General features: G+C 44.6%; 10 protein-coding genes across 15 annotated transcripts; 5 read left to right on the top strand and 5 right to left on the bottom strand.

Annotated features, from left to right (window-relative positions):
• The first annotated feature begins 22,239 nt into the window (after positions 1–22,239).
• Nup214 (nuclear pore complex protein Nup214) lies at positions 22,240–302,408 on the top strand. 6 transcript variants are annotated; one of them, XM_037413729.2, is made up of 33 exons: positions 22,241–22,471; positions 22,566–22,692; positions 37,653–37,873; positions 39,018–39,216; positions 41,633–41,761; positions 62,803–62,906; positions 78,633–78,730; positions 81,405–81,474; positions 82,322–82,442; positions 85,665–85,820; positions 92,221–92,347; positions 93,579–93,625; positions 96,553–97,220; positions 102,180–102,233; positions 116,695–116,847; positions 127,466–127,725; positions 136,470–136,658; positions 141,366–141,550; positions 152,811–152,896; positions 171,305–171,478; positions 172,352–172,601; positions 177,487–177,825; positions 191,496–191,603; positions 194,398–194,543; positions 198,821–199,246; positions 209,516–210,696; positions 225,056–225,106; positions 226,097–226,269; positions 261,459–261,641; positions 263,560–263,737; positions 278,387–278,493; positions 285,136–285,193; positions 302,175–302,408. In XM_037413729.2, exons 1-33 carry the CDS (start codon positions 22,436–22,438, stop codon positions 302,221–302,223), a joined length of 6,453 nt encoding a protein of 2,150 aa, XP_037269626.2. In that variant the 5' UTR covers positions 22,241–22,435; the 3' UTR covers positions 302,224–302,408. The 6 variants fall into 6 exon arrangements, with proteins under 6 accessions (XP_075735608.1, XP_037269626.2, XP_037269627.2 ...); XM_037413730.2 differs by having other exon boundaries at positions 285,136–285,163; XM_075879491.1 differs by having other exon boundaries at positions 136,473–136,658.
• Positions 218,629–221,159, top strand: LOC142776225 (uncharacterized). The gene has a single exon (XM_075879494.1). The coding sequence runs from the start codon at positions 219,133–219,135 to the stop codon at positions 221,083–221,085; it is 1,953 nt and encodes a 650-aa protein (XP_075735609.1). The 5' UTR covers positions 218,629–219,132; the 3' UTR covers positions 221,086–221,159.
• Positions 302,409–345,918: 43,510 nt separating the features above from the next.
• Positions 345,919–346,719, bottom strand: LOC142775300 (ubiquitin-conjugating enzyme E2 Z-like). The gene has a single exon (XM_075876644.1). The coding sequence runs from the start codon at positions 346,717–346,719 to the stop codon at positions 345,919–345,921; it is 801 nt and encodes a 266-aa protein (XP_075732759.1).
• A 36,527-nt stretch (positions 346,720–383,246) lies between these two features.
• LOC142777211 (ras-like GTP-binding protein Rho1) lies at positions 383,247–384,458 on the top strand. The gene has a single exon (XM_075881535.1). The coding sequence runs from the start codon at positions 383,726–383,728 to the stop codon at positions 384,059–384,061; it is 336 nt and encodes a 111-aa protein (XP_075737650.1). The 5' UTR covers positions 383,247–383,725; the 3' UTR covers positions 384,062–384,458.
• Positions 384,459–404,039: 19,581 nt separating this feature from the next.
• On the bottom strand, positions 404,040–410,713 carry LOC119186566 (ubiquitin-conjugating enzyme E2 Z). Its single transcript, XM_075876645.1, has 2 exons — positions 409,980–410,713; positions 404,040–404,247 (listed from the first exon to the last, which is right to left on the bottom strand). Exons 1-2 carry the CDS (start codon positions 410,711–410,713, stop codon positions 404,040–404,042), a joined length of 942 nt encoding a protein of 313 aa, XP_075732760.1.
• A 37,286-nt stretch (positions 410,714–447,999) lies between these two features.
• On the bottom strand, positions 448,000–448,812 carry LOC119186897 (ubiquitin-conjugating enzyme E2 Z). Its single transcript, XM_037435258.2, has one exon. The coding sequence runs from the start codon at positions 448,810–448,812 to the stop codon at positions 448,000–448,002; it is 813 nt and encodes a 270-aa protein (XP_037291155.2).
• A 20,390-nt stretch (positions 448,813–469,202) lies between these two features.
• On the bottom strand, positions 469,203–469,970 carry LOC119186079 (ubiquitin-conjugating enzyme E2 Z). The gene has a single exon (XM_037434856.2). The coding sequence runs from the start codon at positions 469,968–469,970 to the stop codon at positions 469,203–469,205; it is 768 nt and encodes a 255-aa protein (XP_037290753.2).
• A 52,257-nt stretch (positions 469,971–522,227) lies between these two features.
• Positions 522,228–523,098, top strand: LOC142777212 (uncharacterized). Its single transcript, XM_075881537.1, has 2 exons — positions 522,228–522,656; positions 522,754–523,098. The coding sequence occupies exons 1-2, from the start codon at positions 522,380–522,382 to the stop codon at positions 523,029–523,031; spliced, it is 555 nt and encodes a 184-aa protein (XP_075737652.1). The 5' UTR covers positions 522,228–522,379; the 3' UTR covers positions 523,032–523,098.
• A 3,032-nt stretch (positions 523,099–526,130) lies between these two features.
• LOC142775301 (ubiquitin-conjugating enzyme E2 Z-like) lies at positions 526,131–526,943 on the top strand. Its single transcript, XM_075876646.1, has one exon. The coding sequence runs from the start codon at positions 526,131–526,133 to the stop codon at positions 526,941–526,943; it is 813 nt and encodes a 270-aa protein (XP_075732761.1).
• Positions 526,944–571,459: 44,516 nt separating this feature from the next.
• On the bottom strand, positions 571,460–572,272 carry LOC119186854 (ubiquitin-conjugating enzyme E2 Z). Its single transcript, XM_037435228.2, has one exon. It carries the CDS (start codon positions 572,270–572,272, stop codon positions 571,460–571,462), a length of 813 nt encoding a protein of 270 aa, XP_037291125.2.
• Between the last annotated feature and the right edge of the window lie 4,444 nt (positions 572,273–576,716).

The following is a 576,716-nucleotide window of genomic DNA, read 5'->3' on the forward strand; positions in this document are numbered from 1 at the left end:
GTGATAAATCTGCATCGCAACGTCAACAGAGTGTTTCCTTGATAGACCGAGAGGAAATCGGTGGTCTGGCGTCAAATTAATGTGCATCCTTGCCTGTCGACAGAGTGTTTCTTTGGTAGACAGAGAGGAAATCGGTGGTCTGGTGTCAAATTAATGGACATCCTTGCCTTTCGTTCGCGAAATCTATGCGTCCAGTGACGCTGTTCTGGTACCACGTCTACTGCGGCGCGTTTTTCTGTCATCAGAGCCTCAATAAATAGCGTGAACAGCATTGCTTACCCAGTGGCGGAGGAAACGATGCAGTCAGTTGCATCGTTTTCGCTTACGGGCCTGGAGTTTTGTGTGTCCTTGTACGTCTCGGCAAGAAAGTGCATCGATTGTTGAACAAGCGTATAAATGTCCTATTCTGCGAGGATAATCAAACATTCGAAATCAAAGGAGGCGGCATTCAGGAAGATCAGTCCAATATGTGCTTAGGAGAAACTTGTCAACTTGTGCCGCAGACAGTACATTATTGTTATTGATGTCAGCAGTGCTCTGAGGGACGAGGATCTTTCAGTGCGCTGCTAAAATCAAGAATGCGATAACTAACTATACCCTTGCACTGGATATTAAAATGTTTACATGCTTACACTCTGAGGAAGAGATGGTCCGCTTATTTCTTTTAAACAAATCTGGAATGTTGGCCATGTTGTCGCTTGTGCCTCTAGACCAGGTAGTCGTGTCTGGACCACCAAGCAAACCAGCTTGACCTCCCTCATGCCCAGGGTCACGCATCTTAATTCATGCGGCTACGATGTGCTGCTGCACTTCCACTAAGTATGAGTTGAATATGTTCGCAAATAGACTGCCATATAAAGCACTTGCAGGTGCTCTTCGGTTTTCTTTTCTTTTTTAGCGCGTTATAGTGCAGCGATTAGTTCGCAGGTAGGACTTGCAAACCTTGTACAGCTATGGACAGGGCTGACTATTGTAGCTTCGTATGCATGTAGAAACCTTTTCCAAGTAGAAAGGTTATTATCATCAACATAAGAGAAAGGTATACAAGCTGTTTTCATCCAACCTTTCTTCACAAATGAGATAAAGATGACTAACCCATTACTACTTGAATTACTAGCCATACTGTACAGGTTGCCATCAATTTAATTAATGCAACACCCAACATTAAAACCACACTAATTCATTAATTTAACCTGTGACGACAATGTTAGTACAGTCAGCATTAGGCTGGCAATCCTGGCACTGCACGAGAGCCTCTTTTAATGTTGCCTATAGCAGCTAGATTACAAAAGCACTACAATTTTGTCGAAAAACTCACATGATCTACGAAGCCTTCACGTCTCGCTATTGAGGTGACTAGGGCATGGTTGGAAGTGCTGCGATCATATGTCTGACTAAGGAGCTGAAGTGCTTGCTTCATGTGTGATGCCTGTATTGCGTTGATTTGCTTGCATCGGATCCATGCATTCATTGTGCACGATGACTTAAACTGATACGACTCAGGCATTTTAATCTCTCATAACATAGACAGATTAAGAGATGCCCTTCTTGGCTACTTAGTTCATAACTGAAGCTCAACAGTGGCAGGACAAAAACATGTGGGTCTAAAGGACCGGGCAAAATCCTCCTGACCTTATATGATGGTCTACTGACAAATTTTGTCGCCTCCTCACCTACGCCAAATTTAGTGTTAGTTATAAACGTTCGGCGATTTTAAACTTCCAGGCTTCAGTTTTGTCACTTTATCTATCTCGGCTAGTGATAAGGTAGCCCATGCCTTACTATAAAAGCTTGTTAAGACTTTCGCCTAACTCAGTTTATTACGAAGCCTATACAAATTGTAGGTTCTGATTTTGATGAGATAAACCTTGAAACTTCTTTTTCTGAGAGCCTTTTAGCTCTATGTTCTCCCCATTTTTTTGAACAAAATTAGACGCCGCTCAAAACTACCCGAACTCATGATATGACACATACCTGTTACAAAAGTACGGTGTAGTAAATGTGCATTTTTGCCTCAAAGAGCCAATAAAAAGAAGAAACAAAAATGTCTGTGTAGGTCTACACTGTACCCTATTAATCCTTGGGAATTCAACAGCAAGTGATATGGATTACAGAAAAATGCTCAAAGCCTCAAGCCGTCAGTTGAGGTGCTGTGCACTATCATCATCAGCCTGACTACGTCCACTGCAGGACAAAGGCCTCTCCCATGTTCCGCCAGTTAACTCGATCCTGTGCTTGCTGCTGCCACTTTACACATACAAACTTCTTGATCTCATCTGCCCACCTAATCTTCTGTCTCCCCCTAACTCTCATGCCTTCTCTGGGAATCCAGTTAGTTACCCTTAACGACCAGCAATTGTCCTGTCTATGCACTACATGCCCAGCCCATGTCCATTTCCTCTTCTTGATTTCAACTATGATATGCTTAACCCCGTTTTGTTCCCTGATCCACTCTGCTCTCTTTTTGTCTCTTAAAGTTACACCTACCATTTTTCTTTCCATTGCTCGCTGCGTCATCCTCTATTCAAGCTGAACCCTCTTTGTAAGTCTTCAGGTTTCTGCTCCATAGCTAAGTACCAGCAAGATACAGCTGTTATATATCTTCTTCTTGAGGGATAGTGGCAATCTACCTGTCATAACTTGAGAGTGCTTGCCAAATGTGCTCCACCCCATTCTTATTCTTCTAGTTACTTCAATCTCTTGGTTCGGCTCCGTGGTTATTACCTGCACTAAGTAGACATAGTCTTTTACTAAAAACTCGCGCTCAGCTTGACGACTTAACTCATCGCCGCAGAACTGCCCGCCTTTCGCTTCTCCACAAGCTCTATCATCACCCATACCTTCACCGCATTTTCGAAGCACCAACAGTCATCTTTCCACGCACAGACCATATCTTCAAGATAAAATGTATAACTTGTCGCTCAGCTCATTACGCTAATTCCTTCATTCCCCGAACAATAGTTGCATGGAATAGCTTGCCATCCCACATTGCCACTCAAGCAGATTTCCCAACATTTAACGAACTTTTACTCAACATTTCCGACTAGATATCCACCGCACGTACTCTCATTAAGCTTCTTCATATGTACATCAGTGTTTATTTTTCTTGTTATCATGTGTTAATGTTTTTCACGACCATTGTACACGCTTGATTTGTATTATTTATGTGTTAATTGCGAACTTTTGTATCTTAAGATCATGCCATCATTTTAGTTTTTTTTCCTTGTATACTGTATTTGTTAGTGCCCTTAATTTATGTTTCCAGTATTCAATATTTCATCTCTACTGAATTTTTCTTTTTTTCATAGTATCTGATTTTGGTTGTTGTTGTTGCTTTTTGTATTTAGCTCGCTTTCATTATTTTGTTTAATCTTGTTTTTAGACTGTATAAGCGTACAAAAATTTGTTTCATGTGTCCGTTCCTCTATGTAATACCCCTTCGGGGGCCTTTATGGGTATTATGAAATAAAAATAAATAAACAACTTGAAGTGCACTATTAACTATCTTGAAGCACTGCTCTCTTCCGAGGTTGTTGTACATTACTTTCGTTTTCTGCAGATCAATTCTAAGACCCACCTTTCTGCTCTCCTTGTCTAATTCTTTAATCATGAGTTGGAATTAGTCCCCTGAGTTACTCAGCAATGAAATGTCATCGGCGAAGCGCAGGTTACTAAGGTATTCTCTATTAACTCTTATCCCTAACTGTTCCCATTCTAGGCCTCTGAAAACCTCCTGTAAGCACGTGGTAAATAGCACTGGGGAGATTTTATCCCCCTGCCTTACACCCTTCTTGATTGGTATTCTGTTGCTTTCTTTATGAAGCATTAGGACAGCAGTTGATCCCCTGTAGATGTATTCCAGGATCTTTGTATATGCTTCATCGACGCTCTGATTCCGCAGTGTCTGCATGACTGATGATATTTCTACTGAATAAAACGCCTTCTCGTAATCTATGAAGGGTATGAATAGTGGTTGGTTATATTCTGAGCATTTCTCTATTATTTGATTGATAGTATGAATGTGGTCGATTGTTGAGTATCCTGTTCGAAATCCTGCTTGTTCCTTTGGTTGATCGAATTCTAATGTTTTAATAACTCTGTTAGCAAGTACCTTTGTAAATAACTTGTATACTACGGACAGCAACCTGGTCGGCCTGTAATTCTTTTAGTCCTTGTCATCTCCTTTCTTATGTATTAAGATGATGTTAGCACTCTTCCAAGACTCTGGTACCCTTCCCGTCAGGAGACACCTCGTAAATAGGGTGGCTAGTTTTTCTAACACAATTTGTTCTCCATCTTTCAGCAGATCTGATGTTACCTAATCCTCACCAGCAGCTTTGCCTCTTTGCATGCTCTCCAAAGCTTTTCTGACTCCTTCTATCATTACTGGTGGGGTGTCATCTGGGTTGCTGCAAGTTCTTATAGTATTAAGGTCGTGGTTGTCCTGGCTACTGTACAGATCTCTGTAAAACTCCTCCGTTATTTTAACTATCCTATCAATATTGGTAATTATTTTGCCTTCTTTGTCCCTTAGTGCATATATCCAATTTTTCCCTATTCCAAGTTTCCTCTTCACTGTTTTGACGCTTCCTCCATTTTTCAGAACATGTTCAATTCCCTCCATGTTATACCTTCTTACATCGAATACCTTACGCCTATTAATCAACTTCGAAAGTTCTGCCAGTTCTATTTTGTCTGTTGTACTTGAGACTTTCATGCTTTGACGCTCTTTAATGAGGTTATTCGTCTCCTGGGGGGCAGTGTCCTGTCTAAGTACCGTACCTCTAACTTCCACTGCACACTCCATAATGATACTCTTCAGATTATTATTCATTGCGTCAACGCTAAGGCTGGTTTCCTCGATAAGAGCCGAGCACCTGTTCTGAAGGGAGACTCTCAATTCCTCTACTTTCCCTCACAGTGCTAGCTAATTGATTGGCTTTTTGCGTATCAGTTTCTGTCTTTTCTGCTTCAAGTCTAGGTGAAATCGAGACCGTACCATTCTATGGTCACTGCATCACACCCTGCCAACCACTTCCACATCCTGCACGATGCCTGGGTGTGCACTCATTATAAAGTCTATTCCGTTCTTACTTTCCCCATTAGGGCTCCTCCATGTCCACTTACAGTTTCCTCGTTTTTGGTAGAAGGTATTCAAAATACGGAAATTATTGCGTTCTGCAAATTCACTAGTAGCTCTCCTTCGGAATTTCTAGTACCGATGCCATAATCTCCTACTGCCTGGTCTCCAGCCTATCTTTGCATTAAAGTCTGCCATCAGTATAGTATAGTGTGTTTTTGCCTTACTCATTGCTGATTCCACGTCCGTCTTCATAGAAGCTTTCAACTGATGCGTCATCGTGGCTGGATGTAGGCGCGTAAGGTTGTATCCTTCATCTTGTATCTCTTATTGAGTTTAATTACGATACCTACCACCCTTTCATTAATGCTATAGTATTCCTATATGTTGCCAGCTATGTTTCTGTGAATTAGGAACCCCACTCCCAGTTCTATTCTGTCAGCCAAGCCTCGATAGCAAAGGAGGTGCCCATTCTATAGCACCGTATAGGCCTCATCTGTCCTCCTAACCTCACTGAGTTTTATTATATCCCATTTAACACCCTCTAGCTTCTCGAGTAGTACAGCTAGGCTTCCCTCACTAGATAAAGTTCTAGTGTTAAACGTTGCCAAGTTCAGGTTCCAATGGTGGCCTGTCTGGATCCAGAGATTCTTAGCACCCTCTGCTGCATTGCAGATCTGACCGCCGCCGGGGTCAGTTGCTTCGCAGCTGCTGGGGACTGAGGGCCGTGAGTTATTTGACGTATGCATGTGGGAGGTAGTGGCCAGATACTGCACCCGGGTGGCCAATCCATCTCTGGTGAGAACCCCCCCCCCCCCCTTAGCTCTGGTCCGTGGTGTCACTACACACTAAACGCCTGCTTATGCAGACGCCCCTGCGTGTCCACTGTGCTATGTAATAAACCCTGGAGATTTTGGAATGTAATATAAGCCAAATTTATATCCTGATCCATCTGAACATTGACTAGCTGAATGGCGTCTATTCTGCCTATCTTATTATAAAAGCGTTCTCATCTGTTTTCACTCTTGAAATGGTTACTCCTTTTCGAATCTTTAGTTCATTTCATGATTTCTCTATTCTATGCAATAAATTTAGTCGTCAGTAAAGATGGTATTTTTTCTTTATTTACAAACAATAAAAATGCTGCAAGTATAGATCTCCTTGTTTTTAGCCACGATATATTAAAATATATTTGGGAGCATTTTTGAAGCCTTTACTGCACTTTTTTTATTGATCATTATCCTTTTGCTGCATTCCTCATCACTGGTGTGAAGCCAAGTTATGCAATGTTCTAATCAGGCACCTGCCCTGATTCTCTAAACTACAGACTCATTCCTTTCACTTACACTTTTTCCAAGCTCCTCGAAGGCATCATTCAAACTCAAATAAATAATTATTTCAAAGATTACATCATGTTTAAATAGCACAGTTTTTGTAAGGAATTTCCTTGTGATCATCAGCTGACATAATTTACTCATGGCTTATTAATAGACACTGGCTTTCAAGTTGAAACCTTGTTTCCCAGTTTTTTCGGTGCACTGATTGGGTCTCCGACCATAGGCCTGTATTCACTAACCATTCTCGGTGTTACCTCAAGTTTTTGTTATCGGTTGTAAGCCTTTATTGCGCTTGATGTACAAAATTGGCCAGTATTCATGAACCAGTCTTGTTGTAGTTTTTTACCTCCTTACCATTTTTGTGCCTTTATAACACAAGTAGAGGGTACAAAAGCTTGAGGAGAACTCGAGGAAAGGCCAAGGTTGGTTTGTGAATACGGGCCATAGACTCTGTAGTTAACACAACTGAACATTCACACACACATCTTAGTATACAAGGGTTCCTCTGATATCGCAGTCAATTCACCTCTGTTAATGGCTCTAACTCTTCGACAGCTCAAGTAACATTCGGCACTCCGCAGGGAAGTTTCCTTGGTCCCCTGTTCTTTTCTAATATTTGTTAATGATTTGCCTGAATGTATTTTTTCTCAAACTAGACTTTTTCACTGATGACCTCATTTGTAGTGTACTGGGCCATGAAAGTAACTCTGGCTATCAGTTATTATAAAGCAACCTCTGTTCAATTACAACTTGGTGCTCATCATGGCTACATTTCTAAATAAGTGTAAGGCTAAACTTGTCACGTTTACAAAAAGTTTTATGCTGCTTTCTGAACTTCACATACTCCAAATACATAAATGTTGATTCAGCTTGCACTGACAACTATTTAAATGTTCATTCTATGTTTGACCTGACCTGGAGCCGTCATACCTATTTCGCTTTGTAGTTGCCACTACCTCTCTGCCTCTCAAATTGTAATCTACAACATGCTCCTGCACAGGTGCTTAATCTCACCCACTTTACTTTAATTCATCCTAAAATATAGAGTATACTTCATAGATGTGGCACCTGAATTAGGCCTACATCATAGGTAACATCGATCTCTCCAGAAAAATGCAACAGATTATTTTTTTTTTCTGATTACTACCATTTCATTAGTGTGTCAGTCCTAAAGGCTTGAGCTGGTCTTCATAACCTTTACCATCATTGTACACTAGTTTGTTTACCTCTTTTTTATAAAATATACTGCCACTCATTACTTCATTTTTTTTCCAATCATATTTCCACATCACCATCGTCCTTTCAAAATTAAACACATAGCTTGCTGTACTTCCATCTTTGCTAAATTATTCATCCCTAAAACCATTATCGAGTTGAACTGGCTGCCTCCTTATATTACAACTAAAATTAATACACTTAAATTTAATAAACTTATTAAAAATATTACCCATTTGTAGGCTGTCTCACTAGAGCTTTTCTATTTTCAGAATTGCATTTTTGTATATTTTGTTTGTTATGTCACACTTTTTTAGGTGTTTGTTTGATGAGTATTGTTGTTCTGCTGTTTATTGATGCTACAGCCTATCTGTTTTTCCCTCCTCTTTATGTAATATATCCCTACAAGTAAGGGCCTTGAGGCATTTCTTGCAAGAAAATCAGTAAATGACAATTCTAATGTACCAAAGTCTCCTTCCCTTTTAAATGAAACCGCTTTATGAATTTTTAGGCTAGTTAGTCATTATCAATAAAGTTTGTGAATGTCTTTTTTATGCCATTTCTAAGCCTGAAGAAAAAAATAGCAAGAAAATACTTTAGCCACAAAAAAATCATTTTTTATTCAAGAGAAGCATTTGCATGTATAGGCTGGTGCACATGTATGCACTTATATTTTCAGAGGTGCTGCCGCTTCAGTGGCTCATACAGTACTCGCCTACTCACCCAATAGATGCAGCTTTGATTAATCCAGGCACCATGGTTGCATTTCTGTAGAAGTGAAATCCTAGAGAACCACGTCAGGTGGAATACTAGGGCACAATAAAGAACCCAATGGGGTTCAAATTGTCTGGAGCCTTCCAATACACTGTCTCGAAAAGGTCGTACTACTTTGTTAAAGTCTGTAAACTTAAATTTAGAGGCATAACTCTAAAGTAAATGATAACAGAACACTGATGAAGTCATGCAATAGAAGTTTGGACACAGCATGGTAGAGTTGACGTGTCAGAATTAATGGTGTGAAAGTATTTGAAAAGTGCAAGTAATATTGTGCAGTACCATTCAATTTGGTCTTTTGTTTGAATAACTCTAGGGGAATATTTTTTTATTGTTTAAAATTACAGCAAAATCTCAATAGTATCAAACAAACACGAGATAAAGGTATGATAAATATAATCCAAAATGCCAGAATTTGTTAGATATAGACAGCAATCACTTATACTTTTTAAGGAGAGTCACCAGATATTTTAGGCCCATGGCAAAGTAGCTCCAGTGCGTTACATGCCACAAAAGTGCTACTGACATTCTTTTGTGCCCCAAATCTGAACGAAACATCGTAAATAGTGTAGTGCACATGTTTGAGTGTATGTGTTATGTGTTTATCACTGCATATATCATAGTTATCACCCAGTATCTGGAGTAACATGTCGGGCGAAAAACCAGACGAACATCTACAACTCTCCACTAAAATGATACTCACTCTTCAACAGCTTTTTGCAAAATCTGGCTAAAAAATCACCAAATTTTTCTTTGTGTTTAAAACTTGCTCTGCTTGCTAATTTCTGTAGACGAAAATTTTCTTGCCTGTTCGTGCTAGTTTATAGCTTTTCGCCGACTCAGCTAGAGAGTATCAAACAACAATTTTCATTCAAAGGATGTCTATAGGATGCACTCGATAAAATGGTGTTTATGGCAAGCTAATGAGATAATGTAACTGTAAATAAATTACTTTTTTATGTATATAAACTCATTCAGGGATTTTGGCACGAGCCAAATTGAATAAATTTGTGAAATTCAATATTCAATGTAGAAGCATGTCAAAATAAAACGGCACAAATAATATGTCATAGCAGCCTGTTCAACATGCTATGAAGTAAAAACGATTAAGGTGCTCAAGATATATCGACTGAAAAATAAATTCCAATTTCGCTTTTTTTTAGAAGAAAGCTCAGTGTTCATTGAAACCCAACTTTGCTGGTCACTTAGTGGACTAAAAGTATTCATAAAGTTATATATATTACCTAAAGATATGTGAAGTTACCGGGAAGTATTGTTTTTTGAACTCGAGAAATACTTTATTTTTTTCAATTTTGTAACACTGTAAACTTTTTGACGATGTAATGCAAGTGGCAACACACGTTCGCAACAGCAGCCTTCAGCCCAAGCCCACTGATCTGGGATGTAGGCAGTAAGCTTGGCACTGTCTATGAATGAAATGGGGTTATCATTGGCGTTTTATTGCCAACAGAGGCAATACAAGCAATGTTGTAAGAGAGTGACAACATCTCAATGAGCCATCCAGCCATTACAGATTTACGATCATAACATGCTACTTTCTTCAGAGGGTTCTGCAAATGAAATAGGTGTGTTTTTTATATTTATATAATAATAAATTAAATAATATGCATTTAATAAGCCAGATAGAGCACTGGTGCCATTCACGCAATATACTAATAAAAGCTGACCTTTTACAATTGTTTAACTTCAAGTGCAATGCATTTCTTAGTGAACTTCTGTGACTTTGAATCAATCAATCATACAATCAAGCGATCTCTCTCTCTCTCTCTCTCAATATATATATATATATATATATATACCTATCTATCTAGCCGCCTACGACCTTGTGCACTCCTTAGCATATCATTAAAGGGATGTACACACCAAAATTGGTATACATACCGTTATACATTGATTGGTACACTCGCAGCCGTTTCATTACATAGATATATGCCAAATATGATATGACGAGATATTTTTGTGCAAATAACATAAATTAATGGTGTGGTAATGGAAAAACCATGACATGCATGTCACGAATGGGCTCACATGCATGTCACGAATGGGCTCACATGCATGTCACGAATGGGCTCACATGCATGTCACGTTCATGGTGTGCTTGCGGTTATTTTGCTATAGCTTGGTTTATACCAAAATTAATATGACGTGACCATAGGTCAGCAAAACTTATGCAGCTCATTCAGACTGAGGCTCACAGCTTGATCTGAGTTTGATTGAGTCGACTCGTGGGTGAGTTCGTCAACCTATGGACGTGACTGCATAATGAACATAAAGAGCAAATGGTAACATGTAAATTATGACATACAATCATGCACCACGTGATTTACATGCCGGGCTCTTGGTGTGCTTGCGGCAATTTCGCTAACATAATATACAGCGAAATTTGCATTGCATACCACTGTATAATGACCATAAATGACATTTCCTAACATGCAAATCATAATATCCACGTCTTAATTGTACAGCATGGTTTCCTCCTTCCTGGCTGCTTCGCATTATGCATCGATTCCTGTATACTGTGCATGGGATCTGCCTTTTTTTTTTCTTTTCAAGAAAAGCATCCTGCTCCTTGGGAGCCAAAGAATGTCATAAAACTAAAATATAGTCTAGCCTTATGACGCTGTTTATGTTACAGTAACATGATGCACTGCGAGTGTCAAGGAAAGCTACTGTGCATGCTCCTCACAGCAGCCAACCCATGAGTGGGGCCATGTGTATATGTCAGGTTGTTAGAATGGCGTGTATGAATTGCTGTGTGAATATATATATATATATATATATATATATATATATATATATATATATATATATATATATATATATATATATATATATGCACCTGCAGCAATGTTTTTCAGTGTTCTGCTGTAACAATGCTTCAGAAACAGGCGGGAACTCTGGATTAGTGTCCACCGTGTAAATTTACAGGTGATTTTGCGGGCACATTTATAAAGTAGATGTAGCTATAGTTCGTAGTATGCTCCATGTAAATTCCCTGATACTTTTAATGAGCTGAACCGAATGGCAGCCGGTAATGTGATCTAGAGTCTGCAGCCTACATTTCTTTGGCGGAAAATCTTCGACTGCAGATCCAGCAATTTTCTCTCGTACACTGGGGCCACTTTAGATGCCAAGGGTGTTATGGTCGAGTTCAATGCTGTGTGCGGCGTGACCACCCTTGCTGCGCATGCGCGTCCCCTCCCCGTCTCTCTTTTCTCCTACACTCCCCCTTCTCTCGACTCGCACCACCGACGCAAGCAGCATCTGATAGCGAGTTCCTTGATAAAAAAAAAAAAAAATGACTGCTAGCACTGCCCAACCGTTCACTGGCCACCCCGTATTAGGCACTGGATATTGACCTCCAAGGTAGTGCTGGTGATAGATTTCTCTTGTGCGTTGTTGAACAATGAAAATGAGCAGAGTGCGCGTTATACTTAGTTAAAAATGTACTGAGGGTCTCGGCATTTAATAAGAGTCTTGTGTCTCTCACCCATTAGCAGTGATTGGCATGTTACAGAAAGAAACACCGGTCCATCACTGCGTGCTTAGCGCCTCGTCCCCAGGTTGATCTCCTGCGCAACGCCACGATGAGAGCCAGCGTCCACGGCGCCGCCTGTGTAAGCGTTAGCGCCCGCTGCTTCACACGTATGCATGGTTCCCTTTAGTGGGAGAGAGCAATTTTTCTTCCACCATCAGTTTGTCTATCGGCGCAGATCGCAGACTGCGCAGCTCGTAAGCAGGAGCCGTACATTAGGAATAAGGCCTGCATGCCTTACCAAATGCATCGCGTACCACGAGATTTTAAATATTTATTCCCCATCTGCAGCAGTTAACCTAAACAACACTGCGCGCGCACTCAAAGCCACGCCACGTCAATCTATCTATATAACTCGGTGACAGCTAAGACATCATGTGCGAAGATGGCACGTGGCTAAGTTACTCAAGGACTCATGCAAATTCAACTTGCGATCAACCAGCTATAGTTCCCAAAGTGAGCAATTAAAGAAATGTAACAGCTATTATCACATCAGGTATTGCCTCTCACTCACACCAACAGGTGCGTACGACGAATAAGGCTTATATCCTTTGATTGCTGCACATCATTTACTTATAGGCTTTACCGCAATGCTTTCGCAATGCAGTGAAGCTTAATCATCTTTTGGTAATTGTCTTTTTGTCTGTTTGAAAAGGACTCGCCAAGATGCATACTTGGCCTGAGCAGTCGCAAATGCTTATTTTGTTTGATGCACAAGTGGCCTGTGCATGCGTTCATTTCGTATCATGTAATGCTCTTCTGCTCACGCTGGCTTTACCACAGTGCTTTTTCTATGCAGTGAAGCTTGATCATAGTTTGGTATTTGTCCTTTTGTTTGCCTGAAACGGACGTGCCAAGATGCATACTTGGCCTGAGCAGTCGCAAATGCTTATTTTGTTTGATGCACAAGTGGCCTGTGCATGCGTTCATTTCGTATCATGTAATGCTCTTCTGCTCACGCTGGCTTTACCGCGGTGCTTTCTCCATGCAGTGAAGCTTGATCATAGTTTAGTATTTGTCCTTTTGTTTGCCTGAAACGGACGTGCCAAGATGCATATTTGGCCTGAGCAGTCGCAAATGCTTATATTTGTTTGATGCACAAGTGGCCAGTGCATGCGTTCATTTCGTATCATGTAATGCTCTTCTTCTCACGCTGGCTTTACCGCAGTGCTTTCACAAGGCAGTGAAGCTTGACCATACTTGCTTTTACGTGTATTGCGACTTATCAAAGTTTTGTAATAGCTCAACTGTTGACGCTAGAAGTGATGCATTCTATGTGAAAGTTTTATACTTAACTTCGGGGATTCATGTTTTCATAAAGTTTTCACAATATATCAGTAAGGTCGAGTTGGAAACTATGCATTTTTGGAAAACGTCCACGAACACGACGGATACACGAGATTAGAAAGACTCAGTACTTCGCCTTTGTCTTGTCCCTCCGTCGTTTTCACGTTCATATTCAAAGTATCTATCAAAATGCTGACAACGCTGTTTCACTGCCAGCAACCTTTGGCGTGTAAGAAAGGGAGCTAAATTTTCTCTCAGCCTGTAAACCAAGCAATTGTGGCTACTCGATGTGCGATAAATAAAAGACCAAAATTAAGAATGACCAGCTGATGTTGATAACAGGTGCTCATAGCAGCACTTTTTTGCTGTGCACTTGAATTCCTGTCTTATGTAATGTTATGGTCCGTGAGTACACAATGACACTACTACAACCAAGAAAAATTTTACTAACATTTATTTGTAAAATAACTGCTACAAAATAGAATTCTGATCCCCTTCTTAGTAGTTGCATAATTTAGCTAGAAGAAGACAGCATCATCCAACTTCCTGACGACTTGACAACAGGCTGAGTCCACAGTGTACTGGACCTGTACAAGATGAAGAAAACAGACGAAAAAAACAACAGATAAATCAAAGAGTTTAAAAAATGGCACCTGAAACTTTCAACTTGCCCACCACAGCAGTGAAAAGACTCCTGTTGTCATATGTATTTTCTGCCTGTTGGTCCGCGGGCACAAGTGCCAGTCTTGTTTATTAATAGAAGCTGTTTAACATGACTTCATTGCAAGACTTTTCTCTATCCGCCACCCGAGAACGCGCTCTGTAGCGGTCAGGCTCCGCCTAGAGACTTGTGGCAGTGTGATGTTAATTTGGGCAATATATACACAGACTTTGGTTGCTTAATTTGTAGCAAACTCATTGTGAGTGAATTTCATAGTTGAATTCATAAAATATTTGAATGTTATATTGTAATATAACACTGAAATGCTGAGGCTTTAGAACATTACAAACTCAGCCTGCCTACATTAACAATCCCAGTGCCACAGGCATGCAAGAACTGCTTGCATAATCATGAATCAACTAAACCATTTTGATATATTGATAGGTTTTCAAAAATGACTATTTTTGAAAATTTGATATTCATATTTTTCTCTTAAAGGGCAAGTTACTGTTGCTGAAAAGAAAAAAAAGCAAATCATATACAATATCTGATACTTTTTGTTTGCAGTTTACAGCTGCACATGGTAAAAGGCTGCATGCATGAGTGTTTGTTGTGTGCCATTTATGGTATTATTTCCGAAATCCTTATTCAATTGACATTTAGTGATCAGCCTATAAATTTTCTTGTTTTTTATTTTTCATTCCATGCATTAGATATGAATATATTTTAGTTCAGGAAAATTTGCTCAACGAAGGGAAGTTTTTCTACTTTTGGCAAAAAAACAAAACAAAGCAAGAACTAGTTCTAGAACTTTTATGAAAGAGACAGGTTTGAGGTTTGACGTGATGAGAAGTCAATAAAGAAGGAATGCCACAGAAAGGATTGCCTCAACAAAGAAATTTGGTTTGTTGGGGTAACATACATTTGGCAATGTTTTTATGTACTTCTAGTTAACGCTCCACCACTAGCTTACAACAAGGAAAAAAAATAAGGTGGTGCATGCAGAAAGTTAACTCATCACATAATGTGAAAATTTGACCCAGAACAAGAGAAGGAACAAAGACGAGTGCTCACCTCCAACAAGATTTATCTTGAAGAGCAAACATATATACTCTTGAAATGCAAAAAATAGACAAATCATTCAAAAAGCCCACAACTGCCATGCACAAAAACCTTACATCCTCAGGAAAGACAATTCGTTTTGACAAATCCCTAGAGACAGAGTGAGAGAAAGTACTGATGCAGTTCAGCTCTAGTCCACAAATCTTTTTCGCCACGACAATTTCTCTTGTAGTTTTTTTTTTCCCAATGATAATGGTGTCACACAAAAGTGGTTTGGAGCCACACCTGCTGCAGTGCAAGGCCAAGAAACGATTGTGACCATTCTTGAGGTTACAAGGGTGTTCATTGCAGCACGTGTGGTTGCAAAATGATTTTGCGGGACATCATTATTGCTGGAAGAAAAAACAACAAATAAAATGACAAGAGAAATTATCGAGGCAAAGAGGATTTGTAGACTAGAGCTGAACTGCATCAGCACTCTGTCTCGGGCTTTGTCAAATTGTCTTTTTTGAAAATGTAAGATATTTGCGCATGGCAGTTGTGGGCATCTTGAATGATTTGCCTGATTTTCACATTTCAGGAGTATATATGTGTTTGCTCTTCAAGATAAATCTTCTTGGAAGTGAGCACTCGTGTTTGTTCCTTCTCTTGTCCTGGGTCAAATTTTTGTGCTATGTGATCCGTTATGCATTACCAACATGCCTAACTTCATAGTTTCGATCCCTGAAGTCAGTCCTTAAAGGGCCACTCACCAGGTCCCATAACAAACTGTGGAAGTTGTGTATCTAACGGAGAGCATTATACCACAAAAAGTTTTTCAGTCGGTTCATTACGAGCTGAGAAAACAGTTTCTTCTTTTTTTAATAGCAGGAAACAAGGATGAAAGGAGGCAAGCTCAAAACCCTTGCCACTCCCCCGTGTCACCTTCACAAGCCAAATCTCTTTCCTACCCTCTCCAGCATCCAACCAAGAGGTCACGTGCACATGACGTGCTCAAACAAGCCCAACCCTCGAGCGCGCGAGCGGTGTTGTTTTGTTGACCAGCATTGTATTGTGTCTACTGCCTGTTTTTGCGACATTGTTTGGAAACGCTGGCTTTGATGCGGTTGAAAAGATGAGCATAATGAGTGATCGAATGCGCAGGACCATTAATTTCTTTTCCAGGACAGGAGTCTGCTTGATGCAGTAACCGCGGAGACACAAACGCATGCGAAACGCCAGCACATTAGCTCGGCATCTCGTTGCAATTCACGGGGAAAAAATGCAAAAGACAAACACATTCTTCTATTGCGTCTCAATATGTATCCCAAGTTTTATTAATCTCTTCAAGCAACAAATTACATTAACTACGCATGTCACGTTAAATAATTTCCGTCATATCACGTGCCACTGTTGGCAGCGTCAGAGCACAGTCGTATACATATAGGACCAACGTCACTGCACTGCTGTGTATGTAGGGCGATTCATACTTGCACATCATAACCTCCTTCTCTGGGGGCGCGACCCAAAAAAAAGGGGGAGAAGCGTTCGTTCTGAAATTTGACCCACTTCCGCGTTGCATAGAGTTGCAATGTTTGGCAGACGTGACCATAAACTCCCGATGTATGCATTGCACTTGTCAGCTCAAAATCGCCAAACCCGGTGAGTGGCCCTTTAATGAAAAGCAAAAATTAGAGGAGGAGACATGAAGAATGCTTAGAAATTTTGCCATATGTCTACACCAAAATGGAATGCTATTATTAATTAGAAAAATGTACCTTCCCTTGGCAACCAGCAAACATGATTGAGAACACACGAATACTTTTTTGTCCAAGTTAGCTGCTAAAGAGCCGAGACAAGCTCCGTGAAATCCTCTTGAACAACTTGCACAAGTAATGTCCAATACTACCCCACTATATTGTGGTTGCCGGCAGACACAATGTAACTTGTAAATACTATCTCTTGGCTGTACGCGAGTAGCCATGGAGTTTATGAGGGGAAAGTCTTCGATCATACCATTCTGTATGCATTGCAGCAAATGTTTGCGTAGCATAACTTGGTTAAGGTTCAAAGTTTCTGGTTTTCTGCCTGACGCTATATAATACATGTTGGCAATTGCAAACAAGCCACAGTCAAGTGTGTTGCACTGGTTTTGTGCCTTCATTGTTTGAATGGTTAATGTTGGCGATTGTAATTTTAGAATATGACAGATTTGCCTAACAGCGTCAGGAGGGGTATCTTGATCAATTGAATCATATATGAAGACTGTGTTTTTGTCCGCACCAACATTTGTTACTCTAAGCCAATGACTGGGGTTCTGAACATGCAAGATTTGAACGAAAGGGCCTTTGATTTGAGTGAATTGTAAACATCGGCCCAGTAAGACATCTTGAAAGCCGACACAAGTAGGATACTTTTTCTGAATTAAATACCGTGCGACATTGATTACGCTATCTGATATGGAGGTGCCCTGTACCAGAACATTTAAATCTGCATCTGAAAGAGAATACCGTTTGTAGACATTTAGCATGTCTACTTTAACAGTTGCAAGGCCTACCTTTTTTACTTGATTTGGGAAAAATTTACGCTTGACAGCTCTCACTTTTTTTGGCCGCCCCCTTCTTGCTTTAACCAAAGGTACCACAAGTTTTGTACTGTTAGAATGCCCAAGATAACTTGTGGCAGTAGTTTGTGCTAACTGAGCTGGTGCAGCCTTTATGGCTGCTGAAGTTTGGTTACGAGGAAATGTGGTTAAATTTCTGAAGAAAGCCTCGCAGGACGAAAGTTTTTCCAATAACTCCTTCTCACCACAATTAGATAATACGTTAGACACGGTTTTTGACATTTCGCAAAGACTCCTATAAGCATAAGTATACTTCTCTTGTGCAGTGTCAAGCTTCACACAGGGTGGTGACTGAATGCTGCTTGTTACCACTGGTGTGGCACTAGTGGTTGTGCAGCTGTCACTCAGGAAATGATCCTTGCACCACCTGTCTGGTATGCAAGCCTTGTCGAAAAGATCTTGCTTAGTAAAGTCACGCACTGCTAAAATATGTGCACAAGGCAGAGTGTACTGGTTATAAAAAGCACATGTGCAAGAAGCCAAGCACAATGAAACACTGTACTGTGATCTTGGTGAAACTACAACATAAGAATTAGGAGTGGAAGTGACTTGATAACTTACATTTTTAAACTTCTCATACTGCTCTAGTACTTTACTTTTAGCCTCAGAAGAGCAATTACGGGACAATTCTAGCTGAAATGGGTCATTGATATCATTTATGTTTAGGTTCAGCTTCATTTCTTTAAGCTTAGAGAACTGTAGAGATAAAGAATCATTATCGATGTAACCTACCAATGCTTCTATTGCTTGAACCAAATGCATGCTTGAAGAGAGATAATTTTTAATCTTTTGATTGTGGCACTCAATGCGATTATTAGTATTATTACCAAATGTAGGAAGGGCTTGCCGATATGCATGTACCCACATTTCCTTACACAAGTGCCAGTTATGCATATAGTAAGAAATGAAATCTGTGCAAGTCAAGTAGTCTTGCTCAGTGGGGGAATAAACTAAGCTTTTTAAGAGAGGAAGCAACTGATCACTTTGCTGTCTAGCTTTTTCATTAACCTTTTGCTGGGAACAATGCAACACATGCCACGTACACAAAAGTATGCTATAATTAGGAAGAATACTGGTTAAAATGCGCAGTTCATTGAGATCTTTATCAATCATCACTACTTTGCAAGAAGACACAACAAATGGGTTGAAATCTACAAACTTTGTGAACATGGGCTCAACAATTTCAGTCGTCTCATTTCGTAAGGAGGCATAACACACAGGTCTCCCACGACCACGACCATCTTGAACTAATATAGAGTAAAGAATATAACCCTCAATATTCACTTTATACGTTCCATCAATAAATAGAATCTCTGGATACTTTTCCAAAATCTCACGCATGTGCGTTGTTTGAAGAAGTATGAATTGCAGGTTATTATTTTGATTCATTTCATAGTGAATAACCCAGTTTGGATTATTTTTTAGCAAGGTCTCTACCTTCTCTAAAACCATTTCACCATGAGCCTGCTCATTGCGGATAGGAATAGAAAATCGTTGCTTGTAATTATTAATGTCCTTTGTAGTTAACTTCTTACCAGTTTTTTGCTTGACCAAGTTTTTAAAATCCTTTGCGCCAATATTACATTTAGCTAAGTCAAAGAATTCTTTTTCTCCATGATTCAGGAGCCTCTTCTGAGGATACAAATCATAATATTCTGTGGGATGGTTATGCTTAGCTTGTAGTTTAGTTATCTTGTAGTGCAGAGTAGGCGATTTACATAGGCTTACCGATACTGTCATTTCACAGCCAGTACCATTGTAAGCTTGCTTTGGTCGCTTTCCTATCCCCCTGGGCTTTATTGTGCGACTGTGAATGCAGCTATATTTAATCCTAATATACTCGAAGTCCTTATCTTCTGATGTAAATGGACTTTTATTACTCTTATTTATCATGACTATATGCCTGCCCTCCCTGCACCACTCATCAAAGCTTTTCTTGAAAGAAGGAAAGTTATCAAATGTTGCATTTAAATAAACTTTGCTACCCCCACCATATAGTGTATTTACTGGGTTATTGAGGACAGTTGGGTTGGCACCAGTGTTTACACAAATAGCCTGGGCACCAGGGCTGACAGGCCTGCTTCTGGATGTCAAAGCAGCCTCACAATACTTGTACTGCACAGCTGCAGTGCACCCAGCTTTCATAGGGTCACCAGCCTCTGTGCCAGGATCGCGCTCAATTCGCATGCAATCCCGAGTCAGTGCTGGTAGATGGCTTTTGCAGACAGAAACCTCGTTCACAGCGTCATTCGTGACAGATTCACAGTGAGTCGCGGAACTAACTGAGCAGTCTTTCAACTGCTTGCTAGGAACACGCTGCACCTTTTTAAAACTATCACGAATGACGTTGTGCGAGGCACTGGCTCGTCCTTCAGGCTTTCTACCACAGACAGCGGAAGAAGCAGACTGAATCTGTTTCTGGCTCACAACTGCTGTCATAGGTGAAGTGGACCTGATGGACTTGGCAGCTGTCACAGCAAGAACTTTGCCTTCACTGTCTGCACACAGTTTAGAGCTCTGTTCTTGCTTGTGCAGTGCCGCAGCCTTCCGCCGGCTCTTCTTTGACTGCACCAGTTTCCACTCACTGTCGCCACACTGGCCGACAGCCTGTGGCACAGCTGCTTTTCCAGCACTGGCCTCCTCTTCCACCACAGAAGAGCGCACAAGAGCACTCTCATGCTCCTGTGAGGCTCTCCTTATTTTCCTGTCACAAGTGGTGCTTGCACCTCGACTAGGGATCATTGGCTGAATAGGCTTCTCCCCAGTGTTTCCCTTGCATGGTACACTTGTGCCATGGAAAATGGGGGAAGGCAGGCTGTCCCAGGTCCACCAAGCCTTGCTTCCCTTGCAGCGAACGTGGACACCGCCAACGAGCGTAAAGCCAATACCATGAATGGTACTGGCCAGTTGGTCAGTCTCGTGTCTCTGAATGAGAGCACTGCTGGTTTTCCAGACAGGAGCTGGTGCAGCGGAAGGTCCACCTACTGCTGGAGAATATTGAACTGCATGCATACCAAGTGCTGGAAAATCGACTTCCAAGTTGATGGAAAAGTGCTCCTGCCGAGCCCACCCACTCCATGCAGATGCCTTGGACTCCTTGTAGGACTGTTGGATGTGTCTCCTCTCTAGATGGGTGGACAAGGCACAGGCCTCACGGTGCAGGAAGTCTGCCAGCACCTTGTTGCCAAGCCGGCTGGGGTGGACACCATCCCTGCTCAGGAATCCAGGCCAGCTGTCCACAAGACTATCCAGGATAGTGAAGCCCCTCTCCAGGCAAAGCTGTGCGAGTGCGGCATTCACATTGCTGTAGTGGTCATTCAAATGACAAACATCACACAACTGTTCTTCCCCTTGGCGGTACCGATTCTGCCCCCGAGGAAGAATGGCAGAAAAAGCTACATGCAACGTGTGATTGCTTTCGATGATTCCCTGAGCGAGCTGGCGATATTTGTCCATGCACATGTTGACACTGTCAACAGTGTTGTTCGTGCCAACATGTAAAATGACAACATCAAAACTGGCCAGCTTGTCAGCAATCATTGAGAGCAAGTGCTCAATCCTTATTCCTCTGTGTGCGGCAACGCTAACAGACAAGCCACGGCGCGATGGGAAATACTGGTCGACGTATTTCACCATTGAATCGCCCGCTACTAACACACGCGTCATGTTGCGCACACTTTCAATTCAGAATTACACCATGAAAAAAAAAAAAGAAACAAGAAAGTGAATATTTAATCTAAAACACGGCTGTCAACTACGCAAATGCACTACGACACAGGTACGAAGCACGTTAACACGGATGACCAAAGAAAGGGCCACGCACAGATACTGCTAAATCAGCCTATACGCGAAAAATCACAAAAATACGTATTGGGATGGATATAAACAACGTTAATAAATATAAAATAGCAGTGAAAATAAGCGGTTGAGCTTAGATGATGTTCGAGGCTTGCGAATATGTAGCAGAACAACGCCTGTAGACAGCTCGCAGAAGCAGCAACCAGCCGTACTCCAGCAGCAGCAGCAGCAAGTGAGCGTCTGCTGGCCAGCTGAGCCACGTTCCGATTCGGTAAATTCGAACAACGCGCTAAATCGAAAACGACGTATGTCATGACAATTTTTGTGACGTCACTTCTGTGCAGCGCAGAAGCCGTTTCTGTGTGGGGATGGCTACAGCGCCACGCGGCGCAGCAGCCATTGCCTTACGTTTTTGAAGCTTATATGCAACAAAAATAACGTAAAAAGTTTAAAAGTCGTAAACGTAATTATAATTAACCCTAAGTAAGTGACGCCGTCATTCAGCAAGCAACTTTTTAATACAAGGCATCCTCTGATATTAGTTGCAAACGCCGAAATTGCCGATCTTAAAGGCTGAGTACAAAGTCTCTTACCCCTACGTAGGCAGCGTCGCCATAGATGACCGGCGTTTCGCGCTCATCTGGCAGGCACAAGAAATCTAGGAGGCGTTGGTATTGTACAACGCCTCCTCTTGGTAATGTACAATTAAAAGACATAAAAAATTAAGTCTTGGGCACACCAGCACAAATCTTGCAATTTTTATGGTAGCTCAAACAAACAAAAATTGAAATAAATATATAGTATTCAACAATTTTTTTGTAATATTAGTTTAGGTTGCAATGGTGAATAGGCCAGACGCAAGCCAATAACGCAGCCTTTTTGTCAGCCACTCTTGCGCGCATCCATGATTTCAAAAGATTACTTGTAGTTACGTTCACTTTGTTATGTCAATTTAAGCCGTGTCAAATTCATCGCGCGCAGTTTCCTCCCATTTTTTCAGAACCTTTGAAAGTGTCGGGTGTTTCTGCATACTATGGATTTGTGACATCTAGCTGCTCACAAGATGGCATGTGGGCAGGGAGCTATGCGACCGAACCCGGTGAGTGGCTAGTGCATCGTCTTTTCTGCTCGACTAGTAGCGATTTTGACTGTGAAATTCACGCGTGTGCACATTTTTTTGTTTTGAATGGCAGGATTTCCTTTTTCATCCTGTACGTGCGGTGAACGTTACGCTCGGAGCCGAATCGGTTCCTGCCGAGTGCGTGAACCTGGTTGCAGCGTCCTCGAGGTTTGGATTGATATTTGCAGCATTTGATCAGGGTGAGTACAACTATTGTGATTGTGGTCCTTTAGCGCTGTGAAGTTGTATGTAACATTCGGTGAATATTGTTATCTATGATGATTTGTGGAGTTTAATGTCCCAAAACCACCGTATTATGAGAGACGCTGTAGTGGAGGGCTCCGGAAATTTCGACCACCTGGGGTTCTTTAACGTGCGCCCAAATCTGAGTACACAGGCCTACAACATTTCCGCCTCCATCGCAAATGCAGCCGCCACAGCCGGGATTTGATCCCGCGACCTGCGGGTCAGCAGCCGAGTTTCTTAGCCACTAGACCACCGTCGCGGGGCAATATTGTTATCTATTAGTATCTTAGGACGGGAGCATTGATGCTAAGACGCGTTCGTCGCTAATTATCGGGAAATTACTAAAGCTCACTGTTTAGCTCGCCGCAAATTCCCGGAAGGATATAAATGGATGACCAAGACCAAAGAACATGCCTGGCACTGAATACACATCAAACAAAACCTTACACAAAGCTTTATGCGCGCGTACTATCCACCCGTGTAAATAAATACACGTGCACTTGCAAGTTCTACAATGAACACACGATCGTCACGCAGGCCATCTGGGAGCGTATGAAGTCGCCATCTATGCATGATAATTTGAACACTATGGAAAAGATAGAGGCTGCGGTGCAGTAGTTCGAAATGTGTGGTGGCTTGGGTCACGGAGGACATCTGGCTGTCAAACTCTAGCTACAAGCAATCACGTGACTACAACAAACTTGCGTTGCCAGATTGTGGAGCTGCAGTATTAGTGTCCCAATGACTGGCAAAGAAAGACTGTTCTACTCTCGTTGTCAATAATCCCGGTGTTTGTGTACTCATAAATACCCCATAAAGTGAATGAGAGAACAATTGCTGCTTCAGCTCAGATGGCAAGAGCATTTGACGTGTAATCTGAAGGTTGCAGGCTTGGTCCCTGCTGGTGGCAAGTTGTCTTTTTGTCCATTTTTCTTCTCATCTACATCACAGTTCCAGGGTGTCTACCAACCTGTGAAAGTCCGGGGATATCTGCAAAACCTGGCCAGGTCATGGAAACTGACGGCAGTCTGTTTGAACATCACAGAAATAAGCAATACAATTTATTAAAACTTAAAAAAAAAACTTGCAGTTTCAGCTGCAACTACAGTAAACAGCCAGAAGAGGCATGAAAAAAAAGGGAAGGGCAGTGCATAACCATTGTTTCTTTGTATAAATGTGAAAGTATACACCTACCAAGAAATGCAAAGTTTACTGACATTTCGTCACCGATATGGGAGCCTTGTTCACAATAAAAGCCGTAGGAAAGGCACAGCGTATCTAGGTACGCCTAAGTACGTGATGTAAGCACCGAGAGTACATTTTCGAAAGCGTCGCGTCACTTCTGTTCAGCATTTGTGTAGTTGTCTGTATGTGCAGCGATTCGAGGTGCAGGCACGATGCGAGCTGCTTCTTTTGAGGAGAGCGGGCTCACTTGGCTAGTCAATGTGGTGGCCTGTAGATTCCATATATTTAGCTAAGATTTTCGAGGCCATGTGTCGTTTCATGAAATCATATTCGTGTTGTTTAACTCTTTTGTTGAAACCACAGTCTCACCGATGTACTGGTTGTCGCAGTTGTGTCAGCCTATGGCATAAAGGAGACTGGGGAAATTTCTGCTCGGCAACTTCTTTCTCACGTTGACGAAAGCATTCCTTAGATTTCATGATGTCACATGCACTATATTTTAATGTCTGTTGATTCTACATATCGCATGTTTGTCTTGGCCACGATTTCAGCTTGGCTTGAAGGTCTTCCGGTTAGGCCAGAACTGCCACCAACAGAGGCTTGCCAGGCTATGTCATGCCTTTTATTATTAGGAATATTACTGTTATTATTATTGGCAAAGGAATGGCAAACGACCTCAGCTACACACTTATTGCTGGTAGCTTGCATTTCAAAGGTAGCATTCAGTTTTTCGAGATGGTGCTACTAAATCTGTGAATATTTTTTTGTGTCCACATTTTTTGGTTTATCCATAGAACGTGCTCGCATCCGTGATTTATCCATGGAATTTACAAAGCCGTTGCGACCTGAGAGATTCCTTCTTGCCACCACATATTCAGATGTCAGTGTCTTAAACTCTATTCCACCAAGAAAAAGTTTTGCAGTATGGTGCCGTCCTTAAGAAATTGTCATTAGTTGTCAGAATGCGCAAATAGTAGGTATTCTTCTTGCTGAAAAGTATATTTCAGATAGTAAGTACAGCAAATCGGGTTAGATCAGATATAATAAAATCCACATTCTAAATAGTAAAATCAGTAAATAGAGTAGTCCCGGTCGATCTAATTTAATCCAATCCACATGCTAAGTGACTTGGGCATATACTCCAGTGGTGAAACCGGCCAGGCTCCGGCATCCTCCTTTTACACGGATTGCGCGAGATTGCAGCACTTCTAAAAGGTCTGACTACATGTGCGCGTTGCTGCCCGTCAGTGCTTGGCTTTATGATGCGACGCTGCATCCTCTCCCAATGAAGGGAGAGGGCAGTGCAGCTTTGCATAGCCATGCACTCTCTCTCTCTCTCTCTCTCCATAGGGAGAGGGCGTGGCACGGTGTCAAAAAGTCATGCGCTCCGGCGCATGGCTTTTTATCACTGCCTGGCTTAGAGGTTTTATTTTGGCCAGATGTACATATTTTTTTATATTTACTGCATGCGCTCAGAACATTGTGAGCGTGTGTGGTAAATATGTTTACTTATATATGAGTACCTCATTTTTTTTTTAACCACTCGAGGGTTTCTTTTCAGTGCACATAGTTTTGCAAGCAGGTGTGATGGTCCTAGAATTTGCTTTTAATCATCACGGAAAACCTGGCAAAGTCAAAGAAAATTTGGAAAAATCAAATTGGGTAAAACCCTGAGTTACTACAATAAACTTAAAACAGGACAATTAAGAATACCCCCTATACTTTTCTTGCCTTTTATTGTCTGCTGGTTTTCAATTATGCTTGTCCATTATACAAGGGCATCAAAGCTGGCAGCTACTCTTTAGCTTCGCAGTATGCATATGTAGCTCCCATTCACTCTGCACCAGTCTTTTTGTGGAACTTTACCTTGGGAAATAGCGGATGTGAACCAGGAATTCTTCAGGAGATAGAGTAGCACTTGCTCAGGCTTTCACGACAGATGGGCCAAGCCAAAGTACTTTTCCCAATTTACTTTATTAGCTAATAGCGCATGTTAGCATAATACAGGGGTGCAACAGCTATGTCAATTTTGACACAATTCGTCATTGTTTTGCGAGCTGCGCCAAAACCATGAAATTTGCTGTAATTGCACCGCGCCGCACCAATATACCCGACCAGTCTCAAAATTTACTCAGTTGCGCCAATTTCAGCGATAAATGTAGTCCACATTGGCCACCTGCGTTTTGCGCCATCAACCAAACCCAGCGCGCAGACCCTAATCTTGAACCATGGTGTAAGTTATATACTCGTTAGGTGAGGACACTCTCGATCGAGACGCGATTGACCTGGTCAAGTATAAGATTAAGTAACTATGCTGCACGCCCATTGGTCTGCTGACTGCAAGGGATACCTACCTATTAGCGGGACGACGGAACTTCAAGCAAAAAAAAAAAATGCGTTGGCGCAGGCACCAATGTTTCACGGTATATGAATTTTCAGTCGGCAAACACGGTTATGGCATGTTAGGAAAGTATGCCATGTTTTGCGCGTACCAACAAGGTCGATGTGCTGCGAACGCCGCCGTTGCCAGCGACCACGTTGGTTGCCATATCAACGACAGGTAAATAATTTTTCTGGCTTGAAGCTGCGTCGTCCCGGCGATAGATATGTGGAGCCAGGCCAACGCGTGCACGCCGTTGTTATATCTGATCGAAGGAGTCTTGCAAGCAAGCCGAGAATTTGTGCCTTAAACGCAGGGCTGCAGCAGCCAAAATAGAATTCGGAGCAATTTTCGGAGCACCAAAATGTTACTTTTGGAGCACGAAAATTTAAATTTGGAGTAGGTTACAGGAAAAAAAACTACTTTTTTATCATGAAAAACCAAATTTAGTACAGTAAAATAGAGGCCTACATTTAGAAAAAAAAATATGAACAATACATTGAACTCGCCTAAATCATGCATAGGGAACATGGGCACTGCTATTTCAATAAAAGTACTATTCCGAATTACCCCACTGAGCAAACAATCAAGTCCAGATTAGCATTTGCTGTACCCATCAAATCCTTTCACAGCCTCTGCAAATTTAAATGTGGCTCTGCCAAGCTGGCAGCCTTTGAATTCCGGACGTTCGTAATACCGAGGAGTAAGGGCAGCAAGAAAACTGGTGCATAACTTTTCGTTTTTTTTTAGGGCTAGAGAAACGTCAATTGCTGCTCCAAATGATTGCCAGTAACCTTCATAGATGGCAGCGATCATACTAGTACTCACGATTAGGTGTCACATACATGCATGAGTAATTGAGCGAAATGTACTGTGTCTTGTGACTAACGCTAACAGAACCTTCCAAATCATAATAAATTATCATTTGGAAGGGGCTGTTAACACCAGTCATGGGACACAGATTATGATGTCATGTGATCACGCCATCATGTGATGTCACAGTGCCAGCACTGTGATGTTATCTCAGGTTGATTGGTGTTTGCAGCACTCATGTTGACGCGGGCGATCACTTCTTGTTGTACAGCATGGTACCTTAAAAGTGCCATGCTGTACTTCAGATTTCCAGCTTTTCACCTCATAGTGCTGCATGTTGTTGATGCTGACTTCTTTTCTGGGAACTTTTTTGCATTCAGACTACTGCTACATTTATATTTTCATGCATGGTATGGAAGTCTGGAGCTTATCTACTGGTGTAAATCTTGAAAAATAAAATCTGAAGGGGACAGACATTGTGCCATGGTAACCATTTTGTCTTTACAAAAATGTCTTGCTTTTAGTTGTATAAAAATTAAAATTATACTTTGAAATAAAATTTAAAAAAGTGAGCACGGGCCTCGGCACTGCGTCAGGAAGCCTAACCTAATAATAGTGGGCAGCCAATAGTAGAATTTCATGTTGGTGAAACTAGTAAGTGTAGCTGGTAGGGGGGGGGGGCTGAGCATAATTCTAGTTCATGTATCATTTGTTAAAACCATCAAATGAAAATAATAGCACTTTGAAATGGAAAATACTCAAATCTCTATGTAATGAACATGGATATAACGTAACATCTGTTATAACTAAGTAAATCTGTTATAACATCTGCTATAACTAAATAGACATAGTGTTGTAATATAAATGTATAATTTATTTTTGGATATAATTAGGGGTGTGCAAATATAAAAATTTTTTAATATGAATCGAATACAAATACATAGCTTTGAATAAGAATCGATTATCGGATAATGAAGAGGTACAATTTTTTTCCACCAGTAATTTTTTACTCAATCATATATTTAGGTTGGAAGCAGTGCAATTGTTATTATAATCAGTTATTGCACACACAAAAAAATGTCATCATCTGTACTTCCCAGAAAGCATAAGACTGTAATAGTTAAGCTTGTGACTGTGATGTCTTTGGTTCGATCCACATGTTAAACAAACCTTTTGTATCTTTTTTTTTCATGTGGCAGGACTTTATCACAAAACAAAAAGAAAAGATTTCGTACCTGCCATGATGACTAGTGAGCATGAGGCCACTGGTTTAATAGTGTTAACAGTTAAGACCAGTGTACTTAAACTTAAGTGGTTATTAAAGCAGCTTAGATGGTCATAATTCATCCAGGTTCCCACACTATCAGCTCTGGCTCTTATTTTATAGTTCTCTTTCTAATTTTCTCCCCTGTTCTCACCTGTCAAGCCACCAAGAAAAATAGGAGTACTTGGGGTGTTTTTCAACTACACAGCAATACTCGTTATCTCGCTTGCTTCCGTTGCCTTTCTCGAGGACCGCGCCCGCCATTTTCCGATCAAGAATGCTGTGTCGCACTGATAGCTGCACGGTTGGGACCGTGGTGTACCGTGCGTGCAGTGATAACGCGAGGTAAGAGCGCAAGATAGATGATTAATGATGTGTGATAGAAGGACGCCCCAAATACGCCTTTTTGTTGACAGAGCCACAACTCCTGGCGGCGAGGGCACTATTCTGCTGCATCGCAACGCCCTTTCGAAGCACTGGCTACAGACGGCAGTATACTGACGTTGGCAAAAGAGCAAGATTGTAGCAACGGTGTAGTGGAGGGTTGATAGCAGAAGACATTGCCGTGTGATGCGCGTACGACGGATTTTCAAAGGCGCTTTCAGGAATGCAGCGTAACTACACAGTAATCCGTCCGTCACCTTACGTGTGTCACCGTTGGTAACGAAAAACTATATGTGATGATGTCATTGTAACATTACCGAAAGTGCATGGCCTTTTCTAGGTTTGTAATTGTGCAGAAAAATACTTCAGCTCATTTGCATGACCATATCAGCTATCATGAAATTATTCTGGAACTATGAAGAGGGTATACATGCTGAAGTAGCGGCACAGCTGACGGACAACTCGTCAGGCTTCAACATGTGTGCGTATGTTTTTACGGTGATCCCTTGGGGAGAACTGGTGTGGCTATACATGAAACGTGTTACCATCGTACGTCGAGCTGAGTGCACCCGTAACTAGTGCATGCGGTGCATCGCCTACTAAGCTCACTCCATCAGCGCCGTGCCCTGTAACGTATACGCATGCATTTGCCCTTGCACAGAGATTTTTTTTCTTCGTGCGCCCTCTGCACGGGACCGAGCAAAAGTATGAGGACTATTTTGTCGAGCCTGTGTGGCGGCGGCAAGTTGCCTTCATTTCCACGAGGAATAGGCATTTGCGGTTCCGTGCACAGGAGCGCGGCAGTGGACGGCATGGTCGGTACGCTTACGTGAACCGTAACAGCGCTAAACCACTAAGCCACATGTGTGCAGGCTGTGCATGATTTAGATTGATTGGGATATTTATCATTGGTAGGTTTATCGCGATGACTGGCTGCTGCATTCGTTGGTAGCCGTCATCATGCTCCCATGAATTTTCATGCAGGCATCACCGCACTTGCATTGAAGTCATAGTAATCACTGCATTATCTACTGAGGCTCTTAAGGCAAATGCGCAAAATCGCAAGTTCTTCACAGTGACATGTGCGAAATAGTGAATTTTAAGTTCAAAGTGAATCGGGATTTCGGTCAAATAATTTCATATCGAATTCGAATAGTATATATGACATATAAAGAAAAATGGGCATACTTATCATTGCCTAACTAACATGCACAATATTTTAAAAAAATGAAACAGAGCCTCTATGCAAATTCTCTTTTTATTTTTTGTTCAAAAGAAGTCGAAGGAACTTTGAGTAGTAGCAGGATTTTACTTCCAGCAGGATGTGAGTCGTAACCCTTCAAATACGTAGCATTTTAAGATTTATTATACTAAGAGCATAAAGCCATCATAACTTGCTTTTAACCTTAATAAAATGAATTGATTTGAGAGTAATATTTTCATTTAAAGGGGTCGTGCGACACTTTTTCAAGTAGCCATGGAATGCATTCACTAAAGAAGCTTATTTATGGCCTCTTGAATTGACCACCGCAGTTGCAAAAATTTCTCGCACACTGCTAGTGCATTCTCTCTTCTCATCCCGACAAATGCACTGGAAGCTAAACAGGGTGGGATGGCACGGGAAAAGAAAATACATCACACGTGCTTTCTGAGCTTGCGGGGTCATTTTCCGAGAGAAGAGAGCAATTTTTAGCTGACTGAGAATTTATTGTGAATCGCACGCTGCAAGCTGCGCTATACTATTTGACTTGTGTGTTCTCAGTAGCCTCGACGACCGATCGGCAGCGTTTTCTGACAATGCTTAAAAAGTGTTGCAAGGCTTCTTTAAATTGGGGGGGGGGGGGGGGGGGGCTTCGCGGCAAAGTGAATTTCTTTTGTATAGGTGCTTTCACAGTTCAGCATTTTTACACTGCAGTGAAACCACCTTCACAGGTGGTACATTCGGACAAATATGCATATGTTTGTTCCTTGCGAATACTTGGAAATTTTCACTAATTTAAATTTGAACCGAAGGAAGTTCGAATACCCTAATATTTGTTTGAATATTCGAAGCTTTTGAATAATCACACGAGCCTAAAAAGAAATAATATTGAACATCAAATATTTGAGGAATATAGGAGTTCGAATATTCAAAATTTTCCAATATGTAGTTATCGAATCAAATATGAATATTACGAATGCATATTCACCGAATATTCGAAACATTTGAATATTTGCACACCTCTAGATATAACTAACTTTCGTATGAGATGCAACTTCGTTAATATGAGATTTGAGTGTAATGCATAAAGGTACAGCTTTTCTTTAACTTCAGCCCTTCCCCATGTGTATACCAGTTATTAATGGTCTTTTAGGATTTGCCTTAGGAAGCTTTCTTCCAAAGCATGTTCTCTGGGGATTTTGAAAAAGTAATGCATAGTCCTGCAATCAGAATTGTACTGCATTGTCAATGGCTCCCACCAATCGGTCATTATAAATAAATAAATAAATAAATAAATAAATAAATAAATAAATAAATAAATAAATAAATAATGGTGTATGATATTCTTTATTTCTTTTGCATAATAAAGCCAAGCATTATACACATTTGCACACAACAGAAGTAACCTGTAATATTCCAGAAAGTGCATGCCCTACAGTGTCTTTTGAAATGGAAGCTGGGTACAGTTTCTGTTGTTTGGAAGGGCTTCAGACTTCAGTGTTTGTTTTATGAAAAGTACACTATATTTAACTACCTAGTAGTTTAGGTATGATGTTCAAAAGCTAAACCTCAAGAGGAAAAGGGGGGGGGGGGCTCGCAAGGTGTGTCCCATCTTGCCTGAACATCCCCATGACCCCCCATGATTTATGCCACTGCACTTATGAGCAAAGCTTTGATGAAGCTTGAAACTGGTATAGTCCACGAAGTCCCAACATTGTTGTGCTAAAAGGAGATATGTAGCTACATGAATAAGGTAAAACAGAACCGAATGAGTGAAAGGTAAACGAGCAAGTGCTGTGTATTGAAGATGTAAGCAGAATGAATAGACCTTTCAGGATGTACATGAACTAGTCGCTATTATTTCAGTTGCTCTATTAATAGAGTCATAAGTTGCAAAGCACTGTTTATTTGCTATTTGTGCTGCACTGGTGTCTGCATAATATTGTTTGTTTATCATAAATAATTTTGTGATCATTGTGAGCAGCGGGTGCCTGATAGGCTGAGCTTAGTGCAATAAAGAAGAAGAAAGGGCTTAGTTTTTCAGTGTGTGGGGCAGTTACTTATCAAAAGTTTGGGGCTAATGAAGATAAAAGGATTTAACCATATTGCCACTAGTACAAGTTCTGCAAGTATTATTTCCATAGATGCTGGCAGGCTTGTATGTGCCACTCTTCAAAAGAGAACGAAGATGCGCATGCATAGAAAAAAAAACGATAAAGTCGAATTGCCGTTGTTCTAATCAGTTTGACGTCCTTGTGTGCCATTATCTACAGGTTACAGTTACGGTGTAACGTGACACTGGTGGAGGTGCTGGGTAATAGTCTATGCACTGTTACCACGAGCAAGATCTCGTCCCCAACATCGACGCCTTGGTAGAAACAGCCAACCTTCGACGCAGTCGGCGGCAACTAGGCCTACCACCCCGATTCGGCCCTCTTCCGGAATGCTCTAGAACCATGGAAAATGCGACAACTGCAAGCCAGACTGAACAGACCATGACTCTGCCAGCTCCATGGCCACCAGCCTCTCGAACCCCAAAGCCCTTCCATGGGGAACCCTATGAAGACGTTGAAGACTGGCTGGACCAATACGATCGAGTCGCTGGCGCCAATGAGTGGGACGAGGGCCGGAAACTGCAGTATGTCTATTTCTACCTGGAGGATTCGGCGCGTATTTGGTTTAAGAACCACGAGGCCGCCCTGACAACCTGGCTGGTGTTTTGCACTCAGCTGCGGAACACGTATGGTAGCGCAGGCCGGAAAGAACAAGCTGAACGTCTCCTCGATTCTCGCAAAGACCAAATGAAAGTGTGGCCATGTTTTTTGAGGGAGGAGATGTCTCATCTGTTCCGTCGAGCGGATTCTGCAATGACGGAAGACAAAAAGGTACGCATTCTGATGCGGGGTGTCAAGAAGCAGCTGTTTGCAGGACTTGTACGAAACCCACCAGCTACCGTGGCGGAATTCCTCGATGAAGCGACGACAATGGAGTGAATGCCAAGACAGTGGTCTTCGCAGTATGAGCGGTTCGACAACCTTGCATGTCTGTCAGCACCCTTGGTAACACCCGACGTCACGAGCGTGAGAGACCTTGCTGAGCTAGTCCGTAGCATTGTACGCGACGAGCTGCAAAAGCTTCACGCAGTGCCCTCACAGCCTCAAGTGGCTGCTCTGACAGACGTCGTCCGTGAACAGGTGCCGCAGCTGGTACGACCATTAGTGCCACCTCCAACCGAAGCTCCTCTGCTAACGTATGCGGAAACTGTACGCACTCCTGCATCGGCAGCCAGCTATTCCCCCCGACCGACCAGCCTGCAGGCACCGCAGCACTTCTCGGGCCTGCCGCACTATGAAAACCAACGACCGACTTGCCTGCAGATGCTGCAGTACTTCTCGAGCCCACCGCACTATAAGAATCCGCCACCTAATTTGCGGAAATCGAGCGTGTGGTGCGCTTCCGACAATCGGCCACTTTGCTACCACTGTGGTGAGCCAGGTCACTTGTACCGGGAGTGCTCGTAAAGACAGATGGGCCTACCTGGATTTCGGCCAGACGCTCGTCAACCCAAGGACGGGGAACGACCCTGTGCTATCGCAGAATACTTGGCAAGTCTACCGTCTCCGAATCTTCAGCAACGCCAGTCACGCTTTCCGTCCCCTCGACGCTTTACGTCCGCGAATCAATACTCTACTTTCACCGATGTTGTTGCGGGACGATCCGCTAGGTCCCCAAGTCCACGCCGGGGAAACTAGAATCAGCGGCCTCCGGGGGTGGGACTGCTGTTTAGCTATCATCAAAACAGCCTCCTCTGACCCATCCGCCGACATTCAACGGTTCCTTTCAGCCGACACCTCACATCGCCGACAAACCCATTTCTGCTGACATTGCCATCCTTGTCGACAACCATCCAGTGACTGCTCTGGTTGACACCGGCGCCGACTACTCGGTTATCAGCGCTGAACTTGTGGCTGAACTCGGGAAAGTTACGACTCCTTGGGGGCATGAACCAAACTTTCGGACAGCAGGTGGTCATCTCTTGACACCAATCGTGATATGCACTGCAAGGCTGCAAATCTGTGAGTCGACGTTCATTCTTTCGTTGTGCTTCCCGAATGCTCCCGGAAAGTTATCCTTGGCATGGATTTCCTTCGCGAGCACGGCGCTGTTATAAATCTTTGAGACTGCCTCGTAACGTTTCCTGATGACTATGGCCCGAAGCCTAGAGATACCGATCCGCAGAAGACTGCGCTTCGCATTGTCGACGACACCGCCACACTTCCGCCACGCACCAGTATGTTCGTTACTGTACAGGGCGACATAGATCATGACAGTGGTGGTATCGCTGAAGCCAACCTTTCAGTGCTCTTGTCTCAGCAAATCTGCATTGCCCGGGGCATAATTCAATTTAAACGTGGGACGACTGAGTTGTTGGTCACCAATTTTAGTGGACCTTACCAACATTTGGCCAAGTGAACAACAATCGCTCATTTCGATTCTATTGACGATGAAGCGTGTATGACGATAGCCCCAATTTCTGCAGCTGTTGAAAGGGACACCGCGGTAGCCGATACAGTCGATGTCAATCCGAAGCTGTCATGTGCGCAGAAAGAGTAAATCCGCTGTATCCTCTGCGTGTTTAGCGACTGTTTCGCGTCTACATCCAAGATAAAGCAAACGCCGACCGTAAAGCACTGCATTGTCACTGACCATGCTGAGCGACCCATACGTCGGCACGCCTACCGAGTATCACAAAAGGAACAAGAGGCAATACGTTCTCAAGTCAAGCAGATGCTCGAAGATGGCGTAATCCAACCGTCGAACAGTCCATGGACGTCCCCCGTCATACTAGTAAAGAAAAAGGACTGCACTCTCCGATTTTGCGTAGATTACTGCAAACTCAACAATGTCACAAAGAAAGACGTTTATCCTCTTCCGCACATCGACTCACTAGACCGCCTCTGACACACCCACTATTTCTCTATGGATTTGCGCAGTGGCTACTGGTAGATCATAGTTTATGAACGCGAACGAGAGAAAACAGCATTCATAATGCCTGATGGTCTGTACGAATTCAAGGTGCTGCCCTTCGGTCTGTGTTCTGCTCCTGCGACATTCCAGAGGATGATGGATAGAGGGGCTCTCCGGTCTCAAGTGGGAAGCATGCCTTGTTTACTTAGACGACGTCGTTGTCTTCTCCCAAACGTTTGAGCAGCACTTGCAGCGACTTAGATCTGTGTTTGCTGCAATTCGCACGGCAGGCCTATCACTGAAACCACAAAAATGTCATTTTGGTTACAACGAATTAAAGTTCCTCGGCCACCTTGTTAGCCATGATGGTATTCGGCCGGACCCAGACAAAACATTGGCTGTTGCAGATGTTCCACCACCTGCCAACAAACGTGACGTGCGTCGATTTTTAGGCCTCTGCGCATACTACAGACATACTACTACATACTACAGTGCAAAATTTTGCAAACATTGCCGAACCCCTCACTCGTCTGACAAAAGAAGATGTTCCCTTCGTGTGGGGCCCTGAGCAAACACGCGCTTTCTCCAAGCTCCAGCAGCGTCTCCAGTCTGAGCCCTTGCTCGGACACTACGACGAATATGCCAACACTGAACTACACACAGATGCCAGTAACATCAGCCTTGGTGCAGTCCTCGTCCAGTGGCAAGGCAGTGTCGAACACCCTATTGCTTATGCAAGTCAGATTTTATCATCTGCAAAGGCGACTTACACAACCACTGAAAAGGAGTGCCTAGCTGTTGTCTGGGCAATAGCTAAATTCAGACCGTACCTGTATGGTCGCCCGTTCAGAGTTGTTACCGATCATCATGCGCTCTGCTGGTTGGCGAACCTTACAAGACCCTTCCGGACGTCTGGCCGGGTGGAGCTTACGCCTTCAGGAGTTCGATTTTACAGTCGTGTACAAGTCTGGCCGGATGCATACTGACACGGACTGCCTTTCCCGAGCTCCTCTTAAGACAGCGTCAGATGATCACGATCTAGATAGCCGTTTTCTCTGCGCCGTTACTTTATCCGACTTGGCTGAACAGCAGAAGAACAATTCTGAGCTTCGACAATTCATCGAATATCTTGAAGGCCGTACGCCGCATCCACCACCAGCATTCGCCCGCTCGCCATCATCATTCTGCGTTCGCAGAAATATCCTCTATAAAAGAAACTTCGACCTTTACGCGACTGAGTACCTGCTCGTCGTCCTGCCAGCGTTATGAGCCGATGTCTTGTCCGCGTGTCACGATGAGCCTTCCTCAGGCCACTTAGGATTCACGCGTACCTTGGCCCAAATTCGCCAACACTACTACTGGCCTAAGCTTAATCGAGACATGAAGCATTACGTGAAAATGTGTCACGAGTGCTAGCGCCGTAAAGCACCACATCAGCGCCCAGCCGGATTTTTGATGCCCGTCGCTCCTCCGGCACAACCGTTCCAACAAATTGGCATGGATCTACTCGGACCTTTTCCCAAGTCTCGGGACGGCAACCGCTGGATTGTAGTCGCTGCTGATTACATGACGCACTACTGCGAAACGAAGGCATTACAACATGGCACCACCATTGAGACTGACCACTTTTTTATGAAGAACATTGTCCTCCAACATGGAGCACCAGCAGTTGTCATAACTGATTGTGGCACAGCTTTTACCACCCGGATGATACAAGATGTCATGCAGCTTAGCCGCTCAGTTCATCGAAAAACTACTGCATACCACCCACAAAGCAACGGCCTTACAGAGCGACTAAACAAGACGATCGCCGACATGCTATCCATGTACGTTGACCAAGACCACAAAAACTGGGATGATATCCTCCCTTACGTCACGTTCGCTTACAACACCGTTGTGCAAGAAACAACTGGATTCACATCATTCCGGTTGCTTCACGGCAGGGAGGTCACTACAATGCTGGATGCCATGCTTCTACCAGACAGACACCAGATTAGTGTCAAGACGAACGAATTTATCAGACTGGCAGACGCAGCTCGTAAGCTTGCAGTAGAACGGATCCATAAGCAACAATGCATCGACTCGCTGCGGTACACCGCTCGTCGACGCGATGTCTCTTACCAACCTGGAGAACGAGTATGGTTGTGGACTCCCATTCGACAACGGGGCCGGTCGGAAAAGTTGTTCCACCGCTATTTTGGTACTTATAGGGTTCTCCGTCGTCTCAGCGAAGTGAACTACGTGGTTCTTGACGAGAACATGGCTCGTCAATCCCGCCGTTCACAACAGCCACACGTCGTCCATATTTCGAGGATGAAACCGTTTTACCTACGCTGACTATTCGTCAAACTCCCTTGAGTAGACTTACAGGGATTGTGAACACCCCCTTGTGTTCTGCTTATGGTATGTGTTTTCTTTTAATCTGGTAATTATGTTGTGACATTGGGACGATGTTCTTTGAGAAGGGGGGTAATGCCACTAGTACAAGTTCTGCTAGAATTATATTCATAGATGCTGGTGGGCTTGTATGTGCCGCTCTTCAAAAGAGGACGAAGTTGCGCGTGCAGAGAAAAAACGATAAAGTTGTATTGTTGTTGCTCGGATCAGTTTGACACCCTTGTGTGCCATTATCTACAGGTTACAGTTACGGTGTAACGTGACAATATGCACTGTGTCCTTGCTTTTGACATGTGCTCCTCTCATTTACACGTACGTTTAGGTGTGAAGATCTGCACTCTTGAAGATATTCAAAACTGCGATGAGGAGGAAGGACCCAGAAGCAAAGGACCCGCTGAGAATTGCCCCTTTCGTCTGTTACCAACGACGGGGCCTGTCCTTTTGGTGGCACTTAATGCTGATGACACTACACTGGCTGTTGGATTGTTGCGGGATGGCATTCCTGTTGCTGACATGTATGATGTTCGAGGCTTTGCAGGCCAGGTAAGAGTTCAATATACACTCAAAATTCGTTATAACATAATGGGATATAACAAAATAATAGATATAACAAAGTAAACGAAATTCCTTTTGAGAACTCTATTGAACCATGCATTTTAAACCTCGTTCTAACAAAGTGAAATTGACCAGTAAATGAATATAACTAACTAAATTAGTCTATCAAATAGTCTATAAAAAAAAACCGACCGTAGTGTGTTAAGCATATCGTTTTATAAGGAGTTTGACGCTCGTTCCGTGCGGCTCTTTCAAAACTACTGCGCCGACCTTACAGCCACGCCATGGCGGCCGAAGGAGCCGTCCTTCTCACACAGCCAGCAGAGAAAATTGAGAAAGCGCTCAGCAGATCACATGACCGAGGAGCGCCGCCGTGGTGCAAAGTTATTTCCCTCTCTGCGCTTTAAAGACGCCGGCAACGACTGTGTCTCTGCTGCTACCCTCTGCACCAAGAAAGGAGGGCTCTCTGTGACAGCTTTTTTTTTTTCCTCTCTCCGCACGTGACTTTCTCTACGTGTAGAGATGAAAAAGGGAGAAGCGTGGCACAGGCACGTCACAGATCGGCATTTGAGAGAGAGCAAACAATCCGCCATAGTCTTTTCGTTTCTTTTCTTCTATTTTTTCTTAGCGCGCAGCGTTGAGAGGTGCCGCTGCGGGATTGGGCATGTTGCTGATAGCATTTTCGGAGTGTGGTATGTTCGAACTAATCATTGCAAGTGCTTGCGCGTTCGAATCAAAGGGCATTTTCGCCCAATGGAATACATATAGCTTTGACGGGACCTCAGCGTGAGTTTGAATTAACTGGAAGTTCAAATTAAAAGTGTTCAATTTAATGACGTTCAAATGTGTTTATTTTCCGTCGCACGCGTGGTCGCGTAATGGTACATCGGGCCGTGAGGTGGTTTCCTTCTTTGCATGCTTAAAGGTGTGCGCCCATCAGAGCATACATTGCTACAATCTGTTATAATCAACATAACGAAATAATGATTATAACAAAATAATTGTGGCTCCCCTTCAACTTCGTTACAACGAGGTTTGAGTGTAGCCCTGTTATCCTACTATGTGACAATTTTAGATTGCCCTTCTTCCTGGTCCTAATCTTGCCATATCATTATTTGGTTTATTGCTGCAGGCACTAGAGACTAGACCTATAGCGACAGTACGGCTGAGTGCAGAGCCTGGTGTGACCTTGCAAGACTTTGCATGGAACCCAGTAGTGTGCGAAATGTTTGCTGTCTGCCTTGGCAATGGCTCTGTGTCCATCTATGAGCTTTCTAGGGAATCTCTCAAGATTCTTGGCAACATTCCAAGCTCTGCAGGGGGCACTGCTTGTGAGTACATCAATGTTATTGCCACTTACTTTTTTAATATTATGCTATCGGTCTCATGGTTCAAACAATAGTTTAATATTAGTTTCGCATTATGGAGACATGATGGTCACGGTTAACATGGTGCAATAAATTGTGCAGCTGTGAAGATATTATTGCATTATGAAAAGGAGAATGGATCAGGAGAACCAGGTCCTACTTGGCTTCCGGTATTCTAGTTCGACTTGAACACCTGGATTAATGTTTGTTAGCTTTTGTTAGTCTCACTATTCTTGTCTATTTTTTTCATTGTCTGTTTTTTATTACATCTCATGATTCTTTATAATGACATAGTGTGAAGGCAAGATACATAAACACTTTAGCAGTGGTGGTCCAATCGTTCCATTTGGGCCAGCTTACTACAATGGCATTTCTCTGAGCTTTACTGAGCTCATTCAAGTACATTTTATGCCAACTGCATCGTAGTGCATATTTCAACTGCTTAAACAGCACTGGAGTGTTTCTGGCCTAAAGCATTTGTGATTTGACAACAAATTTACTAAGCCTTTACAAACCACTGCAGAACTCAAGGATTGGCTTTCTTTCTCTGATACATTTTACCACGTTATAGTCGACCCAACCAAAAGTGTGTGTGTGGTCTTTGTTATTGACACTTCATCATGTTGACAATTATAGTCTGTCTACAAGCTCTATCACTCTTGATGAGGAATAAATAGGCAATACTATGTAAATGAGTGAACTATTTTTTTTAGCTAGTCAATATGCTTATTTTTAGTGTAGTGCACGTGGGTCATGAGACTATACCGTTTTAGGCACCTTGTGCAATAAACAGCATCTTCACACAATTTCTGGGGTTTCATACCTACCAGGACCTTGAGGCATCTTCATGCAAATTAGGATTCGGGCATGCAGTAGTTGGATACACTCAAACATAGAAATAAAAAAACCTGTATATAATAAAATATCAATTATAATTAAGCAAATGAAGAGCAGTCTTGCTATAGACATAGTGTTAAGAATATACCTTTATAACGAATTTTCAGATATAGCGAACGTATTTTCGTGTAAGATGCAACTTTGTTATTATGAGGTTTGAGTGTATTTTGCAAATTAGTGCATTCCATGTCAGTCATGCAGTGTGAAGTTCTTTGGCATACCAATTGTTACGCTGAGGCTGAATGTATCAGCACGAATTGGGCAACTAGTGGTGTCACTAGCGTGTGTCAAATCGTTATTCGCGCATTTTCAATTGTACATATTGTGGTGGCAAACCAGTGTGGATAGAAATTGAGCCATGGGGTCATGCACATGCTGCAGCGAGCCAGAAATAATGCGTGATTGTGCTTATGTGTTTGTTAAACTTCTAACAGCCAATATTGCCGTCACTCTCAAAAAAAAAAAAAAAAAGGTCAGACAAGTTCTTGTCAGCCTGCAAAACTTTCCAGCTGATTTCCACATATGTACTTGTCTTGATACAAAAATGCTTGTGAGTGTGCTCATTGCAAAACTCGTATGTCTGCTAACTGTGTAAATTTGTGCAATGATGAATCAGGAGCATTGCGGCTGCATGTTTTTCCCTGGTCACAATCTACAAAAGTGCAGTTGCGGCTTGCAGTGGCTTTAAAATCGTTAAATCTAAAGTGTAATACAAAATTGTTTCTCTAAATAATAGCCTTTGTAAATTAGAGATGAACAGTATGTACTGTACTGAACAGTATGTATGTTCTCGGCACTCGCAGGACCCAAATACTACTTTCTCGAAACCCAGTTTGAGGTAAACAGCTGTCAGCGGCACATCCTTAGAGTTATAATCGTGGTGGAGCAAGAGCCATAAGCGGGGGAGGTCACCCCATTCGTTTTTGAAAAACTAGGAGTGAATGACATTTTGACACCTGTCACTTGCAGACTGTTTGTGCTATGCTGGCATTGTCGCTAACGGCTCGCCACAATGCCAATTTTGTGTGTTGTGGTGAAGCCCACATGTGACATTGTTTTGTGTAAAGACTTATTAATGGCTACTCTCTGACTAATAATGTTGCCTTCTTCTTTGCTACATTAGCATTACATTTCTTGGTTGCTCATTAAGAGGAATATGCACTAAAGAGTTGCAGGCTGCCTGCTGTACAACTCCAGGTGATCCTCCAATTCGTCTGCTCCAAACCTACTCCAAAACACATTTTTTTTCAGCTTTAAACCTGCGATTAAACACAGTTACTTCTGCTACACATCTGTGACAAAACAGCTTTTTTTCCTGCTATAAAAATTTCTCAAAATCTCAAACCAGCTTGACCATGACTGCTTTACATATACCAGTAAGTAAGATGGGCAGTGTTAAACAAACTGAACATAAATAAAGCCAGTTTGCATTTTAGAAGTTGCTGGTGAATTGTTTTTCTTTTACCTATATTTTGTGCACCAGTGTGCTGGAGCCCCAAAGGAAAGCAGCTCGTGGTGGGAAAGAAGGATGGCAGCCTAACACAATATAAGCCAGATATGCAAGAGGCCAAGAGCATTGCACCTCCTTCGCTCTCCAAGAACAGCGTCTTAGGTGTGTCTCCATTCTCATCTCTTTTTATTTAGTTTTCATCTCCCCCCCCCCCCACTGTTGCAATTATATTCACACACTATATATGGCGAATTCCATTAAAAGAGCAGGAGCACTCAAAAGCACACTGAAAGTGCTCTGTTCAGAGCTGCCGTGTTTCAGTGGTCGAACAGGTGCAGGAGCACTGTCATCCACTGGTAGAGTGAGAGTGCTTTTGCTGCGCCGAAAGCAGCCCGGAGCAGTTTGTAGTGTGCTCGACTGAAAAGCGGAGTAGGTGGAGTACTACGAGTCACGTGGCCCTGAACCTCACAATTTCCAAATTTTTCTTCAGCCGGCGAGTACGGCGGCAATGGTAGCGACCATTTGACACCGCTGTTTTGTACGGATGGCTATGATGAGAGCTGGCCGTTTGCCGAATAAGCCATTGCACATGCATACTAGGTATTAGGATAATGAAGAACATGTAGCTGACCGATGTCACAGGTATTTTGCTGCTGCCCCACAAAGAATATGTCGGGGCTTGGAATGTTTCAGTCACATGGTCTCCCTACTCGTCACCTTCTCACCTGCCCTCAGGGAGCGCGGCGCATTCCAACAGCAGGTTGAGTGGCCCGGCTCTCAGTACTCTGCCCCCCACTCCTCAGTGCCCTGCCCCTCTACTCCTGTTCTCTCAATGGAATTCACCATAATGTTCACAATCTGGCAAGCCACTTCTACTGCGCTACCCACTGTGTTTTGAGGGTCATGTTATTCTCTGTGGTTTCCAGGGTGAGTCAAGAAAGCTAATGCCTTCATGTGCACTGTTTATAGTGTGGCCAGTTCTCTTGGTCGTATAACCTGCCTTGTTTCAGAGGAATGACACAGTTGAAAGGGCAAAGAGGGCAGCAACACAGAATGTTAACTTAAGGGCAAGCATGCATTCTCATCTGCCGCTTATTGGTCTTTTTTTTGGGGGGGGAAGATAGCGTTAGAGAATGGTGTTAGGTTGGTGAATGTATGTTTATAGCAGTTAGTGCTAATGATAAATTCATGAGCCTTATGTCACGCATATGTACAGTAGAATCTCGATGATTTGATTACGGTTGATGCAAATTTCACGATGATACAAATTTTAAGGTTGTTTTAGATGGACTACAGTATATAAAATGCACCGTGATTTGGTGTTATATGAATGGTTTTCCCAGCCACCGCAGATGATACGAATGTCCTATTGACCGCTGCATGCCAGCGACGCAACGCGGTAAATATGCACCGCAAGGCCGATTGGAAAAAATTGGTCGGAGACCAATTTTTCCGCCACGCGATAGCATAGTATCTTCTTTTTGCTTCACGGCTTTGGCTTCACCGGCTGCTCTATCTCTCCAACCACTTGATGTCAACAGCCAGCTGCAAATCAACATGGCGGCGAAGGCAATGGCGGTGGGTCGTGTCATCGTTATCACGATAGTTTGTGATAGCAAAGACCCGACCCACCCGCACGGCACGTCAAAGTTCACCGCCTTGACAAGGACGTGGTCGTTGAGAGCCTGGTTTGGATTACGATCATTGATAACACCGGAAGTAGAAGAATGAGAGAAATAACTTTATTGAGTTGAAAAAAGAAGGGGTTTAGGAGCTAGATGGGTGGGGTCCCATGTCCAAGGCTCCACTGGCTTGCGCTGCCTGCCGGATGTGGTCCAGGAGTGCTAGTTGCACCTCCGGGTCCGAGCTAGCGAGGAGTGCCTCCCAATGCTCCAAAGAGTTTTTCATTCTATGCATACGCTGTAAGCGATCGAGTTCATTTGGCCGTTTAGCACAACTCCACGAGATATGGTAAAGGGTTGGTGGCGAGTCGCGACACCATGGACAATCGCGCCCATACAAAGTTGGATGAATTTCGTGCAGTCGTAATAAATTTGGATAAACTCTCGTTTGAATTTTACGAAGGTGTATGGCGTCTTCCCCTTTAAGAGATTTGTGGGTGGTGCCATATTTCTGCCGCGTGCATCGTTGGTGAGCAAGAAGCTCTCGCAGAGCCATCCGAGCCTGGTTGTTTTCCTCCTCCTCGCGAAAGCCGTAGTTGCTGGGTGGTGGTAACAGCGAGAAATGCTGCTGCTCTGCTCGGCTCGTGAGCGCTCGAGCTAGAGCATCTGCCTTCTCGTTACCCTCTAGGCCTGCATGTCCCAGGCACCAGAGCAACCTATAAGAGTTGTTCAATTCGCCGCCTAAAAACTTGCAAATGTTCAATGGGAGGCGGCCTTTTGTGGATAGCCGGCATGCCTCTTGTGAATCTGGGAGTATGGTGATGTATGTTTGGCCGTCGTTGCGCTCTTGACTTTTAATCGTCAATGCCATGGCGAAACACTCGGCCTTCGTGATCGATGTAGTGTACAGTGATGCGCTGGATGCCATGCTTCTCGTGTCGCTGCTTACCATTGTGACGACGTAGCGCTTCCAGTTCTACCTGGAAGCGTCAGCGTATAGCACGTTCTCATTGCCTCTGACTAATTTTCTGATCCATTTTACACACTCCTCTCGTCTTTCGTGATGCCGCTCCTTGGTCATGTTCCTGGGGATAGGGGCGATCGAAATATGTCGTCGGACTGGGTTTGGTACGTCTACCAGCTCCTCGTCCAAGTTTTGGGGTTGCGGTGGTATACCCGCCCTCATCAGTATCTCTCTTCCCGACTTCGTCTGCCTGAGGCGGTTGCGCTGAGAGATCAGTGTTGCTGCTTTCAGTTCTGTGTACGTGTAATGCAGGCGGATTTCGAGAAGCCTGTGTGTGGGAGGGCTTATCGGTAAGCCTAATGCTGCCATGTAAGCCCCTATGATGATAGAATCTACTTGCTCTTCCTCGCTCTTGTTCAGCGTGTGGAAAGGCAAGCTGTATGTCAATTTGCTCATTACGAGCGCCTGCACTAAACGGACAGTATCACTTTCTTTCATGCCCTTTTTGTGGAAGGTGATCCTCTGAATCATCCTAGCCACTTGTTTAGTTGCCGATTTAAGAAGACCGATAGCGTGATTTGCCCTACCATTGCTTTGAACCCTGAAACCCAGGATCTGGGCAACGGTGACTTCTTCAATTTTCTGCTTTTCAATTTGAATTTCTATTCTTCCATTACTTTTGCAGCATTTGCTGTGTATTCTGATCACCTCCGATTTTTCGGGTGCGAAGCTGAGACCACTGGTTCTGGCAAAGTTTTCTAAAGCCAGTGCTGCCTCTTGCAGAGTCTGCTTTAGTCTACATCATCAGAAACACAGCTGGACTGATTGCACGTGCGCTCCTAGCAGACAAAATGCCAGTGTGCGTGACGTCACCATTTTTTTTGAGAAAGCAGCATCAGCTGTGCAGCGGCCTCCACATGGGCTCGAGGTAGCGCTAACAGCACTACAATTTGGCGGACTTTCGAGCCATTTTGAACCACGTTCGATAGCGGATATATTAATCAATAATACACATTGTCACGTCGTTCCAGGGGGTGTCGACAAGCTTTATTGATGTCTGAGCAACAGGGCTCTAACCAAGCGCGTCGGTTGGTCTTGTTTGCCAGAGCAGGGGCCCACGCGCACTTCTTTCTTCTCTGTGGTGTGAGCCTTCACCTTGGCATGCGACCCACTACTAGAAGTAGGTGGCAATATTCCTCCTCAACGAAAAAAAAAAAAGAAAGAGCATCGTCCTGATGCTGTAAAGTTGTTGCAAAAAAAAAAAAAACCAAAACAAAGTAGCTTAAACAATGAAAAAGGGCACCAATAATCAAATGTTAGACGCGATAAGTTCACCAATGATGAGGCAATTGTCGGAGCACAAATAAAAAAAAAAAACACACGGGAAAAGTGGTCTTTTAGGAACGCACAAAATAAGGCTTCATGCGCACCACGTGAACTATGTCGGAGGTCGGTTGGTTTTGTTGTATCCATCGTGACGACGTAGCGTCCGGAACCACTTCTTAGTTTACGTCGCTCACGCGGCGTACTACTTTATACGGACCGAAGTATCTGCTGAGCAACTTTTCGGAGAGGCCACGGCGTCGAATAGGGGTCCAAACCCAAACTTGGTCTCCCGGACTGTAAGATACGTCATTGTGATGCATATTGTAATGTCGTGCATCGACCAGATGCTGCTGACCAATGTGTAGCCGGGCGAGCTGGGGAGTTTCCTCGGCACGCTCTGCAAATTCTTCTGCGTCAGTTGATAATTGATCGGCGTCTTCACAAGAAAGCATCGCATCCAGCATCGTCTGAACTTTGCGGCCGTAGAGAAGGCGAAACGGTGATAATCGGGTTGTTTCTTGAACGGCGGTGTTATAAGCGAACGTCACATAAGGCAAAATGCGATCCCATGTTTTGTGTTGGGCGTCGATGTACATGGAGATCATGTTTGTGACTGTCTTATTTAGTCGCTCGGTTAAGCCGTTGCTCTGCGGATGGTAAGCAGTCGTCGTTATGCCTAGTGTTACTTAGTCGAAAAACTTCATCAATAAGCTGTGCAGTGAACGCTGTTCCTCTGTCGGTTATTACTGTAGATGGAGCACCGTGGCGCAGAACAATGTGGCACATGAAGAACTGTGCTACCTCAGAAGTCGTGGCTCGTGGTATCGCCTGTGTCTCAGCATAGCGGGCCAAATAGTCAGTTGCAACAATGACCCATTTGTTGCCATCGGACGATAAAGGAAATGGGCCGAAAATGTCCATGCCGACTTGGTCAAATGGCTTGTGGGGTGGATCAATTGGCTGAAGTAATCCAGCCGGCTTGCTTGGTGGCGACTTTCGACGCTGGCATTCACGACAGCTTTTAACGTACTGCTTCACGCTTGCCGAAAGTCCGGGCCAGTAGTACGCCCCACTTACTCTGGCGAGCGTTCGCGAGTAACCTAGATGACCAGATGTGGGCTCGTCATGACACGCGGAGAGGACTTCTTCCCGCATGTTCTTCGGAACGACAAGGAGGTAAGCGCGGCTCGTAGAACGGGCGTTTTTTTTGTACAGGACATTATCTCGGAGGCAGAAAGACGTCACGACGCGAGATAGATGGCGAGGTATAACGGCGCTATGACCCTGGAGATAGTCGATGAGCTGTCGAATCTCTTCATCCTCTCGCTGGCGTCTGCTCAAGTCAGATGAGCTAAGGGCCCCCAGGAAACCGTCATCGTCCTCTTCTTCTTGATTGACTTAAGGTATGGGTGCACACGACAGCATATCAGCGTCTTCATGCTTCCGTCCAGACTTATATACGATGGTCATATCAAATTCCTGTAGACGCAAGCTCCATCGGGCCAGTCGTCCAGAGGAATCACGTATGTTTACCAACCAGCAGAGAGCATGGTGGTCCGTCACCACTTTAAATGGACGACCATAGAAGTACGGGTGAAACTTGGTGATCGCCCACACTACTGCGAGACACTCTTTCTCTGTGGTCGTGTAATTCACCTCGGTACGGGACAGTGAGCGGCTGGCATAGGCTATGACTCGTTCTTTGCCGTGTTGATGCTGGACGAGCACTGCGCCGAGGCGATGTTACTGGCTTCGGTGTGCACTTCTGTGTCAGCATCATCATCAAAATGCGCAAGAACAGGGGCTGACTGCATCCGCTGTCGTAGCTCGGCAAAAGCTGCATGTTGCTCGGTAGCCCATACAAACGGTGTGTCGTCGCGTGTAAGGCGAGTCAAGGGTTCCGCTATCTTCGAAAACCCTCTAATAAATCGTCGATAGTAGGCGCACAAGCCCAGAAAGCGCCGAACAGTGTTTTTGTCTGTATAATGCGGAAACGCGGCTACAACGGCAAGTTTGTCGGGGTCGGGTTGGACTCCTTTCGCGTTGACTCTACATGGCCAAGGAATTTGAGCTCTTCATAACCAAAGTGACACTTCTGCGGTTTGAGTGTAAGATCTGCTGATTGAATAGCCTGTAGCACACTCCTGAGGCGGTGAAGATGTTGCTGGAAGGTTTCAGAAAAAAACATCATCAAGGTATACGAGACAAGTTTGCCACTTCAGACCAGTAAGAACAGTGTCCATCATTCGCTGGAAGGTTGCGGGCGCTGAGCACAAACCAAAAGGAAGGACTTGAAATTCATACAGGCCATCAGGGGTCACAAAGGCCATTTTCTTGCGGTCTCGCTCGTCAACCTTAATCTGCCAGTACCCGCTTTTTAAATCCAAAGAGGAAAAATAGTGGGCACGACGTAATATGTCTAACGAGTCGTCGATGCGTGGCAGCAGGTACACGTCCTTTTTAGTCGCGCTGTTCAGCTTCCGGTAATCGACGCAAAAACGTAGCGTTCCATCTTTCTTCTTGACTAGGACAACCGCAGAGGACCATGCACTGTTGGAAGGCTCGATGATGCCGTCGTCAAGCATTTCTTGAACTTGCGTAGGAATGGCTTCTCGTTCCTTCGCTGACACGTGGTAAGGCTGTTGGTGTACTGGGCGGGCGTCGTCGTAAGTGATGATTCTGTGCCTAGTGATCGAAGTCTGGCACACCTTAGAAAAAGCAGCGAAGCATGACTTGAATTCAAGCAAGAGTTTTCGCAGTGCTGTCTGGTTTTCTGGTATGAAGTTAGAATTAATATCGATATTGTTTAGAGACGTATCGGCGGCCTCCACTGCGTCCGACAAGAAGCAGATGGGAACGGTTCCTAATTCATCTGCAAATGCTAACGAAGTGCCACGGAAATGGTGCCGGTGTTCGTTGTTGAAATTTGTAACGAGCAGTTGAGATCGGCCATCACGTAGCTGTATGATACTCCTAGCCACACAAACACCTTGAGTCAGCAGGTGTTCAAAATTACTTTCTGCAATCGCTTCACCATTTCGCAATCCACAGCATGTGACGTCGACTATAACACTGGCTCTTGGAGGAACCGTTATGCTTTTAGCAGAAACACGAAGAACGTCGGTACGTTGTTGGTCGTCCTGCTTGTCGATTGCTCGGTCCGCTGAGAAGGTGATGCGATTCTCTTGAAGATCAATGACAGCTCCATACTCCTGCAGGAAGTCAACACCAAGAATAACGTCGCGTGAACATTCACGGAGCACAAGGAAACTTGCTACAAAAGTATAACCACAGACCCGAACTCTACTCGTGCAGGTTCCAAGCGGAGAGATGGTGTGGCCACCAGCCATTCGAATCACCGAGCCATGCCAGGGCGTGATTACCTTCTTTAGTAGTCTGGTCATTTTCCCGCTTAGTATTGAATAGTCAGCCCCGGTATCAACTAAAGCACCTACTGCATAGCTGTCCATCAGCACCGGTATATCCAGAGAAAGCCGCACATATCGCTCAGTCGAATCTACACCCTTTACTGTTAGCGTCGATCGGAGGTCTTCAGCACGTCAACTGCCAGCGACCTCGCCTCCAAGGGTCGCTTGCGTTAGTTTTCCCGGCGGGGACTGGGGGACCGTGCGCCAGCATGGCGCTGTGGCAAAGATGAAAAGCGCCTCGGCGACGGTGAGCGCGACTGCCGTCCAGAAGGCGGTGGCATGCGCTGTTGAGCCAGGTAGTTGTCAATGTCCCGGGGTCGCTGGCCATACCGAGGAGGCGCTGAATATACGGAAAAACCGCGCAGCCCGAGGCGCCGGTATGGACACTGACGGTACAAGTGGTCCGCTTCACCGTAGTGGAAGCACAGAGGTCGGCGATCAGGAGTGCGCCAAACATCAGATTTCCGAGGCAAAGCGCGTCTGTCGTCAAGGTAGTGTGCTGGTTGTTCGCAAGATGCACAGGGCTGGCGTAAACGAGGGGTGGGGGCGTGCGTGTGTTCTCGTAGTACCGTAGGGGTTGTGCCGACTGAAGTGAAACCGTAGGAGGTGCCTGAACAAACAGCGGGGAAGAGGAAGCTGGGCGCTTCAAGGCTTCCGCATAGGTTGCACGGTGGTTGTCAGCCGGGGCGGGTGTGGCGTTATCCAGACCCACAGGGTCACGAAGGGCATGATGCAGCTCGTCCATGACGATGCTTGCAATGGAACTCACCGTAGGTAGTGGTGGTGTGGCAGCCTTTTGCAGCTCCTCGCGTACTATAGAGCGGATAAGGTCGCGCAGACACTCGGTGTTGCTCTCAAGAGTCGTGAGAACTTGAGCAGTGGACGTGTTCACTTGCCGCTCATACAGGGTGGATCGATGCTGAAGCACCTTTTTTATCGTGACAGCTTCGGACAAAAACTCGGCGACCGTGTTTGGAGGGCTCCGTACAAGGCCAGCGAAAAGCTGCTCCTTAACTCCCCGCGTGACGCAACTTCTTTTCTTCTGTCATACTCGGATTAGCCCGTCGGAACAGGCACGTCATATCTTCCATATAGGTCATGACAGTTTCATTGGGCATCTGGATGCGGGGCTGGATCGCTCGCTCCGCTCTTTCTTGGCGATCAGCACTTCTGTAAGTATCCAACAGCTGGCGGCGGAATTCGGGCTGAGATGTCATCTGTTCCTCGTGATTCATGTACCAGGTACGTGCTCCATCCTCCAAATAGAAGTACACACGCCGTAGTTTGGCCGCGTCGTTCCAGTCGTTCAAAGCAGCCACGCGCTCGAAGTCGACCAACCAGTCCTCGACGTCTTTGAGCTCGATGCCATGAAACGGTGTCGGAACCTGTGGACTTTCGAGGGTGTACCGAGTCACCGGGAGGTTTTCCGTACCTGTTAAAGTGGTTTGAACGGACGTGCTCATCATACTGGTGTGAACTGTAGGGTCAGCTTCGGGTGGCAATCTCCTGATCCTACAGCTTGTCCAATGAACGGGAGTGTTGACTCGCACTGGGCTTGTGGTGTCACTTCCAGGAGGGGTCTGAAACATCCGTGAGGGGCTACCCGGCACCTCCACTAATTGTCACGTCGCTCCAGGGGGTGTCCACAAGGTTTATTGACGTCTGAGCAACAGGGCTCTAACCAAGCGCGTCGGTTGGGCTTGTTTGCCAGAGCGGGGGCCCACGCGCGCTTCTTTCTTCTCTGTGGTGTGAGCCTTCACCTTGGCATACGACCCACTACTAGAATTAGGTGGCAATATATTCATTCGTACCTCAGGTGAGTTTTAGGTCGCGTATCGCTACTAGGGGGTAGATAGCTACTCGTTGACGCAAAAATTTCGACTTGAGTAAATTTGAAGTCGGTGCTTTTCTAAATTTGATATCGCAGAACTCTTGCAAAACGCTGGTGTAAGCAAATACGGCCGCTCCAGGGAGAAGTGCTCTTTTAATAGTCTCTTTGTGTTGAAAGCAGAATGATGCTTGCCGAGATAGCTCGCGGGTCAGTGATTGAGACTGCACCCTTAAAATTGAAGTTCATTTGTTACTCATGTGACCCTCCCCTTGTGTTTTGTTATGCTCATTCAAGATTGGTGGTTTTCTTCTTGTTAGAGCATTCGACAGCAGTTTTAAGCGCATTTCTAAAATGCAGGAGGATGTCGTATGCGCCCTCCAAGCGATACTCCATAGAAGCACAGCATCAATGGCGTACGTGCACACGTATGCTGGGGCACGTCATGGGCACACGACCTTGCTTATGCATGATGTTCTTGATAACTTTGGTTCTTGGTGCGTATGCATCATGTGATCCTCCAGCCCTGATACCGAAGAGACCAGGGAAGGTATTAGGCTCACGATGGTTACATGGGGCGAGAGGCAGGGGCTTCAAGCTTGCCTCTTCGCATCGTGGTTTTGTGGCGTGTAGCGAACTAATTTGAAAAATCACCGGGATGGAACGCTTTTCACTGGGCACGCAAGAACTTTCAGTGTCTAACTACCGTATATACTCGCATAATGATCGCACTTTTTTTTTCTTTAAAAAATGGACTCCAACTTCGGGATGCGATCATTACGCGGGGTAAATTTTCCGTGAAAAAAATATTCTGAGCACCGGAAACGCAAAAAATTCGCTAATCAGAATTCTTATGGTAGCTATCATGAACGTAACCAAAAATAAAAGTAAATTAAGGCTTACCTTTGTAATAAAATCCACGCATTATGCAGGAGCTACATGCATGGCACACTGCCCTTTTATTTTTTACCTCTGTGACCCCCTAACGTTCATTCAGACTCCGAAGCATCACTGGCGTCAGTGTCGTCGCCGCACGATTCCCTGTCGGAACGGGCAGTGTCTTCACTGTCTCACAGAGGGTCATCTTCCATTCCGTCGAGCACGTTGGAAATGCCAGCGACACTCCATTCCGCCATATGAAGCGTGTCGTCCAGCCGGAGCTGGCGCGGAAGTCCTTTGTGGCTATTCCCAGCCTCCGGAAACTGTCTATCCGTACCATGTCTAATGACACTGCATAACCGTCCTTGGGCATGTCCTTCACGTATTCGAGGACTGCCTTTTCAATGTCAGGGAACTTGCCAGATTCGGGTCCGCGAAAGCCCATCGTGTGCTGTTAGTATCCATGAGCATGTTGCGCTGTTTTTTTCAATATTAGATCCGGATTTTGTCGACGCCGAAATGTCTGCCGGCAGCGCGGTTGCCGTGCTCTAGCGCGTAGTCAAGCGCCTTCAGCTTGAACGCGGCAGTAAAGCTCGCATACTGCCCCATGGTGAAACTGCGCTTCAACAGACGATCACGAAGCACAAAAAAAGAAATAATTTGGTCTCAGCAAAAAAAAACAAAAAAACATTGCTGCGAGATGAACATAGGTTGACCAACAGGTGGCCGCCACTGTAACAGTGCGGGATGTCAAGACAAACATGGCGGCTGAGGGAGCGAAGCCACCGCATTTTTTTTCTTCTTTGCGTCAGTTATGGAGGTTGTGAGTACGTCACACGCATCAAAACAGTTTCTTCCATCTAAATAAGGAATGCTTTCATTTAAATCAGTAAATTTATGGCATTAGCATAGTGATGCCCGCTTTCAGATCACAGAAACAATGATAGGCGCGTTCAGCTAGGCTTGGCACATGACATGTCGATGCGGCAAGTTCAGGGTGCGATTATTACGCGGGGGAAAAAAAAAAGTAGAATTTCGACGACTGAATTTAAGGGTGCGATCATTACGCGAGTAAATACGCTACAACTTCGTCTGTCATTTAGAGGGGGGTGCCTTAAGCAGTAAATAGAAATAAAAGAAAAGTCGCGTGCACTTCACAATTTTTACCCGAAGGCCCTGCGGCAGATACGTTACAATGTCAATGAAAACGCGCCTTGATTGATACAGCACACTTGTTCTCTTTATAAGCCATTTCACTCAGTCATGAAACTAACAAAAAACGTATTAATATCAAAATTAGATCTTGTACGACATTCTAAAATATTGAAACAATTCCCATTGCACGAAGAGGACTGTTTAGATACAGTCTGTTTCACACTTAGGAGAAATCCCGGAACACACAAATCGCGGTGCGGCCAGCACTGCATTTGCATATAGACAGAAGCTTGCACATGCATAGACATCTGAAGGGCCGTAGTGTTGAATTGTACCATTTGCTATGGCGGCACGTGGGTACTGCGCTGGCCATGCGATCAGAGATTTCCCCCTAAGTGTGAAACAGACTGTGCATTAATTTTTGAATGTGAGTTTTACCATGAAATACCGGACATAGGAGCTCTTAACCGGAGTTTAGTTTGATGCGATGAGAGTAATTGCCATCCTAGTTCATTTTTTATACACATATTGGTACTGCTGTCATTTTTGAGTAATGGCTTTAAAATCTTTGCAGCTTTGTTCTGTATTTTTTCATGTTTGTCACTTAGAGACATGTGCCAAGGGATCTCATACGACACAAGCGTATTCAGGCATAGGAGGGTGAATGCATGCTGAATACATTGTTGATTGTAAACATGCCGGTACCTGTCTCGGCTTCGCTCTTTAAGGTACAATTTGGTGGCCTTCGCCACCACTAAATCAACATGAGTATTCCATGAGTGGCCATCCATTGTTTTTCATTCATTCTCCACCTACCTGCGGCTGCACAGAAAAACCTGCTGTTCCTTTCCCACCACAACACCCAGGTTTTTAGGGCGGTTCTTCATATCCTTCAGGACACTGGACAGATGTATGTAGAAGTGGCGTCCTCGGCCAAAGACACCACAATTATTTTCTTATCCCATCTTCAATTCTCTCTCCTCATTCCTCTGCAGACGCCAAGATGTGCTTCCACTTAGGGCTGCAAAAATAGTCCTTTGAACTCCTCATGCTCCTCCTCCGATCATTTGCAGCATGTCAGCTCTGTGACGTATGGTAGCCAGCGAGTACCATTCTACTGCAGTTAGCCGTTGTTTTGCAGAAGTTGCTAGAACTAGAGGACTTTGTTGAACCTCGTAGTGTTTGGAACACGACCTACTGTACTCCTGACCTGCCCAGCTGGCGGCGGTATGTGGAGGTGCCTGCGCCGGCTCGGATTCCGAACTTCGCCACCTAGGGGGCTCTCCAGTTACCCCAGCTGAGCGCCGGTGAATGCATGAGAATGCATAGGTTGCCGCCGGTTAGAGAAGAGTTTCATCACGCATTGAGTAAATGTGACGGCTATCTTGAATCATTTTATTTCATGTGACTTTGAGAATCTTCTTTTGCATTTTAGTTGACATTTCAGTGCATTATTTTTCAAATACATGTATCAGCGTGCCAAACAAGAAAGAATGACGACGTAGACAGGTTCTAAAAAGCGCTGGCCACCAAATGTTTATATAACTCATGATACCAGCTATATGTGTATACAATGGTAGGCTTGTTGCCGTTGGATTACACTCAGCTTGCTTGCATTTACTGTCTGGGCAAGAAAGGGCAAGGACTATGACACTTGACAGTGTCCGCGGCATTCGGCGCGCATAGAAAACAACCAAATACAGATAATTTTGCGCATAAATACCTACGTCTCAAACGGCAAATGTAGATCGCAGGTACATGAATAATCTATTAAAGATACTCTGCAATTGTTTTGAAACGAAACATCACCTTAAATAACTTATTCAATGCTAATTCTTCACACAATGGGTGTGTTTCAAAACCTAGTTGCATAACCACATGTAGTGACATGGTTTCCATATGTGCACTCATGTCATCTTTCTTTTTTTTGTTTGTTAAGGGGGGACGTGGCAAGTAAAACTAATTTTTTTATTAATGTACTGTTTGTGATGAAATTTGGTGTGTGTATGTGGATGATTGTGAGGATTCCAAATATGAAAACCGTTTTCAAATACCTCTTGTACTTTTTGAGTTACAAGCATAATTATACTAATTAATGCTCTTCACACTTAAAGAGATAATTATTGCTAAATGAAATTATTTTTTCATATTATTATGTTCCCAAAGCATCAACTTGTGCAAAGAAGCTATTAGTTGATTTTTCTAGTTCTTGTAACCATAAATAAAATTTCCAAAACATGGATGTTGTTTTGCGCACACATCGCAGTAATTATAAAATGTGTTCTAAAAATTTTAAATGATGAGTAAGAAGAGAGATAAAGCTTTATTGCACTGCTAAAGGCCTCCTGAGCCTAGTGCAAAAAACGGAACGACTCTATCAGTCTTTGTTAAAAAATGACAGATGTTCTAGCGAAGGCACATAGGCGAAAATCAAGAGTTGAGAAAACTGACTTTGAAAGTTCACTCTTGTTTGGAAGTTCACAACATGCCTAAAACACTCAGAATCCTCCTGGGCAGTAATCCTGAGATGCTGTGGCCTTGGCCTCTGTAGAGCGCAACCCAGTTTTGCGCTTCTTTGTCGTGGAACAATGCGCCTTTTGAGCCCTCTTCACCCTTTTGGCATCCTTTTCGGCTGCTCGCCGCAAAGAGCAGTCTCCTGGATTGAAGCCCAGTTGAGCAGTGATCTCTTGCAGCGCACTCTTGCAGCCACCATTGAAACGGCAGACTGCATCTGCAAGTGCACTTTCCACACTTCGAAGGGAGGCGAACTGGCTCTTGGACTGGAGTGACCAAATGAGGCTGTTCATACTCTCCACAGCGTTCTGGGTTTTTCCCTGCGCACACCTTTCAAGGAGCTCTTTGTTCGAGAGGCGCTTGTAGATTGGCAGCAGTGCCACTCGCACGTGAGGGGGCAGTTTATGTTTGTGAGGCGGCAGCGGCTCTCCCTTGGCCAATGCCTGATTGTGCGGGCACCAGGAGTCAGTCCCACTTGGGCACAGGTCGTGGTGTGGATCCTGGTCTGTGGATGTTACATGGTAATAAGTGGCCATGATGGCCCTCTCCATGCCAGGAACATCGTTGGGGTGGCTCTTAATGGCCCAGCCATAATAATTCGTCAACTTCTTTATAAGGCCCTGCGTCAGCCGGCCTTTGCCACCCATGCTCAGTCCTCGGCCTTTGGATTTGTGCTCATCAAGAAGGTTGCGCAAGGAAGTGCCCATTCTTTTTTTCACATGGTTCACACACTCCTGTTTCTTAATCAACATGTAGCCATACACCTTGTCTTGCGTGAGGGCAAGGTACGTACGGCTGTCACCGTCGCAGAGCACATTGATGTATCGAAGCTTGTACTTGGTAAACAATCTTTCAAACATGATCCTCGCTGCTTCTACTTCCATTTGGCCTGCATTAGCATCGGTGTTCTTTTGGCACTGTGGCTTGTGTTTCTCAAGCCACTCCTCATAGTTGTCGTCACCAGGCTTGGGGCCAACAGCACAGCCTTGGCAGTAGTTGGACAGGACACAGTGGTCCAAGACCAAGCCTGTGTACAGCTCGATTACACAGCCCACGCCAATATGACTTCTGTGCCCCCTCGTCATCCACGTGCCGTCGTAAATGACGTCAATGTTGCCTGGCACTCCTCCTAGGTGCACAGAAGGTGCACATCAGTGCAGCTGATGTGGTGGCAGGGTGGCTGTACTTCCTTTGCAGTCTCTGGTAGGACTTGTGGTGCAGTGCTCGATGCGAAATGTCCATCGCAGAAAAAATGTCATTTATGGCAGATTGTTTTCTGCCAACTGACTGCACAGCCCTCAAAGCACGCACGTTTACCTCAAAGGGGTTCGTTTTTTGTTGCCCGGAGCACCTCGGGGACGACCACGCACTGTTCACTATGCCACAATTGTCACAAAAAAGTTCCATCCTCGCCGCGAGTCCAAGGCAGTGCGTAGTCTCGAGGCGTATCGACCCTTCGTCGCACTTGTTGCACTTTACTGACGAAAGCAGACCGTTCAGCATCTTCTTATTTACAATGAAGAATGTGGAGTCCTTACCGCCGTCATTTTCGTCGCAGCCTTCGTTCAGAAGCTCGAGCTTCCGCTTTGAAGCGGATTTCGATGCTACGGCATCCAAAACATCCCGCCTTGTCTGCGCCCGCTGCGCGATTTCTTCACTGCTCGGAATCTGGGCCGAAACTGGCGATAGAATGTTCGACGCGCGCACGCCCGGAGTTGCAACGGCTGCCGACGCGGTGCCACCGCAATCGGGTTCGCGAGAGCGTCCATCACGGTCGACGGCATCCGGCGGTCTGACATACGACGATGTGGCACCTTCCACACTCTCGGCCTCACAACAATCAGCGAAGGGTCTGAGTAGAGGCTCCGTGACGCTTGAAGAGCATGCTCCGTCCGGAACTGCGACTGGGACGGCAGCCGCAGTCGTCTGCCCTTTGTTCCAAGCTTTCCGACGCTTGCCGTACTTGTGGACGCTCCGGAACTTTTTTTGCGACAACATAGCACCGCAGTATGAGCAAGCACTCAGAAGAGACCACCGATGTAAACAAAGCTTGGTAAAAAAAGCACGCGAACTATCACAAAAACAGCCAACTGGCAAAAAACGAAGCGCACGCCGGATGATTCTCGACTCGGCGGCCGCAGATGCGCTCGCGCTTCCAAGGTTGCCAAGGTGCGCGGCGCAGCTTTGACCAGTAAAGGTACGAGCACACTAGCGGAAAGCGTGCCGCCGCGGCATGACGCGCGTCTTCGCCGCCGAGCGGTGAAAAGCGGCACGCTGGCCACATTTGCGGGAGTCACGTGACAACAGTCTCGAGCGGCCTCGCAGTGGCTCGCGAGATTTTGCGCGCTTTTTCGTCGTCTGTTCTGACAACGCCTCCTGTACTAGGAAGCGTTGGTTCTGAGCTCTCCGACTTTACGGTGCAATCGTGCGAACAATGGCAGGCGACGACGATCTCTGCGCAACGCTCAACGTTACCGTGATGGCGTGTCTGCTGTTGCTTCAGCGTCGCCGCTCTCGAAATGCGCCGCGAAGATATTGGGTCCATCCGCTTTGGAGGTACAGAGATACTGAAGGCATGAAACAGGTATCCTGCGTGCGCTGCAATATGAAACGGCACGTCATTGATCACTTACTTTTCCGCATAGTGAGGTGTCTGCCTGAGCATGCTGTCAATAATTGAGAACAGGGGCCACTTAATTTTGCCATTATTGCCTGGCGCACCACTCCGAGTGTTCGCCTCGACTCCCGACACGAGCTTCATCCACCGGTCCTAATATTTTTAAACTTCAACATGGCCTGTGTTCCTGCACAAGTGAGTGAATAAAACATACTATTCATTCGCGCTCAACATGCAATGAGCCACGCAATCGCCATTTACCTGTCAATCCAAACATAGATCCTATAAGATCCCATCTGTTCATTTTTGCTTCCTTATCTTTGTAATCAGGCATCGTTTTGTCCTATAAGAAAGGGTAGAGTCTAATCTCCTCTAAAAAGCGTTCGGTGTCCATGGTGCGTGCTTCAAAAAACGACGGTGTGAGAAAAATGACCACCGAAAAAAAAAAAAGAAAACAAGCTCCGTGCGTTGCTATGGCGACTACCACACACGTCGCTGATTGGCGCTTTGCTTGGGCGGCGGCGGCAGAAATAGCGCAAGGAGCGATTGAGTCGGCGGCAGAAATTCCTCGACGCTCGGCGGGAGAAAGAGAGAAAAGCGGCGTCTCGCGAGCGGCGCGCGGCAGAGCGTGGCGCCGCTAGTGTGTTCGTGCCTTAAGAGGTCGCGCCTGCTACCACGTGACCCGCGCAGCCAATTGCCGTTCGTCGTTTTCGTTTTTTTACTTGCTCCTCGCGCTTTTATTTTCACTCGGCGAAATACGAGACCGCGACCATCGGGAAGCCGGCTTTCTCCTCTTTCCAAAGCTACCAAAATGGCGGCCCACGGTCAACAACTTGGCGCGTTTGTGCGGCGTGAACAACACCGTTTCAGGGGCTTTTTTTTCGCACTTTTCGGCGACTAGCCTCGGCAAAAACACTATTTGCGGGATTTGTAGCGCACGTTTCGCTGTAATATTTTAGAACAAGGAAGTTGAAGGTCTGAAGATTACGAAAAAAAATAAATCAGAAAATCGCATATTTTGACCAAAATCGGCACTTTACTTGCCGCGCCCCCCCTTAATAAACAGTTGTAAGTATAGCGGGTCGTCGTTTACTTTCTTGAGGTTGTCGGTTTATTATTTTTTGCGCTAATAGCGTTTCAGTCTGTCATGCACCATCAACTAGCCCAGCAACGTAGTCCTTTACAACACAGAAATCACCTTGATCCATTTTTCATGGACTTCGGTCACTGGAAACTCATGAAAAGTCACATCAGGAGTCTTCCCTTGCCTTGATTCGCAGAAAGGCACGCAGCAAACCACCATTCTGATGGTTAATTTGCACCAAGAAACCTTGCTTCGCTGGTGTACAAACTGCGCCGACCTGCACGCTTCTGTCACAGCTCGTGCCGAGCTGCGACAGGTAGCGAAAGGTCGTCATTATACTTTTAAGTTTATTCAAAAAAAGGTTTTTATTCATTTTAATTGTCCAGAGTGTATGCACGCGTAAACATTGCTGCTTTTCTCCCAGCGCCACGCGAGCAGACGAAAAAAAAAAGTGCGGCGACCCATGTTTTGGCCGCCAGCAACCGGTGCGGATGAGGTAAGTTGCAGCGCCACAGGGCGCATAGCGGCAGGCACCAATACCAGAAAGGGCGTGCTGGCGCTTCGCTCGCTGGGCAGGTCAGTAAAATACAGAAGGTCGTGGTTTGGAAATATCAATGTTGCCTTTATTACATGAATAACGGTTTCAAACCGTGCTCAAAAACAAAATTTAGTCTTAAATAACATTCATTTAGGCACTGATGGGGATAATACGCATTCATAGACACTATAGAAACACTATAAAAGCTCTTCTTAATCTCTAATTCATGTTCATATATCAAAATGGCACGATAGGAACGCAAGGAACAAAATAGGCATTTGCCTATAATCCAGTCTCTTGACATAACCATAATATCTTACCAAATTTTGTGGTCTCTAGATGAAATTTCGCTACAACAAAATTCCGCGACAACAAATTTTTTCACCTGTCCCGTCAATTTCGTTGTAGCGAGATTTGAATGTATCTTTTCACTGTTTTATGTCACCGCTTCTGTTTAGGATCTCACTTTTGTTTATTTTGTGGGCTTGCTGCTTCTGTATAAATGATTATTCAAACTGAGAGAACATTAAACTAAATAAAGGTAAATTTTTCCCTATGTGGTATCATGAAAAATACAGGCATGCTCCAAACACAGAGGTAGCTGCTCCAAAAGCAAATTTTGTCTGCTTCAATGGTTGCTCCAAAATGCTGAAAGGCATTCCCATCACTGCACGGGCCTTGTGTAGGCAGTCACATTTTATAAACTTTTTGGAAAATAAGTTGATGTAATGGGCAATGCAATGTCACTTTCAAACTGGTACATTGCAATAAGGAGTGCGACAGCCAAGCCAGTAAAATTTGCATGTAAGGGGTTGTTTGTTTGGCCTCCCAAGGGATCATAGCGTGCAGGGGGGAGAGCTTATGCTGTCATAAGCCCTTCGCTAATACTTCTTGCCAAGAGCAGTGATTTTGCTAATGGGTGTGCGGAGATCCATTTTAATAAAAGCCACATACCTTCACTCTGCGCTGCTGTATTGTGACCCCCCCCCCCCCTTTTTTTCGTTCGATGTCAAGGGGTCCCTCATCTCTTCCACCGGTCTGTGAGGGTCCTAGAAAATTAACGGCTAAAAACACTGACCTAGAGAACGCCTTTGGCATGTTGTAGGTTGAGGGACAAGGAATCTCTATAGAGGCAAGCCTCGCATAGCCACTCTGTCAAGAATCTTGCAGATCCTTCTCTCATGACCAGCAGATAGTGTGCAGCTTGATGAAATGGGGTATTTGACAGAAAAAGTTTTTTCAAACTAACTGTTAAGTAGTTTCTGGAATGTTTATCTTATTCTAATACACAGAACTTTGTTGGGACCAGCCATACAGTTCTAATTACCGTATTTACTCGCGTAATGAACGCACTCGCATAATAAACACACCCCCAACTTCTGTCATAAAAATTTGATTTTTTTTTTCCCCGCATATAAACCCACCCCTTACGTTCATCTGCTGCAGTCCCGCTAGCCCACACCTGGCACCTCCTCACTCGTTAGATCTCTTCTGTTTTTTATTTCTTTGCCGACCCCCCTCAACATCCTTGGCTCCCTCTCTCCCTCCCCTTTGCCCATTGCCACATGCCTATTGCTCTTCTTTCTATATGTACACAGCATGCCCCCCCCCCCCACCCCTCCTCGTTCTATCTGTGATCTACAGCAGGGTTCAGGAGCAGAGGGAGTGTAGAGATATCACAGCTGATAAGCACACAGTGAGGGAAGGTCACCAAACTGTGCCCACCCATGTGGGTGGCTCCCTCCTGCCACCCACATGGCAGGGAGCCCCCCCCCCCCCCCCCTCTCTTTTAGCCTGATCTCTTTTTTCTTCACACCATAACTGTCCCTTCATTCCCCCCCCTGTTGAGGTGTCACTCCACACCCCTTGTTCTTACCTTTTAACCTTTTTCTCAAGAATCTCTTCCCCCCCTCCCCCCCCGAACAAAACAAAACGAAACAAAGCCTAATCACGTGCACGCAATTTTCGAGCGACCATGGCAGGATTTGCTGTAGCGAAGGGTCATTCATCGCTAAAATCGCTTGTTGTCTATAGAAGATGGTGACGATTTCCGCAACATGGTAGCACCCCTGATTCTCGCTTTGCTTGTTATCTACACGTAGAGGCACTTCTCATGTAGTGGGGAGGCGGCGGCCGTATTTTATAGTTAATCTTGTTATCGACGGTTCCTTTGATGCTACACAGGTAGCTTGCTACAATGTTGGTTACTTGCTACTACAACCTCGTGCTTGCTACAATGTTAATAGCGTCGTCACGGTTGTCATGCGAGGTTGCCGCGAAGTTGGCAAAGTGCTTCGCAGCGTCGTAGCGCACGCATTTGGCTGCCCCTCGAGATCACAGCAGATACCACTGTTCCGGTTAAACGATTGCGAGAAAAAATAGCCACAAAACGTTGTGGCGTGCGCGGGCGGCCCGGGGATAGCTTGCAAAAGATAGTGCCATCAACCACCGAAGATGAGTAAAGTGCAACAAAGAAGGCGTGCGCGGGCAGCCCGGGGACAGCTTGCAAAAGATAGCGCCATCAACCACCGAAGATGAGTAAAGTGCAACAAAGAAGCTGTTTACAAACAGTGTACGCATGTGTAAATTGCAAAGGCTAAGCAACCTAACTTTTTTTTGCATTACTGCATTCTTGGTGCTCCTGAAAAAAATTTCATAAAGTTTACCCCGTGTAATAAATGCACCCTTCAACTTGGCTCCAATTTTTTTAAAAAAAGAAATGCGTTCATTACGCGAGTAAATTCAGTATCTGTCGATTTAAGATTTTCCTGTATACTTCAAACTTAGATGCTTGTATTTGGAACAGGTTTTGAGGATACTACTGATATTGTGTATAATCTAGAAATTTTCTCTCGGTGTCTTAAAATATCTTCCTTGTGTTAAGTTCCAGTCAAACCCTTTTTTAAGAGACACAGTTGTAAGGGTAAAAGAGAGACCAGTGTGCCAACATTAAAATAGGTGTTGATAAGAAAATGCAGACATTGTACCCTGCTTATAAGAGACACCTCATAAAACAGGAGAATTGCTGCCCAGTGCATGGCTCTTATAGAGGGGTTCAACTGTATTTGTAAACGGGGCCACTTTCTCTTATAAGCAGCAGCTGTTTCTTGAGGAAAAGTTGTTGGTATGACTGATGCATGGCGACGGTGAGACTCTTGGGATGGCATGCTGTCAGTGTCGGAGATGGTGCATGTCAGACAAATGTGATGATTGTTCAGTAATGTTCTGAATATGTTTTTTTTTTTCAGTTTTAAGTGTGTGTTGGTTGGCCCCTACTGTTTTTGCTGTTGTTTATGCCCCGGCAAACCAAGTAGCAGATTCCCACGCAAACCTTGTGATTGTGACCTTTACGGTAAGTGCCATTTTCAATAAACATTTGTGTATTATACCTGTAACAACTTTTTTCACATTATTTGTGAATACAATCACAGAAATAACTCGTTCTACATGGATGGCGCTTGGCATGTCATACATAATTTGTGGGTTCCGATTGCACTGGTGGCAGCCCACTTGTTGCTGTATTTTCCTCTCTTTTTGTTGCTGCATTATTATTTATGAAAAGGCTAATGTCCAGCAGTCATGATTTTTCATGAGTTGTCGAGCTTTACTTTGGTGTTGGGAATCATCAAATTCTGGTACAGTTGAACGTAGATATAATGAAACTGACTAATTCCTGGAAAAATTCGTTGTAAAGAGGATCTTGTTATGTGCAGGTTTGGTATGAAAATTCAAAAAATAAATGCACGAATAAACAAAAGGAAAACCGAAGGCAGAGCTAATCCAAGACACTTATTTAGCAGTTAAAAACTGCGTTATTTTTGCGATAGCAATTATATAGACACTCTCGGTGGGTTTTTGCCGTCGCCACTATATTCCCTCACAAGTCCCAATTCAGAACATGTTCTCACGCATTGTAACTTTTATGAGGAGGGTAAAAGCGTGAGCGCTACTGAATCGGAGATCAAGTGAGCCAACCTCTTTTTATCCTCTGGAAGGCGCATATGATAACATTAACCCCGCGTGTTAGAATTGCAGTGGAATGTTCAAGCAGAAAAGAAAATACGCGTCTTGAATGAGCACAAAAAATGGGGGGGGGGGGGGGGAAGAGGAAGAGAGGGGGTGTGTGAATAGCAACAATGAACTTTGATCAAGGGTGCGATCGCTGGCGTGCATGCTATTTCGGCAAACATTAGTGCGCTTTCAACACGAAGATCAATGAAAAGAGAACTTCTTTCTGGAGCGGCCGTATTCGCTTACACCAGCATTTTGTAAAAGTTACGCGATATTGGATTAAAAAATGGTGCTGTCAGCCCTAGTTCGAATAAAATTATAATTTGTTGCTGTCGCATTTATTGCATTGCATTGAATGCGCCGTCGTGTTGCCATGGCTAATCGGCTTATCGCGAAGGCTCTTGCGGCATGGCACAAGACACAGGGCATGAAAAGTCGACCTCCAGTGATCCGTCATTGTCATTGTGGTCTTGGAGAGTTTCCGTGAGCACCTAATCTGGCATCTCCTTGGTAGTAATGACACAATTGTCCGGGCGGAAAAAAAAAACAACAGCAAAAATTGGCCCCATATCTACATGTTTTCCTGCAAATGTCGTCGAAAGACAATAGTCTTGCGTCTGCAGAGAGTGAACATAAGTTCATTTGATGTTCTGCACGAGAAAGTCGGTGAATTGTATTCTGGAGGTTCTGCGTTAAAGTGTCTTGATCCTTGTAGAAAAGGCGAACGAGCGCATCGAGGCACAATAGGCACGAGCGCTATCTTGCAGTTATCTTCGAAAACGTAGGAAGGCGTGCGCGCCTGTCTCAGAGGCGATAAAGTGTAGAATGCAAAACAACGGGCAGGTGCCACCACCGTGTCGGCTTAGCAAAGTGTTGGAAACACTTGCGTTTTTTAGGGTAGCGTTGCATTGTCAGCGCAGCGTAATAAACGCTACGATTCTTAGAATTATTTATGCATGCCTTCTCTAGTATAAATACACACATACAGAATATTGACGTGTTGTTATGGTGCCTCAGATATGCGCAATAATTGCTTTTTAATTAACAATCGCACAGGTATGAATGCTGAAACATGAGCAATATTGGTGGGTGCTGCGGAAGGGGTTGGCCATTTGGGGTATTGTTATGGCAGACAAACAGTCAAATGTACAGACAGACAGAAAGACTGACGACCAAAATTTTTGCGCCGAAGTACTCCAAGAAAGATTATCTATCATCTTTAAAAACAAAGCTCAACGTTGTCAAGGGCCACACCATGCGCGCACAGTAAAATCACGCACGTGCACACGGCATCAAAAAAAGAAGAGCGCACGACACAGATAATGCGGCAAATTTTTAGGTAAACCACCCTCCGTATGCAGCCTGGTCCCACTTATGTGACGCTAAGAGCGTGGCAGTGACACTGACAACGTAAATGTAGTTTGCTTGTTTTTGGTTAGGAGGAAGAGCACATGCGCCCGTGGGAGCAAGAACAGTGGCAATGCCGTCTCGTGCGGCGGAGGGCTGCCTGCCCGCCTTGCGCACACTGGCACACAAAAACGAGCGCTTGTTTTCACCTTGGAGCTGCCGCCGCTTCGCGCTTTGTCAGCTACGGGGCAACCGCTTAAGATACGCTTACGTGCAAAAATGACAAAATCTGGGGCAAAATTTTTAGATTGTCCGTGGCGAAAGGTCGTTATATCAAGGATGTTTTCGGCTGTTACTTGGTTACATAGAGATTGCAAATACATGTGCTTCTATGATGTAACAGCGGGAAATTGAAAAACTTTGTTATATTGTGGAATTCATTATATGGAGGTTTGTTATAAGCAGGTTTAACGGTATTCATTTTTATTTGTGTGACATTATGCAGTACAGTACAAAGCACTTTTCTTGTGGATTTTCCAAAAAAGTTTTCGAAAAGTTCTGCCACCATACTTTGATGCTAGTGCGTTGTGAGAAGATGCATCGAGCTTCGTCATCTGCGTTGGCTCTCTATGCAGGTGCACACTGTTCATTGTTGTTTTTCATACAGTGCAGCTTTGTGAGTGCAATAAAATGATCAGCATAGGTCAACTGTGTAGTGGAGGCTCCAAGCTGTGTGCCGCGTACTACCTAATTATGACACGTTATTTTTCATTTTTGAAGCGGCGTATAAGTTGTCTCTTTAGTTGATCCACTGTTTTGCTGCGACAGCAGTTGCAGGTACATTTGAAAGATGCTCTAGCAACGTAGGTGTCAGCGTCAGTGGCTCCGTAGATAGTCCGTATAAGGTCTTAGTGCGATGCTTACTTAACCTACTCTTGTTCATGAGGAAGCAAAAGTTAAATGCGGCGTCCTCAACATTGCCTATATCATTTAAAGAGTTTGCATGCCCTAACTTGCAAGTAGTCGGGGATGGTTCCAAAAGTTGACCGAGCCAGGGGGTTGTGATTGTTTTTGACAGCATCTTTGGATCGCTGTGTACCTAATGTTGCTGCTTCCTTATTTTGAATAAATAAGAAACAACTCCAGGCATTTTTTCACTTCTGTTTGAGCTGTTCGTCACACCAGCACTGTGATGAATTCCTGTGGTCGGGATCATTGAAGGAGAGGTGCATGCAAACCCCATGCTTATTTAATTAGTATGCATGTTTACTGCAACTTAGCGGGCTGTTAAACTGTCAACTTATTTATAGGTATTATATGCATTGTTATCTCTGTTAGTGCTTCAGCTTTTAGACAAATCTGCGATTTTTTTTTTTTGCTGTTTTATGACAGTGCAGACAAACCAAGCTGAAGTAAAATACTAATTGGAATAAAGTTAAACCTGGATATAACGAAATTGATAAATTTCTAGAAAAATTTTTTACAAAGAGGATTTCGTTATATGTAGGTTGAGTGTGTAAATTGGAAAATAAATGCACAAATTAAACAAAAGAGGGACTGAAGGCAGAGATAACCCAAGACACTTATGTTATAGTAAAAAACTGCGTTATTATTGCGATAGCAATTATATGGACACTCTCGGTGGGTTTTTGCCGTTGCCAACACGTTTTCAACAAGTCCCAATTCAGAACACGTTCCCGTGCATTGTAGCTTTTACAAGTGGGTAGGGCTGCTGAAGCAGAGATCAAATGAGTTGGCCCATCCCTATCGCCTGGAAAGTGCATAAGATAACATCTCCCGTGGGTTGGAACTGCCGTTGAATGCTCAAACACAAAGTAATCCACCCGTATTGGAACGAGCATGAAACAACACGGGGAGGGGAGGGGGTGATCGCTTGAGTAGTAATAATGAACTTGGATTTTAAGGGTAGTCGCGAACGCTGGTGCGCTTGTTATCTCGGCGAGTATCAGTGCGGTTTAACGCAAAGGGATCTGACTGTGTGAAAAGAGCACTTCTCCCTGGAGCGGACGTATTTGCTCACTCTAGCGTTTTGTAGGAGTTCTGCGATACTTATAACATTACAATTTTTTGCTATCCCGTTCATTACACTGCATTCAACGTGCCGTCTTGTTGCCAAAACTAATCAACTAATCGCAAAAGTTACCAGCCTTCGAACTCGCGGCGTGGTGCAAGACAGAAGCGCGTGACGAGTCGACCTCCGAAGATCCATCGTCACCGTGGTCTTGTAGAGTTTCCATCAGCGCCTAATCTGACATCTCCTCGGTGGTGACAACACGGTTCTCCAAAATTACAAAAAAATCAGTTTCGCCAGAAGGGCAAAGCAATGAATGGGATAGCAACAACTTGGAATGTAACGCTGAGAACGGCAAACAGATCGAAACGTGCAGTGCACTACTCATGCACAAATGACGCACGAAAACAACATACACAGGACGACAGCAAACAGCATTTACCGCAAAACACTTAACGCGCTGTTTGAACAAAAATGAGGCACGAAATGTAATCACAGGTACAGATATGAGTGCGAACAAGTCCCCCGGCTGTTACTTCGCTGTGTTTTAAAAACGCACTTTTTTTCACAAATGGCGCCTGTCCAGCGAGTGAAGTGATCTTTGAGCGCCCGGTAACTAAACGCAATTGTTCTGGTCAAAGTCGAAGGCCCGCGATTCTTCCCATCGGAGGATAAGCGCGCGTGAACGAGCATCTACCCCACCCCCTCTTTCATGGGCAAAGTACTCATGGGAGATTAGGGCGTCGGCGCATCATGATGTGCTGGGCGCTGAGCGCGGGTGGCTTCTTTTTTTCTTTCTTTTTTGAGCCCCGCCACGGGGGTCTAGTGGCTAAGGTACTCGGCTACTGACCCGCAGGTCGCGGGATCAAATCCCGGCTGCGGTGGCTGCATTTTCGATGGAGGCGAAAATGCTGTAGGCCCGTGTGCTCAGATTCGGGTGCACGTTAAAGAACCCTAGGTTGTCGAAATTTCCGGAGCCCTCCACTACGGCGTCTCTCATAATCATATGGTGGTTTTGGTACGCTAAAACCCGACATATCAAATCTTTCTTTCTCAAGTTTCCATATGTCTATAGATATGTATATATATGCAGTGAATGACGGCGGGGACGGCAAAAAGCCAGCCGAGACTGTCCATGTAAATGCTATTGCAATAAAAAAAAGCAAAGCTGAATGTCGTCCGGGGCCACATCATGCGTGCGCAGTGAAACTATGCATGCGCGCTCGGCATCAAAAATGAAGAGCGAACGACACGGACACAGACATGGATATCGTGGAAGACTATTCGGTAAAGCACCCTCCATACGCAGCGTGGCCCCACATATGTGATGCTAACTAAAAGCGTGGCACTGCCAAAGCGCAAAAGTAGTTTTTTTTTATTTTGGTTTTGGTTTGGAGTTGGGGGGGGGGGGGCGCACCCATGCGCCCGCGGCAGCGAGAACGGTGGCAGTGCCGGCTTGCCGGGTGCAAGCCCACTTTTCCACCTCGCGCTCACCTGCGCGCATAACGAGCGCTCACTCTCCCCTGGTGTGCCGTGTGCGCCGCCGCCGCTTCCAGCGTCGTTGGTGACGGGGCAGCCACGGAAAATGCATGCTCGTACCAAAATGCGGAGCGAAATTCTCAGATTGTCCGTGGGGAAAATTTGTTATATCAAGGTTGTCTCCCGCTGTTACTTTGTTACATAGAGATCGCGAATGCATGTGCTTCTACTGAGTAACGGCGGAGAATAAAAAAACTTGGTTATATTGAAGAACTTGTTATATGGAGGTTCGTTATAAGCAGGTTTAACTATATATGGCAGCAGTTGTCATGAGAAGTGTTGTGAAGCCACATGCAAATGCTGAAAATCCTTTTATTGCTATATTAAAATTTGATAGCACACTTTGCCTTGTGACAGTCTTGTGACCTTCAAGGCTGCCTGCTTTTTGGCATGTAGCACTACTCCCCATTAAGCCTACATTGCTGTAAATAGCAAAAACTAGCAGTTCCTTAGAATTGGGACGCAGACGACTAGAAGCCAGATCTCACAGCTGGCCTTCATGAAGGCGGTAGGCTGGGGCAGCGATTTAAGAACCAGTACAGTTTTGCAGCTTGGCTCACGAGCAAGCACATGCGGCTGATGCGTGAGCTTACGGTGCTACTGTTCCATTTTGTATCACTTGCTGTATCCAGCGAGATCAGATGCAGCAGCACACCGTTACTGTAAATGGCGCATTGCCAAAGCTAATCGCAGATGCGACACATATGCCGCAGTGAGCTAAGATGCACGAGAAGCATCCACTTGCTACTTGTACCATGTTTTTCCGTGCTAGCCTTCTCTGTACTCCATGTGTGATTTGTCAATGCATGAGGCATGGTGCAAAGTAGAACTTCAGCACCGCTAGTTTCTTGCATCGGTCATTGGTCCACTTCACTGAGCAAGCATCTATGGGAAGTGGCGGTGCGGAGCTTTGATAGTGGGGTGCGGGCCTAAGGAGCTTCGCTCCTAATTATAGATACTACAAGGAAGTACCTTTTGCTTCATCTTCAGCTTTATTACAAAACTTAAGGGGGGACGTGGCAATGAAAACCATCTTTGTTATTTATGAAAATAAAGTGATGAAATTTGGCATGCAGATGTCATTTGTTTGGCTGATATCATAACTGAAATTGGTTTTAAGCTATCTAATGTAGTTTTTGAATTACAGTACTCAGGGGTAAAAGTGCTGCGCTATTCTGGGTCAATCTGAGCTGCTGTGCTAAACGACAATTTGTGTGTGCAACGCCAAATTTAGCCGAGTTTTGTCATGGAACGAGCAACTCGTGTGGGCTACACAAAGGACGCTACCGTGTTCATATCAAATTAGTTTGTTCATGTCGTATTTCAGTTCATGAGTGAATCTTGCTCCATGTGAACAGAATGCATGAATATTGTTAAGGTGGCGTTTGTTTTCATACCTTATAGTGCGACTAGATATATGTTTTAACAGCAAAGCTGTTGGTCAAACTCTAAAGACGACAGTGGTGTTGCGAAAAAAACTCGCCGCTCTGTTTCCAAGCAACCGGCATCGCACACACTCTGCGATGGAGACCGTCGGACCATATAAAAAAAAATGAAAATCAGTTTCAACGGCATAGCGATGATTGCAATAGCAACAATTTGTAATGTTCTAATTGTAATGCTGCACATGCTCCTTTCTTTTTATTTTTGTTACCGCACCATTACGCTGTAACGCTGCCTTGCGGAAACCGTGCCCAAATGACTACGAATCATCTAGATAATCTTAAACACTCCGATACGATTACGCGCACGGCGCGTACATACACTTTGTCCTGGGACTTACATGGCCGCTAGCGATATTGCTGGAATCTTTGATGGCACATGTATAAATGCCGACGCACTTCACTGCTTGTCAGATTATCAACAGCCAATGCTCTGGTTTGCTGCCATTATTCTGCAGTGCGTATCATGTAAAGTGATGTTTCGTTTTCCGGGAACAGGTTCGCCCCCTCCAAAAAAAAGTTCACTCATGAAAACAGCGGCGGCTGCCTTCGTCAACATCACGGCCCTGTGAGAGTACGAAGGCTGACAGCCAACTCTTTCAGAGCGAACATCACGACGTTCTACCAAATGCTGGTTTAAGAGAATAAGTATGGCCGGCTGCTCTAGGGAGAAAACCTCTTATTGCACAATCTCTTCCCGTTGAGAGCGGACCACGTAGATCATTTAACGAGCCGTGCGCTAGTGCTTGCCGATAGCGCATGCACCAGCTATCGCAACCACACCCTTAGAATCAAAGTTCACAGCGGCTGCTCAAGCGAACCCCCCTCTCCTTCTCATCTATTCATGCTCATTCAAGACGGGTGGCGTATTTCCCTTCTGCTTAAGCATTCGACAGCAGGTCTAACACGCGGACGGAAATCGGCAGCCTTGTTTAATTTCTGCTTAAGCAGCGCCCATCACCCCAGCTTGTGCAATTTTATGTGCTGGTTGAATGTACGGTGCACCGGGAATGTTACCAAATTGTAGTTTACACGGAACATGGCGGCAACATCGAAAACTGTTCGAGTGTCCATATGCAGTGGAACCCCTTTAGATGAGGCTAATGGGTATAAGAGACACTAGCATGCCAACAGTAAAATAAGGGTTGATAAGAAAATGCATACAGGGTATGCTGCTTATAAGAGACATCTCATATAAAAGACAACAATTGCTACCCAGGGCATGCCTCTTATAAAGGGGCTTAACTGTAATTCCTATCGTAACAAAAAAATGGGCACTTCATTGCTTAGCAATGGTGCGGTGAGCGCATCTAAAATTTTCTTGCGGTTCTCATGTCGGCTGTGGCGCTTCAATGCCCGGAACAAAAGCTTTTTACATTTATTTTTTATAGAGCCGTAATAGTTTAGTATGAAGATAACTTACTATAGTTGCTCATCTCTAGTCTGGAACTGCTGTTTATGTTATATGTGGTGTTTTAATCACATTTTGAACATTGCAGCATTTAACATTAAATTATTTTCATTTATCTGAGGACTAGTAGCTGTCCAGAGCACTGTTTATGTTTGTTTTTTCGAGTTGCTGTGCTTTCAGCTTTGATGCTGCAAGGTTTAATATTATGTATATATCGATTTGGGTAAGTCTGGTCACTGCATTAGCATTGCATGCTTAGTAAAAAAACAACTGAAATTTCTTGTATTTACCAGAAAGCAATAATTCTAATCAACAGTGATGTGTGACCCAAGAAATCTGCTCCAAACTAAATTTATATGCTCAAAGACACACCTTTTGGTGCTCCAGAGCTGCTCTGATACTCCCTATTCACTACTCCGAAACTGTGCCAAAAGACTGAAACTCGCTTCCATTCCTGAACACTTGATATACTCAGTCATCCCAAAATTAATTAATTATTAAGACAAGCTCATCAAAATTTTTGCATAAGGATATTCACAAGGGCCCATTCTGTGCCCTAATGCTATTGGTTTATTTTTTTATGTATAAGAAAGCACACAAAAAGTTTTTAAAATGTTATAGGCTTATTGTCTTACCAACAACTTTTATGAAAAGCTAATTATATATAAAGATCTCTATGATGTGCACACAAATATCGACAGCTCTACGGCAGTCGCCAATGTCTCAGGATGCAAGTGCAGGAAACAGAATGGCTAGATCTTCACTTGTTGTGAAATGGCACAGGGATGACTGACAACAACTGGTAAAAAAATGAAAGCTGAGAAGATTGAGCTCAAATAAATAGGAGCTAGAAGCTAAAAAAAAAAGGAAAATTAGAAGGAAGCTGGCTTTTTTTTTTTTCATTGGTGAAATGCAGTCTTGTGGCTATTTGAGCTTTCAACTGTCTTCTTTACGGTGATGGCAATATGGTGGCGCTTTGCCTATAGAAAGTTGCAAAGTAGCATTTTCCAAAGCCCAATTTTTATATAGCTTTTGATAACAGCCTGCCAATAAAAAAAAAAACACTTGTTTTTCTCTGCTTTACTATTTATTGTGGTCTAATATTTCACTATGGTGTAAAACATGGTCTCAGGATTGTAGAAAAAAATTAATTGAAAACATTTTGACCAAATTTACCATTCCTATTATCACATCCCCCCTTAATGCATTTTAATGATCCTTACGTGAAATTTATACATCTACTATATGTTGCATGGATTTTATTCAACTCAGTCAAAATAATGAATATGTGCATGTGTCTTCTTTTGTGTTTGTATCTGCAAAAATATTTAGCAAGCAATATTGTTAAAACAAAAAAAAAGTTAATAAAAAAGTTTCTACAATATATGCTTTCAACATGCCTGAAGCATTGGATTAATCCTTTTTAGTAGGCATGTATATGAAATTTAGAAACTTTCACGAATAGTGTTTGCTTTCGATTAGATTTGCACTGGAGTTTTACTGTTCGAAATATTTTAACTTTCTGAAGACAAAAACAGTCGTCTGATTAGCAGTGCCCCTTCAGGTTTTTGTCGTGCTTCGCTCCATTTCACGCTGGCATTGCAGCAAAGCTGCTTGTCAGGCTTTGCCATGGTCGCGAATGTATTGACTCAATATCAACTAATCACTGGTTCCAACATCAAGATGACAGATGTAGCAGAGGTGGAGGGCTCAATTAATTGTTTTAGACCTGAAATTTGGGCAGGAAGTGCAATAAATCAGAGAAACAACATTTATTAAGAGTCCGGTGATGATAAATTGGGGCGGGCTTGAACCCCGGCCTAGGCATCGGCCGTGAGCTCTTGGGCTTGGGCGGTTTCCTCGGCTCGCTGCACGGCCCATAGTTGTTGTTCTAATGCGGAGCTGAGCAGAGCCGCCTCCCAGCGCGCTCTGTGGTTCCAGATTGCCTCCTCGTTTGTACTGTTTAGTGCGTCGTTGAGACTCGAGCACTCCCATAGCATATGCCTCAGGGTTGCCCAGGAATCGCATGCTTTGCATTTATCTGTCGAATACAGGTCAGGGTAACAGAGGCGAAAAATCACTGGATTTGGAAAAGTGTCTGTTTGGAGTTGTCTCCATGCAACTGACTGCTTCTTAGTTAATTTGCTATGTGGTGGTGGCTAGTTACGCCTACCGAGCTTGTAGTGCTGCGTAATCTCACTGTAACTGATCATACGTTCCTCCCACTTCCACACTTTTCCTCGTGTAGCCTCGGTAGAGGCGGCATCGGCATGCACAGCTGCTCGGTTCGTGATCTCTTGAGCCGCCTCATTGCCGGCCAGAGGGCAGGTGTTCATATCACAACTGTATCATTTTTGTTTCGTATTCTTTTCGCGTTGATCGTCAATATTAGCAGCGCCTCCCTCCTGGGATACCCGGCCGTTAGCATAGGTTGGTATCGCCACCTGCGAGTCGCTGATCACTATTTCGGCCTCAGTGATGGCCACCGCAAGGGCGATGGCGACCTCCTCGGCCGTCTCTGCGTGCTGCGTTTTAACCGTAACGCTCGTCTTGCATTTGCCTTCGTGGTCGACCACCGCAGCCACGAAGCCGCGCTTGCGCGCGTAACGAGCCGCGTCAACGGAGACCGCTTCTTTACACTTCCCGAATTTCCTCTGTAAATCCTGCGCCTGTCTGTTTCTCCTACCAGTGTGATACTCGGGGTGCATATTTCTCGGTAACGGAGGACCGCTATTCTGTCCCTCATCCTCGCAGGCACGTCTGCCTTTTCTCCGTGTTGCATATGATAACCTATGCCTAGTTGTTCGAGGATGTACCTGCCCGTTTTCATTTTTGAAAGTCGTTCGAATTGAGCTATGTTGTGCGCTTCTACCAATTCCTCCAGCGTATTGTGCAATCCTAGATCCAACAATTTCGCCGTGCTCGTGTTTTTTGGTAATCCTAAGGCTTGCTTAAAAACTTTCCTGATTAAGCGTTCTAATTTTTCTTTCTCGGCAACCTGCCACCTCAAGTAAGGAGCAACGCACGTAATTTTACTTAGGACGAAGGCGCACACGAGACGAATCGTATTGCCTTCTTTCATGCCACTGTGCCTGTTCGTAGTGCGTTTTAGCAGTCTGGTAGTCTGGCCTACTCCGTTTTCTAACTTACGAATGGTTTCGCTATTGTGCCCGTTAGCAGAGAGGTGCAAGCCTAATACTCGTATGCTCTCTACGGTGGGAATGACGTGGCCCTTCGCAGTTGTCAGCCTTATCTCTCCCTCCACCTTCTCTCCACTCTGCTCGTTGTCTCTCGATTTGCGACCCCTGCGCGTAGGTTTGTAGACCAGTAGCTCCGATTTGTCAGTGGAGCAGGTAAGGCCTGTGCATTCTAAGTAGCCTTGAACGGCGAAGATGGCTCTCTGCAGTGTCTGTTCCATTTGGCCGACGCATCCCTGCGTTACTCACATGGTGATGTCGTAGTTGTACAGGCTGTGGCAGAGCCCGCCAATCTCCTCCAATTCAACCGGTAACCCTATGAGTGCGAGGTTAAAGAGCATAGGCGAAATCACCGAACCCTGAGGGGTGCCGGCGCTGCCCATCTTAATCTCCCCAGACTCGAGCTCTCCCAGCGTGATCCTTGCTGTTCGCCCATGAGAAAATCACGCACGTAGTCGTACGTCCGCTTACCGAGTTTCAATTTCTTTATTTGCGTCAGTATTGTAGAGTGTTTGACATTGTCAAACGCCTTCTTGAGGTCTAGGCCTAAGACCGCTTTGGCGGATCTGGTCGTGCTATCTATTATTTGGTACTTAAGTTAAAACATGGTATCCTGCTTAGAAAGGTTTTTTCTGAAGCCTAGCACGGTGTGAGGGATCAGGTCGCGGTCCTCGAGGTAGCTGGTAAGCCTTGCGAGGACTGTGTGCTTCATGACCTTGCCCACGCAGGGCGTCAGTGAAATCGGTCTCAAATTTTTCAGCTCTAGACGCTTTCCGGGATTGGGTATCATTACTATGCGGGCAGTTTCCACTGCCTAGGAATCCGTCCCTTTTCCCAGCATTCATTAATGAAATCAGTGAGTTGCGCTATGTATGCATTATCTAAATTTCTAAGCATTTTGCTAGTAACCCCGTCCGGTTCGTGTGCAGACTTAGTGTTCAGCTTTTGCAACGCTGCACAAATTTCGGCAACGCTGAGCAATCTATCTAAATCGTCGTTTGCTGTACCTTCGTAGTCGGAGTGAGTTAGAGGTCTGTCTTGGTTTCTGTACCTCGCCCTGAGCTCGTTCAACAGTTCTTCATTGGTGCCATTGAATTGATGTATTATCTTATTAACTTTTTGCCTATGTACCGTTTTGGTTTCCTCTGGGTCCAGTAGGAAACTGAGGAGATTCCATGTCTTAGCGAAAACTCCGCGCTGACTTTCCATGCTGTTACAAGTTTCCTCCCACTGTGACTGGCAAAGCTGTAACGCGTATTCCTCGATATCTCGGCTTAGTTTGGCTATCCGCCTGCGCAGGGTCCTATTGTGTCGTTGAGTCTTCCATCTTGCTTGTAGACTACGCTTAGCCTGCCGCATGTGTAATAGCTTACTGTCCAAGACCTCAAGGTTCACGTTGGGCGGGATTTCGTGCGTAGCTGCCGCGTCGTCCCGCCTCAGCATTTCTGTCCATCTTTCGATGTCGTTAATGTTTTCCACTGAGTTACTCCCCTCGTTCCTGATCCGTTTGAACCTGTCCCATTCCACCAGTGTAAGTCGTTTGGCTGTCGGCTGGCGTGGTCCCGCGTCAACTTGGATCTCTATAATGGTATCATCACTGCCTAAGTCCTCTTGTGTGTTAGTCCACCGAGGTTTCCGATGTTTTTAACAAATGCGAGGTCAGGTGATGTATCGGAACATACGCTGTTCCTTCTTCACGTAGGTGCAGAAGGATCGGTAGCGAGAGTTAAACATTCCTGTTGGGAGTCCTCCCACATATTCCTGCCTTTTCGAGTTTCATATTTGTATCCCCACGCTGCATGATGGGCGTTAAAGTTGCCTGCCACGAGCACAGCGCGATTACTCGCAATGCGAACCACTTTCTTGAGTAGCGCTAGGAATCGGTGCTATCGTCGAGGGCTACTGTACACATTAAGTATGAAAAGACTATCATCCCGTTTCTTCGTTGGCACTATTTACAATAGCAAGTGCGGTATGGTGTTGTGCTTAATCTCGTGTGGTGTTACAGTAAGGTTGCGTTTTACTAACGTCGCAACGGCCGGTTTGTCCCGAGAAGTAGTCTCGTTAAAGGACCTATAACCCGATAATTTAGCCTTCATGTTTGTCTCTTGCAGTAGTATCACGTCTGGTTGTTCGTTGTTAATAAGGTACTGTCGCAGATTCCCACGCTTTCTGGAGTATCCTCTGCGATTCCATTGCCAGATTTTATAAGTGTTATAGTCGTGTCTAGCCATCGTGCCTACCAATATTAGTGTTTTCCAGTGTTATCCTTCGTCTCCGTCTCTCCTGGCCTGTTGTACGGTTTTCCTGTGGGTTTAAAGGGTCCGCAGTTGCTAGCTGGCAACCTCCTCTCTACAGTTTCGACTCGCATCTGGAGGGCTGTGAGCTGCTGCTGAATTCGCTGCATTGTAGAGATTATCTGCTGCATCGCGTTGGTGAGTTGGCTCAGCATATCCTCCATTTCGTTCTTACGCATGTTCTTTCCTTCCTCTATTTCTTTTCACATTGTCTTTATGCCTTCTTCTAATTGAGCTTCTAATCTATCCAGTCTTTTCCGGATCTTGTCCTCACTCTTCTGCGTTTTACTTTCGGCTTGAGCCGGATCTAATTCCAAATCCCTGCGTTTTGCGGGTAAGGATCTAATTCCAAATCCCTGCGTTTTGCGGGTAAGGATACCGTTTCCTCCCCAGCTTGGGCTTCCTCTGCATTCTCTGCGCACTGAACGATGACGTCCTTTTTAGCTACCTCTTTCTTTAGTTTAGCGTTTTCTTCCCTGAGTTCCTTGATAACATGCATGTATCTGGCGTTATTGTTTTCCAATTGCTCGAGCCTTTTTTTTGGATTTGCATGAAAATTTCATGGCCCCTCTCCCTGTTAATAGTGGCAGTCCCGACCCGCGCGCGCGCCCCAGAGGCGGTTTCCACCCTGCTCACCTGGGAAGCTTTGGGTCGCTCATTCGTGTCTTCGTTTCCGGGAGCTCGCATTGTCGCAAGGCTCGTCCTCACAATAGACCTGCTCCGAGACCTAGGTCTGGTGTTTGCTCTGGCTCCAGGCGTGGGCTGTGGCTCAGTGTGCCTCGACCGAGAGCGGGCGCAAGAACGAGAGCGGTACTTGGCTCGCCCTTGCACCTCTCTCTCTGGCAATGAAAAGTCTATTCCTTGCCTGTAGTGACTTTGAGCCTTGAATGTTTCTTCCTCCTCTTGTCTCCTCCGTTCCCACTGGCGTTTCTTGACAAGGTAAGGAGTCCTGTACTTTGCGTGACATTTTCTTTCTCCGATCTGGTGGCCTTTGCCGCAAAGTCGACATCTCGGTTCGCATTGGTGGTCTTCCAGCGGATCCTCTCAGCCACAGCCTCTGCATCTTTTGCTCTCTGGGTTGGGACAAACATCGGATCTGTGTCCAAGTCTGCTACATGAGTAGCACGTCTCCTATTGTTCTTGTATATCACGCAACGATGCTCAGTTCTATTGTAGTAGACATAGTGTGGCACTACACTTCATTCAAATACGACGATGGCGTTTGCTGTCTGGCCCATTCGCTTCGCGCGCAACAGCGTTGGGTTGTGCTCATTGACGAGATGTCTCTCTATGTCTCTATGCAAATCTGTGAGGCATATTTGCAGCTCTAGACTTGAAGGGAGCTCGCCCTTCTTCACATCAGTTGGGCTTTACTTTCGCAGAAGTTGATAGGAGCAGAGGCTGACAAAATGAGATCTTTGCCTTTCACGTGTAAAATGTTGTCAGCAACATTTTTGTTGCGCCACATCATGTACATAAATACAATTCGACTTCTGCATTGCCTCATTCTTGTTGAGAACTATGTAACACCGCCCTGCCAGCACTTCGTAAACATACCCAAAATAAACACTTTCTTGTTGCTGTCTCATAAGTATGTGTAGGAATGCTCTCCAACTTTTTTATTCTGCAATTTTGCTTCGAAGTACTCGAAAAACATTCCTAAAAATATATGAAAAATATTAGATTCGATTCGCACTCAAGCTTCAATATTTGAATTCACTTTGCACTCAAAATTTTGCTGTTGCACAGCTTTGCTCTTTAGCACTTTTTTTGAAAATGCTTTTATTTGTTTGTATGTACAGAAAACATCTCCTGTTACTTATACTGATTTTGGAGAACCATGCCTGCAGACTGGGGAGCATCCGAAGGAACGCTTTTGGCTTTACCATCAGCCAGATTGGTGAGTAGTTGCTTAGCTTGTACTGAATGCATTTGTGCATATGCTTTATTGCGAATCCTAGTGTCTAAAATGCCTCCACTCTGGCTTCATTTGCAGCACTCAGCCTAAATGAATCAATAATTGATATGTGGGGTTTAGCGTCCCAAAACCACCATATGATTATGAGAGACGCTGTAGTGGAGGGCTCCAAAAATTTCGACCACCTGGGGTTCTTTAACGTTCTTTAACGTGCACCCAAATCTGAGCAGACGGGCCTACAACATTTCTGCCTCCATCGGAAATGCAGCCGCCGCAGCCGGGATAAATGAATCGATAATGTTCTTTATAAATTTAATATTTGCCTTGTTTGCTTGGAATGGGCAATGATTCAAAAGCTTATGCTTGCATAGACTTCTGCCAATCCTAAATATATGCACACCAAACAAGGTTTCCAAGCAAGGAACTCGAAGACTGCTCTGGGTATGTGGAATGTAGGTAGCAGTTTATTATTGTACCTTCTTTTTGATTTAAAATATAGTAAATACTTCTGAAATATTTTGTTGTATTGAAGATGATCAAAGTTTCATCATCATTTCGATTTATTAAACCCTTCATTCATCAGGTAACTTAGGGCAGGTGTATTTGTCACCTGCCCTAAAGTTATATGTATATATCAAACGCTGCGCCAGGTTAAAGCCCAGAAAGTTCATTCTGACAAAGATTGCTCATTTTTCAACGGCATTCTAACAAGTTTCCATCCCTCTTCACGTGTAAAAGGCAGTGTAATTCATTGGTTGCGCAGCGTTTGTGAGTGTGCTGGCACGTGATGCTCGATCTGTTGTAGGCATAAGACTTTCTAAAGGGGCCCAATGCCAGGAGCACCAATATCACATGAATGCGAAGTGACTCGGCGGCCTCGTGGTGTTGTGCACATTTCCTTTCAAAGCAGTCGTATTTGTTCTCTCCAGCGTTTTGTTGGAGTTCCGAGAGATCAGATCCAAAAGAGTTGTCGGCCAGCCTTACTTCATATAACATTGCAATTTTTCGTTATTCCATTCATTGCATAGCATTCAACGCGCCATCGTGTTGTTGCCAGAACTAATGAGCTAATCGAGAAAGCTACGAGTCTGCAAACTCACAGTGCGGCGCAAGACCAAAGCGCGTGATGAGTCGACCTCCGAAGATCCGTCGTCACCGTGGTCTTAGAGAGTTTTTATCAGCGCCTAATCTAACATACCCTTTGTGGTGATTACGTGGCTGTCCACGCTTTAAAAAAACAGCAAAAAAAAAGCTGAACGTCGTCGGGAGTCACGGCATGCATGCGTAGTGAAACCATGCACGTGCACACGGGGTCGAAAACGAAGAGCGAATGACATAGACACATACACGGATATCACGGAAAACATTTCTTTTGTGTGACACTGCCAACACAAAACTATTTTTTTTTTGTTTAGAGGGGGGGGAAGCACATTAGTCTGACCGCCTCGCGCTCACCCGTGCGGAATAGCGAGCACCCGCTTTCGCCTAGTGCACCATGAGTGCCGCCGCCTGTGGAAGATGCATGCTCGTTCCAAAATGCCAAAATCTGGCGCGAAATTCTTAGATTGTACAGGGGAGAATCAGTTTTTTCAAAGTTGTCTCCATTTGTTAGTTTGTTACATAGAGTTTGGAAATACATGCGCTTCTATGGAGCAACGGCGGGAAATAGAAAAACTCTGTTATATGGAGGTTCGTTATAAGCAGGTTTTACTGTATTGTGGTTGACGCAACTTCCAGCGTCGTGAAAGTGGACCCGTGCAGTTATGAAGATGCTAACGCTACCGCTAAACAACGTTTCATCGCGCTACAGAGCTTGCATCGGCGTTCACCACTGTTGTGGTTAAAGGGGCTGAATTCGCTTAGCTTGAAAGCTTCAGTGTTTGCTTAATGAGGATGATTTTATGAACATGACGGCACACAAAGGGAACGACAAGTCTACAGACTATATTCATGCAAAATGAAGTGTGTGACTTGCAAGAGCAGTTGTCACCTTTGCATACTGTGAGTGAATCATCATGCTAACTCTTCTTACGATTTCCGAAAGCGGTTTTGAGAGTTGCAATGCATCAATATAAGCCTAAAATATACATATTTCTTATATCAAATTATTGATATATCGAACTATTTCGCGATGCCCTGTGAGTTCGATATATTCGGAACTGACTGTAGTACATTTGAAAGATGCTTGTAATGCCTCTAGCAGAGTTCTTCTTTCTGCATGAACTTGGGCAAGGGAATTGGTACATATTATGTGTGAAGAAAGGAAAAATGATAAAAGGGGGTTTTGCTCTGTTTGTGAACTTTCATTTTTAAAGTGAAATGTGGATACAAAATCACATCTGCAAAAAGCTGAAAATCAGTGTAGTCAAACCTTCAAACCACAAAGGTACTATGTAATAGACTATCATTTAAAAAAAGTCTAGTCTTTTGGCAGATATGAACATGCAACAGCTAGTGTATACCTTATAAGTAAATGTAAAGTATATAAAAGGTATTTAGGGATTGTGTGTGTTTGGTGTATACCAAAATTAAACTGTATTTTTTCTCAAGTATGCATTGAAGGATGATACGTTTTAATCATAGCTTATTTATCTGCATGTGATTTGAACACCTTGTTTTTCTTTCTTGCCTCTCTCTTTTTTTTTTTCCTTTTCAGGGGCATCCTCATGTGCATGTCCAGAAACTCTGTTGAAACTGCAGTTTTTGGATGCAAATCGGCAGACAAGGTAGGCACTGCAGCCATACACTGTTGCCATGAGTCCTTTATCTTCTAGAAAGTAAATAATTTTATCTTATTTGCTCATGGATCAGTTGATATGTTATTTATTTTTGAAAAATTTCATGTTCGTCAGTGTGTTATGTTTATGCTAGTTCCATGGTTATCAGTATGATGTGGCCTTGCTCTGTCTGTGAGATGCTGTTAGCAGTCAGTCTTGAAGGAATATTGTGAAATACATATTATGTGATGAACTGAAAATGCCCTGTATACAATACAGATGCAACTGTGTTTCTTATTTATTTTTGCATGCATCTCTCGACTGCTTACTGTAACATTCATCATCAGTAGGGGCTCTTAGTGTGCATCTTGCTGCAAAGGGGCCAAAAAGCGACACACTTGTTCCTCTGATTTGTCTTCGCAGTATTTTAACACCTGGCGTAATGAATATTTTGTTATGTTGAAAACTTGCTTGGTGGCTCAGTGCCTTCCTGCTGGGGACGAGGTTGCAGGTTCACACCATGACTCTAGTATTGGGAGGACGAAAAACTATAATACTCGTGCGCTTAAAATGTAGCTGCCTGTTGAGTTAACCAGAATCCTACCCTATTAATGTTCCTCAGAGATTATAAGAAATGGGAAATTCGGGAACATGGGGGGGTTGTTGGTGGAGCGGGCAGCCTTCTCTTCTGCAAGGCTACAGCTGTCCTCGAAGATATGATATATGTGTGTGTGGTGTATTGGGCTCTGATTGTCAAGCAGTCGTGATGGATGAGGGGTCTATTCAGAAGCTGCATTGTACAGGGGGAGTGTAGTGAAATGTGCAACTGACAGAATTGCTTTTGCCGTGGTTGCAGATGCAATGGGAGCTCTGGGAGCTGGATAGCCATGGGAGAGCCGAGGTGCCACTGAAGAATAAAGAGGAGACATTCCCTCTGGGAATAGCAGTGTCTTACAATGCCCAGCGCAACATCACAAGTAAGCATTATTCTGTCCAACTCATTTACTGTAGCTTTTTTTAATACTCAAAGTGATCTTACCTTCACTTTTCGTGAAAGCTTGAAGCATTCTTAGCTTTCAGTGAACATGAATCTGGGTAGCATGAAAAGTGTGGTGCAGGGGTGCTTCTACTTTATTCTCATACTGCTTGAAAATGCTAGGCAATTCTTGACAGGAATGGAGCCCACAGCAGGACATTAAATTTAACTTGACGTGTGTACTTTTTGCATCAGGTACTGTTGGGTGTTTGGTGCACTTGTAGGTTCTAAGTGGTGATTCTTGATGCATGTGGTACTTGTGGAGCCTTTCCTGTCAGGAAATCTCGTCCAAAGAACATCGAAGGGCCCTGCGACGCTTTGTCAAAATGGTCAGAAAATGCTGCTGATCTGTAGTGGAGGCTCCTGAGAACATCGAGCCTAACATTGTAGCGCAGCACGCGGCCCACCATTTACAACTAATTCTCTAAGTTAGCTAGAAATTGTTCTCTCTACTGTCAACAAATGATGCCATATATTCAAGTGACCACGCAATATATTCGAATTCATGGCCATTGTCTGATTTGAGCTGTGTGAGGTTCTTAGTTAATGGGGCCATAGTTTTGAGGTGCATAGTTGAGGGGAAGAAGGAAGAAAAGTCTCAAATGTCATGATGCGTGCGACACGTGACTTATTTTTCTTGTGTCGCGCATTCCTGCTTAGCTTCCAGCACTCATCAAAATGAGCGAAGAGAGTTAGCATTCGCAGCGTACGACAAATCTCTTAACTTTGCTCGTATTTGATGGTTTCTAATAATGTTTGTAGCAGTTGGTCTGTGAGGCAATAAACTTCTTTAACGAAGCCATTCAATGGTTACTTGGAAGAGTGTTGCAGGGCCCTTTAATAGGGCATGGTTTTAGAGCATGTGGTGATAGAGCATGACTGACTAGTAAAGCCCCATTTTTGTTTTGTAAAAATGAAAATTCGGCATTTCAGTTGCTTCAAATAAGGCAACGAGGATTCATTACAGTCAAAAGCTGTAAAGCTTGCCATCAGGGTCAGCCATACAATATGGAAATTGATTAATGCATCATTCTCTTTTACCATATTGTACATAAGGAATTTATGGTACTTACTCGCGTAATTTTTGCCCTCGCATAGTTTGCGCACCCGTAATATTTAGCCAGTCTTACTTTTTATAAATAGATAGACTCGCATATTTTACGCGTCTCGACCTGCCCGAGCCAGCTCGTGGGTGCGTGCACAAAGAGAACTGTGACCTCTGAATGCTTTAGACGGGTGTGCCCCTACAAAAACCATACAAGATACAGGCTCCAAGTGTGACATTCCTTCTTTCGAGGACTTCCACCGAACTGTGCTCCCGGAATACTGTACCTGAACACCCGAACCTGTTGACGGTTCATCGTAACTGCTCGAGCGTTTGCCTCCCTCTATCTACTCCTCTCTTCCACCATAAGAATGCACGCTCGTGACATGGCATGAACTATTTTATTTACTACAATGGAGGCGTGGGTGCGGGAGCCTGTCGCACCCACTGTTCTTTTCGTTCTCTGCTTCCGGGCTGCAACACATGCTTGGTTGAATTCTGAAGTTTAGGTTTCATCATCTGTCTGTCGCATTTTTACTGTTCCTCGCGATAGGCTACAATAATTATATATACGGCGAAATTCAAGCTCACTGTTATATTTAGCAAAAAAAAAAAACAAAACAAAACAAGAACTACGCCGTCGCCGAGCACTTAAGTGTGGAGTTCTTAAATTTGCGACATTTGGTACGGGAGAAAGCAGAAGAGTGCACATTTGCTAATACAAGTTTTCTGCTCTTGAAGACGACCTTTTTAGTTATGTGCGAGAGCTTAAGTTCTACGGTATCGCCTTGTCATGGGACCTGGTGGTTCTCAGCATTGTTGAGAAGTGTGTCAAGAAAATGGGGCACTCAAACTCACTTGACGGAACACAGAACGACGTGCTTTGGGAGGAGGTGACGGCTAGTGGCCACGACAATGATTCTTAATTGTACCTGTTGACCAGTGGGGCCAACTAGACTGTGCATGACTGGGTCTGGCTGGTTAAAGTACACGATAGTACTGTTAAATAAGCGATTAGACTGCATTTGTGCTCCAATTTATTTTCTTTTTTAATGTATAAACCGCGCCAATTGAAACTGTATAAACTATGTATTGCACTTTGTTTTGTATGCATGCACAAAGTGTCTGTGTAATTTGAGCACCTCCTTTTTGGAGCTCCAAAATCGTGAAAGAAAAAGTGTGCAAATTATGAGTGTAAATACAGTAATTACTCATGGTGGCATAAACGCAAGGCTCATATAGAATTTGGCAGTGTTGTATTGGAGGACAGCTGTTACGTATTTTTCAGTAACATGATGAAACTTACCTGTTTAGTGCCATATGGCTCGTTCTATTGTTTATAGTTACTTCTGCTGACCACGTTTGCATGCATTGGCAAAATGTCTTATCATTCTTCATGTGTATAACATGTAAAGCGATGGTGAGTCGTCCTGTAAATGTGGCGTGTGTATCCCTACTCTCTCCACAATTTTCATATGGTTGCTGTGGCGAAGTCCTCTGCTGGTGCAGTGACAGCCTGTTGTAGCACTGGACATGGAATTTTGTGAGAGCTCATCATAACTAGGATGGCATGCTAGATTCAACTGTTTTAAATGTATGGTGAGCCGAATACAGTGGAGTGATATGTGCAGCTTTAGCAGCAATCTAGTCATGCTGCTGATCGCAAGGTGACGTTCTTGGCTTCCCTGCGGTGGCTGCATTTCCGATGGAGGCGAAAATGTTGTAGGCCCGTGTGCTCAGATTTTGGTGCACGTTAAAGAACCCCAGATGGTCTAAATTTCCGGAACCCTCCACTACAGCGTCTCTCGTAACTATATGGTGGTTTTGGGACGTTAAACCCCATATATCAATCAATCGTTCTTGGCTTCCTGCATGCCAGCCACATTTTGATGGCTGTGAAATGAAAACATATCCTTGTGCATAGACATACGTCCACATTAAAGAACCCAGACGGTGACAATCAATGTGGAGCGATCTACTAGAGTGCCTCAAAGTCATATCACGGTCTTCACATGTACACACTTAAAATTTAATTTTTTTTTGCCGGGAGTCTTCTTTTCTAAATTTTTTTATCTGTGTATAAAATCTATTTTCTTTGTATGCTTTATCTTTGAACAGCCAAGACAGAGTCATGGCCTCCAATGCCCGTCTTTATGGTACTGTCAACTTGTGGACGCCTTTCTCCATTCCACATGAAGAACTTGGCACAAGGAGTACCTTCTCTTGTGCGACCCCCTGAGCCTCTTCTGCCAAATGGACAGCGGAAGCCCATGAGTTAGTGGCTTTTCATACCCATTTTTATTGGTGACGAAAGATAGTTTATCGGAGAACTGACAAATGTCATTGAATTTCTCGTAGCTATGCCATGGGCTTCTTGCATTAATGAAAACTAAAAGTCAGTCAAGCCTAGTAAAGTACAGGTGCTTTTGTTTGTAGCAGTTTTGTTAAAAATATAAAGTTGGACAAAATAAATAGGATGAAAAGATAACTTGCTGCCGGCTAAAATGGAACCTACAGCCTTTGAATGATGCGTCCGATGCCCTGCCAATTGAGCCACGGTGGCAGCCATCCTCCCATTCACTTTATTGGGTATATCTGTGCACTTTAATTTTAACCTGGGATTATTTACTCAGTGTCGCTCGAGCCGTGCTGATACGAAGGTTGTAGGTTCAGTTCCTACTGGGGGCAAATTATCTTTTTGTCCCCTTTGATTTCTTCTCATTTTTATCTCTACTTGAAATAACATCTCCTATACTTTTCTTGGTTTTATTGTTAGTTCTTGTTAATGTTGTATCTAACAAAGAAAAATGAGTTCTTAAAAATTTCCAGGCTTTCTTGCATGTATAGTTAAAACTTGGCATGTATGGTCCACGGATAACCTATGGTATAATTAATAGTGTAGTGGAGCATACGCACTAACGCATATGCACCTTCCAAAGAGAACGAAAAACCCCATGCTCTGATTGCGCAAGAACCTGTGCCGCCTTTGCCAGACTTGCCGTTCGCCCATTTTTCTGTCGCGACCTCGTCGACTCTTCTGTTCGAAAAAACATCATCGCATTTGGTGGAGGCTGCTGCGATCCCTAAGCAGACCTGGAGCTCTGCTCTCGCAAGTTGGCCGAAAGACCACCGTACAAAATGACTGACGCAGTCGCCAACCAGCCCATCCCAGCACAGCCAGCACCATTGGCTGCCCTGTCGACCTGCCCCGGCGCTACCCGTCAGCGGGACCCACCAATCTTCAGCGGCAGTGGTGAGCAAGACGTCGAAGACTGGCTCTCCTTGTACGAACGCGTAAGTGCCAGCAACAAATGGGACAACGACTCTAAGCTTGCCTATGTTATCTTTTACTTGGCTGACGTCGCTAAGCTATGGTTTACCAACCGCAAAACCGCCATCGCCAACTGGTCCACCTTTAAGACCCTCGTGACCGAAGCGTTCGGCCGACCAGAGGTCCGCAAGCTCCGCGCTGACCAGTGTCTGCGCCACCAAGCCCAGCAGCCTGGCGAGACGTTTACTAGTTATATCGAGGATGTGCTCGACCTCTGCAGGTGTGTTAACTCATCCATGCCTGAAGAAGAGAAAATTCGACAGATTTTCAAGGGCATCGAGGATGGCGCATTCCAGATGTTGCTGGCGAAAAGCCCGACAACGGTGGCAGTCCTCGTAAGCCTGTGCCAGAGCTTCTATGAATTGCGTCGTCAGCTTTCCATCGCCCGACAGAGTGTCCCTTTACCAGATTCGATCTCGGCCGTCGCACTTGCAAATGGCAACATTCGCCAAGGAACTCTGTCGAACCAGATTAAAGACTTCATCACGGAGGAAGTCGCCCGACAGCTCTCCCTGCTGCCCCATAGCGACGCGTCCACCACAAGCTTCCCTTCGACACTGCAGCAGGCCATACGCACTGAAATTTGCGATGCCCTCCCTACAGTTCCGGCCCCTTACCCATGCACTTCCGTGCCATCTGATCTCTCAACTGCCGGCTACGCACCAACTGCGCCGCCTTCAGCTCTCAGCTACACAGGTGTAGTCGCGCGGCCCCAACCGCATCCAGTCGCCTTATCGGCTCCACCTCCTCCGGCCTCGCCTCCAGTTTACAGGCCCCCACCTCGCTTTTTCCGTCCATCTAATGAGTGGCGCATCCGAGACAATCGCCCTATCTGTTTCGCGTGTGGCATCGCTCACCACATTGCACGCTTCTGTCGCCGCCGTCCCACACCTGCGCACGCATACTTCGGAACTCCTACCTACGCACCGCAGCAGACCACCACGTCTGCATATGAACAGAGGCACTCCGACTCGAATCGTCGCCCATCGACTGCTCGTTTCCCATCACCTCGTCGCCGATCACCATTGCCTATGTGTCGTCGACCACGTCCTGAGGAGGGAAACTAAACAGTGCAGTTCCGGAGGCAAGAACTGCAACTTGTGCGCAATTCCCAAGGCCTCCATTTTTGCTGCAAAATGTTGTTGATGTCGATGTTGAGGGAGTCGCCACATTAGCGTTAATTGATACCGGGGCTGCCGTTTCTGTGATGAACCCAAAATTTTGTAGGAAACTGAAGAAAGTGACCACATCTCTCTGTGGCATGGTGCTGTCCACGGCTAGCGCGCAGCGCATTCATCCCTCGGCTGTGTGTACGGCGCGCGTCGTCATCCAAGACGTTTTGTACGTCGTACAGTTTTTTGTTTTACATCGTACAGTTTTTAGTAAAGCATACGCACTAACGCGTATGCGCCTTCCAAAGAGAACGAAAAAACCCGTGCTCTGATTGCGCGAGAACCTGTGCCGCCTTTGCCAGACTTGCCGTTCGCCCATTTTTCCGTCGCGACCTCGTTGCGACTCCTCTGTTCGAATAAACATCATTGCAATAGTAAAGTTGATCTTGAAATTCCAGCCTGTAATAGCAGCATTATCATGATTTTGTCACTCTGAGCAATGTGGAGCGAGCAGTCCAAGACATGAATGATAGCAAATTGACTTCAAGTACAGCTCACTTACGGGACATAAAATTATTTACCGACAGAGAAGGAGCAGCTAACATAGCCAACTTGCAATAAGTGCAGTGAATGATTCGTAGTAATATATTTTTTGATTTCAAGTCCTAAAGCAGACGACAAACACACTTCAACGTACTTTATTTATAGGTTAGATACACCACTTCATACAGTGCTTCTTTTAGATGATCTACTCGTACCTCTAGCTGATAGGGTGAGCTTTTTGTATTAAACTGATTGAAACAAGATTCAGACTACTGCTATGTATTCTGGATTTGCAGTCGAATCCCGCTTTAACGAAATTCACTACAATGAAATTTCCACCACAACGAATTATTTTCGATTCCCGTAAACTGCCCTAGTCAACAATTGAAAAAATGTCTCGTCGCAACGAATACTTTTCCTGAATATTCCAGCTTTAACGAAGTTTTGCGAGTAGTGCCCCATAAGAAAAAGGAACTTGCCTAGTGTTGCAGCAAAATTCTGCTACCAACTCGGCCATTTCGCAATGGCTCGTGACATCCAGAGTGCACGGCCGTATCGCAACAACCGTGTCTTCATTGTAGACAAGCTCTCTGCTATCGCACGCACATCCCACTAAGTTTATCGTCATTAAGATGCTCGGCGACAACTCGCTCATCCACCATGATGCTGCCAGTGGATTTTATGTACGTACGGGCCGCGCGCCATCTTCATGAACCCTCACCATATGTTTTTGATGTTGCGCTCAAAACAAAACTAACGCTCGTCATCACTAGTAATGCTATCGTGAATGACAGCCACTCGTCTTGAAGGCACACACGCGAGCGCGGGCACCTAGCCCCATCACAACTGCATTCTGCTACAAATGCTGCGATCGTGTCGCAAGTCATCGGCTACCACAAAATTACGCATGCAGTCAACACTCACCGACTCAACGCAATATTTGTTGCCGTAATGATGCGAACAAAGATAGCAATGGCGGAGTTCTCAAGTCGTGTGCACGGGCAGCACAGCATGCGCAGATTGTAAACGGAACTACTGTTTGTTGCAACTGCTGCTCAGGAAACCGCAGTCGCTGTCGTCTTTTCCATCAATATTGAATATGATCCGAAGATGCGCAGCTAACACAGCTGTAGATTAAAGGTAATAAAGCCATAAAACGATGTGGAGGCTTCTTGTCGTTCACTTATAGCCACGGTAGTCCGGACCTTCGTCACTTTCAGTTGCAGTTATCAGTTAGCCATTATCGAAGTTTCGGTGCGCTTGTTCACGACACTGTGCACTCGGCAAGCCCCAAAGATCTGAAGATCGTATTTTCTTCTGTATAACGCACCTCTGTATATAACGTGCACCTCCCGAATTAAAAACGCGGGAGGAAGAAAAAACTACTTGCGTATTGACGTAAGGCCGCCTTTTTTGCTGTGCCGTGAAGCCAACTTATGCATCAAAATCTTCGTATAACTTGCACCCAGACTTCAGCTCCAAATTTTCTGTATATATTTTGATAGCGTTACACGCGAGAAAATATGTTCACTCAGTGTTCGGCCATGTACGTCCGAGTTATTGAGAGTAAATGCATGCGCTTGCTGGGAGCACGAGTCATAATCATTAGATCTTACCAAATTTTGTGGTCTATAGATAATATTTCACTACAACGAAATTCCGAGACAAAAAATTTTATCGCGTCTCGTCAGTTTCGTAGTAGTGGCATTCGACTGTACTAGAGAAGCTTTATCACCTTGTGGCTTGTGAAGCATATAGCAAAAGTCTCTTTTACTTCGTGTGACACATTGCAATAAATTAACCGTCTAATAATTTCTGAGCCACCTCAAGTGAACAAGACAAAGGGAAAGCACTGCCTGCGAACTACACTCATCATTCCCTTATTTCTGTGAAGGTGCCGCATCACTTTCGGAAAAAAAATTCTGTTAGATGTTGGTAGCTTAGCAGTTTAGGTCTTGTATACGGCTGAACTTGTGAACTCACCACATTGGCTTCACTGCTGACCTGCAGGTTGTATGATTAAATCCTGGCCACAGTGGCCCCATTTCTATGGGGCCAAAATACTGGAGGACTGTATGCTTAGATTTGGGTGCACCTTAAAAGTACCCCGGTAATCAAGATTTCTGGGGCCTTCCACTTTGCTGGAGGGCTCCGGATATTGCGCTAAGATAATGGTGTGAACCAGAGCTATGCGAATAGCAAAATATTGGGTGTGAGCTAATTGGAATATTGAAGTGTGAGTGCAAATTGAATAGAATATTTTTCTAATATTTCTCTAACGTTTCCAGAATAGTTTTTGAATACTTTGAAGCAAAATTGCAGAGAAAAAAGTTGGAGACGTGCTTAAGTGTATTAAGTGTATTATGAGATAGCAAGATGAAAGTGTTTCTTTAGTTAGGTCTACGATGCAGTAGCGCAGGCTTGTTCTTTAGTAACTTATTGACAATGAAGCAATGCAGAGGCCAAACTGTGTTTACATGACTTGGTGCAACGAAAGTGTTGTCGACTACATTTACACGTGAAAATTAAAAATGCTATGTCCTCAGCTTCTCCTTCTCTTTCAACTTTAGCGGAAGGCCAACTGATGTGGCGGACAAAGGTGTGCTCTCTTCGTGTCTGGAGTTCAAAATTTGCCTTTTAAAAGTGAATGTATGAGAAAACCCGAAATTATGGATACTAAAGATCTTTGGCCTCTAATTTTTGGTTATTCTGCCCAAATTTCAGGTCCAAAACAGCATTTATTTATTTACTTATTTATTTGTTATTGGCTATGCTTTCTGAGCCCGAGGGCATTACAGAAAGGAGTGGTTAGTAATACATATACAAATGGACAATAATACTTTTCTAAGAATATAAATGAACAAAACACCTTATCTTGAATTGTACTTTTGAAGTTGGTATCATTAATTGTTGCGATGAAGGCAGGAAAGTGGTTCAATTCTTTGCTGGTTTGAGGGATAAAAGAGTGGTTGTAAAAGAAATGTACTTAGGTGTGAGAAAAAAATGGCTTTTAGATCTTCATTTTAATGAAAAATTTTGTGAACGAGACAAAAGCAAAGATATTTGTGACGTAAAGACAGATAAGGCAGTTGTAGTGTGTTCTTCATTGTCGATATAAAAGTGTCTCGGAGGTATTTGGACAACATAAGCTGGGCAGTGCGTTTTTGAACTGAATCGAGTGTGTTGATTAGTGCTGTTTGATTGGTGTCCCAGATGCTGCATATACGAACCAGGTATTCATTATTATATTAGCTTTATTTCATTCAGGATTCCTAGACATCGCAGAAAATCTCAACTTCCGGTTGATAAAAAGTGGACCGGAAGTCGCCAAACAATAAACATTAGAGAGTTTTACTGCTTGGGCCCCCAGCTGCCTGCGTACACACACACTTGCGTTCATTTGTACTACCAGCTGCACCCACGGATAATACAAAAGAATGAAAAAACGTGCATACGTGGGAGGCTGGGGGCTTTCAGCACTGCAACCTTTAATTAAATCGCCAGGAGCTAGTGCCATAAAAAAGAATTGCATAAAGTTTTCTACTCTAGTAGCTGACAATAGAGCGGTTGCCTAAAATATCACAATTATGGTAGCATTATTCTTGTGTTCTGTTTATTTGTTTTTGCATATGTACACATGAGGGATAAAGGTCAAACCATTCTTTGTGTACTTTTTTTCTTTGAATAGGCAACCCTCCGCAGCCACAAATGCAACAGGCACCACAACAGCTGGCTCCAACCACGTCAACTGGATTCTTGCCTGTCGGGCATGCCGCTCCCTCTCCAGCAGCAGTTTCAGCTGCTAGCCATATTAGGTACATGTTATAGAGCAGTTGTGCTTTAGCTATATTTTTAGGGGAGAAGCGGTGTTTTTAAATTTAAAAGAATTTAAAATTAGGTTCAATTAGGTACAATCCAGACAGTTTTTCATATTGTTCTTAAAGTTGGTTTAAAGTTAATATTTCATTGTTTGTCAGAACAGTGGGAAGGAGGTTCCTGGCCAGAATATTGGCATATGGCTGGGCACTATGAAGGGTAACATACACAAATGTAAGATTACTTTTTATTTTGCAGGTGTTACCAACTTTATAGTGATTTCAAGTTCATTGTCGAGACATCGTTATCATGTTATCTAATTACAGTTGATCCCGGTTATATCAAACTCGATCAGGATCACCCAATACATACACAATTCAATATAAGAAATAGGCATATTTAAGGCTTATATTATTGCATTGCAGTTCTCGAAATAGCTTTCGGAAATTGTAATAAGAGTTAACATGATGATCCGCTCACAGTATGCTTAAGAAAAGGTGACAACTTCTTTTGCAAGATACCGCACCTTATTTCACGGGAAAATAGTCTGTAGCCTTGTCTTGCTTCTTGCACCCCATCATATTCATCAAATCATCCTCATTAATCGAGTATTGAAGATTTCAAAATAAACAAATTCAGCCCCTTCAGCTACAACAGTGGTGGTTGATGGTACGCACCGATGCAAGCTCTGTAGCGTGGTCAAATATTGTTTAGCGGCAATGTCACCATCTTCTCTAAGTTGTTCTTTGGTACTGCCTTATGCATTTGAATGATTATGTTCATCCATGAAAATGCTGTGCCCTCAAGGTGCATAAAAAGCTCTTTGTGGGACAGCACGTTGACGTGCATTTATGAGTGAACCAACGTCTGGCAGCTAAAAAGAAGAGAGCAAGTTCCTTTTGCACCCTTGTAATGCACACTTTAAGAGCGCTAACATTAATAACTTGAACCCTGTCTTGTGCTAGCAAATTTCTTTAATTTCGTCACCCCGCATAACCCTATGGGCAATGTTGGATGTATCACTATTATTGTCACAGCATGTGAATAAAAACTGGTGAAGCTTAGAGAAAAGCGTGTCGGCTCCTACCCACTGGCTATTTGTAATTTTAGCTACCACATTAACTAGTTGTGTTCGTAATTCTTTCATCAAAAAGTAGAGGCTGGAAAGGATGTTTGTAATGTCACCATGTGGGTTTTTTTTACTAATATGTACCTTATTTTTGTGTTTAGAATACCATCCGTAGGATCTGGTACTGCTCCTCAGCTTACAACCACAGGCAAGTAAAGAAAAATTTTTATAATAAAATCGTACCTGTAAAGTGATGCTTGAGTCAGTATTGAATTACTGTTTTAAATCATATTGTGTTATGAATAAATAATTTTTATTAAAAGTGTAGTAGTTTCCTATATGCGAGGCAGGGGGAAGAGGGGATTAACCCTGTCCCATCCCACCCTCTGCCGATAATGATGGCAATGCCTCATGTGACTTGAGGATCCTTTAGAGTTAGTGTATTTTTTGATCATACGTAGTGTGAATGTTCTCTAAAGCCAATACCTTGCTTATTGAGGATCTAAGATACACCTTTCAATCTTCTTTCAAGTACGAGTCAGCAGGGGGAGGTTATGGCATCTTCATTCATGCCTCTGATAAATACTAAGGCGGCGCATGAATATTAGTGTATTGAGGTATGTGCCAATAAACGTGAGTAATAACATAAGCCTATATAAGGCTGATAATAATGCTGAACATTAGTAGGTAGGATCATAAGTTGGCAGTAAAAGGCGCAGCTCACTCAGACTCGTTTAGGAAATACATTTTGAGTTTACGGCTTACTTAGACTCAGATTCACCAATATTTTTTTTCAACCGGACTCGCTCATACCTGGGCTCGCTAAAAGTTTTCCGCACTCAAACTCAAACCCATCTAGACTCACTCAGACTCGCAAGGTAGTCTTGAGTCTGTCTGATTGAGTCTACTCGTGAGTGATACCCCTGTTACTTATGGCAACTTAAGTGGGCTTTGAGTGAGTCCACTTTGCCACGATTGTCATTTACATGCTGTCACACGAGGAAGTTTTGGTGTCACACGCTCCAAAGCACACTTGCTGGCAAGGGTGTTCGCCAACCTCACTTTGCTGCAACCAAGTGTCTAGCCTCGGTAGCAGTGGCTTGCACATAAATGCACCATGGCATAAAGAGGTGCTCATAGTATCTTTTTCAACCATTGTTCTTGTTATTAGGAGTACTGCTACATATTAAAACTAGTCATACTACAACACAAAACCTTGCTATTCTCGCCCTCAGGCAATTTGTGGCCACATCCAACAGAGGGATGCGGGAGCACATGGCATGCAATCGTGCTATGGCCATGTCTATCGCGTTGTGTACTTCCTTGCACACTTGCACAAGTGTAGATCAGTTGTTCTCTAGTCATTTGCTATGGCATGTGCCATTGGTGCTACTTTCATGAAGACAACATGGTCGGACACTGAGATATGGGCGCAAAAATAACATGTGGTGCTACTAATCCGTCAATGGGCCTTTTCCAGGGGACTAGTCTACGCATGTGCTGTGGTGGTGACACCACGGGCTCCATGTTTTTTGGGATCACTGTGTGGTGACATTTGCAAATTATCACGAAAAATACTCGGCCCCCGATATTGTCTATTCATGCAAGGCAAGTGTTTTGATTTCAGTGATTTCCGCTGGAGGTGCTGTTCGGATCTAAAAAAAGACCCATTGTCACTGCCGTCATTTCCAAAGTACCTATCTCATGTAGCAGTGGACCGCTAAAGTGATACTTTTTGAGCCTAAGTGCGCTCACCCAAAGTACACTTAAGTTGCGAAGTGTGACAGGGGTATGAGTTTGCCGACATATCGGTATGCCTAATAATATGATGTTTTTGGCATGTGAAACTGAAAAAATCTAATAAGAAACCCTATCTTGTAGAGTGTCCACCTATTTGTTTGGCAAGACATGGGTCATTATCACCTTATGTCAACACCACACTGTATACCTACTTAAATAATCAGGAACCCACATGTGCTTTCTCCTAGTGCATTGTTGCAATGGCTCAACAAACGTAACTCCTCTGGAGTTGTGAACAACATGGGTTTTTGTTTTGTTGGTTTTTGTTCAGAGACTGGATCAATACATTGGGCTTTTGCCATTGTGACCCCTACTGATGTTCAATATACTCCATAGTTTAACTTCTGTTGCACAAAACCAGAAAACAAAGAAAGTTTTTTATAATTGTCTCAGACTTCTTTGTAGATTATTTTAGCTCCATTTACCGTGGTGCAGCTTCGTCTTTTTCATTATTGGGGGCAACATGCACTTACTGGTTAGAGTACATAGTAGATCTTAGTTTGATCTTGTGTGTGTTAGAAGAGATTCTGGACAAAAGTTTCGCTTCTGAAACTTTCAGCCAAACTAAGATTGGGTGCCAAAATCAGTTGGTATTGTTCACAAAGTTCATTTCGGACAGAAGCTAGCGGGAAATAATGAATTTAATGAGTTCTTTACAAACTGTCTCGTCTATTAGCTACACAGTGAACTAAAGGAGGTGATGTTTGGTGATGTTTAATGCACCTTAAAAGAGCATGCCAACAATACCAGCCATCGCCTGCGACTCTGAACCTGCTCAGCCCCAACTGTGATTTCTAGAACCATGACGAACAACGCTCTTGCGTAGGATAAAGCCTCTTGCACATCTCAGTGCTTTTGTGAAAGGGAGGAGTGGGATGGAAAGGAGAGGTGGAGAATGCAAAGGACAAGAGCACATGCATCTGCCATAGTGGATTTGACATCACTGCTCACTCTGCATGCAGACAATCCTCCAAAAATAGTGCCAGTTATTCAAAAATATGTAAAATAAACTGTTTATCAGAACAATCGTGTCTTTTGAGTAGAATTTCAGTATTTCAGTAATCTTTTCCAGCCTTTGTTCAGTATTCCTTTAATGATAATTTATATGGTAATTAGAATTAAATTCGAATGTGCAGCCCTTACTTTTGAATTGCAACATCCACAGCTCATAGGCTACTAAATTTTCATCATGCCCGCATGACTAGGAGCTTTAGTGTTGGAGTTCGATAAGGCATTTATAAACAGACAGACTTGGACAGTTCTTTAGGTTGTTTTCCAGCTCTGTAAAGATATTTATGGAACTTTGCATGGATACATCTTTTTTTTTTATTGCAGGAGCTGCAGGATTTCCCCCTTTCTCCAGTCAGCCATTTTCCACAGCTACTTCATTCATACCTGTAGCCTCATCTTGTGCAGCAGCTGCAGTTGCCTCTGGCAACACTGCTGCACCTACATCACTGTTCTCTACAACGACACCAACGATAGCATCTTCTCTGCAACAACAACATCTTTCGTCTGCAACGACAGCATCTTCCAGTGGGGGTAGTGTGTTTTCATTTGGTGCTAGTGGAGGAGGGAATGCTTCCTCTTTTGCTCCAGCCTCTGTGCCCCCAGCGGCAAAGTCAACATCTTTGACTGCGTCCACAACTTCTAGCCAAGGGCTGTTTTCGGTGCCGGTGCCCTCATTTTCATGTGTTACGACTTCCACGCCACCAGCTATAGGCTCCATACCATCAGCAGCATTTACAGTGCCAAGTGCAGCTCTTACAAAAGCTGCTACAGTTTTTAGTGTTTCATCTGCTCTTTCATCAACCCCAACTGGCTCCATCCTTTCAAAGGCAGCAGGAAAAGACGCTATAGTTTCCCAGGGGTCGTCAGCTCCAGTGCCAGTAGTTTCTCAACATACGTCAGTGGCTGCACCAACGACTTCAGCACAGGAAACAGCAGGTCCTTCTCGGCAGTTGAAGACCTCCTCTCCTTCAGCTGAGGCAGCTTCAGAAAAGGTGCAGCCATTATTGTATTTTTTGTAAACTCTTGTTTGAGTAGCTGTTATTGACTTTTTTGTAACTGTATTTTTCAGATGTTCATTTGGGTCTATCTTAAGCAAAATTTTATTTATAAAAAGTTCATATACAGTTAGTGCCTTATTTAACTTGAAATGATGGCGCAAATAGTTAGACAGGGGCGAAAAAAACACCAAAGGGACGGAAAAGAGCACAACACGCAACTCAATTTTATTCTTTCGAAAGCTTAACTTGATGAAAACCCTTTTTGTATTTGCCTATTCTTTGTAGAGTAATAATTGGAAATTGGAAAAGCTTTCTTGCATTGGAAGGTCTAACTTTACAGCAGTGTCATTAACAAGTACATTGTAGCATGCCATAGTAGAAATCTGTAAAAGCAACTGAGACTTCACTTCTTATTGCATTAGCATACCTGCCAAGTCTCCCGGATTGTCCGGGAGACTCCCGGCTTTGGACCGGTTTTTTTGTTTCGTGAAAATTTCCTGGAAATCAAAATTTCCGTTCATGATCTGGCCACATTGATAAAAATGCGGGTCAGTGGGCTCCAGGCTTGTTGCGAACCCACCGCATCTTATTATAACTAAATTTATGAGACATTCATCTAATCGTGCAGTAGAATCTCAGTGATGTGAAACTGTGGCAGATACGAATATGTGAAAGTCCCCAGTCAAATTCCACTGTGTCCATTGGGCCAAAATTTGAATGGTCTGAACACTTTTATAATTGCGGCGGGTGATATGGAATCAAGGTGGGTCTTAAAATTAATCTGCAGAAAACAAAAGTAATGTACAACAACCTCGGAACAGAGCAGCGCTTCAAGATAGGTAATAAAGCACTTCAAGTTGTGAAAGACTGTGTCTACTTAGGGCAGGTAATAACCGCGGAGCCGAACCGCGAGATTGAAGTAACTAGAAGAATAAGAATGGGGTGAAGCACACTTGGCAAGCACTCTCAAATTATGACAGGTAGATTGCCACTATCCCTCAAGAAGAAGGTATGTAACAGCTGTATCTTGCCGGTACTAAGCTACGGAGCAGAAACCTGGAGACTTACAAAGAGGGTTCAGCTTAAATTGAGGACGACGCAGCGAGCAATGGAAAGGAAAATGGTAGGTGTAACTTCAAGCGACAAGAAGAGAGCAGAGTTGATTAGAGAACAAACGGGGGTTAAGAATATCATAGTTGAAATCAAGAAGAGAAAATGGACATGTGCCAGGCATGTAGCGCGTAGACAAGATAACCGTTGGTCATTAAGGGTAACTAACTGGATTCCCAGAGAAGGCAAACGAGTTAGGGGGAGACAGAAGGTTAGGTGGGCTGATGAGATTAAGAAGTTTGCAGGTATAAATTGGCAGCAGCAAGCACAGGGCCGGGTTAACTGGTGGAACATGGGAGAGGCCTTTGTCCTGCAGTGGACGTAGTCAGGCTGCTGATGATGATGATGTGATGATGATAATGATATGGACTTTAGTACCGAAACCGTCGAACAAAAGCCGAGAGCTGCGTGCTCGAAGCTTCAAAAGCATGTATGCAACCAGCGCACACATTGTTTTCTATAAAGCATGTGGTTGTCGTTGCCACAACCGCTATGGATGAAACTGTGATCATTCTTGAACACGATCATGTATGGTGAAAACGTTAATGACAGGATTCTGAAAGTGTGCGTGCATCCAATGCTTGGCCAGTCAAAGCAGCGCTGCTTTCCACCAACTTTGTGGACAAAACAGCGGCAGGTGCGATCATAGATAGCGTAAAATGACTAAGTTTAAAAGGCCTATGGCCAGTGCATGTGGATTTAAAACGGAACTACCGTTTGCCCTAAATGCTAAGCACAAAACCGCAGTCGCGGAAAGATAGTGATCGACGAGCTCTGAGGGTAGATTAAACGCAGTAAAGACGTAAAAAGGCTAGAAGTGTTTTGGCGTTTCTTTCCAAAAAATTCAACAGCGAGCAAAGCTTTGACCTGCGTTTTAGTGGCAGCTAGCTGTGCCATCCTGTCCGTTCACGTGTGTCCCAAGACATATGCGAGTTGTTTTGAGGGAAAAATTTTGCTAGTTGTTTTGATGATGCGAAATTTCGGGAGTATTTGCACTCCTACTTTGACACTCTCAGCTTAGTAGGAAACCCTACCCTCGTATTTTTGGCCACTCCAAGTCATTAAAACGACCGCAACGCGGATGCTTGTGATTGAGCCCCCCCTCCTGTCCCGCTCTTGTTTTTCGCGATGTGTTTTTTTCTTTTGGTGCAAAAAAATGGGAAAAATAATATAGCCCGCCCCCCCCCCCCCCCTCCGTTGCAGAATGGTGTGGGTAAAATTATAAGCTAGTTTGCATTTATTTGGCATTTTCGTATTACAGCCAATAGCTATTGCAAATTCATTTTTGCTTTCACACTGCATGTGTTTCATGCTAGGCCCTCTTAACGGGAGGATAGTTTTCATTTGACTATGCTTTTTTGGTATTGTACACACTTCTCGCCTGGTGCACCTGGTGATAGATTACACAGGCAGTGCTTTGCTGAGACCACTGACCAAGTAGGAAAAGGAAAAGAAGGCATAAAATAATCGCATTTCCTCAGCTCATTACTTTTGAATGCACTTTGTAGATGCACACAGCTTAGTAAAATGATGTAATCCCAGCTGCATGCTGAAGCGAAATAGTTTGCCAATATTTTTACCCCTTAAGGGGCTTCTAAGCATAGAAAAGTCGCTTTGCCTTAGGCACATAAAAAAGGAGTACATTAGTAGATTCATGTGAACACATACTGCAGCATTGTGGCATTGTTTCTGCATTATCATTTCCCTTAATTGGGTCGATTTTTCAGTAACTTTAACTATTACACATAAGCTTAAAGCGACACTGCAACACTTTGAACATGGCAAGAAAACACTACCCATTGGTAGTCGTGGCTCCTAAAAACACGCCAGCCAAACATTAAGTACAGCAGGTGGCCTAGAATTAATAACTAGGAAATCGCTTCCTTTTCTCACAATATATCATGCCATGTACTCAAATTACTGCACCATATACACAAAGACCTGTTGAAAGACTGTGGATGGATGGTGTTAGAAAAACTGGCCATTTTGTATACAAAGTGTCTCTCTCTTCTTGGGAGGGTACCAGAATCGGTACAATGCCAACATCATCCTGATTCACAAAAAAGGAGATATTAAGGACTTGAAAAATTCCAGGCCAATCAGCTTACTGTTCATTGTCTATAAGCTATTTATAAAAATAATAGCTAGAAGAATAGACATGACATTAGAGTTCAGTCAATCAAAAGGACCAAGCAGGGTTTCGTTCAGGCTACTCAACAGTAGGTCATATCCGCACTTCCAGTCAGGTGATAGAAAAATGCGTGGAATACAACCAACCCCTATGCAGAGCCTTCATAGATTACGGGAAGGCATTAGATTCGGTTGAGAGATCAGCAGTCATGCAGGCATGGTGGAATCGGGACATCGACGAAGCATATATAAACATGCTGAAAGAAATGGGGAGCGGATCCACTGCCACCGTAGTCCTCCATTAAGAAAGTGATGAAATATTTGTAAAGAAGGTTGTAGGGTAGGGTGACACGATCTCTTCAATGCTATTCACCGTATGTTTACAGGAAGTTTTCAGGGCCCTAGATTGGGAATAGTTATGGATAAGAGTTAACGGAGAGTATCTCAGTAGCCTGCAGTTCACTGATGACATTGCATTGATCTGTAACTGGGAGGCGAATTACAAGTCATGGTTATGGAATCGGACACCGTAAGCAGAAGAGTAGGTATGTAAATCAATATGCTTAAAACTAGAGCAATGTGCAACAGTCTCAGCAGAGAACAGTGCTTAGCGCTAGGTGGCAAGAGACTGGAAGTTTGAAATAACTGCAGAGCCAAATCATGAGAGCAAAATAACTAGAAGAGTATCAATAGGGTGGAGCACATTTAGCAAGCATTCTCCAATCATGAATGATAGTCAACTACTATCCCTCAAGAGGAAGGTATGTGACAGCTGCAACTTAGTGGTACTTGCCTACGGATCAGAAACCTGAAGGCTTATCAAGGGGGTGCAACTTGAATTGAGGATGATGCAGTGAGCAATGGAAAAGAATAGCTTAAGAGACAGGAAGAGAGCAAAGTGGGTCTGGGGAGTTAGACATCGTAGTTCTAATCAAGAAGTAGAAGTGGACATGAGCTGGGCATGTAGCGTAGACAGGATAACTGCTGGTTACTTGATGTAACTGGTGGGATTCTGAGAGAAGACAAACTCATGAGAGGGAGACAGAAAATTAAGTGGGCAGATCAGACTAAACAGTTTGTAGCTATTATGTAGCAGCACAAAGTACAGAACCAAGTTGATTGACAGAACGTGGAAGGGGCCTGTGCCCTGCCGTTGGCATAGTCAGGTTAGTGATGATGATGATACCCTAAGTCCATGGCTGTTGACTCATTTGAGCATCATGAGCGGCATAGTTACTGTGCCTGGTATAGGGTGCCGGCATCGGCATAGTTACTGTGCCTGGTATAGGATGCCGGCATGTGTTTGTGTCCTTACGTGCTCTCGCGGTCACACTGAAAGTAAACCGGGGTTCAAAGAAAAAAAGAGGGGGACAGTAAACCGTGATTCAAAGAAAAAAAGAAAAGAAAGGTCGAAAAAGATGATGCACGCTGATAAAGGGTGCATCTTGCACCCTTGCTATCCCCCTCCTTGTGTAGCTGTCTGCATGCTCGCTAGTGCGAAAAAAGAGAGAAAGCTCTTGATTCGTACGGCTAATGTCTGTAACTCTGCTTGTACTTAAACGATTCTAAAAGTTGTTGTGGCAGTCAAATTGTTAGGCAATTAGATTTTTTTTAAGAAGCCATTCAACGATTACTTAAAAAAGTGTTGCAGGGTTCTTTTAAGGTCATTAGAGCTGCAGAAGAAACCAGCTATTATTTCTCATTTTCTTACAGCCTTACAAATTGGAGCCATCTAAGGACGCTGTCCTCGCAGCCATGAAGGAGGAGGTGAGTACTTTGCTTCTCTGTGCTTCATATGCTCAGTCCGACTTAATTGCTGAAAACAGACCCATCAAACACAGACCCGTCAAGGGTTGCCAGCTGGCTTCCCAAGTCCAGGTCAGAGAGTTGCGCCTCCCACGGCCAATGTGCGAGTGAGTGTTTGACTAGCGGCATGTCTGTCGGGCTACATCTTGAGTAGTCTTTGCAAATGAGGAAATGTGTTGGTCTGCAATAGGCGTCAGTTCCTTGTTTGGCCCTTATTGAGCTTGTGGTGGGGCGGAGCCTTGGTTCAATGTCCGTACTTTTGGAATTCTAGAGTTTTGTGCGGTTTGCCGGGTTGGGGGGCGTTCTTTGGGGTGGAGTGCTCTGAGGCTCGACCTGGCATGTCTCGAGCCAGGCGGTCCACCCGGTCATTGCCATTCACTGTGGCACGTGCCGGCACCAGGTTATTCTGTGGTCCTCTGTGAGGGTCGGTCCCTGAATGCATATGACGCTGGCCGGCAAAACTGCGCACAGGTATAGGTGACATGCATCCTGCGAGTCTTTGAGTATATATGCTGATTGTTCTTTGGCTTCGGCGGCTCGTATGGCCAGGGTGATGGCTGTGACTTTTGCCATTGCAATGGATGAAGTGTGTAAGGATGCAGCTGTGATCGTGCGTTTCCTATTTATCGTGACCGCCGCGAAAGTGGGGCTATGTGTTTTCATGTGTAGGTATTGACTTGCGTCTGCTAAATACGTGTCCGGGTCGTCCTGCCTCCTTAGCAAAGTGGTTGCCCTTGCTCGTCTTCGTGTTGCGTGGCATGTAGGGTGCATGTTGCATGCAATGAGGTCTACATGTAGCCGCGTTCGCAGTGTGTGAGGTAGCAGTTCGGTCTTACCACCTGTGGCGCCAAAACTGCGGCGCATGGGGGCAGCGCAGGCGCCTCAAGAAACAACGTCCCTGGAGCGTCGTGTTAAGACGCTCTCGCTGAGCGATGATCGTGGCTTCGGCGAATTCTTTATAGGTATTGTGCATTCTTAGTTCAAGTAGGTGTTTTGTGCTGGTGCTCTCCGGAAGGCCTAACACCGCCTTACATGCAATTCGAATTTGTTCACCTCGTCGGTCTCGGTATGGCGCGTGGCTTGAAAAGGCAGCGCGTAAGTTACGTGCCTAATGATAAAGCCATGCATCAATTGCAAGGTGTCTGCCTCTGTCATTCTTTCTTTGCCTCACGCGATTCTGTTGATGAGCGCGGTGATGCTGCGTACTGTGCGCTTGAGTTTGCAGAGGGCGATTCAGATGCTAACCGTTTCTTGTATGTACGTCCCGAGAACTCAAATGTTTGATGTCCTATTGATGGGTTTAATATCGAGAAAAAGTTGTAGGGTCGGTGCTCTATTCGCCTGTGTGTGTTTTGGTCTGATGTGTATGTAAGCTGACTTAAAAGGGGGCGCATTTTATACCTGCTTCTTTCGTGAAGGCCTGGACCATGTCTGTGGGCCTTTGGAGGGTGTCTTGTTGTTTGCCATACGAACCTCGAGTGGCTCATAGCATGATGTCACCCGTGTATATATGGCACATCCGAGATCTTGGTATTTTTCCAGTTGTAGTGCCAGTTTCTGTACGCCAACATTGAAAAGGAGTGGTGATAGTATCGAGCCTTGAGGGGTGCCCCGGAAGGTCGTATGGGAGTGAGCGTGTCGTACTGATTCCAACACTGGCAGTACGGTCACTCAAAAAGTCTTGCACGTAGCAATATATCCAATCTCCTCAACCGACGTCTTCTAGCCCCTCAAGAATGCCAAAGTGCGAGATAGTGTCAAATGCCCTTTGAGTGTTGAGTGCTGTTATGCCTGCGAGTCCACATCGAACGTCTATGCCTCTGAAAAAGGCTATCTGTGTCAAGGCCAGCACGCGAGCCCGCCTGACGCGAACAACTCAACGGCGTCATCACGCGGTGGTGCCTTTCTGTCGCGCACGCACAGTGAGCCCGTCAAAGCAATCGGCGCCTTCCTGTCTGGCGAGTCTGACGCAATGCGTGGCGACGTCACTCGTCCTTGGGTGCAGCCACGTGCGGCGCAGCGGCTCCAGATTCGATGAGAATGACGCGGCCCAGCGGCGACACCATTGGAGGATTCTGACCTCACGGCCAGCGGCGCTTCTGGTTGGACATTTGGTTACTCAAAGAATCCTCCCGGTGCATATAAAAAAAAAAGCCCTGTGGCGCGTCGCGGCAGTAGACCTATGTGTCAGAGAAGGGAGCTCGGCTCTTCGAGTCTCTAAGCTGTCGGCCCCAGTGCCGAATTTGTAACGCCTCTGTATATATGCAGTACGTAAACCTTGTTAACGCACCGTCGTCTCGTCTGTTCGTCTATCAGCTCTGCGCAGAAGCAGTCGCGAGCTGAGAAACCTACGCTACCAAACGGCTGGTGACCTGCCCGGCGGAATTCGAAGCAGTGGTGCCTTCGGGACCGTGTTGGCATCGCCGTCTTTCGTAACAGTGCGAGTAAGATTCTGATCGGACTTCCTGATGGTGGGTTGAAGACTTCGTCCTTTAAGCGTTATTCACACGAGGGAGAACTCCCCTGAGGAGGCGAGGATGGCCCATCTCGTGAGGACGACGTCACGGGTGTGTCGACACTACTTCCTCGTGGCTTCTCCGAGGAGGCGGGGATCGTTTCTCTTACCGGTCAAATGATTATCGTGCTGTGGGGAATGTAGCGGAATTTCGGGTGGGTCTCTGGACATCTTGTAGCCTTCCCTCTTGCAGAATGCGGCTAGGCCCATTCTAGCCACCCTAACGCGGCAGCCGTTCCAAATCATGCTCTGGACTTGCATGCACCGTGATGGCGAAAATGAACGATGAAGCAACCTTTTTCTTTCTTCTCGTGGAAGAATATTCTTGCTTGTGGGACATCTCTACCGATGACTATAGTAAAACTAACAGAATGGTGTGTGGGAGATAATAGCCAAGCAGATGATGGAGCGCTACCATTCTAAGGAGTGATATCTAGTTTTGTTCTGATAAGAATTGTGACATCGCCCGCTTTTGTTGTTGCTGCTACTGTTCTGCTTGTTCAGAATGATGGAGATGTCTTACTTTATAAATTTTTTAATGGGCCCCTTTATTCAAGATGAGATGCTTAAAATATAGGGAGTCGTAGAATACGAGGGCTGCTTTTTATTTTCAGAAACATGACATACTTCACATTGTACTTTATCGGCTGTACTGATGCAGCAGAATCTTAGGCTGTGCTTGCGTAGTGAAGACAGAGGTGGTCTTCTATTACCTTGTGTTTCGAAATTATAATGAAATGTTTGAGCAGATGATTGTCAAATACTAATAGGCTTGATCCCTTTCATTCTCAGTTGTTCTTATGAGAGCCCAGCCGCGGTGGTCTAGTGGCTAAGGTACTCGGCTGCTGACCCGCAGATCGCGGGAGCGAATCCCGGCTGCGGTGGCTGCATTTCCGATGGAGGCGGAAATGTTTTAGGCCCGTGTGCTCAGATTTCGGTGCACGTTAAAAAAACCCCAAGTGGTCAAAGTTTTCGGAGCCCTCTACTATGGCGTCTCTCATAATCATATGGTGGTTTTGGGACGTTAAACTCCATGTATCAATCAATGTTCTCATGAGAGAAATGCTATGATAGCGTAATTCCTTCCTTCACCGAAAGCCAACCCATTGAAAGATACCTAATTGAAATTCCTATCTACCAATCCAATAGTAGTATTTGACGAGTCAGAGAAGCTGTGAGCAATTTCGTAGTGAGAAAAAAATATAAAAAGAAAAGCCATTGTCAGTGACACTGCTCGGAATTTTACTTTGGGGGAGTTCGTCTTTGCAAAAAAGAAAAGCTTGTGGTGGCGAGTCAAACCAAGGGCAACACCGCGTCTGCATTTCACACACACAAAAAAAAAAACATAAACAGGAAAGTTTCTAAAAGCAGCAAGGTGGCATGGGGGGGGGGGGTTTGCAAAAGTGGCACTTACCTCAAACCGCACCAGCACTTTCCTCACCCAGGATACAACAACGCTTTCCTCCTTCTCCACTCAAGACACAATGTGGCTTTGAACCCCCCCCCCCCCCTCCTTCTCCCCACAAGACAAAAGCTTGCCAATATCTATGGCTGGGGGTCGAAGAATTCTTCAGTGCTCCCGCTTCATTGTATGATGGAGGCTCCAGCCACACTGATCACCTCCACCGTTCGCTTTGTCCGTGTGAGTGAGGGACATTAGGGGGGATTTATCCTCGCCTGTTAATGTCACTAGGCTCCGCCTTTATCCCCCGTGTATTCCTCCCTCGTGTGAATGAATCCCACTTTAGCAGTAGGAAACCGTCTTGAGCCGATACTCCTCTCCTAAAGCCGAACATTGTGTACGGAAGGAGGTAGTTTTGCTCTATGTAAGTCTCTAATTTGTTGACTATGCGCTCAAAAAGTTTGCCCAGGCATGATGTAAGGGAGATGGGTCATAGTTGTCGTAGTTCGCATGGTTTATCTGGCTTCGGTATTAGAATTACGTTCGCCGTTTTCTATTCCGAGGGTAGTCGATCATTGGGCTTCCATACCGGGTCATTAAAGAAATCTGTCAACCTCCGGATGGTCGCATCACTGAAGTTTCTGAGCATTCTGTTGGTAATCTGATCAGGAGCTGGTGCTGTGGTTTTCTTAAATATCTGAGTAGTGGCGTAGTGTTCTGTGAATGTGAAGGGGACATTGAGATTTCCGTTTTCTTGGCTGTTATAGTCTCTGGGGCTGGGTGAAGGCATCTGTGCTTCTCCAGTGTAGGTATTCTTAAAGGGACACTAAAGTCAAATAACAATTTACGTCAGAGTGAAAGCTCAATGTATAACATCTAAAACGACAATATTATCAAGAACAGTGCCCTGCTTACTGAGAAATTAAGGTAAATGCACAAGAACACATGCGCCGCAGTAGGACATTTTCAAAATGATTCCGATGACACCAGGCAGACCGCCTACAATTAATCACTGGTAATCGATCTAGCTGCACTAAATAAAGAACCTTTCGGGCATCGAGAGACACAATAAAATGCTGCTTGTTCGTTTCTGTTTGATTCATAGAAAAAAGAACCGCCGGACGTTACTATGGGGAACGGCGCAAGTGGTTCGAAAATACAATTTTCGTGTTGTTACGTGGAACATGTGGTGCGATCTACCGGGGCACAGTTGAACCAAAAAGCGTCTGCAATATCGAAGTTAATGGCGGGAAATAGATCAATGGCAGTTGTTGCTGCTGTGGCTCCCGCTGCTTTCGCTCTGCTTGTACTAGTGCAGTAATGCTGCGCAACGTTGTGCACGGCAACTGTGATGTGAGTTGGTTCGGTCGGTCCGCTTTTTGGGGCGGATAACTTGAAGTGCGCTAACCCGATGCGGATCACTAAAACCTGATTTTATTTGAAAATAGGCACTTCCTTGGAACAAAAGTAGCACTATGGCGTTTCTGGACCGCTATTTCAACAATCAACGTCGACTTTATAGTTGCCTTTAGTGTCCCCTTAAGCTGTTGGATAAACTCGTTTTTGGTACCTGGATATTCTCCGATGAGTTTCCTCATGACGTTATTTGTTTTTATGTGCATGCTGGATGGGTCTAGCATGCAACGAAGAATAGCCTAGGTATTTTTTCTGCTTAAAGTGCCTCGTAGCGAGTCACAAAAATTTTGCCAGTTGTTGTTATTGAGCTCTCTGGCACCGGCATTTTCTTCTTTTGCCAATTGGGCAATCCTATGATGTAGTTTGCGGTTGTGTTTTTGGTGCTTGCAACGCTTTGTTAGACTTCTGCGGGCCTCCCAAAGGTGTGCCAGGTGGTTGTCTACTGTGAGTTTCTGGTGTGATGTGATACTCTTTGGTAGTGGCTTTGTATGTGTCTTTAAGGAAAATGTCCCATTCTCCTGCTGATATTGGTGTTGAACATGCTGTCTCTTGTTTTTTTTCTGTACTTTTGCCAGTCGGTGAGCTTGGCCGTCCGCAGGGATTGGCGTACTTTTGTCGTGTTGCAGGTTACATTAATGATATAATGGGGTCATTCCATTCCAAATCATACAGCATTTTTTCGACCATCACGAATATGGCTGAAAAATTTTCCACATGCTTTTCGAAGTTTGAGACTCGCCCTGATCGTTTATTTCTGCTACGAAAAATTTTGCTTCCTATTCATGAGAGTCTGTAGTTAGACGACATCCCCAGGGATTGGCGTACTTTTGTCGTGTTGCAGGTTACATTAATGATATAATGGGGTCATTCCATTCCAAATCATACAGCATTTTTTCGACCATCACGAATATGGCTGAAAAATTTTCCACATGTTTTTCGAAGTTTGAGACTCGCCCTGATCGTTTATTTCTGCTACGAAAAATTTTGCTTCCTATTCATGAGAGTCTGTAGTTAGACGCCGTCTGAGCTAGAGGGCATAAAAGAACTATATTTTTCCAAAAGTTGTTTTTAAAATGTACTCAATAAAATGGTGCTTGTGGCAAGGGAATGAAGTTATCTAAGTGTAAAATCAATGACTTACTTATGTAAATAAATTTTTTGAGGACTTTTTGCATGAGCAATATTGAATAAGGTTGACGAATTCAGAATTTTTTTCCGGGAACATGGCAAACTCAAAGGACACAAATAAAATATGTGCTGGTGGCCTATATCATGCTACAAATCAAAAATCATTTAGGCACCGAAGTTATGGCAGATTGTGTGAAAAAAAAATTGCGAATTTCACTTTTTTTATTAAAGAAAAGCTCTGTATTCACCATTAAAAAAACTCGCCTTAGTGGCCAGACTAAAAATATGCACAATACCTAATTTGAAAGCTCTATGTATTAGCTAAAAATCAATGAAGTTACTAGAGGGTATTATTTTTTGAACTTCAGAAATAGTTTTTTTGAAATTATGTATCTCTGCCAGTTTTTCAGCTACATAACTCGAGCGGCATGATGCGCACTTGACAGCACTGAAACAGCACGATCTCTTTGCTCATCTTTTCTGAAGTGGGGTTATGTCGTCGTTTATGTGGTCATTGAAACTTCTGAACTGAATCATCCACGTATTGTTTGAGGTCCTGAAATTCCGCAAACACCTGCTGCATTTGGGTTTGTAGTTGTTCTTCCATTTGTTGAAATTGTTGCATTTGTCTTCGCTGCGATGCAAACATAAGTTTGAGATGCATTAGTGTCCCGTGCGCTGTCGCTTCTTGTGGTGCATCTTGTGTTTGTGTTGATGGCCACTGAGGCACTGATTGCATGGGCAGTGCCGCAAGTTGTGGTGGTGCTGGTTGCTTTTGCGGCGACGAAGTGAGTGTTGTGGTTTTCTGAGTCTTTAGCTGAGCCATGAGCATAGGTACCTGCCTCTTGAGTGCTTCCACCTCTTGCATTCTGCTGTCTAAGGTGGCCTTAAGTTTTCTGGCCTCCTAGATAGCTCGCTGGTTTACCTCACTCTGCGTGACGAGTTTGGTCATGGAAGACGTACCCCTCTCCTGGCTTACCTCTACTGGAGCATTCTGGGAGGCATTCTTTGGTCCTCGCTGGTTTTCGGACCTTTCCGCAAGCGTTTTCCTCGCTGGTGTCTGGGATCAGGCTTCTCTTTTCTAGGTGCTTGTGGAAGTTGTGGTGCTGGCGCAGTGCGCATATTTGGAATCGAATTTTTCTGTGCTGACGCTTTTGCTTCTCACGCTCCGTCCCACACTGTATTCCTCTTCCTCGCCTTCGAACGGAAACCATCTAAACTGCCTGGTGGCCTGCGAGCTCGAGGTCCGCGATGGTCGTGGTTGTCGTGGTTGCTTTAGGCGCTTAGTGCAGCTCTTCTTTTTGGTGAGAAGAGTGTCCCCGCACAAGGCACAGTTTGGTTCACAGGGGTGACCCCTGTTTGGGTTCTCGAGGCCACACACTTTGCAAATTTGTCACGCAGGATTAGGGCAAACGTCTTCACGGTGCCCCTTGCCACGGCAGATTTTGCAGACTTGCATAGTAGCGCGAAAGGGGTGGCGCAATAGTTCACCTCCATAGTAGTATACGATTTTCGGTAGTACGGGCTTACTGAAAATGAGGTTGGCACTTTGAGTATCTCCAATCACGTGGGCCTCCAGCAGCTTGACTCCTTGCGTGCGAATCCACATGTTGCCTAGCAGGGTCTTTGTCGCAGTGTGTTGCGGTATGCCGTGCACCACTCCTTCCAGGGCGTCTTCTCCAGTGGCGGCATATGCTTTGACAGCATGCATGGTGCCATTAATAGTCAGGTGACGAACACTCCGTGCTTTCATGACTACTTCTTGGTGCGGAGTAGAGAAGATGGCAATGTTTGAGCCTGGATTGATTCACAGGAGAAAGTGTTCTCCACAAAATTGATGGTTGCAGGATTCAATAATGGCTGTTGCCAGTGCTGGTGTGATGATGTTGCATATCGGTAAACCTGGATATGGTCGTATAATGACCTTAAAATCATCCTTTAGCAGATTTGGGAGTTCGGGTGGTTTCTTTCTTTTTAGAGAGGGTGGTCTCTTGGTGTCAGTGTTTGTTTCCACATCGTGTTTAGCTGTCGCATTGCCACGCTTTTGTTCGGACACTTGTTTCTTTCATTGGTGATGTGCTAACACAGTTTCCCAGTCTGCATCGTTATCGACGTCATTGGTGGAAGGTAGAGCAGATGCACTCATCTCTATTTGGCTGGTTGAATACTTCGTCGACGTGCCAGGCCCGGTGAGGTCCATTCTATCGTTGTCATTCGATGCTTATTGGTGTTGAGTCTCGTTGCTTGCGAAAACTACAGTTGTCTTTGAAGCCATGGTTAGAACAGCTCTGAGGCAGACCTGGCGATGCTGGCATAGTGAATGCTGAAACGCCTGAGCCATTCGGCTTGGCGAGTGCACCACGTGGCTCGACCAGTTTACATACGCTGCTTGTGGTTGAGACATTCTAGATCTGAGTGGGCGGTATCTCCGGATTCGTTTGTCCTCACGAATCGAACAGTGTCGCGTTTCAGTGGTTTGAGACTAGATTTCACATCCAAATCGCTCAAAAATACGGAGCGCCATATGAGCTAGACTGCACTGCTCGGTGCCCCCTAGCGGCCTTCCACCAAGTGGACTATCCACTTCGGCGGATTGCGTTCAGTTACGCGAAAAAAACGCGAGTCGTGACATTATAGAGCTCTTGACCTCATCTACACACCGAAAACGCCAGCAAATTCCCAGCGTAAAGAAAAGGGAAATGGATGAAATCACAGTGACAGGACAGTTGAACAAACTTGACAAGTCTAAACTTTAGTATGAACATGATCAGATGTTATAACGATGCAGAATGCATACCGACCTTCCAGGTGCGTCAGGTGGGTGGCCGTGTTAAACCTAATTCAAGGGCTAACTTGGTTGGAGTTTATGCACGGCCTCCGAGATGTGTGTCCAAAAGCGAATCTCTGGGGCAGCGTTAATTGCAGTGAAATGCATTACGTCTTTATAATTTGTGGCGAGACTTGCGAAAGCTTCGTGACATCAAAATTGCAACTTAGAAGTGTGGCAGTTTGGGCTAGTTGGTATGACATGACGATAGTTATAGCACAAGAACAGAACTCCGAGACCTATCACACCTAGGTGTGCAGGGCAGAATGTTGAAAATAATCGAAAGCTACCTGTCTAATCGGAAATTCCGTGTTCGAATGGGCACTGTGTTGTCCTGTACATTTGTTCAAGGAACAGGAGTGCTGCAAGGAAGGGTATTGAGTTGTACACTTTTTATAGTCAAAATAAACTCTTTGCGCCTTGTTATCCTACGAAATATGTTTTCCTGTACATATGTTGACGATGTGCAGGTCGGTTTTAGGTCCTGTAACCTCTCAGTGTGTGAACGTCAGCTTCAGTTAGGTTTGAACAAGGTCTCTTAATGGGCAGATGAGAATGGTTTTAAACTGAATGCGCAAAAGAGTACCTGCATCTTGTTCTGCTGAAAGAGGGGCGTTCATCCCGATCCCGAGATTGACCTGCATGGTGAACGTCTGTTTGTGAAGACCGTGCATAAGTTTCTGGGTCTAATATTAGACACAAAACTAACCTTCATCCCATGCATCAAGTATTTAAAGGACGGGTGCTTAAAAACCATAAATATTTTGAAAATTTTGTCGCAAACTACGTAAGGCAGTGACATGAAATGTCTGATGAATTTATATAGAAGCCTCGTACGCATGCATCTGGATTACGGTGCTATAATCTATCAGTCTGCGACACCATCAGCCTTAAAGATTCTCGACCCTGTCCATCATCTAGGCTTCCGCCTCTTCACGGGTGCTTTTCAAACTAGCCTCATAGAGAGTCTGTACGTAGAATCAAATGAATGGTCGCTCCATCTGCAAAGATGCTACATGTCTTTTACATGCTATCTCAGGGTTAGCGCAGACGAGGAACATGCAACTCACTCCACAATTAATGATCTGTCCAATTCTACCTTGTTCGATAACCGTCCCTCTCCGAGACAGCCTACTCACTCCGTGTCAGGAGGCCTGCTGAGGAAACAGCTGTGCCCCTTGGAGAACATCGTTTGATGGCACCAGCAGTATATCCGCCACCGTGGAAATGGTAATTTATAGACTGCGATCTATCCTTCGTGGAAGTCGCTAAACAAGCGCCTACTGCACGTATCCGCGCGCACTTTCTCGAACTCCACAAGTACACTTGCCCAGAATTTTTCACAGATGCTTTAAAATCTCACACTGGTGTGTCCTATGCAGCTGTTGGCCCATCCTTTTCTAACTCCGGTATTCTGCACTCCGAAACAAGTATCTCCACTGCAGAGGCTCACGCGGTATCTGTGGCCATCAAGCATATTAAGGAACTGCAACTACAACGCGCGGTAATATACACAGATTTGCTGAGCGTAGTAACGGCTTTGAAAACTCTGCGAAAACATAAAAATTCTGTCTTTGTGTCACTGTACTCTCTGTTATGCAAGATCTATGCTCTCAAACGGCATGTTGTAGTGTGCTGAGTGCCAGGGCACCGCGAACTGTGAGCAGTTCTCCACATGCTCGTCTAGTGCAGTGATTTAGATGGTCTCAGAAAAAGCACTTTTATTGCCACATCGACCACAGATACCTTTTCCCCCATCAATGTTCATCGGTAGAGAACCCCTTTTCACACATAAATCATTGCTGGCATTTTTAACAGACGTACGTACCTCTAACATCACATACCCTGGCGCTCCATAGCACGACCTCTGAAGAGAGATCGCTGCCGTGGTTGCTACATCTCCATCACTGTCTGACTATCACTTTTTGGCATTCACTCTCACTGCACATATTTCACATCAATGTCATGGTTTCAATGCTTCTATGTTTTTACCTGTGTCAGCGTGAGTAATTTTAAGGCCCTTTTACAGCCACCTGTCACAATCATTGTTTGCATCACTTGTCCATTGACCTGGCGCTCTTTGGCCATCAAATGGCCCTTGCACCATAAAACACCACATATCATCATCAAGAATTCTATGTTCAGGAAAAGCATGTGTAGGCAATGCATTCCATTCGCTAATGGTTCGCAGAAAGAAGGAGTGTTTGAAAACGTTAGTACGTGCAAAGTATGATGTCAGATCAAGATTGTAACTATGTCTAGTTTGCCTGGAAGAAGACTGAGAAAGGTATTCATGAGGATCGATATTAAACGGCCGATTACAAAGCAGGAAAAAGAAACTTGAGTCTGGTGATAGCTCTACGCTGTTTCACAAGTGGAATGTTGTTAGTAGCCAGCCATAAATGTTGAAGGTGAATCAAGATTGCGATAGGCATTATAGATGAATCTTACTGCCCTCCTCTGGCCCATTTCAAGTTTGTGAATGTCTTTTTTTTTTCAAATATAGGTCCCAGGCCACGCATGTGAACTCTATACGGGGTCGAATAAATGTACTGTACGTAAGACGTTTGATTTGAGATGGCGCGTTTTTTAGTTTGTGTCTTCTAAACCCTTGCTTTCTGGGCTGATTTCATTTCCATGTTTCAGCTGCTCAACTATATCATGCCTATTAGACATACTGAGCCAGAAGTAGGTGAATGTTTAATAAAATAACTCAACTTGTGACCAAAAAAACATGCTTAGATTCTTACAAGTCTTCCGTCAGTTTCTTTTGTACATGTGCTATTTCCTCGGAGTCTTGATTTGTTTAACATGCATAGGCTTCATGGCAGTATAAGAGTTTTTTTTTTAATTTTGTAGTTTTCTGAGGGTTTGTATTTGGGGATGTGGGGTTATATGCAGGAGTGGGATGTACACAAGAGACTACTGTATCAATTTAAATAACCTTAAAATCCTCATATGCAACTATGTATACTCGTCAGGTGCCGGAAGCATCTTTCCAGTCTGCCTTCGCTTGATTCTAATGTTGGTATTGTTTTTTCAATATCATAGTTGGCATGCTTCCTGATATGCTTTATGCAGCAATGACATAAGGCTTCTTTTGCCACATTCAACTCTAGTAATTATTGCCAGCTTCATGGAGAACAGCACGTTCTTCTGTTTTGTGGCATACATTGCATCGGCAAAACGAGTGGAGAAGTGAGCGATGATTGCACGATGGGTCGAGAGTGTAATGACAAGGAGTCATGAGAAAAGCCCATGATTGCAAGGGGTGGTTTCTACTCGCTCTGTGTGGATTCAATCTGATTTGGAAGCTCCTAAACTTCCTTGCTGTGAGCAAAAGTGTAACATTTATGAGGGAAAGCCAACTTTGGCATTTCGTGCTGCCTGATGTTCAATATATAAAATTTTCGGCCTATTTCTGTTCACTGTAGCCATAACTTTTTCTATGCATCGACATTAAAACATTACCATATTCGAAAGCGGTTAGATATAAAGGATAATTCGATTTACCTCAGTTCGATGTAGTCATGTTTGACTGTATACCTTTACTAAATATTTCATATGACACAGTGAGTGTATTGAATAGAAAGGAAGTAAGTTTGAAGGGTAAAACTGGGGTACATCTGGAAAGGTAGCTCCGTCAAAACTTTTTGGAGAGAAATCTGATCTGCGTATCTGTGTGGGTGGCTTGTGTGCATCTAGACATGCATATCATTTAGTAGTTGTCTTACTGTGTCATTTGCACTATTTTGCTAAAGTTCTGCATATTTGCACTTAGCTACGTGCCTATTCATCTGCAGTGTGGGCCAACTGTACCAATGTTCACTATTTTCACTCGCTTGCATGGCAGTGCAGCCTTTTTAGCTAAAATATTCTTTATATTTTATGAGGTGCCATAACAACAGGTCCAGATTGCTACAGAATCCCTCCCTCTTTTTTTTCATCCATACACTTTTTCTCCTTAAAGCATACAGGGGGTCTTAATATGAAATGTTCGTTCACTGCAGCCACACGTGCTGCAGTGAACGGACAGCCATCCTTGTTTATAGTGATCCACATTGTACATATGTTCCCTCAGCCTCTCATTTATACAACGACCTGTTTGACCGACGTAATACCTTCCACTGCCGGCCAATATTTTCAGAGCGTTCTATTGTTGCTAGATGCAGGGATCATAGCACACGCGAGATCATAGAGGCAGAAAAGATTTGCTCATTGAAAGATGCTTGTGTTAGCATCCCATCTATCGCGCTCACCGATAAGGAAAAGTTGTTCCTTTGCTTGTCAATGTGATGTACTTATGCATTGTCATTGTGTTTCGCACATGACTAGTGCGACTGGTAACTGTATAGAAGAGAATACCTTCACAAGAAATAAATTGTTGGCAGTTCAGCGCTCTGTCTCGTCTCTTCTCCTGTCCCCTCCTGCCCTGTCGTTTGCGCTGATAAGCACCCTTTATAATGCAATAACTTACCTGGGCCAACCCCAGTTTATGGTCTGGGCAGGGCACATCCAAGGCCCCGCCGTGGTGGTCGAGTGGCTAAGGGACTTGGATTCGACTCAGCAGGTCCCGGGATCGAATCCTGGCTGCAGCTGCATTTTCGATGGAGGTGAAAATGCTGTTGGCCCGTGTGCTCAGATTTAGGTGCACGTTAAAGAACCCTCCACCACGGCCTTTCTCATAATCATATGATGGTTTTGGGATGTTAAACTTCATATATCAATCAATCATTCGGGCACATCTAAGGCTATACTGTGTGTTACTGACTGCAAGTAGATCTGGAGACAAAATTTTGAGATTTGCGTACCTCTATGGAAGAATTTTCATGGTCAGAGTGACAGCACTAGATGTCATTTTCAGCCTACGTCAAAAGGTAACTGACGCCCTGTGTCGCTCAGAACTAAAAAAAAAAAAATACAAGAAAATTGAGAAAACTTGGAGAAATGGGGACATGTGGAATTAGTACTTAAACAGTCTGGTAGGTTTTATGGGCTTCAGGAAAACTGACTGGAGTTGCTTTTGAGTTTCTTTGACTTGGCATAACTTTCCAGTTGTACAAAACAGTGTGTCATCGCATCTGTGAATGAGCCTTTACATAATTTTCATTGTCTCTTCTTGCTTATTTTTTAGATAAAAGAGTTTGGGAAGGAAGTGAAGGCTTTGAAAGAAAAATCGCTGAGCACGGACATTAAGCCAGCCGGCAGTGATGCCAACCTAATGAAAATCAAGAAACTAGGCACTGCGTTGGATGGCACTGCTGAATGCTTGAAGAAGGACATGAAGGTTTGATTTTTTATTTTGCCTATTTTTATGTGGAAAAAGCTTGGGCTCAAGCAGTTAAGGAGCCACTGTGATGTAGTCATTGTTAACAACAGATACATTCTGAATGATGTTGCTTAGACAAAACAACATGTAAATGCTTGCAAATCACTGAGCTGAAATTGTAGTTGAATGGACTGCCCCGTCTGGAGTTCTCTTGTGAGTGTGTAAATGAATTCATTTTGTTGTTTTTAATTAGTTGAATGGCACACAATTTTTTATGCTATTACCCTTCACAGAAGGCGTAAACTGCAATATAACTGGTTGCTCTGGTATGCATGACTGTTAAAATCTAGCACCCAAGGAAGGCATGAGGAGCTTTTTTTTTTCTTTCTCTCCAAAAAAGCCAAATGCACTTTATACTGAATTAAAAAAAAAAATGCAGCTGTTTGCTTCTGACAGTATCGTAGAGGTGAGCGGTTTGGTTGAATTGAGATCAGTAGTTGGGGCAAACGTTTTGTCTCCCATAGCTCTCTGCTGGTGTGTGGTTGCGCTCTACACCACCAGGTGCCGCGAGAATCGCCACTGATGGAAGTTTTTATTGGAAATTTTTGGTTAGCAGACTATTTTAAAAAATTTGCAGACAATAGAAAACTCTCTGTTACTTATTACTGGTAAGGAATAATACGAGAATCGTGATGGTACTTTTCTGGTGTGAAGTAGTGGCCGCCGAAGTGGTGATCCTTACATCAGTTTGATTTTGACAGTGCCATGCTAAATTTCCTGACGTCTTGACATACTGCAAACCACTCCTCTTGCCAGTTGCCTTGCACAGGCACACAATATTGCAGCTTAGCACGTCACCACTCGCTAAGTTTGCAGCCCATATCTTAAAAGGGGAGATCCTCAGTGCTTGAGAACAAAAAAAACTGGTTACACAGCTCGTGTCGACTGGAGGTTCGTTCGATTCACCTGCACCACATGAACCAGCTCACAAGGTGCGACACCTTGCCATTCGTTTCAGTGGTGCAGCATTGACAACGTCTGGACCCTGCCATTCATTTCGAAAGGTGCAGAAGAGGTGCAGCTCTGTTTTGCAATTTTTTAGCTCCTCATACGCTGACTGTGTCAGCTTGATGTAGCTACGCGTGCAGCTCAGCAGACGACAAGTGCTTAGGTGTAGGCGCTGTACCCGCTTCTACTAATGTGGTGTGTTTCGCCATGACATTTGCTCCTCATAAACTGTCCGGATATGTGATTTGCCATCGTTCAGTGTTTGTTGAAGAGTGTAAATTAAGTGAACTGAAGTAAGGCCTGCACCTTGTCGGCACATCGTCATTCGTTTCGGGTGTCGCGCTGTGCCTGCCCCACTGAACTCGTGCTGCACAATTTCTGAACTTCACGTGCATAGCCAGGAGCCAGTTCTGACTGGTGCAGGTAAATCGAATGGACCTATTGAGTACATTATTGCTCGGGGAGATGATGCTCGCTGTCTACCTGAAGCTCCCTAGTGTAGTAGTTAATTTTGATTATGCATTCTCTTTCTGTTACTGTTTTCAAAAATGTCACAACTGATAAAATGTTCTAAATGTTACAAACAACATTTGTCACTATAAGGTTGAAAAGATTACGTGTAACATCATTGGCCAGTCAGTTAGATCGGTCACCTCTTTGATCTCACTGACCCATGCTATGAGCAGTGATGTCACTCTTGCGCCAACTGTGCCAAAGTGTGCCAAATCATATTTACTGCATCATTATAATAATATCACTGAAAATTGAGCCAAACTGTCCCAAAGTCTGATTTCGGAGCTTCTATTGCCGGCAATAGCCATACTGGTGCATCAGAACATGTGCAGCTTTTTCTCAGGACCACCGAAGTCACGACTACGTATCTAGAATTATTCTGCTGAATAAACAGCAGTTGCAAGTGCGTCCCAGGTAATTGATGACGCTCTGCTTGGTGCCGACAAAACTTTTGTTGTGTAGTCGGCTCAAGGCAAAATGGGATCTTCGCAGATATGGGGTAGCGTGTAACCACGGTGTTAGCAAAATGCGTGTAGCTGTGGCGGCAATTCATTAGCGGATGTCGTCCATTCCAGGAACGCTGCGGATAGTTCGTTTGAAGAGCCGCACTGCATGTAACTAGAGCCATTTTCACTAATAGCCGCACACATGCCGCTGAATGTCTGTCGCGTCTATTTCTAGACGTCGCTATCTAAGTTTTCGTGCTTCGCGTTCGCAGAAGAGCACGTGAATGGTGAGAAGGCGTCAACACTTTTTCTCAAATTCACTTTATTGATGGATCTTCCTCGAGAAGAGCTTTTTCGTAATTCCTTCCACCAGCATATCCACGTTCGTAATCGCTTTTGTGGTAAATGCCTCTTAAAGACAGTACCTTTTGAGGTCGTGAGTGCTGGTGTTCAAATTCAAAATTTTCGCGTCATTTCTTAAAAAAAGGCCATCTCATCAATAAAAGCATTCCTCCTGACCGGAGCACCGCAATTTGGTTTTAATACGTGCAGCTTTTCGTAGCGGGCCCATCGCTGATGGCCCCTGTAGGAACGACCACTGTGAAGCGGCTACGCCATGTTGCTATCCCGCCCCTTTGCTTTCCAGGGAATAGCTGATAGTTAAAGAATAAAAGTTACAATATCGCATTCATTGCTTCATGCTGCTTCGTTGGGGGGGGGGGGGGAAGGGGGGGAGAGGCTGTGTCACTCGAAGGGCACAGACGCAGGTGCTGGTTATCTCATGGCATCATGAGACTGCTCGTAAACATTCTGTGCTATTAAAGTCTGCTTCGCATTTAGATAGCTGACAAGACGAAAACCGCATCGGCACCTGTAGGGGCAAGCAGCATCCTCTTGAGTTACAGGATATCGGGTCTAAAAGATGCAATTTGATGTCATCTGCAAGAACTAGCAGTGCGGTTGCCATTTCGAAAGACCGCGCACTCGTCGCACGTACGAAAGACTTCCTGCATGCACTGTGTTCGACATCCGTACTGCTACTTGGATGACTAGAGACCCCCGGAATACCTCTTGCACTCTCATGCAGGTACAGCACTAACGGTGTGTCCGAATGGACCACCGAAATGGCGCGATGATGGTGCGGCACCCTTGCGATCAAGGCTCTGTACATACCTTTTACATGGTCTCACTATGAAGCGAAGCACTCTTTGAATAGTTTGTTTGGGCTGAGAGTACAACATGTAGAATGGTATAGAAGCCATCTGTAATGCCTGACGAAATAGCATGTGCGCTATTGAAGTCAATATTCACAGTTGAGGGGGGGGGGGGGCACAAAGTTCCTGCATGTAGTTTGAAAAAGAAGGTTTTAACGTTAGGCGGTATCCACATGTTTTCAACTCGTTTTAGAATATCTTGGCTTAGTGCTTCCGAAAGCGCCAGGCCAGGTCCTAGTTTCTAAGGCACTTTTTTTTTTATGTTAGATAAGTAATTAAAAGAAAATCTTGCCCTTAGGAATCGATATGACAACACAACTTTGCGAAAGAACGGCAACAAGGAGTATCATTGTCCCCTCTCAACCATACAAAGAAGTCAGCCATCTGATGAAAAAGCATTGTTTGAAACAAGCAACATAAAAACACATCTCTTTGGTCTCTTAACAGCATGAAACAAGATACTGCTTGGTTCAGAAACAGGTGACACATCAAGGAGAAAGACCTCCTTTCTTAACTTGCCGAAACAAATTTTTTCTTGATCTGCACTCCCATATAGAGCTCCAGATGAATGTAGCGAACCCCCCTGTGAATTTTCTGAAAGCTTCTACGTGCAAATAAGTGCTTGTAAAAGGTAAATAATTTTAGCAGCTAGAAAAACGTTACATATCGTGGATCGAGAGAAAATTCATAATTCCCAGCCACCCCATGTTTTAGCTGTTGCCCGCAGTTCCTCTGTTTTCTCAAACCAAAGCGGTTTGCTATCTTTACATCTGTCCAGTGGCACCCTGAGATAACGGCCAAGTGCCGTGATCCATTGAATATTTCCAAAAGCAGCAAACGTAAGCTCCCAACTGCCGTGCCACAAACAGACGCTTTTTATTTTTATTCATCATACTGCCGCTTTTATCGCAAAACTGCTCAGTTATTCTCAATAATGAATTGACACTGTCTGTAACAACAGCAAAGAAGACAACACACTTAAACCAGGATATAATGAAATCGATAAATTCCCTCAAAAATTCATTATAACGAGGATTTAGTGATATGGCGGTTTGGTATGAACATTTGGAAAATAAATGCACTTATCAAATGAAAGCGGGACTAAAAGCAGAGCTAACCCATAACAGTTATTTAGCGGTAAAAACATTATTGTTGCGATAGCAATTGTATGGACACTCAGCGAGTTTTCACCGTCGCCGCCATGTTTCTTAACAAGTCCAAATTAAGATGCCCCCGCGCATCGTAACTTTCTCGAGCGGGTAAAAGCACGAGAGCGCTGCTCAAGCTCTGATCAAATGGGTGGGCCCATCTCCATCGCCTGGAAGGCGCATAAGATAACAACACCGACATGTAAACACTGCTGTCGAATGCTCAAACAGGAAAGAAACCACCCTTTTTGAACGAGCATGAAAAAATGAGGGAGGGGGTGGGAGGGGAGGTGTCGCTCGAGTAGCAAAGAGCACTTCTCTCTGGAGCGGCTCTATTTGCTCACACCAGCATTTTGTAGGAGTTCCGTGATATCGGATTCAAAAGAGTTGGCTGCCAGCCTTACTTCGTATAACATTACAATGTTTTGCTATGGGGTTCATTGCATTGCATTCAGCGTGCCGTGGTGTTGCCAGAACTTATCGGATAATTGCCAAAGCTACGAGCCTGTGAACATATGGCGATACGGAAGCGCGTGACGAGTCGCCCTCTCGCCCTGTGGAGATTCATCGTCACCATGTTCTTGGACAGTTTCCATCTGTGCCTAATCTGACATCCCCTCGGTGGTGACGACACGATTGTCTGCATCTAAAAAACGCAAAGCTGAACGTCATCAGGGGCCACACCATGCACGTGCTGTGAAAACTTGCACAGGTGCACGGCGTATAAACCAAACATGGACACAGACACGGATACTGCGGGAAACTATTTGGTAAAGAGGCCTTCATATGTGGCACCGCCCCTCATGTGTGCTGCTAGATAAAAATAAATTAGGATGAATACTTTGAAATTAAACACGATGAAACTTCTAGACATCGTCATAGCATGTACATTCCCCCACCGTTTGCCCGAAATAATTGCTTTAAATTTAGCTTTTTCTCTGAAACCATTGCTCAATGGGACTTGTTACCCGATGACATTGTAACCTCGCCTACCTTAGACATTGTTTTGAATAGAATTAATGACTACCTGAAAGCATGACCCCATTTATCAAACCCGATTTCTCTTGTGTGTGCTTTTTGCATCTGTAAGGTTTTTTTTTTTTGCTGAACAACTGTTCGCTCTCTTTTGTAACTGTAACTGTTCCCAAGTGTCTCATATATTTCTTGTATAGTATAGCTAGTGCTTTGATGTTATAAAGATATGTTCATACAGTCAAAAATGTGATACACCGCATTATACCATATTCTTTCAAGTTTTTTTTTTTTCTGTACGTACATTGCCAATATGTTTACGTTGTATCTTCCACTCCTGTAATAGCCCTAAACAGAGCTGACAGTATTCAAAAATTAAATAATTGAAATGAAACTAAAAATGTGGCACTGCCAGCACAGTTCTTTTTTTCTTTGGTTTCGAGGGTGGGGGGGCATCCGCGCATGCTCCCGCAGCAGCAAGAACGGTGGCAACACTGGCTCGTGGGGTGCAGGCACACCTGCCTGCCTTGCACTCACCCACGTGCATAATGAGCGTTCTTCCTCGCCTTGTGCGCCGGGCACGCCGACGCCGTTTTGTTGGCAGCAGGGGACCCGTGGAAGATGCATGCTCGTAACAAAATGCCGAAATTCGGGGCAAAATTCCTAGATTGTCCATGGGGAAAATTCGTTATATCAAGGTTGTTTCCCACTGTTACTTTGTTACGTAGAGGTCGCAAATATATGTGCTTCTGTGGAGCAACGGCGGGGAATTGAAAAATTTCGTTACATCTAGGAATTCATTATATGGAGGTTCGTTATAAGCAGGTTTAACTGTATCATCAGCATGTGCTAAAACATGCACTTTACATGCCTGTAACTTAAACCCTTTAATTTCATTGCTGCTAATAACTTTCCTGCAGAGTAGTCCTAAACATACAGTAGACTCCCTTTAAGACGAACTTGAAGGGACCACAATTATTTGTTTGTCTTATCAGAAGTGCTCCCAAAAACCAAATGCCAACATGCCAAGTAAGCCTAAATATGTGGCTTGAAAAGCACCGAATTAAGTGTACTCATAATGTGGAGAAAAATAACAAGTTGCATTTATTTGGCTCAGCCTGATAAAAACTGTGATTTAAAGTAGAGTATTTTAGACTAATCTAACTAGTACCATATTTACTCGATTCTACCGCGCCCTCGATTGTAACGGGCACCTGGTTTCCAGGACAAAAAAAAAGTAAGACATCGATTGCAGCGCGCACCCATTTTTCTCAATTTTTCTCAATCACACCACTCGGGAAAACAACTCCTTTCGGGAGCGTCTTCCGTTTAAATATGAGGTACGGGGAAGCTTGTGCCTATCTGACGTGCAACGGAGCATTGCCGTGACTCTAGTTTTACCGTGGCCCGATGTCAGCACGCGAACTTGCTTTGCCCCCTTCTTCTCGACGGTTGTTGTGCCAGGCATGTCGAAGTAAATAGGCGTCTGATGGGCATTCCCGATTTGCCCAAGCAGGTAGCCGTTGTTGTGCCGCAAGTTTAGGACGAACCTCTGAAAACTGTGAAGCTTTTCATCGTACTACTCTGGAAACTTTTCGCATATGCACGTTCGCCTTCGGAGAGAAAAGCCTTTCCTCTTCATAAAGTTAGTTATCTAGCACCTGCTCGCTTTAAACTGGCTCCGCATTAGCCCTTTTTCTAAGGCTAACTGCATAGCCTGCACATGGAGCAGTTCTGTCGTCACAGGCCGCTGTGCCAGTCACTGCTCAATCACATACTCGCCGAGCAGCTCTTCAATTTGTGGAAACCGATCCTGCTGTGGTCCACTGAAGCCTTTATCTTTGCTGTCGACAATCTTCTGCTTTTATTTTCCGCCAGTTCCGCGAAAAAAAAAAAATTTTTAAAGTGGCATCGTGGTGCACTCGACGAGTTTTTGGAGTCGGTCTTTCCATGCGTCGATGCTAATGCACTACAAGATAACGAACTTCTCGGAACACGTATGAAGTGCGGCACATAGGAAGCACATAGGCAGAAATGGCCGACGCACCATGCCGACGCACGTAAGGGACGGCCATTTCGGAAATGCTGATGGCAATAGAATGACCGTATTCTTTTTTTTTTTCGTACTCGATTTTAACGCGCATGCGATTTATGAACTCGCTTAACCGGAAAAAAGGTGCGCGTTTGATTCGAGTAATTACGGTACTCGGTTTTACGAGTTCATAGTAAGTATGCTCTTGAATAAATTGCTTCCACATTTTAACAATAAAACGGTAGCACAACCCTATTTTGACGGTTAGAAAAACATAAAAAGGAAGGGGCCAGCACAATTTTTCTTCAAATAATGGAAAATTTATTCTTCTGTGCTGCTGCAATTGCTCCTAACTGCCCCAAAAGAGAAATTCTACTTCAAGGTGCAATATTTGCTCGTAACTGCTCCAAACCTGCTCCAAAATGGTGTTGGCAAACTAAAAAGAAGAAAGTTGAACCATGGGACCATCTAGTGAGCATAAGCGAAACCAAAAGCAAGCTGTGGATAGTATTATTCTAGTATGCTACTCAGTGGCGTAAATCCACCTTCTGAGAGACTGTTTTTCTAGCTTTGCTATCACTTTAGGATAAGCCTCCATTGCATACCACTACCTTGACAAAACCAATATGCGCCAAGTTGTTCATGAAAGTCTGCAAGTTTTTCTTTGAGGTTTGGATATTTTTTTATTTCAGCTTGCAGTAACTTTTCCTGATGACATGCAGCGAAACATCTTCGTTTACACTACTCATGATCACAAGCCTCGGGCACACAAAAAAAGACCAACGCAGCTATACTTAGTGTTCAAAATGACCTTTCTTTCTCGTGCACTTTCATAATGAAAGTGGTGCATGACAAGTTGCTGCATTTAAGTCGGAACAGGTACAACGTGCACAGGCCCTCTGTAAAATGATGCAAACTGACCACAACGTATGCTCAGGTGCCATTGAGTGACAGCGATAACAATGCACCTGCCTCCTGTGATGGGAATGATAATGCTACTTATGTGGTTTCCGTTTCATATGAATGTGATGTACAGACTGTCTTTGTTCCCGTTGTTACTTTCGCTTGTTTTTTTGCCCTCCCTTTTCTTGTATTTTCCCTTCTAGCCAAGCTCTTGTGTTCTTCTGTTCTCTACTGTACTCCCGTTGGGGAACTGAAGAACATGAGGAGAATACGAGGAGAACATGAGGAGAATACGAGAAGAACATGAAGAACATGAGGAGAATACGGAGCCGCGGCAACGCATGCTACGCCGGCAAGGAAAATATTAGCTGTAATCCCATATATTCACGGTGTTTCACATAACCTGAAGAAATTAGCAGAACATTGCTACATGCGAGTAGTTTTCTTGGCACCCATCAAGCTAAACAGTCTTTGCCGAAAGACGGATCCGGAGCGCCTAGAGAAAGGTCTGTGCGAAAAGAATCACCATATTAGGTTTGTCGCGTGCATCACAGGAGTCATCTACCGGATCCCATTAACGTGTGATGCATGCTATATAGGCCAAACCGGTAGATGCATCAATGATAGGCTGAACGAACACAAGAATAACGTGGCCAAGGCACAGCCTGAGGGTTTTCTTCCAATTCACTGCAAAGAATGCAGATGCCAACCTCTCTTTGATCGCACCAGCGTAATTGGAAGAAGCACTAACCATATGACAAGGCTCATTATAGAAGTGAAATTCATTGCTAAGTTCGGGGACGCCTGTATAAGCAAGCCATTGGTATTATTATCATTGAAAGAATTGCATTATTTGGATGTCGCATGAGTTGCAGTAGATCGCAATTTTCTGGTTCTAGCACGTGGTTGTGACATGCCATGTTTGGGTATAAGTATTGCTATTTCTCGGATCAAACCGCATTGTTGAAAGTAGCGCCGTCTATGTGTTCTGTGTCTTCTTCTCTGTCCCGTCCTGGATGCACTATACCTCGAACAATATAATATAATAGTGTTTGTCTTTAAAAATAAGCATAAACATATTATGAAGCTAAAGCTAAATATTAAGTGAATAGTCCGAAAACATCTAAAACGTCCAGCATCACTGGCTTTTCTTGAAAAGCGTGTAGTTTTTCTATCTTTTCTAGACTTGTGCAAACAGTGAATTTTAGGTACGAATAATTTTGAATCGAATTTGAATAGAATATATAATGTATAAATAAAAAATTGGCATATTAATCATGACCTAGCTAACCTGGAAAATAGTTTTTTGAAACAAGGCCTCCATGCAAGACCTTTCTTCTTCTTTTTTTTTTTTCATTTAAAGGAAGTCGAAACAACTTTGAGTAGTCGCAGTATCGGACTTTCACTAACATGCAAGTGATAACCGTTAAAATATGTAACATTATTCATTACAGTTAGAGTATATAAGTTGGCAAAACAAGCTTTTAAGCTTAAAAAATTGTCAATCGATTTGACGGTAATATGTTCATTCAAAGGGATCTTGCAACAACAGTTTTTCAAGTAGGCATGGAATGGATTTACTAAACAAGCTTATTGCCCAATGAATTGACTACTACAAAAATTTTTAGAATATGTACAGTATGAGCGGAGTCGCAAAGATTTGCGACATGCTACAATTGCATTCTCTCTTCTTGTCTCGATGAAAGCGCTTGAAGCAAAACCGGGAGAGATCTCATAGAAAAAGAATATACGTCACATGCGCGTCATGACCTTGAGCACTCTTTCTCTCTTTATTTTTCTTTGAATACGCGCCTTTTCAGTGTGATTGCTCATGTACGCATGAACATGCCGCGGCCACCCGCAGCGGCCATGGTAAGAACCGAGTGCCCCATGCTCAAGTCAGCTAATGGCTGTGGCTGTGACGACAATGTACAATGGCTGTGTACAATGCTTGTGACGAGTGATTTTTGATATTGTGGCATCATTTGCCGAGAGAAGAGAGCAATTTTTATCTGTCTTTGAGAATTTGTTGTGAATTCCAGGTTGCGTGCTGCGCTATAATTAGCTCGCTCGCGTGTTCTCAGTAGCTTCGATGGCAGCGTTTGCTGACCATGCTGAAAAAGTGTAGCAGGGTCCCTTTAAATTTGAAGTGGGGCTTCGCAGCAGAGCAAGGTTTTTCTGGATAGGTGCTTTCTTGGTTTAGCACCACTATACTGCAGTGAAAGCATCTTTACAGGTGGTTAGATGCGGTTTGGCATTCGTTCATGTCGAATACTTTGAAATATTTGATAATTTAAATTCAAATTGAAGTGAATTTGAATACTCTAATATATGTTCGAATATTTGCACAAGCCTAATCTTTTCGTTGTCTAATGATGGGACTTTCCTCTGATTTTACAGAAGACTCATTCAGATGTGCATGGTTTACGTAACCTGATGTTTGAGACCTTTGCACTGCTGGAGGAGGCTCGCACAAGGTACATGAGGAACAGGGACCCCCAGTTTGTAGGACTTCTTCGTGATCGAAGCTTGGACCCTATCTCGGCCAGCCAATTGTCAAAGGCCCGGCGCCTGAAACGCTACGTTAAGGTGCAGCTGCAAGAAGTGCATACACGCCTTGATCTAGATTGGGAAGAGCAGGTTGCCCGCCACAAAAACATGTAAGTCTGTTTTGCTACACTATAAATTGTGGGAGACCACTTGTGCATGTTTTGACAGGTCTTAATGTACAGGTGCAGCCACTGTTACAGACAACACAATGGGTAGCCACGCACACCGAAGCGCCACAATGGGCGTTGGGCGAATTATGGTGGCACAAGCGCAATTAGTGCCCGAGGTGGAGTTAGCTGTGTGTTGTCTGCTATTGTTTCTCCCACATCGCCACGAGCTGCCAAATTTACATTGTGTGCGCGGTTTCATCAGAGTGCATGCAACGAAGTGAAAGGAACCACAGTAGATGACATGCAGCTAACTACGCCTCTGACACTTATTGCACTTGCTCCATTAATACTTCGCGTGGCGCCTGTTTTTTGGGTCCGAGCAGTGTGGTCGCATGCGCCGTGTCATCTGCAATAATGGCCGCGCCTGTACAAGATTATGGTGCACTGTTTAGAGGAACAGCAGTTTAATTTATAGGTCATTCTATGCCAGTTGTCTCGAAAGTGGTGCTCAACAAAAATTAATTTCTCTAAAATAATTCGAGAAAATTGCTTACACATAGACATTAGCACTATAGTATCTTTTCAAAATATTTTGAGCAGCGAAAATTTTTTGGGCATAGGAGCTTCATTGGAATTTCACAAAATGTTGGAAAACCAGGTATGAAAAAGAAAATGCCATAAATATATCATTCCAGGCATTTTTTCAACACTTGTTTTTTTGCATTTTTTTACCAGCGTGATCTTATTATAGGACTTTTCCTCATACAGTCGAATTCCGCTACAATTAAATTGACGGGGCACGTGGAAAAATTCGTTGTCAGTTAATAATAAGTAAGATCTGATGATTATGACTTGTCTCATGGTCCCAGCAAGTGCATGCATTAAACTCTCGCAAACTCTGACGTATCTGGCCAGCCACTCAGTGAACGTATTTTCTCGTGTATAACACAATCAAAATATACAAAGAAATATTGAGCTGAAGTCGGATTGCAAATTATACAAGCATTTTGGTGCGCAAGTCGGCTTCACGGCATGGCTTTGCAAGGAAGGCGGTTTTGCATCAATACGGGGTTAGTTTTCTCTTCCTCCGGCGGTTTGCAGACGGGGGTGCCGGTTACATGCCGGGGCTGGTTATACAGAAGAAAATACAATATTTAGACGACTCTTAGGGCGTGCCGAGAGCTGTAAACAAGCGTGCCAAGGCTTCGCTAGAGGGCAACTAAAAACTGCAACTGAAAGTGTCAAAGCTTCTCACTACCGTGGCCATAAGTGAATGACAGAAAAGCCGTAAGGCTTCTAGTCATTTTATCGATTTATTACCTTTAATTTATAGTTGTGTTAGCTGTGCACCTTCTGATGGTATTCACTATTGATGAACACGATCATAGCAACCACTGTTTCCTGTGCAGCGGTTGCGGCAAACAGTAGTTCCGTTTTCAATTTGTGCGCACTGTGCCGGCTGTGCATGTGATTTAAGAACTGCATCGTTGCCATCTTTGTATGTGCGTTACAGCATAAAATATTGGGTTGAGTCAGTGCATGTGACTGCACGCGTACTTTCGTGATCACCCACGATCGTGTTCGACACGACCGCATTTCGCAGTGGTTGTGGCAAAATGGTGATATGCTGGGACTAGGTGTGTGCAGCTCGCGCGTGTGCCTTCATGATGTCGTGATTGTCATTCGCAATTGCAGGGCTAGTCATGACGAGTGGTAGTTCTGTTGTGAGCACGACATAAAAAACATGGCGGGAGTTCTTGAATATCGCGATTCTGCTGCGGCCTGCACGTGCATCAAGCCAACTGGTGGCATCACAGTGGATGGGCGAGCTGTCGCCGTGCATCTCAATGGCAATAAATTTAGCGGAATGTGCATGTGGTGGCACAAAACGTGTCTCATATGAACAGACATGGTTTTTGCGATGAGGTCATGCGCTCACGAGCCGCCGATAAATGGCCGAGTTTGTAGCGGAATTTCGTGGTGATCCTTGGCAAGGTCGTTTTCTTTATGGGGTAGTACATGCGAAAACTTAGTTGAAGCGCAAATATACAGAAAATGTATTCGTTGTGACGACACATTTTTCACATTGTTTTCTAAAGGTAGCTGACGGGGAATCGAAAATTATTTATTGTGGAGGAAATTTTGTTGTAGCAGACTTTGTTATAACCAGATTAAACTGTAGTAGCTTTATATATTTTACTCCTTAGCACACATGTTAAGTAAATTGCAGTGTTCGGGGAATTTTTTTACAAAAGACAATTATCCATCAAGTGTGCAAATTGCATTTATAAAACCCATTAGTATCTCTTAACTTTTTTTCTCCTTTGTGCGGCTGTGGGCTTTACTAAAAATTCTGAATGTGGGTAAACAACGCTGCCTTAGCCTATGTTGCGACATCTGTAGCACCCAAAGGGGGTCCAAGAAAAAATAAACAAAAAGCACATACAATTGTAAATCATAACTTTGTCCAGAGAAAGTTTTATAAAAGTACTTTTTGTGTTTGTAGAAAAAACATTTTTAAGTTCAGTCTCATCATTGCATTGTTTTGCTATTGGAGCAATAGAAACCAACTGAATTGGCTGTGCAAAAAAAAAGTTGTGCATTCATAATTATTATTGCTTACTTTTGTTAGTACTTTGCATTGTTTATTAATATTGTTATGTGGAAAATAACAGTTGTCAGTCTACAGCCTCAACGCAGCTCACTGACGTCCACTTCTTCACTCTCAGTCTGAGGCACCGTCTGAGGCACCGTCTGAGGCACCGTCTGAGGCACCCACTATGCCCTGTTTCAGTCAGCCGAAATCACGTGACACAATCCCCGGCGGCAGAAGCGCCGACTCGGCGAGTTTACGGGCCCACAGCAGGAGCAGTGTGGTAACACTTGAGCCTCCCTTGACAGCAGAGCCTCCCTTGACAGCAGAGCAGAAGAGGTTGATGGATTATCAGGGACAATTTCATATGTAGTGTCGATCCCTCATCAAAGCACGCGGTATGGGCCCATTAAACGAGATAGAAGTTTTTCTGAAAGGCCTGCATGTTGCGTAGGGGACCAAAGAAGAACGAGGGAACCTGTTGGAAAATGTTCGTCGCGATGCCGCTCGTCATAACGATGCTTCTGCGAGTCTTGGGACGCCATTAATCTGCTGCGGGCAAGCTGACGAGCATGGTCAACTCAGGTAATAGCGTTGCGTGCATATTCAGAAGTAGACTGCGCAGCGGTTGGCAGGAAGGTATCCAACGGCAATGTTGGTTCGCGTCCAAACAGAAGGTAAAATGGCGAGTACCCAGCAGTGTCATGCCGGGAGGAATTGTATGCCAACGTCACGTAGGGTAGTGCAAGGTCCCAATCACGATGGTCGGCCGAGACGTATTTCGATAGCTTGTCTGTCAGGGTGCGGTTTAAACGTTCTGTAAGCCCGTTTGTCTGGGGATGGTACGATGTCGTGAGCTTATGTTGGGTAGAGTAGGAACGCAGGATATTGTCAACCACTTTCGAAAGGAACGTACGACCTCGGTCTGTCAGCAGTTGACGAGGGGCTCCATGCACTAAAATGAGATCGCGTAGTAGAAAATCAGCGACGTCTGTAGCGCAGCTTGTTGGCATAGCTCGCGTAACTGCGTAACGGGTCGCGTAATCCGTAGCCACCGCGACCCACTTGTCTCTGAAGGCGGATGTTGGGAAGGGGCCGAGAAGGCCCAAACCAACACGGAAGAATGATTCGGATGGGATGTCGATGGGCTGAAGATATTCGGAAGGGTGTCCCGACGGCTTTTTGCGACGCTGGCGAATTTCACAAGCGTTGACATAACGACGTACAGAGCGTGAAAGGCAAGGCCAGTAGAAGCGGCGGCGCACACGATCATATGTGCGAGAGACACCAAGGTGACCGGCGGTTGGCGCGTCATGGAGCTCGCGTAGGACTGTGGAGCGCAGGTGCTTTGGTATGATCAGAAGTAGGTCGTGGCCATTGGGCGATAAATTACGCCGATATAAGGTGTAATCCTTTAAGGTAAACATGAGAACAGAAGCGTCTTGCTGTGAAGATTCGAGCTGTTGTATTAGGCGGCTGATATCCGGATCATGACGCTGCTCGTCCCCGAGATGAAACAGCTGGGAGATGGAAAGGACGCAACCTACATAATCAGTGCTCGTAGGATCGCAGTCAGCCACTGGTTAGCGTGACAGACAATCCACATCTTTGTGCAGTTTTCCTGATTTATACACTACGGTGTAAGAATACTCCTGGAGGCGGAGCGCCCAGCGGGCGAGACGACCTGTGGGATCTTTGAGGGAGGCGAGCCAGCAAAGAGCGTGGTGGTCGGTGAGAACTATAAATGGGCGGCCGTATAAGTAAGGGCGAAATTTCGCGACTGCCCACACCAGCGCTAGGCATTCGCGCTCTGTGATGGAATAATTACGCTCCGAGGGGGACAGCAGCCTGCTGGCATAAGCTATCACGCGATGCTGCCCACGTCGCTGAGCCAACACAGCACCTATTCCGTAACCGCTGGCATCGGTGCGGACTTCGGTCGGTGCCGTAGGGTCGAAGTCAGCCAGCACAGGAGAAGTGAGCAAAGTGGTCAGGTCAAAGAATGCTGCTGCTTGCGAGGGACCCCAGGTAAACGTCTCATCTGGTTTGAGTAAATCTGTTAGGGGCCGAGCGATTTCTGCGAAGTTCTTGATGAACCGCCGAAAATAGGAGCAGAGCCCCACAAAGCTGCAGACATCTTTGGCAGTTTTTGGCACAGGAAAGTCCCTCACAGCTCGAAGTTTTTCTGGGTCAGGCTGTACGCTGTAAGCGTCAACAATATGTCCAAGTATTGTAATGCGACGGCGACCAAACCGGCACTTGGATGAATTCAGCTGAAGGCCGGCGAGACGAAATACATCAAGAATTTTCGACAGTCTCTCAGGGTGCGCTTCAAAAGTGGGAGCAAACACGATCACGTCATGCAGATAACAAAGACACGTAGACCACTTGAATCCATGGAGCAGGGAGTCCATCATTCGTTCTAAGGTGGCGGGGGCATTACCTAGGCGGAAAGGCATGACTTTGAATTGGTAGAGGCCATCGGGTGTTATAAAAATCGTCTTCTCTCGGTCCGTGGGGTCCACGGCAATCTGCCAATAACCAGAACGAAGATCGATGGAAGACAAGTAGGCGGCACCATGGAGACAATCAAGGGCGTCGTCAGTGCGGGGCAGAGGGTATGCGTCTTTCTTGGTGATGTTGTTAAGGTGGCGATAGTCCACACAAAATCGCCATGATCCGTCCTTCTTTTTTAACTAAGACCACCGGGGATGCCCGGGGACTGGAGGATGGTTCAATAATGTCCTTCGCTAGCATCTTGTTCACCTACTTCTGAATTATGCTCTGCTCAAAAGCAGACACTCTGTAGGGGCGGCGGTGAACAGGGTTGGCATCACTTGTGTGTATACGATGCTGGACAAAGGACGTCTGCCCTAGAGGTTGGTCGCCAAAATCGAAAATACTCTGGTAGGCCTCGAGAAGATGTTGTAGGGCTTCAACTTGCGGAGGCGGAAGATCAGTGGCGATCATGTCTACAATTTGACGGCTGCCCAAATGTGTTGCGAGTGATGTGCGCTGCGGTGAAACAAGGGTGTCTAAGGCAAGCACTTCAATTTGTGAATCGAGCAACGGACACAGGTGGGCCACGGAAATGCCTTGTGGAAGCACATGATTTATGTAGCCGAAATTTACAAGTGGTAGACAAGTTTTGTTGTCTGTGATGCTGAGCACTGTATAGGGCACTGCAACACTGTGCTCAAGGAGTACGTCGGTGAGAGGCGTAGCGTAATAGTCACCGTCGGCCACAGCTGGTGAGCACAGAAAATCGACGTACGTCAGAGTTTTGGAGGGCAGGTGAACAAAGTCGCTGCATTGTAATCGGCTTGTAGGTTGGTACGGGCGTCACTGATTTGTGGCAGTTCTAGGCGGTGCACACCAGTGGAGCAATCAATCAGAGCAGAATTGGCGGCAAGAAAATCGAGGCCTAGTATGAGGTCGTGGGGACATGTTGCAAGCACGGTAAAAAGAACGACCACTTGATGACCGGCTACGGTAAGTTGAGCTGTGCACATACCGACGACAGGGACTGTTGCGCCATCTGCAACTTGGACGACACTGGTCAAGGGGGGTGTAAGGACCTTCTTCATGCTACGACGAAAATGCGAACTCATAATATAGACGTGAGCGCCCGTATCTATCAAAGCTTCAACAGGTGGGCCATCAACATATACTTCTAGGGTGTTCCGGTTCAAACGTAAGGGCAACAGAGGATTTTTGGGTAAGGTCGACAGGGCAGCTTCACCTCCAGAAGCTGCGCAGCCTAGTTTTCCGGGGATATGCGGCGGTTAAACGATGGCGAGGGATAGCGGCGACGCGTATTTGAACGAGAAGGGCGGCTTTGAGGCGGTGGCGACGACGGGACAGGGTGGCCGTAGTCCTCAGGGGCAGTAAATGCTGTAGACTCAGTGCGGGTCGGATAACGGTGGTTTGGTGGACGGAATGAGTTACTGTAAGCGGGGTACGAGCCAGAAGACATAGATGGCCATTGGCTGCGGCAGTAACGAGCGATGTGTCCTGCGCGACCATAGCGGAGGCAGATTGGCTTATCATCAGCTGTTCGCCATTCAGACGGGTTCCTGGTTCGAATGGAGTACGGACGGCGATGTCTCATGTCCACAGAAGCTATCGAGGGACCAGTATTATCCAGGGTAGGTGCAGTGGACAGGATACCAAGGTTAGCGAATTCCTGGCGGACAACAGCCTGGATCAAGGCGACAGCTGGCGTTGAGGCGTCGGGCAATGTCGGTTTGTTGGCAGCCGGGTAAGCGGCCTCGAGTTCACGTCGGGCGATGCGCGTCACGTCTTCGGTCGTAGACGGATGACAAGGAGTGGCTTCACAAGACGACGTTGCCGCGGTGTTGGGTAGGCGCTGAAACTGCTGCAAAATGCGTCGACTCTTCGCCTGCTCGAGACGGCGGCACTCTTTGATCACGGCGTCAATGGTCGTTACGTTGGTAAATACAAGCAAGCTGAACGCACCGTCGGCGATTCCTTTCAAAACTTGCGAAATCTTGTCGGCCTCAGTCATGTTGGAATCGGCCCTTTGACACAACGCTAAGACGTCTTGAATATAAGTCAAAGGGCTCAGTGGACGTCGGTGTACGTACGGCCAATTGCTTTCGGGCATCAAGCTGTTGACCAAACGGGTTGCCAAAGAGGTCGCGGAGCTGTTTTTTAAACATATCCCAGCTTGTGATTTCGTGCTCATGGGTCTCAAACCAGATGCGAGGGGTCTTGTCAAGATAGAAAATGACATTCGCAAGCATAACGGTTGGGTCTCAGCCATATTGCTTGCTGACGCGCTCGTACATACTGAGCCACTTGTCCACATTCGCGTTTCCCTCTCTGGTAAAAGTACCGGGATCACGGGGTTGCGTTAGGGCGACGTACCGGGTTGCTGTCGTTGCTGAGGTAGGTGGTGAAGCCGTATCCTCACCCGAAGCCATAGTAGCAGGCTTAAGGAGGCGTCCACTGCGTAGCTCCGTTGTCAGAAGAGCACCCAGCACTTCCACCAAAATGTTATGCGGAAAATAACACTAGTCAGTCTACAGCCTCAACGCAGCTCACAGACAACGTCCACTTCTTCACTCTCAGTCTGAGGCACCTTTTTTTGGGTATGTCCCACTATGCCCTGTTTCAGTCAGCCGAAATGACGTAACAATATCAATGTGATAACAGAGGCAAAAATTATAGCAATTACTATAGTAATCATATTATTAATATTATGTCATCTATTTACAAAAATGTGTACAATAAGAATGTGGTTGTAAAACAATGTTATAAATAAAATAAAATAGGAAAGCAGTTCGAAAAATAGCTAGAAAAATATCGGAAGAAAAAGTTCATGGTAGCAATAAAAAAGTGACGCATTGCTAAATAACACAAAATCAGAACAGCGAGAAATGCACAAAGCTTAAGTACATAAACAACTATGATAAGATACTAGAATCTGCTTTCATAGCAGTGTTACAGAACGAAGAAATGTGACAGAAATAATAATTACTTTGGAAATAGGAACACGTACACTACTTGTATGTGTTCTTCTAAATTTTTCTATATTTCTAGAATTTTTTCGGTAGCCATCCAAGTTGAGCATTAAAATAGTACTACTAATTATTTTTTTTATCTTTTTATCTTTTTATCTTAGGCGGAAATGTTGTAGGCCCGTGTGCTCAGATTTGGGTGCACGTTAAAGAACCCCAGGTGGTCTAAATTTCCGGAGCCCTCCACTACGGCGTCTCTCATAATCATATAGTGGTTTTGGGACGTTAAACCCTACATATCAATCAATTATCTTTTTACAGTACTTTTTTATGGATACGAACTCGCACATCTTTACTGTGGTGGCTGTTAACCCAAAGGTCAGGGATTGAATCCGGTCACTGTGTCTGCATTTTCGATAGAGGCGAAATGCTGGAAACACGTGTGCGTAAATATAGGTGCATGTTGAATTCCAGATGGTGAAATTTCTGGAGACCTCCACTACGGCGTCTCTTAAGGCTGTGTCATATTTTGGGATGTTAAACGCCCAATCATTATTAAACTATTGGCATATGCATTGGCCAGTACGGCTTATTTATGGTATTATGGCGTCGTGCTGCTCTGCAGACTCTCTCATTTCCCACTTCGCTCTCTGCTTTTCCTTTTTCAGTAGGGATAAGGCTGAGCTTTCATCAGCTGAGGCCATCTACTGGGCTTTGCGCGACTGTCGCAATACTGCTGAGCTACTCTGCAAAACTGTCAATTCTTTGGAAACACGATTGAAAAAGGCCCAGGCGGAAAGCAAGCAGAAGAAGTTGTTGCGAAGACCACGCTGGAATGAGCCTCGGGACGTGACCAGGTGAACTTGATATATCTGTTTTATTTTGCATTCGTTATTGTCTGCTTGTGTGTACACATTTTCTGACCATTCTGAGTACCTCTTAGTTCACAGTAATGCACTGAAAAAATCCTATTATATTCTCTTCACTGCATGCTAGATGTATGAATATGAAAATTTTCTGGCACAGACTGAAGATACTCACCATCTGGTTTTAAATAATTTTATGCAAATTTTCTGTAAAACTTAATATTAAGGACTAATAAGCTATTACATTAAAAGGACACTAAAGTCAACTATTAAGTCGACGTTGATCGCAGTCCAGAAACCTCGTAGCGTTACTTTTGTGCCAAGGAAGGGCCTATTTTGAAACAAAATCGCGTTTTAGTGCTCCGCATCGGGTTCGCGCACTTCAAATTACCCGCCTCAAGAAGCGGACCGACCGCACCGACTCTCATCACTGTTGTCGTGCACAACGTTGCCTGGCTTTACTGCGCTAGTAGCAGCAGACCGAAAGCAGCGGGAGCCACAGCAGCAACAATGGCCATTTATCAATTTCCCGCCATTGCCTTCAAGATTGCAGATGTTTTTTGGTTCAACTGTGACCCGCTAGATGGCACCACATGTTCTGCGTAACAATGCGAAAATTGAGTTTTTTAACCACTTGCGCCGTTCTCCATAGTAACGTCCGGCGGTCCTTTTTTTCATGAATCAAACAGAAATGAACAAGCAACATTTTATTGCGTCTCGTCATGCACGGAAGGTTCTTTATTTAGTGCAGTTAGGTTAGATTGATTTCTAGTGATTAATTGTAGGCAGGCTGTCTGATGTCATCGGGATCATGTTGAAAATGTCCTACTGCGGCGCTTGTGTTCTTGTGCATTTATCTTAATTTCTCGGTAAGTAGGGTTCTGTGGTTGATAATATTGTCGTTTTAGATGTTGTCATACATTGAGATTTCACTCTGACGTAAATTGTTATTTGAATTTAGTGTCCCTTTAAAGGACTGTTTTGGTGGTTTTTGTTAATCTAGATAATTGCTCACAACATATCTGTCACATCTCTCTAAGCTGTTCACTTTCATGCAGAGTTAAGGCATTTGACTACATAGGCAGTTGGCCTTGTGCTAGTTTGCTCAAAAAAAAAAAAAAGCTTCTTGGGGACTGCTGCTGCAAGCTGCAGAAGAAAAGTATGAAACACGAATCAATGTATGCGATAGCAACAAAATAGAATACTAAAGAAACTAAAGCTTGCAGCTAATTCCATAACAGTTTAATCTTGCGTAACTGTACAAAAATTTGCCGTGAGATAATATGGCCGCCCCGCGAAGCGAAGCAGTTTTTGTGCTCGCTGTTGTCTCGGCATGAAGTAAACGGATGAGGGCTCAGCGGGTATAAGAGTAAACGAGCCATCTGACATCTGTTAAGGGAGCATGCGCGACTGCACCGTTTTGATCAAAGTTTGTGGTAGCTGCCCAACCGATGCACCCCATTCCCCACACCGGCGGCCCTTCATGAGCACTTCTTCGCCCGACGAATGACTGGCAGGACATTTACTCTCTGCTTAAGGAGCCATTGCTGGCAAGCCTCACCCGTGGGGCATTTTAGTCTTTCATGCGATAGAGGTGGCCGGCTCGCTTCGTGCGTGTTTCATTCATGTTCGTCTCAAGCACATACGTACAAGGCACAAAGCAAAGTTGTTGATTTGAACATTGTGCAGAGCATGATGGCAACTGCAAAAACCGGCCAAGGGTGTCCATAAAATTGCTATCCCAATAACATTCAACCATCTATATGAACTATTTTTTCTTTCATATTTATGGACTAATATAGAATGCGGCACGCTTACTTAAGCCAGGTAAATTTAGCAGTGGCAGAGCCCAAAGTCAAGCGAACTATCAAACATATGCAGAAAATAACACAGAGAGTATAAAATGTAAAAGGTGTATAGAGATCATTAGGCACTGCTTCTCTACTTAGCATTCAGGAAAGAATCAGAATTAGGCAAGTGCAGTTAGTTGATGCGAACCTCCGTAGACCAGATTAGGCTGAGCAGTGCCCAAGCATGGAGGCTGGCAGATAATGAGAAAACATGTATGCACCTATGTGATGCTGTCGGGAAGATGCCCATCTTACGTTTTATGTCTTTCTCTCTTGTTCACTCTGATATTTCCTATGGTGGCTGAAAGTGCAAAGAACAACTAAATCAATCACTGGTACATTATGCACTTGACATCTCTAAAACAGATCAAAAGGTACTGTCCGCTCTGTTTTTCACTCTATTCTGTCACAGCTCTAAAAGGGAGAGGTTTAGGAAAGGCAGAATAGGCACCGGCATGAAGGTGAGTGGGTATGACACAAACCCCAGAAGGTGTTAAAACTGTGCTACATTAATGCACCCCTTTCGTTATTTGTAAATTTTATGAATGGTAAATATGAACCTAGACATGCAACCTCAATTCAACTCTGGAATGAATGGAGCGAATATGCCAAAGCTCAGTCGATCTTAGTGTTGTGCCGGATTTGGCAGCAATAAGATGCATCATTGGAAAATTGAATGTGTCTAATGAAAAATAATTCCATCGCTAATTGTGTTAATGGGACCTTGCAGCACTTTTTGAAATAATCTTCAAATGGCTTCATTGAGGAAACACGACAGTCTAAAAATGCAAGAATTTTCCAAGATTACATATATATTTTTATTTGCTTTTGCAAGTTTTGTTTCTCTACTTTCTTAACAGAAAAAAATTCAGGAGTGTAAATATACTCGAAGTAGGTTAAAATCACTTTAAAAAGTATAAGGTGGGTACTAAAAGCGAAAAAGAGCTCATTGTCTTGAGTCCCCTGAAAATTGTCATCTGGCTACTTGCCATTGCACTTTGCATGAGGAGTTCAGTTCAGTAAAGCCATATGCTCAAAATAACAATGATTGCCAAGCTGTCATGATGTAAAAAAATTATTGTAAAAAACATACCTTTGCTGCATAGATGAGCTTTGGCTTATACCTTTAAAAGGCATTTTCCTCAAGATTCATTTTGGGCATCAACATTAAATTTTGCCCCGATATACCCTAACATTTGAAGGGTGCAAGAATCTCCTTCAAAACTCGATATTGCCAGTACAATTATTACGAAGCTAAAGCAACCAATTAGTATAAGCTGAGGATTCTAAGAATTTTCACATTACAATTTTTCTTGTCCATTAAATTGTCTTATACATACTTTCTTCATGGTTACTTGCATTCTACAGTTTTTGTGGAGCAATATGGGGCATTGATGGCTCAGAACCATAAATGTTTAATGGCATAAAGAGTTTGTCCAAAACGAACCATATTTTGGGCATTGTCATGGCACGAAAAAAAATGGTGCAATTAACTACAAAACTACACTCAAACCTAATTATAACAATGTTGCGTCTTACGCAAAAACTAGTTCTTTATATGAGAATATTCCTTATAAAGGTAGCCCCGCCAAGGTGGTCTAGTGGCTAAGGTACTTGGCTGCTGACCCGCAAGTCGCGGGATCGAATTCCGGCTGTGGCGGCTGCATTTTCGATGGAGGCAAAAATGCTGTAGGCCCGTGTGCTCAGGTTTTAGTGTACGCTAAAGAACTCCAGGTGGTTTAAATTTCCGGAGCCCTCTATTACGGCGTCTCTCATATTCATATAGTGTTTTTGGGACGTTAGACCCCACATATCAATCTTTATGAAGGTTATTCCTAACACTACATTTATTGCAAGATTATTTTTTCATTTACTTAGTTAGAACCGATATTTCATTGTGTCCTGTTTTGTTAATATCGAGGTGTGAGTGTAATTACATATTTCACATCAGCATAAAATCTTACATACATTGAAAAAATTTTATTGCTCATGCTTAGAGATCAACAAAACCTCTTTTTGCCTTACGAAATGATTGCGGGGAAAAAAATGTTTTGAATCCGTGAAGTATAAGTGGAGTTATTTGTTGTACGCTTTAAGCGCTTTCTCTCTTGCTTTTTACCAGTGAGCCCACTCAAGGCTATAAGGCTATGCAGGGGTGGGGGTGACAAAAAGCTACATCTTTTGTCAGTATGTCACGACCTTGAGCACTTCGTTTTTCTTCGAATGTGCAGCTTGCATTAAGTGTGATCACAAGCGAGCGTGCAGGCAGTTCATGGCATCCCGCGGCAAACCCAGTAACTTTATAGCTCATGATGCTCAAATCAGCCAATGGCCATAGACTTTAGATTTATGGCGTGGCCACGAGGGCTTAAAACATCATTTGTCAAGAAAAGAGCGAGCGATTGCTAGCTGAATTTGATAATTGCAGTTTAACACCTTCGTAAGAAACATGTACCGGGGAGCAATTCTTGCCTTTTGTGTGAGGTGTCTCTTATAAGCAGGGTACCACGCACCGATCAGCAGGGTATCAACACCGATTGTAATGCAGGCACATCGGTGTCTCTTATACCCATTTGCCTCTTATATAGATGCCTCTTATAAAGGGGTTAGTCTGTATTAGTTAATTCCAGGCTATTTGATGTTAGGCTACCTGTTGTCAGAGGCTTTGAGTGCTGAAAAATTGTTGCAGGGCCCCTTTATCTGGTTACGAACCCTTTGATATCTTGTTGTCACTATTATGCTGTCCACTCATTGGTCACGAGTTGAAAGATGGGCTTCTTAAGCCCATCTTTCAGATGGGCCCAAGAAAGTTGAAACATATCGATTTATGTTTTTTGCTCTGTCGCAGGGGAGAGGAAGTAGCTGCATTGGCAGATTGCCTTTTGTCAACCAGCCTTTCACGTACTCCTAGTGAAGCCAGTGGCAAGGCACGTGCTAAGCCACGCAGGGCTGCCCTTAGCGCTGAGAAGAGGTCAGCTCTGGCAGAATATTTTGGACACAGGGATGTGTCTGTGATTGAGCCTCGAGTGATTGGTGAGCCGTTGTGACTCTACAATTTTCTTTAAGTTATATTTTTATGCCCCTGTCCTATGTTTGTTTTCAGGGGCTATTGAACTCACTGGCCATTGATCGCTCAAGAGCTGTAGACATGTGTTGTTGCTACACATTACATAGTTTACCCATAATGTTGTGTGCATGGAACTGGCATGCATTTAAAAGCATGATGCAAGGTATGGTAGATTTGAAAACCTGTGCTGAGAAGGTTAAAGGGAAGTTGAAGGCAAGACGCAGTTGTATAATACAACTGTTTCTGTGTGAGATGAATCTTATCGAGTTGCACCATTGTGGTTATTTTGTTTTTGTTTTTTCTACCTGTATTGTGTTTGGCAATCAAAACGCTCTACTCTGAACACATGGCTGTTGCGAGTGAGGGTGATGGTAAGGGTGAGAATGTTCTTGCTGACTGCATCTGGTGGTCTCTGTCTGTGGTTCTTGGTGGCTCTGGTGGAACTCTGCTTGCCATGGCTTCAAAACACTGTGCTCATACTGCACCACGCAAAGTGACCAGACCTGGCACCATCGAGAACAGATTAAACAGCTGTTTATCGCATGCAGTCACTATGCGTTGCAGACACTCTCACCCTCACCATTATCCCCACTGCCAGCAGCCACATGTTCCAAATATTGCGTTTCAACCACCGAGCACTGTATGAGGTACTTTAAGATCGAAAGAGGTAGTGACCTGAAAAATTTGGCCTCATAATTTCTTGCAGTACTAATGTGTTGCTAGAGGCTTGTTAGCCATAACAGGGCACATTGTTTTCTGCAGTGCACAACAGATACCTAATTACAGACTCCTCGTTGCCAACCAGTTTTCAGCTTCAGTCTGAGAAAGCTCTAAAGACAACGACCGGATGCAACAGTCACCACCTAGCGTGTGCAATGCTCGATGACATGAGCGCACCGTACGCACTTTCATGCAGTCCAAATGAAAAAACAAGAAACAGGAAAGCACTGTCACCAAACACAACTTTCTGTGTGTGTGCCGCAATCACGAACTCGCAAGCAGCCGCCAAAATGTAATCTGCCGGCGCAAGCACAAAAAGAGAGAAATGAGGATTATGACGTAATCACGACTTCATGAGAATTGAAACTTGAGCAAGTTGGTACGTATTCATCTTGATTTTAGCAGCGCACTGGGGGACAGGGCCCGTGTTGTGCGCATTCTTTTCTTCTTAGTCCTCACCCCCCAGTGTGCTGCTAAAATCGAGGTCATGATAACTTGTGGTGGCGGTCACGGCATGGTGTTTTTGGGGAAGTACGGGGGTCACGTTCAAGAGTGTCAATGCTGCGAGGTGTGGCATGTAGCACTGGATCACGCACCAAACTTAACAGTGCCTATAAAATAGCTTCCAAGCCATATTTGCTGTGGATATTTTGCAGATGATACATCTATGTCTATTCATGGGAATTGATCCCACTGGCTGTCTTGCCTGCAAATTTCGTGTCACTATCCTTTCAAGGCAGGGTAGTCAACATTCTGGATTAAAAATATGTAGATGGGTAGCCTCTGAATATTTGTCTACCACTGAGAAAAATAAAAAATTCTCATAAGCTTTGAAGTGTCTAGGTAGCCTGAACAAACTTGCAGAATTTGCACTTCTCTTTTGCAAAAATAACTTTATTTCACGTGTACTGAATGCTGAACCATTCGGCACTCCTGTAAGTCTGCTACTTCTAAGAGTACCATGATCATATCTTCATACGAAATATATATGCTAATAAAGTAGCATTATTTTGGTCAATTCTGCATAATGGTGCATTAAATCTAAAGATCATTAGATGTCATGAGTGAGAGTGTAGCAAAGGTATAATTACCAATATTCTTTAAAGTGCTGCTCTCACAACATGGCGACCTCACTGATTCTGACGAAGAAATTTAAAGAGCCCTCATGTTATCCCCAACTGCCATTATACAATGGTGCTACAGATGACAAATATTCCAAAAATCCTAGGATTAGTTTAGTGACACTTATGAAGGATCTTTCATTTTCATCAGCCTATTCCATGCTCACTGCAAATGAAAGGCTTCTCCCAACTACCCCCAATTAATTGTTTGTATATGTCAGCATCAGCCATAGCATTGTTTGTATATACGTGCTTCCACTTGTAATAATAATAATAATAATAATACAGTCGACTCTCGTTAATACGAAGTTCACGGGGACCGCGAAAAACTTCGAATTAAGCGGAATTCCAATTAATCACAATGAACGAAAAATACATTTATTTCAAAGCAGTTTATGAGAAAAAATCTGTGATTGCCGTTTGCTTCTGTTTTCTGAATCTTGCAGCAGAAAGCAAGTCCTGCAGGCTTTATATGTGCTCAAGTGCTTCCTTGGCGTTGCTCTCAGCAGTGAAAAACCACTGCGCGAGGGCAAGGCCTGCGGCTACATCAGCAGCCCGCGGTAGTGGCTCACTTGCGGCGGCGTCGTCGTGAACCTCAGTTCCGTGACTAGGCTCGCTGGCCCGAACCATCTCCGCGATCTCAGCGTCCGACAGTGCACCGCACGTTTCTACCGAACTGTCAGTGGCAATGTACTCCTCGAAAGGGTCGTCGCCGAGAGCTGGCAGGAGACCATCAACGTCAAGCTCGCTTGTGTCTTCTTCCGCCACTGTACAAGACGCGCCATCATCTGCACCACTTGGAATGAAGCCGCACGCCCTTAAGCAGTTCGCAATGGTTTCATCCTTTACGCAACCCCACATTCGCGCCAGCATATGGATAGCACTGAGAAGGCTCACCTCATACTGACTTGCCCGCGAGTTGCCATAGTAAATGCACGTGAAGCTTCGTCGCACGTGGAAACGCTGAGTCCGCACACGACCGTAATGAAATCAACAGTGAAGCTCGGAACCGGAACCGCCAGAGCAGCCGCTTCGTGATCTGGGACGCTGCATGCAACTGCGATGCCATCAGCTGACGCTTTGAGCTGCGGCGCTGTGGTCAACTGCGATGCCCTTGGGTGCCGGTCGGACACGCATTGTTGTTTAGCACTTCGAAAAAAGGAAATTTAACAAACACTACGATTTCCTCCGGGAATTCGATTGAAAATAAATTCGAATTAACCGAAATTTCAGACCTCTAGCTTCCAATTACCAAGAATTTCTTCCTGTTGAACTGCATGCAAAACTGACGGGACCCCCGCTCCACTTCCAATTAACCGATAATTCCAATTAAGCGACTTCGAATTATCGGGAGTCGACTGTAATAATAATACAGTATAACCTCATTAGAATAGATCTCCACAAGGAAGATTTTGGTCTGTTGCAAAAGGAGTATGTAAAATCCAAGTATTGTTACAACAGACTTTTACGTAAGCACTCAATGGGTGTGTTATTGTTATAACCAGAGGGAATTACTAGTCATGAGCGGATTTACTCTCAGCAGGGGCATAAATTTTGTTTTTTAAATCCCCCTTAGTTTCTATGCCCCCTCCCCCCTTTTCTTCAAAATCTGATTCCAAAATATTGTCACTGAAAACTATGCAGAAGTGCTGTAAAAACTTTTTTGCGCCTGCCGAGGTTGTGAAAATTATTGCGAAAGTCACAAAAAAGGAAAAAAAAAAAAATGTTTTTTTTTTCAAAAAATTATAGCTCCTAAACGGCACAACTGTTGAAAACTGCGTTAATTAGTGACGTTCTTGCACTCGTTTTGTGTTCACGGAACACGATGTAGTTACGGCAGCTGCACGGAAGTGCAGTTATCAGATTATAATAGCGCACTGAACTCCTCGCGAACATCACATACGCACATCTCGGGCTCATTGTAATTAACCCCGAGAAGTTGGAGTGCCGCCTTCAGGTGGGAGGCCTGGATGATGTTACGGCACGGACTCTTCGATGCCCGTTGCTGCATGCCTACATAATGATGCACTCGCTTCATGCGTTGTTCCGCTCTTTGCGTTCGCTTTCTGCTTGTCTCAAGTTGGATGTGAATGATGAAAACAGAATTGGTAATGTACCTGGTAAAACAATAAATGTTCGCTTTTGATTCTGCACAATCGCGGGTTCAATATTAGGCGATGTAAAAGGGGTGAAAAGGTCTGTGTCGCACTGGTAACCCCCATGATGAATTACATTCTTGTCCACGGCAGCCGTATTCCGTTGGGTGTGAAAAGCAAGGGCACACTTCTGCTTGGATACAACAAACTCATTGGTGCATAAGCATGTTATTTTGAGGCACAAGGCACAATATTTACGTTATTAGGTTGAGCTGTGCATGGGTGCTTCGTATAGAAGGTATGAGGGTTTACACTCCTGTAGGCTTTTTTGTTTTGGAGGAATTCACGTATATATGTACACTGCTTTCGCTGGTTTGCCAAGACCCGTGCTCGCTTCCATTATCGAATCTTGCAAAATATCTCGCATGCGCTCGCCCCAAAATACCACCACCGCTGTTGTCTGTTTTTCTTGTGTACTTGCTCACTCATTGCATTGCTCACTTTCATGTTTATCCCACAACAATTTTGAAGCTTCATTTCACCAAAATTCTTAAGGTTGAGTATGCTTTAGGTTATGTCCGGAAATTCTCATTGATGTCAGGTTCAGCTTTGGTGCAGAATCGTAGCAACATAATGTCGCACTCGCAAATACCTGTTTGGATAGGCACCTCATAAATTACTTTTCCTTGCAGCTGTTTACCGTACGTAGACATGTAGTACGAGACCAGGTCGCCTCATCGAGACCAAGGTTGTTTAATTATTACTTAAGGGGGGATGCGGCCCTTGAAAACCGAAAACTTGCGAAAAAGTCGGTTTTTGAAAAACCACATTTTTGGGTTGTATGTCTCATAAACTACCTATTCTGTAATTATCAGCACCTAATTCAACCGCAAAGTGTAAAAAAAATACTATTTTCGAGGCCGCGGCGGCGTCCAAAACAGGCGCAAATCCCGAAATCAAACCAAACTTCGCGCGCGTGCCATTCTCGGACCATGCGGTCGTCCCGCGCCATCTTGGTGTTGTTTTTACCGTAAATTCTTTCTCTCTCGTTCGCCGCCTTGCAAAATGGCGTCGGCAGCACAGTTGAGACGCTATTGGCGTTTTCCCGCGATGCGATGCGGAGCGCTGATTGGCTAGAGCAGCGCATTCATATCTCGTGGGAGAAAGCGTGCCCGCCATTGGCTGCTGTGCAGCAGCGGGGGCGGTCGCTCCTCTCGGTGGCGCGTCCAGCGCGCTCGCTTCGTTGTTGCTCTCTGCTCCGTCCGCCTCGACAGACGTCTGCTTACGAGCCGCTCTTCGCCTTGTGCTATCTTTTCGATCATTTTCTCTAGTTTTTTTTCTTTTTGCACTAGTTCTGTGCCTTTCGTCTTTGTTGTTGCGGGTGATGCCGGCAACGAAGCCGAAGTCAGTGCGGAAGTCCGATGCGCGGAGGCTCGCTATGCGGCTTGTACGGTCATCGAAATTCCGCTATTCTGCTGCGGGTGCCGACTGCGTAAACGCTTGCAGCGATGGAACTGTGTTGTCGGCTGTCGCCAGTCGAGAATCCGACACATCGAGTGTGGCTGGAGCCGCAAATGCACCGAGTGTGTCCCGAGATCGCCGGGCTCGACACGTGCTCCGAATCGATGCCATCCAGTGTGACACCGAGTGCTTCTGATATCGCCGGACCCAGCACTTCGTCTGAATCGGTGCCATCGAGCGTGACACCGAGTGCTTCTGATATCGCCGGACCCAGCACTTCGTCTGAATCGGTGCCGCCATCGAGCGTGAGTGGACCGTCGCTTCATCTGCGGACGCGTTTCCTAACGAAGGAAGAAATCGATGCGAATGCGAAACGTCGTGACGCCGTTCGCGCTGAACTCGAGTCTACGCCGGCGACGCAGAAGAAATTTCAACTGATGCAGCCGGCTCTTGCACCTGCAGTGACAAGTGAGGGCGAACATTTTTCGCTCGTTCAAATGAACATCTTTAACGTCGTGCTCAGCCGCACAGTGTGCAAAGAATGTTTGAAAGGTGCTATGACTGTCCGAGAGAGCACCAAGCTTGGACTTGCAACAAAACTTGAAGTCGTGTGCGCCTCTTGTGGCACCGTCGATAAATTATGGACATCACCCCGCAAAAAGGACACGCAGGCCTTCGATGTATATGTCCGCGCCATAATGGCTATAAAGCAAATAGGCAAGGGGCAAACAGCTCTTAATGACTTTTGGGCTGCCATGAGCGTCTCTTACAGAGGTCTTCACCACAAGACGTTTCAAAAGCACTTGAAAGAGACGTTCAGGAAGCCAGAGGCCACCGCTTTGGAGAAGTTTTATGCTGATTCTGCCACAGCAGTGATCAAAACATATAAAGAAATGGACCCCAGCTTCTGCAAGGACATCACCATAGTGTACGATGGCACATGGCATAAGCGGGGTCACACATCACACATTGGAGTGGGATCGGCAATTGACTTTTTTACAGGTCTCATCTTGGATGCTGTAGTTCTTTCAAACCCCTGCCTTGGATGCCAAACAGGGCCCAAACCTGGAGATGCAGCATACGAAAGCTGGCAGAAGCACCACATTTGCCAGAAAAACACAGACGCAAAATCGGGAAGCATGGAAGTGGAGGCAGGCTTGACTCTCTTTGGGCGGTCTGTATCCAAGCATGGCCTGCGGTACACCACTCTTGTGTCCGACGGAGACAGCCGTACCTTCGCTGCCCTCACAGAAGAGAATGTGTACGGGCTAGTGCCAATTGTAAAAGAAGAATGTCTGAACCATGTTCAGAAAAGGATTGGAAGTGCTCTTCGAAACATTGTGCAGAAAAGTGATAAGCCACTGAGTGGGAAGGGGAAGCTGACTAAAGCCCTCATTGAAAAGCTGACAGGATATTATGGTTGGGCCCTGAGAAACAATTCAACTGACCTAACAGCCATGCAGCGTGCAGTGATGGCAACATATCACCACGTCACATCGACTGACCAGGACCCTCACCATGAACTTTGCCCAGAGGGGGCTTAATCGTGGTGCCGCCATAGAGCTGCAGAGGCAAAGCGTGAGCCACAGCCAAAACATAAACACAGCCTACCGGACTATGTCGCTGCAGCTATGCTGCCCATCTACGAAAGACTGTCACAAAAGTCGCTTCTTCAGCGCTGCCTGGGAGCGAAGACGCAAAATGCATCAGAATCATTCCACTCCATTCTGTGGTCTCTGATGCCGAAGGAACAACACTCATCCTTGATCGTGGTAGAAACAGCACTGCATGAAGCAGTGCTGCGCTACAATGCCGGCTGCTGCAAAGCAACCCAAGTGATATCGGACTCCATTGGACTTCAACCAGGTCATCTGGCCATCCAGCGAGCTCGTGAAAAAGACGCTTTACGCCTAAAAAAGAATTCTAAAAGGCACCAAGAGAAGATGGAGGCCAGGCAAAAGAAGAAAAGGGTGCGCCAGGACACTTCTAGCTACTGTGCTGGAGCTTTTTGAAGAAAACACGTGTTTTGAACTTTCTCGGCCTGTTTTCTCAGAACGGATTTTTTTGCTAGTTGTGGTGCTGAGGAAAGCAAGAACTCGAAAACCGTTCATCAGATTTGTGTGCCGTTTTTTTTATTCTGTTCCTGAATGACCTTGCAAGGGCGTAACAAGCTCCTTTTTTTGAAAATTGGTGCTGTTAATTTATAATAAACAATTAATTTTTGATGAATCTGGTCATTACTGGTTACATCAAATTCAAAGTTGCGTAAAAATTTTTTTGGGGGGGGGGGGGGAAATTAAAAAAAAAACGGCTTTGTAGCGCCCTGGAATAGCTATCAAGGAATGACCACAATGAATTTCAGCCTTCTACTATGTCCTGGGATTTCTCACGACTCTTCCTCAGGCACCCATGTGAAGCACCCAGTTAAATCTCAATAACTCTGGAACTAAGAAACACAGCTTCGTGAAACTTCGCAGTTGTGCTAGTTTTATTGTAGTGAACAACCCCTGAAAGTTTCATCCAGATATCTTAAAAAATAAAAAAGTTCGGTCTCCAGGGTAGCCTCCCCCCTTAAGTCACATCGCTGACTGCGATATCGAAAATGTTCTTTTCGACTACCTGGATTTTTTTGTTGGAATCTTTGCTTTCAGTGGTTCTCCCATGTGAAGTGATGTTTGTGACGCGGTGGTAGACCACCCCAGACTTTCATGCAAATCAGGGCATACGACTACACAATCTCTGGTGAATGTTGAGAAGAAACATGTACATATGATCCGAATAAACGCACATATCCCAACATTTCTGAAATCGTTGTGTGTGGCAGTACAGTTTTGTTTATTTTCCAAATATGTGAAGTTTGTGCTCATGACAGATTCATGTAAAGCCTCCTGTTGGGGAAAGTGAAATTCCGTCAAATAATTTAGATTATTCACAGATGCAGGCACAACTTTTACGGTAAAGCGTAATGTGTTTAGTGTATTGGAAACATCCTAATTTTATTTTTGATACTTCGGCACACATATGGTCCCATCCCAGAGCCTATGCCTAGTTGTAATCACATTAGCACCACTTTGCATATTTTCTTATAGCACCCATTTCTTAGTGTACGCAATGAAACAACAATGTTCACACTTCTGCCGTTTGTACGGGAATCTACCTATCCTTAGCTAAATTGTGGAAACATTTTGTAGCCTTGATAACTTTTACTAGTTATAAAATCTTTCATTTAGTATCTTGAAAAATATGCATCACGAAATTGAGGAGTAATCACCAGCGTATTGCGAAAGAGCGGGTACGCGGTGGACGGTGAAGGAGACAAGCGGTGTCAGGGAAGGCAAGTCCTTGCCGTGACGTTACATCGCCACGACTGAAGTGACGCTAGTGTTCGTTTTTAGGGCTAATAGCGTCCCATGCACCCGCTGCTTATCAGCTCTCGGACCTTGGGACAAAAACCACTGCGAGACAACTCTTTATACTCGCAGTCGAGCATGATGTACTTTGAAATATCGGGCAGCGTGGCCACGTGTATCACAACCGAGATTTCTGCTCGAAGTCATGGCTAGGCCTAACTTCGCTCCGAACTTTGCGTACAAGACCATTGTGTAAGCGGACATGTGAAAGCGATGAAGCCGTGATGTGCTTCGTTGAAAGTGACAAATCGCATTGCCTGCTGGCTCCTCGAAACCGCGGATGGGCATATTGCGCATCGGCGGCGAACCCCCCGCCAAGCCCGGTACGCAGCGACCACTCGGAGCAGCGGCTAGCGCTTTCGAGCATCAGTGCCCCAAAATGCAAGACCAAGCATGCTGTGCGCCGGTTTTTTTCTGTCGCGTTAGTTTTTGCATAACTAGCCATTAACGGACATCAGATTGGCGGCTTTCGTTCTTAAATACGTACGTCAATATCCATGGCGCGCCATTCTTGCCACGAAAGTATGCCGATGTACAAGTAAGAAGCTATTGAATTTGGGATATACGCAGTAGAAAAGTCCGCTGTAAAGGAGTCCTGACTACCTTGCTGGCCTCAAATTTTAATCAATTGTATCCAAATATCCGTTGTACCAGAATCTGTAATAAACGAAGCTCAATCAATAGAACGAATATGGTGGCTGGCACAATGATGCAAATGTATGTTGTATCCGAAAGTCTGTTTAAGCAGATTCATTGTAACGAGGTTATACCATAATAATAATAGTAATTTATATTCAGCATTGCAGTGATGGCAGGGGTGAGAAAAAAAGTGACTGTCCGCTTGACTATGTTTCCACCCCTAAAGTACACCAGGCAGAAGTAGTGGTGTACTAAACAGCTGAAACTGCATCTCTTTGGGCAATAAATTAGCTAGTGCCAAGCAGTCTTTATAGACCTTAGAAACCAGATAGAGATCAGTTTTTGCTAGCGCAACAAACTGATACCTCCCGTGAGACTGCCCCGCCGTGGTGGTCTAGTGTCTAAGGTACTCGGCTGCTGACGCGCAGGTCGCGGGATTGAATATTGGCTGCGGCGGCTGTATTTTTGATGGAAGCAGAAATGCTGTAAGCCCGTGTGCTCAGATTTAGGTGCACGTTGAAAAACCCCAGGTGGTCGAAATTTCCTGAGCCCTTTACTGCAGCGTCTCTCCTAATCATATGGTGGTTTTGGGACATTAAACCCCACATATTACTCAATCGATCCCATGAGAATTAACTCAAGCTTAGCTGTGCTTGCCCGTGTACACAGAAATGTGTAGGCCATCATTGGAGCACAGGCCTAAGCAAACCTTCGATCAGAAACCGAAGATCAGCAGTGGAAGTGAAAAATTCTTTGCAGCCCTGCAGGGGGATCGGTGTAGGTGGGCAAAAAAAAAAAAAAAAAAAAAGAGTTGAAAAATTGGCATCTAGGTATTTCCAACACACATGCAGGGCTGTAAACGGCGTCAGCCATTTGGGACTTGTTTTGCACTGCCGCATATTCATGTCAGTGCACCTGAAAGGGTACACCACTACTGTATTTCTTATAATTTGAGTGTAGTTTTGAAACATAAAAACTGAGCTTTTAAAATTTTTTTAGCTCTTCCATATTCTGTCTGATTTTTGTTCGCCATTTCTTCTCTCGGAATGTTTCTTTCAATATATTTTCAGACAAAACTGGTACATAAACACTTCTCACTGAGAATTAATACTGTTGAAGTTAACAATTAAAATAATTGAAGCACTAACTTTTATTTGATGCTTCAACTTCAATATTGTTGTCTAAAAATAAAAGCATTTGACTGTAATCGGGTCACAAACATTCTCGTTGTATTGCTAATCTTGTTTTCTGGACTACCTATGTCGCACCAAATTGTTTTTCATTCCTTCACTACAGTTGTAAGTTGAAACCTATGACACCAGGCATGCCCGAGTCACACTACCTATGTCGCACCAAATTGTTTTTCATTCCTTCACTACAGTTGTAAATTGAAACCTATGACACCAGGCATGCCCGAGTCACAGTTTATTAGTAAAAAAGAAAAATCTTCTTGTAATTGTTCATCTCACCTGAAGGACCATTAACCACACTTTAGAAGGCTGACAAATAATACCTTTAATTCAAATTCTATAGCTTCATACTGTGATAGGATTAGTCTTGTCTCTATTACAACTTGTGAAATATGCAGCCAAGTGAATGAAAAAGCTAGCTCTCGAGACTTGAAGTTTGAATGCAATGTCACATTGACTGCAGACGTAGTTGAGGACAGGTGGCATTTCGCTTTCACTATTCGTCAACAATTGTAATACCACATTTTTCTCAATCATTAGAAAGTGTGTGCAGCCTGCATACAATTTCAAAATCGTCTTGATTTTTCAGACGAGCACTCAGAGTCACGCCTGCTTTCCAAGTTGGGACTGGTTCTTCAAGAGTCTGTTGGAAGCGATCAAACAAAGAAAAATGAGGTAAGTGAAGAGGTTATACTATTGACTAAAGGTGACTGCCTGTCCTGAAGTAGGTGTTTGCTCGGTCTTTACAAGGTCTACCTAGTGCACACTGTAAGCGTGAGGTTTTGGCTTTAAGGGAAGATGATATTCGGAAAAAATGTTGCGGTAATCTATAGCCTAGGGCAAAGAAATTTTTGCTGTATATGTCGGCTTTTATGTTGATTTCAATCATGCAATTAGTTTTATAGTAAATTTTGCAGTTTTAGTTTTATGCCACTAAACATTTATAGTTATCAGTCAGTAATGGCTCTTGTTGCTGTGCATTAACTACAGAATGCAAATAACAATCAAGAGAGTACATATAGGACATATTAATTGACAAAAAAAAACTGTGATGTGCAAATGCTTAGAATTCTCAGCCCCAACTAATTTTTCATTTTAGGTTTGCAAAATTGTACAGGAGATATCAAGACATAAAGAAGATACTTGCACCCTTCAGAATTTAAGAAATATGTGGGCAAAATTTCAATTCGATTGGGCTATCAGAACTATGAAAAACATGATGTGTAAACTCAAGAAGTTTCCCGAAAATTGATCTTGAGAAAAGTGCATTTTAAATGTATAAGTGAAAGTTCATATATGCAAAAAGATATGTTTTTAAGGTGATTTCTTTCATGATGATACCTTAGCAATCATGGTTATTTTCCGTATGTGGCTTTAGTGAATTCCTCATGTGAAATGCATTGGCAAGTAGCCATGTGGCAATTGCCAGGGGACTTCAGAAAATAAGCTTCTCTAGTTTTTAGCAGCCACATTGTGCTCTTTAAAAGTGATAATAATGGTACTTCAAGTTTAATTGAAATCTTCAGTTTTTTTGTCATGAAAGTAGCGAAAGCATACTTGGGAAAGTAAATAAAAATGAAAAATATGCAATTTTGGAAACAAGATGTGTTTCTCAACTCGCATCTCTCCTTAAAGGAGGCAGACGAGGTTCGCGTAGCTTTTTTGGCATGGTCAACACTTCTATACAACCCGATTTCTTGTTTTCTATATTAGTCCGCTTATATATTAGTGACTGTTCCAGTCAACATTCTATTTATCGAGCTCCACTTCCTGGCTTAAAGATCGCTCGCAATATCCCAATGGCTATAGCATCATGCTGTTAAGCTTAAGGTTCATCACCGCCTCAATCTTAGCTGTACAGCTACAATCTGGGAAAGCGAAATACAGATACACTTGTGTGCTTAAATGTAGATGCACATTAAACAGGCCATGACACCCAATTTATGATCAAAATGTGTGTTATATGGTAGGTTAATTATTTTACATTAGCAAACAAGCTGATTATGTTTGGTTTGGCACTTAATTTGTAATGGAATATTTTTTATTAATTCATGGAGTGGCCTGGGAGTTAGGCAATATACTCATTGGCTCGCAAGCCGTAATGTAATCTGCTTGCTGTGCAAGTGTCTGCATCCTGGTGAACAATTTGTACCGTGCACAGTTGCATGTGCAGTCGAGCTATTTCAGCTTGCCAATGAAATTGAAGAATTATCAGTTGCTGAAACAGTGCCACGTGGCACGTCAGCAACACGTGCCGACTACATGTGGTAAAGTGGCTGATTCGGTAGCAAAATGACAGCTCCGCTCTGTGGAGCGCATTATGTCACACGTGCTATGGCTAAATGGTGGTCTTCAGCAATGGGAGGAGTCCACAGCTGGTGACTTTCGTGCCTTATTTTGAACTGAAATATCTTTTTACTATTGAGGCTTCTTGCGCCGGTCAAGCACACCGAGAAAAACAACAGGTGCACGCTCTCGGCACAGTGGGAGCGCAGGCACGGTGGCAGATGGCTCGCGCTGTGCACGCCGCACAGTCACCCGTTCAGTTGTTCCAGCTACCGAGCGCAGCACGCGCTCTCTCCACTCTACCGCCTTCATGAAAGCCAGCAGCAAGATCAGGCACCTAGTCGTTTGTGTCTCATTTATAAGCAGCTTCGCTCATCCATTGTATTCGTACACGGAACAACTCCTAGTATTTTTATATTTTTTTTTGCTGAAAATCAAAAGTTTTTGCGGAACCATGTCATGACCCTTTTAAAGGGCCAGTCAACAGGCTCCGGAACGTGCAGGGAAAGCTCGCGCATTTTTCGTGCGCCTGACCAACCTTCTTGCACACAAAGTGACGTCAACTCTGCGATCGGGGACGTTGACTAAGTTACTCTTTATTTGATACCTGGCTTAGACCAATCGACAAGCTGCGTGCTACGTCACTTCGCCGATCGCCGAGTTGACGTCACTGCGTGTTAAAGGAGGTTGGTCATGCGCAGGAAAAATGCGCGAGCTTATCCTGTGCGTTTCGAAGCCTGTTGACTGGCCCTTTAAAGAAACCAGCTGGTCAAAACTAATTCAAAAGCCCCTTCCCCACCACCTGGTTTGTCATAATTAGATCGGGGTTTTGGCATGCAAAAGTCTAAATTGAATTTTTTTTAATAGGCCTCTACAAGGGTACGTCATGGCGTGACGTCACCGGTGCACGTGCAAGGCGGTGGTTGGCAAAACACTCCCGCCGGTGGCTGAGTGGGGTACAGTCGCTCGGTGCTTGAGGCAACCAACGTTCGTTGGCTTTGGACAAGTTTTTTTTCTTTTTGAAAGCTCAATCTTCATCTCACAGTGGCAACTTTAGCTGTGGTATGTGTCGGAGAACATCTAGGTGTGTGGTAAAGTGCGTGATGAAATATTTGCCACACTGGCTGGCTGTTTATCTCGGAGAAGTGAACGCACGTGGCAACCTGTGCAAGGAACAGCGGCATCGTCTTCGAAAATGTGCTGTGTTGACTGTGGCGCGTAGTGTGCTCTGAAAGGCACCGACAATATTGGTTCACCTTTACAGACGGTTAAACTGGGAATATTGTGAGTGGGTGTGTGCATTGTTAATAATGCAATGCGTCCTGTTTGCAAAAACACTGGTTTTGTTGTGGGCTGGTTGCAGTAACCGGAAGTCAATGGAACTTTACGATCTGACATTTTAGTCAAGGTAAAAATGCATTTGACGCAATCATCTGCGAGTGGGTACATCTCAGCGTATGCGCGGTGTGCAGAAAAATAAAAGTGCATGATCTCAGGGTGGTACATACGACTACGCATGAGCTATAAGCATGTTGTAGCGTTGCCGTATCTGCAGATATGCTTCACCACGGTTATAACTCGTATTATCGGATACCTGATACGTGTTAATGGAAACAGCAGAGATTTTCGTTTTTTTATCTACTTTGTACTTTTACGGCTCGATCATTGTGAAGTGACAATGTGCATTAGAAGTTTGTGTATGAGGCCTAAAGGGGCAATATAGGTACGAAAAGACGTTATATAAGTAAAATGCAGCAAGTTAACTGTGCCAGATAATATTATATACTATATTATTAATTTGTCGGGTTTTACATCACATGAGCTTTCACTGGGTTATTGAGAAATGCAGCGGCAGAATTTTACTTTAATTTTTAATTTGAATTTAACCTCAGCCTAACGCATGGCAAACAGTGTTTCTTTTTTTTTTCTTCATCTCCGATCAGATTTTTGCTCTATGAGGGAGAATCTTATCTATGACGTTGCGTGCAGCCGCTCAAAACCATGTTGCCCCCAATGCTGTACCTTGTTTAAAACTGCATTGCACATGCCACGATGGGAATTGAGTAAGTTTACATCCATGCTATGGACACGCCCGCTGGATGAAAAAGCGCACGGCACGGCCTGCCCCGTAGAGTGGCTTTCAATGGGAGAGCGCGTGCCAGCCGTAGTTGCAGTTGCGGCAGCTGCAGCGCGACGGGGCGGGGACAGGAGGGACGAGGAAATGAGAGGCGGCGGTTCCCTCGGGGCAGCAGCCACAGCAAATTAGCTGGTGTTTCTCACAACAGTGACCAACTCAGTTGTTCTAATCAGTGTTTTTTTTTTAATCTCATTTATTGCAGTGATGACATATCGTGTATTTAGTAGAGTACGTAGGCACTATCTTGAATTGATTTTTCGCGTGTGTGCCGAGCACCTGACTTTTTTTTTTGTCCAGAACCAGCTTCTTGCTTTGAGGCTGAAAGAAAAATCAACAATGCATGTTGCTGAGTTATATCGCACTGAATGCGTGACAAAGTCGTTGTTCTATTTATGAAGATGTGTTAAACTAAAGTATTTATATTTTTGTGATGTTTATTCAGCACCTTCGCGTTTTTTCAGCCAGACTGCTTGAGAACAAATTTTCAGGAAACTTGGCAGTATACGTTCATAGTTTTTATAAGCTGAAAACGTATGAAAGAAACGCGATTTGAATATTTACATGATTTGAATTCCGCAGCTCTTTCCAAAACGACCCTCCTCACAATCTCCTGGTTAGAGGCTCTCAACGTGTGGGTCGGCTGCTAGTATATAATTGTTTCAAATATAAAATCTTGTCGCCCACCAGCTGCTTTTCGGCACCTTTTTGCCTTCGCATGTTTTGCAAATGCAAGTTTGAGTCTGTGTGCCGTTCTGCAAACGACCACAGACAGCCGAACTTCTTCACTGGAAGGGGTGCTCGAGCTGTTTTATGAAAACGAACATCAGTTCCACATTGCCTTGCGGGAGATGCACAACACCATAATGCGATAGCGTTCGGAAATAACCAGAACTAATGACAAAGGGGCCAAGGGCTTAAAGACAGGCATTATAAAAAACTAGAAATAAGCTGGGATTCAGAAAAAAAAACAACTAGAGATAAGAGAAAATGAAAAGGTGGTGTCAAAACTCCTCGATGCAACATTTGCAGCCAGCGGCTGTGGGGGAGTGAGCGTAAACATATGCTTGTCGGCCGAGAAATAAGGCCCCTTTTGTGTGTGTGTGTGTGTGTGAGTGAGTTTCGCCAACTAATATGCACTCACTGGGATATTCTTCCTGAAAAATATCGCCTTTCTAGCTGTGGAGCAAATTTCAACTGGTTTATTATGCAATGATGTAAGGAAGTAAAAAATAAAAAAATGTCTAGATCCGCCTTAAATTGAGAATAAATAAAATATTTTCATGCAATTTGTTTCGATTATGTGTTCACTGTTGAATGTAAGGCCGACTAAGTTGCATTATCATTAAGAATGTCATGACGGAAATAGACAAAAACATTCAAAAGCGCAAAACGCGAACAGTTGTGTTCGCATTTTCCAGCCTTTCATCACTCTTTTCGTCTCAAAGTTTTCATATTATTCACTTCATAACTGCTCACTCAATTGCCACTGAAGTTATAGTCACTGAAATTTCAAAGAGGCTCGAGTCCACTGTTATTAGATTGCACACATGCTAAGTATATTTCGTGGTTGTTGCATCTGATACTGTATTGTATGAATACTATGGACGTGTTTGTAGGAAGTAAAAGGTCTATCTTATTTTGTGTTAAATGAACAGTGGCAACTGCAAATGCTGAGGTAGCTTATTCTAAACGAAGTGATTAAATCTCAAGCAACGTTTTCTCATGTGACATTTTCACGTTTACTATAATGAATTTCAATGCATTAGGAAAGGTGCAGCTCTCTTCCAGATCAGTTAGCTGTGATCTTGTAGGATCCGAGTAAAATGAGCTCACAGTTCTTACATCCGCGAAACCTGATTGGTGTGCAAGGCTCGTATCTCAGGTAAGACAATACTGAAAATTTGCAAGGGCTGCAGCTATGTAAAAGCAAGATCGGTAATTATCTGGGGGGCACACGCTAGACATATATTAAAAGATTTCGCGAATCGATCACAGATACACGCGCTCAATTGTAACTACCGCAAGCGCGCCGCGCAATGATTCTGTGGGCGCTCGTGAAAACTGTCTCCCCATGCCCCGTCGCGGTGGTCTAGTGGCTAAGGTACTCGGCTGCTGACCCGCAGGTCGCGGGTTCGATTCCCGGCTGCGGCGGCTGCATTTCCGATGGAGGCGGAAATGTTGTAGGCCCGTGTGCTCAGATTTGGGCGCACGTTAAAGAACCCCAGGTGGTCGAAATTTCCGGAGCCCTCCACTATGGCGTCTCTCATAATCATATGGTGGTTTTGGGACGTTAAACCCCACAAATCAATCGAAAACTGTCTCTCCCCCCAGGTGGCGCCGCAGCAGTGGTTCGAGAACTAGACCTATCACGCCGGTTTTGGAGCACGCGGCGGGCCGTACCCGTGCGCTCTTTCATCCAGTGGCCGTGCCATGGAAATGTGTCTCAAAGTGTCAGTCACCGTGTGCATTCAAAATGTTTGCTTTCGAAAAAGACCAGATTTTTTTATAGCTGTCATAAAGCCCAATGCCATAAGCCCACTGCTTGTTAATCGCGTCTCTCAGTACTCTAAATAAAGTTTCTCCATCCATCCATCTACGACGAGCAAATTTCCACACTATGAGCAGTGACCCTTTCGCAGTCCCCTTTTTTCAAAAGCTGTGACTTTAGGACAAAGCAATGTAGAAATTTCTGTCGAAGGAATGCAGACACACAGGTCTGCTATGCAGAACGATGCCGCTGGCGGAACTTTCTTTCCAACCAGCACCAGCTTCGAGAGAGAATATGGTGGGCGGGGTACCCGCACTGACGTCACTCTGTTTACAAACAGGGAGAGGTCTATTGGCTTGAAGCTTTTTGCATTCTTATTGACATAATGTTTTGAAGTGTTAGTTTAAGGCAATTATGGATAGCTCTTAACACAGTGCCTTTATTTCTGGCGTCTGCCATTCATGTCCTGCTCCTCTGATCGTCTGAGCACTATCTTTCTGAACAGCACGGACTTCACTGATGAATCAGTCATGTGGCTGTTTGCCCCCATTGGGAATAGTGGCAGCATTATGTATAAACAAGTAGTGTGTTTTGAGGTGAGGGTATGTTGTAGCCTTGTAAAGGATTGCAAGTTTGTGTGCGCCCCTGTTTTTCAGTAATGTGCATCTTGATGTAAATGTTGTGAACTTCGTGTGACGACCATTTGTGACACAGTTATTTGCATAGCTGTCCACTTGGTGGGTCTATACCAGTGTTGCGGAGTTGCCACTCTGGAATTAGAACGACTCCACAATGATTACACATTTTTGCGACCCCGGAAATGAGTGGGAATGGAATTAAGCGCCTTTTAAAGAGAATGGAATGGCGATGGGTCTTTTTCTGAAAAGGGAGCACACTTTTTTGTCTACACACTGTTTTTCAAACAAAATTTTAATAAGTCAGAGCCTCGAATTTACCCATAAAACAGTATGCTTGAAATGGCTTGGCTGATTACAGGAACGATAAATTTAGAAGCAACGTGCCTATTACAATTCTGTCCTTATATAAACTGTGCTGCTCTGAAGTTTGTCTCTATTCCTCGCATAACTGCGGCTCTATGCCTTATCAGTCATGCGGAACTACAGTGGCCACACAGTACTTCATCAACATAAAAATATGCTGTGTCGTCATTTTAGGATCAACATACTTGAGCTCAAAAATTTTTAAAACATCATCATTAATTAGTAAGGTTGTTATGCTGCATGAGATATGTCACCAAGCTACTATCCCTTGACTGTGGTAACGAGTTTTGCTTACTTTTGCAGTTCTTAATTCATCTGATGACATCAGCTTTATGGGGCATTCATTCTTAACTCGATAAAACTATCAAGATGCCTTTTCTATGTTGAGGAATTACAGGAATGGAATTGAACTGCCCAGCCATTCCCAGAATGGGAGTGGGGGCTAAGTTTTTTTCATTCCGAGGAATCGAAAGGAGTGGAACTGTGGTAAGTCCTGATTCGCCGGATTGGAATTAAAGTGGAATACAGGCACTCATTCTGCAATACTGATCTAAACCAGCATTGTCATCTAATGTGAAAACATGTGTGACTGCTGGTTTATTTTTTATGCGTGCTTAGCATTAAGTTTTTTGTTGTTGTTTTTTGGCAATTATTCTGAGCAAATCATATATTCTGTCTTCTTACTTCATAATCACCATAGCACTTCAAGACAGCATTCATGCGGCTCGTTTTATCATGCCCTAGCAGTCATTGACAAGGTTTGTCTTAGGTGAAATCAATCTCTCCTACTATAAGCAGTTAGCTGAACTAGTTAAAATATTGAACATTGATGCATTTACAAAAACATTCTTAGTATCTCAGTTTAATTCTGTGTCTGCATGTTTTTTCCTGTTCCACTTAAACTGTGGAAATTTATAATGTTCCTTTTGCCTTGCACTGCAGCAGATGCAGTAACATGAAAAATGTGCCAAGTTATTATCGGCCTGAAATTCTGCAGCAAACTTTGCAAAGTAAGCTCTTCAAGGTAACTGAGTCTTAGTGACAAGAATCGGCGCATTCAGCGTGGCATGCCAATAGCCAAGTCCTAGTGAAAACTCAGAACTTTGATAGGCTTTATGTATGCTGATCATCGATAACACTAGAGCTACTGGATTTTTAAATCTTGGTTCTGTTTGGCTGCATTTATTACTTAGGGCACAACTGCAGTTGAAAATTATAACGATTTGTGATACTGTCATGTAGGTATTACAGGGGTGATGTTTAACATGCAACCCCCCCCCCCCCCTCGGCTTGATACTCTTAAAATAGCAATTCTGGCACTGCTGTACTGATGCTTACTTACTAATTTGTGAGATTCTCGTTTGCATTATGTTTGTAGGAAGTGTAACCCACACATTGTTCTACTTGTGGGGAGATGCGAGTCGAAAAATGCAAGCTTTTTCCAAAATTACTTATTTTTCACGTTCATTTGCTTTCACAAGTTTAGTTTCTCCACTTTCACGAAAAAAACAACTGAAGATTGTAATCAAGTTCGAAGTAGGCTAAATTGCATTTAGAGAGCACAAAGTGGCTACTAAAAATAAAGAAAGCTCATTGTCCAGTCTCTCCTAGAAATTTTCACCTGGCTGCTTGCCATTGCATTTCACATGAGGAGTTCACTGAATCCACATGCTCAAGATAACCATGATTGCCAACCTCTCATGGTGGAAGAAGTTATCTTAAGAAACACATCTTTTTCACGTAGATGAGCTTTCATCTATACTTTTAAAAAAAGTGCATTTTTCTCAAGAATAATTTTCAGGCAACTTCTTAAGTTTGGACATCATGTTTTTGGTAGTTCTGGTAGTCCGATCAATATGAAATTTCGCTCAGATATTTCTCATTGTGTTAAGGGTGCGAGTATCTCTTTTAAAATTTGATAGCGCCTGGCCTCGCCGCGGTGGTCTAGTGGCTAAGGTACTCGGCTGCTGACCCACAGGTCGCGGGATCGGATCTTGGCTACGACGGCTGCATTTCTGGTGGAGGTGGAAATGCTGTAGGCCCGTGTGCTCTGATTTGGGTGCACGTTAAAGAACCACAGGTGGTCCAAATTTCCGGAGCCCTCCACTACGGCATTTCTCATAATCATATGGTGGTTTTGGGGCGGTAAACTCCGCATATTAATTATACATAAAAATTTTGATATTGCCTGTATAATTATTACGGAGCTTTCGAATAGCTTATGCAAAGTTGTGCGTACGATGTTTATTACGGTTGCTGCCCTTGTGCATGCGTCATAACACTAACCGCTGTTGGTGTGTGCGGTCCGCCCGCAAAAAATTTTTAATAGAGTGCAGACCACATGGCCTGCAAAGCCTATTTGGGGTGAGTAAGCCTGTTGCGAGCATGCTATTCGAAAACTTACATGGTGCCCATACGCGAACGCTACACCCGCAATGCCCGCTAACTTAGCGTATGCTATTTGATATCTCCCTATTGAGAACCTACAGAAAGAAAGATTATGCAGATGAACATAAATTTGCTGTTTATATCTGATGATACAAGTTCTAAAGCATTGCTACAAGTCTGCTTGAAAAACAATTTGTATTCCTTAGAAAGGCTTACCCATGAAAAGAAGCTATCTCAGGTTTGAAGAAAATGGGCAGTATTCATCAGAAAAGAAAAAGGCACGGAGGAAGGAAAAAGGTAAGGAGAGGGCATGCCCAGCCGGTGCAGGGCGTAAAAAGTGTGGCGGAAATGACATCATGGCGGCCATATTCACTAGGCACAATGGCGGCGTTGCTATGGTTACGTGTTGCGCAGTGGAGCTGGTCTAGCAGTGAGCGGCCGCGGCTGGCGGCGGAATGTGGGCCTCCCCAGGTCTCGTGCTGAGCCGTGGCGGACAATATCTGTGCTCTGCGCCGCGTTATTGGTTACGCAGTGTTCTCCTGGCTGTTACATTACTCTTAGCAACGTTTACAAATCCCTTTGTCCATCACGGGGTTTCAACAGTGCGTAGAACAAGTGCATATCCATGTGTCGTGCGGCGGATGACGCGGATGAAGCAGTTAGTGTTCAGCGAAATTGCGTTGGGCACCATGACGAAGCTGAATGACGACGAACGCCTTGCAGGTCAGTGACGGTTGAGCAGTGCTCCTGCTTGTGACAACGAACGGCGCTGTTGAGCCCAGCAAGACGCCGTGAGGACCATGTGCACATACGTAGTTTCGTGTTGTGTGTTTCAGATCGTCACGACACACGCGCTGTGCAGCCCACGTGCTTTACGAGCCGGAGAGGGAGTCGCGCCTTCTGCTTCGCATTCATATGTAAACAAGAGAGGAGAATTTGCCTAGTCAATATGTCCGACTTCCGGCTTCATCGCGGCTTCACAATGAGTGACGTCAGGGCCTCTCCTTACCTTTCCTTCCTCCGTGGAAAAAGGAATGAAAGCTAACATTATGTATATACTATAGCAGATCAAAGCTGTATGCACCTGTGTACATAAATGAAGAACATGGCTGTATTGCAGTGTCTGTTCTTAATATTGGTGTACTAAATATTGCTCTGGGGTTGTGAGGTGGCTGAAGACAGTAGACTTTATGTTGGGATTCAACTGTTCATTTGGGCAAACCTGTGCCGGGTAAACGGAAAGTCTGATCACAGTAGCAGTCTTGCACAGATAGCAGTGAACGGAGCGTCGGCCGTTGATCAACCACTGACAAGTGGCGAAGTGCGTTGGCATTTATACTTTTGCCATCGAATCTTCTAGCGTTATTGCTGGTGGTGACGTAGGTTCCAGAATAATCTGTACAGTTCGCGGAGTGGGCATGATCTTATCGAAATGATCTACTATAGTCCTGAAGCTTCTCGAAAACTGCAGGTGCGGTTTGCGCTGAGAATTGTGTAGTGTATTGGGGCGATAACAAAACTTGAGGAATGGAACGTGGCATTGCCCCCCTCTGAAAAAAGCATCGTCCCAATGCTTTAACTAAAAATGAAGATACAACAATAATGCAAGAAAGTACAATGAATAAATTACGATACAGCTATAATACAAAAAACACTGTTTCAGTTTGTTAACGCACATGAAACGGCTTCAGGTGCGCGACATGGACGACTTCAGGTCGTGATCGGCGTCGTTGAGAGTTCGTGATACTGTCGGGGACACCCTCGTAATCAAGTGGGCCGAGACGTCGAACCACCCTGTACGGTCTGAAGTACCGTTGCAGAAGCTTTTCAATTGAGTCCACGTCGACGTATCGCCGTCCATACCCAAACACGTTCACCGGGCTGGTATTCCACGAAGCGTCGTCGAAGATTGTAACGGCGGCTCTTGGTCGTCTGTTGATTCTTGATACAAAGACGCGCGAGTTGTCGGGCTTCTTCGGCGCGTTGCAGGTACTCACTCACATCGAGGTTTTCTTCGTCGGTGACGTTGGGTAACATGGCATCGAGCGTCGTTGCCGGGCTCCTTCCGTAGACCAATTTGTATGGAGATATTTGGGTCGTCTCCTGCACCGCCGTGTACAACACGGCCGTGACCTTTGCATACAACACCGCCGTGTTGTATGTGAAGGTCACGTACAGAAGAATGGCGTCCCACGCCTTGTGTTCGACATCGACGTACATTGCCAGCATGTCAGTGATCGATCGTCTTATTTAGCCGCTGGGTTAGGCCGTTCGTCTGTGGGCGGTACGCTGTCGTCCAGCAGTGGTTTGTCTGGCTGTATGCCAAGAACGCTTGAGTTAAATCAGCAGTAAATGCTGTTCCTCTGTCGGTGATGAGGACCTCCTGGGGGCCGTGACGTAGGACGATATTTTTGACGAAGAACTTAGCTACCTCGGATGCACTGCCTTTGGGCAGGGCTTTTGTCTCCGCGTAGCGGGTGAAGTAGTTGGTAGCTACCACGATCCACTTGTTTCCGAAAGCCGACGTCGGGAACAACCTCAGTAGGTCCATACCAATCTGCTGGAATGGTCGGCGAGGTGGTTCAATTGGCTGCAGAAGATCCGGTGGCCTTGTCGGCGGTGTCTTGCGTCGCTGACAGTCCCGGCATGTCCTCACATAACGAGTGACGTCGGTGGTAAGACATGGCCAGTAGTACCTTTCTTGTATCCTCGCGAGCGTGCGGGAAACACCGAGGTGCCCTGCCGTGGGATTGTCGTGCAGGGCCTGCAGGAGTTCTGGCCGCAAAGCTGAAGGCACAAAGGCACTTGGCTCGGAGCGGTGAAAAGTTGTTCTTTTGGAGAAGACCATTTCGCAGGGAGAACGACGCAATTGTGCGCTTGAATACCTTCAGGACTTCGGCGGTCCGGCCTTCGAGGCATTCTACTAGGGCCTTCAGTTTTGGGTCGGCCAGCTGTCGTTCATTGAAGTCGTCGGCTGTTATCGTTCCCAAGAAGTAGTCGTCATCCGGGTCGTCGGGCTTTGGTTGGTCGACAGGCGCACGAGAGAGACAATCGGCGTCGGAGTGTTTCTTGCTGGATTTGTAAACGACGATAATGTCATATTCTTGAAGTCTCAGGTTCCATCGTGTGAGGCGACCTGAAGGGTCCTTCAATGTAGCTAGCCAACACAAGGCGTGGTGTTCGCTCACAACTTTGAAGGGCCTGCCGTAGAGGTAGGGGCGAAATTTCGACGTAGCCCAGATGATGGCGAGGCACTTCTTTTCTGTTGCGGAATAATTGGCTTCTGCTTTGGATAGCGATCGGCTGGCGTAACTAATAACCCTTTCAAGTCCGTCAGCCCTCTGCACAAGAACAGCGCCGAGACCTACGCTGCTTACGTTAGTGTGTATTTCTGTCTCAGCGAATTCGTCGAAATTGGCAAGTAACGGAGGCGTCTGGAGGCGATGTTTAAGCTCCTGGAAAGCGTGTTCCTGTGGCGTTTCCCACTTGAACTCCACATCGGCCTTGGTAAGGTTAGTGTGTGGATCGGCGATGCAGGCAAAGTTTTTCACGAACCGCCTATAATAGGCACACAGGCCCAGAAATCGGCGCACCTTCTTCTTGTCAGTGGACGGCGGGAAGTTGGTGATGGCGGCTGTTTTTCGTGGATCAGGACAAACTCCAGACTTGCTAATCACATGCCCCAGAAACAAGAGCTCCTCGTACGCAAATCTGTACTTTTCTGGCTTCAGTGTGAGTCCGGACGTCTTGATGGCTTGAAGTACAGCTTCAAGGCGCCGAAGATGCCCATCGAAACTCAAGGAAAACACGACAACGTCGTCCAAGTACACAAGGCAAATCTGCCACTTCAATCCTGCCAGTACTGTATCCATAACGTGTTGAAAAGTTGCAGGCGCTGAGCAAAGACCGAAAAGCATCACCTTAAACTCGAAGAGGTCGTCCGGTGTTATAAACGCCGTCTTCTCTCCGTCTCTTTCGTCGACTTCGATTTGCCAATAGCCAGTCTTGAGGTCCATTGACAAAAAATACTTGCCGTTATGGAGCTGATCAAGTGCGTCGTCTATTCGTGGGAGACGATACACGTCCTTTCTTGTGATTTTGTTCAGGTGGCGATAATCGACGCAGAAACGTAGGGTCCTATCCTTTTTCTTCAGTAACACCACGGGGGACGCCCTTGGACTCTTGGACGGCTGGATGATGTCATCCCGCAGCATTTCATCAACTTGTCTCTTCATGGCCTTGCTTTCTCGCGTCGATCGGAAGTCTGGGATTTACGTCGAACGCTGTGGGTGGGGCTTGGTTCTTTTGAGCAGGTTCCGCAGCATCGGCGAGGGCGAAAGCAGTAGTGGCTTCTACAATTTCTTCGATGTATGCGACCATCGTTCCTTTGTTCACATGTTTGTACTTATTGCTGAAATTCGTAAGCGTAACCGTTGCTTTGCCTCTCCGCAGCTCTGTAATTACTCTTGTGACGCAAATATTTCGGGTGACCAACAGATGCTGACTGCCTTCAACGACGCCTTCCAAGTCAGGTCATTTAGGAGCGTTGACTGAAATAATGCCGCTGGAGCGAGGCGGAATGGTGACTTGTTCTTCCAGGACATTCAAGGCATGGTTTCTTGATGGCGTGCGCGGCGGTAGTGCTTCTTCTGTGGATAACGTTATCGACATTGTTTTTAGGTTGATGACAGCACTATGGAGGCGTAAAAAGTCCATGCCAAAAATGACCTCTCGAGCAACGCTGTAGGACTACGAAGTCTGCAGGATAAATACGGCCGTTAATGGTTACTCTTGCTGTGCAGATTCCTGCTGGCGTTCTGACATGACTTCCGGCTGTGCGGATTTCGGGGCCTTTCCAAGCTGTCTTAACTTTCTTCAATTTCGCAGCGAACGACTCACTAATGACGGAATAGTCGGCTGCAGTATCAGCGAGAGCGGTCACACTGTGGCCGTCGATAAGAACGTCGAAGTCGCTAGTTCGCCGTCTCGCGTTGCAGTTAGGCCGTGGCGTCGGGTCACGGCTTCGTCGGCTTGTTCCGCTGCTTCTCTGTTGCATCGTCAGGTCACCTTCGGTGAGTGAGGTTTCGTCGTCAAGACTTTGCCTGGTTGGCGTGGTGTTCGGGAAGCTCTGTCGCGCCATCGTCGTCGTTGGAGATCTTGGGTAGTTCATCGCACAGCAACCGCACCTCCTTCGGTTGCTGCCGTTAGTTTCCCGGATACGGACTAGGAGACTGGCCCCGTGTTGGGCCAGAGTACTGCTGGTGGTGCGGTGACATGCGGCGGCTGGGCGGCGGCAAACGTGAAGACTTCGTGGTGTCCTCTGAGTTTCTGTCAGGTAGTCTGCGATGTCACGTGGCTCTTCGCCTGGCTGCGGACGTGGTGCATTGACGGCGAAGCCACGCAGTCCCATCTGTCGGTACTGGCAATGGCTCTGTCGGTACTGGCAATGGCGGTTGTCAGGTGCATGCCAAACGTTGATTTTCCTCGGCGCACTGCGCTGGCCTGCTGGCGAACAGTAGGGCATCGGGGGGGGGGGGGGGGGTGGCATCTGGCAACGGAAGTGCGATGGGGTGGCGTTTTGGTGTGGACGGGGAGGAGCGTTGTGGCGCACCGCAGCGGCCTAGCTCATAGCTTTCTGCTTGGGCAGCGGTGCTTGGGGAATTCGAAGCGATTGCCGAACTTCTTCTCGCACAATGTCGGCGATCGAATCCACTTGAGGCTGCGCCGAAGGCAACAGTTTGCTACGCTCTTCCTGCACGATCCCTCGGATCGTTTCACGCAGGGCTTCGGAGTCAATGGCTTGAGCAGCAGCGCAATCTGGAGTCAGGCGACAATTATACTGTCTTGTGCGCATGTCCAGGGTCTTTTCGATTGTGGTCGCTTCGGCTATAAATTCTTGGACGGTGTTTGGTGGATTTCTCATCAGTCCCGCGAAGAGCTCCTGTTTGACCCCTCGCATGAGGAAACGAACTTTCTTCTCCTCAGGCATGTCTCGGTCAGCGTGACGAAATGGGCGGGTCATTTCTTCTGTGAAAAGGGCAACATTTTCATTTGGTAGCTGAACCCGGGTCTCTGGTGAAGCAGCAGCCCTCTCTTTGCGAGCGATGCTTGGGAATGTTTGCTGGAATGCGCCGCCGAAGACCTCCCACGTTTGAAGCGCGGACTCCCGATTTTCGAGCCAGGTCCTTGCAGTGTCTTCCAGGTAGAAGTACACATGACAGAGCTTTTCTTCATTGTCCCAGTAGTTGAGGGTGGCCACACGGTCGTATGTTTCTAGCCAGGTCCCCGGGTCTTCGAACGATGACCCATGGAAAGTTGGTGGTTCCCTGGGTTGATGCATGACGATCGCGGGCTGGAACACTGCGGTTGTCATTGTCGCTGCAGTCGAGGTCATGGCCTTGGTCTTCCGCGCCTTGTCTTGTAGTTGTCCGTACTCCGGTGGTAGACGTTGCTGTCGGTGGCCTGTTCTCTGCTTCTGGTTGGCATCGGTGTCTTCTCCGCGACGTGGGCTGGGTTCACAGCTTGACCGGGGGCGTCCGGTACATGAGCGAATCAGCACCTCCACCAGATGTCACGGGGTCGTGACGTGGCCGTAGGCAGGAGACTTTATGTTGGGATTCAACTGTTTATTTGGGCGAACCTGTGCCCGGTAAACGGAAAGTCTGATTACAGTAGCAGTCTTGCACAGATAGCAGTGAACGGAGCGTCGGCCGTCGATCAACTACTGACAAGCGGCGAAGTGCGTCGGCATTTATACTCTTGCCATCGAATGCTCTAGCGTTATCGCTGGCGGTGACGTAAGTTCCAGAATAATCTGTACAGTTTGCGGAGTGGGCGTGATCTTATCGAAATGATCTACTACAGTCCTGAAGCTTCTCGAAAACTGCAGGCGCGGTTTGTGCTGAGAATTGTGTAGTGTATTGGGGCGATAACAAAACTTGAGGAATGGAACGTGGCAATATCTAATATCAAGTTCTTGAACATCGAAGTATTTCTGGAGTCAGCATTTGGGCAAGTGGTCTTATCTTTGTCAAAACTGCAACTGCATCTTTTATTTTGAATATGTGCCTCTTAACTAGTACAGTGGCTGTTTAAGAGATGTCTGAAAAAGTCACTATGTTAAATTATTAACGCGATGGCATTAAAGATTCACGGTAGTGGCAATCAACCACAAAGGCATTACAATTAATGCGGCGTCGGTATGCGCCAGAACTGCCAATGCAGCTGAGCAGGTTGCCATCGCCTTGGCTCTTTTAGATCAGCGTAATGAACACATATTTAGCGATTCTAGAGCTGCCATTCGTGCCTTCAGTGTTGGAGCTGTGTGCAAAGAGGCCAAAAACATACTCGGTGATAAGTTGCTTACAACCCATACCATTACATGGTTCCCAGCTCATATGGGAAACATGGACGGAGGGATCATAAATCTCAATGAGTTGGCCCACTCCAGGGCGCGAGGGTTAGCTGTCCGCGGCCATGGAGGACCTTTGGGTCGAACTGGAGATTTCGTAAACAGGGATCCGCCAACTACATATAATGAAATAACCCAACATTTCGCTATGGATAGGAGAATCTTTCCACCTCCACATGCGAAGCTAAATAGAGCGCAGGCGCTTACATTGCGATTACTTCAAACAGAAACGTACCCTAACCCTGCCTTTCTTCACAAGCTTTATCCTGATGTTTATTTAACCAACTCGTGTACAAAATGTGGCGGTTTAGCCACCTTACACCACATGCTCTGGGAGTGCCCTTCGGTACGTGGCACCGATACAGCATCGTCCAGAAAGTGGGACTCCGCTCTCCGGAGTCCAGACATAACATCGCAACTTTGGGCTGTCCAGAGGGCCCACGATGCGGCGCTAGGGCTCGGCCTTACTGTCCCATCGTGGGAGCGGCCCGCCGTGTGCTAGGGCGCACGCCTTCGGACTTGTCAATAAAGTTTTTCCAAACCAAACCAATTAAAGAGCTCATTTCGCAGAAATTCCTGCGTCGGCATCATTGGTTGTGAGTGAAAAATCATCTTATGCGAGGCGGATAAATCAAGAACGATGCAAATAAAATAAATAAATTATAAAAAATCCGGGCGCAGAGTGGGAATCTAACCAGGGTTGTTTGGGCTCAAGTGGGAATCGAACCCAGGTCGTTTGCGTGGCAAGCGGACGTTCTACCCCACAGCCACGGCTCTGCTTGTGAAAACAGGGAAAAGAATTTTCTCTGATTGGAAATGCACTGAAAATAGCTTTCATGCTGTACAAACAGATGTGTCCTGTATACATGCTTCACAATGCAACATGAAATATTGTGGTAATAATGCGTGGTACAAGCATTCATTGCCAGCGGGCTTCACAATATGCGATTATCAGCGTGGTTGAAAGCCGGTACCCCACTACAAAAGGCACACACGCTACTGCGCCTATTTTCTTAAGGCCACACAGTGGGTGCATAGCAAATTTGAAAAGGTTTCATGCACTAAGTGTTTGAAGTATGCACTAGAAACAGGGTGTCGCTATCGCGATGAACTTCTAAAGGCAAAGCTTTAGGGTCCCTCAAATTTTTTTTTCCTCCTGCAAACAGCACTAATGTACAAGTTGCACCTACTGATTACCAACTGTGTGTTCAGGCTAGGCATGATGGTTTGTGTGCCTGTTTTGTGGACAGGTGCTGTGATATTGTTGATGATTGCTGCTGTATGTGTAAAAATGTGGCTTATGTGCATTGATTCTAACTGGTCTTAGTGGATTGCATTTGTAATCTTAACAGTGCTTTTGAATACTTTACAGCAGGCAGCCCAACCTTCTAAAGCAACATCAGATCAGCAGCGTGGGTCATTCTTGACACCCTCAACTCCTGCAAAGTCGACCACATCAGTAGAGACTAGGGATGCCATATTGACACCAACATCATTCGGACTCTCAGAAGGGGCCACACAGTCATTTCGTACATCAAAACCTCTTGTACGTACTGAAGCGGCTGCATGAAGTGGTGTTCTGTCTGGTGCTGCGTTAGCACGAACCATACCCCCAGAGCCATCTAGATTGGTGGTATGGTGTTTGAAATAAAAAGAAAACCCAGTGCTTGACCAATCATCCTTAGCCTTCCTGCAAAAGTGTTTTTTTTTTTTTTTCATATGCTGATGGCAAGACAAGTAGTATTGATTTGTTCAGCGATGCGATATCTTGCTTAGGTGAAGTCACAAACACTAGAATTGCAGTTGAACCTCCACGTAATGGAATACTAATAAACATCTCTGAAACAAAAACCAGTAATATAAATTTACGTGCATATAACACAGGATTTCATATATCCCAATCGAATGCCTGCTTCTTTTTCGCAGAAGTAGTTTGCCCTGCTGATGGCATGAAGTTTATTTGATTGTTCTGCCTGTGTTGTTTTTTATATCTGCTGCTGTCGTTCCGATGTTCATTTGTCACATCTTTATTGTGGAGCTGGGGCTGTATTTAAGGTCCACAAGTGCCTGAGTCAAGTCAAGCCACAAGTGCCTGAGTCAAGCACACTGACTCGGGCACTTGTCGCACTTTCCACAATGCTGATTGTTTTCTAAAAAAAAATTTCTTAATACAAGCCAGCCTGTTGAATGCCTTGGCTTATGTTCGCAAACCTGACGTAATGTTGATGAGTTTCCCTTATGCCACTGTATGAATTTAAATTCATAATTTACACCAGTCAGTTTATGTTGTAATACTTGAGCTTGTTTTTTTGTATGTGTTGCATTCGCAGTGGCCTCTTCCTTAGTTTTCAGCTGAGTTGATTAAACTGCTGCTGTAATGAGTGGACAGACAAGCCTTAATTCTTTTTTTTTTCTTCAGCCGCTGACAAAGGTGATTGAGGTATCAGTGCAACCCAGCAGCAGCGATTCAGACCACAAGGGTTCGGCAGCACTTGCCGCCGTGCGTCTTCGAGACCACAGTGACCTAACCATCACACCGCTGACTATGGCACCACCAGAGATCTCGTCTGCAGCTGTTACGACTGTTGTGACAAAGCCACTTCCAACTCGCTCTGAGGCCATAGTCACCTCCAAAGAGGCGGGTTCGCTGTCTTCTTTCGCAGCACCTAGTAAGCGTGGCTTTCTCTTGCTTTTGATGTGGAGGTGCCCATATATTGTCTAAAATATTGCATTTTGCATGTAAAGCAGTGACATCTACATATCAAAGATTTTAAATATACTGTAGACTCGTGATAATTCAAGCTCTGATAATTCATACTTTCGGTTAATTCAAACAAAATTTTTATTTTGTGGTTGGCCTTCTGTTCTTTCAATTCATTTAAAAACCTCTTAATTTAAGCTCTGTCATTCGGTTAATTCATAAATTTTGCAGGTCCATACCAGAAAATATCTGTTGCTTTCCCTCTACTTTTGTGTGCTTATATAATCCTCAAAGTCTAAAAATTAAATATAAGCACATGAGGCCTTCAAGAAAAAAGCCTTTGCTAGTAAACAAATGTTTGAAATGAAGCACACGCATGGTAAACCATGATGCTTCTCAATTGGTATAGAGAGCTTTGTGCTGAAGGCACATATAGCAATGAAGCAGTTGGCAATTCACGATTACTTAAAAAAATCTGATCAGCAGTAAATGGCCAATAAACTTGTGGATTTTACACCTCTGCTTTCTGTTCACTGCATGCAGTTAGGTCTAACAAATTTTTAAATGTGATAACATCAATGCCTAATGATAACGCATGGTGTCACCTTTCCCAGAGTCATCTATCTGAGAACTTCTCATAATTCAAACTTTTTCATAATTCAAACAAAATTCAGAGGTCCCTTCGAGCTTGAATCAACAATAGTCGATTGTATATGTGACAACCATGCCTACCGAGTAACTGAATGCCCCCTGACGATACAGTGAGCAACAGCTCAAACCGCACTTATTTCCACAAATTAGAATTGTTATCTATCCCTTTGCACTTGGTCTGCAGTGAATATGTTCATAAAGTAGTGTACACAATAAGATTTGTTAAGTTTGTTTGAGAGGAGGCTTTAGGTTGTAAGCTTCACCCGCCGCACTGGTCTAAAGGTTATGGTGCTTGACTGTTGATCCAAGGTTTGAGGGTCGAATCCTGGCCTTTTGATGGAGTCAAAAAGGGTTCAGGCCCGTACACTTAGATTAAGGTGCACGTTTAAAGTGGGTCCAAATTTCGGTCGAAATTTTGGGAACCCTCCAGTGGGCCATTTTTTATAATCATATAATGGTTTTGGGGCATGAAACTAACAACTATTATAGCTATTATTAGACATGTGTGAATGTTAGAGCACTTGAAATATTTGAATTATAGTTACAGTATTTATATTCGCCTCCACACGAATTTTAAGGTATTTGAAATTTCAAAGTATTCAAAATGAACTAATAGACATAAAAACCATGTGTAACTCTTTGTAGAGGTTTTTTCACTGTGGTAGAGGGGCACTGTACCGTGAATACACTTTTCCAAGGGAAATCCACACTGCCATAAAGCTCTACTTCAAGGTTAACTCTGAGGTTTTTTTTTTTTTTTGCAAAATGCATCCAAAAGTGTCAATTTTTTTATTGCTGTATTAACTTCTTCAAATCTGTTTAACAAACAAAGGTTTCTAAATACTATTTTTGGGGTGACTCTAAAGTGACAAAAAAAATTTTGTTGTTACATGCACATGATTTTTGTATGAGTGAGTTGAATGAGTAAGGCAAGTTAAAAAAGAAAGAAACTTATACGACTTAAAAAAAACTTGAGTTGCAATATAAATGTCTCTGTAATTCATAGACATACAAAAATAAGTGCACAAAGTGGCATCAAGTGGAAACATGGAGGGAAGAAAGCCAAGTTTATCCAGTCAGCATTGTCTTACTGTGCACGCTTTTGAGATATTGCTTGTTCATCAACATCTCAATCTTAACTGGTAAGTAATGCCTGGTATGTCCAACTGGGGTTTACTGAATTAGATTCTGATTTGCTTGTCCGAATCATCACAAGGCTCACTTTTACAGCCGAGGAACCGGCACACACTTTTATAGCCTGAGCAAACTGTGCGGTTAGGGCTCTGAAAAAAAGTTGTGTAGCTGTGAGGGTATTGGGAAGGCAAAAACAAGCCAGAAACCTATAATAATTATTCATCTTATGGCGAATGAAAGTGAAACTTTTTTTGCGTGTTCCCAAAACAGTCAATGCTACCGCAGAAGCATCGTATGCATCAGTCAGCGCCTACACAGAGCTGTAATCGCATACCGGGGAGGAATAAACGAGATACGCTCATACCTCATTATAACAAAGTTGCATCTTACAAAAAAATAAGTTTGTTATATTCAAGAATTATTAAAGACGATAGTCTTTCTTGGGGACCTTCGACGCAAAAAATTTAGTCAGTCTGTCTGTCTGTCTGTACATTTGTCTGTTTGTCTACTCTTAACAGCATCGGGTATTTGAAACTGCCGACCCCATTCGCAGCGCCCACCTATGTTGCTCAAGATTCAGCGTTCATACTTGTGCAGTTGTCGATTAAAAAGCAATTATTGCGCGTGTCTGGGGCACCATAACAACACGTATATATTCTGCATGTGCGCCTTTTACTAAAAAAGGCATACATATGTAATTTTAAGGACTGTAGCGCTTATCACCCTGCGCTGACCATCCAACGCTTGCACGGCAAAACGAGTGTTTCCAACGCTTTGCTAAAACGAGACGGTAGTGGCACCTACCCGTCGCCTTGCGTTCTACACCCCATCACCTCTGAGGCGGGCGTGCACATCCATCTCGGAGCCACACGCTTTGTTTTTGAAAAAAACTGCCAGATGGCAGTCATGTCTCACGTGTGACGTGACTTGATGCGCTCGTTCGCCTCCACTGCACGCTCCAGGATCTCTAACGCAGCGCCTCCAGAATACCATTCACCGATTTTCTTGAGCAGAACATCTAATAAATGTTTTGTTCACTCGCTCCACATGCAAGACTATCGTCTTTAGATGACATTTGCAGTATAAATGCAGATACGGGGCCAATTTTTTATAAAGATTATTCCTAACACTGCATCTATCAAGGCTATTTTTATTTACTTCAATATAGCCGATATTTTATTATATTTCTGTTCATTATAATGAGGTCTGAGTGTAGAAAAATTTGTCACCTATTGAAAGATTCCAAGTCAGAAAGCCATCAGTTTTGCAGGCGCAATTAGCGAAAACTGGCCGAAAGATGAAACTGAAACTAGCTGGTGCACCGCAGACAAAGCAACCAGCACACAATCCAAGTTTTCCATTAACATACGAGGAAACATAACATGTGAGGAAACCTAACATGCGATTCCTCTAATGTGGTATACGTACTCGAATGCAACGTGTGCAGTATGTAGTACGTCGAACAAACAGAAACACCATTTAGGATTTGTTTCAATTATCACAAAGTCCATGCGAAATCAGCCTCAAATCTACTTCTATCTAAACATCTCGGCCTTCCCGACCATGCATTCGACAAACTATCAGTAACACTCTTAGAAACGGGATTCAGATCAAACCGAGAATGTGAACAACAAGAGTCATACCTCATCCACCAATTTAACACCCTCGAAAGAGGAATAAATGAGAATCCGGGTACACTTGTAGCAATTAAAGTATTAGAACACAATAACGGCAATAATGACAGTAATAATTGAGTTCACGGCACTGCAGCTGCAACGGTCACTGGACAACTGAAAATACTTCTGAAAGTACAGCTGTCGTCTGTTCCTGTTTCTATCTTACTGTCCAATCAATTGTGCCAAGCATAACATATCCAACAGCAACATTGGGCACAATCAGAAGACCCCTTCTGCGTAATCTAGGAATGAAGGATTGCTGTTATATATTTTTCATAATAAGTATTACACTTTCTTGAATATATTCAGGCTTCTTGGTATTATAATTTGCCTTGTTTGCTATTAGTCTGAACACTATTTCTAGAGCATGCTATTAATAGCAATGTTGCTATTATTATATCACTGTTATTTTCAACTACTCAACTTGTTTCTTAAAAGATGTATAATTTGTGGTGTTAGGGGTTTGGTACATTAACACTTTCACTGGGTAGCCGACTTCCGCGACAAAATTGTCTTCATTTGCACCGATTTCTTAACTCGTTGCACCTACCCCGCCTTCAGCATAAATCTGAAGTGTATCACTCGTCAAACTTGGTCCCACGGCGTCATCAGTAGACAGCGTTGCTAAAGTTTCCGGCAGATCCAGTGGGTCCGGCCGCGACTCCAACTCAGCTACCAAAGGCGCACTTGTAGCTGGTGCCTTCTTGTTCCAAGGCCGTTTTTTGCGGCTTCCAAAAGCTCGTCGTGATGATGGTTTCAGACAAAAGTCTCCACGAAACACGGTGCGTCGAGAAGCACATATGATCGCAAAAGCACACACACAAACGGACAGCCACAGTGGTGAATGCAACACGCACACACGCACACACACACACACAACACACACACATTTTAGTTTGACGTGGGTGCACTGAAGGCCGATTTTATTGTGTTTAGCGACCGAATTCAGCGTTACCGATTTGAGAGTAAGTGTTCAAAAGTACAAATGCCCCAAAAGTAAGCTTTGCGAAAAATCAATTTTTTTGACAATTTTTGCAGAGAGCTTAAATTAGGAGAGCTTAAATTGGTCTGCGTATGATCCCTTAGGACTTGATATACCAGCTCAGTGCATTTTTACAAAATTTTAGGACAATTTCAGGGTTCATTCAGCACGATGCCTTCACTGATATAGTGGCATGTACCCAAAACCATGCTATGGCCATGCCATTTACATAGCTCTTTCAAGCTTTGGTGTTAAGGTACTCAGAAAAGAATGCAAGCTCTGTTTACTTTTATTTGTACTCAGAAAAGAATGCAAGCTCTATTTACTTTTATTTGTGTTCACAAACTTTTTTTTACTTTGTGTCTTGCCATTCATTTCCAAACCTTTAGTGGTAAATGTTTGTTTTACAGTGACACAGCCAGAATTCAAGTTCAAGTTTGTTGGGCAAGGTTCATCAGGTGCAACGGCAGTTTCTTCAGCTTTCTCTTCTGGGTCTACAAGTAGCACAGCTAATGTGTCTGGTGCTCCAGCCCAGGCTTCCATCTTCAGCTCAGCCAAGCCCAGTGTAACACCACAAGTGACAGCAGCATCAACTGGCTTCAAGTTAGGGGACTTGCACACGTCCAAGCCTGGTTTCGTGGCTGTCAAGCCATCTTCGAGCCCAACTTTTATGCCTGTTTCACAGGCGTCTGCCCTCCAATCTGCAGCTGTCACTGAAGAGAGGGCTTCAAGTGATGGGGGACCAAAAGGTTTGTGCTCTAGTATAATTGCCTTGTGTTGAAAACAAATATGTAATTTGTTGAGCTGCTTGCCAAAAGATGAGGGTTCATTACTCATAGCAGCTGCACTTGCAGGGCTTGTTAGCCAATACGAAAGACGAAAGCCCCTCAAGACATGTTCATCCACATCGTGTCGTCTGTTCATTGTCTTTGTAGCATTGGCCTGCCTACCTTGTCAAAACTTGTTCTTTGCATAACACACGACAAAGCTGTTATGGAATGCCACCTCACCGGTTATTTGATGTTCAGACACCCACTTGTACAGGGCGTGTTTGCTTTTTTTTTTTTTTTGTAAGGAATGCTGTTTTTATTATAGCAGCATATATATTGGCTCTTTAACCAGGTTATTTTTTGACAGCACCAAATGCAATAAGTCTCGTTACTGTGCGAAATAGTTATTTTCATATGTCTTGGGAAAATCATTTTTGCAAGTTTGAAAAACACTCCACCATGCAGTGTGGCTTACCAAATTTTGCACTATGAAATGCTCTTTCCAAAAAGTATATGTTGCAGAGCAACAAAAACATCTTGGAATAAATAAAAACCTGAAAAGTGTGTGATTTTTGGTTGCCAGCTAGTAAACAGTGCTATAAAAAACACTATATATACAAAAATATTCATAATAAACAAAGTTGAGAATATAAATTCTGAAACTAAATGACCCAGGAACAGTAAAAAACTAATTAATGTTGTATAAAGTCCGTCTATTCACACAAAGAAAATCAGAACTGAGGGTTTGATTCATTGCTCGTGGCAGGCGGTGAAACATAGCTTGGTTTTTCGTGAGACACAAGTGAGCTGGTATGCTCTTTTCAGTAAAGTTTTTTTTTTTTTGCAATAAGAGACTACAGGTGTTACAATATAAATGGTTGCAGGTGATGGGGATGATCCCTCTATAAATCTGATGTCGAACAAACTTCACTATTTCATCTAGCATCACCTCTTTCCATCAGCCACTTCACCCCGCATAGTTTAGTGTTTCAATATATGCATCCAAGAATCTTTCTTTGCATATTTGCGCATCGTAATATGAAAGTAAACATTATCGCATGCAGTTTTAAAACGTTTCACGCTGCTCCTTAGTGAGAGCCAGGATGTGTTCCGGTGGCCTTCTTGTCGTGAGAAGCGCTGCAGCCAGCGCCAGCACACCGCACCCCTGTGACGTGTGGACCTCCCACATAACCAGAGTAGCTATAATATTGTGCATAAAGGTCAGCAGCTATGCACTTGCAGCAGAGGAAACAACTTGAGACAGTAAACAAAACAAACACATGAACGGTTGCAGATGTCTCAGGCTGATGCAAAACATCGTCACCATAAAACTTGTTGCTGAGGTGCTGTCATGCTTTAACTCAATTTAGATGCGGTTACGAGACAGTTTTGAGCGGCACTTGTTATTGCAGCGCAGAAGATGTGCACCCATGTGCGCTTGATGACGACACCATAGGAGCGACTAATGACACTAGATGTGGCCCTGTGTCTTATATAACGATACAAGCAAGACTGAAGCTGCTGAAAACTGGTTGAAAGAGCCACCTCCCCAGTTTATACATGCAGTGGACCTTCAAAAATACTTTGCTGTAGAATAAATTTTCCCTGATTCTCAGCAACAGCTCTCTATTGAATGGCTGGCATAAATTTCTGAATAATATTACTGCTCAACATTATCAGATTGCAAAGCTTTTGCCTTAATTTGATATTTGGCTTGCAAAAGCTTTTTGAATACAGAACAATGATGGTACTGTAGCACAACCACGAGGGGCACATACTTCTGTAATTTTCGCCTGCCAAGTGTATTTTCCCAAACAACACATGAACATTGGTTTGCACAAAAGTCTGTCAAAAATCACAATGTTGCCAAAATGAACAAATTCGAATTGATTTTTAAGGTAGAGGGGCTGGACTATATACTAAGAAGTGCTGGGTGCACCAGAAGTGAGACTGCTGCGCATATTGCGCATTTTAAAGACGATAGGACCTTCGATAGGACCTTCGACGGCAAAATTTTGGCTCGTCTGTCTGTCTGTCTGCTTGTACATTTGTCTGTCTGTCCGCCATAACGATACCTCATATGGCACCAAGTGGCCAACTCCATCCACAGCGCCCACCAATATTGCTCAAGGTTTAGTGTTCATAGTTGTGGGATTGTCAATTAAAAAGCAATTATTGCACATATCTGAGGCGCCACAACAACGCTTCGATGTTTTCTATGTCTGCCTTTATACTAGAAGAGGCACACACAAGTAACTCTAAGAAATGTAGCGTTTAATCGCGCTGCGCTGACAGTGCAACACAATGCTCAAAAAGGTGTTTCCAACGCTTTGCTACGATGTCACGGTAGTGGCACCTGCCCGTCGCTTTGCGTTCTTCACCTTATCACCTCCGAGACTGGCGCGCGTCTTTCTCCGCAGGCTGCACGCCTTCGTTTTCGAAAATAACTGCCAGATGGCACTTGTGTCTAACGTGCCTAGATGTGCTCGTTCGCCTCCGCCACACGCTCGAGGCACTCTAACGCAGCGCCTGCAGAATACCATTCACTGAATTTCTTGCGCAAAACATCAAATAAACGTTTTGTTCACTCTCTCCAGATGCAAGACTATCGTTTTTTGACGACATTTACAGTGTAACATGTAGATTCGGGCCAATTTTTTCGATACATTTATCTTTTCTTTGACCAAGCTGCTCTAAAAACATTAAAATTGCAAAAATTGCACCGAACTGCTCCAAAACAGCCTCAAAAGCTAGAATTTTGACGCCAACTTCAGCTTCTGTGGGGAATAAAGGCAGAGTTGACTAATAAGACGCACCCAATCGTGTTTTTTTACTTTGCACTTTTCTGGTGACGAAAGCTTTCATGCATGGTGCCGCCATAATCTCCTCTAAAAAATTGCAAATATGCGTGACCCCGCAAAAATGTGTTGCTTTGCATCGAGGGTGCTGCTTCTGCTAGCCAGGCTGTGTGTTCTGGTGCCTCTGTCGCCTAGCGAAAACCAGAGTCAAGTGACGAGCGTTGTGGAGCTGACTCGCGGGTTCTTTGTTGTGCATAGCGCATCCCTCTGGTCGCTGCAGTATTCATGTTAACGCTACTGCGTCCGGTCACCTGCGCATGCGCGTTTGCTGTGAGCGAGTAACTCTTAATGGGGAGTCATTTCCCTGTATGTGAGGCATCTCCTGGATGCTCTGGCGCGTGTACATGGGTTCTCAAAATGCGTCCTGTGAGGGGCAGAACGCGTGCAACCCATTCTCGGATTACGTTCATTAGCTACTGATTTATTTAGACAAGTGAGTTCTCATTGCATTTAAAAAAGCCACCATTGCACACAAAATTCGCAAATCAGTGTCTGCAGGTTAGAGAGACTTCGGTTATTTGCAAAGCCGTGGTGACACAACGCACATTCAAACCATTTTAAACTATATTAACGGGCACCTTGGTGCTTTATTCAGGACTTATGGCGCGTTGGCGATCACGTGGCACAGTTTTTATGAATGGTGATTTGCCACTGCTTCGTTTTGTAATCCAAACTCGCAACGAGCGCTTTAAGAGGCATCGCTTCGTGCCGGCTTTGGGCTACATGAGCTTTTAGGCTTAGCTTTATGTTCGATCGGTGTTTCGGTCAGCGGCCGTTCTGCTGTGCGACTTTGTTTCCTTTCTTTTATTCTTTTTGTTTTTGCAACAAAATTGGCCTCTGTACGTTCGGCGGTTCATTTGCAAGGACACTACTTTCATATCTGCGAATTTTTTAGAACGCTGCAAGCACTTTATGCGAGTCACTGCACGGGCAGCAATCGAAAGTCAATGTATTGGGTCCGTTCGATTCATCTGCACCAATCGGAACCAGTTCACGGCTGTGAACATGAAGTTCAGAAATTCTGCAGCGCGAGTTCAGCGGTGCGGGCACAGCCCAAATCTGAAACGATTGACAAGGAGCCGGCCTTATTTCTATTCGCTAATTTTACACCGTTCAGTCAACACTGACCACTGGCGAACCGCACATGCGGACAGTTTATGAGGCGCAAACATCTTGGAAAGACACACCACGTTATTAGTAGGGGGTATGGTGTCTACGCCTAAGTGCTGCGTTGTCACTCAGCTGCACGTGCGGCTGCACCAAACTGGCACCGTCAGCGTAGGAGGTGCAAGAAAATTGTGAACCAGTGCTGCACCTTTCGAAATAAATGGCAGGCTTCTGAGATCGTCAATGCTGCACCGCTGAAATGAATGGCAAGGTGCAGCACCTCGTAAACTGGTTCGCGTAGTGCAGGCGAATCGAACGGACCTATTATCGGAAGTTCTGCATTGATGGTGAGGACCTACTATATTAAATAAATAGAACTGGCCAACGTGTGCCATAATAATAACACGTTGTTAGTCACATGGAGAGGCATTATCAGTACCATTCGTTTATCATTTAGTGCCATATGCACACGCTTTACGAGAAAGTCGATGTGGTGAGGTTTCTTGGCTCCCGCGCTGCACTCTTGAAGGGGGTTTCACGTGAGGTTGCCGGGAACAATGGTGCAGCTCACTTTGGTTGTCTGTTTACGCTTAGAAGCAGACCGCGGAAGAACTATGTCACGGACAGCCGATTGTGTCCGTTCTGTCGCTGTATTACACTGTGGATCCCGGGCCCCGCAGTAGTTTCGAAATGCTACAGTAGTTTCGCCACCGCCTGCTATTGTGTGGTTGAGCGAGAGTCAGAAACTTTTCTGCACTTTGGCAAAAAAAAAGGAAGTGGCTTTGTGGTGGGTACTTTAGGCAATATTTTCCACGGCACTCAGTTTCTTTGTTTGTTGGCAGCATTGCCATAAGGCAGGAGATGCAAATTTGTAGCTGGTGGTTAATGCATAGTGTGTTAGTGCGTAGTTATGCCGCTGTCCCCGGTAGGTACATATTAACGAGGTTTCACTGTAATAAAGTACACAGTGTAGGCAGGGAGAATAAATAAGTCTGTAAATGACCCTTAGAACCTGATCTACTGGCCCAATGTACTTGTACAAAACCGTCAAAACCATTTCAGGGTCCCTTTAAGTGAAGTCAAAATGCATCGGCCATTTCTCGTTGTGTGAAAAGTTCACAGGGTTGGAGAGTGGTGGTGGGAGGGGGTGTTCCATATGGCGGTACTTCACTCGCTCAGCAGGAACATGGGTCAGGTGGGAACAGTCACGCACACCTATTCTTGAGAAGGATGAGCAGACACCTCATATCTTTGTGTGTGCTGTGTAGTTTGCGTTAAAGCAATGAGCGTACGAAGTCCTCTTCATTCGCTGCGACTGCTGTGTTCTTTGAGTTATGGCAGTTTGGATGCTGACGGGTTCAGTTGGTAGCCTTAAGTCGTATAGCATTCCAATTTGTTGCTGTCACATTCATTGTTTTGCACTTGCCGTGAAGCTGCAACTTCTTTCTTTTTTGCTCAAGCAATACGCAATTGTTGGTGCAATGGGTTTGACTAGTTTGATAGTCTTAGCATGTGTAGGCAGTAAATTGGCATTATTTACTATAGTTAATGATAAGAACAGAATTGTTCTGTTAGAAGCTGCAAAGGCAGCAGATATTCTCCAGCACAGAGAAGCAAAACGTACGAATGAACTATTAATGCAATGGAGCAGTTTTAATTAAGGAAGGATGGGGGTATTTAAAGAAATTTTTAAATTTGTTATCGTATCGTCATGAAAATTACCTGCATGTGTATAATTGGCAGGTTTCAAATATCTTCTTTAGAAAAAAAAGTAATGACAAATTTCCACATTATAACTAGGTAATTTCTTATGGGTCATTATGGTAGCTCACTATAAAAATTTAGTTTTCAAAACTACATGGTTCTTCTAAAAGGTCCATCTCACAGGCTAAAGCAAACTAGATGACAATATGACTATTTCTTTGATTATAAATAATTTTTAAACCAAGTAGGTATAAATGAGCTTCCAGTAATTAGCGGGTAGTATTTATTATGTAATTACAATTCTGTCACAGTTGAGAAAAAAAGAAAAGCTTCAGCCTGTGTTTCAAGTGCTGCAGAAAGGAATGGTACCAAAATTGCTTAGATATCTTCTGAGAAACTTTCTCAAAACTTCCGTAAGGAAGATTAACTTCACGAAAATAACGGTGCCAAGAGAATTATGTTTCAAGTTTTAAAAACATTTGTAATTTCATCTAGTAGACGTTTCACAAAAAGAAATGGTATTCTGCCATAACGTAAGACTTTTCCAAAACATAATTTGAACTATAAATGCCTGAAATTACAATTTTCGAAAGTCAGCATTTTTTACAATTTTGTGCTACAGTAGAATGTCAAGGATACAAATTCAAAGTGAGCACTCAAAATATTCATATCATCCCGAATCCGTATGAACCAAAAACAAGTTAGAGCTGATCATGAAGATGAACAAGAACTTTATTGGGGTGCGCTACTACTTGCTGAAAAAAAGTTCATGATGTTCTTTTGAACCTTCCTGCTTTACCCGCCTTTTACAGTGCAGTCCACTTATAACGATACCACATATAACGATATATCGGTTATAACGATGGGTCAACTTAACAGTCTCATTTTATGCATTGGGGCTATGGGGAAAAAACCCATATATAACGATATGTTATCCACCGCATATCGGCTACAACGATGAAAAGTTTGCCGTGGACGGCATGTTTCATTCAGAATAATCGTAACATTTAAATTGACAAGTTCCTCTGAAACGAACTATGCCGAGACAAGACGAAAAGTTAGCGTAGGCGAGTACATATCTGCCGCCACTGCAGCACAGCGCCGGCAGCGCGTCCCGGCCGTTCAAAAAGCCGAGGAGAGCATCGCGAGTTGGCGCGACGCGCTACAGATGGCGCCAGCTGTGTCACGTTTTGCGCCTCGCCGCGCGTCGACCGCGGAGAGGCTGAGAAAATTAAAAAAAAAAAAATGCGAAAAGCAAAGCGCCGCGCTCCGCGACTCCCAGCCTTCTACAACGGCAAGCCGGCAAGCTACTCGTAGCTTGCCGAACGAAAGCGGGAAAGAGAGAGAAAATAAAAAAAGCGAAAAGCAATTGATGTGATTGATTGATATGTGGGGTTTAACGTCCCAAAACCACCATATGATTATGAGAGACGCCGTAGTGGAGGGCTCCGGAAATTTTGACCACCTGGGGATCTTTAACGTGCACCCAAATCTGAGCACACGGGCCTACAAAGCGAAAAACGGCGCGGCGGCATCGGGGCGGGGCCTCGTTGGCGTTCCGGCTGTGTACCTCTGGCTGTGCTCTGTGTCGTCGTTTCGTTCTCGCGCTATAACTATCGTCATGCCATACCAACTAGCCCAAGCTGCCACACTTCTTCCTCCCACTGCTCCCACCCCGCCGTCGGTCAGTCTTTCTTCCTCAGCGAACCCGTGATGCGTTTTTCGGAGTAAGAAATAAAGTCTTGTTTTTGACATCCTACTATCTACAATATTTATTAATTGGTGAAAATAGCGAAATGAAGCCTGGAGCTACAAAAGGTACGTCCGGCGACGATTTTTTAGCGGCAGTCCAGATATAACGATCACCGGTTATAACGATCATATTTTTAGGTTTTCTCGATATCGTTATAAGTGGACTGCACTGTATAATCAAGTGCTGCGATTCCCTCACTCATATTGCTGGCGCTAAGGCGTGTTCACGCTTGGCATCAAAGGGAGCGAAAGTAGCAAAACTTATTGGAAATTTGCTCGCTTCAACACTCAAGCGGCCGGAGAAACGCGCCGCAAAGCCGACACGAAAAAAATCATTCCTGAATAATTTAAGCGAAAACGCCAGAGCGACCACAAAATCATTTCAGTGCCCAGCGAAAATGTTCACATTTGTTCTGCCCCTAGTATACATGCCACCGCCGCCGCTTGAGAATTCATTCCATTTTGCCCGTTTCCTGGGCAGTAATATTCATACCAAGTTATAGTTATCCATGTAAAGCACTTAAAAGAAACAATTTATACATTTCCAATGTTGTTTCAGGGGATACACTCAAAGAAACAACTTGAGCGGACGCACGAATTCATCCGGAAATGCAAAAGCGAGACACGTTGGGGCAGGCCGACTCGCTGCCACTGCACCTCCTTCTACTTTCGGCGTTCGCAACGATCGTAATACAAACCAAGCTCTCGATGAATGCACGACAAAGCCGTGAGCTTCGTTGTGCTGCACGGGTAGTTCGTGATTACGCCGACGTGATCCACTGCCGATGCCTTTGCCGTAAAGTCCCTAAAGAACTTTGGCGCCATGTTAAATTTTCTATTGGTGGTTTACACGTGGTTTTGTGCCGCTGGTGTAGCCAAAATCGTGAAGCAAAAAGGTGATCTTCTATCGCTTGGCGGAAAAATTGAACCCGTACTGATTTTTTTTCTATTGGCCTCGCAGCGTGGTTCTACCTTACGGTGAAAAGCGAGAAAAGTTTCAGTGAGTTTTTTTGCATTGGCTTCCTTCAAGGCCAATTGTGAACGGGCCTTCCTCTTACAGACAAACCACATTGCGTTGTTCGCATGCTACGGTCAATTGCGCGTTTATAGCATCCGTGGTGGCTGGGAAAACCATTCGTTTAACACTGAATCGCAGCGTACTTTATATAATGTAGTTCATTTGAAACAACCTTAAAATTCGTATCATTGTACAAGGGGACAAGAAGCTACATTCCCCAAATCTCCCACAGATTGAGCATATTTCAAGTGCAATACTGTTAGTTTAAGATTGGTAATTATAAAAGGTCATTGGTTTACCATTTTCTGTACAACTAGCTAGTAATGCTGTTACCAGACTTTGTATCAATATTGGACACAGATAGGGATGCGACAATATTGACACGATCAGGTTAGCCGAGACCAAATAAATCTGAGAAACCTGGTGCACTCCTTGTCATTTTTGTGGTGGAAAAGGCATTCAAGTACCGTTGCTGCCAATGATGCAAGATCTGTGGCTTGCTGCATGCACTGATCTTAAAGACAGTGATCCCACTCCTGCACCAACTGCGCCAAAGTGCTCCGAATCAGATTTACTGCGCCATCCTGATATCTGCAGAAATCGCACCAAACTGCGCCAAATTCGAATTTGGAATCGTCTATCACCGGCAATAGCCACGCCGGCACATCAAACATGTGCTTTTTTTTCTCGGGGCCACCAAAGTCACAATCAAGTACCTAGAATTATTCCGCTGAACAAACATCGGTCGCGTGTGCATCCTAAGTAATGCACAATGTTATGTTTAGTGTCGACGCGTCTTCTGTTGTGCAAGTCCGCTTAACAGCGAAACGCACTCTCCGCAGGCGCTCATGACATCTAGTCCAATTGGTAGCATGAAACTGGCGGCGATTCATTGGCAGAGGTTGTCTGTTCCAGGAATGCTGTTGATAGCTTGTTTGTGCAGCGCGTAATTGAAGCGATTTCCAGTTACAACTTGACGTTTGCTGCCAGAATGTCGTTCACCTCTACTTCTGGACATTGTGATCTAATTTTCCGTGCTTAACGTCCACAAAAGAATATGTGAACGGTGGGAATGTGTTGACACTTTTCTTCTAATATACTTTATTCCTGGATATTCATTCAAAAGAGCTTTTTCGTTATGCCGTCCACCAGCACAACCCTGTTTGTGATCACTGTTGCGGTAAGGGCCCCGAAAGACCCTGCCCTTTCGAACTCGAGATTGCCGAGTTCGAAAGAGCAGTCGAGTCCAAGTACAAAGTTTTCCCGTGCGTCTTTTTCTTTTAAATGTCGTCTCATCAATGAAAGCATGCTTCCTGGTCAAAGCAGCCGAAATTCAGTTTTAATACCTGCAGGTTTCAGTAGTGGGGCCATCACTGGCGACTTATCAGAAGGCCCACTGTGAATTGGCTACACCATTTTACACATAGGCCCCTCGCTTTCCAGGGTCAGTAGCTGACGGTTAAAAACAAAAAAAAAAAAAAAAGAAGATCACAGCATCGCATCCACTGCGTCTTTTTTTTTAAAAAGGGGTGGAAGAGGCTGCGTTGCCCAAAGGGCGCATTCGCTGGTGCGAGCTCTATATCTAGGCATAATAAGACTGCTAATAAAATTTCTGCGCTAAGAACCTCTGCTTCATGTTTATAGATATCTGACAGCACAAAAACCGCTTCGGTAACTGGAGTGATCATTGTGCCTTGATCCAGCATTCTGTTGAGTTATGCAATAATGGGACCAAAAGATACAATTACAATTCGTTAGTTTCTATTAAGGGGAGATGCAACTTGAAGACATTTTTCTTTTAAATATTCATCCTAGAGCAATGAAACTTGAGGTGTTTATGGAACTTTTTATGCTGATTTCAAATATATAATTAGTTTTTTCTGCAAGTTGCATACTTTTAGCCCTGCAACATGACAAAGTGAAAACCCTAACCATTTTGCCCGCCCTCTTTTCATCCCTGAGCTTCCGTAATTTTTTACCGTTCATAGTTCCTAATATTTGAAATAAAGTGTAGAATGCAAATAACTAATTAGAAATGCACATACAAAATATGGAATAGGCGTGAAAAGTAATATGTAAAATGTCCATATTTCACCTACTCTAGTAAAGGTTTACAAACAGTTTTCTTTAGTATACCATAAAATATTGAAATTTAAACTAGATAATTGCATTTGTCACACCTTGGAAAAAATTTAGGCAAAATTTCATGCAGATCCGAGCACTAGAAGTGCCTGAAAAAGGAGGGGCACATTGCAAAAAAAAATGGCAAAATTTGTGTTTTGAGGAAAACAACTTTTAAAGTTAAAATTGAGTTGTTTTTATGAAAGATATCATTAAGTCTGATTAAATTTGACAACCAAAAAGAACAATCTTTTTTTTAGTGGCTACTGCCACTAAAATACGCCAGCACCATAAGTTTGTCCCTCTCGGCTTTTTCGAGCCGAATCCTCACAGACATTTCGCTCACAGACAGGGTCATGAAACGCTTGCCAAACTTCCGCTCCATCTGGCAGAGCCAACCAACTGAAAGCTAGGAAGAAGTTCGACAGGTCTGCGAAATCAAAACTAAGCCCAGTGTCGTGCCATTTTGCGGCCATGTTTGTGCCACATACCGTCGTACATAATGGCAATGTTGTCCCTGCTAAGTTCCCTCACTGCGAGCTCTTTCGACCTCACAAGATTAGTGCTGTCATTACATAGCCGCATCACGAACTTTCCGGCTGATGGGTGCGAATGACTTTTGATGCATTGGCTTTTGCAAGCCAACAACTGCCGCAAATCGGACCAGCTGCTTGTAGCCTATTCCTACAGAGCGCGCCGCACAACGCCTTTCACTTGCGAGCAATGGCTTTTCTCATTCATAACAGAGATAATTACACGAGAAAAGCATTGTTCAGCTGCACTGCTCGACAAGACATGGACCCCGCAAATAGGCGTCACAGCACATACAGGCGCGCAGTGGCCAATGGCGGTCCCCCGATCCGTACCACGTGAAAAGCCAGTCACGGCGCTCAAAAAATGCGTCGAAGCGTGCTTCTTCTTATTAATTCTTGTGCTGCATCAGCAAGTGAAACTGTTGTTATTTGAAGAGTGAGGCTCAACTCTTCCGCTCATGTGATCAACAATGGCGAGTGGCAGCGCATTATCGGTGGCAAGGTGCTCGAAGACTGCTCACTTTGGACCTTTTAACAGGCACCTTGTGCTCTTTAGATGCAATTTTGAAGCATCTGCAGTTAAGTCTCGCCTTGTAATTTTTTTTTTCATAACAGTAGAGGTACTAATCTTATCAAAACAGGAAAAAATAAAAATCGGTAATTTTGAAAAAAAAACTCATTTTACGACCCGCATCTCCCCTTAAGTTCATAGGAGTGAATGCAAGACCAACAAATTGTATTGTTATATCAAATAATAAGGCTTGACGTCATTTTTCTTTTGCCATGGCATATATCATTTTCTTTTGCCATGCCATATATATAGCCCAAAATGACCATTTGCCTGCCTGCCTTCTTTCCAGTTCAAGATCCCCCCCCCCCCCCCCCCCCAAAAAAAAATATTTCTGCTTATGCTACTGGCGAAGGCAAAAAGCCAGTCGAGAATGTCCATGTAATTGCTATATCAATGAAAACAAAGTGGCTCTCGCTTTCGAGTTGTTTTAGGCGAATGCATGAAGTACCACTCGAGGTTTCTCTTTTTCTTTCTTTTTGTACTGATTTCTAGAAGACACTATAGGTGTTTTTGTTGTGGCTCTAGCCAGATAAAACACCGCTGCAAAAGGAATACTGAGTTTGTTAAATCATTCAATTTCAGCACAGAGAGATGACTGCCGGAGGAGGCTGGTTTTATGAGACTAACTAAATGACGTCATGTTATGCCTAGATATATAATCGGTTGTAAAGAAAAAGAACCTTTTTTTTTAATCTTTAAATTCATCTTAGAGAAATTCAGTTCGGATTGTGTGAGCCTCTAGCATTGTACGTCATAGCATTTGTCTATTAAATCTGCTGATAACCACATAATTTATTTAGTGTGCTATTTTATGAAGTACTTTTTTATTCAACCAGTATTCTATTTATTTGCTACTGAAATAATCACTGAACAAGTTTTTCCAGAATGCTCAACAGCCAGACGACATTATTTTTGCATCATCAACTAAAATAGGAAGTGCTTGTAAGATGTCTGGCTCCATGAAGTTTGCAATGAATCGAAATATTCTTAGCTCATCACAAGAGCCCCAAAATAATTATTCATGTCTTTGAATGTAAATGCAACTTGCTTCTCCTTCAGGATGTGAAGTTAGTTGCTCTGGATTGCTCCAAAATGCAAATTTTGCTGGTTTAAAAATTGTGCCAAATCAGCAGACCTCGGTAGCATCACTGTGAAAAGCATAAGGGATCCTGCAGAAACTGAAAATGCCTTTTTGTTCGAAAAATTTGCCTACAAGGTCCCTAGTTCGATCCCAGGTTTTAGCACCAGAACGTGTAGAAAATGTGAAGAAGGGAACTGGACCCAGACGTCTGGCTACATCGAAGGTATTCGAGTGATTGAGCCGACCATAGCCTGTGGCTGTCGCTTGTGTCCATACCCTTTCTTCCTCCTTTATTGGTAACAACAAACACACTTTTACTATCTTTGATTAAAGCCAGAGCAACTTAGTGATAATTCTACAAACACTGACCTGCAATTGTGAAGTGTGTGTTTGTGCATACGTGTGTCCATTTTCATGCTTGCTGGCAGGAAGCTGCTGTATTCTTAATGGCTACTGCAGTTTTAATTAACCTTGGCAATAATGTATTGATTTTTTCAAGCAATGGCAAAGTATTGCACATGAATTGGGGGGTGGTACTTTAGAATTGAATTGCAAGATGTACTGTGCTAGGGTTCGGAAACTGAATGTATGTCTTAGTCAAACATTTCACTGGGCTTCAGCATTGCTGTGGGCATATATCTGCCAAGGCTAGAACCGGTATTACCATCAGCAGCGTAGTTCATCAAGGCCTTTGTACAAGTGAGTCATTTGCTGCCTTGTACTAAGGAAATGTTACTAATCAGGCACCAGAATTCTAAAGCATGGCATACAGGAAAATATAGTGAAATCAGCAGCAGTAGTTTTTTTTTCCTCTGGTAAGTAGCCAAGTTTAACATGCGTGTCGACATAATTATTGCACTTACTACACAACATTCTTGAGCAGTTTGCTTTACCTATTTTGTAGGAAATGCGGAGCCACTGTACGAAGATGTGACACCTCCTTTGTCTCTTACGCCAGAACAGGAAAGTGAAGCTGTAGTTTCTACTACGCACATCCCCACCTCCAGTGCAGGTCAGTGCACTTTATTTAAAATCTGGCATTGTACTAATAATATTGTGATAGAGTAAAACTCTGTTAATTTGGACTTCACGTGATTGGAGAGAATTTCCGAATTAAACGAGGGTACAAATTATCGCAAGTGCCAACAAAACACTTGAAAAATGTCTCTAACACCATTAGACTTTTATTTCTTGAAAAAGTCTCTGATTGCGGTTTGCTTCACGGATGCAATTTGCGACGAAGTCACAATTTTGCAAAGTTCCTGCAGGTGGCTTAGTCTGTGCACACTGTCCGAGGAAAGCATGCATATGTCCTCCAAAACGGCCAATGCATGCACAGCCTCTGTCATTGTGTGGCGCTGGTCAGCATCATTTACGTCCTCGTCAGCCGATTCCCCTTCGCTGTCCAAGACTTCGGCGACGATATCGCTCTCGGTCACTGTGCCGGCCACGGCAACATCGCTGTCAATTGCGAAGTAATCGTCCAGGGGCACATCAGCTGGCATGATGCTCACATAGCGGCCATCTTTCTCTTCGCCGGTTTCTTCATCGGCTACCACACCTGGATCAGCAGCGTTGTGCATGAAGCCGTTATGCCTAAAGCAGTTTGTGATTACTGCAGGCGGTGTGTTGTTCCGCACACATGTCTGCATGTGGATTGCGCTTAGCAGAAAAGCAGTTTGCAACTACTGCAGGCGGTGTGTTGTTCCACACGTATGTCGGCATGTGGATTGCGCTTAGCGGGCTTACTTCGTACGGCTTGCCTGACTACCAGCAGTGACAATTTTTTGAAATGGTGCCCTAATAGTGGAGTTACATGCATTTCATGATACAAAAAAGACCCTTGCTTCTTTCACTATTTCCTTCTAGGGTTCGCACAGGAAATGAAACCCTTGAAAATGCTTGAAATTGTAAATTGCATTTTCAAGACCTTGAAAATTCTGGAATTTCGTTTGTCCTTGAAAATTCTTGAATATTGTGAATTTTCACAGGGTATGATTGTACGACTCCCAATTCACGGCAGTTGAGCGAGGTCCTGGACAAACTTTCTTGCTTATCGCGTTCAGTGACACCTCGATTTTCAAATCGGGCACGGTCAAACCGCCGATTGGCGAGATCGAGGCATTCACATTCCCTTCCGACTTCGGTAGGCCAGAAATCATAAGCTGTTGGGCCATTGAGGCCATGGCATCTTGAGCTCTTCGGAAAAAGGAAAAGTTGTGCAAATACGCTTATTGCAGCAGACAACTATTATTGTTTGAAAGGATTTCTTTCGGCTTTGCTTTTAGTGGTATCTCTCACTAAATTGTTGAAAAAAAAAAAAAAAAACAATACAGCACCTCAGCCCCTAGCCTAGCGCACTCCGACAGCCTACGAAAGGCTATGAATGGGAAGACTGATGAAATTGATAGCATTAAGATGCAAATAGAAAAAAAGACTGAGAGACCTGCCCTGAGCTTCAGAACTTCTAGTATAGTGAAAGTATGCAATAAGTGAGCTAAACATCCTTTGTTTTGTTCAATCAAGTTTACTGTGAGCTGCAGTCGTGCTCCTTAAAGTTTTTAAAAGTCCTTGAAAAAGTCCTCTAATGTTCCCCTTGGAAACCTGTATGAACCCTGTCATTTGCTATGCTCCTCCCCACTGTGCGAGGAGGAAAAGCGGTGAGCCTGTGCGGCTACTGTGGGTGACGAGTACACGAAACTGTTAACGTCACGGTGAAGACAGGGGCTGAATACTGCCAAAAGGCCTGGAGAGGGGAAGTAATTATTTTTTAAAATTTGTGTGCACCTGTGACTCATAGTGCTGCTATGTTTGGCATCGTTGATCATGATGGCACTCTGAACTCAATGCATACGTTTTCTAAAAATGATGAAAAATTGTTGCTGGTGGTTTTTTAGGCCCTTTAATAACCAGCTGTTACCTTGTCTTTGTGCTACAATGCCTGCTCGTGTGTGTTTATTCTTCGGGATTTTGACGATGTCCTTATCACAAATTTGTTCTGTGACCCACTTCATTGTCTTAGGGGCCCTCAACACTATTCAAGCTCCCAAACTTGAATATAATCCCCGCACTCAATTTACTGGTCTATTTGTGATGATGGTTACACGTGTAAAAATATATGGATTTCATAGTACCTCAAAAATTCAAAGTCTCCTAATGAAATGAATCAACATCTAATAAAAACTGCATGTCTGGACCTGGCAGTGTTTTTTTTAGATTTAAGTGTTGAAATAATATTTTTTTGTTTGTTTATTTGTTTTTTTACCCTACTGCAAGAAGTTTTAGTAAGAGAAGTATGAACTACTTCAGGTTCATTTTTTGGTGTTCCAATACTAGCTTGATGTTTTGCCTACACTTATTTCGCATGCAACTTCTTGCATTTTGTAATATGTTCCTTTTATTGCAGACTTTGAGTGCATTCTGAAAGTGTCAGGGCTGTAATGCAAGATGTTGTTTTGTACTCTCAAATTTTGTACTCATGCTATCTCCAGCATGTTCATAGTTCAGTTCTTTTCTCATGAAGAGAGCGGCTTGGTATCTAACATTAAGCCAAACACCTACTTGAATATTTTTTTTGTGCATCTCAGGAAGCACAAGCGAGAGCTGTAGTGAGTTTTTTAGTGTGAAATGTTGCAATTATTTGTAGATAAGGCTAAATGTTGCTAAATGTAAATGAATAGATTTGTTAGTATACATTACATTATTGTCTATATTTTTATCTCTTTTCATTTTCTACCCTTCTGCGCCTTTGGTCAATTTTGTGTGGTAAAGCACTGTTAGTATTTTAATTTTTTTTTATCCTCCAGTGTCATCACTCCCATCTGCAGTGTCGACAGCAGGGCAAGCACCAGCGCAAACATCATTCTTCTCCTTTGCAAAAAGCACAACGGCAGCACCTGGATACGGTGGCTTTGGTGTGGTCACCTCTGGGCCACTTTTTAAGCGCGGATTCGTAAGGCGTTTTTGATTAATACATCACCTAGTGCTTTAGTCACTCGTGCAATGTTCTTTTTCTCTCTTTTTCTGCATGTCCACAAATGTAACAGATGCTGGTGAGAGCTCTCAACAGCCGAATTAGGGGGCATTAGTTTGCCACCACCACCGCTGGTGTCATTATCGGCCATTTAGCACTATGAGAAAAAAAAAAAAAGAAACGGGGCTTCTACGGGAATTGAATCCAAGCACTTACGTGGCAGTCTAGTATTCTTGTACACAGCCATGACAATGGTGCTTGAAATGCAATGAGTTCATAAGATCTTTATGCATTTAGATCAGTGTAGTATCATATTAATGGAGGAAGAATGATTGTCATCTAGACAAATTCCTCCTTTTCCCCTGTCTTTCCTCCCAAAAATTTGACTACACCCTCAGTTTCTGATCTCATGCTCAAGGATAAAAAAATCCCCAAAGATTATTTGAGATTGAACAATACAGCAGATCTGGTAGAATTAGTTTACAGATGAATAAAAGAAATACTAGATGTCACCAGTGAGCTCTTTTATGTACTTATCATTGCTGCCTGTCTTGTATGTCTTTGTTCTACTGAGAATTGTGTTGTGTGTGGTTAGGTTCAACTAAGGCTATGAAATGCTTTGTAACTGAACAAATAATCTGAATACATATATTTTAAAGACAAGTTTTGCTATTGAGCAACATGCCTTGTGAAATGATTTAAAGGCTGTAGCTCTTCCGAAATGGCAGTGAGTTCTCTTTCCATTTGAAGTTTCTGTTGACATTTCTGCAGAAATTATGAAAGCTTGACATCAAAGACCACAGCCTAATGATGGAGGCATTAGGATGCATCATTGCCACTGACAGCTAGGGAAATCGCCTTTCTCATTGTAACAGATCTAGATAGACCATTTTGATTGGTTGAATCAATCAGAAATATGTGATCTAAAATTGTCTCTGCCTGTGAGTGAAAGTATTGTGTTTGCTCTGAAGAACACATGCTTCCGCAAAGTACATTGAGACACTGCAGGACAGAGAAGTTGAAATTTACATCTCCTTTGTGTAAGGAAATGTGTGGTAATCTCCACCATTTCTTGTTGTATAAAGCTTCCCCTCCTTTTCTTTAGAGGAGTTGTGGGGCAGCCAGGTCATGAAACTTATTAGTGGTCTTTGGAATAGTCAAATAGTGTGCTATGGCTTAATCTTGTAATTAGATGCATGAGGCAGGTATATATACATATTTGTTCATAGCTTTTGATTATTACAAGGCTACTCTTGCAATTAAACAAATTGGGAGCAAGACCACATTGTCAATCCCATGGGCATAGTGCAGGCATCTGTCATTATTACTTGAGAGACACATTTTACCCACTAGAGAGTGTTGAATCGCACTTTTTAGATGCCTGTGCATCTATATATAAAAAAGGCTTAAAATGGTTCCGGAAACTTTGTGTCATTAATAAAAAATACTCCTTAATATATAGTGTTATAACAAAATTGCTAAAAGTATTCAGGTGTGAAAACCACTTCATAATGTAATTCTGAAAATGGCTGTTCAGTTTTCAAAATGTGTACAACAACGGATTGAGTCACTTGTGGCATTTTTTTTTTTTTGGCATTGCACTTGGTCTAAATATTTAGTTATTTTTGAAGGTTGTGTTGGTTATTAATAATAAACAGTGGCCAAGAATGCAAGCCGTAGTAAATGAGGGGAGAAGAAACCCACACTGTCTTGTGATCGCATCACTAATAGTGCAATTAGTTTTCATTCGTTTATGAAGCATTTTAAGTGTGTATAGAATCTGTCTTTTGGCCAATGTGTCTGAATCAGTTAAGCTCTAGCATACTGTAATAAGGGTTTGCCCCCTATATTCATTCTCTCATTCTATATGTATAACATGTGCTGTCTGCATGTAGTTAAGTATGGTTTCATTTGGGAACGTAACCACGTCTCAGTCCCAAGCTCTGGTTTGTGAGTTCGGTCCCGGCTGCAATGAAGATGAAAAACAGAAATGTTCGTCTCAGTCACATTTTGGCTAGAATGAAAATTTGTAAAATTGACAAAGTTTTCACTAAGCCACGAGCTTGTAACTAACAGCAAAACTGGATTGTAAAGACTAATCTGGTTTCTTCTAGGTTGTTTGTAGACCTTAGCTAACTGATGCAGGTTCTAGGTTGTTGCTAAGCTTTAGCTAAGTGGTTTCTATGTTCATTCTCGGTGTAGAATGGTTGAATTTGAGCCATAGACAGTCACAGACACGACACGGTTGTCCAAGGGCGAAAATTGCTTTGGCGAAATTGCTATTGCTTTGGGGCTTTTTCGCAGCCGCTGCTGCCTTTCTCATTCCGTAGTAAGGTCTTCCGCTTTCCGCCATCACTTCAGTGCCAGTTGCCCCGCCGTGGTGGTCTAGTGGCTAAGGTACTCGGCTGCTGACCCGCAGGTCGCGGGATCGAATCCCGGCTGCATTTCCGATGGAGGCGGAAATGTCGTAGGCCCGTGTGCTCAGATTTGGGTGCACGTTAAAGAACCCCAGGTGGTCGAAATTTTCGGAGCCCTCCACTACGGCGTCTCTCATAATCATATGGTGGTTTTGAGACGTTAAACCCCACAAATCAATCAATCAATCAGTGCCAGTTGTGGAGCTAACTGTTGCCTTTTTTATTTTTACTGTACCAGTACTGAGCAGTGGAATATACCTGATTTCTGTGATGCATAACTGTTTATGATGATGGTTTTCTTGGTTCATTAGGAACGATTTGATAAACAGCTCTGCACTTTTAAGTTTGTGCGTCACTGAGCTTTAGGTGCAAATTACTCAAGGTGGGAGAAATGAATCTGGAGTCCTACACTTTGGCAAGTGCCATGATTATATCGTTGGCTTTCGAACATGATCTCTTCGAATTCGAAGGTTGCTGGAGCTTGAAGAGCTTACTTATATCTCGATTACAAAATTATGCATTAAGACAAGATTCTATTTTTATGGGTAAAAAAATAAGGCATTCCTCCAACCAGATAACTACTGAAAGAATTTCTAACTGAAGCATGGTAACTGTAGGGGTTGTGTTTTTTCATTCGGGCTCGACCCGTGGCGCTCGCGACTGTAATATTTGCCAAGATTGCATACTTTTAGAGTGTAACCGCAAGCAAGTGGGCTTATGAAGCCCTTCTGCTGATACAGGCAACTATGACAGTTCTACAGCATGCGCTGAAATTCAACAGTGAAATGTGACAAAGTGAAGTTACTAGTGACCCCGATAAAAGATCAAATTTCCGTATCAGGAATGGCTCATCGCCAACAAACCTATGATTGATTGAAAGAGCATCATCTATTGGAATATGGTGCATACAAATAGCATGTGACCGGTGCACACAGATTGAATTGGCACTTGGCACCAACTTGTTATCCGCTTGTCACCAGTGCTAAGGCAAAGGCTGTAGCTCCTGCGTGTGAGAGGTTGACGAAGGAAGAAGCCACTTTTGCGGTACTCTAGACATATGCCTGGGTGTATCTGAGTGTCTGGAGCAAGGTTACGTTGCTTTGCTTACAAACTCAAAAGAGTAGATGACTCTGAGCAAACAAGGAGAAATTTCGAGGATCAAAAGAATCTCTAACATATACAGCAAAGGCTAAATCATTGCGTTCTAGGCGAGAAAGCATAGGAGGAGGAGGAACCTTGCATTGGTTTCGAGGATGCACCCTGTGCAGCCTTCAACGTAAAGGAAGGTTTATGAAAGAGAGGAATCATCATTGCTTGTCTGCAGCATGAAGCTACAGAGGTATGAGTGACAACTAGGATGCTTTCTCTTTGCAAAATTCGTATGGGGTTTCTCTGTAGATCTCAGGTACAAATGGGAAAATGACAACGCCCGCTTCTCAATGAGCCAAAAGAGGAAAGAAAGCTACTTCTCTGCTTCTAGGTCTGGGGTGTCGAGCTCAAACCTTGTATGTGTCGAGCTCAAACCTTGTATAAGCAGTTAGTAACTAGTTAGAAATCTTGAAAAACTGAAATCATATTTGACAAAAGGAGTAAGTGCTTTATTCTGTTAAATTTTCATTCAATTGTTTCCTCTTGTTTTAAGGGATATTAATCTCTAATACATGTTGCTCCATAATTTTAATTTTCCGGGACTGAAGTTATTGCTGCTCTTCATTCCTGCTGACCTGGACTGCCTCTTTAGTGCTTGTCTCCTTTGGTTTAATGCTTCCTCAAACCTTCTCACCGTGGTCGAATGTAGCGAGACCGCTTGCTTACATTTGTGCTTTCATTTTTGTTTAGGACCAGCAAGAGGCAACACCTGAGAAGTCACTCTTCGGCAATACGGGTTCGACGTCAGTGTCTACTGCAGCAGCTTTCAACTTTACCCTGTCATCTGCCAACGACAAGCCCACAACTGGTACATCGACAACTGGTAGTGTCCCTGCACCACTTCAAGCCAAGTTTGGTGGCTTTCAGATAGTGCACCCTCAATCTGGTGCAGCACTGCCTTCTAAAGACGATTCCGTAAAAGATGCTGCAATGCCTCAGCTGTCGTGCCTTCCATTTGGGTCATCTGCCTTCACACAGTCTGCGGCTGGCAGTGCTGGCATCTCTGGGACCCAGGTGACTGCTTCCACGTCACCATTTCAGCCCATTTCATCCGTAGCAAGTCAGCCGGAAAGTCTCAACCTGACAGCCGCTGCTACTTCTGCTGTTGCATCAGAGGTGAGTGAAATTTCAATAGACTGAGAAACCTGTTGATGAGCCTACTTGCTCAACTTAATATGAAGCTTTATCTTGGGAGCTTCCTGTTAACTGCATGAAAACTAGGAAACAATTTTGTTTAGCAATCACAAAGCCAATTTGATGGAAGTTATTGCATTTCAAAAGGAACATTAAAATTTTTCTTTAAGACTGAACTTTTTAATACACACATACATACACACAAACACATGTATACCGTATTTGCTCGCTTAATGAACCCATACCCGTAATAAACGCACCCCCAATTTCAGTCGTCACAATTTGGATTTTTTTTCTTGCATAATAAATGCACTCCCTACATTCCCACTAACCTACAGCTGCCACCTCCTTGCCCATTGGATCTCTTCTGTATTTCATTATTGTGCTACCCCCTCTCCCCCGGCCACTGCAGCTCGTTTCCTCCCCCCTTTTGCCTGCTGCCGCGTGCCGTATAGTTTTTCTTTCTATCTGTGGGTGGCACTTAGCCAGTATTTTTCAAATATTTTATGCGCCACAGTGGGGTTCACGAACGGTGCGAGTGTAGAGACATCGCAGCTGTCAAACACTCAGAGTGAAAGTCTTGAAACTTCCCGCTCAAACCGACTGTCCTTTCCTGCAAATGCGGACCTTTAAGGCCCAACCACATGCACACCATTTCAAGTGATGGCGACAGGATTTGCTGTTTCTATGGCTGTCGCGAAGGGCCATACGTCGCCATAGCATCGCAGGTTTCTGGAAAACCAGAAAGAAATTGCTTGTTGCCCAAAAAAGATAGTGACTATTTCCACAACATGGTCCCCAATTCTCGCTTCGGTTGCAAGCGAGGCGGCTGCCTTATTTTGTCATTAATGTTGTTATTGACAGTTTGTTTTGATCCTTCGGTGGTAGCTTGCTGCGATATCAGTTGCTTGCTACAATGTCAACGGCGGCGGCGTTGTTGTTGTGCGAGGTTGCCACGAAGTTTGGTAAGTGCGTCGTGGCATCGTAGTGCACGCTTCTGGGCACCCCTTGAGATCACAGCAGGTACTACTGTTGCGGTCGATTGATTGCGAGAAAAAATAGCCGTGAAACGTTTTTATGGCGTGCATGAGCGGTGTTGAAACGGCTTACAAAAGATTGCGCGCCGTCAACCACCAAAAATAAGTGAAGTGCAACAAATAAGCTGAGTGACCTAACTTTTTTTACATTACTTCATTTTTTTTTGCTCCTACTGAAAAAGTTTTCTTAAAATTTTCCCCGCATAATAAACGCACCCCCCAACTTTGTTCCGATTTTTCAAGAAAAAGTGCGTTCATTACATGAGTGAATACGGTGTTTTATATATATATATATATATATATATATATAATGTATATTTGAAAGCTGAAGGTACTGCCTTCGCTCAAGGGGATTCGACTTGCATGACTCGAGCTCGCAACGCTTGGAACAAGAATCACTTTCAATTCATGACTCAAAAGAATCTCAACAGATCTTATAGACCGGCACAACATGCACGAGTGCATACTAGTGGGCCAAGAGCCCTGAGAATCCTCCAGACTGGTGGTGAACAGAACATACGATGTAAAACATAAGAGCAGGAAAGCAGGTGCGAAACATAGTAGCAGGGAATCAAATGAACTCACGCGCAACTCGCAGTATAAGATGAGCAAACGACTCGCCTTAATAGAGGCCACAAACCAGCGTGGCCTCTGCTGTGCAGCACTCATGAAGGACAACCCTCGCGCCTAGCGTGACGGTCACCGTATCCCATCGCAATGTCGCCCCAAAATGTCCCTGGGCCCGTCTCTCCTCTCTTCTTATCAACTAGCCTTTTTCCGCCCTCCTGTGACTTTTGCGACGATGTCGCTCGCCACGTGCATGGGCAATGCGCATGTGTTCCACGGGAGTGTCGCACGCTACTGTGGTGGTGCTCTAGTGCACTGCACGTCATCGTCAGCAGAACACACACCGGGCTGGCAGCTCTCAGCACAACAGGCAGATCTTGGATAAATGTGTTCATGACAGCCATGGATATCTTGGGCACAGTACCAGCACACTCAACCAACGGCTGCTGTACAGTCTGCATATGTGCCTCCTGCTGGTCAATTAAATGCCGTTGTTCCTCGACACTTGTGGTTGCGGTGTTTTTTTTTTAATTTTGGAATTCGGAAATGAGTAAATAATGCTCGGGAGTCAGAGAACGGACATTTACTGCACCACCATCTATGATGGGCTGAACCTCACCAGAGAAGAGGTAGTCCGCACCCAAAACCATGTCCGCGTCCAATTCCTCGACGGCTGGAATGGTGGCTAGGAACTTGCTCTCGGCTTCGGTTCACACCTGCCAATCTGACGCGCCAACAGGCAACGGGCTCCAGCCGAGGCCACTCAAGTGTGCCTCGGACCAAGGCAGGAAGGTGACTGGGACATGGTGTCAAGGTAGCACAGTACGGGCAGCTCCTGTTTGTACAACAGCTGTAAGCTCACCGATTTTGTCGACGCGGCCCCGCCGCGGTGGTCTAGTGGCTAAGGTACTCGGCTGCTAATCCGCAGCTCGCGGGTTCAAATCCCGGCTGCGGCGGCTGCATTTCCTATGGAGGCGAAAATGTTGTAGGCCGTGTGCTCAGATTTGGGTGCACGTTAAGGAACCCCAGGTGGTCGAAATTTCTGGAGCCTTCCACTACGGCGTCTCTCATAATCATATGTTGGTTTTGGGACGTTAAACCCCACATATCAATGATTTTGTCGACGCGGACTTGTACTGTAGGAAGCGGTTGCAGTGGGTATGGGGTGCCTTGATGTTGGGCATGGGGTAGTGTCAAGTCAATTTGGTCATCGAAACTTGGCAGGACATCCTTTTTCTGGACTGGCTGTGAAAACAAGCTGAATCCAGTGTTCGTGTGAGGGATGGATTCTGAACATTTCGTAGGGGAGCTGCACTGTTAAGCTGCATCCTCGAGGATAATCCTTTTCTTAGATTCATCATCAATAGTTGTCTGGTTGGGTGCACATTGTCTGGTTGGGTGCACATGTGTCATGGTAGATCTGGCCGAAAGCAGCAATGAGCCTTGCACTTCATTTCAGCCAAGTCCGTTGCTTCATGCCTTCGTATTTATGCCATGTCTCGGCACTTCCACGAAGGTGGTCGATGGCTATCTGCCAATTATAATTGTCAGGCCAGGCATGCCGAGATCTGAGTCCATTGGCAGTTGCCACCAATATATCAGCGTCATCCTGAAAGCTTCAGAACTCCAGTACTTCTGAAAGAGCAGTATATGGTGAGGCCACCGGCTGAACCCCAGAGCTTAACGACGCCAAGCAATCCAGCTGTTAGGACAGTTGTGAGAGAGCACATAAGAGCTCGGCGCTCTTGGGTTAGGGCCTGATGAGCAAGAAATGACGTTTGTGCAATATGCAGTGAGTTTAGCATTCACAGAGGGGAGACACATAGCCAAGGGAGCGCAAACGGCATTCCTGGGCAACTCAGATAATGGTAGAGTGATTGTTGCACAATCCACACCTTGGGAAGCGTAAACCGCGTTCTCAGAAAGGAGCCCGTGCGCATTGTAGGTGCGAAGTAGCACGCCGCCGGTCAAGTAATTTCTCAGAACCATCGTGAAGGCCTGGACGGCGTCTGCTGGGTGTGGTATAGATTCTTGGGGCAGTGGCCGGCTTGCAGGTTTTATCAACGAGGAAACTTGGCAGTGTTCCTTTGGAAAGAGCATTGCCTCAAGCTAGCAGCTAGGGTTTCTGCCTGTCTGTCCGTCCGTGCGTCCATCTAGAGAACACTCAAATATCGCCATCTCGAATACCCTGTGGCACATAGCCGCTTTACACGTCCGTCTACCTGTCCGTCCATCTGCCAGTCTGTCCGTTCGTGCGTCCATCCGTGCGTCTAACCAGAGAACACTCAAAGTATGCCATCTCGCATACCCTGTGACACATGTCCGCTTTACACGTCCACCTACCTGTCCGTCTGTCTGCCAGTCTGCCTGTCTGTCCGTCCGTGCGTCCGTCCGTGCGTCCATCTAGAGAACACTCAAAGTATCGCCATCTCGCATACCCTGTGGCACATAGCCACTTCACACGTCCGTCTACCTGTCCGTCTGTCTGCCAGTCTGTCTGTCTGTCCGTTCGTGCGTCCGTCCGTGCGTTCGTCTAGAGAACACTCAAAGTACCGCCATCTCGAATACCGTGTGGCACATAGCCGCTTTACAAGTCCGTCTACCTGTCCGTCTGTCTGCTAGTCTGTCTGTCTCTCCGTCCGTGCGTCCGTCCGTGCGTCCATCTAGAGAACACTCAAAGTACCGCCATCTCGAATACCCTGTGGCTCATAGCCGCTTTACACGTCCACCTGTCCATCTGTCTGCCAGTCTGTCTGTCTGTCCGTCCATGCATCCGTTCGTGCGTCAATCTAGAGAACACTCAAAATACCGCCATCTCAAATACCCTGTGGCACATAGCCGCTTTACGCATCCGTCTACCTGTCCATCTGTCTTTTCGACGACTGTGTCATTGTAAAGGAAGCGAGAGAGAATGAAGAAACGACTTCTGTGACCTATCAGCAATTGCTGGGTACCATCTCAATCGGTGAACATGACGACGTAGCTGTTTCTGACTGCATCAATGGTGAGATCATGGCTGTCATGTTCGGTGCCGCCAAAGTGTACCTGTGCGGTTATGAATATGTCATCGCTGCCGTTCCTAACCAACCCTTTCCAACCCTACAAAGCTTCCACCGGTGATCTGTGTCAACCAACGCTGTTGAGGCTGAATCAGCTGAATTCACTTATTTAAAAAGCTTCAATGATATTGAGAATGACTGAAACCTGCGCAAAAAGCAAGAGAAGTTTCACGGACTATTTTCATGCGACGTAAAATCTGGTAACTTGCAGTTCACGCCTTGTTCTTCATAATAGTACTGTGGGTGAATCGTTATGCTAGTACTTGTAACGATTTTTGAGGCTTGAAATGCCTTAATTAGGCCTTAAATATGCATATTTCATATTTCGAAATATTGATATACCGAACTCTTTCGTTGCAATCCCCTTCGAGTTGGATATATCCGGGATTGACTGTATATATATATATATATATACAGTCGACTCCCGTTAATACGAAGTTCACGGGAACCGCAAAAAACTTCGAATTAAACGAACTTCGAATTAAGCAAAAAGCACTAAAAACGGCACTTTTATTAGTTTAAAAGCGCGACAGTTTTGAGGAAAAATAGTCTGTCATCTTCTTCTGCTTGCCGAATCTGGCTGCGGCTAGCAAGTTTTGTAAGGAATACACGTGTCGAAGTGCTTCTTCGGCGTTGTGTTCTCCAACAAAAAACCGCTGCGCAAGAGCAAGACTTGCAGCTACATCGGCAGCCCTCTGTGGTGGCTCATTTCCGATGTCGTCGTCATCATCGTCATTTTCAGGAATGCAGTCATGGGGCCGAACCATCTGCACGATTTCGCTGTCCGTTAGTGGACCGCGTGTTTCGACGTTGCTGTCCACAGCGACATACTCGTCAAAACGGACGTCACCGAGAGCGGCGCGAAAGCTACCGTCGTCGAGCTCATTTGTTTGCACTTCCACTGGCGCACAAGGAGAAGCATTCCCCGAGTTTTCCATGAAACCACAGACCCGGAAACAATTGGCGATGGTTTCTTCTTTCACGCGGGTCCAAGCTCGCGCTAGCATGTTGATGGCACTAAGCAAACTCACCTCGTATTGCGACGAGTTGTCCGTGCACAAAAGCATGCGCTCGACGAGATGCTGTCTATACAATACCTTCACATTTTTTATTATGCCCTGGTCCATGGGCTGTAACACAGACGTCGTGTTTGCAGGCAGGTACACAAGACGGATGGCACTCAAGGCAGGTACGTTCATGTGGGCACTACATTGGTCCACAAGGAACAACACCTTACGGCTTGATTGCGCGAACTTGCAGTCGAGTTTGGTGATCCAGTCCTTAAATATATCGGATGTCATCCACGCCTTTCTGTTCGAGGCATAATCCACAGGAAGTGTCTTCACGCCTTTAAAGCACCTAGGCTTGGCAGCCTTCCCGATCACAAGCAGGCGACACCGTTCTGTGCCAGTCATGTTCGCTGCGACTAGCACTGACACTCTCTCTTTGCTTCTTTTGCCTCCAGAACAGTCGTCGTCTTTAAATGTCAGGGTCTTGTCCGGTAGCAGCGGATAAAAAAGCGCAGTCTCGTCTGCATTAAAAATGTCTGCCGGCTGGTATTCTTCGAGGTACTCGCCCGCTTTCCATGTCAGGCACGTTTCCTCATCGACTGACGCCTTCTCCCCACACACGCTTTTAAAAATCAAGTCGTGGTGATGTTTGAAACGCGTAAGCCACCCATCCGAAGCAGCGAAGTCGTTGATGCCCAACATTTCAGCAAGCGATGACGCTTTTGCCGTGACGACTTCACCACTGAGAGGAAGTTTGTTGTTTCGTGCCTCTCTGATCCAAATCAGCAGTGCTTCCTCCAACTCGGGGTAGGTGCCGGTGTGCATCCGCTTCCACGATGTCTTGAATTTTTCACTTTCAAACGCATCCAATATTGAGCGCTTATTCTTTATGAATGTCGACAGCGTGTTAGGCTTAATGCCATACTTTCTTGCAATGTCTTGTTTGGCGGTGCCTCCCTGGTCAACTTCCTTCAAGACTTCGACTTTCGTCGCTAGGTCTAGCGTTCGGTAAGGGCCACGAGTTGCCATTATCAAACGTACGTCACCACCACAACACTCAAAATCAGAAGCGCGGAAACACGTGTGGAATCAACCCAGCGCGCGGGTGACACGGTGACACACTCGAGTCTCGACAAAAGTCAACTAAAGAGTCAGTCGATGTCGCCGAGGCGATTCGCCAGCGTTAAAAAAGATTGCCGCTTCAAGATCTGTGACGACAGTAGTGATGGCGAAGACACCAGCGCGGTCCGGCAGATGTTTTGGCATATGAAAAGTTCCCCATTTTACTGTAAAATTACGGTCGCAACGAGACTGTCTATTGAAAAAACTTCTAATTAACCAGTATTATGGGTTTTTAACTTCGAATTATCGAGCATTTTTTTCTATACGATTGCATGCAAAACTGATGGGACCACTTGCTTATTTCTAATTAACCGAAACTTCCAATTAAGTGACTTCGAATTACCGGGAGTCGACTGTATATATATATATATATATATATATATATATATATATATATATATATATATATATATATATATATATATATATATATATATATATACACACACACACACACACACACATGCACACACACTCTCTCTCTCTCTAATCAAAGGAAGCAATGTTGATTCCCTGGCAAAAACTGATAGAGTTAAATGTTATCATCAACCTGAGTTAACGAACTAGCTTGGCCTCTAAACCCGATTGAACAAAGTTTTTTTCCAATATTGCCTGACTAAAAATGCGATGATTTCCTTTCAATTTCACAAATACAGTAGACTCTCAGTAAACGAAACTTGAAGGGACCGGGGAAATATGTTTCATTTAACAGGAGTTCCGTTTACTAGGAGGTGGACTTGGGTGCTGAATACAAGCCCGAAACCCAGCATTGTAGAGGCAATAGTTCCGTTTAAGCAGTAGTTACGTTTATCAGATTTCCGTTCACTGAGAGTCTACTGTACAGGTTTTTCTTTGAGCATGCTCTCTAACGCGATTGAATTAAAACATCTAGAGCCTAGCTTTAGTATGACAAGGGTTCACACACCACGCTCATTCATGGAGTAATGGACTGAGCAGTCAGTGGTGCTATTGTGTACTAGATGGTGCTACATGCAGTGGTTGTTGGTTTCGAGATTTCATTGCAATAATTGTCTCCTTGCAACTTTCTGTCTTGGTCTGCTTGCATGATCACTGTATTCGATTTCTGCGTCTCCTTATATCTTTCATTCGACATTGCTAATGGTAACTGTTTCTTGCCTGCATTGGCTGGACTTAGTGCCTCTTACGTCTGGAAGACATGGGAGCCTACATGTTGGAGCTGAGCTTGGGCTGCCCTCGCAGACTTTCACATGTGCATTTTAGATTGGCGGCAAGAACAGCGGCCTGTTAGCTTGTGCTTCTCATTATGTTAAAACTTTAAATTACAAAATGCAAAAAAACCAATACAATACATGTGCATGGTCCAAATAAACCTAATAAAGTGCTGTGTGTTCATATCCACCATGTACAATGCGGTACTTACCGAGCATCTTAACTTCAATCCCAGATGCGAAATCTAAAGATGCACAGATGCTCAAAAAAAGAAAAAGGCTGCTGAGTGGGCTGCATGCTCGGGAATAAATAAGGAGTTGTTTCACCAATTTTAGTTTTATTCGTGAATTATGTCGCTGCCACGACATTTTGGAAAGGCTCAATCACATGAAAGCTCGCTCAAATGTGCCTTGCATTGCGGTATCGAGCAATCAACAAACCTGTAGGCTAAAAAATGAAATATCTAGGGGTTGAAAACAATCACACTGCTCTGACAACGGCATAGACGAATCACATGATGTTGTTGACGTCACAAGAACAGCAGTGCTGGCTTCTTTAGTGGTTGCCCTTGGGGCCTATAGCGTTGCATAAGAGTCACCTAACAACCAGGCGCCACACAATGAGAATCACGCAATGAGTGGTTTATTGAATGCTTTCAACTGAAAGACTCGGCCATGATTCATCGTCATCATTGACAGCTTAAAGTGGGCATAATGCCTTACAAGTGTGCAGTTGGTTCCTGACTCATCTGCAGAATAATGAATAAAGATGACTTTCGTTGATTCAAACTCGAAGAGACCTCTGAATTTTGTTTGAATTATCAGAAGTTCTCAGTGAATTATCAGAAGTTCTCAGATAGATGACTCTGGGTGAGGTGACACCACACATTATGATTAGGCATTGATTTCATCACATTAAAAATTTTTTTAAGTGTTTTTAAACTCTAACTGCACGCAGTGAACAGAAAATAGAGGTGAAAAGTCCACTAGTTTATTGGCCTTTTACTGCTGATCAGACCTTTTAAAGAAATCGTCAACTGCCAACTTTTTTATTGCTATAGGTATGTGCCTTTAGCTCAAAGCTCTCTATACCAGTTGAGGAGTATCACAGTTTACCATGGGCGTTCTTCGTTTCAAACATTTGTTTACTTGCAAAGCCTTTTTTCTGGAAGGCCTCAGCTGCTTACTTTTTATTTTTAGACTGTTAGGATTATATAAACGTATAAATTTTTAATTAACAGTGGGAAAGCAGCAGACATCTGGTACGGAGCTGCAAAAACTATGAATTAACCGAATGATGGTGTTTGAATTAAAAGGCTTTTAAATACATTGGAAAAATAGATTACGGACCAAGAAATTTAATTTTGTTTAAATTAACCGAAAGTATGAATAATCATAGTTTGAATTATCACTACTGTAGTGACATATTGCGTGCTTCCCTACTTACTTGAAGTTACAGTTGCTTGCAGCGTAGTGGGCACCTTGCACGTGTACTTGTATTAGTTGTGCCGAGAGAGTCTCTAAATTTCTATTGATACAGGTCTGAAAAAATGTTTAGGACATGACCATTGAACTAACTAGCCCAACAACAAGTTCTAGTAATATACAGGCTTAGTTTTATACCATCTCCACCGTGTTTTTACTTTCAAGAGCCAGAAAACATTGATCACATTTTAGCAACTTGCCTTCGTTTCATTGGCTATAAGAAAAAAATATTGTAAAATTTTATTCAGAAACATAAAAATTACTCTCAATTTGGAAAATATTCTTTCGTTTGGGACTTATCTCGGCCACAGCAACATAAACATCTGCTTAGCCGTATGTGAATTTTTTGGTGACCTGAAAAGAATTCCGGGCTAATTCATTTTTATTCAAAATTTTCACTTCAGCGTCTCTCTGATTAACTGATTGCATACCACTGTATTGTTCTATAATTATTTTATCTATATTTTATCTGAAAAGTCAACCGATTATTTTTTTTTTCATCTCAAGTCTAATCTTTATCTATATATTAACCTCTGGTTTCATGGCCAATCCCCGGAAGTGAGTAAGAGCCATGTCACAAGGATCAAGCAAGCAAGAATTTACAATAGGCTCTGGAAAGGGCGCTATTCCAACTTTCTCTGTGACTGTGCTGTGTGTTCTGTGCAAGCATGGAAATTTTTTAAACTTTTTTTCTTGTTGTGGTGGTGGTGGTGCTCTCCCTCTTTAACATTTTCAGCATAATTGCAATATTGTCAGTGGTTGTTGATCTCTCACTATGCAGGCCCAAGCGCTTCCAAAGGCGGCGTCTTGTGGATCAAGCCAGACAGAGGCTGTTTCTTCTATGGCTGTAACATCTGTGTCAGGAACGCCCAGTATTGCATCTTCTGCTCCACCTGTATCTACATCCAGTCAGGCTTCATCACCAACAGCAACTGGGCCAAGTATGCAAGCTAATGTTGCAGCTCAAGTTGTTTCTACTATGCCAGGCCCACTTCAATCCCCATCTGTACCAAATGAACCAGGAGCAGCAGCATCTGTTGCTCGCACTGAAGCTGTGTTTGGGCAAGGGTCTTCGCCAATAGTTATAGTGGTACCTGTGGCAAAAACAACTGGTACTACATTTTTTGGCCAGCCAGCTACATCTACACCTGCATCGACATCGGCTGCAACTTCTTTTGCACTAAGTTCTGCTACCGCACCATTTGCAAGCCCAGTTTTTGGCAGCCAGCTTGCTACAACTTCAAGCGAATCGCCTGCACCACAGACGGGAACAACTGCAGTTACCACTCCTGCATTCAGTCAGGCTCCCACAACGACCACTGCAGCTTCACCTGCCCTTGCTCCACAGGCCTTCAAGATGCCACTGGGAACAGTGACATCATCAGCTGCTCCACTGTCTTTTGGAGCGCAGCAAACAGTTGCCACTACCACTACCGCATCAGTGCCATTAACATTTGGCAAGGCAGCTGCAACCACAACAACAGCACCAGTGTCGGCATCATCTTTGTTTGGACAGTCGACTGCTGGTGCTGGTGCAAATGCGTCAACAATTTTTGGAGCCACGACAACATCAGCTGCATCTGCAACTAGCACACCTTCCATTTTTGGGGGTACAACGTTCACTTCGTCTACAACACCAGCTACCACATCATCATTCTGGAAGCCAGTGGCATCTGCTGCCCCCATGTTTGCACAGGCTTCGACGGGACAATCAGTCTTTGGACAGGCGGCAACAACAGCAGCCTCTCCTTTTGGTCAGCAAGTGGGGACAACACCAAGTTTTGGCCATACAGGGGGATTTGGCTTTGGCCTGACAGGAGCAGCGTCAACTGCTGCAAGCACTTCTCCATTTGGCCAGATGGTCCCAACAACCGCTACGGGAGGCACGAGCTCCTCTTTGTTTGGACAGAAGTCTTCGTTCGTCTCAGGTTCTGGACAAACACCGTCTCTGTTTGGTCAAAGGTAAGAATAATTTGGCAGAACGAGTACTAGTGATAGGGTTGACTCTTGAAATTTGTAGCGCATGCACTTGTATTTCACATGTACTATATGCATAAGTGACATCTGACCAAGCTGTAGACATTCTGAAACAGCAGCTCAAGGGAGTGCTGTCGTGACAGATGAGTTTCTTATGTTGTCCCTGCAGTGCACATCCATGTGATTCTAGAATGGCTTATCAATCTCCTATGGCAAAAGTTTTTCAAATTGGTCAAGAATAAGCAGAGTTAGAAGTAGTTGATGAAGGTCTCCAGTGTTTTTTTTTTTTATTTCATCCAGGCATGCATGCTGGAAGCTGTAAAGGGTGGAATGACAAAGAAGCAAAAAAGCTATGTCAGTGCACGACATGGCCTTTAGCACATTCTCTTCTTTTTTTTCTTCGAATGAATTGGCTGCTACTTACAGATGTGCATTAGCTGCGCCAATTGCAGCAATTAGATAAGATTCCCCATTTTTTCACCGAGCTGATCCAAAACCATGAAAGTTGTTGAATAGGTGCCTCACTGCACCAAAACACTCGGCCAGACTGAAAGATTCTTTTAGGTGTGCTAATTTAAGGAAGAACTGGAGGCCACGTCTTCTTGCAGTTAAGGCAACATCAACCAATCCAGTGTATGCACTCAGACCCTAACCCTAAACCACAGTTAGATTGTAGCCACCTTGTCACAGTGTGAGATGCGATATACCAGATTAAGTAACTATGCCACGTGCCGCTCGGTCTGCTGACTGCAGCTGATAACTAGTGGCAGGACGATGCGATTTCAACACAAAAATGCGTTGCCATACCCACCAATGCTACGCTGGAAATAAAAGTCTTGCTATTCAGTAAACGCGGCTATGGCATGTTTGGAACTAAAACTAAGAATGTATGCCGCATTTTATGTGGGCGGACGCTCCATGTGCTGGTAACAGTGGGGTTGCCGCCAACCACATAAAACGGCACATAAGACGTCTTTCTGTCTTGAAGTTTAGTCGTCCCACTGATAGATGCCCAGTGCGGTCACTAGACCAACAGACATGCACCTTTGTTACTTTATCTGCTTGAACGCTGCTTTCTTTCCTTGCAAGCGAGGAAAAAAAAGGGGTGGTGGAGGCAGTTCTAACATTTCTTGGCCATTTATATCCCGTGCAGAACGCTGCCAAACACATTGGGCTGGTAGACATCTTTAGAGTCGTTACAGACTTATTTAAGGGAGCAGACCGGTCTTAAATGTTTTTTGTTTATTTCTTCAGTGATCTTGATCAAACTGCACAGGGTTATGCAGTTTTTTCTGCTGATTGCAAATATTTAAATATTTTTCCTGTAACTCCTCTTGTTCCTGAAATGGCTTAAGTTCACCTCCTATTGTTTAAGGCTGCCATAAAAAAAGTGCTTAATTAAAAGTGATATTTAATATATGCCAACATAGACTAATGACTATAAATTGAAAGTATTCAACAGTTTTTTGTTTTTAGGCCTTTCTTAGTTACTTTACAGCAAGATGAGCTATCCATTTTCAAAAGTAGTTGTAATTGTGTTATAAGTTTGATGTGTATTTAATTGAAAAGGCTTCTGCTCGAAATTCTGCGCTCGAAATTCTGCTCTCATACTTCCATTCTACACACATACAGGTTTCCATTGCAAAAGGAATTATTGTTGTACCTGCTCTAGCTACTGAGATATTGAGGCCTCAAAATTGAACAGTCGTAAATTTACATTTTTGAGAAAAATGGAAAAAAAACTGAAAACACACAGCTTCTTCAAAAATCAACAATCATGGTGCACATAAATTCGTAGCAGAGCTTCTAACACAGGTGCCGGCAAATTATAAAGAAGCCTCTAAGTCTGTCCCCCATTTTTTTGCAGGTTCTGCATGTTAACAGCACCAAGAATCTGGACAGTTAGAATGACATTACAATTACCACTTCCTGATGTGTGAAAATTTACAGAGACATAGAAAAATACTTGCAGAAACCAAATATGTGAATTTTCAAAAATGATTTTTTGTCACTTTTTGGTTCCAAAGACCAGTCTGCCCCCTTAAGCTCTCTGTGTAAACGATGTAATTTATTACAATGCTTTAAAACTGCTAATTACAGATACTGCGCCTCAGCCAAATGCATTTTCAACTGTTGATTGGGTGTGGAATACGCGAAAGTAAAATCAGCTGGTAAAGTAGCAGCACCTGTCGGAGTAGATATCAACCACTTCGCGATCTTCGTCTCTGTTGCCAGACAGTGCCTGGCTGCTGGCACACTGGCTATGATATTGGTGATTGCACACAACCTGTCAGCACACAGTTTTAGAGGTCATGACTGGGTGAAGTGCAGATTGTTGAGTGCACTCATGAGATTGATAGATATGTGGGGTTTAACGTGCCAAAACCACCATATGATTATGAGAGACGCCGTAGTGGAGGGCTCTGGAAATTTCGACCACCTGGGGTTCTTTAATGTGCACCCAAATCTGAGCACACGGGCCTACAACATTTCCCCCTCCATCGGAAGTGCAGCCGCCGCAGCCGGGATTCGATCCCGCGACATGCGGGTCAGCAGCCTCTAGACCACCGCGGCGGGGCTGCACTCATGAGAGCTCTGCGATTGCCAGCAATGCCAGCATGTCTAATGAGTTGAGGCAAGGCAGGGTGAGAAAGAGGGTATGATGTAGTTGTGCGTAGCAAGCTTGGTATACGGTGTGTCTCTAAATTTGTGGTGCAAATGGTTTTATGCTGCCCTAGCCTAAACGCTGACAAAACTTCAAAGACCATTTCAGAATTTCTTTAAGCCATCGTGGCCGCAGTACACCTGTTCTCTCTGAAGAAGTGTACCATGGTTTAGAAGGGGCTTTCATCACTAGTCACGGAACACTAAACGTTTTGTTCCTCAATTACTCATGCCCGTATCTATACATAATTGCAAGTACAGTCGAGCCCACATATAACAACCCCACTTAAAACGAACTTTTGCTTAAAACGAACAATATCTGCATGACCGTGAAAATATACATCGGTTCAATAGCACGAAATCGCACTTACAACGAACGTCTTGGAGCGCCGCTGATCGGTTACAGTGAACGGGGTCAGCGGTCTGCCGACTTCCCGGGAAACCAATTTTGACTACCGGTCAGGCATTGACGAGGTGTCCATACATTCTTATTGTTAAACGCCGACTGTGCCTCTGTGACCCTCTAGTTGCCGCTCTCCCCAATCCATGTAGTTTTCTTCCTCCAAGCCCCGATTGCTTTTTGTTATGCACCACTCCGTCCTTTGTCCCCCCGCTACTCTGAGCACCCCGCATCACCAGACGAGGCCCATGTTTTCACACTGCCACCTATCTTTCGAAGGCCGGTTGGCCATCTACCCTGTTTTTGATCGCTGGTACTGTCATTGGCGTCGCCGGCCTGGAGTGACCAGACCATTTGCCAACATCGTTGGCCACCGACTGTATCCGATAGTCTGTGTATAGTGCACGCGTGTACGCTACCCCACCGACTCTGATATTTGCGATTTGTTTCGTGTTTAGGACTTGTTCTCGCTCACTTCACACTCAGCTCAGCATGCCTTCCGCGCGCGTGTGGAAGCGTGAAAATGGTTGTTAAATTGCGCGGAATGAATCGCAAAATATCGAAATTCGTGAGGCCACAGAAATTCATTGGGGCAACAAAACGATTTTTTCACCATGGCCACCGATTCTTCGAACACCGCTGCGCAAACCGATCCAGGCGGCCATGCTTTGACTTTTGCGCGCCCAGGCACTCTTTCCAAGTTTTTCTACATGCGAGTTTCGCGGACCTACGGGCGAGTTTCGCAGACCAAAAGCCTATAAAAAGTGACATCATCGAAAGTCTTCTTAGTGACGATGACATTCCCTCTGCAGGAACTCAAAAGCAGGGCCCTGTCCCAGATCATGCTTCATGTGTTCAAGCAAAAAGTGATGACCGGCTCATCTTTTACATTTGTGGTTACGTTTCCAGGAAGGTATTGTTGAAATCGGAGTGGGATGAATTCCACAAATTGCTTCTCACAAAGAAGGATGCTGTTAATTGTCTTGCTGCTGCTCAGTACACCCTGCTGCGAGACAACGGTGACCTACTGTACCCAACTGGATGGCTTTTCAGATTTATTCAGAGGTTAGAAAATCTATTCACAGTCATATTCAGTACACAGGAGCTGCATCATGAGAGTGTGATGGATGTCATTGCTCTTGTTAAGAGAAACCGTCAAGAGCGGATTGAATGTGCCAGCCATGCAGAGTCGTTGACCGTGAAGGTTAGAACTTTTTATGTCACCACTTGGCTGGAATTTTTTGTGAAGTCTTTAAACCGGTCGAAGAGTAACAGTCGGGAGACCTCAAGATACCCGAAGTTGAGCCGTTGTACATAACTATGTATAATGGTATTGCGTGCTCTCTTCCGTGGAACTCTTCATTTGCAGTATGTTTTGTGAATATGCCTCCCCCTACAATTGATAATGTGACCTAAATAAAAGTGTCTGCAGGAGGCTCGTGCTTCTGATATGCAAGTTTATTTCATGCATTCATTTAGCAGAAAAATAGTTTCTATGTTTCCTGTTGACTGGTGCAGCTAAATGAAGTTAATAAACACAAAGCGAAATTTCGATGCGTTCTGCTGCAGCAGCACGAAGTGCATGCATTCCAATCAGATATTGCTGCAGGTAAGCGCCATGTACTATCATCACATGTTACAGATCTTAGGGTCGCTTACATAACACCTTGCTGAGATATTTTATTAAGAGTGCGTAGCAGCGCAAATGACAGGAGCGGACAGAAAAGAGGACACGTCAGCACTCTGATTCTTCTCTTCTGTCTCCTCCTGTCGTTTTGAGTTGCTGCACACTCTTAATCATGTTGTACCAACATGCCCAATCCTGCTGTCTTTTAAGTGACATATTTCGCACGAGAAAAAATGAACATGACACTTTAAAACCTTTCGACGATGCACTCGCTCATGGCGGCCAGCCTGGAGGAGGAGGAATGACCTATTGGACACTTTCAGCTGAGCGTCACTTACGCTCAGCCTCGCGCAGATGTAGCTCACTGAGACGCTGCAAGGAACTGCATACATTTCGCGTTTTTCATAAGCGCGTCTTGCCGAGACGGACTCAACCTTGCTCCAAAACGACGACAAACGCTCCGGTCAGTAAACTTTCAAGAGGTGGGAGAGATGCATTCTACGTTCCACCGCTCGCACGATAGTTCTGGTCACAAGCACTACACTTCATACAATGCGTTTGTGTGTAAACGAGGATTTAAAAAAAAATGCTGGAGTGGAAACTCCCAACGCATAGGTGGCAAAGGTGAAGCCATGGAATAGGGGAGCGACCAGCTGCTGCTCTGGAAACGGGCTTGCCCGCCATCTGGCAACCTTCTATGCAGGACACGTCGCGCCTAGGCCGCCGCTTCAGCCACTACCCAATACTTCTAGTACACCATACGTTCAAGCATGCTACCCAACCTGTTTCCTTCCCGTGTGTTTTGGTTTTCAAGGTCGCCCTCCCATCACATCCTCCCCTCTTTTTATTGCAACTCCTCGCCCTTCTCTCACAAATCTGCTCTTCTCTCTTGATCACAACCACTTCGCCCGTCTCCACCAATCCGCGACGCCCGCCACGCTGGCTCGAATTATAATTTGTTTCGTTTTCTGACTGGAAACAGGCCCAGAGCTGTTCCACGCGTTCTGGCATGAGTGTCACGTGTGCGCGTGTTGCTCGCTCTTGGTGTGCGTGTGTGGTCGTGATGGCCGACGGGAGGGCTAGCACGCTTTTTCCTGCCGGCCAACAAAACGTCGAGAAAGTATGACCGCTTAACTTGAGCGTAATCCGCTCAAGCTGAGGTGCCGCTGGGTGCCTCGTTGCAGAGTGCTTGCTCATAGCTGTTGACCTCCTGGCAGCCAACTTGCCGCTTCGGGCGTCCCGGTATTCAGATGTGGAGATGGTGAATATTTCGTGGGCGGCGGTGACGACTACATGCGTGCGAAACTGTTTTCGCGAGGCCAACTTCGTCGACGTCGTGCCCGATGCGGAGCCTGAAGCTTCCGAACTGCTGTGGCGATTTGTCCGACCTGGGAGAGCCGGTGGGACATCTGTTGCGATGGTTTAATTACAGCCGATGATGATGCCGACACTGCGGAGCTGTGCACGGATTGGGGCATTGTGAATGAAGTTCGTGGCGAGAGCGATTTAGAGGAATCGGATTGCAAGAACGACGAAACTTTGGAGCCAGTGCTTCATGCAGCTTATGCCACGAACCTCAACGAACGAGCACCCTGCCATTTTAAATGAACTCGAGACCGCCCTTATCGCTTCTGCTCTTCGAAACACGTGCATCATGTACTTTTTGGGGCAAAAACAAGTTTGTATTTTCACTCGCAACTTTTTTTTAAAAGCTATGTTCCATTTACTACGAACTTTGGGATACAGAGAACGGATGCTGTGTCCCACTCAGGTTTGTATAAGCAGGCTCGGCTGTACTAGTATTATCACTGACGTCTAAAAAGTAAACGTTTTTAGCTCTGTAGGATATTTCATGCAGCCCTAAGAAATAATAAATAATACCATGCACCAGTTCATTTGGATTTTTGCCACCTTCATTTCCTACTACTTTGTGATTATTACTATTACTTTACGCTTCCCTGCGGCGGCTGCATTTTCGATGGAGGCGGAAATGTTGTATGCCCGTGTGCTCAGATTTGGGTGCACGTTAAAGAACCCCAGGTGGTCGAAATTTCCGGAGCCCTCCACTGCGGCATTTCTCATAATCATATGGTGGTTTTGGGATGTTAAACCCCAGATATCAATCAAGCTACGTGAATACCTGATACACACTGGCTTTGTCCTGCATTTAGCTTGACTGATGGCTACTATGCAAATCCTAATACATTTAAAACACTTTCTATTGGCTGAACACTAAGTGGTGTCTGCCAAGGTACCCAGCTTTCAAGGTACAGCCGTCAACACCTTTAACTTGAACGCTCCGACGCGTGGCCTCGGCTTGCTTGGACTGAGGTCAGCACCACCAAGCGTTGAAAATGATATGCTTGCTGCAGCTAAGGATAGATGTAGCACGCCTCGGGGTCACTAGTAAATTTTTCTTTCCAGTCTGCCTGACCGGCGGGTCAAATGCACTCACTTCGCATTCCGTTTTCGCCACGTTTCGTTCGTGGATACACTATCGCGTGCACCCGTTGTTTTTTACTTATCTCAACAATGAACTATTGCGTGTGACAGCTTACACACCTTTTGTGTTTGAATTCACAGCTGCTGCTGCTCAAAAGGTATCACATGTATAAAAAGCAGAGCAAACGCACGTTCAAGGCATTTGTAAATGTTGCACAATAAATCTGAATTGCACTGGCATTGTTCATGTTCTGATTCAGCAATTTTCAGACAGTGTGAATCGAACTGTTCTCGCAATGTAAAGTGTGCCTTTCTGCTCGGTTCGTGCTGCACGAAAGATGTCTTGTAGCATGACGTTAGTGCGAGTAATAATATCTGGGGTTTAGTGTCCCAAAATCATGATTTGATTATAAGATAAGATGGCAGTTTAAGCTTTTATACAATAACTATCATGTAAATTGCTTTGTTTGCGCTTTATTGATGCGTCTTTCTTGCTGAGAACACGCACAAACATCGCGACATCTTCTGTGCCGCATGAACCGAACAGAAAGGCACACTCTAAATTGTGAGAACAGTTCAATTGATGCTGTCTGCAAATTATTGAATCAGAACGATAACAATGCCACCGCATTTGAGATTTATTTATTGTGCAACCTTTACAAATGCCATGAACATGTGTTTGCTATTTATACATGTGATTCCTTGCTACGAATTCAAGCTCGTAAGGTGCGTAAGCTGTCGCATGCAATGGTTCATTATCGAGATAGGCATACAAGAACGAACGCCATAGACACGTGCATTAAGGGGGGACACGGGTTTTAAAAGCCGAAAAATCGTCAAAAAGTTGATTTTTTGGAAATGGCAGTTTTGCTATTTCCATCCAATATTCTACCATTTCGCCAAGTTTTATGCAGTTTGAAACGATATCTTAGCCGTAATATCAATTTTAGCACCAGTGCCAGCTAAATATGAGCCAAGAATTTGGTAAATAAAGCGCCTTTTCCGTGACACGCGACGGCCGTCATATTTGTCCGACAGCCGCGAATCATATATCGTTTGAAAGCGCAGCCTCTCGTCTTGATTTTCGCGCCATTTTCGGCTCCGAGCGCGCGTTGGCTGTGAAGATATCCCGATTCAAAAAGAAGTCCCAACACGCGCAGTAATTGGCCAGTTACGGCACGTGACCCGCAGCGGGTCACGCCATTGGCCTGACAGGCATCGTCTGCATCACTCCGCGGCGACTGTGCGCACACCGTACGCGTCAACTGGTTTTCGCACGTGAGCAACGATGTCGACGCCGTCGCCGAAGTTCGCTACGAAGTACAAATTCGGAACAAAAAGGAAGAGGAAGACTCCGTACAACTTCCAGAAATGCGCTGCTGTGCCACCACCAGTTCCTGACCATGCGGAGAACGGCGTGCTTCCCGAGTCGAGCGGCGCCGATGCGGGCGTGTTAGGCCTAGTCCCCCAAAGCGCTCTTGACAACCGCCGCGGGTCTTCGTCGTCGTTTCGGCACGACACTGCAATGTTGCAGCCAGAAGATTTGCGGCGTATAGAGAGTGAAGCTCAAGAAAAACTTAATGTACTTGCTTCAACTCCTGCTACTGCCCGAAAATCTGACTTTTTGGATCGTGATGACGCTGCCACACAAGCTAGCAACGATCTCGCTACAAGTTTTTTCATCGCTAGTTACGACTCGATGAACGCGCTGCTGGCGTCTACCAGTTGCAAGTGTACAATTTGTGGTGGTAACCTCACGGTGCGAAAAGGTGAGCGGGATTTTGGCCTTGCTGTGAAGTTTGTTGCCGAATGTGCGATCTGCGGCGATAATGTGCAGGGATGGAGCTCGCCGCGCGTGAGCGGCAAAGCAAAGCTCAGGCCTTTTGTCATAAACATCCTTGCGGAGCGTGCAATGCAGAGCACCGGAAACGGGCAAACCGCAATGAACGACATTTTTGCGGCGATGAACATTTCGGAGAGAGGAATGCACAATAAAACATGGCAGGGACACTTGAAAACGAAACTCGTCCCCGCGGCAACCGATGGGGCAGAAAAGTTGATGGGGACATGTGCACAATTAGTGCGCGATTTGTACCGTGACCTAAATATAAACAGCCCGGACAACATCGCTATATCGTTCGATGGCACATGGATGACGCGCGGCCACTCGTCTCATATCGGCGTCGGCACCGTAATTGAGCTCTACACAGGATTTGTGCTCGATTATGTAGTGCTCAGCAATTTCTGTGCTGGGTGCGCACGGGCACCAAAAGAAGTTGACCCTGCCTACCAGGCTTGGAAGGAGGCACACGCATGCCAGAAAAACACGGACAAAAAAGCTGGGGAGATGGAGGTGGAAGCGGCACTGATCCTCTTCCAAAGATCGCTGCAGAAGCATAAGCTGCGGTACACGACCTTGTTGTCGGATGGTGACAGCCGCGCTTACCTTGCTCTTCAAGATGCGAAAGTCTATGGATACATACCCGTGGACAAGGAAGATTGTGTTAACCACATTCACAAGAGAATGGGCACAGCACTGCGAAATCTAGTTTCCAAGCAGAAGTCCTCTGGTACAGAGAGTCTCGGTGGGAAAGGAAAGCTGACTGGTGAGCTTATCACCAAGCTCAGCAGCTACTATGGCTGGGCCTTGAAATCGCACAAAGGTGATGTCAAGGCCATGCATAAAGCAGTCATGGCCACATACTACCACATCACCTCAAACGATGTCACTTCTAACCACACTCTCTGTCCAGAGGGCCCAGATTCATGGTGCCGCCAAAACGCAGCAAAGGCCAAAGGTGAGCCTGCTCCAAAACACCGCCACAATCTGCCACCCCATGTATGTGAGGCGCTTCTTCCAGTTTACAGACGTTTGTCTGATGAATCGCTTCTTCGGCGATGCCTAAGAGGGAAGACCCAAAATAACAACGAGTGTCTCCACTCAATTATTTGGGCACTGGCGCCGAAGGAGAAACATGCATCATTGTTTGCTGTGCAAGCTGCTGTGGCAGAGGCTGTAATGAAGTTCAATTCTGGGTATGAAAAAGCTTCTACAGCCATACTTCAAGAACTTCAGCTAAACCCTGGCCAACAGTTGACCAAGCGCATGAGTGAAAAAGATCGCCACCGTGCTGAAGCATGCGCACGCAAGCATGCTTCTGCAGAAAACTTGCAGCGTGTGCTACGAAAACAACACCGAAATGACTCTAAACAGACAGACTATGTTCCTGGAGGGTACTGATGCTAGGCCATTTGTGAACATTGTAAATAGTTTGTGATTTTCTGTATTAAATATGAGCCTATTTTGTTTTTTGACGTTTTCTCAGAATGTCATTTTCGATGTTTTTGAAACTTGCCAAAGCGATATCTTGGTCTTGAGGTCACATAGAGCCACAATTCTTGTGGTGGCATGTAGCTACATATGTCTCCTACACAAATGTAGGAACAGATTTTTCAATCTAGTCTTTCTAAATTTTTATTCTTGGTACTAATTTAATCGCTTGATAGAGATATCTGGAGATTAAACTTCAAATTGCTATAAAATTGGTAATACTTGTAATATTAAAAAAGTAATCCTACATTTGTGTTAATTACACTTCATAGTATCTAGCCATATGTCAATATTAATATTCTGGCCAATAATTGCCTTTCCATTGTTCTGATAAACAATATAGGATTAATTTTAATTATCTCTGCAACTGGCCAACCAATTTCAAAAGCAATTATATTTTTGAAATCAGCTTGAAAAACTCTGTCTGGGTTACAATTTTCATTGAATTTGGTCAAGAAATATAAAAAAAAAATTTAAAACCCTCTTCCCCCCTTAACATAGCCACAATCGAAACGCGATGAAAACGGGAATTGGAAGTGAGTGAATTTGACCTGCCGGTAAGACAGACTGGAAACAAATTTACTTAGTGAAATCGACGCTCTACATCTGTCCTTAACTGTAGCAAGCATATCATTTTCAACACTTGGTGGCGCTGACATCAGTTCAAGCAAGCCGAGGCCACGCTTCGGAGCATCCAAGTTAAAAGGGCTGACGGCTGTACATAGGAAAAAGCTAGCATGTGCTAGCAAGCGTGCCAGTGTTTTTGGAGAGGACAATAAGGCCCGTATTCACAAACCAACCTCAACCTTTCCTTGAGTTTTCTTTATCGGTAGTAAACTTTTATTGCACATGATAAACAAATTGAACCAGTATTCATAAACCAGTCTTGTCCCTATCTTTCACTATGTTACCATTTTTGTGCCTTTGTAACGCATGTAGAGAGTACAGGAAGTTGAGGAAAACGTAAGGTAAGGCCAAGGTTGGTTTGTGAATACGGGCCTAAGCATTAGCAAGTAACTGTCACAGCAGGCTCGGTACGACATGTGTGCCCTATTCAGGCACGTGGTGCTTAAAAGAGTACACATGCAGTAGAATGTCTACCACTTTACATGAACATAGAAGATGATGAAACATTAGGTTGATAAGCATCGGTCTAGACCGGAAATACAAAAATGGGATACTGTTTCGGTATTTCTGCAGTAATTTATATTTTTCATTTGCTGAATCTGAAGCAAAAAGTAGAAGTATTACTGAGACTGTTTACTGCGGATCATGTAATTATGCAACAACCATGCCTGTCCCACTGACCACGTAGTCGGCATCATTGAGTGCGTAGTTTGATGAAAAGGGAACGAGTGATGTTTCGCTGCCCCGCCGCGGTGGTCTCGTCGCTAAGGTACTCGGCTGCTGACGCGCTGGTCGCGGGATCAAATCCCGGCTGCGGCGGCTGCATTTCTGGTGGAGGCGGAAATGCTGTAGGCCCATGTGCTCAGATTTGGGGGCACGTTAAAGAACCCCAGGTGGTCGAAATTTCCAGAGCCCTCCACTACGGCATCTTTCATAATCATATGGTGGTTTTAGGACGTTAAACTCCACATATCATCATCAGAGCGATGTTTCGCTGTCCTTGAAACTCAATTGCAAGTTTCCTGCTGTGTGCAACTTAACAATATTTTGCTCAAACGTTCACAGGACCAGTGTCTACTGATTGGCAGTACGAAAATTTTTGTAAAGTTCATAAAACATTGCAGGGCTCCTTTAGAGGCCAGTCCATTCCTCTCACATATTGGCTTTGTTACGAGTACTTCTTGTGGTCTAGTTGGTGCAGTAACGTAGCTCTAATCTGTAGAGTGCAAATGAGGCATGCATTAAACAAAGGAGATAGGATGAGTGCTCAGATTGTCTTCATTTTGTGTGTCTGATTTGTCTACCACATACATAATGGTTATAATTTCATGTAACTTACCATTTTATTTCTCGTCCTTTTCTAAAGTCTCCATTATGTTATGGTGGGTGCTTGCCAAAGTTAGTCCTTTTAGCAACAAAAATTAAGTCCTCACATGTGCTTTGAAGGTTTTTTTTTTGTTTTGTTGGATGATCTGCTCCCACAGCTGTGATGTATGTGATGAACACATGTAAACCTGTGGCCAGCTAAAAACAAATCTCAATGCCACTGACTTTTATGCCAATATATTGTGAAGAAGCACCTTGACACCTGTCACATACAGAACATACAATCGCACTGTATGTAGTTAGTCAGAACAAAGTATCCATAACAAAAATATGCTTGTGTTCGAATACACTTGATATGCCTAGAAATGAGAATATGTCATGGAAAAAAAGTGCGACTGGCAACAAAATGTACATCATGTTTACACAAAACCTCACAACAACATATATTGGAGAACTGCATGTAACACACCTATTTAAGCAACGTTCAGTGCACATACTGTGTAAAAAAAGATGTAGAGAATATTATGCTCGCTCACTCGATGTTATGCTTTAACTTCACGTATATAAAGGGAACAAACCCAGGCAAAAAAAAACACTAAAATTCAGGATACACTAGCTTCGTAACACAACCATACGGGTAGAATTACTCTAAATATGCATAAAAGTAGTATAGTAGTGTCAACACAATGGTGTTGTTCTAAATGTAAATAAAGAGCCCACTTTATAATAACGTGACAAGAAACAGAAGCTCAAAGTCAAAAGTTTTAAGTGAGTCACAATAGCGCAGCTACCGTAAAATCCCGAGCAAGCATCCCTTCTCGAGCAAGCGCCCCCAGCCATTCTTGGGGAGATTTGAAATATGCCCGCCCCCTTTCTTTTCTGCCATTTTCCCTGTTTTGTTCACGCATTGAGGGCAAATAAAGAGCGAATGCATTGTATTCAACGAAGCATTTAATTAAAAGCTTGGGGGTTCACTCTTTATTCTTAGTTGCTCTTCCGCCGCCACCATGAATTTTGATGCAAGACCGAGCTAGCCTCCCCACCCCCGAAATTCTTGTTGGATATTTTTTCACCATAGAAAGGGCACTTGCTCAGGATATTCTGGTAGGTGCACTTTATAATAGTTCGAGGGTTTTATTGAAATATGCCATATAAATTATGTTTAGCCAGAGCAAGGTGGGCGATAGATAATTGATTCCCCCGAGAAATGAAACGAATGAGTGAAAGCATTGTGTCTCCACGGATGAGTGAGTCAGGGGACCCAACTTTTAGGAGAAAGAGCTGCTGTTACATGTGGCTCATGTTGAAGTGTGCAATATATTTATGTGAATATATTTCAGTTGCAAAGAAAACTCCAGTTCAATTTCTCCTGTCAAGCAGCAGTGGCTGCATCCTAATGGGGCAGAATCTGGCGAGGCTCACGTTCCATATTGTAGGGACATCCTAGAGCTCTACAAATCATCAGAAGTATAATCCTTGTCCTTTAAACAGTTTCTTTATTGCACCTCGTGTTGTTGTGCTAATGTTATTGCCATCAGTTGCAGCAATATTCCTGTTATTCTTAAGGTCTTGGCACTTCAGTGGTTGTGGTCCTCAGCCATTGTTGTTGGTCATCACCATTATTGCTATACAGGACAATGGGTGTCTGAGAGGTTCAGGTTGCTGAGGTACTTCCCATAAATCCTGCCAACTAGGCCCCTTCGGTATATCCGATATTCATTCTAAAGATATATTCATTACATGCTAATGTAGATGAGAAAAAAGTCAATGTGCATTCTATCGTATAATTTTTTATATCCATTTTCACTTTATCAGTGACACAGTAGCATGATGTCTGAATATATATCCACGAGTCCATGCATATCAATGACCCCTGCCCTCTGTTGTACTTCTTGATAGAGTGTAATTGTATGAGTACTTGTTGCAGCCTCTTTGGCCAGTCCAGCGCTCCAGCATTTGGCCAGCCACAGGCTGCGAGGTAAATCATGGTCCTAAGTACTCGCAGGACATGCATGAATACTTAAGAATGCTAAATCAGATTAGAGACCTACATTGCGTTAAGCATGACTGCATGCATACATGCATGCCCATTCTTGTAAACCATGGAACATAAGTTCATGAGAGTAGTGATGGAAGTGCTGCTCCAGTTGCTCCAAACAGCTCCAAAAAATGAATGCTGCCCATGCTGCTCCAAAATTCAATATTGCTCCGAACTGCTCCAAACCTGCTCCGAAAGGACATTGGGAAACTAAAAACAATTAAGTTAAATCATGTGACTATGCGTGGATATGCTGTGATTTTTATTCAGAGTTTACTACTACGGCATCTTTCATGATCATATGGTGTTTTTGGGATGTTAAACCCCCACATATCAATCAATCATGACCTCTTCGCCTGAACAAAAGTTGAGAAATATTGCCTAGAACACATTCGATGATGTTATAAATAACTATAACTACATTAAATGGTCAATTAATGGAAGTAATTAACAGTGGCAAATGCCTATTATATGGAGTGGTTGTGATGTGGTGTTGAAAATGTAGTTATTCTAATTAACATGTTGGTAATATTTTTTGATACATGAAAGCGCAAGTAGTACTTTGAGAGAAATAATTTATTGCATTTGGAGTACACAGAGACATTTTTAATGCATGGGAGTGAGTTTCAGCTGGGAAACTTGCTCTTTAGGATCCCAGTGTTGGACACCAAGTTTTATTAAACTTTTATGCACATCAGCACGTATTTTGCTCCATGCTTTGCGTTAATTTCTAGAGATGAATATGTATGCTCTGCATTTTTTTCAATGCTTTCATTAAGCAACACTATCTCAGCTACAGCTCCCAGTGTAAAGTGCATCTGGGGCTTATCATTGCACCCTTTGCCAAATATGCATGACCCATAAGCTTTTGGAGCCCTCTGTACACAGAATGCACTCGCATTTTATGTTTAAAACACTGTTTTCTTTCAGCACATTTGGTCAGCAGTCGCAAGAACAGAAACAGCAAGGAAGTAGCTCCACTCTATTTGCCGTAGGTGGCTCTGGTTTCCTCTCTGGCCTTGGAACAAAGCCGGCAGCAGATGCTTCTAGCAAGAATGTGTTTGGTGGCCCATCATCCTTCACTTCTGCTGGCCAAACCGCAAGTATGTTGGCATTAAATATTTGCGAGACTTTGTCCTTTCGTGGATTTTATCCAGCATCCTTGCGTTAACTTCATGCAATTTTCAGCAAAAAAAAAAAAAAAGATTTAACTCATTCGACAGAGCTTAGATATTAACCACTTTCTAATTTGTTTGGGCTGACAAGTGCGTAGTTTTTCTCTCTCTCTCTCTTTTTACATGCAAGTGCTATGGGGGACCAGCGCAGGATAGGTGGTGCGCCGAAAAAGAGCACCTGGCGCAGAGTCGCGACACAACTCATGTGCTCGCGCTCAGATGACCGGCCGCTAATAGTCTGCTGCTACAGGTTTTGCCAATGCCTTTCTCTGGCTCTTGGGGAAGTCACTCTTGTAAAGGAGATGGGTTTGATCACGCAGCACAAGGTAGATCGTGATTGCGTCGATGAGAACCAGAAGACAGAGTGTACTGCATTCCCTTTAGTCGCCATTTTGAATTTGCGTGACCGAATATTTACATGCTAGTGCAGCTTCTGGTAAAGCGGAAAGATGTTCTGCCAATTACGCTTTTCCTCTTGCGAAGCGGTCCGAGATTAATGGGGCTCGTCGCTTTCTCTCACTCTATGAAACAGGCAGATTTCTCATCTATTTTGCCCCTTCCACCTGCTTGGAGTTCTAGTGTGACCGCAGTACATTTTTCTTTTCTCCTTTTTTTTTACTGCAAAACCTGTACATGTCTAGGAGAAACGAAAAACTGTTGAGCATCAGTGTCACGAGCGGTCTCCATTGGCTGTGTTATCAGTTACGTCGTTCTTAGAGTCGTACCCAAGCACATGCGTCATTGGCCACATTGTGAGTGACGTCGTTCATGCCGTCGCAGTTGTAAGGATGGTCGATTAAATTTTTTAATATATTAGGTTTTAATCAATAATTGATTTAGCATTTAATTGATTAATTGATCTCAGTGTGATGTCTTAATCAGTTAATTGACATTCTTTTTTTGGTGCTTTAAAAGCATTGTTTGTATAAGAATGGAAGCTCGAACGAGTTGGTGTGCATTCATCTTGGTTGAACAGCGCACAAGAGAGGAGGACTAAAAATAATGAACCTACTGGCCTCGAAGCTTGCCTGCTCTAGCGCATCTGTCAGTGCCTTGTTCTTGTTCCACCTTCTCTTGTGGCTCATACCCACTGTGTGGTATTGGCCAAGAATACAGTGGTCTTATAAAATTTTATGGAATTCCAGAGTAATGGAGATTATAGAATAAATGCATAAGAAATTTTAGAATGAAACTTTGATGCTCACTCAAATTTACAAATTATGTGCTGTGTTTCTTATTCTTCGTTGTCTCATGTGTACTGTATCTACCAAAATAAAAGCATTGTTTCTTCGATCTCAACCAAAGTATTCCTATCAGGCGCGCTACAGATCGCATGTGCATATGTCAGCCTTCTTGAAAATTTGTTCTTTCGGCCAGTGGATACAGGTGAATCATCGTCAATAGGTGATGTCACAGAATGAAGGATGTATGGCCATTATCTATGGATGATTCAGCAGCAGGTTGTATTTCCTCAAAGCCTGCTTAGCGCACCGAAATCAGAGGTGTTTTCGGCGACTACAGGGGTTGAAATTATTATTATTAATGTTGTTGTTGTTGATTCACATAGAGATACGCAAGAACAGAGAGAAAAGAGGAAGAGAAGACACACCGGAAACGTCCAGCTGGCCGAGCGTAAGGTCATCCCTAGAAAGGCAAATCAGAAGCGAAGAGAAGAGAAAGTAAATAAGATGCTCGCACTGCATGCATGTTTGCCCAGTGCTTGAATTTGGATGTATATCATACGCTGGAGCTCCTGCTTATAAGCTTCATTTTCTAGTAGTCCTCAAGAGACAAGCTTTGAGATTATGCTTAGCTCTTCTGCAATTTGAGGCAACCAATGTCTTGTAAATGAAAGCTAGGCTACCTTCACTTACTACCCTGCTTAGATTGTTAATACTAGTCATTTCTAAATCTGTATAAATCCCCCGTTAGGTGTTTAGAAACAGTTTTTATTGCCCATCCTGACTTGTTTTTTGAAGTATATTGACCAAAATTATATGCGCCTCAAATTTTAGTTATACAGAGCCCTCTTGATGAAATAAACATTCATATTAATGATCTGTGTATGATCAGTAATAGCAACAACTCTACCAAAATAGTGTTTGATGATGTTTTTCCGAACGATGCAAAACTAATGTTGCTCTGCTTATTTAGCCCTATATTCACGTTTCCCTTCAACATACGCCAATAAAGACAGTCATAATGACGGATGCTTCACAATGTGAAGAAAAGTGTGTAATTGGGATTTTTTAGTTGTTTGCCCTTTGCCTTTCAAACTTTGTGCCCATCTTTATAGCAGAATTTTTAGCAATAATTTTATCTTCGTGTAAACTTAGCAGCATCAATAAGCTCAGCTATAATTTTGAGGAATTTGCTATCTGTATGTTTGGCCCTCACTGCAAATGAGGATTTGGACATTTTGAGTGCTTTTGAATTATTGGTTCCACTGCACACTAATTTAATCAAGTTTCTTAGGGTTCCATATACTATATATTGTCGCGAGAGGAAACAATAGACAGGAACTCGAAGTGGACGATGGTTTACTAAGCCACAGCAGCTATTCACTTCTTCGCTGTCCTCTTCTACCACTAACACAGCATGGCATTACCCTCTCTCTAAAGGAAAAAAAAAAAAAAAAAAAGGAAGCCTCGCATGAATGCCGTGGCTCCAAAAAACAACAAAAGGTAGTAAAAATGTTTGTGTCCATTGAGAAGAAAAAAAGAGATGGGAAAAAAAGAAGCGAGAAAGAAGAGAAAGAAATGTACAACTGTCTTGAAGGCAAGTGCCTCATCACAAAGTTCTTGACTTGCAGTCAACGCGAATAGTAATGCTTCATCCTGGAGTCGTGAACCACATCCGAGTAACGTGGTCTACAAGAATGGTGCGATGTGTCTGCTGGGACAACTTCGTAGTTAACTTCCCCGAGGCGATGAAGAACTCGGTAGGGTTCGAAGTACCGACATAACAATTTTTCTGAGCATCCACGTTGACGTATAGGAGTCCAAACCCAGACAAGGTCACTGGGATTGTATATTACTGCTCTGTAGTAAATGTTGTACCGTCGAGCATCTTAATTTCGCTGCGATAAAATGCGAAAGCGTGCCAGCTGCCGGGCATCTTCAGCACGCTGAATGAATACATCTGCGTCCGGGGTAATCATGTCCGGCAGAGTTGGTTGCAGCATGGTGTCAAGGAATGTGGTGACGCAGCCGTAAACCACACGAAAAGGAGCAAAGCCAGTGGTTTCCTGCAGAGCCGTATTGTTAGCAAATGTTATATACGGGAGGATTTAGTCTCAATTCTTCTGATTCTTGGCGACATACATCGAAAGCATATCTGTAATCGTTTTGTTACGGCGTTCTGTTGACCCGTTAGTCTGCAAGTGGTACGCAGTTGCTGTTCGGTGCGTCGTGCCGCTCAGCAACAGGATCTCTCGGAGCAACTGTGCCGTAAAGGCAGTACCACGATCTGTGATGATGACAGCGGGAGTACCGTGGCGGAGAACGATATTCTTGATAAAAAAGTCAGCCACATGCAAGCAGTTGCTCGCTGGGTGGCTTGTGTTTCGCAGTATCTGGTCAAGTAGTCGGTGGCAACCACAATCCAGCGGTTACCAGCCGTAGACTTCGGAAATGGGCCGAGTAAATCTATCCCGACCTTTTCAAAAGGTGCGTGAGGGGGCCGCAAAGGCTGAAGCAGACTGGCTGGTTTGGTCGTTGGATTTTTGCGGCGCTGGCACGCTGTGCATGTTTTGACGTACTGCCGGACGGTTTTCGTAAGTTTCCGCCAGTAGTATTTTCCTTAAGCCACACCAGAGTATGGGCGAACCCAAGATGCCCTGACGATGGCTCGTCGTTACAAGCACGCAAAATATCATCGCAGAGAGCAGCAGGATTGATGAGGAGGTAAACAGTTTTCGTTGGATGAAAGTTGCGCTTGTAGAGGATGTCTTGGCGTAGACAGAAAGATGACAAATCACGTGCAAACTGACATGGGGGTTGTGGGCGATGTCCCTCAAGCTATTCGATCAGTGGTTGTAGTTCTGAGTCTTCGCGTTGCTGCTCAGCCACATTTAGTGATACGAGAATAGCAAGGCAGCTGAAGTCTTCATCCTTGTCTTCTGCAGCGATCTCGACGGGTGTGCGGGAAAGCAGCGTCGGTGTGTTTCTGGCCAGACTTGTGAACCATCGTTATATCGAATCTCTGTAACCGAAGGCTCCATCTTGCGAGACAGCCCAAAGGATCTTTCAGATTCGCTAGCCAGCAGAGAGAGTGGTGGTCACTGACGATTTGGAAAGGGCGTCCGTACAAGTAGGGCCTGAATTTCGTAATGGCCCATACAACCGCCAGACATTCTTTTTTAGTCGTTGAGTAGTTCTTCTCCGCAGATGACAACGTGCGGCTAGCGTAGGCGATGATGCGTTCCACGCCATCTTGATATTGCACGAGAATAGCTCCGAGGCCTAGGTTACTCACGTCAGTGCGGACTTCTGTGTCTGCTTCGGTGTCGAAGTGACCAAGGATCAGCAGTGTTTGTAGGCATTGTTGAAGGTTGTGGAAAGCGTTGGATTGTTTGGGACCCCAGACGAAGGCAATGTCGTCCTTGACGAGTTGTTGTAGAGGGTCGGCGATTTTCGAAAAATTCGGTACGAAGCGGCAGTAATAAGCACAAAGGCCTAGAAAGCGGCGTACATGATGCTTTGTTCTCGGTATCGGGAACAAAGCAACTGCCATAGCTTTCTCAGGGTCGGCGCGAACACCACAGCTGCTGTCAATGTGCCCAAGAAATTTGAGCTCCTCGTATCCAAAATAACACTTTTCCGGTTTCAGAGAGAGGCCAGCAGTGCGAATAGCCAAAAGAACCGCCTTAAGCCGCTCAATGTGCTGTTCAAAAGTCGTAGAAAAAACGACTATGTCATCTAAATACACTAAACAAGAGTGACACTTCAAGTCACATAAAACTGTGTCCATCATTCGTAAGAATGTGGCTGGAGTGGAGCACAGGCCAAAAGGGAGAACTTTAAATCCATTCAGGTGTAATAAACGCCGTTCTTTTTCTGTCCCGTTCATCTACTTCAATCTGCCAATATCCGCTACGAAGATCCATGGAAGCGAAGTAACGGGCGTGTCGCAGGCGATCCAAGGAGTCATCAATGCGAGGAAGAGGATATACGTCTTTTTTCGTTATCTTGTTCAGTTTGCGGTAGTCGACACAGAATCGTAGTGAGCCATCTTTCTTTTTAACCAGAACAACTGGTGACGCCCAAGGACTAGCCGATGGTTGAATTACGCCATCGTCGAGCATATGTTTCACTTGATGATGGATGGCATCCTGCTCCTTCTGCGACACGCGGTAAGCATGTTGGCGCACGGGTTGGACGTTGGGCTCAGTGATAATCCTGTGCTTCATTAGAGGGGTCTGCCAGACTTTCGACGTAGTGGCAAAACAGTCACTAAAGGATGAGAGTAGACTGAGGAGCCTTGCCCTCTTGGGTTCTTTTAACTGGCGATTGACGTTGAGGCGACTAGTCACGTCAGTATCGCAGCTTTTCTCAGTCGATATCATTGTAATCAAAGGGAAGGCCTCCAAATCATCCAATACTTCCAAGTAAGCTATGGTTGTGCATTTCGGAAAATGCCTGTATTCGCCACTGAAGTTCGTAACGAAAAGCATAGTCTGGCCATTTCGGAGTTGAAAGAGATTTTGAGCAATGGTGACTTCCCGATCAAGCATTAACGTATGGTTACTTTCGGCGATTCCCCTAATTGACTGCTCCAGTGGACACTCAACAAGCACGAAGATACTACTGCGAGGTGGCAACGTGAAGCAATCATCGACTACGTGTAAGGCGACGCCACAATGTCCATTCTCGATGTTGGAATCTGAAGAAACATGGTTAGCAAAACTGCGAACAAATCACGCAGATTAATTATCACTTCATACTTTCGCAGAAAATCCATGCCCAATATAACCGGCCGAGAACAATTGGGCAGTACAAGGAATGACGCTACAAAAGCAGACACACAAATATCAAGCCTGGCGGTGCACCTTCCTATAGGGCATGCGAGGTGTCTTCCAACAATGATTGAGCGCCGTCCCACGTTGTCAGCACCTTGTGTAGATGGGTGGCCAATGAAGCACTCATCACTGAGTGATCAGCTCCTGTGTCGACAAGCGCAGTCACCTGATAACAGTCAACGGAAACCGCAATGGCAGCGGACGTTCTGTTGGCGGTTTCAGAAACAGGTTTTAACGGTACGTCGTAAGGCAGCGGCGGAGGGTATTTGTAGGTTCGCATGACAGCGGCCTGACCTCCGGAGGTCGCCGTTTTCTGTTTCCCTGGCGTGGGCTCGCGCCACTGACACCAGGGGACCCAAAGGCGGGTCGGGCGGGGTGCGTTGATGCAGACGGACGGGGTGATGGTGACCGTGACTCTCGTCGCGGCGGGACAGGAGCGTGATGGCTACCTTGCAAGTAATCCACAATATCTTGTGGGCGCTCACCATAGCGTGGACAACGGGAATCTGGGTGGAATCCGCTTAGGCCTATTCATCGGTAGTAACAGTCGCGGTACATGTGTCCAACTTCGCCACAATGGTAGCATAAAGGACGATTGTCGAGTGCACGCGAGACGGTGGACTTCCGCAGGCCAGGACGAAAATCGGCCTGAGAAGGTAGGCAATAGGGTGTACTTGGAAAGCGTCTGGGGGTCCCAGCAGGTGGATGAACGAAATGTGCCGTCGACGGCGTAGAGACGCGTAGGGCATCCGCGTAGGAAAGCATGGGAGGTTCGACTTGTGATGGTGGTGAGAAATGAACGACCTGCCTGATGTCGTTACGAACGACATTCTTAAGAGAAGCGCTACTGGGAGGGGACCCTGCACGAGATATCCGAAGTTCTTCGCATACAACCTGCCGTATGAGTTCTGTGAGGACCTCCCTGTTATCACCTACTGGTACAAGCGATCACGCAGCGAACATGGCTGTCTGATGCTCATACTGCGACAATCGCTGCCGAAGCATGCGCTCTATAATTGTGGCCTCGCGTATGAACTCGGAGATAGTCGTAGGAGGGTTGTGCACAAGGCCTGCGAAAAGTTGCTCTTTTACGCCTCGCATTAGCAGGCGCACCTTCTTGTCTTCTGGCATGTGGGGGTCAGCATGTTGAAACAATCGCGACATCTCTTTGACAAACATGGCGACGCTCTCGTTCGGCATTTGAAACTGCGAAGAAAGCGCCTGCACCGCTCTCTCTTTTCGTTCGTGGTTACTAAACGCCTCGCGAAGCTGCCGATGGAATTCCTGTCAACTTGTGAATGAAGTTTCGTGGTTCTCGTACCACACTCTTGGCGTGTCTTAGAGGGTGATATACACGTTTTTCAACTTACGGCGATTGTCCCAGTCGTTGATGGTAGCGACCCGGTCGAAATGGTTAAGCCAGTCTTCGACATCCTCACCTGCATCGCCATGGAATGGGTTGGGTGTGCGAGGCGTGTTGATGACAGAGGGTACGCTAGCGAATGGGTCGCGCTCGGTTTGGGTGGCGGACGTGGCAAACAGTGTCCTCCCGGCACTTGCCAAGGGGCCGTACTGTGGTGGTAGTTCTTCAAGGCGGCGGCTGCTTTGATGGATATCAGCAGACCCTGGTGCACTGGCGGTGGTTGCTTCTGGTTCAGGACCAGCAGGCATAAGACGATGCAGTACAGTATCCAGCACGTCCACCAGTCTGTCGTGAGAGGAAACGATCGACACGAACTCGAAGTGGACGACTGTTTACCAAGCCACAGCAGTCATTCACTTCTTCGCTCTCCTCTTCTACCACTAACACAGCGTGGCAATATACCGTATTTACTCGCATAATAGGCACACTTTTTTTTCAGAAAATCCGGCTCGAAGTTAGGGGTGCGCCAATTACGCGGGGTAAAATTTTCAAAAATTTTTTCAACTCAGTTCTCGCGCTTTAAATCTGCACACTTGTCAAGTAAAAGGCGACTTTATCATTTACCAATTAATTCAGCATAAAATAAACATACCTACGTACCTTTTAATGAACAAGCGAGAGTCGTCAACTGCACACACACACGTAAAATTTATTTACACAAAAGTCGTAGCTGTTTACACAAAAGTCGCAACGCCGAAATGCCCGCTTGCAGCCCGGTTGCCGTGCTCCAGCGCGTACTGCGCTGCCTTCAGTTTAAACCCAGCCGTGTAGCTCGCGTACTTCCCCATGGTGGAACCAAAGTTCAATACACGACCACAACATACGCACACCGCTTGCAGAATGGCGTTTCTTTTTCTCTGATGGTGGTGATGGCGATCGAGCCCCCGGCGTTGTACACGTGACCTCCAAAAAGCGCGGCGATTTGGGGGGTATCAGTAATTGATGGAACAGCCGTTTTTTTTTTTTTCGCTCATGGACGCTTTTTTTTCTTTCAAGTTTTATTTCGACAAACACGTTGGTTAGGTCGTTGCACTTCGAATTTTTTTTATTTGCTCGTCGATTTGCCTTCTTTTTTTCTTCAGGGTACGGGGACCGCGTTCCAACTGTACCGCTGGGGGGTAGAATCGTTTCTAATCACGGCCAAGTTCGGGGTGCGCCTATTATGCGCGGAATTAAAAAAAATCGAATTTTCCGCGACCAAACTAGGGGTGCACCTATTATGCGAGTGAATACGGTATATATATATATATATATATATATATATATATATATATATATATTGTTACAGGAAGTATTTATTATGGGGATCGTGTTAACACTGAACACAGCTCACGGGAATGCTGGAATACATTGCAGCTTGACAACGTCACATTGCTCTGCTCGGCAAAGCACTGTGCCGGTAGCTGTTATGGTTAGAAGGGAATTTCAATTTTGCAGGGCTTCAGGCGAGAAACATGTACCATGTCAGTTCAAGATGTAGCATTCGATGAGTACGTAGTCAGGGAAAATCTCATAGAAAACAGGTGTCACCTGGCACAGAACTCGGTAGGGCCGACGTATCCCAATAAAAGTTTCTTGCAGAGGCCGAGATGCGAGCCACAATAGCACGAGTGAGCACGGAGGACAATCGGCAGCCCGGTGTTGACTGTCATGGAGCGACTTTTGCGCAATCTGGGACTATGAAAACCGAGGCTGGGCTATTGTACGTGCGATGAGAGCATGGGTGACTACATCTTGAGCGTACGTAGTTGTGCATGGAGGGTCAGACGAAATCAGGGTGTCGAAAGGTATTAAGTGATGACAGCCAAAGAGAAAATAAAATGCGGGGAAGTCAGTAGTTTAATGATGTAACAGTTCGTAGGCAACGGTGATGAATGGGAGGGCGATTTTTCAATTGGTTTGGTCGACAAAAGGTACATGAAAAGCATGTTTGTTAGTGTGTGTTTGAGGAGCTCGGTCAGTCCATTAGTGTGAGCATGGTACGAAGTTATGAACCACTGCCGAGACTGCGGCTGCGCGCCTTTCTTTGAGCGTTGCGAGGTATTAGGCAAGCACCACTCGCAGGCCACACGAGAGATAATTGAAGCCAATCACATAAGTAAGTTTAACGGTACATGTTTAAGTTTCCCATCAGTTGCGCTATTGCAAAAAGAGATTGTGTATCACGATCATTTTTAAGCTGTGTATTTGTTTCCAGATCAATTAAGAAAAGACAAGAGTTTTGCTGATATAGTGGTTGTTAACTGCACCCTTCTACGCATGTCCATACTCTTTTTTCATCTATATATATACACACCATTACACTATCAAAACATTGTGGAAAGTCAACGCTCTCTTCTATCCTTGTTTGTTGCTTCCATAGTTATGCTGTAACTACTTATAGGCTGCGCTGTTCGTATATTTAGTGATGGTAAGAAGTCGTAAAGTTCTGTCGAGTAGCACAAGATTGAAGGTATTGTCAACCACACAAGAGAGGAAGCAGTGACCATGGTCCGCGAGTAAGTGAGAAGGAACGCTATGCTAAAGAATGATGTCGTATAGAAGGAAATCTGCAATGTCCATCGCCAGAGCAGTGTAGCAAGCTGGAGCGTGCTAGTTCAAACCAGCCTCTCTGCCTTCTAATATATTTTCGCCTTTTCATCCGTTGGTGACCCATAATCTCTCCTTTGCTAAAGAATAAGACATAACGACAGCAGAAACCACTCAAGGAGTAAACAGCGCATGTTACGATGTGGAATTTCTCGGACTACTGCATATTGCCCCCCAAATATAATAATAAAACATGAGAGCTTAATAAGATTTTCATGTGAGGTTTTATATCCCAAAACCACGGTATGATTGTCAGGGTCGCCGAAGTGCAAGGATCCCATGTTTCGACCATCTGGTGCTTTTGAATGAGCATTTACAGCACACAGTACGCGGGCCCCTAACCTTTCGCCTCCATAGAAATGCGACCGCCGCGTCCGGTTTCGAACCACACGACCAGGGGCGTAGCCAAGGTAAGGGGTTGGGGGGGTTCAAACCCCACCCAAAATTTTTTTCATTTTGCTAGCGCATACTACACGTGCACGTACAAACGCAAGCACGATGAAACAATCTGCAGCTGAGCGCTGTAACCGCTGATTCATCATGGCGGACCTGAGAGTTAAATAAAATACCTAAAGAGATTCCATAGACACAGTAGGCAAGGAAACTCGCTTGTTTATCAAAGGCGACAAGAACTCAGTTTACGATGAAACAGTGCGAAGCCGAAAACGAACACAAATAAAATAACCAATTAGACGATGCATTCGCATGTCTGCAATGTACTGAAAACAACGAACGTCTCTGTTGAACATTGACGCATTGCATTGCTGCTTTCATTCGATGAAGTGAATGCCCGTGCATTCTCCTGCCCACACTAAAAGTCTCGGGAGGAGGCTCGGAGGTGCACGCCAAACGCGACCGAAACCAGGTCAAGTTCATTTTTGTCTCTATGAGGTAGGACCGCTGGTGGCTTTGGGCTCATTCAACTAGTTTAGAAATATGCGCTGTAGTCGATAAGATTCGGTGTGCTCGATTTCTGCATCTGGGCATCGCTTGCCTCGCGCTCATGCGAATCGGTGAAGGGGCCGTGCTGGAGGTGAGGGTGGCGGTCTGCAATCATTTATTAATCGGAAAGTCTAATCTATTATTTGTGGTTTCTTCATTGATTAATCGTTTATCTATTTTGATATTTCTACTCGCCCAAAGTGCCGTGTGCGCGTGCATCAGTTTCTACTAAGAGCTTCCACATGGGTAAGCCACAGACAACTCTAGAATAGCGCTAACAGTGTAAACGTTAAAGCTCGCATTCGCCGGGCCGATGGTACAGTCCAGGCACAAAAACAAGCCTGGGAGGCTGACTGTCGGCAGCAACTGCATACCGATCATCTGGCGGCCATCCAAGCGGCGCTAAATCGCGAACGGAAATGCAAGCGCCGCCCCGCCACGGTGGTCTAGTGGCTAAGGTACTCGGCTGCTGACCCGCAGATTATGGGATCGAATCCCGACTGCAGTGGCTGAATTTTCGATGGAGACGAGAATGCTGTAGACCTGTGTGCTCAGATTTGGGTGCACGTCAAAGAACCACAAATGGTCAAAATTTCCGGAGCCCTCTACTGCAGCATCTCATAATCATATGGTGGTTTTGGGACGTTAATCCCTCCCCAAAAAATAGTTGAAATGCAAGCGCTGGTAGCGGGCGGATCCTGCAAACCACGCCGCCGAATTAGTTCGCGATGTTAAAGCTTGTGTAGCGGGCACGGCAGCGTCAATGTGATGATTGCGGGAGCGCGTTCGCTGGGAGTTTGTCCAGTGGCACTTTGGCTTCGGCTTCGATGCCTGTTACCGCCTGTGGTTCGAGAACAGCCACTGTGATTAACATATTGCGAAACGAATTTAACCGCTCGTTACACTCCTCCATGACCGTGATGACGCGAGGAACAATGTGCGGCATGTGAAATAAACATTGTGGTTAACTCATGCCAAACATGTATCTTACCACAATAAAAGCACCTACATGTAACCAATAATTGTGAAAGGCTTCAGTGCAGCGTCGCGTTGAACCCACTGCTAAACACCGGGGCCGCACGTTTCTGGTTTCGTTGGTTAACCATTTGTACGGAATGCTCCGGCGGTGGTGTTTTTTGTTTCTTGCCCGCTTTCATTTCTTTGTCTCATAATTACCATATCTCGTTGTCCACATATGATTGTGGAGTAGAATTTCACTGATATTACGGTACTAATGTTAAATAACGTGTCATGATTCTGATTTGGCAGTGCTGAGCTTCTGCTCGGGCTGGGGTTTACAGCTTAGAAACTTCCAGCACTGGTGTTGTCTATTGTCCAGAGAAATAACCGCGTGTGCCCTGCTGAGCTGAAAGGGCAGTGCACCCGTCGCAGCTATAACACGAGAACGCGTGGATCAGGTTGGCCATTGCTGTACAGTAAAAACTAGAAAAGCAGTGTGTTGACTAATTGGTCGCATTTGCCGTGAGGGCGAATCGATTAGTGCGACAACAACAGTTTGGAATTTTATATGATGAAAGGCTAGCTGCTTACTTCTTTACCATGCGACCTGGCGTAACCGAAAAAGCAAAACGTTGGCGTAAGGAAATGCGATCGTTTCAGCGAGCGAAATGACCTTCGTGCTGTCTGTGGTTTCAACGCAAACTGTGGGAGCACAGCAGTACAAAGGTATGAACCCTTCGCTGATCCCTGTCAAAATAGCGCGCGCGAACTGAGCTCGGCTGCGGTCCCTCCCCCTTCTTCGGGACTCCTATGGGCCTTTCATGTGTAGGAAGCCGGCGTTTGTGGTGTCTTGACTTGACCAACAAACTGAACTCTGTTATTCTCTAAGACCGCTTGATAGACTCGAGGTGGATGGCCGTGGATGTAATGACGAATCGCTCGCTTGTAGTACTTTATTACATTGCTAAATTGGTTACCCACAAAAATAATTTATGTTACATTGTTCACTATAGATCGACAAACAGTAAGCTAATTTCTTCCAGGTTGGCGTCTATGTGCCGTATTTACGTGCATAGTTTGCACCCTCGCATAGTTTATATGCACTCTTAATATTTTGCCAGCTTTTGAAAAAAAAATATATATATATTTGCTCGCATATTTCGCGCTCCCTGACACGGCCGAGCCAGCTCGCCGGTACGCGCACCTTTGGACATTTCGATGCTTCGGCCGGGTTTGTGCCTCCCCGAGCGCACCAGCGCAGTCAAACAGGCTGCTAGTGCGAAGTCGTTTCTTCCTAGGACTTCCCCCGAACTAGAGTCTCTAGAATATCGCATCTGAAAACAAACCTATTGACGGGTCGCGGAAACTGCTGGAGCGTTTGCCTCTTCCTATCTCTACCACCGCTATAATGGCGAAAATGCACGCTCGCGTAATGGCAAGGACAACTTTCTCCATCGGAGGCGTGCGAGGACTTGTAGCGCCAACTAGCGTTACTTTACCTTTAGGTACAGTGTCAATTTTTATGAAAGGGAACACGGCGACGCATGGATGGATGGATTGATGTGGCTGTACCCTTTAGATCGGGCGGGGGCTAATGTCACCTAGCCGTAACACTTAGTAAACCAGCAACTAGATTTGGCTTTTTTTTTCCTTTAAATAGTGAAGTATAGGACTGGTACTTTGCAGTGAATGGTTTAATTTTCACTCGTGCCTTGACTTTAGTCACCAATCAGATGACCTTCTTCTAGTTAACTCTACCCGCTTAAAGTCTATTTTTCCCTCCCTGTCTCTAAGCCCCAGTGCTTTGAAAAGCTCTGCGCCATCATCCTGAACTATAAGGTGAAGCCCTTTACAGAACATTATCAAGTGTTCGGCAGTTTCCTCCTCCTCTCTGCATGCACTGTATTCCGTGTCTACCCCTTCGTATTTGGCCCGATATGTCTTGGTTCCCAATACTCCTGTCCTGGCCTCAAACAGTAGATAAATACCCCGAGTATTATCATAGATCCTTTCCTTGGCTATTTCCTGCTTAAAAGTTCGATAGATCTCTCGTGCGGACTTCTTAATCATGCCAATTCTCCACATGTCAGTCTCCGTTTCCTTCACCTTCTTCTTAACCGATAGTTCTTTTTGGTTTGGCCCCCTGCTGTTTTCTAAATATTTACCCGTCAATTTTCTGGTTCGCTTCCTCTATTTTGTATCAACATTCTTCATGTACAAGTAGCTGAATACCTTCCTAGCCCAATGCTCCTCCCCCACTTCTCTCAATCGCTTCTCAATTTTTATCTTGCTGCTAGCTTCCCTGCCCTCAAATGATGTCCATTCCAGATCACCTTGTACTCCCTCATTTGGTGTATTCCCGTGAGCTCCTAAAGCAAGCCTACCTATTCCATGTTGCTTAATTTCTAATCTTGCTTGAACTTCTGATCTCATGCACAAGGCCGCATTGCCGAACGTCAGACCAGGAACCATGACCCCTTTCCATATTCCTACACAAAATCATACCTATTGTAATTCCACAGTGCCCTATTTTTCAGCACTGCTGCATACCTGTTACCTTTAGTTGTTACGTATATTTTGTGTTCGTGTTCCCTTAGGTACTTGGTCCCATTTCTTATCTATACGCCTAGATATTTGTATTTATCCGTTATCTATAGCGTGACCTCCTGTATCCTAAGCTCACTACCTTCATTATCATTAAAAATCATGACTGCTGGGTTTTCCTTACTGAATCTGAAATCTAACCTATCTCCCTCATTATCGCAGATGTCCATCAATCTTTGCAAATATTCCTTGTTTTCGGCCATTAGCACTATATCATCTGCGCACATTAATGCTGGCAGTGCCTGTTCAATGAGTTTTCCTTGTTTGACGAAAGAGGGGTTGAAGCCAAGTCCACATCCCCCTAATTTGGCCTCTAATCCTTGTCGGTACATCATGAATAACAAGGGTGACAGGGGACACCCCTGCCTAAGCCCCCGTTTTACCTCTGTGGGCTTGGATACCTGTTTTTCTCACTTTATAACTACCTTGTTACTTTTATAGATATGCTTTAAAAGATTAGTGACTCCACCTTCCACACCTAGTGTGTCCAGTATTCCCCACAAGTCCTCTTGAACCAGGCTTATCGTACGCTCCGTTGATATCCAAAAATGCTGGCCACAGGGGCCTGTGTTTCTTTCCTGCTATTTCGATGCACTGCGTCAGTGAGAACAAATTGTCTTCTAACCTCCTGTTTCCGAAACCCATTCTGTAGTTCCCCCAGCACCCCCTCATCCTCTGTCCATGCCTGCAGTCTTTCCTTTATAATCTGCATCGCCAGCCTGTAGACCACTGATGTCACTGTTATAGGACGGTAGTTGTTTATGTCAGCTTTGTCCCCCTTTCCTTTATAGATCATGCTCATCCTGCTAAGTTTCCATCCATCGGAGACTTCACCATCGATTATTGTTTTGCTCACTGCCCCTCTCAAAGTCTGTTTAGACTTCGGACCCAATGCCTTTATCAGAATAATTGGAATGCCATCTGGGCCTGGTGATGTACAACTAGAAACCCTCTTCTCAGCCCTTTCCCACTCTCGTTGTGAAAATGGAGCCATTGGGCCACTTGACTATCCTTGTCTATTTCAGCGGCTGCTGGCAGCGCGTTCAAGCGGGAGAGAGCAACCGCTGTCTCTTTTCGCGTCATCTCGTGGCGAATAAAACAACCATTCGTTGCTGATAACAAACGGCAAGATTACAACCCCTTGGCTCTCGCGTAATCGCCTCGAAGGGGGAGGGGGGTCACCATCTCGCCGCTGGTTCCATATTGACACTGTACCTACCTAAAGGTAGCATATACAGTAAATCTAGCGCCAACTGTTCCCCTCGTTCTCTGCGTTCGCGGAAGTTTAGGTTTCGCCATCCGGCCGACGCGTTTTGGCGGTTACCTTGCGATATGCTACAGTAATTATATATACGGCGAAATTGGAGCTCACTGTTGTAGATTTCGCCGAAGAAAACGGGGAGCGTACCGCCACAAAGCACTTCAAGGGAGCGTATGTACTTCAACATGACGACCGGCGCGATCGGTATACGCGAGAAAGAATAAGAGTGCGCGCTTGCTAATGCAAGTTTCCTGCCATTGAAAGAGGCCTTTTCAATTATCTACGAATGCTTAGTTCTTCTGGTATCGCCGTGCCGTGGGACCAAGTTTCTCCCAGCATTGTTGAATGAGCTTCAAGAAAATGGGGCGTTCGAACGCACTCGACGGAACCGAGGATGATGCGCTTCGGGAGGGCGGTGGCAGCGGCCGCAACGATCATCCCCAATCGGACTTCGTGATCACTGATTCCCGCTAGACAACGCGTGATCGGATCCGACTGGTTAAAGTACGCGCTAATTCTTTCAAAATTAACAAGTACACTTCGTTTGTGCTCCAATTTATTTTTTTCGTGTTTTTTAAATGTATATACTGCACGTGTTAGACCCGTGACGTAATAGGCACTTTTATTTTTACGTACGTAGGGACTTCACGTACGCAAACGTGAAAAGTCCGCGTACGTTACGGGCACGCCATCAGAAACGCTTTTAAGCCCAAACCACACGTACGCTGGCCGAACGCGCGTTGTACGCGCTTGGGAGGCTGCGCATGCGCAGACAGAGCAAGCGCGGCTAAACGTTCGCCGTACGCGAGTCAATGCGGCGATCTGATTTCGGCCTTGAGACGCCGCGCTGGCCGCGCTTGGAGCCCCACAGACACGAAACGATGCCGTGGATCTACTCGGACATCGTCCTAGTCTGTGTGTATGGACGAATTTAAATTATCTTTTTTTTCCTTTTTCGTGCGCATTGTACAACCCTATGTACAGGACAAGTACACTCACAGCAATATGTATTCATTTACGAGCACTATTCGTACATGTTTCGTCACAATACACGTACGACTGCATGAGACCGTTTGACTCTATTTTGCACGACGCGTCGCGTGTTCGCTTGATCGTCTGACCATGCTTTGCAGCGCTGAACAGTTTTGCGGTGGATTTGGCGTACCTGCCGGCGGTGAACTGCGCGTCGTGCGCGTAGCAGCTATGTGCAGTGCGCTCGTGTACGCATTCATGTTTGCCTAGCCGTGATAAGAGGTGCGGTGTGGCTCTGTCCGGCACTACCTGGACTTACGGAGAGTGGTCAAGCTCACACTTCGAAGATCTCAAAGAGCTAAGTACGTGGCGCCACTCGCCTACTTCCGCCTGCTTGGAATAAGCGCGCGCCTGCGTGCGCAGTGCGTGGGTGGAAACCGCCATTCCTCGCGAGTCGCGGTACGCGCGCAGACGCGCTCCTGCTCGCGCAGCGTACGTGTGTTTTGAGCTTCAGCTACACGTACGCGACGCGCGGTGAGAGCTACCACGTAGCTCCATCTGCTGGCAATCATGAACACTGCGGCAGCCAATTCTCGATACGTTATCTTGTTGTCGCGCTCGTCACGCAACTTGTTTGAGTACCCGCGCGATGCCGTCTAGGAGCGCAAGAAACGCACGTAAAAAATAGGGTGTTTTAGAATACCGTTTGCAAGCGCTGCGGGCGCCATGTGAGTTTTAGAATAGCGTTTGCTCTGCTGCAAGCCGCAACGCACGATTGCAGCGACACCGTAGTCTCGAATCCAGTGTTTGCAGACCACGTGAGGGCCGCGATCGCCGCACGCAATTTCGGATTTTCTGCGTCCGGGCCGTGAACGAGAACGCCGACTCGTGTTACGACGCATGCGCAGTAGCAGCTACCGTACCGCAAGGGCTCGCGGTGCGCTATTCTAAAACTCCCTAATCTCACATACGTCCGCGAGACCAGCGCGCGGCTGCTATGATCTGCGCATGCGCACTCCTTACGCGTTTGAGCTCGACGTACGCAAAGCCTCTGCGCACGTGAAACTGAAACTGTTTAATGTTTCGTATGCGTTCGCGATATCCCCGCGTAATTTGTGCACCCCCTTCACGGTGCCCCAAAATCGCGAAAGAAGGTACGCTAATTATGTGAGTAAATACGGTATTTGTGGGCGGGCGTGTATGCCCACACACTATTGTCGTAGCCAGAAGGGATGGTCTAAACCCCCTTCCCCGAATTTTTTACATTTAGTACGCGCGTATGCTAAAGTATGATTATTTATAAAAAATAAATTGGACCCCCCCCCCCCCATGTAATAAATTTCCGACTATGCCTCTTGTCTACACATAATCAGACCGTCTACAGGAAAAAATGAAATGGGAGATGAGACGTGCCGCCGAAACCGGATGATTAGGCCCATTAGGCCCGGTTGCGTCAACTGACGCCACCGTGTCGGGTTAAGTTCCTGCACAGCCCGTCATTGGAGCCAGGTGTCTAGTGACTACACCGCGCTCTACACCGTCGCCGCTGGCGAGGCGCACGCAGTCTCTGTTCATCAGCTGCCGCGCCGTTTCCCGACGGTTCGAGAAGGCTCCGATGACGCCGGTTGCATGTTCGAGCATTGCCGCTACTTTCCCGACAGTGTGACAGCAGTGCACGACGCCTGCGGGCTGTCCCAGCGGGCGACGCGGTACGTCGAGGTGGTTTCCTTGCGCAAGCCAAAGGAGCGTCGCAGTCTCTGGTGCGTGTGGGCGCTCTTGCCGCGTTTGTTTGCCGCGCTGTTCAAGTGGCACCCGCGGGGGCTTCGATAAGTCTTCAGACACGCTTCGCGCCAACGTCTGCTAGAACGTCGGGCACGATGAGTCGCCCGTGAAGGACGGTTAGTCTCATGGCTTGACGCGTTTTCCACGGTGGAGTTACGATGACGGCTGCAGAGCAGGGTTGCCAACCGTGTCGTAATTACTCTACCATTATGACGTTTCGGTGTTTTTCGGGTATCCTGCGATAGTAGGGTGGTAATGTGATTTCTTATCAGGTGTAGGGTAATTTTCACTCATCATCGACCAGCGTAAGATGTGGGCGGTTTGACGCGAGATCTCCGAGCATGACATTCCTAAATACATCCGAAAACTAAATCTTTCCTTGAATGAAACTGAAACTGTCTCGATTCACATGTCGCCAGCACATAGGCAGATGCGAAATGTTGTAGGTCAATTTTTCTTTGACGGAGTGATCAATAGAGTTTATTAAGACTAAAAGGTAGTCGTTTATCGCTCTTGGAGTGGGCAAGAGATCATGCGACTTTTTTTTTTTTTCGATGACAGTGGATGGGTGAATGATAGGGCGTCCCCTTTATGACGAGACAGTGACCTGCGTATTGCCATGCTAAGGATTAATATTATCATTACTTTATTATTATTATGCCACAATCTTATGCAGATGAATGGAGGTTCTCGTGGCATAAAGAAAACATAAATTGATAGCCTAACATTTCTGAGCCTTCGCGCAGATTAACGTGAGTATACCAGTTTTTTTTATCTGTCCATTTTTTCGCCACCAACCCCTCAGTCATCCTTTTTTTAATTCTATCATCGACTTGTCTATTTTCCCATGTTATCACCAAAAGCCAAGGAATCGTGTAGACTGGAGCCCTGACGCGCACCACGGTTATCTCTTCCTATCCAATTAAGCAAGCTCCGTAGTTTACTGACCTTCCCCGCGCAAGTGCATTTCTTTTGTTCAGAGTCTCTCTTTGTAACTACGTGCGTAAGCCGACCTCGCTTCAAACCGCAATGTACATCCCTTTGGATTGTCATGGAGTGCACCCTTGCTTATTTTGTCTGTACTCTTTGGGTGGTTACCCAGAGCCGGCATTCTATTCGTCACCGCTATCCAATACAACTTTTACGCCGATCTGACGCTTCGCTTACCGCTCTTTGTCACCATATCGCTCACACTCCCAGCGTTGCTGATGAGTCTCTTATAGTTCTTATCGACTTCGAGGCAACCCTCTTCGCATACAAATAACGGGACGTTTTCTCTTTCCATTCTTCTGTTTTTCGTCTTCTTTATTCTCTTCGAACGTTTTAAAAACCAATTTTCTACTGGCTTGAATGCAGTTATGCGTGTGGTACGGTGAAGTGTAGCCTGTGCCTTAATTTTTATTGTTACATTGCGCTAATTTTGGGCGTTTAGTGTACACTGTACAGAAGTGAAAAAATTGTGCAGGGTAATTTTCAACGTGACATAGCGTGTTTTTTAAAATAATTGGCAACACTGCTGCGGAGTGGGGTGAGAAGCAACGTTTATAAAACGGGTTTTATAAACGTCGTTTCTATAACCAACGCTTATAGAACCTGTATAATAGGTGCTGTAAACGTTGGTGCAAATCGACAAGCGAGGTGTACCAGCTCGTAAAGCAGAACTCTGTTTGGTCTGAAGCTCATGTCGCCCGCAGCCGAAAGGGGGATTTGCAGTTTGGCTCCAGGTAACGCTTACGCCGTTGCGCTCGTTTAGTGATGTCGTAGTGTCTCGAGTGCCTTAAAGGGGCCCTGAAACACTTTTTCAAGTAACCATGAAATGAATTCACTGGAAGAGCTTATTCACTCAGGAATTCAACGCCGCAAAAATTTTAAGAATCTGTCCAGTGTGATTGGGGTTACAAAGGTTTCTCGATTGCTGCAATTGCATTCTCACTTCTCTCGTCTCCACGAAAGCGCTTGAAGCTAAGCAGGGAGGGATGGCAGGGCCACAGAAAAATATCGCGTGCGCCTCCTGACCTTGAGCACTTTTTTTTTCTTTTCTTTGAATGCGCGGCTTTCTCAGTGGGAACGCGTGCGCACGCATAGACAAGTAGCGGCCTCCCGTGGCGATCTCTGTAACGAGCGAGCGCGCCTTGTTCAAATCAGCCAATGGCTGATATGTGGGCTTGCTATGTGTGATTTTTGGGCATATTCCGTGATTTGTCGAGAGAAGAGAAAGCAATTTGTTGCTGACTTTGATAATTTATTGTGAATTCCAGGCCGCGTGCTGCGCTCTAATATTTTGCTCGCGTGTTGTTGGGATCTTCTACTACCGATCGGCTGCATGTTCTGACCATGCTAAAAAAATGTTGCAGGGCCCCTTTAATCCAGACGGTACAGAGCAAGCTTAGTGTCGAGCGGTTATCGGTTTTGCGTGAGTAGGTTTACCCGCCGTTCGCGAAGTCCACGGTGGACGATGGCACACAGCAGTTGCGCTGACTCGAAACGAAGAAGACCGAAGAAAGAAAGCCAGCTCCGCTTTCGTGTGGCGGGAAAATCGGTCTCGGACCGATTTTTGCGCGCCAGCCGTGCGACGTGGTTTTCCGGCGCTTGGGCGCCGAAAGGAGCCCATTTGCGGAGACTTTCGTCGCTTTCGCTCTCTTCAAAGCCAAGTGTGAATGCACCCGTATAATCACGTCGTCAGTGGTGGTGTGTACCGGAAGTGGTAGCGCTTTAAACAGAAATTTCGTTTAGACGAAAAGCGTTCTGGTTGACTGACAAAATGGTCACAATCTTGCGTCATTAGTAGCAGCACTTGCGGTGGGTGGTTGTTTAGTTTTGACCCCACTAGGTGAGCGAATGGCTACTAATAGCTTTTAGCTTGCACGTATACTTTTTGCAGTTACCGTGTTGTCGGATTGCGTTGTAATCGTGCTACCGGAACACAATGTTTAGGAAAGTTTTAGCTTCTTAAACGTAAACGTTTACGTCCGTGCGTAAGGAGGTATTCACGTGACGTCATCTGCAACGGGCGCCAGCGTTGCAGCCGCAACTTTCGTGGTCTCGCGCACGAACATCATCGTCGTACCACAACCGAAGTTATCGGCAGCACGTGTTACGTTTATATTTTACATTGAAAGCTATATATGGCCATGAGTAAACGTAACGCTGAACGTCTTCATTGGCTGCTCTGGGAGTTGTGCCGTTGCCTACGCCGCATCCAAGCGCGCGAGCCATTGGGAGCGGCGTCAGTCATCCGTTTTCAGCCGTGCCGCCGAGCCAGAGCACAACAGCTTCAACGGAGGGGCTAGAGTGGCTTTGAGAGTTATAAAAATGAAGAAAAATGTGTAAAGCTGTCTCGCGCTATTTTTCAGTGGCGGTAACACCAACAGCGCTGCAGCCATGACCTCCGAGATGGCGGGAGCGTGCGCTCGCTATCTCGGAGGCCATGGCTGCAAAAAGATAGGAAGTCTGAGAGAAAAAAAAATATAGGAGAGAAAGGAAAGAGGGAGGATAGAAAAGGAGGCAATTCGGCCCCACACTGCCCGCGCGCGCGGGCGTCCACCTCTGAGCCAAGGAAAGCCGTCAAGCAGGCCGACAGGGGAAGGATGGAAGTAAACATCACTTGACGAGCTCATGGCTGTGTGAAGAGTTCAACTCGCAACTCATCGCGAGGGCACAGATTGTACGAACGCCCGAACAGCAGACAACTTTCCAAGAACAGTGCCAACAGCTGATCCGCGAGAGAATTCATGTTCGCCAGCCGATGCTGCAGTCCGGGCACAATGAGAGGTTCTTTAATGAGGGAAGTGAAGAGAAAAGCGCGGAGCTGTTACTGTCTTTCAATACGAAGTCACCGACTCGGCTCCGCGCGGGGGAATGGGAGGTAAAGATTGAGGAGGAAAGCATAGGAGGGAAAGGACACAGAGGACTGTCTCGGACGCAGCCCGCGCTGCCGCCGGGAAAGGGAAAGCAGTCAGGCGAGCCGGCATGGGGAGAGAACAGGAGCACCACGCGGCGAGAGTAAGAGGAGGTGGGCGTGGCCCGACCCGTAAACAAACAAGGACACGTGGATGCGGGCCGCGCTAGAGGCGCGCGATGAGAGCAGCGTCGCCGAAAAACTCAAGTAGGGCCTCGAAGGCCCGCATGAGCCCCGAGCGGTGGGCCTGGGGAAACCGGAGGTGGTCGAGGCTCACGTGTGGGAGTCCCAGACGACCGTAGGCGTCCAACCAAGTGGAGATTAGTGTCCTGTTGACCTTGCTGAAATAATCCAGTGGGGCACAGAACACTGCAAGGGCGGATAGCCCGAACACGAGAGAGAAGGAAAAAAAAACAGTTCAGCCAAAAGAAAGGAGGGAAAAAAGAAGAAAAAGGAAGTAATGTTTAGCCGAATACATAGGTGAAAGTTCCGAGGAACTTGATGTGTCAATCCCGTCGCTCTAGTTCGCCGGAACGATTGCCTCATGTGCAGCGATAGCCGCCACACACAGGCACAAGAACATGTGCGGGTGGCAAAGTGCAAGCGTCTACTGCGCGCCAACGATCCGGTAGCGCTGCGAGCAGAGCAGCGTCAATGAGGCAACAGCGGAAACGTGTTTGGCGGGAGTTTCTTGAACGGCTTCGGCGTCTGTGGGTATAGGGTACTAAAATATATATTCTTGTTCACTATACTGTGGCCGAAAGCTTCTGTTCGCTGGTTAACCACCTGTACGCAGTGTGAGCTTCATCGATTTACGCGTCCTGGACGGCCCCGGACGCCGGCGCCGCATTCGTTTTTCTCGGGGACCAACTGGAAACTTCGCCCACTGGTCCGGGATCACTCGGACGCATGTTCGTTTTTCGCGTGCCTGGCGGCCTGCGGGCGGCCCGGGACCGCCCGAACAATTTCTTTCGGGCCGCTGGCAGACGACAGCGTGGTGCGCATGCTGTGCGGCCATCTTAAGTTAGGCACGGGAAATTTTCCATGCGATCTTGCTCTGTCTTTGCTTTTATGTCCGCTTCTCGCATGTTTCTGGATTTCTCATTGTTAGCGCACCCACCTTTCGTCATCGGCGTTCTGAGCCACGTCGAGCATGTGCGTATTCCCGAAGGTCGGGCGAACACGCGTTATGCTCGCTGGGAGAAACAGCGGTGGAACGACCGCGCCGGTCTACGATGCGCACGCGCTCGAGGGGTTCATTTACAGTAAGTTGCATCACAACAAAAATAGGTATATTTCACTACCTAACTGCTGTTTAGGTTGGAATTGGGTCGGCGTTGTGGCCTGTGTCATGGCTATGGAGGGAGCAGACGGCATAGCCTGGCATAGCAGACGCCACAGCGGATGCAGCCAGCATGAAGCGCGCAGACGGCCCGAGGCCGCTCGGGCTGGCTCGGGACTTATAGATCACATGCATGTGACGTTGCCACCTGTGAGCCGAGGCGTCCGCGGGCCGTCTGCGAGTGATCCGGGACTTGGCAAATCGATGAAGCTCAGTGCTTGGGTGGTGCTTTTAATATATTTTTTTCCAAGAAAACGGCCTAGTGAGGTGCAGCGCCGCCAAACATCAGGCTGTCATGCCGGATCGCTGACGAAACCGGGCTATGGCGGCGTAGAATAACTGTATATGTTCCCTACGGGACTAGGTACTCTATGGCGGTTCACCCGCTGGCGCCGCCTAGCGAAATGGTGGTGGTGGTAGTGGTTAAAATGAAGAGGAAAAAAGCACCTAATTTCTGTCTGCCTTCAGGAGACACGGCGCAGTGCCTTATAGGGGTAGGGGGAAGGAGGGATAAAAAGAATAGAAGGAAAATAGACGGAGAAGACAGCCAAGCGAGAGAAAAAAGGAGATAGGAAAGTGGGGATCCGGTCGAAGCAGTCCAAGGGCGGGGTGCCTCAATGCGAGAGCTGCACGGCGTCAGGAGACCGCGGAGGGCGAACCAGTCGGCGGGAGCTACGCTGATGTCGGAGATCGCGAGGGCACAACCGTCCAGCTTGAAATCCTGCGAGCGAATCTAGCGAAATGAGCTCAGTGAAATACTCCTATTGGCCTTGTGTGTGGCCAATGGCGACGCTGTGAACCGCGCCTCCCTGGCGTCAGAGCGGGGATTCGCGTGCTTTCGAGCAAAAGAAAACACGTGAAAAGTGTACACTACGTACACTTACGCTACCACGGTAACCTTAAATCTGAAAAAAAAAAAAATACCGCGCGTGCGGTAAGCGGTACGGGTAACGTACGTATCTACGCATGCGCACTTCGATTCCGGTATCACGGTATGCCCGGTATCCCGGTGCACTAAACTTCAAATTTAAGGTTACCGTGGTAGCGTAAGTGTACGTAAACATGGCGGCGCTCTCTGACGCCCGCTTCGAAGTAATTTTGGCGTAGTTGTTGAAAGATTCACTTTGTTCACACCAAACGACTGTTTAAAGTGGCTTCGCTTGGCTTCGATGACCGAGTATTACGGATAAGTTGGCGTAATGTTTGAGATAGCTTCCCATTTCGAACGCGTCTTGGTCTAACTAAAAGATCGATGTAAACAAATCGGCAACATAATTTTTTCGAGTTTGGTGCATGGTTAATATTTATTTGCTTTTATCATTAGTAAAATAAACCTGTAACAATGTTTCGCCTGGTGGCATGGGCAAACATTCTCGTTTTTTTTTTCCTTTTCACTGTCTTTACCTTATTAACTATCCGATAGGTGGCGCCACCGTCCCAGTTGGGGCACGTAAACGCTATCCCGCTAAACTATAAGACGCTGTCCACAACGAACGTTTGCTGCACGGTAACGCCATTCCCTTAAAGGGCCACTCACCAGGTTTGACAATTTTGAGCTTGCAAGCGCAATGCGTAGACGAGGTGTTCATGATCACGTCTGCCAAAATTTACAACGCTACGCGCCGCCGAAACGGGTCAAATTTCATGATGAAAGCTGCTCCCCCTCCCCTCTGCCGGCGCACGCGTAGAGAATGAGAGCATGACGTAGGCGTAGGAATGGCCCTACGTACACGGCAGTGCAGTGACGTTGGTCCTCTACCTAGACGACTCTGCTCTGACGTTGTCAACAGTATCCCACGTGACATGGCAAACATTATTTAACACAACATGCGTAGTTTATGTAATTGTTGGTTTAAGAGATGAATAAAACTTGAAATAAATAATGAGACGCAATAAAAAAGTTGTGCGCGTTTTTTCAGCGTTTTTCCCGTGAAATGCTACGAGATGCGGGGCTAATGTGCCAGCGTTTCGCATGCGTTCGGGTCCCCACGGTCAGCGCATTGAGCAGACGACCGCCGTGGAACGCTCCTACGCGTTCGCTCATTCATTGTATTCATCTACTCTACCGCGTCTAAGCCAGCGTTTCCAAACAATCCCGCAGAAACAGGCAGAAGACCACAAAGTAACACTAGTCAGCAAAGCAACGCCGCTCGCGTGCACGGGGGCTGGGCTTGTTCGGGTACGTCATGCGCACGTCACCTCTTGGTCGTATGCCGGAGAGTGGGGAAGAGATTTGGCTTGCGAAGGCTACGCGGAGGAGCGGCAAGGGTTTCAAGATCGCCTCCTCTCACCATCGTTTCGCGCCGCTTCAAAAAACCTTTTTTCTCCGCTCGTAATGAACCGATTTGAAAAATTTTTGTGGCAAAACGTTCCTCATCGGACACCCAACAACTTCCACTGTCTAACTAAAATTCGGTATGGGGCCTGGTGAGTGGCCCTTTAACCTCCGCTGTCACGTTAACATTAAACGCCGTTGTGGCATGCTTCCCGCGTACCTTTCCCGGTTGTCGCCGGCGTTTCGAGGGTTAGCGAAGCCGACCGCGTTCGCCAATGGCGACGGCAACACCGACGAGGCGCGAGCCAGGGAAGCCGAACGCAAGCGTCGGACACCGACGAGGTGCGAGTCAAGAACACCGATCGCGTTAAAGTATGCAGACGGCGCGCGTGTAACGCCGACGAGATGGGAGCTAAGGAAGCCGAGCGGAAGCGTCTTCAACGCATCCTGCCTCCCGTGTTTTTGCGTTGCAAACAAACGTTTACTCGAGTAAACGCTACCCTGAGTTTCGCTTCAAACCGTTCTCTTAGCACCCGCCTCGACGCCCGTTTTAACTGGGTCAACACCATGCGCACCGCTGCTGATCCCACCAGGCTTTCCTTCGGGGAATGGTCCATAGTTTTTTTTTTTCTCTTAGAACTGCGGCCGTTTGTCTCCACGGCGAGTACTGCGCAATGGTGAAGTACTTCTCTGTGCATCTGTACGATCGCCCGCCTGTGAAAACGGCGTTAGCTTTCACAAATACCCCAATGATCCGAAGATGAGGAAGGAGTGGCTAGTGAAGCTGAGTCCTGCCGCCTGGTTCTTGGCCCATCCCCCTTTGTGGGTAAGCGCCATCCGTCAGAGGTCATCAGCATCAGCAAGAGCCATAGTGGAGGCCGTCGCCAGCATCAGCTGAGAATAGGAAAGTGCATCAGTCCTTCTCTGACCGTGTGCAGGAAGCACTTCGCCGACAGTGATTTCTATTTCTGCTGTACCCGCCGTATACCACTCTTCGGTAAACTTGTAACCGTGTTTGAGCGTCTCGCCAGTAAGATCTCCCAGGCGACAAGACAAGACTTCAGCGATTTATTGCACGTAGGCTACAAGCATGGCCCTATTATATGGTTAATAAATTAAACAGTGAAAGTGAAAAGAAAACGAGAATGTTTGCCTATGCCACCGCGCGAAGCATTGCTAGAAGTTTATTTTAGTGATAATAAAAGTAAATAAATATGAACCATGCACGAAACGCGAAAACATCCATGTTGCCGATTTGTTTACATCGGTATTGTAGTTAGGCCTAGACGCGTTCGAAATGGGAAGCTATCTCAAAAACTACGCCTACTTATCCGTAATACTGAGTAATCGAAGCTAACTGAAGGCAAGCGAAGCCACTTTGAACAGTCGTTTGCTGCGAACAAGGTGAATCTTTCAACAACTACGCCAAAATCACTTCGAAGCGGGCGTCTGAGAGCGCCGCCATGTTTACGTACACTATACGTGCACCTACGCTACCTTAAATCTGAAAAAATACCGTGCGTACGGTAGGCGGTACGCGTAACGTACGTATCTGCGCATGCGCACTTCGATTTCGGTATCACGGTAAGCCCGGTATACTATAACTCTCTATTGCTATCGCATTCATTGCTTCGCCCTTGCAGCGAAGCTGTGACTATTATGCCGACTCCGCTCGGCCACCTCGGCGCGCTCCCTCCCCTTCTTTGCCCGTTGCCGCTTGCGGTATTGCTTTTCTTTCTATCTGTGCTCGGCACGTCCCCCTTCTTTTTTATTGTGTGTGCCACAGCGGGGATCACGAACTGTGCGACTGTAGAGACGTCGCAGCTGATAAGCACGCAGCGAGCGAAGGCCACGAAACTGCCCGCGCCAACCGACTGTCGCTTCCTGCAAACGCGAAAGTTAAGGCCTAACGACGTTCACGCGATTTTCGACTGACGACGACGGGATATGCTGTCGCGAAGGGTCATTTGTCGCTAGCGCGTCGCAGGTTTCGGGAAAACCAGAAAAAGTCGCTTGTTGCCCCAAAAAGATTGTGACGATTTCCACAGCATGCATGGCAGCACCTCCAATTCTCGCTTCGCTTGTTCTCCGCGTGTACAGGAACTTCTCATGTGGAAGCGGGGCGGCCGCCGTATATGGTCGTTAATCTTGTTATCGGCGGTTTGCTTTGATGCTTCGAGGGTAGCTTGCTACAATGTTGGTTACTTACTACAATGTCGACGGCGTCGTCGTGCGAGGTTGCCGCGAAGTTGGCAAAGTGCGTTGTAGCGCACACTTCAGGGTGCCTCTCTAGATCACACCAGGTACCACTGTTGCTGTTAACCGATTGCGAGAAAAGATAACCGCGAAGCGCTTTTACGGCGTGCGTGGGCGGCGCGGGGACAACTTGCCGAAGATACTGGCAAGTTGTCCATCAACTCCCGAAGATACCGGCAAGTGGGCCATCAACCCCCGAAGATGAGTGCAGTGCAACAAAGAACAAGCTGTTTTCAAACAGTGCACGCGTTTGTCCATTGCGAAAGGCTAAGCGACTTAACTTTTTCTTGAATTACCACATTTCTTGCTCACACCGAAAAAGTATTCTTGAAATTTGCCCCGCATAATGAACGCACCCCAACTTTGCTCCAATTTTTCGAGAAAGTAAGTGCATTCATTACGCAAGTAAATACGGTGCTTTGTTGTGTACCTGGCAGTCTTAGTGTGGTACTGCATCTCCCATCGTAATTTTTGTGCCCAATTTAAAACGTCTATGTTGAAACCTGTGGTGAACTTTAAATGCACCACGGCTGTGCCAGGGTGTCGCAGAACGACATTCTATTTCCTCCCTCTTGACCGCCTACAAAGGCGTGGAGAGAGAAGAAAGAAAAAGCCTGTCCCTGGTACTATGGTCCCTAGAATATACTGGCTAGTCTGCTGTCTCCACTCTCTGCCTCCTCCGCTCGGTGGTGCATGAGATGGTGGCGCTGTACGCTATTGGAGTTCCTTGAGCAGATACCCCTCCCGCGACTTGCATCCACGCAAGGGCTGGTGCAGCCGATTGTGCAGTGGCATTCGCATGCGTTTCCAGGTCAAAGTTCTGCGGTGTTTGTTATTACAAATGGTGACATTGAGTACAAATCAGTGGTGGTGTTTACACCTTGGGTGCCACCCACCTTTTCACTTCTTAGTCAGCTTCCAACCTGGACTAACAGTAAAACTACTAATTTGTTTCTGCTTTATCACGCTAAACTGCTGTTGCTGTCGCTTGTTGGTGAAACACCTTAGGCTCTCTCTCGGTGGTTTAGCTCTTGTAGATTTTTATTATGCATGTTTACCTTCTTTAATTATTTAATGATGGTGTGTGTGCTTGTGAAATTTAAACTCATTCCGGAACCTAAACGCTGTAAGTTGAACTAAAAGAAAGGCAAAATGCAGGGCAAGTCCGTCATGTATGTTCACTGTTCAGAAAACGAAAACAATCTCGAGTATCTCGTTGGGCATGTACATCATGAATTAAGCGATCTCTACACATTAATAAAAACAAATGTAGCAAAGCAAAGACATAATTGCAGGGCAATACAAGCGAGGTGGGTGAGCGGTCAATCGATGACATTGAGTGGCACGTCTTGTTAAGCATTTTTAATTGTGCCACGAATGCCTTTTGTGAGCAGGTGAAACAGTGATAAAGAAAAAAAAAGCATGTGCATGGACTTGTACATTTATCTTTTCTGCGTTGTGTGTGACTGAAAAGATTGAAATCACCATCCACAGCTTGCGCAAATAATTGATTTGTGGGGTTTAACGTCCCAAAACCACAATATGATTATGAGAGACGCCGTAGTGGAGGGCTCCGGAAATTTCGACCACCTGGGGTTCTTTAACGTGCGCCCAAATCTGAGCACACGGGCCTACAACATTTCCGCCTCCATCGGAAATGCAGCCGCCGCAGCCGGGAATCGAACCCGCGACCTGCGGGTCAGCAGCCGAGTACCTTAGCCACTAGACCACCGCGGCGGGGCAGCTTGCGCAAATAATGCACACTTCGCATCTATTTCGCGTTCATTCCTGCAGCCTTCAACAGTTTTAAAGAATGAACACATATGAGGAAGAAGGCAGGAAATACGAACGACGGCACGAATCACGAGAGCATGGCATGAGAGGCTGATACACATATGCTTTTGATAGAATTTTGTGCAAATGTTCTGCTCTTAAAGTTTGAGGAACAACTTATTTCTCGCGTCATTATATTGTCTTGCTGGAACAGTGTCATTTGAACGAAATATTATGAACTTTGCCAAGTGTGCATAAAAAATTAAGACTTTAACTGAAGCATACTAACGTGTGATGAATTTTCCCTCTCATTCTGAAAATATCATTGCATTGTCTTTTTTCTGTGAAATACTGAGAACCAATCTGTAATATTCAGAAACTTAGTTCAGTAAACATGGTATGATTTTTTCATTACCGTATTTACTCGCATAATCTTCGCACTTTTTTGTGTGGAAAACCGATGCAAAGTTGGGTGGTGCGAGAATTAAGCGGGGAAAACTTTTCAAGAAAACGAAGAGAGCAAAAAAGAAAACCAAGTGGCTGCAAGTCGGGATTATCACGCGAGAACAATAAAAACACAGGTTCAACACAAGGCAACATTTATTTGAGTCACAAAAGGCGCAATGAAATAGCCGAGAATTAGAATACCGTACGCAAAGCTTGCGGGCGTAGCGGTAGCATTCGTCGCTCAACAGGGGCCCTCAAAAGCTAAGCGAAGAACATGAGTATTGGGCTGATGGCCATTTAACAGAATCGTCTGCAGTTACCTTCTAAAGAAAGAAAGTTTACCATCAATCCCAGTCTTAGCCACACAGAAGGCCCAACACGTCTTGGTGGCTTTCAGGTAATGTCACTAGTAGCGAACACAAGACTCTTCTACTCCAAAAGGCCTACCGGCGGCCCTGTTGCCGTTAGTTAGTGCATGATCAATCACTTTCAACTTGAAAGCAGCCGTGTAGCTTTCGTATCGCCACATAACATAACAAGATTACAGACACAACATATAAATCATGCCACAACGTGCTTGCCACTTTGACTTGAATCGGATTGGATTGAATTTTGGTGCAATCATAGTATGCTCTATGTTTAATAGATGGTGCCAAACGGCACACGCCATCATCTTCAGTGGCTGCAATGAGCAGACAACATTATTGTGGCAAATTTTGGGTGTGCGATAATTACTTGAGGAAAAAAAAAAGAAATCTTATTTTTGTTGGACGATGTCGGGGGTACGAGAATCATGTGAGTGCGAGGATTATGGGAGTAAATACAGTATCAAAAAAGTTTGCGTACGGGTGAACTGAACTTACAAATAGTTAATACATTTGTGAGAACAAGCTAACACTATCTATTTTATTATGAAAGCCTTTCTACATACACAAAAAAATTTAATGTTCCGCCCTTTAGTTTTTCTTCAAGCAACAGTGCCCTGTTCACTGAGTGGCTGTTTCTGCCACTGTGGTCGCGTCAGTGCCCTGAAGAGAAATGACGTTGATTATAATGTTTGGTCGGTTAAAAATGGTTCATTCTCTGCCCACCTAAACAGAAACAGAATGAGTAGTTCATCTGTGAGTACAATAATAAAAGACAAGATACGATGTGCTACCAATCCCGCCCTGCGCAGCCTACGCGAATGCGTCACGGACGCACTCCAAAGAATGCAGCGCCCCCTGCGCATGCATCAGCGGCATAGACACGGCTTTGCATGGGTACGGCGTGGAGACATCTGACTAGCCTGTATATTCTAGGAACCACACCGGTACTATGGTCCCTAGAATATACTGGCTAGTCTGCCGTCTTCGCTCTCCACTGCTGCTGCTCGGTGATGCATGTGGTGGTGGCGCTGCACGCTATCCGAGTTTCTTGAGCAGACATCCCTTCCGAGACTCCCGCCTACGGACGGGCTGGCGTAGCCCTTTGCAACTGCGGTTTGGTGTTTGCATGCTTTTCCAAGTCAAAGTTTTGCAGTGTTTGTTATTGCAAAGGGTGATAATGTGTACAATTAGTGGTGCTGTTTACACCTTGGGCACTCACCTTTTCAATTCTTGATTGGCTTTCAATCAGAAATAACAGTAAATAAATGAATTTGTTTCTGCTTTCTTACGCAAAACTGTGTTGCCGTCGCTTGTTGCAGAAACACCTTGGGCTCTTCCTCAGTGGTTTAGCTCTCATATCTTTTTGTTATGCATACTTACCTTCTTTAATTATTTAATGATGACGTGTGCGCTTGCAAAATGGAAACCTTTACCGAAACCTCAACGCGATAAGTGAACAGAAAGGCAAAATGGAGGACAAGTCCGTTATGTTTGTTCATCTTTCAGGAAATGAAAATGATTTATAGTATCTTGTAGGGGCACGTACAGCATGAATTAAGAAGCTGTCTCTATACTTCAATAAAATCAAATGTAGCAAAGAAATATTTGCAGTGCGAGACAAGTGAGGTGGGTGAGCGGTCACTGGATGACACCGAGTGGCACATGTTGTTAACCATTTTTTTTTAATTGTGCCACGAATGTGTCCTTCATGAGCACGGGAAACAGTGATGAAGAAAAAAGCATGTGCAGTTGTACATTCAACTTTCTGTGTTGGGTACGATTGAAAAGATTGAAATTACCATCCACCGTTTGAACAAATAATACCTACTTCGCACCTATTATCCCATTCCTGCAGCCTTCAACAGTTTTAAAGAATGAACGCATATGAGGAAAAAGGTAGAAAATACAAACGACAGCACGAATCATGAGAGCATGGCAGGAAAGGCTGAAACACATATGCTTCTGATAGCATTTTGTGCGAATATTCTGCTCTTAAAGTTTGAGGAGCAACTTATTTCTCACGTCATTATATTGTCTAGCTGTAAATAGTATCATTTGAATGAAATATATGAACTTTGCTTACTGTGCCTAAAAAAATAAAAAGACTTTAACTGAAGCATACTAACGTGTGTGATGAATTTTTCCTCTTATTCTGAAAATATCATTGTATTTTCTCTGTGACCCACCGAGAACAAATCTGTATTATTCAGAGACTTAGCGCAGCAAACATGGTATGATGTTTTCATTCTCAGAAATGTTTGCGTACGGGCAGGAAAACTGAGCTTACAAATAGTTCTTACGTTTGTGAGAATGAGTTAACAGTATTTATACTATAATAGAAGGCTTTCTAAATGCAAAAAATTTAGTATTCTGCCCTTTAGTTTTTCTTCAAGCAACCACGTCTTGTTCGATGAGTGGCTGCTTCCGCTACAGTGATCACGTCAGTGCCCTGAAAAGAAATGACGTTGAATGTAACGTTTGGTCGGTTAAAGACAGTTCAGTCTCTGCCCATTCAAACAGAAACAGAATGAGTAGTTCATCCAGGAGTACAATAATAAAAGACAAGGCACGATGCGCCACTGATTTTCCCCTGCTCAGCCAACGCGAATGCGCCACGAACGTGCTCCGATTAACTGCAGTGCCCCCTGCGCACGCATCAGTGGAATGTACACGGCCTTGCATGGGGACGGCGCGGAGACGGCAGACTAGCCAGTAAATTCAAAGGACCATACTGATATACCGAGTTGAATCAGCAATAAAACTAGTTGGTATTGAGACCCTTGGACACGCTTCGTCTCTGCGTCGCTCACGCGTACTAACATACATTTAGCTGCGCTTGTACTGTAACATACGAGTGTTGGCTTTCAAAGCGTCAGTCAAGTCATGCAAAATACTCTGACATGCTGTGTCACTATTGAATCACCCTCACACTAAATTGTGGGTTCGAACCCGACCGCGGCAGTTGCATTTTAGTGGAGGCGAAATGGTTGAGGCCTGTGTGCTGTGTGATGTTAGTGCATGTTAAAAAACACCAGATTGTCAAAACTGCCGGAGCCTTCCACTACGGGGTCTCCGAATCATATAGTGGTTTTGGGACGTAAAACCTTAGATACTATTATTATATTAACACACTATTTAATTCAGTCTTCTAAAGCTTCAATCTTGCATCCACTACTGAGATAAGTATCTGTGTGCTTGCTATGCTATTGTGGTGTTCATTTTAGGGGAAATTGCGGAGAGCACATGACATCGCGATGCGGCCAGCGCTGCAGTCGCGCGCAAGCAGCAGCTTGCGCATGCACAGACACTTGAAAGGCATAATGTTTAACCGCATTGTCTGCTACGGAGGGCATGCGGCTCCAGCGCTGTCCCCCCTGCATGCAGTGTGCTCTGAGGTTTCCTTTAAGTGTGAAACAGACTACACATGCACTAGTATTGGCAAAAAGGACAGTAAATGTGCAGTGGAACGGGCAAATGCCAAGCGTTGTGAAAGGTTCCGGTCAATAAAATTTTGTGCAGCAATGAGGTGTTATGGTGGCAGAGTGCCATTGCCTATGTTTAAACGTGCCAGCATTTTGATGTAACTTGCATCTGTTAGCATACTGTCTTTTGAGCGCCAGTTTCCTCACATACCACGTTACATCTTCTTGTCTCCGCATAATAGATCATCGTGAAAGGAGCTTGAGTGCAACATTATGCCAGCCACTGCTGATGCTTTGCCTTATGGTAGAACTTATTTTTTTACGAGTACAATCAAGAAGTTGAAGAAACAGTTTTTGGTGCTTCAATCACAAAGCCTCAAAATAGACGTGTATTAGCCACTTCAGTAAAATTTTGCTACCCAATGGCAATCTTTTCGAGGCAAATTCTGTATGCATGCTTTGTTATGAAATGGTTGTTCACAGTGTTTTTTGCAGTATTATTATTTGAGAAATGACACTTTTAAGGCAAATACACCGAGTTTCAACTGTAAGCTTAGTCTAGGTCTGCTTACCCAGCTATGGGCTTATGCCAGGTCTTGGATTGAAGCCACAGATCTGAACATGGCCCTAATTTGAAACAGAGAACCTGGGTTCTAAGCTGAAAATATTGTCCCGTGCAGTGCTGTGCTGACGACATTTTAAAACTGTGCAAAAGGCACTTTCACTAGGACCGGTACCACTTTCCCTGAAATTTAAGACTGGTTTCTATTGTTAAACATTGCAGACCTTTTTGGAAATCGAGGTGCAACCACTTTTAAGTCCTCCACCTTTGGAAGTTCTATTGGCAGTAGTGCCTTCTCAGGGGGTGGCAGCTTTAGCATGGGTGGTGGAAGCGTCGCGCAGTCTGGCTTTGGAGGATTCCAAGTGCAACAGCAGCAGCAGACTCCACAAACGCCGCCAAGGACAGGTAGGTTTCTGTGTGATGCATGCTCACATGTGGAAGGGTAGTTAAAGGCCAACTCTAGCGATCTTTTGACCAAGTTGGGTACTTTTATGTTTCCGAGACACTCTTGTCATGCACTCAATAGCTGAAATGTTCAGCCAATTCGAAAACAATATTTAATAAGAAAAAATGTGCAGTACCGAAACCCAACTGAGGGGGCTGTCTATGTATGATGTGTTACTTTGTAAGAACCGGACATCCAGCAAGGCATACCAGTTCCGTCAGTGTGGAGTATAAAAATGGCAAAAGCCGCGAAAAGCAGACACTCAGCAGATAGGTGACCATGCCAACCACACTTCAACATGTCTGTGACTGATCGTGCCACATGCACAAGCTCCTCAGAGCTGTCGGGCAATGGCAGCTACGATTTGAACACATTTGCAGGTCAAGGAGCATCACTGTTTCTCTTCAATGAAGCAGAACAGATTTTATTACATGCTCACGTGGTTGCACATAATGCCGCCTGAAGGCTTGTCTAGGCTGTCCAAGTTTGTGTCTGTGGCAACGAGCTAAAATGGTTACGCCAAGAAGTTTGTTTTCAAACTAAAGCTTTTTATTATTGTCAGTTTGTAAGTTTGTGGGATGTCATATATCATTGATAAGATTGATTGATATGTTGTAAGTGTGTATTGGGTGCCACATGCAATGTGCAAATGTAATAGAATATTTCTGCATATTTGTAGGTGTATTTATCAGTATTTTCAGAAACTGTTCTTTCTGCATTAGATTACACAGACTTAACGTTAGAGTTTTTGTAGTTGGTGTCTATGAAAAAACCTACTGTAGATTTATTTTCATATTGACTTCCTGGCAGCGTGATGTAAGCTTTGCATGCAAGTTGTAAATGCAGTTATATTAGTACCATCAATATGAATTTCTTTTTCCATGTAAAGTACTGGAATATAAACAAAGGATTTTTTGTATGAGGAATTCCTAATTGTATGTAAACCATGAAAATACTGAACTTTTTAATCCATTTGAGGATAGTAGTTTCTGTGACTAACAACTGTTACTTGAAATTTTTAAGGGCATTATATAATTGACACATTATCCTGCATTGATAACATTGTGTATCCAGTCTTGTAATATCATTTTTGAGCATATGCTTAGTTTTTATTGAAATTCAATCCATGGTCCAAAAGTTACTTCATTAATTGCATTCCCCTATACGATTTTAATGAAAAAGGCACGTCCTCCTAAGCGAAAACTCGACTTCTTTTTTTAACTCCGTTTTTTTTATTTTTTAGAAATAAAAAACAAGAGTGTACTTTCTGGTGACATTTACCAGCTAAGCCTGCTATGAGCAGCTGGACACTTTGGCCATGGGAACCTTTAGAGGTAGCAAGACTAACAGACGTTGTTGAAGGTAAATAAGAAAAGTACAAACAAAACATGTTACTACAGTTGCTTCATGCAATATATTGTACTTGCATTATTTATTGATATGACATAAATTCACAATCAATTATATGACATAAATCCATAAGCACCAGGTGAAGCAAAGCACAACACTCTAAATGAATAACTGTACAGTACATAAGTATTAACGATGTTATTCCATATTTGCGAAACACAGTCTTTGATCTTTAAATTTGTTACATGCTCGTAGATTGATTTATTGCACGTACTGAATTGCAGCATAACGTTTGGAGCTTATTATTATTTTTAGACCTCACACATGCACACACGCATGCTGGCACGTACGCACACACACACGAACGGAAGACCTTGGAACATGCCACTGTAGTGTCTGTTTCCATGTCCTGAGGCAATTGTGGTGTTAGAATTGGTCTCGCTACATTTCATGCCTGCTAAAATTTTGTAGCACGACCCTTTTTTTTTTTTTAATGTTGTCTGAATTGCTCTCATCCTGTGTGCTCAGCCGCCTTTGGAGGCCCGCCAGCATTTGGCGGCAGCCCTACATTTGGTGGACCTCCGCAGTTTGGTGGATCGCCGACATTTGGTGGCAGCCCGTCATTTGGTGGTGCAGCTACATTTGGAGCTGCATCTGCACCGCAGCCCCAGCAATCGCCTCCAACACAGCAATCTGGTTTCATGATGTGAGTCGTGATCTTGCTTTTTGTATTTCATGTTGTATCATGCATTTTGTAGACAACCAGGGTAGCACTTTCATCATCATCATCATCAGCCTGACTACGTCCGCTGCAGGACAAAGGCCTTTCCCATGTTCCGCCAGTCAACTCGGTCCTGTGCTTGCTGCTGCCATTTTATACCGGCAAACTTCTTAATCTCATTTGTCCCCCTAACCTTCAGTCTCCCCTAACCCGCTTGCCTTCTCTGAGAATCTAGTTAGTTACCCTTAATGACCAGCCCCTGTAGCAAAGGACGTGCCCATTCTGTAGCACCGTATAGGCCTCATCTGTCCTCCTAACCTCACTGAGCCCTATTATATCCCATTTAACACCCTCTAGCTCCTCGAATAGTACAGCTAGACTCCCCTCACTAGATAAGGTTCTAGCATTAAACGTTGCCAAGTTCAGGTTCCAATGGCGGCCTGTCCGGATCCAGAGATTCTTAGCACCCTCTGCTGCGTTGCAGATCTGACCGCCGCCATGGTCAGTTGCTTCGCAGCTGCTGGGGACTAAGGGCCGTGAGTTATTTGACGTAAGCATGTGGGAGGTAGTGGCCAGATACTGCACCAGGGTGGCCAATCCTTCTCTGGTGAGGGAGTGCGTTCTCGGCGGTGTTTGCCGGTGAGGCCGCACCCCAGGCCTCTTAACCCACTCTTAAGGTTACACCTACCATTTTTCTTTCCATTGCTCGCTGCGTCGTCCTGAATTTAAGCTGAACCCTCTTTGTTAGTCTCCAGGTTTCTGCGCCGTAGCTAAGTACCGGCAAGATACAGCTGTTATATACCTTCCTCTTGAGGGATAGAGGCAATCTACCTGCCATAATTTGAGAGTGCTTGCCATGTGCTCCACCCCATTCTTATTCTTCTAGTTACTTTAATCTCGTGGTTCGGCTCCGCGGTTATTATCTGCCCTAAGTAGACATAGTTTTTTACAACTTGAAGTGCACTATTACCTGTCTCGAAGCGCTGCTCTTTTCTGAGGTTGTTCTACATTACTTTCGTTTTCTGCAGATTAATTTTAAGACCCACCTTTCTGCTCTCCTTATCTAATTTCGTAATCATGAGTTGCAATTCGTCCCCTGAGTTACTCAGCAATGCTATGTCATCGGCGAAGCGCAGGTTACTAAGGTACTCTCCATTAACTCTTATCCTTAACTGTTCCCATTCATGGCCTCTGAAAACCTCCTGTAAGCACGCGGTAAATAGCATTGGCGAGATTGTATCCCCCTGCCTTACACCTTTCTTGATTGGTATTCTGTTCTTTCTTTATGAAGCACTATGGTAGCTGTTGATTCCCTGTAGATTTCTTCCAGGATGTTTATATATGCTTTATCGACGCCCTGATTCCGCAGTGTCTGCATGACGGCTGATATTTCTACTTAATCAAATGCCTTCTCGTAATCTATGAAGGCTATGTATAGTGGTTGGCTATATTCTGAGCATTTCTCTATTACCTGATTGATAGTATGAATGTGGTCGATTGTTGAGTAGCCTGTTCGAAATCCTGCTTGTTCCTTTGGTTGATTGAATTCTAAAGTTTTCTTTACTCTGTTAGCAATTACCTTTGTAAATAGCTTGTATACTACAGAGAGCAAGCTGATCGGCCTGTAATTCTTCAAGTCCTTGTCATCTCCTTTCTTATGAATTAAGATGATGTTAGGGTTCTTCCAGGACTCTGGTACTCTTCCCATCAGTAGACACTTCGTAAACAGGGTCGCTAGTTTTTCTAACACAATCTGTCCTCCATCTTCCAGCAGATCTGATGTTACCTGATCCTCACCAGCAGCTTTGCCTCTTTGCATGCTCTCCAAAGCTTTTCTGACTTCTTCTATCATTACTGGTGGGGTGTCATCTGGGTTACTGCTAGTTCTTATAGTATTACAGTCGTGGTTGTCTCGGCTACTGTACAGATCTCTGTAAAACTCCTCTGCTATTTTAACTATCCTATCCATATTGGTAGTTATTTTGGCTTCTTTGTCCCTTAGTGCATACATCCGACTTTTGCCTATCCCAAGTTTCCTCTTCACTGCTTTGACGCTTCTTCCGTTTTTCGGAGCGTGTTCAATTCTCTCCATGTTATACCTTCTTACATCGCATACTTTACGTCTAATAATCAACTTCGAAATCTCTGCCAGTTCTATTTTGTCTGTTGTACTAGACACTTTCATGATTTGACGCTTTTTAATTAGGTTCTTTGTTTCCTGGGAAAGCTTGCCAGTGTCTTGTCTAACTACCCTGCCTCCAACTTCCACTGCACACTCCGTAATGATACTCGTCAGATTATCATTCATTGTATCTACGCTAAGGTTGGTTTCCTCACTAAGAGCCGAGTACCTGTTCTGCAGCGACACTGAATTCCTGTACTTTCCCTCTCATTGCTAGCTCATTGATTGGCTTCTTGCGTATCAGTTTCTGTCGTTCCTTCTTCAAGTCTAGGCGAATTCGAGACCGTACCATTCTATGGTCACTGCATCGTACCTTGCCAACCACTTCCACATCCTGCACGATTCCTGGGTGTGTAGTCATTATAAAGTTTATTTCGTTCTTATTTTCGCCATTAGGGCTCCTCCATGTCCACTTGCGGTTTTCTCGTTTTCGGTAGAAGGTATTCAAAATCCGCAAATTATTGCGTTCTGCGAATTCTACTAGTAGCTCTCCTCTGGCATTTCTAGTACCGATGCCATAATATCCTACTGCTTGATCTCCGGCCTGCTTCTTCCCTACCTTTGCGTTAAAGTCTCTCCCATCAGTATAGTATATTGTGTTTTTGCCTTACTCATTGCGGATTCCATGTCTTCGTAGAAGCTTTCAACTGAGGCGTCGTCATGGCTGGATGTAGGCACGTAAGCCTGTACCACCTTCGTCTTATATCTCTTATTAAGTTTAATTACGGTACCTACCACCCTTTCATTAATGCTATAGTATTTCTCTATGTTGCCAGCTATGTTTCTGTGAAATAGGAACTCCACTCCCAGTTCTCCTCTGTCAGCCAAGCCCCGATAGCAAAAGACGTGTTCATTCTCTACCACCGTATAAGCCTCATCTGTCCTTCAAACCTCACTAAGCCCTATTATATCCCATTTAACACCCTTTAGCTCCTCGAATAGTACAGCTAGACTTGCCTCACTAAATAAGCTTCTAGCGTTAAACGTTGCCAAGTTCAAGTTCCGATGGCGGCCTGTCCGGATTCAGAGATTCTTAGCACCCTCTAAAGAGCTTTTTAGGTGGCTCCAGAGAACACATAAGCCAAACATTGTAGTGCAGCACATGGCCTCAAATTCACAATTGATTCTCAAGATCAGCTAGAAATCCTTCCCTCTTCTTTCATAAAATGATGCCATATATATATATATATATATATATATATATATATATATATATATATATATATATATATATATATATATATATATATATATATATATATATATATATATATATATATATATATATATATATATATATAGGCCATTGAGAGCTGAGTTACTGTGATCGCTGCATGCTGAAGATCCTGGGTCTGAACTGAGCTACATCGCCCTCTTGGATTCAGTTGACGCTCTGGACCACCTGCATGAATACAAGCCATGTTTCAGCACCAGCAATGTTGTGAAATGATTAGTTTTCTGGGTGTAACAGAAAGACGTATGTTTATTGCCGATGCTGAATGGGAACTGCCCTCAACCATGTGCACGTTCACCCCTCGACCTTCTCGTCTTTATGCTAGTTCCACCCGCTCCTTGATCCATCATTCTTAGGCACTTTGCAACATCCTTCGAGGTGAGCCAAGATTAATTGGATGCTTCAAGGGTGCAGAGTTTTTGCAACAGGCAATTCTCGATCGAACCATTAGTGAGACACACTGAGTAAGCGTGCACTATGCCGTGTCTTCCTGACAGTGAAGTGATCACATTCCCAATCTGTAGCTTGGTTGATGAGCGACTTCAGCTGTTATGCTTTGACTGCAGTAATAGCAGGTAGGCTAGCTTCCATCGTCTGTAAAATTCTGTAAGATGCGATGGAGTCGTTGGCTCGTCGAGCTCGCTCTAAAGATACGTTAGTGGTCTGCTGTTAATCGCTGCTTTGATCTCACACAGCAGAGTTGTAAGGGCTTCCACGTCGAGGCAGCTGCGCCCCAGTTTAAGGACTTTTTCATTGAGGGAATAAGGTGCTCCAATCATCCAAGTCACAACAGAGCTATTTCTACAATTGACTTCCAATGGATTCGTAGCTCTGCCATATACTCCTGAAGCGCTGGTAGTACAGATGCAAATGTTTTACCTGGGACGCAAAGGTTTAAACCTGGGAAGCTGAAGGCCATGACGTAACTCCTTTCCCTCATGCCATCTCTCCCTGCTCAGCTTCTAGTGCACTCATCGAGACGATAGAAGAGACGCAGCAAATATGTACAGTGTGTGTGTGACAAATCTCCGTTACTCCACTGACACTCGACAAGTTCGAAAAGTTTTGTGGCGGTCAATACGTGAGGCAATTAACTCTTTGATGGAACTCATTCGATGGTTACTGAGAAAAGTGTTGCAGGACCCCTTTAATATGCACTTTGTTGTGTGTGTAGTTTTAGCGCGATAGTGTTTAAAAGCTCGTTTCGCAGAAATTCTGGTTTCTGCGTCGTTTGATGTGAGCGAAAAATCATCTTTGCGTGACCGGGAAATCGGGCATCTTTGCGTAACCAAACCCGGGTCGTTTGTGTGGCAAGCGGGTGTTCTACCACACAGCCATGCCTCTGCTTGTGAATACAGTGAAAATAACTTCCTCTGCTTGTAAATGCTAGAAAAGTAACTTTCATGCTTTACGAACACATGCGTCTTGTATACATGTTCCACAATGCAACATGAAATATTGTCGTAATAATGCATGGTACAAGCGTACATTGCCATCAGGCGTCAGAACACGAGATTATCATAATGACTTCATAGTTTAAAGCCAGTCACCCACTACAGAGAAAGGAAGAGAGATATGGTATGAAGAAAGGCAGGGAGGTTAACCGGAAAGCAAGTATCTGGTTTGCTACCCAGCACTGGCGAAGGGGAAACAGTTGACAGAAAACTGAGGAAAACGGAATGAGCGAGAGAAAAAGAGCGGGAGGACGCAAAAACACACACACTAGAATGTCATAATCGTTCGACGATGGGGGTTGTCGCAGAAACTTTAGGAGGGCCTTCGTTGCTTTTCGGCGTGAAGCCACCCACTACAAAAGGCACACATGCTACTGCACCCTTAATTGATTGATATGTGGGGTTTAACACTGCACCCTTAAGGCAACGCAGTGGGTGCATAGCAAGTTCGGAAAGATTTCATGCACAAAGTGTATGTATGAAGTCTGCACTAAGAACATAATATCGCTATTGCGTCCAACTCTTGAAAGCACACCTTAATGGTCCCCAATTTTTTTTAATTGTTTTTCCAGTTCACATTTTGTATTCTCAAGGATCAACTTTCTTTGTGCTAAGAATTTTTTATAGTATTTTTACAAAAAGAAGCAGCTTTTACGTGGCTGTCCATAAAAAAAAATCTGATTTCTTGCTGTGATATGAACTGACTATCCGATCACACTGATAATTGCATTTTCCACATATTTAATTTTATGTTTGAGATTTTTGTGTCAAGATAATGAAGATTGCACGTATTGCTGCTAGATAATTCACACTTGATGGGATCTGCTATAAAATGAGGATAACCGAGAGCCCAGCAGAAATATAATCATAATGCCCAACAGCACTCGAACTACTGGTTGAGGCTACAGCTGTAGCTAGAGGAGCACCTGTAGTAACGGCTCAGCTTCTTCATTAATGAGGTATTCATGCCTGATCATTGCAAAGACCGGGCTGGCTGGTAAAGATATGACAGGGCACTCAATTTTGGCACACACATGTGCAATGTGGTGGTACAGGAGAGCATAGGTCGTAAAGCAAGCAAATGTTCACTCACATTGTTATGCGTTAAATATTTTTCAGCCAGCTGGCTTTAGTCATTTGTCCTCAATGTTCAAATTCATCACAGACAGACAGACAAGCAAAGAACTTTATTGTGGTCCGGAGGAACTGCGTTGTGACGCCCTTTTTAGAAAGAATATGTAGCAGTCGCGGGCCGCTCCCACGTAGGAACCGGAAAACCTTGGCCCTCCGCCCTATCGCAGGCCCCTCTGGACAGCCCGAAGTTGAACTGAGAGGTCATCACTGTTTAGGGCTTCCTTCCAGTACTCTTCTTTGTTAAATTCGGCATCACGTAACACGGGACACTGCCAGAGCATGTGAGGTAATGAGCAATACGCCTCTTCACAGTCCGGACAATGCGGTTCAATGGTGGGTAAGAAATGACTCAACCTGCCCCGCGAAGGGAAAGACCCCGGTTAGAGCATCCTGAAGGCTGATGATTGCGGTCGAGTAAGTTTAGGATGAGGAAGTGGGAAAGCCCTCCGAGAGAGATAACGGATCTTGACCTCGTAGAAAGTAAGTAGCAAGTCCCTGTACCTTCCAGCGTCCCCGCCTGCGAATTTGCCGAAACTGCCACGGTCAGCGATACCTCGCGCACGGTCATAGGCAAACTCATTGGCATTGATGTACGTTGGTCGCCATGTTAGCCGGGAACCATGTTGTGGTATAAAATCCAGCAGCCCCCTTGCAGCTGAGGATGGCCGCTGCCTCCTGCGAGATTGAGCCCGAGGTGAAAGCACTAGCTGGGGAACGCGAGTCTGTAACGACGTTTGGACGAGATGAGTTTTTGATTGGTATGGCGATGGCGATTTGCTCAGCCACTGTCGCCGAAACCTGCTCAACTGAAGCGGAGCATAGCAGAGTGCCATTGTTGCCGACTTGGACCACGGCGAAGCGATCTGAACGCCCGTACTGTGCTGCATCGACAAAGGTCCCAAGATCCGGACTCTGTGTGACAGACTTCAACAAAGAATGTGCCCGAGCTGTGTGGCATCCTGCATTGTGTCGTAGGTGGACATTTCTCGGAAGTGGAGCTACCACAAATGTGCCTCTGATCGAGGATGGTTGAGTCACTTCTCGCAGGTTAATTTTCGTAGTACTGCAGTCTATAGTTTCCAGGATGGGCCTACCAGCCTGGAACGAGAATAGTCACACAACCTGAACCGTCTGCTGGGCCTCGATCATCTCCGTGAAGGAGTTGTGCATGGCTAGTTGTAGGAGCCTCTCAGTTCTTGTGTGGATAGGGAGGCCTAGAACTCTCTTTATGCTTTTGAGCATTATCGCATCAATTTTTGCTTCTTTTCTTTTGGACCAACTCGGCGCTGAAGCAACGTAATTAATGTGGCTCATGAGAAATGCATGATAGAGTCGACGGAGATTGCTCTTGCTCACCCACTCTACGATTTTAGACCCAGAGTATGAGCCTAAGCATGTTCTCCGTCTTGAAGGTGATGCGGCTCTTAGTCCGTGAGTTGCCACCCTTAGACTCCACGCGCAGCCCCAGAACCCTGATCGAGTCCAATCAGGGGATTTTCTGCCCATCTCGTATATATAAACCTATCAGAATCTTCTCTAAAAGACTCAGGTTCCTCAGCTCGTTTTGGGTGGGCCTGTAGAGTAACAGCTTAGACTTGACCGATGACAGACTCAGGCCCTAATCAACCAGAAAGTTCTCTGTGATCATTAGTGCCATTTGAACCGTCTGCTCTACCGCGCCGTAGGAGCCTCCCATGGACCACACGGGGATATTGTTCGCGTAGAGAGCATGGTTAAGCTTGCGCACCGTAGCGATGCACTTCGATAGGGCTTTCATAGCAATATTGAAGAGTAGAGAAGAGGTAACTGCCCCCTGTGGGGTCCCTTTTGCTCCTAAGATAAATCTCGAGGATGTAATTTGGCTGGTCTTGATGGTGGTCCTGCAATCGCTGAGAAAGGAGCTAACGTATGCATGAAAACATTGTCCAAGCGCCTAATAGAAATCACCTCAAGCACAAACTTGTGCGTGATACTATCAAAAGCTTTGGACAGGTCTAGAGCTAATATGCCTCTAGTGTCCTTGGTGTTGTCAATAATTTGTCTCTTGATAAGGAGCATGATGTCTTCTGTGGATAGTGCAAGTCTGAATACTACCATATTGTGTGGAAATAGCTCTTTGCTTTCGATCTACTGGGATATCCTACAATGACTCGTATGTTCGTATACTTTGCCCACGCAGGACGTAAGTGAGATGGGCCACTTGTTCTCCGGCGCTAGAGGTCTGTCTGGCTTCGCGGTGAGCATGACTGAAGCAGTCTTCCAGGATTCAGGGACGAGCCCTGTCTCCCAGATTTTTTTTACTTCCTCGGTCAGTTTTTCAATGGATTAGATTCTATCAGGGCCCGGTGCAGAGCACCCATTGAGCCCGCGGAGGACTTCACAAATTTCTGGCTCAGTGAAACGTGCATCTATCTCCTCCACCGTTCTCCCGTGGTAGCACGCATAGTCAGCATCTCCGAAAGGGCCCAGCACAAGGTAGCTGTCCGTTAACCTCTGCAGGAGGGCCATTTCGGACACCCCCTTCGCCATTTTGCTGTGAACGATTCTGTCTATAGCCATTCTCTGATTTCTCTCAAACTGTGACTCATCAAGTATTGGTTTGAGGAGGTTATATTTGTACCCTACTCTCATGTGCCCGTCAACGCAAGAGCATACTTCATTCCACTGCTGTTAGGACAGTTCAATACAGTAAAATTCAATCTCGTGATGGAGCTCCGCAATTTTCTTTCGAAGTCTGTAGTTCAGTTTTTGGGTCCTCTATCGGGCTAAGATGGAATTATTTGCCGCGAACAGATGCGCTAGACGCGCATCTACCTGATCAACGCTCAAGTCTGTTTTGACAACCTTGGTCGCAACATTAGCATCTTTCTTGAGCCTTGCATCGTATTCATCTTGGTCCTCCTTCCGCAATTTACGAAAGGCATCCCAGTCTGTTACTTTAAATTCTCTGGGAAAAGCTGCATTGACTGTTAGGGTAATAGGCACTATGAAGTAGTCACTACCTAGATTCTCTTGCAAGTTCTGTCATCCTGCTCTAGTGACGTTCTTCATAAATGCCACGTTCGGAGTAATGTCTCGAGTTACTGACGTGCCAATTCTCATTGGTTATTGTGGATAGGGAATCAATTCCAGAGAACAGTCTGATACAGCCTTTAGGAGGTTGTAGCCCTTGGTTCTCTGCACAGGGTAGCCCCAAGCGTCGTGCGAAGCATTAAGGTCTACCACAATTACAATGGGGGCCTTCCTGGCCAGAGACGCCGCTTTTGCCATGATTGAAGCGAACGCCTGTCGGTTGTCCTACAGTGAACTGTAAACATTCAAGAGAAATACACTGTTTTTAAGCCAGCTGTTGGAAAAGATTTTGATCATAATAACCTCAGTCTTAGTTTTGCCAAACTGTAGTTCTTGCTCATGAAAGGAGCATTTTTTTGCGACCAGTGTTGCCAAATCCAGTTTCCCTTCCTCATGCATCGAGACGACTCTATAGCCCGGGAAGGTTAGCCCGTCATTGAGAGTTTCCTGTAGCATAACATGTGCGATTTGACTGCCTGAGAAGCAACAAAGTGCCGAAGTGGAGCCCTGCGTCTTTTGAAACTAGCACAGTTCCACTGCCACACGACCAGCTTATTAGTGTTGCCCGCCATGATTACCACTCTGACTTAGCCAATCCCTAGTTGGGTTGACGGTTACCGCGCCTTCAGGCGACTGTGCCCTGTCCAGTCCTGTCAAAAGTGAGCTACCTGTAGCTAGCGCTACCTGCGTACTTTCAAGAGCTGACACCCTTTTAAGTAGGGCAGTCATGCTATCAGCCAGCTGTTTGATTCCTGCATACTTTCTAAAGCCTTGTTGTTGGACTCGGTTTTCATAGTGCCCAACTCCACTTCGAGAGGTGAGGCCCTACGTTTACTTGAGCGCGCCTTGCGAGACTCAAGGTCAGCTCTCATCTGTTGAAGCTCTGACTTGAGGTAAGCATTGTCTCGTGTCATCTTAGCTACCCTGGAGTCTTCCCTATTCTTGGGCAATGGTGCCTGAGTTACCTCCGGTGGCAGCGCCACTACCTTCGGCTGTGCTCGATCGGCCCAGGTAGGCTCTTTCTGGATCTGCACTCGGGATTGAGTGCAGTCCCTGGAGCGGCTGCTCCGGCGGCCAGCTGGCGTGATAGAATGTCCCCGCCTGGGAACACTTGACAGGCTAGAATCCTCTGACCGGCTCTCCTGGGCCAACTTTTGTTGAGTCTTCCTGGCGTGCGTTCGGCACGGTCGTCTGCTTCGTCACACGACATAAGGAACTTGAAAGCTTTCTTTGCATGTTTTATCCATCGTAGGATGTTATTCACCGCAAAGGGCACATCTTGGCAGACAGTGGTGATCGTCTGGTGGGGAGGCGAGCCCACAGCTCCTGCACACCTTCTTTTTATGTGCCTCCAGAGCAGCTAAGCTAGGACTGTCATTTTTGTTGTGACATGTAGCTGTATCTTTAGTTTACACGATGGTAGGTGTGAATTTTTGATTGAAATTTTCAAAAAATTTTATTTTTGCCAGAAATCGGGTCATAAAGTGGGTGTGTCTGCAACACTGAAATGCGAGGTGCGACAAACCTTGCTAAATTATCAAATCAAAAAAGCACTCCTGCCATTGTGTAGCTTATGTTCATTAGTACACAGGCATGTGCCAATAGTAGCTCTGCAATACAAATTTCTTGTGTCATGATACCGGCAAACAATAGATAATTAATTTTAGGATATCTCAAATACTACTTGGTTAAGAGGAACAGTAATTACATTTTTGAAATCAGCATCAAAAACTCAATCACACTGTAGATTTTCGTTATAAACACATGAAAATATCTGGCATTTCATCTCAAGTACAGTGTCCCCCCTTAATAAAAAATCACTACACGTGGTAATACACTCAGATGGCACACAAAACTAAACCTCACTACACTAATCTACCGAAGATAGTCCTGACGTGGCAGAGCGGTGGAGCAGAGAAAGATGGCAGTTCGGTCTCATGAACTCGTTGACGGCTGAGCGATGCCTACGAAACCGGAACGCGGTGGCTCCCGATTTAGGACGCGAGCTTGTCGGTGATCAGAGAATTCTAACTGCTAGCGTCGCGTCGAGAAACCAGGGTTGACCTCGCCAGGCAGCTGGGCACATAGCTCGGGCCCGTAGCCCGACAGCTGTAGTTCGCCTTTCGGCACCAAAATCCGCAGGCTCTGGGCAGGAGTTCAAGACCCGATGGCTACGGTCCCCTCGAGCGGGAAGGCAACGACGGAAGACCCCGGCCAGTCGAAGTCTTGGAGGCTCGGTTTCGACACCCAACGGTCCATCTTCAGTGCCCAGTCCGGTGATGACTTTCTCGTGCCAGCGTTCTTTTACAACTGTCCGTGCTCCTCTATGGCTCAGAATCTTCTGCCCCCGAAATCCACTCGTCGGCTTCCTATTCGAGATGGCGGGCTTGTCGTGTTAACCACTGATTGGTCCTTGAAAACTTCAGTGTTTCTTGTTTATTGGATGTCTCTGATGTGTTCTCCTTTGTTTTACTGACGTCTCACCGCACATCCTCGTGCTTTCACCCTTAAAATCTTCACCATCGTCGTCTTCTACCTCGGCCACTGTTTGCACGGGTTTTTCGTTATTTTCCTGTTGCTCACTTTTCAAAGGTGCGCACTTTAAACGCGTACTCCACTCATCACAGTCACCCTCAAGTCTCTGTCGGGGCTAGAGCAACTGCCATGGCAATAGCCTGTGCAAGCCTTATTTGGCTTACTTTTTTTATGTCTAGTCTGTTCCTCGGCCTGACAATAATTTGTATGTGGTCCCTCGGCAGCCGGGGAAGTTTCGATGCACCTTCAAAACGCTTCATCGCACCTTGCAGGGCTGCCTTCAAGCCCACATGGGATATGTTGCCCGCCAAAACTGGCGTTTCTGCACGAGCTTTCTTGTTCCTGCCCAGTGCTGTCATCCAGCCCGAACTATGTGCTTTTTCGTGAGAGATTTCCTCTCCTTTCATTATCTCTACTTCTGGTATGTTGTCCCTCTTCTGCGGCTCGCATCGACACTAGGCTGGGCCCCGGTAGGGCTAGCCGAGCCGCGGTGCATTCCACAGGAAAATTTCCAGTGATTCATCAAAAGCACCACTAACCGAAAAAAGTCCAGTATAAGCTGATCCTCAGAAGAAACTGCATCGAATGAAAGCATTCACAGAAATGGGAGCCGATCTTCTCGTGTCAGCACTGGTCGGTGCTCGCGGCGCCCAAGATCAATTCATTGCCATAACAGCAATAATTTTGAATGTTCCATGGTGTTTGAGTTTGGTTTTTAACATTTCCACCCTAACGAAAGAGCTAGGGAATGTTTGAGCTGTCACATCATATACTGTTCTTTTTTTTTTAACTGGCTTTTCTGTATGATATCTGCCTCGTACTTACCCAGTAAAGAGATATATATTGGGGGAACTTTGATATGTTCATTGAACATTTTTTGATGCAGCATGTTAACTGGGAAGTGAAACCAAAAGTTTTTGAAGAAACACAACGTTTTAGTACCAACTTGGTTCCTTCCTCAGGGGAAACTGGAACTATGTAGCAGCGGCGTCCTCAAAGCACTCGCGGGGTGGTTAATGACCTCTCTCTCTCGTTTTGCTGTGGAGCGCAGTACACTGAGGGAAGGGTGTACTCGCTCACTGAGGGAAGGGTTCCAAGAGAGCACTTGATGTTTTGTACCATCCGCTGTAGATGCTACGACTCTAGTATTAACCTTCTTCTCCAGTCAGTCTTGCTTTGAAGGATGGTCGTTGCTTTGAAATTTATTCGGTTGTCCAACGTCTTAGCATGCTCTGCGACTGTGCTGCGCTCTTTGTAGAGCTTCCGCACGTCGTTGGCATGTTGTTCGAGTCGTTCCGATAGGTTTTTTTGTCTCACCGATATATGAAGAAGGGCACTCCGCGCACGGGTTTTTGTAACCTACACTAGAGGTCCTGTCTATTGTTGGCCGGTCTTTCGAGCAAGGGAAGAGGCGGCCCAACGTACACAAAGACACGTGCGCAATGGGAACTCCTTCTTTTTGAAGATCCGCACCAACATCTCGCTGGTTGCCTAGGCATATGAGACCGGTACGCATTTCAGAGGGCTGCCAATTAATGCTGATTGGGGTTTTCGTATCCTATTGCTCTGTGCGGCGGGTGGTGGCTGGAATGAAGTATTTTGGGTATCCATTTTTTTTTCTGAGGTCAGCAATTACGCGAGCCTCTTCTTTCTTTCGCTCCGTGTCATTGGAGCATATGTTCTTAGCTCTCTGGAGTAGCGTGGTCACAAACGAGGCCTTGTGGCAAGCGCGATAAGATGAGTCGTGTTGAAGGTAGCGACCGGTGTGCGTTGGCTTTCTGTGAATGGAGAACTCCTGGCCGTTGCGCTTTTTTGCCACCTGGACGTCGAGAAAGGGCAGGCAGGGATCGCTTTCATACTTGGCCGTGAATTGTATGGCTGAGTGCACGAATTTGAGATGCTGTCTGAAGTTTTCAATTTCAGACGTCTTCCTGACACAAAAGAAATTGTGCATATAACGAAAAAAAAGCCTGGGTCGTGGCAAAAAGGAGCTGAATGCTTTCTTTTCTATGTGCTCCGTGGTCAGGTTTGCCATCATGACGAAGATGGAAGCTCTCGTTGCAGTTCCTCTGTTCTGCCTGAAAATAGTTCCTTTGTGGGAGTAGTACGTACTAGACAGGCAGAATTCCAGAATTCCAGTAGACAGCAGAGCTTGTCAACCGCCAAAGGAGTCTTTTCACTCAGGCTTGCGTCACCCTCAAGCGCAGCATGGGCAGAGGACACAGCTAAGGGTACTGGCCCATTGAAGAATGAAACGACGTCGAATGAGACCAGGCTCTTGTCATCGTCGATGCTCACCTCTGACACTAGCTGCACGAAGTGGATGGAGTCACGGACATGAGTTGGTGTCTTCCGGGTTAGGGGGGCGAAGATTCGGTGTAGGAAATTCGAAAGGGCTCGCCATGGAGAGGAAGTGAAGTCTACAATTGGTCAGAGGGGGACGTCAGGCTTGTGAATTTTCGGTAGTTCATAGAAACTCGGTGTGGATTCGTTACAGCTGGTTCTTTTTTCTTTCTTTTTGTGCTATCAATTGCTTAATTTCTGCATACACTCTTTAAAGGGCCCTTCATGTTATTGTAACTGAATCGTGCGATGCATTTGGCAACAAATCTCACTTGGCTGGAGGTTATTCAAAGAATTTTATGTTAGTGGAGTTGCAATGCATAAATTATCATCAAAATTGTTTAACTGTTCAACTAACAAAATTTTTCATAGTTCTAGTGAGGTGCATGTAAATGCAGTAAAGGCATGACATGCCAACTTTTGCTACTTCTGCTTTCGTTTCCTTTTGTTGTGGTAATAGGCCTCGTGGCATCCACTCATATTGCCTCTTTCTTCATTTTCTTTCTACACAGTCAAGTAACTTTCTAAGTAAAGAAGTGCAGTCCTGTTTAGTCACGCCTTGTGTGACAATACAGCTTCCTCAACTCTAAATTATGTCAAGACATGTAGCACATAAAACTAGCCAATCTTAATTTACTTATTCATGCTTTGTATGCTTTTTTTATGAACTTGTGGAACAGGTTCGGCAACGTAGAAGGTCCGACTTTTGGAGGCCTAGCTGCGCAGAGCAGCCCTCAACAGCAAGGAATGAGCTTTGTAGGTGGATTTGGCACTCCTGGATTTGGAGGTGAGACCTTTACCGATTTCACCCAACCATTCTTTTCAAAGAGTGGTGTAGCGTCTACATGGATCACAGCTTTGTCACTGTTCATTGACAGTCTTTCCAAAGTTTACATCTGTTAGAGTACATGGAAATCTCTAGTTTGTGTAGAAATATAATGTCACTGTAGATTAAACTTTCATCATCAGTCTGACTACCCCTACTGCAGGGCAACGGCCTCTCCCACGATCCGACAATAAACCCGGTTTTGTGCTTTCTGTGGCCATGTTATACCTGTAAACATTTAAATCATTTTAATCTCATCACACTAGCAAACTACTTCAGGAGATGAAAACTCTCGTCAAGAGACAACAAACTATGAAAGCCTAAAATGCAACCAACACAATAGAGCTAATGTAGGCGCAATCAATAGGTACAAGGTAGTCGACATTAAAAGGTATACAGTTGATCCCGGATATATCGAACTCGAAAGGGATTGTAAAATATTTCGATGTTTGATAATTAAAAATATAATATAAGCATATTTAAGGCCTAAATATAAAGCATTTCAAGCCTTGAAAATCGTTACAAGCACTAACATAACAATTCGCTCACAGTATAAGGAAGAACAAGGTGTGAACTGCAAGTTACCCTACTTCATTTTGCATGAAAATAGTCCAGAAACTTGTCTTGCTTCTTGCATGCCATCAAGTTCCAGTGATCCTCAATATCACTGAAGCTTTTTAAATAAGCGAATTCAGCTCCTTCGGCCACAACAGCATTGATGGACGCAGAACACCAATGCAAGCTTTATAGCTCAGCAAAAGGTTAGTTAGCAACGGCAGCGGAAGCGTTCACGCATTCTTAATTGCAATGGTGCACTTCGGTGGACCGGCAAGGCAGCCGTGATCTCAGCATCGATGCAGTCAGAAACAGCTATGTCATCATCTGCACGGATGATGTTGCTCACTGTCGGAGATGGTGCCCGGAAACGCTGATAAGTCACAGAATTCAACAAGGCACTGTACGCCGTTGTCAACAGTCATGACACACCTAAAGCCGTCACCTGGCCTGCAACGAAAGTTTACCACGTTGCTTCACTTGAGTTCACTCCAAGCACCAGTCAAGATTTTTTATTGCTACGTGCGGGTCAACGTTCAGTTCAACTCCCAAATGAGAATTTTTCAGGAATAAGGCGAGAAGCACTCAAGTCCTGAAGGTGCAAAAGACAATATCAAGTTCCCACTATCGATTTCACTTGTGCCTTTGTAGTTGGGAGTCTCTGCTTTCAGCTGCTTTGATGCGAAAAGCTAGAAAAAGTATAGCCTTCGAGACATGCATTATAAAACCAAAAACACCAATATGCATCACGAGGTTGTACATCTTGAAGGCCGTGCTTTTCATTTCGGGCTTGCATACGAGTGTGCACTAACAAACAAGGAAGAAAATGCGAGCATTGCGATGATATCACAGAGTCAGTTTGCAATCTCTTTGTGTGTTCTCAACAACCGGTCTTTTTGAAAAACACCACGCTCGTGCGTTAAGATCTGCAGATCGCGCATCAAACATACCGGGGCACTCGCAAGCTCCACTTTACAAACCAGATCAGCGCAATACTGCCTTTTCGTCACCTGTGCACGCAAAGGGACCGGAAATTGTAAGAACGCGACCGAAAGTCGATCAATATTTGCTAGGAAAAAAGCACTTTCTGGGCCTCGGCACGGTGCAGCTTTCGATATAGCGGATATCCTGCTGTGCGGAAGTACGTACGATATACGAGTGCACCAGTCCCATACTTTTGTATGGGAAATTCAAGAGGATTTCTCAAATTTTCGGTATAGCCAATAATTCGATATACAGTCGATCCCGGATATATGGAACTCGAAGGGGATCGGGAAATATTTCGATATATCGAGAATTCGAAATACAAAATATGGCCTAAATTGAAAAATTTCAGGATTCTGAAATTATAAGAGCGAAGATAACGATTCGCTCAAAAAAAACTGCGAACTGCAGGCAACCACACTTTATTTAGTCCATTAACTTGTCTCGCTTCTTGCGCATAACGCACAGAAGAAATCTCTCACCAACACCACCTTGGAGGTCAAATGTTATATTTGTTACACACTACAATGGCTATGAGGGACGAACAGGTGCCGCTATAAGGAGCTTCGCCCCTAAAATACGCGACAAGGTAGCACATCTCAAAGGCCATGCTTTTCAGGCTTGCACGCCATGGTGCGCTAATAACAATTGAGGGAATGCGAACGACATGCGAACATTGCACTGAGATCGCCGAGTCACTTCCCATTTTCATTTGGGTGCCTTTGGCAATCGGTCTTTTGGTAAACATTATGTCTGCGCACTAAGACCTGCAGATCGCGAATCAAACGTACAGATTTAGCAAGTGCCACACAACGAACCAGATTAGCACGATGAAATACAGTCGAACCCCGCTACAACAAAACTGAAGGGGCGCGGAAAAAATTTCGTTTAAGTGAACATTTCGTTGTAGTGAAATAAAAAAATATAGCCAATCTGAACTAGCAAAACAGAGGAACGTTTATTCTCAAATTTCAAAAAGTGTCCACTGCTTTTTTTTCTATCCCAGCACAGACTTGGGTGCACATTAAGGGCCCCAGGTGGTCGAAATTTCTGGAGCCCTCCACTACGGTGTCTCTCATAATCATATGGTGGTTTTGGGACGTTAAACCCCACATATCAATCAATCAATCATTCTACCCAGCAGCGTCATGAGGCGCTTCTCGCCTATGGATAACGAGGCCATGGTGAAAAGCTCGCTGAAACAATGACTACAATTGCTTTCGTGAACGAACCAAACAGTTGCATTAACACGTTTACAACAGCAGCTGTCCGTCGTCAAAATGCCGAGATGGCAGCAGGGTATCATGAAGCGGCGACTTTTGCCTTATTTTATCCCATTCTCATCATTCATCACTCGTGGCTAGCCGATTTCGTTGATAATGCAGACGAACAGCTGCTCTCACTAGTTACCACACTGGCCAAGTGCGAACAAAATTATAAGCATTGGAATCGAAAAAGGCATCATTCCGCAGATAAACCCAGCAGCCCCGCGAAGGAAACCATGAATTAAGCAACTGAGCTTCAGCTTCGGATCGTCTGCGAATATACAGTAAACCAAGTTTTTAACATTTTGATGCATTTCCAGAAACTGAAAATATGTCAATGAAGTCTAAAACACGCATTGACACCACCAGAAACCACCGCTGTTCAGCAAGCATGGGCGCCGCCATTGCTCAGTAGCGATGGCAATGAGACTGCCCTCTTTTTGGCAAAGCAGGGCAGTCTCGTTGCCATCGCTATGGAGCAATGGCGGCGCCCATGCTTGCTGAACTGCGGTGGTTTCTGGTGATGCCAACACATGTTTTAGAGTTCGTCGACGTGTTTTCAGGTTCTGAAAATTTGTCAAAGTGTTCAATATTTGGTTTACTGTATAGCAATAAATAACTGAGCCTGGAATCGCATCGTGAAATTTCGTTGAAGCGGGATGACTGAAGAGAAAGTGTTTGTTGTGGCGACAATATTTATGCATTTACTCCTGTGGACTGCTGAGGGGGAACCGTGAATTTTTCGTTGTAGCGGGAATTTCGTTCAGCTGGCATTCGTTGTAGTGGGGTTCAACTGTAGTTCGATATATCCAAGATTGACTGTATTCGAGTTTGATATATCCGGGATCGTCTCTAACAAGTAGAGAATTCAGCGGGATGTAAAAAGTGGCAGAAGCGTAAAAGCTGCGAAGGCAAACTTGGGCATGGGCAAAAATCAAATGTATGCATTGAGGGTCAAGGAAGGCAATTTCATAACCATTATGGATAGAATAGTTGAGGTTGCAGAGAAGTTTTACAGAGAGCTGTGCAGAAGCCGAAACAACCAGGATGATATCATAAGAAGCAATAATAGCCCAGAGGAATTCGACATTCTACCAGTTACGACAGGGGAAGTAAGGAAAGCCCTAGAAAAAATGCAAAGAGGCAAAGCCACTGGTGAAAATAAGGTAACTATTGCCCTGCTGAAAGGTGGCAGAGAAATTGAGTTTGAAAAACTGGCCACCTTATATACGAAGTACCTCCTGGTGGGAAGAGTACCAGAATTTTGGAAGAACGGCAACATCATTTTAATATATAAGAAAGAAGACATCAAGGACTTGAAATAACAGGCCAAGCAGCCTACTGTCCATTCTCTATAAACTATTCAAAAAATTAATAGTTAATAGAATTAAGGCAACATTAAAGTTCAATCGACCAAAGGACCAAGCAGGATTTTGTACCGGCCACAATAGACCATATTCATACTATCAATCAGATAATAGATTTATGTGCGGAATGCAACCAACTGCTATACATAGCATTCATAGATTACGAGAAGGCGTTTGACTCAGTCAAGACATCAGCAGTAATGCAGGCACTATGGAATCGGAGCATCGACGAACCCTGCATAAACATACTAAAAGAAATCTGCAGTGGATCCACAGCCACCATAGGTCTCCATAAAGGAAGTGACGAAATCCTAATAAAAAAAAGTGTAATGCAGGGAGACATGATCTCTCCAATGCTATTCACCACGTGTTTACAGGAGGTTTTCAGGGCCTCCTAGATTGGGAAGAGTTAGGGATAAGAGTTAAAAGAGGGTATCTTAGTAAACTGCGATTTGCTGATGACATTGCCTTGATGAGTAACTCAGAGGAAGAATTGCAGCTCACGATTACTGAACTGGACACTCAAAGCAGAAGAGTAGGTCTGAAAATTAATATGCACAAAACTGAAATAATGTGCAACAGCCTCGGTAGAAAACAGCACTTTGCGATAGGTGAAGAGAGGCTGAAAGTTGTAAAGGAATATTTCACTTAAATAAAGGTAGTAACTGCGGAGCCGAACCATGAGAGTGAAATAACTAGAATGAGGATGGGGTGGATCACATTCAGCAAGCATTCTCAAATCATGAATGGTAATCTGCCACTAACCCTCAAGAGAAAAATATAGAACAGCTGGAACTTGGCGGCATTTACCAACAGAGCAGAAACCTAGAGGCCTACAAAGAGGGTTCAGCTTCAACTGAGGACGATGCAGTGAGCGATGGAAAGGAAAATGATAGGTGTAACCTTAAGAGACAAGAAAAGAGCAGAGTGAGTCAGGGAACAAACCGGAGTTAAGGATATCATAGTTGAAATCAAGAAGAAATGGACATGGGCCGAGCACATAGCACGTAGGCAGGATAGCCGCTGGTCATTAAGTGTAATTGACTGGATTGCCAGAGAAGGCAAATGCATGAAAGTGAGACAGAAAGTTAGGTGGGCAGATGAGATTGAAGTTTAGTTGTCCTGCACAGACAGTGGAGCGAAAAGCACAACTTTGTCTTTGGGATTATGCATTCAAAAATTATTAAGATAACAGTAATCAAGTCACAGGTTCTTTTATCTGTCTTGCTTGCTGCATTCTGATGGTTATAAAATAAGGGAATGGCTGCATACAAGATATATAATAAATTTAGGCACACATTACAGAACCCCGTGTAGAGATATAAGTCTCTCACTACAATATGCCTCATAATTATACTGTGGTTGTGGCAGTAAAAAGCTCAGAATTTAATAAATCAATAACAGCAACACCTTCTACATTAAAAAACTGAAAATGCCTTTTTATTTGCTGCTTTGCAGCTATATAAAGGGTGTCCAGTCATCATGCAGCATGATTTACAGAGGTATATGTAGGTACATTCAAAAAACAGTTAACTACACTATTTTGAACAACGTACTAATTGTGCACTGATTTTTCCTGTATGATAAAACCTACAAAATATGAAATTGTTATATACTAACGTAGATGTTCTGCCAGTTCAAGATACATTTCATATATAGCTATATGGTCTGTCATTAAATTTAGGCAAGAAAAGATAAGAAGCAAAATTGAGCTAGTTGGGTATTTTCAGACAGCCCTTGCTCACTTAAGCAAATGTGTAAATGTGAATGAACGTGGTGAGAACATGCGTGGCTAGATTTTTATTGCAATAGCAATTACATGGACAGTCTCGGCTGGCTTTTGCCGTTGCCACCGCCTCCGCCATCATGTACAGTATAAGTATACGTATCTGTATATATGAAAACTCAAAAAAGAAAAAAAGCCGCTCGTGCTCCGCACCCAGGTTGTCGCGGTGTGCCAATGCACACTTATCTCCCACGCGTACGTTGCCCCACGGATTGGCGGCGGGGGGTTAAGTGCCTTGGCCTTTCACCGGAACGACTGTGTTAGTTGCCCGCCACAAAGGTCACTTCGCTCGCTGGGCAGGCCCCGTTTGTGAAAAGAGCATGCTTTTCAAACACAGTGAAGTAACAACTCGAGCACTAGTTAGTTTGCACTCATATTTGTACCTGTGATTACGTTTCATGCGTTGTTTTTGTTTAAACAGCGCGTTAAGTGTCGAGCTGTAAATGCAGTCAGTTAACTCTTGTCCTGTGTGTGTTATTTTCGTGCATCATTTGTGCATGAGCAGTGCACTGCACATTTCGATCTGCTAGTCCTTCTCAGCATTAGATGCCAAGCTGTTGCTATAGCATTCATTGCTTCGCCCTTGCAGCGAAACTGACTTATTTTTTCGCATCCATTTCCTCATTGTTGTACCTTTCTTTTGCAGGTTCTAATCCCAGTTTTGGAAATCAGAGGTTAGTATTGCATGTCTTTGGAAATCAGAGGTTAGTATTGCATGTCTTTGTTTTTATTTGATTTTTTTAAGAGTGTTAATATTAAAATGATTATAATTGAGATGTAGCCTTTTGGTTATGTAAAAAAAAAAAAGAGATGCGTGGGTTGGCTGAAGTAAAATGTGCAAAGAAGATGATATTGCTCTATTTATGTGGCTCAGGTTCCCATATAATATAGCTGCAGAATTACCGTATTTACTCGCGTAATGAACCAAATTTTTTTTTTTTTTTCAGAAAAGTTGACCTCAATTTGGAGGAAGGGTTCATTACACGATAAAAAGAAAGTCACGGGAGTTATAGTAGCAAAAATTTAACGTGGCCGTTTTGCTTGTTTTGGCCCGTAAAATGAGCAACAAATCTTTTAGATAGCCCGAAGCTCTTCTTGTTCTCTCCCGTGTCGTCCAGCCTCTCGGTTCCCATGTTCTAGTACATGCTCAACTAACTAAGTTTAAAACCAGCCATGTTGTTAGCGTACCGGCTGAATGCGACCTGCGCGGCAGGGGTTTAACTAAGTTCTCTACGACAAACCCGACAACAAAAACGCAGCGTCGGATAGCAGTGCACAAATGATGCATGCGCCGCATGGCGTGCTTCTACGTCACGCGCCCCTCATCTCGAAGGCCTTGCACTTTGTTTTTTTTGCTTTGCTTTCCTGCCAGTATGCTTGCGTGGCTCTATAAGCAAATAGGTTTCTCCTGCATTCAACAGATGGCGCTCTGCTGCAAAAGGCACGACTTTTAAATTTTGATTGACTCTGTCCGCATTTATGCTGCTGGCAACTGTTAGGCATGGTTGCAAAACTATGTTTTGACATTTATTATGGTGTTATTTTGTGATATAATGGCTTGATTTAATGTTTTTTCGGTCGCCAACGGCACTGGCTTTCACCCCAAAATAAAGTGAACAGATACATTAAATTTTTTTTCATGGACCAAGATTGGGGGTTGGTTCATTATGCGAGTGGGTTCATTACACGAATAAATACAGTATTTTTGTATTAGGAGCAATAGGGGATCAAAATGAACAGTGCCATCTGCCGGTATCCTGTAAGCTCTATTTGCCATGTTGTGTTGGGCACAAAAACGAAACCGTATGCATATCGCAACATTTACGGTGGTAGTTGCCGTTTGTTTATCTTCATTCTGCCATGACTTCTCTGTGCTTCTCGCACTGTTCAGGCAACAAGGGAGCCCTGGCAATGCCAGAAACAAGGTAGCACTAATTTTCAAATTTACCAGTTACATAAGAAAAGAGCATACCGACCAGCACTTGTTTCGTCTGCAACAATGGTTTTCAGCCATGGATGTGTTGGGGCCCCTAGCAGCGAATGGAAAGAAGGGGGGATTATGCTGGGTAGGCGGCACCTGCTAGTAAAATCTGACTTCTTGCAGGCACTGCAACGTGCGTTCAGAATTTAGTCAAGGGCGTTTTTGCTTGGCTTTCGCTTGACCTATTGCTTTGCTTGACTCGAGTAGATGTGATAGAAGCAATACTACCTTCGACCAGTAGTGGGGCACAAGCCAACATCCGCTTCCCACAACTCGTTAAAGGCAACGCTTCTCTTTCATTCATTAATTATGAAAATTAAAAATGAAATAACAATTACCACAACTGGAGCGTGAAGCAGGTAGGTGCCTTTTACTGCTACCAAAAATATGAAACAAATGTGCCACATCACTTCATTTTGGATAGTTCATCACTATGTGGCGCAGTCGCACTTTAAAAAAATTGAAAAAATGAAAAACAAAAGCGGGTTAAAGTGTCACGGCTCATAAAAATGGCTTCGCGGACCCCCTTGGATCCGTGGACCCCCATTTGAAAACCACTGGTCTACAAGATTGGCACCTTTCGAAGTGACTGGCTTGCCCAAAAACTCTCTTCAACCTCAGTTCTTATTTTTCCGTATAGTTTAATTGCCTCTGCAGTTACTGCCTCTCCTAAGTAGACATATTCCTTGACAACTTGCCGCGTCTCTCCACCTATCTCTTTCAGACCTACTCTTCTGCTTGATCATAAGCTGTGATCCGTCCCCCGAGTTGCTCATCGAGTCAATGTCGTCAGCAAATCGGAGGTTACTAATATACTTTCCATTAACTCCTATTCCTAACTCTTCCCAATCTAGGGCCCCGAAAACCTGCTGTAAACATGCGGCAAATAGCATTGGAGAGATCATGTCTCCCTGCCTTACACCCTTCTTTATTAGGATTCTGTCACTTTCTTTATGGAGAACTAATGTGGCTGTGGATCCACTGTAGATTTCTTCCAGTATGTTTATGTAGGGTTTGTCGATGCCCTCTTCAATACTGCTGATGTCTCGACTGAGTCAAACGCCTTCTCGTAATCTATTAAAGATGTGTATAGGGGTTGGTTGTATTTTGTGCATTTCTCTATTACATGATTGATAGTATGAATATGGCCTATTGTGGAGTAGCCTGTACAAAATACCGCTTGGTCTTTTGGTTGACTGAACTCTAATGTTGCCTTAATTCTATCACCTAGTATTATTTTTGTAAATAGTTTATAGAGAACGGACAGCAAGGTGATCGGCCTGTATCGTAAAAACTGGTATAGATCAAATTAAAAAAAAAAACGCAATGAAAAGTTGACCCTTGTCTTATGTACTGGTCAGTGACTGAAAAAATACGGAAGTCTTGTAAAAATGGGCAGCTGAAGTTTGAAGCCTCTATTTTCATCGTGAGCATTAGCAGCGGCACCATTGGGCAAGGCTAATGCCTACAGTGTTCTAGTAATGCCATTTTGCCTCTGTTGTCTGCGGTCAGTCTGCTGTTTTCTTTTTCTTTTTCCTTCAGAAATGAGCCGTAGTCAACGGCAGTTTACGATAGGCTTAAAGAAAAAAGTGATCGAGTATGCTGAAGCACACGCCAACCTGGCGGCACAACGAGAATTTGGTACATTGGAGAAAAGTGTCCGATACAGAAGGAGCCACAAGCAGCGCATCACATCTTGCAGGAACTAAAAAAAAAAACATACATCGTTTCGTGGACGGACTGCAGTGCACCCCAAACTGAAAACACTACTTGCCGAATTCGTCTGGGAGCTGCGTGTAAGGTCGCTATTCGTAACAGCTAAGTCCATCTGCGTGAATGCTCTCAAGATAGCATGCGACTCTTGGCTCACGAAGGCACAATTCAAGAAATTGCCATCGTGGGTGCACCGATTTATGAAGAGGAAGGGCTTTGCGCTGAGGCAGCGTACTTCCATCCTTCGGCAAATTCTGCATCAGTAACAGATTGGATGGAGCGGAGGACGGTGTGCTCTGGGATGTTACTAGTGAAAAACAGATGTCGTCGCACTCAAGTTCGGACGAGTCTGAGTGACAATACTTTGTGGCCTTCTGGCGTTTAACTACATACGATTAGTGTCCCAATAAGAAATGGTCACCATAGTGCAGCTGGTTGTGTCGCTTACTTACCAAGGTAAGGGTGCGCCGCAATGTGTTGCGATTTTTAAAAATTTCTTTTTTCGGAGATTCAAAGTTTGGTTGATTGGCCTATATTCCGGTCAGACCTATGTTCTTGTTTTTTATGATAATTTTTCAAGTCCTTGACACCTTCTTTTTTGATGTTGGCATTCTTCCAAGATTCTGGTACCGTTCCCGTCAAGAGACACTTCGTATACAATGTGGCCAGTATTTCTAATACAATTCCTCTTTTCAGCAAGTGCGTTACCTTATCCTAACCAGCAGCTTTGCCTCTTTGCATTCTTTTCAGGGCTTTCCTTCCCCTGTCCTTACTGGTAGGATGTCGATTTCCTCTGGGCTATTATTGCTTTTTACGATATCATCCTGATTGTTTCAGCTTCTGTACAGCTCTCTGTAGAACTCCTCCGACACTTCAACTATCCTATATATATTTGTTATGACAATGCCTTCCTTAACCCTTAATGCATACATCCGGTTTTCGCCTACGAACAAGTTTGCCTTCGCAGATTTTAGGCTTCTGCCTCTTTTTACAGCCTGCTCAATTCTCTCTATGTTATATACAGTCAACTGCCGATTTTTCGGACATGCCCGATAATTCGGGCATCTTCGCGGCACCGCCACGAGCCCCATAGAATCAATGTATAAGGAAGTATGAAATTTTGGACGCTCGAACCCCCCGGAGTCCAATTTTCCAGACTTTTTGACGTGACGGAAGGTCGGAAACCACCACTGGCCTCCAGTGGAAACCACCACAACTGCGTTACACGCGATTACGATCGCATAAATGAGCGTGACGGTCTACTGTGGCGGCATATGTTGCTTGGACTCATTGATCGTTAGCGGAGAAACACACACGGCCTCCGAGATTCCTAACACTGGTGGGGTTTATCGTGCAAGGTGCTTCGCTGACAATCAAAACTATCCACCCAGAAATTTTTTGGCGCCAATAAAGTTCCTTTCGCTTTAGCGCTTGTGCTTGTGCGTGCCACTCTGGCTTCCCACGCAGCGCTTTCGCGAAGCGTTTCACCACTTCGAACTAGAACTAACCGTCACACACCAATTTGGTCTGGCCACACTAGCTATCTTGAATGTTTACCAGCGCCACCTCCGGAGTACCCATGGCACCGTCGCGCCGTTTTCTTTACGCAGCCCACATGGTGTTTGGCTAGCCTAGTGTGTGGTTGTGCGATCGTGTGAAGTGTGCTCTGCAACGCTAAGCCTAGTTGCTTCGACGCTCGTCAGCAAAATCCTTTGTTCACATCATGAGGATTTCGCTTGCCTGCGATGGCCCCCACTCGGCCTTCGTCGTCCTCGCCGATAGCATCGAAGCGCGAAAAACAGTACCGTCGAGTAACAATGAAGAAGAAAGCCGCCATTATTAAGTTAGTGAAGAGTGGCCGATCGCAGGCTGACGAGAGCAAGGAGTTTGGCATTTCCAAGCAAACAGTTTCCAATTTCCTGAGGAACAAAGACAAGATCTTGGACGCGGCCGAAAAACCGTTTGGTGCCCAAAAGATGAATGCGAGCCTAGGTTTCCATCCAAAGCTTGGCGATGCTGTCGTCGTGTGGCTTAATTCAATGATTGCCAAGCGGTTGCCAGTCTCGGGCTGCATCTTGAAACAAAAAGCAGAAACTCTCGCCCTTCGAGTGGACATCACGGATTTTAAGTTTAGTCATGGATGGCTGAGAAACTTCAAGCATCGGAATGACCTCAAGTTCAAGAAGATGTGTGGCGAAAGCTGCGCCGTCGACAGTGCAGTTATTGCGCAGTACCGCAGTGGTAAACTCCATTCTTTATTGCAGCAGTTCTCTCCTGACAACATTTTCAACTGCGACGAAACGGGCTTGTTTTTTAAGCTGCTGCCGTAAAGAACACTTGCTTTTGCTGGTGACGCATGCCATGGTGGCAAGCATAGCAAAGAACGGCTGACTGTTCTTGTCGGCAGTAACATGTCTGGCAGCGAGAAACTTCCTTTGTTAGTAATCGGGAAGTCCAAGAGCCCGAGGTGTTTGAAAGGGGCAACGCTGCCAGTGTTATACGAAGCCAACAAAAAGGCATGGGTAACACAGCAGTTGTTCGAGAGTTAGGTACGCAGGTTGGACAGGAAGTTTGAACAACAGAACAGACGTGTTCTGCTCTTCTCTTCCCATGGTCACATCAATAACTTGAGGGCTATCCAGCTGGAATTCTTGCCGCCCAACACGACTGCGATCCTCCAACCGATGGACCAAGGCGTTATTCATAATCTGAAACTTTTGTACCCTTCACGTATACTGAACTGCATGGTGCTGTGCTCGGAAAACGGGAAAGGCGTTGACCTTCGGTCTGCTGTCGGAATGCTTGCGGACACATTTAAGGCAGTAACGCAAGACACGCTTCACAACTGCTTTCGCCACGCGAGCTTCGTACTCCACACCGAGGCAGCAGACTTGCCTGAAGAAAACGACAGCGTGACTGACATGTGCCCTCTCATGGACGATATTATCAACGACCTCTGCTCTGCTGGTGCTTTCATGCCCACGGAAATAACTTTTGAGCAATTCGTCAACGCTGACGAGCTCGACTTCTGCACAGAGCTAACCAACGACGAAATAGTCAGTCAGGTTATGGCGGATTCAGACTACTCCGATGTCGAAAAAGAGGAACCAACGCCTGCGCCACCTACGACCGCCGAATTGATTCGAGCATTGATGACGCTGTCATTGGTGTAGTGATGACATGACCCTTGCTCAGATCGAGGCGAATGTGATCACATGCAATCGGAACGCCGTTCAAACAAGGATCAACAAGTTTTTCAAGCCACTGCAGCTCTAACACTGGCTGCCCTGACTGACGGCACTCGCTGTCGGCTGCATGCATTTTTTTTAACGGCTCTTTTCAGAGCCACCCCACTGATGCTTTGGCAGAGTTCCGGAAGTCTGGTACTTCGACCTTGACCATCTTGATCTGAGAAATATCAATGCAATAGTGCGTTTTTTGCTTGCATTGAGAAATATTAGCAAAATGGTGCGGTTTTTTTGCTTGCATTGAAAATTGTCAGTAAAATAATGCGCTTTTTTTGCTTGCATTCATTTTTTCGGACTGCCCGAATTTTCGGGTGGTTTTTCGCTTCCTAAAGGGTCCAAAAAATCGGCAGTTGACTGTATTCTGATATCGGCTACCTTGCACCTACTGATTCGTTGTTTGTTGTCTCCTAATGAGATTTTTCGTCTCCTGAGGTATTTTGCCAGTGTCCTGCCTAGGCATATTACCTCCAACTTTCATTGCACACTCTTTGACGATACTAGTAAGATTATCGTTCATTGTGTGAACGCTAACGTCGGCTACCTCGCTTAGAGCCTTGAATCTATTCTAAAGCGAGACTCTGAATTTCTGTACTTTCCCTCTCACCGCTGGCTCGTTAATTGGTTTCTTGTATATCACTTTATGCTTTTGCTTTTTCAAATCTAGGCAAGTACGAGCTCTTATCATTCTATGGTCACTGCATTGAATCTTGCCAACTACTTCTACATCCTGTAGAATGCCTGAGTGGGCTCACAGAATGAAGTCTGTTTTATTTTTAGTTTCGCAATAGGACTTTTGACATCCACTTGGGGTTAGCCCATTTTCTAAAGAAGGTATTCAAGATCCATAAATTATTACGTTCTGTCAACTCTACTAATAACTCCACTCTAGCATTTCTTGAACCAATGCCATATTCTCTGACTACATGGTCTCAGGCTTGTTACTTGCCTACTTGGGCATTAAAGTCACCTATTAGAATAGTATACTGTGTCTTCTTTAAATAACGGCTGACTCTACGTCTTCCTAGAAATGTCCAACCAAATGATCATCATGGCTCGATGTAGACGCGTAGGCGTGCACCACCTTCATCTTGTTCCGATGGAGGCGGAAGTGTTGTAGGCCCGTGTGCTCAAATTTGTGTGCACGGTAAAGAACCCCAGGTGGTCAAAATTTCCGGAGCCCTCCACTACGGCGTCCCTCATAATCATACGGTGGTTTTAGGACGTTAAACCCCACAAATCAATCTATCAATCAAAGCTTGCATCACAGAGCCAAAGCTTTTGAATTTTCAGACAAGGTAGCAAACTTGATATCATTAGCAAGCGCAATAACGACCGTGCTTTTTCCGACTGGAAACTCGAGGCGCAGTTGATGTAGACGCGATGGCGCATCCCATGTGAAGCTGGCGCGTGGTCTGCGAGCAGCCGGAACCACACCGGCACAAAGGCTACTCTGTCACCTAGGCAACCGCCCTCCTCTGTCACTCGGCGAGCCCGCGAAGGGCTGCCACGGTTTTACATGCGAATGCATTTTTTTAGTCGAGCTATTTCAGGCATCCGGCATTGTCCGCAGTAGTATCTGCCTGCTGGCAGGTGTTATCTCTTCGGTATCACTGCCTCTCCTATATCAACAGCTGTGGTTGCACGCGCTTATCCTCACCTCTAGCAACCGGAGCATGTAGTGCAAGAAAGTGTAGTAGAGGGTAGGTGCAGTACTTCGTCTCTCCTTCTCTCCGTTCGCTCTCTGTTCTCTCTGCGTCCCACTCTCCCGTCCGCTCGTGCCTCATCCTTGACCGTTCGCTAGCAACATTTGGAAATGTGTGATCGAGACGCCCAGGGCCGTACCCAGGAATTTTTTCGGGGGGGGGGGGGGGGGGGGGGTCGTGTAGAACGGCTGCCATTTTTAAAGATTTATACTGGCTTATTTTCGTGAATAAAACAAATACATCGTTTACTTGTAATAATTCGATGGTACTTTTCAATTATTTGTACCCAAATAAAGAAATTGGTATGTCAACCTCAAATTCTGGTTAAAGCAAGAAATAAGTTTGGACAATAGCACCACCAAAGCCGGGGACACCGCGACCATCAGCTCCTAATGAAGTAACACAAGGTAACCGCAGTACAAAAACAGTATGTATGTGTTACAAGCTGCCACTCTAGCGTCGCCAGCGCGAAGTCGGCGACAGGAATGGCAGCAGGTTAGGTCGTTCCGTACGTAAGCAGAGACAGTGAAGAGCTCAGAGACGTATGTGGGGAAAAACAAAACTCTAGTGATATTGCAGCACTGCAGAGGAATCTAGTACAACACTTAATACCAACTAACAAAATACATATAAAATCAATAAATCAGCTTACAAGAGAGAAGTATTACAAACTACACAAAACTAACCAACAATAAAACTACAGATGAGAAAGTCCGAAGGTATAAACAGGTGAAGGGATACCTGTGATGACCGGCAGCGTTGAGTCCACGACGATCAGATGCGAGAAGTCTGAGAGAGTTCTGGCACAACTGCGATGTCGGCGGTGTTGCAGCGCTGGTGTTTCCGGGAGGCTAGTGCTAGAAGCCGATCTCGGGCAGGTTGAGCTTACTCGAGATTCAAGTACCGATGCCTACGTTACAGACGTTAATTTCGCGTCACAACTAGACGAATGGCTAAGTGTAGGTGGCCAGCCGACACGGAGCCACAACCACTTAAGGGATACTTCTTGATCTCCTTCTACACCATGTTGGTCAGCAACTAGACTGCTTAGCAAGGCGAAATCATGCTCTTAAATCGACCTCCGTGTCCCCTGATTCTCGTCCTGGATGAAAAGAGACCTCTACATGGGTCCAATCATGCACGTTTCATAGTTAGAAACTCCACCCTAAAAATATATTGACCACGTCCCTTTTAATTAGGAGAGGGTCCTCAACTGAGCGAGAGTGACAACCTGTTGGGGTTCTCTCATACGGCTTGTCCACAAGCAGCTTTGCCCGTGGGAATGGTCAGTTTCCTTGGTTTCAGGCGGTGCGTCTTGCAGTCTACAGCTAGTTTGGGGTGCATCGCGGCCTTTGACGACCCTGCCGACGCCGCCGTAGGTACAAAGGATCAAACATCGGCAACTAACGTTTGAAGAAGAACACCCCATTCAGTACTTCCCTGCACTAAAGGCCAGTCTTTTCATGAGCGAACGGTTCCACCGGTCAGCGGGGGAGTGCGGCGTCCGTTAATTTGCCGTTACGCCGGGTCCAAAAATGGCAGTCTGTGACAGCATGTATGCAAGCAAACAAACAAGTCGCCCGACATTCCGATCTTCTTGTTACCGTTCGCACATTCTGCTTGCTGGATAGTTTCCTCGTAATTGCGAAAGGATAGAAGGGTTGAAGCTTGGGCTAGCTGGGTTTTGCTTTTAATCGACTCTTGAAACATAGAGGGAAGTTTAAACAAGGAAGTTTTTCCTTCTCGGCAAATTGCAAAATTCTGTGAGGACTTGTTCTGGGGTCACTTGAAATTCTCGATGGATGCTGAGCAGTGCTAGTCCGGTCAATCTGTCGTTGTTCATATGATTTCGAAGGTAGCTCTTCAGCATTCTCAATGTGGAAAAAGTCCGTTCCGGGGTCGACGTCGACACGGGTAAAGTCGCCAGGATAGAAAGTAGGCTGTGGATGGCCTGTAAAGCACAAGCTGGGCGATTCTTTTCTTCGATCTGGCAGCATTTGTTCACCCACAGTGTGAACTCTGCTTCGATGACATTAGCCGAAGGAGTGTCGCCAAGGTAAAACTGCACTGCATCATCAATATCAGAAAGGCTAGCCGATGCCCAGAATTTCGGCAGCAGCATGTTAAGGCCAACCACGACCTTCTTATGGGCATCGAACCGGTCTCACATTTGGCATCTCCACATTTTGCTCTCATTCTAAGCAGTGCGCGGAAATTTCCATCATTTTTGAATGGCAGCACTTCAGACATATTTATTGGACCAGAGTAGTCTGTGCCGCGAAGTGGTACTTCTTGCCTGCCACAGAAAAGGATTGTTTCTATTATTGGCAGCAAGTTCTTGCGGTTTTCTTCCGCCTGCTTTTTAAGGCCGTGGTCAAGTTGTGTTAAGATGTCATGCTGTGAGCGGGACTGGACTGCTAAAAAGTTCTCCGATAGCGTTGTTGACATGGCGTAATAACTGCTGGATGCGTGGCTCTTAAAGGCGTCCATGGCTTTTTTGTAATTGGTGAACTCCTTAGTTACAAAACAGCCCAAGCGCTGGTGCTCCCCTTTTCATGCACACTCGCTTGCGAAGACTACGCAATATTTGCATAATGCTTTTTGAAGCTTCTCTGAATAAACAAGCCATGGGTAACGATCTACCCAGTGAGGTTGGAACTTCAGATTCCTTTTCCCTGTGGCTGGATAATCATAGTTAGCCGGAGGGGTCCACAGATTGAGCAGCAGCTTCTCCATCGTCTCTGGATCATTTACATTATTGCTTTTCGAGACAAACAGTCCCAAGTCGAAAATATTCGCACTCGTCGCACAGAGGGGAGGCGAACCAGAATGTGTAGGTGCCATGCCACTCACCTTCCTTGGGCTTTGCCCAGTGGTAAAGGCGTCACTTTGCCCAGCGCTGACTGTAGAACAAAGATCACTTGGAGTTGCACTGCGGCCACCATCATTTCCCGGCGGCGCATGGGTGTCCTGCTTGTGTTCGTTCTCAGGTGATTCATATAAACCAATGCATTCTCCTGAGTCGCTACAGAAGTTCGGACGCGCTTGGCTTTCCACGAGTGCTGAGGAGGGCGAAGTTTTATCCTTCGAAGGAGGCGGTTCTTCTCCGTCCGCTTCATCGGTTCGAACTTTCTTGAAGTAAAACGCAAGACTCCTTTGCTTCGTTGTTGCAGAGTGTCTTTTCATTTTGCTGCCGCAATCCTGTGCACGTTCACAGAAGTGGCCAGTGGCTCCAAAAAGACGTTTGCGACTGCTTCGACTGCCTGGCGTGAACGGCGGGTGATGTTTTCTTCTTTGCTTTCAATTCACTTACAGTGGCTAGAATGTAGAAGTGTAATGAACGCGCCGGCTCCCGCGTGGCGCATGTGTTTTCTGAACGCCGCTACAGCTGGTGTGCATGCAGGCCCATTATTGTACACCAGCTGCAGCAAACTGGATTAACGCTACTTAAAGACCTTTTCACAGAAGACTCCATGGGCACTGCATACTCCCCTTAATATACGTGAACCCCTAAGAATGCACTGCCGAGACATTTGCACTCCCGTGGTACAGTCCTGAAAGGAGGTGTTGCTCCGTTCCTGTGAAAAAGTCACCTTTTCACAGACGGTTCCCTGGACGCCTGCATAATTCTCTCTGGGCTGCGCTAATTAAATAGCCGTGACCCCCCAAAAATGCACTTTGTAGGTTGTGACGTCAGCCTCTGTACTCCCGCGCGCAGCCCAGCTTGGCGGCGTTTTTTTTCTCCTGTGAAAGTTGACCGCTGATGCCGGATTGTGTGCCGGCTGTATCCTCGCTTTGTGCGCTTTGTAGGGAGGCGCATATACCTTCTGTGTACAGAAGAGGTAGATTTCCTTGCGTGTGGTTAAGGTTGTTCGAAGTTGCTCGGATATGCCAGTCTTTCAGTAGATGTCATCTTCGATGATTCGTTTCAAAGGCGAGGACTACAGTTTGAGAAAAGTTTGCCCTGCAGCCTGCGTCCTCGGAATGCGCCGCTGAGTTTTTCCGCTTAGGGGTTTCGTTCCCTGGCAAATTTGTGCACGTCGTGTTGGTGTTGCCGTTGCTGTCGAACTGTTTACCTTCACAGAAGTAGACGCGCTTTTCGTAGGAACACAAAGCCGACACGTGCGGTCCGCACAGACGGATAACTTCTCCAGCGGCAATGCACAAGGAAAGCATCTGGAATCAATAAAGCAGCTGCTACGGTGTGAAAGACGAAAAAAAAAAGAAAGACTCGTAGGAACGCGAAGGCGAAGTGCAAAGCTGTACATATAGGGCAGGTGCGCCTGCGGGGGAGGGAGCGCTGAGGTGTTCTGGTAAAAGGGTAGGTTTGAAAAAAGGAAGAAGAGCGAAGCAATGCCAGGAAAGTTGCAGTGTAACTTTGGCAGCTGGTGGTCGCTGTGAAGGCGTGTAAATATTTTAGTATCACCCGAAAAGTTAAACCATCAAAAAAATTTTGGGGGAGTCAGAACCCCCTTACCCCCCCCCCCCTAGTTACGAGCCTGGAGACGCCGCTGTGAAACGCCAACGCTGCGCCGAGAGCCCTCTTTTAAAGACGATATTCTTTCTTGGAATACTTCGACACAAAAATTTTGGCCTGTCTTTGTGTCTGCCTGCCTGTCTGTTTGTACATTTATCTGTTTGTCTGCCGTAACGCTGCGTCAAACGGCCCCAAACGATATTCCAAACGACCAACCCCATGCATAGCTGCCACCAATATTGCTCATGTTTTGTGCGATATTCAACTAAAAAGCAATTATTGCGCATATCTGAGGTACAATGACAACACGTCAATATTCTGTATGTGTGTCTTTATACTAGAGAATAAGTGATTGTAAGGGCCGTAGCATTTATCACGCTGCGCTGACAATACAACGCTATGTTCAAAAAGGCACGTGTTTCCAATGCTTTTCTCCAAAGCGATGGGCAGGTGCCACGGTGGTGGCACCTGTCCGTCGCTTTGCCTTCTACACTTTATTGCCTCAGATACAAGTGCGCATGCCTTCCTTCGTATTCAAAGATAACTGCCAGATAGCGCTCGTGTTTAAAGCCCGACGCACACGTACGCTGCCTTAGTGCGAGCAGGAGTGCATCAGCGCGCATACCCCGGGCCACTCGCACACTACACTCGCAGGCGTGCGCCGGTGCGCGCTTATCTCAAGCAAGCGAGAATAGGCGGTGGCGTCGCATACTAAGCTGTTTATGAGCTTCGAAGTGATTCATTTGAGCTTGACCACTCTCCGTAAGTCGAGGGGGTGCCGAACAAAGCCATATGTACTGCACCACTTGGCACAGCCATGCAAACACGAGTGCACTGCACATCGATACGCGCACGATGCGTAGTGCACTGCTGGCACGTATGCCGAATCCGGCGCAATGTGATCGAGCCCAATGAGTGCTGCTGGTTAAAACTATTCAGCACTACAAAGCATGGCCAGACGAACATGAGAACACACTAGAGTGCATGGTGTCCATTGCTACGAAGTGCACGATGCGTTGTGCGAAACAGAGCCAAGCAGTCTCATGCAGTCATGTATTGTGGCGAAATATGTATGAATAGAGCTCGTAAATGAATACATATGGCTGTGAGTGTACTTGTCCTGTATGTAGGGATATAAAATATGCACAAAAAGGAAAGAAAAGGTAATTTGAATTAGTTCCTACACGCCGGCTAGGTCGATGTCTGAGTATAGCCATGACGTTGTTTCATATCTGCAGGGCTCCAAGCGTGGCCAGCGCAGCTAGACGTGCGCCATCTCAAGGGCGAAATCAGATCGCCGCAGTCATTTGCGTACGCAGAGTGTTTAGGTGGGCTTATGACATCTGCGTATCCATGGCCCCCGGAGCGGATACTGCGTGTGCTCCGGCAGCGTGCGTGTGGTTCAAGCTTAACGTGCCTCGATGCGCTCATTCGCCTTCGCTGCACAGATCGAGACACTCTAACGCAGCGCTTCCAGAACACAATTCACAGATTTCCTCATGCAGAACATCAAATAACCGTTTTGTTCACCCTCTCCAGACGCAAGATAATCGTCTTTCAAAGAAATTTGCAGTGGTACATGTAGATATGGGGCCAATTTTTCTTGTTCACTTCATATTAACTCTGCACGCTAACTACTAGAGCTTGAAACACATACCGCGTTTCTCACGACATAGTAGTATTAGTATTTTTTAACTGTGCATGCTCACTACTAGAGCTAGAAATGCATACCGCGAGAGAAAAACGCCATATGCGGCGAAGGGCGCTATTGGCTGCACGGTGTAAGAAAAAAAAACATTTATTTTAACGCTGGGTTCTCATGTGCGAAATGCCATTATGGATGCTATGCAATGCATTCGCACTTTCTCACGATTCCCTTCGGGCAGGTGGGGGCTTTTTTTGGTTGGTTGGTTGTATGTCATTAGATTGTCCTAGAGGAGTTTTAGGGAACCGGGCTCAGGCCTCTCACGATGAGACGTCGAGATCTTGTCTCAGCTTTTTCTTTTCTTTTTCCTCGCTTTGCCCCTCGTTCGTTCACTCCACGTCATCTCGTCCATCGTAATGACTGTGGTGTAGTAATGACCTGGTCGCTGTCTCTCCAGCAGCACACCTCCTCCTTTGAGAAGAGCACTCGCCACAGCGTTTGTCAGAAAGATTGACCAGCAACCACATTATAACTGGTCTTTTTATCTTAAGGGGCTGCACCATGAGCGGTATGTGTATACATGTGGTTGTATGAGAGGCGAAACAGGAGTTGAAAAAAGATTACGCCATCTCCCGGTAAACAGAACCATACGTCGATGCGAAGCAGCGTGCACTAACGCCTAAACTGGCAGCAAGGTTGACACTGGTGCTTATCACTGTATTGTCCAGGAAAGAAACCTGGGGACGTAAAGCACGTAGTGATGAACTGGTGTTTCCTACTAGAACATGCCAATTGCTGCTAATGGGCAGTGAGAAACAGAAGACTACGATTGGACGCGGAGATCAGCAGTCGGCTTTTAGTTAACGTGCAAGCTGCAAATTTTTATTAAACAATAATGCACAGGAAAAATCTCTCACCGGCACTACCTTGGAGGTCAACATCCAGCACTTACCGTATTTACTCGCATAATCCTCTCACTTTTTTGGCGGAAAACCGATGCAAAGTTGGGGGGTGCGAGAATTACGCGGGGAAAACTTTCCACGAAAACGTACAGAGCGAAAAAGAAAACGAAGTGGCCGCAAATCGGGATTCTCACATCAGCAACTAACAGCAAGCTTTGAGAAGTACTAATTAAAGCTTACCTCAACAGTAAAAGCACAGGTTCAACAAAAGGCAAGATTTATTTGAGACACAAAAAGTGCAAGCAAACAGTCGTCAATTAGAATACCATACGCAAAGCTTGTGGGCGTAGCAGTAGCGTACGTCTCTCAACAGGAGCCCTCAAAAAGTTAGCATAGAACATCAGTATTGGTCTGATGGCTATTTAACAGAATCGTCCGCACTTTCCTTCTGATGAAATAAATTTTACCATCAATCCCAGTTTCAGGCACACCGCAGGCCCAACGCGTCTTGGTAGCTTACAGCTGTCGTCACCAGTAGCGAACACAGAACTCATAGACTCCGAAGAGCCTACCGGCGACCCTGTTACCGTTGTTTAGTGCATGTTCTATCACTTTCAACTTGAAAGCAGCCCTGTAGCTTCAGTATCGCCCCATAACGTGACAAGGTTACCGACACAACATACAAAACATGCCGCAACGCGTACCTGCCACTTTGGCTTGGCTTGGATCGAATTGAATCTTCATGCAATAATAGTACGCTTAATGCTTAAGAGATGGCGCCAGATGGCCCGCCCTATCATCATCAGTGGTTGGAACGAGCAGACGACATTATTGCGGCAGTTTTCGAGGGTGGGATCATTACTCGAGGAAAAAAAGAAATCGTTATTTTTGTTGGGCCATGTGGGGGGTGCGAGAATTGTGCGAGAATTATGCGAGTGCGAGGATTACGTGAGTAAATACGGTATATGTATGGGGTGGTCAGTGAACGGTTGTGCAGCACGAGCAGTCGGTTTTTCAATAAAAAAACTTGCTAGTAGACGCTGCCTGCATTGGCGTTGCGAGGCGAGAGAGGGAAGGAGAGGTGCATGCGCAATGGCAGTGTAAACACCGCAAGAAGGAATGCCTAGAGGAGAAAGGGACGCTGGCATAGGTTAGCAGATACTTCCTGCGTCGGCGTTACGAGGTGACAGGGAGAAGCGGAGGAGGGGAAAGAAGTTGCGAATTTGAGTGTGAGTGGGGACGCCGACGTCATGGGACGTAGACCCGAACACGAAATGCTTCGCATCAAAAAATCATGTAGCAACCATGTGGTTACGTTATAAGTGGTCTGCACTTACATGCACACATACAAACACATGCACAAACAAAGAGCTGTACAAAGTATAGCAAGTTACAAACAGTCTTAACTAATGTTTTCAAAGTCATTCTGGAATATAATAGTGACATATGCACCACAAATTCAGTAATTAAAATACTTAATATTTACAAATAGATAAAAAGGAATAATAATATGTCGAAACACAGTTCTAGGTTTGATTGCCATGCATGTAATCAAATGTATTATGTCGAATTTCGTGGGGAATGGTGGCATACCACACTTTGTTGTCTCATACCAGTTGTGTGGCTCCACCCGACTTTTGCTGCATTTTATTAGTTATTTATTTACACAGTCATATGCAATAGTGTGTTACTGGATACATAATAAATTATGGGCATATGTATAAGATTATGTGTTCTATTTGACCAACTTTTTTCTCTTTTGAACTTCGGTGCAGGTGCGAATTGATTAATGTAACGTTTAAATACTATTACACTGCCACATGGCTTTAACCCCTGGTTGTATCGCTTGCTTTATGTCGACAATGTGTGCTGAGTTCTAACGTTATGCGAAATACTAAGGTATGTAAGCTTCAGTACTTTGAGTGACTGCTTATAATATTTTCACGGTACCCCCCTCGCTATCTAGAGTGTTTTGTGTGTGACACATGACCTTATTATCCCTCCTTCTATTTGCAGTGGTCAGCCAGCAGATCCGGCACCAGCTTTTTCACGATGGCGCAACTGAAGTTTTCAGGAGATTCGTTGGGTGTGTGTACGTTGACTTGGAACAGTAGTGCTGTGTGTTGTCGAAGCATCTTACAGCATGGAAGAAGAAAGAAGCATTAATTATAAGAATGATTGGAACTGTCATACATAATGAATTGAAATAATGAATTGAAATTTTGAATAAAAACCGGGCTCATCACTGTTTTCGTTTGTTTTATTCACAACGATGAGTCTACAGCACGTATACTTACCAAACAAATAGAGCATAAAATCATAATAAAATATGACAAAGACAGAGAGTAAAGAGCACAAACTTTCAACTGTTTTATTCCACTGACGATACCAAGGAGAGCCAGCGAGTGAAGAAACGAAATATAGCCAAAGGAAAAAAAGGGCAAATCCCACATACAGTGGGAATCGATATGCGAAGCACGAATGAGGAAGGTTGATATATGTCATTTCAAATCAGCACAACGTTACTTAAAGCATGCCATACTTAGATGTCTTATCAGACCTTAGTCATCTATTCAGGTCATGTGATACTAAATTTGGTGTTTGTGGAGCTAGCAAAACGACCACGAGCATGCTGTGAGCGTAGCATGTAGTCATGTTTATATGACACGCATGTCATGATTATCATGTTTGGACATGTCATTTACCTCGTCTTCCATTTACGCCACGTATACCAGATTTGATATATGAGGAGGCAGTAAAACGGCCGCCAGCGTGCTATGAACGTAGCATGTAGTCAAATTTTACATGCCACGCTTATTATGATTATCATGTTTGGACGTGTACTTTACCTTCGTCCTCCATTTATGCCATGTAATACCAAATTTGGTATATGTTAAGCTAGCGCAACTGCCGTGAGCACATCATGAGCATGGCATGTAGTCATGACTTACATGGCATACATGTCATGATTTCTACGTTAGGGTCTGTCTCTTGTGTTCGCCATGCACTCATGTCATACCATACCAGTTTTGCAATATGTCATGTGAACGAAACCACCTCAAGAGCAGCAAGACCCTGAAATGTAAATTATGGCATTCATGACATACATGCCATAATTTTCAAGTTATGACTAGTCACTTAGGCTTGTCATACAGTCGAGTTATGTCATACTAATTTTGGGGTAAATACCATTATCGAAACGGCCAGGAGAGAGCTTAAAGTTGTAGATAGATAGATAGATAGATAGGTAGATTAGATAGATAGATATGCTCAAAGTCGCCGAAGTTCGCTAAGAAATGTTTTGCATTTGAAATCAATCGGCACGGAAAGCACTAGGTGATTCCGACAAGTTTTAATCAAGTCCCTGAAAACCTTAGGGTCATCCTTGGTCAACCCAAGCGATTGAATGCTGGCACGTCTCCCTCCCGCACAAGCAATCGCTACCATTTTCCTGACGCACGTACTGGTCTTTGTAGCGATCACTGCCACTTTTATCTAACTCAGGTTTGCAAAGCTAACACGCTGATGATTTGGCTTATCACCGCAGTTACGGCAGTATAAGCTGATATGTCCCTGGTTTGCGTCTATTATGCTCTTGTGCTCTTTTAGCCCCGTGTTTACGCAGCTGCCCTATGTATTGGTGTCCGCAAGAACTGATGTCGGTGTTGAATACTGCTAGGGGCTCCGGAACCGGGGGGGGGGGGGCAGTGGGGGCCCTCGTTTCCACAGGTGAGAAACCATGGGCGGGGCGTGCCCCCCACTAACAGCTGATACGACCCCCTCCTCCTTTTCTCACCTTAGCAAAAATAGATGTATGTATTAACGCCCCTTCAAGTTTCTCGCAAACGCAGTCCAGTGATATCTTCCTCATTCGCTGTTATTTTGCTTCTTCCAACAAATTGGAAGGTCACGTGCAAAATGGTAAGCAGATCGAAACGTGCCCCGAGTTTCTCAAGCACAAATAACGTACGAAACGTACTCACAGGTACAGATGAACGAGGATAAGCGTATCAGTTGTTACTTCGCTGTATCTGAAAGGCGCGCCCTTTCCGCGAACGGAGACTGCAACGATTGCAGGGACCATTGTGCGCCCGGTAATTACAACAGAATGGTTTTAGATAATCCAACGTCAGCGAAGACGTCTGATCCTCCCCACCGCGAGATAAAGGCGCGCGAGTGAGCGTCCACCCCCCTCCTCTCCGCGGGGCAAAGTATGCATGGAAGATGACAGTGCGCGCCGCCGCCTCGTGACGATGCGCGCTCATTGCGCCATCTTGCTGGTAATGCTGAAAACAATGGTTGTCCCCCCCCCTACTAGATGCCCGTCACCAGCGGTAAATGGAAGATATGGCTTGCCGTTTGAACGTTGAAGGATGAGCTCCTTGGTGGCTTAGTGGTTAATGCCCCGCATTCGCGTCTTAGCACGTTCGATTCCGCGCGCCGGAGTTTTTCTGCATTATTTTTTTCTTGTGTTTTCGTATGTATAGATACTTATATATATATATATATATATATATATATATATATATATATATATATATATATATATATATATATATATATATATATATATATATATATATATATATATATATATATATATATATATATATATATATATATACGGTGAATGACACTGACGCCGGCGGCAAAATCCAGCCGAGAGTGTCCATATAATTGCTATCGCAATAAAAACTGAAGATAAACGACACATGTACAGAAAGAGTATCAACTGTGGCTACCAGGCTCATTATCGCGTTCTCTGCGGCTGACCGCATGCTGCGTTCATTTAAGGAAGAAGTGGGGAGTGCCACCTGGTTGGAGACATTAAAACCCGACCTGAACATTGGGTCTTCGGGCACAGGAAACTGGGCCGATGGGGCGGCCAGAGGCTTTTCTGCACAGCGTTCGAAACAATGCGTGTTAGAGACTGCGCGTTTTATCTGAGCCATGGAATTCTTTGTCGCTCATAATTTTCGCGTCATCGAACAGCTTGCCGTTGCCTTCTCCGAATTTAGAGCTTTTCATTTTCGGTTGCTCACTTTGCGGGAGAGAGAGAATTTTCCACGCTCACTGACGGACAAGAACAAATGTAATGCTGATTGGTTCATGTGATGAGTATTAGTATCTGTACATAGTAACCACTTGCTAGTGTCACACACACATTATATATATATATATATATATATATATATATATATATATATATATATATATATAGTGGGAGTAATAATTCAATGGGCCAGTTAGTCTTCTTGAAGGTATGGGATATGGCACAACGGGAGCGTTGTCAACAAGGATAAATATATTTATTTCCCAACAGTTTCGGGAGGCGTCCTCCCTTCATCAGGGGATGAATTATACTAACATGAACTTCCAAACTTCGTTGCTGCCGCGTCCCTCTCGCCTTAGAAGATGTTTGCGAGAGAGAGAGAACTAAAAAAAGAAAGAAAAAAAGAAAAGAAAAAAGAGAAGAAAAAAGATGAAAAGAGTGAAAGGAAAAAAAAGAAAGTAAAAAGAGGAAGAACCACTGTCAACACTGAGAACAAAACCACATGTCCGTGCACGTCCACATCCGGTTCTAATCCCGTGCCGGTCAGTTCTCGGCGTGTGTTGGGCCACCCAAGATTGTCGCCGCCGTGGCGGGAGCGGTCCGTGACGTGACGGCGTGCGTAAGGAAAGGGTTTCCCCTTAATGGGTCGGTCGGCTCTCTTTCATCTTCGTCCGTTTCCTCTCAATGGGGAAACGGACGGATATATATATATATATATGTTTCCCCTCAATGGGAAACACACACACACACACACACACACACACACACACACACACACACACACACATATATATATATATATATATATATATATATATATATATATATATATATATATATATATATATATATATATATATATATATATATATATATATATATATATATATATATATATATATATATATATATATAAATATATATATATATATATATATATATATATATATATATATATATATATATATATATATATATATATTGTAACGAAGAGCGGTGCGGCAGCTGTGGGCCATGGGCTGGAAAGGGAGGCAGAATAGAACAGCTTGCCCGACGAATGGGTAGCTGGTGCTTTCGATTGCACGTCCTGTGAGAGGGGATCGGCCACACTCATCACGTTTGGTTCTTTATTAGTGGTAGAATTTTTTTTGCTGATTTTTCAGGAGCCATCAATGCCGGTCTCCGGTACCGGCCAGGCCTCGCCCTGGTCGGCCAGTCGTCCTGCTGAATCGGTACCACTGGAGTGTTTCCTCAAGAACGGCGTAAGCACTTTGCCTGTCGCGCTTGTGCCCACTGAAGGTGGAGCCATTCGGTTGAGTGAAATGGAGGTGTTTAAAGAAGAACTTCGCAACATAAGCGGTCATTTTCTGGACATCTCAGATGTGAGGCGTTTCGGCAAGACTGGCATACTATGCAGATCTTCAAATATTCAATGCTTAACAGACTTACTGGCCGCCACGAGATTTGCGTTCATTGCTGTTCGCGCTTTTATCCCCCCTAATCTTGCTTGCGTGAAGGGCATTGTTCGTGGTGTTCCAACTAACATTAGTCCTGAAGCATTCTTAAAGATGGTCTTTCCAGCTGGCGTGATATCTGTCTACAGATGCACCAGACCTGTAGGTGATACGCGAGTCCCTACTGAAAGCGTCATCGTTACCTTTGCTGGTCTCACACGCCCCTCTGAGCTGAAGGCCTGGCCTTATCTATTCCGTGTAGAGGCATTGACACCTCGCCCACTGCAATGCCGTAACTGTTGGCGATTTGGACATAGCGCTAATGCTTGCAGGTCCTCATTGAGATGTGCGAATTGCAGTGGGGCACATGCCGCATCAAATTGTCAGGTAGACAACTGCAGGTGTTGCCTATGTTATGGAGCACACACAGCCACGGACAATAGCTGCCCTGCTCGAGAACGTGAAACACAAATTCTAGATATAATGGAGAAACGCCGTTGTTCTCGGTCTGAGGCAACATCCTTCATTAAAGAGCGCGAAGTGGGGTACGCTGCTGCTACGTCACGCCAGTGTTGGTCAATTGAAGCGACGGTCGCTTGCGCAGTGTCGGCAGCAATAGATGAGGCCATGCCGATGATTATGGAACGGCTTTTCAACACCTTTGCTGAAGGTCTGACCGAGATGCTCGCCGCCAGGTTAAACAGCCTTATTCCCTCCTTTGCTGCACACACTGTCACGGTCCAGGGTGAAGCTGAGCACCTTGACAATGAACAAAATAATCGGCGTCAAGAAGATGTTACCCCTGAAATGCTCGTCAGCACTCAGTCGCCGACCCCTGTGGGGCCCAGTGGGTTGTTTGGTGACATGAGGCTTGGTAATATCATTCATAAACGACGCAATGCTCCATTGTCTCCAACCAGTTCGCCAATGTCAAAACCAAAAAAAAAATTATTACTGATACCAACAATGAGCAGGACGTTGTGCGTTCTGCAGTAGACTCAACTATATCAAGTCCATCTTAGCGCCTGTAAAAGTTCTCCAGTGGAATTGTTGTTCCGTATCTTCCGCTTACATAGATCTTATTTATCTCACACAGCAAACAAATCCTAATGTAATTTTACTTCAAGAGTCTTGGCTTTCAGTAAACCAAACATTTACTCTGAAATATTTTCGAACTTTTAGACTGGATCGGCCAGGTAGAGGAGGTGGATTATTGGCCATAATATCTTCAAAAATGTGTCATCATGTTACTGTAACTTTTGAACATATTTGTCCGGATTGTGAATTGTTAGGAATAAATTGTTTGTTACCTGACTCCAAGAGGATTACAGTGATTAATGCGTACTTTCCGAATGGAGTAAAACGCACAGATCACCTAGATTGTGTTATCAAGAATTCTTCATCAAATTCAATTTTATTGGCTGGGGATTTTAACTCGCATCACACTTCTTGGGGGTTTAAAACAGATGGCTGTAACAAAAGATTGTGGAATTGGTTGCAGGATAATAATTTTCACTGTCATAACTCTGGACAAGGTACCTTTCTACGCGGGATAAGCTCATCAACATTAGACCTAACATTTTCGTGTGGCCAGTTTATAATTTCAGCGTGGGAAACGTTTGATAATGGGACGAGTAGTGATCATGTACCGATTACCTATGAAATAGTGCTACCACAACTTACCTCTGCTATCCGGCAACAACGGTTCACCAACTATAAAATTTATAAAACGGTTTTAAACTCCGCGCTCTCGTCATTGAGAGGATGCGTTGGACAGCAACGAGCTGCTTCAGTAGTAGCGTGTCTAAGTGACTCTGTGCAGCCGGCAGAGTTTTCTGTTAAGTACGGCAGCACACCATCAAATTCAGCTTGGTAGAATGAAGATTGTACGCTTGCGTATAGGGGAAGTAAGGCTGCTTGGAAACGTTTATGCCGCAACCATACTCCGAAAAATTGGGTTGACTATAAATACCACGCAGCGATGTTTAAACGTACAGTTGCTATAGCTAAAGATAAACACAATTCTGACTTACATTCGCGTTTATCAAAACCTGATAAAAGATTTGCCCTGTACAGGTTTCTACGGAACAAAAAATCGACGCAGGTACCAGCATATTCGCATTCAGTAGTGCTGTCTCCTAAAGAGACAACAGATTTGTTAGAGGACATCGCGAAAGGACTTGAAGCGCGTTTCGCTTCGTCATGCTTGAGAACTGGGACATTCGAAAGCGCAACCTCGCACTTTCGGGAAGTCGCTGGCAGATGTCATACTAACTGTAAAGCAAGCGGCTTCCGGTCCAGATTAGATTACAAACTCTATGATTAAATTGATATTTAATTCCCATCCCGATGAGCTTTTGAATATTGTTAACTGCTCCTTACAGCACACATGGATTCCAAGCGTATGGAAAATTGCTAAAGTTGTGTTGCTGCGAAAAAATCCAAGCCTCGGATATGTCCTGGATAACATTCGGCCAATTTCGCTTACTTCAAGCCTAGTTAAAATAATTGAAAGAATTCTTCATAGAAGGCTCAGTGAATTCATCGCTCGTCAGGACATCCTTTCACCAAGGCAAGTAGGATTTAAACAGGGGTGCTCTATATGGTCGGCTCATGTTGATTTGGAAAGCCGAATTCGCCTTGCAAAAGTATCTGCTGAGCTTTCTGCATTAGTCACGTTAGATATCGCAATAGCCTACGATAATGTGGAACACAGTACATTAATTTCAAGATTAGTGGACTGTGAGGTGCCCAAGTACATTATATCTTGGGTTCAGGAGTTTCTTTTTCAGAGACAATTTTTTTTGTTGCCACGAGGGAATTACTTCTGCCTCATATAAGCAAACACGAGGTGTTTCGCAAGGATCAGTCCTGCCACCTCTTTTATTTAATATATTATTATCATCCATACCCGTTCATAAAAATGTTCCTCTTTACGTCTACGCCAATGATATTGCTTTTTTCTCGTCATCCCGAGATATCAATAGTTTGTATCAAATCTTACAGTAATATTTGAGTGAGCTTGAGGTATGGCTTGGCGGGCTGTCTTTTTCACTTAATGTTAGCAAATGTGCTCTGCTTGTATTCCCTCTATCCGTTCCCGTATTTCTTTCACTGCATTATCGAAATGATTCGATTCCACAAGTAACAGCACTAAAATATCTCGGCATTGCTTACGTGGACAATTCAAATTGGCAGCAACAAATAGAATCAAACACCCGTAAAGCAGAAAGCGCCCTAGGAATGCTACGCCGGTTTTGCAATAAGAATTCAGGGATGCGCATGGATACGTTACTTATGATCTACAAACTTTACGTACGCCCAATTCTGGAGTTTGGTTGTGTTCTGTTTTCCGGAAGTGCTGAGTACAAGTTAAGACCTCTTATATTGCTAGAAAGGCAAGCTCTGCGGCTGTGTCTTCGGCTACCTAGGCGTGTCGCGAATAGCGGGCTTTATTAGGAAGCTAGAATCATTCCACTTGATGCTAGATTTCGACAGCTTACTGTTCAAACATTTTTAAAACTTTACGATGCGCCCCTCTTCTGTTCACAGACAGTTTTCATCAAACATCCAGTTTCTTTCTTTCAGCGCCCGTGGTTTCGTTATCAAAGACCCCAAGTCATTTTCGTCGAGTCTCTGTTATCAAATCTTCACGTTTACCTTCAGCATTTAACTCCCCAAACCCAATGCTCGGTGCCAGTTAACTTAATTTTTGATGATATTTTTTTGAAAAATGCCAAGTTACTTCCAAAGCATGTTCTGGAGGGCCTCCTTCAAGACCATCGCAGTCATTTTCCTAAATAAGTAGTAATTTCGACGGATGCAACGCAAACTCTTCACAAGGCTGGAGTAGGTATTTTTTCTCATCAGCTTAATTGGTATTTTGCGCTCCGATTGCCTGACTTCACACCAATTTATCTCGCAGAATTCCTGGCTATTACAATGGCTCTTCGAAAACTAAATTATCAGCAATCAAAAGCTATTATTATTTCGTATTCTTTGTCTGTATGTACACATCTAACGTCCTCAAAGAAGTCTCCTCTTCTCAGGATATTTTGGTCTGTCGTACCGCATAGCCTATCAGAAGTTCGGTTTATTTGGGTCCCCGGCCATGCTGGAACTGAACTAAACAAAATTTCTGAATCGCTCGCTTCGGCATTTTTAAATTCCCCGGTGGTGCTAGTCGCTCCACAGTTTCCTTTTATTACTGCCGAACGATTCAAACGCCTGTTAATCTTAAAAATCAACGAAACGTCTCTCCTACAATCTGAAGAATTTCGGCACTTGCAATTCACATGGAACACCGCAAAATGCCCTTCCCGTCAATGTGAGGTGGCCCTCACAAGCTTTCGCTGTAGAGTTTCTCGGTTAAAGTTTTATCTCACCAAATCAGGATTTTCATTAACTAACCTATGTGCAGTTTGCAATGAACCGGAAATAATAGATCACTTTCTTCTCACATGCCGCCGTTTCGCCTCACTGCGACGAATAATTCTTGAAAGACCGATTGGTTTGCTCGGATTGCCAGTCAATACATCCACCCTATTATATCGTTTGGAGCCAGTCAGTTAGGTGTGGGCCGCAGTGCTATTCTGTCAGCGCTACATAAATTAATTCAGGCAAACGGAAGGATACGCTGCTAGTGGTACTGCCAGATATATCCAATTCTTTTTCCCCCTTCCTCATTCTTGTTAATTTGTTTTATATATTCTGGTTTATAGCATTCTTCTGCACTTCTTCACGTTTTTTAAAGGTACATTATTATTGTTCCTATATAATTTCTCTTTATTTTTTAGCAAGCGTTGTAAAAAATTATCTATTATGAGGTACAGTGTGGCCGATCCCCCATGTGGGTATGAGCCAAGATATCCTAGGCGACAAGACAAGACGAACGGGTGTTGTGTCTGTCTCGCTTATTACAATGGCGCAGCCGTTCAACGAACCTGTGTGCGACGACCTGCGTGAAGAAACCGTCCTACGGAGCGGACGCACTCTCCAGCAGCCCGCAGCTCCTGCTACCGTGGCCATGGCATCCGACCTGGCCACCGCGGGTACCGAAGCCTGCGCGCTGCCTGCAGGCGTCCTTACCAAACCACAAGGTGACTCCACTGACTTGGCTTCGCAAACCGCCTCCTTGCCCAGGGACGCCGTACACGCTCCCTTAGACTTCGCCTCAGGTACCATCCCTGGAGCAACGTCAGTACCGTCGCCAGAAGACAGGCGTAATTCCTTGCCTGTAGCCGCCAGCGAACTCTGCACGGTTCTGCAGGCCATCGCTACTTAGAGCCAGCGTCTTGCAGACGCCACCGTCACCTTCTCAGCAGCCTGTGCACGCACCACGTTGCCTCCTCCGTCTATAGCAGAAATTCCTGACTTTACTGGCGTTGATCAAGACCCAACCGTCTGGCTGGATGAAATCCATTCGTGGGCCCGTCTACATGCATGGACTGACGACGTGACGCTATCGCTAGCCGTAAGCCGACTGCGCGAGTCCGCCAAAGCGTGGCATTAATACGATGGCTGCAAGTACAAATCCTGGAGTGACTGGACTACAGCCTTCGTCACGGCCTTCCCACCACTTCCATCCCCATACGACGACCATTTCATGCGCATGCGATCGCGTTGGCAGGCTCCATTGGAAGATGCCCGTAAATACGTCTACGATAAGCTCGGGCTTCTCGACAAATGTGGCATTACATGGATCTCTCCGGCTGCCCGCCAGTATGTCGTTGATGGCTTGGCTGACCCTACCCATGCTGCCATCTTATCTTGCCAGTCACCTGAAGCGTCACCCCAGGTTTTCGCTCAAAAGGCAGCCGAACTTCAGCAAAACTTTCGTCGTCGGCTTAGCTTGGACACATTACCGACTGTCCGTTTGACTTACGCCTCCACACGACACGGATGCTTCAAGTGTGGTCGCATTGGCCACAACGCCAAGGAGTGTCGTCAACCTTTCCAGACCCAAATCCACTACCAAGCTTGTCAAACTCGGATGTCCATTCATGTTGAGGGAATAGGTGACCTGTCTGCTCTGGTGGATACCGGTGTGGAACGAACAGCGCTACATCGACGTCATGCTCCGGACACTATCTGACTGTGGACGCAACCTCCCCTCTGCGGACTTGGAGGAAGTGCTATGCCAGTCGGAATGCTCGACATTTCAGTCCGGACGGCAGCGGGAACTAAAGTTCTTCCGGCCATTCCCGTCTTTGAAGACCTCCCTGCCGACATGATCCTTGGTGCTGACTTCTTGCTATCTGATGACATTGAGCTCACCATACATCGCGGCCACGTCGAGCTCTGGTCTTCGACAGCTGGGACTACCGCCACAACCCTGCCCCCACCGACAGGTGAGCCGTCCACTCCGCCTACCTTATCTTCTATATTGGCTCGCCATCAGCCAGTATTCGCTAGCAATACAGCAGAACTGCCAGGCACTAATTTGCTGCTCCATCGCATACCAACGGGAGATCATCCGCCAATATGCGTACCACTGCAACGATACGCTGAACGAGAACGGGCAGTGATCGCAGAACAAGTAGATGAAATTGTTGTGTTCTGGGTTTTCGGTTTCGGAATGACATGTGAGGATGCCAGGGGGCGCCGCTCTGGCATCCAGGATTTCAAGGCGACTGTAAAATAAAACGAGTGTGCGTTGGGTAACCTTGGAGTGTGGTTGTTGTTCTTCTCTTCGGCGCTTCGCGCCAACCCGCGTGTTCGGGCTGGTCGGCGTCCCCGCCGGCTGCGTACGTCTCCGTCGGCCGTCTTCTTCTTCTGCTTCGTCGGAACCAGTCAGCCCCCAACACAGCAATGGCGACGAGGACGTGTAAGAACCCATTTCGTTCGCCGTGTTCGTCTTTTTATTGCTTCTAACGGACCTACCCTGCTAACCCTAGACGCTCATTGTTCCCAGCAACATGGCTGCTGCGTGCTGCGTCGCTTCATTCCTTCTTCATTCAGCTACGCCGCCTCTGTCGTCTTCTTCAAACAGTGTACTGGCGTCATTTTCTTCTCGTCTGCACCTCTCCATTCTTCTTGCTTGAAATGGCGTCTCCTATTCCACCTCCCCTATTTCTTCATTCGCCCGGAGACCCGCCACTTCCGTGGGCGGACTGGAAATTGGTGTTTCAGGCCTACGAAGACGCGGCCTGGGAGGACGCCAGCAAGCCCGAGCGTCGTAAGGCCCTGCTGCTCAACGCGTTGGGCCCTGCCGGGTTAAAGCTCTTCTATACTTTGGACACCAGCGTCGGGCGATGCCTTCAAGAATGCTCTTGCTCTTTTCGATGAGCATTTTAAAGATGTCTCGTGTGATTATCTCGCACGTGTAAAATTCCAAGAAAGGCGACAATTGCCTGGCGAGCCAGTCGCCGAGTTCATTACTTCTCTTCGAACGCTCGCCGCGCCGTGCGGCTTCGGCGCGCTCGTGGACGATGTGATCCGCCGTCAGCTTTTCACCGGGGTAGCCTCGCAAAGCGTCCGCTGCCGCATGCATCAAAAAGGCTCCTCGATTTCATTATCCGAAGCCCTCTCGATTGCGCGAGAGGACGAGCTTATTCGCTCCCAGTTGGAGCAATTCGCTCCGCATTCAGTGCAGCAACTTTCTGCTGCGGGGGGCCAAGGCGGCGGCTCTTTGTCTCACGGGATGCGTCAACAAGGCGGCCCTTCATCTTCGTCTCGGCGCGGCGGCCAACATGGACGCCCGCCTGCACAGTCCTTCCGTGGCGGCCAACATGGCGGCCTCTCTGCGTCGCGGGGGCGAGGAAGCCAGCAATATGGCGACCCCATTCCGCCAAATTTTAGTTTTCAGGAAAGCACTGAGCTCCTAACTCGCGTTCGCAATTTTCTTCTCCAAGCGCAACCGCGCATTGCTTTCGTTGCGGATCGGCTAGGCATTTAGCTAATTTTGTGCAGTGTCCCGCGAGAAACCACACTTGTCTTGCGTGCGGAAAAATCGGACATTTTCAGTTTGTATGCAATTCCCGTCCAGCAAATCTTCCTGAACCAGTTTCTTCATCCGCTCCTTCGAGCACTGCACAGACCAATACGGTCATTGTTTTAAATGTGGATGGCCTCCACACTACGTCCGAGCCCAGCATCGTAGCTTCAGTGGGCCATGTGCCCTTGTCATTTCTCGTGGACACTGGTGCCTCAGTCTCTTTAATCAGTGCCGCTGACTTTCATAGTGATTTTTCCAATATTCGGCTTTTGCCTTCACACGTCGTTCTACAAACATATTCTAAGAAAACGATTGATAATTTGGTCATTTTACAGCTCATGTCTCCTATCGCAGTCGCACTGCTTCCATTACTTTTTATGTAACTGCCAATGGCAGCTCGCTTTTGGGACGTGATGCCATCAGGGCTTTGTCCATCAACATCGTCGGTGCGTCTATGATGTGTGCTCAAGTCGACATCCAAGATGATCTTCCGGCCAACGCGCCTTCTGAGTTCCACCACCTGTTCACCCGTGAACTGGGTTGTGTGCGCGGTTTTGTGCATAAGGTGATGCGTCGACCAAATGTGTGCCCTGTGCGTGCCAAGCTGCGCCGCATTCATGTTCTTCTCCATGAGCAAGTCTCTGCGGAACTGTCCCGCCTTCAAGCCAGCAGAATCATCGAGCCTGTCTCTGCTTCCGACTGGGTTTCTCCCCTGGTCGTCGTCAAGAAAAAAGATGGATCCCTTCGACTATGCGTCAACTTACGAGAACCGAACAAGGCGATCGTCGTAGACGGTTTTCCACTTCCTCACATTGAAGAACTGCTTCATTTCATTTCATTTCATTTCATTTATTTATACTGTTAGCCCAGAAGTGGGCCGTTACAGGGTGGAAGTACAAACAATTATTTGCAAAAAAGAAGTACCGTACAGGTCTCGAGATAATTTCTCGGTACTATTGTGACCAGCAACTCGAAGTTATACATAACATACATAAATGGAACACACATACGATGCAATACATACGCGCAGAACAGCACATGACGCATTTGAGGCGGCACTTTTGTACCGCGCTGAAGATTTGAAAGACAACTACTGCAGGATCATGCAACCAACAAAAAGTACACACACACGCAAAAAAAACATATGTCACTGTTATTCGGAAAATAAACGTTTTAGATTCTGTTCAAATGATGTAAGCGAGGAACAACCAATTATAGACTCTGGCAGCATATTCCAATCTTCAATAGCACGTGGAAAGTAACTGAACTTAAAGCAATCGTTACGTGGGACTAGGGGTGGTATATACATATTATGGCGATGTCTGGAGTGTTCTTGTGTGTTGACCTGGAAGTAATCTGAATAGTTTAGTTTAAATTGATTATGAATTAACTGGAAGAGGAATTTCAGACGCTCAATCCTCGTCCTAAGTTCAGGACTATCCAGTCCAGCTTTTTTACAGAGTTCAGTAGGAGAATGATGTCGGCTATATTTATTAAAAATAAATCTCGCACCAAGTCGCTGTATTTTTGTTATTTTATTGCAGTTTGTCTTTGTGTAAGGGTCCCAGACAATTTTAGAATATTCGATAATGGGTCTGACAAGAGTTTTGTAAGCAAGACACTTTATATCAGATGGGGCGGTATAAAGGTTACGTCTAAGGCTATACAATGCCTTGGTAGCCCTGGAGCATACATTATCAATATGAGTGTTCCACCGGAGGTCGGGCGTGAACCATAACCCAAGATATTTATAGTTTTGTACACGCTTGAGGAAAGCATTGCCAATCTGGTAGTTGTAATCTAGAGGTGCTTTCTTTCTAGTTATAGTCATAAAGAGCTTCATCAGCTCTCCGGAGCGGTATGTTTCTCTAAGCTGAACCTCGTGTCCGCTTATCACCAAGTTGAACTTTCTGAGTGCAGTAGAGACTTAACCACATTTGTATCGCACGAAGGCTTGTTTCGGTTTTGCCGCGTGTGTTTCGGGCTTGCATCTGCCCCTGCAGTGTTTCAGAAAATGATGTCAATTATTCTTAAGGGTTGTATTGGCGCCCTTTGTTAATTGGATGACATTTTGGTGTGGGGACGTACTCGCGAAGAGCACGATGCTAACTTGCATGCTGTTCTCAACCGCATCGGTGAATGTGGTATGAAACTTAATAACAAGTTCATTTTTTCTGTGAATGAGTTACAATTTCTAGGACATAATGTCAGTTCCCGCGGCTTGACACCTGTTGAATCTAAAGTTCAGGCCATTGTAAATGCCCCACGGCCTACTGATGCCAAAACCTTGCAATCTTTTTAGGTCTTGTTGGTTATTATGCCAAGTTTGTTCCTCACTATGCTGATGTTGTTGAACCACTGCGTACTCTACTTCGACAAGCACAGCCTTTTAACTGGTCAGCTGAAGTTTAGCAGAGCTTCATTCGAGTTAAGTCAATACTGGCCTCAAAGCCAGCTGTTAGTATTTTCAATGAGAAGCTTCCCATCGTCATCACGAGGGATGCGTTCGATGTTGGACTGGGAGCAGCGTTTCAACAACTCAGAGGTGATCAGCTGATCACTATCGCTTTTGCATCTCGTACATTGACCCCTGCTGAACGCAGATATTCAGTTGGAGAGCATGAAGCTCTCGCGTGTCTTTTTGCCTGTGAGAAATGGCATGTTTACCAAGCACTAGTTGCTCTTCTTTCTGCACGATCCGAAGGCCGCCGCCCCATTCGCATTTCCCGTTGGTGTGCCAAACTCATGTATTATAATTTCAGTGTTCAATATTGTAAAGGTTCTCATAACGTGGTTGCTGATGCACTGTCGCGCCTTCCTCTTCAGGTACCCGTTACTGAAGAGCGGGGTGAGGAAGTTGTTTCATTAGTTACTTCCTGCATTACTCAAAACTGAGCTTCAGGCAGCTACAGCTGCAGATTCCACTTTGCCTCAAGTTCTCAAATATTTACGTGAAGGATGGTCTTCCAAGTGTGCTCTTGCTTCTGAATTCTTGCCTTACTTCGCAGTCCGACAGAAACTGTCTTGTGTCGAGGACTTGCTTTTCCGCGATGAACGCGTGATTCCCCCTGCTTCTTTCCCCAACAAGCTAATACAGCTTGCCCATGAGGCCCATCCAGGCATTGTCCGCACCAAACAGAATCTCCGAGACAGGTACTGGTGGCCAGCCTTAGACAAGCAGGTCGAGCATGCAGTTTACAACTGCCATATATGTCAGGCAGCTGACAAGTCTGCCAAACCTGCATTTTCTCCGTTGCAGCCAGTCCAGTGGCCTGATCGGCCTTGGCAGAAACTCGGCATGGACATCATCGGTCCTTTGCATAATGTTCCGCAAAATGCCCGGTTCATTGTTTATCTCATCGACTACCATTCCAAATGGCCAGAGCTTTGTTTCACACATACGGTTACTTCTGAGGTCATCATTGTGTTTCTGTCTTCAAACTTCAGCCGGGAAGGTTTTCTTGATGCCATAGTTACGGACAATGGTCCAGAGTTTCAGTCCCAACATTTCGAGGCTTTTCTTTCACAACGAGGAATTCAGCACTTGAGGTCACAGTTTTCTATCCCAAATCAAATGGGCAAATCGAGCGCTTTAATCGCGTTCGGAAGCAACATATCTGGATCGCCCAATTAGAGCACCGTCCCCTCAAGCAAGTCTTGACTGAATGTTTAGCTTCGTACAGGTTCACAGCACAAGGCACCACAGCAGTGTCTCCTGCTCAACTTCTCCACGGTAGGCAACCGCGAGTTAGTCTCTCGACATAGTCTCTTTGCCTCGTAACATAGCAGTGTCTTCTCTTGATGAAATCCGTACCAGGGTTTTTTCTCATCAACAAGCAATGAAAAAGTATGTCGACACCCGTCGAGGTGCAAAGCAGTCCAAAGTTCGCACCGGCGATCTAGTCAAGGTTCGTGTGCCAGGCAAGCGCCCCAAGTGTCGGGGTCCTTACGAAGTCTTGGGCCAGGTTAGCCCCACTTCTTTTCGCTTAAGTGATGGTAACATCTGGAATGCTTCGCGCCTTGTTAATTTTCATACGGATTTGCCTTCAACACCTAAAAGTCCTCCCCATCACGTTCCGTCCACGCCTTTCAACTATGCATCCGACTGTTACATGTGGCCTCCTTGTGCAGGCATTTCTTCTTCAAGGGGGGAGGAGTTACCAGTCGGTGTCGCTGGTTCAAGTACACCAAGTCATACGGTTCACTTCGAACCTTCAAATACGGCTGAGACCGTTGAACCAGACTCCGGTCCACAAAGTTCTTTCGAAGCTCATGCTGCAAGCTCTGATGAGACCGCGAATTTTAACGCTCGTTCAGAGCTTTCAGAATCTTCTACTGCTCTTGATGTGTCACATCAGAGCACAAGTGACCAAGGTGCAGAGACACCTGATTCTACACCCAAAAGGGCGCGCCCTAAGCGGAAGCGGCAGAAGCCGCGTCGGTTCGAAGACTACGTGATGTAGAACTCTCGTTCATTACTGTTGTGAACATTATTGTTCTGTGAAAATGTCCAATGCATTCAAATCAATATTGTACTGAGTTGTGTACATTTTTTTCAGTGCATTTTCAGGACTTCCATTATACATTTTTTCAGTGCATTTTCAGGACTCAGTGTGTGAGTTCTATGTGCCGTGCTCTGAATTTGCATGTGTTATAACGGACATACTTTGTATAATACGTTGGTATCGATCATGTATAAATATAAACAGTGTATAGGTGAACTTCTTTCGAGGAGGGGATGATTATTGTGTTCTGGGTTTTCGGTTTCGAAATGACATGCGAGGATGCCAGGGGGCTCCGCTCTGGCATCCAGGATTTCAAGGCGACTGTAAAATAAAACGAGTGTGCGTTGGGTAACCGTGGAGTGTGGTTGTTGTTCTTCTCTTCGCCGCTTCGCACCAACCCGCGTGTTAGGGCTGGTTGGCGTCCCCGCCGGCCGCGTACGTCTCCGTCGGCCGTCTTCTTCTTCTGCTTCGTCGGAACCAGCCAGCCCCCAACACAGCAGAAATGCTTGCCGCGGGCATTATTAGGCCGTCATCGAGTCCGTGGGCAGCGCCAGTCATCTTTGTTCGCAAGAAAAACGGATCACCACGCTTCTGCGTGGACTACAGGCAGCACAATAATTGTACAATGCCTGACTCCTACCCTTTACCCCGCATTGATGACACTGTTGATACAGTACGTCACTGCAAGTTCTTTTCGGCGCTTGATTTACGCGCAGGGTACTGGCAGATTAACGTCACGGAGGAAGATAGATGTAAAATGGCCTTTCGCACACATTTCGGTTTGTATGAATTCAACCGCGTGCCGTTTGGACTAAAAACGGCTCCTAGCACTTTTCAGCGTGCGATGAATTCAGTGCTTGGACCATTGAAAGACCAAGCCTGTGTAATGTACTTAGACGACATCCTGGTCGTTGGCAGGACGGAGAATGAACACCTTCGCAATTTAGACGAAGTGCTACACAGGCTCTATGCAGCAGGGTTTCGTTTGAACAAAGAGAAATGCCAGTTTGGTGTGTGCAAGATACCGTACCTGGGACATAATATATCTCCTGTCGGCATTCAGCCATTCCCGGAGCGAATAGCTGCCGAGTCGCAGTATCCCACACCAACCTGCTTGAAGCAGGTTCAGTCATTTCTGGGTATGGCGTCGTATTTGCGAAGGTTCATTCTCCACTTCGCTTCGATCGCAGCTCCCTTGAGCGGTCTTCTTAAAAAAGACGCGCGGTTTGAATGGGGCGTCTCACAAGAAAATGCTTTTCGAGCTATAAAACAAAAGCTCACTTGTTGCCCCGTACTAAGCCACTTCAATGAAGACTGCAGGGTCCACCGAAGTGCACACTGATGCTAGCCAAGTCGGCCTAGGAGCTGTGTTAGTGCAGCGTGATCCAGATGGCGTGGAACACGTGATCGCTTATGCCAGCCGAAAACTTTCAGACACCGAGCGCCACTATCACTCCAACGAGCTTGAATGTCTTGCAGTGGTATGGAGCGTCGATGATAAGTTTCGACATTATCTTTTCGGGCGTAAATTCACTGTTGTGACTGATAATGCTGCTATAGCATGGCCGTTCTCCAAGCAGCAACTTAAGCACAAATTTGCCCGGTGGATAATCACGCTGCAAGAATACGATTTTGACGTGCGCCACCGCGCCGGGGGAGGGGGGGGGGCTAAACAATGTCGCCGATGCACTCTCACGGAACCCCCTTGACTACGCGCAACAAACCAGGCAAACCCACATTTTTTTCGCCCAGATGGATATATCCCGAGCCCAACAGGAGGATGAAGATTTGGCATTCATTATTGCATCTATCACTGACAAGGAAAATTACAGTACTTTTGTGATGCGCAATGCCGCATTGTACCAGCGTCACTGGCGAGCGGACCGATCCGAAGAACGTTACCTCCTGGTGATCCCGAAATCCCACAGGTCAGAAATATTACGAGCCATTCACAACTCTCCAGAAGGCGGACACACCGCCCAACGAGCCACACTCCGGAAACTACAAGAACGTTTTTGGTGGCCGAAGATGCAAAGTAGCGTCCGTTCTTATGTCGCCAGTTGCAAAATTTGCCAGCTGTTTAAGCGACTGCCCGGGTGTCAACCTGGATTACTTACACCAATCCATATACCCGAAACAATTTTCCACACGATTGGCATTGATTACATGGGACCTCTACCCACCACCACTGCGGGAAATCGTTACGTCAATGTAGCAGTAGACTGCCTGTCATAATACGTGGAAGTGGAGGCCGTGCCATCTCTTGCATCCACTTACCTAATCGACTTCCTCAAGCACCGATTTGAATGGAGACATGGCTTACCAAAAAAGTTAATATCTGATCAGGCTACAACGTTTCGTAGCGGGGAACTGAAAAAGTACCTTTGCACGGCAGGCGTGCAGCACCACTTCGCATCCGCGTTTCATCCGCAAGCAAACGGCCTTACTGAGAGAACCAACCAGAGCATCCAGGCACGACTCGCTCCATATACGAAGGCAGGGAAAAGAGGAGAGGCCGACTGGGACGTCCACCTTCCGTCAGCCACTTTTGCGATTAACACGGCACTGCAGACGTCTACCGGGGAAACGCCCTACGGAATTGTTTATGGGAAACTACCACAACAGAAAGCGGTCCTCAGTCTGGATGCTTCCATTATAATTCCACGTGCCAACGATCGCAAAGCGGCCTGTCAGAAGATTCGAACTGAGGTGATCAAGAAAGCCACCCACGCACAAGAAAATCAAAAGCGCCACTATGACAGACGCCGTAGACCCGCTCCTGCTTACAACATTGTTGACGAGGTCTGGGTGCAAAGGGGCACCAGCGGGCCTGGCAAGAAGCTACTCCCTAAAATCGGCGGGCCATTCATAATCACTTAGCGTGTAGGAGAAAATACCTGGCGTGTGAACACCTCAGATGCGAACTTCACTCTCGATAAACGCAAAAGAAACAACTTTGCCGTGCATTTGTCGCGCTTGAAAAAAGCAGTCGGACCGCTGCAGGCGCAATGAACTGTAATTCCTTTTTTTTTCGTTGTCAGGTACGCAGTGTGGCCGAATGTAACGGAGAGCGGCGCGGCAGCTGTGGGCCATGGGCTGGAAAGCGAGGAAGAAGAATCAGAATAGAACAGCTTGCCCGACGAACGGGTGTTGTGTCTGTCTCGCTTAATACAACATATATATATATATATATATATATATATATATATATATATATATATATAGTGGGAGTAATAATTCAATGGGCCAGTTAGTCTTCGTGAAGGTATGGGATATGGCACAACGGGAGCGTTGTCAACAAGGATAAATATATTTATTTCCCAACAGTTTCGGGAGGGGACCTCCCTTCATCAGGGGATGAGTTATACTGACATGAACTTCCTTGCTGCCGCGTCCCTCTCGCCTTGAAAGACGTTTGCGAGAGTGAGAGGGAACTGGAAGAAGGAAAAAAAAGAGAGAAAAAAGACGAAAAAAGAAGAAAAGAAAGAAAGTAAAAAAGAGGAAGAACCACTGTCAACACTCAGAACGAAGCCAACTGTCCGTCTGCACGTGACCAACTGCACGTGATATGAACCGTAGGTGGATGTAGACGGACAGTTGGCTTCGTTCTCAGTGTTGACAGTGGTTCTTCCTCTTTTTTACTTTCTTTCTTTTCTTCTTTTTTCGTCTTTTTTCTCTCTTTTTTTTCCTTCTTCCAGTTCCCTCTCACTCTCGCAAACGTCTTTCAAGGCGAGAGGGACGCGGCAGCAAGGAAGTTCATGTCAGTATAACTCATCCCCTGATGAAGGGAGGTCCCCTCCCGAAACTGTTGGGAAATAAATATATTTATCCTTGTTGACAACGCTCCCGTTGTGCCATATCCCATATATATATATATATATATATATATATATATATATATACAAGGGAAAGAAGTGTATACCTAAGGGCTCGTTTTTCCGCGTTTTGACACAATATTAATGACATCTAACAGACAGTAATGCCAAAGAATGTACAGGGGAAGTTATTAGAACCAATGGAATGTAAATAAGAAGAAAGAAAAGTGGATGAAAAAATAACCAGCCGTGAGCAGGAATCGAACCTACGACCTTCGAATAACGCGTTCGATGCTCTAACCACTGAGCTACCACAGCGGCCTTCCCTCCATCGACTTTTTTGGGTTTATATGTGAATTTAGAAGTAGGAGTGACAGTCAGCGCCATCCATAAGCCAAGCGACTGGTGTGAACCACTCTTTTATGCGCATGTTTGGCGTCACGTAGCACGTGAACTTATTACGAGCGGGCAGCTGATTAATAGTCCCTCGTATACAACCCAATGACACCAAGTCTGCCAGTACGAGACCCTCGTTAAATGAAATAAGGGAAAGAGGTGTATACCTAAGGGCTCGTTTTTCTGTGCTTTGACGCAATATTAATGAGATCTAACAGACAGTAATGCCAAGGAATGTACAGGGGAAGTTATTAGAACCAATGGAATGTAAATAAGAAGAAAGAAAACTGGACTTTTCACCGTTCACTTTCGCTGCACATCCTTCAGGTCAGTTATGATTTTAATACTTCTATGCTTTTACCTGCTTTAGCACAAGGAATTTTAACGCCCCTATACAGCCACGTATGATATCATTGTTCACATCTTTTGTCAACTGGAATGACGCTGTTTGGCCATAAAATGGTCCTTGCGCCATGAAACACCACACGTCATCATACCATGATTTTATAGTCTTTTTATTCACACCATTAACGCTTCTAAATTGCATGTGGTTTTAGGCCTCTATACAGCTGTAATACACGCTGTCATCGCAATCATTGGTCATCGCTTACATCATATAAAAGACATGGCGCTCTTTGGCCACTTATGGCCCTTGTTCCACAAAACCTCACTAATTTTAATCATAATCATCAAGCCGAATGAAAACAGTGTATGTGTGTATTCAATACAAAAATCATGGGTGTTTATTTTATTATCAGTGGCTCTTCCACTGCCTGCTTTAATTTTGATCCACGACTGAGAGAGGTCCTCCATTCCAAATGTAGAATTATTCTTCACCATAAAGGGGTGAGGTTTCTTGCTCAGGATTGCACGTTATCAAAAAAAAAGTATGCTAGCCACGACAATACGAATTTTGATGGCATGTGCTCAAGCCTATATATCAATCAGGATAGGCCATTTGGCCAAATCCTCAACTTGGCAAGCTTCAAAACCTTTGTATGCTGCAATGACCTGACTAAGAAAAAAATTAGGTGCTATCCTACTTTGAATTCTATAAAGGCACATGTTCGCTCAATAAAAAGTGTCGTCTTGAGCAACCCACATACCACCTTTTTTGACGTCGCAAATACGTGGCAACACCGCAAGTGAAATGGGAACGCTGAAATGATTGACACAAAACAGTGAGATGGGGCGAAAGTGCACGCCCAAGTTTTATTTGAGATGCGTATACCACAAGCTATCTTTTACTATAGAATTATTATGATGCGGATTTGTTAAATTACTGTGAAGTTGAATGTCAAGAAAGGAAGAACACGAACTTGGAAAGAGACAGTGGAGACGAAAAGTGATAGGTATCGACGTAAAGTTTGATCGGTCGTTCCACGCCAAACCTCCAAGGCGTTTTGGCGACTATCTCAGGTGTATTTGAAAAATGTCGGGCTGATTTACTCCATTGAAAGCAGTATATTGCGAAAATGTTTTCCAGAGAAAAAAATTTTTGGTCACCTATATGTGACAAAAATTTCGCCTACAGGCTGGGCCCTATATGGAGTCCTAAGATAAAAGCTCATTTACTGAGCGAGTCTATGTAGGCTCCATTTATTTTGCTGACCTATGATTTCAAATATTTAAAACCTCCCACTATGGCGTGCCTTGTTGTCCTACTGACGTTCCGGCTTGTAAAGCCGAAAATTTCATTTTTTCAAATTATAAAACTGTTCATATCTCCCCCCTCCTCGGAACTCCACCGCAGGGGCGTCTGCGCAAGTAGGCGTTAGGTGTGTAGCGACACCACGGACCGAGCTAACGGGGGAATTTACACTCCCTCCCACGCCTAACCGTGCGTGGCTTTGCCGTGTCCGGGGAAAAGGGGATCCTGGGGGTTGAGCAGACGCTGGGTGATTGAACCGTTCAGGCCCCCCGGCAGAGGCAACACACCCCTTTGGCCCCGGCTTCACGTAGACGGCACCCCTGGGCTGACCCACCCAGGGGAAATCGGCAGTCGCCTTTTCCTATCTCTCTCTCACTACATCTTCGTCTTTATCTCTTACTATTTATCTGTCCTGTCTTCTACTCTCTTCCGTTTACTTCAAAACTTCCTGGCGGCTAGGGTTAACCCTGTGAAAATAGCCTACCTTGGTCTAGGCGCATTGGGTTATAGTGGCGTTGTACGGCTGGCGTCTGCAGGTTTCGACATCCGCAAACTTGTAGCGTCCCCTCGTTGGGCTCCGTGGTGGGTGGCCGCCAACGCTGCTGAACAAAAATAAGACAGGCATGCATAGAGCATTCCCCCTACTGTCTGATCGTACCGGCTTAAAGCGGGTACGCACCGATGATATAAATTTTTTCAACCAGCCAAAAGAAACATATCCTCACTTTCAGGTTATCCGCTGTGAAAAAACTGAAAAGCAAGCCAGGACCGTCTCTCCTTTCCTAGTTTCTAGATGTCTTACCGAAACTCTTGGCACAGGATACAAGATAACCAAAATGGCTAGTGGAGACCTTCTCCTCGAGATCCGTGACAGGGAACAATTTGAAAAGCTAGACCGTCTTTCAGATTTTGGTGGCATACCAATAACCATAACACCACATAGATCAATGAACACAACTCGCGGAGTGGTATCTGACATGGACTTACTTGACTTGACTGAGACGGAACTTTTGGAGGGGTGGAAGAGACAAAATGTCACTAATGTACAGAGAATCATCATCAGAAGAGATAATAAGGAAACACTGACAAAACACTTAATACTCACGTTTGCATCCAGTAAACTACCGGCATCTATTCAAACAGGGTACACGAAGACATCTATCAGGCCGTACATACCAAACCCTCGTCGTTGCTTCCAATGCCAGAGGTATGGCCATGGCTCTAAAACCTGTCGTGGTCGCCAGGCTTGTGCGCAATGTGGAGTCCTAGGCCATGTGTCTGAGGACTGCAAACAACCGCCACACTGTGTAAACTGCGAAGGAAACCATGCCGCATATTCACGCTCCTCCACATACTGGAAAAAAGAAAAAGAAATAATTACGCTGAAGGTGAAGGAGAACATTACATTTAAGGAAGCACGGCGAAGAGTCGCTCCATTCTATGGACCTACATACGCTGATGCGGCGCGTCAGGGGGCAACGCCGCACCAGCCCTCGCCACTCCTTCGGCCCGCGCATACTGAGCCGGTGGTTGTGGCACCTGCCCCCAAAGCGGCTGTAGCCCAGGCTACACCGCCTACTCCCAAACAGAGACCGGAGACTCCAGAGTCCTCGGGTCTCAAGGCCTCACCTCACCAGGCGAGGCCCGAAATTCGAACAGACCGCACGTGCGGGCATCCAGTGCCTCCGAGGAGGCAATGGATACGTCGGTACCCTTTGTGCCGAAAGAGCGGCGTGGCTCCTTGGAGCGCGCCAAGAAAACAAAAAAGCAGATAACAGGGCCTGGTGACGGCCCTGTTAAGTGAACTCAAACTCCCTGTCTAAACAGCCACTCGCTTTTCGTACACACAGCACTATTTTACATTCACCATGAACACTCAAATTATACAATGGAACGTCAGGGGCCTTCTCAGAAACCTTGACGACATCCAAGAACTCTTACACGAACACTCACCAAAAGTGCTGTGTGTACAAGAAACACACCTTAATTTAAAACACACAAATTTTCTTTGTAAATACGTTATTTTCCGAAAGGACCGTGTTGATGCCATGACATCATCCAGAGGTGTTGCCATCATAGTGAATCAAAGAATTGCATGCTCACACTTACAACTCCAAACATCCCTTGAGGCAGTGGCTGTTCGAGCAGCTCTTTTGGATAAACTTATCACAATCTGCACTATTTACATTCCTCCTAGCTATCAGCTGCAAAAACGTGATTTACACTCTCTAATTGATGAACTTCCGGAGCCTTATGTTCTCCTTGGGAACAGTTTTATACCAGTTTATACCGACTGGGAACAGTTTTATACTATCGCTCGTCTAGGTTGGAATGACATATGTACTTTGAACATTGATGTTGCTGTCAACTACTTCACAGCGTTTTTGATTGATGCTGCAACAAAATGCATCCCACAAACAAATGGACACCCTGGAAAACGGCGTGTGCCATGGTGGAACTCTGAATGCCGAAACGCGCGCAAACAGCAAAACAGAGCTTGGAGGCTGTTTCGGAACTCACTGACAGCCGAAAATCTTGACACCTTCAAGAAAATAAAGTCTCAAGGCAGGAGAACGCGTCGGCAGGCCAGAAGAGAAAGCTGGCAGAAGTTTTTGTCAGGGATCAATTCATACACACAGGAGGCTAAAGTCTGGAACATGGTCGGTAGGATAGCAGGAAAACAAGTACACACACTTCCACTCGTAAACACTCAGGGTGATACCTTGGAAGATCAGGCAAACTTCCTCGGTGCACACTTCGAACAGGTGTCCAGCTCATCCCACTATACTGACACTTTCCAAAAATACGGAACAAGAATAGAAAAGCAGAAACTCGAACACAAATGCACTAGATACGAGGCATATAACCAAGCTTTCAGTCTAGCTGAGCTGCGAACGTCTTTAAACTCCTGCAGTACTTCTGCCCCAGGTTCTGACCGTGTGGTGTATGAAATGTTAAAAAACCTACCAATCGAAACACGAAAAACCTTACTTTGGTTGTACAATGCTATCTGGTTTTCTGGCACTATCCCTACCTCCTGGAAAGAGGCTATTATTATTCCCATTTTGAAAGAGGGCAAGGACCCTTCTTTACCTTCGAGTTATAGGCCTATTGCGCTTACAAGCTGCTTGTGCAAGTCTTCAAAAAATGATAAATTGCCGACTTGTACATATCCTTGAAACAAACAATTTGCTCGACCCATTTCAGTGCGGGTTTCGAGAAAGTAGATCCACCACAGACCACCTTGTTCGTATCGAGGCACAGATCAGGGACGCCTCCGTCCATAAACAATATTTTCTCTTTGTATTCCTCGATATCGAAAAGGCTTATGATACAACATGGCGTTTTGGAATTCTAACAGACCTGTCCCACCTTGGCGTGCGCGGAAGAATGTTTCACATAATAGAAAATTACTTGTCAAACTAGACATTACGTGTCCGAGTGGGCACGGTTCTTTCCCAATTATTTGTCCAGGAAACAGGCGTGCCACAAGGTGGTGTACTTAACTGCACACTTTTTCTCATCAAAATGAATTCCTTGCGCTTGTCCATTCCTCGCAATATGTTTGATTCTACATATGTCGATGATGTCCAGCTTGGCTTTCGATCTTGCAATCTAGCAATGTGTGAGCGGCAGGTTCAGTTAGGTTTAAACAAGGTCTCCAAATGGGTAGAGGCAAACAGATTCTGACTGAACCCACATAAAAGCACGTGTGTCTTGTTCTCCCGAAAAAGAGGCATGCACTCAGAACCCGTCATTGAACTGAACGGTCAACGTCTGTCTATTAATACGGAGCATAAATTCTTAGGATTAATCTTGGACTTCAAGTTGACCTTCGTACCGCACATCAAGTATCTAAAAACAAAATGTTTAAAAGCCATGAATGTTTTAAAAGTGTTGTCACGTACTAGGTGGGGTAGTGACAGGCAATGTCTCATGAACCTATATAGAAGCCTCATTCGCACCCGCTTAGATGATGGGGCCGTTGTTTATCAGTCTGCGACTCAAAGTGCTTTGAAGATGCTGGACCCCGTGCACCATTTGGGCATCCGACTTTCTACGGGTGCTTTTCGCACCAGCCCCGTAGAAAGCCTTTATGTTGAGTCAAATGAGTGGTCGCTTCATCTGCAGAGAACTTACATGTCCTTTGTTTATTTCCTTAAGGTGAAAGCAGACAAGAAGCACCCCTCATACTCTACTATTAATGATTTGTCGAGCTCAATTCCGTTTTTAAACAGGCCTTCGATGAGGCAGCCCTTCTCAGTTCGCCTGAAGAGTCTAGCTGAGAAAACTGGAGTCTCACTTAAACACAGTTTAATGGCTCCTGTAGCATACCCGCCACCGTGGCAATGACAGACTATAGACTGCGATGGGTCTTTTCTAGAAGTTACAAAACATGCGCATATTGCCCATATCCGAACATACTTCCTGGAACTTCAACACAAATACACACGTCCTGAGTTCTTTACAGATGCCTCCAAGTCTAACTCCTCTGTGTCCTACGCTGCTGTCGGCCCATCCTTTTCAGATGCTGGCCCTCTACATCCAGGCACAAGTATCTTCACAGCGGAAGCTTATGCGATACTTGTGGCGGCTAAACACATCAAGCAATTACAAATACAGAAAGCAGTAATTTATACGGACTCCCTCAGTGTGGTAACGGCTCTGCACACTCCTAAAAACACAAAAACCCAGTCCTTGTCTCACTTTACTTCATTTTGTGCTCACTCTACACACTCAAACAACATGTTTTAGTGTGCTGGGTGCCAGGGCACCGAGAGATTCAAGGCAACGTGAGAGCGGATCAGCTCGCTGCATCCGTCCACAAAAGCACTGACCCTGCACCCATATCATACCCTTTTTTTATCAGGACTGAATATATATATATATAATGTCAAGATTTATTTGGTTGATTCTATGCATTACCTTCGCAACAGAAGTACATCACCACTGTCCACGACAATTATTGTTGATCTCTCCAAGTGCCAGTAGGTCCGTTCAAGTTATGTGATGAAAACCTGTTTTGCTGGACTATGTCATATATGACACGTCGCTCAAGTGTCTGTCACCGCATTATTGATGCATCCAGCCGTCTTTTGTAAACTTTCAACTGGCAAGTTTTTCTAAGTTTTATTTTGTTCTTTTTAAAACTGGTGGCCTGAGACAAGCTTATTACGCCTCTGCTCACCACTGGATAGCCATTGTTACGCAGGGCGCCTGGGCCGACGGGGGAGAGCGGCCTTCTTTGTTCATCAAACAAGTCACCGAAGCCTGCTGTCCGCCGTGTTTTGTCCATATTAGCCGGGAACTGAGCTAGCATTCCGACACCATAAGACGTTCGACGAGACGACCACAATGGTTTTTTGGTGTCAAAGGTCCAGTGTGGCGGCCACGCCTCAATCAAAGACGTTGACTTGAGCGAGTGTGAGCGGCACCGTCAGAAATGGTGTGTGTGTCCCGTGATGCAGCAGCGCATTCTGGACCCATTCCCTGATTTAGTCAAAACCCACACTTGATAATGAGCCACCCAGCTCATTCTCACAAGATCTCTCGCCCTGTCTGTACAGAATGTAATAAATCCTCTGTAATAAATCCTCTGTTGCCATCCTACTCCTGAATGCACATGCGTTCTCTTTTCTTCATCTCTACACCCCCTTTCTTGCCCCTATTTTTCCACCTCCAGTGCTGGGCAGCAAACCAAATGCCAAGATCTGGTTAATCCCCCAGCCTTCCTTTCTCTCTGTTGCCATCTTACTACTTTGACATCTTCATCCCGGCCATCCGATGCCTGAAAAGGCCGGTACCAACGGAGGTTAAAGAATAAAACAGATGGTGAATATTTTCTGCAGCATGTGCAGACGCTACACATGAGGGATCATCCTAAAAAATTATCAACTTTAACAAGGCGGACAGGTGTCGATATACCTTGAGTAGGGTCGAGCATGTATTATGCCTCGGCGCTTTTAATCTCGATTAAACTTCTTTCAATTTCATCCTTCGGGGCTTTGTGTAGTTCTTCATCTAATGCGTTGCATTCGTGCTACACTGATACCACTTCATTTCTTCTGTATACACGACCTGTTTTGGGCACGATCATAGGCTGCCATCGTGGACTGATAATTATGCCATTTTACATCCGTATGAATATTCGAATAGTGCTACTGCGAACTCACACGCATTGAAATGCTGGGCCAGTACATTCAACGTCGTATGACCATAATCATTGCTAATTATGACATAAAAAACTAGTAAAAACGGCTTTTAAGCCTAAGATGGCCGCGTCTATGCTTTACTGTAACTGTTACATTTATTTTATTGTCAATTTGTCCAATATGTCATTTCATGCAGCGGCCGCCGAACTTGTGCCGCTGTTCATAGTGGTACTCTCGGTCTCTGAAACTAGATGAAGATAACTAAGAAGCCTGGTTTTTACAGGCTACCTAAAATGTGAAATGCAGCTATAAATCAAGATGAAAAAGAAGAAGACGAATTGGTGAAAAGTCAGTACTGGCGCATAACTGGCGCGCTGATTGCGCCGATGAAAAATGCCGCCGGCGGCGGCGGTGCGGCGAAAACTCTCGGCAGCGGCGCGCCGACCAGTTTGCGCACACCTCTATATACGACCCCTTTACGGCTCTCAGCCAGAAAGTAGCTAAGCTCCTTAAATTTTACTTTTCAAAATACCCAAAAATTGCTAAGGATTTTTCCACTCACGTAAAAAAGAAATTGAGTTTACGGCCGCTTTGCAACTTTTTGCCAGAAAGTCGCTAAAATCCTTAAATTTTTTTTTCAAAATACTCAGAAAAGACTAGGGATTTCTCTGAATTTCTACGCAAACTAGGCTAACCGACGCACTTGTTTTGTTTACACACTATAGGCGGCAACGAGCGCTTTTCATTGGCCAAATTCAAAAACGTGGTAGCTTTCGGCGTGGGCGGCGCCTCAAGCGTGACGTAACAGAGAAAACAGAATACGGAATAGAAGTACGTGGGGGGAGGGGGAAGTTATTTAAAATGAAAAGAAGGGAAAAGCGAGCCCCGTAACTGTCTCTCAGAAGGAGGACACAACAGTAGCTCCCAAGGGGTGGGGGTAAGGGGGTGATTAAAGGATAGGATTGAAAGGTAAAGAAATAGAGAGGGAGGAAGGAGAGAGTGAGGCACAGGGAGAGTGAACGATGGAAGTAAGGAGAAGATAGGAAAGATGGACACGGTCGCAGGAGTCCGAGGACGGGGCACCGCTCGGCGAGAGCTCTTGTCGGCGTCAGGAGATGGCGTAGGGCGAGCCCAGTGGGCCAGAGCTGCGCTGTTGTCGGAGATCGCGGGGGCACCGGTTGGCACGAAATCCAGCGAGGGAGTCCCGAGGTACGTTATACGGCCACTGGTGCAGTATAGTGCACTAAGTGTCAGTTGTGTCCCAGTGCAGTAAAGCTCTCTCGAACTGACCGAAATAGAGAAGAGACTGCGCTTATGGTTGAACATTGTTGAGGGTTCCGCGTATTACTTGTACAGCCCTTTTGGTGCATTTCCATCACACACAAAAAAGCCCCCAAGTTTCAGAAGAAACGTAAAAGATGGCGCTAAGCCTCATGAGCCGTAGAGTTTCCGAATATACATTGATTGATATATAGGGTTTAACGTCCCAAAACCACCATATGATTATGAGAGACGGCGTAGTGGAAGGCTCCGGAAATTTCGACCACCTGGGGTTCTTTAACGTGCACCCAAATCTGAGAACACAGGCCTACAACATTTCCGCCTCCATCGGCAATGCAGCCGCCGAAGCCGGGATTTGATCCCGCGACCTGCGGGTCAGCAGCCGATATACTTTAGCCACTAGTCCACCGCGGCGGGGCTTCCTAATATACACTAGAGGGAACTCTGGCGCTACGTCTGTATGGGAGCTGCAACACACGGCGCTTCAGCGAGCATGGGAATGATGGGTAGTACACAGATTTGTCTAATCTTCGTACTTCCGGCCTGCTTCTGGCTCCGTGTGTGTTCGTGCAGCTTGAGCTGTTTTCTCACGAAACAAAAATAAACAATAGTTCAGCGGTTGCAATTTACCACTTTATCTTTTTAGGCCTACCATTACGGGATGTGCTAAAACTCAGACCTAAGCTCTGTTTGGATTCTTCTATGGGTACCGTGAAATGTTTGGCCGTGACGCGAAATGCAGCGAGGTATGTAGCGGATACGGGCAGGGATCGTTTTGTTTTCGAGGGTGTTGGTGCCGTTATCGGGGTGGGTCCACTAGATAGGCGAAGAGCTTCTTTGGGACGGTTATTTGCCGCTTTGACAAAAAAAAAAGGTGCACATCTCCTTGAATCGGATAAGGAAGGCCCCTTTGTGGTTCTTGACCAGTCCATATTTGCGGTAAAGGCGTTAACAGCTGTTCGCAAGAACTTCAGGGAACTACGTGATAATGCAACCAAGGCAAAATCCCACTTTCTCGAAATGTGCAATCGGTGGAATTTGGCAGGTCTAACTGCCACTGTCAGGAAAAAAACCCGAACTACATTGAAGTTTTTTTTTTTTTTTGCCGCCAAGATTCACACGCCAGGGATACACCTTTTCGCTCGATTGTTTCACAGCTAGGTACATAGCAAAATGCTGTCTCCACGTATACCTTCTGAAACACCTTGAATATTTGAAGATCCCTGACCCGTTTTTCATATGTAACTCGGCTGCAGTAACTGATTACTTTTCGAATTCTGATTGCACCAATCGCTACGGAATAAGCGTCGATAGAGAACACTTGTTTTATACTCTCTCCCATATGATCTTTTGATGGTGTGGATTAGAGACTGCGTTGTAAAGGATAACTATGAAATTGTTTTTAGGAACAACTGTGATATTACAGTGGAAAGCTTTCTAGAGCAGCTCAGTTTTTATTTGAACCACACCTTCACATACTTCAAGGATAAGCTGTATATTCAAAAATATGGAGTTTGTATCGCATCAAAAGTTGCACCCGTACTGAGTGACATTTTTTTTAGCAGAATGGACCGTGATGTACTACCAGATCTGCAGCCTAGGCGGTTGCCAATACGGTATTTTGCTTCGTAGATGATTACTTGGTACTGTTACTGGGTACTGGGCAGCAATGTGCCATTAGATATGTCTGTACAGGATGTTCTGGCAGCCTTTGAGGCAAAAGGAGGGGGGCTGAAATTCACTTACGAGGTACCTGTTCAAAACACCTTGCAGTTTTTAGACCTTATGCTACATTTTTCAGCCGACCATATACAAGATTTAGGTACGCTCCCCGATTACAAAATCCACTTCTCACCTACCAGTCATTCCATTCCAAGATAATGAAAAAACAGAGTGGCCACATTTTGTCTAAAATCCACTGTTACCAAGTCATGTCATCATTTGACACAGGAGAGCTTCAGGGGGCAGGTTATTAGGCTAAAACACGCCGGATTTTTCGAGTCTGTTTTGCGGGAAATTCGCAGGCGCCTTATTAAGCAGATAAAAGGCGGCCAAGATCAACAGCGGGAACATGAACGGGGCAGAGTAGCGCTGATACCGTACGCACATGCGCTGTCACACCGAATTAAAGACCACCCATAGGTATGGGCTAAATGTTGTTTTCCCGGCCAAGAATAAACTAGCCAAGCTGTGCCCCATGGTTATGAATTAAGAAGCTAAATGCTATTGGACGAGGAGGCGCACAAACTTGCAAGATTAAGTATGAGGCCTGTTTTGTTTTAATGTGCGTTTAACATTGTTTGCTGTATTCTTCTCACATGCGGACGAGTGTATACGCGGGGCACACTGGTCGCTGCTTAAATATTCGCTTAAGGGAGCACCAGTCATCTTTAAAGGGCAGGCCGCTAACACATTTGTACACTGTGTGGATGCGAGGCACCCATCTCAAATACAATGATTTTGTTTAGGCACCATGATCGCACCGCACGAGCGATCGCGGAGGCATTTCACATCAACATTAGGCAATCATCTTGTATCAGCCACCCGTCAGTGACAATTTTCGAAAAAGAAGTGACACTGCTAAAGCGGATAATGAACACGTGAGTCATGGTAGGATAAACATGGATTTGAAACTACGAAAGGGCGCATGGGGCAGAGGGTGACTACATTAATTTATAAATGTTCCTTTCCTAAATAAAACCTTCCGTTGATAGTAGCGCTGGTGTTGTACCCTCTTTTGTCAGTGTGCGCTAAAAATAAGTTACGATGCACTCGTACCAACTAGCTCGTCTTTAAATATTACTTCATTTCGAATCGGGAATTCGTTCTTTCTTTCAAAACAAAACCGAACCCATCAATAAATGAAGCCGCAAGTGCGATTCGCCAACCGCAAGTACGAAGACAAGGCAAATATGTGTACTACCCATCATTCCCACACTCACAATGGAGCCTTTAGATGAGAGTTTTTCTAGCATATGAGGCCCCAAAGCTCCCCAGCCCCAATTATTTACTCGGTGTTGCGCAGTGAACTGGGTACAGGTCGTCGTAGAACGCCCCTTGCCCAATTTATTGCCTAATGACGGAGTTTAAGAACGACATGACCTTGTTAAACTTCCCACAGAGTTTCAAGTCGCGTGGTTAGGAACTCGTTATGCGAGTTTTAAAAACCCTTTTTGATCATGACGTGCGCGCGTGTGTGTTTGTGTGTGTGCATGTGTGTATGGGCATCTTTTAGCACGCATGTGTGAAACTCCACTGCCTTGTGTGGGTGACCGTGTGAGCAACTGTCGACAGACAATGAAATTATTAGTACAGTGAAAATTTCCAACGGCCGGTTAGTGTTTAGCGTGAACAGTTCAATTTATTTCGTACCGTTGAACCGCGCTGGACATCGGTCGGATTCTTCAACTAAACGTCGCGAATAACTTGCTTCAAAGTGCCAAGTTACGAACAATTGCAAGGAATAATTTCAATAGCAACAAAAGTGTGCTGTTGCGAACGTCAGCGCTGCTGCTTCTAGAGTTTCACCGTCTACAACTTCGAAGCGATCTAAAGTAGGCTTCGCTCGACCTCGGAAGCTTCCAAGCTGGCCGGCGGCCGTTGTGAGAGCTGCGCCGGCGACCCGCACGCCCCGACCGCCGCTGCTGCGATCGTCAGCGGCTGCTTCTAGAGTTTTCCCGTGCTGCGGAATGCACGCCGTTAAAGTGTTCACACACGGCCGCGCAGGCTTTGCGTACGATTTAGTGGTTTTTATGAATTCACACACAGTGATCCAACGGAAAATTCAGTTTATGCGACTGGGCACCAATTGAAAGTGAAGTTTGGCTATAATTAGAAAAAGTATTCAATATTAGACGAGTTTAAGATAAAAGCTGTGTGTGTGTTAAAGAGTTTCAAGCAGGCCACCGAAAACTCGAGCTTATTCCGTGAATCTTTATTGCTTAATTAATCGTGAAAGAATTGTTCTACAAGTTCTACATGGGAGGTCAAAATAAAGTACTATGGCCTCCAAAGTATTGTTGCCTCCAAATATGCTATAACATTACGACAACCGCTTGATTGCGTAGGCCCACGGGACGGCATAGTGCTCTCCCATAGTAGAGTATCAAGTACTCTAAATCGTTAACCACTATATCTAAACACACACTTTGTGTGCATGTATGTGTAGGTGCAATCAGGCGCCGGAAACTCTCAAGTTCAAGTGCTCACCTGTAGGGGGTGAAAAAAATCAACCGCAGCGCGTTTCTCCTTCAAACACCCAGAGTGGATCTACTAACCTCTCTCGCCACTCGCGCTATTGCACTTTCTTGTAGAGGCACCTTCGTCGGGGCCAAGTTTTATTTTAAAATGATCGAATACTACACGTTTGCGTACCGCTACCCATAAAAAACATATTGTTCTTCATAGCAAGTAGTTTTTCATAAACATGTGCTGCGTCATCAACGTTTTGTAATAGTTTTCGCTCCAGCTGACTCGATGTCAGCAGCAGCCTATCGACATCATTATCCTCATTTCAAAGTTTGCGACGGCAGGTAACGGCTCGCGGTACGTTCGGCTGTGTCTCAGACTGTTTCGTTTCGCTGTAAATATTTCGAGCCTCTGCCGACCGACACATTCTTTCTCATTCTGTTTATTTTGACTCGTTCAAATGCTTTCGCGATGGGAAATCGAGTGACTTTCGGGGAACGAAGCGACCGTTGAAGCTTTCATCGGATGAATACCCGTTGCAAGCCCGGGCCGGTGAGTAGAAACCACTTCAGTTTTTTAAGGACGGTTGCTTGCGGGGCTAGTTGGTTCATTTCAACATATGTAGCTTTGTTTTGGCAATGACTGCGTAGGCGTCACACGGTGGCAGCGCATTGCAGTATTAAAATTTAAAATTGTTGAACGTCTCAATCTGTAACCAGAAAAACGCGCGTTACTTGCGGCGTGCATGGCTTCACGTGGGAACGAGTCGCTGACTCAATAGTTAATTCTGAAATTCCATCACCAAGTAACACCAACTAGGCCGTTGCGATAAATGAAGGCAAATAAATCACTGTCGCCTCGCTTGTGTCTTCTTAGCTAGCCTATATATTAGTGCAAAAAACCTACTAGTTAATAGTTTGCTGTAGTCGCGTTTGAGAAACATCACTTAATTATGGGTCTGGTTTTGCTATAGTGTGACAAAGGAAGCGTCACATAAATGAGAAATACTTCTTTTTCTGCCACAGCTTCCTGGCCCATCTGACATGGAAGCAAATGTGTACAATGGGCAAGGAACCTGCTACATGACATGCCTTGTGAAAACGCAGCCCTGAGTGATGTACGTGTTATGAGGTACCACTACATATATGTATAAAATACTGCTGTTTACTAATTAACTGAGTTTATTTGTTTACTTTGGAACTTTACATGCATTGATTATGCATTGATTTCATGCATTAATATCTGGCGATGTTACTTGTTTTTCCAGACTGCCATGCAATGACAGGATGACTACCCCCAAATGTCCACTCTGCAAGCGTTGAAACATCTGAATGTCCATTACAGCAGGTCATCTCTAACCTCACACATGTAATGCTGTATTTGTGAATGTTTTACCGCGCATATCGTGGAGAGGTGCTTTAGATTGGCTACAAGCATTGCCTGCCTACCGTGGCATGGAATCTACACTTCAATAATGTTGAAACTGTAACACTATTAGTTAGATTGTGTGGCGCTGCTGAGCTCAACAACACACTGTTTGATCCCAGCCACTGTAGCCATATTTCGATGGGGGTGAAACGCTAAGACGCTTGTGTGCTTAAGGGTTTCTTCGATTCACCAGCACCACATGATCCATTTTACGAAGTGCTGCACCTCGCCATTCGTATCAGTGGTGCAGCAATGGCATCTTCTCAATCTTGCCATTCATTTCAAAAAGCGCAGGAGAGGTACAGCACCAAAACTATTTCATGACTTTCCTGTACCTTCTGCTCTGACGGCGCTGGTTTGGTGCAGCCGCTCGCATAGCTTAACAAACAACGTAGCATTCGACGTAGGTGCTGTACCCACCCCTATAAATGAGGCGTGTTTCGCCAAGATGTTTGCACCTCATTAAATTAAGCAAAAAGAAATAAGGATTCCACCTTGTTGGTACCTTGTCATTCACTTGTGATCTGAACTCCTGCCGCTGAACTCCTGCCGCACAAGTTCTGAACTTATCGTGCACAGCTGTGAACCAGTTCGGAATGGTGCGGGTGAACTAAACTGACCCTTAAAAGATGAAAGCATGAAAATATGAAAAATATGTTAACATAAGGCGTCATAGCAAATTTTTCGACAAGCAGTCTTGTCTCCTGTTAGGCTACAATGTCATTTGTTTGAACCCCTGGAAGCCAGATCAATCTAAATTTGCCCACTACTGTACGACTCACGATCACTTCATAGTTGGCGTGTGAATCGTCGGAAATTGTTAATTGCACTACATAATGAACACACCCACAGTGATGGGCATTAACAGGCTTTTTGACATTTAGTTGTGCCTTGTGACAGTTTACCAACAACACCCAGAACTGTTTTGTCTTAATTAACGTTGTTTAGCTCATACAAGTTTACAAAAAGATGCACCAAAGCTCATAAGACTGCACTCAATTGCTTCAGCTTTGCACATATGTTCAATTGGCTCCAAAAATATTAAATCATAAAGGTGATGAGCAGTTGCAGCACAGCCTCCTCAGAGATGTGAATGCTGCCATGAAGAGCAAGATTGTGTTCTTTGAATGTGGTACTGTTTTTTTTTTTTGTGGCAGAAAAACGTTCCAGATTTCTTTGTGCACATCTGCTTCTGTTTAAATTAAGTTGTCATAACTATAGTGTGTACCACTACGAAGTGAATTTCTGTGCACTATGGTCATGAAAAAAAAATCTAGGAAATTGCACAGGTAGCTGAAACATCGATCGAACGCGTTATTCGAAGGTCGTAGGTTCGATTCCTGCTCACAGCTGGTAATTTTTTCATCCACTTTTCTTTCTTCTTTCTTCTTATTTACATTCCATTGGTTCTAATAACTTCCCCTGTACATTCCTTGGCATTACTGTCTGTTAATCTTATATATATATATATATATATATATATATATATATATATATATATATATATATATATATATATATATATATATATATATATATATATATATATATATATATATATATATATATATATATATATATATATATATATATATATATATATATATATATATATATTTGAATGCATTACTATAAGCACCACACCTTCCTAGACTATCGGTAATCTTTCTGTTATACCTCCAGAATTTCCAGAATTCCAAATGTGAACAGCAATTCTTAAAACCACTCGATTCTTGGCCAATCCTCCATAGTGGGTATGCGCCATTATAATAGGTGAACAACAACAACAAAAGCATTCCACGTTAGCTCGCTCGTCATCATGTTGAAGCCTCAGCAGCAATTCTTGGACCTGCAGTTCTCAGCATATGCTTGTCGCGTCTTTTGCCAGCTCACCGCAAGTACGACCGAGGCCTTGTTGGCTCTCCTGTTTGGAGTTAAGCGTCTTGAAAACATAAGACCACGCATGTCTTCACCTCTGGACACTGGCAAGCCACACCGCGCTCATATCAGACAGCACGACTGTGGCATCGCCACCTCGAAGTGCAGAGCACAGGGGGACAGCGAAGACCTTGTGTTTGTGTTTGAGAAGCGCCGTTTCGGACTTGCGGGCTTCCTGCGAAACGCATGCGACATCGTCATGCACGGCCGCGAGCTCTTTGCAATGCGCCTCCGCTCCGCACCTGTGCCTTCTTCGCGAAACGCCTTCTGGTCGTGTCCTGCTGTCACATTTGGCTGTTGTGCAATGGCTACGCGTGGGGCGTCGGTGAGGCGAGTGTATTGCGCTCCCTTTAGGCTGGTACATGCGCTAGCTTCAAGTCCTCAGCCTGAGCTACACCACGCATCCGCGGGAACTCAGAAAGTACTTCAATGGCCAGCCTCGTGCATTGATTCGCAGTTTCTTGCCGGGTGACATATTGCCGCACTTCTCCCCAGCACCAAGCGTGGGTGGCTTGGTACTAAAAAGCGAATCGAGAATTGCCTTTTCTGCTTCTGAAAGAGGTCCACGAGATCCTGGACGGCCATCTTGAAAAGACATGGGCTTCAGGGTCGCCGTGAGTGATTTTTCGCTTCCTGATGGTTTCGTGCAAGATAGCAATGCACTTTTTCAAGATGTGTATAGCCAACGTGTGCAGCAGCCGCTCAAGAAACTCGCAGCACGGACTCACCATGTCCTTGGTTATATTGAACGTTATATACATAAGACAAACATGAGTGTGAGCTATGATTCGTTGTACAGTAGCAGGTACTGCTTCGGAGAAGGGGTCTATTTTTTGTCACATTGCATATATAAATAAACGATAATATTGCATTCGCGCTTGATCACTTGTGACGTTAAGCTTGGTTAGAGTGCATACTGGGTCCTCAAACAGCTAAAATCTTTTTTGTTCGAAGCATCTTTCATCTCTCCCTCATCTGCCACGCTTCAAATATATCGGGCAGTAGGGCTGGCACCAAGATTTTCATATTTTTGCTATGAATATCGACAATGAGAGTGATCAGGTATACGGAGGCAAGGGCGGTCGTGATATAAAAAGGTGGCTTTCTATGTATAGTGCACCGAAAAAAAAAAGCATTGATGTGCAAGAAAGTCACCGTTACCATTTACGTGAGTACAGCACGTCAGGGTAACAGTGACATCACAATGAAAATACCCATATTTTAATATGGATATTTAATACAGTCATTCTGTTTGGAAAGACTAACTTGTAAGGTAAGTGCAGAATCTCTTAGGTCAGCGATGAAGGCCACGTATACAATACATGTGGGTAGTGGATAAGTACATTGTTTATAGAATCCTTGGCCCGACAGCAGAAGCATATGCTCAAAAATGTGTTGCTCGGAGCCGTGGTCGCGTTCTCAGAAGCCACTGGACAGGATGGATGCACGTATGTAAAGGGAGCCTAGCCTACCATCGTCATTCAACACTCTTTCAATCCCCACTCCCCTTTCCAGAGTACTCAAGTCAGAGAATAACATTTCTATTGAACCATCGCACGTTCTGCTATGAATACACAGCCACGCACCCACACGCAAGCGAGCACACAAACACACACACACACAGACACTCACACACACGCAAGTGCGACAGAATATTCGGCTCATCCACCGAACTTTGCTTGTACGCCAACTTGTATTCTTGTATGCGAGATATTATTACATGTATTTACTATGCCCTAAGGGCTAAAGGCACAGCGAAGTCTTGCCTAGTGACGAAGTTGCAACACATCCAAACGTGCTGGTCAATCACAGCCTTACAAAGGCCTACTAAAATACTCGTCATAATACTTAACGTGATAAATATAATATGGTGATCTAAACGTAAGGCATCGTACTGAAAAAAATTGTAGTAGGGGCAGCTATAGGGCGCAGAAGTTTTATTGTTCAGCGGTGTGGCAAACAGCACAAGAATAAAGAGCATAACGCTGAAAAAATATGCAAAAAATTAACTATCTATATGTTTATTTGCGTCCTCTTCGTCCATTTACGTTGAGAGGACTATAGAAAGGTACGCCGGAGAGTTTCTTAAAATTAACTAGCGGATACTCTGGCACTGCGATCGTTCAGCGACCGTGGGGATGGTGGGTAGTACACGTATTTCCCAAGTGTTCGTTCTTTCAGGCCTCAAATCGAACTTGTGGCTTCGTTTACAGCCGTGTTTACGTTTTGCTTCGAAGAAAAGAACAGAAGTTTTTGAGCTTTGTGACCTGATTAGAAAAGCTAAGCCTAAAACAATGAGCTGGTGAAGTGCAACCGCGGAACTATTGCTCATTTTCGTTTTTTGAGGGAACTGCTCCAAGCCCCAAAAACAGACACGGAGCCAGAGGTACGAAGAATACACAAATTTGTGTACTACCCATCATTGCCATGCTCGCTGAAGCGCCGTGCGTAGTAGCTCCCATAGACGCTAGCGCTAGAGTTCCCTCTATATAGCGTATATTTAGGAACCTCTTTGGGGTACACCAAACGATTTCTGCAACTAGCGACTTAACGCACAACAAGAAATACACACAATAAAGAAACACAGCTGAACATAATATCATGTGTAATGAGAACGATACACATATTACCGAATGTTTCTTTAAAGGAAATGAAATAATATCTGTGCAAGCAATGTGCTGTAGACACTCGGCATAGCGGAATACTGTTGATTACCTTTTTTAATTGACAGAAAAGTTATCCTGCACATTATCTGTCATATTTATGCCGCATAGCTCCAGACATTTGTGCAATTTGTTACTTGCAAACTTGGGTTGTTGCATTTCTGTTCACACCTTTCGTATCCACGAACAACCTCTGCAAGTGAAAGCTATCACCGAAAAGCAATGAGTAGGCAATGGTAGAGGACGAAAGTACTCGGCCATGGTGTGAGAGTGATTTTCTTCAATATATCTTAATCACTTCAACTTGAGCACTTACAGCTGGACGAAAAGTAAAGCGTGCTGATTTTACCAAAGCCGTCTTTTTTACTACCCGTCATGATAGTCCAACAGTTGTGGTTTTCCATTGCTGACTCAAATTCTTGTCGTATTTCGATGTAGGCGGAAATGCTCGAAGTCCCTGCACTTTGATACAGGTGCATGCTAGAGACCGAAAGCGGTCAAATTTATGGAGCGCCCCACTATGGCGTCTCTTATAATCATATTGTGGTTTTCGGATGTTTAACCTCATCCAATCGATCCTTAGCGCCTATGTTTTTAAGGCTGTCCGGAAAATATCAATCCAAGAACAACGTCCGTTGACTTTCTTTCTTGAAATTGAGCAGGCACCTATGGTTGATGCTACACATCTAGCTGAAGACGCCTCTACGTTCCCAGTAAAGAACAGAGAGAATAGGCAGTTATTGTTTACCGTTAGCGTGATAGCGAATGTTAAGAAAATGAGATTATCGTGCAGCAAACTTTCGTTGCGGGCAGCGTCTTATAATTAGGCAGGATAGCGTTTACGTGGTGTACGTGCCCCAGCTATCGAATGGTTGAAAATTAAGAAAGTTGGAAAGGAAAAGAAACCGTGATTGTCTGGTTGTGTTTTGGCACCAAGCATTTAGGGAAGCTTATTTCAGCAATACTTAGAGTAAATAAATATGAACCATGCACCAAATCCACAAAAAAAATTCTTGCCGATTTGTTGACGTCAATCTTGTAGTTAGGCCTAGACGATTTCGAAATATGAATCTATCTTAAAAACTACACTAACTTATTCGTAATTCTCAGTCATCGAAGCTAACTGAAGGCAAGCGAAGCCACTTTAAACAGTCATTTGCTGCGAACAAAGTGAATTTTTCAACAACTACACGCCAAGTTACTTCGAAGTGGGCGTCCGATAGCGTCGCGTCGTTCTACGTACACTACGTACACCAACGCTAACATGGTAATGTTGAGGCTGAAAAGCAGCTAGCGCGCATGCTAATCGGTACGGGCAACGTACCTTTCTGAACATGTGTACTCCGCGATCACGGTTCGCCCGGTGTCCCAGTAAGCCCTGTGTACTATCACTGTCTTATTTCTTTCGGGCGGATTTGTATTTCACGGTGAATGTTTAAAAGAGCGACGCCAACCAACCTTTCATCTGTTGTAGCTCTCAGGTCTAATTTTTAGGAGTATCAGCAATGAAAAAGAGCGTTCCGCTTCAGCTATGCTGATGCTGATGGGCAGGGTCGCCAGAATCTTTAGCAGACGGTGCACGTTTGGGAACAATATCTTTTGGCAATTGTCAACCTTATGCATCGCAGACATGTTAAGGTTTCTCACTTCTCTCGCTTCTGTTTCGCAGCCCGTATGCTACAAAGTCACCTAAAAACCCAAAGCTGAGATGTTGTTCGACTAGACGTCAGAAAACTCCTCGGCAGTGGGAAGAGTGGCATATTCGGGAGTAGGGAAAAGGAAAGGAATGGGGGAAAAGGAAAAGGACAGAATGGAAAAGGCATCTTCAAGGGGTGCCGATGCATTTTAAAGCGCTCACAGAACTGACCTACCAATGAAATTACAGCGACTCGCATCAGAATGCACGAAACAGACAACCGACAGGCAGAGATGGTGCACATTAGCGCGTAATAAAGTATACAAGTTGCATGCGCTTGCAGTTATTGTGAAATGGTTGTCAGAGTTCACGCGTTCTGAGAAATTGATTATGGTGCACTATGCTCTAAACGAAACTGGAGTTCATTCCTTCGTCACTAGTGAACCGATCACTCAAGATATTGTGTGGTACGAGGCTGTCTTTCTTCACGCCGGCGTAAGGACTGCAAACATGAATGCGCGTACTAGTTAGAACAGTGTATACATGGCATATCTATACTGCAAGGTTATATGTATATATGTACAGCTTTGAACACGTTGACCTAAAGAAAAATGAATGCTGCACGCTTGCTAAGAACAGAAGACTCTTTGCCGCAACGCTGGTGTTTTGAAGAGCAGAGCGACAGGAGTTACGAAAAACAAAACAAAAAAAGAACACCATACGTTTTTGCGCGTATATAAGTTTACTGACGGGTACACGCAGCGAACAAGCTATTTCTAGCTGAGTATGCATAGTCTGGTCCATGGTGCATTTTCGTTTGAGACGAAGTAAACATTTCTCAACAGTGATTACCTTGCCCTGGCAGATTGCATGACATTAGCTCTACGATTGGAGTGTTTCATTGCTATCAAAAGTGACACGGAACCCTAATGTCAAGCAAAGTTGCGAGAAATTCTACCCGAAAAATAACGCGTGCGAAATCAAGTTGCCAACGTGCTGCATACCTTCCAAAAAAGAATTCTTATTGGGTATTGCAAGCATGCTTGGACGCACGCAGTAAAGTAAGAACTGTCGATTAAGAGGTTTCAATGCGTCAGGGCTGCTTGGCATATAGAGTTTAAAACAAAAACTATTCCTAGAGACATGAAGTCACAAACATTGACCTTAAAAAATAGCTCAGGAAATAAGCGAAAGCGAAAAGCAATTTTTTAAGTGCAAAAACATTTTGCGTTTGCATCTCATTCCACATAAAGCGGAGCCATAATCGATTTGAAAGAATAGTCGAGTACACGTCACGATGATTCGTTTTCGAAGTCTAGTTCATTAAATGGCGGCCAAGTACCTGTCGTTTACTGCATTTTATAGCGATTACTTGACTTTTAATATTTACTTACTCCTCCTCTCTTCACAGGCATATACACATGAAGCGGGATGTCTCATGACTTTGATATACATGTACACATTCTGCGCAAACTACCGGTGATAGTCACGTTACAGAGACTCGAAGTGTAGGAGGAAGGAGGTTCAGACTTCAGCGTGCTCCGCCCTTCTCTCCCCGGGTCTGGTCGGTGTGACCACATCCCACGAAAATATTTTCTGGCTACGCCACTGGTTTATTAACAGTTTGCCAACTTTTTTTACGCTGCAAAAAGTCTCCATGAGCCCTAGAAGTTCATGACGCATTGCCACAATTTACTCATCGTTGGGGTATTTAGCAGTATGCGATCATGCAAGTCCTGCAGTCTCTCGAGTAGCGCTGCGTGCTGCTGAGATTCCTGCTCGCTCGAGTCTTGGTCAAGTAGAAGGAAGGCTACAGTTTCGTAGTTGGCATATTGTTCTACGAAGTGCTTCATGACAGTCATCTGCAGGTCCTGCGGGTACAACGAGTTGCCGAGGAGGCAAGCCTCGAGTGCGTCGCAAATTGCGACCTTGATGGTCTGGAAGCGCATATTGGCGTTGTAACCAATCGTCTTTTCAAGCCAAGTTTCGAACTCCAGTCCCAGTGCAGGTTCATAGGCTAACGGCTGCTCGATGAGCAACGACTGGATCGACACCACCATTGTCTTAAGGGTCATCTCCGGGTTCCACGAGGGTCCATGAAACGTTCCCGGAATACCGAGCGAGACGAGCCCACTGCTGTACAGTTTCCGGTTGAAGCGCACCCTTCCGCCGTCGGTTGTCATGAACCGTACCTGCGGTGGACAGTCTGGGTAGTTGAGGGGGAACTTCAGCACGAAATGGAACAAGCCTCCCTGGCACGTCGTGTTGTCGGGTCCCACGATGATGGCGTGGACGTAGGTGACGTCGCCTTTTTCAGGCTCGACGAAGATTCCTGGCACAGGGTTGTCAATGATGTTCTTGAGGTCCTGGTTGAGTCTCAGCAGACACTGCTCCGACGGCTGCTTGGGCTGGGCCAATGCGGTCTCCACATTGCACGTAGCTGCACTTCGCCGAGGTTCGTCCATGACGGAATAAGGGGCGGCGGCGGTTGTGAGTGAACGTGGCTGCATTCTGGTGGCCGTTTGCGCAGATGATGATACTATACACTGGCTCCCACCCACTATGAGGGATTGACCAAGGAAGAAGTTATTAAGAATTAAAGTGATCATGTAATATTTATATGACTAAATATACACAATACTTAGAATAAATAAGTATGCTAATCAAGATGAAAGCCACCCTGAATCATTCAAATATTTCTGTACAGCAGAACGGAGATCTAAAATGACCTAATGCTGCCAAGGATCGAATATTTCAAACTTTACTTCCAATATAATGCAATTGAACACCGTTTCGGAAAATTTTCTCATCAAAAAATTGAAGCGGTTGCATGATAAGAAATTGTGCTGGATTCTTTTCCCATCGTAGTAAAACGACCAAACTAAGGACGGAGCTAGACTACCTCGGAGCATATTGCCACGTTCCATTTCCTAAGTTTTGTTATCATCCCAAAGCACTACACGATTCTCAGCGCAAACCGCGCCTGCAGTTTTCGAGAAGCTTGCGGACTGTAGTAGATCATTTCGATAAGATCACGCCAACTCTGCGAACGGTACAGATTATTCTGGAACCTACGCCACCGCTAGCGATAACGCTAGAACATTCGACGGCAAGAGTATAAATGCCGACGCGCTTCGCCGCTTGTCAGTAGTTGATCGAAGGCCGACGTCCCGTTCACCGCTTACCTGGTGCCGGGATTCCCGCGACCAGGCACGCTGCCAGTCGTCGACCCCATCTTATCGAGCATCAAGCAAACCCCTGTATAACACCCCCCCGCCCCCCGGCTCTGTCCAGGTCTTCATTGTGAGCCAACGCCCGGGCACCACAGCGCAAGCCGTGGGAGCCAGGGCCAGGACGAACGAAAGTGTGATGACTTTCGCAGCACCACCACCGAAAGCTCATTGCTTTAACTTCAGCGCTCCAGAGGGGAGCACCGTCGACGACATCATAGATGCCCTCGAAGCAGTAACCCGCCTAGGCGGTATCAAGTCCCTCCAGCACATGGGAGATGCAAAGTTCGGCACCGCAGCCGCAAACGTCCATGCAGCCACCAAGCTCGAGAGCCGGGGCACCATTCTCTTGAACGGCGAATTAGTTCCACTAGTCGGTGTAGGTCCTGAAATAGTCGACGTCACAGTCTTCCGGGTACCGCTGTCGGTAAGCGACGCAGCCCTAGCGACTGCTCTCTCCACATACGGCAACGTGCAACATATCCTCGAGCCAGTGTTCAAGGGCCACCCTGGGGTTGGCACAGGTGTCCGTGTGGCGCGAGTGGAAATGAAAAGCCAAATACCGAACTTTCTGACAGTCCAAGGCTACAATGTCATGTGTGACTACCGAAGTGTCAAGAAAGTGTGCTCTAAGTGCAGGAATGCTGGCCACATCGCCAAAGATTGTGCCACGCCCCATTGCACGCGCTGCAACGTGTTTGGACATGCCACAGAGGGATGCGCAAAACCGTGGTGCAAAGTGCTCGGGCAGCCATGCAACAGCTGACTGCGTACGTCCGAAGTCCTCAGCAGCGGCTGCAGCAGCGGCAACGGAAGAACAAGCCTGCACCAACCTCACGCCCGCATTGCAAGATGATTATCCGGTGCTTGAGCCTGCGAGCGACACTGACGCCCATGCTGAAGCACAAGACGCAGGAGACCTGCCTCCCCTGTCTGAGAAAGCCTCGTCAACCCTTCACACCCCGTCCTAGACCAGCGACTTCTCGCCGGACGCCTATGAAGAACACAGCTCATCCTAAGCCGAAGCCCGAGTGCCCGTACTTAGCAGGGACCACGAGAGCTACAGCTCTGACACATTTGGCACCACCAGTAGCTCCGAGGCGCCGAGAGCTTCGATGGAACGCGGCACCCGAACGACAGGACGTGCAGATGCTCCGATCATCGGCCCAGACAAGACCACAACAGTGATTATGCCACCGACAACGACGAGCGCCCGCGCCAGCAAGTACTCGGCTCAGACCCGCAAACTGAGCCTGTCAAACTCCATTTACCAGATTACAGGTGCGGCCACCGGTGCGAGTGTCGGTTCCAGCGCCATGGAAATAGACCGTTCAGCCACCAAACGAGCCCACCCACCGACCACGGACTCCGTGGGTTCTACGGACATTAGTAAGCCCCAAAAACTCGCTAATGCTCTACGTCAGAGCATTTATCTCTTTAGTTTTTCTCACTCGTTGAGCGCTCGCCCCACCCCCTGCAAGGGGTTCCTCTGAAGTTTGCGCGCACTCTTCCTTTTTCAAAATGGCTACGGTGCATTTTCTCTCCTTAAACGTCAGGGGTTTCAGACGCCAAGATAAGCAGAGAGAAGTCATGCACTTCGCAAGGTCACGTCATGTTGACATCCTCTTCTTACAGGAATGTAATTTCAGAACCCCTTTTGATGTGCAACCCTTTTGTTCACATTTTGGAGTCGAAGCCTTTTTTCCGCTGACTGATTCAAAGATGTGCGGAGTCGGAGTTGTTTTCTTGACACCAGCGTTACGTCGAAGAGCACACTGTGTTTATGGTTTTGACGGCCGCACACTAGCAGTAGACTTTGACCTCCACAGCAGACGAGTAAGGGCGCTCGTAATTTATGCCCCAGCTCAACGTGGGGGAATGGCCGACTTTTTCAATTCACTCGACTCATTTATGTTTGACAGTTACCCCACTTTCTTAGTAGGGGATTTTAACTGTGTTGAGAACTCCGACAGAGATGCGCGCGGATGCAGACAAAGCAGACAATATAGCGGAGTTAGCGCATTGCGACAACTCATCCGCAATTTCGAGCTCAGGGATGCGTGGGTCGATACTCACGGGAATGACTTCGTTGCAACCTGGCAACGGGGTCCCAACATGACCTGGCTAGACCGCTACTATTTTCCAGAAGTGCTAGCCACTCATGTCCTTAGTTGCGAGGTCCTACATTTCTCACCGGACGTTCCACGCATTACAGACCACTTTCCAGTGTCTGTAAAACTTTTCTTTGAACAATCCACTACATTTAGAAACCATTGAAAAATGAACACCACACTCGTGCACGACCCGGAAAGCGTAGCATTACTGCGCAATGCACTAGAGCAAGCATGCAAAAGGCCGCCTGAACCCCGTAAGGTAGGTAGGTAGTAAACTTTATTAGTGGGACGCATTGAAACACAGTTGGCGCGCCGAGCTTATCAAAGCGGGGTGCGAAAGGAAAGCACGCCTGACAACAGACATAAACGACACGCTACAAAAAGCGCGCATTGTACGCAGAGGCGAGACGCTGAAGTTCGCAATGCACGACTATCTCGATCAGTTAAAGGCGCGGTACGAACTTTTGCTACGTCTTAGTTCGCGCACGGCTGCGCAGTCTTTTATCAACGGACGACCAGTTTCAGATCCAGCTGCTCTTCGAAGTGTTCGCAACGGCTCCTTGGGTGAACAAATGCATGTCCCTTTCGTTCAGTTGCTTAACGGCGAACAGTCTACACGAGCAGAAGTCATAATGAGGGTCTTTGAAACACATTTTTCGAATTTTTTCAGGGCGGAGAACGCAAACGACGTGAACTATAATAGGTAATGAGTTTTGCGAGGGAATTTTCCGCGTACGGGAGGAGCTCCGTGATGGTCTGTGCAGCCCAGTGACGCTGGATGAATTACGCATCGTGCTTCAGCGCATGAACACAACCGCCGCTGCCGGCCCTGACGGCATACCTTGAAGTTTCTACGACACCTTACTTGAAACAATACAAGACCACCTTTCGACAATGCTAAATGGGCTTCTTGCTCACGGAATCAGACCGAATACGTTTCGTGAGAGCAGAGTTATACTCTTGCTTAAAAACGAGGGAGAGCCATCCGATCCAAGGGCGTGGAGGCCCATTTCCCTACTTAACTCGGATTATAAGATATTGACAGCCATCCTTGCAAACCGCATAACAATCATTCTACCGGAAGTAGTTAGCGACATACAAACATGCTGTGTCCCAGGTCGTAAGATCTATACCTCGCTTGCGCTGACTCGCGATTTATTCACGTACGCTACAAGAACACAAATACCTGGCATTTTTGTTTCCTTGGATCAGGAAAAAGCTTTTGATCGCGTAGAATGGAACTATCTCTTCGCTGTGCATGAGTGTTATGGCTTCCCAGCACATTTAACCGACACCCTCCGTTTACTCTACACAGACTTAGAAACGTCATTAGTAGTGAATGGCTATACAATTCAACCTATTGCAGTAAGTAGGGGCATTCTACAAAGCTGTCCCCTCTCCGTATTTCTCTTTGTATTATGCATAGATCCATTCTTGAAACAAATCCAGAAATGTACTTCGATACGTGGTTTCCCTCTTCCAGGCTTGGGCGAAGTGAAAGTAGCGGCATACGCCGATGACATCTCGTTGTTTATTCAGAACATGGATAGCTACAGAGCCTTTCTGCGAATATTCCACACGTATAGTTACTTGTCGGGAGCACGTCTTAATCCCGGAAAAAGCAAGGCATTGTGCTTTGGCATGCACATTCAAGAGTTCCCTGATTGCGTCCAAATCGTCCAAGGCGTTAAAGTCTTAGGTGTAACTTTCCTTTCGACTGGTAAGGTAGCCCACACCACATGGAAAGAAATCCAACACAAAGTGGACAGACGCAGTGAAGTTGCCAGAACGTTTCAACTACCTTTTACTAAAAGAGCTTATCTAATTAAATCTAGCATAACAGCGCCACTGCTTTATGTAGCCAGAATTGCACGACCACGTCGACGGGTTTTGCTGAGAGTGGCTACTGCGTGCGGCTCGTTTTTTTTTTGGTATGGCCACGCCGAAGCTGTTGCCAGAGCCTTGGTCCGCCTACCGGTAAAATGGGGAGGGCTCAGTGTACCCAACCTTGATGTATTGTGCCGCATGTTGGCTCTCAAAAACACCTGGGCACTCTTAGAGAACTCATCGTATCGAGGCAGGCAACTTGTAGTGTATCTGCTAGGAACCTCTAGAAGACTTTTTGGTTTAGCAAAAGACACGGGACCAGCTTCTGAGCAGCCACCAGCGTATTACACATATGTTATAAAATCTTTGCAACAGTGGCGAAACAATTTTGCAGTTCAAGAACTTATGGAAATGTCTCCACCGACATGAGCGAATTAATAGCATTTACAAGCCTATTTGAACAACAACGCCGGAAATGCCGGGCGAAAAGACGCTGGACTCTTACAAACACGTCTCTCCCCTGCGAGGTCAGTGACCTAAACTGTCTCAGGGAATGGGGGGCTTTACCAACGGCCGACAGTCTTGCGGCGGGCGGCGTGGCACCCTCCGCCACATGCCCGCAATGCGGTCGCGTCGAAACACTGAACTATGTCTTCCATGAATGTATAGTAGCGCGCACCTTTTGGCGCATGGTTACCAGGATGCTCCAAACAAGTATGCAGTGGAAGTCTAGCCACAGGGATAACTTTGTCGTACTCCTAATGGCTATCGGAGCCTTCGTCTTATGGAAACGAAGGGGACTGGCCTGTCTGAGGGGACGCCCTCAGAGAGCCATGTTTCCCCTACTACATCGGCTAAGAAACATAATTCTTATGCATCCTAACGCAGAACTAGTCATGCTGGGAGAGGAGGCTTTCCTCTGACGGTGGTCTATGCGATTTATTATCGTAAAAAACAGAGTGTCCATGCCTTTCCTCCCCTATTGAAGAGGTGGGCTAGAGCATGTACCACTGTGGTATTACAGTGTGTATATCTGTTTTCTTCTTTAGAAACATGTCTTCTTGTGCAATATTGTTCTTGAGCGCGAGAGCAAAATGTCCTTACAGGTGAATGCAAAATATCACGCTACACTGTGAATGACATTCCCTCGTTTGTTCATATAGCCTTAATGTTCATTTAAGTTTAATCATCTCGATGTCATGAATGTCCTGTCTTTGTTGTACAAGCTTTACATTGTACGTCACTGCATACGCTATAAGTTCTTTCGGTGTATATAACAGCTTGCATTGTACATACGCATTGTTCACCATTGTCTATTTTTATGTGTGCACATAAACTGTGTTAGATATATCCGGAAATAAAATTCTCTTTAACGCTATCTGTGGAAGACTGCTACTGTAATCGAATTTTCCGTTTACCGGGCACAGGTTCGCCCAAATAAACAGTTAAATCCCAACATGACCGACGTCACTCGTTATGTGAGGACATGGCGGGACTGTCAGCGACGCAAGACACCGCCGACAAGGCCAGCGGGACTTCTGCAGCCAATTGAACCACGTTGCCGACTTTTCCAGCAGATTGATATGGACCTACTGGGGCCGTTCCCGACGTCGGCTTTCGGAAACAAGTGGATCGTAGTAGCTACTGACTACCTCACCCGCTACGCCGAGACAAAATCCCTGCCAAAAGGCAATGCATCCGAGGTAGCTAAGTTCTTCGTCGAAAATATCGTCCTACGTCACGGTGCCCCGGAGGTCCTTATCACCGACAGAGGAACGGAATTTACTGCCGGCTTAACTCAAGCGATCTTGGCATACAGCCATACAAACCACCGCCGAACGACAGCGTACCACCCACAGACCAACGGCCTCACCAAACGGCTTAACAAGACGATCGCCGACATGCTGTCAATGTACGTCGATGTCGAACACAAGACGTGGGACGCCATTCTTCCGTACGTGACCTTCGCATACAACACGACGGTGCAGGAGACGACGCAGATATCTCCATGCAAATCGGTCTACGGAAGGAGCCCGGCAACGACGCTCGATGCCATGTTACCCAACGTCACCGACGAAGAAAACCTCGATGTGAGTGAGTACCTTCAACGCGCCGAAGAAGCCCGACAACTCGCGCGCCTCCGTATCAAGAATTAACAGACGACCGACAGCCGCCGTTACAATCTTCGACGACGCTTCGTGGAATACCAGCCCAGTGAACGTGTTTGGGTGTGGACGCCGATACGCTGACGTGGACAAAGTGAAAAGCTTCTGCGACGGTACTTCGGACCGTACAGGGTGGTTCGACGTCTCGGCCCACTTGAATACGAGGTTGTCCCCGACGGCATCACGAACTCTCAACGACGCCGATCGCGACCTGAAGTCGTCCATGTCGCGCTCCTCAAGCCGTTTCATGCGCGTTAACAAACTGAAACAGGGTTTTCTGTATTATTATTGTATCGTAACTTATAATTGTACTTCTTGCAATATTGGTGTGCCTTCATCTTTAGTTAAAGCATCGGGACGATGCCTTTTTCAGAGGGGGCAATGCCACGTTCCATTTCCCAAGTTTTGTTATCGTCCCAAAACACTACACGATTCTCAGCGCAAACCGCGCCTGCTGTTTTCGAGAAGCTTCCGGACTGTAGTAGATCATTTCGATAAGATCACGCCCACTGTGCGAACGGTACATATTATTGTGGAACCTATGCCACCGCCAGCGATAACTCTAGAACATTCGACGGCAAGAGTATAAATGCCGACGCGCTTCGCCGCTTGTCAGTAGTTGATCGACGGCCGACGCTCCGTTCATTCCTATCTGTGCCGGGGCAATCGCTTCTCGGCTTTTGGATTTCACGGTCAGAGCAGGTTCTGCCGGCTTCGCCGCCTCGTGTGAGCGACTGCCACCTCTGGGTCTCGGGGCCTTCCAGCCCGGAGCCCCCCACCCCTATGCCAGGAGGAGCACGGTTGCCGGTCCCTGCTACCTTTCCGGAGCCCGCCTGCAGCCCACCCGACTCCACCTGATCCCGAGCGGCGTCTCCCCAGGCTTAGCCGCAGATTTACCAGAGTGCAGCTCTGTACTACTACTACTAGTTTACTAGTTAGAGTACTAGTTAGAGTACTAGTTTTCTACAAGTCACGCCCCGTTCTGCTGGCGACACCCCCTCCAGAATGGCGGCCACTACCAACCTACCAGTGCGGGAGAACTGCTTCCTCTTCACAGCGCCGGACGGCGACGTATCTCTTGATCATCTTATAGACGCTATTGAATTAGAAGCTGGTGATGATAGTGTTCTTGTTATGGAGCATATGGGCGGGGCCAAGTTTCTCGTCTGTACACGTAACGCCAGTCAGGCAACAAAGTTAATGGTGGCGGAAGGTTTCAAGGTTAATGGAGTAAGCGTACCGGTTGAGGCCGTCGGGCCGCCGGTCACGTACGTCAACGTCTACCGATACCCCGCCTACCTGTCTGACGAGATACTTGGCAACGCCCTAGCACAGTACGGTAAGGTGCGGGGCATCTCGTTTGCTACTGTGGCCACCCGCCAAAATAAGTTGAACGGCGTCAGAGTCGTAAAAATCGAAATGAGTAAGCCGGTGCCCAACTTTGCAACCATTGCGGGGCACCGGGTCATGTTCGAATATAGAGGCATGAGGTGGGTGCGCGCGCGATGTAGTGAGGTGGGCCACATGGCGACCGCATGCTCCGCACCATACTGCAAACGAAGCGGAACTTTCGGACATGAAACTGAGGGCTGTTCAGCCGAATGTAAGCGTTGCGGGGGTCACCACGGAACGAAAGAATGTTTTAGGAGGCGCTCTTATGCGTCAGCCGCTCGTGGGTTCCCCTCGGTATCGGACCTCGCGTCGAAATCGGTCCAGCCGAGTGGCTCCCCGTCGCAGAAGCCAGGCGAACCCCCCTCTCGATTACAAGTGCTCGTACCCAGGACCGCGGCCCGCGCCCCCCCCCCCCAAGGCTTCCCTCCCCCAAGGTCGCGAAACGGATGCCAGCTTGCTCACAGGAAGCACCACGGCGGATTCATCCGCCAACGAGGAAGACAAGCCCGAGAAGACTGAGGATGCCGCCACCATGTCATCGGAAACGGAATCGAGCGACCTCGAAACCGTCTCGGCCCAATCGTCCCCATCTATGCCATCCATCCCCCCCGTCAGTCCAAGATGAAGGCCACAACTTCCCAGCGCTTGCCGAAACTTTAAAGCGAAGTGAACCCCCCCCCCCAACCCCTCCCAAACACCCGTTAACGTGTTGGCCCGACTGTGCGCCCAGGACTGGGACGACGCTACCAATGACCCCACCAGGGACGAATTGCCCATCGTGAGCCGCGGGTATTACGCGCTCCCTGACCACCAAGACCGTGCTCAACTAAACCAGCCCCTCTCCTTTGAGCCCCCTCCGGTAAAGCGTCGCCCTACACAGACCGCAAACTTGACCCACTTGCGTCCCAGCGGGTGCCAGGCCGCGAGCTGAGAGCTCGTTCGCGCTTGCGCCGATGCCAGGGAGAGAAGAACAAGAAAGAAACGAGAGGGAGAGTCACAAGCAGAGAGGCGCGACAACGCCGAATTGGGCCAGAAGCGACGGCGAACGACAGCGATGCCCCACCGAAGGCGAAGACGCAGAAGCTCGGCCAAAGCGCCGCAGGCAAAGGGGAACCGCCCCCTAAAGCCAGCGAGCCGATCTGACAACACCTTCGCTTCCTTACAGACGGCAGTGCCCGTGCGCACTGGCGCCACCGTTTACCCTTTCCTGTTTCACTCCCCCATGCGCTGCCTCCCCTTGCCCCCACCCCTTCCTTCCACACACTCACGTACCCCCCTCGTTTCCACTTCACCATAGTGCGACTGATGGCTGACCGACTCCGTTTCGCCACTTGGAATGTTCGCGGTTTCCGCGACACGACGAAACAAACCGCGGTCGTTTCCTTTGCTAAAGCCCGCAGCATCGACTTGTTGTTTTTCCAGGAGACAAATTTCCGATCCCCCCTCGACGTCGCTCGCTTCCGCAGCCTCTGTCACGTCGAAGCCTTCTTCTCATTGACGAGGACCAGGTCATGCGGGGTTGGGGTTGTGTTCGTCACCGGGAAGTTTAGGCAAAAAGCCCATTGCGTGTTTGGCGCTGACGGTCGCACATTAATGCTTGACATCCTCATCGATGGGCGGAAAGTCCGGTTTGTGAACGTGTACGCGCCAGTAACTAGATCGGAGACGAACCCCTTTTTCAGGGAGCTTGGCGAGTACCTGCTGGCCCCCCTCCTGCACGTAGTCCTTGGAGACTTTAACTGTGTGGTCGACACTGCGAGGAATATCCGGGGACCAGGTTGCAGAGGCTCAGCCTACCGTGCAAAAGAACTGATCAAAGTTCTCGAACGCCTCCGACTTTCAGACGCATGGGTCCGCCTCCACGACGACGACTTCGGCCCCACCCGCGTGTCGAGGGTCACCGCTAGCCGGCTAGACCGCGCGTACTTACCGGAGCTTCTACTTCCATCCCTAACAGCGTGCGAGGTGGTCCCGTTGCCACCCCCTCAGGCCGCTCTGTCTGATCACGCGCCACTGCTAACAACCCTCCCTGCAAAGCCTGGCCCCAAACCAGCCGACGCATCGTGGCGCCTGGATTCTGCACTCCTAAAGGATCCGGTGTCTGCACCACAGATCGAGACGCTCATAGAGGCCTCGATTAGAGCATCCCCCCGCGTAACATCGACTACCTGGGACGACCTCAAGGAGGCCTGGAAGGTGCTCCTCCAAGACGAAGGCCGTAAAAGGAAAAAGCGCTTGACGTCCCAGATGAACGAGTTACTGCGCAGAATCCGTATCATTCAGAGTGCTGACAACCTCACCTCCTGTACACGAGATTACCTAGCCTCGCTCAAGGTGCAGTACGAACGGCTTCTTCGGGCAGCTACTGGCGAAAAGCGCGCGACTTGGGCCACCTCGAACGAGCGGCCAGAGGTAGTCTCGCGCGAAGTAAGGGGAAACGGCTCTGTGCGTATTGCAGAAGTAAAGCGCCCAGATGGTACCCTCGCGACAGACCCGGTCGAGATCGAGGCGACCTTCTTGCACCACTTCGAGACAGCCTTTCTCGAGCCGGACGCCACAATGATTGCCTCGGAGCCAGCGTCCCTGTCGGTGCTGTGTAAATTCCTTAAGCCTCTGGAAGAGGATGAATGCCCGACTATGTGCGGCGCAGCGACGTTACCGGAATTGAGGGCCGCTATCCAGTCAATGCCACCAAACTCGGCTCCTGGTGCGGACGGCCTCACAGCGGGCTTCAACGCCACCTTTTTCGAGAGCCTATGTGAACCGCTCCTAGCCATAGTCAACACGGTCGTCGAGGGACACGCTAAACCTGCCTCCTTCGGCATGGGGCGCGTAGTCCTCATTCTTAAAGAAGGTGCACCGCCGAATGACCCTGCTTCTTGGCGCCTGATCACGTTGTTAAATGTAGACTACAAGATCGTGGCGTCAATCTTGAACAGCCGACTAAAGACCTTTCTGCCGGATATTATTGCTCCACACCAGGCTTGCGCAGTCCCGGGCAGATCAATGTTCACCAACGTGACCACGACAAGGGACGTGTTCCAGTACGCTTCGGAGAAAAGAGTTACTGGAGCCTTTTTTCACTTGATCAGGCCAAGGCCTTCAATAGGGTCAGGCACACCTACCTGTTCGAAACCCTGCGAGAGTTTGGCTTACCGGCAAGCTTTGTACAAGTGATAAGGCTCCTGTACTCAGACCTCAGGTGCCACGTAGTAGTAAATGGCTCCACGACGGACACCTTTCAGTACACGAGAGGGATCAGGCAGGGGTGCCCGCTTGGCCCAACCCTCTTTGTACTCGCGATAGAGCCGCTACTTACATCCCTGGCAAGCGACGCGCACATCCGGGGCCTTCCTCTCACAGGAACTGCGGACCTGAAAGTCCTCGCACACGCTGACGATATCTCCCTTTTTGTGCGAGATCCAAGCAGTCTCGAGCGCTTTCACCAGGTATTCGCGTCATACGCCCTAGCATCAGGTGCACAACTAAATGAGAGGAAGTGTAAAGCCCTCCTATTCGGCCATTTCCCGGCGCACGTGATCGGCAACTTCGAGGTAGTCACCGCTGTTAAGGTCCTCGGTATATACTTTTCCCGCGAGGGAGTTACGGCCTCAACGTGGTCCCGAGTCGTGGACAGGGCTGCACAAGTGTCAGAGAGCGCTAGCCTACAAGGCCTGACGCTATGCGAGAAAGCAGTAGCCGTCAAAACAAGCATTTGCGCCCTAGCCTCGCATGCGAGACGAGTAGCGGTGATGCCCACAAGAACAGCAAGCCAGTTGACCAAACTCATTAACGCATACCTCTGGGATGGGAAACCGCCACCATTGAAGCAAAACTTGCTACAACTGGCAGTGTCAGAAGGGGGTCTCGGCCTACCACATGTGTTGACCACGAGCAGAGTTCTGGCCCTGAAAACCGCCCGCATGCTCGCGCGCGCGAGCGATTACCTAGGGCCAACCTACTCCTCTACTGGAGTGGAGTGAAGCACGACTGGCTGGATGTAGGCCGCCACACCGGGCCCTTTGCTGGGGCACCCGCGCCCTTCTATAAAACGGCGTCGGCTACCTGGCGCATGTTGAGGCAAGAAGTGCCCGAAGGTGATGTGGATGAGGACCCGCCAGCGCGCATCGTTGAAGCCATCACGCGGAAGCAGTATAGCGACACTGAACAAAAACGAGCTGAGCGCGCGAGGCGCGAATTACTCTGGCTCCGTTGCGGCCCCCCCCCCCCCGTGATGCACAGGATTTCCTCCTGAAAAAGGCCTGGGCCGTCCTCCCCACCAGACAACGCCTGCATAAATTTGGAATAGTCCCGGATGCACGTTGCCCGAACTGTCACGCAGTTGAATCGCATGATCACGCGTTGTTCCAATACGTGGCGGTGAAACCCGTGTGGCGGATGGTAGCCCACTCCTTTGGTATCCGCCCACCTCCCCACCACAAGCGCAACAAAGGTGCCTTCTGCCAACTTGTGCTGATCTTCACGATGCTAGCTATTTGTCAAAGGAGATCGCTAGCGGAGGCGCGTAGAAAGCCTGTGCGGAGCGCGTTTCCGGTAGTCTCGCGTATCCGGCGGTTGCTATGGGCCCACCTAGCCGGCTAACTCGAGGCCAGCGGCGAGGAAAGCTTCCTTCGTCACTGGCATACCAAATTCTTTTTTCTGAGGAATGGCATGCTAGCCGCCCCAATCACTACCTGGTGACCCCCCTCCCGCTGTCTAGCACATGCAGAAGGGGACTTGTATATATATATATATATATATATATATATATATATATATATATATATATATATATATATATATATATATATATATATATATATATATATATATATATATATATATATATCTGTATCACCTTTTTCATTTCATCACCCCATTGTCGTTGTTATTTGTAATTGATTCTGGTAAAGTGTGCTGGTCGACACTTGAGTTAATTTTTGTATAGCGCCTTCTTCATTGGTTGGCGCCTTCAGTCAGTTTTTACGCGCAGATTGTTGCTGATGCTTTATTTGGGGAGAGACAAGACCCTCCCCCCCCGCTCCCTTGTACCCCTCCCTGCCCCCTTTCCCCCCCCCCCCCCCAGCCTCAAGGGCTCTTTTATACTTCTGGGCATGCACTTACCGTGTACGAAAGCAGCATTGTTTCAGCCGACAAAAAAGAAATAATACCTAGAGTTGTACAGCGCTAAGTCGCTACTTGTACCAACCGCGTGTTGAAAAGACCTACCGCCGCGCATGATTAAGCCTGCTGGAGCACCACGCGCTATACAGTAAATAGAGGGGTACATTCCCCCACATACATTGTACCTCGGTAGTGGTGCTTTCCTGATTGTACATGCACCCGTTGTAGTCGTGAAGCTTGATGTTTTTGTCATGTACTTTATCCTTGGTTGGAAGTCAATAAACTTCTCTTTGTTGCTATCTGTGCAAGACTGCTACTGTAATCTAATTTCCCGTTTACTGGGCACAGGTTCGCCCAAATAAACAGTTAAATCCCAACATAAAGTCTCCTGTCTTCGGCCATGTCATGACCCCGCGACAATATAATACTTTATTTGTTAAAGCGAATGTGAGATCTTGTAGAAATAAGTGCCTTTTGTCGTGTTGAACAGGAACTCCTACGCCAAGCAAACATGAGGTGTTGATACTCGTTTATGTGAGCGAATGATTTTTTTTTTTAGTGTCTTGCATTTTGGCACGCCTTCTACGCCTTCTAAATCTGTCACGATTGATGAGAGTTGTTGTCGGTATAATTGAGAATTTCGGAACACAGAGAGTAGCTTTCGCCAGAGATTGCGCGATTTCATTCGTTTTTATCCTTTTCTGGCCTGGTACCAAAAATATCGTTACAGTTACGTGGATAGGGACCAGAAAATGAAAACTACGTGATAAATGAGAGTCGCTTTTTGGGGGCTATGCTGAGCACAAAAATAAAGAATCTGTAACTATGTATGGCCATATTTGATGTCGATGGGGAGCTTTCTTATTTCTATTACCACCGCCAGAATTTCCGCCAAAAATCTCGATAAGAAATTGGGAAGTGCTGTAATGAAAATGACTAATTGGAGGTCTCAAATATAATACCAATGCTAGATTTTCCCTCAAATGTGAGACACCTGATAACGTTTGTTCCATTTATCCCCTGTAAATGCCTTTGTAAAAGCCCATTTTATCCCTGGTAATCAAGGAACGAAGGAAAATAACTTTATTTTTATTCTGTAGAACGCGACAGGGTCCCGCATCTGGCTGAGCCCCACGTAGACACCGGTAAGGCATCTTTATCGAGTGATTGGGATATATATAGTCAAAATGACTCAGAGGTACTGTCTTTCATCACCAATGAAAGGAACTTCATTCACGTTAACATCGACTGGTTCAACAAGTGCTTTTAGGTAGTTCAGCTGAGGTGTATGAAACCGAGGCCAATAGGAAAAAATAAGCCTCGAGGACATTATTGCCTAAAACGAATATTGGTAATCCAAGCCTTAGGGCCTGTCTTTCTAAGAGTATACAAAAGACGCAGTTTATAAGACGATGCTTCAGTATATAAACACATCCAAATCCTAATACTGCGCGTAAATACGTTTTGTAAACCAAAGTTAGTGTACCTATCTTGCATCCCCGATCGGCCTTTGCAAAGCCTTTCGTAGGGCTCTAAGCGCCCGTACTTGGATGTATGTATGTATGTATATATGTATGTATGTATGTATGTATGTATGTATGTATGTATGTATGTATGTATGTATGTATGTATGTATGTATGTATGTATGTATGTATGTATGTATGTATGTATGTATGTATGTATGTATGTATGTATGTATGTATGTATGTATGTATGTATGTATGTATGTATGTATGTATGTATGTATGTATGTATGTATCATGCATGCATGTATGTATGCATGTTTGTATGTATGCATGTATGTATGTATGTATGTATGTATGTATGTATGTATGTATGTATGTATGTATGTATGTATGTATGTATGTATGTATGTATGTATGTGCAAGCTATGCATGTATGTATGCATGTGCAAGCTATGTATGTATGTATGTATGTATGTATGTATGTATGTATGTATGTATGTATGTATGTATGTATGTATGTATGTATGTATGTATGTATGTATGTATGTATGTATGAATGTATGTATGTATGTATGTATGTATGTATGTATGTATGTATGTATGTATGTATGTATGTATGTATGTGTGTGTGTGTATGTATGTGCAAGCTAGGTATGTATACGTAGTTCTGTATTCAACGTGGGCATGTCAAAGGAGATGGTTATTATAAATTAATCTCAAATATTTTACCAAGTCCAAACGTGGTGTGTTCTGCAGGTTGCAAGTTATTTTAATAGTACCTGGTTTACCCAAAAGAAAAAAAAACATAACTGCGTTTCTTTTAAACATTACGGCGTAAATAGATAAACTGTAACCAATCTTCAACGACGCGCATATACGCTTGTAAGCGAGTATGATAGTGAATGTGTATCCGTGTCTGAATCGAAAATGATTTATCATCTGCATATACATATGCGTATACATCATCATGAATAGGAATATTGCTTAGCAATGTAATAAAAAGGAGAGGAGACGTGACTGCTCGCTGAAGAACTCCTCGTAACTAGAAGTGTAGATTTAAAAAACTACCTTTGAGTGAAAAAAAAATCATTCAATTTGAAAACTGGCTAAACCACCTCACCATATAATTAGGGATCTCATGAAGTTTTAATTATTCCAATAATATTTTATGCTATACACTATCGTAAACTTTTGATATATCCAAAGCTAGCAGGGCTGCTGTTTGTCAATGACAGTGCGCCAATTAGATTCGGCTTTCCTAGTCTACATGGGCAAACCCGATAAAACATACAGTTCTAGAACCGACTTGTTCATTAACTTAAGGCGAACATAAAAGATTTTTCAGCTTGATTTAACCACATTAGAAGTTAACGCTGTTGGTCATATATTTGGGATGACTGCCACTTGGGCGTGTTAGTAAAAGTTCATGATGGACTTTTACACACTTCAAACGAGGCGCAAAATATCCCGACTGAAGTTCCTCCATTCTTTGTTAAATCGTTATTTTTTTATAGATCCCAGTTCCTAAATAACCCTTTCTGAGACTAGGAAAACCCGTCATTATCATCCCCTCACACTCTCCCCTTATGTTGCCAGATCTAAACTCTTTAACTATACTTTTTTTCCCCGCACCATAGAGGAATGGAACCTAATACCTATTGATCATCCGGACTCAACTGAATCAATACAGAATTACTTCTTCAATATTTCCTAATGATATTTTATTTAGAGTTCTTTTTTTACTGTTACCCGATTTGTTTATGATATTCAATTGATCTTTAAGGTGTACTTATGTTGTACCCTGCCCCTCCTGCATGGGCCACATGGCCTGCAGTATTTTGTAAATAAAAAATAAATAAAAATAAAAAAACAGACGCTCAAATATACACACACTTAGAACACAGACGAGCACTTACTACCAACTGAACATTTTAATTTGAAAGCGAACACTAATCTATGCATAACACGCATGTACGTCATTCCGGATCTCCCCCTGTCATCATCAACAATGTGATATATCAAAAAACCACTCCCATAATTGATGGCACACAACCGGAAACAAACACGTGTAAATACTTGTTACGGCTTTTACTTCCTCTAAATGATGAATTTTCGTCATCTTTCCAACACACCGGCGCAAAAAACCGGCGAAACCGAAAGGCCGCACCACACATCAGTTCGAAGACCTCACTAAAATAATAAATCGATAGTAGTGACGGGCAGTGTGTACAAAGGGCAGGGACGTAATCAATGCGAGCTTATGACTCATGCTTACAGGGAATTCCTCGTTCCAGGGGAAGAATTGCAAGCCCCTATCCCAATCACAAAAGATGTTCCACAGGTTACCCTGTCCTTTAAAAGAGGGATAAAGACACGATTCTCTCTTCAATGTAGCTTGCGTGAGGCCCCGGACATCTAAGGGCATTACAGACCTGTTATTGCTCTGTTTAGTGCGGCTAGGACTCGCTCGTCTCTGTAAGAAGGTTCTTGAGCATTCCATATATTGGAGCATTTGGAGCATTTGAGGATATTGAATCCAGGAGTATTTGATATATTGGTTGACTATACCTAGCAAAATATCAGGGACCTCCTTGAAAAAAAATTTGATAGATTCCACGTACCTTGGAATCTATGTTATGCGAACCATGTGGAGGGAAGGTGACTCAAATGCAGTTTTGTATTAGTGAGCGACACGTCATGAAATGGCGTTAAGTATTTTTACAATGGTTGCGCGCACAGACATATGTTGAAGAGTTGCAGATGTCCATATAACCTGTAGTTTGAACTTGCGGAACGATGCCAACTGGAACATGCGTATTAGCAACACCGGAAGCTGATATGAACCGCTGAAGCTCGCGAAAGTGCTGGCCTTGGACCCTGCTATATAAATCAATCCTCGCATAACTTTGGCATGTTACATTATTGATACCTCAATTGAATTCATCACTCAGTAATTTAGAATACAAGAGAAGGAAATTTGCTTTTACACCATTCGCTATATTTCTTAGCATTTGTTTCATTTCTTCGTCCCCCCCAAGTCTATGTATCACGCCCATTACAAAATTTAAAGCCCTGTCAAAACGGCTAGTGCACTGAGCATCGTAAGGAAATTATTTTTATATTTTTTGCCGGCAAACACCCCGTAAGGGCTAACTCTGCGGTTATAATTTCACAGCCTCGATTTATCGCTTGGAAAATAATTTCCGCCTTACGACATATTTTACCCGAAATGAAAGTGACTAGACCTTGGCCTCCAGTAGGACAGTCTAATCGAAAACACCCGTAAGACTTTAAATGAAAACACTGAAGTACTTGCAACGACCCTATGGTAAAAAAAAGTGCGGAAGTCGAAATAGACTCTCTAGTATAGAATATATTTTGACTGACCTTTATTTGATTTAGAATAGAAGTGAGGAAAACAGAGCGAGTCCGTGCTGACAGACGACATTGCTCTCTTTCAAGCCTTAGCAATATGTTCTGAATCTGTCGTTTCTATATAGCGATGCGCTGGTTTTGAAAAACAAGGAGTAGAGATAAGCTCGTTTGATGCAAAATCACACTCAGAGGTAGGCTTCCATTTGATTTCGTCACTTGCACCCCGTATAGGTTTTGTTTTTAAGCAAGTTGTAACCATTCAACAGCAGATCGGATGGCGTGTGTAATTTTTTTTCAAAAAATAGCCTGTGAATGACTGTCTGCCAGGTTCCCCTACAGCTGGTTCATTGCCTCCGTTTCTCCATGCTTTCTGCCAAGCTGCCTCAATATTTGCAGTGAAATATTATTTCGCCTCAAAAATTAGCCAGATTTCCTTGATTTGCGGCAAGCACCAGCGGCCACTTTTCAGACATTTCAAACTGGCTACGGAGTACTTCCCGCAAGGACTTAAATTGCCTGATTGACTCGACTGCCTAAATAGCACTGGATAAGGAGTTATTTATATTTTATTGTGTAATTAATGCCGTAAATAATGTTTGTCCGCATCCGTAGATACCTTCTACCACACCAAAGGAAACGCCGCCGGTAGCTCGCAGGTACCTTCTTTCTGTATTTTTTCATTATTTCTGGACACATTTCTCGAAACACCCTGTATATGTGCAAAATAGCACATGCCAAATCACAAATAAAGCAAAGTCAGAACACGATAAAATTGTGTTTGTATGAGACCAGAATAGGCACATTCATGGTTAAAAACCTGCTTATGTGCAAACAGGTTTACACCGACCAATTTACCTTATTGCTTTTTATTGGCTAGATTACGAGCACATAGCCAAAAGCTCCTCATATGAGCCACAGGTTCCCGAAGGATTGGGTTTTGTTTGTTGAATAAAAAAAGAATATATCAAATATATGTGAGGTTTAACTTCTCAAAACCACCATTGATCATGAGAAATGCCGTGGTGAAGGGTTAGAGAAATTTTGACCACATGGTGTTTTTTAACATGCAGCCGAATTTCAGCATACGGTGCTACATTTTTGCCTCCGTTGAAAATGCAGCCGCAGAAGCCGGGATTCGAACGCGCGACGTGTGGGTCGACAACCGAGCGCCTTAGCACTTAGACCTCTCCGGCGGGGCGAAGAAAAGAATCAACTTTTACCTAGTCAAAGGAGTAACCGGCCAATAGCTCTATGACTTAGGCGAGTAGATACATAATTAGCTAGGCTTCAGCGCGCTTTAGACGAAGACCATACGCGACACCAGAACACAAACGAGCGCAGACGTGCCCCCCCTCCCTCTTTGAATGTCTGGCCTCACGGCTGGTAGCAGGGGGAAAAGGTGAAGAAAGGACCGTTGTAAGAGTGGGGGGGCATGCCCCTACTGGTTTACAACAAGTAGGTGCGAACTTTTCAGAAACGGGGCAGGGGGTTGGGGGCATTAGCGCCTCGTCTGCATCCTCAGGAAGCTCCCGCAAGCATGTGAGGCGTAGTCGGCTCAGCGCCCCCTCCCAAGTGGTACCCGGAACACTTGCACCCCTCTCTCCCCTCTTCTCGTTACGCCACTGGGTCTAACATTTTTTGACAGCACACTATTGTAACCTGAAAAACTATCACGCTGCTTCGCGTTCTCCTTCATCTTCTCCTTCGCCACCCAAACACGTGCAACTGGCGTGCACTCACCCTATGCGTGCCGACATGTCCGACGTGAGATGGAGAAACCGTTGTTCGAAATAACCAACACAGAGCGGAAGAAAAACTTATAGAAACATAGACACATAGATTGAAAAGGGAAGAAAAAAGGAGAGAAATAGATATAAAATAAGGCAAACAATTATATAGAAATAAAACTTACTATAAAGTCAGAAAAGTAGGGAGAGAGAAACACAGGAAGTGGAAGCAGGCTGTATAGGGAAATGATAAAAAAATTAAAAAGTGATATAAAGAAAATGAAAGAAATACACTGAAAGATAGACAAAGAATAAAGAGGAAAAAACAGAGCGAAAGACAGAAAAAATGAGGTTCAAGAAACGCCGCCCAGCTAGACACTATAGTTTAAGCCTTCCGCCACTAATTCAAGGGTCGCCAATTTTGATTTGCTCAGCACTCGCCAGGAAATTCTGGGTTTTGTGCAATGCTACCCCACAGCCCCGCCTCTGCTTGTGAATACATTGAAAACCACTTCCTATGCTTGGAAATGCAGGGAAAGAATTTTCATGCTTTACAAACATACGCGTCCTTTATAGAAGCTTAACAATACAACGTAAAATTTTGCAGTTATAATGCCTGGTACAAGCGTATACATTGCCATCAGGCGTCAGAGCATGTGATTAAAAATAAAGTTTTCAGGGTTGAAAGCCGGTCACCCACTTAAGCACACATTTCACAGCGTCCATTCCATTATAGCCACGTAGTGGGGGCATATCAAGTTCGAATATATTTCAGTGCTTGAAGTACGCACTAGGAAAAGATATCGCTAATTTTTACCCAATGCATGCATACATATAGATTGAGTTTTTGATGCACGGCTGGTGTGCGCATGCCTTATTCTAGCCATCGTCAGGCCTGCACTACGCGTATACACCGGGTGCTTTCATTGGCCTTCCTCATTTTCTTAATTGCTACATAGGTCTTGGCGAGCGCTCGTGTCATATTCGCGTGGTTGCTAGTTCTGCAAGGCTTCCGACGTTATTCAAATAATTATATGCATTAGATCAAGCACCACAATTTCCTAAGTCATCGGTAATCATTCTACTATATCTCCAATATTCTAAATTTGTACACTAATGTTTTTAAACCACCCTATTCTTGGCATATCCCCCATGTTGGACATGCGCCACGGACAATAGGTGAATAAAAACAAGAACTAGCTCGCTCGTTATCATGTTGAAGCCTCCATAGCAAGAGTTCTTGCATATCTCAGTATGTTTGTCGCGAGTTTCGCCAGCTGACAACACGTACGACCGAGACCTTCTTGGCTTTCCCGTTTGACATGAAGCGTCGTGAAGACAGAAAACTACACTTGTCTTCACCTTGGGACAACGCTCAGCGACACCGCGCTCACATCGGACAGCAAGAATGCGGCATCGTCACCATGAAACACCGAGCACAGCGGGACGGCGAAGACATGGTGTTTGTGTTTGAGTAGCGCTGTTTCGGACTTGCGGGGTTCCTGCGAAATGCATGCGGCGGTGTTCCAGCGAAATGCATGCGATATCGCCATGCACGGCCGCGAGCTCATTCACAAACCGCCTCCGCTACGCACCTGTGCCTTCTTCGAAAAACGCCTTCCGGTCGGGTCTTGCTGTCACCTTCAGCCATTGTGCAAGCGCTACTGAAGGGACATCAGCGAAGCAAGCGTTAGGTGCTCCTTCAAGGCCGGTACATGCGTTCAGTTTCAAGTTTTACGCCACGCGTCCACGGCTACTCAGAGAAAACTTCAACGGGCAGCCTCGCGTTTTGATGCGCGCTTTAGAGCTCCGCCAGCACTATTTGCGGCGGGCTTGGTAGTAATACACGAGTCGCATATCACCTTTCCTGTTTTTTGAATTGGTCCTCGAGATCCTGGACGGCCATCTTGAAATGCACGGGGTTCAGGGTCGCCGTGAGTGACTATTCGCTTTCTGATGGCTTGCTGCGGGATAGCAATGCGTCTTTCCAGGATGTGTATATACAATGAGTGCAGTAGCTGCTCGGGGAACTTACGGCACGGATTCGTCGTGCCCTTGGACATATTGATCGTTACAATGACAATGACAATGTCATTGTCGACAATGAGAGTAATCAGGTCTACGGAGGCAAGGGTGTTCATGATATAAAAGGGAGGCTTTTTATGTATTGTGCACCGAAAAAAGCATTGTTTTGCAAGAAAGCCACCTCTACCGTTTATGTGACTACAGCGCGTCAGGGTGACACTGACATCCCAATTCCAACATTCACATTTTATTAAATTCTTAGGTGTTTTTTATAAAGCCATTCGGTTTGGGATGATTAAATTGCAAGGTATGTGCAGTGTCTCTGAGGTCAGCTATGAAAGCAACGTGAAGAATTTGTGTGTCTAGTGGATATGTAAAGTGATTTTAAAATACTTGGCCTGACGCCAGCATCACAAGTGGGTTAACCACATATTCCAGGATCGCGTGAGACCTGGAATACAGTAACATCAGCCGAACGTGAGTTCCGGTCTTTCATTCTTTCAAGCATACTTGTCTAAGTTACAGCTGACGAGGTCTCCGCATAATTGTGGGATTTCGATAGCTTCGATTTCATTAGAGTTTGAGTCGAACTGGCTATGCAGCGTCACTCGTATTCTCCGATAAGATTTCCGAGGAGCGGAGATATTTACGAATTCAAAGATGAACAGCTTTTGTTTTGCTAACACGGTGGCTTTCTGCTTTCTAGACAACTCTTCAGTGATGAAGCTGCGTTGACTACCGCCACCAAATAACATTCTCAACAGCCGTTTCCTTCCAATACTTTGAGCCCAGGCTTGCGCTGTCTGTATTCAAGTACTGTGCTCTTTGAAGCGTCCACAGACTAGCTGCAAAAAGTGGTCTGCGTTTCGTTTTTTTTTCTTTTTCCATTTGGGGTCGCAAATAGAAGTGATGTGCCTTCCCTTACATTTTGTGCAACTCAAACTCTTCCAGCTTCTGCATTCCTTTGCTCTGTTGAAAATTCGAGCACATCGAAAGCAACATCTCAGCTTGCGGAGTCTCTCAATTTTTTCGTCTATCGTTAGCTCAGCTGGGCAGTCATCCACCATGTGACCTTAATTTCGCCGAATATACAAATCTCTTGACGGAGATTGACGGTAACATAGACGCTGAACAGCGGTTATCTTCCTCAAGGTTAAGGTTCGGTTTGCCGGTTAGGGCTCGTTCACGTTGATCAACCGTCTTCGGCAACGCCTGATCCTAGGTTCTGACTTCCAGGCTCAAGAACTCTAGAAGAATAGACAATTGATCTGGTGGGCTCTTAGTCTCAGTTGCATTTTTCAAAGACAAGGTGCGCTGAGTGTAAAGAAGTACCATTTCTTGCGGGAGGTTCTGCATTATTGTCGTTTTGAGGAACACTCCATACTCTCTCTCTTCGACACTAAGGTTACAAAGGTCTCATGCGAGTTTGCACCTCTACATACCGCCTTTTCAGCCCTTCAAAATCTTCGCATGAGAGTACTTTACGTAGGTTAAGAAGTGGGCGCATGTGGTCCTTTACAATCAGTGATTTATGGCCAAATCGTTCTTGTAGAAGATCTATAGCTGAGCTATAACTTTCGTTGGTTCTATACAAGCCGAATGACACCTTCCGCTTTCACCGACGGGTAGCTTTGGAGGTATTTCAGTTTGTCTACGTCAACGAGGTGCCTGAATTGATTAACGGTGGATTTAAATTCATCCCGAAGTTCAGGCCATTTAATGGGGTCACGAAGAAACTTCGGTATATGAAGCTTAGTAAGCTCAATCTATGCACGGGCTGATGGAGAGTCATGATAAGATGCGTGCCTAGCTACCACTTTGGAACACTAGCGTCTATGTGATCACTGGCGAACGAGCGTGTTTTTCACGTGGTACTTTTTTTTATTTCACAGAAATTTGTAATTAGCAGATAAACACTTATATCTAAAAGACATGAAGTTCCAAACTGGCTAATCGGAAGTTTTGCAAACTGATCTACAACTTTCTCACTGACATTTTTGATCTATCTTTGTTTTTTGAAATGTTTTGTAATTAAACCTATCTAATTCAACAATATTTGAGAACGCAAAAATAGTCTGGCTAACTTCAGGCAACGGCGAGCAACATGCGTTGGATGGTGTCGTACTTACGTGTTCCAGCATATTTCTAAACTCTGGCTCAAGTTACGTGGGATATTATGTATACGCAATGTGCATGATGTATAATACAGAATACACACGAATTGGGGAAGATGTCTGCTAATATGCATAACCGATGTTATTGTGAACGTAATTTACATAATTTACAGCGTTGAAATAAATTGTACATACACAAGAGCCCATGTGCAACGGCAACCTACACTCACAAAAATAATGAACGTGTAATATATGCACTAATAAACCACTGTCTGATGATCTGGCTCTTAGAACCAGGCCAAATGAAAAAATACCTGCACACGTCCATCTACTGCCGACAGGAAGCGGCACAACCACTGCCATAGAAATTATCTTTTCCCAAGAAGAACAATTTTTCCGAAGAAAACGACAGACGTTTGGAGTATAGGTGTTCCAGAGTCAGAAACAGAGCCCGAAGACGTTGACCCGCTGCAACAGCCTCGCACCAGGTAAAGCGAAAACACCAACAAGATCCAGCATGACAAAGCGATTAACTCCTAGGCCACAGAAACCGGTGTTCGCGGCTTTCCCGAATGCGTTTTCGATTACACATTGCTGCAGCGCATGCTAGTTGGATGGACTCTTGTAGACAACTGGAAGATGACCATGTCTCCCCCCCTCCCCCCTTGATTCCGTCCCGTGGATGAAGTATCTTCTTCATTCTAGACGCCAGACGAAGTCACGAAAATGACAAGACAAAAAAAAGAAAAAGAAAAGCTGCACTTATTGGGTTTCTCGAGACACGTCTCTACCGTGGTGGATGGACTAGAGGAACCAAAGGCAGTGGCAGGGCTGCCTCTGGTACCTCTGGTGACGATGGTACTTCTGTTAAGGACCCTGACCTAAAACCACACTGGGCTGGAGTGATTGATGACCGAATGTTTACCAAAAAGGTTCCACAATCTTATAAATATTCATTTTTCTATGGGCTTCGAAAGCAGTGGTAGAACGGATATGGACCCACAGTTGTCCAGAAACTTTTGATCTCCTCCCATAAAAAGCACCGTACCTTCTGCATCCCTCATACCTTGTGGGAGATACTTGTGCCTAAGATTCGGTTTTAAAGTATGTTCAAAGCTTCACTAATATATCAATGATAGAGCAGATTGAGGCTATCTTTGAACCACCAATATCTCCCAACTTATTTTCCTGTAGATTTTTTTAAAACACTGATAAATTCGTATTCACCTTTTGGCAAAAATGATCGCCAACGCTACTACTTCTATGGTTATGTAATGTTTTGCGCTAATGTCACTGACACTATATACCCTAGAAAGATGTAAGTTAGGTGATTGTTAAATTTCTCAGCCAAGGTTTTGCCCCTGTGTGTACGATTGCCTTAAGATATCTCTTCTGCGCATTGAGTTAGCTTTATGTAAAGCGTTGTAAAGCGTTGTGTAAAGTTAGCTTTATGTAAATTAACTTGCATCTCATCGTCCTGACCCCTGAAACACCATTGAGCATGCAAGATTGATCGTGAACTTTGTTACAGCCAACACATGGTTGATAATGCGCTGAGGAAGAAACAGGCCAAAGGGAGATGCGCTGTGAATCATAAGAACAAGTACATCGCATGCGTAAAAAAAGCTGTGTATTTAACTCCATTATCATGTGGTACGGAGTACGTGGGACAAACTAAACGATGTGTGAATGTTCGTTTAAGGGAGCATGAGTTATCTCTTCAAGGGATCTCATGACTTCATCTGCCGGAACATTGCAGGTCATGCGGTCGTCGTCCCATTTTTGAGAGAACCACCATCATCTTCAAGCATCCTAACCAGCTAACTAGAGAAATCGCTGAGGCATATCATACAAAGATTAGGGGTAGCAAGTGCGTTAGTCAACCATCCGTCACACTGCATAAAAAAGAATTAAGTTATTTAGGCTAAGCTTGTTTATTGCCATGATGTAATAACGCTACCTCGGTGCACCTCGTATTCTGCGCAAGTTGTGATGTAGGCTGCCAGTACCAATATATATATATACATTTCACCCCGTTTGTTCCAATAAGCAACAGTTGTGAGTCAGTGCCGTCTTTTCTTTATGTTTTACTTCTTCCCTGTCATGTATTTTTTCTGGTGTTGTGCTGTAAGTAAGTTCACGATGAATCCTAACCAACTGGCCCAACTTACCGTCTTACTGCAAGATTGATGACTGTGTTGTGATTTTTTCGCAAAGGTCGTCGAATTATTTTTATATTTCCGAAAGGAATCTAGGGCGTCTGGATCACTATTTTTAAGATCAGTTGATAAGTGCCACTTATCTTATTTATGATGTTTATCAGGTTTTTTGCGACCAGTGCGTTTCGCGAACATTTCGAATCTTTTATTTCCTTGCCGGAAAACATCGTTTGCAAATATGAGAAATTATTTCTATAAGAGAGAGAGAGAGAAAACTTTTTATTAGAAAAAAAAAAGTGATTGTGGCCGGCACCTATATATCGCTGGCAACCTACTCTGTATGACGATAGAGAAGGGCACAGAAAGATTTCAGCAGAGAGAAAAGAAAGATACGGAAAAAAAAAGCTGTGGCTTAGTGCACCTGATACATCAGTTTACATTAGGGTGTCAGGTAAATTAAAGATTTGCTGTGTGAGATGTCCGATTACTAGAGCTCTGCGGCAAGGCCAATATCGGATAGGTAATTGATGAATGACTATATGATCCAACGAGGTTTAGATGGCTTGCGCACTGAGCCTAATATTTGGCGCAGGGTCAGTTGCTTGTGGTAGATCATGACATTTTTCATTCGAACAGCTGCCTCTCATCGCGGTACGCGGAGCATTCTAGTAGTATGTGGTTCACTGTCTCAATGCTTCCGCAGTTATCAAAACATGGACTTGCAGCAGGCCCTATGTTGTACAAGTAACTGTTCGTATATGCCACGTTCAGCTAAAGACAATGATATGACGTCTCTAGGTGGTGAGGAAATGAGTGGGAGCGTTCCGCGCTCAATTTTGTGTCAATACATGAGACAAGCTATTATTGTGATGTGGAGAATTTTTCTTCTTGGCAGGCATATTTTTTCGCGTTGTTTCAAGCACTGGCTTTCGTAAAAAAATATACTTCTGAAATTCTTTAATTGTGGTCAGTTTTGAGCAGCTTCATCAACTTTTTTCGTTTCCCAAAATACCAGCATGGTCAGGTGTCCATTAAAACATAATTCTGTGTGCAGCAACCTAAGCCTTGTGATGGAGATAGGCGATATGAGGTGTGACAGGTATTTGATTCCCACTCTTTTGCTTCTACCAAATACTTTGAAGAGCTGCTTTAGAATCTGCAAATACAGCCCATCTTTGAGGCAACTGGTGTCTAGAATAAGCAATGGAGCATCCCTAATTCTATATAACTCCGCAGTCATCGAAGATGTTTGTAGGACCGCGGTAAGAATTGGTAGCGCGGCAATTTTCGTTTGCTTTTATTTGCTTTGCGGCGTAAGCTTTGGAAGGCATGCCAGCGCCGGGCAGCCAGCGTTGCTTGAGTGACAAGCGGTCGAAGCGCGACCGACCGGTTTTGCCGCGAGCGCAGACACCCAGCGCCAACATATTACCCCACTTTGTTCAACGCCAGAGACGGTCGAGCGTTTCGAGTTACTATTACCTCCAGGAAAAGGGAACCAACTGGGGCAACAAAAGGGGTGAGATTATAAACGTCATTGTGACGGCCCCCTAATTGCCTCTCGGCCCTGACAGTCGGCGCATCAACGGGCCTTTTCTGAGACCCCGCGCACCGCGGCGACTCCTCACATCGGTTCGGCTTATGGCCCGGCCACGTGCTGTTTGCGCGCCTGCAGAATCCGCGGCGCGCGTTGCGAAAACTCTGAAGTCGCCGATGACCTTTTCTGCCGGTCTGGCTTTGGTCCAGTAGCTCTCAGAAGCGGGCTCGCAACACGGGAAATGGTAACGACCGCCCGTTCGACGCCTAGGTTGCCTATGGTTGAATCGGGCATGTCTTCGACTGCGTCCCCGTTTATCCGGGCAAATGAGCTCGTAAGTAGAAATATGCGCGGTCAGCGAGCGGTTCCTCTTACGGCGCACAGAAACAAGATTATAGCCCCGTCGTCAAGAAATTGACGTGGTAGAGGGAAGTCGCCCTACGGCCGCAATACCGAGTACGGCTAGCTCTGTCTAGATAATTGTGTGCCGCGAAGCTGGCCCTGGTCTCTATGCTTTTTCTAGTTTTGTTTTATTTACGTTTTGGTTGTTGTGTTGTTTGGGGAGAGTGCATGAGTCCCACGTGCACGAAGGCGGCATCCTCGTGGCGGTTTTTTTTATCTACCTAATGTACTGTACAATCAAAGAACAAGCAGGTGATTATTTGCCGAGAGTGTTGTAAGGGTGGGGCGCCAGGAAGGGATAAGAAGAGGCCCCGGGGCTCCGCCAGGTGTTCTGAACCGATCTTGCGGTGTTAGGCACCATCGGCTCCGCCGAACCCTGTAGGGTTGCCCTGCAGAAGTCGGTTCATTTCCAAGTTGTTTTTCTTTTCTTTTTTTGTAACATTTATGTCTATTGTTTTGTAAAATCTGTAAATACAAGTTTTTCTCAGCCATCTAGAACTTCTTCAGCGTTGCTTCTGCTTCATCGTCAATTGACCAGCAGGCCAATTGCCGCTATTGGGATAGCGGCGTACGTTTCTTCGCCCACTTTGCTATACCACCGCGGCTGGCGCGCCTCGGGCGCCGAGTGGGGAGAAGTGGTTTCTTATACATCGAGAAGAGAACCTGATTTTACTATGCTGCTCTCCCTAGACGAAATGCAAGGAATTTTTCTAAAGAGGGCACGGAGACTCCGTACAAGGATCGACATTGAGTTGTAGAGCCATCAGAGAATATATGATACGTCAACATATTCTGTGTACAAATACTCGAACGGTGTCTTACGCATTGCTGCGTGGAGCATTTTGCTTTTCGCGCTGAAGCCGGGTATGCAGCGAATAAATGTTAGGGGTGACAGTGTCGAGGGTGAAATGTTACTTGGCATAACAGGTGACGCCTGAGCAGGCATTGATATACGTGCTTGTGCATATTCTTTCGACGGCCTTTCCGAAAGTACATATAGGATTGGCTTGATATATGTTCTTTAAGTAATGAGTCTTGGATAGAATAACGTGTCTGAGGTGAATCTGAAGTGTCTCCTTCAAAGAGATTGCTACTAGAAGCAGGTATCTGACTTCTGCTGCAGTGTCCGCTCGAGACTACCACTTTGGAAGACCAAGAGAAATTTCAAAACAGAGTTTTCATGCTTCCTCGAGTTTCTCCTGCCTATATAGATTGTATTATGTAGGATGGGTAGGTAACACCACAATGTCCCATCGACGTAGGCCTTTTAGAGGAGCACCATCCATCGGCAGTTGCTGCCCCACTGGGATGGGGCAAAAATTGGAATATGTGCGATGCCGACATAATCTTCTCCCCCAGTTTCGATTGAGGAGACCTTGTAGTATTCCTTTCGATTGTAACTCCAAGGAACCGTTGTTTCTTTACGTATGGGAATGTGGGACCGCCCAGCACTAATGGGTATTTGTCCGTTCTCCTCCATGAGTAAGCCATGGCAATAGTTTTCTCGGAGGACAGCTTGAGCAGTCTTTAAGTCATATATACCAAGATGTTTGCGAGTTCTCGCATTGTCACAACTGTCATACGTTGGGTTTGCTGATGATCCCGGGGGCACTGCTGTCCAATTATTTCTGGAAATTTCATAGATTTTATTTCGAAAGGGCGAATAAGAATTTTCGGTTATACTATATAGCATCAAAAATGTTATTTTGGGTTTGATTCAATGTGGCATCAATATTAACTAAAAATATCAGCAAATGGTCACTATTTGTTACGTTGGCTGTTCAGGAAAACAGAATTGCGTGTGTTAAGTTTAAAGGCTCCATTTCGTACACTGTAAAAAATATCATGTAAAAGTGTGTCTTTTTGTCCTGCAACAATAATCATCATCCAACGAAGTGAATCATGTACCAAGCGGCCCAAATAAGAACTTTAGTGTAACAATCATCCCGCTTCCGTTTCGTTTCTCTACAAGTTGACACTGGCCACTTTTCTGTCAAGAAAGCTATTGCCCACTGATAAGGCGCTTTTCGTTGGTGACTAGAAAGTGCCGGGTGCGTGGTGATAGTAAAAAACAAAAAAGCGGAACGCTAGATAGATGATGATTAGTTTTGTGGGACGAAAAGACGCCCCATTTTACTCCATCTTCCCTTTGAGTGTAGCGCTACTTGCTGAAATAAGAGTTGGTTGCTGTATCACATTTGACAACAAATATGAATCAACGAGCATACAAAATTCAGCCTGATGTGATGTATTTGAAAGCAAGTCAATGTTTAGGTCACCATCTAGATATATTTTATACTGACGTATATTAACATGACAAAATTTCTCGTCGGGGTGCTAAAAAAAGTGACCTAAAAACAATCAATAGACCGTATGCAGTGAAAACAAAGTTTTCATATTTAAAACATATTACCCCAATATCTGAAGTACATAAAAATAGATCATCAAATAGTTCATGACTCATACCGTGTTTTCAAACATTCATACGCCTGCTGAAATAAGAGTTGGTTGCTGTATCACATTTGACAACAAATATGAATCAACGAGCATACAAAATTCAGCCTGATGTGATGTATTTGAAAGCAAGTTAATGTTTAGGTCACCATCTAGATATATTTTATACTGACGTATATTAACATGACAAAATTTCTCGTCGGGGTGCTAAAAAAAGTGACCTAAAAACAATCAATAGACCGTATGCAGTGAAAACAAAGTTTTCATATTTAAAACATATTACCCCAATATCTAAAGTACATAAAAATAGATCATCAAATAGTTCATGACTGATACCGTGTTTTCAAACATTCATACGCCTCCACGTGTTCTAAAGTGTTTGTTTATTAAAATTGACTCGTAATATTTTTGGTACATGTAATTACCTGGCAAAATCCACGTTTCTGTCAACCTCATAAAAGAAAACAAGAAGCTGAAATCGCTAAGAAATATACAGAACTCGCCCTATTTTCTTCATGTTGACGGCAAGTTCATATCAATTATTGATAGATGTGAATTTCATTTTTTAACCGTATGGGTATTACCTCTGATTTACGCCTGATATATAAGGGCTCATTTTAGGTGCTAGTAGGTCAACAGGAACTTGTGCATTGATGGGCATCTAAACCTTGCATATCGCGAAAATCACGCATCCTAAAGCGTGCGCTTGGGCGACAGGTCAACGACAAAATTTGCGACAATTCTTTACGAACAAAGTTTACACTCACGTAAGGCTGCACCAATAAAAAAAAACTCAAATCAAAACAACTAATACGCTCAAATTTTGTTGCGACATTGTATACCAAGTTATTCATGAACAAACATAAACTCACATTTTATAAGCATGCACGGTATTTTTCTCACTTGACAACAAGAATTGACCATGAAACAATATTGATATGTGGGGCTTAACGTCTCAAAACTTTCATATAATTATGAGAGACGCCGTAGTGGAGAGGTTCGCAAATTTTGACCACCAGGGGTTTTTTAACGTGCACCCAAATTTGATCACACGGGCCTGGAGCAGTTTCGCCTCCATCAAAAATGCAGCAGCCGCAGGCGACATTTGATCCCGCGGCCTAAGCCAACAAAGCCACTTTCACAGTACCACTTAGCCCCGCCACGATGGCTTTGTGGCTAAGGTACTCGGCTGCCGACCCGCAGGTTGCGGGATTGAATCCCGGAGAGGGTAGCTGCATTTCCGACTGAGGCGGAAATGCTGTAGGACCGTGTGCTTACATTTAGGTGCATGTTAGAGAACCCCAGGTGTCGATATTTCTGGAGCCCTCCACTACGGCGTCTCTCATAATCATATGGTGGTTTTGGCATGACAAACCCCACAAATTAGTCAATCAATCATCACTGTACCACTAAGAAGGGTTAATCTGGTTACGTCCTCTCTGTTTTCTATTTTCGTCTTTGGTGAGTTTTCAGCCTGCCAACCCAAAGATATTTCCATCGCGAACCCTGAAATAGTTCCAACCATTCTCGCGCTTGAGCGCTGTAGCCTGTCCACGAAGTCGTTTCAATTCTTAGCACATATGTTCATCTACAGACACCGTTGACAGGGTGTATATACAGAGATAAGAACACTTCAGGCTTGCTGCGCACGCATTAATCAAAACATTTTCCCAAAATTGTCTCCTATCAAATGGCCCAACCATAATTTTATTGCTCGGCTATGTTTATGTGCTCGTCCGATATCTGTCGCAACAATTAACTGGCCCACTTACCTTGATTCCAAAATTTATAATTATTGAAACAACGTCTTCGGAAGACTCGCATGCCTTTCATTTTGGCATTTTCCCTCCGAGAATACTGTTCCGCCCAATGTATTCGATTGAAAGTAATAATATCTTAGGGTTAACGTATCAAAGCAACGATATGCTTATGGGAGATGCCGTAGTGGAGGACTCCGTAATTTAAGACCACTTGGGGTTCCCTAGGGTGCACCTAAATATAGTACACGGGCCTCAAACATTTTCGCGTCTATGGAAAATGCAGCCGCCGCAGCCCCAGTTTGATCACGCGACCTTAAGGTTTCCAGTCAAGCACCTTCTCCACTATACCATGCACCGTCGTGGGTCAGGAGTATTCTGTTCTTATGGTCATTGCCCTGCCGCGCGAAATCAAGGCACTGTACGTTTATATCTGCAATTGAGGTCCTCAAGGCTTGGTTCTTTTTCGCAAATTCTTTATTCTCCCAGTTTGTCGTAGCCAAAATGATTTTATTATTACTTAGTTGTTTGCAAAAGGCTCACTTGATTGTTACAATGAAATATTTGATCTCCACGCAATGTTCACGGTTCAGCTAGCCAAAACGTGCTCTTATATTCTTCGACATCCTCTAAACAAACAGCTGTGGGGAAAATACAACATGAAACAAATAACAGCTATGTCAGCAGCGGAAGGAGGTATGAGAGCAAGAAATAGACTGGTTTTCAGCCTGCGTAAAAGTCTGTGAGCACACGAGAATCCAGTTGCCACCCTTGCTGCTAAGTGTTTTGCACTTTCTTATAGCTAGTTTAAAAAGAGAAGTATAGCCAACATAACTGCCTTCAGGCTAATAACTAGAAGGTTAACTGGGTTCTTAATGATTCATTTCAGTGTATCTTTAGGTGCTGCAAATATTCTTGGCCTGTACAGTTCGTACATAAAAAAGAATGGCGCCTGCATCAGCTGACTGGTATGTAGCAATATTACAAAAAAATGTTTTTACCTTACAGAAAAAAAAGTCCTGCATAAGAGTATTGATGAGAAGACCACTTGCCCTTTTATAAATCATCACAATTCAACGCCACCACGGTTGTAATTGGGTGGACTCGAAAAGAAACCAGAACCCAAGTCAAACATTGCTAAAGTAGCCAAGCCGTGCAATCGCATAGCTCATTTTGTTCTCAAATGGTCCAAAAGCAGCGCGATGAAAAGAGTTTGTCGTTTATAACCACGAATGATATCATTTTCAAACAGCAATAAAATTCAATATCGAGCATAGCTCTTTTTCCTTTTCCTCTATCTTTAAACCATTAGGAAATCGCAAATAAATGAACAAAGCTTAAGTTCAGGGCCGCCGCCTATCGCTCATGTAGAAATATCATGATAGAGTAAGTGCCAGAGACATAGAAAAACAACCAGGCCTTCACGGAAGGCGCAGTACGGTTAGGAAAGCGCAGTGTAGTTATGGCGGTTAGGGATGGTGCAGTACGGTTAGGATACTGGCCACCGTAGTACAGTCACAGCTAAAGCTGGACGAGCTGATTTTCAGAGCCTCTTTCAGGGTGAAGCTCCAAAATCTGTGGGCCTGCAAAATGCTTGTCTCTTGTGTCACTAGTTTGCGAAGTTCCAAGGGATATAGGTCAAAGGTCATCGCAGCAGCGCCACCCCCTCATTATGTAGATGTACTGCAGCCCTTGCGCCCTCAGTGACAAGGACACTGGTAGTCTCCCCCCGCCTTTACCCTGCGCCTGTCCCCGTTCCTTGCACACGCCGACGGCCGTTACCCTTGATATCGACGCCTCTTCAATTAACCATGAAGCTGCTTAAACAATTGGCTTTGCTTCATTTGCTGAAAAAAAAAACTTCTCTGTGGAAGGCAAAGAATAATACATTCTAAAAAGTCTGTCTAGCTAGCGTTCACCTCCTTGGCAAGTTCCCAACTCGCCTTCCGGAAAACGGTCAAGCCGGCTCGCGTTCTCCTTCATCTTCTTCTTCGCCTGCCGAACACGGGAACCTGGCGTGCACTTACCCGATGTGTGTGCTGACTTGTCCGGCGTGAGATGCAGTAACAAGATTGTTTAATGTAACCAGAACACAGCGAAAAGACTTAGAAACAAAGACACATAGATTGAAAATGACGACAGGAAAAAAAAAAGAAAGATATGCAAAGAAACACGCAAAAATGTATAGAAAAAACAGACATAATAGAGTAAGAAAGGAAGGAAGTGAAAACAACGAAAGTGGAATAACGAATAAAAAAATAATAATAAAAAGAGTTATAGATATATAGAGATAGTGAGCATGAAAGTAATAGGCAGAAAGAGAGACAAAGATGGAAATAAAAAAACAGAATGATAGAAAAAAATTAAGGAAGATCAAGAAAGGCCGCCCAGCTTCACAATTGGTTCAGGCGTTCTGCCACTAATGCAAGGTGCTCCAACTTTTTTTTTTGCACAGCATTCGCCAACCAATTCCAGACTTTGTGAAATTCTAATACACAGTCACGCCTCTGCTTGTGAATACAGTGAAAATAATTTCCTTTGCTTGAAAATGCAGTGAAAGTAATTTTCATGCTTCCCAAACATACGCGTCCTGTACAAAGACTTCACACTACAACGTGAAATCCTGCAATAGTAACGCGCGGTACAAGCAAGCTTGCATTGCCATCGGGCATAAGTACATGCGATTAACAATAACGAATTCATGATTTAAAGCTGGTAGCCCTCTACATAAGGCACATACTTCACTGCGTCTTTTACCTTATGGCCACGTATGGGGGTGGGAGGGAGGGCGTAGCAAGTTCTAATATATTTCAGTGCTTGAAGCACGCACTAGAGAAAGATATCGCCAATTCTCAATGTATATGTATGCAGCAATGCATACATGTAGATTGAGTTTTTTCTGCAGAGATGGCGTGGGCACGCCTTATTCTATTTATACCATGAGGCCTGCACTGTGCATATACACTAGGTCTTGTCTTGTCGCCTAGATCTTGGCTCATACGTACAAGGGAGATATGCCACACTGTACATTATATTGCAATTTTTTATACAATGCTTGCTAAAAAAGAGAGAAATTAAATTAGAACAACAATTAAGTTCCTTTAAAAAAAACGCAAAAAAGTGCAGAAAAATTCGATAAACGAGAATATGTAGAACATATTAGCAAAAATGAACAACGAGGACAAAAAATTGGATAGATCCGGCAGTACAACTAGCGGCATATCCTTCCGGTTGCCTGAATGAATTGATGTAGCACTGACAGCGCACCCAACTGACATGCTCGAAACGATAAAATGGTAGATGTATTAACTGGCAATCCGAGTGTACCAATCGGTCTCTCAAGAATTATTCGGCGCAGTGAGGCGAAGCGGTGGCAAGGGAGAAGAAACTGATCTAAAGATTACGGCTCATTGCAAACTGCTCGTAGGTTAGTTAATGGAAATCCTGATTTGTGGAGATAAAAATTTCACCGAGAAACTCAACAATCGCCTTCCTCTTTTTCTTAATTCCTACGAAGCTTTCGCAAGCGCGCGTGTCATACGCGCGTGGTGGCTCAAGGCAATCCACGTCAGCTTGCTCGTCATCATGTTGAAGCCTCCGCAGCAGGTCTTCGACCTGCAGTTCTCAGCATATGCTCGTCGCGTCGTTCGCCATCTCACCACATGTACGACCGAGGCCTTGTTGACTCTCCTGTTTGGCGCAAAGCATCTTGAAAACAGAAGACTACGCATGTCTTCAGCTCGGGACACCGCCCAGCGACACAGCGCTCACTTCGGACAGCACGACTGTGGCATCGCCACCTCGAAGCGCAGAGCACAGGGGGATGTCGAAGACCTGGTGTTTGCGATTGAGAAGCGCCGTTTCGGACTTGCGGGCTTCCTGCGAAATGCATGCGACATCGTCACGCACGGCCGCGAGCTCATTTGCAAAGCGCCTCCACTCCGCACCTGTGCCTTCTTCGCAAAACGCCTTCCGGTCGGGTTCTGCTATCACCTTCGGCTGTTGTGTAAGGTTTACCCTTAGGGGCATCGGCGAGGCAAGCATTTTTTGCTCCTTGAAGGCCGGTTCATGCGCTAGCATCAAGTCCTCGGCCTGAGCTATGCCACGCATCCGTGGCTACTCAGAGAGGACTTCAACGACCAGCCTCATGAACTGATGCGCAGTTTCTCGCCGGGCGACATAATATTCCACTTGTCCCCAGCACCATGCGCGGCTGGCATGGTACTATAAAGCGAGTCGAGGATCACCTTTCCTGCTCCTTGAAGTGGCCCACGAGATTCAGGACGGCCCTCTTGAAAAGGCATGGGCAGGCGTCAAACTCCCAACCGTGTATATATTTCATTCCCCTAACAGAGACCACAGATAGCGGCGATCCGAAAGAAACTCGTCATAGTCGGAGACGGCGCATGCGGTAAGACGTGTCTCGTTATCGTCTTCAGCAAGGATCAGTTACCCGAGGTCTACTTGCCCACCGTCTTCGAAAACTACGTAGCCGACATCGAAGTCGATGGATAGCAGGTTGAGCTGGCCTTATGGGACAAAGTGAAGCAGGAGGACTATGACCGGGTGCGGCCCCTGTCGTATCCGGGCACAGACGTGATCCTCATGTGTTTCAGCATCGACTCCCCGGAGTCTCTGGAGAACATCCCGGAGAAGTTGACGCACGAGGTGCGCCACTTCTGCCCCAACATGTCCATCATACTCGTGGGGAACAAGAAGGACCTGCGCAGTGACCCTCACACGCTGCGGGAGCTTGCGAAGATGAAGCAGAAGCCCGTGGCACCGGAGGAAGGGCGCACCATGGCGGAGAAAATCAACGCCTACGGCTACCTTGAGTGCTCTGCCAAGACCAAGGACGGTGTGCGTGAGGTGTTTGAGATTAAAGCGAGGGCCGCCCTGCAGGTCAAGAGGCTGAAGAAGACAAAGTGCGTTCTGCTCTAGAGTTAAAAACCTTTTTTCCCGTTCCCGATGAGAAGCCAGACTAGGGAGCTGGAGGTGCTTCTGTCGCTGCAGTGTCTTCGCCGCTTTGTTGTGCGCGCCGCCACCTTCTCTACGTTGAAGAAAAAGCTTCAGGGTCACCGTGAGTGACATTTCGCTTCCTGATGGCTTCTTGTGGGATAGGAATGTGCTTTTGCGAGATGTGTATAGTGGACGTGTGCAGCATCTGCCAAAGAAACTCGCAGCACGGACTACCCGTGTCCTTGGACATACTGAACATTATATAAATATGATTAACATGAGTTTGAGTTATGATCCGCTGTACAGTAGCAAGCACTGCTTCGGAGATGGGTTCTGTTCTTTATTCACACTGAATATATAAATAAACGATATTATTGCAGTGTCGCCTGATCACTTGTGACGTTAAGCTTGGTTAGAGTGCATATTGGGACACCGAACAGCTAAAAATCTTTTTGGTCGAAGCATATATTATGTCTCCCTTATCTCCCATGTTTTATTTATATCAGGCAGCAAAGTGGCACCCGGATTTTCATTATGTTTCTATGAATATCGACAATGAGAGTATTGAGCTCTATGGAGGCAAAGACAGTCGTGATATTTTAGATTATTGTACCACAAAACCGAGATCCACAATGGCCCAATCCTCTCTAGGTTAGGATATTTGAAAGTATGAAATTCACTCCAATGCAATTGAACACCGTTTTGAGAATGTTTCTTATCAAAAAATTGAAGCGGTTGCATAATAGAAAATGGTGCTTCATCCTCTCGCCATCGTTGTAAAACGAGCAACGAGAGGAAGGAGCCAGACCAGCTATTTGTATGTAATAGTTTAATCTTGGAAAGCGACAGTGCAATAATATAAAAATAACTGCCTCTTGTCGTGTTGAAGAGAAACTCCTACGCCAAGAGAACAAAAGGTGTCGATTCTCGTATAGACAAGCGATAATTGTTTTTCTAGTGTCTTGCAATAGGGCACGCCTTTTAAATCTGTCACGAATCAAGAGAGCTGTTGTCGATACGATTTAGAATATCTGACCACCAAGAGAACCTTTCGGCAGAGCGTGCGAACTGCTTCTTCGGTGTGGCGCGCGTGCGGCCCCGGACATCCAAGGGCATCACAGACCAGTTATTGCTCTGTTTCGTCTGAATTTGAGCCGCTTGTACCTTTGAGAAGGTTGTAAGGTGCTGGGAACCCCGCACCTCTGAAATAGGTTTGGAATGAGGTACATGCGTGTAGTGCTTGTGTTAGTGTTCACTTCGAAATAAAATTTTCAGTTGCTAGTAAGCACTCGTCTGTATCCTCTCTGAGTGTTTGCATTTTTTTAGCGCTTGTTTCATCGTACGTCCAAGGTGTATCCCGCACTCTGCTTTGAAGAACTGGAATAATTTTAGCAAATTTACAATATGATGAATCTACAAGCATGTGATATAATGGTTGAGTATACCAAGCGAAATATTACGGGCTTTCTTAAAAAAAATTTTAATGTTGGTTGCTCTACCATCACCAACTGGAGCGCGATTTGCAAGTCGATCCGTCTATAACGTTGGCCTGTTCAATTATTCATACCTCTATTGAAGTTATCACTCGGTAATTTAGAATAGGAGAGAAGGGAATTTGCTTTTACACATTCACTATACTTGTTAGCAATTGTTTCATTTTTTCGTCCTTACTCAGAACGCTATGTACCACGCCCAATATAAAATGGTATGTGTACAGCGGCAAATAATTTTTACAGCTCGTGAATAAGTTTCAAAGATATTGGTTTTTGTAAATGTTTGGTTGTAAGCTTAGCATTGAGGTGGTCCTTGTAAAAAATATGGTGATTAACACAATTAGTTGTAACCATCATTGGTTACTGTCAGAGAAAGTCATCAAATTGCTTTTTATTTTATGAGATGAATACTTTTTTGCTGCAGTTGCTGGACTCTGTGCTTGCCCGTGTTTATACCTTGAAGCAATGCGTCCTTGTGGTGAGTACTACCTGCAGAGGCATCAGGAACATTTTCGACAACATATCAATTGCGTCTGTACTTACTTTAATAGTTTGCTATCTAGTACTAGCCTGCCTAAGTAAACAAGAGATCCAAACCGTACTAGGGTGCATTTAACCACATACAGCTATCTTCTGACAGTTCGACTAGTGTGCCTATGCAACACTGGTAAGTGACATGGATACATGCAAGAACTTATTATCTGTGCGATAAGATTTGGAACCGACAAGAATACCACAATTAAGAAATGAATCTATTGAAATCAGAAAAATGCATATGTTTTTGTCATGAACCAATACAGCTGTATCAAAGTGATAATGATTGCTATTAAAGTGACAATGCGGTGCTACCTGCCGTTGAGTATTTGCAGCAAAATTTAGACTCATGGATGAAAAAAAGAATAAAAAGACACTGCTAACTACTGGCGTTTATTAAAAGCCTCTGGAGTATATAATGCTGATATTATCTCTAGTTAAAGACTGCCGGTCAAAGATTGGTAAAGGTAAAGAACATTTAAAGCATAGCGGGGCAATTATCATGAAGGCAGTTGATTCTTTTAAGGTGAAGCTTCCTTAAAAAGTTGCGTTCATTTTTTTCAGTTCTGTTTGAAGTTTGCAGGGTGAGATCTACTTAACATCTTTGATGCCACTTCCACATTAAAAGGAAAAAATTTGATCTATTAATTTTCTTTATGAAACAGAATCAATTCATTTTTTCACTTAAAAACAGTTTTTATACATTATTATTGTGACTGAAGTAGAATGAATTTTTTTTTCAATTGGAAACAAACCTTACAATTTATTTTAGCAGAAGTTTTTTCATTCATAAAAGGTCTGCCTTTTTTGCACACTCTGAAGTCTCTGAGCTTTGGTCATTACTAGCTTATAAATAGTAAAATGGTTGACATGATAGGTTGCAATAGGGCCAACTTCTGTATACTAAATTGGAAAGCTCTTATTCTTTTCAGAGAGAACTGAATTTTTACAGGGCAAGAAATTGGCTCAGGTGATTAGTGTCAAGATGTGTTTGAAGTCCATATACACTCACTTTTATATTTTGTTGCATATATTTGATTTAACACACACACTATAAACACGCTCCTTTTTTTTAAGTTCTGTTAGTGTTATACGTGGGATATAATTATTATTCACAATGCAGCAGAGGGCACAGAGATAACATTAAAATAGTGTGGTTTTTAAACAATCTCATGGACTAAATCCAAATACTATACAGTGAATTTCATGATTAGTGGAGATCAATTTCACGTGAAAGATTCAATGGCAGGCTGTCTTGGCTGCATTTTTTTACTCCTTGAGTCAATTGTTATTAAGCTGATATATATTTTTGTGTCAACTTAGGAGTTCTCAGCATATGAAGGGCCTTCCAGATATGTAAATCGCACTGATGCCTCAAGAGTAGCTGATGGTATTATGCCTGCACTCACATCTGTGGTTTTAAGAGCACAGACATTATATCCTCATTTCTACCAGGTAAAACAGCGCTTCATTGTAGTTTGTTGAGTCATATATGAGTATATATATATATATATATATATATATATATATATATATATATATATATATATATATATATATATATATATATATATATATATATATTGTTTATTACATTGTTTATTACATTGTTTTAAACAAGGATAGCCAACATTGCAAACACAATCGACATTGCTGACATTGCTTCAATACAATGCCTGACTAAACTTTGCTGGAGAATTTACAACCACTAGTGTGGCTATGTACACCACCTGGATTTCCAAGGTTCAAATTCAGCCACAACTGATATTTACTGTGTCTTTTGATTGAAAATTTTCACTCGTTGTGAAACTGCTATCATTGGCAACAAATTTACTGTTGTACTGTCTCCTTGATGCTAACTCGGAAATTTCGAAAGTGCATTGTTGCAGTTCCTGAGTTAACATAGGCAGTGAATCCCATGGGTCATACCCACATGCCACAGACAGCAGTGTGCAGGTATGCACAGACATAACTGATGAAAAAGGTTTGACATCGTGCTAGACAAGCATCTCACATTATTCATGTCATGGGGTCAATAAACAGCAGTTACAATGTCACACTATTTATTCTCTTCCAGGTGCTGCTTCTATTTTTCCTTGGCCAGCTGTCACCTCTCATGCCAGCACCACTATGACTGTTCATGCCACAAGCACCTTGGAGACCTGATGTTGCAGGAATTCGGGTCACCGCATCACCAGCGAATTGTCCTGCGCTATCATTATTGCTGCATCCTCCACGGCTATTTCTGGATGGTTCTGCGTTCAGTCGAGCAGCATGGAACTGTGACAGGTGATCAAGCGCTGATAAGCACACCCTTATCTTCGTTGTTTGAGGCTATAGAACTACAGTCAAAATTTCATACTCATTGTTAATGTTCTTCCGCGTTAGTGAGTGTGAAACAAACCTGTACCATGTACATCATGTTTAATTTGTTGTCATTAGCCAGTTTGAAATTTCCTTTCGACATTGCACATTTAAAACATAGCCTACGAAAAGTGACCTTTAAGACCCGCAGTTGTAATTTCTGTGTTGAATTTCACACTCGCAACTTCGAGCCGTAGTGAGTGCAAACATTTAGTGCTGGCAACCAGTAAGAGTATTGTAAACATCTTTGGCACATTGCTACTGTGTTTGACAGCATACCAAATTAGTGAGCTAGAGCACAAAAAGACAAAATAGCACCCTAGTACTAGGCATCCAAATTTTCGTTCGTTATTTTACATTACTTCAGTTGGATGAGTGGCGGAGTCGTGAAGGAGTTTGTATAAAAAGTCAGCAACTATACTATGATTTCAAGAGTTCATGCTTAAGCCACTTTTCAACTAGTAAGATCAGAACCATCATTGCTATCTTGTATAACAATTAGGAAGTTTAATCTTTGATGAGTAGCAGCTTTCCTGTTGCAAGGCAAGCCCTCTAGCTGAAGGTTCGTAACATCATTTTCAAATGTGAGTGCAGCTTTCCTGAGTCTTTTTATGTGACACTATACTTGCTGGCCTTTTTGACTGTATACATTTGTTACTTGACATGGGCTCTTATTGATAGATTGTTTCCATATTTTTCTACAGCTCTTGATAGGTTTTCTCGCTACATATTGTACTAACAAACAAAACGTTCTTCTGAATTTGCTCACTTGGGTTAAAGACTTTCTTTTGTGCAGACCTCCGTTTACATCTGTTAATAACGGCAACTTTTCTTCCGCTATTGTGACATTTGCTGTATTCTGTGGAAGTGTTCCCAGTGGAGGCCTATAGCCAGAGGAATGCCCCAGGAATTCGTGCCCCCCGCCCCAAATTCGCATGTTGTGGGTTGTCCTACTGAGCACAAGTAATGAAGAAACTCATTTTTCATGGCCATCAACATGTGTACCCCCTTCCGAAAAACATTTCTGGCTATAAGGTGGTCTCTTTATGAGCTCGTTATTTTTTCTTGCTCGTTCTTCATCGTTTGTTTCTACCTCGCGTTGTCTGCATGTGTATGAAATACAGGGTGTTTCAAGAGATGTGTCCAATATTCTCCAAAAACTAGAGAAAGGAGGCGCTTGGGTGCTAATTGCGGCATCACCTTTCATGTGACAAAAGAAATCTTCGGATAGGCACAAACCTTATATGATTGATATGTGGGGTTTAAGATCCCCAAACCACCGTATGATTATGATAGACGCCGTAGTGGAGGGCTTCGGAAATTTCGACCACCTGGGGTTTTTTAACATGCACTCAAATCTGAGCACACGGGCCTACAACATTTCTGCCTCCATCAGAAATGCAGCCGCTGCAGCTGGGATTCGAACCCGCGACCCAGGGGTCAGCAGCTGAGTACCTTAGCCACTAGACCACCGCGGCAGGGTGCCAAACAATAATTGCGGCAGTTATTATACCAATTAAGATAATTACCTTTTTTACCAGTGGTAGTAGCTAGCCGAGTCCAACGGGCAAAATCAAATCCTTTGTATGAAAAGTCTATAGCCACTTTGAAATTTTGGAAAATCAAGCACTGATAATCACCGTGGAGCGATGCGATCTGCCTAATTTACCTGTCGAAACAAAAACCGATGCACCAGACAGCACATTTACCATTAATTTTGACAACGCCCTCAACGACGACACTGTTTCTCTAGCCTTTATCAACCGTCAATTTAGACACTTTGCTTTGTACTCGCTTATCGACGCTCACTTAATCTTCTCCCCCAATGCAAGAAAAACAGTGTCGCCATGGAGGGAATTGTCTATGTTAATGGTAGATGCACTGTTTGGTGCGTCGGTTTCGGTTTCGCCAGCTAAAATGATCAGAATGCATCGCGCTGCGTTGGTTACCAGTGGCCGCTTTTCCTAAATTTTAAACTGGCCATGGACTCTTTGTAGAAAATGGTTCAATTCATACATTCAACCCAACCGGCTATTAGCCCTGGTTAAATAAATAATTGTGTGAATTTCTATAAATACTGCCATAATTAATGTTTGTACCCATCTGAAGATAAGGTAACAGGTGACAAAGAAGTTTTTTTTTCAAAAGAAGTTTTTGAAATGCACTCGATAAAAGGCATTTCTGGCAAGGTAATGAAGTTATCAAACTTTAAAATAATGAGCTAATTACATATATCCAATATTTAAGGGCTTTTCGCGCGAGCAATATTGAATGAAGTCGCCACATTTGTATTTTTCTGGGAACATGGTAAGTTCCTAGGACACAAAATATGTGCTGGTGGCCTGTCGACATGCTACAAATTAAAAATATTTAGGCACTGATGTTTTAGCAGGTAGTCTGAAAAAAATTGTGAATGTCACTTTGTTTCAAAAACCTCTGTATTCAGCATTAAAAACTTGCCTTGGTGATCGGACTATAAATATGCACAAAATTTCATATTAAACCTCAATAGTCAAGCTTTTATAGGTGGAATTACTGGAGAGTATTATTTTTAAATTTGAAAAAAAATTTTTTGAAGCATGTATCCGCACGAGCTTCTCGCCTACGTAGCTCAAGCGACATGACACACTCGCAAGGGCAATCTTCAGCAGAATCCCACTGACCTGTTATACAGAGAGCGCGTGTGGTGTTCTCTACAGAGTAATTGAAATGGGAATAGGGTTATCATCTGCATTCCATTGCCAGCGGAGGGGTGCTACAAGGACTGGGTTCAGTGTGGTGACTTACAGGTTAGCCATGCAGCTTTATAGATATAAAGTCAGACTTCCTGCTTTCCAGGGGAGTTGTTCAAATGCAGTAGGTGTCTTTTATACACCTAAAAAATATTTACTCATGTTCAGTACATATGTCCTATAGCATGCTTGTAGCCCTGCCGCGGTGGTCTAGTGGCTAAGGTACTCGGCTGCTGACCCGCAGGTCACGGGATCGAATCCCGGCTGCGGCGGCTGCATTTCCGCTGGAGGCGGAAATGTTGTAGGCCTGTGTGCTCAGCTTTGCATGCACGCTAAAGTACCCTACGCGGTCAAAATTTCCGGAATCCTTCACTACAGCATCTCTCATATTCATATGGTGGTTTGGGGATGTTAAACCCTACAAATCAATCAATCAATCAATTATAGCATGCTTGTAGCATTGATGCAGTACACTGATGAACGCTATCGTAAAACAACCATTTCTTATTTTTCCGGCTTTCAGGAGAGCACCCTGCCCCCTGAGACCCAAAGCGTTCACATGAATACAGAAGCGAAAAAAAATTTAAATTAAGAACTGGTAGCCAAGGCGATAGTCTCGTTTATGTGGTGCATAAGGGATAATTGTGTACTTCCTACTTTTTAACGGCCTGATGGCTCATCTGGGAGTCATCACCTGTGGGGTAGCCAGGAAAGCAAAAGGAGCTGCCTACCCCCCTCCCCCCCAGCACATTTCAGGTATTTTTTATCTTAAAGCCGTATTATCCTTCCACACTAACCAGTGTGTGACCGGGTAGTTAATCAATCACTCAGCAGAAGGTGCTAGTGTGAGTGACAGACAGACAGGCGGATTCACGGTTACCAATAAAACCCTCTAAAGCTTCACCCAACACATCATCAATCATTTCGTACGTAGGCTGTGATTTTCTGAGTTTTGCATCTGCATACCTACATGCACACATACAAACACACAAGAATGTACATAAAGTATGACAGAAGTTGCCTACCCCTCACACATTACCCCCACGCGAAAAATATATTTTTGCTATACTACTGGTCTCCACACCCTAGCGACATTTATTGTGGTGCACCTCTGTTGGCGATGAAATGCAGATGATAGCCCCTTTCCAGTTTCAATGGCTCCGCTTCAAGCTTGCTGTGTGTATCCTAGGTCTGTGGAAGTCTGTTGAAGATTGCCTAAGTCTGTTGAAGATTGCCCTTCCGAGTGCTTCATGCTGCTTGAGTTAAGTAGGGGTAAAGCTGGTGGAGATACACAATTTCAAAACAATACTTCTTGAGTTAAAAAATAATAGTCTTTAGTAACTTCACCTATATTGAGGTAGTACATAAAGCTTCGAAATAAAATGTTGTGCATGTTTTTTGACCATCCACCAAGGTAAGCTTTTTGATGCTGAATACAGAGCTTTCCCCAAAAAAAGTGAAATTCGCAATTTTTTGAGACTATCTGCTGAACTTCAGTGCATAATTTATTTTTATTTTGTAGCATGTCAAGAAGGTCACCAGCACATATGTTTTTGTGTCTTTAGAATTGGCCATGTTACCAGAAAAAAATCTCAAACCTTGCAACTTTATTTTATATTGCTCGCGTGAAAAGCTCTCGAAGAATTCATGTACAATAGTAATTCATTATATTTAGTTGGATTACTTCATTATGTTGCTGGAAATGTCATTTATTTAGTGGATTTCTAAACAACTTCTGAAAAAATTGTTGTTTGACGACTTTTAGCTCAGTTGGTGCCAGACTCTCATAACTAGGGAGCAAAATTTTTGGCAACGGAAATAAATGACCAGGACGACTTTCCAACTTGAAGAAAGTGAAAAATTTTTCCGCCATATTCGTGAGGGTCAAGAAAACGCTGGGTTATTTTGCATGCATAAACCCTAATATTTGCATTGTTTAATACATTGAATTACTCCTTCAATCCTTTTACCTCAAGTAATATTGTTAACGAACATTTTGGTGTGTTTATGAAGTTGTTTGTGCTTTCAGTTATTTTATTTTGTATAATACGTAATTTTCCTATTATGTGTGATCATTTATTTTTGTGCTGCAAGCCAGTGCCTCTAACAAGGCCTATTAGGAGCCTTGAAATAAATTAACAAATTGTGCTCGCACTGTTTTTTGCTCTGTTTTCACCGGTTGTAGTTGTGCTGGTAAAATGTTTTTTTTTCTTTTTCAGAAAAGAAGTGTGCACAATACTGTTAGAATAGGAAAACAACACAGGTGCTTTGGGTATTAGGCAGTTATGATATTCCTTCGTATTTTAAATTTCAGATACAAAGCCACCGAAATAAAATTATTTTTTGACAATTTTGGTTCACACAATTTGTAGCATGTCTGTGCTGTATTTGGTTTTATGATCATGGGAAAGTAAAATTTGATTTCAATGAAAAGGAAACAGGTCCTTGTTGGTTTCTTTAACATTTGAATTCACTTCGTAAAATTTTTAGCATGTGTAGGTGCAGTCAAATGTTCCCAGGTGACGCTGCCACAGGATTAGTTGGAATAGTGGCCTGGGAACTTTTGAATGACCTTGTACTTGCAGAAAAAAGATCTGCTGATTACGTATGCCTCATGTTGAATCTAATGAAAACGTGTTTGTTATTTACGGACATGTAGCAATAGTATTACAAATAATGTGTGAGAAATGGCCCCACTGAGCAGGTGTTGTTCCGTGGCAGCTATTACTTTATTTATTCATTGCGGCGATCTCTATTAAAGATGAACGGACTGTGTTCTACGCGGTCCCTGGTGTATTATTTTCTTTTTACGGAAGTTGTTGGCAGCATGTTACCTGCGCCTTTTTATGTAATCAAAGGAAAATATTTTTCGCAGTGTACAGCGCGTCAAGGTAACAGTGACATCACAGTTAATTATCCGTACTTTATTACATCCTTAGGCATTTTTATGCCCCGCCATGGTGGTCTGATGACTAAGGTACTTGGCTGCTGACCCGCAGGTCACCGGATCAAATCCCGGCTGTGGCGGCTGCAATTCCGTTGGAGGCAGAAATCTTGTAGGCCCGTGTACTCAGATTTGGGTGCACGTTAAAGAACCCCAGGTGGTCGAAATTCCCGGAGCCCTCCACTAAGGCGTCTCTCATAATCAAGTGGTAATTCTTGGACGTTAAACCCCACAAATCAATCAAGGCATTTTTATTTAGTCATTCTGTTTGGAAAGACTAATTTTCAAGGTATGTGCAGTGTCTGTGAGGTCAGCAGTGAAGGCAATCTGGAGAATACGTGTGTCTAGTGGATAAGGTCATTGCTTTTAGAATCCTTGGCCTGACGCCAGCATCACAAATGTTGTGATAGAAGCTGTCGTCACCATCTTAGAAGCCACTGGACTGGATATACGTCTCTAGAGTTACTCCAGCCTAACAAGACCATCTTCGCATCACCCTACCTTACCATCGCCATTCATCACTTTTTCACTCCCCAGTCATCTTTGCTCAGGCGGACCGGACCGCTCTATCTCTCTATAATTAAATTATCGTGCTTTCTTGTTCTTAGAAACCATCAAAGACGCTTAGATAAACGACAAAACAGAAGTATTTAATATTTAGAGCCCCTGTTGTAAGCGATGGTTCTCTACGTGCCTGACCGTTGTTTTAATTTTCTTCCACGCAAAATCAAGTAACGGAATGAAAGGTAAACAATGGTGCACCTCAAAAAAGCTCGAAGACACTAGTGAGAGGAACACTCTAACGCGTGTACGTGTTTTTTAGGTAATACGAAATTGTTAATGTTGACGATGGCCGATCGCGAAATTGTATTTTTGAGATAAATTACTTCAATAGGAGGGGAATACTTTTTCGACTAGTTTCTTGAGAAAGGAGTATATTGTCGACAATGAGCAAAGTATTAAATGTTTGCAGTTAAATAAACGACAGCACGAACTTTACTTTCCTCCTGTGATCTCACAAAGAGCACGGATTTGAACAAATCGATGACATCTGCTTTAAGACATTGAATCTCCAATCGCAAGAAATAAACAAACAAATAAAAGAACGACGGAACAAACAACCGAGTAAACAGATCAACATTGAAGCAAACAAACAAACCAAATAACAATCATAATCACTATCATCATCATCATCATCACCCTCGACAGATTCTATGTTCAGTGCAGGATGAAGGTATCTTGCAATAATATTTGGATATTTGTGAGCGAGCTCATTCTCTTCTATTCTCGCAAAATTCCTGACTAGGACACAACACTTGACTCGCTAAAATGGCGATAAGAGGAAAGAAATGAAGAATTGTTAGACAGGTGGAAATTAACAGCCCTCAGGTAAGAAACCGGAAGGTTAACTGGGTTCTTGTTAACGATTCATTTCGGTGTAACATTAGGGGCTGCAAATATTTTAGGCCTGTACAGTTTCTGCATTATTATGACAGGTGGCAGCAACAGCTGACTGGGATAAAGCATTTTTACAAAACAAAAAAATGTTTTTACGTAACAGAAAAAAAGTCCCGGAAAAGGGTATGGGTGAGAAGACCGCTTGCCGTTCCATAAATTATCGCGATTCAACGCCACCAAGGTTGCCATTGGATGAACTCGAAAGGAACCTAAACTCAAGCTAAATGTTACCAAAGTAGCCAAGCCATGCAATTGCTCGCTCAGTTTGTACTCAAATTGTTCAGAAGTGGTCTGATGAAAAGAATTAGTGGTATTGAACCATGAATGGTATCATTTTCAAACGGCAATAAAATTGCAACTTGAGCATAGTTATTTCTCCTCTTCCTCTATCTTCAAACCATGAGGAAATTGCAGATAAATGAACAAAGCATAAGTGCAGGGCACCCGATATCGCTCATGTAGAAATTTCATGATGGAGTAACTGCCAGAGACAGAGAAAAACAACCAGGCCTTCGCGGAACGCGCAGCACTGTCACAGTGAAAGCTGGACGAGCTTCCTTTCAGAGCCTCTCTTAAGGGCGAAGCTCCCAAAGCAGCGTGCTTGTACATGCTTGCCTCGAGTGTCGCTACTTTGCGGAGTTTCAGGGATTTTAGGTCAAAGGTCGTCGCAGCACCGCCCTCCCCGGTAGGTAATCGTGGGGTAGCCTTTCCGCCCTCAATAACTGAAACACTAGAAGACCCCCCCCCCCCCCTCCTCTACCGCCTGCTTGTGCAAGTCCCTTCACACGACTATAGCCAGTACCCTTGATATTGACGCCTCCTTTCATTAACCACTGAACTGCTTAAACATTTCACTTTGCTTCTATTCTTGAATAAAATACAGCACTTCTCGGCGGAAGGCAAAGAAATATACAGTCTGTAAAATCTGACAAGCTAAGCGTTCACCTCTTCGGCAAGTCTCCAATTCACCTTCGCAAAAACTATCACGCCGGTTCGCGTTCTCATTTATCTTTTGCTTCGCCACCCAAACACGCGAGCCTGGCGTGCGCTCACCCGATGATCATGCCGACTTGTCCGACGTGAGATGCAGCAACACGGATGTTCGATATAACCAGCACAGAGCGGAAAGGCTTACAAACATGGACACATAGATTGAAAACGAAGACAGGGGAAAAAAGAGAAAGATACACAAAGAAACACGCAAAGAAATAAATAGAGAAAACAGACAGAGTATGGAGTCAGAAAGAAAGGGAGAGAAAAACAAAGAAAGCGGAATAACGAGTACAGAGAAAAACAATGAAAAGAGATACAGGTATATAGAGATTGAGTGCCGCTAATGCAAGCAGTGCCAACTTTTTGTTTGTACAGCACTCGCCAACAAATTTCAGGCTTTGTGAAATTCTATTACACAGTCACGCCTCTGCTTGTGAATACAGCAAAAATAATTTCCTCTGTGTGGAAATGCAGTGAAAGTAATTTTCATGCTTCACAAACAGACGCGTTATGTACACAGGATTCACACTACCACGTGAAATACTGCAATAGTAATGCGCTTGCAAGCAAGCGTACATTGCCATCGTGCATAAGAAAATGCCAATAAAAATAACGACTTCATGATTTAAAGCCGGTCGCCCACTACAATAGGCACATACTTCACTGCGTCTATTCGCTTATGGCCACGTAGGGGGGTTAAGGCAAGTTCGAATATATTGTCACGTAAGAGTGAAGGTAGCCCGAAGACAGGAGACCGGGAGGTTAGTAGAAATAGAAGGAGATCTGTTTATTTGGCGGTCTTGCGCCCACTAAAAGAAGACAGACACACCGGCCCAGTGGGAGGCGAACAGCGCGTTCGACGGCCGTCGGGTAACAGAAAATGTCCCACTGGAACGCAAGGCGCGTTCGACGGCCGTCGGGTAACAGAAATGTCCCACTAGAACGCAAGGCGCGTTCGACGGCCGTCGGGTAACAAAAATGTCCCACTGGAACGCAAGGCGCGTTCACCATCCGGGGTACAGTCGTCGTAGCGTCTGGCGCTATCTCGTTATCAACGAATGGTCGACGTGCGGGCCATGATCTTCGCAGATGAGTCGCGGTGCATCCTGGACCACGATAAGGCCGCGTGCCGGCGGTATCGGCATGCGCAACACTATTCGCAATACGCCTCGCGGCGTTGCTCCCCTCCTCAACGTAAGCATCGACCCGATGCTTTGTTTAAAATAAAACCAAAACAAAAGGACAGCCTGTGCGAAAGTAAATGGCAAATAAGCACGAATCACGCACATATAAACGAAACAAGAGATGCAAACAGCGAGCCTCCTTTAGCGCGCATGATGGGGCTTCAAACGGGCGACGTGTACCACTTCTTGTCCTGCGCGGCGTCGTTGGGATGAGCTAGCCCCATCAGGGACCACTTCATAGTCCACTTCATGCACTTGACGGATGACTTTGTATGGGCCGAAATAACGGCGCATGAGTTTTTCGCTTAATCCTCGGCGGCGAACGGGCGTCCAAACCCAGACTTTGTCACCTGGCCTTTATGTTAAATCACGTCTCCGCAGGTCGTAGCGTCTTGCGTCGTTTCGCTGTTGGTCTTTTATGCGCAGACGAGCAAGCTACCGGGCTTCTTCTGCGCGCTGAAGGTAGGCGGCCACGTCTAGGTTGTTTTCATCGGTGACATTAGGCAGCATGGCGTCCAGGGTAATAACGGCATCCCTCCCATGGGCGAGAATAAATGGTGTCATTTTAGTGGTCTCCTGCACCGCGGTGTTGTAGGCGAAGACCACGTAAGGCAGAATTAAGTCCCAGGTCTTGTGTTCTGTGTCCACGTACATAGCGAGCATATCGGCAATGGTCTTGTTCAAGCGTTCCGTGAGACCATTTGTCTGCGGATGGTACGCAGTTGTTCTTCGGTGATCTGTATGACTGTAATGTAAGATTGCCTGAGCAAGATCAGCCGTAAACGCTGTTCCCCTGTCTGTTATTAGTACCTCAGGTGCGCCATGACAGAGGAGAATTGATTCGACAAAAGTTTGGCAACTTCTATGGCTGTGGCGTTCGGGAGGGCCTTAGCTTCAGCGTATCGTGTAAGGTAATCAGTGGCCACTATGATCCAGTTGTTACCGGATGTTGACGTGGGGAAAGGTCCAAGCAGGTCCATACCAATCTGTTGGAATGGTCTCGACGGGGGTTCAATTGGCTTGAGAAATCCAGCTGGTTTTGTTGGAGGTCTCTTCCGGCGCTGACATTCGCGGCAACTCTTGACGTACCGCGCAACATCTGAGGAGAGGCTGGGCCAGTAGTATCGTTCTTGAATTCTGTGGAGTGTGCGTGTAAAACCGAGGTGGCCTGCAGTGGGTTCGTCATGTAACGCTTGTAAAATTTCTTCTCTGAGGCTGCTTGGGACGACAAGAAGGTAAGCTGCCTTATTCGGTGTGAAGTTCTTTTTAACTACCACCCCGTTTTGCACACAGAAGGAGGATATCCCACGCTTGAACAGTGCAGGCGGTATGGAGGCCTTTCCTTCGATGTAGTTGATCAACTGTTGTAGGATCGGGTCTCAGCGCTGCTGTAATGCAAAGGTGCTGCTGCTGCTGATAGGCCTAAGAAAGGCATCGTCGTCTTCATGGCTTGGTGGTGCGCCGACAGGGGCTCTTGAGAGGCAGTCTGCGTCGGAGTGCTTACGACCAGATGTGTAGACTACCTTCACGTCAAACTCCTGAAGCCGTAGGCTCCATCGAGCGAGGCGGCCAGAAGGGTCTTTCAAACTGGCCAACCAGCACAACGAATGATGGTCCGTTACGATCTTGAAGGGTCTGCCATATAAGTATGGGCGGAATTTCGAGGTGGCCCATATTATCGCAAGACACTCCTTCTCAGACGTGGAATAGTTCGCTTCCGCTTTCGACAGTGAGCGGCTTGCATACGCAATGACGCGCTCGCAGCCCTTGTGCTTCTGAACGAGAACGGCACCTAAGCCGATACTGCTGGCGTCTGTATGTATCTCAGTTTCGGCATTTTCATCAAAGTGACCCAGCACAGGCGGTGACTGTAAACGTTGTTGAAGTTCTTTGAATGCGTCACGTTGCTCAGCTTTCCATTCGAAAGGGGCGTCCGACTTGGTGAGCTGCGTCAAAGGGGCAGCAATGTGTGAGAAGTTCTTGACGAAGCGTCGGTAATAGGCGCACAGTCCTAAGAATCGGCGCACTGCTCTCTTATCTTGCGGCTGAGGAAACTGTGCGATAGCGGCTGTCTTCTCGGGATCTGGTCTTACGCCATCTTTGCTTATAACATGGCCAAGGAACTGTAGTTCTTCATAGGCAAAATGGCATTTTTCTTTCTTCAGTGTCAGCCCTGATGACTTAATTGCGTCCAGTACCGTCCGGAGCCTTTTCAGGTGGTCGCTAAAGTTGGAGGCGAAGACGACCACATCGTCCAGGTATACGAGACATATTTGCCACTTGATACCTGCCAGTACTGTGTCCATTAGACGCTGGAAGGTTGCTGGAGCGGAACAAAGTCCAAATGGCATCACTTTGAACTCATACAATCCATCCGGCGTGATGAAGGCGGTCTTTTCTCGGTCTCTTTTATCAACCTGAATTTGCCAATACCCCGTCTTCAGATCAATGGACGAGAAGTACCTTGCATCACTAAGACGATCTAGGGTATCGTCGATCCTTGGTAAAGGGTACACGTCCTTCTTGGGTACACTATTCAACCGTCGGTAATCGACGCAAAACCGAAGACTTCCGTCTTTCTTTTTGACAAGGACGACTGGTGCCACCCATGGGCTTTTCGATGGCTGAATTACATCGTCGCGTAACATTTCCTCAACTTGCTCTCGGATGGCCTGACGTTCACGTGCCGACACACGATAAGGGCTTTGATGGAGAGGGCGGATGTCTTCTTGTGTTATGATTCGATGCTTTGCCAGAGAAGTGTGTCGGACCTGTGAAGAAGTGGCGAAACAGTCGTCATAACGTCGAAGGATGTTCTGGAGCAGTTGCTGCTTGCATTGAGGCAAGGAAGGGTTAATGTCGAATGACAGCTGCGAGTTGTGGGTCTGTGGGGTGATGGTCGCTGGATTCGAGAGGGGGAGGGTGTCACTGACTTCCGCGATTTCTTCGAGAAAGGCAATGGTCGTGCCTTGGCCAGGTGACGGTGTTCTTGGCTGAAATTTGTTAGCAGCACTGGGCCCTGTCCATTCCGGAAGTCCGCAATGCCTCTTGCGATTGCGATATCACGGCCAAGAAAAAGCTGTATGTTACCTTCGACGACGCCATGAGCATTTTCGGCAGTACCAGTGGTTACGGGGATTAGGGTCATTGATCGGGGTGGGATGCTCACGTCATTCTCGAGCACACGGAGGGCTGCGCGATTATGTGGTGCCGAGTATAAATTTATGGCTTGATCCGAGGAAAGTTTGATGGATCTGGACGCCAGGTCAATAACCGCGTGATGTTGAGTCAAGAAGTCCATGCCGAGAATGACGTCACGGGAGCACTGTGGGAGCACCAGGAAAGTGGTAAGGTATGTGTGACCATCGAATGTCACCCTTGCAGTACATCGCCCCGATGGGGTGAGGAGGTGGCCTCCCGCTGTGCGGATCTGCGGGCCGTCCCAAGCCGTCTTAACCTTCTTCAGTTGTGCTGTCAATGGCCCGCTGATGACCGAGTAGTCAGCTCCTGTGTCAATCAAGGCAGTTACCGGGTGGCCATCGATAGATACTTCAAAATCGGTGGCACGTGGGCTGGAGTTGCGCGTTGGTTTTGGGTTCGGGTCACGGCTTCGTCTTGTTGCTTTGTTTTGCTTCGTCTCGCGGCTTGGGTTGTTGTGCGTTGTCGTCGTCGTAGATGATATGCTGTCGTCATATATGGTCGTCGGTGGAGGGTCTTCAGCTTTTCCTCTTGAAGCAACCTCATCTCCAAAGGTTGCTGGTTTTAGTTTCCCCTACGGGGGCTTGGGGACCTTCTTCATTCGTTGTTGCTGCGGTTCGGTGACGTGAAGCGTGGGGATGGCGGTGATGGAGAACGGCTGGACAAGTACTCTGTATGGCGCAAGTAGTCTTCGATTGCCGGAGGTCGTTGTCCAGGGCGTGGCCGTGGTGCCTGAGATGAGAAGCCATGCAGTCCCATCCGCCTGTAGGGGCAGTGTCGAAGAATGTGGCCGGCCTCACCGCAGTGAAAGCATAGGGGACGGTCGTCGGGAGTTCTCCAGGTGTCGCATTTTCTTTGGCTCGGGCGTCTCTCGTATGTGGGGTGGGCGGGTAAGGGCGGACGGCTACTTGGGGCTGCAGCGTACCGTCGAGGACTGGGCTCGTTTCGTCGGGGTGGCCTAGTGTTCACTGCAGCGGCGTAAGTCATTGCTTCGGCCTCTGTTCGAGTCGTCGCTGATGAAGAGCCAAGCGCCTGCTGGACTTCATCACGCACTATGTCCAAGAGAGATGCTCCTTGGGGGGGCTGGGGGTAGGAGGTAGCAATCGGCGTAGTTCTTCCTTAACCACTTCTCGAATAGCTTCCCGCAGATCGTTGGTGGTTAGCCCACCTCGAATCGGTTCCGAGTAGAGTGAGCTGAGCTGAAACGGGCGGTTGTATTACCGAGTCCGGGCGTCCAGGGTCCTTTCTATGGTGTGCGCTTCTTCAGTAAATTCGGCGACTGTTTTAGGAGGGTTCCTTATGAGACCGGCGAAAAGCGACTCCTTCACTCCTCGCATTAGGTATCCGACCTTTTTGTCTTCGGTCATGTCTTGGTCCGCTCGCCTAAAAAGACGTTTCATTTCTTCGACGTACACGTTTAGGGTCTCATTGGGCTGTTGGGTCCTCGATTCTAGCAGCAGCTGGGCCCTTTCATCTCGCATGATGCTGGTGAAGGTCCTGAGCAACTCATTCTTCAAAAATTCCCAGGTGGTCAGTGTGGTCTCATGGTTTTCATACCACGTTTTGTCTTCGGGCTACCCTCACTCTTACGTGACATCTGGTGGAGGTGCGGGGTATGAACGAGGACGCTGAAGACACAGATACTCGAAGCAGTCGCCGCCTCCGAAACCTGCCACCTGAGCTGGGACCGCTACCGGACTCCACGCGACCACGAAAGGACGCTTCCACAGCCACCATGAGTACCCCGCACCTCCACCAGATGTCACGTAAGAGTGAGGGTAGCCCGAAGACAGGAGACTGGGAGGTTAGTAGAAATAGAAGGAGATCCGTTTATTTGGCGGACTTGCGCCCACTAAAAGAAGACAGACCCACCGGCCTAGCGGGAGGCGAACAGCGCGTTCGACGGCCGTCGGGTAACAGAAAATGTCCCACTGGAACGCAAGGCGCGTTCGACGGCCGTCGGGTAACAGAAATGTCCCACTAGAACGCAAGGCGCGTTCGACGGCCGTCGGGTAACAGAAATGTCCCACTGGAACGCAAGGCGCGTTCACCATCCGAGGTACAGTCGTCGTAGCGTCTGGCGCTATCTCGTTATCAACGAATGGTCGACGTGCGGGCCATGATCTTCGCAGATGAGTCGCGGTGCATCCTGGACCACGATAAGGCCGCGTGCCGGTGGTATCGGCATGCGCAACACTATCCGCAATACGCCTCGCGGCAATATTTTAGGGCTTGAAGAACGCACTAAAGAAATATATCGCTAATTTTAAAGCAATGCATGCATACATATAGATTGAGCTTTTGATGCAGGGCTGGCGTGCGCACGCCCTATTCTAGCTACCATGAGGCCAGCACTGTCCTTGTACACCAGGGAATTTCGTTGGCCTTCTTCTTTTTCTTAATCGCTACATAGCTTTCGCGAGCACGCGTGTCATATGCGCGTGGTGGCTCGTTCTGCAAGGCATTCCACGTTAGCTCACTCGTCCTCATGTTGAAGCCTCAGCAGCATGTCTTCAACCTGCAGTTCTCAGAAAATGCTTGTCGCGCTTTCACCAGCTCACCACAAGTATGACCGAGGCCTTGTTGGCTCACCTGTTTGGCGCAAAGCGTCTTGAAAACAGAAGACTGCGCATGTCTTCATCTCAGGACACCGTCCAGCGACACCACGCTCACATCGGACAGCATGACTGTGGCATCGCCACCTCGAAGCGCAGAACAAAGGGTGAAGACCTAGTGTTTGTGTTTGTGAAGCGCCGTTTCGGACTTGCGGGATTCCTGCGAAATGTATGCGACATCGTCATGCACGGGCGCGAGCTCATTCGCAAAGCGCCTCCGCTCCGCACCTGTGTCTTCTTCGCGAAACGCCTTCTGGTCGTGCCCTGCTGTCACCTTTTGCTGTGTTACGAGGGCTATCCTGGAGGCGTCGGGGATGCTAGCGTTTTTCGCTTCTTGACGACCGGTACATGCGCTAGCTTGAAGTCGTCGGCCTGAGATACGCTACGCATCCGTGGCTACTCAGAAAACACTTTAACGGCCTGCCTTGTGCATTGATGCGCAGTTTCAGGGTCCTTCAATTAGCCCGCAAGATCCTGGACAGCCCTCTTGATAAGGCATGGGCTTAGGGTCGTCGTGAGTGACTTTTCGCTTCCTGATAGCCTCCTGTGGGATAGCAGTGCGCTTTTCCAGGATGTGTATAGCCAACGTGTGCAGCAGCTTCTCAAGACACTCGCAGCACGAACTCTCCGTGTCCTTGATTATATTGAACGTTCTATACATATGACCAACTTGAGTGTGAGTTATGATCCGTTGTACAGTAACAAGTGCTGCTTCGAAGAATGGGTCTAGTTTTTTGTCACCCTGGATACATAAATAAACGATAATATTGCATTCTCGCCTGATCACTTGTGACGTTAAGCTATTGTTGGAGTACATATTGTGTCCCCAAACAGCTAAAATATCTTTTGTTCTAAGCACCTTTTATCTCTTCCTCGTCTGCCACGCTTCATTTATATTAGGCAGCAGGGCTAGCACCCAGATTTTCCTTTTCTTGCTATGAATATCGACAATGAGAGTAATGAGCCCTAGGGAGGGAAGGGCAGTCTTGATATAGGAAGGTGGCTTTCTATGTATATTGTACCTAAAAACGCAGAGTTGTGCAAAAACGTCATATATACAGTTTAAATGACTACAGCGCGTCAGGGTAACAGTGACATCCCAATTAGAATTTTCATAATTTATTAGGGATAATTATTAGAGTCATTCCGTTTAGAAAGACTAACTTGTAAGGTATGTTCAGAGCCTATTAGGTCAGTAATGAAGACAACGAGGACTATACGTGCATATAGTGAATAAGTACATTGTTTTAAGAATTCTTCGCCCGAAACCAGCAGCATATGCTCAGAATTGTGTTAATAGGAGCCGTCTTCGCATTCTTAGAAGCCACTGGACAGGATGCATGTATGTAAAGATACTCCAGCATAACCAAACCATCTTCTCATCTCCCTACCTTTCCATCGTCGTTCAACACTCTTTCACTCCAGAGTCACCTTTCCCCAGTACTCAAGCCAGAGACTAACATTTCTATTGAACCTTCGCACGTTCTGCTAAAATATGAACACACAGCCACGCAAACAAACACACACTCAGACACTCACACAAACCCGCGTGCGACCGAATATTCGGCTTATTCGCCGAACTTCTCTTATATACGAGCGTAAAATATATTGATACATGTCTTTACTATGCCCTAATGGCTAAATCATTCCGAAGTGCTGTCTTGTAACGAAGTTGCAGCACGCGCAAAAGTTGTAGGCCAATCACAACCTTACAAAGCCCTACTAAAATACTCACCGTATTACTTAATCTGATAATTAAAATATGTTGGTCATCAACGCAAAGCATTGTTATATGAAATGCAGTGTGGACAGCTGTAGTGCACACAAGTTTTATTGTTCAGTGGTGTGGAAAACAGCACAAGAATAAGAAGCATAACACTGAAAAATCATGCGAAAAATTACCTTTCTAATTATTGATTTGCTTCCTGTTCGTCCCTTTAGGTTGACAGGACTATAGAAAGGTACGCTATAGATATTCCTAAATTAACAAGCGGGGTCTCTGGGTGCGATCGTTCAGCGACCATGGGGATGATGGGTAGTACACAGATTTGACTAGTCTTCGTACTTGCGGGGCTCGAATCGCCCTCGTGGCTTCGTTTACTGCCGCGTAGAAAAGAACGAACCCTTTAGAATTTTGTGACCAGATTTGAAAAGGTAAGCCAAAAGCAATAAGGTGGCGAAGTGCAACCGTGGAACATTCGCTCATTTTTGTTTTTTGAGGAAACTACTTCAAGCCCCACAAACACACACCTAGCGAGAAGTACAAAGGCTTGACAAATTTGTGTACTACCCATCATTGCCATGCTTGATGAAGTGCCAGGCGTTGTAGCTCTCATAGATACTAGTACTAGAGCTCCCTCAGGTGAATATTAGGAAACTCTATGGGGTATACCGAGCGATTTATGCAACTAGCGACATATGCGCAACAAAAAGTGCACTTAATGAAGAAGCATGAGCAAACATATAATGCTAAATGAAGAACGATACACATAGTAACCATAATTTTTTACAAGAAATGAAATAAACTCTGTGCAAGCAATGTACAGCAGACACTTGACATACAAGAATACTGTTGGTTATCTTTTTCAATTGACACGAAAATTATCCTGCGCATTTCATGTCTTATTATATGCCTCATATGTTGCCAAACATTTGCGCGATATATTAAACGCAAACTTTGGTAATTGCATTGCTGTTCACACCTTTCATACCTACGAACCACCTCTGCAAGTGCAAGATATCACCGAAAAGCAAGAAGTAGGCAACAGTATAGAATGGAAGCACTCTGCCATGGTGTGAGACTCATTTTCAGCAATATATCTCAATCAGTTGAACTTGAGCACTTACAGCTGGACGAAAAGTAGTGCGTAGTGACTTTACCAAAACCGTCTTTTTTACTACCCACCACGGTTGTCCAATGGTTATGGTCCTCCGTTGCTGACTCAAATTCTTGTCGTATTTCGATGTAGGCGGGAATACTCGAAGTCCCTGCACTTTGATACAGGTGCATGCTTGAGACCAGAAGTGGTAAAACTTATGGAGCGCCCCACTACGGCGTCTCTTATATTCATATTGTGGTATTCGGATGTTTAACCTCATCCAATGGATCGTTAGCAACTATGTTTTTAAGGCTGTCCGCAAACATCTCAATCCAAGAACAACTTCAGCTAACTTTTTTCCGTGAGTTTAAGCAGGCACCTATTGTTGATACAACACATTCAGCTGAAGGCGCCTCTACGTTCCCGGTAAAGAACAGAGAAAATAGGCAGTTATAGTTTACCTTTAGCGTGATAGCGAATGTTAAGAAAAAGACGCTATCGTGCAGCAAACGTTCGTTGCGGGCAGCGTCTTACAATTAAGCGGGATAGCGTTTACGTGGTGTACGTGCCTCAGCTCTCCAATGGTTAAAAAGTAAGACATTTGAAAAAGAAAAGAAACCGTGATTTCTGGTTGTGACATACAGCGCCAAGCAATATATGAAGCTTATTTCAAGAATATTGAGAGTAAATAAATATTAACTAAACCACGCACCATATGCGAAAAAATATGTTGCCGATTTGTTTACATCGATCTTATAGTTAGGCTTAGACGATTTCGAAATAGGAATCTATCTCGAAAACTACACTAACTTATTCGTAACACTCAGTCATCGAAGCTAACTGAAGGCAAGCGAAGCCACTTTAAACAGTCGTTTGGTGTGAACAAAGTGAATATTTCAACAATTACACGCCAACTTACTTCGAAGCGGGCGTCCGAGAGCTTCGCGTTGTTTTACGTACCCCAACGCTAACATGGTATGGTTGAAGCTGAAAAGCAGCTAGCGCGCATGCTAATCGGTACGGGCAACGTACGTATCTGCACATGGGCACTTCGATCCCGTTATCACGGTTCGCCTAATATCCCGGTAAGCCCGGTATACTATCACTGTCTTATGCCTTCGGGGCGGACTTGTCATTCAAGGTGGATGTTTAAAAGATCGATGCCAACCAATCTGTCATCTGTTGTTGTAACTCTCCGGTCTGATCTTTATGGATCTCAGCGATGAAAAAGAGCGTTCTGCTTCAGCTGTGCTCACGGCCAGAGTTGCCACAATCTTTAGAACATGGGGCACGTTTGGGAACAATACCTTTGGGATATTGGCAACCGCATGCATCGCAGACATTTTGAGGTTTCTCGCTTCTCTCGCTTGCATTTCGTAGCCTGTATGCTACCAACTCCCCTTGCAAGCTGAAGTTGAAATAATAATCGAGTACATGTCAGAAAACTCCTGGGCAGTGGGAAGAGTGGCAGATTCGGAAGTAAGGAAAAAGGAAAAAGAATGGGAAAATAAAATAAAAAAGGCAGAACAGAAAAAGAATCTTCAAGGTGTACCGATGAATTGTAAAGCGCTCTCTGAACTTACCAAGCATGGAATTACAGCGCCTTGCATCAGAATGCCCGATACAGACAACCGACAGGCAGGGATGGTGCACAGTACCGCGTAATTAATTGAACAAGTTGCATGTGCTGGCAGTTCTCGTGAAATTTTCGTGAGAGTTCACGTGTTCTGAGAAATTGATTATGGTGTACTATTCTCTAAACAAAACCGGAGTTCATTCCTTCGTCACTAGTGAACCGATCACTTAAGAATTTGTGTGGCACGAGGCTGCTTTTCTTCGCGCCAGCGTAAGTGCTGCAAACATGAATGCCCGTACCAGTTAGAACAGTGTATACACGGCATATCTATACTGCATGGTGATATACATATATGTACAGTTTTCATTAGTTGACGTAAAGAGAAATGATGGTCACACGTTTGCTAAAAACAGAAGACACTTTGCCGCAACGCTGGCATTTCGAAGAGGAGAGCGACGGGAGTTACAAAAAAACTCAAAAAGACAACATCATGACTTTTTGCACGTAATTAATATTTATGGCTGGTATACACAGTGAACAAGCTATTTATAGGTGTGTATGTATAGTATGGTCCCGTGTGCATTTTTGTTTGAGACTAAGCAAATATTTCTCAACAATGATAACCTTGCCCTGGCACATTTCACGACATTACATCTACGATTGGACTACTTCATTGCTATCGAACGCCACAGGGAACTCTAAGGTCAACCAATGTTGCGAAAAAATCTGCCCGAAAAATAACGTGCGCAAAAACGAGTTGCCAACGAGCCTCATAACTTACAAAAACGATTACTTATTGCGTATTGCAAGCATGCTTGGATGCACGCAGTAAAGTAGGAAATGTTCACTAAAAGGTTTCAATGCTAGTTAGTTAGTTAGTTACGTTGGGTTTTATGGCGCAAAAGCAACAACGGCTATGATGCGCCAGACATTGGGTGATTATAATAATAGGGTTAAAATATGAGATGAAAAACAGATTTCTGTTTACAGTTTGTTTAGAAGACCTGCAGGGTCTAGCACCCTAAACACATCCTGTATGGGGCTGGGTGCATTTTCTGATAGTATTAAAATTGGGTGTAGAGGTGTTTGTGTTCTGTAAAATTGTTTAAAATAAACGTGTCTACTTTTTTCAAAGACTGGGCATGTTATTAAAATATGATTGATAGTCAGAGGTTCCTTGCAATGTTCCCATTCTGGCTGATCTGGGTGAGGTGAGTGTGACCTATACACGGGCGGCATAGATTGAATGCGTCAGGGCTGCTTGACATATAGAGCCTAAAATAAAAAAGTATTCCCATAGGCATGCAGTCACAAAAATTGACCACAAAAATTTCGCTCAGGAAATAGGCTTAAGCGAAATGTGATTATTCCTTTGCAAAAAACATGCTGCGTTTACCTCTCATTCCACATTGCAAGCAGAGCCATCCTCGAATTGAAATATTATTCGAGTACACGTCACAATGATTCGAAGACTAGTTTAAGAAATGGTGTGACGAGAGGCCGTCAGTCCTGATGGTTACTGTACCTGTCGTTTACTGTATTTTAAAGCGATTACTTAACTTTTATTATTTACTAACTCCTCTCTTCACTGGAATACACGCAAGGGGCGAGGGAGTCTCAAGACTTTGATAAAGATATACACAATCTGCCTAAAGCACCGGCGATAGTCACGTCACAGAGACCAGGAGTTTAGGAGAGGGGGGGGACTCGGGCATCAGCCTGCTCCGCCCTCCTTTCTCCTTTCTGGTCGGTGTGATTACCTTCTCCCCCACGAAAATATTTTCTGGCTATGCCACTGGTTTATTAACTTTTGCTAACTAATTTTCTCCTAGTGTGTGTGCGAAACGTAGTCCTTTGATCCGGCACTATCGCACAGGTAACTCTTATGCTCCAAAAAAGTCCCCATGAGCCTTAGTAGTTCATGGTGCCCTTCTGGTCGCATGGCCACATTTTCTAAATTGTAGCGTTCCTCTGCAGTATTCGACCATACAGGTCCTGCAGTCGCTCGAGTAGCGCTCCGTGCTGCTGAGATTCCTCCACGCTTGAGTCATCGCCAAGTTGGGAGCAGGCTGCACTTTCGTACTTGGCATATTGTTCTACAAAATGCTTCATCACAGCCTGCTGCAGGACTTGCGGGTACGATGAGTTGCCGAGGAGGCAAGCCTCAAGTGCGTCGCAAATCGCGACCCTTAGGGTCTGGAAGCGCAGTTTGGCGTTGTAACCGGTCGTCGTTTCAAGCCAAGTTCCGAACTCGCGTCCCAGTGCAGGTTCATTGGCCAAAGGGTGTTCGACGAACAATGACTGGATCGAAACCAGCACCGTCTGGATGGTCATCTCCGGGTTCCACGAGGGGCCGTGAAACGTGCCCAGAACGCTGAGAGAGACGAGCCCACTGCTGTATAGGTTCGGATTGAAGCGCACCCTTCCGCCGTCTGTCGTCATGAAGTGTACCTGTGGTGGAGAGGCTGGGTAGTAGAGGGGGCACTTGAGCACGAAATGGAAGTAGCCTCCCTGGTACGGCGTGTTGTCGGGTCCCACGATGATGGCGTGGATGTAGTTGATGTTGCCTTCTTCGGGCTCGACAAACACTCCCGGCAGAGGGTTGTCGAAGATGTTCTTGAGGTCCTGTTTGAGTCTCAGCAGACACTGCTCCGACGGCTTCTTGCGCTGGGACAGCGCGGTGTCCAACCTGCATGCAGCTGCACTTCGCCGATGTTCATCCATGGCGGAACAAGAGGAGGCGGCGGCTGTGAGTGGCCGTCGCTGCACGCCGTGAGCCGTTCGCGCAAATGATGATTATTATTACCACCTGTACATATGGGTGACACCCACTGTGAGAGTTGGCGGAGAAACGAATTATTTATAAGTAAAAATGATCACTAATACTGTATCACAGATTAGTTACATATACGTTAGAATAAATAATGATGGTAATCGATATCAAAGCCACCCTGAATCAGATAGAACTTTCTGTGCGACAGAACGGAAATCCACAATGACCTAATGCTCCCAAGGATAAAATATTTGAAAATTTAAAATCCACTCCAATGCGATTGAACACCATATTGAGAATCCTTCTCATCAAGAAATTGAAGTAGTTGCATGATAAGAAATGGTTCACGATCCTTTTTCTATCATTGTAAAACGAGCGACGAGGGGAAGGAGCCATACCAGCTCTGTGCATATACTAGTTTAATGTTCGAAAACGACAGGGCAATCTTATAAAAATGATTGCCTCTTGTCATGTTGAACAGGAACTCCTACGCCAAGGGAACAAGAGGTGTCGATACTCGTTTAGATGAGCGAATAATGTTTTCTTTGTGTCTTGCTCAATGGCACGTCTTCTAAATCTGTCACGAATTATTAGAGCTGTTGTCGGCATAATTGAGAGTATCTGACCACTAAGAGTAGCTTTCGCCAGAGCGTGCGTGATTTCATTCATTTTTATTCCTTTGCGGCCCGCTATACCCAGAATAATCTGGTTAGAGTTAGGTGGATAGAGACCAGAAAATGAAAACTACGAGATAAATGAGAGTCACTTTTTGGAGCGTCTCCTGAGCACAAAGATAAAGAGTCTGTAACTATATTGCCATATTTGATGTTGTTGGGGAGCTTCGTAATTCTTATATAACTGCTAGAAATTCCGTCGAAAATGATGATAAGAAACTGGCAAGTGCTGTATTGAAAATTACCAATTGAAGGTCTCGAAGATGATACCAATTCTGAATTATTCCTCAGATTCTAAGGCACCTGATAATAATTGCTATATTTATCTTCACTAAATGTCTCTGTAAAAGCCCATTTAACACCTGGTAAGGAACAAAGAAAGGAAAATACCATTATTTTTATTCGGCGGAAGGTGACAGGGTCCCGCATCTGGCTGAGCTCCATGTAAGACACCGGTAAGGCAATTTTTTCGAATTATTGGGCTATATATAGTCAAAATGACTTAGAGGTACTGTCTTTCATGACCATTGGAAAGAAATTCATTCAATTTAACATCGACTGGTTCAACAAGTGCTTGTACGTAGCTCAGCTGCGGTGTATGGAACCGAGGCCAATAAGATAGAAAAAAAATAAGTCTCGCTGATTTATAAAAATCGCGTTTAGGTTTATCATATATTGATAATTTATGGGAATGCTTGTAATGTTAGTATGCTCAACCGGCCAGAGGGTGACTTTGCTTCTAAATAGAGGACATTATTGGCTATAATTATATCGGTAGTTCAAGCCTTAGGGCCTCTCTTTCTAAGAGTATAAAAGAGGACGCAGTTTATAAGACGGCGCTTCAGAATACAAAACACATCCGAATTCTAATACTGGGTGTTTGTAATACTGGGTTTTGTGAACCAAAATTAGTGTGCCTATCTTGCATCCCCGATCGACCTTTGCCCAACCTTTTGAAGGGCTTCCAGCACCCGTACTTCTATGTATGTATGTATGTATGTATGTATGTATGTATGTATGTATGTATGTATGTATGTATGTATGTATGTATGTATGTATGTATGTATGTATGTATGTATGTATGTATGTATGTATGTATGTATGTATGTATGTATGTATGTATGTATGTATGTATGTATGTATGTATGTATGTATGTATGTATGTATGTATGTATGTATGTATGTATGTATGTATGTATGTATGTATGTATGCATGTATGTATGTATGTATTTTTATTTTTTATTTATTTATTGACAATACTGCTACTCTCCTTCGAGAGCGTGGCAGTTGGGCAATACAGTAATTTTTCACACAAAAAAAGGATGTAGACGTAAAACATGCAAGCATAATAACAGGACATGAGGATCATATAACCATTAAGCAGTACAGAAGTTAAACGTTAATTATGTTATTAATACACAATGTATGCAATAATCACAAGATACAAAGCAAGTTATAGCCATTATACAGAGCTAAAACCATGCCGAAAGGCGATAGAAATAAAATACATGATTGAAGAAAGGAACTTATGTGAGCATTGGTATCGTGAGGCAAAACGTAAATGGAACAGTTGTGACAGGAATAGCAAGCACTGAAAGCATACTTCAAAAATAGCTATACTACTGTGAAAGGAACATTGAAAAAGGTGTTGCTTTAACTAACGAACAGCAGATCTGGACCGGTGCGCCTGCATGCGTATAAACTGTTATGCGCGCCCAGTTTTTTCTATCTGTGCAATAAATTCTGATAGCGATTGGGAGTTTGTGATAGTGGCATCAAGTTGGTTACATTCCGCTATCGCGCGCGGGAAGGATGAGTACCTAAACGTGTCGTTCCTACATGCGTATCCTGACAACGTGCGCGCATGTTTATTGCGAGTTTGCCGAGCCTGTGAAAATGAAAGGTATTTGGATGAATCTATTTTGTAGTTATTTTTTACTAGCTGGAAAAGTAGTTTTAAGCGAGCGTGTTTCGCTCTTGTGGACAGCGTTTGTAAACCTGACTGAGTTAAAAGATGTGTTGGGGAATCTGTGCGTCTATATTTGTTGTAAATAAATCTTACAGCTTTGCTTTGTATGCTTCTAGTTTGGTTATATTAGTCGTATGTATGTATGTATGTATGTATGTATGTATGTATGTATGTATGTATGTATGTATGTATGTATGTATGTATGTATGTATGTATGTATGTATGTATGTATGTATGTATGTATGTATGTATGTATGTATGTATGTATGTATGTATGTATGTATGTATGTATGTATGTATGTATGTATGTATGTATGTATGTATGTATGTATGTATGTATGTATGTATGTATGTATGTATGTATGTATGTTTGTATGTATGTATGTATGTATGTATGTATGTATGTATGTATGTATGTATGTATGTATGTATGTATGTATGTATGTATGTATGTATGTATGTATGTATAGTTAGGTATTCAACGTGGACATGTCAAAGGAAGTGGTTATCATAAAATATTTTCAGATATTTTACCGAGTTCAATTGTCGTATGTTCTGCAGGTTGCAAGATATTTTAATGGTACCTGGTTTACCCAAAAGAAAAACCATAATTGCGCTCTTTTAAACATTCCGGCGTAAATAGATAACCTGTAACCAATTTTCAACGACGCACATATACGCTTGTAACCGATTATGATAATGAAAGTGTATTCGTGTCTGAATAAAAACTGATATACCATCTGCATATACATAAGCGTATACATCATCATGAATAGGAATAGTGCTTAGCAATATATTAAAAGGAGAGGTGACATGACTGCTCGCTGAAGAACTCCTCAAACTTGGAAGTGCACATTTCAATTATTACGTTTTAGTGAAAACTTTTCTTCAATTTAAAAACTCGCTAAACCACCTAACCATATAAATAGGCATGTCATGAAAATTTAATTAATCAAATGATATTTTATGTTACACACTATCCTATGATTTTGATATATTCAAAGCAACCAGGGCTGCTGTTTGTCTGCGACAGTGTGCCAATTTGATTCGGCTCTCTTAGTCTACATGGGCATGCCAAATAAAACACACAACTCTAGAAGTAATTTTGAAGAGACTGAGAACTTCTCAATTTTTTAGCAATTTAATAGGACGATTATAAAAAATTTTTTGTATTGATTTAAGCATATTAGAAGGTAGCGATGTTGTTCTTATATTTGGCATGACTCTCTCTTGGGCGTGTTAGTAAAGGTTCATGATGAAACAGACGCTAAAATATATACACACTTAGAGAGAACACAGACGAGCACCTACCACCAACTGAAAATTTAATTTAGAAGCGAACAATAATATATGCATTACACGCATGTGAGTCATTCCGGGCCTCTCCCTGTCATCATCAACAACGCGATATATAAAAAAACCACACCCATAATCGATGGCACACAACCGGAAAGAAACACGTGTAAATACTTGTTACGACATTTACTTCCTCTAAATGATCAAGTTTTGTCATCTTTCCGAACGAACGGCGCGACCAAACTGCCACGCCGGACATCGGTCCGAAGACCTCACTAAAATAATAAATAGATAGTAGTGACGGGCGGTGTGTACAAAGGGCAGGGACGTAATCAACACGAGCTTATGACTCGTGCATACAGGGAATTCCTCGTTCAAGGAAAACAATCACAAGCTCTATCCCAATCACGAAAGATGTTCCACAGGTTACTCAGTCTGATAATGACACGCTCCTCTCTTCAATGCAGAGCGCGTGCGGTCCCGGACATCTAAGGGCCTCACAGACCTGTTATTGCTCTGTTTCGTGCGGCTAGGAGCCGCTTGTCCCTCTAAGAAGGTTGTAAGGTGCTGGAAACCCCGACCCAATTCAATAGATTCGGAATGAGGTAAATGCGTGTTATGCATAGATTAGTGTTCACTTCGAAATAAATTTATCAGTTGCTAGTAAGAGCTTGCCTGTGTCCTCTCCTAGCGTGTGCATTTTTTAGCGCTTGTTTCATCATAGGTGTCGTATTGTCCAAGGTGTATCCCGCACAATTGCTTATAAGAACTGGAGCTATTTTAGCAATTTTACAATATGATGAATCCACGAGCATTTGATATACCGGTTGGCTATACCTAGCAAAATATCAGGGGACTCCTTGAAAAAAAAAAAAAAGAGAGCTCCCACGTACCTGGGAATCAACGTTATGCGAAGCATGCGGAGGGAAGGTCACCCCAACGCAGTTTTGTTTTATTGAGCGACACGTCATGAAATGGCGCTAAATATATGTACAAATGTTGCACTCAGAGACATATCTTGAAGAGTTGCAGATGTTTATATAACCAGTTGTTTGCATTTGCGGAACGATGCCAACTGGAACATGCGTATTAGCAACACCAGAAAATAATGTTAACCGCTGAAGCTCGCGAAAATCTCAGCCTTGGACACTGCTACATAAATCATTTTAGTGCATGACACCTAACAACAATTGACCTCATCTCGACATGACGGCTGTATCAGAGGAGTGCATATGTAATTTTCATAAAATTAGATAGGCAGCACCGCAACCACTATTGACGTTTCACGAAGATTAGCATTGATTTGAATAAAGTTCCGAGGCCTGGCGTAGCTCTTTGAGAGAATGTTTGACTGCCACGCAGAATGCTCAGGTTCGATTCCTTTTGGGACCCTGGAATTCATTATTTGCATTCATCGCGAGGTCAACGCTGTCTATTTCAGGTTTTTCTCAACACTGACACTTATTCTATGCCATCATTTGGTCGACGCTATTGATGTCGGGTAATTCTTAACGCTTACGCATTATAATACCCATGTGTGTTCTCATCGTTCCTAGGTAGGTACTAAGTGTCAATCGCCTCTGGCACATACGCGCATACCAGCGGCACATACCCGCCCGTGAGTATGTGCCGCTGTCTGGCGGGAAGTGTTGGATGACGTACGCGACTGGATTGTGACAATATTCAAGTCTTCACTAGCGCGTCATGTTCGTGAAACCGTCTGACCCTCTCATGCTGATTTTGGTTCTCGCCAAGTTAAGGGGGTGATCACGAGAGCACCCAAATGTAAGCGGTTAGTAGATAGATAGATCGATAGATACGCTCAAAGTCACCGAAGTCCGCGAAGAAATGCTTCGCATATTTTCTAAATTTTTGTTGCTCTACCATCACCAACTGGAGTGTAATTTGGATGTCGATTCTTGCATTACGTTGGCATGTTGAATTGTTGATACCTCAATTGAAGTAATCACTCCGTATTTCAGAATACGAGTGAAGGGAATTTGCGTTTACACCATTCGCTTTATTTATTAGCATTTGTTTTATTGCTTCGTCCCCAGATATCCACGTATCACTCTCATTATAAAATTTATAGCCCTGTCAAAACGGCTAGTACACTGTACACCGTAAGGGAGAAAATTTAGATTTCATACCGGAAAACACCCAGTAAAGACTATAGCTCTGCGGTTAAAATTTCACAGCCTTGATTTATAAGTAGGAAAATGATTTTTGTCTTACGTCATATTTTACCTGAAATGAATGTGATTACACTTCTACCTCCACTATAGGACAGTCTAATCGAAAACACCTTGTTGTATATTTGCCTATTTGGTTTCGGTTTCGCGATCACTGCCACAGGTGGCGGTAGTGTTTTTTATGTATATAAGCTTGCGCAAGTTGGAATAAAGGGGCTTTTGTGCCGATGGGCACTCAGGTTGTCTAGTTCTTCATTCAACGGCGGCAGACACTGCCACTTAATTGGCGATGAGGGCGCTCGTTTAGGAGGGGGTGAGATTTTCGTCATTTTCGCTGACTGTTTTCTGCGCCTTGAGTGTTTCCGGACTGGCACCTCCGTTCCCATTCCTGCTCACGCCTGGCCACCCTGCTGTGGCCAGGCCACAATGGATCCGCATCTTCGAGAATTTTCTGCTCGCATCTGGTGTTTCGGACTGTGCGCCAGATAGTCCCAAGTGTCTTCTAATCCACAGCATCGGCGTAGAAGGCCAGCGCGTATTTCACACATTACCGCTACAGTGTGTAGAAATATACTGCCTAGTGTGCTGAGCATGGGGGGCTATTAGATGGCCCCGACGCTGATGACTGCCGGCAGCGCTCGCATGGTGCGCTGCTGTGCGAGTGGGTGCATTAGTGTTCAATCCTTGCGCTTCGCAACCGCTGCGAAGCCTGCAGGAGGCCGAGTCGTGCGAGGCCAACTATCAATTTTCTGCATCTCCGGAGTGTTTTTTACATAATGCTTTATTGTATAAGAAGTTCACGATTGCTTTCACAGTACTGGTGCTTTGCAATACCAAATATAGATAATTTCGTGGCATACATTTCGCCATTCACTACTGCCCGCGAAAAACAAAAAAGACACAGATCCCACGTAACTTGGGAACCAATGCTATGAAAGGTGATTCTGTTTTAATTTTTTATTAAGTGAAACATTATTAAGTGGCGCTAAATATATGCACGAAATTGGATAGTCAGCACTAGAACCAGCATTGGCGTTTCACGAACATTTGGCTTTTCTTGCAAGTATTTCGGAGACCCTAAGTTAAGGGGGTGATCCTGAGGGCACCCAGACGTAGGCGATTCGATAGATAGATAGATAGATAGATAGATAGATAGATAGAGAGATAGATAGATAGAGAGATGGATAGATAGAGAGATAGATAGATAGATAGATAGTGCAACGAGCACGGTTGCGTGAAAACACAGATTATTATTCGAGAAACGTTAGCCGCAACAAGCTGGTACAGGCAGGAACCCGGCAAGCACGAGCCACACACGGACGTCAACGTCTTCTTTCACGCTGGCACAGAGCTGGCGCCACTATGCTTCGGTACAATTGCTCCCCGCGCAGAAAGGAGCCAACCTGGCGACCTAGGGAAAGGACACGACAAGGGGGTTATAGCACGGTTTGAGGCGTGATACGTGTACTGTTTCACGCCCACGGCAGCGTTGGTCCGAAGGTGGACCAATGGGCTCAACTTCATAGTTGACAGGAGATGTTTGCCGCAACACACGGTAGGGGCCATGGTATTTCGACGAAATCTTCGGGGAAAGACCGGGAGGGGTAGACGGGACCCAGAGCCAAACCAGCATTCCTGGGTTATAGTGTACAGTAGACGCAGAGGAATCGTGGTCAGTTTTCTGGCGCCATTGGTCTTGTGCGGTAAATGAGCGAGCGAGTTGACGACACTCTTCGGCATAAGCAGCTGCTTCGGAAACAGGCGTTGCTTCGGAAACATCAGGCCTGTAAGGGAGAATGGTGTCCGTGGAGCTTGATGGCTCACGTCCGTACAGGAGGAAGAAAGGAGAAAAGCCAGTGGTTGTTTTTGGCGCAGAGTTGTACGCGTACGTGACAAAAGGGAGCACTAGGTCTCAATTAGTGTGGTCGTCAGAGGCGTACATGGCAAGCATATCTACAAGGGTACGGTTAAAGCGTTCCGTCATGCCATTGGTTTGAGGATGGTATGCCGAGGATTTCAGATGAACAGTGCGACATGCCTTGAGTAGCTCGTCGACAGCGTTCGAGAGAAACACGCGTCCACGGTCACTCAGTAATTCACGAGGTGCACCGTGTCGCAAAATGAGATGGTGAAGAAGAAAGGACGCAACGTCTTTCGCAGTGGTAGCGGGCAGTGCAGATGTTTCAGCGTAGCGTGTCAAATGATCCACGGCGACGATAATCCACCGGTTGCCTCGAAGAGAGTTGGGTAGTGGACCATAAATATCAATTCCGACGCGGTCGAATGGTCTCGCTGGGCAGGTTAAGGGTTGCAAACGGCCAGCAGTGCGGTGAGAAGGTGTCTTGCGTCGTTGACACGGGGTGCATGACCGAACGTACTGGCGAACGTGCCAATACATGCCGCGCCAGTAGTATCTTAGACGAAGGCGAGAGTAAGTCTTAAATACTCCAGCGTGACCACACTGAGGGTCATCGTGAAAGGCAGCGCAGATGTCCGAACGAAAATGACGAGGGATGACAAGGAGCCACCTACGGCCGTCCGTCACGTAATTGCGGCGATACAACAAGCCTTCACGGACAGCAAAGTGTCTTGCTTGACGAGAGAGGGAGCTTGAAGTCGTTTCTGACGAACTGTGAGAGAGGACGTCGAGCAAAGAATTGATCCAGGGATCTTTGCGCTGTTCGCATGGCATGTCAGTGATGCTTAACGATGACGAATCGCAAATGGCAGTTGATAAGCAGGCAAGGTCAGGAGGCAGTGGAGAACGGGATAGTGCATCGGCGTCTGAATGTCTGCGTCCTGAGCGATAAACAACATGGATATCGTATTCCTGAAGGCGTAAAGCCCAACGAGCGAGGCGGCCAGTAGGATCCCTCATGGACGCTAACCAGCATAAGGCATGGTGATCTGTGACAACATCAAACTGGCGTTCGTAAAGGTAGGTGCGAAATTTTCCTACAACCCAAATGATAGCCAAGCACTCCTTTTCCGTGACGGAATAGTTGGACTCTGCCTTCGTTAGTGTACGGCTGGCATAGGCGACAACGTACTCGTCGCAGCCGTCCTTGCGTTGAGCGAGAATGGCACCGAGGCCGACACCGCTTGCATCCGTGTGAATTTCAGTGGGTGCATTGGGATCGAAGTGGCGGAGAACTGGTGGAGACGTGAGTAGCCGGCGCAGCGCCGTTAATGCCTCATCGCGGTGGGAATCCCAGCCAGAGAGGTTCACGCTACGGGAGAGAAGCTGAGTCAGAGGGGCAAATATAGAGGCAAAATTGCGATTGAAACGCCGAAAATACGAGCACAAGCCTACGAAACTACGAAGCTCCTTTAGGGTAGTAGGCTTGGGGTACTCGGCAACGGCAAGCAGTTTGGCAGGGTCTGGCGATATTCCTTTTTTTGAAACGACGTGGCCGAGAATTGTGAGTTTGCGGGCGCCAAAACGACATTTCTTGATGTTTAGTTGCAACCCGGCTGCCGTAAGGCACTGAAGAACTTGTTCCAGACGGGAAAGATGAGTTTTGAAATTCGCCGAGATACAACTATGTCGTCTAAATAGCAAAGACAGATGTGCCATTTAAGTCCCCTGAGGACACTGTCCATCATTCTTTCAAAAGTCGCAGTTGCATTGCAAAGACCGAAGGGCATCACATTAAATTCATATAAGCCGTCAGGGGTCACAAACGCCGTTTTTGGACGGTCTGGTTCAGCCATTGGCACTTGCCAATATCCAGAGCGCAGATCCAGTGAAGAGAAAAACTCCACACCTTGAAGGCAATCCAAGGCGTCATCAATGCGTGGCAGGGGATAAACATCTTTGCGTGTGATGTTGTTTAGTTGACGATAATCCACGCAAAACCTGATGGAGCCATCCTTTTTTTGCACGAGGACCACTGGCGAAGCCCAATGACTGTGTGAGTGCTGAATAACATTACGTTGCAGCATCTCGTCGACGTGTTGAGTGATGACGTCACGCTCAGCCTGCGAGACGCGGTAGGGGCGCTGACGAAGTGGAGTATGATGACCGGTGTCAATATGGTGAGCGACAACTGACGTGCGTCCCAAGGGAGGTTGTCCGTGGTCGAAGGAGGCGCGGAAACGGTCAAGTAGTTGAATGAGCTGATTCCGCTGGTCTTGCGCAAGGCCGGTGTCTACGCTGCGCAACAGAACGTCTTCGTCAGGTAGTGAGGGCGCGGTGCCAGCTGTGACAGCATCCACGGACATCGGTGTCGTATCAGAACGGGCATCGAAAGGAAAGATGTCATCATAAGTGTCAAGACTCCCAATGCATTCGCCATGCAATAAGGTAGCGGGACAAGGGAATGGATTGCACACGTACACGGCACTGGAGCCATCGGCAAGTGTTATGACGGCAAACGGGACGACAAGGTTCCGGCGACGAGCGCATTCTTGTGACGGCATAAATAGGGCAGTTGAATCGGAAACGGAGTAGCACAAAAGAGATACCGCGGCGACCGAAAAAGCAGAAATGACGACGTCAGCGGCGACGATCACCTTTTTGGGTGAGCGAGGGAGATCTATGAATGTCGTGCTGAATGGAAACAAAACGAGTTGAGCACGAGCGCAGTCAACAACCACATGATTAGCGGAAAGAAAGTTTCATCCCAGGATGATTTCATGAGATGCATGCGGAAGGACGACAAATTCAACAATGTAAAGCACTCCTTGAATCACAACACGAGAAGTGCATGTGACAGAAGGTTGGACGTGTTGCGAACTCGCTGTGCGTAAAGAAATTTCAACCAGTAGAGTCGTCACTTTGTTCAGTTTGCGGCATAACACTTCACTGATTATACAAACAGCGGCACCTGTGTCGACAAGAGCAGTTGTGGCGAAACCGTCCACAAACCCGGCAATCTCGTTAGGGGGCGAAAGATGAGGCCTTGGAAATTTCGTCGGTGGCGCAGCTCTTGCCTCAGGAACTGCGACTGTTAGTTTTCCTCCTGGGCATGGTTGGAACGGCGAAGCATGGGGGAAGGAGACCGAAGACGGGGTGAAGGAGATCGACGTCGGCTGAAGTCTGGTCGACGTGAGCGGGGGTATTGTGAATCAGGTGTCACATGCGATTATGATTGCTGAGGTATGTTGCCGGAATTCTGAGGTATGTTGCCGGAACGTCATTAAAATAGAATCCACGACGACGACGGTAGCGCGCGACATGTCCTGGAATACCACAGTTGTAGCAGACGGGCCGGTTATCCGGAGTACGCCAAGAGTTTACAGGTGCTCGAGGTGGTGGAAAGGGCCGATTTACCGGATAAACCGAAACTGGTGACCTGTAGTAGTTCGTGGCTGGACTGTATGAAGGCAGCGGCGCTTGGGCAGGAGGTCGGCGGACGGCTTCTGCATAAATCAGCGGTGCAGCAACTGATATTGGAGACGCGGGCGAAGGGAGAGCGTCGACAACTTGCGTCTGAATAGCACGGCGAAGTGAGTGGTCCAGTGTTGGGGGGTCTCGTTCATGGTGGGGACAAGAGAGAGCTGTCGAGCAACTTCCTCCCGAATGTACTGTTGAATTTGAGGCATTAACACTCTGTAGTCGGGGCCACTGCTTTTGCACTCCAAGGCCGAAATATCAGCTGTTTGCGTATTAGCGCGACGTGTAGAAATTCGTTGCTTGCGCAGCTCATCAAAACTTTGACATAGCTGAATCACGGCCGTGACGGTCTGTGGGTCTTTGGCCACAAGCATATGAAAAGCGTCGTCATCAACGCCTTTCATTATATTCTTTATTCTGTCAGCCTCCGTCATCCTGGCATCAACTCGCCTACAGAGGCTGATCACATCATCAATGTAGCTCGTGAAGCTCTCACCATTTCGCTGAAATCGTCCCCGCAGTCCCAGTTCAGCACGAAGCTTACGCATGGCTGGGCGACCGAAAATCGAGGTGACGGCCTCTTTGAAAACCGACCAGGTGGGGATGTCGGCTTGGTGGTTGGTGAACCATAGGTTGGCCAAATCCGTCAAGTAGAAGATGACGTGAGTCAGCTTCGCAGGGTCATCCCACTTGTTAATCGCGCTGGCATGCTCGTACTCTGCCAGCCAGTCCTCGACATCTTGATCTTTAGTGCCGTTGTATACTGGTGGGTCACGCAGACGAAGTACACCAGAACACAAGACAGGTGGCAGCGTGGAAGAGCCTTGTGGGGGATCGACGCGCTCGGTCATCGCGGACTGAGATGGTAGCTTACGGCTGCGGAGCTCCAGGACGTTACCCAGCACGTTTTCACCAAATGCAACGAGCAAGGTTGCGTGAAAACACAGATTATTATTCGAGAAACGTTAGCCGCAACAAGCTGGTACAGGCAGGAACCCGGCAAGCACGAGCCACACACGGACGTCAACGTCTTCTTTCACGCTGGCACAGAGCTGGCGCCACTATGCTTCGGTACAATAGATAGATAGATAGACAGATAGATAGATAGATAGGTAGATAGATAGGCAGACATACAGACAGACGGACCGACGGACGGATAGACGGACGGGCGGATGGGCAGACAGACAGACGGATAGACGGACGGACGAATAGACGGACATACAGACAGACGGATGAACGGACAGACGGACGGACGGACAGATGGACGGACAGACACAGATTGACAGATGGACGGACGGATGGACAGACAAACGGACGGATAGACGGATGGACAGACAGATAGACGGACGGACGGATGGATGGATGGATGGATAGACAAACGGACGGACAGACAGACAGACGGATTGACAGACAGACAGACAAACAGACAGACAGACAGACAGACGGACAGTCGGATAGACAGACGGACGGACGGACAGACGGACGGATAGTTGGGCCGACAGGCAGATGGGCGGACGGACAGACTGATGGACAGACAGACAGACAGACGGACGAACAGGCAGACAGACAGGCAGATGGACAGATGGATGGACGCATGGATGGACAGACAGGCAGACAGACAGACAGACTGACGGACGGACAGACAGACGAATGGACGGATAGACGGACGGATGGTCAGACAAACAGACGGATGGACGGACAGATGGACAGACGGACGGACGGACAGATGAACGAACAGATGGACAGAGGGGCGAACAGATAGATAGATAGATAGATAGATAGATAGATGCTCAACGTGGTGCTGTACGAAAAGAAATTACTTTTAAAAACCATCGACTGTATAACCACTGGAGTTAATTTTTAAAATGTGCTTTGTTCTTGAGAGCAAGAATTATCACAGGAGACCCTAAAACCTTTACCTCTTAGCCTGCATTCCATTAGGATTCGAGTGAAATGAAAGAATGATAACATGCCAGTGAATAATCTGACACTCGCAGCATATGATACTAAAAACGTTGTTTGAAAAAGAGTACGACGTTGACATGGGAGGAAAATTGTGTGAATGAAATTCGAAAGGGTATTTTCAATTTTTTAGATAAATAATAATATTTGAAATTTTGCCTAAACGTCGATTTCATTCCCGACACCGTTCACCCTAATGCGAAAAGGTAGTTCGAAATAGTCACTCTCAGAATGCTTTTTTCACACCACAGCCTATGGATTCAGCCTTTTGTCTGCCCTCTTGATCCTACTTTTAGATGCGGAGCATCTAATACTCGAGGCTTGTAGTGCGGCGCCGTCCGCAAGCTTCCTCCTCCTCCTTGCACCATCTGTGCATCTCTTCCTCCTCTACACACCGCGCGCGCTTCACTCCTCCACCATCTGTGCACCCTTCCTCCTCTACACACCGCGTGCGCTTCTCCTCTTCACGAACATTCGCTAGCTGTATAATGTAGCGCGCATGCGCCGTCACGCTTCGAGAACATCGGCAGCTGACGCGCGCGCATGCGCCGTCGCGCTTCGAGAACATCGGCAGCTGACGCGCGCGCATGCGCCGTTGCGCTTCTCCCCCTTCTCGAACATTCGACAGCTGACGCGCGCATGCACCGTCACCCACCATCTGTGCCACGCGCGCTTCTCCCTTTCGAGAACATTCTACAATTCTCCTGATTCTCCAGTGGACGCGCATGCGCCGTCGCGCTTCGAGAACATTCAACAGCTGACAGTGCATGCGCCGTCGCGCTGTATATATACTCAAGGTCGGCGCTCGCTCGCTCAGTTGCCGCTCGTCGGTTGGTTTGTACGGCGCGTTGACGTCCATGGTCGCGGTGAAATGAATGCCAACGAATCCACAAACACAATGATCGACGTCCCTTCGACCAGCGCCACCCTTTCGCATACGTGTGTACGTGTTCACTCATTTAACACCCCGTCCTACAACCACGTTAACCAATTTATCCATCGACCCAAGTAAGTCGCAATTTAACACCCCATTTCACAACCACGTTAACCAATTCAGCCATCGACCCAAGTAAGTCGCACTTTAACACCCCGTTAACCAATTATATGCTCCGCATCCTCCTCAGTGTTCCCCCGAGGGAAGCTGCGGGCAATTTTTTTCATTCAGGAAACCGTGCTTGATCCGTTAGTGCAGGGAACAAGATACCTTTTTTTTGTTCGACCGATAACTTCTTTGACACAGCGGCACATTACACGTCCTTTCTTTGCATTGCCGCTTAGCTTTTAACATCTCAGGGAGTTGCAGTGTACATATGGCACCGTCGAACTTTACTGTAAATCAGATGGCAGCTGTCACACACTGATTTTAAACGTGGTGAGGCCCCGGCCGCAACAGGACAACAGGAATTTCGCGCGTTCGTGCACCCTCTCGACAGGCAGCACCGCTTGTGGCATCTGAGTGCAGTCATCACATGCGCGGCCACCCTCTCTCGTACGGAATGCGCGCGCTCATCACACTAGGCAGTATATTTTTAGACACTGTACTACCGCTTCAATCTTCGGCCAACGCAAAGTCCGGTGAGCCAACTACTTATACAGATTTGGCAGCTGTCAAGGACACTTCTCAGACACAGCATGAAGCGTCGTTGTACGATACCGCTGTCGCAGCGCTGCATGCGCACTTCACAATAACAACCAATGTTGTGGTCGAACGGCACCGGTTCGGTAGGAGCGTGCAGCAAGTCGGTGAAGCAATCAATGAGTACATTACCGCGTTACGTGAGCTTTCTGCTACGTGCTCTTTTCCTTCTCAGGAAGATTCATTGCGTGGCCTGTTCGTTGCGGGTGTATTAGGGAGTTTTAGAATAGCGCACCGCGAGTTTTTGTGGTGCGATCGCGGTCACTGCGCATGCGTCGTAACGCGAGTCGGCGTTCGTGTTCGCGGACCACACGCAAAAAATCCGAAATTCTAAAACTCCCTATTAGTACAGCTCGAGCGAACAAAACAGAAGACCCTTCAAGCAGGAACCGCTCGCGCAAGTTCCGAGATAATAGGGAATTTAGGAATAGCGCACCATGAGCCCTTGAAGTGCGGTCGCTGCCACTGCGCAGCGACCGCACTGCAAGGGCTCAAATGTTCTCAAATGGGCCACGAGCCTCTGCCGCGCTTGCAACCGGTTCCGTTTCCAGAGCAGCTGTGGCTCAAACTAGGCATGGATATTGTAGGCCCAATTTAGAGGGCGCCCTACGAGTGCAGAAATGCAATGACGCTTGTAGATTGTTATTCGAAATGAACCGAAGTGCATTTCTATAGCGAGACGACAACTAGCACAGTAATACGCTTCTTAGTCTCTGTGTTCACGCACGGAGGCTTCCCATAAGAGGTTATTTGCGATAACGGTCCACAGTTTGCATCTCGGCAGTTGGAGGTATTTCTTCAACATCGCGGCGTCCAGGTCAAACATTCGTCAGTACACTATCCACAAGCAAACGGCCAAGTGGAGCGCTTTAAGAAAGTATTAAAAAGCTTCATGCAAGTGGCGGTTCTTCAACAGTGACCCTTGCGCCAGGCGGTAACAGAGTACCTCGGTGTTTAACGATGCACACCGCATGCTACAACGGCAATGGCTCCAGCTCTTCTGCTACAAGGGCGGTTGCCAAGAACTCAATTGGATGTCATCGGGCATTCGTCGGTAACCCTCTTTGATGACCCTAACTCTGAACTCCGGCGTTCACGTGAGCGGGTACAGCAAAAGCAACAGAGGGGTAAACGATACACGGACGCTCGGAGGGCTGCAAGAGAAACCAGAGTTGACATTGGTGACTTCGTCAGAGTGAAGAAACCCACTTAGAATTAAAGGCTACCTGGAATTCAGCCGCCCAAGAGAAGTGATCGGCAGGAAGGGACCATCTTCTTTTCGCCTGGCTGAAGGCAAAACGAGGAATGCACCCAAGTTCTCAAATGTGCCACGAGCCTCTGCCGCCTTTTATACGTTGGGAGGAAACGGTACAGCTAGGGGAGGAGGATCTCTGCCTACATGCGGGGGCCCCACTCCAGAGATAACTACGAGGACTTCAGCTGCTGTTCCTTCGGCTGCGCAGGCACCCACGTCTCCTGCGTACGCTGCGCAGGCACCCACCTTTCCTGTGTACGCTGTGCAGGCACCATGTCTCCTGTGTTCGCTGCGCAGGCACCCACGTCTCCATCGGCTGCTCAGGCGCACAGGTCGCCTGCTGCGAAGCAGTCAGCCAAGTTTCCAGGAGCAGTAACACAGCAACGCAGGGTGCAACCACCAAGAAAGAGACTACCACCACAGCGTTATGGGTGCAACGTGTAGCAAGAAAAGTTGTGCTAAAGTGAATGAGACGGACGTATCCAGTATGGTGGATTTCTTCTGTAAATATGGTGATTTTGTAGTACTGAAGTTGTTACATTCATTGTACAATTTGCAGTTTGTATAGTGTTATTGCATATGTGCTAACATACTAACCTAATAAATCACTAGTCTATATAGCTGTTTTTAAGGAAGTGAATGTGTTGTATATTTGTCTATTTGGTTTCGGTTCCGAGATCACTGCTACAGGTGGCGCCGGTGTTGTTTATGTATATAAGCATGCGCAAGTTTCAATAAAGGGGGCTTTTGTTCCGATGGGCACTCAAATTGTCTAGTCGTTCATTCATCGGCGAAACACGTAGCCACTAAACACCTGTAAGACTTTAAATGAAAACACTGAAGTACTTTTAACGACCCTATGGTAAAAAAAGTGCAGAAGTCTTTAGTATAGAATAGATTTTGGCTGTCCTTTCTTTAATCCAGAACAGAAGTGAGAAAAACAGGACGAGTCCGTGCTGGCACACGACATTTCTATCTTTTTAGCCGTAGTAATATTTTCGGAATCTGTCGTTTTCATATAGGGATGCGCTGGTTTTCAAAAACAAGGAGTGGAGATAAGCTCGTTTGACGCAAAATTACAATCCGAGTTAGGCTTCCGTTCGCTTTCGTCTCTTGCACGCCGTATGGGTTTTGTTTTTAAGCAAGTTGCAAGCATTAAACAGCAGATCGGATGGCGCGTATAATTTTTTTTTCAAAGTCGTCTGTGAAGCACAGTCTCCCTGGTTCCTTAACAGCTGGTTCATTGTCTTCGTTCCTGCATGCCGTCTGCCCACCCGCTTCAATGTTTGCTGTGAAATATTGTTTCTCCTGGTAAATTAGCCAGATTTCATTGATTCGCGGCAAGCACCAGCGGCTACTTTTCAGATATTTCAAAGTGGCTACATAGTACTCCCAGGAAAAACTTCAATTTGCCTGATTGACTCGACTGCCTAAATCACTGGAAAAGAAGTTCATTACATCTTAATGTCTGTAATTACTACCGTAATTGTTGTTTGTACGTATCGGGAGATACCTTCTGCCACAGTAAAGGGAACGCTGCTGGTAGCTCGCAGGTACCTTCTTTCTGTATTTTTTCATTATTACAGGACAAGTTTCTTGAAACACCCTGTATATGTGCACACAAAACACATGCCAAATCACATATCAAGAAAAGTCAGAACACAATAAGAAGGTGTTTGTCTAAGACCCGGAATAGGCACATTCATGGTTAAAAACCTGGTTATGTGTAAATAGGTATACACCGAACTATTTATCTTATCGCTTTTCATGGGCTTGTGTACGAGCAAATAGCCACAAAATGCTTATAAGCCACAGGTTCCCAGAAGCCACAGGCTCCCAGAAGATTGGGTTTTGTTTGTTCAAGAAAAGAAGAACAGATTGAATTATATGTGAAGTTTAACTTCCCAAAACCACAATTCAACAGAAGAGACGCCATGGTGGAGGGCTCCAAAAATTTAGACCATCTGGGGTTTTTTAACATGCAGCCGAATCTCCGCATACGGGGCTACAACAATTTAGACTCCATCGGAAATGCAGCCGCAGCAGCCGGAATTCAATCCCGTGACCTGTGGGTCAACAACCGAGTACTTTAGCACTTGGACTTCGGTGGCGGGGCGAAGAAAAAAAGCACCCTTTACCTAGTCAAAGGAGCACCTGGCCAAAAGCACTTTGACTTAGGCGAGTTGGTATATAATTAGATAGGCTTCAGGGTGATTTAAATGAAGACCATACGCGACACCAGAACACAAACAAGCGCAGAAAGAAAAAAAACAGAGAAATAGATACAAAATAGGGCAAAGAATTATATAGAAATAAAACATAATATAAAGTCATAAAGGCAGTGAGAGAGAAACACAGGAAGTGGAAGCACGATGTATAGAGAAAAGGTAGAAAAAAACTAAAATAAATAGATATAGAGAAAATGAAAGAAGTACACAGAAAAAGAGACAAAGAAGAAAGAGGAAAAAAGCATCGAAAGACAAAAATAACTAGGGTCAACAAACGCCGCCCAGGTATACAGAGGTTGTTCGAGCCTTCCACCAATAAATCAAGGGTCGCCTATATTTATTTGTACAGCATTCTCTGGGAAATTCCGGGTTTTGTGCAATTCTACCACACAGCCATGCCTCTGCTTGTGAATACAGCGATAACAACTTCATATGCTTGGAAATGCAGTGAAAGAATTTTCATGCTTTACAAACATACGCGTCCTTTATAGAAGCTTAACAATACAACGTGAAATTTTGCAGTTATAATGCCTGGTACAAGCGTATACATTGCCATCAGGCGTCAGAGCATGTGTATAAAAATAACGATTTCATGGATTGAAGCCGGTGGCCCACTAAAGCACACATTTCACTGCGGCCATTCCATTATGTCCATGTAGTGTGGACATAGCAAGTTCGAATATATTTTAGTGCCTAAAGTACGCATAGGAAAAGATATCGCAAATTTTTACGCAATGCATGCTTTCATATATATTGATTTTTTGCAGCACGGCTGGCGTGCGCACACCTTTTTCCAGCCATCGTCAGGCCTGCACTGCGCGTATACACAAGGTGCTTTTATTGGCCTTCCTCACTTTTTTAATTGCTACGTAGGTCTCGGCAAGCGCTCGTGTAATATGCGCGTGGTGGCTCGTTCTGCAAGGCATTCCACGTTATTTCAATAATTATATTCATTAGATCAAGCACCGCAATTTCTTAGGATATCAGTTATCCTTCTATATATCTACAATATTCTAAATCTGAACAATAATGTTTAAAACCACACTATTCTTAGCCAATCCCCATGTTGGACATGCGCCACGGACAATAGGTGCACAAAAACAAGAACTATAGCTCGCTCGTTATCATGTTGAAGCCTCCGCAGCAAGAGATCGTGCATTGCTCAGCGTATGTTTGTCGCGAGTTTCGCCAATTGACAACATGTACGACCGATACCTTCTTGGTTCTCCCGTTTGACATAAAGCGTCGTGCAGACAGAAAACTACACATGTCTTCACCTCGGGACAACGCTCAGCGACACTGCGCCCGCATCGGACAGCAAGAATGCGGCATCGCCACCTCGAAACGCAGAGCACAAGAGGACGGTGAAGACCTGCTGGTTGTGTTTGAGTAGCGCCGTTTCGCACTTGGGGGCTTCCTGCGAAATGCATGCGACATCGTCATGCACGGCCGCGAGCTCATTCACAAAGTGCCTCCGCTCCGCACATGTGCCTTCTTCGAAAAACGCCTTCCAGTCGGGTCCTGCTGTCACCTTCAGCCGTTACGCAAGCGCTGCTGTGGGGACGTCGGCGAGGCAAGCGTTATGTGCTCCTTCAAGGCCGGTACATGCGTTCAGCTTCAAGTTTTCAAGGACTTCAACGGGCAGCCGCGTAGTTTGATGCGTGGTTTCTGGCCGGCCGACATGATAACGCACAGCTCCACCAGCACCTTGTGCGGCTTGCTAGGTACTACAACGCTAGTCGAGTGTCACCTTTCCAGTCCCTTGAAGTGGTTCGCGAGATCCTGGACGGCCATCTTGAAAATACATGGGGTTCAGGGTCACCGTGAGTGACTTTTCGCTTCCTGATGGCTTTCTGAAAGATAGCAATGTGCCTTTCCGGGATTTGTATATACAATGAGTGCAGCATCTGCTCAGGGAACTTATGGCACGGATTTTTCGCGCCTTTGGACATATTGACTGTTATATACGCATGACCAACATCATTGGGACTTATCATCTGCCGTACAGTAGCTGGTACTGATTCCGAGAAAAGGTCTACCGTTTGGTCACTTTGGATCTATTATTAAACGATACTATTGCAGTGTCACCTCATCACTTCTGAAGGTAAGCCGCGTTAGAATGTATATTGGTTCCCAGAAAAGCTGAAATGTTTTTTATTGTTCGAGGCATATTTCATTTAACACTCTCATCTGCCACGCTGCAATAATATCTGGCAGCAGGGCTGGCACCAGTATTTTTACAATTTTGATATGAATATCGAAAATTAGAGTAATCAGCTCTACAGAGGCAAGGGTGGTCTTGATATAAAAAGGCGGCTTTCTATGTATAGTGAACCGAAAAAAGCATTGTTTTGCAAGGAAGCCATCGTGACCGTTCATGTGACTACAGCGAGTCAAGGTAACACTGGCATCACAATTCAAATATTCATATTTTATAAAATTCTTAGGCGTTTTTATATAACTTGCAAGGTATGTATAGTGTTTTTGAGGTAAGCTATGAAAGCAACGTGGGAAATACGTGTGTCTAGTGGATAAGTACATTATCTTTAGAATACTTGGCCTGACGCGGGCATCACAAATGGGTGAACCACATATTACAGGATCGGGTGAGACCTGGAATACAGCAACATCCACCAAACCTAAGTTCCGGTCCGGCATTCTTTCAAAAGGCAATAATGCGGGAGATTCTGCATTATTTTCTTTTTAGGAACACTCCATACTCTCTTTCTTCGACACAAAGGTTACAAAAGGACTTCACGCGAGTTTGCACCTCTCCATGCAGCCTTCGCAGCCCTTCAAAATCTTCGCATGAAAGAAGTTTACGTAGTTTGAGGAGTGGGCGCATGTGGTCGTTCACAATCAATGAGTCATGGCCAAATATTTCTTATAGAAGATCTATAGCTGAGGTATAACTTTCGTTGGTTGTAGCCCAGCCACTAATGACACATTTTGTTTTTCCCGAAGGGTAGCTTTGGAAGTATTTCAATTTGTCTACGTCAAAGAGGTGCCTGTATTGGTGAATAGTTGATTCAAATTGATTCTAACATTCAGGGAATCGAATGGGGTCACCAAAAAACTTCGGTATATGAAGCTTAGTAAGCTTAATCTATGCACGGGCTGGAGTAGAGTTGTGATAAGATGCGTGCCTAGCTACGACTTTGGGATCACTAGCATCATTGTGAGCACTGGCGAACGAGAGTGTTTGTCACGTGGGATTTCTTGTATTTCGCGGACATTTGTAATTAGCAGATAAACACTAATACCTAAAAAAACATGACGTTCAAAACTGTCTAATTGGAAGTTTTGCAAACCGATCTACAACTTTCTCATTGACATATTTCATCTATCTTAGTTTTTCAAAAATAGTTAATAAAAAATCTAAATAAACAATATGTGAGAACGCAAAACATATTCTGACTACCTTCAGGCAACGGTGAGCAGCATGTGTTTGGTGGCGTCATACTGACGTGTTCCGGCATATTTCTAAACTCTGGCTCAAATTAAGTGGGACATCATGTATACGCAATGTACATGATGTGAATACAAAATAAACGCGAATTGGTAAAGATGTCGGCTAATATGCATAACAAATCTTATTGTGAATCCAATTTACATAATTTAGAGCGTTGAAATACAGTGTACATATACAAGAGCCCATATGCAACGGCAACATCCACACACAAATAATGAACACGTAATATATGCACTAATAGGTCACTGTCTCATGACCTGGCTATAAGAACTGGGCCAGATCAAGAACTAGCTGCACAGGTCCATCTACTGCCGAAAGGAAGCGGCACAACCACTGCCTTAGCAAATTATGCTCTCCCAAGAGGAACAATTTCTCTGACGAAAACGACAGACGTTTGGAGCATAAGCGTTCCAGTGTCAGAAAGAGAGCACGAAGACGCTGATCCGCTGCAACAGCTTCGCTCCAGGTAAAGCAAAGACACTAAAAAGAACAAGCATGACAAAGCGATTAACTTCTAGGCCATGGAAACCGGTGTTCGCGGCTTTCCAAAATGCATTTTCGATTAAACATTGCTGCAGCACGTGTTAGTTGGATGGACTCTTGTAGCGAACAGTTATAGACAAGTGGAGGATGACCATGCTTCAACCCCCCCCCCCCCCCCCTTTAGGTCCGTTTTGTGTCGGGAGTATCTTCTTTATCCTAGACGCCAGACAAATTCATGGGGATCACAAGATAAAAAAGAAGAAAAAGAAGAGCTGCCGTTATTGCGTTTCTCGACACACGTCACCATCGTGCTAGACGGACTAGAGGAATCAGAGGCAGTGGCAGGGCTACCTCTGGTACCTCTAGTGACAATGGTATTTCTGTTGAGGACCCTGACTTAAAACCATACTGGGCTGGAGTGATGACCGAATGTTTACCAAAGAGGTTCCACAATCTTATAGATATTCATTTTTCTATGGGCTTTGAAAACAATGGTAGAACGGATATGAACCTATAAGTTTGCAGAAACTTTTGGTCTCCTCCCACCAAAAGCACCGTACCTTGTGCATGCTTGAAACGTTGTGAAAAAATAATTGTGCCTAAGATTCGGTTATAAATGTACGTTAACAGCATCACTAATAAATTTATGATAGAACATATTGAGGCCATCTTTGAACCACCAATAACTCCCAACTTATTTGCCTATAGTTTTTTTAAAGCACTGGTAAATTCCTATTCACCTGTTGGGAAAAATTATCGACAAAGCTACTGCTTGTACGGACATCTAATGTAGTGCGGTAACGTCACTGGCACTATATATCCTAGAAAGAAGAAAGTTAGGTGATTGTTGAGTTTATCAACCAATGCTTTGCCCCTGCATGTAGAATTGCCTTAAGATATCTCTTCTGCGCATTGAGTTAGCTTTGTGTAATTTGGTAATCAAAGTAACTTGCTTCTCATCAACCTGACCCCCGAAACACCGTTGAGCATTCAAGAATCATGACTGCGTTTTGATTTTTTCGCAAAGGTCGTTGAATATTGTTATATTTCCGAAAAGTATCTAGGGCGTCTGGATCACTATTTTTGAAGAACGGTTGATAAATGTCTTTTATCTCAGTTATCATGTTTAACAAATTCTTTACAGCCCATGCTTTTCGCGAACAATCCGAATCTTTTGTTTTTTGTCAGAAAAACTTCGCTTGTGATTATGAGAAATTATCTCCATAAGAGAGAGAGAGAGCAGGAAAGAGAGAAACTCTTTTTTATGACAGAAATATTTGCCAGCGCCTATATACCGCTAGCATGCAACTCTGTTGAGGATGTGGAACGGGACGAATCACTTCTGCAGAGAGAAAAGAAAGATATGAAAAAAGTGCTGTGGCGTAGTGAACCTGATACGACAATTTACATTAAGGTATCAGGTGCATCAAGGCTTCGCTGTGTTAGATGTCGCATTATTAAAGGTCTGCGGCAAGACCAATATGGGATAGGTAATTCATTAATCACAGTTTGACCCGATGTTGTTTAGAAGATCATCGTACAGGGCCTAATATGTTGCGCAACGTTATTTGTTCGTGGTGGATCATGTCTATTTTTGTTGAAACAGCGGCCTCTCATCGCGGTACGCGGCACATTCTAGTAGTATGTGCTGCACTGTTTCTATGCTGCCACAGTTATCACAACATGGTCTTGTGGTACGGTCTTTTTTGTACATGTAACTGTTCGTATATGCCACATTCAGTCGAAGACGATGATATAACGTCTCTAGGAGGTGAGGGAATGAGTGGTAGCGTTCCCCGCTCAGTTTTGTGTTAATGCAATAAACAAAGCTATTGTTGTGACGTGGCGAATTCTTTTTCTTGGCAGGCATACCTTTTCGTGTTGTTCCAAGCACTGGCTTTCGTAAAAATATTCTTCTGAAATTCTTCAATTGTGGTCAGTTTTGAGCAGCTTCATCAGCTTTTTTGTTTCCCGAAATACCAGCATGGCGAGGTGTCCATTAAAATGTAATTCTGTGTCAAGCTACCTTAGTCTGAGATAGATGATATCGGGTGTGACAGGTAAATGATTCCCACTCTTTTGCCTCTACCGAATACTTTGAAGAGCTGCTTTAGAATCTGTAAATACAGCCCATCTTAGAGGCAACTGGTGTCGTAGAATAAGCAATAGAGCATACCTATTTCCATATAACTCCGAAGTCATCGAAGATGTCGCTCTCTAGACGAAACGCAGAGAATTATTCTGTCTCCGTACGACGATCGATTTTGATTTGTAGAGCCGTCTCTGAATATATGATACATGAAAATATTCTGTGTACATATACTCCAAGGCTGTCTGATGCATTGCTGCTTGGGGATTTTCCTTTTTGCGCTGATGCCGGGTATGTAGCGAATAATTTTAGTGGTGACAGTGCCGAGGGTGAAATGTTCCCTGGCATAAGAGGGGACGCCTGAGCAGGTGTTGATATACGTGCATGCGCATATTCTTTCGACGGCCTTTCCGAAGGTACATGTAGGATTAGCTTGATTAAGGTTTTTTAAGAAATGAGTCTTGGATTGAATAACGTGTCTGAGGTGCCGAAGTGTCTCTTGCAAAGAGATTGCTACTAGAAAAAGGCATCTGGCTTCTGCTACAGTGTCCACTAGAGACGACCCCCTTGGAAGACCAAGAGAAATTTCAGAACAGTTGTTGCGTGCTGCCTCGAGTTTCTCCTGCTTATATGTATTGTATTATTGAGGACGGGTAGATAATACCGTAATGTCCCATCGACATAGGCTTTTTGAAGGAGCACCATCGATCGACAGTTGCTGCCTCACTAGGAGGCGGCAAAAATTAGAATATGTGCGATGTCGACAAATTCTTCTCCCCCAGTTTCTTCAATGTAAGATTCTTTCCCATTGTAACTCCAAAAAACCGTTGTGTCTTTACGTATGGGAAGATGGGACTGCGCAGCTATAATGGCTATTTGTCCATTCGCCTCCACGAGTAAGCCATGTCAAGTTTTCTCGGTGGACAGCTTGAGACGTCTTTAATTCATATATACCAAAATATTTGCGAGCGCTCGCATTGTCCGAACTTCCATATGTTTGGTTGCTGATGAGCCCGGGGGCACTGCTGTATAATTAGTTCTGAAGATATCATGGATTTCATTAAAAAGCTGCGAATAAAAATTTTCGGTTATACTTCAAAGCATCAAAATTTTTATTTTGGGTCTGATTCAATGTGACGCCTTTATTACCTAAACATATCGGCAAACGTTCACTATTAGTTACGTTGACTGTTCCAAAAAACAGGGTTTCACGTGTTAAGTTTAAAGGTTCGATTTCGTATACTGTAAAAAAAGATCATGTTAAAGTGTGTTGTTTTCTTCTACAACAATTATCATCATCCAACGAAGTGAATTATGTACCAAGCGGCCCAAATAAGCCCTTTAGTGTAACAATCATCCGGCTTCCGTTTCTTTTCTCTAAAACTCGACACTGGCCACTTTTCTATCAAGAAAGCTATTGCCCGCTGATAACGTGCATGTCGTTGGTGACTAGAAAGTGCCCGGGTGCGCGTTGATAGTAAAAAAAAAAAGCTGAATGCTAGATAGATGATGATTAGTTTTGTGGGACGAAATGACGCCCCATTTTACTCCATCTTCCCTTTGAGTGTAGCGCAACTTGATGAAATGAGAGTTGGTTGCTGTATCACATTTGACAACAAATATGAATCAACGAGCATACAAAATTCAGCCCATTGGGATATACTTGAAAAAAATCAATGTTTATGTCACCATCTAGATATATTTTATACTGACATATATTAACATGAGAAAATTTCTCGTCAAGGTGCTCAAAAAACTGACTTAAATTACCATCTGGTTGACCGTATGCAGTGAAAACACAGTTTCCACACTTAAAACATATTACGCCAATATCTGAAGTACATAAAAATAGATCATCAAAAAGTTCACGACTGATACCGTGTTTTCAATCATGCCTCCACGTGTTCTAATGTATTTGTTAAATAAAATCGCCTCGTAACCTTTTTGGTACATGTCATTGCCAGAAAAAATCCATGTTTCCGTTAACCTTATAAAAGAAAACAAGCTGAAATCACGAAGAAATATTCAGAATTTGTCCTGTTTGCCTCGTGTTGACGGCAACTTCGAATCACTAAATGATAGATGTAAATTGAATTTCTTCACCGTATTGCGCTTTAAGTCTGATTTACGGCTGGTATATAAGAGTTTATTTCAGGGGCTAGTAGGTCAACAGAAACTCATGCGTTGATCGGCATCAAAACCGTGCATTTCGCGAAAAACGCATACTAAAGCGTGCGCTGGGGTGACAGGTCAACGACAAAATTTGCGATAATTCTTATCGAACAAAGTTTACACTAGCGAATGGCTGCACCAATAAAAAAAACTGTAATCAAAACAACTAACACGCTCAATTTTTGTTGCGACATCGTATACCAAGTATTTCATGAACAAACATAAACTCAATTTCACGAGCATGCACGGTATTTCACTCACTTGACAACAAGAACTGAGCATGAAACATTAGGGATATGTGGGGTTTAACGTCGCAAAACCTGCTTATAATTATGAGAGACGCCGTAGGTGAGGGCTCTGAAAATTTTGACCGCCTGGGGTTTTAACGTGCACCCAAGTTTGAGCACACGGGCCTGCAGCAGTTTGGCCTCCATCAAAAATGCAGCAGCCGCAGTCGACATTTGATCCCGCTGCCTGCGAGTCGTCAGCCGAGTACCTTAGCCACTAGACCACTACGGCGGGGAAGCTTAAAACAAACAACCAGAATTCTCGTTTACAACAGCACCGTATGTGCCAACGACAAAGCCTCTTTTGCGGTACCACTTTGCCCCGCCACGATGGCCTAGTGGCTAAGGTACTCGGCTGCCGACCCGAAGGTCGCGGAGTTGAATTCCGGAGAGGGAAGCTGCATTTCTGACTGAGGCGGAAATGCTGTAGACCCGTGTGCTCACATTTAAGTGCATGTTAGAGAACCCCAGGTGGTCGATATTTCTGGAGCCCTCTACTACGGTGTCTCTCATAATCATATGGTGGTTTTGGGATGACAAACCTCACAAATGAATCAATCAACCATCACTGTACCACTTTCTCGAAGAAGGGTTCATTCTGGTTACGTCCTCACTGTTTTCAACATTGGTCTTTAGAGAGTTTTCAGCCTGCCACGCAAAGATTTTTCCATCGAGACCCCAGAAATATTTCCAATCAGTCTCGCGCTTGAGCACAGTAGCCTGTCCACGAAGTCATTTCAATTCTAAGCCCATTCGTTCATCTGCAGACAACGTCGACTGGGTGTACATGGAGAGAATAGAACACTTCAGGCTTGCTGCAAACGCATTCATAAAAATTCACCCCGACATTATCTCTGATCGAATGGCTCAACCATAATTTTTGTGCTTGGCAAAGTTTGTGTCCTCGTCTGATATCAGTCACAACAATTGACTGGCCAACCCACCTTGTTTCCAAAATTTATAATCATTTCAACAACGTCTTCGGAGGACTCGTATGCCTTTCATTTTGGCATTTGCCCTCTGAGAATACTGTTACGCCCAATGTATTCGAATAATAGTGATAATATCGGAGGGTTAACGTCTCAAAGCCACGATATGCTTATGGGAGATGCCGTAGTGGAGTGCTCCGTAATTTAAAACCACGTGCAGTTTTGAGGTTTTTTAGGGCGCACCTAAATATAGTACACGGGCCTCAAACATTTTCGCGTCTATGAAATGTGCAGCCACCGCATGCCCAATTTGATCATGCGAGTTTAGGGTTACCAGTCAAGCACCTTCTCCACTAGAACACCGTCGTGGGTCCAGGAGAATTTTGTTCTTATGGTCAATGACCGGCTGCGCAAAATCAAGGCACTGCAGATTTAATTCAGCATTTGAGGTCCTCAAGGCTTGGTTATTTTCGCGATTTCTTCATTCTCCCAGTGTGCCATAGCCAAAAAGATTTTAATATTCCTTACTTCTATGCGAAAGGGTCGCTCGAATGTATCCTTGAAATATTTGACCACCACGTTATGTTCGCGGCTGAGCTTGCCAAAACGTGCTCTGATATTCTGCGACATCCTCTAAACAAACAGCTATGGGAAAAATACAACATGAAACAAATAACAGCTTTGTCAGCAGTGGCAGGAGCTATGAGTGCAAGAAATAGACTGGTTTGCGACCTGCGTAAAAGTCGGTGAGCACACGGGAATCAAACTGCCACCCTTGCTGCTAAGTTGTTAGCACTTTCTTACAGCTGGTTTAAAAAGAGATGGATAATCCAAATAACTGCCCTCAGGTTAATAATTAGAATGTAATTGAGTTTTTCTTAATGATTCATTTCAGTGTACCTGCCCCGCCGCGGTGGTCTAGTGGCTAAGGTACTCGGCTGCTGACCCGCAGGGTGCGGGTTTGAATCCCGGCTGCGGCGGATGCATTTCCGATGGAGGCGGAAATGTTGTAGGCCCGTGTGCTCAGATTGGGGTGCACGTTAAAGAACCCCAGGTGGTCTAAATTTCTGGAGCCCTCCACTACGGCGTCTCTCATAATCATATAGTGGTTTAGGGACATTAAACCCCACATATCAATCAATCATTAAATCAATCAATCAATCAATCATTTAAGTGTACCGTTAGGTGCTGCAAATAATTTTGGCCTGTACAGTATGCATAATTAAGATTGGCGCCAGCAACGGCTGACTTGGATGTAGCAATTTTACAAAAATATGTTTTTACCTAATAGAAAAAAGAGTCCTGCATAAGGGTATTGATGAGAAGACCACTTGCCCTTCCATAAATCATCGAGATTCAACTCTGTCAAGGTTGTTATTTGGTGGACTCGAAAAGGAACCAAAACTCAAGCTAAACGTTGCCAAAGTAGCGAATCTGTGCAATTGCATCGCTCAGTTTGTACTCAAATGGTCGAAAAGCGACCTGATGAAAAGAGTTAGTGGTATTGAACCACGTGTGATAATATTTTCAAACAGCAATAAAATAGAAACTTGGGCATAGTTCTTTCTCCTCTACCTCTATCTTCAAAGCAATAGAAATTTGCAAATAAATGAAGAGAGCATAAGTTCGGGGCACCCGCATATCGCTCATGTAGAAATATCATGAGGGAGTAACTGCCAGAGACAAAGAAAAACAACCAGGTCTGCAGGAATGCGCAGCACGGTCACAGCGAAAGCTGGACGAGCTGCCTTTCAGAATTTTCCGGGGTTTTAGGTCAAAGGTCGTCGCAGCACACCACCCTCCGGTATGTAAATGTAGGGCAGCCCTTGCGCCCTCAGTGACTAGGACACTAGAAGACCCCCCCCCCCCTTTCCCCTGCACCTGTGCCTGTCCCTTGCACACGCCTATGACCATTACCCTCGATATTGACGCCTCCTTTTATTAGCCACGGAACGGCTTAAACATTTGACTTTGCTTCATTTGCTGGAAAAAATACAAAACTTCTCTGCGGAAGGCAAAGATTAACACAGGCTAAAAATTCTGACAAGCTAAGCATTAACCTCCTCGACAAGTTCCCAATTCGCCTTCGCAAAAACTATCACGCCGGTTCGCGTTCTCATTTATCTTCTGCTTCGCCACCTAAACACGTGAACCTGGCGTGAGATCACCCGATACGCGTGCCGACTTGTCCGGCGTGAGACGCAGCAACACGGATGGTCTCTTTTCAGCAAAGAGTGGAAAGACTTAGAAACGTAGACATATATATTGAAAACGAAGACAGGGTAAAAAAGAGAAAGATATAGAAAGAAACACTCTAAGAAATATATAGAAAAAAAACAGACATAGTATTGAGTCAGAAAGAAAGGGAGAAAAAACAAAGAAAATGAAATGACGAATAAAGATAAAAACAATAAAAGGAGTTAAAAATGTATACAGATAGAGAGCATGAAAGAAATAGGCAGAAAGGGAGACAAGGATGGCACTGAAAAAAAAAAGCGAAGCGAAAGAGAAAAATAAAGAGGATCAAGGAAGGCCGCCCGGCTTCCCAGTTGTTTCAGACCTCCCACCACTAATGCAACGTGCACCATCTTTTTGTTTGTACAGCACTCGCCGAAAAATTGGAGGATTTGTGAAATTCTACTACACAGCCACGCCTCTGCTTGTGAATACAGTGAAAATAAGTTCCTCTGCCTGGAAATGCAGTCAAAGTAATTTTCATGCTTCACAAACAGATGCGTCATGTACACAGGCTTCACACTACCACGTGAAATACTGCAATAGTAATGCGCGGTACAAGCAAGCGTACAATGCGATCGGGCATAAGAACAGGCGATTAAAAATAATGACTTCATGATTTAAAGCCGGTCGCCCACTACATTAGGCACATACTTCACTGCGTCATTTCTCTTATGGCCACGTATAGTGGGGGGGGGGGGGGGAGGCATAGCAAGGTTGAATATGTTCCAGTGGTTCTAATACGCGTTAGAGAAAGATATCGCTAATTGTAAAGCAAGGCAAGCATGCATATACATTGTGTTTTTGCTGCAGAGCTGGCGTGCGCACCCTTTATTCCAGCTACCGTGAGGCCTTCACTGTGCATATACACCAGGCGCTTTCATTGGCCTTCCTCTTTTTCTTAATTGCTACGTAGCTTTGGCGAGCGTGCGTGTCATATGCGCGGGGTGGCTTGTTCCGCAAGGCATTCCACGTTAGCTCACTCGTCATCATGTTGAAGCTTCTGCAGCGAATCTTCGTCCTGCAGTTCTCAGCGTATGCTCGTCGCGTCTTTCGCCAGCTCACCACAAGTACGACCGAGGCCTTGTTCGCTCTCCTGTTTGGCGTAACGCGTCTTGAAAACAGAAGGCTACGCATGTCTTCACATCGGGAAGCCACCCAGCGACGCCGCGCTCAGATCGGACAGCATCACGGTGGCATCGCCACCTCGAAGCGCAGAGCACAGGGGGACGGCGAAGGCCTGGTGTTTGTGTTTGAGAAGGGCCGTTTCGGACTTGCGGGTTTCCTGCGAAATGCATGCGACATCGTCATGCACGGCCGCGATCTCATTCGCAAAGCGTCTCCGCTCCGCACCTGTGCCTTCTTCGCGAAATGCCTTCTGATCGTGTCCTGCTCTTACCTTTCGCTGTTGTGCAAGGGCTACGCTGTAGGCGTCAGCGAGGCATGCGTTTTGTGCTCCTTTTAGGCTGGTACATGCGCTAACTTCAAGTCCTCGGCCTCAGCTACGCCACACATCCGCGGGCACCCAGAAAGCACTTCAACGGCCAGCATCGCGCATGGATGCGCAGTTTCTTGCCGGTCGACATGAAGACGAAAAGTTCCCTAGCACCATGTGCGGCTGGCTTGCAACTACAACGCGAGTCGAGGATCACCTATTCCTGCTCCTTTAAGAATCCCCCGAGATCCTGGACGGCTATCTTGAAAAGGCACGGGCTTTGGGTCACCATGAGTGACTTTTCGTTTCTTGATGGCTTTCTGCGAGATAGCAATGCGCCTTTCCAGGATTTGTTTAGCCAACGTGTGCAGCAGCTGCTCAAGAAACTCGCAGCAAAGACCCGCCATTTCCTTGGACATATTGAACGTTATAACATATGACCAACTTGAGTGCGAGTTATGATCCGCTGTACAGGACTAAGTGCTTCTACGGAAAAGGGGCTCTAATTTTTTGCCACATTGGATTTATTAATAAACGATAATATTGCAGTATCGTCGATCCCTCGTGACCTTAAGCTTCGTTAGAGTGCATATTGGGTCCACAAACAGCTGAAAATCTTTTTGTTCAACGCATCTTTCAACTCTCCTTCACCTCCCATGCTTCACCTATATCGGGCAGCAGGGCCGGTACCCGGATTTTTATGTTGTTGCTATGAATGTCGACAATGAGAGTAATGAGCTATACGGAGGCAAGGACAGTCGTGATATAGGAAGGTGGCTTTCGAGGTATCGCGCACCGAAAAAAAACATTGTTTTGCAAGAAAGCATCGTTACCGTTTATGTGACTACACCGTGTCAGGGTAACAGTGACATCACAATTGAAATATTGAAATTTAATATGGATATTTATTAATATCATTCGGTTTGGAAAGACTAATTTGTAAGGTATGTACGGTGTCTCTTATGTGAGCGATGAAGGCAATGTAGACAATACATTTGGGTAGTGGATCAGTAGATTGTTTTTAAAATCCTTGCACCGACACCAGCAGCATATGCTCAAAAACGTCTTGATAGGAGCTCTCGTCACCTTCTTAGAAGACACAGGACAGGATGCACGTATTTAAAGTTACGCCAGCCTAACAGAATCATATTTTCATCTCCCTACCTTACCAACGTCATTCAGCACTCTTTCACTCCTCAGTTACCCTTACCCAGTACTCAAGCCATAGACAAATATTTCTTTTAAACCTTCGCACGTTCTGCTAACATATGAACACCTTCGCACACAGACGCACGCGAGCACACGAACACACACAGAGACACACACAGACGCGCACGTGACAGAATATTTGGCTAATCCACCGAACTTTGCTCGTATGCGAGTGTACAATATATTGATGCATGTCTTTACTATACCCTAACGGCTAAAAGCACTCCTAAGTGTTGTCTAGTGACGAAGTTTCAACACGTGCACAAGTGTAGGCCAATCACAACCTTACAAAACCTTACTAAAATATTCATCGTATTACTTAAATACTTAAATAAATTACTTAAGTAAATTATGGTGGTCATCAACGCAAAGCATTGTTATGAGAAATGCAGTGTGAGCAGCTGTAGTGCACACAAGTTTTATTGTTCAGTAATGTGGCTAACAGCACAAGAATAAAGAGCATAACGCTGAAAAAATAAGTGACAAATTAACTATCTATATATAGATTTGCTTCCTTTTCGTCCCTTTACGTTGACAGGACTATGAAGATTACGCCATAGAGTTTCCTTAAATTAACAAGCGGGGACTCTGGCGCTGCGATCGTTCAGCGACCATGGGAATGATGGGTAGTACACCGATTTGACTAGTCTTCGTACCTGCGGGCCTCAAATTGCCCTCGTGGTTTCGTTTACTGCCGAGTAGAAAAGAACGAACCCTTTTCAATTTTGTGACCAGATTTGGAAAGGTAAGCCTAAAGCAATAAGGTGGCGAAGTGCAACCGTGGAACATTTGCTCATTTTCGTTTTTTTTAGGAAACTGCTCCAAGCCCCACAAACACACACGGAGCGAGAAGTACAAAGGCTAGACAAATTTGTGTACTACTCATCATTGCCATGCTCGCTGAAGTGCCGTCCGTTGTAGCTCCCATAGACACTAGCGCTAGTGTTCCCTTCAGTGCATATTAGGAAACTCTATGGGGTACAGCGAGCGATTTCTGCAAATAGCAACATAACGCAGAACAAGAAATGCACACACTAAAGAAACATAGCTGAACATATTTTCATGTGAAATGAAGAACGATATACATAGTAACCATAAATTTTTACAAGAAAAGAAATAAACTCTGTGCAAGCAATGTACAGGCGACACATGACATGGCGGAATACTGTTGATTACCTTTTTCAATTGACAAGAAAATTATCCTGCGCATTTCATGTCATATTATATGCCGCATATGTTGCCAAACATTTGCGCGATATGTTACATGCAAACTTAGGTAATTGCGTTGCTGTTTACACCTTTCATATCTACAAACCACCTCTGCAAGTGCAAGCTATCACCGAAAAGCAAGAAGTAGGCAACGGTAAAGAATGGAAGCACTCTGCCATGGCGTGAGAGTTATTTGCAGCATTTTATCTCAATCAGTCGAACTTGTGCACCTACAGCTGGACGAAGAGTAGTGCGTGCTGATTTTACCAAAGCCGTCTTTTATACTACCTGCCGCGGTGGTTGAATAGTTGTGGTTCTCCGATGCTGACTAAATTTCTTGTCGTATTTCAATGTAGGCGGGAATGCTCGAAGTCCCTGCACTTTTATATAGGTGCACGCTAGAGACACAATGTGGTAAAATTTATGGAGCGCCCCACTACGTCGTCTTTTATAATCATATTGTGGTTTTCGGATGTTTAACCTCATCCAATCTATCGTTAGCAACAATGTTTTTAAGGCTGTACGGAAGATATCCATCCAAGAACAACTTCAGTTGACTTTCTTCCTTGATTTTGAGCAGGCACCTGCGGTTGATACTACACATTCAACTGAAGACGCCTGTACGTTCCCGGTAAAGAATAGAAAGAATAGGCAGTTATGGTTTACCGTTAGCTGATAGCGTCTTATAATTAAGCGGGATAGCATTTACGTGATGTACGTGCCCCAGATATCCAATGGTTGAGAATTAGGGAAGTTGGAAAGGAAAAGAAACCGTGACTGCCTGCTTGTGCTTTGGCACCAAGCAATTTGGGAAGCTTATTTCAGTAATACTGAGAGTAAATAAATATGAACCATTCACCAAATGCTAAAAAAATATGTGTCCGATTTGTTTACATCGATCTTGTAGTTAGGCCTAGACTATTTGGAAATAGGAATCTATCTTGAAAACTACACTAACTTATTCGTACTACTCAGTCATCGAAGCTAACTGAAGGCAGGCGAAGCCACTTTAAACAGTCGTTTGCTGCGAACAAAGTGAATCTTTCAACAACTACACGCCAACTTGCTTCGAAGTGGGCGTCCGATAGCGTCGCGTCGTTCTACGTACACTACGTACACCAACGCTAACATGGTAAGGTTGAAGCTGAAAAGCAGCTAGCGCGCATGCTAGTCGGTACGGGCAACGTACCTATCTGAACATGTGTACTCCGCGATCACGGTTCGCCCGGTGTCCCGGTAAGCCCTGTGTACTATCACTGTCTTATTTCTTTCGGGCGGATTTGTATTTCACGGTGAATAATTAAAAGAGCGATGCCAACCAACCTTTCATCTGTTGTTGTAGCTCTCAGGTCTAATTTTTAGGAGTATCAGCAATGAAAAAGAGCGTTCTGCTTAAGCTGTGCTCACGGCCAGAGTCGCCATAATCTTTAGCAGACGGTGCACGTTTGAGAACAACACCTCTGGGCAATTGGCAACCGCATGCATCGCAGACTTTCTGAGGTTTCTCTCTTCTTTTGCTTGAATTTCGTAGCCTGTACGCTACGAACTCCCCTTGCAAAGCTGAAGTTGAAATAATAATCGAGTACACGTCAGAAAACTCCTCAGCAGTAGGAAGAGTGGCAGATTCGGGAGTAGAAAAAAAGGAAAAAAAGGGAAAAAAGAAAGAAATAAGGCAGAACAAAAAAAAGGATCTTCAAGGTGTACCGATGAATTGTAAAGCGCTAACTGAGCTTTCCTAGCAATGAAATTACAGCACCTCGCATCAGAATGCCCGATACAGACAACCGACAGGCAGGAATGGTGCACAGTACAGCGTAATTAAGTAAACAAGTTGCATGCGCTGGCAGTTCTCGTGAAATTGTCGTGAAAGTTCACGTGTTCTGAGAAATTGATTATGGTTCACCATGCTCTGAACAAAAGCTGAGTTCATTCCTTCGTCACTAGTGAACTAACCACTCAAGTTTTTGTGTCGCACAAGGCTGCTTCTCTTCGGGCAGGCGTAAGTTCTGCAAACATGAATGCGCGTATTAGTTAAAACAGTGTATTCTTGGCATATCTATGCTACACGGTGATAGGCATATGTGTACACCTGTGAATATGTTGACGTAAAGAGAAATGATGGCTACACGTTTGCTAAGCACAGAAGACACTTTCCCGGAATACTGTCGTTTCAGGGAGCAGAGCGATGGGAGTTTCTAAAACAAAAACTGCAAAAAAAGATCATGAAGCGTTTTCGCGCGTATTCAAGTTTACTGATGGGTATACGCAGCAAACAAGCTATTTCTAGGTGAGTACGCATAGTCTGGTCCCTGGTGCATTTTCGTTTGAGACTTAGTAAACATTTCTCAACAGGGATTATCTTGCCTTGGCGGATTTCACGACAATATCTCTACGATTGGACTACTTCATTGCTATCAAAAGTCAAGTCACAGGGAAGCTTAATGTGAACCAATGTTGCGAGAAAGTCTTCCCGAAATTAATGCGCGCGAAATCGTGTTGCCAAGTTGCCGCTTACCTTATAAAAACAATCACGTATTGCAAGCATGCTTGGATGCTCGCAGTAAAGTAAGAAATGTTCACTAACAGGCTTCATTGCGTCAGGGCTGCTTGGCATATAGAGCCTAAAATAAAAACTATTCCCACAGGCATGCAGTCACAAACATCTACAGTAAAAAAATCGCTCAGGAAATAAGCGAAAGCAAAATGCAATTATTAATGTGGAAAAACATGCTGCGTTTACATCTTATTCCAAATTAAGTGGAGCCATCTTCGTCTTGAAATAATATTCGAGTACACGTCACAATGATTTGTTTTTGAAGTCTAGTTGATTGAATGGGGGCCACTGTACCTGTAGCTTACTGCATTTTAGAGCAAGAACTTTACCTTTTATTTACTTACTCCTCCTTTTTTCACAGGCATATATGCATGGGGCAGGGGAGTCTCAAGACTTAAATGTACACAATCTGCCAAAGCTAAAGGTGATATTCACGTCACAGCGACCGGGAGTGTAGTAGGGGGGAAGGCGACTCAGACAGCAGCCTGCGCCACCTTCGTCTCCCTGGTCGGGTAGGTGTGACCCCTCCCCACGAAAATATATTCTGACTGCACCACTGGTTTATTTACGATTTCCCAACTTTTTTTAGGCTCGAAGGAGTCTTTATGAGCCTTAGCAGTTCATGACGCCTTTGTAGTCGCATTGCCACAATTTCCTCATCGTATGGTTGTTTTGCAGTATTCGATCTTGCAAGTCTTGCAGTCTCTCGAGTAGCGCTGCGTACTGCTTAGATTCCTCATTGCTTGAGTCTTCGCCAAGTAGGGAGAAGGCTACACTTTCGTACTTGGCATATTGTTCTACGAAGTGCTTCATCACAGCCTGCTGCACGAGTTGCGGGTACAACGAGTTGCCGAGGAGGCAAGCCTCGAGTGCGTCGCAAATCGCGACCCTGAGGGTCTGAAAGCGCAGTGTGGCGTTGCAACGAATCGTCTTTTCAAGCCAAGTTTCGAACTCGCGTCCCATTGCAGGTTCGTTGGCCAAAGGCTGCTCGATGAGCAACGACTGGATTGAAACCAGCACTGCCTGCAAGGTCATCTCAGGGTTCCACGAGGATCCGTTTAACGTGCCCGGAATGCTGTGCGAGACGAGCCCACTGCTGTACAGTTTCCGGTTGAAGCGCACCCTTCCGCCGTCTGTCGTCAGGAAGCGTACCTGCGGCGGACAGGCTGGGTAGTCTCGGGGGCACTTGAGAACGAAATGGAAGAAGCCTCCCTGGTATGGCGTGTTGTCGGGTCCCACGATGACGGCGTGGATGTAAGTGATGTTGCCTTTTTCCGGCTCGACGAACACTCCCGGTACCGCATTGTCAATGATGTTCTTGAGATCGTGGTTGAGTCTCAGCAGAGACTGCTCCGAAGGCTTCTTACATTGGGACAACGCGGTGTCCAAACTGCACGCAGCTGCACTTCGCCGAGGTTCATCCATGGCGGAATAAGGGGTGGCACCGGCTGCGACTGGTCGTCGCTGCATTCGGTTGGCCGTTCACGTAGACGACGATTATTATTATCACCTCCACAAAGGCTCACACCCACTCTTAGGGATTGGCCAAGAAAGAAGTTATATAAAGTGATCACATATGCCAAATTGGTCACAAAATAGTTAGAAAAAGTAATGAAGCTAGTCACGATAAAAGCCACCCTGATATATTTTAATATTTCTGTACCACAGAACGGAGATCCAAAATGACCTCATGCTCCCTAGTATAGAATATTGGATACTGTAAAACCCACAGTAATGTGATTGAACACAATTTTGAGAATGTGTCTCATCAAGAAATTGAAGCGGTTTCATGATAAGAAATGGTGCTCGATCCTTTTTCCATCGCTGTAAAACGAGTTAGGTGAGGAAAGAGCCATACCAGCTCTGTTCATATGATAGTTCATTTTTGCAAAGCGACAGTGCAATCTTGTAAAAATAGCTTCATCTTGTCGTGCTCAACTGAAACTTCTACGCCAAGGGATCAAGAGGTGTCGATACTCGTTTAGATAAGCGAATAGTGTTTTCCTAGTGTCTTGCATCTTGGTACGCCTTCTAAATCTGTCACGAAGTATGAGAAGTGTTGTCGGTATGATTGAGAACATCGGACCACAGAGAGCACCTTTTGCCAGAGCGTGTGCGATTTCATTCATTTTGATCCCTTTGTGGCCCGGTACGCAAAATAGTCTGGTTACAGTTACGTGGATAGGACCAGAAAATGATAATTACGTGATAAAGGGGAGTCACTTTTTGGAGCGTGGGCTGAGCACAAAGATAAAGAATGTGTAACTATATATGCTAATATTTGATGTCAATGGGGAGCTTCCTTAATGCTATTAGAACCACCAAAATTTTCGCCAAAAAATTCGATAAGAACTTGGGAGATGCTGTAACTAAATTGACTAATTGAAGGTTTCGAAGATAAAACAAATGCGGGATTTTCCCTCAAATTATGAGACACATGATAATATTTGTTATAGTTATCCCTTTTAAATGCCTTTGTGAAAGCACATTTAATTCATGGTAAGGATTGAACGATATCAGCTAACTTTCTTTTTATTCCGCGGAACGCGACAGGGTGCCGCATCTGACTTAGCCTTACGTAAACACCGGTAAGGCCACTTTTTCGAATGATCGGGATATATATAGTCAAAATGACTGGAGGTACAGTCTTTCATGACTAATGGAAGGAACTTTACTTTAATATCGACTCGTTAAACAAGTGCTTGTACGAAGCTCAGCTGCGGTGTGTGAAACCGAGGCCAATAAGATGAAAATTTAATCCTCGCTGAAACACAAAAGCTGTTTTTAATTTTATCGTATATTGATAATTTCCAGGAATGCTTGTACTGTTAGTGTCCTGAACAGGCCCAGAAAGGACGACTGTGCTTCTAAATTGAGGACTATATTGGTTATATGAATATCGGTAATCCAAGCCGTAGGGCCTCTCTTTCTAAGAGTATACACGAGGACGCACTTTAGAAGACGGTGCTTTAGAATATAAAACACATCAGAATTCAAATACTGGGCGTACATCCGTTTTGTAAACTAAAGTTAGCATGCTTATCTTGCATGCCCGATCAACCTTTGCACAGCCTTTCATGCGGCTCCCAGCTCCCATAATTCTATGTATGTATGTATGTATGTATGTATGTATGTATGTATGTATGTATGTATGTATGTATGTATGTATGTATGTATGTATGTATGTATGTATGTATGTATGTATGTATGTATGTATGTATGTATGTATGTATGTATGTATGTATGTATGTATGTATGTATGTATGTATGTATGTATGTATGTATGTATGTATGTATGTATGTATGTATGTATGTATGTATGTATGTATGTATGTATGTATGTATGTATGTATGTATGTATGTATGTATGTATGTATGTATGTATGTATGTATGTATGTATGTATGTATGTATGTATTCAACGTGGGCATGTCAAAGGAAGTGGTTATCATAAATTATTCTCAGATACTTTACCGAGTTCAATTGGGGTATGTTCTGCAGGTTGCAAGTTATTTTAATAGTACCTGGTTTACCCAAAGGGAAAAACATAACTGCGTTTCTTTTAAACATTACGGTCTAAATAGATAGCCTGTAACCAATTTTCAGTGACGCACATATACGCTTGTAAGCGAATATGATAGTGAATGTGTATTCATGCCTGAATGAAAAATGATTTATCATCTGCATATACATATGCGTATACATCATCATGAATTGAAATAGTACGTAGCAATATATTACAAAGGAGAGGCAACGTGACTGATTGCTGAGGAACTCCTCGTAACTGGAAATGTACATTTGAAGAATTACCTTTTATTGAAAAGTTTCCTTCAATTTAAAAACTAGCTAAACCACCTGTCTATTTAAATTTGGATGTCATGAAGTTTTAATTATTCCAGCATAATTTTATGTTATACACTATCGTAAGCTTTTAATATATTCAAAGTTACCAGGGCTACTGTTTGTCTGCGACAGTGTGCGAATTTGATTCGGCTCTCCTAGTCTACATGGGCATGCCAGATAAAACATACAGTTCTAGAACCTACTTTGGAATCACTGAGAATGTCTCATTTTTTTACCAATTTAATAGCATGAACATAAAGGATTTTTTAAATTGATTTAACCACACTGGAAGTTAGCGCTGTTGGTCATATACTTGGGATGACGGCCACTTGGGCGTGTTAGTAAAAGTTCACGATGAAACAGACGCTAAAATATACACACACTTAGAGAGGACAAAGACGAGCGCTTACTAGCAACTGAAAATTTAATTTGAAAGCGAACAGTAAAATATGCGTAACTCGCTAGTACGTCATTCCAGACCTCCCCCTGTCATCATCAACGTGATATAAAAAAAACCACTTTTATAATTGATGGCACACAACCGGAAACAAACACGTGTAAATACTTGTTACGGCTTTTGCTTCTTATAAATGATCAATTTTCGTCATCTTTCCAACAGACTGGCGTAATCGAAAGGCTGTGCCAGACATCGGTTCGAAGACCTTACTAAAATAATAAATCGATAGTAGTGACGGGTGGTGTGTACAAAGGGCAGGGACGTAATCAACGCGAGCTTATGACTCGTGCTTACAGGGAATTCCCCGTCCAAGGGGAAGAATTGCAAGCCCCTATCCCAATCACGAAAGATATTCCACAGGTTACTCAGTCTGATAATGACACGCTCCTCTCTTCAAAGATGCGCACTCGGCCCCAGACATCTAAGGGCATCACAGACCTGTTATTGCTCTGTTTTGTCCGGCTATAGGAGCCATGTGTATCTCTAAGAAGTTTGTAAGATGCTGGGAACCCCACACCTATTTAATGAGTTTGAGTTGAGGTACATGCGTGTTATGCATAGATTAGTGTTCGCTTCGAAATAAAATTTTCAGTATCTAGTAAGAGCTTGTCTGTGTCCTCTCCTAGTGAGTGCATCTTTTAGCGCTTGTTTCATCATAGGTATTATATTGTCCAAGGTATATAACGCACAATTGTTTATAGGAACTGGAAGTGTCTTAACAATTTTCCAAATTTGATTAATCGGCGAGCATTTGATATAATGGTTGACTATACCTAGCGAATTTTCAGGGGCCCCCTTGAAAAAAAATTTGCGAGATCCCACGTAGCAGGGAATCGACGTTGTGCAAAGCATGCGGAGGCAAGGTGACCCAAATGCAGTTTTGTTTTATTGAGCGACACGTCATGAAATGGCGCCAAATATATGTACAATTGTTGCACGCACACACCTATGTTGAAGAGTTGCCGATTTTAATATAACCAGTTGTTTGTACTTGCGGGACAATGCCAACTGGAACATGCGTATGACAAAACACCAGATGCTGCTATGAAGCACTGATGCTAGCGAAGATGCTGACCTTGGACAATGCTACATAAATACACTTCAGCGCATGGTACCTAACCACAATTGACTTTAACTCGACGTGACGGCTGTATCAGAGGAGTGCATATGTAACTTTCATAAAATTAGGTAGGCAGCACTGCACCCACTATTGACGTTTCACGAAGATTAGAATTTATATGAAAAAATGTTTCGAGGCCTTTGAGAGAATGCTTGACTGCCACGTAGAATACTCATGTTTGATTCCTGCTGGTACCCTGAAATTCTTTATTTGCATTCATCGGGAGATCAAAACTGTCTATTTCAAGTTTTCTCAACACTGACGTTTATTCTATGCCATCATTGGGTCGACGCTATTGATGTCGGGTAATTCTTAACGCTTATGCATTATAATATCCCATGTGTGTTCTCATGGTTCCTAGGTAGATATTAATGTGTCAATCTCCTGTGGCTCATACGCGCATACCAGCGGCACATACCCGCCAGTGAGTATTTGCCGCTGTTTGGCGGGATGTGTGTGACGACGTACGCTACTGGATTATGAGATAATTCATGTTTTGACCAGCGCGCCATGTGCGTCAAACCATCTTACCCTTTCATGCTCATTTTGGTTCACGCCAAGTTAAGAAGGTGACCACGAGAGCACCCAAACGTAAGCGATTAGATACATAGATAGATTGATAGATACGTTAAAGTTCGCAAAGAATTGCTTCGAATTTAAAATTTTATAAATATTTGTTCTCTAGCGTCACCAACTGGAGCGTAATTGACAAGTCGATCCTTGCATAACGTTGGCGTGTTCAATTATGGATACCTCAATTGAATTCATCACTCGGTATTTCAGAATACGAAAGAAGGATGTTTGCTTTCACAACATTCGCTATATTTTTTAGCATTTGTTTTATTTCTTCGTCCCGAGAAATCCACGTGTCACATCCATTATAAAACTTAGAGCTCTGTCAAGACGGCAAGTACATTTAACATTGTAAGGAAAGTATTGTCTAGATTTTATATCGGAAAACACCTCGTAAAACTAGCTCTGCGGTTATAATTTCACAGCCTAGATTTATAACTTAAAAAATAATTTCCGCCTTACGACATATTTTACCCGAATTTATAGTGACTAGACCCAGGGCTTCAATAGACAGTCGAATCTAAAACACCTGCAAGACTTTAAATGAAAACACTGAAGTACTTTCAACGGCCCTATGGTAAAAAAAAAGTGTGGAAGTCGAAATAGACTCTCTAGTATAAAGTAGATTTCGACTGACCTTTCTTTGATCTAGAGCAGAAGTGAGGAAAACAGGACGAGTCCGTGCTGGCACACGACATTTTTCTCTTTTTAGCCGTAGTAATATTTTCTGAATCTGTCGTTTTCATATAGGGATGCGCTGGTTTTGAAAAACAAGGAGCAGAGATAAGCTCGTTTGATGCTAAATCACACTCAGTGTTAGGCATTCATTTGATTTCGTCACTTGCACGCCGTATAGGTCTTGTTTTTAGGCAAGTTGCAAGCATTCAACAGAAGGTCGCATGGCGCGTATAATTTAAAAAAAATAGCGTGTCAAATACTGTCTCCCAGTTTCCCCAACAACTTTTTCATTGCCTTCGTACCTCAATGCCTTCTGCCCAGCCGCTTCCATATTTACTGTGAAGTATTGCTTCGCCTGATAAATTAGCCAGACTTCATTGATTCGCGGCAAGCACCAACGACCACTGTTCAGACATTTCAATGTGTCTAATGAGTACTCCCAGCAAGGAGTTCAATTCGCCTGATTGACCCGACTGCCTAAATCCACTGGATAAGAAGTTAATAATATTTTATTGTATAATTACTGCCGTACTTATTGTTTGTACGCTTCCGAAGATACCTTCTGCCACAGTAATGGGAACGGCGCTGGTAGCTCGCAGGTACCTTCTTTCTGTATTTTTTCATTATTACTGGACACATGTCTTGAAACACCCTGTATATGTGCACACAAACACATGCCAAATCCCAAATCAAAAAAAGTGAGAACACAATAAGAAGGTGATTGTCTAAGACCCGGAATAGGCACATTCATGGTTAAAACCATTCTTAAATGTAAACGGGCTTACATAGACCTATTAATCTTGTCGCTTTTCATGAGCTTGTGTACGAGGAAATAACCACAAGCTTCTTAAATCAGCCACAGTTTCCCAGAAGCCACAGGCTCCCAGAAGATTGGGTTTCGTTTGTTGAAGAGAAGAAGAATAAATCGAAATATATGGGAGGTTTAACGTCCCAAAATCATCATTGATAATGAAAGACGCTGTGGTGGAGGGCTCCAGAAATTTTGACCACCTGGGTTTTTTTAATATGCAGCGAAATTTCAGCAAACGGGGCTACAACATTCGTCTCCGTCGAAAATGCAGCCACTGCAGCCGGGATCCGAGCCCGCGACCTGTGGGTCAACAACCGACTACCTTAGCACTTAGACCTCTTCGGCAGGGCAAAGAAAAGAAGCACCCTTTACCTAGTCAAAGGAGTACCCGACCAATAGCACTTTGACTTAGGTGAGTTGGTACATATTAGATAGGCTTCAGTGTGATTTTGACGAAGACCATAGGAGACACCTGAACACAAACAAGCGCAGACGTGTCCCCCCCCCCCCTCCCTCTCCGAATATCTGGCCTCACGGCTGATACCAAGGGGGAAATGCGTTGAAGGGAGCGTTGTCAGAGTGCGGGGAAATGCCCCCACTGGTTTAGAACAAGTTGGAGCGAGCGTTCCAGAAACGGGGCAGGGGGTAGGGGGCTTTTTGGCGCTTCTTTTATATCCTCAGGAAGTTGAACGCTGAACTTTGGTTATCTTCCTGAAATTTCGGTTTGCCGGTTAGGGCTCGTTCATGTTGATCAACCGTCATCAGCAGCGGCTGGTTCAGGCTTCTCACTACCAGGCTCAAGAACTCTAGAAGAATAGATGATTCATCTGGTTGGCTTGTAGTAGAACTTGTACTTTTGGAAGACAAGGTGCTCTGAGTATAAAGAAGTACCATTTCTTGCGGGGGATTCTGCATTATTGCCGTTTTGAGCAACACTTCATACACTCTTTCTTCGATAGTAAGATTACAAAGGGGTCTTACGCGAGTGTGCACATTTTATAAAGACTTCGAAGCCCTCCAAGATCTTCGCATGAGAGTACTTTACGTAGGTTGAAAAGTCATCGCATGTGGTCGTTCACAATCAGTGATTTGTGGCGAACTCTTTCTCGTAGAAGATCTACAGCTGAGCTATAACTTTCGTTGGTGAAAACCAAGGCGCTAATGACTCCTTCTGCTTGTCCCGAAAGGTAGCTCCGGAGATATTTCAGTTTGTCTATGTCAACGAGGTGCCTGTATTAGCAAATAGTTGATTTAAATTGATCCCAAAATTCAGGGCATTTAATGGCGTCACCAAAAAAATTGGTATATGAAACTTAGTAAGCGTAATCTATGCACAGAGGGGAGGAGAGTCATGATAAGATGCGTGCCTAGCTACGACTTGGGTAGCACTAGAAACATTGCATGCACTGGCACACGAGCGTGTTTGTGACGTGGTATTTTTTATATTTCGCGGGAATATGTATTTAGCATAAAAATACTAATACCTAAAAAACATGAAGTTCAAAACTTTCTTTTTGGACGCTTTGCAAACCGATCTACAACTTTCTCATAGACATTTTTTATCTATGTTCGTTTTTTGAAAAAATAGTTAATAAACATATCTAATTAAACGTTATTTGAGAGCGCAAAACATCATCTGACTAACTTCAGGCATTGGTGAGCAGCATGCGTTTGATGGCGTTGTACTTACGTGTTCCGTCGTATTTCTAAACTCTGGCTCATGTTAGGTGGGACTTTATGTATACGCATTATACATGATGTCTAATACAGAATATAACCAATTGGTAAAGATGTCAGCTAATATGCGCAACAGCTGTTATTGTGAACACAATATACATAATATAGAGCGTTGACGTAAAGTGTACATATACAAGAGCCCACATGCAACGGCAACATACACAAACGAAATTGATGAACACGTTATTTATGCACTAATCAGTCACTGTCTGATGAGCTGGCTCTAAGAGCCAGGCCAGATGAAAAACTAGCTGCACAAGTCCATCTACAGCCGAAAGAAAGCGGCACAACCACTGCCATAGAAAATTATCTTCTGCCAAGAAGAACCATTCCTCCGACGAAAACGCCAGACGTTTGGAGTACAAGTGTTCGAGAGTCAGAAACAGAGCACGACGACGCTGACCCGCTGCAACGGCCTCGCTCCTGCTAAAGCAGAAACACTAACAACGACCAGCATGCGAAATGGTTAACACCTAGGCCAGAGAAACCGCTGTTCGTGGTTTCCCGAAATGCCTTTTTGATTACACATTGCTGCAGCACGTGCTCGTTGGATGGACTCTTGTAGCGAACAGTTATCAACAAGTGAAAGATGACCATGTCTCCGCCCCCTCCCCACACCCCCTTCATTCCGTCCCGTGGTAGAAATATCTTTTCCATTCTAGACGCCACACGAAGTCATGGAAACGACAAGACAAAAAAGAAGAAGAAGAAAAGCTGCCATTATTGCGTTTGTCGAAACACGTCTCTATTGTGCTGAACGGACTAGAGGAATCACAGGCAGTGGCAGGGCTGCCTCTGGTACCTCTGGTGACGATGGTACTTCTGTTAAGGACCTTCACCTAAAACCATACTGGGCTGGAGTGATGACCGAACGTTTATCAAAAAGGTTTCACAATCTTATACATATTCATTTTTCTATGGGCTTTGAAAACAGTCGTACAGTGGATATGGACCCATAGTTTTTTACAAACTTTTGATCTCCTCCTATAAAAAGCACCGTCCCTTGTGCATCCTTCATACGTTGTGAAAAATACTTGTGCCTAAGTTTAGGTTATAAATGTACGTTTGGAGCTTCTCTAATATATCTGTGATAGAGCAGATTGAGGTCATCTTTGAACCACGAATATCTCTCGACTAATATCCCTGTAGTTTTTTTTGAGAACACTGATAACTTCGTATTCACCTGTTGGGAAAAATTATCGACAAAGCTACTGCTCTTACGGACATGTAATGTAGTGCAGTAATGTCACTTACACTATATATCCTAGAAAGATGAAAGGTAGGTGATTTTTAAATTTCTCAGCCAATGTTTTGCCCCTGTATGTACGATTGCCTTAAGATATCTCTTCTGCGCATTGAGTTTGCTTTACGTAATGCGAAAATCAAATTAACTTGCTTCTCCTACTTGTGACCCCAGAAACACCGTTAAGCATGCAAGAATGATGACTGCGTTTTGATTTTTTCGCAAAGGTTGTTGAATGGTTATTATATTTCTGAAAGGAATTTAGGGTGTCTGGATCAGGATTATTGAAGACCAGCTTAAAGAGATCATTTAACTCATTTATTATGTTTAACAGGATCTTTGCAGCCCATGCTTTTCGCGAACAATTCGAATCTTTTCTTTCTTTGTCAGAAAAACTTTGCTTGTAAATATGAAAAGTTATCTTCATAAGAGAGAGAGAGCAGGAAAGAGAAAAACTCTTTATTATGACAGAAATATTTGCCAGCGCCTATATACCGCTGGTATGCTACTCTGTATCAGGATGGGGAACGGGACGAATCACTTCTGCAGAGAGAAAAGAAAGATATGAAAAAATGCTGTGGCCTAGTGAACCTCATACGACAATTTACGTTAGGCTATCAGGTGAATGAAGGCTTTGCGGTGTTAGATGTCGCATTATTAGAGCTCTCCGGCAAGGACAATATCTTATAGGTAATTCATCAATCACAGTATGACCCGACGTTGTTTTGAAGGTCTGCACACAGAGCCTAATATGTTGCGCAACGTTATTTTTCTGTGGTAGATCATGTCTATTTTTGTTGGAACAGCTGCCTCTCTGTGTGCGGTACGTGGCACGTTCTAGTAGTGTGTGCGGCACTGTTTCTATGCTGCCACAGTTATCAAAACATGGACTTGTGGTACGGTTTATTTTGTACATGTAACTTTTCGTATATGCCAGATTCAATCGAAGACGATGACATAACATCTCTAGGAGGTGAGGGAATGAGTGGGAGCGTTCCGCGCTCAGTTTTGGGGCAATGCAATAAAGTAAACCATTGTTGCGAAGTGGTGAATTCTTTTTCTTGGCGGGCATATCTTTTCGCGTTGTTCCAAGCACTGGCTATCGTAAAAAAGATTTTTTTAGATATTCTTCAATTGTGGTCAATTTTGAGCAGCATCATCACCTTTTTTTGTTTCCCGAAATACCAGCATGGCGAGGTGTCCATTAAAACGTAATTCTGTGTCAAGCAACCTCAGCCTTGTGATGGAGATAGGCGATATGGGGTGTGACTGGTTAAAGATTCCCACTCTTTTGCCTGTGCCAAATACTATGAAGAGCTGCTTTAGAATCTGCAACTACAGCCCATCTTTGAGGCAACTGGTGTCTAGAATAAGCAATCGAGCATCCTAATTCTATATAACTCCGCAGTCATCGAAGATGTTGCTCTCCCTAGACGAAACACAATGAATTTTTCTGTAGAGGTCACGAGGACTCCGTAAGACGATCGACATTGAGTTGTAGAGCCGTCTGAGAATACATGATACATCACAAATTTGTGTGTACGTATACTCCAAGGCTGTCTGATGCATTGCTGTTCGGGAATTTCCCTTTTTGCGCTGATGCCGGGTAGTTAGCGAATAATTTTTGAGGTCGACAGTGTCGAGGGTGAAATGTTCCTTGGCCTAACAGGTAACGTCTGAGCAGGTATTGGTATACGTCTATGCGCATATTCTTTCGACGACATTTCCGAAGGTACATGTAGGATTGGCTTGATATATGTTCTTCAAAAAATGAGTCTTGGATTGAATAACGTGTCTGACGTGAATTAGAAGTGTCTCCTGCAAAGAGATTGCTACTAGAAGAAGGCATCTGGCTTCTGCTACAGTGTCCACTCGAGACGACCCCTTCGGCAGTCTAACTAAAATTTGAAAACAGTTGTTGCGTGCTGCCTCGAGTTTCTCCTGCTTATATGTTTTGTAATGCGTAGAACGGGTGGATAAAACCGCAGTGTGTCATCGATATAGGATTTTTGGAGGAGCACCATCGATCGGCAGTTGCTGCCCCATTGGGATCCGGCTAAACATAGGAATATGTGCAATGCGGACAAATTCTTCTCCCCCAGTTGTTTCAATTGAGGCGATCATGTAAGCTTTCTTCCAAGTGTCACTCCAAAGAATCATTGTGTGTTTACGTATGGGAAGGTGGGACTGCGCAGCACTAATGGGTATTTGTCTATTCTCCTCCACGAGTAAGCCATGGCAACAGTTTTCTCGGAGGACAGCTCGAGACGTCTTTAATTTTTATATACCAATATATTTGCGAGTGCTCGCCTTAAAACTGTTACAATTGTCATATACTGGGTTTGCTGATGAGCACGGCAGCACTGCTGTCCAATTAGCTCTAGAGATTTCACGGATTTCATCTCGAAACTTCGAATAAGAATTTTCGGTTATACTCTATAGCATAGAAATTTTTCTTTGGGTTTGATTCAATGTGGCATCATTAATACTTAAACATATTGGCAAATGGTCATTGTTAGTTACGTTGACTGTTCTAGAAAACAGGCTTTCACGGGTTAAGTTTAAATGTTCAATTTTGTACACTCTAAAAAAACATCATGTGAAAGTGTGTCGTTTTGTTCTCTAACAATAATCATCATCCAGTGAAATGAATCATGTACCAAGCGGCCCAAATAAGCACTCAAATGTAACAATCATCCGGCTTTCGTTTCATTTATCTAAAACTCGACACTGGCCACTTTTCTATCAAGAAAGCTAATGCCCGCTGATAGCGCGCATGTCGTTGGTCACTAGAAAGTGCCGGGTGTGCGTTGATAGTAAAAAAAAAGTGGAATGCTAGATAGATGATGTATAGTTTTGTGGGACAAAAAAAACGCCCCATTTTACTCCATCTTTTCTTTGAGTGCAGCGCTACTTGCTGAAATGAGAGTTGATTACTGTATCACATTTGACAACAAATATCAATCAACGAGCAAACAAAATTCAGCCCATTGGTATATATTTGAAAGAAAGTCAATGTTTATGTCACCATCTAGATATATTTTATACTGACGTATATTAACATGAGAAAATTTCTCGTCGAGGTGCTAAAAAACTGACCCAAATTACCATCAGGATGATCATATGCAGTGAAGACAAAGTTTCCAGATATAAACATATTGCTTCATTATCTGGAGTACATAAAGATGGATTATCAAACAGTTCATGACTAATACCATTTTTTAAACATACATACGCATCCACGTGTTCTAAAGAATTTGTTTATAAAAATAGCCTCATAACCTTCTAGGTACATGTCATAATCAGCCGAAATCTACGTTTCTGTCAACATTATAAAAGAAAACAAAAAAACGAAATCACAAGAAATATATAGAAATCGTCCTGTTTGCCTCGTGTTGATGCCAAGTTCGAATCAATATATTACAGATATGAATTGCATTTCTTAACCGTATATGGCATTACCTCTGATTTACGCCTGGTATATATATAAGGGCTCATTTCAGGTGCTAGTAGGTCAACAGAAACTCATGCGTTGATGGGCATCTAAACCTTGCATATCGCGAAAATCACGCATGTAAAGCGTGCGCTTGGGCGACAGGTCAACGACAAAATTGCCGACAACAATTCTTAATGAACAAAGTTTACACTCACGAATGGCTGCACCAATAAAAAAAAACTCTAATAAAACAACTAACACGCTCAAATTTTGTTGCGACATCGTATACCAAGTATTTCATGAACAAACATAAACTCAATTTCACGAGCATTCACGGCATTTGACTCACTTGACAACAAGAACTGGGCATGAAACAATAGGGATATGTGGGGTTGAACGTCGCAAAACCTGTTTATAATTATGAGAGACGCCGTAGTTGAGGGCTCTGAAAATTTTGACCGCCTGGGGTTTTTTAACGTGCACCCAAGTTTGAGCACACGGGCCTGAAGCAGTTTTGCCTCCATCAAAAATGCAGCAGCTGCAGCCGACATTCGATCCCGCGGCCTGCGAGTCGTCAGCCGAGTATTTTAGCCACTAGACCACTACGGCGGGGCAGCATAAAACAAACAACCGATATTCTCGTTTACAACGGCGCGATATGTGCTAACAATAAAGCCTCTTTCGCGGTACCACTTTTCTCCGCCACGATGACCTAGTGGCTAAGGTACTCGGCTGCCAACCCACAGGTCGCGGGATTGAATCCTGGAGACGGAAGCTGCATTTCTGTCTGAGGCGGAAGTGCTGTAGGCTCGTGTGCTCACATTTAGGTGCATGTCAGAGAACCCCAGGTGGTCGATATTTTTGGAGCCCTCCACTACGGCGTCTCTCATAATCATATGGTGGTTTTGGGATGACAAACCCCAGAAATACATCAATCAATCATCACTGTACCACTTTCTCGAAGAAGGGTTCATTCTGGTTACGTCCTCACTCTTTTCAATTATTGTCTTTGGTGAGTTTTCAGCCTGCCACCCAATAATTTATCCATCGCGAACCCTGAAATAGTTCCAACCATTCTCGCGCTTGAGCACAGTAGCCTGTCCACGAAGTCGTTTTAATTCTACGCACATATATTCATCTACAGACACCGTTGACAGTGTGTATATACAGAGAACAGAACACTTCAGGCTTACTGCGCACGCATTCATCAAACATTTTTCCTGACATTGTCTCCTATCGAAAGGCCCAACCATAATTTTTGTGCTTGGCTAAGTTTGTGTACTCTTCCTATATCAATCTCAATAATTGACTGGCCCACCCACCTTGTTTCCAAATTTTTCATCATTTCCACAACGTCATCGGGGGACTCATATGCCTCTCATTTTGGCATTTGCCTTCCGAGTATACTGTTCCGTCTAATGTATTCGAATGATAGTAAAAATATCGGAGAGTTAATGTCTCAAATCCACGATATGTGTACGGGAGATGCCGTAGTGGAGGGCTCCACAAATTAAGACCATTTGGGGTTCTTTAAGGTGCTCCTAATATAGTACACGGGCCTCAAACATTCTCCTGTCTATGAAAAATGCAGCCGCAGCAGCCCGGATTTATCACGCGACCTTAGGGTTTCCAGTCAAGCGCCTTTTTCACTAGGCCGTGCACCGTCATGGGGCAGGAGTATCGTGTTCTTATGGTCGTTCACCTGCCGTGAGAAATTCAGGCACTCCACATTTAATTCAGCATTTGACGTCGTCAGGGCTTGGTTCTCTATCGCAATCTCTTCATTCTCTCAGTTTGCCGTAGCAAAAAGCTCTTAATATCACTTAGTTCTTTGCGAAAGGCTCGCTCGATTGTTTCCTTGAAATATTTGATCTCCACGCTATGCTCGTGGTTCAGCTTGCCAAAACGTGCTCTGATATTCTTCGACATTCTCTAAACAAACAGCTATGGGAAAAACACAAAATGAAACAAATAACAGCTATGTCATCATCGGCAGGAGCTATAAGAGCAATAAATAGACTTGTTTCCAACCTGTGTAAAAGTCTGTGAGCACACGAGAATCCAACTGCGACCCATGCTGCTAAGTTGCTTGCACTTTATTATGACTAGTGTAAAAAGAGAAGGATAACCCAAATAGCTGCCTTCAGGTCAATAACCGGAAAGTTAACTCAGTTCTTTTTAATGATTCATTTCAGTTTAACCTTAGGTACTGCAATTACGTTTCTCCTGTACAGTTCGTGCATAAATAAGGCAAGCGCCAGCAACCGCTGACTGGGATGAAGCAATTTTACAAGAAATGTTTTACCTTATAGAAAAAAAATCCTGCAAAAGGGTATTGATAAGAAGACCGCTTGCGCTTCCATAAATCACCGAGATTCAACGCCGCCACGGTTGTAGTTGGTTGAACTCGAAAAGAAACCAGAACGCAACTAAGCGTTGCCAACTTAGCCAAGCCGTGCAATTGCATCGCTCAGTTTGTATTGAAATAGTCCAAAAGCGGCCTTATGAAAAGAGTTAGTGGTATTGAACCGTGAATGATATCACTTTCAAACAGCAAATTATAGAAACTTGAGCATAGTTGTTTCTTCTGTTCCTCTACTTTCAAACCAATATGAAATCGCAAATAAATGAAAAAAGCAGAAGTACAGGGCACCCGCATATCGCTCATGTAGAAATATCATGATGAAGCAACTGCCAAAGACAGAGAACAACAACGAGGCCTGCTGGAACGCACAGCACGGTCACAGCGAAAGCTGAACGAGCTGCCTTTCAGAAGTTTCAGGGGTTTTAAGTCAAAGGTCATCCCAGCACCACACCTCCCGGTATGTAAATGTAGGGCAGCTTTTGCACCCTCAGTGACTAGGATACTAGAAGTCCCCCCCCCCCCCCCTCTTTTCCTTGCGCCTGTCTTCAACTTTTGCACACGCCTACGGCCAATACCCTCGATATCGACGCCTTCTTTTATTAACCACGGAACTGCTTAAACATTTGACCTTGCTTATAATGATGGAAAATACAAAAGTTCTCCGCGAAAGGCAAAGAATAATACAGGCTAAAAAGTTTGACAAGCTGAGCGTTCACCTCCTAGGCAATTTCCCAATTCGCCGTCGCAAAAACTATCACGCCGGTTCACGTTCTCATTTATCTTCTGCTTCGCCACCCAAACACGTGAACCTGGCGTGAGCTCACCCGATGTGCGTGCCGACTTGTCCGGCGTGAGATGCAGCAACACGGATGTTCGATATAACCAGCACAGAGCGGGAAGGCTTAGAAACATGGAAACATAGATTGAAAACGAAGACAGGGAAAAAAGAGAAAGATATGCAAAGGAACAGCCTAAAAGGTATATAGAAAAAAAACAGTTATAGTATAGAGTCAGAATAAAAGGGATAGAAAATTAAAAAAAATGAATTGATGAATAAAGATAAAAACAATAAAAAAAGTTAAAAATATGTACAGATAGAGAGCATGAAAGAAATAGGCAGAAATAGAGACAAAGATGGCACTGAAAAAAATGGAGCGAAACAGAAAAATAAAAGGGATCATGGAAGGCCGCACTGCTTCACAGATGGTTCAAGCATTCCGCCACTAATGCAAGGTGCACCAACTTTTTATTTGTACAGCACTCGCCAACACATTCTAGTCTTTGTGAAATTCTACTAAACAGCCGCGCCTCTGTTTGTTAATACAGCGAAAATAATTTCCTTCGCGTGGAAAACCAGTGAAAGTAATTTTCATACTTCACAAACATACGCGTCAGATAAAAAGGCTTCACACTATAACGGGAAATACTGCAAAAGTAATGCGCGGTACAAGCAAGCGTACATTGTCATCTCTCAATAGAACATGGCAATAAAAATAACCACTTCATGGTTTAAAACCGGTTGGCCACTACATAAGGCACATACTTCATTGCGTTTATTCCCTTAAGGCCACGTAGGGGGGGGGGTGCATAGCAAGTTCAAATATACTTTAGTGCTTGAAGTACGCACTAGAGCAAGATATCGCTAATTTTAATGCAATGCATGTACACATATAGATTGAGTTTTTTCTTCAGGGATGGCATGGACACGTCTTATTCTAGCTATACCTGGTGCTTTATTTGGTCTTTCTCTTTTTCTTAATTGCTACGTAGCTTTGGCGAGCACGCGTGTCATATGCGCACGGTGGCTCGTTCTGCAAGCCATTCCACGTTAGCTCACTCGTCATCATGTTGAAGCTTCCGCAGCAAGTCTTCAACCTGCAGTTCTCAGCAAATGCTTGTCGAGTCTTTCGCCAGCTCACCACAAGTATGAATGAGGCCTTGTTGACTCTCCTGTTTCGCGCAAAGCGTCTTGAAAACAGAAGACTACGCATGTCTTCACCTCGGGACACCGCCAAACGACACCGCCCTCACATCGGAAAGCATGACTGTGGCATCACGACCTCAAAGCGCAGAGCACAGGGGGACGGCGAAGACCTGGCGTTTGTGTTTGAGATGCGCCGTTTCGGACTTGCGGGCTTCCTGCGAAATGCATGCGACATCGTCATGCACGGCCGTGAGCTCATTCGCAAAGCGTCTCCGCTCCGCACTTGTGCCTTCTTCGCGAAACGCCTTCCGGTCGTGCCCTGCTGTCACAATTGGCTGTTGTGCAAGGTCTACCCTGGAGCGTCGGCGTTGCTAGCGTTTTTCGCTCCTTGAAGGCTGGTAGATGCGCTAGCTTCAAGTCGTCGGCCTGAGATACGCAATGCATCCGCGACTACTCAGAGAGCACTTCAACGGCCAGCCTCGTGAATTGATGCGCAGTTTCAGGCTCTTTCTTGTGGCCCGCAAGATTCTCGACAGCCATCTTGAAAAGACATGGGCTTTGGGTCGCTGTGAGTGACTTTTCGCTTAATGGTGGCTTTCTGCGGGATAGCAGTGCACCTTTCCAGGATGTGTATAGCCAACATGTGCAGCAGCCTCCCAAGAAACTCGCAGCACGGACCCTCCGTGTCGTTGGTTATATTGAACGTTCTATACATATGACCAACATGAGCATGAGTTATGATCTGTTGTACAGTAGCAAGTACTGCTTCAAAGGGGTCTATTTTTTTTGTCAGACTGGATATATAAAGAAACGATAAGATTGCATTTTCGCCTGATCACTTGTATCGTTAAGCTATTGTTAGAGTGCATATTGTGTCCCCAAACACCTAAATTTTTTTTTGTTCGAAGAATCTTTCATCTCTCCCTCATCTCTCACGCTTCATTTATATCGGGCAGCAGGGCTGGCACTCAGATTTTTATATTGTTGCTAATAATATCGACAATGAGAGTAATGAACTCTACGGAGGGAAGGGCAGTCGTGATATAGGTAGGTGGTTTCTATGAATATTGTACCTAAAAAAGCAGAGTTGTGCAAAAACGTCATAGTTACAGTTTATGTGTGACTACAACGCGTCAAGGTAACAGTGACATCGCAATTAAAATATCCGTTATTTTATATGGATAAGTAATATAGTCATTCCGTTTGGAAAGACTAACCTTGTAAGGTATGTGCAGTGTCTTTTAGGTCAGCCATAAAGGCAACGAGGACAATACGTGCGTATAGTGAATAAGTGCATTGTTTTAAGAATTCTTCGCTTGACACCAAGAGCGTATGCTCAAAAATGTGTTGATAGGAGCCATCTTCACGTTCTTAGAACCCACTGGGCAGGATGCATGTATGTAATGGTACTCCAGCATAACAAAACCATCTTCTCATCTTTAATCGACGTAGCGCGTTAGAATCAAAGGACAAGGGAAGGGACAGAAGGGAGCGCTTACTTCCAATAAAATTTTTATTTCGAGGAGCGCACATATATATGCTCACGAAATTCGAATACAACAGACAAACAGATGAAAAACCCTCTATTGCCATGCGCTAAAAATTTATGATCTCAAAAACGACAATTCTTTATCACAAAGACCGAGAGAAAGAGTGCTGACGCAGTTCAGCCCTAATCTACTAATCCTTTCTGCTTCAATAATCTCCCTTGTCAGTTTATTTCTGTTTTTTCCTATGAGAACCGTACCATGAAAAAGTGGTTTGCAGCCACACGTGCTGCAATGTTGTGCCAAAAAACCATCTCGACCATTTTTTACGTTGCAAGCGTGTTCGCGGAGCCGGTCATTAATACACCTGCCAGTTTGTCCTATGTAGTGTTTACCGCATGAAATAGGTATCTGATAGATTACAAATTGCACGCATGTGACAAACAGTGTTAAGTGCTTTTTAGAGCATCCCGGTTTTGCATGTGAAACAACTTTCATACACAAGTACGAGAGCTTTTTCGGGGCAGAAAACACCACCTTTACATTGGCCCGCTCCCGAACCTTTTTCAAGTTGTGGGAGATTCCATGCAGATAAGGCACTACGGCAAGCTTCTGACGTCTTACTGGCTCAACATGAGGGAGAGCTTGCTGCAAGGACTGAAGCTTCTTGACCTGAATTCCCACGACGGAAACCTGCACGTGAGAGAGGTAGCCAGCGTCCAGAAGTCGTTCTGCTTGTTCCTTGAAACTAGGTGCCATCAGATGTGGACAAGACACTGTTTGTCACATGCGCGCAATTTGTAATCTATCAGATACCTCTTTCATGCAGTAAACACTATATAAGACAAACTGGCAGGTGTATTAATGACCGGCTCCGCAAACACGTGGAGGCGGTCAGTGTATGCCGGTCAGTGTATGTTAGAACAGTGTATGCATGGCATATCTAGGCCGCATGGTGATATACATATATGTACAGTTTTCATTATGTTGACGTAAAGAGAAATTATGAATGCACGCTTGCTAAGGACAGAAGACACTTTGCCGCAACGCTGGCGTTTCAAGGAGAAGAGCGACGGGAGTTATGAAAAACACAGAACGAGAACATCATGCGTTTTTGCGAGTATTTAAGTGTACTGGCGGGTATACGCGGCAAACAAGCTATTTCTACGTGAGTATGTATTGTCTGGTCCCAGATGCATTTTCGTTTGAGAGTAAGTTAACATTTCTCAAAAGGGATTACAATGCCCTGGCAGATTGCACGACAATACTTCTAAGATTGGACTACTTCATTGCTATCAAAACTCACAGAGTACTCTGATGTTAACCAAACTTGCGAGAAAGTCTACCCCAAAAATAACGCGTGTGAAATAGTGTTGCCAACGTGCCGAATAATTTACGGAAGCGGTTACTTATTGCGTATTGCAAGCATGCTTGGATGCACGCAGTAAAATAAGAAATGTTGACTAAAATGCTTCAATGCGTCAGGGCTGCTTGACACATAGAGCTTAAAAAGAAAAATATATTCCCATAGGTATGCAGTCATACACATCGACAGTAAAAAAATCGCTCATGAAATAAACAAAAGCGATATGGAATTATTACTGTGCAAACGCATGCTGTGTTTACATCTCATTCCACATGAAACAGAGCCATCCTCGACTTGAAATAATATTCGAGTACACGTCACAGTGATTCATCTAGTTCTTTAAACTACCGTACCTGTTGTTTACTGCATGTGCAGCGAATACTTCATTTTAATAATTACTTACTCCTCTCTTCACGTGTATATGGGATGGGGGAGTCTCAAGACTTTGATATACATAAACACAATCTGCCTAAACTACATGTGGTAGTTACGTCACAGAGACCGGGAGTGTAGGAGGGGGGGACCCAGGCATCAACCTTCTCCACCCTCCTCTCCCCGGTCACGTCGGCGTGACCCCCCCGCCCCCCCTTATCCACGAATATATTTTCTGGCTAGGCCACTGGTTTAATAACTGTTCGCCAACGTTTTTCGAGCGTGTCCGCGAAATATACGACGGTGATCCCGCACTATCGCACCAGTATCTATTATGCTCTAAAGAACTCTCCATGAGCCTAAGCAGTTCATGATGCCTTTGTAGTCGCATTTTCATATTTTTCTCATCTTGGGTTGTTTTGCAGGATTCGATCGTGCAAGTCTTGCAGTCTCTCGAGTAGCGCTGCGTACGGCTGAGATTCCTCCTTGCTTGAGTCTTCGCCAAGTAGGGAGAAGGCTGCACTTTCATACTTGGCATATTGTTCTACGAAGTGCGTCATCACAGCCTGCTGAAGGAGTTGCGGGTACAACGAGTTGCCGAGGAGGGAAGCCTCCAGTGCGTTGCAAACCGCAACCCTGAGGGTCTGGAAGCGCAGTTTGGCGTTGCAACTAATCGTCTTTTCAAGCCAAGTTTCGAACTCCCGTCCCAGTTCCCGTTCATTGGCCAACGGCTGCTCAATGAGCGACGACTGGATCAAAAGCAGCACCGTCTTCAGGGTCATCTCCGGGTTCCACGAGTGTCCGTGAAACGTGCCCGGAATGCTGAGTGAGACGAGCCCACTGCTGTACAGCTTCCGGTTGAAGCGCACCCTTCCGCCGTCGGTCGTCATAAAGCGTACCTGCGGCGGACAGGCTGGGTAGTCTCGGGGGCACTTCAACACGAAATGGAAGAAGCCTCCCTGGTACGGCGTCTTTTCGGGCCCCACGATGACGGCGTGGATGTACGTGATGTCGCCTTTTTCAGGCTCGATGAACACTCCAGGCACCGGGTTGTCAATGATGTCCTTGAGCTCCTCGTTGAGTCTCAGTAGACACTGCTCCGACGGCTGCTTACGCTGGGACAACGTGGTCTTCGAACTGCACGCAGCTGCACTTCGCCAAGGTTCATCCATGGCGGAATAAGGGGCGGCAGCGGCTGCGAGCGGACGCGCTGGTTTCTGTTGGTTGTTGCGCAGATGATGAGTATTATTATTACCTATACATGTGGCTCTTACCCACTCTGAGGGATTGGACAAGAAACGATTTATTTATAAGTACAAATGATAACTTATTAACTCTATCAATGATTAGTTACATATTAGTTAGAATAAATTATAGCCAATCAAGATCAAAGCCATCCTGATTTTTTATAAAATTTCTATACCGCAGAACGGAAATCCACAATGGCCTAATGCTTTCAAGGATAGAACATTTGAAACTCTAAAATGCACTCTAATGCGCACACTGTTTTGAGAATTTTTCTCATTTAAAAATTGAAGCGGTTTCGTGATAAGAATTGGGGCTCGATCCTTTTTCCAACCTTGTAAAACGAGCAACGAGGGGAAGGAGCCTTACCAGCTCTGTGCATATAATAGATAAATTTTGCAAAATGACAGTGTAATCTTGTAAACATAATCGCCTCTTGTCATGTTGAAAAGGAGCTCTCACGCCAAGGGAAAGAGAGGTGTGGATATTCGTTTAGATGAGTGATAATTGTTTTCCGAGTGTCTTGCATTATGGCACGCCTTCGAAGTCTGTCACGAATAATGACAGCTGTTGTCGGTATGTTTGAGATTATCGGAACAGAGAGAGTAGCTTTCGCCAGAGCCTGCGCGATTTTATTCGTTTTTATCTCTTTTTGGCCTGGTACCTAGAATAATCTGATTACAGTTACGCGGATAGGGTCCAGAAAATGAAAACTACGTGAAAAATGAGAGTCACGTTTTGGAACGTCTGCTGAGAACAAAGATAAAGAATCTGTAACTATGTAAGGCCATATTTGGTGTCCATGGGGAGCTTTCTTAATGCTATTACCACCGCTAGAATTTCCGCCAAAATTCTCGATAATAAATTGGGAAGTGCTGTAATGAAAATAACTAATTAAAGGTTTTGAAGACAAAAGCAATGCTAGATTTTTCCTCAGAGTGTGGGGCACCTGGTAATCTTCGTTGTATTTATCTTCTTTAAATGCCTCTGATAAAGCCCCCTTTTTTCCTGGTAATGAAGGAATGAAGGAAAATAACTTTATTTTTATTCTGCAAAACGCGACCGGGTCGCGGATGTGGCTGAGCCCCACGTAGACACTGGTAAGGCAACTTTTTCGAATGATTGGGTTATATATAGCCAAAATGAGTAAGAGGTACTCATTCATGACCAATGAAAGGAACTTCATTCGCTTTAACATCGACTGGTTCAATAAGTGCTTGTAGGTAGCTCAGCTGAGGTGTATGAAACCGAGCCCAATAAGATAGAATAAATATGCCTCGCTGATACATAAAAATTGTTTTTAAGTATATTGCATATTGATATTTTAGGAATGCTTGTACTATTAGTGTCCTCAACCAGCCCAGAGAGGGTGACTGTGCTTCTAAATAGAGGACATCATTGGCTAAATGAATACGGGCAGTCCAAGCCTTAGGGCCTTTTTTTTTCTAAAAGCATACAAGAGGACGCAGCTTATAGGATGGTGCTTCAGAATATAAAACCCATCTGAATTCAAATACTGGGCGTACAAACGTTTTGTAAACTAAAGTTAGCATGCCTATCTTGCATCCCCGATCGACCTTTGCACAGCCTTTCGTAGGGCTCCAAGCGTCCGTACTTGTATGTATGTATGTATGTATGTATGTATGTATGTATGTATGTATGTATGTATGTATGTATGTATGTATGTATGTATGTATGTATGTATGTATGTATGTATGTATGTATGTATGTATGTATGTATGTATGTATGTATGTATGTATGTATGTATGTATGTATGTATGTATGTATGTATGTATGTATGTATGTATGTATGTATGTATGTATGTATGTATGTATGTATGTATGTATGTATGTATGTATGTATGTATGTATGTATGTATGTATGTATGTATGTATGTATTTATGTATGTATGTACGTATGTATGTATGTATGTATGTATGTATGTATGTATGTATGTATGTATGTATGTATGGTTATGTATTCAACGTGGACTTGTCGATGGAAGTGGTTATCATAAATTATTCTCAGATATTTAACCGAGTCCAATTAGGGTATGTTCTACAGGTTGCAAGTTATTTTAATAGTACCTGGTTTACCCAAAAGAAAAAAAAAACATAACTGCGTTTCTTTTAAACATTACGGTGTAAATAGATAGCCTGTAACCAATTTTCAACGATGCACATATACGCTTGTAAGCTAATATGATAGTGAATATGTATACGTGTCTGAATCAAAAACGATTTATCATCTGCATGTTCATATGCATATACATCATCATGAACAGGAATAGTACGTAGCAATATATTACAAAAGAGAGGCTACGTGACTGATTGCTGAGGAACTCCTCGTAACTGGAAATGTACATTTGAAGAGTTACCCTTTAGTGAACATTTTCCTTCACTTTAAAAACTAGCTAACCACCTGTCTATATAAATTTGGATGTCATGAAGTTTTAATTATTCCAGTGTAATTTTATGTTATACACTATCGTAGGCTTTTAATATATTCAAAGTTGCCAGGGCTGCTGTTTGTCTGCGACAGTGTGCCAATTTGATTCGGCTCTCCTAGTCTACATGGGCATGCCAGATAAAAGATACAGTTCTGGAACCTACTTTGAAATCACTGAGAATTTCTCAATTTTTTACCAATTTAATAGCACGAGCATAAAGGATTTTTATATGATTTAACCACATTAGAAGTTAGCGCTGTTGGTCATATACTTGGCATGACGGCCACTTGGGCGTGTTTGGCATGACGGCCACGAGGCTTGGCATGACGGCCACGAGGCTGCTTTTCTTCGCGCTTACGCTGGCGCGAAGAAAAGCAGCCTCGTGCCACACAAAATCTTGGGTGATCGGTTCACTAGTGACGAAGGAATGAACTCCGGTTTCAATTAGAGCATAGTGCACCATAATCCATTTCTCAGAACGCGTCAACTCTGACGACGATTTCACAACTGCCAGCGCATGCAACTGGTTTACTTAATTACGTGGTAATGTGCACCATCTCTGCCTGTCGGTTGTCTGTTGCAGGCATTCTCATGCGAGTCGCTGTAATTTCATTGATAGGTCAGTCCTGTGAACGCTTTACAATGCATCGGCACGCCTTGAAGATGCATTTTCCTTCTGTCCTTTTCCTTTGTTTCTTCCATTCTTTTCCCCCGTTCCCTACTCCCGAGTCTGCCACTCTTCCCAATGCCGAGGAGTTTTCTGACGTGTGCTCGAACAATATCTCAACATCGGCATACCGGCTGCGAAAAAGAAGTGAGAGAAGTGAGAAACCTTAGCATGTCTGCGATGCAAACGTTGCCGATTGCCCAGAAGTATTGTTCCCAAACGTGCACCGTCTGGTAAAGATTCTGGCGACTCTGCCCGTCAGCCCAGCTGAAGCGGAACGTTCTTTTTCACCGCTGATACCCCTAGAGATTAGACTTGAGAGCTACAACAACAAATGAAATATTCAGTGACATCGCTCTTTTAAACATTCACCGAGAAATACAAGTCTGCCCGGAAGAAATCAGACATTGATGGTGTACCGGGCTTACCGGGATACCTGGCGAACCGTGATAGCGGATCAAAGTGCACATGTGCAGATACGTACGTTTCCCGTACCGATTAGCATACGCGCTGTTCTTCAGCTTCAACCTTACCATGTTAGCGTTGGTGTACGTAGTGTACGTAAAACAACGCGACGCTCTCGGACGCCCGCTTCGATGTGATTTTTGTGTATATTTGTTGAAGGATTCAGATTGTTCGCAGCAAACGACTGTTTAAAGTGGCTTCGATCGCCCTCAGTTAGCTTCGATGACTGAGTACTACGAATAAGTTAGTGTAGTTTTTGAGACAGCTTCCCATTTCGAAATTGTCAAGGCCTAACTATATACAAGATCAATGTATACAAACCGGCAACATCAATTTTTTCGCATTTGGTGCATGTCTCATATTTATTTACTTTCATTATTACTAAAATAAAATTCTTCAAATGCTTGGCGCCATAACACTAGTAGACACACACGTTTTCTTTTCCCTTCCACTGTTCTTACTTTTCAACCATTCAAAGGCTGGGGAACGTAAGCCTCGTAATCGCTATTACGCTTAATTATAAGACACTGCCCGCAACAAAAGTTTCTTGCACGGTAACGTCATTTTCTTAACATTCGCTATCACGCTAACGGTAAACCATAACTGCCTATTCTTTCTATTCTTTACCGGGAACGTAGAGGCGTCTTCAGTTGAATGTGTAGTATCAACCACAGGTGCCTGCGCAAATACAAGAAAGAAAGTCAACTGAAGTTGTTCTTGGTTTGATATTTTCCGGACAGCCTCAAAAACATAGTTGCTAGCGATCGATTGCATGAGGTTAAACATCCCAAATCCACCATATAATTATAGGAGGCACCATAGTGGGGCGCTCCATAAATTTTACCACTTTGGGTCTCCAGCATGCATCTGTATCAAAGTGCACGGACTTCGAGCATTCCCGCCAACATCGAAATACGACAAGCATTTGAGTCAGCAATGGAGAACCACAACCGTTGGATCACCATGGCGGGTAGTAAAAAAGATGGCTTTAGTAAAATCAGCACGCGCAACTTTTCGTCCAGCTGTAAGTGCTCAAGTTCTACTAATGGAGATATATTGCTGAAAATCACTCTCACACCACGGCAGAGTGCTTTCGTTCTCTACTGTTGCTTACTCGTCGCTTTTCGGTGATAGCTTTCACTTGCAGAGGTGGTTCGTGGATATGAAAGGTGTGAACAGCAATGCAACAACCCAAGTTTTCATGTAACAAATCGCGCAAATGTCGGGCAACGTATGCGGCATATAATGTGACAGGTAATGCGCAGGATAACCTTCGTGTAAATTAAAAAAGATAATCAACCGTATGCCGCTATGTCTTGTGTCTGCTGTACATTGTTTGCGCAGAGTTTATTTCATTTCTTGTAAAAAAATTATCGGTAAAGGTGTATCGTTCTTCAATTCACACGACAATATGTTCACCTATGTTTATTTATTACGCGCATTTCTTATTCTGCGTTATTTCGCTAGTTGCAGAAATCGCTCGCTGTACCCCATAAAGTTTCCTAAATATACACTAGAGCGAACTCTAACGCTAGTGTCTATGGGAGCTACAACAAGCAGCGATTCAGTGGCAATGGCAATGATGGGTAGTACACAAATTTGTGTAATCTTCGTACTTCTTGCTCCGTGTGTGTTTGTGGGGCTTGGAGCAGTTACCTCAAGAAACAAAAATGAACAAATGTTCCGCGGTTGCTATTCGTCACCTCATTCTTTTAAGCTCACCTTTTCAAATCGGGTCGCAAAGCTCAAAGGCTTCCGTTTTTTTTCTTGGAAGCAAAACCGAAACGCGGCAGCAAACGAAGCCACAAGTGCGATTTGAGGCCCGAAAGAACGAACACTTGGGAAATACGTCTACTACCCATCCCCACGGTCGCTGAACGATCGCAGCGCCAGAGTATCCGCTAGTTAATTTTCAGAAACTCTGTGGCGTACCTTTCTATAGTCCTCTCAACGTAAATGAATGAAGAGGACGCAAATAAACGTATATATAGTTAAGTTTTTGCATATTTTTTCAGCGTTATGCTCTTTATTCTTGTGCTGTTTGCCACAACGCTGAACAATAAAACTTCTGCGCCCTATAGCTGCCGCTACTGAAATTTTTTTCAGTACGATGCTTTACGTTTAGATCACCATATTATATTTATCACGTTAAGTATTGTGATGAGTATTTTAGTAGGCCTTTGTAAGGCTGTGATGGACCAGCACGTTTGGATGTGTTGCAACTTCGTCACTAGGCAACTCTTCGCTGTGCCTTTAGCCCTTAGGGCATAGTAAATACATGTATTATACCTCGCATACAAGAATACAAGCTGGCGTACAAGCAAAGTTTGTGGATGAGCCGAATATTCTGTCGCACGTGTGTGTGTGTGTGTGTGTGTGTGTGTGTGTGTGTGCTCGCTTGCGTGTGGGTGCGTGGGTGTGTGTTTATATGTTGGCAGAACGTGAGATGGTCCATTAGAAAGGTTAGTCTCTGGCTACTGGGGAAATGTGAGTAGTGATTGAAAGATTGTTGAATGACGATTTTAAGGTCGGAAGATAAGAAGATGATTTTGTTAGGCTGGGGTCCCTTTACATACGTGCATCCTGTCCAGTGGCTTCTAAGAACGCGACCACGGCTCCTATAAACACATTTTAGAGCATATGCTGCTGGTGTTGGGCCAAGGATTCTATAAACAATTAACTTATCCACTACACACACGTATTGTCTACGTTGCCTTCTTTGCTGACATAAGAGACACTGCACATACCTAAAAGTTAGTCTTTCCAAACAAATGACCGAATGAAATATCCATAATAAAATAAGAATATTTTAATTATGATGTTACTGTTAACTTGACGCGCTGTAGCCACATAAACGGTAACAAAACCTTTCTTGCAAAACAATGCTTTTATTTAGTGCACTATTACTAGAAAGCCACCTTATTATATCACGACTGCCCTTGCCTCCGAAAGTCTCAATACTCTCATTGTCGACATTCATAGCAACATAATGAAAATCTGGGTGCCAGCCCTGCTGCCCAATATATATGAAGCGTGGGAGATGAGGGAGAGATGAAAGATGCTTGGATCAAAAAGATTTTGAGCTGTTTGAAGACCAAATATGCACTCTAACCAAGCTTAACGTCACAAGTAATCAGGCGCGAATGCAATATTATCGTTTATTCATATATTCAATGTGACAAAAAAATAGACCTCTTCTTTGAAGCAGTATCTGCTACTGTACAGCGGATCATAACTCAAACTCATGTTGGTCAAATGTATGTAACATTCAATATGTCCAACGACACAGCGAGACCGTGCTGCGAGTTTCTTGAGCGGCTGCTGCACACGTTGGCTATACACATTTTGAAAAAGCCCATTCCTATCCTGCATGAAGCCATCAGAAAGCGAAAAGTCACTCACGGCGACCCCGAAGCCCATGCCTTTTCAAAATTGCCGTCCTGGATCTCACGGGCCTTCTTTAGAAGCAGGAAAGGTGATCCTCGGCTCACTTTGTAGAAGCAAGCCAGCGCTGCATGGTGCTAGAGGGAAGTGTGACATGTCGACCGGCAAGAAACTGCGCATCAAAGCACGAGACTAACCGTTGAAGTCCAATCTGAGCGCTCGCGGATGCGTGGCATAGCTCAGGCCGAGGACTTGAAGGTAGCGCAAGTACCAGCCTTCAAGGAGCACGAAATGCTAGCATCGCCGACGCCAACAGGGTAGACTTTGCACAAAAGCGAAATGTGACACCAGGACACGACCGGAAGGCGTTTCGCGAAGAAGGCACAGGTGCTGAGCGGAGGCGCTTTGCGAATGAGCTCGCGGCCGTGCATGACGATGTCGCATGCATTTCGCAGGAAGCCCGTAAGTCCAAAACGGCGCATCTCAAACACAAACACCAGGTCTTCGCCGTCACCCCGTGCCCTGCGCTTCGAGGGGGCGATGACACAGTCGTTCTGTCCGTTGTGAGCGCGGTGTCGCTGGGTGGCTTCCCGATGTGAAGACATGCGCAGTCTTTTGTTTTCAAGACGCTTAACGCCAAACAGGAGAGCCAACAAAGCCTCGGTCGTACTTGTGGTGAGCTGGCGAAAGACGCGACAAGCATTTTCTGAGAACTGCAGGTTGAAGACTTGCTGCTGAGGCTTCGACATGATGACAAGCGAGCTGACGTGGAATGCCTTGCAGAACGAGCCACTACGCGCATATGACACGCGTGCTCGTGAAAGCTATCTAGCGCTTAAGAAAAAGAGAAAGGCCAATGAAGGCCCAAGGTGTATAAGGACAGTGCAGGCTCAAGGTAGCTAGATTAGGGTGTGCGCACGCCAGCGCTGCAGTAAAAACTCAATCTATATGTATGCAAGTATTGCTTTAAATTAGCGATATCTTTCTTTAATGCGTACTTCAAGCACTAAAATATTGAAACGTGCTAGCGAAGATTCGACGAAGAGGAGGAAGAGACTCGACTGGCTCGCGAGCGACACTGTGGATCCTTCGCTGAGCTACACCTCTGCATTACTCTTCTTGTAAATAAACGCGTTTAATCGTCACAATTGTGGTGGAAGGTGCTGGGTAAGTTAGCTACTACCAAGTGATACCGGAGAGGCACCGTCCCCTAACGACGGAACCGCTACACAAGCTTCGCCGCAGCATTCGACTAGCGGGCTTGGCACCATTACCTCAAAAAATGAGTTCGGACGGAGGCAACCAGCAACCAGCCGCAAGGACGTCGCCCTACCACTACAGGGAGCCGCGAACCTTCAGAGGGAAACCCGACGATGACGTGGACGAATGGCTAAGCCACTATCAGTGGGTGAGCCGTTCGAATGGTTGGAATGCGGCTAGCCAGCTGTCTCACGTGGGGCTCTTCCTCGATTTCACGGCGCTGGTATGGTTTGAGAACCATACCATGAAGAACCATGAAGACACATTGACAACCTGGGACCAGTTTGTGGAGAAAATTAAGAAATGCTTTGGAGACCCAACAACGAAGAAGAAACGTGCCGAGCAGACGTTGTCGCAGAGGGCTCAAGTCACCGGTGAGACATGCAGAACCTACATTGAAGAGATTCCGAAGTTGTGCAAGTCGGTGGATGCCCACATGACGGAAGAAGACAAAGTGGGCCATATACTCAAGGGCATCGCCGATGACGCCTACCACCTCCTCATTGGCAAGGAGAGCCTGGAACGCGTGGCCGACGTGATTAACCACTGCCGAACCTTCGAGGATCCTAAAACTCGTCGCATCACATCGAAGTTCGGACGTCTGGCCAACGTCACGACTGTTGCCACCGTCAATGTCTGCCAGATTTCTCTACCTGCCGACCTTTCTTCCACCATTCGTCAGATTGTACGGGAGGAACTGCGTCGCCATGTCTCTGTTCCCATGCAAGCTGGAGACCCACAGTGTGATACACTATCCCCAAGTATCAATGCTGCGAGTTTCGACGAGCGCAGTTACTCCACCCGCAGTCCACGGCTGAGGGCTCCGCCACCACAGGCTACTTACGTCGAGTCGTCTTATGCGCCCCGCAGCAGTTATAGCTACGACAGCCAACCGCCTCCGTTTGTGTCCGACTGGCAACAGTTCCCTGAGCATCCTCTCTACATCGCAGCATTCAATGTGCCTCGGGAACGCCCCGTGGGCTACCAGTGCGGTGTTCGCGGACATATCGCCCGGTTTTGCCCATCGCGACGCCGCCCACGCACGACGTTTTCTGACCGACCAGCGATGATTGCACGGCGAAGCCAACAACCCGATTACGCCTGCTACTTGCCTTCGGATTCAACTGCCCAGAAGCACGGGCACCGGCCGAACATCCGCAGTGACTCGCCTGCCTCTGTGAGGAGCTTGACGCCACCTACTACGCGCCAGCGACGGTCCCCATCTCACCGTCCCCGGCCGCGGCTTTCCTCTCCGCCACAGGAAAACTAGCCGGCGCGGCCGATGGAGGCGAGGTCGCTGGACGTACCGCTTCGCACACAAGTATGCCTCCATTAGTTCCCATGCTTCACAACAAGGTTCATGTATTCATTGACGATGTTCCCACGATGGCTCTGGTAGACACTGGTGCAACAGTTTCTGTAATGAGTTTAGTTTTCAAGGAGAGACTTGGCCGCAAGGTTATGTTTTATTGGGATAAATCTTCTACTTTTCGAGCAGTCAGCGGCACGGCTTTGTGTCCAGTAGGTGTGTGCACTGTGTCTGTTCGTGTTGCTGGTAAAGCGTTCAAGGCAGAATTCGCAGTGCTCGCTCATTCCACACATGACGTTATCCTTGGAATTGACTTCTTGCAAGAGTGCCGTGCGACTGTCGACTGCGGGGCAGGCGAGGTTCTGTTGTCCGCCCTCGCCCAGCAGCCTCAGCGTAGCGGAGACGACAACCTCGTCGTAGTTAAAGACACTATTCTACCGGCATGGTGTACTGCCAGCGTGCCCGTTGCTGCTTCGAATGCCGACTCGAGTTTGAGTTCTCCTGATATTGTGATTGAGTCGTTGCCTTTGCCTTGCATGAAGAAAAACATCTTTCTGCCGCGCTGCGTTGTGTCTCTCACCGAGGGAAAAACTAAATTATGGGTAGGTAACTGCTCATCCGAGTCTGTTGTACTACCAGAGGGAATGCGCCTTGCCATGTTTGAAGGACAGTGCAGTATCTGCATAGGAGCTCTCAGCAATGCGGCGAATTAAGACTATGCTGATGTGTATCTGGCACGGAATACGAATTTTATAAGATGGTTGGCAAGTCTATTCCCTCGCATAAGCGCAAAGTGTTGGTTACACTGCTGGCCAGGCACGCTAAAGTATTTGATTTTGCACGGAAGTTACATAGACCTCAGAGGCCCAGCACACGCACTCGTCACAAGATCGACACCGGATCTGCGCACCCCTCAGAGAGAAACCTTATCGAGTTTCCGCGTCAGAGCGCAAGGTAATTTCAGAGCAAGTCAGTGAGATGCTAATCTCCGACGAAGAGGAGGAAGAGACTCGACTGGCTCGCGAGTGACGCTGTGGATCCTTCGCTGAGCTACACCTCTGCATTTCCCATCTTGTAAATAAACACGTTCCGTCGTCACAATATATTCGAACTTGCTATGTCCCCCCCCCCCCCCCCTCCACAAGACCATAAGGAAATTGAAGCAGTGAAGTAAGTGCCTTATGTAGTGGGTGACCAATTTTAAATCATGAAGTCGTTATCTTAAATCGCATGTTCTTATGCCCGATGGCAATGTACGCTTGCTTTTACCGTGCAATACTATTGCAGTTTTTCACGTGGTAGTGCGAAGCCTATATACAGGACACGTATGTTTGGGAAGCATGAAAATTACTTTCACTGCATTTTCAGGCAAAGGAAATTATTTTCGCTGTAATCACGAACAGAGGCTTGACTGTAAAATAGAATTTCACAAACCTTGGAATTCGTTGGCGAGTGCTGTACAAACAAAAAGTTGGTGCAGCTTGCATTAGTGGCCGAAGACCTGAACCAACTGTGAAGCTGGGCGGCCTTGCTTGACCCTCATTATTTTTCCCTATCGCTCAGTTTTTTTTTTCAGTTCCATCATCATCTTTCTTTGTGCCTTTTCCATTCATGCTCCCTATCTTTATTTTTAACTCTCTTTATTGTTTTTCTTTCTATTCGTTATTCCACTTTGTTTTTCTCTCCCTTTCTTTCTGACTCTATACTCTGCCTGTTTTTCTTTATATATTGTTTTGCATGTTTGTTTTGCATATCTTTCTCCTTTTGCCCTGTCTTCGTTTTCAATATATTTGTCAATGTTTCTAAGCCTTTCCGGTCTGCTGGTCATATCGAACATCCGTGTTGCTGCATCTCACGCCGGAGAAGTCGGCACGCACATTGGGTGAGGACCCGCCAGGTTCACGTGTTTGTGTAGGCGAAACAGAAGGTAAATGAGAACGCGAACCGGCGTGATAGTTTTTGCGAAGACGAATTAGGAACTTGGCGAGGAGGTGAACGCTTAGCGTGTCAAACTTTTTAGCCTGTATATTTTTTTGCCTTCCGCCGAAAAGTGCTGTACTTTATTCAACAATAGAAGCAAAGACAAATGTTTAAGCAGTTCCGTGGTTAATAAAAGGAGACGTCGATATCGAGGGTAACGGCCATAGTCATGTACAAGGGATGTGCACAGGCGCCGGGGGGGGGGGGGGGGTCTTTTAGTGTCCTAGTTACTAAGGCCGCAAAGGCTGCCCCACAATAACATACCGGGGGATGGGTGCGCTGCTGCGATAACCTTTGACCTAAAAGACCTGAAACTTCGTGAAATAGCGACACTCAAGACAAGCATGTACAGGCTTAGGGCTTTGGTAGCTTCGCCCTTAAGAGAGGCCGTGAAAGGAAGCTCGTCCAGCTTTCACTGTGAGCCTGCGCGTTCCGCACAGGCCGGGTTGTTTTTCTCTGTCTCTGGAAGTTACTCCATCATGATATTTATACAGGAGCGATATGCGGGCTCCCTGAACTTACGCTTTGTTCATTTATTTGCCATTTCCTATTAGTTCGAAGATCGAGGAAGGGGAGAAAGAACTATAGTCGAGTTTACATTTTATTGCTGTTTGAAAATGTTATCATTCGTGGTTCAACATCACTAACTCATTTCATCAGGCCGCTTTTGAACCATTTAAGTACAAACTGAGCGATGCAACTTCACGGCTTGACTACTTTGGCAACATTTAGCTGGAGTTCTGGTTTTTTTTCGCGTCCAACCAATGGCAACCTTGGTGGCGTTGAATTGCGATAATTTATGGAACGTCAAGCGGTCTTCTCATCAATTACCTTATCCAGGACTTTTTTATATTAAGTAAAACATTTTTTATAGAAATTTTACATCCTGGTTAGCTGTTGCGGGCGCCTGTCGTAGACCAAAAATATTTGCAGCACCTAGACTACACCGAAATGAATCATTAACAAGAACTCAGTTAACCTCTGGTTACTAACCTGAGGGCAGTTATTTCCCACCTAACTAATATTTCTTTTTTTCTTACCTGTTATTGTCATTTTAGCGAGTGAAGTGAGGTGTCCAAGTCGAGAAATTTGCGAGAATAAAGGGACTGAGCTCGCTCACAGAATTCCAAGTATTATTGCGAGAGGCCTTCATTCTGCACTGAACATAGAATCGGTCGAGGGTGGTGATGATGATGACAATTGCGATAATAATGCTGATCGTTATTTGGTTTTTTGTTTCATTGTTCAGCTGTTTGTTCGTTTATTTATTTCGTCGTTTATTTATTTGTTTGTTTCTTTGTTTGCGATTGGAGAATCAATATCCTAAAGCAGATCTGATTTATTTTCTCAAAATCCCTGTTCTTTGTGAGATCACAGGAGAAATGCAGTAGACTTCAGTTCGTGCTGTCATATAATTAATTAACTTCAAACTTTTAAAACATTGCTCATACGTTGATCATTGTCGACCATATACTTCTTTCTCGAGAAAGTAGTCAAAAAAGTATTCCCGTCCTATGGAAGTAATTGATCTGAAAGAATACAATTTCGCGATCGGCCACCGTCAACATTAACAATGCCGCAACTCCTAAAAAACATGTACACGTGTTAGAGTGTTCCTCTCACCAGTGTCGTCAAGCTGTTTGAGATGCGCAATTGTTCGCCTTTCATTCCTTTACTTGATTTTGCGTGGAAGAAAATCAAAAGAAGGTTCATGCACGTAGGGAACCAGCGCTTAAAACGGGGGCTCAAAATATTAAATGTTTGTGCTCTGACGGGTGAGCTAATCGTCTTTGTTGGTTTGTAAGAACAAGAAAGCGTGATAGTTTATTTACGGAAAGGTAAAGAGGTCCGCCTGAGCTACAGTTTCCTTGCTTGCTGCTCTACGAAGGTAAGGATGACTGGGGAGTGAAAAAGTGATGAATGGCGTTAGTAAGGTAGGGAGATGAGAAGATGGTATTGTTAGGCTGGTGTAACTCTACAGACGTATATCAAGTCCCGTGGCTTCCGAGTAAGAAGGCGACGACGGCTTCTATCACCACATTTGTGACGCTGGCGTCAGGCCAAGAATTCCAAAAACAATGTACCTTTCCACTAAGCATCTGTATTCCCCACATTGCCTTCTTAGCTGACTTAAGAGACACTGCACATAACTTGTAAGATAGTCTTTCCAAACAGAATGGCTGTATCAAAATGCCTTGATTGATTTGTGGGGTTTAACGTCCCAAAACCACCATTTGATCATGAGAGACGCCTCAGTGGGGGGCTTCGAAAACTTTGATCGCCTGGGGTTTTCTTTGACGTGCACCCAAATCTGAGTACACGGGCCTAGAAAATTTCCACCTCTGTCGGAAAAGCAGTCGCCCCAGCCGGGATTTGATCCGGCAACCTGCTGGTCAGCAGCCGAGTATCTTAGCCACTAGACCACCGTGGTGGGGCATAAAAATGCATAAGAATGTAATAAATTGCGGATAATTGAACTGTGATGTCACTGTTACCTTGACGTGCTGTATACAGCAAAAAATATTTTTCTCTGAATAAATAAAAAGGCGCAGGTAACATGCTGCCAACAACTTCCGTAAAAATAAAATAATACACCAGGGATCACGTAGAACACATAGAACGTAAGCCCGTTCACCTTAATAGAGATCTCCGCAATACAGAAATAAAATGATGGCTGTTACGGAACAACACCAGTTCAGTAGGGCCATTTCTCAAACATTATTCGTAATACTATTGCTACATGTCCGTAAATAACAAACATGTTTTTACTACATTCAACATGAGGCATACGTAAACAGCAGATTTTTCTTCTGCAAGTACAAGGTCATTCAAAATTTCCCAGGCCACTATTGCAACTAATCCTTTGGCAGCGTCACCTGATAACTTTTCACTGCACCTGCACATGCTAAAAAATTTACGAAGTGAATTCAAATGTTAAAAAAACCAACAAGGACCAGTTTCTTATTCACTGAAATCGAATTTTTTTCCCATGATCATAAAACAAAATACAGCACAGAGATGCTATAAATCGTGTGAATTAAAATTGTCAAAAAATTTATTATATTTCGGCAGTTTTGTATGTGAAATTTAAAATACGAAGAAGGAATATCATAACTTCCTGATAGCCAAAGCACCTGTGTTGTTTTCCTAATCTAAAAGTATTGTGCACGCTTCTTTTCTGAAAAAGAAGAAAACATTTTCTCCGCACAACCGCAACAGGCCAGTACAGAGCAAAAAACATTGCGAGCACAATTAATTTATTCATTTCAAGACTCCTATTAGGCCTTGTTAGAGGCACTGGCTTGCAGCACAGAAATAAATGATCACACATAATAGATAAAAATACGTATCATACAGAATAGAATGACTGAAAGCACAAACAACTTCATAAACACACCAAAATATTCGCTAACAATAAAAGTTGAGGTAAAAGAATTGAAGTAGTAATTCATTGTATTAAACAATGCATTCATTAGGGTTATTGCATGCAAAATCATCCACTGTTTTCTTGACCCTCACGAATATAGCGGAAAAAAAGTTTCACATTTCTTCAAGTTGGAAATTCGTCTTGGTGATTTAATTCCGTTGCCAAAATTTTGCTCCCTAGTTATGAGAGTCTGTGGCACCAACTGAGCTAAAAATCGTCAAACAAATATTTTTTTCTAAAGTCGTTTAGAAATGCACTCAATAAATGGCATTTCCAGCAAGATAATGAAGTGATCCAACTAAAAATAATGACTTACTATTGTACATCAATTCTTCACGAGCTTTCCCCGCGAGCAATACAGAATAAAATTGCCAGGTTTGAGTTTTTTTCTGGTAACATGGCAAATTCCAAAGACACAAATAAAATATGTGCTGGTGACCTTCTTGACATGCTACAAATAAAAAAAATTATGCACTGAAGTTTTGCAAATAGTCTCAAAAATTTCTGAATTTCGCTTTTTTTAGGAAAAGCTCAGTATTCAGCATCAAAAAGCTTACCTTTAGTGGTCGGTCAAAGAACATGCGCAACATTTCATTTCGAAGCTTTATGTACCACCTCAATATAGGTGAAGTTACTAAAGAGTATTATTTATTAAACTCAAAAAGTATTGTTTGAAATTGTGTATCTCCACCAACTTTACCCCTACTTAACTGAAGTGGCATGAAGGACTCGCAAGACCAATCTTCAACAGACTTCCACAGACCTGGGATACACACAGCAAGCTTGAAGCGGAGCCAGTGAAACTGAAAAGGGGCTATCATCTGCATTTCATTGCCAAAAGAGGTGCACTACAATGAATGTCACTAGAGTGTGGAAACCAGTAGTGTAGCAAAAATATAATTTTCGCGTAGGGGTAATGTGTGAGGGGTAGGCGGCTTCTGTCATACTTTATGTACATTCTTGTGTGTTTGTATGTGCACATGTAGGTATGCAGATGCAGAACTGAGAAAATCACAGCCTACGTATGAAGTGAATGATGATGTGTAGGGTGAAGCTTCAGAGGGTTTTATCGGTAACCGTGAATCAGTCTGTCTGTCTGTCACTCACACTAGTGCCTTCTGCTGAGTGATCGATAAACTACCCGGCCACAAACCGGTCACAGTAGAAGGATAATCTACGGCTTTAAGATGAAAAATACCTGGAATGTGCTTGGGGGGGGGGGGAGTTAGGCAGCTCCTTTTGTCTTCCTAGCTACGCCACTGGTGATGACTCGCAGATGAGCTATCAGGTCATTAAAAAGTATGAAGTACACAATTATCCCGTATGCACAACATAAATAAGACTATCCCCTTGGCTACCAGTTTCTAATTTAAATTTTTTTCGCTTCTGTATTCATTTCACAGGCTTTGGGTCTCTGGGGGCAGGGTGCTCTCCTGAAAGCCGGAAAAAATAAGAAATCGTTGTTTTACGATAGCATTTATCACTGTACTGCATCGATGCTACAAGCATGCTATAATTGATTGATTGATTGATTGATTTAGTGGGGTTTAACGTGCCAAAACCACCATATGATTATGAGACACGCCGTAGTGAAAGACTCCGGAAATTTTGACCATGTGGGGTACTTTAACGTGCACCCAAAACTGAGCACACGGGCCTACAAAATTCCCGCCTCCATCGGAAATGCAGCCGCAGAAGCCGAGAATCAATCCCGTGACCTGCGGGCAGCAGCCTAGTGCATTAGCCACTAGACCACCGCAGCAGGGCTACAAGCATGCTATAAGACATATGTACTGAACATGAGTAAATATTTTTATTAGGTGTATAACACACACCTTCTGCAATTGAAGAACTCCCCTGGAAAGCAGGATGTCTGACTTTATATCTATAAAGCTGCATGGCTAACCTGTAAGTCACCACACTGAACCCAGTCCTCGTAGCACCCCTCCGCTGGCAATGGAATGCAGATGATAACCCTATTCCATTTTCAATTACTCTGTAGAGAACACCAAACGCACTCTCTCTATAACAGGTCAGTGGGATTCTGCTGAAGATTGCCCTTGCGAGTGTGTCCTGTCACTTCAGCTACGTAGGCGAGAAGCTGGTGCAGATACACAATTGAAAAAAAAAATATTTTTCGAATTTAAAAATAATACTCTCAAGTAATTTCACCTATACTAGCTTGACCACTGAGCTTTATTATGAAATTTTGTGCATAATTAGAGTCCCATCACCAAGGCATATTTTAGATGCTGAATACAGAGGTTTTTCAAACAAAGTGACACTCACTATCTTTTTAGGAGTTCCTGCTAAAAAATCAGTGCCTAATTATTTTTAATTTGTAGCATGTTGACAGGCCACCAACACATATTTTATTTGTGTCCTTGGAACTCACCATGTTCTCGAAAAAAAAATATGGCAACTTTATTTAATATTGCTCGTGCGAAAAGCCCTTAAAGTATTGACATACATAATTAAGTCATAATTTTAAAGTTATATAACTTCATTACCTTGCCAGAAATGCCTTTTGTTGAGTGCATTCCAAAAACTTGTTTTGAAAAAGAAGTGTTGTTGACACCTTCTACCAGATCTTCATAAGGGTACAAACATTAGATATGGCAGTAATTATAGAAATTAACACAATTATCTATTTAACCAGGGCTAATAGCCGGTTGGGTCAAATGTATGAATTGAACCCCTTCCTATAAATAGTCCATCGCCAGTTTGAAATTTAGGAAAAGCGGCCCCTGTAATGACCGCAGAGCGATGCATTCTGCTCAATTTAGCTGGCGAAACCGAAACCGACGCACCAAACTGTGCATCTACTATTCACTTCGAGAATGCCTCCCATGGCGACACTGTTTTTTTTTGCATTGGGGGAGAAGATTAGGTGAGCGTCGATAAGCGGACACAAAGCAATGTGTCTAAATTAACAGTTGATAATGGATGGAGAAACAGTGTCGTCATTGAGGGCGTTGTCGAAATGAATGGTAGATGTGCTGTCTGGTGCATCGGTTTTTGTTTCGACAGCTAAATTAGGCAGATTGCATCACTCCACGGTGATTATCAGTGGCTGCTTTTCCGAAATTTCAAAGTGGCTATAGACTATTCATAGAAAGAATTTGCACTTGCCCATTGGACTCGACTAGCTACTACCACTAGTAAAAAGGGTAATTATTCTAATTGATATAATTACTGCCGCAAATATTGTTTCTGAGCCCCGCCGCAGTGGTCTAGTGGCTAAGGTACTCAGCTGCTGACCTGCAGGTCGTGGGCTCTAATCCCGGCTGCGGGGCCTGCATTTCCGATGGAGGTGTAAATGTTGTAGGCCCGTGTGCTCAGATTTGGGCGCACGTTAAAGAACCCCAGGTGGTCGAAATTTCCGGAGCCCTCCAATAAGGCGTCTGTCATAATCATATTGTGGATTTGGGATGTTAAACCCGACATATCAATCAATTATTGTTTGTGCCTATCCAAAGATTGCTTTTGTCACAGGAAAGGTGATGCCGCAATTAGCACCCGAGTGCCTCCTTTCTTTAATTTTTAGAGAATATTGGACGAATTTCTTGAAACACCCTGTATTTCATACACATGCAGACAATGCGAGGTAGAAACAAACGATGAAGAACGAGCAAGAAAAAATAACGAGCTCATAAAAAGACTACCTTGTAGCCAGGAATGTTTTTCGGAGGGGGGGTACACATGTTGATGGCCATGAAATTGACTTTCTTCATTAGTTATGCTCACTAGGACAACCCACAAGATGCAAATTTGGGGGGGGGGGGTGCAAATTTCTGGGGCCAGCAAGTCAAAAAGGCCAGCAAGTCTAGTGTCAAAGAAAAAGACTTTGGAAAGCCGCACTCACATTTGAAAATGATGTTACGAACCTTCAGCTAGAGGCCTTGCCTTGCAATAGGAAAGCTTCTACTCATCAAAGATTAAACTTCCTAATTGTTATACAAGTTAGCAATGGTGGTTCTGATCTTACTAGTTGAAAAGTGGCCTAAGCATGCACTCTCAAAATCAAGGTATAGTTGCTGACTTTTTGTACAAACTCCTTCATGGCACCGCCACTCATTTCACTGAAGTAATGTAAAATAACGAAAGAAAATTTGGCTGCCTAGTCCTTGGGTTCTATTTTGACTTTTTGTGCTCTAGCTGACTAATTTGGTATGCTGTCAAACACAGTAGCAATGTGCCAAAGATGTTTACAATACTATTGCTGGTTGCCAGCACTAAATGTTTGCACTAACTACGGCTCGAGGTTGCCAGTGTGAAATTCGACACAGAAATTCCAGCTCCAGGCCTTAAAGGTCACCCTTCGAAATCCATGTGTTGAATGTGCAATGTCGAACGCAAATTTCAAACTAGATAATGACAACTAAGTAAACATGATGTACATGGTACAGGTTTGTTTAACACTCACTAACGTGGAAGAACATTAACAATGAGTATGAAATCTTGACTGTAGTGCTATAGCCTCATGCAACGAAGATAAGGGTGTGCTTATGAGCCGCTTGATCACCGGTCACTGTTCCATGCTGCTGGACTGAATGCACAACCATCCAGAAATAGCAATGGAGGATGTAGCAAAAATGATGGCACTGGACAATTTGCTGGTGATGCGGTGACACAAATTCCTGCAACATCACGTCACCAAGGTGGTTGAGGCATGAACAGTCATAGTGGTGCTGGCATGAGAGGTGACAGCTGGCCCAAGAACAATAGAGGCAGCACCTGGAAGAGAATAAAAAGTGTGACAATGTAACTGCTGTGTCATGACCCCATGACATGAATAATGTGACATGCTTGTCTAACATGTTGTCAAACCTTTTTCATCATTCATCTCTGTGCATTCCTGCACACTACTGCCTGACGGATGTGGGTATGACCCACATATGATTCACTGTCTATGTTAACTCAGGAATAGCAAGAATGCACTTTGGAAATCTCCGAGTAAGCATAAAAGAGACAGTACAACAGTACATTTGTTGCCAAATATAGCAGCTTCACAACTAGTGAAAAATTTCAAAGAAAAGACACAGTGAATATCTGTTCTGGCTGAATTTGAACCTTGGAAATCTAGGGGGTGTACAATGCCACACTAATGGTTGTAAATGCTCCATAAAAGACTAATCAGGCATTGTATATAAACAAAATTAGGTGTGTTTGCAATGTTGGCTATCGTTGTTTAAAACAATGTAATAAACAATATATATATATATATATATATATATATATATATATATATATATATATATATATATATATATATATATACTCATATTTGACTCTACAAGCTACATTGGAGCGCTGTGTTACCTGGCAAAAATGATGATATGCGCATCATGGCACCGTAGCATGTACCTGATTTTGATAAACCTGAAGTCTCTGCTCTTAAAATCACAGATGTGAGTGCAGGCATTATATTGTACCATCAGCTACTCTTGAGGCATCAGTGCGATTGACATATCTGGTAAGCCCTTGATATGCTGACGGCTCCTAAGTTTACACAAAAATATATATCCCCTTAGTAACAATTGAATCAAGGATTAAACAAATACAGCCAAGACAGCCTGCCATTGAATTTTCACATGAAATCGATCTCCACTAGTAATGAAGTTCACTGTATTGTATTCAGATTTACTCCATAAGAAAGTTTAAAGACCACACTTTTTAAAGTTATCTCTGTGCCCTCTGTGGCATTGTGAATAATAATTATATCCCACGGATAACAGCAACAGAACTAAAAAAAAGAAAAGCGTGTTTATATTGAGTGTGTTAAATTAAATATATGCAACAAAATATAAAAGTCAGTGTATATGAAGTTCAAGAACATCGTGACACTAATCATCTGAGCCAATTTCTTGCCCAGTATTATTTCAGTTCTAGCTGAAAAGAATAAGAGCTTTCCAATTAGGTATACAAAAGTTGGCACTATTTCAACCTACCATGTCAAACATTTTACTATTTATAAGCAAGTAATGACCAAAGCACATAGACTTGAGAGTGTGCAAAAAAGGCATACCTTTTGTGAATGAAAAAGCTTCTGCTTAAATAAGTTGTAGGGTTTGTTTCCCATTGAAACAAACCATTCATTCTATTTAGTCACAATATTAAAGTGTAAACTCTGTTTCCAAGTGAAAAAATGAATTCATTCTGTTTTATTACCGACATTAGGTATCGAATCTCTTCCTTTTAATGTAGAAGTGGCATCAAAGATGTTAAGTAGATCTCACCCTGCAAACTTGAAACAGAACTGAAGAGAAAGAACGCCACTTTTTCGGGAAGCTTCACGTTAAAAGAATCAACTACCTTCATGAGAATTGCCCGTTATGGTTTAAACGTTTTTAAACTTTTGCAATCTTTGACCAACAGTCTTTAAATGGAGATAATATCAGCAATATAATCTGCAGAGGCTTTTAAAAAAATGCCAGTAGTTAGCAGTGTCTTCGGATTCCTTTTTTTTCATCCGCGCGTCTAAATTTGGCTGCAAATACTCAACGGCAGGTAGCACCACATTGTCGCTTTAATATCAGGCATTATCACTTTAATACAGCTGTATTGGTTCATGACAAAAACATATCCTTTTTTTTCTGTTTTCAATAGATCCTTTTCTTGATTGTGGTGTTCTTGCTGCTTCCAAATCTTATCGCACAGATAATCAGTTCTTGCATGTATCCATGCCACTTACCAGTGTTGCATAATCACACTATTCGAACTGTCAGATTCTGCATGTGGTTAATGCACCCTAGTACGGTTAGGATCTCTTGTTTACTCATGCAGGGTAGTACTAGATAGCAAACTATTAAAGTAAGAACAGATGCAATTGATATGTTGTCGAAAATCTTCCTGATGCCTGTGCAGGTAGTACTCACCACAAGGACGCATTGCTTCAAGGTATAAACACGCTTAAGCACAGAGTCCAGCAACTGCATCAAAAACGTTTTCATCTCTTAAAATAGAAAGCAATTTGACGACTTTCTCTGAGAGTAACCAATGACGGTTACAACTAAATGTGTTATTCACCATATTTTTTACAAGGACTACCTGAATGCAAAGCTTATAACCAAAAATTTACAAAAACCAATATCTTTGCAACTTATTCACCAGCTTTAAAAATTATTTGCCGCTGTAGACATTCAAAGTTATTTTTGCCCACAGAAAGAAAACTATGATATTTAGCTAATACGAACTATCATACTTCACTAAATGTCCTCTCTATATAAAAAAAATCCCCAATACGGATAATATACTTGATATACTGAAAATCCTACTATTTTTTTACGCAGAAAATTTGTTCCTAACCGCATTGGGGATCAACAGATGTTTATATAAAAGTCCTGGGGTTTGACGTCCCAGAACCACGATATTATTATGAAGGATACCATGGTGCAGGTCTCCGTAAATTTTGGCCAATAGGTCTTCTTTATTGTGCACTGACATTGCACAATACACGGACCATTACTATTTCCCCTCCATCAAAACGCGACTAAATACGACAGCCGGCATCGAACGCGTGATCAGCAGACGACGACCGTAACCACAATACCACCACGGCAGACGAAGCACACTCTTTTCATTATTTTTAAGAAGGCGTTTTACGAGTAATGGTTTCTAGCTTTCTGGAAGGATTCACATGCCGTTTTACAATTCTTGAGTTAAAGTTCTCTCTGACTGTTCGCACATCGGTGCTACGTGCCGCCAGCCACCTTTTATTAGACAACGCGGCTTGATGAGGAGAACATGCCTGTAGGCAGCAGCGCGCTAAGATTTCACGGTAGATACCCGCCTCGTGTTTCGGCGCAGTGGCGTACCAGCAGCGTAAACAAAACGCCGCCAGCATAAAGAGAGGCGCACACATTAAACGGCTTCACTACGGCGTTGACAAGCCCGAACACTGTCGGCATAGAGTAGTGCAACTACTGCGGACAAGTGATGAGAGCGCAATGAAAATGTCACGCTCGAAATGTAAACACGACCAACACAGTCAACCGGCGATTTCCGTAAATGATGTATTTTCTACTCTCAGTACGTACTCCATCTCTGGAAAAGCATGCATGATACAAGCCACGCGAAACCTACATCGAAAAAGGAGCTTTGCGTTTATGGCCTTGACTTAACTCGAAGCGGCCTAATCTGAGATATTGCGTAGGTACTACACGACACAGATCATTAGTGGCACGAGCTTTAACCTAAACGGTGAGTAAATGAGAAGTTAAGCACTTATGTCCAAGATGCAAACCAGATAAAAAAGCAACGCCAGTCGGGTCGCAGAACACCTACGCCGGGTCCCGTTTCGTTTGTGTGGTTGGTTGGTTAGTGGTTCATGAGGAAACAGAAGAAGGCACCTAATTTCTGTCTCCCTACAGGCGACACGGCAAAGGGCTTTACGTGTGTGTGTCCTGGCCTTTGAGGAGTGGAGTCGGGCTAGTGACTAGAGTAGTGACAGCCCACGGATGAGTGACGATGGCGGTGCGCCTGCCGCAGTCGATTGGTTCCTTTTTCCGCGATGACCACCTAAACCGCCCATTGGGAACAAATACAGTTTCATAGAATAAAATCGGTGCAGAACAAGTCGTGGCGACGGATGCAATGATAGTATGTGACGACCATATTAGTATAAATTTGTGGAGGTCATCTGTATTGCGAATGATTACTTTCGTCTAATTTTTTTTTGTTGATGGAGGAGACATATGTTCTTTGAACTATTCAGAGAAACATTATTGGTAAACGTTTGCTGTATTCATAATATTCGCCAAGTGGTGAAGTCTGTGATTCCTAAACGTGTGATGTACCATTGATGTCGGCGAAGGGAGGGAGTGTGTTTATTTCCTGGACACCATGTCCGCTTTTCTGTCCGTAAATACGCACAATTTTTTCCAGTGTAGTCACTTAAACAGTAACGATGTCTCTCTTGCACAACAATGCTTTTATAGGTACACTATAGATAGATGTCACCTTTTTATATCACAAGCGCTCTTGCCTCCATATAGCTGATTACTCTCATTGTCGATTTTATAGCAACATTATGAAAATCCTAGTGTTAGTCCTGCTTCCAGATATAAATGCAGTATGGGAGATGAAAGATGCTTCGAACAAATAAGAACTTCTCAGCCTTTTCGTCAATCAATATACACTCTAACGAGGCTTAACAACACAAGTGATCAGGTGAGACTGCAATATTATTGTTATTTATAAAACCACTGTGACCAAAAGGTGAACTAATTCTCCGAAGCAGTACTTGCTACTATATAGCGGATCACAACGCAGACTCATGTTGGTCATACGTAGATAACAGTAAATATACCCGAGCACACAATGAATTTGTGCCGTATATTTCCTGAGCAGCTGCTGCACTCATTGGCAATGCACAGCCTGTAAAGGCGCATTGTTATTCTGCAGGAAGCCATCAGGAAGCGAAAAGACACTCACCGCGACCCTGAACCCCGTGGTTTTACAATATGGCCGTTCAGGATCTGGCGGGCCATTTTAAGGAACAAGAAAGGTGATATACTCGATTCGTGTTGCCTTACCAGGCCAGCCAGACATGGTGCTGGTGGAGCTCTGCGTCATCATGTCGACCGTCAAGAAACCGCGCTTCAAAACACGGGACTGCCCATTGAGGTCCTCTTTGAGTAGCCGTAGATGCGTGGACTAAATCTTGATACTGAACCGGCCTTGAAGGAGCACATAACGGTTGCCTCGCCGACGCCCCCACCGTAGCGCTTGCACGACGGCCAAAGGCGACAGCAGGACCCGACCGGAAGGCGTTTTTTGAAGGAGGCACAGGTGCGGAGCCGAGGCACTTTTTGAGTGAGCTCGCGGCCGTGCAGGACGATGTCGCAAGCATTTCGCTGGAACCCTGCAAGTTCAAAACGGCGCTTCTCAAACGCAAACAGCAGGTCTTCGCCATCCCCCTGGGCTCTGCATTTCGAGGGGCGATGCTGCAGTCATGTAGGGCGATGCCAGCGCGGTGTCGCTGGGCGTTGTCCCGAGGTGAAGACGTGCGTAGTCTTCTGATTTCATGACGCTTTGCGCCAAACGGGAGAGCCAAGAAGGTCCGGTCGTGTGTGTGGTCAGCGGGGGAAACTTGTCAGGAACACACGGTGAGCAACTCAAGTAGAATACTTGCTGCGGTAGGCTTCATTATGATAACGAGCGAGCTTGTTCTTGTTTTCAGAGTTTTCTCGGAGAACAGTTTTTTCGGAGGACAGCTTGAGACGTCTTTAATTTATATATACCAAGATGTTTACGAGTGCTCGCATTGTCACAACTGTCATACGTTGGGTTCGCTGATGAGCGCGGTGGCACTGCTGTCCAATTTGTTCTGGAAGTATCATAGAAATTTATCTTGAAACTGCGAATAAGAATTTTCGGCTATACTCTATAGCATCAAAATTTTTATTTTGTGTTTGATTCAATGTGGCACCCTTATTACCTAAACATATCGGCAAATGGTCACTATTAGTTACGTTGACTGTTCCAGAACACAGGCTTTCACGTGTTAAGCTTAAAGGCTCAATTTCTTACACAGTAAAAAAAAACATCCTGTACAAAAGTGTATTTTTGTCCTACAAAAATAACCATCATCCTACGAAGTCAATCATGTACCAAGCGGCCCAAATATGCATTTTAGTTTAATAATCATCGTATCGACTCATCATCGTAAAGCCGATGATGAGTCGATACTCGATATCCTTTCTTTTCATTTTGATGATTTTGCCGATAGTGATGATAGTGTAAATGATCTTTGGATTAAGTTTACGGGCATTGTAAGCAAAAGCATTGAGCGTTATGTCCCAACCACGTGTAAAAAGCCCAGAACCAAGAACCCGTGGATAACTAGGGAGACATTGAAATTGAGAAGGAGGGTAAAGCGATTAAAAAAGAAAAGTAAAACTTGTTGTGCTGATGTCAGTTGTCAAGAAAGAATTGCAGAATTGACATCTCAAATTAAACTTAAGGTTATTTCAGATAAAAAACATTACTTTGGTGAGTCCTTACCTAGCTTCATTACTTCATCGCCAGAGAAGTTTTGGAGAACAATTTCTCCTAAGACAAATGAATGCGAAATATTTGATGACGATGGCAGAGAGATAAGTGATCAGGAATCAATCGCGAACCTTTTTAATGAACACTTCAGATCAGTTTACACTGAAGACAATGGTACCTTGCCAACTTTTGATGTCTCCTTACCTCCCATGTCTGATGTTGTTATCTCGGAAAGGGGTATCTTAAACATGTTACTGAAACTAGACACGAAAAAATCACCTGGTCCTGATTGCATACCCAATGACTTTTTAAAAAGGTATGCAGAATGGACATCAAAGTATTTGTACGTACTGTTCTGTAAATCATTACTCGATGGTGAACTACCGCATGATTGGGTAACTGCCCAAATTAAACCATTACACAAAAAGGGAAACAAAAACCAGGTCGGTAACTATAGACCAATTTCATTAACCTCAACATGTTGCAAATTATTAGAACATATAATACACAATCATATCGTAGAGTTTCTCAACAAACACAATTTCTTAACTAGACATCAGCATGGATTTAGAAAAGGTTTTTCAACCTGCACTCAACTAGTTGAAACCGTACATGACTTTGCGAAAAGTATTAACCACGGAAAACAATTAGATGCAATTTTTATGGATTTCGCCAAAGCCTTCGATAAGGTTTCCCACAAAAAATTACTTTTTAAATTAGAGAAAATACTTAAAAACAAAAAGTTAATGGGCTGGCTCTCTTTCTACCTAACTAAACGACAACAATTTGTTTCTTTTCACGGTTGCAACTCAAAATGTGTAATGGTTGGTTCTGGCGTTCCCCAGGGCTCAGTTCTAGGGACTCTACTGTTTCTTTTGTTCATTAATGATATTGTAGAACAAATTCCTGTTAAAGTGAAACTTTACGCAGATGACTGTGTTTTGTACTCTGAGGTTCATAGCACATCCGACCAACTTCTGTTAAATCAGGCATTTCAAAAAGTAGCCTCCTGGTGCGAGGAATGGCAGATGGTCATTAACTTTGATAAAACTGTTTTTATGCGAATTACACACAAGAAAAAACCTTTGCATTTCAGATACAATGCTAACAACACCTTTTTGACTGAAGTCACTAATTATAAGTACTTGGGGCTTTTCATATCGAATGATCTCTGCTGGAACAAACACATTACACATGTAACGGCCAATGCAACTTACAAACTGTTTTTTCTATGTCGTGCTCTCAAACTATCCACTCCTTCTGTCCGCCTTTTAGCGTACAAATCAATTGTTTTACCAATATTAGATTACGCCGCTATTATATGGGATCCTTTTACTAAGACTAACATTAACAAATTAGAAAAAGTGCAAAAAAGAGCAGTTCGTTTTGTCTATAATAATTTTTCGAGGACTTGCGTTACTGACCTATTAAGCAGAGCTCAACTTTTACCTTTATCATTAAGATACCGTAACTTAAGGCTTAAGTTTCTGTACCAACTAATTAACGGCCAATATCAAGTAGACATAGCCGATATTTTTTCTTTTTCTTCTGGCTACTCTACCAGACAGAGACATGACCTCACCATAACCCCCTTTCCCACACACAATAATTGCTTTAAGTATTCATTTTTTCCTCGCACCATAGTCGAGTGGAACAAACTAACTAATGCAATTGTTTCAGCACCCTCATTGGCATTGTTTTCCTCGAAATTAGAAAGTGCACTAACCAGTTGAATTGTTGAATCGTATTACATACCACTGTACATGCTTGTATAATTGTAGTCTTCTATTTTTTATTGTATGATATTGCCAGTTGAAGTTTGTATTTGCCCTATAGACATTGTATAACCTGTATATATTATATGACATTGTACTTGCCATTTGTTCATGACTAACTTCATGTACCACCCTGCTAAAATCACCAAAGGTGATTGCAGTATCTGTAAATAAATAAATAAATAAATAATTACCCGGCTTCCGTTTCGTTTCTCTGAAACTCGACACTGGCCACTTCTCTATTAAGAAAGCTATTGCCCGCTGATAAGGCGCTTGTCGTTTGCGACTAGAAAGTGCCGGGTGCGCGGTGATAGTAAAAAAAAAAGCGGAATGCTAGATTGATGGTGATTAGTTTTGCGGGACGAGAAGACGCCTCATTTTACTCGATCTTCTCTTTGAGTGTAGCACTAGTTGCTGAATTTAGAGTTGGTTGCTGTATCACATTTCACAATAAATATGAATCAACAAGCATACAAAATTCAGTTTGTTGTGATATATTTCAAAGCAAGTCATTGTTTAGGTCACCATCTAGATATATTCTATACTGACGTATATTAACATGAGAAAATATATCGTCGAGGTGCTCAAAACACTGACCTAAATTACAATCAGGTTGACTGTGTGCAGTGAAAACAAAGTTTTCGTATTTAAAACATATTACCGCAATATCTGAAGTACATAAAAATAGATCATCAAACAGTTCATGACTGATACCGTGTTTTAAAACATACATACGCCTCCACGTGTTCTAAAGAATTTGTTTATTAAAAATGACTCGTAACCTTTTTAGTAAATGTCATTACCAGGCAAAATCCACGTTTCTGTCAACCTTGAAAAAGAAAACAAGAAGCTGAAATCGCTAAAAAATACAGAGAGCTCGTCCTGTTTGCTTCGTGTTCACGGCAAGTTCTTATCAATAAATGATAGATGTCAATTTTATTTCATAACCGTATGGGCATTACCTCAGATTTACGCCTGGTATATAAGGGCTCATTTCAGGTGGTAGTAGGTCAACAGAAACTCGTGCGTTGATGGGTACCTAAACCTTGCATATCGCGAAAATCACGCAACCTAAAGCGTGCGCTTGGACGACAGGGACACGAAAAAATTTGCGACAATTCTTTTCGAACAAAGTTTACACTCACGAACGGCTGCACCAATAAAAAAAAAACTCCAATCAAAACAACTAACATGCTCAAATTTCGTTGCAACATTGTATACCAAGTAATTCATAAAGAAACATAAACTCACATTTGATGAGCATGCACGGTAATTTACTCGCTTGACAGCAAGAATTGGGCACAAAACAATATTGATATTTGGAATTTACCGTCTCAAAACTTGGATATGATTATGAGAGACGCTGTAGTGGAGAGGTTCGCAAATTTTGACCGCCTGGGGTTTTTTAACGTGCACCCAAATTTGATCACACGGGCTGGCAGCAGTTTCGCCTCCATCAAAAATGCAGCAGCCGCAGCCGACATTCGATCCCGCTGCCTGCGGGTCTGCAGCCGAGTACCTTAGCCACTAGACTACCGTGGCGGGACAGAATAAAAAAAACAACCGATATTCTCGTTTGCAACGGCTCATATGTGCCAACAACAAAGCCTCTTTCGCGGTACCACTTTGCCCCGCCACGATGGCTTTGTGGCTAAAGTACTCGGCTGCCCACCCGCAGGTCGCGGGATCAAATCCCGGCCTCGGCGGCTGCACTTGCGATAGAGGGGATGGGCTTTAGGCCCGTGTGCTCACATATAGGTGCATCTTAGAGAACCCTAGGTGGTCGATATTTCTTGAGCCCTCCACTACGGCGTCTCTCATAATCATATGGTGGTTTGGGATGACAAACCCCACAAGTGAATCAATAATTCATCAATGTACCACCTTCTCGAAGAAGGGTTCGTTCCGGTTACGTCCTCTCTGTTTTCAATTTTCGTCTTTGGTGAGTTTTCAGCCTGCCACCCAAAGATATTTCCATCGCGAATCCTGAAATAGGTCCAACCATTCTCGCGCTTGAGCACAGTAGCCTGTCCACGAAGTCTTTTCAATTCTAAGCCCATATGTTCATCTGCAGACAACGTCGACTGGGTTTATATACAGAGAACAGAACACTTCAGGCTTGCTGCGCACGCATTCGTCAAAAATTTTTCCCGACATTGTCTTCTCTCAAACGGCCAAACCATAATTTTTCTGCTTGGCTAAGTTTGTGTGCTCGTCCAATTCCAGTTGCAACTATTGACTGGCCCACCGACCTTGTTTCCAAATTTATAATCATTTCAACAACGTCTTCGGGGAACTCATATGCCTTTCATTTTGGCATTTGCCCTCCGAGAATACTGTTCCGTTTAATGTATTCGAATGATTGTAATAATATCGGAGGGTTATCGTCTCAAAGCCACGATATGCTTGTGAGAGATGCCGTAGTGGAGGGCTCCGTAAATTGAGTCCACTTGGGGTTTTTTAAGGTGCACTAAATATAGTACACGGGCCTCAAACATTCTCGTGTCCATGAAAAATGCAGCCGCCGCAGCCCCGATTTGATCTCGCGACCTTAGGGTTTCCACTCAAGCACCTTCTCCACTAGACCATGCACCGTCGCTGGGCAGGAGTATTCTGTTCTTATGGTCATTGACCTGCCACGCGAAATCAAGGCACTGCACATTTATTTCAGCATTTGAGGTCCTCAGGGCTTGGTTCTTTATCGCAATTTCTTCATTCTCTGAGTTTTCCCTAGCCAAAAAGTTTTTAATATCCCTTAGTTCTTTGCGAAAGGCTCGCTCGATATTTACCTTGAAATATTTGATCTCCACGCTATGTTCATAGTTCAGCGTGCCAGAACGTGCTCCGATATTCTTCGACATCCACTCAACAAACAGCTATGGGGAAAATATAACATGAAGCAAAGAACAGCTATGTCAGCAATTGAAGGAGCTATGAGAGCAGCAAAAAGACCGGTTTTCAGCCTGCGTAAAAGTCTGAGCACACGAAAATGCAGTTGCCACCCTTGCTGCTAAGTGTTTTGCACTTTCTTAGAGCTAGTTTAAAAAGAGAAGGATAACCCAGATAAGTGCCTTCAGGTTAATAACTAGAAGGTTAACTAAGTTCTTCTTAATGATTCATTTCAGTGTATCTTTAGGTGCTGCAAATATTTTTGGCCTGTACAATTCGTGCATAAAAAAGATTGGCGCCAGCAACAGCTGATTGGTATGTAGCAATATTACAAAGATTGTTTTTACCTAATTGAAAAAAAAAGTCCTGCATAAGGGTATTGAAGAGAGGACCACTTGCACTTCCATTAACCATCAGAATTCAACGCCACCACGGTTGTAATTGGGTGGACTCGAAAAGGAACCAGAACCCAAGTTAAACGTTGCCAAAGTAGCCAAGCCGTGCGATTGCATAGCTCATTCTGTACACAGATGGTCCAAAAGTGGCCCCATGAAAAAAGTTAGTCTTATATAACCACGAATAATATCATTTTCAAACAGCAATGAAATAGAAACTCGAGCATAGTTCTTTTTCCTCTTCCCCTATCTTCAAACCAATAGAAACCAATAGAAAATGTTCAGAGCCCCCGCATATCGCTCATGTAGAAATATCATGATCGAGTAATTGCCAGGGACAGAGAAAAACAACCAGGCCTGCACGGAAGGTGCAGTACGGTTAGGGTGGCCCAGGAAGGTGCAGTACGGTTAGGGCGGTTAGGAATGGCGCAGCACGGTTAGGGTACTAGCCACACTAGTACGGTCACAACTAAAGCTGGACGAGCTGCCTTTCAGAGGCTCTTTCAGGGCGAAGCTCCAAAATCTGTGGGCCTGTACATGCTTGTCTCTTGTGTCACTAGTTTGCGAGGTTCCAAGGGCTATAGGTCAAAGGTCACCGCAGCACCACCACCCCCTCATTATGTATATATATGCACTGCAGCCCTTGCGCCCTCAGTGACAAGGACACTACCCAGGCAGCACAGAAGGTTGGCCCAATATTGGGGATAGATCGGCATTGCCTGGCCCATGAACGGCCCAGTTTTCACAACGTACCGCCAAGATTAGCTATGCCAGCCAAATAGAACGGCGACGTTGGACCAGCGTTGACAACGTACCCCCAATATTGGTTCTGCCAGCCGAATAGAACGGCTATGTTGGACCAGCATTAACAACATTCCGCCAATGATGGCTGTGCTAGTCTATTAGATTGGTTATATTGGGCCAGCTTTCAGAACTTTCCGCCCATATAGGCTGTGCCGGCCTATTAGAACGGACACATCGGGCCAGGTTGTACAAGTAGCAGCCAATATGGGCGGAGCCATCCAATAAGACCGGCATTATTGGCCCGCTGTTTGAACGTTATTGCCGGCGTCAGCTGAAAAGTCAACATCACGATGTCATAATATTAAAATATGAGCCAATTTCTGCGTGTGCTGCTTTTTGGCGCTGTTCTGGCCCCAATTCACGCACCGATTTTTCAAATGAGAGAGAGAGTAATATATGTGCCGGGCACAATATTAGAACTATCTTTTCGTCATTAAACCATGCCCCGCCGTGGCGGTCTAGTGGCTAAGGTACTCGGCTGCTGACCCGCAGGTCGCGGGTTCGAATCCCGGCTGCGGCGGCTGCATTTCCGATGGAGGCGGAAATGTTGTAGGCCCGTGTGCTCAGATTTGGGTGCACGTTAAAGAACCCCAGGTGGTCGAAATTTCCGAAGCCCTCCACTACGGCGTCTCTCATAATCATATGGTGGTTGTGGGACGTTAAACCCCACATATCAATCAATCAATCATTAAACCATGCACAGCTCGTTGAAATGCATAATCGTTGGTTGAAGTTGTGCAAGGTAGACTTTTTAAGTGAGAAAAAATTACCGATCAAGTTTCTCTGTCAGACGTGACGTCCGATGCGGTGCTATCCGTACGTATGACGAAGCTGCTGCGGATACCGCTGTCTTACGCGTGCATGTAGACGTCGAATATCTGACGCAAATCTTATCGTATCATGTGTCGGGCTAGCTATCTACGCGACCTATTCGAATCTGTTTTGCGTTCACAGCACAGTACGGTTAACGGCACTTGCTGCTGCTTGACGTGTGGGAAGAGCGGGGGTCGTCAGTTGCGTTATGGTGACTGAATCATACAACATATGCAGTTGCCGTGATCTAACACACAGACGCGCGTGCGCACGCACGCACGCGCTATATTCATGCAACGACCACACGAATTCCCAACAACATCGCAGCGAACGGTTGGTAAGGTGTTGCGGAGTGTGTGGGCGTCGTAGGGCACCCTGTTGGTGCCCAGCTCGTTGCGAACGTGAATTTCGGCGTGGAACGCATCTTTTTTATGTACTTTTTTTACGTGTGCCCAAAACGGTAGGCTGCGCGATACGAGAAGTACGACACACAAAAAAAGAAGAAACGTGAATGCATAGGACAAATCGTTAATAACAAAAAAAAAAAAACACGCACGCTCACGCCACTGCAGTGGCGTGAAAACTCACACAAAAGAACATAATTTTCTTCCTTGGATATTGATCGAGTGCCTTGGAATTATGCTATGTGAATTTCACACATCAACAGTGCATTATGATTCCCACCATAAGGGGCCACAATCTTGGCAAGTAATAGAAGTACTCTTCCCACCTGATGTGCACCTAACGTAAAGAGGCCTTGTTTCTCAAGTTAGCAATATATATATATATATATATATATATATATATATATATATATATATATATATATATATATATATATATAACCACTGGAAAAATATACCAGGTGTAACCAGGAAAAGGTGCACCTGCAGTTTTAAAGTTTAAAAGAAGCAATGACATGCCAACCATCCGAAATAGAACGCCCGAGAAAGGAGCATCAATCAGTATTACAGCAGCTAAAAGCCTGCTAATAGCTGAAGGTAGTCATGCTGCTCTTCCATTCAAGTATGGTGTGCACTGAGAAAAGATACTGAAGATACACCATCAGCAAATGACAAAAGCAATACAGACAGAGCTTTCTCTTATAATGCAAAAAGTCTTTAGCTGAGGAGGCAAATAAGTCATTGGCACACAATAAGTGCACAAAAAAAAAAGCTGTCGCACGAGGCTGTCAGCGCTTAGACAACACAGGCAAAAATACAGTAGACTGAAGAAGGGAAAACCCATAGCAAAAGTTACCATACTCCTGAGTTCTTGCTTTGCGTGCAAATGAAGCTAGCTTGAAGTTGAACACTAGATTAAAGCACCACAATCAAAATCTGGAAGTCAATGCTTTAGGAATAATACAAAGTACTGAAGAAGCATGCAAAGAGCATTCCTGTGAAGGCAAATATAATAAAAGACTGAAAGCTCTGTTGCCCTGAACAAGACAACACCACAACCAATCGAAGAGCCGTTCGGACACACCAGCAGTTCTGGCCAACACTAAAAAGTCACAAAAACATACCTTTAATGCCTTTTTTTACAAGAGGACTTCAAAAGAAATGTGCATACACCAATGCCAGAAGTATCGATGGAAGCTACTACTCATATTCAGCTCTTCATTGAAACACTGACAGAAGATACTTGTACCTGGATGCTTAATTACTTTGGTACAACTCAAGAGCGTCGACACCAAGTGGCAAAAAAATTATGATGGAAGACTACAATGTGATCAAATGCACACGTCAACCACCAACCAAGGTCCTATGCTAGAGTGAATATCGCAAAAAGTCTTGAACGCCTAATGTCACTGGCTCATACTCAGCGTTATCAATCAAAATCTTGACCTCCCACACAGCATATTATTTCAACAACCTGCCACCTCTCACCATGTCATGAAACAAGCTCGAGTATACACAAACCCTCCTCACCGTTAGGTAGTTAGATAGCTCCACTAGTGCTTCACTCTCGGAACACATAGACCAGGGCCGTAACTAGACGGGTAGTGAGGAGGTTCTGAGCCCCTGAAGTATTTTCATGCTCTGACTTTTCGTCAACAATAGCTTAATCTGGGCAAGTTGGTTCATCGTGGTTGTGTTCTAGTAACAGTGAGAGAAGTTCAGGAAGAGACAAAAAGGACAGGAAAGAGCGCTGACTGCCAACTAAATTTTATTGAAGGTACTACGCCCACTTTTTTACAGAGTACAAGAACAGTGCTCATGCACAACGACACATGTGAGACCATGATAATATAATCTTAACTGAGAAAAAAATACTCTCTCTCCGAATGGATGAGTGAAGGTATACTGATGCACTGATCCATGGCCTTCCTGACAAGAAAATGCTTTCACAGTCTCTCTTTCATTTCTTGTTCTTGCTTTCTTCAAAAACAGTGTTTTATGAAACATAGAACTGCACTTACATTCTTCACAGTGTATGGCCATGCGACTACCATAGCCATTCTTAATATTTTAAGCATGCTGTCTTGCTCAAACATTGGGGCATTGCCCAGTTTGTCTTATGTTTACGTTTCCACGTGTCAATAGTATCTCATACACAACATTATATTGGCATTCAGTATACCTATTCTCGTGACGAATGGTGAAATAATGGCTATTCCTGTTGCTTTTCAGTACACACACTTTTGAAAACTTGCAAGGGATGGCAAATAACAAGATAAAATCATATCGGCTCGCTATTTTCTTTATATTGTGAAACACCTTATGTACGTACGGTATAGCATGCAAAGATCTTTGGTCATTCTGTTTTTATTTTGGTCCTGTTTTGTTTAACTTGACTTTCTGCAGGAGGGTTTAGCACACGGGTGTGATGGTGCTGTTGGGATATCCAGCATCCTTTAGTCTTTTAATCTGGTTTTTAAGGCTTACCTCATCCTTGTGCTCACATGACTTCTGAAGGGTGGCCTCAATGCACGTGGTGGCGATTCCCCTGTGTAAATTGTGTAAATGTGTAATTATGTGTTATGATGTACTAAAAAAGATGTCCCAAGAATGAGAATAAGTGACAGTAGTCAAAGTTTTTGTCACTGCCATTATACAAATACCAGTTTATTTGTTGCCTCCTGTAGTATTTTAGGGCCTCTTATATAGATAGGATGTTTTCTCATTTTTATTACATTTTTGTATTGATGATGCCATATGCTCAGGAGGTAGAATGTCGTTATGTTCTTTCTGATAACTTCTAGCTTCTGAGCAAAGATAATGTTTCAGAAAATTGAAAAAAGGCTAGCATAATATTAGGACATGGGAAGAAAGCAGAGTTTATCAAAAATGAATGCATTAGTTGGGAATGAGAAAAAAAGATGGATGACAGGTCAGTAATGTCAAATAATTTATATTAGGACACATGAAATGTAGCAGAGGGTGGCAGGTGATTAGTTCCAATGAGATCGAGAAATTATCAGCCGTAATATGAAATTGGCTCATACAGGACAGGGAACATTGATTGGGCTTCCACCCTGCAGTGGACATAATATAGGCTTAACGCTAACAATGAGCAAAGCCTGTGAAATTAATGCTCCATGAAATGAGCAGTACTGCACAGACTGCTGTGCTAGACTTCCCATTTTGCATGTTTTTTACCAGCTTATCCTGCTCGCTGTTCAGGCACAAAGCTTCACCAGAAAAACAATGTTATACTTGGTGAGGATAATGCCAGTGAATCCACTGTTTTATCTACACCTTTCCTTGCTTAAGTCCTCCTCCAAACTATACGATTTTTCTTGGAAATGTTCTGCTTACAGCACACCAACCGATCAAGTGAAACAACTTTATTGGGGTCCTGCAGGACGCGCCCTAGTATGCAATCACCATTTCACTTGACGTTACAACATACTGGTGGTAAAAGTATTCTCTGGCAGAGTACAGAAGTGCATGCACTGAGCTAGCTTGTGCAGCGCAGTCTATTCCAGAAAGCTGAACTTATGTTTGGTACAGAATTTTGTAACCACACGATGCTTGCACAGATTAAATGTGGCCACACATAGCAACTTCTGAGCTTTTTTATGAAATGATCTCGCAGTATCTGAAAACATTTGTTTTTTTGTTTACTTCATAGTTCCCAGTGAAATATTTCTCTTGTTACTCTCATTGAATAATGGCATTTGGTGTGACTAAGGTGTTTCTAATGCCTCACTATGAGATCAGAAAAATGGTTCTCCTTGAAATTGCTTCACAAGCATTTCCTAAGATATTGAATGACACTGCTTGCACATGTACAAACATTTGCTAGTTTTATTGAGGGTTGATGATAAAGGGAATCAGTTGGTGCATCCAAGCCGGACAGAGACTGACTGGCCCTGAAAAGGGCCGTTTAGTTAAATATCTTGCAGCTTGTTCCAGGTAGACAGGGCTTCATTCTGTAGAAATGGTAACTCATCACACTGGTTCCCCAGCATGAAGAACATAACTTGATGCTAGCACTGACTCAGATGTTCTGAAATGTCATAGAGGGTACATGAAGGCTGGGTACATGAAGGTAGCAGTTATACTAACTGTACAGTCAGCATGCTTGTGTGATATGTGCATAGTTGCATCAAAGCTACGTGTGAGAATTGCGTGAACAGCTGAAAATCTCAATGGCAGCATAGCTTAAGAAGTCTGTCATCCCTTTTTTGCCAGTTTCCAATATCATCCTTCCCTTTTCATGCATCTTCTTTCAATATATCTGGGGTTTTAATTCCCAAAACCACGATATATTATTGAGAAGCAAATTTTGAACATCTGGTGTTCTTTAACATCTTCACTTGTTTGCAGCACAACACCAGAAACACAGGACAGAGAAGGAGCAAAAGAGAAAGAAAAGACGGCGCCGACTCTGAAAAAGACGGCACTGACATCATGACACGCACATGTCGTGATGTAAGCTGCCCAAAGAGTGGCCTCCCATGAGAATAGTGAAGAATTGGGAATAGGATCTACCAGTAAGGGCTTTGTGTGCAATTCACAAACAGTGAAAAAGATCCACCAGGGGTGAACCACAGGTACATGGTGCACTCTGGTTGAGAGAGAGCAGAGTAAAACAGATGTGCCAGACAGGAGATTATAAATGGTTTTGTCTGGAGCTGGTGCCAGACCGAGCTCTGATTAAGCGTAAGGGAGTATTGAGCGCCAGGCCAATCTGATCCCATTCCTGTGATGGGGTGCAATGTGATGACAGGTGCGAATTCCATTTTCTTTTTTTTCCATGGGTTTAGGGAAATAATTTTTCAGGGATCAGATGAAAATACCTCCGACATACATAATAACATGCTTATTCTTGGGCGTAGTCATGCCTAGCCACCAGATTGGGAGAAAAAGGAATGTTTCCCGAAATGTGCGATAAAGTGTTTGGTGCTACGCCTTGACGGAAGTATTGATAGGTGCTTTGGAAATCGGTACGCCATTTCTGTAATCGTTAAATATGCAACTGCATGTGCCACTGCTAGGGATAGCGTGACACTCCCAGCCATTTCGGGGTAAGCCGTTTTAATCTACATGAAGATGTTAATGAGCCCGTTCTCCATCACAGCAGTAGCTGTGGCCATTCCTTCAACTAGGCCTACTGCAGCGCCAACTAAACGTCTGCATGAATTTAGCGCTAGTACCGTACATAATAATCAGCACGTGCCTTGGGTTCACTTCGATGGTGTTGTGAATTCATCTTGCGTGACAATGGTTTATGTTGCATGCGTGCCTTAATCATTATTGCAATAGGAGACCATGATTTATCATCACGCATGGTGTTGCTTAGCTCGGTCCTCAGTGTTCGATGCAGGTTCCGCCTTGTGAGTGCATGAGAGAGGCACAAGAGTTGATTTCTGCTCTGTGTTTCTATAATTCCCTAGCCTGTATTATACAGGAAGCGGATAGTGCTGGTGTGCGTCAGCTGCCTCGGTGCGCTCTCAACCGCCTGCCTGGTAAGACTGATAGCTCATTCTATCAGCGCCTTGTCGTACTCCCTCCTCACACTGCGACATGTCCTCCACTTGGAGGACATGATGACGGAACAAGATGATACGAAGCCCATAACCGCAATGTTTGCAAGCCACAACCCGAGCAAACAATTCAACGGTGCGGCCAGAAAATCTACCTGACTAGGCCTGGAGCAACAAGCCAGAGAGCATATTCTTGGCTGGATAGGTGGATGGATGTGGCCGTACCCTTTAGATCGGGCGGCGGCTAACGTCACCTAGCCGTAATGCTTAGTGAACTAACCACTAGATTTTTTCCCCTTTAAATAGTAAAGTTGGATGGCTACTTTGAAGTGAAGGGTTTAATTTTCAATCGTGCCTTGACTTTAGCCACCAATCAGATAACCTGCTTCTAGTTAAGTCTACCCGCTTAAAGTCTATTTTGCCCTCCCTGTCCCTAAACACCAGTGCTTTGAAAAACTCTGCGCCATCATCTTGAACTATAAGGTTAAGCCCTTTACAGAGCATTGTGAAGTGTTCGGCAGTTTTTTCTTTCTCTTCGCACGCACTGCATATTGTGTCTACCTCTTCATATTTGGCCCGATATGTCTTGGTTCGCAATACTCCCGTCCTAACCTCAAACAGTAGAGAACTACCCTGAGTATTATCATAGATTCTTTCTTTGGCAATTTCCTGCTCAAAAGTTCGATAGATCTCTAGTGCGGACTTCTTAATCATGCCAATTCTCCACATGTCAGTCTCCGTTTCCTGCAGTTCCTTTTTAACCGATAGTTCTTTCTGGTTTGGCCACCTGCTGTTTTCTAAGTATTTACCAGTCAATTTCCTGGTTCGCTTCCTCCATTTTGTATTGACATTCTTCATGTACAAGTAGCTGAAAACCTTCATAGCCCAACGCTCCTCCCCCATTTCTCTCAATCGCTTCTCAAATTTTATCTTGCTGCTAGCTTCCCTGCCGTCAAATGATGTCCATCCCATATCACCTTGTACTCCCTGGTTTGGTGTATTCCCGTGAGCTCCTAAAGCAAGCCTACATATTTCACGTTGCCTAATTTCTAATCTTGCTTGAACTTCTGACCTCATGTACAAGACCGCGTTGCCGAACGTCAGCCCAGGAACCATGACCCCTTTCCATATTCCTCTCACAACATTATACCTATTGTAATTCCACAGTGCCCTATTTTTCATCACTGCTGCATTCCTGTTATCTTTAGTCGTCACGCATATTTCGTGTTCCCTCAGGTACTCAGTCCCATTGCTTATCCATACGCCCAGTTATTTGTATTTATCTGTTATCTTTAGCGTGACTTCCTGTATTCTAAGCTCACTACCTTTGTTATCATTAAAAATCATGACTACTGATTTTTCCTAACTGAATCTAAAATCTAACCTATCTCCCTCATTACCGCAGATGTCCATCAACCTCTGCAAATCTTCCTTGTTGTCGGCCATTAGCACTATATCATTTGCGTAGATTAATGCTGGTAGTGCCTGATCAATGAGTTTTCCTTGTTTGACTAAAGAGAGGTTGAAGCCAAGTCCCCTTGCCTCTAATTTGGCCTCTAATCCTTGTAGGTACATCATGAATAAGAAGGGTGACACTGGGCACGCCTGCCTAAGTCCACGTTTCACCACTGTGGGCTTGGATACCTGTTTTTCCCGCTTTTTAACTACCTTGTTAGTTTTATAGATTTCCTTTAAACGATTAGTGACTCCATCTTTTACACCCTGTGTGTCTAGTATTCCCGACAAGTCCTCTTGAACCACGCTATTGTACGCTCCCTTGAATTTCTGCAGGCCGGTAGGAAGCTTCACAGCGCAGCGCCTGATCTTGTGAAACGGCGCAGCCATGCAGGCAGGGCATTCAATTCCCTCCCTATTTTTTGTATACTACTGTCCTTGTGTACATCGTAGAACACATAACAGTAATGATAGCAAACAGATCATTGATTCGGGTAGGCTTGGTGTTTTTATTTAAAATGGAACAACGAGGAAGCTGCTGAAGCTCGTGCCTGTATACAGCTGCTTTATATGGAGATGAAACTTTAACAAAAAAAAAAAAATGTAATGATAAACAGTAGGCTCATAACAAACAACATTTCTCTGAGGGTGCATGGAATATATGTCCCATGCAAGGCTATGCATTGCAGTCCTTACTGCATTAATTATGTACACGTACTGCAGGGCATGCAAGTGTATGCAGACACACGCTGACGAAATGACATTTTTTGCTACATACAAACGTGCACCGCACCAAATAAGACGCACGTGTTTGTATAGTCAGGGAACACTCGTGAATATTGATGAAATCACACAGCTCGCTTACAGTATAAAACAAACACAATTGCGAACAATAAAATGCGACGCTGTTTAAAGAGGCGGATCCAGGTTACGAGGAGAATTATCAGTATGGCATACACACCACGTGTCAAGCTTTTGCAACATCTAAAGAGACTAAATATGGAAAGCTGCCTTTGTAAGTTAACATGACAGTACCAAATGGAGAAGCCACACGAGAGAACAATTCATCGTGGGCTAAAGAATGTGTTTTAAATATTATACCCAGCTTTGTAAGATAATATCGACGAGTTTTACTCGTCTAGGTGTTGGAGGTGTAGGCCTGATAAAATGCGATGTTGCTTCAGAGCCTTTCTTTCGTAATATTGCAATTTTATTCAACTCTTTCAAACGCGGCACCATAAATTTCTACTAGGTGCTCGAACACGGCAAGCAGGTCGCGGGGCAAAATCTTTGTAACATTTTATTACCGAAACAGTCATACTAGCAATGCTTGAGCTGCACTTGCTGTTTTCTAAATTGTAACCTCCTCAATCTCATCACTGTGATCAGGAAACAGAGAGAAAAAGTACAGCAGTAGTACGTAGAGAAATATTCAATTTCAAGCCCTTTACCAATATCATCTAAACAAATTGCCAGTTCACTGTTGAATTCTCGATGGAAACAAACAGCTGATCACGGACGCAAGCTTGGCTTGGCACTGGCTTGGCCGTTCATACAGAGCCAAAAGCCGCTGCAGGAAACTGGATTGCGGATCGTATTGAGACAAAATATTTTATACATTTTTGTTTTCTTTGTTTCATTTCTCTAATCGCTCTTGTGATGGCGTGGACCGCGCTTCGTGATCTCTTGTACCGGCGCACTGTTTTTAAGTTTAGTATGGCGCACGATAATACATGATTGCGTGCTTTAATTTAAAAAGGTTCGCGAATATGGCAGTAACACTGCAATGTCGGGAAGAGGCACGGGGAAGAGGATAGTAGTAGAACCAGTAGCAGCTGCATGCCCGGGTGGAGCGACTGATGCACAGATGGAGGAATATCAACCCGATGCCTTTTGTGTTGGCCGTTCTGGCAGTTCCGCCGACTTTATAGAAAGAGACGACCCCGTCGCTTGTCCTCTTCTCTTTTCCTTCGGGCATCAGCGACAACATTGACGGACGACGTGTTCGACTTCATCGTGCACGTGAGTATAGGTTGGTTTTTCATTCGAGTGAATTCTTGTTCAGATTTGCAACTTGTCGACTTCATCCTGATCACCTGTCACCGGCAATAAGTCACATACGTGTGATATTTAGGTGAAATAAATGATAATGCACATTTTCTGCTCCATTTGCGTGACTTAGCTACACCAGGACATGAGGTAAAGCCTTTGTCGCCTAGCCACTAGCAGGCAAGATAGATCACTCGCATCCTTCAGTTCACGAATCAACGCGCCTGCCTTAAAATTAGTAAGCTGCTCGCAAAGAAATCTTACCGAGACAATTTTGTTTTCTGTGAACAATGCACCGTAGATTTGTCTTGAATAACAAAAAAAAAACTTGAAAAATAAATGTCGCGACCTTTTAGAAAACGCCGTGTCTAAGAGCTAGACGCGGCATTTTGTAAAAGGCTCATTAAATTCAGTATGTTTTCGTAGTTTCTGCTTGAAATTATTATTGTCTATGAATTTCATGGCCCAATCTTTTGCTTTGGCTGAAAATCTTGGCGGCAAAAACTTTGTTCAGTGTCCCTTTAAGGGCAGGTGTAGATGCCATCATTTCAGTCGCAAATATTTTTGCTAGTCGGTCGGCTGGTTAACAATAAGGGTACTAACTAGAGTTCCAGATTTCATCAGCAACACATCGTCATGGCTTCATCAGATGCTGCATTATATACATTCTATCCTCGTTTGTAAATAGGTGTACCGTATGGTCCACTGTTACAGGAAACAAGCGAGCTCATGGACAGTGAGCCATGTGGTGCTAACTGGCAGCGAGGCTTGTGAATGGGACGCATGCGCATAGAATCGGGGTGCGCCCAGTTTTGTCTGCCATTTCTCCGCCTGTACGCATGACAGCATTGGAAAGCGCATCCGTATTTTAGCTGCGCAATTTATCTAGCCCAGTGCTTCCTGCTTCAGGGATTTCCTGTGAGCACAAAAAATTCATGATTTTAATCGTTGCTGCAGTGTTTTGCAAGTTGTCACCGTAAAGCAAATCATATTTTTCGCATAATGCTCGCTGCAACTAGCAAGTTTCGATGACTCAAAATGCTGTTCAGGTCTGATGTAGCAAACATTTTAAGCTCGTCCTCGTGACCACGAAGTATTGGTTTATTAAATAATGGAAGGCAGAGTTGGTATCAGTTGATTTACAGTGTGAAAATGAAAAGTGCGAAGGACCGTGCCTCGCAAGTAAGCCCCGAGAGCATGAGCAGAGAAGTAGCAGATGAGGATGCTCATGCGCTGCATTTCCAAATCTCACCAGCACTAATGCTTGACGGACTGCTGGCCACGCACTAGCGTGTTCTTTCTGAAACAGGACTTTGGCCCTGTAAGCAAGTTCTTGAAGGGCATAAGTAATACGTAGAATGGGCCACCTAAATGCACCCATCCTTGAACCATTGGGCTTATGAATGAGTGCCCCTTTCAAAATACAACTATTCTGAGCTATAAATTGTGACAGAACAGTGCACGAAGTTTATAAATGGGAAAAAAGTCTTTAAATGTCCCCTTTATACATAGTGTTCTTGTGATGTCACTTCTGCCGTTGTCGCCCTCTCCCGCCATGCCCGGGTAACTCCCTGGGTACCTACGGCAGTTCACGTGCTGCAGTGCGGTTTGTTGGGGGCTCATTATCTGTTGCTGTGAACGATGTGGAAGCATTGTGGTTTTTTGTTGTCTTACTTTAACGAGCTCATTGGATTAGGAAGGCCTCGCTCGTTCACTCGATACAAGACCAGATAATCAAGATGTGCGACACAAATACCAGCCACGGCGTACACCGACGGCCCGCCACAACCTATGAGGGCCTATTATCTTGCTTTCACTACAAATTGCCTGGCCCAAAAACAAGTGAAACCTCAAAATCTCTCGAGCCGCAATTTTAAGAGTGGATGTGCGAAGCGCAGCTGCTCCCATCGAAAACTAGTCGTGCAGAGCTAGGCAAGTTTACAAGAGATATAATATTATGAATATATTGTCACGGCCTACGCCACCAAAGTAGCAATGCCCCCCCCCCCCCAAGTGTTTTAAACAGTGCTGATGTTGAGCTTGAGCCTCTTTGATTGTAATTTGTGGAAATAGTCGAGGAAAATATTATACAAGGCAGATAGCGACTTTGCGTGGTGTGTGCCGCGGTAATGCCAGTCATCACTTTATTTTTCGCGTATGCTTTAACACACTTTTCACTTTGTATTTTGCTTTTGTTGTACGCTAATGTACAGTGGAGTCACTGAACATGATAGAGACCGTGTATAGAATTAATTGACTAATTAAAAAAAATCCTGACGCCCAATCGGCTATACTTCAAAGTGAACTAATATTGTTTCCCATTCTTTATAGTTTTTTTCAATGCAATACCAAATCTCCGCGATCGCCATCACGATTTTAACCGCCTTCCTCGCCATCATGATTTTAACTGCGGACAAGTTTGTATGTACAGTATCTTGGTAAGCTATATCTGTTTGCAGGTAAATACTTGACTATGGCACTTACCCGTAATGAAGTTGCACCTGAAGATGCAAATATTGCAAAGTTTCTTCAAGTAGCTTTTGTTAATCTGCACCAGCCAAATACGCTGGTACTTTTAGGAAAATCGGAATGTGCGTTCTCAATTTCAGGTTATAACTTTCAGCGAAGAAACACCCTAAGCTCTGCTCCCTCTGCGTGGACTACTAAATCAACTTGCCTCACTAGCAGCTCATAATTTCTCAAACTTGCATCGTGAGGCAAAACTAAACGGGTGCAAGCACGAGGAGACAACATGGCAGTTGTAGGCGATAGATTCGGTTGGTGCCCGGGCATGTTGGTGGCGCATTTCGGAAGTGACGAAAAGGCGCTGCTAGATGCACGTGCACACTTTGTATAGTTGCTGTATTGGACAGCAAACTTTTTTTCTTATCTGAGCAGTTTTACCAAAGGAAGCTTCATCATATGGCGTGATAAATGAAGCGAATCCACAGGTTGAACCACATCATAGCCTCGCTGTGCTTTTGTACTTTTTTTAGCTCACAAAATTTATTTGTACATATAAGTGACAACTTGCCAGTAATAAGGCAGCACTTGTTTCTTTACCATATGATCATCTCCGGTGTGCTGCTGCCTCAATATTTCAAATTCTAAGCATTTACCCCATTGTATGCTAACTTTTCCTTCAAAGTGAGACAAGCTACATGTGTATCGTAGATCAAGAAGCATGCCAGTTTTACGTACTTGCAAGGTAAACATCAGAAATGCACAGTTGATCAAAAATACTAGTTTAATGGTGCATCTACATAGCAGAGCACCTGTGGCACCTCGGGAACAAGATAATGCCACATATGTTACAAGAGATAATTAAAAAAGACAGGGGACGTTCCGTGAACAAATAGAAACAAAAATAAAATGGCACGTGGCAGCGAGCGAAGGCGGCAGGGGGGGGGGGGGAGCCCGTGGGACTTCAGCGGATGAACGTAAGGTGCGTGTTTAATATGTGGAAGAAAAAAAAATTCAAAATTTTGGCGACTGAAATGAGGGTGACTTAGTGAGTGCGCTCATGACGAGAGTAAACACGGTTATTATTTTTTTTTTCAAATCTCTTTTGAAAGCCACAAAAAATCTGTATGTGGTGCAGCCTAACAGAAGGTCCGTGAAGGCAAATTATGAATTCGTCGTTGTACAAAGGCCTTTTTTTTTTCATGCGCACCATCCCCGCCGCGGTGGTCTAGTGGCTAAGGTACTCGGCTGCTGACCCGCAGGGCGCGGGTTCGAATCCCGGCTGCGGCGGCTGCATTTCCGATGGAGGCGGGAATGTTGTAGGCCCGTGTGCTCAGATTTAGGTGCACGTTAAAGAACCCCAGGTGGTCTAAATTTCCGGAGCCCTTCACTACGGCGTCTATCATAATCATATGGTGGTTTTGGGACGTTAAACCCCACATATCAACAATCAATCAATCATGCGCACCATAAATAGTGCTCAAAATTTAATTGCATATGTTGTTTTCATCCTCGCTGTATTCCGTGCTGTTTATGATGTAAAAAAAAAAAAGTAGCACGCTGAAGTGGTGCTGCTTTTGGGCAACAGTTGAAAATGGCGGGGTGCATGAATGCGGAATACTGCCGCTTACACTCAAATCACTCTTTTGGTCACCTCCCACTGTTTGCAGCATGTGTTGTGTATACACAGCTGCATATTTCCTAGCTAGAAAAATTTGATTTTAGGTGTTTCACGCCATTTTCCATGTAACTATTCCACAATTGCACACACTGATCAGCAGGCTTTCAATTGCGCTGAAGGACGCAGGTGCCATAAAATTCATAGTCGATTCTTTCAAGAAACCGTATGTAAAGGCTGCATCTTCATGCGTACATACACACACACATACCATATTGTTTTTTGTACTTTATGAAAGCTGGGAAGGTCTCATGTGCCTCCAAGCGTAACCTGTCTTATTTATTCTCGATCACCGCAAAAGTTTTGTGAGTTTCAAATAAAATTACTTTGCGCATGGCCACTTTTGGGTAATTTTTTTGTGTAGGTGTTATTTGAGCAGCCTACAGTGTTTACTTTATAAGCCTGTATGTATATGTTGCATTATAAGGATGCAAAATGTGTGTAGCTGTACAATATAGATGAAGTGTAAAAATTAAGTGTGTCTATTGTAGTGTTCTTGCAACCAATCTTACCCCCGTATTCTAGAACGTCCCTCCACTCAACGCTTCACCTTCACTTGAGATGGCTGATGGGAGCGCCGTTTTTAAGCAGAGAAAATTGCTGCATGTCAGCAATAATCTGCTGTGATTCTCGAGTAGCGCAGCGTCGCTTTCAAACGAGCAGCGGTACAGTGCTCAACTCTGTCAAGTGAAGGGTGAAAGTCGAGTCGGGGAGCGTTTATGAATATGGGGGTTAGTTTTGTTGTCTTGTTAACCTGCCATTAACACTGGATTGATGCTACTTTGCTCTAGCTGTACAGTGCTCTCCAAGGCTCAAGGAGGCACCGCACGGGGAAGGCTCGGAGCAAACCATGCGTGAGTTTCCTTTCATTGTTACACTATGCACGTATTAAGTGATAGACTTTAATGTATGCTATTTGTATTGTGCAAGTTTTTGGGGACACACAACTTCCAACACTTATATGTTCTGACGAAAATCACGCAAGAATGAGCGAAGCTTGTGCAAAAATTATGCAAGAGTGTAAGAAGCTTTTGCAGAAGTTTGTGAAATGAAGTTTTGAAATTTTGTGGCAATGTGTCATTGTACAGTGGTCAACAGTCTTGCTCAGCATGCTTGACTGCAGGGTTCCCGGCTGCACAGGCGCATCTACGGAGTGCCTGATGCATGATGGGCCAAATGTCAGCCTGCACACTGGTGCCTCTTATCCCCGTTTGTCTGTTACATCAGTGTCTCTTGTAAAGGGGATCAACTGTGCTACCTTTTTTTATTTCGAATGTAATGAGTTCTTTTTCCAGATTATTGTTGTTTTAAGGTAGAGCCTCACATTTCTATCAAATACTGAACATTCTATTTTTCCTTCTAGATGCTATGAAGTCACTCCTTGTGTTACAATAGAGTGAACAGTGTTATGAGAAAAGCTACTTTATGGAGTTAACTCACTCCATATTGACTTAACACACAGAATTGGTGAAAACTACACTCCATTCCAGCTGCATTAGGAATAATATTCATTTGCATACTTCTGTTTCTTTTGTTTGTTTGTTGGCTGGAGGTTTGGAGTATAGGGTGGATAGAGGGCACTGTGTAGTCTTTCTTCATCTTCCCAATTTTGTGAACATCAATTGATAGCCGTATGGGAAGCAGCCAGCATGCTGAAACAGCGGTGCAAGCATGCAAGATGTTCACCATTGCATGCAGTCAGTTGCTGTGAGCAACCTACTGCATACAATTAACTGCGAGTGGTGAACTAACGCTGCACTATGTGTGCCTCCTGGAAAGCTGCAATGATAAAGTGCCACAATCGTATAGTAACATGGATAACATCGCAATTTGTTTGTTGAATAATTTTGCAACAGAATCAATGGAGCTTTGGATAAATTTGTGTATCTGCCTGGTTCATCAAAGCTACAGAGTCAAATGCGGTATATACTCGCGTATTATGTGTACTTTTTTTGTCAATCCGGTCATGTGCGAAGCTAGTAAGAATCGCTGGCCTAAAAGCTCAACTGGGAATATATGTTGCAGGCGCTGTCACAGCTGTCTCAAAGCGGATTGTCATTTTGTTTGCTAAGCCTGTTCAAATGCCCCCATTTTCTTGAAGTTCTTCCGAACAGTGCTCACAAAAACCAGTTCCCACGACAGGGTTATACCAGAGAACATAAGTACTCTCCAATAATTGTCGGGAATTCAACGTAAAGTAAGATGCAGACAAGGAAGCGCGATGCCAACACAGTGCTGTGTGTGTCGCCCTTCATGTGTGTGTGTGTCCATTCCTTGTCCCAGTCTTCTATTGCGTTGTGTTCCCTCCGATATCTAACCAACACACCCAAGCTTCTATGCTAAGTCTTATTCAACGCACTCTTCTGCTGGCTCCCATACTGAATATTGCATGTCGAAGAACTCCACGCTGATGTGCTTAGCGGTAGCACGGTTTCAGTTTTCTTCGGTAAGCTTTATAACAGCAATCTGCCTCGTATATAATTATTGTAGCCTATCACAAGGAACAGTAAAAATGCAATGGCCAGATGGCGAAACCGAAAAAAAAAATGATTGCGAAAACCTGCCTCATCTAGTTGATGTGACAGGTCCTTGCACGCGTTCAACACCTGTGCTGTGTCTCGGGAATACATTCTTGCCGTGGAAGAGGTGGGAAGATAGGAGGCAAACCTTTAGGCATTTCGGACTACACATAAACAGGTTTCAGTTTTCAAGTTCGATATTCTAGGGAAAGCATAAAAGTTCATGGAAGAAGGGACCTTGCACTTAGTCCATTTTGTGTAAGACTGCACTCGCCTGCTCGACAAGAGATGTGCCTGACCAGAGCATCATGAAGTCAAATGTGTCTGTGTGTGTGCTGGCAAGGTGGCTCGGGCTGGTTGGGGAGGGCAAAGTATGCGAGCAAAAAGTTTCTTGTAGTAAAGCAGGCTGGCTAATTATACTTGTGAGCAAATTATGTGAGGATGCAAATTGTGCGAGTAAATATGGTATGTACTCTTGTATGTTTCAGCTCTATTGCTACGGATCCTGCGGATCCAACTTGGCATCCGGCAGCAACAAAGAGAGGTTCTGCAGGAGGTGCGACAGCTGAAGCACAAGGTACGGCTCTTGTCCGTGCCTCAGCACGCCCAGCCAGCACAGCGCCCCTCTGACCTTCCCCGGCTGCCTGCTGGTACAATTGGAGAAGTGGAGGCAGCAGAGGCAGCTGTGCAGAGTAAAGCTGTGGCTGCGGCTTTGGTGTATATTTCTTGATTTTTAATATGCCTATGTAACATGCAGAAATTTGGTACTGCTTTAAGATACTGTGTTTCGGGAAACAAACTAGTCAGGTTATCTCATGAGCCACTGTAATACAGTCGAATATGAATAATTCGTACTCAAAGAGGCCAGAAAATTTGTTCAAATTAAAAGAAGTTCAAAATAATGAAAGTTACCGTGATTACTTGAATCTAACACGCACCTTTTTTCCGGTTAAGAGAGTTCATAAATCGCATGTGCGTTAGAATTGAGTACGAAAAAAAAATGAATATGGTCATTCTATTGCCATCGCCACTTACAAAATGGCCGCCCCCTACGTGCGTCGGCATGGCGCGTCGGTCATTTCTGCCTATGTGTTTCCCATGCGCGGCACTTCATATGTGTGCTGAGGAGTTCGTCATCTTGTAGTACATTAGCATCGACGGCATGGTAGGGCCGACTCTAAAAACTCGACGAGTGCACCACAATGCTGCTTCTAAAAGAAAAGTCGTCGCGTGTGCCGGAATGGACAGAAATCGGGCCGCATCGCGGTCATTCGGAGTTCCCGAAACGTGCGTGCGTGACTGGCGGAAACAAAAGCAGAATATTGTCGACAGCAAAGATTCACGCAAAGGCTTCAGTGGACCACAGCAGGGTCGGTTTCCACAAATTGAAGAGCTGCTCGGCGAATATGTGATTAAGCAGTGAGCGGCACAGCGGCCCGTGACGACAGAACTGCTCCAAGTGCAGGCTATGCAGTTAGCCTTAGAAAAAGGGCTAATGCAGAGCCATTTTAAAGCGAGCAGGTGCTGGCTAACGAACTTTATGAAGAGAAAAGGCTTTTCCCTCCGAAGGCGAACGGGCATATGCCGGAAGTTGCCGGAGGAGTACGAAGAAAAGCTTCAGAGTCTTCAGAGGTTCCTCCTAAACTTGCGGCACAACAACGGCTACCTGCTTGGGCAAATCGGGAATGCCGATCACACGCCTCTTTACTTCGACATGCCTGGCACCACAACCGTCAGGGAGAAGGGGGCGAAGCAAGTTTGTGTACTGACATCGGGCCACGGTAAAACTAGAGTGACAGCAATGCTCTGTTGCACGTCAGATAGGCATAAGCTTCCCCCGTACTTCATATTTAAACGGAAGACGCTCTCAAAAAAAGTCGTTTTCGCGAGTGGTGTGATCAAGCGGGCCAACGAGAAAAAAGTGTGCGCGTTGCAACCGATGTCTTAGTTTTTTTTTTTGTCGTGGAAATTGGGCGCGCGTTACAATCGAGGGCGCGGTAGAATAGAGTAAATACGGTAAACGAGCGGAGGGCTCACCATGCAGTGATGCATGTTCATGGAGAAGTTTTATTCACAAATTACAGGACATCCGTCATTAATTAAAGTAGTCAATACATGTCTGTACACGTTGGCCTTGCAACGAGTCAACAAGTTTTGCGTGCAGTTTGCAAAGCATTTGTACTTCGGCTTCAGTATTCTCCTGGCAAAAGAAGTTGCGCGCGGCAATGTCCAGTGCTGACACTCTTCGAAGACAACTGTGTTTCCACTGTTACCATCTGCGCTGCAGCCGGAGCGTGGCCAGCACATGATGAGAATGGAGGAGCGTCTCCACCTGGAGAAAAGCAGATCGGCATTCGAGCGAAAAACACTCCGCGGCAGCTTTTTTTTTTCTCTCTTCATGCGCGGTGTTGAAAAGAGAAGAGTCTCTACATAGCAGGAACGAAAAACAGGGAAGCGTGACACCGGCGCGTTGCAGATCGGCATGAGAGAGCCAACTCTCTGCGACAGCTTTTTTTCCCCTCTTTCTCTTCATGCGCAGTGTTAAGAAGAGAAGGGTCTTTACGTGGCAGGGACGGAAAAAGTCGAAGCGGGGCACAGGAATGTCGCAGATTGGCATTTGGCAAACATTCCACCGCAGTCTTTTCTTTCCTTTTCTTCATTTTCTTCTTCAAGCACAGCGATGAGGTGTCTGAAGTGCCACCGCAGGATTGGGCGGGGTGCTGATAGCATTTTCGGAGCGCGGTATAGCTTTGATAGGACCACAGCGTCAGTTCGAATTAAGTGTGTTGGAATTAATGAGATTCGACTGTATTTACTATAGTCTGTGAAGTCCGAGTGAACTGTCCTAAGCTAGCAGACAATGTAGGCGGCATCGTGTGTTTGATGGCCAGTGACTAGCAATAGCCTGCTTAAAACAGACATTCAGTAATTTTGTTCATTTATCACCCTATTTCGTGTCCGCTGCGGCTCTCTCTACTTTGAGCTACAGTTCACCCTGCCTTGTGTTAGCCGATTTCTTACTTTTTTAAAAATTTAACATGCACCCAATTTCGCAGTGTGAAGAAAAATGCACCTTTGTTTATTGTGATGAAATTTCTATAGCGACATGCCTCTTTGTTGGCTATCACAGAAAAATATAAACAGCAAATGGTGCGACCATCTAGTGCGACCTTTATTTTTCTATCAGTTTCATCTATGACCAACATTTGGTCGCTCTAAGGTTGCCTCTTAGTACGCCTTGATCATGTTCATTTATCTTGTTGTGCTCTGCTTACAATGCATTGATTAAAAACATGTCCTAGCTTCTTTTTGAATTCCACATATTTTATCGTTTTTCACCTGTAGAAGCTACTCCTGGTCAACATTCAGGCAAAGGCATTGTAACCTCGAAGAAACGTGTATTGGAATTTGAGCACTGTACAAAGTAATTATACTATTTCATAGCTAGAATCAATATTTATTAAGGGTTATAACAGTGTTGTATTTGATTTCATAACAGCGAAACTGCATTCAGAGAAGGACTCTGAAAGGTTCTCACACTGAGTGTGAGAGGGCTGATGTGGAAACCATTTTAGGTCAAGTGAGTTGAAGTTAGCGTAAAAAAACAATGAAATGTTGTGATGCCCAAAAATTCAAGTTGTTGTTTTCAGTGTCCTCTTCTTGCAGATTTTTATCATGAAAACATTTCGATGTGCTGTTGCGTTTACCCCATCTATGCTTCTTGCATTTTTTTACAGCGCAAGCACCTCCTGCAGATTGGGGGACGTGGCCTCCGAGAAATTGGTGTGAATGCCATGAAGGCTGTATTGGCACATGACGTGCAAGTGCTGTACAGCCTTCATGGCAGAAAAGGGAAAAGGGCCTTTGTGAACCTGAGGCTCTGTAGATTAGTGACAGGTTAGATTTGTTCATTGTTTTATGTGTGTGTACCCTTGTGTATTCTCTGTACTGCAGTGCTTCATGTGTACTATGGTATTTCTGTTCTTGTATGCAGATGTCATCTGCCAAAAAGCAGGGTGCGACCAGGCGGAGGCCCTCAACTTTATTAAGAGGTGGCTGCCAGGGTCTGGTGATCGCTGTGGGGGCAGGAAGCGGCGCTTCAGAGAAGCATTTGTTGTGGAGCAGCCCGATGATCCCCACTCTCAGAGTGCAGATTATCGGCTGACGCGGCAGCTGGCTTCCTGCCCAGCCACAGCAGCCAGGGCCTTGACAGCACCACTGTCACTGTGCCCCCAACGCAACCTGACCTGCAGTAGAGCGGGCCTTTTTTAGTTGTGTATATATATTTTTCAATGTATACATTTTTTGTTGTACCAAATAAATAAAAAAAACAACAAAGAATAAATAGTCTGCAGACTGTCGGTGGTGCACTGTTCGGCTAGCTTATGCTGATTCGGAAGCACCATCACCATGTTTTAGTTACAAAAAAATGCTCTAAACTATGAATATTCTCGATTACCATGTGGGGGACATATGTGGGGATTGCAAGTGGGGGACATACGCTTTCAACATTTACTTCCTAACGACTTTTTTCGATCTGCTGTACCAAATACCAGTACCAAATAAAGCACTCGCTATTGCAAAAGATAAATTGGTAAAAAAATAAACTACACTTCTAGTGTTAGCAAAGGGAATGAGGTATAAAAGATGAAATAGATCAAGTAACTGCTTTCAGTTCTCAGCATTCAATTTTCTGTTGCCCCAAGTATACAGGGCTGCAAAGCTACAAGAGCGGGTCATCGAGGCATATTGTTTAAATCTTCCGGTAAGAAAAATTCCCTACTAATAATGGTTACATAATGGCAAGCCAATCAGTAGCCAATATTCGTCGTGCAGGAAACATCGGTGTAATAACGGCATTTGATTGGCTGCAATGTGGCCCTGGATTGGTCCAATGTCGGTCGTACATCTGTAGCCAATATTCGTCGTGCAGCAAACATCGGCGTAAAAGTGGCATGTGATTGGCTGAAATATGGCCCAATGTTGGCCGAACATTGGCAGCTTTGTCGGCAATACGATGGGCCTTCATCGGCCCAATGTTGGTTGCATACTGGCTAAAACATCGGTAAAACGTCGGCCCATCATTGGCTTGAACGTCGGCCCGACATTGGAAGAAGTTGCACTTCCGACGTCGGCCCGACGTCGGTGCCGATGTTAGCCGATGTTGGTCCAAGATTGGTCCAACGGCGGCGTGCTGCCTGGGTAGTAGTCTTCCCCTCCCCCTTTCCCCTGCGCCTGTCATCGTCCCTTGCACACGCCTACGGCCGTTACCCTCGATATCGACGCCTCTTAGTTAACCATGAAGCTGCTTAATGGATTGAATTTGCTTCATTTGCTGAAAAAAAATTCCTGTGGAAGGCAAGGAATAATACAGGCTAAAAAGTCTGACAAGCTAAGCGTTCACTTCTTCGGCACTTTCCCAATTCGCCTTCCGAAAATCTGTCAAGACGGTTCGCATTACAGGCTATCTAATTACACCGTAATGTTTAAAAAACGCAGTTATGTTTTTTGGTGGGGGGTAAACCAGGTACCATTAAAATAACTTGCAACCTGCAGAACACGCCACATTTGGACTCTGTAAAATATTTGAGAATAGTTCATAACCATCGCTTCTGACATGCCCCCGTTAAATACACAACTATATATACATAGCTTAAACATACATTGATTGAATACATACATGGAAGTACGCGCGCTTGGAGCCCTACAAAAGGCTGTGCAAAGGTCGATCGGGGATGCATGATCGGCACACTTATTTTGATTTACAAAACGTAAGTACGCCCCATATCAGAATTCGAATAAGTCTTATATTCTGAAGCACCGTCTTATAAACTGTGTCCTCTTGTATATATACTCTTAAAAAGAGAGGCCCTAAGGCTTTGATTACCGATATTCATATAGCCAATGGTGTGCTCTATTTAGAAGCACAGTCGCCCTCTCTGGGCTGGTTGAGGATACTAAGAGTACAAGCATTCCTAAAGATTATCAATATACGACAAACTGGCAAACAATTTTTATGTATCAGCGAGGCTTATTTTTTCTATATTATTGGCCTCAGTATTATACACCGCAGCTGAGCTACGTACAAGCACTTGTTCAACCAGGCAATGTTAAAGTGAATGAAGTTCCTTGCAATGGTCATGAAAGACAGTACCTCTTACTCATTTTGGCTATATATATTCCAATCATTCGAAAAAGTTGCCTTACCGGAGTCTACGTGGGGCTCAGCCAGATGCGGGACCCTGACGCGTTCCGCAGAATAAAAATAAAGTTATTTTCCTTCGTTCCTCCCTCACCAGGTGTTAAACAAGCTTTTAGAGGGGCATTCAAAGGGGACAATCTTAAGAAATATAATAAGGTGCGTCACAATCTGAGGAAGAATACAGCATGGGTGTTATCTTGAGATCTTCAATCAGTCACTTTTATTACAGCTTTTCCCGATTTCTAATTGTGATTTCTGGCGGAAATTCTGGCGGTTGTATTGAAATTAAAAAAGCTCCCCTTCGACCTCAAATATGGCCATGTATAGTTACAGATTCTTTATTTTTGTGCTCAGCATAGTCCTCAAAAAGCGAGTGACTCTCATTTATCACGATGTTTTCATTTTCTGCTCCCTATCCACGTAAGTGTAACCAGATTTTTCTGGGTACCAGGCCACAAAAGGATAAAAAACAATTAAATCGCACACGCTCTGGCGAAAGCAACTCTCTGTATTCCGAAATTTCCAATTTCCAACAACAACTCTAATAAATCCTGACAAATTTAGAAGGCGTGCGAAAATGCAAGACACTAAAAAACACCAATCGCTCATATAAACGAGTATCGACACCTCATGTTTCCTTAGAGTAGGAGTTTCTGTTCAACACAACAAACGGCAGTTATTTTTACAAGATCTCACTGTCACTTTCAAAAATTAAAGTACTATATTCCCAGAGGTGGTCTGGCTCCGTCCCCACGTTGCTCGTTTTAATACGATGGGAAAAGTATCCAGCGCAATTTCTTATCCTGACACTGCTTCAATTTTGGATGAGAAAATTTTCCAAAACGGTGTTCAATTGCATTATATTGAAAGTAAAGTTTTAAGTATTCAATCCTTGGGAGCATTAGGTCAGTGTAGATCTCCGTTCTGCGGTACAGAAATATTTAAATGAATCAGGGTGGCTTTCATTTTGATTAGCAACATTATTTATTCTAAGTATTGTGTATAATTAGTCATACAAATATTATGTGATAACTTTAAATATGAATAACTCCTTTCATGGTCAATCCCTCATAGTGGGTGGGAGCCATTGTGTAGTATCATCATCTGCGCAAACGGCCACCAGAATGCAGCGACGTCCGCTCACAGCCGAGGGCGCCCCTTATTCTACCATGGACGAAGCTCGGCGAAGTGCAGCTACGTGCAATTTCGAGACCGCGTTGGCCAAGCCCAACCAGCCGTCGGGGCAGTGTCTACTGAGACTTAACCACGACCTCAAGAACATCATTGACAACCCTGTGCCAGGAATCTTCGTCGAGCCCGAAAAAGGCGACATCACCTACGTCCACGCCGTCATCGTGGTACCCGACCACACGCCGTGCCAGGGAGGCTTGTTCCATTTTGTGCTGAAGTTCCCCCTCAACTACCCAAACTGTCCACCGCAGGTGCGCTTCATGACGACCGACGGCGGAAGGGTGCGTTTCAACAGGAAACTGTATTGCAGTGGGCTCGTCTCCCTCAGCATTCCGGGCACGTTTCACGGACCCTCGTGGAACCCAGAGATGACCCTGAAGACGGTGGTGGTTTCGATCCAGTCGTCGCTCATCGAGCAGCCATTGGCCGACGAACCTGCACTGGGACGGGAGTTGGAAACTTGGCTCGAAAAGACGGTTGGTTGCAACGCAAAACTGCGCTCCCAGACACTCAGGGTTGCGATTTGCGACGCACTCGAGGCTTGCCTCCTCGGCAACTCGTTGTACCCGCAGGACCTGCAGACGGCAGTGATGAAGCACTTCGTACAAGATTATGACAAGTACGAAAATGTAGCCTTCTCTCTTCTTGGTGAAGACTCAAGCAAGGAGGAATCTCAGCAGTACGCAGCGCTACTCGAGAGACTGCAGGACTTGTATGATCGAATACTGCAAAACAGCCCAACGATGAGAAAAATCTGTCAAAGCAACTACAAGGGCATCATGAACTTTTAAGACGCATAGAGACTTCTTTGGAGCCTAAAAAGAGTTGGCAAACCTTTAATAAACCAGGGGCGTAGCCAGAAAATATTTTCGTGGGATGTGGTCACACCGACCCGACCGGGGAGAGGAGGGCGGAGCATGCTGAAGTCTGAACCTTCTCCCTCCTACACTCCGGGTCTCCTGGACGTGACTATCACTGGTATCACCAGCATTTTAAGTGGGAATTTTGGCGGTTATATTCGCATAAAAAAAGCTTCCCGTCAACATCGAATATGGCCATATATAGTTACAGATTTTTAACCCTGTGCTCAGCCCACGCTCCAAAAAGTGACTCTCAATTATCACGTAGTTTTCTTTATCTGGTCCCTATTCACTCAACTGTAATCGGATTATCCGCGGGGTACTAGGCCACAAAGGAATAAAATTGAATGAAATCACGCACACACTGCCGAAAGCCACTCTCTGTGGTCTGATATTCTAAATTAACCGGCAACAGCTCTCATAGTTCGTAACAGATTTAAAAGGCGTGTCATATTGTGAGTTTGCATGTAACGAATCGCGCAAATGTTTGGCAACATATGCGGCATATAATATGACAGGTAATGCACAGGATAACCTTCGTGTAAATTAAAAAAGATAATCAACAGTATTCCGGTAAGTCATGTGTCAGTTGCACATTGCTTGAACATAGTTTATTTTATTTCTCGTAAAAATTATGGTTACTATATGTATCGTTCTTCATTTCACATGATAATACGTTCAGCTATGTTTATTTATTATGCGCATTTCTTGTAGTGCGTTATGTCGCTAGTTGGAGAAATCGCTCGGTGTATCCCAAAGATTTTCCTAGATATACACTAGAGAAAACTCTAGCGCTAGTGTCTATGACAGCTACAACGCACGGTGCTTCAGCGAGCATGGCGATGATGGGTAGTACACAAATTTGTCTAATCTACGCACTTCTGATTCCGTGTGTGTTTGCGGGCTTTGGAGCACTTTCCTAAAAAAACAAAAATGAGAAATGTTCCGCGGTTGCACTTCGCCACCTTACTGTTTCAGGCTTACCTTTACAAATCGGGTCACAAATTTGAAAATGGTTCGTTCTTTTCTTCGAAACAAAACCGAAACGTGGCAGTAAAAAAAGCCACAAGTGCGATTTGAAAGCCGCAAGTACGAAGACTAAGGAAACCGTGTACTACCCATGGTCCCCATGGTCGCTGAACGATCACAGCGCAGAGTATCCGCTAGTCAATTTGAGGAAACTCTGTGGCGTACCCTTCTATAGTCCTGTTAATGTAAAGGGACGAAGAGGAAGCAAATAAATATATAGACTATTCAAGGTAATGAATAATTGTCTGATCACAGCGAGTGACAAACAACTTTTGCAATCTTTTCATTCTGTCCAGGGTGAATTTTCTTTGTTTTTCTTTTTTTTCACCGGTGGGTGGTTTGGATATTGAATATAAAGATAATAAAAATCTTTCAGAATTAAGTCATCGATTCTTGGCCGATCCCCCTGAGTGGATACGAGCCATGGCTGTGTAATCATCCTCACCATCATCGTTAGAGATATTTATATGTCACAAGTTTTTGCAGCTTTATGTTTCTTATTCTTGCGCTGTTTGCCACACCGCTGAACAAAAAATCTTAGGCACACTAAAGCTGCCCACACTTCATTTCTCATTACGATGCTTTACGTTTATGACCACCATGTTTTATTTTTCAGGTGAAGTAAAATGATGAATTTTAGTAGGCCTTTGTAAGGTTGTAATTTCCCTGAACGTTTGGATATGTTGCAACTTCGTCACTAAGCAACACTTCAGAGTACCTTTAGTCCTTTGGGCATAGTAAAGACATGTAATAATGTCTCACATACAAGAATACAAGCTCCCATACAAGCAAAGTTTGTGGATGAGCCGAATATTCTGTCGCACGTGTGTGTGTGTGTGTGAGTGTGAGTGAGAGAGAGAGAGAGATAGAGAGAGAACGAATGTGTGTGTGTGTGTGTGCTCGCTTGCGTGTGGGTGCGTGGGTGTGTGTTTATATGTTGGCGGAACGTGAGATGGTTCAATAGAAAGGTTACTCTCTGGCTACTGGGGAAATGTGAGTGGTGATAGAAAGATTGTTGAATGACGATTGTAAGGTCGGGAGATAAGAAGATGGTTTTGTTAGGCTGGGGTCCCTTTACATACGTGCATCCTTTCCAGTGGCTTCTAAGAACACGACCACGGCTTCTATAAACACATTTGAGAGCATATGCTGCTGGTGTCGGGCCAAGAATTCTATAAACAATGTACTTATCCACTACACACACGCATTGTCTACGTTGCCTTCTTTGATGACCTAAGAGACCCTGCACATACCTAAAAGTTAGTCTTTCCAAACAAATGACCGATTTAAATATCCATAATAAAATATGAATATTTTATTTATGATGTTACTGTGAACTTGACACGTTGTAGCCACATAAACGGTAACAAAACCTTTCTGGGAAAAAAAAGGCTTTTATTTGGTGCACTATTACTAGAAAGCCACCATATTATATCACGACTGTCCTTGCCTCCGAAGGTCTCAATACTCTCATTGTCGACATTCATAGCAACAATATGAAAATCTGGGTGCCAGCCCTGCTGCCCAATATAGGTGAAGCGTGGGAGAAGAGGGAGAGATGAAAGATGTTTCGATCAAAAAGATTTTGAGCTGTTTGAAGACCAAATATGCACTCTAACGAAGCGTAACGTCACAAGTAATAAGGCGCGAATGCAATATTATCGTTTATTTATATATTCAATGTGACAAAAAAATAGACCTCTTCTCCGAAGCAGTATCTGCTACTGTACAGCGGATCATAACTCAAACTCATGTTGGTCAAATTTATGTAACATTCAATATGTCCAACGACACAGCGACGCCGTGCTGCGAGTTTCTTGAGCGGCTGCTGCACACGTTGGCTATAGACATTTTGAAAAAGCGCATTCCTATTCTGCAAGAAGCCATCAGAAAGCGACAAGTCACTCACGGCGACCCCGAAGCCCATGCCTTTTCAAAATTGCCGTCCTGGATCTCACGGGCCTTCTTTAGAAGCAGGAAAGGTGATCCTCGGCTCACTTTGTAGAAGCAAGCCAGCGCTGCATGGTGCTGGAGGGAAGTGTGACATTATGTCGACCGGCAAGAAACTGTGCATCAATGCACGAGACTAACCGTTAAAGTCCAATCTCAGCGCTTGCGGATGCGTGGCATAGCTCAGGCCGAGGACTTGAAGGTAGCGCAAGTACCGGCCTTCAAGAAGCACGAAACGCTAGCATCGCCGACGCCAACAGGGTAGACCTTGCACAATAGCGAGAGGTGACACCAGGACACGACCGGAAGGCGTTTCGCGAAGAAGGCACAGGTGCGGAGCGGAGGCGCTTTGCGAATGAGCTCGAGGCCTTGCATGACGATGTCGCATGCATTTCGCAGGAAGCCCACAAGTCCAAAACGGCGCATCTCAAACACAAGCACCAGGTCTTCGCCATCGCCCCGTGCCCTTCGCTTCAAGGGGGCGAGGACACAGTCGTGCTGTCCGTTGTGAGCGCGGTGTCGCTGGGTTGCTTCCCGATGTGAAGACAGGCGCAGTATTTTGTTTTCAAGACCCTTAACGCCAAACAGGAGAGCAAACAAAGCCTCGGTCATACTTGTGGTGAGCTGGCGAAAGACGCGACAAGCATTTGCGGAGAACTGCAGGTTGAAGACTTGCTTCTGAGGCTTCGACGTAATGACAAGCGAGCTGACGTCGAATGCCTTGCAGAACGAGCCACCACGCGCATATGACACGCGTGCTCGAGAAAGCTATCTAGCGCTTATGAAAAAGAGGAAGACCAATGAAGGCCCCTGGTGTATAAGGACAGTGCAGTCCTCATGGTAGCTAAAATAGGGCGTGCGCACGCCAGCCCTGCAACAAAAACTCAATCTATATGTACGCATGCATTGCTTTAAGATAGCGACATATTTCTTTAGTGCGTACTTCAAGCACTAAAATATATTCGAACTTGCTATGCCCCCCCCCCCCCACATGACCATAAGAAAATAAATGCAGTGTAGTATGTGCCTTATGTAGTGGGTGACCAACTTTAAATCATGAAGTTGTTATTTTTTTCGCATGTGGTTTTACCCGATGGTAATGTACGCTTGCTTTTACCGTGCATTACTATTGCAGCATTTCACGTGGTAGTGCGAAGCCTATATACAGGACACGTATGTATGGGAAGCCTGAAAATCACTTTCACTGCATTTTCAAGCAAAGTAAATTATTTTCGCTGTAATCAAAACAGAGGCGTGACTGTAAAATAGAATTTCACAACTGTACAAACAAAAAGATGGTGCAGCTTGCATTAGTGGCAGAAGACCTGAAGCAACTGTGAAGCTGGGCGGCCTTTCTTGACTCTCTTTATTTTTCCCTATCGCTCCGTTTTTTTTTTCATTTCCATCATCATCTTTCTTTGTGCCTTTTCCATTCAGGTTCCCTATCTCTATCTTTAACTCTTTTTATTGTTTTTCTTTCTATTCGTTATTCCACTTTCTTTGTTTTTCTCTCCCTTTCTTTCTGACTCTATGCTGTGTCTGTTTTTGTCTATATAATGTTTTGCGTGTTTTTTTGCATATCTTTCTCCTTTTGCCATGTCTTCGTTTTCAATCTATGTGTCAATGTTTCTAAGCCTTTCCGGTCTGCTGGTTATATCGAACATCCGTTTTGCTGCATCTCACGCCGGAGAAGTCGGCACGCACATTGAGTGAGGGCACGCCAGGTTCACGTGTTTGGGTAGGCGAAACAGAAGATAAATGAGAACGCGAACCGGCGTGATAGTTTTTGCGAAGGCGAATTGGGAACTTGGCGAGGAGGTGAACGCTTTGCGTGTCAAACTTTTTAGCCTGTATATTTTTTGCCTTCCGCCGAAAAGTGCTGTATTTTATTCAACAATAGAAGCAAAGACAAATGTTTAAGCAGTTCCATGGTTAATAAAAGGAGGCGTCGATATCGAGGGTAACGGCCGTAGTCATGTACAAGGGATGTGCACAGGCGCCGGGGGGGGGGGGGGGGTCTTTTATTGTCCTAGGTACTAAGGCCGCAAAGGCTGCCCCACGATAACAAACCGGCGAATGGGTGCGCTGCTGCGATGACCTTTGACCTAAAAGCCCTGAAACTTCGCGAAATAGCGACACTTGAGACAAGCATGTACAGGCTTACGGCTTTGGTAGCTTCGCCCTTAAGAGAGGCTCTGAAAGGAAGCTCGTCCAGCAATCACTGTGACCCTGGTGCGCATGCCGCACAGGCCTAGTTGTTTTTCTCTGTCTGTGGCAGTTACTCCATTATAATATTTCAACAGGAGCGATATGCGGGCGCCCTGAACTTATCCTTTGTTCATTTATTTGCAATTTGCTATTAGTTTTAAGATCGAGGAAGTGGAGAAAGAACTATAGTCGAGTTTATATTTTATTGCTGTTTGAAAATGTTATCATTCGTGGTTCAACATCACTAACTCTTTTCATCAGGCCGCTTTTGATTCATTTAAATACAAACTGAACGTTGCAATTGCACGGTTTGGCTACTTTGGCAACATTTAGCTTGAGTTCTGGTTCCTTTTCGAGTCCAACCAATGGCAACCTTGGTGGCGTTCATTTTCCTGGTGAGTGCTGTACAAATAAAGATGGGCGCACCTTGAAATAGTGGCGGGAGGCTTCCACCACCTGTGAAGCTGGGCGGCCTTTCTTGATCCTCTTTATTTTTCTCTCTCGCTCTCTTTTTACGCTGTTCCTTATTTGTCTATGTTTCTGGTTATTTTTCTTATTCTCGCTATATCTATTATTTTGAACTCTTTCTGCCATTTCGTTATAAATCCTGCTTCCACTTTCTTTGTTTCTCTCTCCCTGTCCTTGTGATTTTTTGATATGTCTGTTTTTTTATATAATTCTTTGCCTTGTACTGTATCTATTTATCTTTTTTTCTTTCTTTGTTTTCAATCTATGTGTCTATGTTTCTATAAGTCTTTCTTTCGCTCTGTGCTGGCTATTTCGAACATCCGTGTTGCTGAATCTTATGTCGGACATTTTTCCCCTAGTACCATACGCGAGGCCAGATACTGGGGGAGGGGGGGGGGCACATCTTTACTCGTTTGTGTTCTGGTGTCTCCTATTGTCTTCGTATAAATCGCGCTGAAGCCTATCGAATTATGTACGAACTCGACCAAGTCAAAGTGCTATTGGCCTGGTACTCCTTTGACTAGATAAATGGTACTTCATTTGTTTACATTGCCGAAGAGTTCTAAAGGCTAAGGCACTCGGCTGTTGACCCACAGGTCGTGGGTTCGAATACCGGTGGCTGCGGCAAAATGTTCGACGGAGGCGAGAATGCTGTAGGCTCGTATCCTCTGATTCGGCTGCACGGTAAAGAACCCCAGGTGGTCTAAATTTCTGGAGCCCTCCACCACGGCGTCTCTCATAATCAATGGTGGTTTTGAGATGTTGAACCTCACATATTATTCGAATTTTTCTTGTTTTCTTCAACGAACGAAACCCAATCTTCTGAGAGCCTGTGGCTCATATAAGGAGCTTGTGGCGATTTGTTCGTACTCAAGACCACGGAAAGCGATAAGATAAATAGGTCGGTGTATACCTGTTTACACATAAGCACGTATTCAACAATCATTGTGCATATTCCGGGTCTTAGACAAACACTTTTTTACAATAATCTGACTTTGCTTGATTTGTGATTTGGCATGTTTTAGTGTGCACATATATAGGGCATTCAAGAAATGTGTCCAGTAATAATGAAAAAAAAACCAGAAAGTCCCTTGGTGTTCCCTTCACTGTGGCAGAAGGTATCTTCGGATGCGTACGAAGAATAATTACGGCAGGAATTACAGACAATAAATTATAGTTAACTCCTTAGGCCGCGGATATAAGCGGTCGATTTAATCAGGCAAATTGAAGTGTTTTTGGGATTAGAAGGCCGCCTCTTTGAAATTTCTAAAAACTGTCCGCTTGTGCTTGCCGCTAATCAGTGAAATCCGGCTAATTTACAGGCGAAACAATTTTTCACAGCAATTATTGAAGGAGCTGTGCAGAAAGCATGCAGAAAAGAAGGCAATGAACCAGATATTTTGCAACCTGGGAGGTAGTACTTCACAGGCTATTTCATAAAAAAATGAATACGTGCCATCCGATTGGCATGTCAATGCTTGCGACTTGCTGGCGAACAAAACATCGTAACGCACGGCCGCGATCTCATTTGCGAAGCGCCTCCGCTCCGCACCTGTGCCTTCTTCGCGAAACACCTTCCGGTCGGGTCCTGCTATCACCTTCGGCTGTTCTGCAAGGTGTTCCCTGGGGGCATCGGCGACGTAAGAATTTTTCACTACTTGAAGGCTGGTTCATGCGCAGCTTCAAGTCCTCGGCCTGAGCTACGCCACGCATTCGCGGCTACTCAGAGAGGGCTTCAACGACCAGCCTCGTGAACTGATGCGCAGTTTCTCGCTGGGTGTCGCACTTGTCCCCAGCACCATGCGCGGCTGCCATGGTACAATAAAGCGAGTCGAGGATCACCTTTCCTGCTTCTGAAAGAGGCCCACGAAATCCTGGACGGCCCTCTTGGAAAGGCTGGGCTTCAGGGTCGCCGTGAGTGACTTTTCGCTTCCTGATGGCTTCTTGCAGGATAGGAATGTGCTTTTGCAAGATGTGTATAGTGAACGTGTGCAGCATCTGCCCAAGAAACTCGCAGCACGGACTACCCGTGTTCTTGGACATACTGAACTATATATAAATATGATTAACATGAGTTTGAGTTATGATCCGCTTTACAGTAGCAAGCACTGCTTCGGAGAAGGGTTCTATTTTTTAGTCACATTGAATATATAAATAAACGACAATATTGCAGTCTCGCCTGATCACTTGTGACGTTAAGCTTGGTTAGAGTGCATATTGGGTCCCCGAACAGCTAAAAATCTTTTTGGTCGAAGCATCTTTTATGTCTTCCTTATCTCCTATGCTTCAATTCTATCGGGCAGCAGGGTGGCACCCGGGTTTTCATTTTGTTTCTATGAATATCGACAATGAGAGTATTGAGCTCTATGGAGGCAAAAGCAGTCGTGATATTTTAAATTACAGTACCACAGAACCGAGATCCGTAATGACCTATTGCTCCATAAGTTAGAATATTTGAAACTATAAAATCCACTCTGATGCGATTGAACACCGTTTTGAGAATGTTTCTCATCAAAAAATAGAAGCGGTTGCGTAATAGGAAATCGTGCTCAATCCTTTCACCATCGTTGTAAAACGAGCAACGAGGGGAAGGAGCCAGACCAGCTATTTGCATATAATAGTTTATTTTGGGAAGGGACAGTGCAATATTGTAAAAATATCTGCCTCTTGTTGTGTTGAACAGAAACTCCTACGCCGAGGGAACAAGAGGTGTTGATTCTCGTTTAGACGAGCTATAATTGTTTTCCTGATGTCTTGTTATATGACATGCCTTCTAAATCATTCAGAAATTAGGAGAGCTTTTTGTCGGTAATATTTAGAATATCTGACCACAAAGAGTACCTTTCGGCAGAGCGTGCGAACTGCTTCCTTCGGTGTAGCGTGCGTGTGGCCCCGGACATCGAAGGGCATCACAGACCTGTTATTGCTCTGTTTCGTCAGACTTTGAGCCGCTTGTACATTTGAGAAGGTTGTAAGGTGCTGGGAACCGCGCACCTCTGAAATAGGTTCGGTATGAGGTACATGCGTGTTGTGCATGTGTTAGTGTTCGCTTCGAAATAAAACTTTCAGTTGCTAGTAAGCACTCGTCTGCTTCCTCTCTCAGTGTGTATATTTTTAGCGCTTGTTTCATCATGGCTCTTATATTGTCCAAGGTGTATCCCGCACTCTGCTTTGAAGAACTTGAATAATTTTAGCAATTTTACAATATGAATAATCTACAAGCATTTGATATATAGGTTGAGTATACCTGGCGAAAAATTACGGGCTTTCTTTAAAGAAATTTAAATGTTGGTTGCTCTACCGTCACCAACTGGAGCGTGATTTGCAAGTCTTGGCCTGTTGAATTATTCATACCTCAAGTGAAGTCATCACTCGGTAATTCAGAATAGGAGAGAAGAGAATTTGCTTTTACGCCATTCGCTATACTTGTTAGCAATTGTTTTATTTCTTCGTCCTCACTCAGAACGCCATGTACCACGCCCAATATAAAATTTAAAGCCCTGTCAAGACGGCTAGTACACTTAACACCGTAAGGAAAATTTTTTTTACATTTTATACCGGAAAACACCTGGTATGGACTAGCTTTCTAGTTAAAATTTCACAGTCTGGAATCATAACTTGGAAAATATTTTTGCCTTACGACATATTTTCCCCGAAATGAATGTGATTAGACCTCCGCCTCCAGTAGTACAGTCTAATCGAAAACACCTAAGTACTTTAAACGACTCTATGGCGAAGAAAGTGCGGAAGTCAAAATTGACTTTCTAGTATAGATTAGATTTTGGCTGAGCTTTCTTTCATTTAGAATAGAAGCGAGCAAGAGATGTCGAGTCCTCTCTGGGCAGACGACATTGCTCTCTTTTGAGCCCTAGTAATATGTTTTGAAACTGTCATTTTCAAAAACACGGCAGAGAGGTAAGCTTGTTTGACGCAAAATTACACTCAGAGTTTGGCATTCGCTTTCTTTCATCTCTGGCACGCCGTCTAGTTTTATTTAGATTTTATAGTTTTGTTGTAGGTTTTGTTTTCAAGCAAGTCGCAAGCATTGGCATGCCGATCGAATGGCACGTATTCATTTTTTTATAAAATAGCCTGTGAAATACTACCTCCCGAGTTGAACAATATTCGGGGCTGAATTCGCAAAGCTTTCTCTTGGCTACGCATTTTCTTAGCCAAGAATTCTCTTATCTGGAGGAATTACTATAGCGCGGGTATGAATTTAACATATTCGGCACTTAAGAGGGTGAGGAAGACACACGATAGCCGATGAAACGACAAGGAAAGAAAGAAGTGTGTGCTGATAATATCAAAGTGGCACGCAAAGCGTCTAGCATCGAGAGTATACGATGATAGCCAATGATTTGCTGCATCTAAGTTTCAGTTCCGCGAGCATCTGCTACAGCGCTTACGGGATACCGCGTACGTTGTAAGAGACGTTTTGGTGAGCTTTGCAAAGCCAAGCACTCGCCTTTCATCAACGACTGTAGCTAAAAGCGAAATTGCTCGATGGCCTTAAGCCATCGAGCAATCCATGCACTATCTCGCCAAGCACAAGTAAACAACACTCCAGGTGCACCACATCATTGAAACCACGCATAAATCGATGCATGCAATGTTTGAAAATGGGCCTCAAATATCATCCTTTGTTTAACGCGACTAGTTACCTTACATTTAATAAAGCTGCCCTGCTACTCAACTAATTCGGTGCAATCGAGCACAGTATAGTGGTGAACGTAAGGTTGTTTTGTACCTATAGTAAAAGGTAGCCTTTGTTACAATATTCTTATTACAGCCCCGCCGCGGTGGTCTAGTGGCAAAGGTACTCGGCTGCTGACCCGCAGGGCGCGGGTTCGAGTCCCGGCTGCGGCGGCTGCATTTCCGATGAAGGCGGAAATGTTGTAGGCCCGTGTGCTCAGATTTGGGTGCACGTTAAAGAACCCCAGGTGGTCTAAATTTCCGGAGCCCTCCACTACGGCGTCTCTCAAAATCATATAGTGGTTTTGGGACGTTAAACCCCACATATTATTCAATATTCTTATTACAAGACACAGGAGCGACTTTTGTGCCTGCGGACAAATTGTGCGTAAATAGAGAACACCAGTAATCAAATGAAATTGTGAGCGGAATTTCGCTGGTTCCATGCACCGCAGCATTATAATAAAGTCGGAATGCAAGAACGTGCATACGCTTACGCTTAGATATGTGTCTACGTAAAACGAGGGAGACTCATCGAGAGGTGTTCAGTGCTAATGCTTTTCACAAAACACGGTGCAAATATTTCGTCCAGCGTTGTTTGAGTGAGAAAACAAAGCAAGGGACGTGTATACGAGTCTTGAATTCGAGAGACGTTATCACAAGTGCGAAAAGAACGAAAAGAGAGAGAGAGACTCTCGTTTCGGCTTCGCGAATGCTTGAAATCAATAGATAATAAGGACCATTTTCTGGCTCAGCAGATGTCATTGAAAGTTTCCGCAAAGCAGAGTCAAATGCTTGGAGAGCATAAAAAAGTGAAGTACGCGTTTTAAGGGAGTGACAGCCACACAGAAAGCGAGATGAAGTGTGACTGTCTTTAGATGTAAGAATCAATGCTAATTAGGAGAGTTCTGAGTTAATGAGCCAAATCTTCCTTAAATAACGATAAGAAAAAAACTGAGTATCCATCTAGTGAAAGTGACACTAGTGACAGTGAATTCATAATAGTTGATTAGCGTTGTCACAGGCCGATATATATTTTTATTTTCTTATTTATATTTGGCAAATTATGAGAAGGTAGCCTACGTTAGAGCCGGCTATCCGAACGTCGTGACAGTAATGCACAAGGTAAATAGCGCACTGTTATGCAGTCACACGTGGCGATTTCTTTCTTCTAGTAACCTTGGGCAAACGCATTCTATTTTTTTTTTGACCACGTTTCACCGGACTTTTTGCATTTGGTGTCATTTGAAGGAATGACGACATATCAGCAATAGGGTGAGTGCAAGCACTGCTGCAGTGGACGAGCGGTTACAGCGCTCAGCTACAATCTAGGAGGTACTTGGTTCGGTTCGCAGAGTCACCGAGCATTTTTTTTCTTTTTTTGAAGAGGTTGCCCGGCCTGACATTATGCGTGGAGGCGGGTACTAATTTTTTGAAAAGGTGGCTTTTGCACTTGCTTTTTTCACTCCTCTTTTGACTCAAAAGCGCATTACTGTGCTCCTTCATAAATTACATAACGCTGGGTTCATAATTTTTTCCTCCATCCTCTTTTATCGCAAAAGTGTCCAGTGCTGAAATTCCAATATCATACTTGGTATATTACTTTTCACGTGTTTGAATATTCGACCAGCGATCAGTCGTCACGGTGTTTTAAAGAAAATCTACACATGCAGCGAGCTAATTGCTTGCGGCCATGTTGACTGCTTTTGTCGGTACAAGTTTTCGTGCTGATTTGATAGAAATCATTATATGCAGTAAGGCCGAAAAGCACGGACAGTTAGAGAAGACACAAACAAAGTGATTAGTTTGTGTCTACTCTCCTGCTATCTGTCATGCTGCGCGCTTCAGTGTAATGTCGCTGTCAATGGCTAAAATGAAATATAACAGTTAATTGAGTTCTGCTGAGAGGGTCTCCGATTGTCAAGAATGAAACAGAACAATGGCAATTTGATTTGTGTCATAGAGAGATACTCTGCTTTTGGTTACTAGAATAAATTTTTAAACTAAAGTTTATGAAGTTTATTTTTTATAAAAACAGTTCCAGTGCAGATGAAAGGTGCATTGACAAATTTCGTGTATTCAGTTTGACTAGGTTTGTGACCTTAATTGTGATTTCCAACCGGTATTACAATATGCATAAATATCACACATACACAACCGTGGGTGATACCTTGCATATTCTGATTAAAATTTATATGTTGAAATTGACATATTCGACCAACGCAATGTGTACAAGATATGTGTACAAACTAATCTTCGCAGGTTCGTTCCTTTTTACCCAATTTCTTGCCCATGACTGTAGGTTGGCAAATGAAACAACTTCTTCGAAGACACATATTTTGTGTCAGGTTACATTTATTTTTATGCAGTACAAAACAAATTGAAATGTATAATGGCTCAGAAGAAAAAAGAACTAGAAACAAATTCAGCCAAATTATTACCAAACTTACTCACCAATGATAAGCGGATTCTCATTTAAAACATACATACATACATACATACATACATACATACATACATACATACATACATACATACATAAATACATACATACATACATACATACACTCAGCTGTAAATATTAAAATGAATGGCTATAAAACAACAATTATAATACACTCATTTTGAATATACAAAAAACAACTTAGGAGAGAAATCCACCAGCACTGTTATGTCTGAACACGGTGTTTCTCGAACCATCTCGCAAAAGCTTGATGCATAACTTCTGCTGCTGCCCAGTGACAAGCAGTTTTTATAAGAAACACAAGAATAAAGCCCTTGACAATGTCATGAAAAAGAAAAAGGGCTGGGCATCAATATTTTGTACATGTCTGCAATATCACTCTGTTTATTTAGATAGCTTGGCTCATTCACAACACACTAACAAAGCATGTTAGGACACTTGGGCTGAAAGTTGACACAGCGCAAAGAAATTCTAGACAATACATGAATAATATAATTATAAGCCACTAAACTCCTTGGTGCGAACAGTGTTTATATTGACAGCTATAGGTGCCACTTAATTTCCCAAAAACACTTCTCAAAAGTAGAATCAACTTTATTTAGCTAAAAGTTTATATTTTGGCCCGTCGTGGTGGTTCAACGGGGGAAGTGTCTCTTTCGGCCAAGAAAACAAAGACTAATTATTTTTCCAATTCGTTAATTCACCCCATGCTAACATTGAGGCAGCTGGTAGGGGTGGTTTTCGAGAGAGGAAACCACCACATTCCCACCAGCTGTGGCCTTGGGTTGCTAGTTCACTTGGACTAAAATGATGAAAAACACTCCTCAAGAAGACTTCAAAGTTTGCACATCGATACAGTTTCCATACAGCTGTCTATTAGTCTGCTTGAAAAATATTCAATTTACTGATGGGCAAAGACTACACTAATTATGTGAGGTGATGCTCCAGTGCACTGCATGTATGTCTTGCTACTGGCCTCAACTGCAATGTTGTTCAGCACGTATGTGTAAAATCACAACTAATACTATACCACTGCAAAGTAATTATGTGTCATTTGCATGAAACAAGGGACCACAATAAAGAACAGAAGAACAATTACCTTCACACAGTTAGAAAAATGTAAATACATTTCCTTAGAGTTTTCACAGCTCATCTGAGAATAATAATAATGATTATAAACACATTATTACTTCTCTAACAAAGTATTTTAAGAGGCCAGCTTCAGTATTAGAGTATACCAGTACCTTTGTAGGGCTAAACAATTGTACAGGCACCTCGAAAAAGATAAGTAAATGCGTGCTATAGCTACATATAAATTAAAATAGATACTTTTGTTTCTAGTCTAAGTGAAGCTGCACAGATGATAAGTCACTTGAATAGTACACGTTTATATTATGAACAAACCTATCCGAGCAAAGTATGCATTAAAAAAAAGTTACACTTACACAGTAGAAACAGATAATTAGACTGTTGAAGGACGGACAGGCAGTAGGATAACAATAAACAAGCACGAAAATCTACTTTTAAGATATACTAGGAGTAGTGATGATCCTCTTCCTTCCAAATAAAATAATTCACATACATTCACTTCCCAGAGCTTATACACTCATGGCATAATTGGTGCTATACCAATGAGTGTAGACTGAAGGATTACGTCTACTAAGTGCAAGATTACCGCATCCAAGGCTTTACTTCTTGTACTGCAAAGAATGCAAACGCCGTTACCATTGTCGACCATGGAAGCTGTGATTTATGATAGGTATGCAGAGACGCGCAGGCACTTAACACGCATGTTAAAAACTTCATCTCAAAAATATTTGCCCAGTAACACTACACCAGCCTTTAAATTAGGCTCATAGTTTGGTATCTTTCATGCAAAATTTAAATAATTTGGAATGCAAGCAAAGGAACTGGTGAATAATGCACTGCTAAGAAGTTAAGCTGCAGCTGCGCAGAATGTTACTACGTATACAATCAAACTGCTCCTGACATCACAATGTGCTCTTTCTGCTGTCGTAAACTTTAAGCAGGAGAACAGTCACTGGCAGTCCTTTTATACTTGTTGGTCTTCTGTGCTCTGTTTTAATACACTGTACATGACCGTGGAGCACCGGATCCCTTGTTACTGCTGGAACTTAGAAAAATACAGATCATTGTTACAATCATGCTACATGCAAGACTGTACAGTTGTTAACTATGTGCTCATTATTACAGATGTCGTATTTTCAGAAGCCAATGACAAGCCTCAACCTACACACAAACAGTGAAGACTAAAAATATATCCTATTATGATACAAAAGCAAAACTACAGTATTATAGATGAAGGCATGAAACTTCTGCCAGGCATAAAAAGCCAATAAAGTTTCTTCTATTTTAACTTTACACTAGGTGCGAGAAGCAGACCACAAATAAGTTCACTAAGAAACACAAGCTAGACTGCATTACAACACAACAGCCAATGTTCATAACTTTAAGGCCGTCTAACATAGCCAGCTCACCATACTGCGTATAGGAGTAAATGGGCAGTCTAGAAGACACAAAGCGCTTGTGGATTATGAGTGTGCTTGTTACTGACATCTATTATTCTAAAATAAGAAAACCTTTCACAAATTCACTTCATCGGGGGAATAATCGTACGCAACAAACACAACGGGCTCATACAGGTGCCACCAACACTCACCATTATTGTTGATATCAGTGTCTTGCCGGATGGATATGCTGCGCCCTGCACAGAACACCAAAGGAGCACTCCATGACTTGGCTTGCATGTGTGCTGGCTGCATCGCACTGCTACTGAAGTAGGCTAGCCACAGACAGAGAGATGAGGAGCCACTGCTTTGAAACACACTGAACGTCACCTTTAGAGATCAACAATGCATACTTAGGTCAGGTACAATGTGTAGAAAAATATATATTATTATGCAATCATGGTGAACACGTGTGAACACGTTCGGCTGAAACACAAGCTACATCACTGAGAGAGAAAAAGCTACATGATATAAAAGATGCAGTTAATTGCCCTGTGTCGTCTGAGGCTTGTTAAAGAGATCTTTCTCCTTGCAAGTTGTGAACAGTCAGACAATTTTCACGTACTTGCTATTTCCTTCCAGAGCACTCGATCCACAGAGGGAGTCACAAGCTCGAGAGCTCAATAAGGAATCAAAGTATTTGTGCTCGTTTAAAAGCACCAGCTTTTGAGTCTCAGATAATTGGAGTTTTGTTCATAAGCAGCAGGCTTTGAACTTTCAACATTCTCAATTATCTTGCTATTTATATCTATAAATGTTGAATAAGAATTATGTGTGAGAATAATACAGGTATCCACTGCAAGCAACCATGCTTGGGTTGTCAGTTTGTGCACAGTGAGTGGTGTTCACCTAATCGTATGTATTTAAGAAAAACTAACCTTGCAGCCAGCCGTTAGGCAGTTTTGTGCCCTTGAAGCTGCCAAGCAGACCGCAGTCTTTCCAGATGAGGCTGCCATGCATGCTTCCAGGCCACATCCGCTGAATAATAACAGTCCTAGCAGTGACATAGACTTGCACAGTTAGGGAGCACGTGCCCTTCCTATTTTTGTACAGGTGCTCCAAGTCATGATGGGGATTGATGTGCCAGTGTGTGCAACCGATGCATCACAGGACCTTAACTAGCCAATCTCTGTGATCTTATAAGAGCCAAAAACGAGATATTTAAAAACAATCATTAAAAGCACTCACTTCTAATACTTCTTTGATGAAGCTATCACTTCGTCAAAGTGACCAAAATCTGCTATAATTACTTTGAAATAAACTGAAGCCTCATGTACAATTTACATACCGCAATATATATGTCCTAGTGCAGTATAGTGCTACCACAGTGGTAATCGTCTATAGAACTAATTTTCCAAAATAACATAAATTTCTTAAGTGCAACTTGGCTTCTGGAAAAAAATTCACATTAACTTTCCAACTATCAAACGTGGTAAATCGACAGACCAAACCTCATAATCAAACAGGAGCTCACTTGTATCAAATCACAAAATCTTCTGATGTATTTGCTCCCTAATATATGTATGTATATAACAGTAGTAGTACATTTTTCATGCTTCAACTTACCATAGGGAAACATTACATCTGATAGGCTCAAAAACTTGCACATGTTATAGTACTGCGTGAATTATAGTAGCGGTGAAATTTAGTTCTGCAAGGTGATCTCACCGATGGCAGCATTTAGTAGCCGTCGGTGTCATGAGGAACACAGTGTACTCTACGGCCAACAGGCAAAGGGCATCTGCAGACTGGAAGCTGCCGATGACAGCAATGAAGGGCTGGCCAAGCGTGCACGTCCATTGACAAAGTGCAAGAACTGGTCATGACCGACTGTTGTCAAGGTTCTAGTGCCATGCAAAACGATGGCAAGATGAACTCGGAAACCTGTAGTTAGGCGGTATTGGCCAACACCTTCATCCAAAGCAAGTCACCGGTGAAATCTTTGCTCTTTCTGGGGGCCGGAGGGAAGCTTGACGTTCACGGGCTCTCGCTGCCACATAGAACTCTCAAGTTTTTACCAAAGAACAGTCTAGGTGCGCTGCCAAAGTAACAAGATCCACAGCAGAATGTAGCATCTCGCAGCTTTGGTTCATCACATCACAGCGCTAGGACTATAGTTATCACAAAAAGGAAAAGTGACGAGTTCACAAACAAAAGCACCAAGCTCCACCACCACAACGTCGCAGGGCAAAACAGTTATCAACGCTGTATTTCAATTTTCGGTCACACGAGCAGAGCTTGTTCACAAGTCTTGGAATGTCAACACAGCATCACTGTTCGAAACGAACATCGTTTCACTCCCGAACACTAGATTGCTCTCAAGAAAATAGAAGCGTACGGGCTAACCAGTGGTGAAGCAAGAACCTAACACAGCGCGTAGTTCATACGTTTCCGTACGTACTTGGGGTCACTCAAGTAACATGCCAAAACTCTGTCCATTCGAAATGTCGACAGCACCCAACAGAGACACTGGAAAGTCAAGCAAACGAACTGTTACCGGCACACAAACAAGTTGCCGTCGATACATCGATGCCGATCCCCGCTTGATAACCACACCGACGCACAGGCTTCGCTGCGCTTCACCGTACACCATTGCACTGCCGCAGATTTTCGCACTGCTTACACGCACCGAAAGAGCTGCTGTAATCACAACACATCCGGTGAAACGCTGAAGTAACTTGTGCGAGAAGCGTTTGCTGAAAGTCGCAGCGACCGATATGCTGTTTACGACGCCATGTTGTTTTTGACAATGGCGCAGCACGTAAGAGAGCTCTTAGAAAGTACTTGCTCTACTTTCACGGCATGACAAAATTTACTCTTATGTGCGAGTTGGGGGGGGGGGGGATAAGACGAACACGACAGGCATGCCAGATGAAAGAAGTGTTTAGGCAACGTCACAGAGTGAGCTGGTGTAGAGGGTATTGCTTCACAACCAATCACAAGCTGTGTCCGTAGGCCAAGCCGTCGTCTGCTCACGTTTGTCGCTGCTTCGATCAGAGCATGCGATAAGAAATTCGCCTTCGCAATGCTATTATTCTCAGGTCAAGTGGTCGCGCGTCGCACAAAATACATGTCAGTGGCTCGCTCTACCTTTGAATGATGTTCATGCGCCAAGTTAAATGGCTGGTAATTGATGCAGGGATGAATTCAGCCAAGGTTTGCTCCAGAATCGTGAGGGTTTGCATATTTTCGGTGTCATATAAAGTTACTAGGGTCATTTTATTCCGACTGCTTGCGATATTATCACGGTCCATATCGGTGTCTGAACAGTGAAGGTGAAAATACATGATTTGTTTGTAGTTCCTTGCGCAATCACGCGCACCCCTAATACGCTTCAGTTTACAAAGTACGCTTTGTTCCAGATCGTCCCAGAGTGTATCGACAGCTGTATTTCAGAGATCGCACCCATTGGACAGTTAGAGCCCATGAAAGTACACTAGGGCACAAGCTTTATGAACCACTCACTAAAAACTTCCTCTCTTTTTTATTAACAATAGCGTGCAAGGAATGTGCTCCCATTAACCTCTTTGGTGGTAATTTCCACCAATGAGGCAAGGATATTGTGTCGCACTTTTAATTGGATGAGATGAGGCGCAACACAACAACATAACAAATAAGGTTGATCCTATGCCATGCCGCGTTCGAATGCGCCGACCATTCACGTATCACATTGGTTTTCATCCAACCACAAATCTTTACATGCATAATTTTACGCCATTGACACCCAATAGAATTTTTCCATTACTGCGACTTTGAACTTATTGGACGACGGTGGTTGTCAACACCATACACTGCATACAAGGGAAACAACACACGAAACTCAAAGCGCCGAAAGAAATAAAAACGCACCAGCAGTCGTGAGGCAGCCCTTCATGGGCGCGAATTAACTCAAAACCAGCCAGGGCACCAAAGTATACCGCTGCGGCGGCAGGTTCTAAGTAGCCACATTGTTCCTAAGAGTGGTCCAGACCACTCTTATGATTTTTTTTCAGCCACGCTGATTTTACGCACAATTTTGCTTGGTGAATTCACTTACGAGCACTTTTCGGTGACGTAAGCAAATATAGCAACTGCATCACCATCGCTGACATGTTCCCGGGCAGTCACAGCGCACTTTATTGCAGCGGCCGATGTGACAACGATGGCCTCTTACGACGTTTTTTTCGTTTCGTGAATCGACTTACGCCACAAAATTTCTCTTGGGCAAAAATGTTTTCGTAAGTGAGTTTTGTGAATCCGGCCCCTGGTTCATTGCCTTCTTTCCTGCATGCCTTCTGCACAGCCCCTTCAATATTTGCTGTGAAATATCGTTTCGCCTGTAAATTAGCCAGAATTCACTGATTAGCGGCAAGCACAAGCGGTCACTTTTCAGACTTTTCATAGTGGCGGCGTTCTAATCTCAGGAACTACTTTAATTTGCCTGATTAAATCAACTGCTTCAATCCGCTGCTTAAAGATTCAATTATAATTTATAGTCTGTAATTCCTGCCATAATTATTTTTCGTACGCATCTGAAGATACCTTCTGCGACAGTGAAAGGAACGCCGCAGGTAGCTTCCAAGGGACTTTCTGGTTTTTTTTTCATTATTACTGGACACATTTCTTGAATGCGCTGTATATGTGCACACACAAACATGCCAAATCACAAATCAAGCAAAGTCAGAACATTATAAAAAAGTGTGTGTTTAAGACCCGGATATGCACAATCATGGTTTAATATGTGCTTTTGTGTAAACAGGTATACACCGACCTATTTATCTTATCGCTTTCCATGGTCTTGAGTAAGAGCAAATATCCACAAGCTTCTTATATAAGCTACAGGCTCCCAGAAGATAAGGTTTCGTTTGTTGAATAATGAAGAAAAAATCGAATAATATGTGAGGTTCAACATCTCAAAACCATCATTGATTACGAGAGACGCCGTGGTGGAGGGCTCCAGAAATTTAGACCACCTGGGGTTCATTAACGTGCAGCCGAATCAGAGCATACGAGCCTACAGCATTCTCGCCTCAGACGAAACTTTTACCGCAGCCACCGGTATTTCAACCCACGACCTGTGAGTCAACAGCCGAGTTCCTTAGCCTTTAGACCTCTTCGTCGATGTAAAGAAAAGAAGTACCATTTAACTAGTAAAAAGAGTACCTGGCCAATGGCACTTTGACTTGGTCGAATCGGTACATAATTGGTTAGGCTTCAGCGTGATTTAGACGAAGACCATTGGAGACACCAGAACACGAACGAGTGGAGACGTGCCCACCCCCCTCCCCCTTTCCAGGCCAGTATCTAGACTCGCGGCTGGTACCAGGGGAAAAATGTCTGACGTGAGATTTTCGAAATAGCCAGCAGAGAGCTGAAGAAACACTTATAGAACCATAGACACATACATAGAAAACGAAGAAAAAAAAAGATAAATAGATACAATACAAGGCAAAGAATTATTTGAAAAAAAAAACAGACATATCAAAAAGTCAGAAGGGCAGGGAGAGAGAAACAAAGAAAGTGGAAGCAGGATTTACAGGGAAACTGTAGAAATAGTTCAACATAATAAATGTAGTGAGATTAAGAGAAATAACCAGAAACGGAGACAAAAAAGAAACAGGGAAAAAAGAGAGCGAGAGAGAAAAATAAAGAGGATCAAGGAAGGCCGCCCAGTTTAACAGGTGGTAGAAGCCTCCCGCCACTAATTCAAGGTTTGCCAATCTTTATTTGTACAGCACTCGCCAGTAAATTCCGAGATTTCTAAAATTCTACCACATAAGCACGACTCTGCTTACAAACACAGCGGAAACAACTTCTTCTGTTTGGAAATGCAGTGAAAATAATTTTCATGTTTTAAAAACATACGCGTCCTGTATGCAAGCTTAGCAATACAACGTGAAATTATTCAGTAATATTGCATGGTACAAGCGTATACATTGTCATCAGGCGTCGGAGTGTGTGAATAAAAATAACGACTATATGGTTTAAAGTCGGTCACCCACAGTGGCACACACGTTTTAGCGTCTATTTCCTTATGGCCACGTAGTGAGGGTAGAGAAAGTTCGAGTATATTTCAGTGTTTTAAGTACGCACTAGAGAATGATATCGCTATTTTTTATCCAATGCATATAGATTGAGTTTTCGCAGCAGGGCTGACATGCGTACGCCTTATTCTAGTCACCGGGAGGCCTGCACTGTGCGTATACACCAAGTGCTTGCATAGGCCTTCCTCTTTTTCTTAATTGCTACGTAGGTCTTGGCAAGCGCTCGTGTGATATTCGCGTGGTTGCTCGTTCTGCAAGGCACTCGACGTTATTTAAATAATTATATGCATTAGATCAAGCACCACAATTTCTTAAGTCATCGGTAACCTTTCTATTATTTCTCAGTTATTCTAAATCTGAACAATACAATTTAAAATTGCCACTCAATTCTTGACCAATCCCTTATATTGGGCATGTGCCACGCACTATAGATGAAAGAGAACCAAAACAAGCTAGCTCGTCATCATGTTGAAGCTTACCACAGAGAGTATTCTACTTGAACTGCTCAGCGTAGGTTCCTCGCGAGTTTCCCCCACTGACCACACACATGACCGGACCTTCTTGGCTCTCCCGTTTGGCGTAAAACGTCGTGAAATCAGAAGACTACGCACGTCTTCCCCTCGGGACAACGTACAGTGACACCGCACTGGCATCGCCCAACATGACAGCAGCGTTGCCCTCTCCAAGTACAGACCACAGGGGGACGGCGAAGACCTGGTGTTTGTGCTTGAGAAGCGCTGTTTTGGACTTGCGGGGTTCCTGCGAAATGGTTGTGACATCGCCATGCACACAGCAACACGAATGTTCGATATAACAAGCAAAGAGCGGAAAGACTTAGAAACCTAGACACATAGATTGAAAACGAAGACAGGGATAAAAGAGAAAGATACGCAAAGAAGCACGCAAAGAAATGTATGAAAAAAAAACAGAACATAGAGTGAGAAAGGAAGGGAGAGAAAAACAAAGAAAGTGGAATAACGAATGGAAAGAAAAACAATAAAAAACGTAAGAGGTATATAGAGAGAGGGAGCATGAAAGAAATAGGCAGAAAGAGAGACAAAGATGGAACTGAAAAAAAAAACGGAGCGATAGAGAAAGATAAAGAGGATCAAGGAAGGCCGCCCAGCTTTACAATTGGTTCAGGTGTTCTGCCAGTAATGCATGGTGCTCCAACTTTTTGTTTGTACAGTACTCGCAAATAAAATCCTGGGTTTGTGAAATTCTATTTCATAGTCACGCCTCTGCTTGTGAATACAGCGAAAATAATTTCCTTTGCTTGAAAATGCAGTGAAAGTAATTTTTATGCTTCCCAAACATACGCGTCCTGTATATAGGCTTCACACTACCACGTCAAATACTGCAATAGTATTGCGCGGTACAAGCAAGCATGCATTGCTATCGGGCATAGAACGTGCGGCTAAATATACCGATTTCATAATTTAAAGTTTGTCACCCACTACATAAGGCACATACATCACTGCGTCTATTTCCTTATGGTCACGTGGGGGGTGGGGATAGCAAGTTCGAATATATGGGAAGATAGCAAGTTCGAATATATTTTAGTGCTTGAAGTACGCACTAAAGAAACATATCGCTAATTTTAAAGCAATGCATGCATACATGTAGATTGACTTTTTGCTGCAGGGCGGGCGTGCGCACGCCTTACGTTAGCAACCGTGAGGCCTGCACTGTGCACATACACCAGGGGCTTTCATTGGCCTTCCTGTTTTTCTTAATCGCTACATCGCTTTCGCGAGCACGCGTGTCTTAAGCGCGTGGTGGCTTGTTCTGCAAGGCATTCGATTCCACGTAAACAGGATATAACTACTTGTGTTTCTGCAGACAATATCGCATTTTTTTGCAATGGCAGATAACATTCAGACCTTATATGAACGGCTGCAGACTTACCATAATATATTGGAGAGCTGGCTCGATGGCAATTGCTTTCAACTTAATCCGAGTAAATGTGCCTTCCTTGTTTTCCCGCTGCAATACCCTGTGAACATCTCTCTGTCTTACCAGCATGAGGATATACCGCAGGTGGAATCTGTTAAATACCTTGGAGTAATTTATCACACATCGCTTAACTGGCGGCCTCATATCGAATAAATTGCCGGAAAAGATGTGCGGGCTATTGGCATATTACGTAGGCTAAGCAACTACCGCATAGGTATGAGAAGAGGCACATTGGTCATGATATATCGCATGTGCGTTCGTCCCATTATTGAATTTGGTTGTGTACTTTTTCTCTGGAGTTCCAGCTTACAAGTTGCGGCCTCTAATTCTTCTGGAAAGAGAAGCTTCGCGCTTATGCCTTCCCCTTCCCAAAACAGTGGCCAACAATGTGTTGTATCTCGAATCGAGGGTACCTCCGCTTTCTTGTAGCATTCGCCTTCTGACTGTTCAGACAATCTTAAGAATTTATGAACCACCATTACCACATTCAGAATAGCCTTTATTTCCTCCCGGAATCATTTTTTGCTGCTAGATGGCTGCGATTTCACACCCCACAAATTGTATTTGTGCAAAATTTATTGGAGCCTCTAAACGTACGTATATGGGACATCATGCCGGTTCGTGAGAATTCAGCCCCGGTAGAAATTCAAATCGGCGACATTTTTCCTAATAATGCTAAATTACTTCCCCATATTATTTTGAATGGTTTACTACCAGATCACCTGCGCCGTATTACAACGAACGTTAATATTGCTACAGACGCATCGCAATATGACGAAAAGCCAGGGGTTGGTATTTTCAGCCCGATTTTAAATTGAATTTGTTCTCTTCGACTACCCGATTTCATACCCGTTATTGTGGCTGAGTTTCTGGCAGTAGTGCTCGCCTTACTCAAGTTAGATACAGCAATTACATCAGCTGTCATAATAACAGATTCCCTATCTCTCTGTGTGGCACTATCTGTTGGTGCTGATAATCACGTAAAAAAGGCGTTCCGTGCACTAGTACCTGCGCATTTGAGAAAAGTACGATTAGTTTGGGTGCCTGGACATAAAGATTTGTTTTTAATTAAAATTGCCGATTCCTTAGCAAAGTCGCCTATCAGCGAACCAATTCTACCGCTCTGTCCATTGTCCACTTATGTGACTGCTGCTCGATTCCGCAGACGTACGCTTATGGAAGTCTTTGAAGGTTCAGCACTAACAAATTCTACAGAATATCGCCATTTATTATATCTCTGGCGAAGAGACTTTTGCCGCACTCGAAAACAAGAAGCAGCTATCACAAGGCTGCGTTGCCGGGTACCAAACCTCAATTTTTATAAACACAGGTCTGCTCAGGCACCTTCGCCACTGTGCGCATTCTGTGATGAACTGGAAACAATAGATCATTTTTTTACCTGCAGACGGTTTACCACAGTATGAAAAACCCTTTTAGAAATACCTTTACGTGGTATTGCTATAGACTTATCTGTGCCTGTCATTTCGTCTTTTGGAGCTTCCATTTCTGGTTTCTCCAATGCGACAGTATGCGCGGCCGTCCGGGACTATATTGATGAAAATAATAGGTTGAATAATTACCAATTTCATTACCCTAGCATGTTCGCATAAATATACACGTATAAAATCAGATTATGGCTCTATTCTCAGAAACTCTTTGTTCCTGTAAATATTTGTATGCATTGCATTAAGCACCACACTTTCCTAGGCTATCAGTAATCTTTCGGTTATACCTCCATTTTTCCAAATCTGAACAGTAATCTTTAAAACCACTCTATTCTTAGCCAATCCCCCATAGTGCGTATGCGCCACTAACAATAGGTGGACAACAACAACAAAAGCATTCCACGTTAGCTCGCTCGTCATCATGTTGAAGCCTCTTGAGTAATTCTTCGACCTGCAGTTCTCAGCAAATGCTTGCCAGCTCACCACAAGTACGACCGAGGCCTTGTTGGCTCTCCTGTTTGGCGTAAAGCGTCTTGAAAACAGAAGACTAGGCATGTCTTCACCTCAAGATACCGCCAAGCGACACCGCGCTCATATCGGACAGCATCACGGTGGCATCGCCACCTCGAAGCGCAGAGCACAGGGTGACGGCGAAGACCTTGTGTTTGTGTTTGAGAAGCGCCGTTTCGGACTTGCGGGCTTCCTGCAATATGCATGCGACATCGTCATGCATGGCCGCGAGCTCATTTGCAAAGCGTCTCCGCTCCGCCACTGTGTCTTTTTTGCGTAACGCCTTCTGGTCGTGCCCTGCTGTCACCTTTTGCTGTTGTGCAATGGCTCCGCTGGGGTCGTCGGCGAGGCAAGCATTTTTCGCTCCTTGAAGGCCGGTAGATGCGCTAGCTTCAAGTCCTCGGCCTGAGCTACGCCACGCATCCGCGGCTACTCAGAGAGGAGTTCAACTGCCAGCCTCATGCAATGATGCGCAGTTTCTTGCCGGGCGACATGATGACGAAAAGCTCCCTAGCACCATGTGCGGCTGGCTTGTAACTACAACGCGATATATTTTAACATTGATATTTAATATAGATATTTTAATATAGATATTTAATATGATCATTCTGTTAGGAAAGACTAACTTGTAAGGTAAGTGCAGAATCTCTTAGGTCAGCGATGAAGGCAACGTAGACAATTCATGTGTGTAGTGGATAAGTACATTGTTTATAGAATCCTTGGCCCGACACCAGAAGCATATGCTCAAAAATGTGTTGCTCGGAGCCGTGGTCGCGTTCTCAGAAGCCGCTAGACAGAATGGATGCACGTATCTAAAGGTACCCCAGCCTACCAGCGTCATTCAACACTCTTTCAATCCCCACTCCCCTTTCCAGAGTACTCAAGCCAGAGACTAACGTTTCCAATGAACGATCGCACGTTCTGCTATGAACACACAGCCATGCACCCACACGCAAGTGAGCACACAAACACACACACACAGACACACACACACACACACACACACACACACACACACACACACACACACACACACACACACACACACACAAGTTCGACAGAATATTCGGCTCATCCGGTGAACTTTGCTTGTATGCCAACTTGTACTCCTGTATGCGAGATATTATTACATGTCTTTACTATGCTCTAAGAGCTAAATGCACACCGAAGTGTTGTCTAGTGACGAAGTTGCAACTAATCCAAATGTGCCGGCCAATCACAGCCTTACGAAGTCCTACTAATATACTCATCATAATACTTAACCTGATAAATAAAATATGGTGGTCTAAACGTAAAGCATCGTACTAAAAATGTAGTAGGGGCAGCTGTAGTGCGCACAAGTTTTATTGTTAAGCGGTGTGGCAAACAGCACAACAATAAAGAGCATAACGCTGAAAAAAAATTCGACAATTTTTTTATATATATACTGATTTGCGTCCTCTTCGCCCATTTACGTTGACAGGACTATAGAAAGGTGTGCCACAGAGTTTCTTAATATAACTAGCGGAGACTCTGGCGCTGCCATCGTTCAGCGACCGTGAGGATAGTGGGTAGCACACGCATTTTTCAAGTGTTTCTTCTTTCGGGCCTCAAATCGCACTTGTGGCTTCGTTTACTGCCGTGTTTCGGTTTTACTTTGAAGAAAATAACGGAAGCTTTAGAGTTTAGTGACCCGATTAGAAAAGGTGAGCCTAAAACAGTGAGCTGGTGAAGTGCGACCGCGGAACCTTTGCTCATTTTTGTTTTTTGAGGGAACTGCTTTAAGCCCCCGAAACAGACACGAAGCCAGAAGTAAGAAGATTACGCAAATTTGTGTACTACCCATCATTGCCATGTTCGCTGAAGCGCCGTGCGTTGTAGCTCCCATAGACGCTAGCGCTAGAGTTCCCTCTCTATATTGTATATTTAGGAACCTCTTTGGGGTAGACCGAGCCATTTCTGCAACTAGCGACATAACGCACAACAAGAAGGCACACAATAAATAAACATAGCTGAACAATTATCATGTGAAATAAAGAACGATACACATGGTAACCATAAGTTTTTTTACAAGAAATCAAATAATATCTGTGCAAGCAATGTGCTGCAGACACTTGGTATAGCGGAATACTGTTGATTACCTTATTCAATTGACACAAAGGTTATCCTGCGCATTACCTGTCATATTATATGCCGCATATGTTGCCAGACTTTTGCGCGATTTGTTACATGCAAACTTGGGTTGTTGCATTGCTGTTCACACCTTGCATATCCACGAACCACCCCTGCAAGTGAAAACTATCACGGAAAAGCAACGAGTAAGCAATGGTAGAGAACGAAAGCACTCTGCCGTGGTGTGAGAGTGATTTTCAGCAATATATCTTCATTAGTAGAACTTGAGCACTTACAGCTGGACGAAAAGTTGCGCGTGCTGATTTTAGTTAAGCATACCTTTTTTACTACCCGCCATGGTGGTCCAACGGTTGTGGTTCTTCATTGCTGACTCAAATTCTTGTCGTATTTCGATGTTGGCGGGAATGCTCGAAGTCCCTGCACTTTGATACAGGTGCATGCTGGAGACCCAAAGTGGTAAAATTTATGGAGCGCCCAACTACGGCGTCTTTTATAATCATATTGTGGTTTTCGGATGTTTAACTTCATCCAATTGATCATAAACAACTATGTTTTAAGACTGTTTGGAAAATCTCAATCCCAGAAGAACGTCAGTTACCTTTCTTCCTGGAGTTTGAGCAGGCACCTGTGGTTGATACTACACATTCAGCTGAAGACGCGTCTACGTTCCCGTAAAAGAACAGAGATAATAGGCAGTTACGGTTTACCGTTAGCGTGATAGCGAATGTTAAGGAAATGACATTACCATGCAGGAATCTTTCGTTGCGGGCAGCGTCCTATAATTAAGCGGGATAGTGTTTACGTGGTGTACAAGCCCAAGCTATCGAATGGTTTAGAACTAAGAAAGTTGGAAAGGAAAAGAAACCGTTGATTGATTTGTGCGGTTTAAGGTCCCAAAACCACCATATTGCCACCTGGTGTTCTGTGCCAGTGAACAGTGGGTGAGGTCTGTGCCGGTGAACGAGGAAGACGAAGACGAGCAACCCGTGCCACCGAAGACGTCCTTCTTTGTCTCTGAGATTTTTGAGAGTCGCGTCCCTTTATACGTTCTTTCGAGCTCTTTGTGCGTGACAACTGGTGGAGGTGCGGGGTACCCTATGCGCCGAACCCCTCCTAGTACAAGAAGCTCCAGCCCCATACCGGTGGTTACGCCTGTTCACCGTGCTAGCCGCAGGATCCGTGGACTGGACCCTGAGTTCGGGCTTCTCTCAGAGGAGATGACGGACCCAACTATTCCAGGCAGCGCCGTCCCAAGCAGCTCCAACCCAGCTGGTATGAAAGGCGCAACGCCATTGCGATATCATCATCATCATCATCATCATCAGCCTGACTACGTCCACTGCAGGACAAAGGCCTCTCCCATGTTTCGCCAGTTAACCCGGTCCTGTGCCTGCTGCTGCCAATTTATACCCGCAAACTTCTTAATTTCATCTGCCCACCTAACCTTCGGTCTCCCCCTAACCCGCTTGCCTTCTCTGGGAATCCAGTCAGTTACCCTTAACGACCAGCGGTTATCCTGTCTACGCGCTACATGCCCGGCCCATGTCCATTTCTTCTTCTTGATTTCAGCTATGATATCCTTAACCCCCGTTTGTTCCCTAATCCACTCAGCTCTCTTCTTGTCTCTTAAGGTTACACCTACCATTTTTCTTTCCATTGCTCGCTGCGTCGTCCTCAATTTAAGCTGAACCTTCTTTGTAAGTCTCCAGGTTTCTGCTCCGTAGCTAAGTACCGGCAAGATACAGCTGTTATATACCTTCCTCTTGAGGGATAGTGGCAATCTACCTGTCATTATTTGAGTGTGCTTGCCAAATGTGCTCCACCCCATTCTTATTCTTCTAGTCACTTCGATCTCGTGGTTCGGCTCCGCAGTTATTACCTGCCCTAAGTAGACATAGTCTTTTACAACTTGAAGTGCACTATTACCTATCTCGAAGCGCTGCTCTTTTCCGAGGTTGTTGTACATTACTTTCGTTTTCTGCAGATTCATTTTAAGACCCACCTTTCTGCTCTCCTTGTCTAACTCCGTAATCATCAGTTGCAATTCGTCTCCTGAGTTACTCAGCGATGCAATGTCATCGGCGAAGCGCAGGTTACTAAGGTACCCTCCATTAACTCTTATCCCTAACTGTTCCCATTCTAGGCTTCTGAAAACCTCCTGTAAGCACGCGGTAAATAGCATTGGGGAGATTGTGTCCCCCTGCCTTACACCCTTCTTGATTGGTATTCTGTTGCTTTCTTTATGAAGCACTATGGTAGCAGTTGATCCCCTGTATATTTCTTCCAGGATGTTTATATATGCTTTATCGACGCCCTGATTCCGCAGTGTCTGCATGACGGCTGATATTTCTACTGAATCAAACGCCTTCTCGTAATCTATGAAGGCTATGTATAGTGGTTGGTTATACTCTGAGCATTTTTCTATTACCTGATTGATAGTATGAATGTGGTCGATTGTTGAGTAGCCTGTTCGAAATCCTGCTTGTTCCTTTGGTTGATTGAATTCTAATGTTTTCTTTACTCTGTTAGCCATTACCTTTGTCAATAGCTTGTATACTACAGACAGCAAGCTAATCGGCCTGTAATTCTTCAAGTCCTTGTCATCTCCTTTCTTACGTATTAAGATGATGTTAGCGTTCTTCCAAGACTCTGGTACTCTTCCCGTCAGGAGACACTTCGTAAACAGAGTGGCTAGTTTTTCTAACACAATCTGTCCTCCATCTTTCAGCAGATCTGATGTTACCTGATCCTCACCAGCAGCTTTGCCTCTTTGCATGCTCTCCAAGGCTTTTCTGACTGCTATCATTACTAGTGGGGTGTCATCTGGGTTACTGCTAGTTCTTATAATATTAAGGTCGTGGTTGTCCCGGCTACTGTACAGATCTCTGTAAAACTTCTCTGCTATTTTAACTATCCTATCTGTATTGGTAGTTATTTTGCCTTCTCTGTCCCTCAGTTCATACATCCGACTTTTGCCTATCCCAAGTTTCCTCTTCACTGCTTTGACGCTTCCTCCGTTTTTCAGAGCGTGTTCAATTCTCTCCATGTTATACCTTCCTACATCGCATACTTTATGTCTATTAATCAACTTCGAAAGCTCTTCCAGTTCTATTTTGTCTGTTGTACTTGACACTTTCATGATTTGACGCTTCTTGATTAGGTCCTTTGTTTCCTGGGAAAGCTTGCCAGTGTCCTGTCTAACTACCCTGCCTCCAACTTCCACTGCACACTCCGTAATGATACTCGTCAGATTATCATTCATTGTATCTACGCTAAGGTTGGTTTCCTCACTAAGAGCCGAGTACCTGTTCTGCAGCGACACTGAATTCCTGTACTTTCCCTCTCAGTGCTAGCTCATTGATTGGCTTCTTGCGTATCAGTCTCTGTCGTTCCTTCCTCAAATCTAGGCGAATTCGAGACCGTACCATTCTATGGTCACTGCATCGTACCTTGCCAACCACTTCCACATTCTGCACGATGCCTGGGTGTGCACTCATTATAAAGTCTATTTCGTTCTTATTTTCGCCATTAGGGCTCCTCCATGTCCACTTGCTACTAGTAGAATTCGCAGAACGCAATAATTTACGGATTTTAAATACCTTCTACCATTGCGATACACACTGTTTAAACCACGAACGCCGAATCCCTTTCATGGTGCTGTGCATGAGGATGTTGAAGATTGGCTAGTCCACTATGACTTCGTTGCCGCTCATAACATGTGGGATGACGCAGACAAGCTCCGACATGTCTACTTCAGTTTGAATGACGGTGCACGTGTTTGGTACGAAGACCGGGCAGGTGTGTTCACGTCATGGGTGGACTTCAAACGCCGGCTTCTCGAAACGTATGCAAGTCCCGATCGCCGAGAGTTAGCTGAACGCGAAGTCCAGTGCCGTGTGCAAATGCCAAATGAAGGCATAGCATTGTATGTTGAGGACATGACGCGTCCTTTTCGACGAGCCGACCCTCACATGTCGGAAGAGAAGAAGATGCGATACCTGATGTGTGGAGTGAAGGAGCAGTTGTTCGGTGGTCTTGTACGCAGCCCCCCCCCCCCCCCCCCCAAGACTATGTCAGGGTTTCTTGCTGAAGCCGTCCTGAATGAAAGCACGCTTTGGCAACGGACCCAGACGTACGAGCGACAAGTGCACTTTGCTTCTGCTACGGACTACATGGGTGGTCTTGGGGCCCACGTCAACTTCTTCCGAGAGCTCATACGCTCTGTAATTCGCGAAGAACTGCCGAAGTTATCTGTACCCTCAGCACCCATTGTCAGTTCTTTGTCCGGCATCGTCCGAGATGAAGTTCAGCACGCACTACGAGAACCGTCCTGTCAGACAGAGCCATGGCCCCCAAATGACTTTCCTCGCATGTCGTATTTATTTATTTATTTAAAATTCCTTACAGGCCCTTTACAGGGCATTGAGTAAGGGGGGTATTTGGCGAAGTTTTACAGATCACACAAAATTATTTCACGCGTTACAAAGCGTATCAGCACAATGAAAATATGACGCGGATTGCAATATAAGTTGAAGATAACAGGCGATAACAAAAAAAGAAAAGTCGATTTCATAGGGCACACACGACAGTGGGAACCGAATACAGTCATTATAGCATATGAAGGCGACATCAACCAAAGATAGCTAGCTGGCTTTACCTCAACGACGTGCCGTAATTTGTTTATAAGTTGCAGAACATACAATAGAAAAAGCACCAAAAACGCAGAGCCTATGCCCATATACAGAAAACATTTCCAGGGTGCAACAAACATAATCGGGCACAAAATCCGACACGTGCAGAACAGTGGCAAGTCTATTGTGAGAAGAGAGTAAGCAGCAACTGACGGAAAGAATTATTGTCTGATACAGATGCGATGTTATCTGGAAGACCATTCCACACACGTATGGCGCGAGGAAGAGCAGATGAGTTGAATGAATCAGTTGCCCCGTATAATCGCTTGAAACTGAAGTGATTATGCAACCTATGTGAAGTAATGGAAGGAACATCGAGGTGGAGTGGGAGGGGTCTGTTGGTGTACACGTATTTGTGAACGAGGCAAAGAAGGGAAATGTCGCGACGAGTGCTCAGGGGTTGAAGAGAAAGATTGTTTTTAATTTGCGTTATGCTGCTGTGACAGTCATGATTGCGTGAAATGAAACGGGCCGCCCTATTCTGAATAGCTTCAAGCATGTTAATTAAGTAGTTGTGATAAGGGGACCAGATAGGAGCGGCAAATTCAAGCTGGGGACGGACAAAGGTTTGATAGGCTAGTTGACGGACGTGAGCGGGACAGCTACGTAAATTACGGCGTAGATATCCTAAGGACTTGGAGGCTTTCGCGCTAATGGTAGTTATGTGGTGAGACCAGGAGAGATTGGGTGTGAAATGGACACCAAGATACTTATAGGATGATGCCTGTGATAGTGCAGAATTATTGATAGTGTAGTGGATAGTGCTAACGTTTTGTTTGCGCGTAAAGGAGATTTTTTTTACATTTTTCCGTGTTCAGGGACATTAACCATTTGTTACACCAGTCATTAATGCGGTGAAGGTCGCTTTGTAGAGTTAAGTGGTCGTCGGGGGATGATATAGGACGGTAAATTATGCAATCATCTGTGAAAATACGCATGCAGTAAGATATGTTATTTGGCAGATCTTTTATATAGATTAAAAACAGTAGGGGGCCGAGGACGCACCCTTGTGGAACGCCAGAAGTTACGTGGGAAAGAGGGGAAGGGGAATTGTTAATTATAGTAAACTGCTGACGAAGTGAAAGAAAGTTGCGAAGCCAAGATAGGGTAAGAGAGTCTAATCGGAGGGCAGATAATTTAGAAATCAGACGGCAATGAGCTACGCGATCGAAGGCTTTAGAAAAATTGAGGAAGATACAATCAGTCTGAAGGTTACTGTTCATATTGGAATGCAGCTCGGTTAGTTCTAGTAGCTGTGTTTCGCAGGAAAAACCCTTTCTGAATCCGTGTTGCTTTAGAAAGAAGAAATTATTTGATTCTAAGTGTCGGAAAACATGGGAAGCGATTATGTGTTCAAGAAGTTTGCAGCATATACATGTAAGAGAAATTGGACGGTAACTTTCGGGTAAATGCTTATTACCGGTTTTAAACACTGGCACTATTTTACCAATTTTCCAGTCAGAAGGGAGTTGACCTGTCGCTAGAGATTGCCTGAAAAGGTGATACAAAATGTTAACAGAAACGTAGGCGGTGTTTTTGAGAATCTTAGAATTAATGTCGTCGATGCCGGCTGAAGTGGAAAGCTTGAGGTTATCAACTAGTACAGCAATACCCTCGGCAGTTATTTCTATAGGTTTCATGTATGCAATGTCAAGATCGGGAACGTATGGTACGCCGGAATGGTCTTCCAGGGTGAAAACGGATGAAAAAAAAGCGTTAAATGCTGATGCGCAATGACTATCTGAAAAAGGGACATGGTCGTCATCTAGCAAAGATATTTGTTGGCCATGTTGTTGAGGAGAAACAAGTGACCAGAACTTCTTGGAATTTGATTTCAAGGGGAAAGGTAGATCAACAGAATAATATTTAAATTTAGCAGATTGTACTGCTGCGCAGTCGCTTTTTATAAAATTCTTGTATGTCTGCCACGCGGAGGACGTGTCATGGCATTTAGCTGTGCGGTATAAACGTTTCTTTTTATTTCTGAGTTGCCTGAGAGATTTCGTAAACCATGGGTTTGTTTTATCGTTTTTCACTTTTACGAGGGGGACATACTGATTAGTTAGTGTACATAGTTTATCTCGGTACAGCACCCAGTTATCATTTACTGAACGATGGTCAAAAAGGGGTAGGAATGTGTCGTTGTAAAAAATTTCGAGTTTGGCGTTAAATTGGCTGTGATTGGCCTTACTATAGTCGCGAATATTTTTGTGGTCGGTGCCGGAGAAAGCTAGTGGGATGTTTAGAGTTACGTGGAGGAGGCTGTGGTCGCTAAAACTATCTATGTTAAGAACGGTACCTACTGTTTCAGGAACTGTCGTAAGAATTAGGTCAAGGATGTTAGAGCCGCGCGTAGGTTGGTTTACTATTTGAGATAGGTTAAAATCTAACGCAAGGTTTATAAATTCCATGGAATCGCGGCAAGAGGAAGACAATTGGGTCCAATTTATTTCGGGAAAGTTAAAGTCCTCGAAAATGTAGATGGCGTCGGTGCGACATAAATTAGTGGCCTGGGTTATGCTACTGCGCAAGTCGTCTACAAATGAATGGGAACAATCAGGGGGCCGGTAGCAATTGCCGATAAGTAGTGTGGTAAACTTTGTAACACAGGCAACCCAGGTTATTTCTAAATCAGAGTGAACATTGATAGCATATGATTGCACAGTCTTTCTTACTGCAAGAAGTGCACCTCCGCCACGCTTATTTTTACGGTCATTTCGATATATGTGGAAGTTGTTACGATCGGGAAAAATTTCGATATCGGTGATATCTGGGTTTAGCCACATTTCAGTAAGGGCAAGTATGTCGCAGTCGCTGTCATCTAGAAATGAGCAGACTAAGTTCCGTTTCGGCACCAGGCTGCGTATATTAGTAGATGACAGCGATAAAGTAGGAATGGTATGAAGTCAAGTCACATTGGGATCTTGCAAGGACTTGTTCGACTTTAGCTATCTGCTTGATAGCACAACTGCGTTCGTGTTGAAGTCATAGACGTATGTTTTTTTATCAATGTGCAACCTGTCAACTGACACTTTGAAAGCCTTATTTTGGGCTTTGGCAAAGCTCACTAATTTGCGCCTGGCCTGTCGCGTCGCCGGCGAAAAATCTTCGCCGATTGAAAACGTTGAACATTTTAGTTTCCATGCAGAGGACAAAATCTGCTGTTTATCTTTGAAGAAGGTTAGTTTTTCAATTATTGGTCTGTTTTTCCCTCGGTGAACCTGCCAAGCCTGTGAACCCGTTCAAACTGTGCACTAATCGTTGTGATGTCGAGTCGTTCAGAACAAAATTTAATTATTTTTTCCTCGGACTGGGCCCAATCCTCTGGTTCGCTATCCTCAATTCCAAAGAAGAGAAGGTTTGACCGCCGCTGCCTATTTTCAGCATTGTCGCATATAGACGTGATTTCCGTCAGCCGATCCGAAACTTGCAGCAGAGCATTGTCAATGGGTCCTCCTGCGTTATTTCGCAAAGCAAGTGTTGCCTCGAGGGCAGCGATTTTAGCATGGAGTAATTTGACCTCATTTTTAGTAGTCTCGTGCTCGCCACTTAGTCGTTTCAGGTCAGCTGACATTGCGGTGTGATCAGCTTCAAGTTTTTTTATTGTTTCTAATGCCGAAGCAAACGAATCAGCTTCAGTTTTGCTCATTGGTCCCGGATTTGACTCGACGTCACCAGAAAGCATAAGCAATGTCCTCAAGGCATCAGAGCACAACTTATACGGCAAACGCAACACTCGCTTCAGCATATCGCAAAACTCTGGTGGGCACGACACCGCAATGAGACAGGAATGACTACACTTGGTACAGGCAGCACCCCTCATATAACTAACCTGTAACAGCAGTGGTCCTGAGTCACCCATCCCAGATGCGGCGTCGTACCCAAAGTAGGCGGCTGAAGGATGGCGCTTAAATACTCCCCAGTTGACGTCATGAGGCGATCGGAAGTTCCGCGTTGCCAGATTGAGGCGCCGATTTCATCCAAGTTAGGCCTCAGAAGGGTTTCAGTAGGCCAAGGAAGAGGCAGGCGGTCAGTGCCAGCCAGCTCGCAGGATCCGGGGACCCAGGAGCAAGCAGCCCAGATGACCGCAACCTGTAACAGCAGTGGTCGTGAGTCACCCATCCCAGATGCGGCGTCGTACCCCTGCGCAAACTCTGATCCAGCCAGCACCACCTTTGGCTCCGCTTCCCACCGCGGCCCCTCCCATGCTTCCGGCAGACCAAACTCTTCGCCAACCTGCACCACATTTCACTCCGCCTTATACAACAGCCCCAGCCATGCTTCAGGCAGTCCAAGCGGGCCCGTACCTCAGTGACCACCGACCGATTCCGCGAAAATCATACGTGTGGCGGGCCCCCGATCGACGTCCCCTTTGCTATCACTGTGGTGAACCTGGGCACATCTACCGACAGTGCACTTATCGACATCTGGGACTTCGTGGTTTTTCGGCCAACTCCCCACCTTCTAGGTGAGGCCAGCGGCCTCCGGAAATCGCTGACTACGTTGCTCAGCAGCGCGGATCGACATCTCGGCACCACTCACGCTCTCCATCACCGCGGCGGTTCTCGCCGAATCATCGCACCTATGCGGGCGTGGCGCAGGGCCGGTCACCTAGCCCGCGTCGGGAAAACTAGCCTCAGCGACCTTCAGGGGCAAGGCCGCTCAGACTGGTCATGCTCAAGGCCCCTTATCGACGCGGACTGAAGATACCGACGATACATCGACAACGACACCACCGGCTGATTGCAGAAGAGTTTCCTTAGATATCCTTTTCTGCTGGATGGTCGCGAAGTCAGCGCTTTAGTGGATGCTGATGCGAACTATTTCATAATTAGCGAAAAGCTGGCCGCGCTTCTCAAGAAAGTAACGACGCTTTGGAACCGAACGCCAATTCGTACAGGTGGCGGGCATATCGTCACGGCACTCGGTATGTGCACGGCAAGACTGCAAGTCCGCAGTTGTACATTTGTTGCCAGTTTGAGCGTTCTCCGGCAGTGTTCTCGAGACCTGATCATTGGCATGGATTTTCTCAGGGAGCATGGTGCTATAATTGACATTCGACGACGTCTAGTTCCTCTCGCGACCACAAACGCCACAACAGCTTACGCCGACCCCAGCCACTCCCGAGTGTCTCTTCGCGTCGTCGACGACGCTGTCACGTTACCACCCCGTGTAACTGTTGTGGTTCAGGTGGCGTGGGACGGAGTGATGCACGGCGAAGCAGTCGCAGAAAGCAAACACTTGTTTTGCTGTTTCAGGGTGTCTGCGTAGCGAGAAGCCTTGTTGACCTTCGTGATGATCACTGCAACGTTTTTGTCACAAACTTCATATACGAGCACCGGCATCTTTTCCCTGGAACTGTCATCGCCTTCGCCAACTCAGTCGCCAATGTCACCGAGTGTTTTGCTTCCGAGGCCATTGGCACTGCTGAAACGCCTTTCCGCAGCGCCGACATCAATGCAACGCTTTCTGAAGCGAACAAGCGGCGTCTGAGCGAGCTGTTGCTGAAGTTCCACACATGCTCTGCACGTTCTTCGAAGATACGTCAAACACCGACAACGAAACACCATATTATCACCTACGAAGACGCGCATCTCATACGGCAGCAGCCTTATTGTGTTTCGCCAACCAAACGGCACGCGACTCAAACGCAGGTTAAGGAAATGCTTCAGGATGGCGTGATACAGCCTTCAAGCAGCCCTTGGTCATCACCAGTCGTTCTTGTGAAAAAGAAAGATGGTACGCTTCGCTTTTGTGTCGACTACAGGAAGTTGAAATATGTCGCAAAGAAAGACGTGTACTCGTTGCCCAGAGTCGATGATTCTCTGGACAAGCTGCGACGCGCGAAGTATTTTTCGTCCGTCGACTTGGAGAGCGGTTATTGGCATAAAGAGGTAGATGAACGTGACCGGGAAAAGACCACTTTTGTAACGCCGGATGGCCTTTATGAATTCAAAGTGCTCCCTTTCGGCCTCTGTTCCGCTCCAGCCACATTCCAGCGAATGATGGACACCGTCCTGGCCGACCTCAAGTGGAAAAGCTGTCTCATCTACCTCGATGATGTCGTTGTGTTTTCAAAAACGTTTGACGAGCATCTTCGTCGCCTTCGGAATGTGCTCGAAGCAATTAGGTCGGCCGATCTCACACTCAAGCCTGAGAAATGTCATTTCGGCTACGAAGAATTAAAGTTTCTTGGTAAAGTCTTGAGCGCCGTTGGTGTTCGGCCTGATCCTGACAAAACTGCTGCCGTCACCGCTTTTCCACCTCCAACTGACAAGAAAACTCTTGGACGGTTTCTGGGTCTGTGCGCGTATTACCGGCGCTTTACTGAAAATTTCTCTAACATTGCGGAGCCACTATTACGCCTCACGCGCGATGATACACCATTTGTCTGGGCTGACGACCAGCAGACAGCCTTTGCAGAACTACAGCATCGGCTCTCTTCCCCTCCCGTGCTCGACCACTTCGATGAAGATGCTGAAACTGAAGCACGCACTGATGCCAGCAATATTGGTCTTGGAACTATTTTGGTACAAAGACAAGATGGCATTGAACGGGTACTAGCCTACGCAAGTCGCACACTGTCTCATGCGGAATCTAGCTATTCCACATCATAAAAAGAATGTCTCGCGGTCATTTGGGCAATTACAAAGTTTAGGCCATATCTCTATGGAAGACCATTTAAAGTAGTGACTGACCATCATGCTTTGTGCTGGTTGACCAATCTACGAGACCCTTCAGGACGATTAGTACGATGGAGTCTGCGCCTACACGAATTTGATGTCACTATCGTGTACAAGTCAGGCAAAAACCACGAAGACGCCGATACGCTATCACGAGCACCTCTTCAATCCGCCAGTACTAGCGCAGAAGAGGACGGCGCCTTCGTGGCAACTGTCAGCGGACCGGATCTGATGTCTCATCAACGAAGTGACGCCGATCTTAGAATGATTATAGATCATTTAGAAGGTGGCACCGTGCCCCTTCCTCGTCCAATGTCGCGAATATTGCCATCATTTTGCCTACGAAACGGCGTCTTTTACAAAAGGAACGCTGGTGCTGATGACAGATCTCATCTTGTCGTGCCTAAAGCCCTCCGCGATGACGTCTTATTAGCTTGCTACGACGAGCCCACATTTGGCCATCTGGGCTACTCGAGAACTATGGATCGGCTGTGACAACTCTACTACTGACCTAAAATGTCTGCCTGTGTCAAACGCTACGTGAAGGGATGCCGTGAATGCCAGCGTCGCAAGACACCTCATTTAAAGCCTGCAGGCCATCTACAACTTATCGATCCACCATGTACACCATTGGAACAAGTGGGGATGGACCTCCTAGGCCCGTTTCCTTTGTCTTCTTCTGGCAACAAATGGATTATTGTGGCAACCGATTATTTGACGCGTTACGCTGAGACGAAGGCGTTGCCACGAGGGACCGCATCTGAAATTGCCGTTTCTTATGCATCAAATTGTGCTACAGCATGGCGCCCCATCATAAGTCATCACTGATCGAGGGACATCATTCACAGCGAAACTCTTGGATGATATCTTTAGGTTGAGTTACACAACCCATCGAGAGACCACTGCGTATCACCCTCAGAGTAATGGCTTAACAGAAAGGCTAAAGAAACGCTAGTCGACATAATCTCTATGTACGTGGATGTGCAGCACAAAACGTGGGACGACATCCTGCCGTACGTAACATTTGCGTATAACACTGCAACGCAGGAAACTACACGCTTCACGCCACTCCGACTCGTTTATGGTCGAGATGTTAGAACTATGCTGGACGCCATTATTCCATTAGAGGACGCCGACAAGCTCGACCAATTAGCCCCCGACATCAATGAGTACATTCAGCGCGCTGAGAAAGCACGTCAACTGGCCCGTGTGCACATCCGAACTCCACAGTGCGCAGATGCACGGCGGTACAACTTCGACTATCGAGAGGTTAATTATGAACCTAATGACCAAGTTTGGGTATGGACACCCATTAGGCGGCGAGGTCTCAGTGAGAATCTCTTGAGGAAGTACTTTGGACCTTACAAAGTACTCAGACGTGTGAGCGACGTGAACTACAAAGTGGTTCCAGACGGAGGCTCACCATCATCCCAGCGCAGGTCACCACGCCCACAGACTGTACACGTAGTCCGCCTAAAACCATACTTTACGCGGTGATGCGAATTTTCTTCTTGTGCCAGTGAACTCTTCATGTGAACAGTGAATGCCGTTTTTTTCCGATTGCTGGGCCCAGCACGCATTTTCTCTCGTGCACTAATTTGTTTAATGTTTTTTATGTTACTTACTTCGACCCACTGCTATGCACACCTTTGTTTGAGCATCGGGTTGATGCTTTCTTGGGAGGAGGAGTAATGCCACCTGGTGTTCTGTGCCAGTGAACAGTGGGTCAGTTCTGTGCCGGTGAACGAGGAAGACGAAGACGAGCGACCCGTGCCAGCGGAGACGTCCTTCTTTGTCTCTGAGATTTTTGACAGTCGCGTCCCTTTATACGTTCTTTCGAGCTCTTAGCGCGCGACAGTATGATTATGAGAGACGCCGTAGTGGAGGGCGCCGAAAATTTCGACCACCTGGGGTTCTTCACCGTGCACCCAAATCTGAGCACACGAGCCTACGACATTTCCGCCTCCATTGAAAATGCAGCCGCCGCAGCCGGGATTTGAACCCGCGACCTGTGGGTCAGCAGCCGAGTACCTTAGCCACTAGACCACCACGGCTGGGCGGAAAAGAAACCGTGATTGTCTGTTTGTGTTTTGGCACCAAGCATTTTGGAAGGCTTATTTCAGTAATACTGAGAGTAAATAAATATGAACCATGCACCAAATCCAAAAAAAGTTTTGTTGCCGATATGTTTACATCAATCTCGTAGTTAGGCCTAGACGATTTCAAAATAGGAATCTATCTTTAAAACTACACTAACCAATTCGTAATACTCAGTCATCGAAGCTAACTGAAGGCAAGCGAAGCCACTTTAAACAGTCGTTTGCTGCGAACAAAGGGAATCTTTCAACAACTACACGCCCACTTACTTCGAAGCGGGCGTTCGAGAGCGTCGCGTTGTTCTACGTACACCACGTACACCTACGCTAACATGGCAAGGTTGACGCTGAAAAACAGCTAGTGGGCATGCTAATCGGTTTGGGCAACGTACCTATCTGAACACGTGTACTTTGATCCGCTATCACGGTTCGCCCGATATCCCGGTAAGCCCGGTGTACTATCATTGTCTTTTTTCTTCCGGGCGGATTTGTATATCACGGCGAACGTTTAAAAGAGCGATGCCAACCAATCTCTCATTTGTTGTTGCAGCTCTCAGGTCTAACTTTTAAGGGATAAGCAATGAAAAAGAGCGTTCCGCTACAGCTATGCTGAAGGGCAGGGTTGCCACAATCTTTAGCAGATGGTGCGCGTTTGGGAACAATATCTTTTGGCAATTGTCAACCTTATGCATCGCAGAGATGTTAAGGTTTCTCACTTTTTTCGCTTTTTTTTCGCAGCCCGTATGCTACCAAGTCGCCTAAAAACCCACAGTTGAGATATTGTTCGTCTAGACGTCAGAAAACTCCTCGGCAGTGAGAAGAGTGGCAGATTCGGGAGTAGAAAAACGGCGAAAATTGGGGAAAAAAGGAAATGGACAGAAGGGAAAAAGCATCTTAAAGGAGTGCCGATGAATTGTAAAGCGCTTACTGAACTTATCTAGCAATGAAACTACAGCTAGTCGCATCAGAATGCACGAAATAGACAACCGCCAGGCAGAGATGGTGCACATTACCGCGTACTTAAGTAAACAAGTTGCATGCGCTTGCAGTTGTTGTGAAATTGTCTTAAGAGTTCACGAGTTCTGAGAAATCGATTATGGTGCACTATGCTGTAAACTAAACTAGAGTTCATTCCTTCGTCACTAGTGAACCGATCCCTCAAGAATTTGTGTGGCAAGAGGCTGCTTTTCTTCACGCCAGCGTAAGTGCTGCAAACATGAATGCGCGTACTAGTTAGAACAGGGTATACATGGGATATCTCTACTGCACGGCGATATGCATATCTGTACAGCTTTGAACATGTTGACCTAAAGATAAATGATGACTGGAAACTTGCTAAGAACAGAAAACACTTTACTGGAATGCTGTCGTTTCAGTGAGCAGAGAGGCGGGAGTTTCGAAAACAAAAACAGCAAAAAAAGATCATCAAGCGTTTTTGCGCGTATTCATGTTTACTGGCGGGTATACGCGGCGAACAAGCTATTTCTTGGTGAGTACACATAGTCTGGTGCCTGGTGCAATTTAGTTTGAGACTTAGTAAACATTTCTCAACAGTGATTACCTTGCGCTGGCAGATCGCGTGACAATACCTTTACGATTGGACTACTTCATTGCTATCAAAAGTCACAGGGAACCCTAATGTCAAGCAAAGTTGCGAGAAATTCTACCCGAATAATAACACGTGCGAAATCAAGTTGCAGAAGTGCTGCATAACTTAAAAAACCAATTCTTATTGCGTATTGCAAGCATGCTTGAACGCACGCAGTAAAGTAAGAACTGTCGACTAAGAGGTTTGAATGCGTCAGGGCTGCTTGGTATATAGAGTTTAAAACAAAAACTATTCTCATGGGCATGCAGTCACAAACATCCACCGTATAAAATCGCTCAGGAAATAAGCGAAAGCGAAAAGCAGTTAATAATGTGCAAAACATACGGCGTTCTCATCTCATTTCACATAAAGCGGAGCCATCACCGACTTGAAAAAGTAGTCGACTACATGTCACAATGATTCGTTTTTTAAGTCTAGTTAATTAAATGGTGACCATCTACATGTCGTTTACTCCATTTTACAGCGATTAGTTCACTTTTACTATTTACTTCCTCCTCCTCTATTCACAGGCATATACGCAAGAGGCGGGATGTCTCATGACTTTGATATACATGTACACATTCTGCCTAAACTACCGGTGATAGTCACGTCACAGAGACCCGGAGTGTAGGAGGGAGGAGGTTCAGACTTCAGCGTGCTCCACCCTGCTCTCCCCGGTCGGGTCGGTTTGACCACATCCCACGAAAATATTTTCTGGCTACGTCACTGGTTTATTAACGGTTTGCCAACTTTTTTTTAGGCTCCAAAAAGTCTCCATGTGTACTAATAGTTACAAAATAGTTAGAATAAATAATGACGCTAGTTTAGATCAAAACCACCCTGATTCCTTTAAAACAATTTTACCGCATAACAAAGATACCAGTGAAAAGGACCTAATGCTCTCAAAGATAGAATATTTGAAACTATAAAATCCGATCTAATGCAATTGAACACCTGTTTGAACACGTTTCTGATCAAAAGAATTGAAGTGGTTGCATGATAAGAAGTGGTACTCGATCCTTTTCTCAACGTTATAAATCGATATACGAGGGGAAAGAGCCAGACCAGCTCTGTGCATATAATAATTTATTTTCGAAAAGGACAGTGCAATCTTGTAAAAATAACTGACTCGTGTCATGTTGAACAGAAACTACTACGCCAAGTGAACAAGAGGTGTCAATACTCGTTTAGACGAGCGATTATTGTTTTCCTAGTGTCTCGCATTATGACAAGCCTTTTAAATCTGTTACGAATTACGAGAGCTGTTGCCGGTATGATTTAGAATATCAGACCACAGAGAGTGGCTTTCGGGAGTGTGTGCGTGATTTCATTCATTTTTATCCCTTTGTGGCCTAGTACCCCTATTAATCCGATTACAGTGGAGTGGATTGATTGATTTGTGGGGTTTAACGTCCCCAAAACCACCATTTGATTATGAGAGACGCCGTAGTGGAGGGCTCCGGAAATTTTGACCACCTGGGGTTCTTTAACGTGCACCCAAATCTGAGTACACGGGCTTACAACATTTCCGCCTCCATCGGAAATGCAGCCGCCACAGCCGGGAATCGAACCCGCGACCTGCGGGTCAGCAGCCGAGTACCTTAGCCACTAGACCACCGTGGCGGGGCTACAGTTGAGTGGATAGGGACCAGATAAAGATAACTACGCGATAATTGAGAGTCACTTTTTGGAGCGTGGGCGGAGCACAAGGTTAAAAAGTCTGTAACTATATATGGCCATATTCGATGTTGACGGGAAGATTTTTTTATGCGAATATAACCGCAAAATGCCCACTTAAAATGCTTATGATACCAGTGATAGTCCCGTTAAAGAGACCCGGAGTGTAGGAGGAAGAAGGTTCAGACTTCAGCGTGCTCTACCCTCCTCTCCCCGGTCGGGTCTCGGTGTGACCACATCCCACGAAAATATTTTCTGGCTGCGCCCCTGGTTTATTAAAGGTTCGCCAACTCTTTTTAGGCTCCAAAGAAGTCTCCATGCGTCCTAAAAGTTCATGATGCCCTTGTAGTTGCTTTGACAGATTTTTCTGATCGTTTGGCTGTTTTGCAGTATTCGATCATACAAGTCCTGCAGTCTCTCGAGTAGCACTGCGTACTGCTGAGATTCCTCCTTGCTTGAGTCTTCGCCAAGAAGGGAGAAGGCTACACTTTGGTACTTGTCATATTCTTGTACGAAGTGCTTCATCACAGCCACCTGCAGGTCCTGCGGGTACAACGAGTTGCCGAGGAGGCAAGCCTCGAGTGCGTCGCAAATCGCATCCCTGAGGGTCTGGGAGCGCAGTTTTGCGTTGCAACCGATCGTCTTTTCAAGCCAAGTTTCAAACTCGCGTCCCAGCGCAGGTTCGTTGGACAACGGCTGCTCGATGAGCGACGACTGGATCGAAACCAGCACCGTCTTCAGGGTCATCTCCGGGTTCCACGATGGTCCATGAAACGTGCCCGGAATGCTGAGCGATACGAGCCCACTGCTGTACAGTTTCCTGTTGAAACGCACCCTTCCGCCGTCGGTCGTCATGAAGCGTACCTGCGGTGGACAGTTTGGGTAGTTGAGGGGGAACTTCAGCACAAAATGGAACAAGCCTCCCTGGCACGGCGTGTTGTCGGGTACCAAGATGACGGCGTGGACGTAGGTGATGTCGCCTTTTTCGGGCTCGACGAAGATACCTGGCACAGGGTTGTCAATGATGTTCTTGAGGTCATGGGTCAGTCTCAGCAGACACTGCCCCGACGGCTGCTTGGGCTGGGCCGACGCGGTCTCGAAATTGCACGTAGCTGCACTTCGCCGAGCTTCGTCCATGGCGGAATAAGGGGCGCCCTCGGCTGTGAGCGAACGTCGCTGCATTCTGGTGGCCGTTTGCGCAGATGATGATACTTTACAATGGCTCCTACCCACTATGAGGGATTGACAAAGAAAGGAGTTATTCATAATTAAAGTCATTACATAATGTTTGTATGACTAAATATACACAATACTTAGAATTAATAGTTATGATAATCAAGAATAAAGCCACCCTGATTCATTTAAATATTTCTGTACCACAGAACCGAGATCTAAAATGACCTAATGCTCCCAAAGATTGAATATTTTAAACTTTACTTCCAATATATTGCAATTGAACACCATTTTGGAAATTTTCTCATCAAAAAATTGAAGCGGTTGCATGATAACGAATTGTGCTGGATTCTTTTCCAATCGTAGTAAAACGAGCAACGTGGGGACGGAGCCAGACCTACTTTGGGCATATAATACTTTAATTTTGGAAAGCGACAGTGAGATCTTGTAAAAATAACTGTCTTTTGTCGTGTTGAACAAAACTCCTACGCCAAGGAAACATGAGGTGTCGATACTCGTTTATATGAGCGATTGATGTTTGTTTGGGTGTCTTGCATTTTGGCACACCTTCTAAATCTGTCACGATTTATTAGAGTTGTCGGTATAATTGAGAATTTCGGAACACCAAGAGTAGCTTTCGCCAGAGCGTGTGCGATGTAATTGTTTTTTGTCCCTTTGTGGCCTGGTACCCAGAATAATGTGGTTACAGTTACGTGGGTTGGGACCAGAAAATGAAAACTACGTGATAAATGAGAGTCGCTTTTTGGGGGCTATACTGAGCACAAAAATAAAGAATCTGTAACTATGTATGGTCATATTTGATGTCGATGGGGAGCTTTCTTATTTCTATTACCACAGCCAGAATTTCCGCCAAAAATCTCGATAAGAAATTGGGAAGTGCTGTAATGAAAATGACTAATTGGGGGTCTTGAAGATAATACCAATGCTAGATTTTCCCTCAAATGTGAGACACCCGATAATCTTTGTTCCATTTATCCCCTATAAAAGTCTGTGTAAAAGCCCATTTGATCCCTGGTAGTCAAGGAACGAAGGAAAATAACTTTATTTTAATTCGGTCAAACACGACAATGTCCCGCATCTGGCTGAGCCCCACGTTGACAGCGGTAAGGCAACTTTATTGATTGATTGGGACATATATAGTCAAAATGACTTAGTGGTACTGCCTTTCATGACCAAAGAAAGGAACTTCATTCACTTTAACATCGACTGGTTCAATGAGTGCATTTAGGTAGTTCAGCTGAGGTGTATGAAACTGAGGCCAATAAGAAAAAATAAGCCTCGCTGATACATAAAAATTGTTTTTAAGTTTATCGTAAATTGATAATTTTAGGAGTGTTGTTACTGTTAGTATCCTTAACCAGCCCAGAGAGGGCGACTGTGGTTCTAAATAGAGGACATTATTGCTTAAATGAATATCGGTACTCCAAGCCTTAGGGCCTGTCTTTCTAAAAGTATACAAAAGGCGCAGTTTATAAGACGATGCTTCAGTATATAAATACATCCGAATCCTAATACTGGGCGTAAAAACGTTTTGTAAACCAAAGTTAGTGTACCCACGTTGCATCCCTGATCGACCTTTGCAAAGCCTTTCGTAGTGTTCTTAGCGCCCGTACTTGTATGTATGTATGTATGTATGTATGTATGTATGTATGTATGTATGTATGTATGTATGTATGTATGTATGTATGTATGTATGTATGTATGTATGTATGTATGTATGTATGTATGTATGTATGTATGTATGTATGTATGTATGTATGTATGTATGTATGTATGTATGTATGTATGTATTATGAAGTCTTGGTAGTCTTGGCTGCGACAGTGTTTATTTGTGGAAAGACCTCGCAAAACGAACGGGCAGAGCCAGCACACAGACGATGACGATGATGATGACCCAGAGTGGCAATGAGGGCAAAGAGACAAGCGGATGATGGTGATTGTGATTATGCAGGGATGAGGACGATGTAAGTTACAAATGCCCACACTAATTCCCCCCACTTGGAAGCGGACACCTTGGCCGCCGTAAGTCAAAGTGACGGGGAACGTCGCGTGAAAGGTTTCATACGACAAACGTGGCCAATCTCTGTGCTGCGGTAGCGGCGGTCTATTGGAGCTACGAGTGGTGTCACACAATAATTAACCGGTGAATTCTGTTTTAAAACAATGTATGGCCCGATGAAGCGTGGTGGGAATTTGCCAGAGAGACCAGGAGTGCGAATAGGTGTCAAAAGCAGCACCTCGTCACCAGGTTGGAAAGACACAACGCGGTGGGATTCGTCATAGATGATCTTCCGCTCATGCTGTCTCGCTTCAGTATTGATGCGAGCCTTATGGCGAGACTGGGCCAGGCGGGAAATGTATTCTTCGCTAGAAGACGGACATGAATTCCCATGGCTGCTAAAGAAGGAGACGTCGAGAAAGGTAGTCGGGGTGCGTCCGTACACGAGGTAAAACGGTGAGTAGCAAGTTGTTCGCTGAACGGCGGTGTTGTAAGCGAATGTCAGGAATGGTAAAAGAGTATCCCAGTTTTTGTGGTCGGGTTGGACGTAAACGGCTATCATGTCTGCAAGGGTTCGGTAAAATCTTTCTGTGAGACCATTTGTCTGAGGGTGGTAGCTTGAAGCTGTCTTGTGAGTAGTTCCAGAAGCGCGCAGTACTTCATTTACAACTTGTGACAGGAACACTTTGCCGCGGTCACTAAGCAGTACACGAGGAGCCCCAAGACGGAGTATTATTGCGTGAAGAATAAAGTCTGCAACTTCCACAGCTGAGCCTGTAATAACAGAGGAAGTCTCAGCGTAGCGTGTCAGGTGGTCCACGGCAGTCACTATCCATCGTTTGCCAGCAGATGTGCCGGGGAGAGGCCCGTAAAGGTCAACACCTACAACCTCGAACGGCATTGAAGGGCACGGAAGTGGCTGTAGAGGTCCAGCAGGTGCCGACGTGGGGAGTTTACGACGCTGGCATGGGTAGCAGGAACCGACGTACCGAGTTACACTAGAAGAAAGGCCAGGCCAGTAATAACGACATCGAAAGCGGTCAAGAGTTTTTTTATAACCAAGATGACCAGCAGTCAAGTCGTCGTGGAAGGCTTCGAGCACCTGAAGTCGAAGAGAGCATGGCAGTACTGGAACCCAGCGCTGACCGTCAGGGTGGTAGACGTGGCGGTAGAGAACCCCATTGTCCAGCTTAAAGTGCAGGAGTTGACGACGGAGTCGCGCGTTTGGTGGATGAGAAACTTCCGAAAGGTGGTCCATCATGCGTCTGCAGTATGAATCGGACCGCTGGCGAGAGATAAATGTTGGCTCGTCGTCCGAAAAGGGTTGCGTTATTGATGCGAGCGTATGAACTTTGGTAGATGTGGCGGTTGAGTTCTCACCAATGCTCATATGGGTAGTTGGAAGCGGGCAACAAGATAAAGCATCGGCGTCTTGATGTTTTCTGCCTGACTTGGAAGTTCTGTCAAAGTCGTACTCCTGCAAGCGTAGTATCCACCAACCCAAGCGTCCGGACAAGTTCTTCAGTGTAGAAAACCAGCATAAGGCATGGTGGTCTGTAACGATTGTGAAGTGACGGCCGTGGAGATAGGGACGGACCTTTCGGACCGACCAAACCACAGCCAAACACCCTTGCTCAGTTATATTGTAGTTCTTTTCAGCAGCGGTGAGTACACGACTGGCATATGCAACAACTTTCTCTAGGGAAGACTTGTCGCGTTTTAGAAGGACGGCTCCTATACCAAGGCCGCTAGCGTCGGTATGGAGGATAGTTGTTGCGGCTTCGTCAAAGTGGCAGAGCAGAGGTTCAGACGTGAGTGCCCGCTTCAACAGGTCGAATGCCGTTTGACATTCTTGAGACCACAGAAAGGGGACGTTGGAAGCAAGTAGTTGGTGTAATGGAGCAGCAATAGAAGCGAAGTTGTGGATAAATCGGCGAAAATAGGAGGCGAGGCCAATGAAACTGCGAAGCTCCTTTGGTTTTTCGGGGCGCGGAAAGTGAAGGACTGCAGAAATCTTGTCAGGGTCGGGCCGGATGCCATCTTTGCTAACGACGTGTCCTAAGACCTTGAGAGATTTGCTAGCGAAAGAGCATTTCTTAGTGTTTATTTGAAGCCCGGCACCGGCAAGGCACGTCAAAACTTGATCCAATCATTCTAGGTGCTCAGGCAACGTTGACGAAAAGATAATAATTTCGTCCAGGTAGCAAAGGCAACTTTTCCATTTCAGGCCGCGCAGCACGGTATCTATCATGCGCTCAAAAGTCGCGGGTGCGTTGCAGAGCCCAAAAGGCATCACGTTGAATTTATATAGCCCGTCGGGGGTTGCGAATGCCGTTTTCTCCTTATCGTCTTCATGCATGGGGATCTGCCAGTACCCAGAAGGCAAGT

The sequence above is a fragment of the Rhipicephalus microplus genome, chromosome X, assembly GCF_043290135.1.
Source record: "Rhipicephalus microplus isolate Deutch F79 chromosome X, USDA_Rmic, whole genome shotgun sequence".
Taxonomy (NCBI): Eukaryota; Metazoa; Arthropoda; class Arachnida; order Ixodida; family Ixodidae; genus Rhipicephalus; species Rhipicephalus microplus.

What these genes read in the sequence shown, in the direction of transcription:
- Nup214 (XM_037413729.2), top strand. Translation starts at nt 22,436, where the DNA reads ATGGCATGTGGGCAGGGAGCTATGCGACCGAACCCG. An exon ending in TTGTGATTGTGACCTTTACG is followed by an intron (nt 62,907 to 78,632) that starts GTAAGTGCCATT and finishes TTGTATGTACAG; the next exon opens with AAAACATCTCCTGTTACTTA. An exon ending in GTCTTCTTTCGCAGCACCTA is followed by an intron (nt 172,602 to 177,486) that starts GTAAGCGTGGCT and finishes TTTGTTTTACAG; the next exon opens with TGACACAGCCAGAATTCAAG.
- LOC142776225 (XM_075879494.1), top strand. Translation starts at nt 219,133, where the DNA reads ATGTCGACGCCGTCGCCGAAGTTCGCTACGAAGTACAAATTCGGAACA.
- LOC142775300 (XM_075876644.1), bottom strand. Translation starts at nt 346,719, where the DNA reads ATGGACGAACCTCGGCGAAGTGCAGCTACGTGCAATGTGGAGACCGCA.
- LOC142777211 (XM_075881535.1), top strand. Translation starts at nt 383,726, where the DNA reads ATGTGTTTCAGCATCGACTCCCCGGAGTCTCTGGAGAACATCCCGGAG.
- LOC119186566 (XM_075876645.1), bottom strand. Translation starts at nt 410,713, where the DNA reads ATGGATGAACATCGGCGAAGTGCAGCTGCATGCAGGTTGGACACCGCG. An exon ending in CTCGAGCGACTGCAGGACCT is followed by an intron (nt 404,248 to 409,979) that starts GTATGGTCGAAT and finishes TCATATGTATAG; the next exon opens with AACGTTCAATATAATCAAGG.
- LOC119186897 (XM_037435258.2), bottom strand. Translation starts at nt 448,812, where the DNA reads ATGGATGAACCTCGGCGAAGTGCAGCTGCGTGCAGTTTGGACACCGCG.
- LOC119186079 (XM_037434856.2), bottom strand. Translation starts at nt 469,970, where the DNA reads ATGGATGAACCTTGGCGAAGTGCAGCTGCGTGCAGTTCGAAGACCACG.
- LOC142777212 (XM_075881537.1), top strand. Translation starts at nt 522,380, where the DNA reads ATGCCCAAAAATTCAAGTTGTTGTTTTCAGTGTCCTCTTCTTGCAGAT. An exon ending in GCTCTGTAGATTAGTGACAG is followed by an intron (nt 522,657 to 522,753) that starts GTTAGATTTGTT and finishes TCTTGTATGCAG; the next exon opens with ATGTCATCTGCCAAAAAGCA.
- LOC142775301 (XM_075876646.1), top strand. Translation starts at nt 526,131, where the DNA reads ATGGACGAAGCTCGGCGAAGTGCAGCTACGTGCAATTTCGAGACCGCG.
- LOC119186854 (XM_037435228.2), bottom strand. Translation starts at nt 572,272, where the DNA reads ATGGACGAAGCTCGGCGAAGTGCAGCTACGTGCAATTTCGAGACCGCG.